Source organism: Sturnus vulgaris, chromosome 1, assembly GCF_052056855.1.
Source record: "Sturnus vulgaris isolate bStuVul1 chromosome 1, bStuVul1.hap1, whole genome shotgun sequence".
NCBI classification, from domain to species: Eukaryota; Metazoa; Chordata; class Aves; order Passeriformes; family Sturnidae; genus Sturnus; species Sturnus vulgaris.
The window spans coordinates 61,100,595-61,677,310 of NC_142243.1; the positions used below are offsets into that span (position 1 = coordinate 61,100,595).

General features: G+C 39.1%; 6 protein-coding genes and 1 long non-coding RNA gene across 23 annotated transcripts; 3 read left to right on the forward strand and 4 right to left on the reverse strand.

The window, feature by feature from the left end:
• Positions 1 to 7,589: 7,589 nt before the first annotated feature.
• On the reverse strand, positions 7,590 to 295,686 carry PDE1C (phosphodiesterase 1C). 5 transcript variants are annotated; one of them, XM_088167961.1, is made up of 20 exons: positions 295,477 to 295,686; positions 266,193 to 266,243; positions 254,823 to 254,994; positions 148,502 to 148,615; positions 147,464 to 147,646; positions 145,207 to 145,273; positions 141,931 to 142,047; positions 139,950 to 140,090; positions 133,985 to 134,085; positions 132,090 to 132,218; positions 124,186 to 124,287; positions 122,748 to 122,868; positions 113,538 to 113,619; positions 108,339 to 108,459; positions 106,980 to 107,155; positions 103,627 to 103,926; positions 100,256 to 100,327; positions 44,582 to 44,737; positions 42,605 to 42,680; positions 7,590 to 8,295 (listed from the first exon to the last, which is right to left on the reverse strand). In XM_088167961.1, the coding sequence occupies exons 1-20, from the start codon at positions 295,559 to 295,561 to the stop codon at positions 8,274 to 8,276; spliced, it is 2,388 nt and encodes a 795-aa protein (XP_088024087.1). In that variant the 5' UTR covers positions 295,562 to 295,686; the 3' UTR covers positions 7,590 to 8,273. The 5 variants fall into 5 exon arrangements, 4 of the variants coding, with proteins under 4 accessions (XP_088024087.1, XP_088024097.1, XP_088024091.1 ...); XR_015804815.1 differs by lacking the exons at positions 7,590 to 8,295; positions 42,605 to 42,680; positions 44,582 to 44,737 and adding exons at positions 76,670 to 76,809; positions 89,937 to 90,119; XM_088167971.1 differs by lacking the exons at positions 7,590 to 8,295; positions 42,605 to 42,680; positions 44,582 to 44,737 and adding an exon at positions 74,460 to 76,809 and having other exon boundaries at positions 103,627 to 103,920.
• Positions 44,433 to 63,014, forward strand: PPP1R17 (protein phosphatase 1 regulatory subunit 17). The gene is made up of 5 exons (XM_014877149.2): positions 44,433 to 44,954; positions 52,062 to 52,174; positions 55,049 to 55,198; positions 56,626 to 56,787; positions 61,584 to 63,014. Exons 2-5 carry the CDS (start codon positions 52,093 to 52,095, stop codon positions 61,658 to 61,660), a joined length of 471 nt encoding a protein of 156 aa, XP_014732635.1. The 5' UTR covers positions 44,433 to 44,954; positions 52,062 to 52,092; the 3' UTR covers positions 61,661 to 63,014.
• Positions 295,687 to 318,167: 22,481 nt separating the features above from the next.
• Positions 318,168 to 378,290, reverse strand: SLC12A7 (solute carrier family 12 member 7). 6 transcript variants are annotated; one of them, XM_088168049.1, is made up of 26 exons: positions 378,263 to 378,290; positions 364,964 to 365,058; positions 362,738 to 362,860; positions 360,194 to 360,340; positions 359,419 to 359,473; positions 358,389 to 358,519; positions 356,048 to 356,289; positions 353,585 to 353,796; positions 351,273 to 351,440; positions 349,776 to 349,874; positions 349,069 to 349,126; positions 345,658 to 345,832; positions 343,693 to 343,811; positions 342,912 to 343,010; positions 340,940 to 341,059; positions 339,181 to 339,285; positions 336,887 to 337,055; positions 334,405 to 334,600; positions 331,077 to 331,246; positions 330,795 to 330,926; positions 328,518 to 328,625; positions 325,313 to 325,429; positions 322,979 to 323,160; positions 321,680 to 321,694; positions 319,576 to 319,709; positions 318,168 to 319,133 (listed from the first exon to the last, which is right to left on the reverse strand). In XM_088168049.1, the coding sequence occupies exons 1-26, from the start codon at positions 378,273 to 378,275 to the stop codon at positions 319,042 to 319,044; spliced, it is 3,276 nt and encodes a 1,091-aa protein (XP_088024175.1). In that variant the 5' UTR covers positions 378,276 to 378,290; the 3' UTR covers positions 318,168 to 319,041. The 6 variants fall into 6 exon arrangements, with proteins under 6 accessions (XP_088024175.1, XP_088024168.1, XP_014732711.1 ...); XM_088168042.1 differs by lacking the exon at positions 378,263 to 378,290 and adding an exon at positions 377,528 to 377,660; XM_014877225.2 differs by lacking the exons at positions 321,680 to 321,694; positions 378,263 to 378,290 and adding an exon at positions 377,528 to 377,660.
• Positions 378,291 to 379,464: 1,174 nt separating this feature from the next.
• On the reverse strand, positions 379,465 to 465,101 carry NFX1 (nuclear transcription factor, X-box binding 1). Of its 6 annotated transcripts, none has more exons than XM_088168031.1 (24): positions 464,997 to 465,101; positions 455,202 to 456,251; positions 451,192 to 451,353; positions 444,941 to 445,018; positions 442,607 to 442,712; positions 436,168 to 436,239; positions 434,313 to 434,452; positions 433,304 to 433,403; positions 432,948 to 433,165; positions 432,142 to 432,239; positions 430,757 to 430,787; positions 429,511 to 429,593; positions 428,887 to 428,995; positions 426,473 to 426,592; positions 425,857 to 425,936; positions 425,292 to 425,522; positions 424,936 to 425,009; positions 422,303 to 422,404; positions 421,076 to 421,117; positions 420,612 to 420,710; positions 416,694 to 416,760; positions 409,693 to 409,838; positions 384,510 to 384,577; positions 379,465 to 379,738 (listed from the first exon to the last, which is right to left on the reverse strand). In XM_088168031.1, the coding sequence occupies exons 1-23, from the start codon at positions 465,019 to 465,021 to the stop codon at positions 384,523 to 384,525; spliced, it is 3,288 nt and encodes a 1,095-aa protein (XP_088024157.1). In that variant the 5' UTR covers positions 465,022 to 465,101; the 3' UTR covers positions 379,465 to 379,738; positions 384,510 to 384,522. The 6 variants fall into 6 exon arrangements, 5 of the variants coding, with proteins under 5 accessions (XP_088024157.1, XP_088024152.1, XP_088024149.1 ...); XM_088168026.1 differs by having other exon boundaries at positions 379,465 to 379,742; XM_088168023.1 differs by having other exon boundaries at positions 379,465 to 381,733.
• A 5,554-nt stretch (positions 465,102 to 470,655) lies between these two features.
• LOC148225253 (uncharacterized) lies at positions 470,656 to 477,520 on the reverse strand. The gene is made up of 2 exons (XR_015804878.1): positions 477,421 to 477,520; positions 470,656 to 470,839 (listed from the first exon to the last, which is right to left on the reverse strand). It is a non-coding gene; the product is annotated as an uncharacterized LOC148225253 (long non-coding RNA).
• Positions 477,521 to 477,878: 358 nt separating this feature from the next.
• ICE1 (interactor of little elongation complex ELL subunit 1) lies at positions 477,879 to 517,126 on the forward strand. Of its 2 annotated transcripts, XM_014877237.2 has the most exons (20): positions 477,879 to 478,012; positions 478,821 to 478,879; positions 480,451 to 480,485; positions 480,940 to 480,958; positions 481,691 to 481,802; positions 482,935 to 483,011; positions 488,097 to 488,134; positions 490,297 to 490,379; positions 490,638 to 490,677; positions 490,767 to 490,823; positions 492,491 to 492,580; positions 492,664 to 492,717; positions 499,628 to 499,980; positions 501,143 to 505,603; positions 507,126 to 507,294; positions 510,214 to 510,374; positions 512,852 to 513,042; positions 514,223 to 514,329; positions 515,250 to 515,348; positions 516,242 to 517,126. In XM_014877237.2, the coding sequence occupies exons 1-20, from the start codon at positions 477,929 to 477,931 to the stop codon at positions 516,421 to 516,423; spliced, it is 6,471 nt and encodes a 2,156-aa protein (XP_014732723.2). In that variant the 5' UTR covers positions 477,879 to 477,928; the 3' UTR covers positions 516,424 to 517,126. The 2 variants fall into 2 exon arrangements, with proteins under 2 accessions (XP_014732723.2, XP_088024203.1); XM_088168077.1 differs by lacking the exons at positions 477,879 to 478,012; positions 478,821 to 478,879; positions 480,451 to 480,485; ... (1 more) ...; positions 481,691 to 481,802; positions 482,935 to 483,011 and adding an exon at positions 487,172 to 488,002.
• A 5,311-nt stretch (positions 517,127 to 522,437) lies between these two features.
• Positions 522,438 to 531,544, forward strand: HUS1 (HUS1 checkpoint clamp component). 2 transcript variants are annotated; one of them, XM_014877246.2, is made up of 8 exons: positions 522,438 to 522,635; positions 522,883 to 523,010; positions 523,450 to 523,626; positions 524,283 to 524,390; positions 525,258 to 525,332; positions 527,154 to 527,253; positions 527,611 to 527,742; positions 528,518 to 531,544. In XM_014877246.2, exons 1-8 carry the CDS (start codon positions 522,584 to 522,586, stop codon positions 528,598 to 528,600), a joined length of 855 nt encoding a protein of 284 aa, XP_014732732.1. In that variant the 5' UTR covers positions 522,438 to 522,583; the 3' UTR covers positions 528,601 to 531,544. The 2 variants fall into 2 exon arrangements, with proteins under 2 accessions (XP_014732732.1, XP_088024211.1); XM_088168085.1 differs by having other exon boundaries at positions 522,495 to 522,724.
• The last annotated feature ends 45,172 nt before the right edge of the window (positions 531,545 to 576,716 follow it).

Sequence of the window (576,716 nt, forward strand, 5' to 3'; positions counted from 1 at the left end):
TTAGATCAAGTAATAGCCTTTAACACAAGAAAACCTCTGAAATGAAATCTAGTTGTATTGAAGTTGTACTGCGCCCCTGAAAGGCCTTTTCTGATTTCCATCTCTGCCTTTTCTTCCCGTACCCTCAACAGCACAGGAGTATCAGAGACTGTGCAGCCACATATCTCTGTGTTGCCATACTAATTGTTCCAGTTAATACTTGATCTTTTGAACCTTGCTGCAAAATTCAAAATCCAAACCCCACATCCAACTCAGGCTTTGAGGCAGCTTTTTTGAGAACCTACATTCTTTTCCTGATGGCACCGCATTGCTTTGAGAGAATTGTTTTACCTCACTGTTGGTGACACCTCTGAGAAGAGAACCTTGTTATCCTGAATGTATTTTATGCTCTGGTGAAATCTACATGATTCCTCCTCTACAGGTCTTCTACATACTCGTTGTAGTCTTCAACTACTTGTCAAAACTTAGCATTTTTCCTTGGGAAAATATCACTGGCAAGAGAGAGGCAAACTTACTAAGCCAAACAATCTTAGACTCCCTGAACAGAGTTTAATGGCTCTTATAATTGAAATAGAACTATTGTAATTGATTTTTGCTCTCTAGAAAGTAACACCCAAAAATCAGTACCTGTTCTTGCCTTTCAATTGCTTTGGGTACTGCTGACCAGAAGTAGCAGGATCTAGCAAAAATATATAAATTTGTCCTGGTTTTGGCCAGGACAGGGTTAATATTTTCAGCAGCCAGGAGGGGCACAGCCAGGACCCAGGAGTTATTTGGGTACCATCTCAAGACATGGATAGAGGGCGTAGAGAGGGCCAGGGGTTTTCCAGTGTTGTTAGGGTGTGCAGAGTGTGCAGTTGGATGGCACCAAGATCCACAGTTCTGCATGGTGAGCAGTTACATGTGAATCTTTTGCCCATTTTTTATATTCTGTGCTGGTTTGAAGGTAAACCAGGGGGACGAATTAACCGCACACAAATGCCTTGTGAGAGATTTCAAGATGGAGTTACAATTTACTAGGAAATTCACAATGAAGGCAATAGTACAGAAACACTGGCTTAAACCAAAAAAGTCAGAGTCAGCCTGTTGGTCAGGGTGGTGGTAGCAGTCCAGTTGAATGGTGGTTGTAGTCTCTTTGACATGATGGATGTAGTCTTGCTAAAAATAGTGGTCCTGTGGAAAGGTCTGGTCCTTCTCTGGAGGTCCAGTGGTGGTGATGGAGAATTCTTGTCCTCTGGGTGTCCAGTGGTGGTCGTGGTGTCCCAAGCCCTGGGTTGTACATAGGCAGGAATGTCTGGTACCTCCCACAGGGCAGGGACTTTCACAATGGATGACATAATTTCATGAGTCATTCTGAAGAGTTCTTAAAGGTCCATTAGCAGAGATGACCACCTCCCCCTAGCGTGGGTGGTGCTGCTACTTCCCCAGATTTATCACAGTTGAGTCATGGTAAAGATAAAGAAACACTGCTCCACCTATGTTAACAGTTCATCAGAAGGTACTGTAGATGGTGGTACAATATATACTTTGGTTACACCCCATATTGTAACCCAGGACACTCTACTATTGGTGTTGCTATTGTTACTGATGGTTTTTCATTTCATTGTTGTTTCTAGTAAATTGTTCTTTATCTCAATCCCTGTTACCTCTCTGTGCCTCAAATTCACCTCTCCATCCAGCTGCAAGAAGTGTGGGTGAATGAGAGAGAAGCATATGGTCTGGGATGTTTCAGTGGGAACATTAAACTGGGGAATATTATTCGTAAACCATGACAGGATCTTTCACTCATTTTGGTCAAATGAGTAAAGGTTGCTGGAAGCGATCCTCCTTTTTTTTGAGGTGGTTTCATTTGCAGAAAGACCTATGAAGCCCCCTGTGATCACCTATTTTTTATTCGTTATCTCTGTACAGGTACTACTAGAAGCAGTTGTGATGTAAAGTGATCTGCAGCGTAGGATGATGACATTCAGTTCTACCTCTCGTTTTCATCAGAAGCAGATACAGCCTTCACACAAGTCACAAATACAGTGGTACTAATCTGAATTAAAGACTGTTGGCTGAAGCTTAATGGAAGTAAGATGGAAGTGATACTGACTCTCAAGGCAAAGCTGGAGGAGGACCTGGGAAAATTTGAAGCTGTTTCATTAGCTGAAGGAAGATAAAAGACTACTATCAAAATGACTGCAGTTTGAGGTTTTGACTAGATTCCTTGCTACTCCCAACCTCCCAGACTGCAGAAACATGATGTATCACAGAGAACTGACTACAATGTTCTCTCTTTTCCTGACAAATTCAGATCATAGATCATTCATTGTCTTGGTTTGAAAGACAGATACCTGCCAAGGAAGGAGAGAACCTCCCTTGGAATGGAAAATTGGACCCTCTACTCTCCAAATCATTATAACTTTGATATAATGGGGCTTTCAGGCAAAGATATAGGAAAAGGAATAACAATTCCTTACTAGAATATGCATATATATATATAAAACAAGGCAAAGAAACAACCCCAGCTGCAGCATTAACCACAGCCAGCAGGCCCCAGAGGCAGTGCCAGCCTTCTCGGGGCTGTGGGGCACGTTCCCCTTTGGAGCAGTTCCGGTCACAGCCGCCAGGGGCGCTGGTGGCTCCCGGCCGGGCAGGGCGGGTGCGATGATTCCCCCGCGCCTGCAGGGGGCGCTGTGGCGCGGGCCCAGCTGCCTCTCTGCACACGGGAATGGCGGCACAGCCGGCGGGAAGGGATGGAGAAGGAGCTTCCTTTACAAACTCACGGGGGGCAGCCGGTCCCAGTGCCCATCCGTGTTGTGAATTGGACTATGGCAGGAATCTTGGAGCAGCAAGCTGGTACAACAGAGGCAGGCACACCCCGGATGACAAACAAAATGTAGCAAAAACTCTGAAGCTGTGCAAAGAGCTGCAGGGTTAAAGTTCAGCAAAAACCCTGAGGCAGAAACAGCAAACTGCGGGGCTGGGCAGTGGCGGCTGGGCTCTTGGCAAGAACCCAAGAGATGATCCCTCCAGAGGGGGTCAGAGGTCGAACTCCGGAGTTTTCCCCTGGGGCACCCGAGCAGATGGTGAGGATCCTTCCCAGTGAGATCGGGTGTTGGAAAGGCCCCGGTTCAATGGCTGCTGTTATGAGCAAAGGCTCACCCATGGTAAGGAGAAGCTGTGCAGGACAGAGCTCTGCTGTGGCAGTGAATCCTCTGGGCAGCACCAAAACCCCCCGGCCCCAGCCTGATCCCGAGATCAAGAGAGTGAGCAAGGGCCAAGCCCAGCCCCTCACTCCTCACTCCCCAGCCAAAATCTCGTGGTATCTCTGCATTTCCCAAGAGAAAGCTGCCCAGTTAAGGGATGGTACCAAACTGCACCCTTCCTCCTCCTCCCATCCACATCTTTTGTCTCTTACATGTCATAGCTATCATGTGAGAAAATTCCCTGAGAGAAAGATAAAAAGCCAGGAAAAATAATAACCTCCAACACTCATTTATACTTTTGCTGTTTCTAGGTGTTTTCTTGCGTAGGACAGGCAAGAGATCATGGGAAGCTCTGATTTGCAGAATAAGTAGATGCCTTGCTTCTGAGCCCAGCAGTGTGGGAGATTCAGTGTCAGTCTGTAGTACCATATCTGACATAACCTCTTTCTGTAGCTCCAGGTAACCTATTAACAAATTTTCCCAAGTTGTGGACCAAATTGAAGTGGGGATATCCTTGAAAGAGGAAAAGGACTGATCTGGATGGTGAACCTCTTTCACCAATGCCCACAAACAGCAGATCTTACCCTCTCTAGAGAGGCATGGGATGGTTCACTAGTGGTGGAAATCACATCTGTTTGGGTGATGTACACGGTAGAGAACATGCTTCCCTTCCCCATAGTAATCTATGATTTGGGTAGGGAGGAAGGGAAACAAACATTTATATTTTTTTCATTTTTTCTTTATTGAGTAGCTTTACAACTTGTTATCTATCAGCTGGTTCAGTTCTTCTCTTAAGTCTTCTTTCTACACACTAGCTCAGGAAAACCTTTAATGCAAAAGGGTGAGAGAAAGAGCAAACCAATCCACCCACCAATCCCAGGCACTTCATGGCGAGGTATATTTATACCTGCTGTTGAGACACTGACTGAAGTGTGCACTAGTTTTTAACCTGTAAATATGTGCAGCAGCTTTGAACGTGCTAGCACACAATGCAGGTGCCAATGGCAGAGTAGCCACCACATCGGGGAGCTCTTATGCTGCTTTGCACACACAGTTTTTGCAACCTGGGAGCACTCCACACTGCTGTGCTCTGGCTGTGGCATGAGCATGCTAGACATAGCCATAATACACACTGAATCTTAGGCCAAAAGCTTGCCTGAAATTTGGTGCAAAACTTGTTCAGGAGGAAGACTCAAGCTGAATTCTCTTGTAATAAACATAGACTTGTTACATAGTTCTGTTATGTGCTGAGCCAATTGTTTCTTAAATGCTTCATGACCTGGCTCTCTCAAGTGCTTATGGCTAATATCTGGAGACCATCTAGGCAAATGTCCTTCTTGGGGGTCATGGGCACCCAGAGCTCTGCAGGCAGACAGGCACTGGACGAGGAACCTGAGGCCCCACAGGAGGACATGAAGCATGATCTGTGCACTCCTAGTGCCCCTGGAAGTATGCATCTCATGCTGATGGTGACTGTGACAGGCAGACCCCAATGATAACCACATACGAAAGTGCAGGCTGAACAAAGAGATGAAGCAAAATATCAGTAGCTGTCACATGACATATGTGCCTTTCTCAGATCCTCTGGGTGCAGCATATATTCCCTTGTGTCCCACCTGGGGTGGTTGCAGTCGTGGGAACTGCAGAACTTTCCCCTCTTTTTCATAATGAGTCTGGCATCACCCCCACAAAAAGAAAAGTATACCTGAAGTCCTCCACATGTCAGTGGTACCCAAAGTGATGGGGAGGAGAACATGGCAGACTACGTGAGAACTATAGTTTGGACAAGCAGAAGAAAATACTTCAGAGGAACCAGATTTTGTTCACCTCGTAAACTCGTATTCTGGGCATGAACCATTCCTTTCTTGAATCCATATTGCATCCACCAGCACAGTCACAATTAATAATAGAAATTGCATTTCATAGAGATTTTTGGAATATATTTATACCTAGTCGCACTGTGTAAGATGACATGAAATTTCTCTTCAATTCAAAGGGAACAGGGGATTGACAAATATCATAGCTCACTTGAATAAGAGTAGGAGCTTTTGCTGCATCTGGTGCATTTTGGAGTGTATTATTTCCTTTCAAATAATATAACCATTCACATAAGATGGTTTATTTACCTATTGTCTGCTAAAATATAATTGAAAAATGAAATTTGCAGAATGACATGGTTAATAACTCCACTGTGCCAGCCTTTGGAAATACTTAGTGGTTTGTGTGCTGCTGCCATCTGATGGTTATTCTCTTAAAATGCTGCACAATGCGAAACGCTGCTATACAGGAAGGGGTCACTGCTGCTGCACTAGGGACAAGTGGGTCTGGACTGGGTTCTCCTGTGAACAAGCTGTGGAAATGTGTATTGCATTTGGCTAGAAAACAAGTATAAATGAGATTTGTCTCACCTCAGTTTTCTTTTTCCTTGCCATTTCTACAGTGTGCAAAGTGAATCAGTGTTATAGGAGTTTACAGGTGTATTTTTAAAAAAGGCATTTCCTTTGAAATTTCAATGGCACTAGTTGAAATGTTTATCTTTTACAATGGTCAGTAATCTCTACAGATGCCGATGGGGCAGCTGTGTCTTAGAGAAAGACAATTCAATATGCTGGGAACAATTAGATTTTATGGAACATTTACATAGGATCAAGGTTTTTCGCATACATGGGAACACATATTCACATATGAATAACAAGGTTTATTTTCCCCAAATGTTGAAAGTCGTACAAAACAATTACTTCTGGTTTATCAAGGCTAGTGAGCTTCAGAAAGTCCCCTGTTCTGGGTAACAATTTTTAAAAGAGGCATTTTGTGGCTTATGCAGAATGCATATTTCAGTGAAGTTTTGCTAGCTCTTAAACATTGAATTGTAGAATGGCTTGGGTTGGAAGAAACTTTAAAGAGCATCTACTTCCACTCCCCCTTCCATGGAGAGGGACACCTTTCAGTATAGTAGGTTGTTCAGAGCAGTGTCCAGCCTGGTCTGGAACATTTCCAAGGATGGGGTATCCACAACTTCCCTAGGCAACCTGTTCCAGTGCCTCACCAACCCCACAGTCTCTTTCAGTTTGAAACCATTCTTCCTTATCCTGTCTCTGCATGCTCTTAGAAAAAAGTCGCTCTCCATCTTTCTTGTAGGTTGCTCCAGGTACTGGAAGGTCACAATTAGATTGCTCTCAAACTTTCTCTTCTTCAGGCTGAACAAACCAAATTCTCTCAGCTTTTCCTCACAGGAGAAGTGCTCCATCCCTCAAATAATTATCTTAGTGTCTCTGGACTTACTCCAACAGGTTGATGTCCTTTCTATGCTGGGGACCCCAGAGCTGGATGCAGCACTCCAAGTGGGGTCTCACCAGAGCAGAGCAGAGGGGCAGAACCACCTCTCTCACTCTGTTGGTCACACGTCATTTGATGCAGCCCAGGACACATCTGGCTTTCTCAGCTTCAAGCACATTTTGCTTGGTCATGTCCAGCCTCTCATCCACCAGCACTCCCTTCTTGGCAGGGCTGCTCTCAATCCGTTCATCCCCCAGCCTGTGTTGATACCAGGGGTTGCCTCAACCCAGGTGCAGCACCTTGCACTTGATCCTGTTAAACTTCATGAGATTCCTAGGGGCCAAACTCTCGAGCTTGTCCAGGTCCCTCTGGATGACATCCTATGCTTCAGGTATGGAAACCACATGATTCATCTTGGTGTCATCTGCAAATTTGCTGAGTGCTCTTGATCTCTTTGTCCATATCATTAATGAAGATATCAAATAACACAGGTCCCAATGCTGCTGAAGGACGCCACTTGTCAGTGATGTCCTTTGGGACTCTGAGCCATTGACCCATTAACCTCTGCATGTGACCATTCAAGCAATTTTTTATTCATATAATAGTCCGTTCATCAAACTATCTTTCTCCAATTTAGAGAGAATGATGTTGTGGCAGTGTCAAAGGCTTTATAGAGAGACATTTGTAACCCTTCCCTTGTCTGCTAATGTAGTCACTCCATCACGGAAGGACACTAAGTTGGTGAGGCAGGACTTTTCCTTTGTGAAGCCATTCTGGTTGTCTCAAATCACCTCCCTGTCCTCCATGTCCATTAGTATGGCTTCTACAAGGATCTTTTCCATGATCTTCTCAGACACAGAGGTGAGGCTGACAGGACAGTAGCTATCAGAGTTATCCTTTCTACCCTTTTTAAAGATGGGCACAATGTTTCCCCTTTTCTAATCAACTGGGATTTCACCTGATTGACATGACATTTCAAATATCATGGAAAGTGCCTTGGCAACTGCCTCAGCCAATTCTCTCAGGCCTCTGGGATGCATCTCTTCATGAATGAGTGTTTCGAGTCACTGGCAAAAGTATTAGTAAAAACAGATTTAATATAAAAATGACAGCATGACAAAGTTCATTAGCAAGGTTCATTGTACTACTTACTAGATGGTTAAAGTGTATCAAGGAAAAGCAAACAAAAATCCAAAGTAAATTAATCTAAACCAAAATAACCCTAAAATTAACTATATGGAGGTATGGGAGGAGGGGGGGAAAGGAGACAAAACAATAGAAAGGGTAAGAATAAAAAGGAATACAGCCTGAAGTTGCAACGGTACTTAAACTTTACTTAAATGTAACAGCATTAAACTTAAGCTTAACAGCACTTAAGAAACATTTAACTTAACAAATAACTTCAGTTAAACCACTTAGCGAATGATTCAAATGGGGTTTATTATATCACAACAGTAACTACTTTAGGCCTAACTTTAAAACCTAAAGTTCTTAAGAATCTTAGAAAGCAGCATTTCTCCCACATTTGATGTAGCATATGCACACTTGCATGCATAGAGACATAAAGAGTTTCTACAAGGTAGAAACCTGTTAAAAATTTCCATTTAAGGTAGTGAAATACTCACTTCATATGCATTTGCATCTTCTCAACAGGCAAAGGGTGTTGACCCTCAAGGAGTGGGAATATCAGCCCAGGATCTGTCATTGTTTGCCGATCCTCTGAGCACAGAAAACTTGAGAGTTTGCTGGCTCTGAGAGGCTTTCAGAGGGACTTTGCTGGTCACAGCTGCTGCAGTCCAGGAGAGCTCAAAGGGTCTCATATATAGGGCTGCAAGAGAGTGGAATTTAGTTATAACAGTGTTTCATCCCAGCCATACTTCAGGTCAGAAACTTTCTTCGAAAGATTGGGAACAAAAATATTATTCCACTTAGGCTGTTATTCAGGCAAAAACTTTCCAAGGCTGTTGATTAAAAAAACCCCAGGATCTCATTAGACAGCACACGTTCCTGAGAGCAGACAGTGTTTCTGATAAGCTCAAGAAGAGCTCAGCCCAGGTACTGTTCAAAGCCGAGGTCTAACAAGAATTTTTCCAATCTTAGAGAGGCCTAGGGGGAAACAGATACACCACCAGAGTCCCATAGACTTATGTACATTCAGGTTCCTCAGATGGTCATGAAGCTGATCTTTATTTACAGTGACAAGGACTTTTCTCCTCCAATCCCCATCCTACTGTCCATCTACTTGGGAGGTGTGAGAATAGAGAGTATCTCAGCCTTCTCATAGGTTGTTACCAGTTTTCCAGCATTGTTATGGGAGGGGATTAGGGTGTACACCTTCATTCTTTTTCCTTTTCTGGTTAACGTTCCTGTAAAAGCCCTTCCTGTTATTCTTTGCATCCCTTGACTGATTCAGTTACAGCTTAGCCTTGGCCTTCTTTACTTTATCCTTACTCAATTGTGCTTCATCTTTATACTCTTCCAAGGTCACATGTTCTAGCCTCAATTATCTGTATTTGCTTCTTCCCCTTTAGTTCTGAATTCGGGTTAGCAGCTCAGATTTTCATTTGTGAATTTAAAGTTCAAATTTGTGCTTGTATTTGTAATGTTTGTTCTTATTCTTCCCCATATACTCAAATGATGCAGAAAACAAATATTGATATTGATATACATTCGTCGGTGTTAATGTGATTCAAGAGACATGCAAAAAATGTGCTATTATTTAGAAATGGTGTAGCAGCTCTCACAGCATCTTCTGTAGCTTGCAAGTATTTTCCAGACTGAAGATGAAAAAGAGGTTGGGTTGTCTGCATCCAGCTCCACAGAAAACCATCTGTGGAGTCTTCAGGAGAAAGCAGAACTTAACTTCGACACTTATTACTAATTAGGAAATATTCTTTCATTAATGGTGAACCTAGAAGCCCTATAATTTCAGAAAGTTACTGGAGGCTTCTGAAAATAGGAGCCACTGTAACTGTATGTGAATATGGAGAGAGAAAGTTTCTTAATTAATTTGGATTGATCAAGTAAAGGGCTAGAAATTTGGGGCACTTTTGATTTGGAAGGCATGTACTTACTGATTAGTAATTTCCTTTAACCTATTTTTATTTAAAATTCAGGCAGAAGATAAATGGCATGGAGAAGCTAAATTATCCCAGTTCAATTAGCACTGAGGTGAAGAGCCAAGGTTTACCTCACCACGATCTTCAGGGGCAATTCTCAGGTTTCCCCTTTCCAACATAGCCATATGTATTCTCTGAACAAGACTCAGAGTTATAGTTTTTAATTAATAGTTGAATATTGGACTGTGTATCTATTTCTCCAAACATACTTTGTCTTTCCTTGGTGCAATTCTCTGCATGGATTTGCAGAATCTCTACAGATTTGAGTGTCTCCACACATTAGGAGAACTCAGTAGAACTACACAAATAATGGATGTTTTGGTTTGGTGGCTAAACCAAATGATCAGGGGAAAAGTGCAGTTTGAGCAGACTAGAAAAAAAACATGTTTTTCTTAATGTTGTTGATTTAACCCCCTCCCTTTTCTTTTTCATACTACTGCCAAAATGATTTTTGCTTTTATATTTCCTTCAGATACACATAGCTATGTATACATACATATACATATACATATACATATACATATACATATACATATACATATACATATACATATACATATACATATACATATACATATACATATACATATACATAGTTCTATAGTGTATAGAACTATAGACTAGTTCTATAGTTATATAGTTCCTAGTTAGCTCCAGTACTTTTCCTACCCTGATAGGTAGAAAGACAAAACACAAGGCTCCAAGGCCCAGGGGGTCCAAGGCTTCTGTCCTATCTTGGTTCTTCCTTGGAGCCAGGATTGAAACCAGCTCTTTGAGACACATTTTCATAAGCAAAGTTTAGTTCCTATCTAAAGGGGGGGCTACAGAAGAGGTGGAACCAAAAGGGAGGAATTCATCACCTACGCTTCTAATTGGGGATTCTTGTCAATTATGCTAATTTGTTAAACTTATAAAACTGTATGCACCCTATGTGGGTTGGCTGTTTTTCCATATCTGCCCCTTGGAGGCCTCCAAGAAAGACCAGCTTTTATATTACCTCCTATACTAATATTGTGTTGAAAGTGAGTTGAGCCAATCTCCTAGCAGAAATCTGGGCTATGGGTATCCTTGCTGGTTATTAGAAACTGCCAAGAAAAACTCCACTATTATCATCAGTGAGCTATAAACATTAGTGTAAATTCCACTATTTTAGTGGAGGGAAACTCTATTCACTATTTAGAGGAGGGAAACTCTATTCCTCCTCAGGTCAACATCAGGCATGGTCTAAGTGACAGTCTCATTGAATTGCAATTTGGGACACTAAGAGGAAATGAAGTAGTCCACTGTTCAACTAAAGCACAGTTTCCAGGTTGATGCTGATGGCCATTATGAAAACTTTACTTGGCTCTGATATAGAGACATTAAATCAAACTACATTTACACTGGTTTAAAGTTAACTGCCTCAAGTTGAGACAGCTGTTATGTTTAGTGTAGTTTCATCACAGCCCCAGCCTGCCTTCACAATGCAGCCTCAATCTTGTTTTTCCTGGAAGCCTGTCATTAAATTTGAAGTCCTTGTGAGAGCACTGTAGATATCTCTTGACAACTTTTTACCTCACCTAAATTTGGATTATTTGGATATTAATTTTGACTATCTATTTTTTAAAATTCAGACTTCACTGAAATCGAGGCAATACTGCTTGGCTTTGAATAAAATGTTATGGTCAGAGAAACATATAATCATTTAAAGAGCCCTTACTTTCACAGAATCACAGAATGAGTGAGATTGGAAGGCACCAGCAGTGCAGTCATTGGGTGCAACCTCCTTGTTCAAGCAGGGTCATGCTAGAGCACATTGACAGAATTGCATCCAGACAGTTCTTGAGTATCTCCAGAGAGGGAGACTCCACATGCTCTCCTGGCAGTCTGTTCCAGTGTATGGTCATCTGCACAGTAAAAAAGTTCTTCCTCATATTCAGGTAGAACTTCTCTTGCATCAGTTTTTGACTGTTGCCTTCAATCTTATTGTTTGGCACCACTGAGAAAAGCCTGGCTCCCTCCTCTTGACATCCTTCCTTCCAATACTTACATACATTGATGAAGTCCCTTTCTCAGTCATCTCAAGGCAGAAGAGTCCCAATCCTTTGTTGCCCTCCACTGAACCTGCTCCATGTTATTCTTGTCCTGAGGAGCCCAGAACCAGACACAGCACTCCAGATGTGGCCTCACCTGTGCTGAGGAGAGGGTCAGGATCACCTCCTCCACCTGCTGGCCTTGCTCTTCCCAATGCACCCCAGGATCCCATTGGCTGCCTTGGCCACAGGGGCTCACTGCTGGCTCATGGACACCTTGTTCTCCACCAGGACCCACAGGTCCTTCTCCACAGAGCTGCTTTCCAGCAGTTTGGCCTCCAGCCTGTGCTGGTGCAGGACTCTGCATTTGTCTTTGTTGAACTTCAGACAGTTCTTCTCTGCCCTTCTCTCCAACCTGTTAAGATCTTTCTGAATGTCAGCACAACACTCTTGGGTACTGACCACTCCTCCCAGCTTTGTGTCATCAGTGAACTTGCTGAGGAGGCATCTGCCCCTCTTCCCAAGTCACTGATGAACAAATTAAACAATACTGGACCCAATATTGACCCTTGGCAGACACCACTAGTCACAAGCCTCCAGCTAGACCCTCTTCTACTGATTTTGTCCCTCTGTCATGTGCCATTCAGCCATTCTCAATCCACTTGCTGTCCACTTATCCAGTCCACACTTCCTGAGTTTGCCTATGAGGACATTGTGAGAGGCAGTGTCAAAAGCCTTGTTGAAGTTGAGGTAGACAGTACACACTGCTCTCCCATCATCCATCCAGGTAGTTTTCCCATCATGAAAGGCCATCAGGGTGGTCAAGCATGATTTATCTTTAGTGAATCCATGCTGACTACTCCTGATCCCCTTCTTGTTATCCATGTAGATAGAGATGTCCTCCAGAATGAGGCACTCCATCACTTTTCCTGGGATTTTGTTATCATCAGTGCTTTCCAGGAACCTTCTTGACAGTTTGTACCTCACTGTCTTTCTTCTCCAGTGAATGTCAGACTAGTTAAAGTCTACCACAAGAACCCATGCTTGTGACTTTGAGGCTGATTCAAGCTGTATGTAGATGATCTCACACTTTTTTTCTCCAGATCAGGCAGCCTGTAACAAACACCTGCAACGATATCACCCTTGCTAGTCTGCAGCTCCACCACCGTGCCTTTCTGCTCTTTCTTAAGCAGCACGTAGCTCTTCATGACAACAGCCCTTCATTCCAGTCATTTGAGGTATCCCACCATCTTTCCATAATCACGGTGAGATCAAAGCCCTCTGACTGCACACAGATCTCTAGTTTGTCCTGTTTGTTTTCTATATTGCATGCATTGGTGTGCAGGCACTTTGTAGTATTTCATTGTGTCAATATCCCAGTAGAGGTGCACAGGGATGCCACACAGTTCTGTCTTGTGGTTATGTCTTTGGCTGCTTATTATTGATTGAGATATTCCCCCTTAGACCTCCTTTTGCTACTAGTGTCACCACTATAGTTCTCCCTGTATCACACCTTATCTATGTCAAGCCTGTCCCTGCCTCCATTTCCCCTTCAAATCTAGTTTAAAGCTTTCTCAATGAGCCCTGGAAACTTCTGAGCTAAGACCCTTTATTTCCTTTGAGACAGGTAGACCCTGTTTGTTGCCTTCAGGCTTGATGTTGTTTGGTTTTTAGTTAGCAATGGAACGGCAGTAATGAAACACACAGCAACATGGTCTCATTTCAAGATAGGAAAGGGACAGTTTATTGTTACACCACCTTCCTTATGTACACTCGCTCACTAAACCAAGAACAGAATACAGCTCATTGGTCAGAGCGAGCAGCACCTCTTGCACAGATGTTTTCATTATAAACAGCAGAGTTCTCACAATATACACTCTGTAAACAGTAGTAGGTGCCTTTGTTTGCTCCTGGGAAAACCTCTGCCCCCAGGCCAGTCCTTGGGAAAGCTTTCCTGTTGTCACACAACTTTCCCAGGCTTGTGCATCCATATAGGCTCAGTGTTGTATAAATTCACCCTTGCTCAAAAACCCCCAAAATTCTGTTTATAACACTTGTCTCAAAGACAGGTGTTAATCTTCATGATTTTCCTGTTTCTTTCCCCCTCATTCCCTGTAATTTGCAAGACAGAAGAGAATATGACTTGTGCTCCAGCTGTCCCTGACCAGTTGTCCCAAGGCCCTGAAGGTGCTCCTTGGGACCTAGTTGATGCCTACTAGAAAAAACAGTAGATGGTAGAGTGGCTGTACTAGGCTGGGAAGTTTCTTGATGATTTCCCTTACCCATGCCGCAAGGGAGGCCACTTATCTCCCTATGGGTTGGGTCTGGTTGGCATATCAGGCCCTCCATTCCTCTCAAAACAATCACCAATGACTCAATGACTACTATTCGTTTGTTTTTTTTTAATTGGGAAGGTCACGATGCAGAACGTAGGCTGCTCTGTCCTCGGCGATATCTCCATCCCAAAAGAACCTTCATCCACAGCCTAATTTCCCTGGTCCTGATTGCAGGGCCTTGTATAAGGGCACACAGGGAGGTGAGCTAGGTCTGGAGGGGATTCACCTGGCACCCCAAGTAGAAATCCTTTTCCATTCTCCTCCATCTCTAAGGTCGCTTCCTTCTACTTGGAGGTGAGAGGAGAGGGGATCCATTGCTTCTAGTGAAGTGAATGGTGGGTCCATTTGTCTAATAAATGAGTAGTCCGCTACATATCTTATACAGCTTATACAGCTTATACAATCCATGTGGCCGAAGTTTGTAGGAAGTGCATCGTTGTCATACACCAAGTCATTGACGTTGATGCCAATAAAAGGAGAAGAAACATTGCTTCAGGTGATTGCCCAATTTCCACAATATGAAGATCATCTCTTTTGCTCCCTACCAATCTGCATCTTGGCGGTGAAAAGACTGTACAAGACTCCAGATAGATTTGAAAGACTTGAACAAGCTAGAGACAAAATGTCCCATCCGCCTGCCAGTATGGACCAGAATCTCTGCTATTGGGAGCATGTACTACCCTGCTCGAGAGAGGGGTACACACCATGAGGTAATCTTCATTTTCACCTGCATGACCAGAGAGAAGCTATAAGGAAGTGGGATGGAGCACCCACCTCTGCCCTAGAAGCACAGGTATGTGAGTTGAGGGAAAGGGTAACCACCAAAGGAAATTCTTCAAGGATAAATGCCACTCCATTTTCCAGTGGGCAAGTCCTTAGACAGAATGGAAGGACTGAATGTTATTTTGATCCTCTTGAATATTTACAAGAAATGAGCAATGAGTTCTATGACAAGAACTACAGGGGCCCTGTCTTCAGCCAGCTAGGAGAAAGGGACAGTTGGACCTATTGGACTGTGTGGATCCCATGGCCTGGCACATCTGACCTACAAGAGTGTAAAGGCTTTAGTTGACACTGGCACACAGTGTACCCTGATGCCAACAAGATCTGTAGGGGCAGAATCTATCTCTGGGGTGATAGAGGGATCCCAACAGCTGACAGTACTGGAAGCTGAGGTGAGCCTGACTGGGAATGAATGGCAAAATCACCCCATTCTCATTGTCCCAGAGACCCCATGCATCCTTGGCATAAATTAACTCAGGAGAGGGTACTTCATGGACCCAAGAGGGTGTCATTGAGATTTTGGGATAACTGTTGTGGAGGCAGAGGAAATTAGACAGCTGAACACCTTGCCTGGTCTCTCAAAGGACCCTTCTGCTGTGGGACTGATGAAGGTCAAAGAACAACAGGCACCAATCACTACCACAACAGTGCATCATCAACAACCCCGCACCAACCGGACTCTGTGACCCTCATCCATGAGATGATTCCTGAATTGGAGAGCCAGGGAGTGGTCAGTAACACTCACTCACCCTTTAATAGTCCTGTATGGCCAGTGTGTAAGTCCAATGGAGAATAGAGACTGACAGTGGACTACCATGGCCTGGACAAAATCACACCATCACTGAGTGCTGCTGTGCTGGACATGCTGGAACTTCAGCATGAACTGGAGTCCAAGGCAGCAAAGCAGTGCCACCATGGACATTGCTAATATGCTTTTCTCCATTCCTTTAGTAGCAGAGTGAAGGCCACTCTTTGCTTTTGCAATGAAAAGGCATCCTGTACACCTGGAACTGACTGTCTCAAGGGTCAAAACACAGCCCCACTATTTGCCATGGACTGATCCATACTGGGCTGAAAAAGCGTGGAGCTCCAGAACACTTGCAACACATTGATAACATCATTATTTGGGGCACTTTTTGCTGAGAAAGCTTTTGAGAAAAAGCTTTTTGACAATCCATATCCGTCTGAAGGCCAATTTTGCCATAAAGCAAAGTAAGGTCAAGGAACTTGTCCAGGAAATTCTGCTTTTAGCAGTAAAATGCAAGATGGATGTTGTCAGATTACAATGTAAGTGGTCAGCAAAATAGCAGATTTGTCCCCCACCAACTTTCCAAGAAGGAAAGATAAATTTTCCTTGGCAAAAATCCGTGGATTTTTGAAGGATGTATATTCCAAATTACTGTCAGATTGTAAACTATTTTTATTAACTGACCTGGAAGAATAATTTCAAGTACACTCCTGAACAACAACAAGGTTTTTAACAAATTATTTTTCATGTTTTCATTGCTCATGCAGTAGCCCTTGGGGCAGTCAGGACAGGACAAAATGTGAAAAATGTGCTCTGCACTCTATCTGGAGAGGATGGTTCTTCCTGCAGTCTCTGGCAAAAAGGTACCCAGAGAGACTTGAGAATGAGCCCTGGGGTTCTGGAGTCAGAAATACAAAGGATCCAAGGCCTGTAACAACCCAATTGAGAAAGAGATACTGGTGGCTTATGAAGGGGTTCGAATTGCTTTATAAGTGATGGCCACTGAAGCACAGCTTCTTCTGGCACCCCAACTGCCAGTGCTGGGCTGTAGGTTCAAGGGGAAAGTCACTTCCACATATCATGCCCATGGTGCTACACAGACTAATTGGATCACACTGATCACACAGTGAGCTTGCATAGGAAACTCCAGTCATTCAGGGATAATGGGATTCATCGTGAACTGGCTCAAAGGTGAAAATGTCAGACTACCATCATCATCATTGGAGGAGGAAAAGGTGACATATGCTGAGGAGGCCCCACCATATAATCAGCTACCAGAAAGGGAAAAGCAATATGCAATCTTTATTGATGGTTCCTGCCATATTGTAGAGAAAATTGAAAGCTGCAGTATGGAGTCCTGCATAACAAGGCACAGAAGATATTGAGGGACAAGACTGATCAAGAAGGGTTGCAGAGCTGTAACCCATCCAGCTGGCTTTCAGTGCCACTGAACGAGAGAAATGGCCACCTCTGTCTCTACACCGACTCATGAATACTCCATGGGTATTGCTAAACCAATGAAAAAAAGACCAACTGCCAGCACAGAGGTAAACCCACCTGGGCAGCTGAATTTTGGCAAGACAACACTGCCTGGGTAGAAACACTGGCTGTCAATGTATGTCATGCCTATGTGCACACATATGCAAGAGCTAGGTAACTGAAAACCACAACAACTGACAGGTGGATTGAGCTGCCGAGATTAAAGTGGATCTGGACTGGCAAAATAAGGGTGAATTATTTCTGACTAGGTGAACCCATGACACTTCCAGTCACCAGGAAAGAAATACAGCATACAGATGGGCTTGTGATTGAGAGATAGACTTCACCATGAATACTCTCTCTCAGGTTATCCATAATTGTAGAATATGTGCTGCATTCAAGCAGGCCAAATGGTGGTGTGGTAGATGATGGTTGATATGTAAACATGGGGAGGCCTGGCAGACTGGTTATATTACACTCTGCAAACCCACCAAGAAAGTACTATGTACATAAAATGATGGAAGCAACAAACGGTGCCTGGAGATGTACTCTCTGCCTCATGCCACCGCCCAGACCATCTTTGGCCTTGAAAAGCAAGTCCTATGGTAGCATGGCATCCCAGAAAGAACTGAGTTGGACAACAGGACTCCTTTCAAAAATCAACTTGTAGACAGAGACCTGGCCCAGTGTGCTAGTTACACCTGGGGAAGGATAGACTCAAAGTAGTTTTTCTCTATGAGAACTTCCTCTGTGAGTTGATGGGACCAATTGGAGACTGCTTTGGTTATTGACAGCCTGAGAAACCAATTAGAGAAGTTAGTTCGCTCCATGAATACACATTTTCAAGGAGGTGATGCAGGAAAAAAGTTGTTTTTTATTTCCAGCAGCAGAGCAGGTAACATCGGCCCAACCCAAGCTCCATCAATGGGGGGCCTGGGAGGCCTCTGGGCCCTGTTTGCAAACCAAGGGACCTGATGGCCTGGGGGGAGGAAAGGCTCGCTGATAAGACCTTAGCCCTGCTTTCTCCTCCACAGGCCCGTGGCTTTGGGGGGATACCTGGCTCCTGCTGCTGGCTCGGAGCAGCTTTGGAAGGGCTGGGCCTACCCAGCCCCTGCACGGCCTGGGGGGGGAGGCAGCTGGGCCTGTCTGGGAGCAGGGGCGGCCATGGGCAGTGTGAGCTGCAGCCCAGCCCCAGAAAGGCTGATGGACACCTCAGCCATCCCTCACCCAGTGCGGTCTGGGGGAGGCAGCCAGGCCCTGTCTGGGAGCAGGGGCAGCCATGGGCAGTGTGAGCTGCAGCCCAGCCCCAGAAAGGCTGATGGACACCTCAGCCACCCCTCACCCAGCACGGCCTGGGCCTGGCCCAGCCCCTGCAGCTCCTGTGTGAAACTTCAACTCTTTCGTGCTCAGATAACACTTACAGACCTCCAGTCTTCCTTGAATGAAAGGGAAAACCAGAAAAGATACAAAGTCAGTGAAACAAGAGCTAAGGTTTTTTTAGATGGGAGGAGAATGATATACAATGTTAAAATGGTTAATGGTTAATGTAAACTGAGAGCTAAAGTTTGCAGTCAAATGAAGAGCTGAGAAATGAGAATGCATTTCAGTGAGTCAGCTGAATTAATAAGTAACTTACTTGTTTGCAGAAAATAACAGGTTACATGATTTAGTGTAATCCTTTGACTAAAATAAAACTAATTTAGGTTATATTACTTAGTGCTTATTCAAGACTAACTGAACATTCAGATACATATCGTAAGCCAAACTGCTGTAAATCAAAATGAATTGTGACTTCTCAGAACTTGAAGCTATTTTACTGTGGTAGAAAAAGAAGCTTACATAAAATCTAAAGTCCCAGTAAGATGAATTACTCCAATAAGAATACCAATAATAAAAGTCATGAGATATTTTATTTCTTTGTTCAGAAATGCTGAGTATCCTTCAAAGTTGTGAAAGACTCAGGTTGTGATAGGGGAAAAAGCAAGGAAGGGAGTCGGGAGTGACTTTTTATACTTTTTATCCTGAAAAGAGTGGAAGGAGCAGCATCACCACTGGATAGTTTTCAGACATTTCCCTTTTTCCTCTTCTATTTTCTGTTCATAAGAAAATGAAACTTGACCTGTTGTAGAAATTGGGAAAGCAAATGATTAGATAAAAGTTCCAGAAAGTGAAACTGGTGAATTTTAAGCTGCTATGTCATTGAATATATAAATCTGCAATGTCTTTTCTTTGAACAGTATATTAGAAAATATTCTTTTTGTTGACTATTATGCAGTTTCCAGAAGATGGCAGAGTCAGTCCTTAAGCAGGACAGAGAAGCCCTTTCTCATTTATTTATACTATTTTATCACCCTTCTAATGGGGAATAATGGGATATTTCTTCTCTGGTCTGTGTATAGGATATGTGGGAGGAACAGATTTACATTGTACCATTATCCAAAATCTGTTCTTAGCATCACATTCAAGTCACTGTGCAATAAGTGAGTGAATTTACTGAATATTAGTCATTATACAGAGATTGCACCCATGCCTACTTTGTTTTGCAGGTGATATAGTATCTGTAACTTTTACTGGGAGAAGTTTTTCAGGTTATGTCCCGTTTACCAAGGGCATGCATGCAAGCACCATGAAGCAACAAGTAGACAGCAAATTTGTCCTGTTTACCATCACCTTACTTCAAACAAGGTCTTGGATGAGAGTTAGTCCGTGTCTCCATCCCTGCTGAGTATGAGCACTGAATTAATCCGTGTGAACTTGGGCTATGTGATATGCTCAAAGAGACAGTGCCAAGGCTGTACCTCAGCTATAAGGACTGGCACAACTTTTTACCAAACCTGCCCACACAGTGCATGGTGCTTTCCAGACTTACGTTAGCCTTGAGGAACCACCTAAAAACTTGTCTGTGGTCCATTGACTTTCTTCTAGTGACCTGAAGGACAGAAGCTCTTCAAGTTCATTTGGTGACTTTTTTTTTTTGATGGCTGCATGTCCTCAATGTGCTCAGTTTTAACAATAGGTAAAAATCATTTTACTAGGTAAATACTGCTTACTTGCAGCCAATACACTCCCATCTAAGAACAAGAAAACTGTCTAAGGATCAAAATTAAAAATTTGTTGTGGGTGACAAATGGGCAATTAGTCTGAGTGTTGACTCACCATTCCTGATGATATTTAAAAACTGTGTAGATGTGGCACTTAGGGGCATTGTTTTGCAGTGGAATTGTCAGTGCAAGGTGAATGGTTGGACTTGATGTTCTTAAAGGTCTTTCATAAACTAAACAATTCTATAATTGTATGATTCTGTGATTAAGAGCACTAGTTGTGCTGGATATGGAAAACACACTTAGGAGACCTCACCTCCACTGCAGTGGAGAAGACCCTATCAGACTACTGCTGGTTTCTAATTAGCCTTTTCTGATGCAATCTCATGACTGTTGGGGCTAGATTTTTTAATTTACTGCTATGGGATGGTTTATCCCAGGGTCACACACATCAGGATTGTGCTTGATATAGCAGTTGCATTGAAATGGAGATTGAAAATGAGAATTCTCAAATGCTTGGGTAGCATCTTTTGCCCTCTAGATGAAACTGATCTCCTAGTAGGGAGGGCTTCATCATGTTTCAGGCCTTGTTGGGTCTCAGGGATACATTCAAACACACAAACATGAAGAGATCATCAAAGACCTTGATGTCAACTGTCTAGTCTCCATTCCAGATAAGTGTCTCTAGGCATCAGTAGGAATCCGAAGAGGCTGGGTATTTCTGTGCTTTGCAAACATGCCTATTTTTTTTTCTATCAGTTAGAGGGATCAGCAGTGAAGTGTAGGTTTCTATACTGTCTTTCCATGGCTTACAAGAGACCAAAATGTGCTACGATGGGAACATGTCAAACATCTTCTTGCACTGAGAGCAGTTTCATCTTGATAGGGAAGCATGCTTCCAGAAAGGAGATGGTACTGTCTCCAGAATAACTTGTGTGATACTGTTTGCATTACTACCCTGAACAAGGTGTGAAAAGTCAAGGAAAAGCCTTTAGAAAAAAGTCTTTAATGTTTCTAGGAGCTCAGGCACTGCCGGACACCAGTTAAAGGATTTGTTTCAATGTCAGTAGAGGGCGGCCATTGTATCAGTTCTGTGATACAAAGTAGTACATAGAAAATTTGCCTCTGCTTTTTCCTCTCTGTTCCTGCTCATTCATCTCCCCTTGTTCAAGAAATTCCTGGGGTAGATGTAGATGACAAATTATATTAGATATCTTCTTACAATGAAGAGTAATTGTGACATTCATGGCATGGATCCTCTATTACAGATGTCTGTTTCTTGATCAGAGCAACTGCAGTGTTGCAATACTTACATGTATATCTGTTGTGGTAAATGTCTGCCCTTGGCTAGATAAATCCAATTCTAGGCTTCTAACTAGTGATAGATGATAAATTATCAATGTAACGCTTAGCAGAACTCAACATCAAAGATGCTTTTCCTCTTCATAGTCTTTATTCATCTTTCCTCTCTTCCCTCTTTCCCTTTATCTCATTTTAGAAACAGTTTTCAACTTCCAGTGGACAGAAATTTAGCCTATCTTTAATCTGTAGCAACTCATCCTGCTCAAGTATGTCAGACAATAGTGCAGCGACGTCAGAATTCATTGTCAGATCTTTGATCAAAGCCTTTTTGCCCTTCAAGGACAAAAATGACATTCTCATTGGCCCAAATAGTGCCAGGACTTAAACCTATGAGCTTTGGGGTGGCTGCAATGTGAGTGATGGACCCAGAGCAAACTCCCTTGAGGTGCCCATCTAAATTTTCACAGCAGCTGCTCAGAGAGATCTTGTAAGTGTAAGAGGACACATTCCATTCAGGCTGTCACTTTTAACTGCACTCAGCATGGAAATGCTCAAACAAACGTGGTAAAGTGGGATGTCTTCTTGGTTTTCTGTGTAGTGTATCCTTCATGAAATAGAAGTGATGAAGAGCTCCTGCCAGCGCTTCCAGGAGAAGCTGAATGAGATTGAACAGTGCCTGATAACAGCAGGCACTGTTTTCTGGTGCTATATCAGAGGAAGAAAGGTAATGACAGCCAAATACACTTAAGTAAATCCAAAGATATCATTGTGTTACTGCATGACTTGGTCAGTGAGGTACAGCTGTGGATGTCCCACAAGTGGAGGAGAAATGTATTGTGATGTGGTTTTTGCTCAGAGGAACAGCAACAGATATCTGTCATCTGGAGCTTGGTATCCCAGGCCAGTGCTGGGCTCAGGCCATGTAATTAGTGTTCATGATTAATGCAGTGACAAGGCAGGAAAATTTAAATTAGCTCTTCATGGTTTCAGCACAAGTTCACAGTGATTACCAAGCAGCCTCTGGTTCATAAAAAGTTACCAGGGGTTTCCAACCTTGAGTTGCCTAAAAGTAGGGCATTTATGCAGTCTTTGTGCTTGTGATAAATCAGAAGTGATAAACCTGCCCATACAGAATCACAGAATGAACTAAGTTGGAAAAGACCTTTGAGATCAAGTCCAATCTGTGACCTAACATCTCCTTTTCAACTAAATCATGACACTGAGTGCCACGCCCATTCTTTTGTTTAAACACACCCAGGGACAGCAACTCCACCACTTCCTTGGAATTTCCAGTGCCCAATTCTTTCAATGAAGAATTTTTTCTTGACGCCTAACCCAAACACCCTGGTGCAGCTTAAGACTGTATCTTCTCCTTCTGTCAGTTGCTGTCTGGGAGAAGAGACAGATGCCCGCCTGCCTCCTATCTCCTTTGAGAGAGTTGTAGAGAGTGAAAAGATCTCCTCTGAGCCTCCTTTTTTCCAGGCTAAACAACCCCAGCTCCCTCAGCCACTCGTCATAGGGCTTGTGTTCCAAGCCCCCTCACCAGGCTTGTTGCCCTTCTCTGGACATGCTGCAGCATCTCAACATCCTTCCTAAACTGAGGGGCCCAGAACTGGACACAGCACTCAAGGTGTGGCCTCACTAGTGCTGAGTACAGAGAAAGAATCACTTCCCTGCTCCTGCTGGCCACACTATTCCTGGGTTACCTGGTCATAAAAGGAGATCAGGTTGGTCAAGCATGACCTGCCCCTCCTAAACCAATGCTGGCTGGGTCTGTTTCCCTAGCCATCCTGTAGGTGCTGTGTGATGGAACTCAGGATGATCTGCTCCATAATCTTGCCAGGCACTGAGGTCAGGCTGACAGACATGTAGTTTCCCAGATCCTCCTTCCAGCCCTTCCTGTGGATGGATGTCACATTGGCCAGCTTCCAGTCACCTGGGACCTCCCCATTGAGCCAGTACTGATGGTAAATGATAGAGAGCAGCTTTGCAAGCTCATCTGCCAGCTCCCTCATCACCCTAGGATGGATTCCATCTGGTCCCATAGATTTGTGAGCATCTAAGTGGCTCAGCAGGCTCTGACTGCTTCCTCCTGGATAACAGGGGGACTGTTTTGCTCCCTGACACCATCTACCAGTTCAGGAGGACAGCTGTCTTGAGTGCAACCTGTCTTTTTGTTGAAAATTGAGGCACAGGTGCATCCTTACTCTTCCTTTTGTCATTAATGTATTTATAAAAATAATTTTTATTGTCCTTTACAGAAGTGGCCAGATTGAGTTCTAACTGGACTTTTGCCTCTCTAAGCTTTTTCCTACATGACCCAGCAAATTCTTAAGCATTTCCTGAGGTACTTGACCCTCCTTCCAAAGGTGATACACCTTCGTTTTATTTCTTAGGTCCTTCAAAAGCTCCTTACCCATCCAGGCCAGTCATTTTCCTCATCGATTCATCTTTCAGCACATAGGGAGAATCTGTCCCTGTGCCTTCAAGATTTCTGTTTGAAGCACTCCCATCCTTCCTGGACTCCTTTGTTTTTAAGGGCTGCTTCACTAGGAACTCTCTGGAGAAGTCTCTTGAATAAGTCTGCCCTCTAGAAGTCCAGTGTGGGAGTTTTAATGATGCATCTCCTGTTTCACCAAATATTGAAGACTCTATAATTTCATGATCACTGTGCCCCAGATGAGCTCCAACCACCACATCTCCCACCAGCCCATCTCTGTTTGCAAACAGCAGGTCTAGCATACTCAAAATGGCTCTGCAACTACATTTTAAATTTTGCAACTGGGATAATCAGATGAGAATCAAGCAGACAAGGACTCTTATTCATTATTTTGCAAGGTATCCTGTCACCATTAATAAAAACAAGGCTGCAACAGGGGAAGATACAGGCATTATGCTGGGGCTGAGAAAAAGGAGGGTATTCACTGTTTACTCTAATGTGCTTCTGCTGCTGTCCGTACAGGAAGGAAAGCAAATGTCTGCAGTTCTTACAGCAAGTCATTGGTCAGGACGTTGAAAAACTGGAATTTCAGCAGAACAATTCAGTGTGTCAGGTCAGAGAGAGCATCCTTATGGTATGTTGCACAGCCACTGCTTTGGATCATGTGGGAAGAATTTAACGTTCTGTTATTGCATGTTCAAAATGCTAACTCTGGAGGTACATCTGAAAACCCTTTCAGAGCCAGGAGGAGAATTTTCAGATACAAGATTTACAGTTTACATACTTGACTTTCTTTCTCCTTGGCTACGTTATTTGAACTCAACTATCCAGGCAAAGTGACAACATTTATAAAAGGGTCTGTACCCTGTTCTCAATTTCCAGAAAAAAGGTGACACACAGGTGTCAATCTACATAAGTATTGGGAAATGGTTACTAGCCTGGTTATTTTCTGGATGGCCTCTCAATTTGATAAAGGAGAGTAAAGAAATGATGATTAGGGACTTGTCTTTTGATTCTTACCTGACAAGCTTGGGTTAGAGGGTCTCAGAATTGCAGAATAGCTACGGTTTCCTCATTTTGAGGTAGAATTCCTTGTGTTTTACTCTACGGCCTTTCCTCTTTGTCCTCTTGCTGAGCTCCACTGAAAAGAGTCTGGCACCATCCTCTTGACATGACACCCTCCTATGAGATATTTGTATGTATTGATTGGATCCCCTCTCAGTCTTCTCTAGGCTTAACAGTTCCAATTCCCACAGTCTCTCAATTGTAAGATGCTCCAGACAAGATTGTGTTGGCCACAGATTGAAGTCTGTTTGCAAATGATCCCTTAGGCAATTAGATCTGTTGAAATAAAATGTCCTTTAGGTTTTCACCTCCTTTTTGTGACAGCTTCTCAGTAGCCAAATATTGCATGTTTTCTTCAGACTAAGCAAAAACAGACATGTTTCATATACTCTTGTGTATCTTGTTTGATTATTTTTATTATATTTTTATTATTGCAATATGCTTTTCCTTCCATTTTCTTTGCAGCAGCTGGACCAATTACTAGCAGAACAATCCCATCTGTTTTCTGAGCTCAAGCTCTCTGACTGAAAGGGAGAAAGAAAAGCTCAGAATAAACAAGTGTTTCCAGATGCTGTTGACACTCTGCATTCTTGAAGTGGGTGCTCAAAAATGATACACAAAAGAGCTTCTAGCAAAAACATGACAGCAACAGGCTTTGTCTCTGCCCCACACCAAGGGACATCCTCAATACAGTTTCCTACCAGGACAGTACTTGATCCAAATTCAGCTGAACCTGCCCCACAGAATCTCTCCACCAGTAAAAAGAAAACAAAAGAACATCCACAAGCAAAAATGAAGTTTAAGACATTCATATAAAATGCAAGAAGTTTCAGTCTCAGCCTCAAGGTTTTAAGCAGGAGAGACTTTTGACCTGCAGTACAATTTTACTATTCTCTGTGTTAATTGCCACAGTCTGGTTCAGGACCATTTCCTTCTAAGTCATGCATTTATCTGAAGGGATTAAGTCAGTGTTTCGGTTCACTTTCAGTCTGAGTAGACAACACAGACAAAACTGAGACTGGACCAGCCTTGATATTTCTCATTAAGCTCTGGCAATGATCTAGATGCTCCAGAGAGAAGAACATATAAATACATGGATTGTATTTGGCTTGCTTGAAATTTGAAGGCAAATGTTTGACTTACTAGTATACTCAACCCTCTCTCTCCTGATGAAATTAGTAATTTATTACTTCAAATTTTAGACCAAATTAACCAATTTTACAAGGGCAGTAAATTCAGTGAATAGAAAGGTTTATTATCTTTCTGAAGAAATTACAAATAAGCATATATATCTCACAATGTAACAATAAACAATTTTACCTGATTTTTAAAATATAATATAAACTTAGAAAATATCATAAATAGGTGCCTTATGAATGGTATCTTCCATCTAAACAAGTGTCCCAATTTTTAAAGGATCTATCATTCTCTGAAATGAAAAATTAGGGTTAAGTTATGCCCTTCATTGTAGTCTTATACTATTATATTGATTTATGTTGACATTAACACTGATGTTATCAAGCAGAATCAAGAATCAATTTCGTCATCCACAAACAGTGAGGAACGAGGAACTGAAATATTTGAGAGAATGTTTTGTTATCTTTTGCACCCATTTCTTTTTAAGTCTAGTCTTGGTCATTCTTTCAACATACAAAGACAATGGCATATTTTTCCTATCCTTTTCCATTTGAAGAAATCTTTCCAAAATTTTAAAGTAATGATTCAGCAGAAGGAAAAGACTGATGGATGTCAGACTAATGGATTATGCATTTAACAGTTGTGGCCTTTTTCTTGAAAGGCACGGTATATGACAGAAGTAAATGAATGAAGCTTTGCATTATAGAAAGTTCTCATCATAGCAGTTTCATTTGCCACAAGATGAGTGACCAGAAAAGCAGGTATTTTTAGAGAATGTTTTGAAGAGAGGTTCTATGTATTTTGCTATGCTGTGATTACTAAACTTATTACTCTTCTATTAGCAATTACATGGCATGGGGCTGTGTTTTGCAAAAACTTGTAAAAATAAGGGGGAAAGGCTTATTTTTTCTGAGAAAACTTAAGAACTTCCAGACAGGCCCGGAAATTGTACTAAAAGGTATTATTCTTATAGATAGTTATTTTAATAGTCCTTCAGCCAACACTGATTTCAGGTGCAAATACCTGTCTTAGGTTGCAATGCAGGACGTGACCAAAAGTATATATTCCATCACTATCTGTTGAAACCAGGTGGGGCAGTGATCCTTATCTCCGGGGGAGATATCCTCTGCTAATGAGCCATCTGTTAAAACCAGATTATCTTTTATTATCTTATGTTTGTATTTTCCACAACCCATCCTTCCTCCAGGGAGATATTGTCTGTTAACGGGCCATTGAGTCCCATGGAATAACTGATAAAATTACATCATCCCATTGGGAGATGCTCCAGCCAGGGGGAGGAGACAAGCATTTCCTACCTAGAAAAAATCTGAGATTTGAAACATCAGAGCAGCCTTTTTCCACTGGATTCCAGAGGAAAACCAGACCTTTCCACATCATCACTGGACCTTCAGAGGAAAACTGTACCCTTCTACAGGACCACTGCTTCAACTGAACCACATCTGTCACTCCAGGAGGACTGCAGCCACCATTTAATGGGACTGCTACCAACACCCTGACTGATGGAGTGTCAGGTTGTTTCTGATTCTGTCAGTGTTTTGGGTTATTTTTTTGTAATACTGTATTTCTATTTTAATTTTTCCTAGTAAAAAAATGTTATTCTTATTCCCATATCTTCGCCTGAGAGCCCCTTAATTTAAAAATTATAATAATTTGGAGGTAGGGGGTTTACATTTTCCATTTCAAGAGAGGCCCCTGCCTTTCTTAGCAGACACCTGTCTTTCAAACCAAGACAGTACCTTGTATAGTCCTAGCCACATTTGAAATTTTAACTTGCTACCAACTGCCTCTATTTGTTACTGTCAGTATCAAATTAGAAGCTCACTGACAGTGCATAGAAAGTTAAATTGTCAAACTATTACTGTGCAAAGTCACCTGGCTGTACTCTTCCTTTTCATGTTTGCTTCATATAAATCCAACTAGAGCCAAAATGAGATAAGAAACACAGGATTTTCTACATTATAAGCCTGGAATCAGAATCCTGGTTCAGTTTTCTGGGAAGCACACAGAGCCTGGATTTATGCAGAAAAGCCTCTCAAGTTTGGATCAAAGCAAAGAAATGCAATTGGTTCATTTTCAAAGCAGTGCAGTTTTCAATTTAGGGCTTCCCAGACTGTGAGATGTCCTACTGGCTTGTTTGTTTAATGTTCTGAAGGGATCTTAGGTATCATTTAGGCTTTGGTGTTGCAAATCACAGCTCTGCTAAGGTGAAAATAGAAGTAGCATTTGCACATGTTTAAGGAGAAAATGCAGTCAGACATGCTGAGCAGCCTTGAGGCTCCTTGCACCTCCATGTTTCCACAGATGTTCAGGGTAATAAAATGATTAGAAGAGAGAGGTACATAACATAGGAACTAACAAGATCCTCCACAGCCTGCTGGGCTATGAATTTCACTGGTTGAAATTTGCCCCTTTCTTGAGACCCCACATGGGATTTGTACACCACTTCCATACCATCAAGTTTTTAAGAGTTTATATGTCAAGGTTTGTGATTGTGAAAGTATCTTTAGGCAACATGAAAACAGGACCAAACATCTCCATGGAATGTTTTTGAGAAATAAGCAATAAATATGTCATGGTGTTTTCTCTCTCCACTGGCTTAGAAACTGCATTGCAGATGTTGTCTCTCAGATTGTGGATGAAAGCAAGAGTATGGCGAAGGACAAACAACAATGCCAGTGCTGAAGAGCTCCTGGAAGAAAGGATGACTAAGAAGCTTCCTTGCCTCAGTGATACCAGTGATTCCTCCCATGAAACAAGATGATTTTTGCAAGAGTCACTGCAACCCAATGCATAAAAGCACTGATGTTGCAATTGCTGTTGGCTTGTCTTATGCCTGTGTAGAGAAGATGGTATTGGCAGGTGGCAGCTGTTCTTGATTAAAAAGATCATGCAGGACCTCTTGTGCCATTTGAATTCTAACATTTATATTAATGAGGGCTGAATCTGACTCTAGTTAGCAAAACTGTCCTGTTGGAATGATCTTTAGATTGGTATGTGCAGTCCAGCTCCTCCTTTCAGTTCAATTATAAAATAATTTAATGCAAGATATGAATGGTATAGGGTTCCCTTGTATGCAACACTTAGACACAAATATTGTTAATGCACATGTATTTGCATGTATAGCTAGAAAACCTTTCAAACCCTCAACACTGTTTTAATTATTAAGCCACAATCTTATAGCAATAAAAAAACATACTAAGTAATGGGAAGTATTTATTTCTGAATAATCCTAGAGTACAAGTGGTATTCCATTTCATAACTCCTCCAAGCATGTTACAGGGATGACTGGACTATACCTCATAATGCTGCTGTTGAAGATTGGAGAAAAAAGAAAACAAGCAGTAATTTTGGGATCAGGACAGTCCAGGGGTAGCACTGGTGGATGTGACAGCCAGCTGTGTATCTATTTAAACTCACATTGTTAACAACATTCTAAAATCTATAATTTGTTTCCCTTTGGGCAAGTCATATGCAAATACAGTGACAATCTTAATAACAACTCAAAAGAATTGATTAAATAATAATTTATTTGATTGAGTATCACAATTGCTCTAGCTAGCTAAAATACAAATTAGCTTGCAGGTTCATATCTTGGAGGAGTGGGGAAGCTACATTACTTGTAAAAAGTATTAACATTAAGCAGTTTGCAAATTTGAAATCTGAAGTGACCCTGTGGCACTGAAGGACCCCTGAAATTATTTTTTTTTTTTAATTAAAAAGTAAAGAAATGGAAGTATTTCAATAAAATTATGTTTTCTTCCCCATTTTACTTCTCCAGAACTAAAACAGGTAGACCCATTGGCCCTTTCTACGGGTCTAATGAGGCTTCATAAAGGTCCATGCAATATATATCAGACCAGGTATGGAAAAGGATAAGACACGTAGGGTTACAGCAGTGTTCTCCTTGCTCTCTCAGTATCTTTTGCCTCTACTAGCTCCTGAAAGCCTTTAACTCTCTATTAAAGAAATAGTTTAGCATTTTCTTTGTTCTGGTTACAGTGTCTAGAGTGCAAGGGCAACGTGCAGCCTCAGCAAAGCAGGAGTGAGGAAAGGAAGGAGACAGGAAGGGGGAAGGTAAATTTAAAAATTAGTCCCTAACAAAGACACAAAATTCAAAACCTAATGATTGCCTTTACCTACTTTAGTTCAGTAGCAATTTGTGTAACTTGGGTTTTACTTCTTTTGCCTTTACTGTTTTTTTCTATGCACCCATAAATCTTCAAACTCTGAAGCTTTGTGCACCACCTTCAATATTGGTTTTGCTAAAGAGTATAAAATCTAGCCAGATAATAAGGAAATTAATCTAAGGTGCTCTGCCAAGAGCTCCCATTAGTTGTCATATCAGGCATCAATTCAATCAACCCTTGAGAGCATCACATGAATAAACATCAAAACCTATCTGGCATGTTAATGCATCAGTTGCCTTGTTGTCAATGCTGCCATGACATTCCAAGAAAAACACTATCTTGAGAATTCAGCCCCTTACAACTTCAAGTCCAAAGACGATTTGACACAGGCTTAGAAGAAGGCAGAGTTCAGGAGAGGAGATGTAACAGCCAAAAAAATGTGGGCACAGCTGCTTTAAACATAGCTTTGACCTCCTGCTAGATGCACAGTCAGTCCAGCCCTATCCAATCTGGGCTTAGTGCCTCCCTCTTGCATCCCAGTGCATGGTGATGCCATGCCCCAGGTCAGGCCCAGGGCTTCCCCGATGCTGGAATTTGTATTTGAAAAAACCAAAAAGTCTCAAATCTTGGACTCAAGCAATACAAATAAACTGGCTGTGAGCTGCTAGATATGAATGGCTTTCTGCTCTAAGGCTATCAAGGAGCCTGATGTGGCAGGACATCCTCCCCTTCTCTCTACCACAGATGGCTGGTGCAGATGGAAGAGATAACCCAGGCCGGGTCAAAGGTCCAGCAAGGCAAGGGGTCATCTCCTGACACCAAAAGGTCTGCAGCCCTGACCAAGAATCAACATCTTGGTATGGAGAGCAGATGTGGGAAGAGATAAAAGAAAAGTAAGTATCATTGACAAAAGACACTGTTCTTTACAACGATAAAAGTCACACAAATTAACACAGATGTAGAAGTGTCTCACACACTCCCTGGAAATGTGTGAGGTGGCTTCTGCCCAAAGCGTGGACACATCTTCATGGTTACTTTTCTGGAAATTGAGAGCAAATGATTTCCATGTATGCCCCATCAGCAATTCGACGGTAAGATACATTGAATCCTAATCTATACTATTTCTTCATAGCTGTAATATAGGTACCTTAATTGTGCAGTGTATGTCATCTACTAGTAGTTCTTTTTGTTTTATTCCAGCGTAGTAAATAGTCTGTTTAAAGTTTTATGTCTGTTAATCTCGTGTCTATTAAAAAAAAAATTAATTTTGTAATAGACCTAATCTGCCATTGTTAAAGAGCTTGCAAACGACAGTGGGTTTTGAGGTGCTGGTCACCCCAGTAAAGCTACTGCCTGCTGCTGGAGGCCTGGGCAAAAAGCAGGGACTTATCTAAGTTCCCATCTCCATTCATAACACCTGGTGACAAGAACTCCTCATCTTATTCCAGGCTGTACCATATGTTTTTTCTGTGATCAGGGTCTTTTTCTTTGCCCTGGGGGGACCCTTATCCCTGGCACAGCTTTCTTCTGTCTTACCTAACAAGGTTTTAAATTCATTGCAGTGAAGTTATTCTCTCCTAATATATTCGTAGAGTGCCTGGCACAATAGGGACCTAGTATCAGTCGGGATCTTTACTTTGTGCTGTGGTAATAATTTTATGAGCAGACTTTCATTAAGATCCATTGCTACTTAAGAAACAGCTGCACTGTCACTTTATAAGGCTGTTGACTGTTTTAACTCTCTGCTCCAGAAACAAGGTTTTAGTCTTCCCTGTAGAAATGGGTATGGGTAAAAGAGGCTGAAGCATGAACAAAGGCAATTTTCCTATTAAATGGGAAAATTCAGAATCACAACATCTGAGACTGCCAGGAATTAAAGCACTGTTAAACAACACTGATCTCACCTCTCTAGAGAGGTGCATTCATCCATCTTCATTTCATTGTTTTCCATTGTCTTTCAGTGGACGAAGCACTCTCAACCAGCCCAGATCACAGCTAGTGAGAGAGACATAGGTGTAGGCCATTGAGGCTATTTAACATTGATAGGGAAAACATTTATTACCATGGCAAGTAACAAAACAACTTTTCCTGATTTCTTTCTCCCTCCACCCCTTAAAACACAGAAGTCTGTAAGGACAGTCACAGAAATAGTGAGAAGGCAAGATCAAAATTTGGAAGCTAAGTTGTCTGTTCCATTCCCCCCACCCCTTATCCTAAGGGAGTGTGAGGGCTCTCTGGTACCTCACCTGAAGATTTGCCACAGATTTCCCTTGCATGTCAGTGTAAATCTCTGGCCTTGTCATCTGCAAAAGGCTTCTGCAAATACAGACAACTAAAACATTTCAAACCATCCCCCCCCCGGATTCTCTGTATATATATTTTTTATATATATATATTATATTATGATTATTATTATTATGTTATGTATATAACCCAGCTGCCTCCAGGAATAATTGCAGTCAGTATTGATCAGAGGGATTTTAGATAATGCAAGAGTCTGTCAAGGGTGACAGACCTCTAGAAGTCATGAAAAGGAGCAGAACAATAGTCCCAGGTAGTGGAGAAAACTGTGGTGCTCACCCCAATATTAATGGCACAGTATTATTTTCATTACCCTGTACACATTTTTGGGAAATTACTCTAGGAGAGTTCCCAGTCTGTGAAGGTACTGTAATGTGCACCTTTCCCAACAAATGCAGTTTCTTTTACAACAGACAAGCTATTGTAAACTATGGTGAAATAAGGGGGTGGGGGGGGATGGTGTGTGAAAGTCTGTAGTCAAGTATTGTCTTGCTGGTAAATTAGCTTTTTAAAGGTTGCCTGGACTTCACAGACGTTTATCTAAGCTACTGGCAGAGAAAGAAATTATGGACAGTAGTAAATAGTTATAATCGCTTGGGGGGGAAAAAAAGAAAAACCTAATTACTAGAAAGCTAGAATCAATTATATTAGTGACACCTTAGTAATGTCCTGCATAAGGGCTTCACTGTCCTTAATTTTTCATCTACAAGGAATAACAATAATGATCTTGTTACCTCAGGAGAGTTGTTCCAGATCTAGGGTTCCTCTAACCAGAGCACAGCATATTGGAAGCACAGTAGCCTGGATTCCTCACATCCTTGTCCCATTTAACAAAGAGAGAAGTGGAAGCAAGGGCAACTGAGTCATCTCAAACCAGGCTGGACAAATGTGACAACCACTCTTCTCAGAACTGAGTTTCCTCCCGAGCTAGTCCACAGAAGAGCAAGTGTGTTTGTGTGTGTAGCAGAGTGGAGTGTAGCTGGAGTGAGATGTCTGGAGAAACTTGAAGCAGCTGGTGCCAAAGAGATCTCATTCTGGGAGCTGGTAGCTTTTGATGTCGTGAGGTGGTATCCAGCTGTTGCCTGGTGAGCCCCTCCTGGCACTGGTTAGCAGTTGCTGCCAAAGCATGCAGCAGCTGGGCTGACTACCATCCACATGGGAGGTGAAGAAAAGGACTTGTGAGCAGCAATGAGGAAATGTTATAGCTGTGGATAGGATAGAGGAATCTGAAAACAAGGGCCAGACATGGGAAGAAAAGCAGAAAGAGAACAACACTTGAGCAGGTGCAATGGACATAGAAGGCCTGAAACTCAACAAAAGTTCTTCTATGCGTAGATTAATCAGTCCATAGAGTTCCTTCAATGAAATATACAACTTGATGTAGACCTTGCTCAGAAATCCAGGTAAACAAATTCAATTGTTCATCTTTCCAAGGACATCTATGAGCATGTCAGGATCACAGATGAGCAAAGAGGTTAAGGACCACAGTCAGATGTGGCCTCACCTGGGCTGAGGAGAGGGTCAGGATCACCTCCTCCACCTGCTGGCCTTGCTCTTCCCAATGCACCCCAGGATCCCATTGGCTGCCCTGGCCACAGGGGCTCACTGCTGGCTCATGGACACCTTGTTCTCCACCAGGACCCACAGGTCCTTCTCCACAGAGCTGCTTTCCAGCAGTTTGGCCTCCAGCCTGTACTGGTGCAGGACTCTGCATCTGTCTTTGCTGAGCTTCAGACAGTTCTTCTCTGCCCTTCTCTCCAACCTGTTAAGATCTGTCTGAATGTCAGCACAACACTCTTGGGTATTGGCTACTCCTCCTAGCACTCGTGGGTGCATCCTATCAGGACCCATGGACATTAAATGTGCCTAGGTGTTCTCTAACCAAATCACCTTGAGAGAGGGAAAGTTTTCTTTCCAGTGTTCCTTGACCCTGGTCTTCTGGGTCAAAGATTCCAGAGGGTTTTCATGTCAGTGAAGACTGATGCAATGAAAGCATTCAGTTAACTCTGCCTTCTCCGTTTTTAACAGGATCCCCCCTCCATCTAGTAATGGGCCCATATTTTCCTTTGTTTTCCTTTTGTTATTGATGTATTTGAAGAAGCCCTTCTTGTCGTCCATGATATCCTTGTTCATGTTTAGTTGCAGATAGGCCTAGGCCTTTCTTGTCTCACTTCTAGTTACTCTGACAACCTCTTTATGTTCATTCTGTGTGGCCTGTTCCTGCTCCCACCTCCTGTGCACTTCCTCTTTATGCTTGATTATTCATCATGCAGACCACTTGCTCCCTTTGCTGGTACATCAGGATGCATCATTCTTGAACCTGGAGGATATGATCCTTGAATAATCAACAAACTCTCATAGATCCCTCTTGCCTGCAGAGCCTGTTGCCATGGGATTCTTCCTAGGAGATCCCTGAAGAGTTTAAAGTTAGCTGTCTTGAAGTCCATTTTCATAATCTTGCTTGCTGCCCTGTTTCTTCCTTGCCTGTACTGAACTCCACAGCCTCATGGTCACTACATCCTAGGCTGCCCCCAGCCTTCACATCTGATAGAGCCAAGTAGAAAAGACTCTGGAAAAGACCTCTGATCATCAAGTCCAACCTATGACCAAACACCACCATGTCAACTAGATCATATCTTTCTTTAAATACCTCCACCACCTCTCTGGTCAGCTCATATCAATATTTTATCACCCTTTATGTGAAAAAAAACTTCCTAATGTTCAAACTACACTTCCCCTTGCTCACCTTAAAACTATGTTCTTGTCCTACTGCTAGTTGTCTGGGAGAAAAGGCATGCCTACAACTTCTGACAATGCTTTCCCTGTTTATTAGTATAAGGACAAGCAGCACACCATTCCTTCTAGGGTTCTTCACTACTTCTGTCAGGAAGTTGTCATCAGTGACAACTGATGGAACAGGAACGTCCTAGACTGTTTGTGCTTCTCTGTGTTTCTTCTCCAGCAGATGTCAGGGTAGTTCAAGACCCCCGCAAAGATCATTAAATGAAGAAAAAAAAAAGTGGTGGGTGGGGAAGGGGTAGAAAATGTATGTCTGATATTTTTATAATTGCCTTATGGTTTTGAGCCTTGTTCAAGATTTTTCCAATAAGCAGAGAGTTTAGGAATTTACTTAGTTGTGTCACTCTATATCTTATTAGGAATATAAGTGGCATACAGGTTTTTATGTTCTTGGACACAAGGTCCATCAAAGATGAAACTCTCTCTCTTTGTTATACCTTAAGAAATACCTGTCTGTGGTCCTCTGAAGCTGTTTCTTCCAGCATTCATTAACAGAGCATCACTTTTCAGGGAAAGAAAAGGTTTTTCTGCAATCTCTTATGAAATGTTTTAGATGTCTTACTTGTTTCTGTGCATCTACCTCTTCAAATCTGCCTGCACTGTTCAAAAGAAGGTTATGCATCTATTGGTGTTTTAAGGCATAAACTTGATATCTGATTAATTTTATGTGGGGTCTTAATAATACCATTCCAAAATAAACATTTCAAGGATAAATATTAATTGCTTTCAATGTTGCTTCGTATTTGATATGCTGCAGATAGTGCTCGTTTTAAGTAAGTGGAAACAGGTGTGCAACAATTGATTTAATTAAATTAAACAAGCAAATAGGGAATGAAATACACATGGCTATTTTCAAGGAGAGATACTGTAAACACTAATTAAGCAGCTGGAATTCAATAACTAACAAAATTATTCCCTCTTCCTAATTTTATGAGATGGAAGAAGTCCTGATGTTCTCAATCATGACATTGTATTTATATTTTGCTAAGATATAAAGAAGTGCCCATAACCAGGCCAGCCATGACATAGATGCAGCCAGCTGAATTTTCATATCTGGGCTCTTATGAACCCTGTAGAAATTCAAGAAGAATGATGTAGCATTGCTCTCACACTGCCCGTTAAGCCCAAAAGAGTCAGTGATTGTCTAAGTGAATGATTTTCAGAACTAATTAGCAAAAATAATCCTCCATTCCCCTCCTGGCTAAATTAAGTCATTTTACATAAAATAAGGGATGGCTAGTATCTTTCCAGTGCTGATTCACTATGTAAGACTACTGTAAATTTTGTGTGTAATGAATAAAAAATACTTAGAAAGGAGAGAAATGGATTTGCACATATTTACAAATGTCTGAGCATTTATTTCTGTTCTTATAGATTCCTCATTAGCCTTTATCTTAATCAATACATATGCTCCTTGCAGAAGTACAGACAAGCTCAGCTTTTACAAATAAAATTATTTTGATGGCTTTTTCTATTATTGCTGGCACAAGTCAACCCAGCTAAGTTAGAGCAAGAAGCTACTTTCCAGTCTGTTTTGTGCATTCCTGTGTGCAGGTCATAGGGACCACTCATATGTTACCCCACAAGAGGCAATAAATGACTCAAATCAGATGCACAGTCAAATTCACAGCAGACAACTTACCTCAAGGGGTTGATTTCCCAGATCTCCCCATGCTGATTAAGGAATTCTGGACTAAGGATTCTGATTAAGGATTCCCTGTGCCAAATGGAGCAAAGCGTGTGCTGGCTGAGGAATGAGAACAAGTCTTGGCTGCTCAGAAAATAGTGGTCAGCCCTGCCTGCTCAGCATTTGTGTTCACAAAGCCTGGCTCTCAGATAGGTTGTAGATCGTTAGAAATAATAACAACAACAACAATAATAATAATAATAATAATAATAATTTTTATGAAATGGAGAGAGACATTCTTCTTTTTTTGCTCCTAGGGGCCCCAGGAAATGGAGTTCCATCTTCATTCTATGCATACCATCTCCACCAAATCCCAAACCAAATCTGTGTGTATTTTACAGACAGGACTGTGGAGCGTCACGGGGTCTGGATGAATGCAAGCTGTCTAAATGGATGGAACTGTTTCCCTTTACATAAATAATTGAATATTAGATGCCACACAATGGCATATGTCGACCCTCCCCCCCTGCATCTTTCTAACAGCGTCATCTGCTTTTCCTGCTGCTCTAATGGGGAAGTCATAAAAGTACTATTCCAGAGGAGGGCAGCAGAGGGAGAGGGGAAGGGAATAAACTCTTCTCCTCCCTTCTGGTTTTACAGAAATGCACCTGCAGCATTTATTTGGGGTTTTTAAGTGCATCCAAATGTTTAACTGAATGGCTGGATTTACTTTCACGGGAGCACCTTTAGCAGGGACCCATATTGCTGATTTCACAATGTCTTTGGTCTTCCTTCCACATACATAAAAGTGTTTGTGACAGTGGCTGTAGAAAGTGGGGACCCTGCTATTACTCTTCTGCAAGATCCTCGCTGAGGTTTGCTTGTGGCTGGAAATTCATGGTGTTTGGCTTTAACAGGCATCATACTTTTGATGAATAAGACTTGATGTAGAGAAAAGAGAGTTCAGTTCAACTTGTTACCAGATGATAAATGGCCTAGCCTTGGTGAGCTAACACAATGCTTGTTCTCCAAAACTACAGGTCTGTGGTAACTGCACAATGCCCAAGGTGTAAGAAGAACTGGAAGTTCACCAGCTTCAGTGTCCTGCCAACTCAGCCAGGTGACCTGGAACACTGGGGTCTACAACCACCAGGGACCACCAGGGAGACCCCCAAACAGAAGAACGCCTGCATAAATGGGAGGGGAATTATGGTTAATGATTTCACGGAAATTGTTATCATATGTATGTTTAGTCCAGGACAATCAATGAATATTTAAGCAAAATACAGTATACAAACAGAAACTTTCCAGTACCCATGGGAGGAGCTATTCCCCTGTGCATCTGGCTGAATAAAGAATGCCTTCTTCTTAATGCTACAATGGTGTTAAGGAGTTTTTTATTTTAACAAATTTTTGGTAACAAACTTGCTTTCAAAACCAACTTGTTGAAAGATCTGTCTGCCTTTTCTTTCATGTTGTACATTTATAATTTCCTGGCCTTGGCAAAGAAAAATAAATCCTTTGTTGTCTCACTGGACCATTAAAAAAGAGAGGCACCTCTCATCTGCCTCTTCAAAATTTCCTTATATCAGCAGATACTGTTCTGCTGTTTCATCATTGATTAGGTATTCAAATAATCTAATCCAAGAACAAGCACTTAATTGAACAACAGGCAAAGAGGTACTTTATGGTTGGGCACTGCTTGAATTGAAGCAATCGTTATTAATAGATACCAACAGCTGCATATCAACTTCACAGACTTTCCTCTCTATGACATTACCCTGGCATTGCTCTCTCCACATAACCCAAATGGTCACTTTTCACTATGACACTACTTCAGAAAAGACATTTCCTCAATGTCTTGTGGGTCAGAAAAGTACTGCTAGAGTTGAAAATATATATGACTGCCTTTGGAGAAAGAAAAGTTATCCAGTTTATCCTGGTGATGTCCAAACTCTATGTGCACAACAGAAAAAGAATCACATTAGCTGTTTAATCAAGCACGTTTTCTGTGTATCAGGGCAATGTTTCTTGTTCTAACAACAGTGTTATTAGGAACATCTTTCTGGTAAGGCACAAAATTTGCCTTTCTGAACCAACTGAGAGTTTAATTTCCTGAGGTCCAGACTCCATTGAAGTCACTGTTCTGAGACAATTTTCAGGTCTTATGCAGTCTTAGGGAATTAACTTTGTGACATCTTGGCCCTATTGAACCAATAGAAGTTTTGTCTTAAACTGCAGTAGATTTAGTATGTTGTACACTCTATAATAATTGAAATGGAAACTACAGGAGCACAATCTTCTGTCTGCCATTTTAATGAACTTAACAACTTCTTAGAAGCAACCTTCTGGAGGTGAGGAATCTGTGCATGTATTTACACAAATCCCACTTGACACAGAGCTTGTATGTCTCAAATGAATGAAATGTAATGTACCCATGCTGGGCTTAACAGCTTGCTGACTTCCAGTGGGCTCAGTTCTATTGAAATTATAGAAAAAATTGATAAAATGCTAAAGACTAACACAGCTTTTTGCTTTACAACTGCAAGCTTGAAATGCAGGCAGTGAAATTAGGGGCATTTTAGACTTGCTTTCAAATTCCACCCAGTGGAGGGGTTCTTCTCTCTCTCAGAAATACTTTGCATTATCTACTTTGTACCATCTTCTGTAATGGAAGTGATGGTCTCAGAGGACACCATCCTGCTCTGAATAGCAGGCAGTAATCTGCTTAGCAATAGGAACCAAGAAAGGACCACTAGCACACTTCCTTCCTCCTTCCCTCAAATTTGCTTTATGGGCTGGAGCATCAGTCCAAAAATCTAGGGATGTAGGATGAAGACAATGGCAAAAGCCCTGCATGACTGTCACCACTGCTGCATCACCTGTGCTGTCCTCTGGCCTAGCTAAGATTTCTCAGGATCCAGCACAGGTTGCAATACCCCCTTGTTTCCCCCTCAGCTCTTCACACAGCTTTCTGAGGAACCACTCTCCTCAGAAATCAGGACTACATGATGGCTACCATGGCTCCAATTGGCCAGCCAGTTGACCAGGTGAGGAATTAGAGTAGTCCCTGATGATACCCAGAAAGAAGTAACAAGGCCACGACATGTGGAAGACTGCTCCCTTGAAATCTCTTCCTCCATATTCTCTAGCTAGCAACAATTACTATTACAATTTTTCATCTACCGAATTTTTCAGACTGTAAGTCTTTTTCTCAAGCTGTAAGGAAAAAAATAAAACACCTCAGGAGATGGAGGGGAAGCACTGAAAAATGCAAAGGTGCAGCTTACAGCTTGCCACTGACTGAGCAATGCTGAACAGGTCAGCCATAAATCCTTCTCAAGACCTGAGTCACCCACAAACTGGAGGTTTGTCAGCACAGTAATGCAGTCTCATTGCATAACAGGGCAGTAACTACCAAAATGTTTGTGCTGCTGCTGTAATGTGAAGAACAGAGAGTGAGTAAGGATTTTTAAAGATGCTTGCAGTAAACTGGAAGTTGAGAGGAGGCAATATTAATCTTCCCTGAGTTTCTCTGAAAACCTTCTTATGTGGATCACTCTGCTCCTTACTTCTTTGTTTCATGTCCTGTGTTGATAGACTTTTGGTGTGGTTTCAATCGTGTCTAGTTTATTTCTCTTTCAATAAATTGTTTATTGGATAACACATGCAGAAATATTCTTTGCCAGGGAAGTTCACAGACTGTGTCAGATATCTACAATTCTCAGTCTAATAAAATAAAGCAGACCATGTGGAAGGTGTTAAAAAGGAGAGTGAACACAGTGATGTTTTAGAAGCCGTCTAATATTTTAAGCTCCAAGTGCAGGGGGACTGGGATGCCATTTGAAAAGATCCTTGGATGTAGAGTTGGAAATTATGTAATCTTGACAAGTCCATAATGTTTTAGCAGGCAAACCCCTTTGGTATCGATACACAGACACTGGTTTAGCACATAATTAACAGAGCAACAACTTAGAGGAACAGCAACTCCGGGAAAAGGAGCAGTTCTACAGATCTAATGCCCCTGGAAAGAGAGGGAGAGAGATTTCTCTAGGAGGTAAAGGCCAGCTTTAACCTCATCCCAGCTCTCACCTTGCTCCATACTGCATAAGATGGATATAAGGAGAAGCATAAATTACATGGGTCAAAAGTCATCTGCTACTACTTTGTTCTAAGTCTCCCTGGAATATAGTTTTTCACTACCATCTGCCATTTGCTGGATTTTATATCTGTCTTTCCCTAAAATTAACTCTCTCAAAGCCCTCTGACATAAAGATTAATGAAAATTGTGCACTGGAGTTCAAACTTGAAAATCTTTCTCCCTCATGAAAAGCCACATCTTTTTCTTTCCATGTTTTCTCCTGAGTTGCTTCTGAAATAAGAATGAAGACTTTATTGTAAACTAGATACATCAGAAAATCTTAATTATTTTATGTGAATCTGAAGCACAGGTTAACCTATTATAATTTTCATGTCAGTTTAGTGTAATAGATTTTTCTCTTTGGCTTTGCACAGGGAATCTGGGCATGACCCTGATTCTTGACATAGAAATTTCCTTTGCCACTCTAAATGGGGCTATTGTCTTCCAGACTTTTAGGTTTCCTTTGTAATGCCCCTAACCTTTGTAGGGGCAGCAGGAAAGACCTTTGCATGAGAGACATCTGTCAGGGTAGATACAAACCCAGACTCCTCTGAGCCTTAGTGTTACAGCCTTAAAGGCTTTACTATGCAGTACAATAAACACAAATTATTTCCCTTTTGGACCTGGGACAAATATGCTGTTTTTCAGGATGTGGCAATGATTTTCATCAAGACTTCTTTTTCAAAAATATGATATATCTTTATGTTTGTGTCTGTGATAAATGCAATTTAATGTCCCTATATGCATATACAATTACATATGGGGAAAATGTAAATGTTTATAATAGTAAGTGTGAAAAGTGAGCTGCATTGAGTGCAGGTTTTGATCCTCTGCACTTTTCACCTCCACAACTTAAAGGGAAACTGCCAAAGACAAATGTTGACTGCACAGGAGGCAATCTGTTTGATTAAAAATCCAGCACAGCCCACTGACCTATTGGTCAAACTGCTGTGGCTGCAAAGTAAATTATTTAATCAACTGTAGTCTGTTCTATACCTATAGCAACATTTATAATGGAACTAAACTAATAAATTGTTCCTTACAAGGTACAATTCCTTAATTTTCCACATATAAATTTACTTTGGGTGTGAACATGCATGCAGCAGCTTAGGAGTTACCATAAATCTGGAACAAACTTTATGTACTGCACAGTACACTTTCACACACAATAAGAGCACAGGCTGAAGGTGGGCTTAAGCACATCAGGAGAGTGTGAGCCCTGAGTTTTCTTACCTGAAGTATTATATTGGATGTAAACACATGCTACTGCATAGAGAAGTGACTTGAGGCTGAATCATCAACAGTTTTTGGATAACTAAGTTCTGTTAAAATAAAATAGCACTTCAACTTATCAGCACCTCTTATTTCATCTGAAAGTAGTGCCAGGGTTGATAGTAAAATCTTACCTTAATGTAAACTTAATGTAACAAACCTCCACAGAGCCACAGTGGTACAAATGCCTTGGATCATACACAAGGTTACTAGTGTAATGGTTTTGTAAGATTTTCATGGCCATCTGCAGTGCATATGGAACATACAGAGGTGACAACTATGTCATCTTTAAGGCAACAGGCCTTCCTGGTAATGATAATCATGCTCACCTTTAACTCTTTAGAAACAGGGGTTTCTAGTATGGGAAGGTAATGTGATATGACTTACCTGGTGATCTCTAGTGATCTTGGTTCTCTTCTTTCCAGCAGACTCATTCTTGCCTCTGCAGGCAGCATCAGATGCTCTGTTCCACATCCAGGACAAATGCACAGTAAGGTTATAGTGAAATATATATACATGCATACATATATGTACATATGTGCATGTGTATATAAATATATATATATATATATATATATATATGTGTGTGTGTTGTATTTACCTGAATTTTTTGTTAGATTTTCTCCTACTTCCCTTTTGCATTGCTTGTCTTCTAAAGCACTAGCCTGGAAACTTTTAGACATGTTCTTATCTTTAACTACATGTGTAGTTCTCCAAGAACTGCTTTTCTCAAGATGGGAGCGCTTGTGTACACGTGAAGAGGATTAAAGAGTAGATTTATTACAAACTCAGACTATTTTCCAGGCTGTGTTTGGGAAATAACTGTGCAGAGAAGATTAGAAAGATGGCAGGAGTCCCAACCCTCTTACAAGCAGGACAATTGTAAACATTTAAAAGACCACATCTGGCAGTAAATCTTCCTTCACACTGATAATGCAACAGACGTGCTGTAGAGATGTTAATGCTTCCTGGCATCATGGTAGATAACAAACCTAAAAGGTGACCAAGGTTGGATGTGTAATCTTGCTGAGACAGCTGATAGACTGCTTTCCTTTTGAGTAAACCTATATTGTAAAATTCCCAAAGCAACCTTGGGATTTGGTGGCTAGAACAGGAAATTATTTTCTCATCCTCAGGGAATTCTTTAGTGCTATAAATGACTGACTGACTTTTTCAATCAGGACAATTAAAAGGCAATCTTCAGTTGAGTTTCAAAATATATTTCTGATTTGACCACTTTGTTTCATTCACCTCATTCTGATTTTCTGACTTCATAAAAACATATGAAATAATTGTGTTTCTAAGAAAAACACATTTTGGTGACAATTAAAGGGTTTTTAATTTAAAATTCACTGCAACAGAGAGGTCTGGACAATGATGGAGGTGGGCAACTCATAAAAAGCGAGGTTGGGATTTAAGGAGTTTGGAGGTTTGGGGATTTTTGTTAGTTTTTTTTAAATTTAGAAATAATAATCTTCTCCAAAAATGTCTTAGGAGCCTCTGCTGCATTTTTTCAGGAATAATTTAAGCATTTATGAACTTGCTTTTAAAGGTGGGCCACTGAGACATAAGCACAGGTGACTTACACTTTTCAAGGTAACGAACATGCTTGTCTCTCCCAGGCAGCAATGAAGAAAGCTCACAGTTCTTTCAGGTGGTGCCTTTAGAGCATTTGACACGCTTGGCATTTTGTAGAACCACATAGGATATGTAAAGGATCCAAGGGTGTAGCACAGTTTGCAGGGCTGGCAATTAGCACTTTGCCCCTTTGGGCTTTCTGTACAATATGCTGTTTATGAAAGAGAGTATGCCGTGCACACTGGCACTTGTGAATTGCAGTCACTGAGTGGGGGAAAAGAAGAGAACGGCAACTGTGAGCCGTCACAGTTTATATGGACAAAGCCATTTTTGTTGCAAATGAATACTTAGAGAGGGGCAGTTCACAGTCTCACCACAGACTAGAGTATTTCTTCCAGAGATTTTCCAGTGTCAGACATGTTTTTATTTCTTTCCCTCAGCTGAAATAACAGTTCCATCCAAAAGCATGGGCTAAAATAGGAGAGACTGGTCTCCACTAGCAAACAACTGGTAGCCATGGAAAACTCCCTGCCTGGCCCCATAAACACCATGCTTGTATAACCAGTTGTGGCTATATAAATACACAAAAAATGCAGTCATCACTGAACCTCAGTGCTGGAGACAGTGTCCATCTGTTTCTATGCTTATGTGATGCTCCTGGATGTGTGCCCTGCCTTCTTGCTTCACTTTTATTCTCAACTTTCCCCTGGGCCCCTGACGGCATCAGCCTTAGTCCCTCCCCCTGTGATTTTCTTTGCAGCTCTAGACGCAGTAGCTGCAGCTCACCTTTTGGCTCTCTGTGCCAAAGTTTTAACATCCTCCCTTGCTTCTTTGAGAGCATCAGCATCTGTGACTCTTGGTCATCTGGGAGGAATGATGCCTCAGCCTTGAGGCACTGCTGGTCTCCCACGCATCTTGTTGCCTCTCCTTCGGCCCCTGCAACTTGTGGAAGAGGAAGGAAACAGGATTAGAATCTGCTGGTGGGGCAGGGAGCGGTGGTGCTGTTCCCTAACCTCCAGGAGAACACCTGAGGGTGGCGTTGTCACAGCGACGGCTTCCACTTATCCCCAGATAAGGCAGGCAAGAGCATCAGTCCAGAAAGATCCTCCAGTGAGCCCCGACGACAAACTGCACCTTCCCTACCACCTCCCTCAGCTCTGTAAGTACTTCAGCCACACGTTTTCCTCCCGGCTGCTTGGCTTCTTGATTTTTTATTTTTTTTCCCCATATCTTGGGACGAGCAGGAAAGCACAGTGTCCCCACTGCATAGGGAATGGGCTGGGGATGGTCTCATGGGGGAAAAATAGAGGTATGACCAAACTGAGTCTGGGATTTGTGGATAGGAGAGTGTTTTAGAGAAAACTAAAGCACTAACTTTAACTGCTGGGACAGTTCACAACCAGATTTGTAAGTGGGAACTGATATAAGAACATATCTCACTACTACATCTGGCATGTGCAAGGTGTTAATTTAATCCTCAAGGAAAAAATTAGGGAAGACTGTATTTTTTATGATGTCCAAAGACAGAGATTTCGTAACCAGAACTTGTGCAAATTTATATTTCATTTTTAAATCAAACAAATAAATATTTTTATTTATTTTACAAGTTAGTAGTAGGAATCAGTCCACCACCCAACCACAATTTTTGAAATAGCACCCAGAAGCACACTGTCTGTGAGAAGAAACTTCTCCTAGACAATTCTGTAACACTTCTGCATCCATGATATTATTAGTAGCAAAAGTTTTGGGTAGAGGGAAGCACTCAGATCAAGCTTTCGAATATCTAAGTATTTGCTAAGAAGATTTAAATATGCTTTATAAAAGTAAAAATCAGAGTAATCTGACAATATGCCTGTGGAGAGCAGCGCAGTGCCTAAATAACTGAAGAAGAAACTCTGTGCATTAGCATTAGCATGAAGCTAATGAAGTCTCGTGTATCCTGAAAGGCATCACTCCAATAGAATATTGTTAAACATATAGTAAAACTTGTATTTAAAGGTGTGGAGTGCAGAGCAGCAACACTGAGACCTACTACTTGTAGGATGTCTATTTTCTACTCTGACCACTGCAATCTTGCTTTATTCACATGATTTGCCAGGAAGCAGTTGTAATGGGGCTGGGATAGGATGGGGTATGGGTGAAGGTGCTTATTTTCTGATAAAGGCACCAGGGCTGCCTGCTGAGTGCAGATGGAAGAAGCCAAATGCAGCCAGATGTTGTACCATTCCCCTTGACTCCTGACCTGTTTCACATGATTTCTGTGTAGGGAAGATTTGTGCAAGACGGCTTTATCCAATATCCTATTCCTTCTTTCTGCATTTGTAAATGACTTCAAGCAAATAAGGGCCCACTCACACTAGAGAGTCCTGCACAGGGGACATGATACAGAAGCAATGACAGGTCTCTCTCTTTGCCTCCCACATAGGTTTAAGGATGCAGGGAAAAAGGAGCAGGAAGGGATGCCAGGAGGCTGCCTGTCCCTGCTTGCTTATGTGCTCAGTGCAACTAGACAGAAAGAGACAAACTAATTTAAAGTAATTCAAAATAATCAAACCCCACCAGGAAACTGTAAGTGCGTTCTTGGTGGGAGAAGAAGCACCAGTCTTAAAGAGCAAACCCTTATGCCAGAGCAGCTCTTTGGGCAGGGCAGCATCATGCTGCTTTTAGTCCAGACTGGCCTTAACTAATGAAGTCCAGCCTCTGCCTCGTGTCTCCATTTGGCAGCAGCCTGTGAGATACTCCCTATTTACTTCCATTTCCAACTGCTGAGTACACCACCAGCAGCAGTAAGGCCAGGCTCTGCCTGTGGGAATGAGGACAAGCAAGTGTACACACTGCACCACCCCAGGACCTTAGTTTCCTGTTTCTGCCTCTGCTTCTCTCTATTTTTCTTAGGAATTGCTATGGCTTCAGAAGATAAGTACATAGGGCCAAACAGGCTTCTGTGGCAACATTATTACCAACTATCAAAATGAAGTTATTAAATTCAATTTGACTGCTGTCACCGAACAAGGATGCTCTCAAAAGTACTTTTATTTATCTAGCATCCTTGTCAACATGCCAGCAGTTTGTTTAATAATTATGCATGCCCTGGAAATTAGCATGTTTTTCTTTAGGATTTTGTCAATCATAGAAATAAAACACTCCCCTGAACAAGAAAAAAAAATCTGCATACAATACCACATGCTCTACTGAAATCTTCAGAGGCACAGGTTGTGGATACCTTATAGAGGGCCAGTTCAGAAATTGTAAGTATTCAATGTACAAAGAAATCACGAGCCTTAATGTACAATGGTGAGGAGTATTGACATTGATGCCCACATAACCCCTGTAAACTTTTGTAAGACCTGTGTATCAGAACTTCATTTCTCCATCTCATAGGTAAGAATGGTCGCTGTGGGTGACTCATTTGAGAACTGCATTGTCCCTTCAGATTATATACAACCATCCATAGCACCTATTACCCATGTAGCTGCATAGCCCCTACAACCCTTCAAACCCTAAGAGAAGACAAGAAATGGAGATTTTTCCCCCAAGCCATTTCCATGCCTAATTCAAGATCAAATGAAAAATAAGTTCAGCCTTTTGGTTTTGTTCTCAAAGTTTTAGTTTTCTATCTTACAAGGTAAGTTTTTTCTCATGAGATTTCATTTTAAGTTGGTTTAAATATCACATTATCAGATGGCCTTGAAAGATTTACATCATCTTATAAATATGTGAGAGTAGCTGTACTAAGTATTTCCTAAACTCTAAGCTGATTACTTGTGACACACATCTACATTAAACCAACTGTGCATTAAAATAGTAAACCAAAACATGTTTCTTTATATGTCTCTAGCAAAGTATTTTTACCTAATTGAAGCCTGGAACTGGTTGCATTAGTGAATTTTGTTATGGAAACCAAAAATTTAAGCAAAGAAAGTAATCATATTACTTGCAAGTATTTGTATGTTTTAGGACTATGTGAGTGAGTGATAAGATAGCTTTACTTGGGCACTTTAATCAAGCAGGTACTGCACCTGAGAATTTTGAAAAAAAATTTTAGTATGTGCTTTAACCTATCTAAAAATCCAAAGCTGATATCCAGAAAGTGAAAAGTTGAGATATTTTTCATCTAAATATCTTACAAGGGTGTATGCCCAAAGGAGTCATGCTGTTATGTGAAAGTGATTCAGCATGAGACTTCATTCACATGAGACTGGAGAAGCTTTTAGTAATACTTGCACTTTTCAGTCTTCTTTATCATTCATTGCCCTCCTCTCTCTGTAAGTAGAGCCAATCCAATCTCATGCCAAAAGTTTTAACAAAGAGAAGTGCAAAACTATGTAGGCAAGGCTAGAACTTTTAGGAAAACATTTCAACTGTCTCTATCAGCTCTCTTTCCTAGAAATAAGAGACTTGAGGTGGCTCATTTAGGCACATATCTCTGCAGAAGGTGGTACAGCCTAGCTGCACTGTACCGAAGTCTCTGGCTAAATGACAAATGAATCCTAAATCATATAGGAAAATCTGTAGCATCTCAGGAAGTATCTTCTATTGTGTGTGAATAGGCCTCCAGTGTAACCATTACAGATGCACAAAGGATGAATGTGGATCATTATGTCAAGAGACATAACAGAGCACAATAAAAGAAATTTTTACTTCATCACATGAATAGCAAGCATTTGCTATCAAGGTGACTGATGGCAGCAGAGAGTGCAAAGTGTGCTAATGCAAAGGCTGCTAGGAAGAGTGTTGCACTTAATGCATAAAAATCTGAGAACATGCTTCAATTTGTAAAGCCATATTAATGGCTTCATACAGTCCCCATAGCAGGATACCTTCCCATGGAAAACATTACTGGGGAATCTCTTTCTTTAGTGGCAGGAACCGATTTTCTTGGGAAAGCACCATTACAATGATCACATCCAACAACTTTCCTTCGAAGGAGAGCTCAGTGTGTAATCCATGGTGACAGGATGTAACAGTGCTCACAGGTTCACACAATGTATATATGCCCAAGATACCAAAATCCAGGATATATTTTGGTAATTCATGTTTCTATTCTTTTGTCACACAGACTGTCACAAAATGCAGTGCTTTTGTAAGCAAGGCAATGATGGCTTCAGAGCAGACTTACAAAAGAAAAGAAAAGGAAGGGGAGTGTCAGAAGTTAGCCTGTAAACAGAATTTTAAAGGACTGAAGATGCTAAGAGCTTGGCATGTGTAACCATGAAAATATGAACACAGATCTAAGAGATGTATTTTAGAATGATATTTTACAAGCTACCATGTTAAGAAAAAATAATGAAACAATCCTACATTGTCTTTCTACAAAGCTTAAAATTTTTATTGGATGAAATAATTCAATAAAACAACTTATTGAAATCTAACCAAATTTAACTATATTTCATAAAGCATTTCCAGTAAATATAATTTACTACCAATTTTACATTTAAATTTTGCTATATATCCTTAGTCTTTTTTGCCTCGAGACATGTTGAAAAGAAAACGTCCATAGTGTCTGAAATTATATCCCTGATTTTACTGAAAACTTGTAAACAGAGAATTCTTCGGAAAAGAATATTTTATCTACAGTCATCATATTTAGCAGCATGCCTTAATCAAATCAAATAAAATCAAATGGCATTGAAGAATAAAACTACCTCAAATCACAAAATGTAGCACAATCTTTCATATGGCCAGATAATAAGTTTTGTATTAAATAAAATTATGTCTGCTTCATTTTAAACCACAGCTATAGCTTAGTAATACAGTGAATAAACAGAGCAACCATGTTAAGATGCCTTCAAAGATTTCTTTCTGTAGAGTCTTCCCAAGTGAATGATTTATCTCACAACGAAGGCAAATGAGCCTTCAGGCAGTATAACACTTTAGTACAGATGTGAGACTGGACTGGAACTTTTCTATAATGAACATTTGGAGGTGAAATCCCTCATCTAGGCCTGATTCTGTGAGATTTTAATAATTTATAGAATATTAACCTTTTTTTTAAATAGTGATTGATAAGGGAATTAATCCCTTATGTACAGTATCAGTCAAAGTCAATTTTTGATGTTGACACGAGTTGAGTCAAATTTGATGTTGCCAGGCAGTTGTGGCAGGACCTCTATCCCCCCTCCTCTCTACCACTGACAGCTGGTCCATAAAAATAAAAACCTAGGGGCTGAAAGGCCTGGCAGGAGGTCATCCCTGGCACCAAAAGTGCTCAGACCTCAGCTAAGAAACAACGTCTGAGTCCAGACAGCAGACGTGGGAAGAGATAAAGGGAATATTCTTGACTGAGAGACATTGTTTTACAAACTGTAAAAGATGCACGAGTTATCACAGAGGTAGAAGCCTTCTACACACACCCTGAAAGTGTGGGAGGCTTCTCACTGGATTTTGGACTCAAATCTGTGTTTACTTCCCTGGGGATTGAGGGAAAGGATCTCAAGGTGTGCCCCACCAACAACTGGATGGTAAAATACATTGAATTCTAAGTTTTATTCCTTTGCTAGTTGTAACATTAATAGGTACCTTTAACCTCACTCTGTATATGTCTACTAGTAGTCTCTTTTCTTTTTGTCCTTATTCCTGTGTAGTATTAGTTTAAGTTTTATGTCTGTTAGTTTTCTGTCTATTGAATAAATAATTCATTCTATAATAGCCGAATCAGCCATTATCAAAGAACTTGTGAATGAGAGCGGGCTTTGGGGTGCTGGCTGCCTCAATAAAACTACTGCCTATTGCCAGAGGCCTGGGCAAAAGACAAGGGCTTATCTAAACAACCACAACACAGAGCAGTGTTACTCCAATTATTTTTAAGTCACTGGCATTTAAGACGTGTTTCCATCCTCTGAAGAACCACATCAGTGTAAACTTTCCTACCTTCTTTTGCAAATATTTCTGTGACTGGATTTTGCTCAAGGGTTAATTGCTCTTTACATAGATGCAAATTTAGTCATGGAAATGCGATTAACTCCCCTACTGTTCTGTTTCTTGTCAGCAAACAACCATTGCAAATTACAGAGAAATAATAAGGTAATTTTGTTTCCTCCAGCAAGATAAAACCAAACTCCTACAGTTTAGTCTCTTATTTTCCCATCCTCCTTTTCACTGTTATTCTCCAGCTGCCTCTTCTCTTACCTTTCTCTTTTATTTGCCTTTCCTTCTCTACCTCCCCTTCTCTATTTTTTTCCCACTTACCTCTTTCATCTACTATTCATAATGTCTCCAATTTTTTTTCTTTTCCTCATTGCCTTTCTCCTCCTTACAAGGAAGTCACAGTCTACTCTGATTCCATGAAAATGGAGAACAGAGGCTGTGAATAAGAGGCTGTTGCTGGATGAAGGCAGATACCAAGATCACTTGGACTGCACCCTCAGGTTGAAGGTTGTTTCCCTTTAACGTTGCTTTTTTCATTCTGATGAGTTTCTGCTAAGCAACCACAGAAAGGATCAGCAGTGAAAAATGGTCTAATTCTCTTCTTTCTGTGGTGGCATTTGTGGCAGCCCCAGGATCAAATCTTGGCTTGCAAGGTGCTGGGGAAGGTCAGGTAGGAGGATGGGTGAGGATGGGCTTCAACACACACTGCAGCTATAAGCAAAGGGGGACAAAATAGCCCAAACAGCAATCCAGTGAGACTTACAGAGCATGGACATTTAAATAGCTGTGTGAAATGGGCTCCCATGGTCTTACCAAAGTGATTAGTAAGTTTAATTCATGATGGCTTCGGGGCCTGTGGGCACTGGCCATCTTTCTGAGGCAGCACTTTACACCTGGTATTTTTGGGGTATGCAAGGTCTCTTAGTGGAGCTGGACTAAGTCAACAGAATTAATGATTAAAGTTGGTTCATATAATAAATACCAAATACGATCCTTAGTTTACAGTTGAGTAAAAATGGAGAAGAAAACTAGAACAAAACATCCTATTCCTTAGCAGTTACTTTGTGTATGATAGGACTTTCTGTATGAGAGACTTTTTTTTCTTTTTTCTTGTTTTTAAATTTTATTTTTTTTTTGAGCATACAGAAAATGTTATGTTTTTCTGTAGAGGCAATCCACGCTAGTGTGGGTTGCTTACAGCAAGGTAGGTGGAAAAACAGGTTACTGTGTGTGTAGCCAAGGCAGTGAATAAATGCATCGCAGCATGTGTGAATAAATAATCAGGTCAGCAGACTGCTGGAAGACAGGAACTCCTCATCAGCTATTAAGTAATACCAATATGTCTGTTTTATATCATGCTGCTGAATTTCTTTTTTTTTATTCTTTTAATGTGGTGTAGTATCTTCATAGGAGGAGAAAAGCCTGTTTCAATGATGTCAACAGAATGTGTTCAGCCACTTGATATCCCAGACGACAGACTGGACAAGCAAGATTCACAGTGTAACCATTTAGGTAAGTGTTATTTGATGATGCCATTGCACTAATGAGGGGTGTTGCCTTCACATCATAAAGTCCTGTCCAGTGTCCATTTTTCCCCTCCAGCGATACAACTAACTCCCCATGAAAACAGATAGATTACACCTTCTGCTGACACTTCTAGTGCCAGATGGAAAGACAGAGAGCATTTTTCCTGCATATAAATATCAGCTGAAGGTCTAGAGTGAAGTTAATTAAAGAGGAGAAAGGAAAAAGAGTCGTTGATCTTTTCCCCAGTAGAGCAGTTTCTTTGTTTATAACACAGTGAATTGAAAGTTAGGATATAGCTGACCTTTCCCTGAATATGTCTTCCATATGCAATTTAGTAAAAGATTTCAAGCATTCCATTTGCTGTCATTGAGACAGCTTTCTAAAAATGTTTTCTCCTTCATCATCAGTTTCCTTTCTTGAAGCTACTTCATACAACTTTTACAATGAGTATACCAGGGTTGTCTTTGCCCTGTCACACTCCTGACTACCAGACTATGTGCTTGATAGATATGCTTTCTCCATGTTCATGGTCATTGTTTCAAGTGCTATGATTTCACTCTTATCCTACAAAATTGTCCTGAAGATTTAGCAACCCAGAAAGAAAAATCTGCTTGTTGTTACCTTTGTGATAACAATAACGAAACACAAATGCAATTTCATTTCCTTGTAAAAAAAAATTGTCTCACCACAGGTTTTATAAATTTTGTTTATTTGTACTTCAAGGAAGGTATCCTAGTTCTGTCTCTGCTACATGGCATTTCTAGCCACAGACACCATTTTTACAACTGCTGGTATACCAAACATAGTTGGTCAATGAAATAGCTTATTTAAATATATACAGAATGAGTTTCATTATACTGTTGGAAAACTGAGGCAGTGGGAGGGTAAATTATCTCATTAGGACTATGAAGAAAGCCTGTGAAGGCCAGAAAAAAAAAAACAAACCAACAAAAACAAACAAAACAACACATCTCCAGGGACTTAGAGGCCATCCTTCTCACATCTGCCTGCAGGCTCACAGACATAACTGCTGCCTTAAATAGTGTGAGACAGTCTGGAATGAAGTCGCATCCACGTTGGGTAAGGAGGTGGGGAGCCCAGCTGAAGGCAAATAGGCAGCTTTTAAGAATTCAAAACATTGGTTTCTATGATGGAACTAATGAGAGGTTCACAAATGAGTGGTTAAAATGCTTAAAGAATGGTCATCAAGGTTATTGGCAAAAAGCAGGGTTTAATATGATTTCCTGAAAATGCACCTTTAACAGAGGTAAGTGGACAGGTTCATTCTTTTACTTACTATGTAGACAAAACATACATAAGTAAATTGGATTTGAAGCAGTTCGGAATGATTTACATAAAGAGTGGGGATGCAAGAGGTTAGGATGCAGAGGATATGGATATTAGAAAAGGGTGCAAAAACACTTAATCATTACTAATTTAATATTTTTTAAAAAGTAATTCAGTAGGATTTGCTACAATTATAACAGTGAGTTAATGATATACTCAAAATAACAACATTCATACCATAATCCATTCACTTGCATGAACACATGAAAAAATATGAATAAATCTGTATCTGCTAGTGTAAAGGTACCTTTCAAAAATTCCCCCCAGGCTCAGTGCAATACTCATATCAAATCCCTTAGTGCTTCTTAACTGGCATGGGCTGCACCTCAAGGAGTATGTATGTGTGGGGGTGGTATATGCCTAAACCTTGTTGCCACCAGAAGTTTTTTAAATATGGCAAACTTGAGGGCTTGCAAGCTCCAAGAGGCATCCCACTCAGAGGCCCATTGTTTTCCAGGAGAGCTCAAGCAGCCTTACTTAGCACTGCTGTTTGCAGCATCACAAGGTGATTTTTCCCAAAAAGTCCAGTACTATTAGAGTCCAGCTATGATTCATGTTTTTAAAAGGTCTCATAATAATGGTACTATTTCAGTTGGGCTACGACTCAGGTAAATGACTTAGCAAGGCTAACAAGAATGACTGCTTATCCTTTGTTCCTTGCCTTGGGCAGACTGCTGATGTTCCTGGTATGGTCAGAATAGTTCCTGCCTTTGTCATGCAAGAGCACCCAGTATGGTTATGGATGCTTCACTGCCCAACTGGCACAGTTAAGGGACACTTCACCACTCAGCTGATTCAACTAAGGCTTATCAGAATCTGCTGAGACTGTAGAGCAGGCCTAAAGAGGAGTTGAGGGAGGGGGATGTACTACTGAAACAAGCTATCTTCAGTATTTTCAGCTTGCATAAGCACCCAGAAATACAAACTCTTGCAGGAAAAGTCATGTTGACCCTCTGAGTCATCTGAGTAAAGGATTGTTTTAAAGGAAAACCAAAAATCCAGTGTAATGTTATGTAAACAAAAAGCAAATACCAACTTGTCAGTAGCTCTGGAAATGAAGCTAACTTTTGAAGGCAGTTAACTGGAACTGACTGGCTCATTTTACCACTGCCTCAGACTGGCCCTATATACGTAAACTTTCCTTCACAAAACTGGCCTTGTCACTCTTGAAGGTACAATCCACACAGCTACCACTGGATGAATGGGGTGGCCATAGAACCTCCACACAAAACGATGCAGCCTTCCCTCTCACATGTAAACACACAAGCTGCCCACAACTCTCTCTGTTTTATGTCTACTGCCAGCAACACAGAACGACTACCTAAGTCACTTGACACCCATGTAGTATGGCATAGAACCCTCTTTTGTTGGCTTTCTAAATATTTGAGAGATTTTTCTTCCTGGGCATTTTCATTTACTTGGATTAAAGCACTATTATCAAAGTGATTCTTTTCATCATCTGATTTTCTTCGTCCCCTAATTTTCAATTTCTACTATAATTTTTCCCTGCAGAAGATCTTTCAGAGCAGCTGATTAAGAGCTGTGACCTCAAAAAAAAACCAAGAAAAGGTAAACCTCTCACAGCTTCCCAGAAGACTGAACAAGACCAAAAGAAGCCAAAGAGGAAAGATACACCAGCTTTTGCTCCACCACCTCTAACAGGTGAGCAGTAAACCTCTCGACTTTGAAATTCCAATTCATCTCTGGGGACTGGAAGCTGGGTGGAAGTCCATAGAATTATTATTCAGCTACATCCCCTTGGATGCAGACAGGAACACAGCTTCATGCATGTGCACCTGGGAAGGCAGGTGAACAGAAAGTCTGACTTTCTCAAAGACATTCCATGTTAGATGAAGGTTTTGGTCTCACTTCTGGGAATACCAAGGTGGATGGGTTTATGCTCTGAAAAACATGCTCCCATGGAGCTCAGTCTTGCTGATAAACAATGTTACATTTATGTGTGAAATGATGTGTATTTATTGGCAGCTGCTGTGCCATATTAGAAGTACCAATTGGATATGGTCCAAAATCAAAAAGGATCAAGTGCAGCCCCTGCACTTTCATGTGAAACTTGCATCCAGTGTACAGCAGAAAGCTGGGGAGGAGACAGGGAGTAGACCAGTCAAGCACACAAGCCACCTGCAGGATGCTCCTCCTGGAAATCACAGGGCTCATGTGTTTATGGGGACTCTGGCAAAGGATATGTGTTTCAGGAAGCCAGAAAACATCACAGCAATGAAGGGGCTTCCTGTAGGATGCTCCCTGCTGTGGCACAAATACAGATGTTTGAGAGCCAAATTCCACCAACCTGGGGAAAGGAAGAATAAGCAGGAGTCTGCCACTGAAACCTAATGATCCAAGAACAGCAGTGGGAATAAATGTTTGTCATTCTCAGCTAACAAGCACTCCTTGTTATAATCTCCAGTGAGAGAGCTGTGGTCTTACATTATTGAGTTCTTCTTCCCATGCTGCACATACACGAAGGAATAAGCCAGTAACTACTTGTATGCTTCTCTGTATATCTGCAAAAATTCACCAAGTCAAAAACAAGCAACTAGGATTTTCCAATATTTGTAATTCAGATGCTGAATTTGATTCTGTTCAGTTTTCACATTTATCTTCCATCAGCAATTCTCTCTTAAGAAGAGGCAGCTCAGAGGCTGGTGAATTGTGTTTTCTTCCTGCAATTGCCATATGATAAAGAAAACATTATTTCATTAGTTAAACCAGCCACTTCTGTGTGGTCACACTGCTCCCAACAAACCTCTTGAGCACCTGTGTGATTAAGCTACTGTGGTAAGATGTCTAAAGTTCTGGAATAGGAGATTACACTTAACTGTCCCATGATTTCTGATGGGCTGCAGTTTAGTGCATTATGTACAATCAAAAGCCAGCTGTCCTGATAGCATAATTTTCAAGAGACCATGGGAAGCAATTAATTTGAAAGAAATGTAGGGTAGGTACATCATGCAGCAGATCATGCAATTATGCCACTGTACTTCAGAGTAATTTTTATGACAGCTACACAGGCAAAAATTTCTTCAATGCCAAAAGGCTAAAGTAGCATTTTCTTTATTGATTGCTTACAGGCATAATTTCAGACTCATCTGAAAATCTGCTGAAACGGTATGGTATCACAGAGAAGTCACAGAGAGAGAGAGTGAGTCCAGTCTCTCAAATCACTGAACTGGAGCAGAAAAAGCCCAGAAGAAAAGATACACCTGCAATACACATCCCACCTTTGATAATAGGTAAGAAATTTAGGTAAAGATCCTCCTAAGAGGCAGCAAAAAGTGGCCAGTGTCAGAGATACACCTGGAAGGCTGAAAGGAGGTTGCTCTCTGCTCAGTGTACTTAGCAGTTTTTGAACTGGACCTATTTAGCCTAAATATAAAACAATAGTGGGGGTTCATGAGAAGTCCAATACATATCCCATGTTCAAGCTCTGGGGATAGAAAGGGCAGAGAGAAAGAAAATGCATTTTGTCACTTCATTATCTCTTGCAAACTGCATCCCGCTCTTCTGAACAGCCAGCTACTGCCCTGCTTTTCGAACATAAGCACATAGAAATTTTTAGGTCTCCAGCACTAAAATGCCTTAAACAACAGGGAGCAAAGCTGTACTGATTAGTCCCCTCTTCATTATTCAGTCCCTGACATGCACTGAGGCAGCCAAGTGGTGATGAATTTCTCATGAGCAGCACCTTAAAGATAATTCTGTGCTTCTGGAATGACATGCAAGATGCCAATAGGGAAGGGAAGGGAAGGGAAGGGAAGGGAAGGGAAGGGAAGGGAAGGGAAGGGAAGGGAAGGGAAGGGAAGGGAAGGGACAGATCATTTGAATAGAGCTAAGCTGCTTTTTGGGTAAACTCAGGAGTAAGAGTTCAGGAATGTACACTAAATAAAGCTGCACTGTGCTTTATGATCATGTTCCCTCTCTTATTTAAATTAAGAATTGATGAAAGAAAGGTATATTTATGTAATTCCTATTACCTAGTTATAGCACATAAACCAGCCTTTTTAGAGCAGATGCTAGAGCCATCTGAAATGTAGGACACCAAACAGAAGTCCCCAGCTCTCAGGTGGACCCATACTAGTAGTGTGTCAGATGCTTACCACTATCAATAGCAAGATCATTACCAATGAATCACTTTGCTAACTGATGAACTCCAGAGGTTCCCAGTAGAGTTCAGGATTCCAAGCTCAGACAGGGATGTAGCCCAGAGATGCAGGTTATAAACTTTCTATGGACCACCAGCAATTTCAAGGACAAATCAGCATTTTAATGCAAAACAATGGAAAGGGAATATAAATGGGAAGTCAAAATGGTAGTGATTTGTGTAACACTGGGAAAGTATTTTTTTCTTTGATATGATGCCCCTGATCACTTGTGAAGAAAATGTGCTTTACTGAATTCGGTTTGGAAGTTCTGGGTTTAAAGAAGTGAGAAGCATGTTTGATTTGGGAAACATTTGTAAGTTAGTCCATCTCTGTTTGCTACTTAAATAAATCACTTAGCCTCCCTGCCTCTGTTTTCCTAGCTGTGTGTATTATGAAATGCAACTCATCCTGCAGATCTATTTTAAGGATTGTCAGATTGTTCTGTTAATATCTGCCAAGGGATCAGGCTAAAGAAAACAGAGGGTAAATACAATGTAATAATAATTTCCTAACAGAGCTTGTAAGTACTTGCAATTTTTAGGTAGACTCTAGAACCACAATGGCTCACAGAAACATGAGTGTTTCTGTTAGAAAGCTAAAAACTAGGCAGAAGAAGTTGTCTTAAATCATCTATTTGTCAGATGCCACCTAGATCTAAGCCATACCTCCTGGGCTACAAATCAGAAAAAGAACAAGATGGCACATGTCTACAGACTGCCTAGGGACAACTCCTGCAGCTGAGCTGGGAGAGGCAAGAGGTGAATGGTTAAACTTCCATTTTTTTCACCCAGAGGTTTTCAATGAGGATGTAATATTTTCCTAAAGGAACCACCATAACTGGTTTTCTAGGCTATGGGAGAGAATGAGGGTTTGAAACTGGTTTTACTAGTTATCTCATTTTATTAGGAAACCTCAGTCAGACACATTTCAGGAACTGCTTTGCCATATTTACACATGTATTTACATTCTAGCTTAAACCCACAGGCCTGAAGAACATTAATTTGGTTAATGGACTATACAATGCTAAGTGGAGGTGGCAATAGAGTGTTCCAGAGCTCACTACAGGCTTGGATCAGATTCAAGCCATTTACTGTCAAGTGATATGGGAAAAAAAGACCATTAGAAATCTGATTATATTTTGTCTTCTGGTCTAATCCCTTCAGAAAGACAAAATGTTGGCTGACTGAAGGAGAGCTTACTACTGAAGGAGACATCTGCTCATGACTCATTTGTATGGACATAGCATAACATCAACTGTGCCACTTCAGAAGTTTGAAGGCTGAATACATTTAGAAGCCTGACCCTTGTAGAGGAGATTTCAGATAACTAATTTAGTGGCCCATTTTCTTTATCTGCACTGGGTGTTTACAAGGTGTAAAACTGATTCTGCTTCCCACCTGGACCACATGCCACCCAGTAGATAGATTAATTTTCTTCATTTTACATGGTACATTTGACTTGCTTTTATTTGTGACAAAAAACTCTCTCAGACCACCCAAAAGGGAGAGAGACTGTCCTAGGAGTGCTGGTCAAAACAAAGAGGGATAGCATATTTTAGCTGCGTTTACAACAAAGTATTTGTGTGGACAGCTGTTAAGAGAATACTTTATTAATTAAGCTCTTTTAATAGAATTAAGTGGAGTTACTTGGTTTCTAAAAGTAGTTTGCAGGGGATCTGAAGGGGAAATATAGAAATGGTGACAATCCTCATTAGCAGGTCACAAGAGATACTGATGTCTTAACATTTTAGTTTTCATATTTTTCAAATCCTATACTGCATTACTGCATAGCTCTAAACTCCATATAAAGTGTAGTTAACTGTGTCCACATTTTAGTTGACAAAAGAATCCCTCTGGGCCTGTGATCCAAGGACACCCTACAGCCTCAGGCCCCAAAATGTATAAACAAAAGTGAATTGGGGAGGAGCGAGCTGGGGGAATATGCCTTCATTATCTGAAGCTGTAAGTGGAGAATTAACCCCTGATATGCAAATAGACCAAACTTCTAGGTCTAGGTAGCCACTCCAAGGCATCAATACCATGTAGCACTGAGTGCTGTCTTACTTCAGCAAGACTAATAGCAAGGAGACAGGACAGAAAAGTTTTTCTTTATGTACTTAGATCACATAGTCCTGCTGGGTCTTCTTGGGTCTCCAAGTCTATAATTCAGGTTCTGTTTTGCACAGCAGTTCCACAAAAGCTCAGTTTCTTTGTATGTGCTACAGGATGGAATAAATCTGAAAGTAAATAAGTAGCAAATGTTGGGCCAGCCTTCAACCAAAGGCTGTTCACAGCAAATCATTGAGCCATCACTGGTGAATTTCAACCAGCAGAATGATGTACATAGGTATGTATCTTGAAAAGTAAATATGCATCCTTATAATAGGAAGGGAATAGAATTCAGGCATTTAAATACATAGGTTACTTTGCCTGATACAGGCACAAGTCTGCCATAGGCAGTTAATCACTGGAAAACAGATCCAGAATACAGGATCTAAACAGCTCTATACAAAGAGGCAGCATCTTAGCAGGCTGCTTTGACTCCATGCCAAGTGTTCCAAGGTGGCTTCACCTCACTAGGCAGCAAAGTGTCATTGGAGGTATAACTGAAAACAACTGAAAATTGCATTAGTTTCTGTCATTCTCTCAATAGCACAATTTTGTCACACATTTGAATGCACATTTTAAGCACATATTAGTTATGTTTTCCCTGTTCCTCAAATGGTCCAGGATGTAAAAACCAACAAATAACCCCCAGTCCCCTTTGAAGCACACACAAACCAAACTCCAAAGACAACAGGAAAAAAACCCTGTGTCTTTATTTATTTAACCAGGTTGCCTAAAGGGATAGAAGTCTGTGAGGGGACTATTTACATCCATCTCCATAAAATGGTATCATTCTTTGCATTTAACAACAATAGTTATTTAATTGCTGTTTGAACAAATGAAGTCCTTTGTGTTTCAAATTAACATTAATTTATGCCTTTCAGTTTATCTCATAGTGCTGCTGAAACCAGCTAGTTCACAAGAACTGCATATAAATGAAGCAGGAGCTAACTTAAATGACAGGCAGTGTAGGTCAATATTTTGTACTTAATGTGTTGCTCTTGCATCACTCTTACTTATATTTTAATGCGGAAAGCAGTTATAATATTTGTTATACGTTGGTATTATATTAAAGCCTCCAAGTCCTCAAAGGGAAGACTCAGTGGTTTAACAGAGAAAAAGAGAAAGAGAGACACAGAGAAAGGAGAAGAGACAGATTAGTGGGAGGTATGATCTACAATCCAAGTCTATTTTCACATTGCTCTTAATTCAGTAGTTTTTGCAATTTATTGATGTTATATAATTTCAGTGGCGATGGCACTTGTCGTGTGGGTATTTTAACATGTCTCTTTTGTGACCTGCACTTGCAAAATCTAAATAATATGGTTATATACATAGAGAAAACATATGTGTCCACAAAAGCTGTTCCTGTCACAAAGATTAATTAAGGTATTTGCTTCATCATGCAAGCTCTTTCCCCTATTTAGCTACCCAAACCCTTCTAACAAATGGATTTCCAAAGGAAATTTCGGAGTCTATTTTTACAGGTGGCAAAAATATGCTGGATTTAAGAGTGCTTAATAATTTTAGCTAAAAATGCAGTGATTCAACTCCAGTTCAGTAAGTACTAGGAGACTGAAAAGCCAAAAAGAAATGAGGAGTAACTCACATGATGTTGGAAAACGACATTAAAATCAAGAAATAAGAGAGAACTGAAAAATTCTCTTTAGCCTGATATTTTCTAGAAAGTAGTATATTAAATCAACTCTCTTTTTCTTTTTTTTCTTTTTTTTTTTTTGGTTGTTGTTGTTTGTTTATTCTTTGTGTTCTTCTCTTTTTAAGGCACTAAGCTGTTTGCAGAAGAACAAACAGTGATTATGGAAGATGAAGAAAAGGATGGAGACACAATCCACTGTTAGATTACAGTGATATTTCAATAATACAGTGTAAATAATCATGGGTCATTCAAAGTGGCAGCACATTAAAAAGATCTTTCATCTTTATAAATAATTTTCTCAATTGTACACTTGAATTTAAACTATCATCAAGTACTTATCTGCATCTTATAATTCCCAGCAAGCTTCATTGGAGATGAATGGCAGAAATTTCAGTTATACAGGGTTTGAAGGATTCTGTCGGTTTACTACGAGTGGCTTCCTAGCATTTTTGTCAATGAGGAATCCACCTCAGATCAGCTCTAGCTTTGTGCAGTAGGGTACTCATACAGTACCTGGCACTAGAAGTGGTAGTGCAGAGTAGTAAAACATCAACTAATTATTCAAGTTGCTTTTTTTGCCTGACACTTTACCTCATTTGTTCAGCTTCCCTTTCCTGGAATAACACTGACCACAGTGAAAATTCCCATGTGCAAAGCTGATGGGATAGACGAAGAAAGTGAGAGGGCCAAGATTCAACTTTAGAGTCCCTGAAATGCAAAGCAAAAATTTCCTCTGCCAGTATCTGCTCATGACTTGTGTCTGTGAGGAGGACAAGGTAGATTTACTGTAGAATTAAAATTACACCTAAGGGCTCTCAGTGTTGACAGACAAGTCAAACAGGATGGAGGGCAGAGATCTCAGAGGAGAAACACTAGGGAAGTGTAACTCCAGCCTGTTACACCAATGTACACAATTGTCTCCACTGGCTGGGTGAAAGATAAAATAATTGGATAGTTGATCCTTTTGCTCCAAACAATTTATTTTCACATCTTCTTTTTAAATTGAGTCCTAGGTAATCAGTTAGGAGAGGTTGTAAAGATTCAAAATCACAGTAGGAAGGTGAAAAAATTTGTAGAAGGAATAATGTTACTCAAGAGCATATGCTTACTGCAAGGTAGAAGAGCATCATGTAAATTTTTTAGTAGTTTACCTCAATGATTCAAACAAGAATTGTTTTCACAGTCCGCATTTGTACAGCCTTCAGCATTTGTAGAGAGATGGGTATTGGTAGAATATTTTACAAAAAAAGAGATAGAACTGGACATTTTGTGCTTTCCTTAATAATTCTGGGCTAGATGGAGTAGCACTGCCAGCTGAATCCTTAGGGAACTAAGCAGAGAGGTTGAAGATTACCTAGTCTGGCAGACTGAAATTAGTTATCTTTTTAACTCACTTAAGCAGACAGCTGAGGACCATACTAGTTTGGACTCCATTTTGCACTCTGACTGACCCAGCATCTTTCATGAGAATGCAGTCCATTCACAAATATATGTGAATACATACTCTCAAGATGTAGTCACCAAGCTTACAATAAATAATTGCATATTAAATTGTACAAGAGATCTGCTATATGATTAATGGGATGTCTCTTACTTGGAAAGTGTACTTGTTTTTATCCTATTAATCTATCAGTAAGATAATATTTAAAATATAAACAATTAATAGTTCAAATAGCAACATTAATATAAGATCCACAGTAAAGTATGTCACGGTAAGTACATGACAAGAAATATACATGACAAGGAATATGCATGACTCAGGTCTACATTTACCTGTGAAATTGGTGAATATTTTCAGTGCATGTGTAGTGAGTTGACTTTGGCTAGATGCCAGGTGCCCACCAGGCTGCTCTGTCACTCCCCTTTACAGCAAGACAGTGGAGAGAAAATAAGATGCAAAACAACTAGTCGGTTGAGATAAGGCAGTTTACAAAAGCAAAGAAAATAAAAGAAAAGCAAAAGTTTATGTGTGCATGAGCAAAATGGAAAACAATTAATATCTACTTCCCATCAGCAAGCAATATTCAGCCACTCCCCAGAAAGCAGGGCTCCAGTACACACTTCTGGAGCAGTTCCCTCAGAAGGCAAAAATGGTAACATAATGAATGTCCCCCATTCCTCCTCTCTCCCATAGCTTTTGTATCTGAGCTGATGTCACATGGTATGGAATATCCCTTTGGTTTATTTGGGTCAGCTCTTTTTGGCCTAGTTGTGTCCCCTCCCAGCATCTTGCCCACTCCCAGTCCCTTGATAGGAGGCAGGGAGAGAATGTTACAGAGACAGCACCAATGCCAGTGCTGCTCAGCAGCAGACAAAACACTGGTGTGTTATCAACATCTTTCCAGCTACCAATGCAAAGCATAGCACTGTGAGGGCTGCTAAGGGAAAATGAACTCTACCTCAGCCAGATCAAATACAGTCTCCACCCCTTATTCCATACCATTTATGTTCTACTCAGACGCCACATAATTTATATATCTTCCAACTGTTCCATTGTATTTCTCATTACTGGAATACATACAACTTAAACGACACCCTTAAACCATTTCTATACCGAATATACACTTTCATTAACTACTATCCTCCGTCCTTTCACAGATTGATATTACTTTCCCTTTTCCTGGGCTTCCATCCCTCCAGATCCATGACTTGAGCTCCATTCCATCAGGATGGGTAGTCTAGACAAGGGAAGCAGCATACTTTTATGCCATAAATTATTTTTTCCCCAAGGTTAAACTTCCTTGAGTCACACAGTAGGTCTCCCCATTCTTCCACACGACCCACTAAATACATCCTGGTCCTTGGGCAAAGCAATTCCCCAGATGGGTTTGCCTTTGACCATGGAAGGAGAAATCCATACCAACTTCCCCAGCCCATGTGTAGTGAGGGCACCTTTTCTCCACCCACAGTCTTCAAGGGTTTTATTTGGGCAGGACCAACTGGTCAGCAGAACCTGCTCTTGTTAACCAGCTTAGGCTTCTGCTAAATTTGCATTCCAATGCTTCCATGCCCTGTTACTTTAACACCATTAACATAGTCTTTAGCAGTCTATTATAACTCTCAGTCTTTCCAGAGGCTTGTGGGTTATAAAGGATCTGATATATCCTCTCAATGCCATGTTTCTTTGCTTAAGAGTTTACAAGATTATTTTGAAAATGAGTCCCATAGTCTGATTTGATTGTCTCTGGGGTACCATGTCACCACAAAATGTGTTTCTCAAGGCCTAAGTTAGTGTTTCCAAGCAGTGGCATGGTTTATAGGTTATGTTTCCAGCCAGCCAGTTGTGGCCTCTACCATGGTGAGTATGTAGCTCTTTCCTTGGCATGTTCATGGCAGTGGTCCAATGCAGTCCATTTGCCAGGTTTCACCATACTGGAAACTCAGCTACCACCCTCAATTCCAAGGAGATTTTACTCACACAGCTCGCTTGATTACAGTGCATATTTCACATTCATGAATAACCTATGTGATTGCCTCCATAGTCAGGTCAACCCCTTGATCACAAGCCCACCTATATATTACATCCCTTCCTAGATGTCCTGATGTTTCATGGGCCCATTGGGCTATAAATAGCTCTGTCTTTCTCTCCCAGATTAGGTCCAACTGAGCTATTCCAATTTTGGCAGCCTAATCTATTAATTCATTATTTTTATGTTCTTCGGTGGCACGAGTTTTGGGCATGTGAGTGTCTACATGACATTCTTTCAGAGTCATTTTTTTCTACCCATGCAGAAATGTCCTGTCACAATGCAGCAGCCCAGATGGATTTACCCCTTCATCACTGATTGGTTTTCTTCCAGTGCTGCAGCTACCCCCAGAAGGCATTAGCCACCATCCAGGAGTCAGTAAAGAGACAGAGTACAGGCCACTTTTCTTGAGTTCCTTTCACCAATCTCAAGGGCTAGTAGGATGGCTTTTACTTCTGCAAATTGGCTCGACTCACCTTCCCCTCCAGCAGCATCAATGATTCCTTGTGGAGGACTCCAGACTGCAGCTTTCCATCTCCAATGATTTCCTATCATGCAGCAGGATCCATCAGTAAATAGGCATAGACTCTTTCATTGTGCTTCTTGGACACAAGTCACCACTTAGGCAATGCTCAAAAATCTCTGCCTTCTGGCCAGTCCATAATCTCTTCCAATAATCCTGGGAAATTGGCTTTTCCCATTCAGGCCTGTTGTGCAATCAGTGCTACCCACTGGCTCCATGCAGTGCTGGTTGCATTATATGTTGAAGGGATATTTCCTTTGAACATCCAGCATGACACAGGCAATCATGGGCCATATTTCTGTTCCAAAAACTTCTGAGGTGGTTCAAACCTCCTCAGAGGCTGCTAATATCTCTTTTTCAGTTGGAATATAGTGGGCTTCTGATCCTCAAAAACCTCGGCTCTAAAACCTTGACCTTGGGTTTCTCCTGATGTTCTTTGGCAGAGTCTTCAGGTGAGACCATGCTTCCTAGCTGCAGTGTAGAGTACATTTCACATGGCTGGTCCTGTCCAAACAGGCCCAAGAGCTACCACACAAGCTTTTTCCTGTCTGATCTGCTCAAAGGCCTGCTGATGCTCAAGCACCCACTCAAATAGGTTCTTCTTCCAGGGGACTTGGTAGAGGGGGCTAACAAGTTGACTATAACCTAGAATGTGCATTCTCCAAAACCCCACAATGCCTATAAAAACTTGTTTTTCCTCCTTAGCTGGTGGAGACAGAGTTGCTATATTGTTAACCACATCCAAAGGCCCATGGTGGCATCCATCCTGCATTTTATTCCCACGTATTGGATCTCACGTGCAGTTCCCTTTACTTTACTTTGTTTTATGGCAAGAGCAGCTTTCAGAAGGATTTGAATTGTTTTCCTTCCTTTTTCAAAAACTTCTGCTGTATTGCTTCACACAATGATATCATCAACACATTGCAGGTGTTCTGGAGCTCCATCCTGTTCAAGTGCAGTCTGGATCAGTCCACAGAAAATAGTGGGGCTTCCCTAAATGATCTTAAAAGATCTTCTTTAAATTAATATCTTGGCCTCACACTTGAGAGGAGCCATCTACAGAGGCTGCAAATTGGTTCTTTTCCAATTCCTCTTTCAACTTCCCGATCTCTAACAAGGGATCTCAGCTGTTGGACTTCATGACCTTCCAACTGCTGACTGTTGACTCCATTATCCCAGCAACAAAGAAATCTGGCTGGCAGCTGTAGTCTTTTCATAAGTCTCAAAGTTCTGATGAGGTCAGAGTAACTTGGGTTTCCTGTTTGATTTGCCTCACTCCTTTAAATTTCTGTGTTGAAGGACCTTCTTCTGCCATCAAACATGTCCTCTCCTATTTCTTCTTCTTCTTCTTGTTATAGATGGGTAATGTGATGATTTGCTCTTGCAATTAAGAAATGAATACTGTGTGCATGTTAAGAGAAATTTTGTTGCTGTATGGTTATGTTATTGTAGTTTGTTCTCTCTGTTCTCCCCAGAGTCCCCTTTCCCCTCTCTGCATTGTTGCCACTGGACAGCCTTGGTTGCCAGGGTTGTCAGACCATGTGGAAGGAGGCTGTGCCCATGTGCCACTTGCATGGGGCAGTTGGGAATGGGGAAAGCTTGCTGCTGGGGAGGTGTGGCATGACAACACCTCACCTCCAAACAAGTTACAATGAATTCTCCACCAATAGACAGTAAAGAAGGGTTGACTGATGCACTTTGAGAGGGGCCAGGGTTGGTGGATGCAACACCAGGGGTATAAAAGGCGGAGCAGCCATTCTTGGGGGTGAGCATGTGGCAGAGGGTCACAATCCCAGAGCTGTCCTTCTTCCTTTGCTGTGTTTGTTAAGGTTTAATAAATCTTTGAAAATTCTAAAGTGAGCAGTCATTTCTCACATTCTCCTTCTTCTTCTTCTTCTTCTTCTTCTTCTTCTTCTCCCTCTTCCTCTTTTTCTTCCTCCCTTACTAATCAATGGTATGGGCTTGTAACTCACCTTGTCCATTTTATTTTCCCCCACTACTGGGGTAATTACTTTAGTTACTGTGGTTTGAGTCCCTGTCTCAGATATAGTGTCCTCAAATGCAGTTTGGGTCCCTGCCACAACTACAGTCCTCTGAGAGTGCTGAACTGTGGTTCAGTAGGCATAGGTCAGGCCCCAGTACAGGGTGAGAAGCTGCTGGTGTTCACTGGGGTAGGCAAGACACTTTTCTATCAGCTGATGGGCGAGCTTGTCAGGGTTGATCACCTGTTCAGGTGTAAAGGCCCAGATAATGAGAGGTGATAATCACCCTAGAAACATGCCCAAATCCTTCCATACACCCTGCAACCCAGAAACTGGATACCTCAGAGCAGATTTCAATATCTCCTCACCAAAATTTGTTTTCTCTTACATCAGGATGACACCAGATTGTACAAACTCCATAGTGAATCAGCAGTATTAGTTGATATTATTCACAGTATTAAACAGTTTACATAAGGATGAGCAAAGACTGTGGAAAACTGCATTATAAAAGCATTCACATCAGTCTCAGGTGGGGAGAAGAAGGTATATTCCTTCATCATCCACAGGAGATAGCTCTCCTAGTATAACAAGGTCATCAGTATAAAGGCAAGGCATAGAGTCACTGTTTGTATTAACATGTTCTCACACTCAGCAAAATAGAGATAAGCAATGCAGCTGACAAACTCCATTTCCCACACAGAAGCTTGCTACTCGATAAGTGTTATTTATAAATTTATACATTTTTATATTACTGCTTTTGTCTCACACCACACATCGGGTGCCAAAAAGACTACAGTGGGTTAACCTTGGCCACTTCCTGAAAAGCAGGGCTCCAGCACACACTTCTGGAGCAGTTGCTCCAGAAGGCAAAAATGGTAACATAATGAATGTTCCCCATAGCTTTTGTATCTGAGCTGATGTCATATGGTATGGAATATCCCTTTGGTTTATTTGGGTCAGCTCTTTTTGGCCTAGTTGTGTCCCCTCCCAGCATCTTGCCCATTCCCAGTCCCTTGATAGGAGGCAGGGAGAGAATGTTACAGAGACAGCACCAATGCCAGTGCTGCTCAGCAGGAGACAAAACACTGGTGTGTTATCAACATCTTTCCAGCTACCAATGCAAAGCATAGCACTGTGAGGGCTGCTAAGGGAAAATGAACTCTACCTCAGCCAGACCCAATACAGCACAATACAGCAAGAGTAAATGTGGAGTCCTGAAAAGATTCAAATTAACATCAGCAGTGGATTAGCCATTAAAATTGACATGTTTAGACATGAAGTGGCTTAGCAACACAAAGCAGGAGCACAGATAGGATGTGACTGATTTTACTGCTCTGAAAAGGATTTGTTTCCAAGCCTGGGACATGCTGACACAGTTTAATGGGAAATTAAAAAAAAAACCAAACAAAAACCATCCTTTAAGCCTAGCACTGTATATTGCTTGGAAAAGAGGAGTTACAGTCTGAGTGACATTTCTAATGGCACAGCAGCCTAATTTACCATCCCTGTTTTGATGAAATTGAAGCCCAGACAGAATGCTGCTGTTTTCTTTAAAAATGGCATATTCACAACCTGGCAATTCAGCATTATTTTTTTTCCACCCAGGACCAACATGAGCAATTACAAGTAATTTTCCCCATCAATTAAGTAAATAGGAAGTTTTGTAGTGTTCCTAGCTAAGAGTTGTAAGGACCTGATAGTAAAAATAGTGCCCCAAAAAGTGCTTCATCCTTTTCATTATCTCTTTGACCACCTGAATACTAAGAGCAGCCTGCCTTGAGGTCCATAAAAAGGAAGGAAAAACCTGTGCAAAACTAGGGAGAAGGCAGTGAATGACAGAAACCCTGGCTTTTGCCTTCCTCCCCCTCCTCTCCACTCTGCCTTCCAAGCTTTTTCACAGCTGTGAAAAGAACCTAAAGCTGAGCCCACCAAGCCTTGGATGCCTCCAGCATGTGGAAAACAGTAACCTACTGTGACACACACATGATTTGTGGAAACCTTCCTCTGCTCCTGCATCCTCTGGTGTGAGCAGCAAGAGTGGACCAAAGTCAGCTGCAGGGACTACATGCTGCACCTACTTTTCAGGTGACTGCATTCCAGCTAAGCTGCTGACCTTCAAGACTGGAAAAGCATATAAGCTACTCCAAGAAGCAGAGAAGGAAAAAAAAGGGCAAAAACTGCTTTGCTTCCCACTCCCCTCAGTGAAGAGGTAGCAAGTGTGGTTGGTAAACTATCCAAAGCTGGTAATCTTAGTTTTTTTCCAACTTTTCTCTACTTTCCCCTTTCTCTCTGCCTCTTTTACAGTTAATAAAGTGAAAATATAATTTTTTTTTGTATCAACATATAGCTTTTTTTCAGTTTTAATTATGTTTTGGGGAATATTCGAACGTGAAGTTCTTTCTGCAATTCACAGAGATGAATGTTCCTCCATAATTAAGTGTATTGTAACATTTAATCATGGGGCATGAATCCCTTAAATCTAGAGTGCTGATTCCAAAAAAATCAATAAATTGCTATTTTTTTATTATTTATCATTTTGTTTTAGAGAAACAAAGTAAAATACTCTTATGACTTTTGGGGGTTTTTTTGGTAAGTTAAGTGCTTCTGCCTCTGCTCTTCATCCCTCCCTAGGAACCAATGTCAAACCTTACCCCTTACCCTTGCGAGACAGTGAAGGAATCACCCCAGTTATAGGAGATTTGAAAGAAAGAGAAATAATGATTGCAACACATTCTCCTTACAATCCTCCTGACAATCCACAAGCCAAATAGCAATTGGAGACTGACAGTGGACCATGGATGTCCTAACTCAAATTTGGGGCCTCTCACTGCAGCAATCACAAATATTGCTGAGCTGATAGATACTATACAAGAACAGGCTCATAAAATTATGGTCCTTATTGATGTCAAGGATATGGTTTTTTTGATAGGCCAGAAGGAAGAGGATTAGGAGCATTTTGCTTTCATGTGGGAGGGCCAGCAATACATTTTCATGCACTTCACACAGCGATTTAAACACTCACCCACTTTAGCACATCATGCACTGGCACAAGAATTGCCACTCCTTCCTCCTGCACTGGGAGTAAAAGTATACCAATACATTGATGACATTTAGATAGCAGAAGACGAAATTTCACCTGTATAATCAACACAGACATTATTAAACATTTAGAGTCCCTGGACTTATATATTCCTCCTGAAAAAGTACAAACCCCTGCTCAAAAAGTAAAATTCCTGGGAATCTGGGTGAAAGGAGAAATGGTCTGTATTCCCCCTGACAACCCTCACCAAGCTAGACCAAATTAAAATGCCAGAGACTAGAAAGACTTGCAGCATGCTTTAGGCCTGCTGATTTTTTGGAGGAAGCACATTCCTGATTTTTCAATAATTGCAAGGCCCTTATATGATCTGCTATGGAAAAAGGCAAAGTGGGATTGGACCCCTCCCTCCATGACAAGGCCCTATAATTCCTAATTTTTGAAGCCAACACATACCAATCACTAGGCCCTATACACCCTACTGATCCAGTACAAATGGACTGGGGATTTGCAAGCTCTGGACTGTACTACCCTTATGGCAGAAAGGACCTAATAATCTTACCAGGCCCATAAGATTTTATTACTGCAGTTTTAAAGATGCAGGAAAACAATACTCTACCTGGGTAAAAGGCTTATTCGTGGTTAATACTGCTTTTCAGGAAGCCAAGGAAACTATCCACCAACAATCACTAATTTTAAGAGGACCTTTCAAAGTCATCGAGCCAGTTTCTGCAGGAACACCATCCCCATATGGGGTAGCTGAACAAGCCTCTGTTAAAAAATGGTACACTCAAACTGAACATTGAACAACCACTTCAAGTCTTCAGGGGGGAATTAAATGCTTCAATCAGTGAATAAAAGACTGGTTGCAGTCAGGAGATTGTTAATGGCTAATAGTTTTGAAGCAAATTACCAATTACCTTCTACCTAAAAACTAAGATACAGGTCTCCATTTACAATAAAGTTGGGACTAAGGGATTTAATGGCCTTACACTTTAACAACTTTCAACTAAGGATTACAGAAAGCCCATCACTCATCTTAAGGGGTTGTCATGAGCATTTTTGTAGTGCTAAATATTAGGTTGATAAGTTATGTGAAACAAATCCAAAGCAACATTTGAGTTGAGCAAAATTTACATCAAATTTCTGCTGGTTGAAATTTTGTCTTACTAGTTAATAAATTGGTAATTGTATAATGCTTTGACCAAAATTAATTGACACACTTAGATATTATAACAGATTCTCTTCCTCTATTTTATATGTGATTCCCACCTTTTGAGATTACACTTTTTACACATGGCCTTACGTTATTCTTGTATGCAGAGAAACTGCCCAGCAATAGCAACATCTACAAGCAAAAATCAAAAATGCACATCAATGCAGCACAATAAAAATGTTGGTTCTTGCTTGTATTTAGATAGGTTCCTAAACAGATATTATTCTGTTCCTTACATTCTCCCCAAAAAGATTGAGGTGGCGCAAACAGAAATACCAAAATTTTGGCAATGTAGATCTATGAATAGAAAGAGTGTACATTCAAAGTCAGTTTCTACTTCATGATATTGGCTTTTGGTCCTACACGAGAGAGATTGTAGTGTCCATCTTTGGAGATTTTCGCAACTAAATTGGACACAGCCCTTTACAACCTGCCTCAGTGGCCTATATATGAACATGCAAACACCAGAACCAAGATCCAGCCTTTGTGAAGCTGTGACTATAGCCCAGGATCCACACTAAGGGAGCTGCCCAGTGATGCCTAGCAGGTTTGTGAAAGATAAGGAAAAAAGTTAGTGGTAATGAAGTGATATCACATGAAGTTAAAAATTCACAAAAATTTCACAGTAAATATAAGTTAGTTTTAAAACCATGACAGTAGGGTTCCAGAGTAATGGAGCAATGAGGAGTTCCCAGGAAATACCCAAAACATAAGAAGTGAATACTCAAGAGAGTCCTTCTATGCTTCACTCACTGTGGATTTTAACATTCAGATTTTAATTCTGACTTTAATCCTTTCCTTAAAAAAAAAAAAAAAAAGAACTCTTCAAATAACAAAGCACCAAACTTTTTTTTCCATAGCTAAGCAACCCAATGATTACAGCTAAGATGCAGTTCAAGAATGGACTAAAGAGAAAAAAATATTAAATTTTCAAGTGTTGATAGTTGCAATGACTTATTGATAACAAGTTTAACAGCATCATAAGCCTATGATAGTAAAACTTGCTAAGAGGAATGGACTTTCTTCTATGCTGGGAGCAAGGGTTAATCTCAAAAATCATGAATACAGAAGAAAGCTGAGTGCACTGCAAAGCTGGTCTCCCTTCATTTTATGACTGTGTTATAGTCAAGTAACACAGACTATTTGTGGAAAAATTTCCCTGTGTTGTACACTAGATGTCAGGGTTGGACTGAGTGGATGAGCTCATCCATTTCATCATGCATTTCTATACATCAGGCTGGATGCCATCAACACAACTAAGTGGTAAGTTTGGGAATTATTTTTGTGAAACATCTGGTATTCACTAGAAGCCGTCTGCACAAACATCCTCTCTCCTCCACTTGGCAGTATTTTATTTCTGCCAAAAGCCTCAGGCTTTGGAAGAGGGAAAAAACATTCAGAGATATCTTTCCAATACCAGTGAGTGTCTGGCAGCATTCTTCATTTTCTCCAGCTCCAGGAAAAAAACAAATCAAACAATGCTTCTGAAGCACTTGGGTGAACAGCCACTTTCTAGAGATGACTCTATTAAACAGCAGTTCAGCACAGCATGGATTTAGCTGGAGGAAAGTGAAAGCAAAGGAACCTGAGCAGAACTCCATTAAATTTTAGAAGTCACAGGCACTCCCCATGACTCAACAAGCTGAGTGGTACAGCTGACACTCCTGGAGGACAGAGGGACCTGGAGAAGCTTCAGAAGTGGACTTATGTGAACCTCATGATGTTCAACAAGACCAAGTGCAAGGTGCTGCACCTGGGTCAAGCAACCCCTGGTATCAATACAAGCTGGGCAATGAACAGACCACATGCAGCCCTGCTGAGAAGGAATACGGGGTGCTGGTGGATGAGAGGCTGGATATGAAGCCCAGAAAGCCATCCACGTCTGAGGGCTCCATCACAATCTGTGTGGCCAGCAGGTGGAAAGAGGTGATTCTACCCTTCTCTTCTGCTCTGGTAAAATTCCACCTGCAGTGCTGAGTCCATCTCTGGGGTCCCCAACACAGGAAGAACATGGATCTGTTAGAGCATGTCCAGAGGATGGCCAGGAAGATGTTTAGAGGGCTTGAGAACCTCTCCTAAGAAGACAGGCTGAGAGAGGTGTGGTTGCTTGTCCTGGAGAAGAGAAAGGTCCAAGACGATGTTTTAGCACCTTCCAGTACCTAAAGTAGAGCTACAAGAAAGCTGGAGAGAGACTTTCTACAAAGGCATGTTGTGATAGGACAAGGGACAGAGAGAGTTGGTTCAGGTTGGATATTAGGAATAAATTCTTTCCTTTAAATGGTGAGGCACTGGAACAGCTTGTCCAGAGAGGCTGCAGATGCTCCATCCCTGAAAGTGTTCAAGGTCAGCCTGGATGGGGCCTTCCCCATGTGGAAGATGTCCCTACTCATGTAAGAGGAGTTGGAATGAGATTATATTTAAGGTCCCTTTCAACCCAAACCATTCTCAGAGTCTGTGATGACACCTCACATACATCAATTCATTACCCTGTGCCTTGACTACATAGCAGTACATTGAAGATGACAGCTTATCTCTGCCTCATGGCAAAGAAGAGCGTGTGGACCAGGAGAGCAAAGACAAAAATCTCCCCCTCTGTAAGACACTAGTGATAGAAGAACGATAACACAAATAAACTATTGATAATAATGAAAGAAAAAAAAAAGAGGTTTCTCTTTCAATCACTACAAGTGACCTAGTGCTGTCCACTTGCTGTCCACAGGCAGAACTCTGTTAGGTAAAGTGTCCTATGGGGAAGAAATGACACAGACAGAAAATGTGTTTGGAAAGAGAATGTAATTTTGCACATATACATATATATATATGGATACAATATATGCAGTATACAGCCTATTTGAGTAAAACATTTTAGGGTACTCTACAAGCAAAATACAGTTCTTAGAAAATTCCTAGAGATAAATCACATTTCATAAGCAGAGGGCTTTAAAGTGCATTCCTTTTAGCACTGTGTTTAGGCAGTGACCCAGCCCTGCTACTGGAGTCACAAGTTTTGGTAGTGGTGAAGGTCAACATCACAAACATAAAGCACAGAGTACAAAGGATGAAAATAACTGAAACATGGTGACATCAGAGTACTTGGGCAGTGAAGATGTCTAGCAAAATATTGTAAAAAGGTGTGAGATCTTGAGGGGAGGGCACCTGGAATTGCACTGGTCCTCTCTTAGTGGAGTGAAGAGCATCTGTAGCACTGCGAAAATACCTTGGCATTTTTCATGTGACAACCAGCCTTGATTTTAACGTGACTGTCATGCACCAGTGGTACCAGCTGGGGCACTTTTAATGTTGAACACACTTACAAACTTGTAGCATATAACCATGCTAATTAACAGTGAGCAAATTTTTAGAAATAGAAATAATAGAATTGGTAGGGATACTTCTAACAGGAATACTTAAATTGTTCAGACAGGTTTCTGTACAAGAAATTTTGCTTAACAAACCTTGACACTTCTTGGAGAAGCTAACAATGGTTTTCTCCATTTTTCCAAGGCCCTGATCAAAAGAATATCACAGCTATTGAATTGTCATGGATTAAAAGAGGATTGCAACATATGATCTTATGATGGGTAAATAGCTAGTTAACAACGGGGAGAAAAATAAAAATGCATTAATAAACTAAAACGTGTGATGAATGGGTCAAGATTCATAGTAGAGAAGGATTGTTGCTTCTGTTATTCAATGTGCTTCTCCAGACGATGTGATTTGGAAAAGTTGTTGGCGGAAGAAGAAAGCAAGTGGGGAATAGAAATGAAGAAAAAGTGAAGAAGTTGAAAAGAAGAAGCAGCAGCAGCTTACTTCAGTGTAGTTGGCAAATCCACCAATTCAGTGGTGGTTAGTGCAGAAAGACATATAGAGAGAGGCAACACTAACGCCACAAATCCACGTGTGTACTTGGGCTAAATATTAATTAGCATTTTAAAATTAGCATTTAAACTACTGTTCAGTCCTCAAGGAGGTTCAAAAACAAAAGTCCAACTTTAAAATATATTCAGAAAAGCATAGAAGGTAAAACAGAAAGTGTAATTACATTATTCTAAATATTTCTGGTATATCTGAAACTTGACCAGTATGCACTGCTTGGTCTCTCCTTTCAAAACGAGATTAAAACCAAGAAGGATATAGAGAAGAGCAAAAAGTAAAATGAAAAGTAGAGTAGGTTTGCCCGTGAGAAAAGTAAAAAAAGGACTGCAAAGGGACAGTTGAGGTCGTATGTATATCACCAAGGGCTTGGGGAAAGAGGACAGAGAGCTATTTGCCACTGTTTCTCAAAGTGCAAAATCTGGGGCAAGAGGAGCTTTTTCACAAGGGACATGTTCAACTGTGAAACTCAGGCCCATGGGACACTGTGTACTGAAAGAATGCATGGAATCAAATTCAACTAAATTAATGCCATAAAAGACAATCAGTGTTATTTAACATTAAACAGAATTTGAGCAAAGAACAATTTTAATGTTGTGTAGTTAGTGAAGTGAGAGGACTCTGTACTACAGCCTCCTACCTGCATCCTCCTGAATACCTTTCACACTGTGACAGGAGGACATTTATTCCCAGTACTGTTAGGCAAGAAAAATTTTCCCATGCTGTCTGAAATAGCAGTTGTTTTAACGGTGGTAGGCAGAAGGTCACATTGAGAACACCATAAGGAAACCAACAATCTAGGAAAGCATTGACTTAATTTGACAGGAAATAAGTCACATACAATTACTTTGTGTATGTAATTCTTTCAAGGTAACAGACCAACATTTTAGTACTAAGGGAGCATATGCTACAATTATAAGGCTACTGAAGTAATTCCTAACAAAAAGTCCATTCTACTGTATAGTTAAATCGTACACTTGGCTTTAGTTAGAATTGCAGCTGCTGTCAAAAATGTAGTGTGGCTTGTGCAGTGATTCCACAATGTTCTCTGCCATTCCAGAAGAAGCCTCTTTATCTCTTCTGCTATTTCCTATTCCAACTCTGGGAAATATGCTGGATTTTCTTCATTCTTTCTCTCTCGTCAAACACCTTACCTCTCACTGGACATTCCTCCACTCTCTTGTGTAAGGAGGGGAAATAATCTCCTGGGTTGTGAGTACGCCTCCTGAGGTGATGCAGTTGAGGTTTGATGGCTGGTGGTGACAAAGGAAGAACATTGATGGTTAATGTGCCTAGCTTTCACTCACTGGTGTAGAAGAAATGGATTCCTCAGAAACTGTATTCATCCCACTCAGCACAGCCTGTCTGTGCAAAGGAGAGTTTCTCAGCCTGAGAGACAGGATTCTTTTGGGTTAGTAGGTAGTTACAGACAGTTAGGAAAAAGTGCACAGAAAAAAAGGTTTAAAAATATAAACCATAAATATAGATGTAAAACTTTAAAATGAAACACAGGCATCTCCAAAAATTGAAAGTAGGGCAATTAAGCACTACAGAATACTGGATGTTGAAATCATGCCCTTATTCGACATCTCAGCAGACTACATCAACACAGGTAGGAAAGAACCTTCTCATGGTTAGAAAATAACAATTTAGACAAGTAGATGAATCTGCCAAAACTATGAAGCTTGATGAGGATGAAGATTGAACTATGAAGAAAAATGAAGAAGCAACTTTATACTTACCTATCTACATATATACAGCGAAACACTTCATTGTGTTCAAAATATTGTTGGTCAAGGTAATTGTATGGCAATAAATCTGAATTGAGATAATGTTTCCCAGAATTCAGTAATAGCTGGATCTGAGGCATTTTGTCTGATTTTCCAATAAACTACAAGCCATTGTGAAAGTTGGAAGTGGTCTATATAAGAATCTGACCATTCTCAACTTCTCCATTTATTTGAACCTACATCTTGCTTTCTTACCTTTTTACATAGATAGACTAAAAAATTAAATATGACCAAAATGTTTTCATCTTATGCTTAGTTATTATTTACAAAAAAGCCATTTGAATAATTAGTAGATAAGGATTTTAAAAGAAAAGTCATTGTTCTTAGCAGGAATCCTAAGCAAAAAAAGATTCCACTGTGCTAACTGTGCTAGCTAACATCACTGATTCAAATGCTACAACAGTCACACTCCCATTTTGCTAAACTCCTTGAGTGATTAATCATACCCTAAAATGTCTTGGGAAACAAAAAGTTTGGATTTTCTAAACTTTAGAAAAGTGCATCCAGATTTCTACATACTCATAATCCTTTCTGTTCTCAAGTAGATTAGTTTCATATTCATTAAAAGGTTGAAAAATAACCAGAAGAATTACTGTTCTTTGAGACACATTCACTTTTCATATTAATTCCATTTTCTGTACTCAGCATGGATTCGGCCAAACTGTTATTGGATTTTCCATTGCTCAGTGGGGGCAAATGTTTATTGTTACAAGTAATTTCATTGGAGATTTTGCCAGAAGAGATGACTTTGGTAATAGATTTAAGGGGGTTTATCCAGAACAGTGACAGTACCGTTTATCATCTTCATAGAGAAGTAGATAAAGGGGATTCATGACATTTAGCTTCTTAAGACTTTAGTGCATCAAACTGATGAGCAGAAGACTCTGCCAGGACTCTGGAATTCTGTTCCCAGATTTCTCACTGATTTCTTGAGTTAACTGGATTATGACTTTCACTCCAGTTTCTCTGCATGTAAAACGGAAATAAAAAATGACAATACTTACCTCACAGGGTTTTTATAAGGGGTTTCAAAAAGCTATGATTCTCAGGACCTTCACATATGGAGTGATGCAAGTGGGTTTTCTTTTTCTTTTATTTTAATTTTATTTTAATTTAGGGGAAACAGTTATTTTTTAAGATCATGTCTATCACCAAGGCAATAAAAGCAGAGAAAACATATTTAGTAGCACAGTGTTGGTAGTGCCAGTGTAGACTAGAATAGTTACACAAGTAGCATCACAAGTAGATGTTAGTCCAGACAGTAACTCAGCGAGGAGGGTGAGGGCATTAGCCACTCTGTTTGCTCTGACTGCTGGGATGTGCAACCCCCCATCTTATAGATGAAATCTCAGATTTGGCCAGGGTAGAGTGCACACAATATTTCCTCTCAACCCTTCTTCGGTACAACTCTTTCTTTAATTTTTGGAGAGATGCCAATGGATCTAAACACCTGGCCCAATGTCATGCCTTGATTTGCATACCAGATGAAAGAATGAATGTAAGAGCTGATGCTTAATAGACAACTGCACATAAAAAACGAGCCTAGTCTGCTGGTAAAAATCCTCTTTCTCCCTTCTGCAGCCTTTGTCAAAAAAAGAGGTTTTCTGCTGTAGTTATCAGAAAGATCTGCTGAAGAGAGGAACTGGAGAATCAAGACTGTGTTTCATTAGAGTGATTCAAGAAATGGTCTAAACTAGGAGAGCCTCAGTCTCCTAAGAGTGTTAAGAAAATCTGTGGTTATACAAAATCCACTTTCATCCAGTGAGACACCTCAATGAAAGTTCAAAGATAGCTATTTCTTGGTCAATCACTATGACACTAGAGAGCTTTCCTCTGTCATCCCCAGGAGCAGGAGCTGTAGGAAATGGGATGCAGAGATGCTGCCAGGGTTCCAAGTGCTTCGCATCACCCACTAGTGGTCTGCCAGGCATGGGAAGAATTCTTCCCCCTCAAGGGCCTGTGGCCCCTGAGATAGCTCCAGTCTGAGGGAGAAGAGGGTTTGGACATCTCCTGGGAGGTTTGACCAACCTGTGGGATGATGTGGAAGTGGATTTTTTTCACATGCTCAGGAAATGGTCAATCTCTAATGCTGGGATCGTGAAGCAATTTTCCCCCTGGGCAGATTTGCACTCATTCCTGGAAGGTTTTGCCTTCCTCTGCAGTATCAAACCTGACCACTGGTCAGGCTCCTCCAGTCCTTTTTGGCCAGGTTGCTGCCTGCTGCTCATGCACCATGAACGTAGTCAGTTGTGCCCCACATCCATTCTTTTATCTTCTTCCTTTGTGTGATTGTTACTGAAACTAATTATTCACGTTCTCTTCATGAAACAGGGTTTGATTGGCCTGTATTCCTTCTGCTGCTTTCTGTGGCTCTGTTAGACTGACAGACTGCAATGGATGTTTTTTCAAACTAAACTGAGATGCATTACTGAGCTCCTGCATACATGGGCATTGTGCTAACACTTGTGAGCACAGGCTGTGAAATGGTTTCAGAAAAATAATAATAAATAAGCCCAAAAATAAAATTCTGATTCCAGTTTGTGCCAAGCGTCCTTGAAAGCATTTTTGGTACTGAAAAACCCATGGCATTTCAGGCAAATGAAATTGTTTTTCACCATTTAAGCTGTATTGCACAGGGAATAGAAATAGAAAGAAATAGAAATAGAAGTAGAAATAAACATAAATAAAAATTAGAAATAAGAAATAGAAATAAGAAATAGAAATAGAAATAGAAATAGAAATAGAAATAGAAATAGAAATAGAAATAGAAATAGAAATAGAAATAGAAATAGAAATAGAAATAGAAATAGAAATAGAAATAGAAATAGAAATAGAAATAGAAATAGAACAGAGTATGTTACTCCTAGAATTCTGTATGGCAAGCTTAGATCCAGGACTGAAGGCTCCATCCTGGAGAACATTTCTCTGCAGTGCAGGTCCCAGGCCCACTCAAGACACGGAGACAGAGATGGGCACACGTACATCAGAGCTCAGACAGGGACAGGAAGTCCCAGGCTGAGCTGGGATCAGCCCTAGATCCTTTGCAGAAGATGGTGGGGGTCTTGGGTAAGGCTGATCACAGGCACTGAGGCTTATGTGCACTTCCATGAACCTTGACAGAAGTAGACCTCCAAATGTTTCCAAGCCACAGAAATGAAAACATGGTCACTCAGTGATAGCAATTAATAATAACCTGGGTACATCAATACCCCTACTGTGCTTTCTCATCACACATAGTCCAGGTGCCTTGGAGAAATTTCTTTGCACTCAGAAAAAGAAATTCTAGGAGGCAGCAGGTGTGCCCATGGTCTCTGGGCTCTCCACGGTGCTGTGATATGCTGTTGAGTTGCCAATAGACTCTGGTTTCACCAGTGGTCAAGTCAAGGTAGGAACAGTGTCAGGGCTCTCTCCTGTACGCAGCTACCTCACCTCATAAAACTTCAGCTGTGTGACCTCTTGGGTGATTCCTCCTCTCTTATACTTAAAATTGACAAAGGTACAGATTAAAATACAGCAGTGAGGCAGGCTGACCAACTTGCTGGCAAAGAGATGGATGGGATCATACACATATAACATGCCTTTTTTGGTCACCCTCACTCCTTTAGAAGTGATATTAAACAAAATGTGATAAAGCTTCCCCTTTTAATTCAAGATGCTGAGTGCAATTTACACAAAAACCAGCAAGACAATACCATTTACTCAATTAGAAAATTGTGTGTGTGTGTGTGTGTGTGTGTGTGTTTTAAAAGCAGACTGTTTCTTAACGACATGCTAGTGATTGCTTCCAGCAAAACTAATCCTCCCAAAACAAGATATATACAGAGCATAGAGAAACAACACAATAATGGCTGTAAATAAAATATGTCATCAGCACTGGACTATATGCAAGGAAAACATTGCACTATTATCTACTCCCCAGCACAAACTGTAATTAATTACACAGAAAGGGCTGACTTGCAAACCATACCAGGGCAAACAGATTGCTGTATAAGCCACAGAAACAGGGTATGGGTAGGAAGTTACTAGTGTTAAAATAGCCAAGTCAGAAAAACCTCTACTCTGTCCCTGATCCAACTGGTGCCAAAACATACACTGAAGTAGTAGGTCTCTAACAAAGAGAGAGATAAAACACAGGCTAGTCGTTTCTGGAAGTGCCAGACAGAAGGCACCTTCCTATAATTTAATGTGATATTCTCACAGTGAGTGTTGCTATTGGAAGCAAGGAATGACTGGTAACAAATCCACAGCGTCTTTTTGCCAAAAAAGAAACACTATTAGGTTGATTGCTCCCCTCTTTTGAAGGTGGATCCTCCCTACTGCTATTTTTCTAATCAAAACAGTTAACAGATCCCTATGTAGGGAGATATATTTAAAGGGGATTAAATGTTATCGTTCCCAAACAAATGAAGAAACTGGGCACACAATAAGAATTTGAGCAAGGTCATTTAGCAAGTCATAATGAAGGGACTGTACTTGGTGGCTTGTGGGAGACTGGAAAGACTGATGTCTCAAGACATTTTGGGGCACCTGTATGTGGAGAAAGGGGCAGGTTGAGCCTTGCCCTGGCAAGGCAATGCACTATCCTGTACACCCTACCCCCTGGAGCCTGTATCCCAGCCTGGAAGGACCTGCCAATCCCTCGAGGCAATGCTTCTCACCCACCTCTGGAGCCTCTAATCAAAGTCCTGAGTGGCCAAATTACCAGAAGTCTCAGCTGGGGGAATGGGCCCAGGAATGCCTAGGGGTATTTAAGGCCAAACACAAGCCAACCACGTCTTCACCCTACCACATCTTGGAATTTTCAGCTCAACACAGCTGGAACTCAGAATCTGGTAGCTATGTGTGTGCTTTTCTATCTCTTTTCTATATTCTCTCTTTCTCTTTCTTCTAATTCTTTCTTCTTGGAATTTTCAGGTAACTTAAAATAGAACGAGCTTAGAATTTCCTAAGTTGAAAGGCCAAGTTAATGCTTTGAGAAGTGTTTTATGCTGACTGAATGTTGTACTAAACCTCTTGCCAAATTCCTCTGATTTTCCAAAGTTGCCAGTAAAGTCTTTTTTGTTATTTTGACCTCTTGAGAATATCTTGTCAGTATTTCTCCTGTGCATCTGACTCAGAGTTCATGAACAACCCTAAACCCTGTTCAAAACTTCATTGAGCAAGTTGTTTGGGGCCTTACAGCTTTATGCCAAAACCTTCTCTTCAGCACTTATACTCCTGACCTGCTTATTATAATGGCTCAGAAGAAGTACTGCACATAAGGGATGTGCAATTTGCTGTTTTCAGGTTCTCAGTAATGGATCAATGGGTTAAAGCTGGGATAGAGTTGGAGAAATTAATGAAAAGTCCTGTGTAAGCATTGCTTATTAAAATAAACAAAAGACCAATGCAAATATGCTAACAGGTATAAAAATGAGTTCATTTTAATATTAGATCTGTTTACATTACATGAGAATTATAGATATAGTGAGACATGAATGTTTCATTCCTCATTTTTTCCTTAAAACAATGTTTTTCCTCAAAAAGCAAGACCTCTCCAAGATCTCTCCAAAGAGCAAGATCTCTAAATACCACCAGCAAGAAAATCCTGGTGTGATCCAAAGAAGTAGCTCTTTAGAAGAATGCTCTGCCTGAGTGGGCAGCTTTACCTTTCCCTATTTGCAAAAATTTTCAGTGGTGGATGGAGAAGGGGGATCAAGCTGCTTTTGGTGTTGAAGAATGCTGAGACTAGCCTGACTCAACAACCCCGAGTTTAAACATTCAAACAATTTCCTGACAGTAACTGGCACCAGTGAGGACAGACAAAATTCCCAATAAAGTAACTTTGGATAAACCAACAAGTTATAGTACTGAGAACTTGTCTAAAGCTGCTGAGCTAAAGGCTGCTGAGCTGTGGTGTGCTGTTCTTGGTGTAGATACTCTCACAGATTGTGATTTCAGTCAAAAGAAAAGTAGAAAGGTGAGATTTACCTCAGGGTCCTCAAATAAGCCACTTGAATTATCTACCTTAGTTTCCCTATCTTTAGAAATTACATTGGTAATGACACTAACTTCTCCCAGGGGGCAAGTGGTAAGAAATAACAGCTGTCCAAGCAACATTCCCACTATGCTTAGAAAAAATGCTTGATTATTACTAAGAGATTTTCAGCTCTCTGGGGAGCCAGATGCTGAAAAGTAAACAGCAAGCACCATGCCTGTATCAGATGTAAAACACATGAAAAAAAAAAATTAACCCTTCTACATCTTGAATTCAAATGCAGGTGAAATCTCATTGTTTATATTTGGTAATAGGAAGAACACACACAAATTCAGTTACAGAAAAACTGGAAACGTTGAAAAGTGTTTTAGAGACCACAAGCCTCTTCATTCAAATCAAGAACTAACAATAAATACATATTGTTAAAAATTAGCTTCAGAACAATTGAGAGTATTTGCCATTACTTGGTGCCATTCATTTTGGTTTTCCATTTTTCTCCTTATGAGTCTTAAGAAGCCAAATAGGATTTTACTCTATTTTTTACTCATTACTCTCCCCACTCAGTCCCAGGAGCAAACTTGTGCCGAGTTCTGTTTTCAGCCTGCATTTTAACTTGTTTTCTATTTCCTGAATATAAAACATAGCATAACAACCTGCCTTTTTTCTTCCTTGAACAATGTTAGAGAACAGGGGTCCTTTGTTCCTCTTAAGTCAGCTCAGGAAAGACTGAGCTGTTTCAGTTCTGCTTATATAAACATACTCTAAAGTTTATTATCAGCCTCATACATGGAATTTGCTGCAAAATGCCAGCTGAGAAAAGGTTATTTTATAAGACTAAGATCCTTGAATTTTATTAATTTCCCCTTATTGCTCCTACCAAGAGGTTTACTGTTTCTCAGCTTTACTTAAAACTTGTCACTGGAGGGTTAACCATAAGAGCAGTGAAATCTACTGTCACAGATAAGCAACTGTGCCTACCCTTCCTCCCTGCTGATGGTAAACTAGGGCATGAGTTTGAAATGTATCATCAGAACAAAGAGAGATAGTCTCTCATTTATAAAATTCATGTTGGTGCAAAGAGCTCCTACCACAACAAAAGAAGGTGGCCCCACCCTGATACACCACCTTTACACAGAACGTCCTGTGTGTCTTTGTTGTTTAGTCTTTGTCCCCAGATGCTGCCCTGGGACTAGCTGAGCTAAAAGAGTGGTCAAGCCCTAAGTATTACTATGCACTAAGCTTATGTGCAAATGCAATGACTTTTGTCTCTCAAGTAAGAATAGGGAGGAGAAAAGGGTAGTGAAATATTACTGTGAGAATCTGACCAAAACCAGACCTGGTAAAAATCTAACAAGAACACTACAAGAACAACAGTAAGGATTTTTTAAAATTGCATATAAAAGTGTATAAAAATATCACCCAAGCAAGAAGAAAATAAAAATGTTTACTCTGTCATTCTACTACTAGATTTTATTACTAGAAAACCCCAATGGTCATAAGTAATTTAGTCTGATAGGTGCACTCCTACAACCACCAGCAAAGACAATGGAATTATATATATATTCCTCCTGCCACTGGATAGTATCTAAACTCAGGATGTTATAATACATATGTGCTTGGAAGAGACCAAAACAATACAGAATGCCAAGAGTGTGCTATGAAACTTGTGAGTGTGTGCTGTCTTGCACTTAAGTATAAGGGTAAATAAATTTGCTAAAACTGAGTTTCAGGTCCTCAGCCAGCTTGCTTGGAAGTATTTGTTTTATTCTACCTAGTGGTTAAGTCTGTAGAATAGGGTGAACTGATACCTCAAACAGGCATCCCTGTCCTGCTTGGCTACAGACCAAAAACCTAAGTGATTTCTATGGATCAAAAGAGATGTTTCAGCAACAGGATAGCAGTCTCATCAAGTGGAAGTGCACAGAGAGCATTTAATTTTAACAGAAAATAATGGCATTGGCAGTGGTCACCTGTGCTGCTTCTGTGCTGATCTTGCTTTTACACAATAGTCAGACATGAAAAAGGATATTTGGGATCACAAAACTTGTCTAGCCATGGGAGCAGGAGAAGCCTCATGTTAGGATGCACAACTGACACTAATCTGAGACTGAGAAGACCTGCTCATATTATGGGTAACACAAATGGGAAAATCCTCTGTCCTCACTTCAGAGGGAGATGAATTATGAAAAGTAAAAGCACAAAAGTTTTTTCCTCCTTTCTATCTGGCCAGCACTGATGTTGCATCCTTGGAGTAATTTGCACGTAGTCAGTGCCACAGGGCTCCTTTTCCTCAGCCAGCATGTTTCTGCTTTTGAATGATGAAGTTCAGACACCATGCCAGTAAAGCTCTGAGATCACCACTTGTTCGACACATTAAAGTAAAGTATCATTCTGTTTTTAATTATTAAATGAAGTGATGGATTTAAAAAGTGTAAAAGAAAAGGACTTGATAAAGCTGTCATTTTCTGAGTATAAATGGCTAACCTGTGGTATAGACCATCAAAGGATGAGTAATTTCATTATTTTGAAATTAAATGTGAGGAAAAAGGAGAAAATAAATATTTTAGACCATCTCACAAGCTCCTGGAAATATACTATTTTATTCTAGTTAAAGAAAAATAAGTACTATATTTGTCAGGTTCCATTTTTACTAATTTGAATAGGTTATTGTGCTTTGCAATTAAAAGACAGATTTGGGAGCCATTGTAGAAATTGCAAGGACTAACAGCAAATTCAGGTAGCATTTACCTTTAGCTAGGTGAGCTTATGGACCTTCTGATTACAAAGCAGCATAGCACTATCAGCTGCGTAATTTGAAATATATTTGCTTCCAGACTGAGCTTGAAAGACTTTGTAATGCAAACATTACAAATGCACATGCAAACATTTTCATAATCAAAAGATAGTTTGCAAAAAACACCACCACATTCCATTCTTCTCTAGCATAACCAACTACATTTTGGAAAGCTTCTGTCTATATTTTTTCTCAAACATGGAAAATATAAGTGACATCCCTAATCTGTTGCTCTTTGAGCCATTTAAATAATTAGCAGGACACAATGAAACACTAAGACATTGATGAGACACTGGAGCAGGTTGCCCGGAGAGGCAGTAGATGCCCCATCCCTGGAAGCATTCGAGATCAGGTTGGATGAGGCTCTGAGCAACCTGACTTAATGGAAGATGTCCCTGCACATTGCAGAATAGATGCACATTGCAGAATAGATAGGTTTGGAATAGATGGCTTTTATATATCCCCTTTCAATACAAACTATTCTAATACTATGATTCTCTGAAAATATATTGACACTTTTTTTTTCTACAGTGTGTTCAGGAATCCAAGCACTGTGTCACCATGAGTCCAAGGTCTGCTAGTTCCCTGAATACCCGTCCTAGATAAAGAACAAAACACTGATACTTCCAATGGCATCCTCTCTGTTTTAGGAGGGCAAAGTGCCTGGATTCTCCCTCTCAAACTACACCTCAGTTTCTGGGAAGCAGAAGACATGGTGCTCTTTCAGCTAGGCAGAACTTTCTGAAAGCAGCAGCAGTCTCTGTGTAGAGATGGAAGAGTGTCATCTTTATCACACAGCTTCCTGTGCTGCCTTCTGCAAAAAGCACTCTGGCACCAGAAGTCTCCTTTATGCCCACAGATGGGTGCTCCCATATAATTCTGTAAAATTTCAGCATGAAGCAAATGGTATGGACCCAATATTTGCAGAATTTCTGGCTTATTCATTGCTTATGTAGTCTTACTGAGGATGGAAAAGAAAGGCATCTGAAAATGTAATTTCTATACACCTAGGAAAAGTTAGGTAAAGATGTAAAAACAGAGATCCTTTCTCACACTATAAACATTAGCTGACGAACACCTAATCTTTTTCCAGTTTTTGACTGATTCCTTTGTGGAATAAAATAGGAGAAAGCAGCTATGCATTTTTTGATCTTTTTTTTTTTTTTTTTTTTTACACATTTGCACAGTGGCTGGTCTCTAGTTTGACTGGGAGGTGTCTAAACATACCATACTTTGGCTCATGATGCACCAGCACAAGGCTGCAGAGTGTTTCAGGAAGGTGAGGGGGCAAAGTAAGGAGGCAACCCCACAACAGATCCTTTCACCTGGCCCAGTCTCTTTGTAGGGTTTTGATTTCTAGACTTCACTTTCACTTTATATATTTTCCCAGCTAATAGATTTCACTTATTTTTAAAATTACAACAAAAATAATCTAAAAAATGCTAATAATCCACTGTAGCTTGCACAAAGAAGTCAAAAGGAAGAGACTGCTAGGTCTATCTCTGACTGTCTGTGTATTAAAAAGCATTTTGCTGTATACCCGTGTCCTGAGATAGTAACTTTCCCTGTAGCATCTCTTCTAGAACAGCAAGTCTGATTTGCAGCCCCCAAGAGATATCAAATCCACCACTCCCTTTATTAGCTCCTCCCAATAGTGAATAACCCTGATATTCAAAGACAAACATTTTCCAGCCTGATTTCACACCTTTGTGCCAGTGCATGATAAAGAAGGATTGACCAGGTAGGAAGGAAGGAAGGAAGGAAGGAAGGAAGGAAGGAAGGAAGGAAGGAAGGAAGGAAGGAAGGAAGGAAGAGAAAGAAAATACATATCAGAAACAGGTGAAGAAAAATATATAGTTTTTTCAAAAGATGTTATTTCCTAGTGTGCATAATCTAAGGCATCTTCAGCCACTGTAAGAGTTACTTAAATATTGACTAAATCACTCTGCACCTCTGACCAAGCACTCTGTTAGGGTATATTCTCCCTGACACCACAAAGAAGTCTAACTAAGCACAGACTGTCACCACTCTGGTATTAGTTCAGCATTATTGTTATTTCATATGGGTGCCTTTAAAGAACCTGCTCAGGGCTGGAATTCATATTCTACTACTCTCACTGGGGCTGACTGAAAGCTGTTGGAGAAGGGGCAAAGGGAGTAGAAAAATGACAAGAGGTAACATAGCCTGTCACAACATGGAACATGCTCAGTGTGGCTGGTGGAGCCACTGTCCTCCCAGCCCTTCACTTTCCTCAGAATTTACACCAGAGTTACTATTGAACCACAAACTCACAAATGAGAAGACTAGGTCCCCTTCTATTTCATTTAAATGGGCTGTTTCAGTGAAGTCAATTGAGAGTTCTAAAAACTTCAGTAATTATTTTTGTACTTCTTTCAGAAAACACATTATTGAAGTGCAACCTTTTCACAGCATGAACTTAATCTAAATCTCTGGCTTTGAACAAATTCAAACTGGAGTACAAAAAATACCCTAAAATATCTCTAGCCTCAATAATGAAAATCCCAGATACTCAACACTCTTAAGTAAAAATGTGTTCAGTTTAAAATTAATTTAGTCTGAGGTTACTGCTGTAATTTTTGCTAGTGTCACAGGATGCTCCTCCTTGTATATGCAGAGTTTAAGAAAGAACAGATACCAAATTTTGGTTGCAAAGTTCTGGGCCTTTGAACATGAAAAGGAAATACTAAAGATGTACCTTCCTAAGCCAGCGTTTTGCATGTTCTCTACATAGAAAAAATCCATGACAGGAGTATGATTCCTTAAAAAATACATATATGAGTAATACAGCAAGTTCTCATCCTGAACAGCAAACTGTTCAGCAAAAATAGTTGTATGTATATGTACATGTCTTGACTTCCACATAAACAGGCAAAATTGCTTACAATTAGCTGGATTCCTATTAAGATTCCAAGCCAGAAACATAAACGTGCTTGATGTTCCTTATACATTCTTATTTTGGTGTTTTTCCTGTCCTTTCCTGTCATTCTTATCCAACAATGCTTTTCCATTTCATTGGAATGTCCACTCAGTCAGTGATGAAAGATCAAACTGAGATGAAAGTAGGAATTGATCCATGTGATTCCCTGATGCCCCTCTCCTCCTAGATCTTCAGGTCAGACAAACAACTAGAGGGACATGAAAAAATGCAGGAAACAGATAATTTTCTGCAATATCAAGTTATACAGGCACATCACACAATACATTAATACATGTGCTCAGAGTCTGACAACAAAATTTCTCTCAAGAGAATATTGCTTTCATGGGTTATTCCGTCCTAACTGACAAAAGAAAACAGAACAAAATCAAGGGTTGAGGGAGTCTGACTGCTGTTTAGAAAGGAAAACATTTTTCTATCATTGTATTACCTGTGAAAAATATCAAATCACAAGAAATAGTCAAATGGCTCTACAAATTCTCTGTTCTTACTAATAAAACCTTCTGCAGGGGTAAAACTGATGTCAAATTCTATCTACTAGAAATTGAAAAAGGCTTTCAGTGAAAAGAAAGAGTAAAAGTGAATTATTATCAAGGAATTTTTGGTTTGTTTCTTTTTTTCTTATATTCTATTGCATCATCCTAGTGTTGGTTTCACAAGCTAAGGCATAGCAAAGGGCAAAACCAGCTTTTGAAGAACACTTTTTTTCTATTTGCTTGACCTGTCCAGAAAAAATGGAACCATTTGCATAATGAAATCACAATGTGACCTTTTAACAAAAAAACTTCCAGAAAAAAACAACAATAAGAAACAGACAAACATGAACAAACAAACAAAATTAACAAAAAAAACAAGGCCCCCACCCTTGAACACAGAGTTGTAAGCTATGAAGTAGCCAGTGAGAGGAGGAGTGTTTCCAAAGTTGTTTAATGCCTTTCCCAGAAACTGGTCTTTGCAGGAGTAGGAGAACAGGAATGAAGAAGGTCAGATAAAATGATGAAAGAGATTTGCAGTCTCTTTTTAAATACATTTTTACTCTTCCGTATCTGGAAAAAAAAAAGAAAAAAAAAAGAAAAAAAAAAAGAAAAGTGTCAAATGCTGCCTTTCTCCATTTTGTCCAAGGGGTAAGTAATCTGGGAAACTAAAATAAGGGTATAACTTTAGACAGCCTCATTTTCTGCAAGCAGTGAAGCTTTGCATAACTGTTGAAAGGGTACAAGGTGAGGCATGCCAAGTCAGTACCTCTTACAGGCACAACTGGAAATATCATTCTAATTGAAATCCATTATGATCAGACTAATCCAGCTAGAATTCAAACTTAGGCATCAAGAAGATCACATAACAGAGTCTAGCATGCTTAGATCAAGAGATTTTAATAGGTTTCTTTGCTGTAGGGCTCTCTGATCATCTTTGATCAACAGCTTTTCCAGTACCTTTTTGCTTATGAAGGCAAGAATGTTGTACATGTGGTGTGGAATGAAGAAAATGAAATGCTCCAAACACAAAAGAACACTACACTTTAAAAGTTCTTTTCTCCCATTGAGCTTCCAGTGAAAAACACAGCCTTCAGTATGGAGAGGTATAACAAAACAACAACAAAAACAAAATATGCAAATATGCCAAATATGTGCACTTTACAATCTGCTTAACTCCTCTGTCCAATATTTATAATCCCTTGGCCTCATAATTAGGCTATGTTTGACTAATAGTATCCTGAATGTACAAACATAACTGGTTTTTTATGTAGTCATTCTACAAGTTCATCTTCACAATCAATAGATCTCCTTGAGAAAGAAGTATAGACAAGAAAACTTTTTTGTTATTTATAGTGAAAACGGACCCTTTCTAATTAAAGAGGACAGTCTATCCAATTTCTCTCATGATCATCTCTAGAAGTCCTCTGGAAAAACTTGAAGCAGGAGCATGAATATTTTACTCTGTATTGGCCGTTCTAACCGGCTCCCTGAGTACACCTGGCACCCTGTTTAGCTGCTGTTATTCTGACAACTCTTATATCAAAGCGCATTTGAAAGAGTCTCTCAACCCAAGGAGAGATGAACTGACATGTAGGGCTGGGCATGACAGTAATAATGTCTTGGAAGACATTATTGCATCAAAACACCTTTTGGTCCCTTTCAGGAAACCAATTTTTTCTGCACTCAATAACATATTGCCTTTTTTTTTTTTTTTTTTGGTATTTGGACAAAGAAGAAAAGTGATTATCAAAACAAAGATCTTTGCTGTTGGATTGCATTGTCTGTGCTGAATGTATACAGTGGCTGCACAGATCTACCAGTGAGTTGGTATCTTCTACCACACAGATATCAGGGGAACCTTTCCTTTCAGGATGGTCCCCTGTAAATTGCTACTACAAAATCTTGCACGCTGATGCAATTCTAAGACACCATTTTAAAGAGCTGGGCTTTCAGTATTTTATTTGATTTATCTCGACTGAGTTGTCACATTTCCAGCATTATCAACAATAGGCAATACTAACAGCCATAACAACAGTTCTACATACTGCATTTCTGTGATGTTTCCCAACTAAAACATTCAGCCTGATTTACTGTCATTAACAGGATCAAAATAATCCCATAAAAGTTATAATTAGCCACATTTTAAAGAGAAAAGACTGACCCAGAAGGAAGGGCAATTATTTTGGGGAGGTGGACTAAATGACATATTTGAGCAGTAAGTATTTCTGAACTTCTTAAAGGATTTGCTGAATCGCACCAGGGATCTGAAACAGAGCTTGGAGAACCACCTAACACATGCTTCTCTTCCTATGCCATCCACACTTACAAGAACTGTAAGTAAAGGATGTAAAGGAGTGGCCTTTTTTTTTGTGATATTTTCCCCCTAAACCTGGGTATTTCTTGTCTCCCTGGATGCTAAAGTGGGCTCAGTCATAATCTGCAGCTTTTCTATCTGAAAAGGGCCATTGAAGCTATTTCTAGTGCTCAAAATAAAACGAAGATGCTGAAATCTAAGTACTCAGTTCTCAGCACTGGATGATCCTGTCTCCTATTAAAGCTATTTGAAAGCCTTTTCAAAGATAATTAAGACCACGAAGAAATAAATTCTATATAGTTATGGTATTTTCTTTCTTCTGTGGCACCAGAGATGTATGAGGCCTAAGAAGCAAAGTTCAGAAGATCAGTGAAATAAAGAAGAAATATTAATCATAAGTTAATTCATCTCTGTTATCAGTATGTCTAATGGATGAGAAATTTCAGAGTGATTATTTTTTTGAAGAAAACAAAATTCTATTTTAAGGTGCTTGCATTCTCTTTAAAGCAAGGGAAAACAAGAATAAATGCTCTTGGGAAAAATTTTGAATGCTTGTTTAGTAAGCGAATTTAAATAACATCACTCCAATTTAGCACATGACTCAAGTGCATAACATTAATTTTTCTATAAGGAGATATAGCATTAGCATAGAAGGTATCCTGGTTTTGGAGCTTTGGCACATAATTGTGCCTAAATCATTCATGAAGTCAAACAATTTCTAGTCCTTTTCACACTGATGTTGAATTTTATGTTTGCTTGACAGCTTGCATTCCACTTGACCTAGGATAACATCAGTGATGAAAGAGATTAGTTTTGGTTTCATATATGTTATTTGCCTACCAGCATGCTATGGAAATTTATAAAAGCAGATAAAAATATAATAAATACCCTGGAAAAGGTTTGATTACACTAAGTAATGACTGAGTTTCCTGAATAAAGCATGTATGAAAGAAATTAGATACTTACTAGGTAAAGCCACCTAGAAGATTAGGTGCAAAAGCTTATTCTATATTTGATAATCAAACATAATTCAAACCTCTGCATATGTTTGGGGTAAAAGCTAGATCATTGTTTTCATAAAGAGATATTCCATTGTGGATGGAAATATAAACCCCAGTCCTTTTCAAGGAGCAAGGGGGATGAGTTGTTTGGTGGGTTGACCCTGGCTAGACACAAGGTGCTATTCCATCACTCCTCTCCTAAGCTGGACATGGGGAGACAATATAAAAGGAAAGGATCATATTTTGAGATAAGGGCAGGGAGAGATCATTCACCAATTACTGTCACAGGTAAAGCATACTTGACTTGGGAAAATTAATTTAATTTCTTAATGAAATCAGAGTAGGCTAATGCGAAGTAAAATCAAATCTTAAAACACCTTTCTCCCACCCCTCCCTTCTTCCTGGGCTTAACTTTATTCCTGATTCTCTACCTATTCCTCCACAGGGCACAGGAGGACAGAGAATGGGGGTTAGAGTCAGTTCCTCAAACACTGTCTCTGCTGCTCCTTTCTCCTCATGGGGAGGACTTGTCATATACTGCTGATGGGCTTGGCCTCGCTGGGTGGGTCTGTCTTGGAGCTGGCTGGGAGTGTCTTTGTCACACATGAGGGAAGCTTCGAGCAGGTATTCAGAGAAGCCACACCTCCAGCTATTCCCAGTACCAAAACCTTACCATGCAAATCAAATAGAACTGTCCACAGGAAGAAGGATAATCAAAGCCAACAAAGTTTTCAGCCACATATGTGAATTAGAATTTTGTAATAAGCACTGGGTTCTTTGGCTGAGTGACTGAAACAAAAAATTAGGATAATGCCTAGGTCTGGATTAGATACAAGGAATTGGTGTATTTCTCACGTGGCAAAATGTCTGTTAGAGACTGGGGTCTTGGGGGGGAGTGGGGTGGATAGAGAGAAAGTAAAAGATCAAGCTGAGGTTTTCATCTAACTAAAACAAAACTTTTATGTTTACCATCTACTTACTGCTCAATAAAAATATGAAACACCATTTCAAAGCAAAAATTCTCATTTGGACTTTTTCAATATGTCTTCAGTTTTTGGCAATCATTTGTTTTGAATTAGACTTAAACTCCTAAACAGTTTAGCCTGAAAAAAACCCACACTTTTCAACTAATAACACTTGTTGATTTTCTTCTACATTTGTTATTGCCTGCAGGTATCAGGTTTTGAAGTTAAGAAAAGGAAATAAGTGGTTTAGAAGGAGACAAAAGAATGAATTGCCTAGTGATGGATCAGTTAATGATTATAAGTAATAAAGATTACACTTTTCAGTCCTGAGTATCTGAGTACCTTTTACCTGGTGTTGCTTTCTCTTTTGGGATGGGATGCAGCATTATAAGAGTCCTATCTGGTTCCTGTAGCTGGTATGCTCAAATTGGAAGCTAGCTGTTCTGTGAGTTGCTGAAGATGCAATCTAAATGTCACCAATGTCTTTTGAGGAGCCGTTTCATATTCTTCCTTCTCATGAGAAGACACAATCTTGTTTCTCTTTCAGGACTAAGTGTTGCATCAGGAAAAAGAAGCCTGATTGCCACTGTACCAAACATAATTCTTGCAGCTGGGAGCAAGGGGAACTCTCCTCTTGCTGAAGTGGAAAATTTCTATACATCATTGCACAGGCAAATTTTCCTAAATGGGATAAGGACTATAATAGAAGCAATGTCACAGCTGTATTCCCTGACTGGTGCAATAAATTAATTGCTGGTGCAAAATCAAGGAAGAATTCCTGCAATGCACTGTATAAGTTACACATTCCTCTATGTGTCTAGGACCACAAATGTTATCCCTGAGGAACATTGCAACCATCTGCCATCTCTGAGCAGGACTATATGTAAAGTATCAAACATAACATGGAAAAATGTTCCCCATACAGGTAACTACTCAAAAAAACCCTGGTTAAGTTGCCTCCAGTGATGATTTTTTTCACCATGCACCTGAATATTCCGAATATTCACTTAAATCAATTCCCAATTTTTCAGCTTGTCACATATATCTGTGACCTCATGTAAAGTAGAATCAAAAAGCAATCCAGCATCCTAAAGACCGTGTATCTAGGCTCCTATGAATAATAAAAAGCGAGCTAAAAGAGAGACACATGAAAGTCTCAGAGGAAAACCAGGTGCTTTCTGTAAGACTAACAAACACACATAAAACTGACATGGTGCAAAATCATCTGCATAATTATAAAAGATACCTTTCTACATATTCCTTATATTCTCACCAAATGTGCATACCATGGTGATGTACTGTTTGCCCTGTCTAGATACTAACAAAGTATTTTGCACTTAGCTTCAAAGATCACATTCATCTGCTATTAAAACTGCATAAAACCTTCTTCAGAATGCATTCTTCTATGCAAATTCCAGCTTGCCTCAGGTGCCAGTTGCTAAATTAGACAAACTGTTTCTTTCAAAAGAGCACAAAAACACAAGAAGCTGTTCCACCCCCCAGTTATCCTATACTGCAATACTATGGAACAATTTTTCAGCAGAGATAAATTACAGTGAAATACATCTTTTTGGAAGGCAAAATGCCTTTATGTTGCAAGCAAGTTTTTCCAGAAAAAAAACCAAGTTTTCTGCTTTGTAACTTGAGGGCATAGCTGTTAATGTAATTCAAGTAACAGGACATAAAAAAGAGGTGAGAAAAGGAAGGAAACTGCCTTTAGTAAATAGACTTAGACTGCAGTCATTCCAATTTGCCTGTGCTGCTGGATTATGACACGTAATATGAAGAGCACTATCAAGCAGCAAGGAGAAATACAATGTGTTTGCCTTGAAAACTGAAATGGATTTTTTGCTTCTGACAATAATGGAGAGATCAGTCTATCTTTTGAAACAATTAGAAATAGCACCATTATTTATATGACCTGTAATTTACCTTTTTACCTATCTCAAGGAGACATAAACAAATGCTCTTTATTTATACATTTGAGTATTTGAGTAACCTGTTTTAAAACAACATCAGAATCATGAATATTAAATAAGCAAGATTTCATCAGAAGTCTACTTAGTGTTCATTGCTACGTAGTGGTCTTGGCTATGTTGGCACATACAAAAATTGCATCTTGCAGAAGGCTGCAAAGACAGGCAATATTAAATGGTTGAGAAGATTTGACAAATTAAGCTGGGAAGAATTCTGTTAATTCAACTCTCTCTGAATAATTGTGGAGTCCTTTTCATGGTGTCTTCTCACCACCATGTTCCTGTACCAAAGCCATTGTCACATAACATTCTGTGCCAGCTACTCTGCCACTTGATTTTTGGGACAACTGGGGCAGAAAGAAATGAAGGCTTTAACTTAATAATCAGGGAAATGTTCCCTTCCTGATCAAGGAACCATTATCAAGACAAACTAAGACTGAAAGGCAGTTCTATATGTTGGCACGGGCAATGTACAGAACTCAAAAGAAAAGCCTTTAACTACTGATAAGCAACATTATATTTTGAAACAAATCAAAATAAACAAAGCTAAAACCTCCATCTCTGAAATATATAATATATATATCCGTATATTAAAAAGGCTACATGTAGTATTGAATGACATAATATTATAGTGACTATATTCTATTCTATTGTGTTGCACTGCATAGAAGAATGTACTACTGAAACAGATCTGTCAAAACACAGGTTTTGATTTGACCATGAGATGGCAGCGCTGCTCAGCACAGAGCCAGAGCACATTAGGCTTTCACTTAGGTACTAGCTGTTGAAGATGCAAATATCCTGTATATTTCCGGGATAAAACATGCATGATACCATTAGAGTAATACGTTCCTAGGACAAACACACAAAAAAAGGAACATTTTATTTGTCTACAACTGGTATCTGAGAGAGTATATTTGATTAAATGGACTGTGTTTTCCCCAAAACAAGAAGTTACACTGAAAACTTTACATTACATTGCAGAATCTTTTCCCAGTGAGGAAAAAAAAGAAGAGGATGTGGTAGAAATAACCTGTCAAAATGTTAATCATAAGATTATACAATCAGAATAGTTTGGGTTGAAGGGGGACCTTTAAAGGTCATCTAGTCCAACTCCACAGCAATGAGCAGGGACATCTACAACTAGATCAGGTTGCTCAGAGCCCTGTTCAGTCTGAACTTGAATGTTTCCAGGAATGAGGTTTCTACCACCTCAGTGGACATAATGTTCCAGTGTTTTGCCACCATTACTGCAAAAAGTTTCTTCCTTATATCAAGTCTGTAATGGGGAAGAATAATTTTCTCATTTGCTGTTAGTTTTATTAGAAAAAAAATTATTTCAAAAAAAAAGAAAGGTTGGAATGTAAAGAAAAATTATGTACATGGGGCAGTTTATAATTTTCCATTCAAAGACTTGCCAAGCAATGAATTCACATGAGAAAATTCAGTTTTCCAAGATGGTTTAACAATATTCTATCCCACAGGAAACAACTGATGAACTACTTGTGCTGATGATGTCTCTGACAGGGATGTATCTTTATTTGGGAAATGGCGTCCCCATATTTATTTTCTTGAAACTGAGAAAAAGGGTAGCAGTGAGTAACAAGCAGTATCTTCCACAGAAAAGAAACCAACCAAACCAACAACATAAATTTGAAGATCAGATTAAGGTGAGAAGAGGACGAGTCCATATTCAAGAGACTTGCACAGGATTTTGAAGCAGTTAATTCTGAAATACAAGATATGACTGCAACTTACATAGCCATCCTCAAACTCAAACTGCTCAAACGAGCTTTACTGCAGTTGGCTTTGGTATGGATTGAGTTAGTCATACAGAGGTCTGGCTAGACACGTAGTTCCTCACACTCTCAGTGGGCTTGATCCTTGTTCCTGCAGGCATGCCCAATTGAGTATTTTTGGTAGCTCCAAGCAAACTGACACAGAACCTACATTTCACTTGTGAAATGTACTAACTACCTTTCATTGTGACTACAAGGTAGACATAGTTTCAACATCTTTGTGTCAACATGGCTAGCTATTCTATATCTCTCTAGATCCTAGGTTCCCCATGTAGTAGAAGGACAAACATATTAGAATGATTTTGGCATGTATGTAAGCCTATAAGTAGATATTAAAATAGCTGCCTTTATATATAATTTTAAAAGAATATTGGATACATATCCTACAAAAATTTATGAAAATATAGTCTGCAGCTTTCTTTTCTGGGTGCAGGATGCCTGTGCAGTAAGACAGAGTGTTGTCATTTGGGTTCAGGATTTCAGCTGATGCAAAAGGGTAGCGGTGAGAAAGCTGAAGCTCTTATGTTAAACACACAAAAATGGGCCTGTTTAATACAAATACTCCCCAGCTACACACTGAACAGAGGTTGTAAAACCCAAGTACCCTTGACCCTGAAAAAAGTCCAGGCTGAGTTTCACCCACCATCAAATTACATGTAGTGAGCACATTATAGCCATAATCTCAATCTTTCTAATTCTTAAATTTTTTTCCAGTGTGTGACGTGTGAAAGACCATGCACTGGCACAAGAGAAAGCATATGTTCGAGTAAACATTTTAGTAGTCTGCAAACAGCTATGTATTATCCATGGATAATGTTCCTTTCTCCACACCCCTCACATGGCTGTTAAGGAGATTTTCTCTGGACTGGGTAATGGACAGAAAAGGTTGTGCAGTATTTGGCAAAGCAGAAGTGCCATTCTAGTGGTTTTTTGTCTAAGGTGTATAATTCACAATATTTTTTCTGATTTTTATCAATTAGATAATTAGCTATAATCTGAGTAAAAAACAGTCTGCCTACAAATTTTTGCATGATTAGAGTTGCTTATTCACTGTAATCACTTGGTGCCATGGTGTTGGTCTTTTCCCTAAAGAGATGAACTTAGCTGTCTCTTACAGAACAATAAATAACAAATATAAATAACACCAAAGATAAGCAACTTGCAAGGAACCAAGTTCACATCCTCAATCTTCAGTCTTCAAGGTCGTATGATGCATTCATTTCTTGGTCCTCCAGCCCAAATAAATATGTGGCCCTAATCTTTCTAAAACCTTGAGAGTGAAGGCCTTCAAATGTAACCTTTTCCTCAAAGTTAGAGAGTCATGAGTCTACTCTCTTGGCTGAGCTGGTGCTCTTGAGCCCTCCTAAAAAACCCACAGTTGTGTCTACATTCACCTGGTCCTGCAAGGAAGCAGCCTTCCAGCACAACTGTTGCTCAGCCATCACCCACCAGAGTAGGGAGAGCAGTCATTCTGCACATTAATTTTTCTGGAATCTTGACAGTTACATCCAGAACTGCACCTACTCCTGAAAATCTGAAGAGTCACATGTTATTTCAGTATTTGTGTTTGGTTTCTGCATGACTGCTGTAAGAGACGTGATTGGTACTTGTTCAAGACTGTTTTCCTGACAGACATTTAACTCAAGTATATAAATAACATGACCTCTTAACAAAACTGAATTTTTCTAAACAATTGTTACTAAGAGGCCTCCTAAGAAAAAGTACATAATTATGTGATTGAAATTAATACATGCTTCTAGATGAAATTTTCTATGAGTTTAGTTGAGGTTTTATATTTTCTTCCTATTTACCCCTTCGCTACAGCAGTAGGAATTTTAATAATTTTGATGGTTTTGACCATCAAAATAAAGCACTGTATTTTTTATATTTAGGAATTACATTTCAGTGAATTTCACTGATACATGCACAAAGAAAATGCTAGAAAATGTGTTCGCATTTATTTTGCTACCTAATAATTCAGCAATTGTCTTTGAGGCAATGTGGGTTCAGGTACCTTCTCACAGGCCTGTGGCACACAAGTGAGGAAGTGCAAAAGTGTAAACACACTGCAGAACTTAGAGATGTTTTTCCAAACTGCTGGGGCTGCTAAAATGTCTGTGGACCTCTACACTAGGTCATTTGAAATTACTCCCAGATGCCCATGAAACCATCCTATGGCTTGGGATTGCTACAGTCCAAAAATGTTTCAGCAGCCTCCCTTTTCAGTAGCGTCCTTAATAGAACCTCTTGTGCAGCATTTTTCTTCAGTCTGTTTTCTTCATGTCTAATGCGTCCTGTGTGCTTACAGACAGAAGAATACAGCTGAAGAAAGTCAGAAGGATAGAATCTCACAAATCTGCATTTCCTATTAAGCAACACTAATAATCCAGGATTTTTCTTTCAGGCACTGAACAAAATTTGATGGATAAGGCTTACCAGAGGAACTAAGTGGTACTAGGCATTATGTGAAAAGAATGATTTTCCCTCAGAATGCTTCAATGGCTTTTTTCAAATCTAATGACTGCTTCTGTTAAGTTTGTTTCTGTTTACCACATAACCTTTTTGATTTTAGAATAAACTGGAGATGTTTAGGAAACAATGGATTGCATATAAAAATGGGTGTAAAAAATGCAATAAAATGTTGTCCTTACCATCTGTTTTCTTTGATTCATCCCCCACACTAAATTCTTTTCTGTCCAATTTGTTGTCTTCCTTTAATTCACCTAGAAAGAAGCAATAAGAAGCAATCAGAAACACTATAATCATTTTAATGCATGCAGAGTGCATTTTAATGCTTGTAAGTCAATGAAATACCCAAAGGAGATGTTGTTCCTTAGGAGGAAAGGTCTGAGTTCAAAAAGAACTTAATTTACACATTTTCATAGGACAAAGCACTAGAAAAAATTTATCCAACTCTGACAGATAAAGAAGTTTTAAAATCCACTTATAAATTTCTTCTACTTGTCAAAACCTTTTAAAGTTCATATGTAAACTCACAATTCCTCTGATTGTATGTAGGCCATTAAAAAACTTCATCATAAGTTTCATTTCAGAATCAGGAGCCTGAAACATTTATGCTCTCCAAAGAAATAAGATCCTGCAAGGCTTTGTCAGTAGCGTGTTTTAAAGAACCCTCTTAGTTACCCTGAACAGGCTTATGTAATTTTGCTTTACTTTCTCTTACCAGATTCCTTTATCCACAGATTTGTTTGCGTTGGCATCAGGGAACAATGCCTTTAGAGTCTATGTAGCAAACCAAAAAAATCAAGGCCTTTGGCAGAGCAATGGTTCATGCAGAATGAAAACAGCAACTTAAGATGGGGTGTATTTTACGAAGGCAGGAATGTCAACCAAGAGTGACTCTTTTTTCTGTCCTCTATTATCCATACAGCAAAGCACATCAGACCTTACCAGACCATCCCTTCATCAAATGAGAATGCCAAATTCTAGATCAAATAAAAACTTAAATGGAAAGCTGTATCAGAACAGAGCTATTTCAGCTGCAATGTCCAAACAGCAAGAAAGGTATTTTTCCTTTTGTTATGCACATACCTCAACACACACAGCTGTGAAAGTGTCACTTCAGAATGTTGTAAATGTGAGGCTGTATTACAGTGATGTTTATTCCATTTTGTATTACTATTTTTGGTACTATAACTACTTCCCAGCCTTTGGATCAAGATTAAAGGTATTAAGTGTTAAAGAGGATATGATCTGCCTTCAAAATACTCATGGGCAGTGGATATTTATTTTTGGAACAGCTCAAAAAAAGAAGAATGGTAGAGAAATGAGGTCTCCCTCTTCCACAATGTGCCTTAACCATTAGGATATTCATTATTCTTGGATGGTAGTGGATCAATCTCTCTCTCCAATTAAGCGTCATCATAGTATAAAAGAGGAATTGTTTTCAAATCCTAAAACAATTAACAAGATGGAACCAAAGCATGTTCTGTTCAGTTTTTGTTCAAAATTTTTCATATTTATTTTCCTAAGCTCACTGTGTGGGTGAAAAAAAAATTAAAAAAAGGAATGCAGGACTATACAGGACAAGCAGCACCCTCCTCAGCTGATCACACTGCCACCGACTTGGGGTCTTTGTACAGACAGGTTATGAGCAGATCCAGCAGGGTTTAGGTGTCTGTTTGATGAAGGTGATCTTAAAAAACAAAAAGGGTGCAGTCTTCAGGAGCTGAAACAGATATATACATAGCAAAGCACAAAAGTATTCTTGCATTTCCTCCACCACCATGCAGTTGATGGTAACGATGAGCTAACAAAGCTTTTTTGACCATTGCATAAACAAGTTGCTTGACCCTAAGTGTGTGCAGGAAAAAATGCTGAACATCTGCACATGCACTGTTTCAGAGGTCGATCATACAAAGAAAGCACAGGGCAGTGTATGACAGAGAGACTTTAAACTCACAGTTTCTGAGCTTTCAGTGAATATCATGAAAAGGGGACTTTTGAGTAATGTAATATCTGCCCTGTCATACTGCCAGCAGCAGAGCAGAATAATGATCATCATGATCTTTTTGAAAAGGATTACAGAGGCAGAGAAATAATAAGACAAATGCATTAGATGAGATATTAACATATAGGCATAAAGGAAGCTGTGGTAAATCTAGAGATCTGAATGTTAAGATTTCATCAGTCCCCAGAGACCCCGCAGTGATTGCTCCTCATAAAGGCCTTATCCCATAAATAAAGTAGCAGAATTTCTTTTCCTGAGGAAGATACTAATTTTCAGAAATCATTATAATTCCTTTCAGAGCAGTTTTGACATCTGTAGCAGAGACACATTGCTGAAAAAAGTACTAGCAAAATCACTAGATCACACTTAATTCCCATATTGTTAAAAGCATGCAAAACAAAGGATTGCAGAAGAAATGCCTGGTACAGTCTTAACTCGCATTTCATGTGTCCCTGACCTTTTTATCTTCCTGAGGGGCCCATTCCTGTTCACATATATAACACTATCTGAAGAAAAATCCCATACATTAGCGAGAATGACAGCTTTGATTCCCACAGCCCTTCCAATATAAAAACATTCCAAATTACGAAGGAATTACTGGGAAAAGCCAGCAATCCTGAGAATGATATCAGGAATGTTTTAAACAGAATTTCTTCATCTCCTGCCATCTAAACTCACTGCTGAGCCTGGACTTTCAAAGCCTAAATGCTCAAACAGTCTTTCTCGAAGAGGAGGTTTCTAAGTGTTTTTTTCCTCTACTTTTGGACTGCATGATATGAGCCAAATTTGTGACTAAACACATGTGGCTGTACTGCCATTTTTGTGATATTGGCTCCAGGAAGCAGGAGCTGTGCAGGAAAGGACAGTGCAATGGCCAAGAGAGAAGTGATCTCTTCTGTTGGGTTTAATAAGTTTTTTTAATGTTTCATGGAATTTTCAAACTTTTTTCCACCTTTTTTGGGTGCAGAATGGGATTCTTATTTTAACTCAATTGCATAGCAAGTTAAAAAACTGGAATAAAATTACTGTCAAAAAAATCCTCAAAAAATAAAGGCTAGTGATTGTCCTTATTAAAAAAATAAACCGAACAAAGGAAGGATAGGTAAAATAAATCCTAAAAAAAGAGAGGAGAAAAATTCTCTGTTCCAAAACATATTTTGATCTGCAGTTTAAATCAAAGATGCCTTTAATTGGCTTGGAGTTTATAGGCCAACTTTGTCTTCTCTGCCAGTAACTCAAGCTATGAAGATGTTCGTTGAAGCAGGAATATTTATTTCAGCTTTCCATGCTGTGTATTGTAAGAGGCTACTTCAGTTCCATGAAAAAAATATTTTTTCCTTTTTTCCAAGCAGGGATGGTGAACCTCATCTACAGAAGAACACTGCTTGGAATTTAATTTAGTTTCTGATTCCCATATATAGGTGACTATGTTTGTGTTCAGGAAGAGACTCTGGGCCCAGGAATGCTTTTCAGGACATCAGGTTCCCCCATCACAGAGGTGAGATAGGTTTTAGGGCTGGATTTATGTTTCAGTAGAAGAAGAAAACTCACCATTCTGGACATGCTGTTTCTCTTCTCCCACAATATGATGATCGATTTTCTTATCTGTCCTAGGTGCATTTTTCCCTTGATAGGCTTCATGTTTTCTCATACCACTTTGCCAAGTGTCATTTACAGGATTCTTACTGGAATCTGCACTTTTGCTTTCCCCAGGATTTGGTTCTTTGCTCTTTTCTGTCGTTGCTTCTGTGACACCTTCACTTGGCTTCCCATCCTGTTCATCTCTTTCCTTTTCATCTGTTCCCTGATGAGCATTTTCCTCTGCTTCTTTCTTAGCTTTTTCTTCTGCATCTTCAGCAAAGAGAGATGCCAAACAAGGAAAGAAATCACAACCATCAGTCAATTTGACAAGAACAACTCTCTCAGTATCTAAATCTACTTCAGCTTTTCATATGGAAACAAATTTACTTACATAAAAGTGACTTTACAACAGAAAAAAAAAACCATAGGAGGACATTTAACAAAATATTTTGAAAATAACCCCCCTGATTGTCCTAAGTGTATTTTATGTGCATGTCCTTTTTTTACCATTTAAAGATCACCTTTGAAAAAGCAGTTCCTCAAAATTCTTAAGCAGCAAAAAGAGATACTAGCTACTGAAGGCTGTAGGGATAGATTTTACAGAATATTCTGAGTTGGAAGGGATCCATAATGTGCAACTCTAAAGTAGATAGGCCATATAGAGGTCAAACATATATCCTAACCAACTGAGCTAATCTCAGGTCTCATGGCATACAGAAGGATTCCTCTCACTTGGGGATCTGAAAAAAACCAACTTTATTCTGCACCAGAACCACAGGTTTCTTTGTCTCAGAATTGAGACAGCACCATTGAATAAGTGTCTCTTGTCAAAAGTAGTGTCAGAAAATACTTTATCTAAATGGTGCTTTGTACATTAGAGTGTTTGTTTATAGTCAGTTCTTTTGTTTGTTGCTCTTTAATGATGATCATTTAGCAAAAAAAAACCCAATCAGTAATAAACTTGCTTTTCCAGCACAGCACGAGAATCTTTTATTTTTACAATTTTTTTACATGTAATTTAATAATAGTATTAGCTACAAAAACAGCAATAATAGGTTCCTACCTTTCTGATCCCCAACCTCTATTTGCTGTCAACAAATAGTAAATGTTTCTGTATTGTCTGAATAATAATTGTTTTTATTGGCAATGCATCTTGACTGTAAGACACCAGTTTGTCAAGGGTCAGCAATTTAAGCCCCTGCTGTGTGGTAGGCTTTGCTACAAGACAGGCAAGGAGAGTGGTGCAGAAACCTGCTGCAAGTCAAGAGAAAATAGCAGCTGAGCAAAGACACTGATGCAAGTGGTCTGGAATCCAAAAACAGTTCCTTAGTCCTACAAATGTATGCTGGGCCATATGTTTATATTAGTCTTTCAGGATTAAAAAAAAAAATGCATGCTTGTACTGCTAAATGTACCTAGAAACACAGAAATTATGTAAAAGTCCCCCACATACAGGATTTTTATATAGTTTATGCTTAGTCAAGGAAATATATATGGTACATGCTGAAATTAAATTCTTCAAACTATTTACCTGTATCGTAACTTCATTCACTCAACACTCCTATACTGCAAGACATTGAACATGTTAAATGCTTTGCTTGTTTGGTTAGCTTTAATTTGGTCCATAAGGAATTGCTAGATATTAAATAAAACAAACAAACAAAAAGCCCACAACAAAACAGAAACAAGCAAAAAACAAAACCAAAAAAAAGCACCAAAACCAATCAACCAAAAAAAAAAAAAAAAAAAGTCCCTGGGAAATAAACAGATTTTGAGTAATGGTTTTGTTTTCATATTCCTGGAAAGTGTTTTTCCTTAACGGCAAGTTTTAATCACAAAGGAAAACTTGTTTTGAATAATACATGATTTCCCGAACCTTTAGACAGCCTTTCAGTTGGAGAGGGAAAATCAGCTCTGGCACTTCAGAGAACTATGCCAAATCCCTAAAGCCACAGCCACGTAATACATGAAAAGCAAACTCCTTCCATTTATATGAAATAAAAAAACTCCATTAAATAAGGGATTGAGCAACAACCATTCAGATCAGAGAATAAATTGTACCACAGTTTCATGAAGAAAAGAAAAAACAATGAAATATTCCTCCTTTTTGTTGCTCCAAATCTGGTCTAAATCGCCTAAGGGCTCTAGGACACTTTGGGCAATCATCCATACCCTTGAGCTAAAGGACTATTATACCTAAATAATTCTCAAAAGATGTCTCTCAGTATTTCCAAAAGAATTCCAATAATAGAGATTTGCTAATGTCTAACTTATTAGACATTATAATTATGTCTATAATAAACTTCCAATTTTTTCTCCTCTTAATGGTCCAGAGTATTTGAATAAAAAATAGTTTCCTTATTTTGCAGCTGCAGTAGTCTTCAAAAAACTGCTTTCAGCTATACACTTTCTTAGTTTAAACAAGTTATTGTCATTTTCATGGCTGTATTCTGCATTGACTACAATTGGTTCATGTGTTTTCCCAACTGCAGTGGCCAAAACTGAACACAGAACAGCATTGAGGGCCTTGTTACTGTTGAAAAGATGATAAGAATGCCAGAGGGGTCTTAGAAGCAAAGCCTTTTGCAGGTTGTTGGGGGTGGTGGGGTGGGAGTGCTGCTTTGCTTTGCTTTGCTTTGCTTTGCTTTGCTTTGCTTTGCTTTGCTTTGCTTTGCTTTGCGTTGCTTTGCTTTGCTTTGTTGGGATTTTTTAGTGGTGGTGAGATGTTTGTTGGAATTTTTATTTTAGTTTTTATGACAGTATTGAACCCTGGTCAACCTTCAAGCAACACAGCCCTCATATTCTTCTGAAATGTTTGCAGTCCTTCCCAGACTGATGACATCACACGCATTTTCAGCTTAGTTCCTAATTAATTTTCCAAGTTATCACCAGAAATATGAAACCAGCTGTGAATAGAGAATATCCTATCCTTCTCCCCTGAACTATCCCCCAGCTACCATCCATCTCTAAAACTACCACTCCCTTTCAATCTGAACAATGAACAATTGATAAACCTATATTTACAAATATGATTCCAACTATTTTTGCACCCACTGAGATTGATTTGTGACTTTAAGGGAATTCCCTTTAAATCTTTCCACCTCAAATTGTTCACATCCTCTTTTTTCTGTACACTTACACTGTGTTAGAAGAATGTAAGTCACAGCTGGGTCACAATGTCCCTATCTTTCTGAATTCAGAGTGGGTTGTTGAAATCAATAGGTGGATTCTTTCAAACTAACAGTTTGAGAAGGAAGATTGAAGAAAGACTGAAGAAGAGGTCAACAGGATTTTATTCTTTCACTAAGAGGCCTGGCTGTTACCTTTGGTGGCTTGTGCTTTCCATTTCTCCCTGTTCTGCTGCACCACCTCAGTCCAGGTGGCCTTAAAACCTTTGAAGTCCACAGTGAGTAAGGAGCAGTTGAGTGAGGCACTTCCTTCGGACCCAGTGCTCTTGACACTTGATCTTTTAACTTCAGAGGGACTAATGCTATTCAAACTGGGACACAATATCACAAAACACAGAAGAAATCAGCATCCCATACACTCAAATACAGCTAAGAAAAAGTAATGGTTGAAAGTAAGATAAGAGAGCCACCCTTGAGAAACTAAACGTGAATCCCTTATCCTTCCCCTCTTTCCCACCCCAGGCAAACCAAGGTTAAAGCAAAGAGCACAACTTGAGCCAGTATTAGAAATAAAGGGCTGCTTTTCCCCATCTATTTATTGGCATTCATTCTCACTGAGAAACAGAATCACTCAAAGTGCTGTAACTACTTTTTTCGTGTATCTCCACTCCTTAAATATTGCTGGAGAGTCAGACAATTCTAGAAATCAAATATGTCACAGGAGGTGTCTCTTAAATTTCACCAATGGGAGGTATTAGGCACAGGCCAATCTCTGCCAGGGGCTTGGTGACCTCGGCTGAGGCTCAGACATTAATTTCTGTTACAGATCCTACAGTTGACTTTTGATGCTTTATTGTGAACATTTTAACAAAGGCAGCAAGAAAAGACAGGGAATGATATTAGTGTTTGGTCTTTGTTTGCCCAAGAGCATGGAAGTCACCTGGGATAGTGAATCTTGACTTGATAGCCCTACTCTAGGGAGCACTAGCCATATGGGATTTGAATCCCAAGATGTGCCTTGTCAATTAATCTAATAAAAGAGCACTATCTCTAAAACAGCAGTGCAGGTTGGATGGGCCAAGACTTCCTGCACCTAAACTCCAGGTAATTGTGGTCGTTCTTCACACACTTGCATAACCCTAAGTACTGTCAACAAAAGTGTGCTTATTCTTTCCAGCTATCGTTTGTGTTTCAATCCCATTTATACTTCCAGGCATGAAGAAACAAGTGCCTCCCAATTATTCTCATTACCTTCTCTCTGACATGAGTGACAAAGAGAGCACTGAGAGTGTATCTGATGACAGGGCTAGAACCATTTGTGCTCCTTGCCTTAGAAGGTATGGCTCAGGCTGATGCCACCCTCCTCCCTCTTGGACCTCTTCCAGGCTGGACATTCCCTGCACAAAGTCACTTCACGAGTTGAGCTGTGTTGTTGACAATGCAGATATGGGTCTTTAAGCCACAAGAAAGACATATACTGTAGATGGAAACCAGGGCAGCTGATTGGAATGGCAGCTAGTACAGAGTGAAGGGAGAGGGTGCAAGGTTATTCACCTGGAACGCCGAAATCCAGACAGGCCAGAGTGGGAAGCTTCATCAATTAGTGGAGTCACAATTTTCTCTGTCATGTCGGTCAGCACACTAAAGGTGGGTTCCACAATGAAATCAATGAAACCTGAGCAGAAACACAAGCAGGGTCAAGCAGGCAAGAGGAAGGTTTATGTGGAGTCCTTGCTTCAGTGAGTACAGGCGACCACACTATAAATGACAGTAAAAAAATTATTCCTTGAAAGAGGAATAAGCACATACTAGGAAGGGAAAACTGAGTTATACATTAATCCCTGACCCAAGACCCTCAATATAGCATGCAATAAAAGGTACCTTCTTAAACATTGGAAAGGGACTCTGGCAAATCAGGACATAAACAGAATCATCAAGACTTGTTTTATAAGTGGATTAGTGTGATATTGAAGTCAAATTCCTAGTCGATTTTTGATAAAACTTTAAAATAAAGTTCATCTTCAAAGAAGAACTCTCTCAAAAAAAAAAAAAAAAAAAAATTGTAACAGTAATAATACCAGTAAGCTTAAACCTCCCTTACTGCATATCAATATGTTGCTGTGAATTCTCTCTCCTCAGTGCTTGGTCAACTTTTTCTTGTTGATAATAGAACACATCCAGATGCTTTTCTCACATTTTTTAATATTTAAAAAAAAAGGAAAAAATAAAGACACAAATATTTTTAGTATTCAGTTTAATAGAGATGAATATAACTCTGATCTGAATGTTGGGAAATGTGGACTGAAGAGCCCTGTGGCCATAAGGTTATGAGATGAAGGAAAATCCAAATTGCATGAATAAAATGTGGAAGTGAGTTGCTTACAGTAGCTTACATATTTCCCTAATTCTTTTTAGCACTTCACTTATGAAATTACTTATTGCTGCAGGTAGCCAAGAAAACAACAAAATCCTTAATCCCTCCTAAGGCACATTGGAGTCCAGGTTACAATTACTACTGTTACAAATCCCTACTACTAATTTTTAGATATTTTAAAATTATTAACAATTTATTATTCATTAATAATATTGTAATTTCTCTGATCAGGTCATGATATGTGTCTGTGGTACTGGTGATTTTAGGTGATAACTGAAGAACAAAAGAAGAGGTCATGTGGTTCAGGCACCTGAATTTACAGCTGCTTCAATCCACGTCTTGAGTGCAAAGCAGTTGAGCATCCTCCTAGTTCCATTTCCCTCCCCATATTTTTGCTAAATTTCTAAAAGGATGGATTATTAGGTGTATTTTCATGTCAATCAAATTTCATATGTTACTTTCCAGTAACATTCCGTAAATCTGGAGACACATGCAGTCTTATAGGAACATACGAACCATGTGCCTCCATAACATTGGGTCAGTCTTATCTATTAAAATTTAGGAAAAAAAGAATTCCCAGGGAGTTAATTGGAATGCATGCATTATAAAGCTGGAATAGGAAATTGTATGCTAGATCACAATGCTGATAATCCCAGCAAAGTTCATATAATTTTTTTAAGCACTGAAAATTTTACTGACTGAGAACAGTGTTAAGTGTGCCACAGGAATCCTAATGATAATGAGAAGTTGATTTACACATTTGTGTGTCTGTCTATATGTTTCTTCTATTCCCTTTCACTTAAAAACTTATTTACCTCTCAATGACCAAAGAAACCCAAGTCATAGTACCTTGTCATTCTGCTCAGCAAATAAGACCACTGCCCCTTGCTCCTTTGCCACTAACAACCCTGAGACATGCAAATCTCTGATACCAAACAGATAAATGTGTCACTGACTTCAGCAGCAAGACAGTGGGATCTGTTTTGTGAGATACTGAGCAGTTGCACATAAATACATTTTAAAAGTTTTCCCCGTGAGAAGTTTTGCATCTCATCAACAAAGACCAGCAGAGGTGCTGAAAGGGACCACTCAAATTAAACTAAATTCAAAACAAACAAATTCAAATTCATAAGACAACTTTTCCTTGGTAAGCGTCATTTTTTTCCTCTATTCTCTATAACATGTATAAGTTATTCAACTATGTTACCTTAAATTAGGGATTTTTAAAAAGTTGGAATCATAATCTGCTATTGTAGAAAAAAAAATATAACTTTTAAAAAATTGTGTAATTTTTACCATATTCCTACATGCCTCCCTGCCTTGTATGCTCTTACTCTTTACCTGAAGACACTGAGATTTAAATATGGTAATTTAGTTTGCTACTTATAACTCTGAATATCAAATAATGAGCCTGAGTTTTAAAACCTATTAATGTTAATGACCAGTATATCATCCTTTTTCTCCTTCAATAGAATGAGCATGATAAACATTTGTACCCTAGAGACTAAGATGACTTTACCAGTTAATGCTGCATGCTAAGAGTGAATTCCAGGCATATGCCTAGTGTTCATTCATTATACCTGTGAACATCAACATAGAAAAAATTGGGTAGGGGACAATTTCTCTAAAATCCACCATTAAAAAAAATCAGCTGTATACACTCATCAGACATTATCCAATGTTTTCTGAAAGTGCATTTTTATTTCTTGATAGTAAAAGGACAAAAATAAAAGAATGCTGTTGCATTTATAAGCTGCAAAAGAAGACAATGACAATAAAGACTGATTTTCAGTAAGACAAGCTTCCTTGAGTTCGAGCCAGAGAAGTTTTAGTTCCTGATATGCTTCTTGGAAAATATGAAAGTCTTGGTCTGGTTTTCTTTGCACCTTTTTTCTCCCCTACTCTGACAAACAGCTTGACTTCCCAACAAAAATCTTTCCCAATTTCTGTACTTCACTATGGTACAGAAATATTTGCCATACTCATTCTGTTGAATAAGAAGGGTGATAAATTGGTCATTTTAGTTAACATCAATAGGTTTTCAAAATAAAGTTCAATAATTTATATTCATGGAGGTTTTACTTATTAGTTTAAACTGAACAAATTTTTCATAACCTGATGTAACAGGAGAGATGCATTCGTTCCTTTGAGGAGTTTTATTCTGTTGGCTTTCTTAATTTCATGCAATAAGTCCATACTGCCAAAACCTTTAGTCTGCGTTTGTGAAAAGCTTTCATTAATGAAAATGTGTGCCCACTGTTTTTGCATCTACAGTGACCTTACAGCAGCAAACTAGCAACTACAAAGAAGTTGAGCCACCAGAACACGATTTCTAGCTGTGTCCTTGATAGGACCAAAAGCACAATTTTATTTCACAAAGGTTTTTAATTTTAATTTTAATTTGTGAGAATTGATGGCTGCTTGATGCAGATGACAATCATAGAATCACTAAGGTTGGAAAGGACCTTTAAGATCATCAAGTCCAATAATATAATATCACAATTTGGAACTCAGAAAGAACTTAATAATGCAAAGAAATGTCATTATTATGCCAGGAAACAATTTTTGGAGGCTATTAATTGGGTAAATAAATGAACAAAAGGAGATTATTTGTCTAGCCTACAACTTTGAAAGTCTTATCTCAGCAGATAGCCAGAAAATAGGTGGTTGCCATTTAACAAAAGGAATATTAAAGAAAGACACTGTCAAAATGTGCAACAGACTGAGAAATTAATAATTTTATAATGGTAGAAGGCAAAAATAAAGAGTAGTCTGTTAATGTCAATGGATTACTAAATTGCACAAATGAAAGAGTATATGACTAAATAAGCCTGCCTTTGCCTACTGACAAGTGTCTCTAAGATAAATTGTATTCCTGATGGTTTAATATAACATTAATTTTGCAGTGGCTTGACACATTGGGCATCAGAACAGAAGTTTCTTTCCTCTTCTGGTTTTTCGGAGCAAAGAAGCACAAAAGGAGAGGACCAGGAAAGTGGTCCCCAAGCATACACAACCCTATGTAGAGGGACCCTGGAGAAGGCACAACTCCTCTACCCTGTAAGGAGTCAGGAATATATCTGAAAGCTGATTAAGTGGACGTGTAAGAGAAGGATCTACCTGTACTTTCCCTCACAGCTACCAGAGAGGGAGAATTTGTCTTCTCCCACAGCACAGCAATAAGCCTATGTCCAGGAGTCTTCAACATGAGTTTTAGCTGAAGCTGTAGCACTTCAAGTTAGTTGCTGCTTTCCTCCACCAGGCTACTGGCAGAACACACAGTTGTATGGTAGGTTATTGTTCCAGAGGAGTAAATGCTACAAGCCTGGTAACCAGGCCAGGTTTGTATAGGGCTCTTCAAACTCAGATTCTTCGGTGAATTTTCTAAATTTCCAAAGCCAGAAAAATCTGGGATGCTGTCTCTGAGATAATGGCTTGCCAACCAGGAACAATTTTAAACAGAAAGAGCTCTTAGCCAAAGATATAAATCTGTACTTTCCTAGATTCAGGGAAATCTTTGTTTCGTGCTTTGAGAGAAATTTCTTGCTTCAAATTTTTTGTTCGCTTTCTTTAATATGTTTTCTGTCTTTCTGTTTTACTCAGTTCTCTCAATTTTAGCATCCATGTTATCTTTCCTTTTTGTATTCCATTTGGCTACCTATTCTCTAGTTGAGGCTGGAACATGTTCTGTCTACTTCACTTCATTCCAAGGTACAAAAATCCACCCACGAATCCACCTTTTCCATGTTCTCTTCATTGTACCAAACCCCCTGAACAGTTTTATTTCACTTAGCCCCTCCTGTTTTTTCACTAAATGTGAGGCTTGTTGCTTCATCCTTCCCCTACTTTTTCACTCAGTAACTGAAGGAGAGGTAGAGAAAATGCTGTTGGTGAGTCTGTAAAAAGATCTCTTTTTCTGAATGGGTGGCACAGAAAAAGGTTTGGTAGCTGCTTGGCTTCAGTGAAAAATAATGGTTGGTTTAAAGCATTGGGAGGGAAAGGATGAAAGGAATAAATTGTTTTGTCCAGGCCATCAAAGGAACAGACATTACATTTTCATATACACCAACAACATTCATTCACATGATATTCTCGTGTGTGCTCTGTCTTCACAGCTCACAAAGTCATGGAGTAAGTGCCATAACCAGGAACTGCAGTTATTTCTGCAGACACATCAGATGTAATTTGGTTACTATATGAAACCATCACTATAAATTTAATCATTCCTCTTTGAATTGTTGATCTGTGGAAAATAATGCCATTGTGTCTTATTTCCTCTCTTTAACATAATTCCAAATGATGAGTAGGATCTCAGTGCTATTAAGAAGATGAAGTTTTTCTTTTAAGATGCTACTTTGTATGCACCAAAAGGGACATACCTATTTGAGACTGAGCAACCATAGTGGATTTCCGATCACACAGAGGAGAGAAGGGCAGCCCTAGTTCTGCTTCTTTGTCACCCTGGAGAAAAAAATTGAGAAGAAAATTTAAAAAGACAAGACACATTGCACTTTTCATATATTATGTCACGATTGTAAAAGCATCTCGTTTTATTTTCTTTAATTAAGTTTGGATTTTGTTTAGATTGGGGTTTTTTAATAGATATATATATATAAAATGTAGAGAATTTGAGTCTCACTAGAAAAGTTGTAGTCCAAGGAGAAGTTGGTGAATTAAGAATCTTGATTCCGGTGACTTTTCATTAGAACTTTCCCTGCTTGCTTGGTACTTCTATGCACCAACTAAAAACTACTTGAGCACAAGAATGCTTGTCACTGCAGTTTTCCAGAGAGCTCAGTTCTCAGAGCAAATCTTTCATGAGAAAACATCATTGTCAGGACTGATTTGTCAGGGCTTGCACTTCCTTGCATGCCTTTATTTAGTCTTTCAGATAAGACTGTCTGGATACAGATTAGTTATTTTTTCCAAAGTTTTCTATGAGAAAGTAACCTGGTGGGTTGATGTGGGACACACTGTGGACATTGTCTACCTGATTTCACCAAGGCTTTTGATATGGTTTCCAACAGCCTCCTCCTAAAGACACTGATGTGTTATAGTACAGACAAGTGGTCCATGCAGCAGGTGGGGAACTGACTAACAAGTCCCAGTCCATCAGCAAGTGGTGATAAATAGCTTCTTTTCAAACTAGCAACTTGTCACAAGTGGGACACTCCAGCAGTCAGTACGGGACCCAATACTGTTTAATATCTTTATAAGCAATCTGGATGATGGGATCAAGTTACCCTGGCAGCTAATGATACCAAACCAAGTGGGCAATGGAACACTTTTAAAGGGAGAGTCATCCTGCAGGTAGATCTGGATAGGCTGGAAGAGTGGGCTCACAAGAACCTTATGAAGTTCAACAAGGACACATGTGAGGTCATACACCTGGGAAAACATAACCCAGGACCACAACACAGGCTGGGAGCAGCCCAGCTGGAGAGCAGCTCTCTGGAAAAGGACCTGAGGGTCCTGTTGGACAGCAAGCTAATATGACTGAACACCATGGTCTCTGGTGAAGAAAACAACAGAATGGTGGGCTGCATTAACAAGGGCATCACCAGCAGAGGTAATGAAATCATTATTCCAAGCTACTCAGCACCTACCAGGTCACAGCTGGAATACAGTGTTCAGTTTTGGTCCCCCCATGCAAAAAAGAAGTGTATAGGCTGGAGTGGGTCAAGAGAAGGGCTACAGAGATAATGAAGCAACTGGGAAGCCTGTCATGTAAGAAAAGGCTGAGAGAACTGTGTTTGTTAAGCCTTGAGAAAAGAAAACTTAAAAGAGACCTTATCACCATGCTCCACTATTTAAAAGGTGGCTACAAAGAAGATGGAGACCCACATTTTACAAGGAGGCACATGAAAAGATATGAGTTAATGGATACACGTTACTCCTGAAGAGATTCTAATTAGACACAGAATAAAATGTTTTCACAATGAGATCAGCCATTAAAATTATCTCCCTAGGGAAGTGGTGGATTCCCTAGCTTTGGACACTTTTAAGATTCAGCTGGATAGGGTGCTGGATTGTCTTATCTAGACTGTGCTTTTGCCAAGAGGTTGGACCAGATAATCCTTCAGCTTTCTTCCAACCTGGTATTCTATGATGCTGTGAATACAACACATTACCTTGAGATTACATTTACATTTTAACTACATAAGTCCAAACATGCCTACCAGCCCTCAGAACTGAAAGTTCTTTTCTAGCATCATAAGATGGTATAAGACCAAGTGTTATAACCCTATATTTCCCAATTTTCCAGTTTTTCAAGTCACATGTTTCAAAAAGCTCTTTAATTCAATTCAATCACTCTATAACGTTGCTTTATGTTGAGAAGATATGCATAGGATGACATAGCTGCAGTACTCCCCACAGAGCATTCAAATTTAACTAGCCTGTTAAATATACTGTAAAATCATTTACTTAAATTAGCAGCTCACTATAATTGTGCTAAACTTCTTGTTAGTGTTCTGACTAATGTCAAATAGAAGCTAAAATATTCAGGAAATTAAGCAGATAAAAGCTTCTGTGGGTATAAGTATTGAATTCTTCTTATTTCTGTTAATATACATAAAAGGGGGGCACAAGTTATGCTAGGATTTTGTGTAGAACAACAAGCAATAGTATCCTTCTACTATAGGAAAACCCTGATTTATTTTAGGAGCCTGATATACAAATATCAGGGTAAAACACAAACTAAACACAGAAATATTTCCAAGTTATTCCTTTCCTTTCCAGAAATATTCCTTTACTGTGTCAGTTGTGTCACTCAGAAAAAACATCTCTCAATGCCAGCTCATAATTCTTCTATTACTCCTTAGATCTCCTGGAAGCCAGTGGCTCATTGTCTTGGAAAGGAACACCTGCCTGAAGTGCTCAGAGAGACATTTATTTTCTGAGCTATTTGAGCAGCTCCATAATGGCTAGTTAAAACACATTAGTAGAACTAATTAATGAAGATGTTTGCCTGAAGAAATGCTCATAGATGTTGAGTATAAAAAAACAGTATTCTACTTAGAATCTTTCACACCTACAGCATGGTCACTTGAGGTGTGAAGAACTGTGTCATGTCACATCTCAAAATACTGGGAAATAACAGAGCTGAGGATCTTTTCTGATATAGTTTAGGTCAGGCTTTATGCCTCTGAAGAACATTTAGCAGAAAGGAAAGGGTCTGCAATAAGTGACCAAGGAAATAAATGTCCAACCCTAGGTCAATCAAGCTCCTTACAACCATATGCCCTTGGCTAGTAGTAGTTCTCAATATGATGGTTTGGGGATGGCATTCTCCAATTTAGTGCTCCCACAAAAAACCTCAGCACCATGCATTCCCCACTCACTGGCCATTACCCGTTCCTCTTCCCCTGCAGTGAGTTGGAAAGGAGAATTGAAGGCATAAAAAAGATACAGATCAAAACTTAAGAACAATCTCATAGAAACAGCAATGAGATAAGAAAACAAATAGTAATAGCAACAGTATGAATAGCAAAGTTGTACAAGAGACGGCAAGTGATTCACATACAAATGCTCAGCATGGAGCCTGACTGCTGCCACATTACCCCAATCCAGAAGAAAGCCCTTCCCTCGTCCCAGAAAAATTATGTGAAATGGTATAGAATAACCTCCAGGTCCTAGCCATGCCTCCTCTGGCTGCTGTGAAAATTACCCTGTCCTGTTCAGAACTAGGACGGTACCTACCCTTTATTTCTATAGCATTTGCATTATGCCCAGATCCCACACTTTCCAACTATACACATATATACAGAAAAAAAATAAAATGTATGTATGTATGTATGTATGTATTTACAAGCAGTATTATCATTTTTGTAGTCAATGGCCATCCCTCCAAGATGCCTGTTGAGTTCATTTAGTCCTGTGACTAAATGACTGTGGATTCTATCCATCCTAAGTGTCTTCAAGGGCCTGCTTGAACTGGTGTGCTGTTGGGTGGTTGCAAGCTGCATCAGGAGTTCACAACTGGTGTATCTGGAGCAGTCCATATCCATGGTCCATGGTGGCTATGGCATACAGTGCCAGTGTCATTCAGCAGACAATATTAACAGTTCAACATTACAGACTGTTCTCACCCAAAAATCAAATCCCTTTGAGGTATACATAATGTTTCCCCGTCACTCTCCATTACGCACCAAGTGCACCCAGAGCCTTGAGCAAAACAATCCCACATTTGTTTGAGTGAGGATTAAGCCAAACTGTCTTTCCAAACATATTCCTCATATACACCACAGGGACTTCGTCCCCTTCTACAGTATGTTGAGGTTTTATTGCACAGGGGGAGCTCAATTAGCAAATATTCTAGTACGGACTAACCAGATGGCCTCCACAAAATGTAGATCCCAATGTTTGAATGCCTCACTACCTATGGCTTTCAATATGGTTTTTAACAGCCCATTGTACCATTCAATATTCCCAGAGGCTGGTGCATGATAGCAAATATGATACACCCACTCCATACTGTGCTCTCTGGCCCAGCTGTCTATGAAATTATTTTTAAAATTAGTCCTGTTGTCTGACTCAATTCTTTTTGAGGTGTCATGTTGCCACAGAACTTGTTTTTCAAGGCTCAAGATGGCATTACAAGCAGTGGCTTGAGGCACAGAGCACATCTCCAGTTGTTTCCACCACTCTAAATACATAGTATTTTCTTGTGAGTTTGAGAGTGTGATGTAATCAATCTCCCAGGCCTCCACATATTTATATTTCAACCATTGTCCCCCATACCACAGAGGCTTTACCCACTTGACCTGCTTGACTGCAGTGCTTATCTCACAGTTATGGATAACCTGAGAGACAGGATCCATGGTTAAGTCTACCCTCAATCACAAACCCATCTCTTCCCTGTTGTATCTCTTCCTTGGTGACCTGAGGTATCATGGGCCCACTAAGCCAGAAATAATTCACCCTTATTCTGCCAATACAGATCCACCTGAGACACTTTCATCTTGGCAGCTCAATCCACTTCTCCATTGTTGCATTGCTCTTCAGTAGCTCGATTCTTGAGTGCACTTGCATCTACATAACTCAGTTTTTCAAGCCAGGCAGCAATGTCTTTCCACATTTCAGCAGTCCACATGGGTTTACTCCACAAAGCCAACTGGTCTTTTTCCTTTGGTCTGTGGACCACTCCCACAGAGTATATGTTACCATCCACAAGTCAGTGTAGAGGTAGAGTGCTGGCCATTTCATTCAGAAAAATCTAAAGCCAGTTGAACATCTTACAGCTCTGGAACCTAGATCCACCTTGTCTAATTTCTGCAACTCATCACACAGAACTCCATACAGCAGCTTTTGATTTTCAGTACGTTCTGAAAATACAGCAGAACCATCAGTAAAGAGTGCATATGACTTTTTATTTTCTGATAGCTGATTATATATGGTGGGACCTCCTCAGCACATGTCATCTTTTCCTCCTCCAATGATTTTGATAGTCTGAAATTTTTGCCTTGAGGCCAATTTCTGGTTTGTGATTTTGCTTTCAGGCCAATATCCCTGGGCAATTAGGGGTCTCTAGTTGAGCTTTCTGAGTGATCAGCACAAACCTTTTCAACATTCAGCCCAGAGCAGGCTATCAGGGTTCCAGGAGCAGCTGTGCTTCAGTGACAATCCCTTCTGATGCAGCTGGAACTCCTTCATAAACTGCCAGTACCTCTTTTTCAGTTGAGGTGTAACAGGCTTCATATCCTCTGTATTCCAGACTCCAGAATCCCAGGGGTTACCTTCAAATCTCCCAAGGTACCTTTTGCTAGAGATTCCAGGAAAGACTATGCTCCCTGGCTGTGGTGTACAGCACATTTTTTGCATTTTTTCCTGTCCTAACTGGGCCTATCGCTCCCAAGGAATCTCCTGAGTACTGAGGAAAGCTTGTATTTCCTTCTTGCTGGCTGGTAGGGACATAGCTGCTATTTTGTTGACCATATCCACTGGAATCTGATTATAACCATCTTGCTATTTTACTCCTAAAAACTGATATTCCTGGGCAGGTCCCTTGACTTTGCTTTATGGCAAAATCAACCTTCAGAAAGATGTGGATTATCTTCTTTTTTTCAAAAAACTCACTCTGTTGTGCTGTGCCACACAATAATGCTATCAATATGCTGCAAGTATTTTGGAGCCTCACCCTCTACAGGTTCAGTCTGGATCAGTCCGTAGGAATAGTGCTTCCACTCCTAGAGCCATCAGTTCTAGGCATATGGGACACCCCTCCAGGTAAAAGCAAACTGTGGCCTGCACTCTCTTGACAAAGAAATGGAGAAAAATGGATTAGCAATGTCCATGGTGGCACCATTTTGCTGTCTTGGACTCCAGATCATCCTCAAGTTCCAATATATCCATCACAGCAGCTCTCAGTGGTGGTGCGACTTGGCTCAGGATACAATAGTCCACTGTCAGTCTCTATTCTCCATTGGACTTACACACTGGTCATACAGGACTATTAAAGGGTGAGTGAGTGTTACTGACCACTCCCTGGCTCTCCAGTTCAGGAATCATCTCATGGATGAGGGTCACGGAGTCCGGTTGGTGCGGGGTTGTTGATGATGCACTGTTGTGGTAGTGATTGGTGCCTGTTGTTCTTTGACCTTCATCAGTCCCACAGCAGAAGGGTCCTTTGAGAGACCAGGCAAGGTGTTCAGTTGTCTAATTTCCTGTGCCTCCACAACAGTTATCCCAAAAGCCCAACAATGCCCTTTTGAGTTCTTGAAATACCCTCTCCTGAGTTAATTTATGCCAAGGGTGCCTGGGGTCTCTGGGCCAATGAGAATGGGGTGATTTTGCCATTCATTCCCAGTCAGGCTCACCTCAGCTTCCAGTACTGTCAGCTGTTGGGATCCCCCTGTCACCCCAGAAATAGAGGTAGGTTCTGTCCCTACAGATCTTGTTGGCATCAGGGTACACTGTGTGCCAGTGTCAACTAAAGCCTTTACACTCTTGTGGATCTGATGTGCCAGGCCATGGGATCCACACAGTCCAATAAATCTGGTTGTCACTTTCCTCCTGCTGAAGGCAGAGCCCCTCTAGTTCTAGTCATAGTAGTCATGGTTTATGTCTTGTAAATAAGAAATGGCTGTCCTTTCAAGAGGATCAGAAGTAACATTCCATTCCATTTTTTGTCTGACAACTTTCTGACTGGAAACTGGAACAGCATTTATCCTTGAAGAATTTCCTGTGATGGTTGTCCTTCCACTCAATTCACACACCTGTGCTGCTAGGGCAGAGATGGGTTTTCCATGCAACTTTCTCACATCTTCTCTGTGGTCAAGTAAAACTGCATGTTAACTCATGGTATGTACCCTTTCTCTTGAGCCAGTGAGTGCATGCTTCCAATAGCAGAGACTATGGTCCATACTGGAGGGGCATAGGACATTTCCTCTCTAACATGCTTGAATCTTTCCAGTCTCTCCGCAGCCAGGAAGGAAAAAGATTATTTCATATTGCCATAGTACTGTAGTCACCTGAATCCCTCTTTGTTATATTCCTTTGAGTGACATCAATGCTAAGGAGTTGGTGTACAACAATTGTATGCTGGATACAAACTTCTGCCACATGGATTGTGTAAGCTGGACCTGATCTGAGTCTACATGAGACTGCTTGTTATTTGAATCCTTATAGGTTACCCCCTATTTCTATAGGTTACCAGATAATTCTCTCAGATACAGTTCTCCACAGCTTTCCCCCTGCTTGACCACACTACTAGAACATACTTGCAAGAATTAATACCTTTCTCTCACACTTGATGGGAGTTGCTCCAGAGGCTAAGAGTTTCTGTCCTCTTCCCAATCCCTTTGTCAATGCCCACATCCCGGGACAGGGATCCCAGTTGTGTGGCTTCACTATCAGGGTTAGGTACCACAACCTTGTGAATAGACCAAGCAACACTGTGACCAGTGGCTCCATACATAGTAAAACTAATGCTTAGGTCAAATTTGTTTCCAGCACTCTGTTTTGGGATGCTTTATGTCCACATCTGTTGTTATCTCAATTCTTTGAGTCCCACAGTGGGTGCAAAACTAGGCTGTTTTGGTTTAGGAATGGTATTCTTCAATTTAGAAACAGCAATGAGATAAGAAAGTTCAAGAGAGAGGAAGTGCTTCACATGCAAATGCTCACCGAACACCACCCCAACCCATAAAACAGCCCTTCCTCCATCCCTGGAAAATAAAGTGAGATGGAATAGAATAACCTCCAGGTCCTCACCATGCCACCTAGGCTACTGCAAAAATTAACCCTGTCCTGGCCAGAACTAGGACATCAATTTGTGAGAAGTGTGTGTGTTTTCCTCCTAATGTCAAGTAGGAATGTACTCATTGATCTAGTACTAAATAACTTCAATGAAAACAAATCCATGCTTCATGGTAAGCTTAATGGTTTTCCTGAAGAGGAAATTAATACTGCATCTGAGTTTTATACACAGTTTTATCTAAAAGTATTGTTATTCATCTTACAAAACTAAAGTAGAATTTGTTGACTGAAATTAAAATATTATTTTAAATATATAAAATAATAGTTCTGTCTTCATCACATATGTAAAATAAATCAAAACTTAGAGGTTTTGTGGTCTCACATCTTAATGTGAGGTAATCTTAATTCCCTCACGAGTCTTTGGCAGTCATCTATATTAACACATCTAGTATAACTTCGAGCTAGAAAAGCATAAATATGCACAGATTTCCCCCTAAAATTAATGTTAAAATCACCCTACTTGCATAAGCCTCTTGGGTAGAAAGACAGAATCAGTTGCAGATATAAGCTATCTTCTTCCACCCAGTAAAAGATTTTTGGTTTGAAAAGCAAGTAAAAAAAGGGGGCTTACTGTAGTGCCTTTAAAAACAGATACCATTTTTTAAAATTGTCAGAACTCTTAAAGATTTGTCATATTTTTCCCTTTTACATTTAGATTTACTATAGGACATGAAGTTATTGGGCTTTGTAGGGAAACTAAGCACTTAAGTGCTAGCACTGCTTAGGTTAATAATTCATACTGGAGAAAAGTATCCTATACACTCCTTAAGTCATCTGTTTGCTCTTACCTTTTTTTTTTAATTCTTTAAATGCTTTTTATCAATTACTTGAGAGCCTTGTAACTATCACACAGATCTCACTGATATGTCTAGATTTGTGGGTCTGTCAACAGTTGGCCCACTATGAACTATAATTTTGATCAGTTCACTTCTTTTAAAGTAAGGGCAAAGTAAGCCTTTTTCACATCCATCACAACAATGTAAGTAGAGTTCTATAAAGTACAGCTACACAAATATAGTTTTATGATTCTAGAGCTAAGTAGAGCGACATATATTCCATCTTTTCCTAATTTGAAAGATATATTAGTTTCCCAAATTAGAATTTCTACTATGGAAGTAATGTTTATAGGGAATGTATCAAACACTAGCTTCCTAAGAGGCATAATAGCCAGTGCTAATGGTGCTAGAGAAGAAAGCTTCATATCATTTATAAGGTTCTTAAAAACATCAGAGAAAAAGCAACATAACTGTGTTAGTATTTTCCTACTTCCTTGCCCAATCCTCCACACTCCCTCTCAACTGCAGAAAAGAAAATATTTTCCCTAGCTTTACCTGTCTGAAGAACTCCTCTAGCAGAGACATGGTCCAGCGATGATGGAGATCCCAGGCCTTGGCTGGATGACTGATATCTGCTGTATGTAATAACAGTGATAAGGCTTTCGGCTTGTCAATTCTGAAAACCCAAAGGATCAAAAGAATTAATTGTCTGCTCTTGCAGGGAAGAATGCCAACAATCTTACCTACAGGAAAATAAGGAAATTAGAATCTTTGACCAGGATATTTGTGAAGTGGTTTTCCTGATCATAAAATCAGACAACTCTGAAAGACTGTCTTATTTCTCTAACATACATGATTCCTGTTTTAAAAGAGATACTAAGAAATGTGAAAATAAATATTGCTCAGCCTTGCTAAGCAACTTTCCAGGCTTGGCTGTCCACACTAGCAGTCTTGAAGAGCTGTTCTGTTCCCCATTTCATAGGTGCTGTATTTTATGCAGCTCAGAAGAGAAGATGGTCCCTGTCATCCCACTGTAATGAACAGTGGGGATCTCTGGGGCTCTGACAAGTCTACTCAATAACTGATAAACGTTTCACTGATAGAAAACTAGTGTGAGTACAGAAGGCAACCTTGATTTCACAGAAAGAAATGCTGGTGGTTTCTTATGACCATAACCTAAGAGGCTAGCCCAAGAACCCAGTAAATAATGCTTTCTTGGTATGGGTGTTCTCATTTTTGAATTCCACTTTTTGGCTATCCAAAATGGTTGAAAGAGTTGTAGCTTCTGAGGGGATCAGGTGGCTAGGCCCACCCTGCTCTGACACAGGTGTAATTCTGATATAGATACAATTCTGATACAGGTATAATTCTGGGAGGCTCTGGACATAACTGTGTCCAATATGAAAAACCGACCATCACTCAGAGCAATACAGAAGAGATTTTTTGGGGAAGAGCTGTTGACAAAATATTACAGCTCCCAGTGGCCTACTGGGAAGAAGAAAAGGCTTCCCCTATAGTGCTCCATCTGTTATTTTCCAGTCCTTCCCTCAGTGGATCTCAAGTTTTCATTTGTTCTCTGGTTATGAAGCAGGCCCCTTCCAGGGGTGACCAGCTGGTGATTCCAGCTGCATAAGGGCAAAGTGAAAGTTACATTCTGCAGTCCAATAACTTTAAATCATGCTCAATTATAGAGGTCACTCTAATGAATCATGTCCTTCATGTTATCCACCAGGGAAATGCCCAGCGAGGCTGGTCCCAACAATGGTGACATTTGAAAGCTTTGGGCTACTAGCACAGAATATAGATGTGCATATAAGCATGCACTCATCTCTTCCTAAGTGAATTAATTCAAAACTCAACAGCAGAAAGAAAATTGCTGTAGATATCAAAGAAAGAAAGTGCCTCTGGAGAGGCACTTTTGAAGTTAAACACATTGGCAAAGCACCAGCTGAAATGCAGCCCCCTCACTGCACTATGTTGTGAAGTAACTTACCCTTCTGGCTGCTGCAAAGCATTCTTCATAGCTTTGATTTGCTGGAAGTGACAGGACATATCGGTAGCCAGCACCATCTCAATGACTAGAGCTCTAAATTCCCTTTTGGATAGCATCACAATGGGAGCAGCAAGGAAAGAGAAGCACAAAAACCAGCATTAGACACACTCCAGTTTCTTTTGTTATCTGCAAATTATTGACAGCAATGCTTTTGTATGTAACTCTTTATTCCTCTTTCAGGGATAGGGAAGAGGACCAAGGATTTTCTGCACAAACACAGAAATGGGAGGGATGCAAATGAAGATATGTGGCTAATCCTTGGTAAGAGAAATATTAGATGTTTCCTGAAGAGCACACTGGTATTAGTACTCCTTTTTCAATTAAGCACAAACTTCTTCAATTGTTTTCTTTTCTAGGGCATTCCTAGAAGGGAGGGAAAAGAGTGTTTAAAGCATCAGAATTAGGTAACTTGATTCAACTGGTCGATATTCATGTTTAAAGTTGAGTCATATGGTGGAAAATCACCACATTAAAAAAAGCCTGCCTGGTATATATGATGCATATATGAAATAAAGACCTTTGAGAACCTAGAATACTTCCCTACTATTATTAATTCAAACTATTCGTGTATGAGATTTTGTTAAGCAAGCTTTCTGTTCTGTTTTGTTGTTTGGGTTTTTTTGGACTAGAGTTAATTATCTTCTTAGCTGGTACAGTGCTGTGTTTTGGGTTTAATATGAGATTAATATTGATAACACATTGATGATTTCATTGTTGATAAATAGTACTTACTTCAAATCACAGACTTTTGAGTTTCTCATACTCTGGCAGTGAGCAGGAGCACAGGAAGTTGGGAGGGAGCATAGCCAGGACAATTGATCCAAACTGGCCAAAGGCATACTCTATACCATAGAACATTCCCAATATATAAACTGGAGCCAGTGATCACTACTTGGTGACAGACTAGGCATCAGTCAGCAGGTGGTGAGCAATGGTATTGTCATCACCTGTTTCTCTTACATGTTATTTCTCTCTCTCTCTCTCTCTCATGTTTTCATTACTCTTATTATAATTATCACTATCATCATCATCATCAATAGTAGTAGTATTACAACACTAGTTTAGACTCCAGTTGAAATTTCTCTGAAGATGATATGGATGTCCTAAACAGTTTAAAATACCAGAATGTTCTGATCTACAACACAATACAAGTTTATTTTCTCTTTCTCTCAGTTCAGGTCTCTATAGATTAACAGAGGAAGAAGAGTTCCAGTTTAGCATACCAGATCAGGATTTGGAAGATTCAGAAATGGGTCATCATTCATTTAAAAATAAATCACTATTCTCCTTTTTATGAATGTCTCATGAAATCTATTTTGATGACTCCTCTCTTGCCTATAGTGCTGTGCTCAAATTCCAGCCCCAGGCCATCTGTGTACAGATCCAAGACTGCTGTGTTTACTTAGTCCCATGAGTGGCTTATAATGATGCTTCACCACCAGAGTTCTGCAACACTGATGGTATCAGTTGGCCTTGGTCTTCCCTCCCTCTAACCAGCTCCTCCTCCCAACCCACAAGTACAATCAGTTGCATAGTTAACAGCGTTCCATATGATGGATGATTTTTCCACGACCCCTCCAACCCCACCCCAGTCCTGGTCAGTTCCCAGCAGCACAAACATCTCTGTCAATACAACCAAGAGAGAAGAACCTGAATGCATAGAAATATACTTTTACAATAATATGGTGTGATAATGCTGCAGGAACAATTAATGCTGGGAAACAGCAGACTTTTCACTACATCCTCTGGACTACATATTCCATCATACTGCTCTGCATGGGCTACTTCATGAGTAGTTTATTGCACTAGGAATACAAAAGCAAAGGGCTTTGTTCAGGCAAATGAGTCAAAGATTGCAGTGCAAGAAGGTACATATGCTTGCAAGCACACAGATACTACTTTCCCTTTCATAAATGTAAATCTGGAACATGCACATCCTCTGACCTCTGCGTATATTTCAGATCATCATTTTCTCTGAAATGGAGATGAAAAATACTTCAGAGATGGTAAAAAATAAAGAATTTACCTATTGAAAAGTTCTTATTTGTTACTTCAAACAAAGGCATCACAACAGCATGTAACTTTGAAAATTAATAGGTAAAAGTTATAGGTAACACATGGAAGATCTCAAAAGATGTAACACTAGAGGATTATAAGCTTGTGCATTTGGTACTAAGTTGATATAGTTCTGAAATTCATTACAGAGTGAATCAAAGATAGATATTTTTCCATTTATTCGTTTTGCATCTGAGTCAGATTAGAGTCTGGGATACACACAGCTGTTATTTTTGCTCTGACCATCTTGACCACTTTGTTTCTGCAATCGTCTTCGAAGTCTACACTACACATGATGGTGCTGCACTCTGCATGCTCCCTAGCAGCTCTGGCTAAATAGACCCCAGAAATATTTTACAAGATGTGTTTCCTCTGAAGTGTCTTTTGACTATATTTAGTTATTCTAATAATGCACAAAAAGCCTGTTAATAATTTACATTACATACTTTCAGAGTGATTTCCTTTTCATCTGGGCTAAAATTTTTCTATTAGAGAAGCACAGTATATAAAAGCAGAGGAAAAGCAAGTCAACTGAAACAGTTTCCAATTATTCTTTTTTTTAGAGAATATGTTTGACAAACTCAAAGAAGAAATTAGGTAAGAGGCTGCACTACTTCTAAATATCGACACATTGCTACTGTCCAAAAAAACTGTCCAAACCATAGCACTTAGGCTTTATAAATATTATTATTGACATATGGTGAGCAGGCAGGCAAATTCAGATCTCTCTTCATGTTATTGTGAGACAATGAAGTCAGATATCCCCCAGGTATTTGTGCAATATCATGTTCTCCTTTATTCTATAGTATTCAAACACAGTTTTGTATTCAGGAAGAAGTTAATGAAGAAAAACTGAATCCAAGGAAAGAAGAAGTAGTGCAAGCTGATAAAAAAGGAAATATGATTATGCCCCTATAATCTGCCCACTATATCAAACTGGTAAATTTGGACATGTCCTTGAGTTAATCTCTTTGAGAAAGTCACAGATGCATCATGTTAAGTATTCACAAATGTGGTCATATCAGAACATTTTCCAATAAAGATAGCTCGCCTGTCAACTCAGGCCCAGGAAATACCCTGGAGACAAGCTTCCGTTGGCACTTTAAGAGCTAAATCAATCTCCTGGTTTTACTCCTGGTCATGTGGCATCATGTTATCAAGTATATAGGAATATGGAAGAGATGTCCTGAGATCTCCATAATCCACAATGGTTTTCATTACAGGAAAATAACAGTGCTCTTCAATATCTCCTCCCCAGCTGCATCCTCTCTCTCTCTTTCTCCTAAAAGACAGTAAAAATCCAACTCAAAGAAAAGACAATCCTCTAAAGATTCAGTCTGCATGGTGGCCATGACAAAAAAAGCATGAGCCATGGAAGAAAGGAGACTAGGAGAGAGTAGAGAGGTGACACTTTCTCCATGTCACCAGTGGACACTTCCAAAGCCTGTAGTGCCTTCTGCCTCCCAATATGCCCTGAAAACAAGGAACTGGAGGGATCTGGTTAAATAAGGGCATGTTGGGATCTGCTGTCACCACGGCAGCACAGCCACAGCAAACCAGAAACACCTTCATGACCAGCTCCATTTTCCTTCTTTCAACAACAGCATGATTTCTGTTTGCAGATTATTTGTTTATTACTTACAGTAGAGGAAGGGAAAGCACCTCCTTTCCTCCTTCACAGCTCTCAACAACTTTTACACAGCTCAGGTTACATGGGAATCAGCTGGCAGGGGAGAAGTACCTACACAACCTTCACTCTGATCACTCCCCCACAGCCTGTAACCAACATCAAATCAGTCCTGCCTTGACTAGAGCCACAACTCATCCACAACAATTCTTTGTGCAATGACAGGGCGGCCCTGCCTTCATCTTCAGCCACCCATTTTGTATCTGAGTCAAGAAGAAGCCAGGGACAGTAATGTCCCATGGGCCTTCCTGTTTTCAGACTAAATCCTCACCTCCAGGCCCCCAGGACCTCCAATCCAACAGATTCCTCTCATCACCCCTGCACAGAAGCTCAGAGGATGCCAGGCTCTCTCCTTCCCTCTGTTCCTCTTTGTTGCTTTGGGGTGTTTTGGTAAGACTAGCCAATAAGCAGTTAAAAAACAATAGTAAAAATACCCCACAAGTTAAGAAAAAATCTAGTAAAAACCTAACTAAAAAAACATTATTTAAGAAACAAAACCCCCCTGCTTTCCTTCCTTATTTGGCACTTTTGAGACTGCATGAGGACTCCTGTGTCTCATTCTGAACTCTCCAGAAGAGGAAAGACACTGCTATACTTGGTGTGGGCCCATTCCAGTGTCTTTAAGATGGCGAGCAGCTGGGGCATATGGCACATGGAGGTGGGCAGAGGGACCTGCTGCTGCATTGTGCCTTTGGGAGAAGAGAAGGCTCATGGCTGGGTCTGACCAGTGAACTTCCAGTGCATTTAAATCGATTCCCTGACCCAATACCTCATGTTAACTCCCACATCTACTTCACTATTGATAATTCCACTGTCTAGAAGAGGAAAGGCCTTTAAAGAAATAAAAATATAGCAGACATAATTTCCCCTGCTGGCATCTGCACTCTCTGTGGCAGAACACAAGGGATGGGTACAGTCTCTCCTTCCTTCTTGCTGAGTCTTAGTGATCAAAGTGTAAGCACATTCAGATGCAAGTATTCTTTGCCAATGTGCAGAGTAGTGTCACTGCATCTCTAGTTAATGAGATGTGGAGGAAAAATGCTTCATCTAAAAGGTAGAAATCAAACATAGATGCAGAGCATTGCTGTGAACACTGTCTTTACAGAAAAAAATACTTCTGTGAACTCCAGAGCTCCTCTGGCTTTAAGGTCTTTAACCTCACAGTCAGTAGGGAGCAGGCCAACTATCTTTTTACACCTTGGTTTTTAATCAACAGCTTTGGTTTGTTCCCTCATGGAGCCACGGAGTTGACTGGCAGGTATCCAGCACAGCTTACAGGAGCCCATGCTTGCAGCAAACCATGGAACACACTCTGACAGGCTTGGTGCACCTCAAGGAATTCATTACCAAGTTTGTTCTGAACATAAATATAAACATTGGGACTTTTTGGTATACTTTGTTTTGGTTTAGGGGGTTTATTTTCGGGTTTGGGTTGTTTTTCATTTTTAGCCTGCTACATTCTCTCTCTCAGAGTAAAAGATGCCCAAATCGTTCCAACTCTTACCCATGTATTTTCATGTCCTTCCAGTTCTCTCTTTTTTAATGCTTGCCTTGCTTTATTGTGCCCTGAGACAGACTAAAAAACCCCATTCAGCCCTGGTAGCATCAGAGGCTAAAATGCAATAGCAGTCATTCATTCACATGCGTTCCTTTTCAACTAAGCTGGCTTACATAGAAACCCACAGACAGTGAAGTCTGCTAACAGTGACAAGAATTTATAGAAGTCTTAAGCAGGAAAACTGACTGCACAATTACAATAGCTACATCTCCTAAACTGATTTATGTGGCTAATTTTGTTCAAAGTCTCAGCAATTTATTATTATAGAAATTAATAGGAAAACACTACATTAAAAGAAATTTCATCATTGACTGATTCTCACTAAAGGTATAAACTCAGAATATGCATATGCCCATCCTGAGTGCCTAGGAACAAAATTTTACATGAAAATTTTACATGATCCTGCAACCATGCACACATTATTACTTATTAAAAAGAAAAAAGCATATGACCAAAGTTAGTTAAAATAATCATGGTTTCTCACCACAATCTTGAAACAAATAACAGTGATTGACAAGGAGGGTTCAGAATTATCTGAGGGACAAAACACTAAGCAGCTTTACTGAGAAAGTCAGTTACTTCCTGAAGTTGTACTCCTATACAAAGCTAAAGAACCATAAATTTTCCAGATATCTTTTTTATTCAGTCTTTATTCAACCTCTTTATTTAATATTTTTATTTTATACTCGGCAGTAAAGGCTTCAATAAACTGCATGAAACTTATGAACAATTAAATACAGTGTCATAATAGACATCTCTAACATTATATTGGGAAACATACATTCAATTTGCAGTTTATTTTCTTAGCTCTGTGATCTGTTTTTGTTATATTTTTTTCATTTGATAACTTGCACAAATGGGATTCATAAAATGCAGCAACTCAATTAATTTTCAAATATTTAATGAGCACAAGAGAAATATACATATTTCTCTGTGGAGGAAAAAAAATGTTTAAGCACTAGTAAGCATTCAACTCTTTTCTTCTTGACTGTAATTTGACTGTAATTCTCTTCTGCTTTCCTTACAAAACCCATGGCCATTTATTTTTCAACTGTGAAATGTGTCTCAAATTTTCTATGTATCTTTCCTGAAAATACATTCCCTAATTAAATGACAGAAAACAAAAAAGTTATAAAATCCATGTAGATATCTAGGATTGCAGATCATCAGATCTTCCTTTCCTAGGAATGTGAAAAAAGGAGTCAGAGCTCAGCTCAGAAAGGTATTCAAGAATTTTACATTCCAAAAAACATCATTCAGGCCTTTTGCAGAGGGAGATTTATCAGTCTAAAAAAGTGAAGCTTAATTTGGGCACATCTTATTAGTTGCTCAAAGCATCTTTCAGTACTGAGGGTCCTACTTTTGAGTCTTAGAATGGGGAAACTCTGAGCTTCTTGGGTCTTGTTTTTCAATACCTCAGATTTTCCTGAAGTGAGTTGATGTTTACAGTGCTTCCCAAATGTTTGCCTATGAGGTTTTGTAGTGGCAGTCATAAGCAAAAAGCATGTAGAAATCACAATGTTTTGGAATTATAGCACTTCCAGACAATGCCCTTTATTTTGCAGCACTGCTGCTTGATCATCAACTATAAAATCATACTTTTGAGAGAACAAATAAGCCATCCAAACCACTGAATAATTTTGCTCAGGCAGTTACAATATTTTTTAAAGGGATGGGTTAATCTTTGAACCTTTGGTTCTAAGCAAGTTGCATCAACAGAACACACATATTGGCACTACAGAATCAATGAGAAATACCTGAAACTGGCTTTGATCCAACCAAAAACTTTAAACAGTTTAAAGCTCAAAAGCAGACCATTTACCTAAAGTCAGTATCTGTGCAATGAAGCATACTCAGTTAGCTGCTCCACTAAAAACTGAAGCTGTCCCTTATAGACAGTGGCTCTAAGGCTGATGTTTCTAGTAACTTAGTTCCTTAAGCTTCCTCACCAACATTATATGAAGCTGTAATTTTCTGCCAATATTTGACAAGGCATTTCCATCTGTATCTAAAATAGATTTTTGGCATCTCAGTGAAGATAATTCCTTTCTGTTCCTTCTGGCTGCCCACCATGACACTATTCTATATATTGGCAGATAGAGTTTTCAGGACACTCCTCCACAACACTCCTATTGACTGAAATCAGCACTTAGTTCCTGGTGTTTGGCATTAAGTCCCACTTATAATTTCCAGACAGGAAGTGTTAAAGTAGAAAAAAGTTACATATATGCTTTAGGACAAAGAAACAACAGGCTAGCTCTACACTCAATTACATGTATACAAAGAGTGTCTCTGTGATGCTTAATAATTATACAGGAGTCAATTTGTATACTATAACCCATTGTCACAAAGTCTAGTCTCACTATCAGAAGTGAAAATTGAAAACAGGAATAAATAAGACAAACACCTTTTAAAGTTCTTTATCTTGTAGCATATAAAGACTAATATGTAATATACAGTAATGCATATTGCTATTCAAACAAGGTAATACCAGCCTATGATGATGCTGCAATATTCCTAGGCAGCCACCATGTTCATTTTTACCTCCAATCATCCTTTGAGAGATTAGATAAAATATTCATCTCTTCATCATCTTGCAAAAGACGATATGCCGCACTAACATGGTGATTTTCGAGCACGGACCGGTCATTATATAGAATGGCTGAGTCCGACCTAGCATTTAAAAGAGAACAAAAGAAAGGTTGTTTCTTCCCTGTTTAAAGAGACTCAGAAGTTTTCCATTGATCAGCTGCAGCAATTAAGTCTATAGAACAGATATGAGCATTTTAAGAGTACTTGTAATATTTTGTTAATTGCTGTTACTTCGTAAAAGAAATCTAAAGAACGTTTCAAAGTCTGTTTCACCAGATAAGACTCACCTAACAGACTTGTTACATACTTGAAAACAAGTGCTGAAAGCCGTGAGAGATATACAAAGTTGGAGTAGAACCACGAGGCTTTTTCCTAGTTCTTATGTATGTCTCTCTGATATTAAAATCTGACTGTACCCAAGTAAGCAATTGCAAGATGTGACCCAATACTGTTTCCAGAACAGCAAACTGGCTGTAAGCAAGATACAGCTCAACTGATTTCTGACATCTGTGTGCTAGACTATGCTGTCTGGGAAAGCAATTTCCAGTGGGATAGAGTAGGACCAAAGGTACTTCATGCCTGATTTTAAGCCCCAGATCAGAGATCTGTGATTGATGAATGGATAAACTGGTCTGAAGACAAGTTAACAGCAACAGAGGGTGAATATGTTTTGTTACAGTCCTCACTCAGATCTGCTTCATAGAGGGCAGTGTATATTTTTATCCTCTGACACTTCATTGAACGTCTGATGTTCAATGTTAGAAAAATTAAATTACGACTGTCCGTCCTTTAATATTTTTATAAGTATTTGGAAATCCCTAAGATTTAAAATTAAATTAAAAATTAGCAGATCCCTAATTCCTGTATGCATGAAGTTGTAAGAAGAGTAGTGTGGCTTCACCCAGAATAGAGACAGAGACTTCTTTCCACAGTCCCTGTCTTTACTGTGTGTGTGTGTACTTTATCCTGGAAACCATTACTGATGCACAGCACGATTCAGTAACACACTATAGACATCTATTTTAATTACAGACATGTAATCTAATTTAATTACAATACATCTTAGAAATGCCCAAGTGTGCAGTGTCAGCTGAGGACATTTAGACATTTTGGCATTTCTACCAGTACACTCCTATTCTCAAAATAATACACAGACATTAGATGTCCAATTATCACTGAAACTAGAGACTTCATAATGTTTGTACGCTTCTGAATTTTGCTGCCATCTTCATCTCATTTTCCTCTCTTTCACCAACCCAAAAGTTTTATAAAATACACTGGTCCAGTCTAGTTTGTGATTACACAATTACACTCTAGCAATTTATGATGCTTTTTAAAAGTATTTCCCTGATTAGGTAGTGGTAAGCATCCCCTAGTTGCAAGTGTGGTTTTCCACTCAAGTAAAAATAGTATGTGTAGTGTTCATGTTCACTAATGAATGCAACAAACATGGCTGAATACCTGATTTATCCCAATAACGTTTGATTCTTCAAATTCAACAAGGAGAAAAAATTGTAAAATTACAGGACCTCCTTCAAAACTTTATCTTCATCAAAATACCTCACTCTACACAGCCGTTTGTCTTTGAAAACTTTACATGGAAATATTTTTGGAACTTTCTTTTTCCTGCGTATTAATATGAAACAATGGTCATGAATTTAGAATGCATGCATTCCATTGTGAATGTTTGAACAAGAGAAAATTAAATGTAACCTGAGAAAGCGAACTTTCCTCCTGTAACTTGGAAGCAGAAATTCCTGCACTTTTCTAAGGTGGCTGTCCTGTTATTTTCCAAAGGTTTCTCCCTCTATTTCCCAACCCTTCATCATGATGTACAGTGGCCTCACCGTGTCTGGATGTGAAAATTGTTGGTGGTTCCAGTGTGTTCATAGTCATGTACAGCAGCTGCGAAAATCATAGCAAAGATCTCCAGCTCTGTCAGCCAGTGCTGAAAAGAGATTACATTAAAATCAGGTAAGTTGTCATTTTCTCAGGCTTTTGTCTTCTAAGGTAAGTTATTTATCCTCTGTTGACAGTCAGTGTTGCATGTCATTACCTTTCCCCTGCAGTCTGCCACCTGTTTTAAAGCAAACTTCTCTGGCTGATACATAAAAGCCAAACCAGTGTTCATCCTGGACCTTCATCTAAATAAACTGAACCTCAGCAAAATTGTTTCAGGAGCTAATAAGGTTTAAGGCAGAGCAAGAGGAAATGTGCCCTTCTGAAAGAGCAATGTTTGAAGAAGAAAAACAAGGAAAACTCAAGAAAATCAGGGTTCATCAAGAGGATGTGCATGTAAATATTTACCACTAGAGTTTGTATTTTCAGTTCAGTTTACCTGAGTAGCAGAGACACAGATACAGAAAAAGTCACTATTTTCCAGAAAACTAAAAGTCTTTGTCAATCTATGTCAATCAGTGAATCATGAGGAGAACTAGGAAGATAACCTCAAAAAATGTACATCTTTTTTTATTTATCATTTTTAAAATCACTTGAGAAAGCCCTGAAGTTTGTGGGATTTTTCCTAATTCCCTAGTCAAAGCCTTATTTTACAATGCTTAAGTCACTTTTGCCTTATATTTATAAATTATTCAGATGGTTTTAATAATTTTTATCTGAGTCAATAAATCATTTTATTGTCTGGTTTTCCACTGGTAGCCCACAAGGAATGTCGTTAACATCAAGCACTTTGGAGTCAGAGGTTTTAGATACTGTAGATGCTGTAAATGTTTGTATGAAATGCTTAAATGTATTGCATTTAGAAAAAGCCTTTACCACAATGATTGGCAAATTCTTCTGTAACACCTCACTGTCAACCTGCAAACATTTTGACATTCATACACAAACTGCCTTTTAATTCAAATTTAGTTCAATGCAGTGGCACTAAGTCTTCCAAAATCTATTCTAGACATCTACTATAGCTCAGGGGCCACCACTAGTGTGTTAAGCATGTGCAGGGAAGCACAGGTAACAGTGGGACTCTGCACACAGCAACCTGTCTAGCTCTTTATCTGTGTTTCACAGTCATCTCTGCATAACCAGTGAAGAATGGAGCAAGTCTCAGTATTATAGATCCCCTTATATTAAAGATGTAGTTTGAAAATATAGCCCAGAGATATGTTGCACAATGCTGACCATAATCAAGATAGTTCTTGGGTTTGAGTTGTTTCTTTTTGTTTGGTTGGCTTTTTTTTCTTTCTTTCTTTTTCTTTTTTTTTTTTTTTTAATAGCAAGAGTGAGAGGATGGTGAGGAGTGCAAGAAATTATCAGAAACAGAAACTTCACTGTTTTCTCATATCTACACAGTTGATCCAGGACATGACTGGAGAGCACTGATGGTAGAGAAGTCTGTTCAATTTTGTTTCCAGATGTGACTTGTGAATAAGGAATGATTTCCAAATGATTAAGAACATTAATTCAACTTTCAAGCAACAACTTCTGGCAACTGCAATGGGGGAAAAAATGGAACTAGGGTTTCCAGGCTACATGACTAGATCTGGACTTTCATTGCTAACAGGGGTCTGCCATTTCCCAAAAGGAGAGACTGCAAATGATAGAAAAAAATCATAGCACAAGTGCTCAGAAACAGCCAGAGCAAGCCTCTATTATGCCTGATGTTTGAGGTTTCCTACCTTGTATCTTAAAGCACATATAGGAGAAGTGCTGACTTGCATACCTTACCAAAGCATCATTTGTTGAACAATTTTGGGAAAGGTAGGTTTTCTAATAGATTGTATTAGATATTATTATTAGCAGTATCTTTTATTAGCAGTATTAAGAATCATAACAGCATTCCAGGAAGACCCAGAATAAAACTGTAATTACAGCTGTTAATTTTTGGTAATAAATAAAGCAGTGCAAGTAGAACAAAGTCAAAATGGGTTTGGGAGTAACACAAGGGAAGTAACTGGAACCTCTTAGTCCCTTTTTTCGTGCCACAACCTTGCAAGAGAAAGCAAAGAAGATGGCAAAGAGCCTGCAGAGAATGGATGCAATCTCCATCAAAGTACTGACTTTACATTTCACTGCTTTGTGGTGGATTTCGTCTTGGAGACAGGGACATAATTTTTAAAGAACGAAGCCACAAAGAACAGCAGGACAGTGTCACAAAAGATAAAAAGAGCAAGGAAATGTGAATGGTTTTGATTTCTAAAGGGCTGACAATATCAATCCAGAATATAACCGTATCAAACTTTCTGCAATGGTAGGAGGTCAGAAATGGCAAAGGGTAAAAGACATGAAATACCAAGTATTGGCTTCCAGAATGAAAAAAAAAAGGGCAAGGAAGCATGATTGCCTTTCCAAAATATAAAATAAATGTGAAGCATTAGCTACTAGGGTGCCTCATTTGCATGTAAGCAAAAGGATTGATGAATATAGAAAGAAGAAGAGGAAAGTATAGTGTTTCCAAATCTAACAAAAAAAAAAAAAAAGCATTTCCAAGAAATTGCTACAATGTAAATAATTAACTAGTTTCCTTCCCAAGAGTTTATTAACTTTTATTCCAAAGCAAGTATTATTTTCAAAGCTTATGATGATCTTTTTCTTAATCACAATAGGCTAGTGGGGAAAATGATCTCGCTTCCCTTTAGTACTAAAAGATATGACAGAAGTCCTGCACTTCCACAGTTTTCAGGTCTGCTGCAGTAAATAGTCTCCTGTAATTCTTGTCAGTATCAGAGAAAGAAGTCTTAAGCTTTACAATTTTCCCATCATTGTCTAGGTTAAAAAAGAAATTGTGGTATTTCCAAATAGTTTTAAAGATTTATCAGAAAACAATACCAAAGAAAGTAATATTCAGAGCTGAACAACAGAGTTTAATAAAGGAAGGAATGAAATGAGCAAAAAGTGTGTCAGCTCTTGGAAGCTATTCCTGCATATCATGTTTGTATGCCAATCCTCTATAAGATAAACATCAGATTAATTCCAAATTTTCTTTCAACATTTTGTCTATGAGAGAGCCAAAACTTTGTAGACCATACAGTAAAGTATAACAAACTAACTCCAAAGCATCATCCTAAGGGAAAAAATAACAGGAAAGCTAATGAAATTTTATGAAAGGAGAGAGAAAGAAGATTTAATTGAAAATACTTTTTTTAAAAAAATGAGGGATGAAACAAAACTTTTCAGTGAGTTTGTAAATAACAGAGAGCATGACAAAGGCAAATGAACCATGTGAAGACAAACAAGAAACAATTCCTAGTTTTAAGACTAGAACAAATTTTAAATATATAGACTTTAAATGTGAAAAAAGCAATTTTTCCACATTACAAATAACTAGTTAGCAAGAAAAATGAGGGAGGTTTTTTCCTATTTTTGTATATAAATTTGTCACAAGTGGTTTTCATCCCATTGGTGAAGAATTAAACCAATGGCCGTAACACACTTCTCAAACCAAAATCTTGTGTTCCAGCATGTCCAAGTTGCTTACATAAATATTGTAGAAGTGATGAACTGAAGAACTATACATACTCCAGTAATGATAAGATACTGGTGTGAGCAAATCCTGGAAAGAGGAAAATGCCTCTTACATTTCTTCACTGTGTGTAACCATACCATGAATGTAAGAAGCTAGCCCTGCTGTGAGCAGGACATTAGGACTGATGACTTCTCATTTTCAAACTACTACTACTGAGATTGGCTGTGTAGTTCAGGGAAGGTGAGGTGAAAACAAAGAAGAAAGAAAAAAACTAAAACCAAAGTTTAAAAAAGCATTTAAACAAGAAAAGCACAGCTGAAATGTCACAGTGCTGCAAGTTTGTGGTTTCCTATTGTGCTATATAAGATCCTAAACCAAATTACAGATATGATTTGGGTGTGGGAATGATTAGTGCTTGGGAATATTCCTGGGAAGCAGAAAACACTTCTCTGGACTACAGCTCCATCATACTGGTTTGCATGGGCTACTGTGTGTGTAGCTAACTGCAGTAAGAATACATGGGGACAGAGTGTCTGGACAGCAGCCCAGCAGAAAGGGACCTGGTTGACAGCCAAATGAACATGAGCCAGCCATGTGCCCTGGTGGCCAAGAAGGCCAGTGGCATCCTGGCCTGTATCAGGAACAATGATGTGTGGCCAGCAGGAGCAGGGAAGTGATTCTTTCTCTGTACTCAGCACTGGTGAGGCCACACCTTGAGTGCTGTGTCCAGTTCTGGGCCCCTCAGTTTAGGAAGGATGTTGAGATGTCCAGAGAAGGGCAACAAGGCTGGTGAAGGGTCTGGAGCACAAGTCCCATGAGGGGTGACTGAGGGAGCTGGAATTGTTTAGCCTGGGGAAGAGGAGGCTCAGGAGAAAGAACTTTTGACTCTCTACAACTCTCTCAAAGGAGGTAGTAGGCAGGTGGGGGTCAGTCTCTTCTGCCAGGCAACCTGGTACAGGACAAGAGCAGTCTTAAGCTGCACCAGCAGAGGTGTAGGCTGGATATTAGGAACAAGTTCTTCACAGAAAGTGATTGGGCATTAGAATGGGCTGCCAAGGGAGGGGTTGAAGTCACCATTCCTGAAGGTATTTCAGAAAAGACTGGATGTAGCACTCAGTGCCATGGTCTAGTTGATAAGGTAATGTTAGGTCATAGGTTGGACTCGATGGTCTCAAAGGTGTTTTCCCATCTGGATGATTCTGTGATTCCAGATCTCCTTTTCCTCTGAAACAGAAGTTGGTTTAGATTGGTTTTGGGGGGGTTATTTTGGGGTTGGCTTTTTCTTTCGTTTTAGTCTGCTGCATTCTCTCAGAGGAAAAGAAGTCCAAATTTCTCCACTGCTTATTCAGGTATTTTCAAGTCCTTCTGATTCTCTCTTTTTTAACACTTTCCTTGCTTTATTGCATTCAGAGTCAGGATAGGAAAACCCATTCAGCACTGGTGCATCATAAACTAGAATGAAATAGTAGTCATTTTTTCACTAAGAAGCAGCAAGATGGGAAAAAAAGGTAATTCTGAACATACATAGGATGGAGGTCAGCTATATTTGGGCAGCTGTTTTAACTCAGTAACCTTTTGGAGCAGAGTAGCTTCACATGAAACTGTCCTTCTTCCATGGTTTGAAGAGAAAAAGGGGATCCATTTCCCCACCACTAGAATACAATTCACATTACTCAACATTACACCTGCTCCTACTGACTGCAGCCTGCAGTGCACTAATGGTCCTAAAAAGCAACAGTGACCAATTTAGTATTTCACAGGAGGTTTTGAGTAGGTAACTGTATTAGCTCCAATTCTGACCTAATTTTTACTTCAGGCACAATCAGAAGTAAGAGACACAATTTACATCAGGATGAGCCTGTCTGAATCAGTTCTTGAGACAGATAGCACCTGACTCCTTCCAAATCTGCCTCTGATACACAGCAGCATTTACTGCTCTAATTGCAGTGTGACTGCAATTCACAAGTGCAATCTGCATTCAACACAGGAGACTTGGGATGTTTACAGGAGGCAGTGGAGTGTGTGACTTCTCAAGGAAGAGCATCCAGTTCTGGCTTCAGAATTGAAAGCAACATCTGTGTGGCAATCAAGGAACTGCAAAAATGCAGATCGTATGTGTGTTGGCAGATTCACACAAGATCTGTGACAGAGTGAAAAACCAAGCTTGGGTTTCACATTAACCTCTTTAGATCACTGTTAAAAAAGTTATCAACAATTTCACTTACCCTCTGTTCCTAAATAATCCAAAGTCTTTACCTTTATTAGCCCAGCCATATCAAATTAAGTGTGTCTACAGTGTAAACAGGTTCTACGGTGGATAATCATTATCTCATTAACATCCAGAAACTGTTGTAAACTCACTATATATTCAGGATGACAAGTCTCTTACTTACCACTGTGCCTGTCTTGAAAAGGAGGTAATGGACTGTCTGTGTGACATCTGCAGCATGCATTAGGTTGTGATAAGGATTTTTGTGTTTACTGTAGCCAACCTCCAGAGCTTCCACAAAAGACACCAAGGCAGAAATGGGAATCTAAGTAAAGAAAGAGAGAGAGAAAGAAAGAGAGAGAGAAAGAAAGAGAGAAAGAGAGAAAGAGAGAGAGAGAAAGAAAGAAAGAAAGAAAGAAAGAAAGAAAGAAAGAAAGAAAGAAAGAAAGAAAGAAAGAAAGAAAGAAAGAAAGAAAGAAAGAAAGAAAGAAAGAAAGAAAGAAAGAAAGAAAGAAAGAAAGAAAGAAAGAAAGAAAGAAAGAAAGAAAGAAAGAAAGAAAGAAAGAAAGAAAGAAAGAAAGAAAGAAAGAAAGAAAGAAAGAAAGAAAGAAAGAAAGAAAGAAAGAAAGAAAGAAAAAACAAAAAAAAGCTTTAATGGCTAGCATTAAGACAGGAGTATTTTAATAAGAGGTTCTCAAAGAGCCATCTGTACTTCACAAAAAACGAAATGCTAAAACATTTGAAACAGTCACTCGAGAGAGTGAATTCGGGTTACTACTTCAAACTGTTTTTTCCATTCCTAATTACATTACATGTGAATCATTCCCACAAATAAATACACAGAAATAAGTATACTATGAAATGTTGTCTGGAACACACAAGTAACAGCAACCACTGGATTGATTGCCTTGGAGAAATATTTCTAAATAGATTTCAAGCAACTGTCTGTTACCTTCATGATCCACTGGAATATATCCCTGTTTTACTATTCACATTTAAGATTTTCTAATGAAACACATGATATAGCAAATCTTAGATACTCTTAAGAGGACTATCATTTATCAGACCCCTGGGTTTTCACAGCAAAATCCAGCCTGCCCATCCTATGGGATTGCCATATTTTTCTGACTCCAAGAATAACTGAAATTACCTGACAAAATGAAATTCAGGGGATTTCTAGAAAGGAGACTATGCAGGTGGTAACATATGTAACTGGCAAGATGGGTTCTCCAGTTCCATCTGCTCTAACAGGAAATTCGTTACACACTAAGGTTTCCATGTAAAACATCACTGCTCTTCTCCTCTTAGGTACATTTAAGCAGAGGATGCAGTTCTGAGCAGACATCTTGATGTCTCATCAGGCATAGGCAGTTCCAGAAAAATTATGGGATCTAGACATCTGTAAACTCTTTCCAGTCAAAGTGAGTGGGAACCCCTGGGAAATAGAAATGTCTAAATCTAGCCTAAATCTACGCTCTTTTAGTCTAAATTCATTAGCCATTGTCCTACTGCAACAGGGCCTGCTAAAAACTTTTCCCCCATCTTTCTTATAGGTCCTCTTCAGGTACCAGAAGATCCCAGAACCAATCCCCAGAACCTTCTCTTATCCAGGCTTAACAACACTAACTCTGCTGGCCACTCCTCACAGGAAAGGTGCTCCAGCCCTCTAATCATTCCTGTGGCCCTCCTCTGCAAAGGCTCCAACAGATCCATGTCTTTCCTGTGCTGAGAACTCCAGACCTGGGTGATCTGGAGGCAGTACTCCAAATGGGGTCTCATGAGAGCAGAGTTGGGAGTAGAATCACCTCCTTTGACCTGCTGGCCAATCTCACTGGAATGAATTTGAATTTGCTTTCATATTCTCTTGTTTTCTTTTGTGCCTACCTGCTTGAGGGTCCTATAAAGCTCAGGAAAATGACATTGTCACTCTCAGAGGGTCAAATGCAGTATTTCCCATGGATTTCATTTGGAACCCCACCTAGTTCATGGTACCTCACTGCAACTGAAAATACTACTTAAATCACATCACATCTTGCTTATTAGGGAAAGTGCAGTGTCTACAAATTCTTCAAAAATCTCTAAAATTGCGTTTTTAATTGAAAAAAGCAGGGTGAGAGGGAAGTTGAACAAAATTCAAGACGAACAAAGATCTTCTAACAACTGACCTTGAAACGGTTGATCAGATCATAGCGTGTGAGAAGTTCATAGACAATGAATTTCAGTGCATGATCCCCACTGGCATCATTTAGTGCAAACACATCAAAGGACCACTCATCTACATTCTACAAGAGTAGGTAGAAAAGACAGTTAATATGGTCATCATTTTTACCATGATCATTCAATTTCTTCACTTTCACAATTTGAGAATTCCAGTAGTGATATAAATGTATGGTTTCTTTTTCAATAAATTCTTTATAATCCATTTAACCAATGCAGGATCATCCATGTACTTACAGTATCTGTATACTTATCAGTATTTTGTGACTTCTGTTTAAGAAGCTTCCATTAAGAGCATATAGTCTGTTTGTTTATTCTAAACATGGCAATTCTCTACACCAGAATTTTATCACCAAAGGATGAATCCTAAAAGATAAAACTCCTGGTTTGCTTTAGTACCTGAGACATTGAGATGGTCCTATTTGGGCTGATATGATACATTAAGTGCTAACAATTATATAAAATTCCAACCTTTACAGAAGAATAAGTATCTAATTCCAATTGGGAAAGTTACAGTCAGCTGTAAATTACATACTAGTGCTGCAGGCTGGTCAGTCAAGAGATCAAGGAGGGGAAGTTCACTTCTAAGCTCCTGCATCTGAAGTTTCAGGTCTAACCTTCTTGCAAAAGTTTGAGTTCAAATCTCAAATGTGAGGGTAGGCCATGGAAGGTGACAGCAAGAAACGAAGAGAAACACTAATTCTTTCTAAATGCTCAGTTTACTGTCTTTCTGTCTCTTCTAAACCTTGGGGACTCGCTCTGTAAATCAACAAGCAAATTCAGGCATAGATGTCATTCTGCTCCACATCACTGGAAGGCACAACATTTTTGTAGCCGCAGATAAGCAAATGTCTCTACTGCAGACATTGTAAGTGATTAAGGTTCTGTGTTCGTTACCTGTATATTTGCTAGAAAATAGCCTAGAAAACATCCTGTCATGGCGTGCGCATCAGAAAAGGCTGAAAAATTAAATTCTAAAGCATGTAACTCTTTTGACAGTAATTAATGTGAAGTTCTGTCTCTAGCACTAGACTGATGAACAGCAGATCACCACAGTGTACTCTGTAAACATGTCTGTATGAATGGTTTGTATAGTCACTATTCAAATGAAAGGCAAGGTTGATTGTCCCTTTTATGACAACCAGTCTTATATCTTCACATCCATGCAATACAGAAAGGCAACATACCATTGCAGTAGAAAAATTAGTATAATATATATAAAGACAGAGAGATGCTGTGCACTCAATTAAAAAAAAAGTGACAAACTTCTCATCCACTGAAAAAGTGAGACAGATTATACATCTTGAACTTGTACTGCTACAGCCTGCATTTTTTTGCAGAAGCTGCAGTATTTCATTATTTTGTTAAAACCAATCTCTGTCACAAAGCTGTAATTCCACAGCTTTGGGTTATTAAGTGCAGATGTCCTCTTGGCTACAGCAGCAAAAATGAGAATTTGTAGTTAAAAAATAAGCTTGTTTTGACTTCATTTCATCTCAATCCTTGTCCTTATTACATGGAATCTGAGGGGAATGTTGATTATGGCAATCCAGAACAGCTGAAAACATGTGTGTGATACACTCCTACACCCTTTTGCATGTTTAAATCATCAGGTCATTTTACAGAGCACACTAAGCAGTCAGGTAGCTGTAAGGGTATTTTAATTGACCTTACTGGACCAAAGCAAGCCACAAAATACACTATTTTCAATGGAGGAGATGGGACTGAGAAATTTAGGATGAAATATTATTTTTAAGACAGAAGACTTCACAGAATCAGAGAATATGCTGAGTTGGAAAGGACCCACAAGGATCATCAAGTCCACCTCCTAGTCCTTCACAGGACATCCCCAAGAGTCACACCATGAGCCTGAGAGCATTGTCTAAATGCTTCTTGAACTCCATCAGGCTTGGTGCTGTGACCACTTTGCTAGGAAGCCTGTTTTGACTTCTTCAAAGTAACTCTCATTTCAACCAAATCCATTACCAAACCCAAAAACATCCAGGCAAAGACATGTTCTCAAAACAGTTTTGGGAAAAAAAAAAATTCTAGAATGCACAGTGACCAGCTAGGTGTTATTTCACTCTCAGCAAAATTAATCAATGGCTTTGTTGTTATTGGTTTGTTTTAACTTCTTCTAAAATGATCAGTTCTTTTTACAACTTAATCATTTGAAAACATAGAAAAAAGAGAGGAATTCTATAAGGCTGAAGTCAGCTGAGAGTAGGTGATGAGTCTTCTTCTGTCTTGTTACTGCTGAAGAACTCAGGAGAAGAGGTACCATTATAGATATCTTCCCTCATAAGCTGGCTATGGAGTGTAGTTGCAAAAGAATAAAAGATTTACATTCCATTTGCAGGAGTGAAGCTAGCATTTATCAACATGCACTTGGAAAAAGGTGTGGGTGGACACTTTGATTCTGTATACAAAAGGCATGTTTGATCATTCTTCTTGCAATTCTTCCAAATCTTTTGATGAGTTCTACTCTTCAAAATGAAAAGGATACCCTAACTGTAAATCCTTCCAGAAATGCTGCAAGATGTCTTAATGAGTTTTACACTTAATACCCCTGTGTATTGCCCCACTATATTACCTTTTTTCACCATTGCATGGCACGGTTGAACCACATGCAATATGTAATCTGCAAAGGTGCTGTGTAGGCAGCTCGTTGCCAGCTTCTGTTTGTAGTCTTGATAATTCCTGCCTAAGTCAAGAATCTTGCAACTGGTCCATGGATTGAAGCTTTGCTTGTTTTTCAGACTACTTCTGACTAATTGTTTTCACTCTGAAACCTCAAAACTCACAGAAGGGTTCATTTTCATAAGGTGATTTTCACTTTGAAGACCTGAAGCTGAACAATGTAAGAAATTCCCTTCTCCCAGAGCAACAGATCCTTTTCCTTCTCCATCTCTCTCCATCTGTGTCTTCTTTCTTCCTTGTGGGATGTTGTGAGTGATTCCTAAATCTTCATTTTAATCACTGTAATCTAGAACAGAATTGCAACCTTCACAACCTGAAAATGGCTGCAGTCTTGAATTTTATTCTTTCTCTTATTGAAAGGATAATCCCTTAGACAAGTTAAATGATTAATGTATGTGAACTAACTGAATGTTAGCAAGAAGGAAAGGCCAAGTATTAAGACCCCCTCTTATCATATCAAATATCAGAGTATTATTTTGATGCTTTGTACAGATCCCCCTTCAATACCTTTTTATTGGGATTACCTTTAGCACTCCAATTACAGCTGGTGGGTAGCTCAAGCCGACCATGTTTGAAGTACGCCTGTACATTCTACCAAGATGAAATAGATAAAGCAACACACAAATAGAATTAAATGAAATGAAACAAACAAACAACAAAACTCATAAAGCAACAGACCATTACAGGAGATCTGATTGAGCCCAGAGAACCCTAACTGGAATATGGACCTTTTCTCCTTCCATTTTGTTCCTAACTTGCCAATAATATCAATACTATTCTTATTGTATAGCTTAATTTGAGACTGTACACTCCCCAGTATCTCATAGCTTGGTTACTGAGCTGAACATGACAAAGAATTTTCCAGCAGCAGGACTACATCAGATTGAAAGGCTACACTCAAAAAAAATGTTCCCCGTTTTCCATTGCACATAACTGTACTGAGCTTTCAGTTCCCTTGGTCCTTGATGGCCCACATGCAAGCTAATTCTGAGTGTAATTCAGAAACAATTTGTATGCAATGAATCAACTGCAATGTGATACAGCTGTTACTTTTGTCTGCATGTTTCCAAGATTACCATAAAACCTTTTGGGTGTTTGCCATGTGTGTGTGTGTCAGAGAGTGAGAGAAAAAGAACAAGGCAATAACCAACATCTGTAACCATATGAAACAAAGTATGTAATGTACTAGATTTTAAACTTGATTATAAAGTATATTTTAAACAGAATATAAAGAGCGTGCAAGTTTTTAAAGTTGTTTCCAGGACACACTGTTTAATAAGGTTTGGTGAATGCAGGAACTCTGTCATAGCTAGAATGTCTTTCCACAGGTCGCCCTTTTTTGCCCTAAAAAGCACTGTAGGACTAAAAAGGAGATGATGGAAAGCTCTCTTCTCCCATCTGAAATGATCCTGTGCAAAGTCCTTCTTCACTGCCATTTTTCTTTGTCATCTTCTGCGCTCAGACCTGAAAAAAGTCATTCCCCTTTGGAGACTTATATTCACCCGTTCCCAAATCACAGAATTTCTTATCCCTTTCTTTCTCCAGTCAGAAGCTCCGTAGCATTCTCTTAAGAGACAATTGAGGCAGAACCCCTTTCTCTTAGCTCAGGAGAGTCACAACCCTCCTCCAGTGCTATATTATATCTGAACACATCCTTCTTTGGGTCACAGTGATCCAGGTCAGCTGGAAAACAGCCTACTGAGCCAGCTTTCTGCATTTACTTCCTTGTGGAACAAGTCCCCCACTGAGAGTGAGGGTTAATTCACAAGTAGCCTGTCAAACCTTGGAGAAATCTGTCCCAAGAAGAAATTAGAGGTTTAGCCTTATTACAGTTTGCTGCCACTTTTAACACAGATACAGTAACTTTGGTGCACAGATAAAAATATTGGCTGTAGTCATGACAAAGGAGGCTTCTAGGTGTCTGTGTGGATTGTGGTCCACTGTCTGATCTGCATAACCTCCTGCACAGTGAGCTGTTAGGCTGTCACTGCAATTCTGATCAACAGTGAAAGGTGCTCTGCTTTTCCATTCCTCACTTGAATTTTTCTGTTACAAAATTAGAGATCTGAGAGCTGCTGTCTTCAGTTTCACATGTGCCAGCCCTCCTTCTTGCTCAAACAAAGAAGGTCAATGAAGAGAAGACAAGAAAAGGTAAGGTTAGAAGTGAGTCCAAATTGAAATGAATAAATGTTTTAAAGGGTTAAAAAAGTAAAATCAGTTTTAGCGACAGGTTGTGATGTAAATCACAAGAGGGAAGGCTGAGAGAACTCAATGGCTGTTTTAAAAATCCTCCCTGAGCTCCAAAATTTTCACATCAGTTTTGATCTATATTATTATTCCAGTAATAATATAGCAAAGGATTTCGTTCTGTATCTTAGCACTTCTTCATAAGAAATATTAGACCACAGAGGTAAACGGAAGCAAGGGAAAATTTGATCTGTCCAAATTTTAAATGCTGTCACTCCTGACCTAGGACTATGCAGAAGTGTATATTGTCCATGAAAATTATACCAAGTGTGCTATTACATCTGTACTATAGTAAGAACAGAGGAGTAGGTATTGTTTTAGTTTGCAATCTTTTACTAAATCCCGTTTTTAGGTGTTACCTGTGTAGAAACACTAAGAGAAGCGCATTCTTCATTCAGTAGTCTTCTACTTATCTGAGGTCTTCTGGTCTAAGGTACTCTCCTCCACCTCCTGTCACTGTGCCATCACACGCTACAGATGAAATCTGCAGTACCTGAGTAGTTACTAGAACAAAGTAATTACATGACACTTTACCTTTCCACAAATATCCCAGCTTGCACTGCATGGACGATACTCCTGAACCGGGGTTTTTCCTCAGTCCTTTTGAGCATCATCCCCATTTGCCGTGTGAAGGTAGAAGCCAACCAGTCACGGACCTCTGAGGGCACAGAGTCAGACCGGATATCACTGAGTTCATCTTCTGTGTCCAGTAAACGCCTAGAAGGATGAGGAAACAGACTGCTAAACAGACTTCCTTAGAGAGCACTACAACACCATTAACAAAAAAAGAAACTCACATATATTCCAATTATAGCAGGTGTTAAAAGTCTTTGATTCATCAGCCCTAATAAAACACAATAGTACAAGTCTTCAACTGCTTGTTTATTTTCTTATGTACTTACATTTCAGATTGTGAAACTCGCTACTAGGCTGAAAAACAAGAAGTATCAGCCTTCTGAACCACAACTGAATGATCTTCTACTGACTTCACATTTTCAGCTCATCAATATTGCTGAACTTTCTGCCTTTCAAAGGTAATTTATGGTCATTTCTAGGAATTTCTAGCTTCTGAGTTAGTAACATACAGTCCTCTCCTCTCCCTTTCTGGTCATCTGTGTTGACCCTACAAGTGCATTTATCACTGAGTAAATGGCATGTAACCAATAGGGGAACTCCTCTGCAATGTATTACCAGTCTACCTCTGTCATGAGTAAATTTTTTTCAATTTCAAAGACATCATACAAGTGAAAAATGTAACATTATTCAGAAGAAATAGTTGAGCAGAAATTTAGAAACTGTCAGAAAAAGTAGAACAATTACTATGAAAATATTTCCCTGAGAAAAAGTGTATTACAATTATGATTGGTTTTGATCTCCTTCCCTGTCCCAGGAAACTTAAAGAAGCTTTAAAATGAAGGTTTGAAGATCTGTTCTACACAGAATACAATATTCTAATGATTAAAACCACATTGTCTATGAGTAATAAATCTTGGCTCAACCAACTTTCACAATTGACATGTAAATTACAACTGGTGCTAGATACAGGAGTGCTGATGTCTGTAGTTAGCTCACCTAGTTTCATCAATGTACACTGACTCAAGAACAGTGGCTGCATATTCCAAATTCTTCTTTAGATCTACAACTGAAGCTTCTCCTCTCTCTAATTGCTTTACCAAAGACCGCAATCTAAAGCAAAGGAAAACAAAAATCAGATTAGTATAAAGCAAAATAGGTTGAGAGTGAGTGTCAGTTCCCAGGATGAGACCTAGCATACACCTTGAAAGGTGAAAACTTTTGGAAGTCTGCAAGTTTTTTGAAGTTTTTTTCACGTTGCTACATGAAATCAACAAGTCCATGAGTTATCACAGAATCATACAATCACAGAATGATAGAATATGCTGAGTTGGAAGGGACCCATCAGTATCACTGAGTCCAACCTGTGACCCTACACAGGACACCCCAGGAATCACACCATATGCCTGAGAGCATTGCCCAAGGGCTGCTGAACTCAGACTCCTTGAGTCCTGTCACTAGTCATGAGAGTGAAGAGATCAGGATCTGCCCCTCCACTTCCCTCATGAGATTGTCGAAGACTGCAATGAGGTCTCCTCTTCTCCAGATCACATGGTCTCAGTCACTCTTTATAAGGTTTTCCCTCCAGACCTTTCACCATACTTGTGGCCCCCCTATGGACACTTTCTAATAGTTTAATATTTTTCCTATATTGTGGTGTGCAAAACTGCACACAGTACTCAAGGTGAGGCCAAACCAGTGCAGAGCAAGGCAGGACAATCACTTCCATTAATCAGCTTTCCGTTCCCTACTCAAAACTGAAATAAGTGAAAATGGAAATCACTTAAAATTTAACACAAGAGCTAAGAGAGGACAATTTCAATCCAGCCATAAGAAAAAAAATCTTGAATAGTACCTGTCAACAAATGACTGTTTTTCCCAATGATTGAGGTACACATGCAAAACTCTATTGAGTACACTTAGAAACACTATTGTAGAAATACAAGGTTAGGATTTTCATTAGATCAAGCAGCCACCCTTTGACTATCCTATGTATATTAAACAGGAGTCACAACTTTCACATCCAAACAGTAAGAATTGCTTCATTTGCCCCCTCCTTTCTTCATTCCATGTATGGGGAGTCTGCAGATATAACCCCTTAACTAGCTACCAGAAACGTTGTACACCAGCCATAGGAGTCAATATTAAAGAAAGAACACGACCTTTGGCTCTTCCTACATCTGGCAGCTTTATGCTGCAGCTCATTCAAAATTCAATAATAGCACAGTGAGTAATGATTGTTTCATAGAACAAACATTCTTCATTGAAGATTATGCAAAGTACTGTGTGCATCAATCATTTAGAAAAACAGAAGTGCCATTGTTTCTCACACCATCATGTGAAAATATTACACTGTCTTTGTCTTAGTATCCATTATCTCTGACTATTGCTGATTCATTGAGTCACAGCAGCTGCTCCCAATTAATTGTACTAAGTAAGAGACTGATGATAGTTTGCCTTTAATGTATTTCATGTATCTGTTTTGGGTTTTTTTAATAATCCTAAATGGACTGAAGAGAATCCAGGCAAATTTATTAGCTGAAAAACTTTGCTTCAAAGTGTCTGAAATAATTTTGAAATTCAATCAAATTCATCTGTAGCATTTAGGAACACAGTTTAGTGACAGCTTGGCTGGTGCAGTTGGACTCAATGATCTCAGCAGTCAACTCTAAGATCAACTCATTTGTGATAGCATTCCTTTGAGAGCCAGCTCAAATAGCCTTAAAAAAAAAGATAAAATCAACAATAAACTATAAATTAACAAAATCGTAGTCAGAAGAAGATCTGAGTGCATAAAAGTCAGCTTCAGTATACACACACAAAAAGATGAAAAGTTGCTCCTAAAGTTTAGAAGATAAACATCTTCTGAACTGAAAGACAAAACCCTGCCTTCTGATCTTCAGCACATTCCTCACTCTCCTCTGGAAAACCACCATAACTACTGGTAAGAAATTTTTACTAAGTTTGAGAAGCAGTGAACTGTATCAAAGAATTCCTACACAGAAATAGGCGTGCATCTGCCATCTCACTATAATGTGCAAACTTGATAAATCTGATGTTCTGAGAGTCATATCAGAGTTAGAGAGCACGTGCAGACTATCTAAGTATGAGCTCAGAGGGTGCCCTGATGCCTTGCAACAATGTCTGTCTGCCTGTCGTGGTGCAAAAAACCTGTAAAGCAAATACACAGGATTCGTTAACACTGCCAAAAAGTATCCAGAGCAGACTACATGTGGTTATGCATGTAATGCACATGTGCAGTAGCTGCAGTCAGCTGGGCAGACTGATGTCTCCATAGTTTGCATAGCAAATCCCTGAAACCCCTTCCAACTGAGAACTGGTGGGAGAGGTACAGCATACACAGCAAGTAACCCAGAAGCTCACCATCTTTTTTTTACAACAGCCAGTAGGTATTATTCATTCCACAGTCTGCCACATCTTAATGTAAGTCTCTGCATATATATGTATATAATGTATATACGACTGAAGAAAAGACACAATATGGAAAGCCAGCTCATGTAGTACGACTCAAAATGAAACCGAAAATAGAATAACTGGTAGCCTGTGACCCAAAGAATTTTTATTGGGCTGGATATCTATCTTCTGTCACTACTTTTGTATACAAAAACTGCACGTCACAACATTCAGAGGAAATAAAAACCTGTTTGCAAAGAGCAAACACAATACTGCTACACTGGCATTTTTAATCCAAAAAGATTATATGTAATTTCCCAAGTAAGCGCTTTGCCTTCTTTACATTTCCTGAAATATCCTTCTTCCTTTGAACAAAAATACAAACATTAAAAATTGTAAGTAATCAATTATTTTTTTTATTATTATAAGCATAAAAGTACAACAGTGAAAAGTTCAGCGGCCTTGGCAGGATGGTAAAATGTTTGTTTCAGCTCATCTTGAGTCAGATAAACTTCTGACAACATTAGACAACTGTAAGTGAAATTGCATAGTTTAGGTTTTCAATTTCCATTTATAAATTCCTTCACGCCTATTGAAGCAAGTCATGTGCTGGAAACTTTAGCAAACTTTGGCTTGCAATAAAACAACAGCCTAGGCACTTCCTTAGCACCAGGTCCTGTAAATTGTCATTGTCTCACTCTCCTGCTACTGAAAATTTTTAAAGGATGTGCACTCCTCCAGTATGCAAACACCTCCCCCATTCCCAGGCTCTGAACGAGAAAATATAAGCAGTTATAACCCCCTGTTTTGGGGTTTTTTTTTATTCAAGTCAACTACTTCACCTAGCATTAACCTTTTATAGAAATCAGGTACACAGATGATCATGGAAGTCACTGGAGATGGATATCAAAGTTAACCACCTGTCTGTTATGTACTTCCTCTTCCTCTCCTTATGTACTGCCTCTTCGATGTGCCTGCCTTCCCTCACTAGTGAGAGAAATGAGCTAGGAGACTATTTCAGGCAGTCATTGTGGTTTCAGACAGCTAAGATGAGGTGAGATGACTCATTCCGCTGAACAAATGTGAGAGCTGAACAAGGATAAATTTCAGATGTGAGAGAGAAGAAAGGATGCTATATTCTTTTTTCACAACCAGCAATCTTCTAATTGGTATTTCCCAAAGCAAGACTTCCTGTTGGCAGTCTAGTTCTTTTTGAGATTTTAGTGTGAATTAGTTTTTCAGGGAAACTGTTCAAACGCAATCCAATCATTGAATTTGTTGACAATGACATCCAAAGACAACAAACGAAATCTTCCAGAATTAAGCATTTTCAAACCACTGCTGCCTTTTATGAAAAAAAAAACTTCATTATAACACATCAGAAACAAATCTAACAATTTTTAATTTGCATCTTTAAAAATAGGTACCTGAAATAAACTGTCAATAAATATATTTAATATGCAATAAATACATAATATATTATATATATGATATATTTTATATATATGATGTGATATATATAATAAAACCGTAAACAATAAGATCACCTGCCCTGGATTTAGGAGAGCAGACTCTGGCATCTTTGGGGACCTATGTTGTAGAGTCTCCTGTGTTAGAACCCTGGAGAGCAGAGGGGCACAAGAATACTGGCTAACATTCAAGGATCTCTTCCTCCAAGCTCAGGAACGATGCATCTCAACAAGAAGACATGGGGCAAAAATGCCAAGAGACATCCAAGGAGCTGCTGAGCATCTCAGAGGTAAAAAAGGAGTTTACAGAGGGTAGAAGCAAAGACAAGCTAAAGCCAAGTTAGAATTGAGTCTAGCCAGAGATGTCACAGACAACAAAAAGAGCTTCTATAGGCATCTTGCTAACAAAAAATGACGAGGGATAATGTGGGCCCTTCCCATGAAGGAAGTAGGAGACCTGGCTACCTGGATAAGCCTGGAATATGGAGAAAACTGAGGTTCTCAATGAATTCTGTGCCTCAGTCTTCAACAGCAAGTGCTCCAGCCACCCTGCCCAAGTCCTGAAAGAAAAATGCAAGGTCTGGGAAAATGAAGATCCTAAGCCTACTGTAGGAGGGAATGAAATTCAAGGCCACTAAGGAACAAGAGTGTACACAAGTCTATGGGATCTGATGAGATTCATCCATGGGTCCTAAGAGAACAAGTAGATGAAGCTGCTAACCTACTATCCACCCTACTTGAGAAATTGTGGCAGTCAGGTGAAGTTCTTGATGACTGTGTGTTGATTTGGCACAGCCTGGTTTTTTGGTGGCAGATGTAAGGTGGGGGGATGGGGGCACAGGGGTGGCTTCTGTGAGAAGCTGCTGGAAGCTTCCACCATGTCTGACAGAGCCAATCCCTGATGGCTCTGAAGATGGACATGCTGCTGGGCCAAGCAGAGAGGTTGGTGACGCCTCTATGACGACTAATAAAGAAAAAAAAAAAATCAAAGCAGTGCACACACAGTTTTTGTTTCCAGGGCTGGCCAGGCGCTGCCACCAGGAGCCATCCTGGCACAGCCAGCGGTGATGCTCTGCCCCAGCCGCTGCCATCTCGGTGTGGCCCACAGTGAGCCTTGCCTGCCTGGCTGCCCCAGCCCGGCCACACCACGGGAAGAAGGGCAGAGGGTGCCTGTGGCTTCTCCTTCCCAGCCCCACACATGAAGAGAGGCCTTAAATAGCTCCAGAGTCACGGCAGCCACCACTGCCCCCACGATGGCGTTAGGGCCACCTGGCCCTAAAGATGACAGGCAACTCCTCCACACAGAACCTAGATGAGATCGACCTCTCTGCACTGCAGGATCTTGCAAGAATCTTGTATTAGTGGAACTTGTTGAACAGCAGTTTTTCTTCTAGTCAGAGAAGAGGAGGAAGTGAGGACATGGGAGGGAAAATAACATGGAGACATCAAGGTCAGTGGAAAAAAAAGGAGGGGTGGAGGTGCTTTAAGCATCAGAGCCGAAATTCCCCTGCAGCCTGGTGAGGACTATGAAACAAACCATGTCCCCTTGTAGTACATGAAGTCCATGGAGGATGCAGAGATCCACTCGCAGCCCATGGGAAAAGTGCTCACCCTGGAGCGGGTGGATGCCATAGAAAGCTGTGATCCAGTGGGAGACCTGAATAGAGAGAGAGAGAGAGAGAGAGAGAGAGAGGGCCCTTGCTTCCAAACTAGCACAGCCTATCCTTCAAGGACTGCAACCTGTGGACAAATGACCCACACCACAACAGTTTTGGCAAGACTATTTGCCCGTAGGAGGGACCTCATGGCATGGCAGAGGAAAGACTCCTCTCTCTGAGCAAACAGAAGATGTCAAGTGATGAACTGACCAAAACCCCATGCCCTCTCTCTGCACCATCGGTGGGAAAGATGGAGGGGCTGGGGAGAAAATGGTGTTTTAAAGGCTTGTTTTACTTCTCATTATCCTCCTCTGACTGTGATAATAGTAAAAGTACTTTATATATTTAAATTTGAGCATGTTTTACCCTTAGAGTGTTTTTCTCCTAACCCTTATCTCAACTCATGAACCCTTCATTATTTTTTTTCCCTCTGCTCTGTCCAACTACAGCAGAAAAGAGTAAGCAAACAACTTTTGCAGGTGGCTGGCATATGGCCAGTATCAAACTATTACAGGGTGGAAAAAAGGGAAATATAATCTCTATTTATAAAAAAGTGAAAGTGGAAGACCCAAGGAACTACAGAAAATTCAGTCTCACATCTGTGCCAGGCAAGATCAAGGAGCATATTCTGCTGGAAACTGTTGGTAAACGAAGAGATGACTGGTGATAACCAACATGGCTTCATTAAGGGGAAATCATGCCTGACAAGTTTGATATCTTTCTATGACAGGGCTACAGAGTTGGTGGATAGGGGAAAAGCAACTGACTTCGTCTACCTGGACTTGTGCAAAGCACTCAACACTGTCCCACATGACTTCCTCGTTTCTAAACTGGAGAGACAGGGATTTGATGGAGGGACCACTCAGTGGATAAAGACTGATCTGGATGGCTGCACCCAAACAGTGGTGTGGTAATGGCTCATTGTCCACATGGAAACCAGTGACAAGTGGTGTCCCTCAGGAATTGGTGTTGGGGCTGACACTGTTCAACATCATTGCTGGTAACATGGATGGTGAGGTTGGTGCACCTTCAGGAAGTTCACTGATGGCACCAAGCCCTGTGGCAGTGCAGTCAGTATGATGGAGGGAAGAAATAATGCCATCCAGAAGGACCTCAACAGGTTTGAGAGGCGGGGCAATGCAAACCTCATGAAGTTCAATAAAACAAAGTGTAAGATCCTACACCTGTGTTGGGGCGATCACAGGAGCACCTACAGGCTGGGCAGAGAAGTGATTGAGAGCAGTCCTGTGAAGAAGGGCTTGGCTGTGACAGGTGATGAAAAACTCCACATGAGCCAGCAGTGTGTGCTCACAGCCTAGAAAGCCAATTGAGTCCTGGGCTCCATCACAAGGAGCACAGACAGCAGGTCAAGAGAAGTGATTCTCTCCATACCCTGCTTTCGTGAAACACCACCTGGAATACTTCATACAGTTCTAGTGCCTCCAACATAAGCAGACATGGAACTCCAGCAACAAGGTCAGAGGGGGGCCACAAAGTTGATAAAGGGGTTAGAGTCCTTCCCACATGAACACAGGCTGAAAAAGTGAGGCCTGTTCAGCCTGGAGAAGAGAAGGGTGCATAGAGACCTCATAGCAACCTTCCATTATCTGAAGGGGACCTACAGAAAAGCCAGAGAGGGACTCTTCATCAGGAGCTCTATTTAGAGATAGAACAAGGAGTAATAGGTTCAAAGGGGGGAAATTTGGGTTAGATATACAGAAGAAATTCTTTATTGTTAGAGTGGTGAGGTACTGGAACAGGTTGTCCAGAGAAGTTGTGGATGATCCATACTTGAAAACATCAAGAGTGCAGTTGGATGGGGGCTCTGAGCAACCTGATCTAGGGGATGGAGTCCACCATTATGGAAGGGAACTTGAAGCTTGTTCTGGTTCCAGCAAGGACAGGAATGATTTTTGCAGTAACCAAGAGGGAACATGGTTAGAACCTGGAGGTTATTCTGTATCACCTCACATCATTACCAATTTTACTCCTTTTTGCCCCAAAAAACAATACTGTGATAATTATTAATTTTCCTACACCAATCTTAGTGCAATCACCCTGCTGCAGACAAGGTTTTAAGGCTGCAAATCACAAAGCTCATTGTGAGAAGCAGCATATTTTATTGGATCACCGAAAAGAGCTGAAGGGAAAGAAAGTATGCTATTAAAAAACCTCAGGTCTCAAATACTTTGCCTTTTCTCCAAGTGGTCTACCAAAGATACTATGCTTTTCCTTTTAAAACATGGATGTGTATACACAGGTGACATGTGATCACCCTCTTGAATAAATGGTTAGAGACTGTCAAAGTTTTGAGTAGTAGCTGTATACAGAAACAGACTGAGAGAGGTATCAGTACTAGCACAACCTTTACTAAACCTTGGGGCGTACGAGTAGCAGTGATACTGTAAATTCTTTAAAGACATAAAAAAGCCTGCAACTTTTTTGGATGCTACATCTGTCTAATCAGAAACTCCCATAGCCACATGCAACCAGTCTTTCTTGGGTGTACTGTTTATCACCATGTCTGTTTACTACTAGAAATTCAAGAGCAGTAATCTGCTGCAATAATTGTGGAGAGCGGGAGAAACCAGTGCAAATATAAAACAATTTCTTAGTGCAATACAACAAAATTGCACTAGCAAAAAGGGATAAAACCTTCTCAATCTGGTTGTGTTATGTGTTCTTTACATAAGCTTCTTCTATTGATATTTTGACCCGTTTTCCTTCACAGGTTTTAAAAATTATGTTTACTTTTGTACTGTGCTGCTAAGACTAGGTATTCGGTTGTTGTTGTACTCCCAAACACGAGGTCTTTATCATTGCATCTTCCCAGTGTCGCTCCTGACATTACACCTGTTTTTTTTTCCCATGAGCAGATTGCTTTCTTTTAGTTATTTTAACACCCTGTTTTATGATTTGAGAAAGCAAATAGTAGAGTTGATCAAAAGGATAAACTTATGAAAATACAAAATAAAAAATCTGAATGATAGTTAAAAATCCCAGTGTCAAACATTTGTATTAAAATGAGCCTAAGAGCTATGGAATTCCCTTTAAGACTGTTTTGTCTTAAATCCTTGGGGCTAAATGTATAGAGCAGATGCTGGGACTAACAAACACAAGAATGACAGGAAGTTTCTACCATGCTTTTTATGCCTTATTAACATCTGATACCTAAGGTTAATTGTCACTAAACTGTCATTAAAGAGAAGCAGAGTTAGAGCCATTACTCATTCAACACCCCTTAATTTGAGATATTTACAGTTGAAATCTGTCTCCAGCCTCCCCTCCTGATGGTAAAGCCTGCAAGTTAAAAAAAATAATACATCCACAGCAAATAATTAACCTCTGTACCAAAATTTTAGTTTTTCCAGGGGACATAAATTTTCTTTTATATTACATATAGAAAAACTGATGTCTCTTAGCTTGAAAAGATCTATTTTGTATACTTTGAAGAAAACCCTATTTCAAGATGTATTTCATTATAACTAACTTAGAAAAAGATTTCTTGTTTCCTCAAACAGAAAAGACAAGAAAAATAAAAGAGAATGTTAAAAGCATTCTTCACTGTAAACTGAACAAGTAATCTTTCCTTTATTTTCTCTATCATATTTCTAGAGTGAAATACTCAGAATAAAGCAATATATTTTCCTGGTCTGCCATGTCAGACTTACTTGACATGAAACTCTTCTGATGAACAACTTGGTTGAATACAATTCTACAGGTTAATAAATACTTAAAATTCCATTAAGATCCCCACATTATTCCTACCCCAAATTTAATCACTACTGACTATGTTGATGCATGTTGTTGTCTTTCCATTATGTAAAATAGAGCAGAGGTCATAATTAAGGGCAAAAGGATTCTAGCCATGAGTTGGCAAGGCTGATTGAGAGAGTTTTGAACTAGGTTTTAAGGGAGAAGGGGATTAAGCCAGGGTCTCCAGAGAGGAACCTAAGGGTGGCAAGCCAGAGTCAGGGGTGAAATCAGCAGCCCAGCTGAAGTGCATGTACACTAATGCATGTAACTTGGGTAACAAACAGAAGCTGGAAGCCGTGTACAGCAGGAAAGCTCTGATGTAGTTGCCATCACGAAAACGTGGTGGGATGACTCGCCTGACTGGAGTGCTGCAATGGATGGCTACATGCTGTTCAGGAGAGACTTCAGCCTGTTCAGGATGCTGCTTCAGAGAGTATCTTGGGAAACAGCCCTTAGAACAAGGAGATCCAGGAAGAATGGACATACTTCAAGAAAGAAATCTTCAAGTCACAAGAGCAGACTCTTCCTATGTGCTGAAAGTATGAGCTGACAATTACCAGCCTGGATGGGAAGGGAGCTTTTCAAGGAAGCCAGGGGTAAAAAGAGGATGTGTCACATCTGGAAAAGGGGGCAGGTAAATCAAGAAGTGTTTAAGTGCATTGTTAGTTATGCCGAAAGAAAATTAGAGGCAAAAGCTCAATTAGAACTTAACATGGCCACTTCTGTAAAGGATAATAAAAAACAGTTTTATAAACACATAAATAGCAAAAGGAGGGGCAAGGAGAACCTCAATTTTTTATTGGACATGGCGGGGAATATAGTCACCAAAGATGAGGAAAAGGCTGAGGTACTTAAAACTTTCCCTCCATTTTCAACTGTAAGACAGGTGTTCCCCAGGACAGCTGGCCTCCTGAGCTAGTAGACAAGGACAGGGAGCAGAATAGATCCCCTGTAATCCAGGAGAAACCTTTAACGACCAACTGAGCCACTTTGATGCTCAGAAGTCTGTGGGACCTGATGGGATTCATCCTGAGTGATAAGAGAGCTGGGTCACCAAGCTGTTCTCCATCATTTATTATCAGTCCTGGCTCAGTGGGGAGGTCTCAGATGACTTGAAGTTGACCAGTGTGGTGACCATCCATAAGAAGGGCCAAAAGGAGTATTTAGAGAACTACAGGCCTGTCAGCCTGCCCTCAGTGCCCAGCAATGTTATGGAGCAGATCATCTTGAGTGCAATCACGCTGGACCTACAGGACTGCCTGGGGATCAGACCCAGCCAGCATGAATTTAGGAGGGGCCAGCCATGATCAACCAACCTGATCCCCTTTTATGACCAGGTGACCCACCTGGTGGATGTGAGGAAGGCTGTGGATGTTGTCTACCTGGACTTCAGCAAAGACTTTGACACCATCGCCCATAGAATAATCCTGGAAAAGCTGACAGCCTGTGGCTTGGACAGGAGCACTCTTTGCTGGGTTAAGAGCTGGCTGGATGGCCGGGCCCAGACAGTGGTGGTGAATGGTGCTGCATCCAGCTGATAGCTAGTAACCAGTCATTAGATCCCAGGGATCTGTGTATAGGTCCAGTCCTGTTTAATATCTTTATTGATGATCTGGATGAAGGGATTGAGTCTACCATTAGCAGATTCGCAGATGATTAAACTGGTTGGGTGTGAATATCAATCTGCTGGAGGGTAGAAGGGCTCTGCAAAAGGACCCAGACAAGACATATAGACAGACTGAATAAAAAAATATGAAGTTTAACAAGATTAAGTGCTGGGTCCTGCACTTTGGCCACAACAACTCCCTGCAGCACTACAGGCTGGGGACGGTGTGGCTGAACAAAGGTCAGGCAGAAAGGACCTGGGGGTACTGATTGATGGCAGCCTGGACATGAGCCAGCAGTGTGCTCGTGTGGCCAAGAAGGCCAGGACATCCTGTTGATATTGATATTGCCTGGATCAGGAATAGTGTGGCCAGCAGGAGCAGGAAGGTCATTCTTCCCCTGTACTCAGCACTGGTGAGGCCACACCTTGAGTGCTGTGTCCAGTTCTGGGCCCCTCAATTTAGGAAGGATGTTGAGATGCTGGAGTATGTCCAGAGAAAGGCAACAAGGCTGGTGAAGGGTCTGGAACACAATCCCTGTGAGGGGAAGCTGGGGTTGTTTAGCCTGGAGAAAAGGAGGCTCAGGAGAGAGAACTTTTCACTCTCTACAGCTGCCTGAAAGGAGGTAGGAGGCAGGGGGGAGTTGGTCTCTTCTCCCAGGCAATCAGCTACAGGACAAGAGGACAAAGCATTAAGATGCACCTGGGGAAGTTTAGCTTGGGCATTAGGAAGAAGTTCTTCACAGAAAGTGATTGAGCATTAGAATGGGCTGGTGAGGGAGGTGGTTGAAGTCACCATCCCTGGAGGGGTTTAAGACTGGAAGTGGCACTCAGTGCCATGGTCTAGGTGGCAAGGTGATGTTAGGTCATAGGTTGGACTTGATGATCTCAAAGGTCTTTTCCAACATAGTTGATTGTGTGACTCTGTGAATAATTTTGATGTATCTCTTCCTACAACTTTTTAAAATATTGAAGTTTATCTTCTAATTTTCAAGACATTTAATCTTTCTTGCTTCCCAACTTCTTACACAACCAAACAAAACAGTTTTTTTGGCAAAAAATGTATTCTCAAATACAAATTGAGATGTACAAATACAAATGTATTCTCAAATATTTACAAATTCTCTGTAGCATTGATGGAGTAAACACATATTTACTACATATCACACAATTCTAAACCTCATTTTAAAAGAAGATTTTACAGCAGTGTATCCCTACTATAAACTATCATTTGAAAGGAAGCAAACAGAAAGCTTGAGTAGAGGCTATAACAGTGAAATCAATTTAAGACAGATGTCAAAAAACAGGCTGTGCAATTTTGTTTGTGATCATGATTAATTAAATAGTGAAAAGATAAATTTTGAGAAGGAAGATGGGCTCATCTTAGCAATGTGAAGAGTGAATTAAAAATACTATTTTATGTTGTGTTCACCTATGTGTCTGACTTCTGACATGATGAATGTCTGCAAGTCTGGCTGGAGGGTTTGAGAATTATATACTGGCGTTTAATAAAACAAACCAAAGAGCTCTCACTTTTTATCTTTTTGCCAGAGTAAAAATAAAAAATATCATATTGACCAACTAAGGGGTTTGAATCTACAGATTACCAATATATTGCTGAGAAGATCAAAGTCCTTTTCACTAACCAGGAAAATAATATTCATGCAGGGAAAAATTTTTATTGTATATGTTCATATATTCTCTTCTATTTGTGTACTCTTAAAAAGAATGCTTATTTATTCTTACACTCACTGTCATTCTCTGTTTCTAAATATATATTAATTATACATATGTTAAATGAAGAACATGATAGACAATGCTATAAACATTTTCATCCAGCACCTGGTAGACAATCCTTACAACCTGAATAGCACTCCAGACTAAATATCACAGGAGTTCACATCTTTAAAGCACTCCATAAAGAAAAAGCTCCTCTTCTAGTCTCTGAGCAGCTCACAGGATTAGATGTACTTTAGGTTTTTAACAACTTGCTTTCCAGATGTTAAATGGCTCTAAGGATTAGATGCATTTTATTAAAACCAACATGTCCCAGCTTTGAGACAGAGTTATCTACAACATGAAACACTGTATTCCACAAATCATCAGAGAACAGAAGGGCACCACTAAAATCACCAGATTAAGGCAAGTGTAAGCACAGATTTAACCTAACATTTTTCTTTCTCTAAATTCCATAGATATATCTCCTTTAGAGATACCTGATTCCATATTTCTATTCGGCTTTGCAGTGTTGGACAAAAATTAACAACTCATTTAAAATCAAACAAAAACTTAGTATAGGTGGGAAAAATTCTTCTCTATATACACTGCTGTTAGCTGTGTTTTATGTCAAGCCAATCACTTAGCACTTCTGATCACACAATAGAGCAGACTTACAACTATCTGGTTCTCAACTGCTTCCTTTTGCAATTCCCACAGCTGATGAACAAATTCTTCCACCTTCCAGGACTGTGTGGTCCCAGCTGACCCTGAACCAGGTGCATCAGCATGGAAACAAGAGGCAGCACTGATCTCAATGGGACAGCCCTGATGAGTAAATCCTCCATAGAGAGGAGAGTAAGCAAATGACTTTCCTGGGTCAAGGAGCAGGTCCCAGGATTAAAAACAAATCTCCAAATAAATCTTTAGACCTCTTTATTTTTTTAAAAAACTATGAAGTTCCTGTATTTTAAAAGAAACCTCTGCATCTCCCTAAATATATAAGATGACAGAAAAATGCAGTACAAAGATGATTTTTAATTATCTTAGAAAAACAGAATGGGGATCCAGGTCCTCATCCACTCAGCTGCAGAGACCAGAATTTATGAGTATTACTAAGGAATTAGCTGTCTCATAGTGATGTTATTAATTTCTTGGCATGTCTGAGGTTTGCATTCAGTTTTTGTGGCCACATTTTTTAATTAAAAAGTGCCTGAGCAGAAGTTGAGTCATAAACCAATGTGTGACAGCAGCAGAAACTTGTAATTGTGAACCATTACTTATACAACTAATACCTAACTCTTAGCTATGCTTTCTTAAGAATTACTGGATTTAAATTTCATGTCAGGTAAATAGCAGGATGTGTATGGGTCAAACAGTATACCCCAGTGACAAGACAGTTGTAGCACAAAAGCCATTATCACTGATGACAAGTTCATTAGCTCATAAGAATTAATTCCCTCCACTGTGATACTGAACACTTACTGCCATTTGTTACTCTAGTTTGAAAAATACATATTACACAAAGATGACTGCAACAAGATATTGGTATTAGTAAACGGAGAGTCCCTTGACCTGAACTTTTTGAGCTGTACAGAATAAAGCCAGCTAATTACTGAGAGTTGAAACTCTTCCAATACCTGTAGCCTGTGTCAGTCAATGGTCTAGTCCATGGACAAGTCACCATTTATGCTCTTGACAAACACCTTAGAGGATGATACCTAATTGATCAACCTGACAGTGCAGAGGGAACAGACCTGTCTGAAATCTTTGAAAGAGCTGCCAAAATGAGACCCTTTGGGCTCTCCTGGACCACAGCAGGCTGTGACCAGCAGTTCCCATCTGAGTGGGACACCTCTCAGAGCTAGTGAATTCTCTAATTTCTGTACTGGGACGATCGATGAACAATGAAGAATCCTGGGCCAACATCTTCACTCTTCAATATTCAGCCCTTCACCCATTGGTGAGATACAAGGGTGAGATGAGTATTTCATTTACCTTCAAGGGGAAATTTCATAGGTACCTTGCTTGAACAGACCTGCTATGTCTGTGTGCATGCACATGCACATATGCTATAGCAAAGCTAGGAGAAATACTGCTTTCTTTGATTTTTAAGCACCTTAAATATCTAAGTAAAATGCTGCTAAGTGTTGTTCTTTTCTAAATTGCTATGTTTAACCTACAAGTTAGGTTAAATGCTGTTAAGTGTTACTCTTCTATTAAATTGTTACAGTCAAGTTATAAGTTATGTCATAAATTAAGCTGGGTTTAAGATAAGCGTTGTTCCTTTGTTAAACTGTTAAGGTATAAGTTAAGGTTAAGTACTGTTAAATTTCTGTACTGTTACCCTTTTAGGCCATATTCCTTTTTATTCTTGCTTTCATTGTCCTTTTGTCACACACACAGACTGGATTTTGTTTTGTTGTTTTTTTCCTTGGTGTGCCACGGTCTAGTAAGTAGTAGATTGAGTCTTGCCAACAAACATTGTCATGCTGTCACTTAATATTTAATCACTTTTTACTTCTATTCTTACCAGTGATTTTTTAAGTCATCTCCCTTGTTCATAATGCATACCACTGCAACTCACTGGCTACTGGTGCATAAAATACCACCCTACTCAAATCTCTCTTCCTCATAGTCAACTGACTCTTCACAAAAAATCCCTCCTTCATAGGAATTGAAAGCTCTCACACGCCACTAAAGAGGGAAATAGAGCAGGAAAGGGCTAAAAGTGTTTTTATTCCAGTTTCATTCTCTGCCTAATTTTGCCTTTTTCCCCTGAAAGCATCAGGAGATGCCTTTGGAATCTCTTGTCCCAAGGACACAAGACTGTCCTTCCCACCACCAGTGGGGAGGAAGAGTGAGACATCAGCAGCTGTTTAGACTGTGTGGCTTCCCTCAGCTAAGTTTTGTCCTGATTTCCCAGCTAGCTGAGACCCCAGAGACTGAGGAAAACTTTCCTCTGGTAGCATGAAATTTGACAAAATAAATGTTTCACTTGAGCCTCCCCGTTATACAAAATAGGAAATACTGTTTTGAGTGACATTTAGTAGATTAAAGCTGCAGCCAAAAACAAGTTTTGGATTTGCAGTTTGCCCTGTTTGTAAAATAAAGGAAATTTTATAATTTTCACTTCAGCAGCTTCCTTCCAAATCAGTTTTTAAATCACTGACATACTAGGGCTTACACTGTACTGAATCCTTCCAGATACCTCATCATTTGGGAACCAAAGACTCAAGTTCATCTGTTACCTGCTAAAACAGAAAATAAATTCTCGCAGAGTCTGGCAGAAATGAGAAGCATGTTTCACTTGCTGGGGGAAATGCCTCACTTCTGTGTCTCAGCAGACCTCATTCCTGTGGAGCTGCTGGGAGCCAGGGAAGGAGGGGGAGATAGCAGCAGAATGTGCAAAAGTAAAACAGCAAAAGCAAAGCTTTTAGCATTCTCAGAACATCCCCTGCTCAACTGCAGCTTGAAATAAAACTCAGCTTCATTTTCAAAGCTCAATAGCATGATGACTGGCACTTCATGAAAAGTAGTCAGCAATACCATTGCATATTGGTCAGTGCCTTCTGGCTTATAGCAAAGCAATTGCTTATGCTTTTTTATTTACATATTCAGTGAAACAAAATCACCAAGTAAAATCTAATTATAATCCCATATGCCCATCCCTTATGATATTCTTCCAGTTGATCTGTTATTGCATACAACCAACCATGAAAGACAGACTAAAGAGAAACCCCCAGGAATACTCAACAAAAGGGCAATCATTAAAATTCCCTGACAGAGTAAGAAGTGATGCATTGATAACCTGTGAGTAGTAGCCTAAGAGAAGTGGACAGGAGTATAAGCGAACATGATTATCTTTAAATGAGGAACAAAAAGGAATCCTTTTTTTCACAGCTGGCAACCTGTTTCTGATGCACTATTTTCAATATTAACTCACTATTCCAATTTTAAATGAAAATGAATTAAGGAGAAGAAGGTACAGTGTTTCTTATAAAACATTATTTAGAAATTAATATAACTGTTCTAGACTAGTCTTTGTCTTTGCCTTGAAATGAAAGCTACAAGCCATTTGATTATTGGATAAAAAAAGCCTCACATCCTCCATCCCCAGAAGAGCTATTTACTCCTTGTATAAAATGCTGTGTGCTTATTAACACAATGCAAGCACTAAAAAAACAAGTAAGTTTGGGTTTATTTTTTTAAAAATAATGAACCATTGTTGGAAAAGGTAACATTCCTGAACTCTTTTCAGTACTGATGCTTGTCTCTGTGGAAAAAGTTCATATTCATTAGGATATTTGGAGAAAAACCCAAGGGAATAAAGGGCATAATGGCATGTGCACATGAGTGCTTACATATGAGGTGATTAGGAAAGAAGAGCACCATCTGAAAAAAATGTGAAAGTCCTCCAGTCCGGGAATAAAGAGCTACTTCATGCCCTTGGTGAGCCAGAAGAAATAGAAAATTAGCAGTAAACTTCTCCCTGAGAAGTAATTTCAGTAAGTCATTGAGAAGCAAATCTAGAGACTGATATCCTCATACCCATATCCTCATAATCATTCGACTAATTATTATAAATAATAAAAAAATAGGTACAAATCACATTCTGTCCACTAGTCATTCAAGAACCAGTAGAAAAAGGGTCAAAGTCATCTAATAAATTATCTCATAAGAACTGTTTTCCTCTGTTTTATTTACACCTCTCTGTGGCTTCTGTCACATTTAAGGCCTCGGCTGACATAATAAGAGCTCTGAAAAGGGAAGGGAGATGATTCTCCCAAGTCCACACATCTTAGTCTGTCTACCTGTTATACAGCAGTGTAAGGAAGGCCAGAACATTTTGCCCAACAGAGTATTTTTCCCACCTAATCCAATCACTAGAAACATCACTAGAACCATCCAAAAAAGACAGACTAGAGAGGATGACTATGTTCAGATGAGTAAGCTGTACATCATTACCAAGCCCTACAGCCAGACTTACAGATATTCATCATCTGAGAAGCCAGACACGTCAGTGAACACAACATAAAATAGCATTTTAAATTCACTCTTCACATTGCTAAGACGAGCCCATCTTCTTTCTCAAATTTATCTTTCCACTATTAATCACAAGAGACAACAAAATTGCACAACATGTTTTTTGGCAGCTTTCCTCAATTGTTCTCACTGTTATAGCCTCTACTCAAGCTTTCTGTTTTCTTCCTTTCAACTTGCTTGGCCTATTAATTATTCTAGTTTACAATCCCAATTTAACCCCTAAAACCACTCACAAAGTTCTGTAATTCAATAATTTGCAAGATAGTGTACATATTGTTCCATTCCTATTTTATTTAGGAATCACAATTTCTTGCAAATGCATGTCTTTTCACAGGCTAGAGACTGGATGAATACTCATCTTTGACCTTATTCTCAGTTCACTGACACAAAACTTAATCTTGGCACGACATTCTATTGACAAGCAAGAAGCAGCATAAATGTAGCATAAAACTTCTTTAGCAAAGAAAAGAAAAATTTTCTTACTGTGTGCATTTTTGAAGTGTAATAGTACTTTGCTTTTTCTGTATTTTTCATTACAATTGTCCATATCTGTGGCAAACCTAGCTCATTCTTTCAAAAGTAGCTGTGCTGAGTTCAACAGCAGACATGCTGGTACTTGCATAAGACACCATTTCTGAGAGTTCTACAGTAGGCCAGACTTGAATTTTACTGGAAGGTACAATGAAACCACTCAAAAAAAATGCAAACCTGAGTCTAGTTTCCTTGTTTTAAACAGAGGAAATATATCTCAATATATAATCTCTAAAAAGCTGGAGTAAATGTAATTGCATTGACTGTAAATGAAACTATACAAGGTTAATTACAGTAATAAAATAGGAAAATACAATAGAAGTGGAACAGATTTTTACAAGCAGACCCTTTCTCCTATTGCCCTAGAAGGTGATTCAAGTCTGGAGCACAAGGAGCAAGCAGACAGCTTCTTCTATGGGAATAAGATCAGGAGCAGATAAAATATCACCAACACAGATTAGAGATCAGGTAAACTATATGAGCTATTTAAATTTTGATGTCTTTTCTGTGTCACTGTAAGCTAGAATTTTTAGGTCATTTTAATATTTTTTTGTAGCTTCTGCCACCTCAATTGCTTTATTCTCAACAACTATATATAAAATAAGAATGAAAACACCTACCACCTAGCCATAACACCTATTTCTCTGGAATATCACTCAGAATCAAAGAAGATTCCAAGCTGGAAGGGACCCACAAGCATTATCACGTACAATTCTTACATGAATGGCCTTACAGGAATCAAAGAGGCTGCAGGCTGCATGGATATCACAGTTGTGGAAATCAAATAAGTAGAAAGAAAGACATGCAATTTTATAAGTCCTTTGTCAGGTCCTGCATCAACCACGTATATTTTTTCTGAGCTTTATGAAAGAGTAACATTCAAACACATTGGCTGAGGCATCAAATTTTTTTAAGAAGCACAAGTGTATCCAGGAATTTCTTGCCTTTTTTCATTTTCCTAAACAAGATATTATTTTCTTGTACTCCTGAATCTTTCCAGTTTGTAGTCCAAATTCTGTCCCAGTCCCAGTGTCAAGGGAAAGGAAGAAAGCATCAGCTGAAGAAAAGCAAAGGAAGTTCCCTATCCATTCAGTGATCCAAACATGTATCTTAACAAGACTCTAGGTTATAAATCTGCATAAAAATGAACACATTGTAAGCATCTGTCGGAATCATTAGTAAAAATAAATAAGCAAAGCAAATTATACTGTTACAGTATAATTTTGAGACTAAGTGATGGCCAGAATGGTAAGTAAAAAGAATAAAACCGATTATACAGAAAACTTGAATAGAAAATATCAGAAGTCTTATGGGAAAAATAGTGAAATTAGACCAGAACAGGTGAAGTGAATTTTCCCAAGAGGAATATCCCTCATTTCTTTCTCCCTACTCCCCTGCCTGTGATATCCTGCCATGCTGTTTTAGTATAGAAAAGAAGCAGTGGCAGCTCCAATGCAAGGAAGTAAACATCCCAACATGTTTAAGCAGGAAAAAAAAAAAAAGGTAAATATGTGGCAAAGCATGAAGGGAGTAGAACAGAAATTCTTTATTTCTCAAATCTCTTACTTTACCCTTTCATTATCACATACTTCTGGAAATCAGAAGTTGTCTTCACGGCACTCAAATGAAGTGGCCTTGCACATATGGAAAATACTGCATTGAGTACTGCAGGTGGTAAAAACAGGGAGTGTCTCTTAAAGCCTCATTTCTTCTGCTGTATACCCAGCAGGGACTGCATGGCACAATACCTATGAAAATCTGAAATGGAAACTATTTCCATTATTTATCTCTTTCATCTCTGTAAGAAAGGGATAAATACAAAAGGAATGCAACCATTCAGATCTGAAGGGATCTGATTTGAGAAAAGGTTTTCCTAAGCAGGTACCTATGGAGCAAGTCAAGTCTTCAGCTATTTGTCACATAAATGGACAATATGGATAAATATTCAAATCATTTAATATCAGTACATAAGTGCTCTCTTTTTGGAACTGGGGTAAATTGTAGTCTCCATTGTATAATCATATCGTGGATATTAGGCCCTGAAAACATCAAATTCTTTTGTTCTGATGAATAAAGCTGAGCAGAAGCTTGAAATCTTGTACTGAAATTGTTAAAAAAAGTATGATAAAGGATCTGTGTTATTAAAAATCATAAAAGTGATGGAAATTTTTTGGCTTACTCATTTTCATTAAATTTGGTGATGTCTTTTCATTAAACTTGATCAATACTGATGATTTTTTCTGAGTGACATTGAAATCTCCAGAGAAACAGAAGCTAATGTGAGAAATACTGTTTTCTATCTAACATTTCACTAATAAAAATAAATTAGATAGCATAACAATGCAGATAAATATAAAGAAAAATATTTTGATAAACATTGAAAATACCAGAAACTGCAGCACTTATCTTGTAATATCACTAGCATCAAAGTTAATATAGCAATCAGCTAGTATTGCACCAACATTTTGTGGATAAGTCAACTTGATTCAATTAGAGAAAATACACTGTTTTCCTTTATTATCAGAATCTTTAGTCAGTAAACAGTATCATTTAAAGAAAATAGGTAATTAAAACTATTTTTAAGATTGGTTAACAATAGGAAACACTGGAAAGGATAAAGTATGGAGTGGAAAGTTTAGAGGGGCCTGAGAAAGGGGGAAAAGGTCCAGATAGGGATACCTGGCAACCACAAATATTGCTGATTTCTTGTCAGGACAAATCTCCTCATTCCTTAGAAACAAACTGAAGAATGGTACTTATAGGTTTATTTTCTTCAGTATTTTACTTGTGATGTCACAATATACGAATATATGAATATATAACATTTACCTCCTGTGCTGGTTTTGGCTGGGGTACAGTTAATATTCTTCATACTAGCTAGTATGGGGCCATGTTTGGCATTCTTGTGCTGAACACAGTGTGGATAATGCAGAGATGTTTTTGTTGTTGCTCACTAGTGCTTGCACAGCATCAAGGCCTTTTTTGCTTCTTGCACTGCCTTACCAGCAATGCAGCTAGGGGTGCACGAGAAGCTGGAAGAGGACACAGACAGGAGAGCTGAGCCTGCCTGACAAGGGGATGGATATTCCATACTACACATGGTGTCATGCTCAGCATATAGAGCTGGGGGGAGTAGGAAGAGGATGGGGGTGTTTGCAGTGATGGCATTTGTCTTCCCATGTAACCATTGGGCAAGATGGAACCCAACAGTCCTGGAGATGACTGAACACCTGCCTGCCCATGGGAAGCAATAAATTAGTTTCTTATTTTGCTTTGTTTGTGTGTGTGGCTTTTGCTTAGCCTATTGAAGCGTCTCATGCCAAGACATGAGTTTTCTCTCTTTTACTCTTCCAATTCTCTCTGCATCCCACTGGCAGGGGAGGCAGCAAGCAGCTGTGTGGGGCTGAGGTGCTAGCTGAGGTTAAACCACAGCACTTGGATAGCTGCTCTCTGCACACAGATGGTGCATTCTGAATTAATTCAAGTATTGATTACACAAAGCAGTTGAAATAATGACTACAAAACTTCCCTCCCACTAAAAAATACCCATGTGCATGACCAAAATACATTCAGAAAACTATAAAAGAAAAAAAAAGAAAACAAAATGTGTAATTGATTTTGATTGCCTTTTTATTCCTGAGTTCCCCAGATAATCAGGTCCTTCTATAAGGACTGAAAGTTTCAAATTTTTGTTTATTTTTTAAAAACAGAAAACAAAACAAATTTTTAAAAATGTGAAAACTGGCAACAGCACGTGCTCTTTGGAGAATATAAGTCACTTTGGAAAGAGAGTATATATATAAAGGCACTGCAGAAAATAAGGTCAAAATATTCTTTGGAGAAAGCTAGATAGCAAAAGAATCTTTCTGGCAAGTCAGATGTGAATGGGTCCACAGACAAGATCAAATCAATGCACTGAGAAGATCACATAAAGTTCCACTTGCATGTTTTAGGCTGAGGAGTGATCATGGAAAGTATGATTTCCCTTCTCACTTAAGGATAAAGGAAAGAAAAGTGTTCAGCAATTGAAGGTTTAGAGAAGACATCAAATATAATTTAACTAAACAACATGCAAAGTGAAATTCAGTTCTTTCTCATGGTAATTGGCAGTTAAAGAAACAACTCAGAAAACAATCTTCATTTACTCATGGTAGAGAATGAGTGAAGGTCTCTGGCACGTGTACCTGCAGTATGTGCAGACACTGACTGACACTGGGCTGTATCAATCTAGAATTGTTATATGCTGGATTAAAATGCTCTGTAAAGTTTCTTTGCCAAAGATAGGATATTTCTATAATTTTACAGTGCCTGTCCCATTAGTCACTAGTTCTTTTTTATTCCCTTGACATACACAGTCTCTCTCTCAGTTCTTGGATATACTCAGTATCCCTCAGAGAAATCCCAGAGCACACCAACTTTTTCCAGCAAAACACTGCACATTTCCTCCTTTTGGCCTGCTATTTTCTACACTAAGTAACTGTTTCTCCAGTGTAGTAGAATTCCACACCTATAAAATCTGAGGTACCCTTTTCACTACCTTTTATTTGCAAGTCTTCCCCTCTTGTTCCAGTAGTAATGTCCACAGATTTCATTGGTTTCCCCAGAAATAAGAGGTCCAAAATTATCTGTCCTTTCTTTTTGTCCATCTCCCTTCCCACCAACTCTTTCATCTTTCTTCCCCAACTACAAAAGCTGACAGTTGACTTCTGCTATCTTCTTTTGCCTTCTCCACTTGCCCAATCTGCTGTTGTCCAGTGGCATTTTTCATCACCAAACTAAGCTCATTCTTCTTGATCTTCCACGGATTTTTGTCAAATTATACCCAAGGTGGGGGGGGAAGTACTGGGGAGAAAATTTCCTTTCAGCTTTATCAGAACAAAATTACTAATTGCAACAAAATCTTTACTGAAGAAGCAAACTATAAACAAATCATCCAATTTTTTCAGGGGAACAGAAATTTTGCCTGCACAGCACCAATTCAAACTGCATATAAACAGATTGATGACATGATCTTCTGTTGAAGTTTGCTGTAATGAGTCAGTAATTTCAAACTTTGATGCTTCAGAGATTATTGGAATAGCCTTATTCCATTGTCTTCTGAAGTTTTAAATTTCAAGATAATAGTAACTACAGCAAAGAATTAGGATCTTATAATATAATGCACTTAAACAGAAACATTAATGTTAAACAGAAATGGCACTTCTTCCAGAAGGTGGGAACACATGCTGGAAGCAATAGCATCCACTTCAGAGGACAAAAGGCTATATGACACGGAAATAGATAAGATACACATGATTTCAAAGCCATCTCTGCCCACACAGATTGTAGCAGGTGTAATGATTTGTGTATCTCAAATGACTGAAAATTTTGTGGCCATATGAAGAATATAAAATATTTTCTTTTTCATTGGTAATTACTATTGTATTCCCAGTAAGGTGAGATTAGAGTACACAAAACCACTCTGGCTCTACTTCATTCCTCCACAGGGGAATTACGAATCATTACATTGAAAAAATATTTTTACAGCAGTGAAGTAGCATCAGTGTATATGACAGTGCTCTTTCAGTTCTTAACTGCTTTCTAAATCAGGTACATCAGGGTAAGCACAGAATAGAAAGAAATCACTGAGCTGAAATTAGTCATCCAATGGCACAAATAACCATATTATTTCTCAAACACCTTATCAGATATGAGATTGTCTCTCTCAAATATGTCAAGTCTATCTGACAACTACTATATCTGGCCCTCCATTACCTTCTGAGAAATCATTTCCTGAACCTTCTTGCCTTCTTAAAACCATCATTTTTCTAGTCAAGTATTATTCTTGGCCAGGAAAAGCCCTTTATTTCAGTAACATTGTTCATCAGCTCAAATGTCTCCTCTCCCTCTCTTGCATTTACTTCTCTGATGTACTTAGTGGCATCAATCACATTCACTCTAAGCTTTTATCTTAGAGCCTGGATCTATTAATTCCAAATCAACCTACCTGTCCTTCTCTGTGTTTGTTCAAAATTTCTTGAATGAATGGTGCAGTATGTGGGGACTTGAGCAATGGCTTCTTCAAATTCGTGCCTTTAAAATAACTTGCCTGACGTTTTCTAGCATTGGCAATTATACACTGCTACTCATACTGTGTTAATGAACAGCTGGCCTGAGACTATCTTTTCCTTTTCCTGCCACATTATAAAATTATGAAATATTTTCTTGTTACTAAATATAAATAAGGGACTTCTGCCATTTCCCACTATGCAGGGCACAACCTGCCCCTTGCACACTGAGCTAATTGCACTGGGTGAGTTCCTCAACAGTGATCTACATTCTCAAAAATGCTAGTCTAACTGGCTGCACACAGCTAACATGAACTAAGCATTTAACAATCAGCTCAAAAGCCTAAATGGGAAATGCTGTACAAATTGATAGGAGAAATAGGTGTTAATATCTTCACAAACTACTAGATCTAAAAGGACCAATCAGGTTCTGGAAGAATGGGTGTGGGGGTGTTTATGAACATTAAGCCCCCCAAATTTGTTGCAAAACTGAGCACACACTGATCTGAATTTTAGGGAAAAATGCACAGGCTTAATAGATTTATGAATATTGACTTCTCAGCCAAGGGTGGGCTTAAAGCTAATTTTAATGGTCATAAAGTGCACATATTTATGTGCACTGTAAAGACCACATATTTATGAGAAGGTTGTACTTAGATAGGGAAGGGTAGAATAATCAGTCACTAAGCATACCTACCATGGAACTGGGGTAGTACTTTCATCAGAATGAGAGCAAGATGTGTAGTCACATCTTAAAGAGCTCCCATGAAGGTTTCATGGGTAGGCTGAATGCCCTCCAAAGTCAGGCAAATATGTTAAAAATACATGACCTACAGCTGGTCATTTTTCAAATAACCTCATCTGGCCCCCCATAATGACTTTCAGGCCCTTGCAGTGTGCACAGATATATCCCACCTGCTTTGGGCATCCTGTGAGCAGCCCCACCAGATGCAGGGCTGCTCAGGATCAGAGTTTTGAATGGAAAAAGAACAGCTATGGAAAAAGGACCTGGAATATTCCAAACTCTCATTTTCAAGGCTCCCAAGTGTCTCTATTTTTGGCATCACCTACATCTTGCTGTGATCCTCCTCTTCATTTGTAGGCAGGTGGCTCAAATCCAGATACACATAGGGGTGGTAAAGTCAGCAAGTTATTAAAGTCCATGGTTGTCACACTCATTTTTGGTTTGCATCTCACTAATCTATACCTAAGAGTTCACTTGAATGTGGATGAATATAAGAGCATACTTACTTTTCAAAGTCTGTTCTTTTTTGCTGACTTTTAATGCCTCCATCCACTTTCCTTGTGTTCACTTATAAAATTGTAACTTATCCCCAGGGGTACAGGAAAACAGAAGGCATCCAACAAGAATCTATCTGATATTTTTGCATGTCTGAAATCTCAACAGGTAAGCCTTTGCACCAGCTTGTCATGGAGATGGCAGGACAGACAGTAAAAGGTGAGAAAGATACAGTTTGATTTACAGAAAATCTTTCCATTTACATATAGAATAGATTTTATAGAGGAGACACTGAGATTAACAAGTAAGGAAAAACTATGATTTAATTTCAGAGTCCCTTTCCCAATCATAAGCAAATATTATGAATTTTCCTGACAGACCACTATATACTATAATGTATAATAATAATTCATTTGGCCAAATATGAAAAGGGGAGCATGTAATGGAAAATTAGAAAGCAAAGTAATTAAGTTAGAAAATTGAATATGTGATTAATAAGTGACCAGAAAATATTAGAGATACAACACAAGATGAGAAATGAATACCTATATTTGTTCAGTTCCCAACATTTATATGACTAAAATGATGGGATCAACCCACCTCTGGGAATGGTGCAGTGTGGGGGAACCCTGTACCATAGTCACCACTCTCTCCTCAGCCTAGAGGTGAGAAAGAGGGCATTCAGAGGAAAGAGGACATTCATACATTTCCACATCTGTCAGGCATTTAATCTTCATTACTATTAAAAAAAAAAAAAAAAACAAAAAACAAAGAACAAAGGGTGGCCCACAAGTGGTCAGAGCAGCTCCTGAGGAGCTGCATGGAGACATTGTAAAGAAAGTGATTCAGTACATGAAATGGGTGAGAAGACTCCTATAACATGTTAGTAGCTTTGTAAGACGTGTGTGGCTTAAGTATTAGCAGAAGAGCAGGGAAATTCCTTTGAACAGATAATTCATTTAATCGCTGCTCCAGATCAAGAAAATGGATGTGAAATTTTGGTCAATTTGAAACATGTAGCAATATAAACAAAAATTTCTCATAAGTCAGAGATACATTATTTCTAAAGCAAGAAATTTTCATGTCCATTAAAAACAAATGCCCACTGTGTTTCGGAACAACACAGGTCCAAAAGCTAAATGCTTCCTTTTGGGGTTAACGAAAATTACATTTTCCCCAAAAACATTTTTATTTGGCTAAAGAATTAAAAAAAAAAAATTAACATAATTATTCTCGTAACTTTAGCCAGAAAGAAAGATTTTCAAGTGTATCAGCAGCGGAAGATAAGAGACCCGAACTCAAAACAATAAGCATTGAGTCCAATCCTGACAAGTGAACAAGTACTAATGAGTATTATTTTCCTAGTGAGGTGCAATTAGAAGAGCCAAAAGAAGGATCTTAAAATAATAAACATTCACTTGAAATACATAAATGGAGACAATAAACAACGTAAAGGGAGGAATAATGTCTTTTATTGATATAAGGCTGCATATAACCTCTCAAAAAATCCTGTGGGAGTACACACAAAAGCTTCAGTTTCTAGGAAAGCTGCATTTTAGTTTGCAGTTGTTATAGTAGTAGTATCTCCACAGCCCAAAGCTGTCTCAGATAGCTGTATTTCTTGACAGCACTGAGCTTACTTATTTGAGTAAGCCTCTAAAAACCCCAGCTCTTCCAAGCAACTCCTAAAACACCACTACTCTCAGAAAATGTTACAAACATCACAGAGAGAACACTAGGACTGGCCCCATTAAAAAGCTGCTGTGTCTGACAGCTAGCATTGAAAGAGATGGTCAGAAAGGTCACTACTTACTTGGTGTTAGTAATGCTCACAGAAACATCTTACTTGACATATTATGTCTTCAAAACCCTAGAGAATTTAGTTTGTGCACCTTTCCCTTGCAAGATATAGGTATGCCCAGGGTGCATGCTTCCAAGAACTGACTATAAAACACTACAATGAGCAACAGATGCAAAAGTGTAACAGGGAATTGAAATGTTCTTTAGGAACATGGAACTAAATGGGGCTTTACACAATAATAATGATACAAATGCTCTATTTTACGCATCAGCTTTCCATTATTAAACATTAAAGTAGAGGCAAACAGCTCAGAGAAAAGCAAAAATCAGCATGTCCTGGCAAAGAGGGGATCCACTGAAGGAACAAGGAGCCCATGCCTTCTCTTGCTGCAACCCAGACAGCCCAAAAACAGAGATGTGGTAACTGTATATCATGAGGGCTGAGGGTAGATTCACAAAAGCTACCTTTGGCATAATGAACCTAATTATCCATAATCAAGAAGGAAGGAGAAGGTTCCTCCTGCAGACAAACAGGAGCAGGAGGAGAAACTTCATGTAGCTCTTGGTGGACAGCAAGCTGTCAAGGAACCAGCAGTGAGCCCTTGTGGCCAAGAAGGCCAATGGCATCCTGAGGTACATTGGGAAGAGCATTGCCAGCAGGTTGAGGGAGGTGATCCTGACCCTTGACTCAGCTCTGGTAAGGCACATATGGAGTGCTGTGTCCGGTTCTGGGCTCCTCAGTACAAGAAACATAAAGATCCTGAAGTGGGTCCAGTGGCAGACAACAAATACGATTAAGGGGCTGGAGCATCTCTCTTACAACAGGGTGAGAGAATTGGGCATGTTTGGAGTCGAGAAGAGATGACTGGGAGGGGACCTGGTTAATGTATATAAGGGAAGGTGTCACGAGAATGGAACAAAGCTCCTCTTGGTGATGCCAAGCAATAGGATAGGAGGCAACAGTTGGAAGCTAATTCACAGGAAGTTCTCTTTGAAAATGAGGAGTGTTGGTGACCATGCACTGGAATAGATTGCCCAGAGAGGTTGGGGAGTCTTCCTCATTGGAAATACTCAAGAACTGTCTGGATGCAATTCTGTCTAATGTGCTCTAAGATAAACATGCTTAAGCAGGGAGGTTGGACCAGATGACCTATTTGGCCCTTTCCAGCCTTACCCATTCTGTGATTCTGTAGCTCTTCAAAGCATTCTCTATAAGAACTCCTGTCTCTCGTCCTGCTAATTTTAGTTGGAGACCTGGAAGGCTTGCCTTTCCTTCATAGTTTACCAAACACTTATTACAGGTTTCAGACTTTTATTTCATCTCAGGCCAAATTTTGCTGCAACTTTTAAGTGAATCACAGAGAACTTTCCTATAACCACACTTGGAACATGGAGGCAAGCAAAGATCAAAACATGTTCAGTAGCTTTTTCTACCAGCAATCCCTTTAAGCAGAAAACTCCACAAACTTGCAGCTGAGTGTAGAACATTCCGTCAGGCAAGACAGGATCCACTGACAGAGATTGCATGGCACACTAGTGTTTCCATTTTCCTCTTTCTGCACCTCAGAGTCATTCAGCTACAACTTCCACAAATTGGAATCCTCTCCTCCAATACTGACAGCAGTATTAAAGGAGGATCCCTTAGATCCTCTCCCTTCTCCATAAAGCTAGGTGATATTCAAAGGGATACGAGGAAAAAAGCAACTCACAAGGAGAAAAAAGGTCAGTATTGCTCAGAAAAATACCAGCCTGTCTTAGGAAAGCACTATGTTGTTCTAGTTCCTGTGCATCAAACCCCAACTCCTTCTGTGTGTGTTTCATGCTACAGCAGATCTACCTGAACTACCTTTAAATTTTGGTACTAGGCAAGTCCAGCTGCAATCATATACTTCTCCCAAAACAGGCTCTAAATTCACTCAAGAGGTAGGAGAAATGAGTCCATTCTGACTGCAGCACAGGCATGGCCAAACCCTAGACACCAAGAGCATGGTGTTGGTGATAATGCTACTCACGACAATTATCAGTGATTTGGATTATTAGATGCAACCATCCTTTCTGAGTTTGTGGATGACATCACATTTGCAGGAGTAGGAGATTAGGCCATGAGTTTGGTATGCATGGCTTACAAATGTCCCTTTCTATCAAAATTTTTCTGTGAGTCTGGGATGCATAGATCAACACAGAGATGAGCTTCCAGTTGTGGCAGCCACCATCAGCACAGCTGCTATTTCCTGTCAAAATGAAAGCTGGCTGGACAAGCCACACCTAGCCTCTGACTCTTGCTTGCTATGTTGCTATTCTGTTTCACATAAGCAAGCTAATTGCATGATCTGAACATGTGGAAAACACTAGTTCTGTGCCTAATGACACTGGGATAATTGGCTGGCATATGGCACCATAAAGGCTGATCCCAGCAGCCTCAGAGAGCAATTTGGTACCTCCCAGAATTGGGTGTTGGCAAAAAGAAGTGATTACTTTCAGAATACCATTTGTCTAAATAGCAAGCCTTAGGACTCTTCTGAGCATGAAATGTTCACAGCTGCACAATATTTATTCATATTATTCTTTAATCTTTCACAGCCTCTGTGAATTATTTGGTATGGACAATTAAAAAGAGGTCAGCAACAGCATCACAGCCTGTAAAGGTGGAGAAAGATCTTTAATCATAACACTATTTATGTGAGAAGGAAGATTCATAAAATGTAACAAATTTAACTCTGCAAAATTATTTTTGATATTTTGATTTTATAAGCTGTAGTGAATTGTCCAAGAGCATATTTGTTGCTCAGAAAATAATAAAAAATAAATTTGAGAACTATTCACTGTAACAAAATATGCTAACAGACTAGTGTAAAATCATCTAGTCTGAATAAAGCATGGAAGAATACGTCATAGTGTTGACAAAACATTATATAAGCATCTCATCAAAGGAAATGCATGTTAATTTGCAGGATATATTGTAATGTACAATTCACAAATAATTTGTTTGAAAAATATCTGTCTTTTTTGCAACATCACATTCCAGAAGTTGAGAAAAGAGGGAAAAGCATGGATTAAATCCCACTGCAATACACATTTAAATGTGTAATGCACAGTATATGCTAAAATTCTTCAGAGACTTTTCAATATCCTCTTTTTCCTCAATACAGTATAGACAAACGAGCTTGTAACATGAGCATATATTGCTTTGCATGACAATTCAGAATACTGAAGGACTAAGTCTATGTTCAGAACTATTACCTTTTTTTCCCAAGGGGCATTATTTTCACAATTCCAGAAAGCACTATCTACTATGCTGTTTGCCTGTCAGTACGGTTAACTCACTGATGTTAACTATTGCTAACTCATTAATGAACATGCATTCTTGTCTGAAAGCAAAACTGAGAAAGATAGAGAATCAAATTAAGGAGGGAAAATTGTGTACCTAAGGTGACATGAGCGTGCCACTACTCTGTTTGTGGTTCTGTTTGTTGTGTTACCATTGTTGCCTCGTTATCCATATACACACTAGTAAAGGACTGTTATTCCGTTTTCTCATATCTTTGCTTGAAAGCCCCTTAATTTCAAAATTATAATAATTCAGAGAGAAAGGGTTTACATTTTCCATTCCAAGGGAGGCTCCTGCCTTCCTCAGCAGACACCTGCCTTTCAAACCAAGAAGCCATGTCTATTCATACTTTACACCATCCACCTTTTGGCACATGCATAACCAATAATTTTGACATCCATGACTCAAGACATTTCCTTGCAGAAGAAACCACAGAGAAATTTTTTTAACTTATACTTTTCTTTATTTATAGATATTATTTTATGGCTCTCATGAGATTTTTTGGTCACTGAACTTTAATGATTGCATGTTTTAAGGGGGAAATTTAAAGCCAATACTTTGGTCAGCCAGCATGCTTGACTTTTACCTTAGTTGAAAACATATAGTGGTATGACTTTGATAAATATTTATTATATCTGATTATTATTGCACTAGCAACTTTTTTATATCCATTAAATGAATCAGAAACATCTCCCCATGACTCAATATTTGCCAGCTGAAATGGATGACTAGAATAAAAGCACAACACTAAAATTAATGGCATAAGGTAGAAGAGACCTAAGCAGCTACACAGGCAACTATGAATGCAAAAGTTTACCATCATAGCCTTTGTAAATCAGTCAAACTGTAACCATTTGACTAGATTAATAGTGATTTTTCAATTTACTTGATTAAAACTAGTAGATGTGAATCATTATTTATTAGGTGAAGAAAAGGAAGTGCTCAGACTTGGATCCTGGCTTGGTTCACGAGTTAGAGATGCGCCCAGGAGAGTTCATCATGTGTCTTGCCAGAGCATACTAGTTCAGCCACTAAGAAACTCCTCTGGGAGAGGCAACTCCTTGCAATATTTCAAGTTTCTTGGTGGTATGCAGCTATCCCTGATAGCATCTGATTCCCTTTTCCTAGCAATCAGTGGCAGTTTTATCTGCAACGTTTTTCACTCTCAAAACCAAAAGTCTAAAACCTGTTTCCATCAAAATCTGGAATAAGGCAGTGCCGAATGTATGATTAGTACAATACAAAACATCTGCAACTGTATTCTCAGACAATGTGAAATAGCTATATTCCACTGAAGTTTACTGAGATATATTGTCGATTTATAGAAACAAAGTATCTGGAACAGTACACTGATTTCTTTCTGACTGACTGAAGCTAGTCACTTTCAGCTCTGCCAGCCACCTTCAAATATTTTAATTAACATTTTTCTAAGTGTGGATGGGTGAGGAAGCTGCGTAAATTATGGGTTGTCTGTTGGTTTCTGCCAACTTAAATCTGTTTCAGTTCACATGGAACACTTGTTTTGATGTTTTCTAACAGCCCTTCATAAGCCTCAGACAATATCCATTCATTTTTTCATTCCTGATTCTTCTTCTTCAAGATATGATCTGTGCTGCATGCTGTATCTCAGGATTAAAAACCTAAAATCATGACTGTATAGGAATGCCAAGTGACATACCATTTTTCTCTTATTGTTGCCCAGGTAAACTACATCTGCCAAATGGACATAAGAAAAGTTATTTCATATTTAGCTTCTAGCCACTCTGCAATCAAGATCCAGCTGATGTGAAAATGTGCCATGGTTACACATAGAAACCATGAATTGTGTGTTCATATTCACCATTGCATATTGTTGTTATGCAAGTAAACTCTTCACTAATGCTTCAAGATAAAAATAAATCCAGGTGTACCTCCATGCTCACCTCTCACAGTCCTAGGAGTGCATATTCAGGTTAAGTGTAGTTTAACTATTAAATACAGAACAGATTCCCCAATTTAAATGCCGCCACTAGTTCTGGGTATATGTCCTGGGTTATATTGCAAAAATGTGTATTCTATCACCATCTGTTGAAATGTGGAAGGAGTGGTGATCCTTATCTCTGGGAGATATTCTCTGCTGATGTGCCATCTGATAAGATCGGGGGATGATCATCGTTATCTATTCACAACCCATCCTTCCTCCAGAAGATATATTCTGTTAATGGGCCATTAAGTCCTATTGTGTGACTGATAAGATTACATCACCCCATTGGGAGATGCTCCAGCCAGGGGCAGGAGCCAAGCCTTTCCTACCTAGATAAAAAACTGGGGTTTGGAACACCAAGGCAGCCCTTTTCAGTGGATCCCAGAGGAAAGTCAGACCTTTTCCACATCATCACTGGACCTTCAGAGGAAAACTGCACCTTCTACAGGAGCACTGCTTCAACTGAACCACATCTGTCATCCAGGAGGGCTGCAGCCACCATTTAATGGGATTGCTACCAACACCCTGACTGACACACTGTCAGTGGTTTTTTTTCCTTTTGTGTAATTGCATGTATTTTATTTTTTCTCTCTTTTTTCCTATTAAATTGTATTACTGACTTGGAGTCTCTCACTGCTTTTGCTTTCAAACCAGTACAGTACATTTAAGACTTTTCGGCTCCTCTGTATTTAGGTTATGCTGAGTGGTCCTAGCTGGGAAAATTCTCAACCTTTCTTCTTCTACTAGGGAAGGAAGTAAGAGACACATTTCCAAACTAAATAAAGGAAAAAACTACACACCAGCTTGCAAGTGAATGCAAATTTCCTTCATTAATTAAAGCAGCAACATCAGCTGAATCAGAGAACCAGATTAATTGTAGAAATGCTCTGTGTAACAGACTGCAGCAACAAGGAAGATCACAGCCAAAGTTACAATGGCACTCCTTCTGGACCAGGCTCTTAAAAAATCCATTATGACCATTTGTAGCTGTTCTTATCTATACTTTCCTTTCTGTTCATCTCCAAACCTGCTGGCCAGGGAGTGTGGGAGGTGGAAATTTGAATTTGTCAGCTACCTGTATCAAACACAAAAATGAGGTGTCGTTTTTATACCTGGTCTCTTCATTCCTGTAAGCTTGCAGTGAAACAAGCAAACACTAAGCTCAAAATGCATCCTTAAGGAATTGCTCTGCATATGCTGCCAAAGCTGATGAAGGGTAGAAACTCTGTCCTTTTTCCAGAGAGGATGTAATTCCCTGTACAGGTACAGAGATGACCAAGAACACCAGCCAGACAGCTTGAGACACAGGAAAGGTAAAGGGGGCATTGTTGAAGAAAGCTGACCCTCTAGCACACCTCTAAGACAAAACAGTCACATCAACTAGCAAGTCAGAGACCCTACCATGGAAATGTGGTATTCAAGGGAGCAGATGGCCTCCCTTTTGTCCCATTCTGGCACACTTCAGACTTTTATAAACCTGCAGTCAGGGACCTCCATGCTAACTATGCCTAAAGCCCTTTCCATCCAAAAACACCCTTTAATGGCCAGTATTCAAATGAGACAACTGTCTGGTAGGTTTTCTACGTTTAAGGTCTTCAACAACCATGAGTGTCTTTTTTGACACCAGCCACTGCTTTTTAGCACTAGAAGTCAAAATGCTAATACCAATCTGTTTCAGTACCTTTGTGCTGGTCTTGGTTTTGCTAATGAGCACAAAAGTGCCTGCTCCAAAAGTCAAGAGCAGAATGTAGAGAAATAAAATAGACTGTGTGGGTCTGCTGAGAAAAAGAAAGTCAGACTAGAAGAGCTACAAATTCTTACATGCTGCCAGACCAATGGAAATACCATGAGGATGACACCAGAATGTCCTTTGCATGGAAGTCCAGGACTCAGCTGCTTTCAAAGCTGCAATGTGAATCCACACAGAGTGGACAGTATGACCCTTTCAGTTCCTAAAAATAAGTTCTTCTCTGTTTTTATGGTGGTTCCTATAAACTCCACAAAGTTGGTCTGACAGAACGTGCTTAATAATTAGACTAGTTGACTACCACTACCAACCAGGACTTGTGCATTACTGAGTCTCTTATCTCATCATGTGAATGAGATGAAGGCATGTGTTTCTTCCATACAGCAGTCTTCTACTTCTGATAGTAGATGACACTCTACTACCAGTGTCCCATAAAACAAATGCTGGGGCTCAGTCACATGGAGTTTATGGTGTTCTTTAAAGCTTCAGTGTGAAAGGTACTGATTATTCTGGATTGTGAAAGTAATGTTCTCGCAGCTGTAATAGATGGATGAAGAGGCAAGAGTAGAGTAGAGAATGTACCTGACAGCAGACTTGTTTTTCCAAAGGATTCTTAATTTTCTGTCATTTTTCTGTCCATTAAAATATACTACCTCTCCCTCCAGACTCTACTTGTTACTGCATGGTCCATTAATATTGCAGTTATGTATGGTATTTTGTCCAGATCAGTACAACAAAATATCACTGAAATACTTGTCTTCTGTTTTAGCAGTCATCTCTCTCCAACACATTGAGACTGTTAGTCCAGTAAATACTTAATTTGATACATTCCAAAGCAGAAAATTGCTAGAACATCTGCATATCTATAAATCTTTCACTGTGCAAAATTCTTCTTCATAATCCTCCTTTCAAGTTGATGCAATCTGATTACAAGCATCTAATGACAGTTCATACCAAAAATAGGTTGAATAACTATTCCCCTTCTCTTCCCAAAGACAATGTTCTGACATAATTTGGATTGGAGGCAATGAGCACCCAAAAATCACACATCAAAACCCTAAACAGAAACCAAAGCATGTAAAAGGCAAGAGCCAGGTTCTGCCATTCTGCTGTGTTTGCAAAATCTCCCACTCTGCATGAAGCCTCTTTATGCAGAGATAGGAATACACAAGTATTCCTATATTAAGGTGGCAGGGAGCCTGAATGAAACAAACTCAGTCTCACTCAAAGCCACAGCATATTAGAAACATAAAAAATTATTTCCATGGTAATTTTCTAGAATTACTAGCTTTGAAATTTCCAAGTACTTTGAAAAACAATCCATCAAGCCCAAATGACTGAATTCATCTAAAACATCCAGAAATCTACTACCCATGAGAAAAATGAGTTAAACATTCAAAAACATCACATTTCCTTTTAATCTTGCCTAAAAACCTCTTCTTCCCTTGGCCTCAGTTTGCTCTCTTTTCATTACATCCTTCTACCAACCAGCATTGGATAATGAGATACATGAGATATTCAACCCTGAGACTGCTTCTTTCTTTCAAAATGGTTTTAATGAAAATGTTTGCAGGCTCTACAATTAAATCAAAATAGTGTAGGATCATTTGTGATTTTCAACAGGGTTCCAACCTTTTTTCTCATCAATTATTTCCCCTTTCTCCAACTGAAAAAAACCAACATATTTTTAGATCAATCAGGAGAAATACATTTCCCTTTGGAATTCACTCACATGTTCTCTACAAATCACTCAGTTGAATCAAATTCATATCTGAATAACAACAAATTATTACATGCACAGTTACTGAAGAAGAGTTAGTTTTCCCTAATGATCCTGTATACTGAAAAGAAAAAAATATACAAAAAATTAGTCTTACTCAGACAGATTTTTTTTTAAAAATAATTTCCAACCTCAACCTCCTCTGTTGCAGCTTAAGACTGTGTCCTCTTGCCCAGCTTCTGGTTGCCTCATAGAAGAGACTGACCCCCACTTGGCTACAGCTTCCTTTCAAGGTACTTGTAGAGAATGCTAAGGTCACTCCTGAGCCTCTTCTCCAGACTAAACAACCACTGCTCTTCATAGAACACATGTTTCAGACCCTTTACCAGCTTCATTGCTAGTAAGCTCTGGACCCTCTCCAGCACCTAAATGGCCTAGAGGTGCCAGAAGTCCCTGAGCCCCAAGATTATATATGCTAGGGCTCAGGTGGAAATGCTCAGTAGGTCCCCAAGGGTGGGGAATTTCACAATGGATGATGCAATACTGCCAGTCATGGGACATTTTGGGAGTCTTGAGTCATTGCAGATACTTAGGTATGCTAGTGCCATTGAGTCTCTTATGGCCCATTGCTGGAGACTGAAATGTTATAGTTTGTGGCTTAAACATAGTATGAAGGACTTTTTGCCTCTTATAGCAAAACTGTATAACAAAAGCTGTATGGAAGACCACCACAAGTTGAATGGGCCTCCTGACTGAGGCCCTGGACTGCAAGTTGATAGAAACAAGATAAAGTGACTCAGGTCTGGGCCAGGAGAGAATACATTCACATGAACCTTAAGCCTAGCACTTTCAGGGTAGAGCCCACAACCCCAGGCTTATCTACTGCTAAGCTCACTCAGCACATCAAAGTGGGGAGGAGGAGAGGTTTTGGGTGTGTGGCACAGCCTCTAGACAAAGGCAGTGAACACCCATCCTCTGCTGTGCAGACCAGGGCAGGGCCCTCACCCCAGGAAAGCTGCATCTATGGGAATCCACATGAGGGACAGCAGAAGGGATGGCATGGCCCATTGTAGGGCCATTGTCCCCCACCAAGGGGTCCCCAGACCCTGAACCAGAGCACTGCACATGATGCAACACCATGCAACAGATTCTCAGTCTTGCAAGGGACAATATCAAACTTGCTCTCCCCAGGGGAAGTACTTGGGTACTCCCACCTGCCCAAACATATACTAATCCATTGGATTCTATAGTTTTTGGTGGGGGACCCTCACCAAGAACACCAGATGGAGAAGATCAGCAAGACATTGTTGGGATCCACAGGAGGATGATATTTTCTACTTAATCCCTGTCACTCTCCCTTTCACCCCGCCCACACCGCTTTTTCTATTTTATTTATTTATTTTTCTTTTCCTTCTCTTTGCCATTTTTACTACTAAATAATTTTTTTTTTGTATCAGCATCTACCCTTATTGGGTTTTAATCAAGTTTTGGGGTATATTTCAAACCTTTCTGGGTTTGATGTGTTTATTCACAGGGACTTAGTTTTCTTTGCTCTTCTGTGCTTAGACTGGATCGAAACATCCAGGAGCAGAGAGGACTCCTCAGGCTGGGTGTGAATGTGCCAGTGCTTCCCCAGAAGGGAGTTATCACAGCTGAATCATTTGTGTGAAGAAAAAGAAACACTTCTCTGCCTCAAAGGATTTGCCTCTTTTTCCTTATCTAAGTTTACACTCAGCTTGTAACCTGAGGTTTTGGGTGTGCACTAGGCAGCTACTGCAAATGGTCCATCATTAACAGTTCATCAGAAATTACATAAACAGGGTACAATGCTCCTGTACCTAGGACAATGTCAAGCACTTGTTAGTAGTTGTACAGGACTCTACCCTGAAAGCAACCCTTCTTTCACCAATTCTCTCTGAGATAATTAACTCGGCACCTATGCTGGATTAACTGAACACTGAGAGATAAAACATCTAACTGTGAGACATGCTATGTACAGAAAAGCTGGGAACAATCAAAGAAATTCATAAGACAGGCAGGCTTTCATGGTAACATTCCAGCCCAGTCTCAATTCCAGCCTTGGCTCCATCCCCATACCTCAGCACCCCAGCCTTCACTTGCACATCTGTTTCATGACTCAGATGAAAAATATCCTTTATCTGGAGGTTTATTTTGCAACCAACATCCAGTATGAGGCCAGAGTGAGAGTCTAAGATACAATTTTTCTGTTGGATACTTGAATTGTCATGTACGTGGTATGGGAGCTAACAAATAGAACTGCAATGTTAAACATATTAAACAAAGCAAAGGAGAAATATTACTTTAAGTCAAGGTCATGCCACCCAAACTGCAATACCTTTTTACAAATGTTTTTTTCTTTTTCCAGAAAGGGCAAACATAACTTCCTTTAGCAGGATCTGTAGCTTATTATTCTCTGCAATGATTCAGTCATAATGCTTCTCTTTGAAAAACAACTGCAGGTATAAAACAAACACATACTTCCATTCAGTTTAAGTTCAGTCTAAGTTGAGGATCTAGTTGATCCTTTGAAGACCTATACAGTCAGTTGTCTGGGTTGTTTTTCCCCTTTTATTATACCTATACCATTTGGACAGGGTACCAAATCCTTCCAAGACTCTTCATGTGTTTTGCGACACATGTTAAACTGGTATCACTGAGGATAATTTTAACCAATTAGAGGTTCTGAGTAGTCACCAAGCTGTATTCACACAGTACAAAACCAACTTTGTGCTGTCTACAAAGCATGCTCTAGCATGGCTTAGAAACAATCAGTGTGAAGGAACACAATTAATTTATTTGAAGGGCAAAACATAAATCAGCTTTGTGGATTCTTCATTCACAATCATTAGTTTCACTGATGACTGTAAATGTATAATGAAAACATTTCTGAAAAGATTATTCCCTGGAAGCTTTCTCACCATGCATATGTATTGTGAGAGAAAACTGCCATGTGCTCTCTGATATGGTCACAGAACTGCATTTGGACCTGAACCAATATCTATAGCACAGTTCTCCTTCTAAAAGCTCCACTTCAAGAGCACGAGTTTTTAAAAATTAATCACTCCAAGCCATAGTAGTTTTTAATCAGCATTCACTTATTTACTTTGTCATTCTTTCACTCTGTGAGAAGGTGGTGGTCATTACACTTTTACAAAAGGTATTCTTGGAGATGGAAGTTTCTGGCCTTTACCAGAAAAAAATTGTGCCAGTGTCTCCTTAACATCCTGTGTTGAAATCCATGTCCAACACAGACTGAATAGGTCTGGTAATGCTACAGATATAATTTGAAGCAAAATGGTTTTCAAATAACAGAATGAAAATATATAGATATTAGCTAACAAGCTGTAAACAATTGGAGCAGACAGAGCACATGGATTAGCTAACCAAGAGTTCTGTGTTTCTCCTTGCATTGGAGAGTACTCTCAAAGACTTTCAAAAACACTGTATGAAAATATGTAAGATGCACTGAACCCATTGTTTCCTCATCCAGAAAAAGCATCATAGCCTGGTACTCCTCATGTGATACAGACATAACTTGGGAAACTGCTTAAGTCATCAAGGTGAATTTTTATAAACCACTCAGCAGTCTTAATTGCAACCTGGACTGTTTTTCATGTCGTGAAACAAAGCTGAACAATCCTATAATCCACTTCTGTTTTCCCACTACTGACCACTCATTTCTTCCTTCCCTTCTTTGACTACAAACCTGTATTCACACACGTATTTTCTACTCCCCATTACAGGAAAACATTTAAATAATACCTTTGTCCTGATACTCTATATTTTCTCTGTAGCATCTATAAGAAGTTTATTTGTTCAGTAAAATCCAATTTGCCAATATACTTCAGCTACACACAGTGACAAGTGATTCAGTTTAGGCACCTCAAATATAAGAAAAATATAAAGCTATTAGAAAGGGTCTGAAGGAGGATTACCAAGATAGTGAAAGGCCTAGAGAGCCTGTTTGTTAGACATTTTTTAACCAGAAGATTAAAGCCTAGAATTACAGTTAAATAAATGTCATTTGGTGTCTTTTTCTTGACCCTTGATATAAATCTAGCAGCATTTGGAAGTCTCTTTGTACTCCTGACCAAAACATGGGTTCCATTTCTTAATCCACTGAAAATGCTTGTTATCTATAAACATTAATAATATTAGTTCTAAGCAAATTTTAGTTCAAAGTAGAAATAGTATGTATTTTTGTGTTTCCTATTGAGGTCATGCTTTCCTCAATGTTCCTACATTTATCCCTGAAGCTGAAATCCTTCCATGGAGACAAACCTGTCATATGCTTATAAAACCTGATGCCTGGCTAGCATATTCCTAATTCAGATTGTAAGTTTCTGATTAAAAAGTGTGCATGTGATGGCTTGAAGAAACATGCTCTTATAATTACATCCTTTCAACAAACAGCTGGAAGAAGAGACAGGTGAATGCTATAAAGTCCTCTCTTATTATAACAAAATCATTTTCCAAATTAAGAATGGGCAGTTACATATACACATCACAAAGTCTGCATCTGAAAAAGCTAGCCATGTCTTTGTTTACATCATTTGCCTCATTTCTCTAGCAAATAGAATTTTACCATTTGTATCAGACCAAGCAAGTCCCTCATTCACTCTCAAACTATGTCAATCCAGATGATAATCACATTGAAGTGCTATGCTAGAAGACAAAACAGTTTAATATGATTTAAGATTATATTCTTCCTGCTTTTGCTTCTCTCTCAACTTTCAACATGAAGAGACTGAAGAAATTCGTCATCTTTTTCACCTAGACCTTTTCCAGCCCCAACTTCTTTATGTGCAGATCTGTAAACAGTGTGCAGGGTTTCTCAGAGCTATCCATGTTTCCACCACTGGATTAATAGAAGCAATTCACAGCTTCATAGCTGCACATAGCAGAGGAAAGTGCCTTTGCTAATGATGTGACAAATCCTGGAGGTTTCAAACATCTGTAAGATTCTGTTCTGCCTTCTGTCTTTTTTTTTTAACTGCCCTGAAGAGGTTCCAAACCACCTGAGACGGAAGCCCAGTCTCCATATTGAACCACTGTGCAACTATTATTAACATTTTTGAATTGAAGCATTAAAGGATAATAAAGATGCAGAAAATCAGAAATATCTTAAATTTACTCTTTAAATTCACCCCAAATGAAAGTTACTGGAAAAACTGTGAGGAAAATCAAGCTTTAATTATATTTTCCTTCTAAGATATTTTTGTTCTAAATTCAGATAAGAGCAGAGTATCAAGGCTATGCTGATAAGTAAAGGATGACCATCACATTCTAGAGAATAAAAATGTGAGAGCTGATGTTGATGACCATTTACCTTTCATGGCTTCTCAAGGATATTGACAAAAAGCATAATGTTGGCCTGACAATAGGGTCCCACAGACAAAAACACTGTACTTCCAGTGTTCAGACCATCCAGCTGAGAAATGGGTGAAATGAAACTGAAATAAATAACATGCACTGGAGTTGGTCATTCAAAAATTCCTAGAGATTTAGTAGAGACTGTTTCTGCCATCATCAAACTTCTTTTTGGGTTTGGTCCCAAAAGAACCAAAGTCTTCAGGTGTTTGGTATTTTCTTCACATGAATACTCTCCAGTGGAAACTGTTGGGGCCTCCATCTTGCTTTGAGAACAGGGCAGACTCATTTTAAGAGGAATGGAGGGCCCAATATGCCAACCAGACCCAACCCACAGGCAGGTGTGTTGCACTCCTGCGACCCAGGTAAGTGACATGGCAAAGAAACTTCTCAGCCTGGTACAGCCCACTGATTATTACCCTTTACTGGTTTTCCTGGTAGGCACTATTGAGGTCCCAGCAAGAAGGCTTGCAGACAATCAAGAGAGATCTCAGGGCCTTGGGACAGCTGGTCCAGGGATCTGAAACCCAAGTAGTATTCCCTTCTTCCGTGCCAAATGATGGGCCAAGGAACAGGAAAATCATACAAAAGAACATCTGGCTGGAGGACTGATGTTACCAGCAGAATTCTGGGGGTTTTGATCATGAACTGGTTTGTGTGACAGAACCTGCTGGCAACAGGTTCAAAAGGGATAAAGGATCTTAGCTCTGGACTTAGCAGGGCTAGTTGAGAGAACTACATAGATTTTATGTAGAGTTGAAGGGGGAACAGGAGCATAGCCAGGCTCAACAGAGGTAAGGTGTGGGAAGGGGAGAACTGTAGCAACCACGCTAGTAGCAAAAGGAAGTTTAAAAATTAATTTCTTAATCAAGCACAAGCAGCCAAAGACATAACCAACATTGGTCATGGGGACTATGGGGCATCCCTTTGCATACCTACTGGGATATTGACACAATCAAATACTTCTATAAATTGCCTGTACACCAACACATGAAGTATGGGGAACAAACAGGAGGAGCTAGAGATCTGTTTTGATATAATTTTGATTATGGAGGTGTGGTGGGATAGCTTACATAACTGGAATGCTGAAATGAAGGGCTACATAGTGTTTAGGAGAGACAGACCAGGGAGGTACAGTGGTGGAATTGACCTCAATGTGCAACACCTGCACTGTATCAAGCTCTGTCTTGGGGTGGCTGATGAGCAAGTCAAGAGAGTAGGGATTAGGATGAAACACCAGATTAGTAATAGTGACATTACTGGGTGGGTGTTTGCTACAGGTCATCTGAGTAGGAGGATGAAGCAGATAAGCCCTACAGACAGCTGGAAGAAGCTTTAAAGAACTAGGCATTGGTTCTTGTGGAAGTCTCTTAACTACCCACTGGAGAAGCAACACAGCAAAACACAAACAGTCTAAGTGGTCCCTGGAAAGCACTGATGACAACTTTCTGACACAACTAGTGGAGAATCCAAGAAGGAACAATGTGTTGCTTGACTTTATACAAACAGACAGGGAAGGAGCTGCTGGAGATGTGAAGGCTGGGAGCAGCCTTGGCTGTTGTGACCATGAGACTGTGGAGCTCAGTAATAAGCAAAGAGGAAGCAGGGCAGCAGGTAATTGTCACCTTGGAGTTCAGGACAACAAATTTTAATCTCTTCAGGGATCTCCCAGGAAGAATTATATGGGAACAGACTCTGCAGAAAAGAGGGGTTTAAGAGAGCTGGTTGATAATCCAGGATCACTTCCTCTAGGCTCAAGAACAATGCATCCCAATGAGCAAATAATCAGGTAAAGGGGGCAAGAGAGCTACATAAATGAATAAAGAACTCCCGTCATTATTCAAGTATAAATAGGAGATACTCAGGAGGTAGAAGCATGGTCAGACCACTTAGAAGGGATATAGAGTGATTTTCAGAATAAGTAGAAATGAGACAAGAAAGACTAAGGTCCATCTGGCCAAGGATGCCAAGGGCAACAAAAAAGACTTCAATAACAAAAGGACAAGAAAGGGTAATGTGGGCCTGTTACTAAATGGAGGGGGGAACCCTGGTAACAGGGAATGGCAAATCGACCTCACTGAAAAGACCAGCCCTCAGGGATCTCTGATCCAGGAGAATCAGGGTTACAAATGTTGGAAGGAAGACCTTCCCTTACTCAAGCAGGATTGAGTTACAGAACACAAAGTCAAACTTGATAACCACAAGGCCAAGCCAACAGAGATCATTAAGGGACTGGAGCATCTCTTACAAAGATAGGCTGAGGCAGATGGGCCTCATCAGCCTCAAGATAAGACAACTGAGAGGGAACATTATCAATGTCTATAAGTGAAAAGATGGTGTGAAGAGAGTGGAACTAGACTTTTCTCGGTGGTGACAAGCAGCAAGACTGGAGGCAATGGGCAGAAACTGATGCACAGGAAATTCCACTTGCATATGAGGAAGAACTTTACTGTGTGGGTAACCACACACTGCAATAGATTGACCAGAGAGGGTGTGGAGTCTCCTTTGCAGAAGATATTGAAATCCTTTGCTAGGTACTCTACAATGACCCTGCTTGAGCAGGGAGGTTGGGCCTGATGATCCACTGTGGTCCCTTGCAATTTCATTCTGCATTTCTGTGATGCTGTGACTGTTTATTAGTGCAGAAACTTACAGAAGGAGACTTTGTCACCATAATCTGAAAACATCCACAGTATTGCCAAGTAAAAGAAAAAAATAATTGCAATCTGAAAGCTGAAGTACAACCATTCGTGTGGCTTAGCCAGACTAACAAAAAAGCAGCAACAAGCTAATCACTTTTCAGAACATGAACAGCTCCTACCAAAAGGTATTGGGCTGGCTGCCCAGGAAATCAAACTCATTTCTTTATCCACACATAACACAGCATTTGTAGTCCAATTTTTTTCCCATCACTCTGCTTAATCGTGACCTACAATGAGTTTGGTTCAGCAGCTGTTTAAAATAGCTTAGTCTCTGCACCTGCACATTCCTTGAGTATTCCCATGAAAATCAACATGCTGTTGCACTTTGCAAAGCTTAACTGGATGCTCCAGTGTCAATGACTTCTTTCACAAACCACAAGATGTAAATAACAGGACCATCTCTGTTCTGGGGTGTGGATCACACAATTCTTGCAGTCAATAGCAGATAAACATCTCTGTCTTCATTAAAAGATAGAAGTGGAGAAGAAGTCCTTAGTCAGTACCACTGGAATTTGTATGAATGTTATTAGATAGCTGAAAAAACCTCCAGGGAAATTACCAACTCATGTGGAACTCAGTTATATAGTATCTGCTTTGATAGTGCAAGGGGAAAAAGCCTAGAATTTTAAACCAGCCTTTGGCAGACAAATAATCAGAATAAATAGATTCCATGTACAGAACTGTTGAAATGCTGTCAGGGTCCTTCACTTCTTAAAATTTTACTTTGTTTTTCATTAAAAATCAAAGTAAGTGCTATCTACAGTGAATTTTCCCAGAAAGAACAAGTAAGAATCCAGGAAAGAACCACTTTCATCCTATCCACTCATTACTACTAGCTATCCACTCATTAATACTAACATGTTAGACTCTGAAAACCAGCCTGATAAGACAGTGGTCTGTCTACAAGCCTAAATGCATCACTGATCAACAAGTTCAAAGAGCACTGTCTGTACTGCATGAAGCATTGTTTCTGATAACAAACTTAAGAGAACAGAAATACTTTTTTTCTTTTAAAAATAGCTTGTATTAAACAAGGCAAGAATTAAAATAAGCTGAAAACTTGGTTTATTGTGAGTATTAGTCAATTCAGGTTCCAAAGTTTGAACCTTAATTACATGCTCCACTGAATCTCTATGTGTTGCATAGCAGCTCAGAAATAAGTTACTTGCATATATTAAGAGCAATAACTCAGAAAGACACAATGCAGCACTTCTATTATGTTCAGATGATTTTTATATAGCCTCTCTGAAGATGTGATTGTAGCTGAGTGAGGGGGAATGTGGATTTAAGTATTCCATGAATCAGAATGATTAGCAGTAAGTAACTGCATTTATAAAAGCACTAATATTAAAAAGGTTTTCTGACCAGGCACTGGAAACCCAGGTGTTCAAAATCCTGCTCTCATAAGAAAAAAAAAAAACACACTTCTGTACCATAATTATTCCCAAAATCTGCCTGAGAGGAAAAAAAAAATAAAACTATAACACAAAAAATCCACACCATGTCTTTGGAAATGAATGTACTAAATCTTACTGCTGAGATCTTAGGATCAGTTTTAATAATCTAGATGTGTCTAAAATGTACCTGTTGTGCATGTACCCACTTATACACCCACATTGTCAGGCACATCTTTGAGTATGGTCAAACGTATAATCCACAATTAATTTATATCTACCCGAGACATTTTATAAAGCCCTTGAGAAGCATAACATGTGCAGGTAAGTATGTATCAAATGGAAGTTTCTACTTGAAAACCTTCTCCTCAGCAGGAGAACAATTATTCTTCTGCATGATGAAAATCTAATATCATCATCCATTGGAGCATAATAGGAATTCAAACCCTGGAAATGTACACATGAAATTCTGTAATAGGGTTTGCATCTCTTCTAATACATCACTAGGTGGATGGGATTGAGGAAAGTTTTGCCAGGCAAAAACTACAGTAAATTGCTTCTTACTCTTCTCTGTGGTGGTGTTCACTGAAACATGCATCAAGTATTTTAATGTGTGATTCCTTTTTAAACTAACGCACACACAAGGAAGCCCAAATTCTTGTTTCTAATTAAGGTTTATTTTCCATTTTTGGTGTTAACACTTGGAAGCCAGCCTATCAAAATACATTATTATAGCCATGCTATCCTGTGGTTATGGAGATGGCATGGCACTCAGCACGGATCTGACAATGTTTTCAGATGAGAGTCTCATAGATGTTTTCACCTTAATATGAAAACAGTGATAAATCCTTTAGCTTAGAGTGCAGTATCTATGTAGAAACTGCACAAAGAACTTCTCCACGTGTCATCTAATTAAAGTAAATTCCATTCCCAAATTATCATCTTAAAATAGGCAAGACAAGAGGGCAAACAAAATACATTTGTTGGGAGGAAAAAATACTTGGTTAGTTTATTGCCAATATTTTAAAGAAAGCACGGAATTAAATCAGTAGAAATCAAGCTGATAGACTTTCTGATGTGGAAAGGAAGGAAGAGGGTTTATGGTTTTCCCTGTATTGATAAGGCTTATTAGTGGCTGGTTATGGTTTAACCCCAGCTGACAACTTAAGTTGCTCACTCACCCTCCTCACTCTTGACCCCTTCAGAGGGATGGGGAGGAGAATTATAATAAAAGTAGAAGTTGTGGATTGAGATAAGAACACTTTAATAACTGAAGCAAGATGTAACAATAATAAAATGGAAAGAAGAGCCAGAAACAAAGAAATAACACCCAAGTGAAAGAAGTAATGCCATTGCTCATCACCAATGGACTGACATCAAGCCCATTACCGAGCAGTGATCAGCAGCTCCTGACTAACTCCTTCCAGTTTATTTATTGACCATGATATTCTATGGTGTGGAATATCCATTTGGCCAGTTTGTGTCAGCTGTCCTGGCTCTGCTCCTTCACAGGTTTTTGTGGACTTCCTCACTGTCAGAGCACAGGAAACTGAGAAGTGTTTATTCTAAAGGAAGCACTACTTAGCAACAATTAAAACATTGGTGTGTTATCAACGTTGCTCGCATACTGAATCCAAAACATAGCACTGTACCACCTACTAAGAAGAAAATTAATTCCATCACAGCCAAAACCAGTACATGGTTCAAGTGTAATTCACACTAAAAGTGAGAAATTTCTCTTGGGAGAACATCCTGTTGCCAGGAAATAGCTGATTCTCTCCTAGGGCAAATTCTCTCAGAAACATCCCTTATCCCTTGCATTTGATAGATTTTTAACAAAATTCCTTAGGATTCAACCTTAATCATTTGCAAGGGAGACACACATTTAAGAAGTGAGAGATTTTGAAGGCTGGAAGCATATATAGGACTTCAGTTGCATCACCCGCCCTCTAATGATGTCCCCAACCAAAAGCTTGTTCTCATATTAACTGCCAAGATAACGTCAGTCACTAACAATTTTGTTCTTTCTACCTCTTTCCTCCTTACCTCCCGCTCCTCCACAACGTCTGACTGCTAAATCAAAGGACTAAAACAACTCATTATCAATTCAAAGCAAATTTGAGACACAGCTAAGACATAGGAGGTCTGAATTAGTCATGGAAATGCTTCGTCTTATGGCAATTTAAATGACCAGATTTCTGTCATTACCCAGTACTGAAAATTGCCAAGAAGTTGCTATAGTTCATACCCTATAAATGCTCAATGGAAAAAAATCAATTAATTACCTATCCACTTGCATATGAGGAAGAACTTTATGGTGTGGGTGACCACACACTGCAACAGATTGACTAGAGAGGGTGTGGACTCCCCCTTACAGAAAATATTGAAGAACCATTTGCACACAATCCTTTGCCATGCACTCTAAGATGACCTTGCTTGAGCAGGGAGGTTGGGCCGGATGACCCACTGTGGTCTCTTCCAACTTTATTCATTCTGTGATAACATCCTTACTCAGAAAATCAGCTTTGAGGGAGCACTGATGCTTCATTCCAATAAAGATCTCTTCAGTGTGCCTAACAACACTAAAGGATGAGATTAATCCCAGCACAGAGTTTTACTCACAGGAAAGAAAAGCCAAAACTTAATGATTACTTAGAATGAGACTTGCAAGGCAATAATATTTCAAAAGTGATAGTGCATTGTTTTAACCTACAGAGGTGTCAGCATGAGCAACCCTGATGATTACTGACTAAATGTAGGGGAAAGCACACTTTTCCACTTATTTTGTAAGCAACACCATTACATTTATGGTTTCATCTCTTGTGCCCCACACTAGCATAAATACATTCTCCAAGAACATATTAACTAAATGCTGAAGCAAACTGGAACTAATAAGCACATACATAGATGAGAAAGAATAAGAAGAGGGGAAAGGGATGGAAGGATCTCTGCTTATGAGTTTCCTGCCTCATTGTCTGAAGTAAAAAACACAAAATCCTTCTGAAGATTAGGGAGATGTTGATATTCTGGCCATGTGGTTTGTATCAGATGTCAATCTTTCTTAATCAGAGTACAATCTCTTTTGAAGAAACCACATTACTATGTTTTCAGGGCCCATTAGGATGCTTTTTCAGGGCCAAAGTCATATTTCAAAGACCCTTTGTTTACATTTCCTGCTGAGACATACTGCTTCTTTAGCATAAATATATCTGAAGTAGAATGAGTTGCATACACTTATAACACTGTGTGGATTTAGTCTTCTTAGCTTCACTTGCTTAGCCTGAGTAGCTGGATTTGGTGAAGCTTTAGGCCACAATTCCTGAAGTTATATCTAGATATGCTTTCAGCTGGCATAGTTAATATTCTGTGTTACTTTTCTAGTAGCTGCTATAGTGCTGTGTCTCAGCTTTAGTATGAGAAGAATATAGATAACACCATGTTTTGGTTGTTGCTAAGTAATGTTTATCCTATATCTAGGGGTTTTTTTTCATTTCCTAGGCTCTGCCAGGGACCAAGTGCACCAGAATCACAAATTGGAAGATAAGAAGACTAGAGCCACCAGGAGAAGATGCAACTTGACAAGTTATGAAGAGTTAATGGTCTGCTTGCATGGACACTTGAGAAATAACTCAATAAGATGTTAGAAGACCCCAAAACAAAAATCACTATTGGACTGAGAAGGCATATGAAGGCATATTCAAGGCATATGAAGAGCACGTGAGGGGCAGGTGCATAAGCCATAAGGGTATAATTTTCCATGGATTTCTATGTTCTGGGTCCCTCTCTGGAGGCACCCAGTTTGAGTTGAACTGCTGCAGAAAACCTACTGCTGCATCTGAAGAAGGAGGAAGCAGACCTGAGAGTGTGTGTGTGAGCAAGGAATCAAAAGAGGCACCTGCAGCTCTATGGAGCTGCCTGCTGTGAAGGGCCTTGCAGTTTCAGTCTGGGGTGGGATGTGTATGTAACTCCCTGAAGGGTGTGAGAATGTTTGAGCAGTGGCTTCTCCTTTAATATTTCCTTTTCTATTTTGTACTTTATGTAAATCATTAACAGATACTTAGGGGGAAGAAATTCATTCATTCATGATGGACAGAAAAAATATCAGGACTCCTTTTTCTTGAGTTTTATCTAAAATAAGGTCACTGTAAAAGAAGAATTTGCATCTCAGTAGAAAATTAAACTGTACAATTAACCAACATGCAGCTAAATAAAAGTAGCATCACATGCAATTCTGTGTTAATAATGGAATAAAAATGCATGACTGTGGTGTCTAATGGAGGAAAATTTATACCATGTAAACTAACACAGATTATTTATCTGATAAATTTTGTGACAATACATTGGACTTTAGTGAGTCTTTAGAAGTGCCAAATTGCTTGCACTAGCTGAATTCACCCAAGAGGATGAAACTAACCTAGGAGGAGATTGCCAAGGGCTACTTGAGACGCTCTTTTCCCTTTTAATGTTCCAGGAAGCTGAAGGTGCTGAGTATCTCCTAGAAATATACAACAGTCCACAGCTGGCAGCCTTCAGGACAACTGAGAGTCTCAATAATCACATCAAACATGACAGGTCTCAGAAGCTTAAAAAAACCCAAAAAACATAAAAAGCAAAACCAACTCAGGACCTGGAAGTTCAGAGCTTTGGCTTCCTGTCTAGTTTTTCCTCCTGCTGACTACCTCTTCAGTCACTAAGCTACCTACTGTTTACTTACCAAAGAGAAGTAGACAGAAGAATGATAAAATTACTTAAGCTCAGATTAAATATCCCACTTCTCTGGTATTGCTGTGATTAATGTACATCACATTCAGTAGCTCAGACGCAATTCAGGTTGGGACTAATGAATTTAGGGCTCTCTAGATAGCTGTGAAACTTCCAAGTGTATGAGGAAAATAATACTGATATATTATTGTTACAAAAGCATTCAAGTTAACTCAATTAAGAGAATGATCAATGTAAAAGTCGCTGTGTGTCATTTCTAGGAGCACTTTTAGGCTGGCTGAGATTGTAGCTCAGCTCTTTCTCATTACATTTTCTTATGTACCTCATTTATTTTCTTACATGTACTTCATTTTCCTTCCCAACAGGTCTGCATTCAGAGGAAACTATTTCTTTACATTCACTGCAAAGTACAAAGGACAGCAGTGTTTCTCATGTATAGCTGCTGCTATTATCATGTAGGTATTCTTATGTGATAACACTCTCCAAACAGAAATAAAAGGAAGATGTAAAAGCAAGCAATACATAATTTCAGTTCAGACATCCTCAGAGCCCAGTGCTGTAGGAAGCACAAAGATTGTTTTGAAAAAACGTATCAAAGGCAAAAAGAAAACCTACAACAGACGGATGTGAGAAATGAAGGTGGAAACATGAGCCAAGTCATCAGTTTATGCGCATTGCTAGAATTACCAACTCAACAGATGTTACTTAAAACCAGACTTCAAGTGAACTGCTGATCTTCCATTTCTTTTTGCTGGATTGTGCACTTTTGCACCAGGTGGCACTATGTGCAATTTTCTATTTAGCATCATACTTAATCACTCAGCAGGTGGAAAATTCAAGGCAGAACCTTACTAGCTAGCTAGGCTTCCCTAGGTGCTGCCAATGTGTGGTTCCTAGACATAAACAACAGTTAGCCCATTGTGCTACAGAGCCCTCTGGGGCAGCAGCCAGCACCCACTGGGCAAGGTTATCAGGAACAGCTGCTCAGCAGTTGCCATATGCCCAGAGTGGCCTCTTGGCCTCTGCAGAGCTCACATCATTTCAGACATCAGAGGGTCACGAAAGCCCATTTGCAAGGATGCACACTATCAGGCAGGCAGCTGACGTGTAACAGTAAAGGAAAAAAACAGAAAGTTCGAAATCCCACAGGGCACAAAACTTAGCCCTGTAACAGTATGTTTAAACAAACTGGCATATTGTATTCTCTATCCATCATCAACACAAGAATGTATTGGACTTGTAGAACATATTTACATCTCTCTTCAGAGGCTTACAGTCTCCCATAGAAAAGAGATGCTGAATACAAACCTCTCTAATGTCACAGTTATGCACACAGAAAAGATACCTAAGTAAGACTACTCAATGCAATGCATTGACAATGCAAACAGTCCAAGGCACTCACAAATACACACAAACACAGTGCAATCATTCATTCTGGAAACAATCTTCTTGCAGCAGCTGAAGACCTGTGGCCAGAGAAATGTCCATAATTAATTAGCAATCATGGCAGCAGCAAGGAAAATGGGGAGAAAAGTAGAACTGCAAACAAAACCACAGTGTCAGCCCCAAATTTGGAAAAAAAACTGGGAGCATATTTACCTTCTCCCCATTCTTGTATCTCACATTATCCAATTCCCCCTTACACAGATCAGCACAGAAATCTCCAAATCAGTATTTTTCACTAAACTCTCATAGCTTAAGCCCACGTTGTGACACAAGCCACCACAATTCAGTTTCTTGTGGCTTTGACACACAAGGACACATATAGCCTGCCCTGTCATTGCTGCATTTGAGCAATAATCTTCAGCAAAGCATGATAGCAAACAGGAGTGGTGCCTGTAATGCCTTAGCCAATCAAAGCACCATATTGGCTTATCTGCCAGCTCACACAAGGGTTTCAAAGCAAGAAAATTTATCTGTCAAAGAACCCCATTGAGCCTGCCTCCTACAAGAAAGGAATAACTACATCTGGAGGCTCTAATATGGCCTCTTAATCAACAGGATTCACATTTTCCTTCAGTCTACTGCAATGGCACAGATTATTAGTAATTCTACAAGCCCGTCATTCATTTTATTATTACAGAATAAGCAAGCAATACAAGTTAGAACCAGCAGATCTTGCAAAGAAATAATATGATGTTTATTATGATTTCACCTTCAATGACAAATATTTCTGTTCTTACTCAGAGAGAACTACCACTAACATCAGAGGGGAGGACTACCATTAACAGCAAAGGAGATTGGGAACAGCAGCAGCACAAGATGGTCCTTCAAAGGGGGAAACAATCAGTAGAATGGCATTTTCCTGGGAAGAAAGGAAAAAAAAAAAAAACCTGGTAACAGGAAAATCCTCTTTCAAACCCCCTAACAAAAAGAGAGTGATGACTCACAAATACCTTCCAGTCCTCTGCGATTTACTCTTACCTCTGTGATGTTTTCTTATATTTTCTCCTGCAGGAAAAGAAGAAAATGAGAACAACTGAGATGAGAAGCTTAACAGGAAAGGAGGAAAAAGGAGAGTCAGAAATCAGAAGCAATTCAGTGAAGTCACTTCAGCTATAAGATTGTCCTAAACCTGATGTAGCCATTCCCTTCTATTGACCTCAGTGGTGGTTGCCACTAAATTCAGGGGAAAAAATTGTGTTTGCTTGTATGCATATACTGCCCTTTCATGTGAGAAAAGGTTGTTGAAACTAGGAAAAAATTATTTATTATTCTAAATGACTTAGCAGGAAGTCCAAGTGACAGAAACTTTCTTGTACTTACTAGCTGTAATGTTTATGTCTCTCACTCCACAGATAAGTAAGATACGATCTGTGAAGATCCCGTTAACATGAAGTGATGGAATGTGTCCAACCAGAGCAGTCTCTTTCTAGAAAGGAAGTCTAGATCCTAGGAAGTTCTCTACTTGAACAAATTCCAGATACCACCACAGAGCTGCAATTCATGGCACCTATGCTGAGACCTTACAGACCTTGACCCAGGACTAGGAAGGGCAAGAGCAGATGAGCATACAAGACCTTTTCTCTACCCCAATGCTTACACCACATCAGGTACAGAAAAGGCTGTAAACCTTTTATTCTTCCTTAGCACAGTGGATTTTGTCTTCAACAGCAGGCAATGATGCAGGCTGCCAATGTAAGGCCATACTCCAAAAGGCAGTACACACCTTTCTGCATAGCTGTCTGTGTGGCTATGCAGTTACCTGCAGGGGTGCATCAGCACTGTGTGTAGTCTGTGAGCTGCTTTTTCTGCAGCTGTTTCCAAAGGCTTTGCACAGAGTCTGGCAAAACAGGGCATTAATTTACTTTAACTCAGCTCTGCTCTTATGTTCTAAAGTAAAATTAACAATATTCAAACTTCACAAGTAGTGACTGAAACAAGTTTCTGTGTGGACTGTGATGAGATGTGTCCTGTTATTTAGCAATACACTAAAGACATTCCCAACATTTTCAACGTGTAGATAATATTGTTAAAATAGGTGTATGGCTATTAGCATCAAGTATACCTTTCAATTTCTGATACTACTGCATGTGGAAAATTGTAGCAAGGGTGGACCTAGAAAACCCAGACAAGGAGTAACTTTCCTTACAAATAAGAAGCATGGCAAAAAGGAATGCAGTGCTATTTCCTACTTAACAAGAGCCATGAATAATATCTCCTGACTGTAAAATGTTTCATCCAACAAATATCTTTACAAATTGTACTTGTACCCACTTGTATATTCTGACCATGTTGGAATCATAAAAATACCAAATAGCTATTTTTAAAAATATTCCATTTACAATTTACTGTGTGAAAAATTATTTATTTAAACTTGAAATTACGCAAAGAAGTAATAGAGCAAATATTCATAGCAGTATCAAGTTTATAGCTTACTGACATTACGAATGTTGACACATAAAAGCAGAAGCCCAACTGGACAAATCTTATTCTATGAGAATTCAATTCTTCATTTTCATTTCAGAAGGATAAAAAGTAGAACTTTCATTTTGAAGAGTGTGCATTGGGAAGTTTATACTCTGACAAATACCGAACTTCATTATGTTTTCTGGCAAAAAAAAAAAACTGCTGAAAAGCATCCCATCTGATTGGCCATTCTAATCCACACTAATTAAAAATTAAAATATTCCCAAGAAATCCAAATTTGTTTAAGTTTTAAAATTAAATTATTTGTAAGTTAATTCTTTCCTCTGAGAGGCTCTTGTGGCTCATTCCAACACTATCAGAACTATTTTTCCCTTCATTGGTTAGCAACTTTCATATAATGTTATAAAGTGTTACTCTTTCAGACATTTGAGGAAAGATAAAATTCATTAACTCTAGTCTTAGGGTGTTCTTTACATTTGATTAATAACATGATAACATTTTCTGATCAGTTAGACCTTTAATGTTCCTTTCATTCAAGAATATTTTTAATACATTAGAAAGATGTACTATCACAGATGACAGTACTAGGAAAAAAAGTTTGCCGAAATCATAGAAATTTTTAAAAACTTATACACAATTTTTATTGTTGCTGTTTCCACACCTGCAGTCCAATCACAGTTAAGGTTTACATGCACCAAGTTAGTGGCTGCTTTTCCAAGCACTGACTGAATTTGCAATTTACACTTGAAGAGAATATAACTGGAAGAACACTTGTTTATAGATTCAATATCATTATGCATGCACATGCTTTAAAAGAAACACCATTAGCAAATTCTGATATCCAGGAAAAAAAAAATCTGAAGGCTTAAACTTCCAGCATTCCAAAAAACAAGGTCTAACAGTGTTACTCACTCTTTCTAAAAAGATGATGTTGATAACATATAACTGTAAATATAGTATTCACTTTGTTCTTGGAAACACAGTGTCAACATCTATCTTTTTATGGTTACAAACTACCACTTAGACATGCCTTCAATTAAATGAGACCACTGGAAACAAAGGAATTAGAAAGTACTTCTTTAATACCACAGTCAGCATCAGAGACTGGCTTGAATCAGCAACCATGTGTGCATTAACAAGAGAAAACTGGAGGGGGTGGATTCAAGTTTGTTTGGATTTGCAGTTTTTTGTTTGGTTTTTTGAGGTTGTTTTGTTATGAGGGGTTTTCTTCGGTTGTTTATTTTAAAAAAATAAATATGTGGGACAAGATATCTTGATTTATGTACCCAGGATGCATCTATAAAGAGAGAAACTATCTATGAAATTGGTTTTGGCAGAAGCTCTACAATAAACCTGGAAACGAGTATACTTCCAGTCAAGCCCAAGGGACTTCTCATTTTTCAACAAATCCAAACTCCTCTTTCCCAGGAGAGAAAGAATGAGAGAGATTTAAAGGAGGTAATGTTACAGCTTCCCACATCTGTGGGCCATGCTGTGCTCATGCCTGAAAAGAGGTTTATCAATATTATCAAATCTATGTAAGTTCAGTTTCTTTTCTCACTGCACACGTCATGCTCGGACTGCCACATCCATTCAATTCCTGTTACTGGCTGTGGAATATATCATTCAGAGGTTGATATTTAGCTTACACACACAAAAAAAATAATAATTAGAACAAAGTGGGTTTCTTTAATGCTGAAGAGAATTAGCAAGTGACTCACACTAGGCAGGCCCTATACAGCCAGTGTAAACCAAAAATAACTTGACTGAATTTAATGCAGCTACACTTGCACGAGTCTGGTATGAAGTGAGTCAGTTCTAGTCCAAGAAGGCTGCTAGAGCCCAATGGAAAAAAGAAATGCAGTAAGACACTTAAAAATAGATATTTTTTGATTGAAGTGGTAGGTAAGACGAAATTTTTAAACTCAGAAACCATAAAGTTAACAAGAATGTTGAGTAAATTATTTCAGTATCTCCTCTTCTGAGGATGACTCTTTCTTGTAGCCAGAGAAATAAAGAGAGCATACTGGCCCAAAATAAAATCTGGACAGATTTTAGAAGGTATTTAATCGTCAATAAGATTTAGCTTGCTACAGCTGTATGGCCACTTAATTTCCATTGAAATAAATAGACATAAAAAATTTCTCTTTGTACTTTGATGCCCACCAACTTCTTCAAGGTTGTCTTTTCTCAGGGTTATGTTTCTAATTTTGCCTTTTCATTCCAGTGCACCCTCAGCCAAATTTATTTTCCCTATATTTCCCCTTCAGGCACTTTTCCATTAATTTGTTAGCTCTTCAGGGTTGTGGGTTTAGCTATATAGGGTTTTGCACAACAATTCATGACTTAAGCCCAAGTAACACTACATTTGAGTTTTTGAAAAAATGATCCTGCCCTTCCTCTGCATGTAGGAACCTGGAAATGAAGATAATATCACATAAACACATCAAATCTGTGCCTGCATTTGGTAGTGATGTTCTCAGACCTTAGTCTTCTGAGAGAGTTGAGTGAGTTAATACATCTGAGTAGGTACTGAGAGAAGTGAGGAGAGAGGGGTTGGGGGAATTAAGTAACTCTGTCAGCTGACCTGATTTTGTCCCATAATCATACAACTCATAATATCATGTATGAATGTATGAATTTCTATTTCAGTCCTACACAGCCTCTGAAAAATAACCTCAACACTTAGGGTTTTTTTACTCATAATAGTGGTTTGGTTAATATGATGTTGTTCCACGTTCATTCCGCAGGGTTTGGCATTAATGGCATCTTTTCAGAATATGGATAAACTTGTGGGTGCTGCAGAAGTAATAGGAGGATCTTTGCCTAGTTTCATCCTTGAAAATCCATACTAATATTTGAAAGTTAATAAGAATCTCATGCTCTGCTCACACTCTGCTAGGAATTATGGGCTATATCTGCCCTTGGGAAAAGCCTTTGCAGGCTTCTACCTTCACTTCAGTGATCAGACTTGGGTCACCAGTTGGTGGATGTGTGATTGATGGCCTAAGGTACACACATTTGAATACAGATGACACTTTCCAATGGGTTGATACTTCCCAGCTCAGGAATAACAACTGCCAGAAGAATGTCCTCAGCTTGCTGAGGTGCAATGGCTTAATTTTAAGGCTGAAGCTCAAAATCAACACTCACACTGGCTTCATCTAATGTGTTTTGTTTTGTTTGGCCCATTGCAATGGGTTCAGAGGGCACACACAGTTGGTCAAAGCAGTTAAATAAGCCAGGTAGATCTTTTGAAGTCCCTAAAACTCGGTGGCCTGTGCTCTCTTTGTACTACCAGCTGAGAGTGCACAAGCCTAGATCTAGCACAGCATATGTTTTCAGGCTGGATCTGTGTTTCCTAGTAAAAAGGAGAGCAATAACTTTTTAGGGCGACAATACACTAGCAAAAATGAACCTGCTGCAGTGGTTTAAAAAGTTATTGCCTTTTATAAGGTGTCCTGCCACAGGTTTGAACCCTCACAGCCCAGCTGGCAGACACAAGGACACTTCTGGGCATCAGTTGCCTCAGTTCAAGGTTCAACCTTTTCGTTTAAACTGCCAACAATGGTGACTTTTTTGGCAAACCTCATCAGAGCTTGCCTGCCATACCCTTAGTGTTGTCACTGACACTGTAAAGCATGATTAGAGAAAAGGAAATGTTCCTCCTGCCTGAAGAGGTTCATATTGCATAAGCTACCTCTTCAGAGGAACCTCAGTTGTTTAGGAAAACAGCTGCCACAAGCTAATACTTAAAATTAGTTGTTCATAGGCTTAAGGAGAAAGAAGGATTTTTCCTCCTATATTTAAAAAGCTTTGTAATTAGCACGTGTAAGATATGAGGAGGCAGCTGAGTCATTTGTTAACAAAAGCACATGATAATGTCCTTTAATAGTGGAGTCCCACTGCATCCAGAGCTCACACAAGCTAGGGCTAATAATCTGCTTCCCTGCAGGGCTCCTATGACCAACTCATTTGGAAAGAGGGAAAAAAGCCACCTTACTGGAGTGAAATATCCATACCATAACACACACACATTCTTCTAGGTCCTTTTCCTTTCTTTCCTGCCAGAGCTAGGCTTCTGATACTAAAATTGGTGGAAAGATAACACTACTAAAATACTATTTTGTAGTTTAGCAAATTTGTCTGTCTACAAATCTGGAAGATTTTTTCTGCTCCTTTTTCACCCATTGGTGAATCTATGTTTTTTTCTGAATGATATCCCTCCACTACCTTTTTCTGTAAGAGCCAATCATAATGCTCTTGCCCCCAGGCCCTTCCAACACATGGGTCCAGAATTCTCAAGATTTTCCCTTGGTGACCATGTCTAGACAGAAGGATTTAAGAGCATTTCCCAGCTTGCAAGCTCAGGTGCCATCTCTGGTCACATCACAGAGGCACAGCAGTTTGTACTGGGGGCAGGCATTGTCCCTCTGTGCGTCACTCCAAGGGAGAGGTGGCTGGAGGCTCAGATCAAGTTGACTGACAGGATCACTTAAATAAATTGAAAATCTTCTCTCCCAGCAGCTCAATATTCTCAATCGCGCAGTGCATTACCAAGTAATCATCATCACCACAGGATTAGAGATGCATTTATGTTACATTACAAAGTCTATATTAATAACCAAGTATAAATCAACTCACAAAACTCCAATCTCACAGCACAGACTACAGCATCTGGCAAAGCACAGGATCCCATGGGAGCCCTGACCAGAGCTCAGAAATACATTGAGATGACCAGACTTTACTGATGGTATAATGCCATCAGTTCCTGACAGATTTTTAATTCTTTAATTTAAACAGAATGATGCCCTTTTATGCTTTACTCACACTCCAGTCAATAACCAAAAAAAAGGTAATTTATTTTTTCTGCCACATGGGCTGTTTATCAGAATACTGTGCTATGTTAAAAACAATACAATCTCAGAGACTTTTAAGAGCAGAGAAGAAGAAACAGTAAGAATTGGGTGAGGAAAAAAGGCAAAATTTCAGCTGATACTTGAAATCTGATGGAGGGTTTATGTGGAATTTTTAAAAAACAAGGGAAATCATTTTAAATTGGGCCCTGAACTACATGAGGACATCCTGAAATCATGAGAGGATGAGGCAGTCACTTGTCTCATTTGAAGTAGATTAGAAAAGACTCTGTGCTCTGAAGTATGGGTATGCATGGTGGTGGTACAGAAAGAAAAGAAGTGCTCACAACCTGAAACTGGTAGAATGATTTCAGTAGAAATGGAAACAAGACAGGTGAGAAACACAACAGGTCACAGTTAATAAATAATGTATGTAAGTAACACAAAGCCAGAAAACGTAGTCTGATTTTGTCCAGAGAAAATATTATTTTAATAAACTTTAGTTCATCTGGTTGACCACTGGATTTCAGCAGTCTAACTACCGAGTTTTTACAAAACAACAAAAAAGAAATTTACAGCTTCATCTCCAAAAATGATTGCAATCATTAGGACATATGATCAATTGATGTCTTTTGCCTCTGCTTAGCTGTGACCTTTTGCTATTGTGGGGCTCTTACCTGTGGCTTAGAAACCAATTTCCTACTAGCTCATTTCATGTCTAATACGTGTACTGAGTAGGTGTTAATCATAGCTGGAAAGGCAAAGAGTTTAAATTCTTACAAAATAGCCTCTGTGATCACAGTCAGTCAGGAATTTCTGCAGTACAAGCTCAAGAGAGCTCAAATCCCTTATCTACTCATTCAGTAAAGAGTGAACAGAGCCTAGAGGTATTAAAAATGGATGGTATGGATATGATCTGAGTGGACTGAGTTTAATGATGTTATTATACTATATGCTGTCTTGAGAGCTGATGATTTTAAATTGCAGTGAAGCCCAAATTCCTTTGTTTTTCACACAGAGTGCTGGGCACCAACTCCCTAGCAAAGCAGGATTCAAGAACAGAGAGGAAGGAAGAAGGGGGAAAGGAGACCTGTAAGAAGGGAGTTGCTCTTGAGATCTGCTCCTGCAGATAACAAGGATACAACTGACTTGAACTATTTGGCACTACAAACTCGACCCATGGCTTGATCTTATCTCCCAAGGCTAGTGTAAAAGCAACCTCCTAGTGACCTTGGACAGGACAACATACAATTATAATACTTTTATTCAAGCAGTAGTGTGATAGCTGTATTAGTTAATGATACATTATTCTCCATTGACATAAAAATTATTTATGACCAACTGATATAATTTTGTTTAGCTTCATTTCAGCAAAGGACAATCATGGCTTGCTCAAACTTTGATAAATAACACCAGCTATCAGAAGAGGAAAGTTAACTTCAGTGTATTTTTCCATGGCACAGTATGTATACTGAAAGAGGGGAAAAGGAAACATAGGAAAGGTTTACTTCATTGATCTGTGTTTAATACTGTATGCTTAGGATGGTTTTGAGCAAGACAGGTAAGGTACAAGGATCTGCAGGTTGAGGTACAAGGATCTGCAAGGAGCAGAGGAAACACTGCAGGGAAAACTTAGTGCTTCAGCTGTATCACCAAAGTTTTCAGTACCACCAAATCAGAAGGGTAAATTCTAGAGAAATGGCTTTGTATTGGAAAATAGACTTGACTGGGCTTTTGGCTTCTTAACTACAAAAGAAGTCAGCAAATTTTGTTCTAAAGACTTCTTAAAATATTATTTCGCTCATGTAGATTTTGTACATAGCCAGTACAAATACTGAGATTTTGAGGTTCTTCTTCTGTATTTACACAGTTTTTCATCACTCCTCATGCAAAAGACCAAATGAAACAATCAAAACCATAAACAAAGAAAACCAACTACAGCAACAGCAAAAAAGCTCATGCTATTGGATTTGCTGTGGATTCAGCTGAAGAAAAATATGAAGTAAAAAGAAAAATTAGTCTGCATCTGAAAATCTAGCACTTTGAAAGAACGTGATCTATTGTTCATTCTGCTTTTTCACAGCACACAACAAGCACATTCTCTTGTACTGCATGCAAATCACATTCTCAAAAGAAATGCAGGCTCATAAAAATCCAGTTACAGGAAAATACATTTTGGGAAAATAAAGTCCTATGGTCTAAAAAGAAAGTAGAACAGTTCTCAGTATTCATCCTTTAAAAGTGAAGAAAAAAAAAAAAAAGACAAACCATAGTAGTATATGACCTTCACACATTTATTATTGGAAAAATAGAGATATATTTAGCCTGGCTGAGTTCTTCTATCTAAGTGGCCAGTATAAATTATTTATGGAACTTTTAGCTTTGAAATTAGTAAAGTACAGGATGGTTGGTACCTCAACATGTTTATTCTGTAGTCTCTCCCTCTGGAAGACAAAGTGGCACTCAGTGCACACAGGGATCAGAGGGGCCAAGAGGGAAGAATACCTCCCACTGCTGTTTGAGCATAAATGTGATTCACAGTGAGCTTACATGGCAACAACTGATGTCAAAAAAGTGGGATGCCCCTTCCTTGCTAGTACAATGTCTCAGAAAAATGAGATACACAGTCTTTACTGGGCATCCTTTAGCTATATTTAGCTGTTCATTTCACTAAGAAGAAAGTAATGAAAATGAATCAGCACAAGGAGTGTACTGGGAATAAGACAAAGCAGAATTTTGCAGGGCCACATATATATGCAATATTGATGTGTCTTGATGTGTCAAGAAGAACATAATACTGCTTAGCAGGGATTCCACTCACCCAGTGGGAAAAAGCAGTTAGACCCTGAAAGAAATAAGCATGTACAGGTTAAAAAGTCACTTTAATCATTGGTACCGTGTAAAACTAACATATTCAGATTCTGTCAGCTGTCCAGCTTTTCTCGTGCAGGATGGCTCTGTGATGCTATAGTATGCATGAAAATGGGGAGGGGGAATCATTCTTCATACTCTGGGTGAAATATGAAGACAGGAAACATGGACTGGACTTATATCAGGCCAGACAAGCTGTGTGCATAAAGTCACTAAACAAATTTGCATCTAGCCTAAGCTTGAGTAAATCTATTTGTTGCTATTTTTAGATTTAAATGTTGCTTGTTACTGTTTCCCCTCCAATCTTCCTCCCCCCAAACACAACCTACCCCTTCTGTCTGTTAACAGACAGCTGGTGTGACGCAAAAATTTAAATCTCATGGGTTTGTGCCAGAACCTTTCCTGACTCTGGGTTACAATCTAAAACACTTGGATTATTGTTGAACAAGCCTAAACACCGGGAGAAAAAAATTCTACATAAAGATGCAGTGCTCTCTTTCCAAAAGAAGGTTCACTTCCCCATCCCCACCTTTAAACTTTCAGCACCATGGTAGACTTTGAAAATTATTCAAGCCTTTTAGCAACACTACTTTGTGTAGCACCTCAGGACTGCTGCTGTCCTAATAATGCTTCTTCACTAGCAGGCCAGATATTAAATGTCACTCTTAGGAAAATGCAACTTTTAAACTTCTCATGGAGAGCCAATGCTCTTTTTCTAGGCTTCCTAGGACTCTACATGTCTTCAGGAACAGGCATTACAGAGGAAAATAATGTGAACGATGATGGGTTTCTGGGATAGCTAGTGAAAGTATGTTTTCAGAAGAGGAGGGTTTCACAGAGGCTCCTATCTTCAAAATTAATGGTTGCAGCAGGGTTCATCATGTTTTGAAGGACATCTGCTTCTCTGTTCTTAAATAAGTAAGTCCTGTCTCTTCCACATACCAGGTGCCATGGTTGAGACAACCAATCTAGCTCTTAAAAGTTTGGCTGCTGTAAGGGAGGAGTCAAGTTCCCTGCCTCTGGCCCAGAAGAGGAGTAGATAAGATTTACTTTATTTCATAAGGTAAATAGGTTTTTCAAAATGAAATTTGACATTTCATAGAATGTGAGGCTAGGTAGGACCATTATGATAATTTACTTTCAGTTTTTCAGCAAATTTACATAACTCAGGAATTTCATTCTTCTCTATTTGCAAGATATTCACTGCAGTAGAGCTAATTAGAAACAAATCTTTCAAAGATCATAGAGCATTTACGCAAAAGCCTTTCTCAGAAGAGCACTTCAAGACTCTCTCTGTATAATATGAACTACCTCTACACATCCAGTCAAACTGCATCCAACTCTATAGGCTCTCTGCACATATAAAACCAGTGTAATGAAAGAAAGGAAAAATAACTGCCCAGACAGCATTAATGGGAACACATGGGAGGAAGAATTTTGACGAATACTACAGCAAAAATGTGGCCAAGGTACCAAATAAGTTCCCCCTTCCTCTAACCAAACAAAGCAATGGCTTCCTAAGGAAGAGACCTTCATTCTTCTGAACAAACACATGCTTAGAAGCTAACACAGAAGCAGTATTTTGGGCAGCAGTTGCAACCAGCAGTGTTCTTGCAGAAACCAGGCTTCCCTTCAAGGCCTTCACTAAAATCTGAGAGACGCAAAAAATGCTACAGATGGGTCACATTTTCAAATGCCCCTAAAAGCAGTCCTTGTCCCTGTGATTTTCAGCAGAACTCAAACTCCTAAATGACTTGCATATATGTTGGGCTGTGAACTATTTCAGTCTGGAAGTAAATAAATCAATTGTTTACATGTAAGAATCTGAAGAACTCACTGGACTATCTCTTTTCCCACCAACACTCTTTTCTTAATTTCTATTTTTAAAATGCTCTACCTAGTTGTCCTCTCCAACCTTTTGAGTCAATATGCTCTTTTGTAGATGATCTCCCAATTCTCCCTTCCCAGTCTCAATTCCTAGTTTCCTCTCCTTTTACTTTTCAAGCAAAGCTGAAGAAGGAGACTTCTTCCATCTGGCTATAACTGTCTCTGCTGCATCAATATATGTAGAGAAGTATATGTAAATTGTGCATTCAGACTCATTGCTTAACAGACACCAGTAACTGCTTATTACTGGTGAATCCCTGAAAACCAGCTGCTCCACAAGAGGCATGGGAGGAAGTGTGACCTGAGCATCATTTACAGCAACCATCTGAACTGCTCAGCCTTGTAAGGATGCTCTACTTCTGCTCCTTGTCCCTGCCTGCCACATCCATAGCTCAAGGGCATTGTATAGCCTTAGCTGTTAAAAATTGCATAGATCTTACGTCCAGCTCGTGCCAGTCTTGGTGTTGAAATGAGCTTTGTATCAAGCTAGGATTCATGCTACAGAAGGATGTTGTGAAACTTTCTGTCCTGGCTAGGAGTTTTGTGCATGAACAGTATCTATTAGTATAAGAAATCACTCCTTAAGTGATGACACCGCTATTGCCACATGATCCAAATGACACAAATAGCCATTCAGTATGTTTGTACCTACATTGTTTTCATACATTTCTATATGCATCTTAATAACTAAACTGTCTCCAACATCTCTCTTGACAAGAAAGATCATGACAATCTTTTCCTGCTGCATACCTAAGCTCACGTGAACTCCTGCATCCCACGTAACTGAGTGACAGGTATAGAAGTCCTCCCAAAAAAGGTAGGTCAGACTGCTGTGACATGAATTGGAATTCTTGGCAGAGACACAGCCTTTCCAATCTCTCCTTGACAGCCATACAGATTCATGTCTCTCCAAGAACTCTACACCCACCTTGGCCAGAAAAATTCACAAGTCTCTAATATCCACCTTACCAATTGTTTCGAGGAATCCTGACTTCACTGAAGTCAATTGGTTGAGTTAATTACAACGAGTTTTACCAGAGTTTGAATTGCATTCTTGATCTATTGCAAAATTTTAGTTCTGGTTTCTTTGTATTTATAATCAGCTTCAAATTTAATCTGCTTTTCAAATATCCAAGGCAGTTCCAAATAAATTTTGGCAAACGTTTGTGTCTGCAGGACAAAGGATTGCTGTTTATGTACAATTCTGATTTAAGCACAACTCTGGGTTGAAAACCGTCACATCACAGAGCTAAACTTTTCTTAAGCTACCAATTACTTAGAAAACCTAGTTTTATCAAAGAAAACAAAGAAAAAACAAATTTAAAAACCAAACAAACAAAAAACCAACAACAACCAGAAAACCCCCAAAACAAGAACAGCAACAAAAAACAACACCACCAACGCCACACCAAAAATCAGGAACTGCATTCTAATTTTACCCCTGAAAACACATTGGTATCAATGTTTTTTAGTCCAGCACAGTTCAGGAGATCAGAAACAGCCTTATGAATCCTTATGAAACCTTATGAAACAAGCCCTTCTAGAAAAGCTCTGGTCTATCCAAATTCCCAGTATTTTGAGGGCAAATTGCATTTGTGAAGGTTTCACTGTTTCTGTAGTATTTACTGAGTCTGCCCTAATAGGTGAACCTTAAGCTTTCCTCATCTACCAGTCAGGATCAGAGTCAGACCTTTTCTAGGATTTTGAAGAGGCTGAAGTGACTTTTGAGGAAACAAGAAAAAAGGACTGGAACTGGAAAATTTTGTGTGAATTGCAGGAAGAAACAGAAACACATCAAGTAAAAATCCTTTCAAGGTCTTAGTTGGATTTAATACAGTGTTTGAGTCCACCAAAAACTGTCAGATTAGGAGAGGACCTCTCCTCACAGCTTTTAAAACACATGGAGAGGATTTTTCAGTGATGTCTTCCATCAGGTTTTGCTTCTTTCTATATGGACTCCTATCCTACCAAGACAGTTTTAAAAAAGAATTCCGGATATAGACTCTTAATTTCACTTTGACTTAAGGTTTAAATTAATCTTCATAAACATAACTTTCTTCATTTGTTGCAGGACTGCAAGCTTTATAGGAGTGATACTTGCAAAGCACTGAATTTAATATTACAAAGGGAGACCCCTTCTTCTATGACAGATTGTGGTGGGTTTATGACTTTTTGAGCTTGAAATTAATGTATTTCATTTGTACTATCCTCAGAAGAATAAAAGCTCTTTTATAATTATGGAAAATAATAAAGTGTGTATTATTGTTTGGTCAACATTTTACTATTTAACATGAACTCTTCCCTCTTTGGTTACCTACAGGACTCATATATCGACTTAAGATTCAAAAGAAAGTCAGCTTGTGGAACAAAGTAACAGAAGAACTGTGGCAAAATGTGTCAGTCTACTGAATAAATACAATTACAAACACCAATGCTTTTTATTACATTTTTCTGAAGGTTCTGTTTTTCTACTTATTCAAATATATTCTTTCCTCTGCCCATTTGTCAAGCATGAGACTAGAAGCTGGCAACACTTCTCTTGTTCCCATTGCTCTTTCATGGACTATACCACAGGCAGTATAAAACAAGACTAACTTACATGTTAGCCTACTGATAAAATTAAGCCCTTCTTCACTCTACATGAAGAACAATATAATGGATCAACCAGACCCTGGCAAACTCTAAAACTAATCAAGACATCCATACTCACAGCTCACCCAAATCAGGAATCTCTAGGCTGCAAAGCTGCATCCAGCACATACCCAGCATCCACTTGCTGACAAATGAGACTTTCCTAATCCTTCTGTGAACTGTGACAACCATAATAAAAGTGAAACTTGGACCTAAGGTGTCTAGAGAAAGGTTTTTTAACATCGTTCTTTGACACATATTTCCTCTCTATGTCCATCAAGAAAGCCAATGAGAAAAAGGGTAGCAGCAGCTGCACTTAAATGTGATTGAAGGTAGCTCTGTTCTGCTCTCAGGCCAAACAGGACTTCAGTGGAAACCTAGAACCACAGGATCTTCAGAAGGACAGAAACCAAGACCAAAGAAAGCCTTTGGGACTCTGTCACCTCCAGAAACTAATTAGCTTTTTTTTTCACTTGAAAACTGATGTATTTATACACTTCCTAACAAAGTGGTCTTTTCTGCTGGACTTTTTAAAATCCTAATGTCTTCTGTGAGCTAAAATATTAAGAGACAAAAACTTGCCAAACCACTTTCAGTCATCTGCCAGCAGTCCTGGTGTCCTGGCTTTCATGTAGCATGGTATTAATTTCAGTAGCTGTTAAGAGTGCTGTTTGGATTTAGAATGAAAATGGCATTGAAAACACATTGACATTTTTGATTTTCCCCAAGTCATGTTTATCATAAGTCAAGGGTTTTTGTTTTTTTTCCCCTTGTCTCATGCTCTGGCAGTGAGGAAGTAGCAAAAGAAATTGGGAGGTGCATAGGTGGGACAGGTGACCCAAACTGGCCAAAGAGATGTTCCATACCATATGACATCATGCTCAGCATATAAAGTGAGGGAAAGGAGGAATGGGGGACATTTGGAGTAATGGCTTTTGTCTTCCCAAGCAGCCATTACATGTGATGGAGGCTGGTCTCCAGGAGATGTCTGAATACCTGCCTGCCTTTGGGAAGCAATTAATTGATTTCTTGTTTTGTTTTGCTTCTGTGACGTGGCTTTTTCTTTCCCTATTAAACTGTCTTTATCTCAACTCCCGAGTTTTCTAGCTTTTACCCCTCTAATTCTCTCCCTGATCCTGCTGGCGCACGGAGTAAGCAAGTGGCTGTGTGGTGCTCGAATGCTGGCTGGGATTAAACAAAACACCTGGTTTACCAGACAAGTCCCACTGACTGGAAATTAGTAAATGTACCATCCATCTACAAGAAGGGTCAGAAGGATGATCTGGGGAACTACAGGCCTGTCAAGCCTAATCTTGGTTCTGGACAAGGTTATGGAAGAGATTATCCTGAGTACCATTACACAGCACATGCAGTATTGTTCTTAAACAGTAAAAGCAAAAGATACTTGTACATGGCTTAACAACCACTACCTCACACTGCTGTGCTTATAGAGCAGCTGTGTTATCCTAACTAAACCACATTTTGCAACGATACAAAACAGAAAGAAGCAAACCCTTCCACTCCACTCCGAGACAAATTCAATACCTTGTCTGCCTTTTACAGCAATATATGACTCATGTTGCAACAGACACCCAGCTTCAGCCTCACAAAAGTCTGTCTTTCTACACTGTGCAAAAGACGTCCCTTTACCTTGAAAATACATTCCATGCCCAAACCCCTAGAGGCCAGCCATCCTGCAAAACAGAAAAATAACAGGAACATGGCAAAAAAAGCTCTCACCAGACCTGTTTCAGCAGAAAATTAAGGGCATCCAAAAAGACCTTCAATGCAACCTCTACTTTGTAGCCTTTGGGCTTCCATTCCCTTCAAACCAAGCAGGCTGAGAAGGGGTGAAAAATCACCTCTCCCCTGCCCCTAGAAAAGCCAGGTGATGAATATTGTTTAGTCCACAAAGTTTTTGTGAATAAACATACCAGCTGGCACTGGGGGTGGGAAGAGGAGAGGAAAGTACCAGAGCTGCCACAGGTGAAGTCCTACCAAGGAGATGTCCAACCCAATGCTGAGACCTCAGATTATTTAAATCATCACAGCCCTTGCCATTTAAGAAGAGACGCCAGGATCAAATTATCTTGGGTATCTGCCTGCTGCAGGCTACAACTCCTCAGGTAGCTTCAGCCAGCAGCATGCTCTCAGTACCTGTGTAACACTGTGCTGGTAGCACTGTTGTGCTTTGTAACTAATTCCAGTGAGATATGGCTGTCAATTTACTAGGGGCAGAGGAGAGAGGGATTTTCTCAAGTAGTATTTGTTCTCTCCAGGATGAAGCCTCTTATTTAAGCTTCAACTAAGAGGGTTGTGCACATCTGATTGTTCTTCTTACACATATAAGTATGCATAAAGACAGACAAGAAAAATCATAACACATTATGCCAAACCTCAGTTTGGTGTGTATGGATGCACTAAGCTTCCATTAGAAAACTGGGAATGCAAAATTTTCTTTTCTGTTTTCATCCAGTGATTAAGAATTCTGCAGAAAAAAACTCTCTCCTCTTTAGGCAATCTCAAAACTCGAAAGAGACATATTTGTTACATTACACTAATACACACTGATGACAAAGAGGGTTATACTGAAAAGCAGCGTGAATTTTAGTTATTACACATCTAGAATAAGTTTTACAGTTGTTCTAACTTTCTAATAGGTAGAAGAGACCCAAGCTTGTTGTATAATATACAGACACTGCTTTTTACTAACTGTAGGAGAGGTCCTGAACAAAATGCTGCTTATCTATGAACTCCAGGTAGAAAACAAATCAGCATGCTCCTAAGCTCTATATTAAACAGAAATTCAGGAAGTCCTAATAGAGGGTTTGTTTAGTGAGGGTCTTCAATTAGGAAGGCTCACAAGACAGCTGTCATCTACTTTGATTAGGTTCCTTCACAAAACAGACTTCCTGGCATGATGCTTTGAAAGAAACACATGTTAATGCATCTCTCTTATATTGGTTTTAGTCCTACAGAAGTTTTGTCTATGCTTTGTAAAACATATCATAGCTGCTTACACAAAGTAACACCCAAAAGCAAGTCAAGTTTAACTTGGACCCATTTGTTTTTAACTATTGGCCTACTCTTCTTTTTTTTGCTTCTGCTGTTTCCAAACCTCTTTGGTCCCTTTCCCTCTACCTTTCCCTTGAAGGCTGAAATTTTAATAACTCTAACATGTGAGACTGAAGAAAAAATAGAAACATAAACAGTTCTGAGCACAGGAAGGGTTGTAGTTTAACACAGTAACACTCCTGTTTGCCATGGCCAAGAAATGATGGGCAAATGGCTGACAGAATTTTACATACTGAGAATATGAAAAAACACCAGATATTGTTTCTAAGAAAGCTAGGCAGACACTACAGCTTTTTCTTTTCTGCAGTGCCAAGTTCTTTAAGCACAGATACTTTTTTCTACTCAGGAGGCAGTATACAGGCATCTCATGGCAAATCAGGCTTAACATATAAATTAATAAGTACAATCAAATCAGTGGAAGATTAATCTGCTGCTATTACAAATGCTATTGGAAATAGCAGCTGTGTCTTCTCTGCCTATTTTGTCCTTATATATCATGTCAGTGCTAGAAATGGTGTACATTGCAGTGGGGAAAAAGTCTCTATGCTGCAGCTAAGGGTAAGATTACTGAAAACAGAGGATTCAATTCATTCAGGCTATAACAAAACTTTTCTAGAATAACACCTGAACTAATTCCAGTAACTGCTTATATCTTAAAATGCTTAATTAATGACATTTCTACATTTCCACTTGAAAATGTTCAATGTAAGAAGCAGTTTAATTTAAGGAAGTAAATGAATCTTTTGCTAAGATAAAGTCACTTAATTTTTGGAGAACAGGTGTGGAAACTGCTGGGAAATTTTGAAGGTACAGCAAGAAGAAAAAATAAAGTGCTACAATAATTTTGACAGTGGGAGGAAATTGGAGGAGATTAAAAGAAAAGTACTACTTACAAGCCTCGGAGACGAAGCCAGATTTTCTCTATTTGCTCTGGCTGTAGGTATTTCAGAGAGTTGTTCTCAAATTCTTCAATTTCCTTAGTCGGTGACTCCATAGCTGCAGGTTACCACTTTGGTTAAAGCTCTGCAAGGACAGCTGCTGCCTCCACACACACACACACACTCTCTCTCTACACCTTTAACGCTGGTGGGGAGCAGTGAACATTTCTGGCACACACTTCTCCCCCATCCCTGCAAAGGGAATTGTGTAGGCAGCCCTGGAGAGCTCAGGTGTACACGGGGGGCAGCTGTGCCAGCATGCCACCATCCTCGGGCTGAGCAAGAGGATCAAAGGCTCATCTCCAGATTGCAAAACCACGCAGATTTTTTTTTTCCCCTTTGTTTTTTGTTTCGTTTTGCTTTCACAATAAGCCAAGGATACAACCCATAATAGCAGCTGAGGGATCTTTATAAAGGGAGGAGGGGAGGAAAATCCCTTGCTGGCAAGTGAGCAGTGTGTGCAGGGGCTGCTGTGGGCAGTGAGCTGTGTGTGCAGGGTCCCCAAGGCTGCAGCTCTGCCTTTTACCCCGCTGCCTGTGGCTGTGCCAGGGGCAGCACACAGGCCCCTTTCGGTCTAGCCCCCACCAGGGCAGCCTTGCCCTCCCCTCCCTAGCCGTATTTTTTCCCCACTTACCAGCAGCGCTGCCGACAGGCTTGAAACCTGACAACTGAGGAAGAATTCATCCGTCAACATAGCCCAAGAACTGTTTCACTCTCTGCCTCCCTCTTTGCTTCCCTCTCTCCCATGTGCACGCATATCCACAGACACACGAGGGAGAACAGGCTATTGGAGAAAGACTGGCTATGATTAAAAACCCAAGCAGGGAAAAATCATTGACTAACAATAAAAGAAAAAGGGAAATAACAGAAAGTGAGCCACTCACTCCTGGCAAGCAGCTAGGTACTTCATTGCAGTCACTCTGCTCTCCTGAGACAGTGTCGCACAGCAGGGGCTGTAAGGCTTCAACAGGGACAAAATCCACTTTTAAAATAAACAAATCAGTAAAGTGCCAATGCTTGAAAATGCTCAGAAGGGAAGTCAGCACACTGAAGAGAGATCAAGTCCAACACATTAGTCACAGATGTATCAGCGTCTTTGAATAAGAGGTTTGCACAGGGGAGGCTAAAACTTATTTTTGCAATAGGATGCCTGCCTCCAGTTTCCCTGGAGCATCCCCACACTGACCTCTGGGGACATGCCCACCTAGACGTGCCCCCCTACACCTGCAGGGTTCATGCTCTGAGCACAAGGAAGAGCAGGGATTTCTTTCATTGCACCAGCCCAATCAGTCATCTGTCAAACTCTGCCAAGATGTCTGCATGCTTCTCTTCAGTTAATGTTATTGACGTGATGCTTTCAGCCAAAGCCATCAGAGCAGAGGGAAAATAACTGTCAAAATATTGTCTCAGCCTTAACACATTTTGTTGCATATTGCAAAAGTTGTCTTTTGAGAAGCAGGGACTGCACCAAAAGAATTAGCACTTCAGACAGTCAGGTAGCCTGTGACTTGGAGAAGGTCACCTCTTCTTTGCAATAACATTCAACAGTATGTCTGTGGTGCTAGGTCCAAGGCAGGTCTCTGAAGTACTTGATGTTGCTTTTCAGAAAGCTCTTTGTATAATGAATGTTATCCTTCCCATTGCTAGGTGCCAAATTGTACCAGCCATCACTCTAAGTAGTTTCAATCCTTTCCTAGGAGTAGTTCTAAAGGAGTTACCCAGTTAGACTGCTGCTGCAATTGTGAACCATCTCTCTGCAGTTGAGTAAGATTCTCAAATACAACCAGAAAGCAGCTGAGTCAAGTTGGTACACATTCAAAGAAAAGAAATAACTTATGGGAGGTAAAAACATTAATGATTCTCTATGGGGTTCTCTTTTACCTTGTGGATTACAAAGGACAAGTCAGTATGTTTGCTCTAGGAACCTTTTTTGAACGATACAAAGAACTGCACAAGCAGTCATAGCAAGCCATTTTCTGACAAAAGTTTGGGGAATATTATCTTCTTACCTTCCTGCTGTAGTGATAACAGAACACAGTGCTATTCTTCACTGCTTGTGCTACTTTCCATTACACTGATGCCCACCATTACAGTTAGAGCACGTTACACATATCACCAAGCCTTTTGGTGGTGAGTAGAGTAGCTACAAAATATGTTGTCTCTTTTTCACACATTTTATTTTAAGGTACAGAGGAAGTAACAGGGGGAAATGGGAATGCAGAATATTGGTAGCACTAAGCTTGAGCTCACGTTTGGGATTCCCTTTCTTATTTAAGTCCTGGTGGTCTGATTTTGTGATTTTTTGAAATAGCAAATACCAACACAGTGACTGTAAAATATTATGAACTTGTGCCATAAGTATCTGACAAGAATACATACCATATTGCTTGCCTTGTCCTTAAACTTACTGTTCACCTCATGGTGAGAGAGTAACTTCCAAGAAGACAAAGTTTACAGGCCAAGTAAGCAGCATTCTCAGTTCTCACATTCATTGCTGCATTGAGGACACAAGTTGTAGGCAACCAAATGGCACCATTTGGTTTCACTCCATTTAAAGAGCATGACTATCATGACTATCCATTTGATGGATACAAGCACTAAGCCACCTCCTGGTGGATTAGCCATGTCTTTAAAGCAGAAGGGTGCTCAGATGAGCAAAAGTCCACCTGCCTGTCAGAAGCATCTTTTGTTCAGCCCTATGCAGGTGATGACCAAGCTGGTAGGGCAGACAGCACTATGTATGTACCCCTGCAAGCCCCTATGGCTGAAGCAACACTGCACAAATTTTATCCCTGGAATCACAAAATCACAAAATATTCTGAATTGGAAGGGATCCACAAGGATCACTGAGTCAAACTCTGAAGAGAATGGCCCATATGGGGATCAAACCCACAACCTTGGCACTAGAAGTCCCATGCTCTAACCAATTGAACTAATCCTAGTAATTTTTTGTATCCAAGAACTTCCCCAACCTATCTCTTAGGAGTTTCAGGAGGGGTCCAAGACACCGCTGTTGCCTTCAAACAGGTCTAGCTTGAATCAGAAGATGGATTTCCCTCTGCTGCTCTGTTACCTGGCATGAGGTCCAGCACAGGATGACTCCTTCCTGAGGTCTGGAAGCAGCCTTCTTGCCTCCTCTGCTTGCCTGTAGAAGAAGAGCTGGGATAGCCAGCTCAGACAACTCAGACACTCTCTTCCTAGGTCACTAGGTCAGCACTGTCAGTGACAGCAAGGGATGAAGAGCAATGGGAATGGAGAGATGGAGGTCTCAGGCAGGCCAATTATACCCTGCACTGATTGTCTCCTTTATCACACCACAAAGATTTGGGCAAATGGAGGCTTCATCCTCTTTTCCTCCACTTTCTCAGCTGAGGACAGTAGTGGCATCCACGTTAAAAACCTTTAGATTGAGCCCTATGCAGGAAGGTTCTTAATTACAAGTATTTCTTCCAGTTCTGAAGGACTGAAGATGTAGGAGGATGCTGACACACAGCAGAGAGGTAGTAAAAGGGAACTGAGAAGAGTTGAATCCACACTGTGCCTCCATGAGGACAGGCATCACTGTAAAACAGTCACCGTACCAGGGAGTGCAGGAGTAGGTTTGCCTTTCTCAGGATGGTGGGACAAGTATTTCATGCATAGTCCAAGGAGAAGTCAGAGCCACCTCTGACATACGTGACTGCAAATTAGACTCTGTCCTCATGGTAAACTTCTCAGCAGCAAACTTCCTTAAAGACACCTACAGCTCCTTTTTTTACATTTTTTAAACAAAGACTAGAAAAACAGTGAGAAAGTTCAGAGACCTCCTTACTTTCACTAGAGCTAAGTATGTATCACAGTAACATTCAAAAGGCCCAATGAAATGCATCCAAAAATGCTTCCAGGACAGAAATAGCACTTCAGTGAGCATGAGCAAACTGAAGCATTAATTTCAGACAGCAAGTTATCAAAAGTCCTTGCTGGACTGCAACAAAAAGAGAGAGGCTACCCCATGCCGAAGGGATAGCATGAGATATTGGAAGTGTATTGACATGTTGTCTATTGCAATTCCTACATATTGCCTGTGTGAACATTGAAACGAGTTCTATAATTAGTACAACTACAATGTATTCCTATATCTGTCCATGTATAAATAATCCAGAATATATTTTATTCTCTTACCACTAATGCCTGAAACCAAAACTGCAGCAGAGTATTTGTCTCTTTTTTCTTTATTGTAAATCTGAGTTGGATCCCTGAACTTCAATTATGCCAGTGTGATGAGTCAGCCAGGAATATATTTCAAAATGTTTTGCTAATTCTATATCCAAACAGTTGTAAAACACTGACATGTCTTCTAATTCTGCTAATGCCAAAATAAACTAGGCAGATTTTGCCCAGTCTTTATCCTAGCAGGAAATAGCTTCTTGTTCCTTTTCAGTTAAAAACAACTTTTTGTTTGTTTTGTTTGGAAGGGAATTAGGAGGAGGGAGAGATGTTCAGCTATGTTATTGAATTGCATTGGCCCTATTCATTTTTCATGTTGAGGTATAAGAGAGTGATAGGAGATATTTAGACAGTTCCACTTTTTAGTTTTATTAAATTAGATCTAGGACTTAAACAGTGGTCTCTAAGTGAAATTTCATCTCTTTTTCTGCCCAAGGTTAGACTTTAGGGTTTGATGGCAACTGATTCACACCATAGCCACACAGCCATTAACACCACCACAAGTCAGAGCTGGAAGAAAAGGCTATGAGGGCTAAAGATAGCCAAGGAGCAGCAGCTGAAGAGACTATTGTCTTTAATTATAAGTACTTTCCAGTTTCCACAGGGCTGAGGAATTGTGATTTCTGCTACTCTAAGTAATTATGGATAGTTTTATGTCCAGAAGTAGCACAGACACAGCTGACCCAGAGAATGCCACACTTTCAAAAAGTTTCAAAAACAGTGAATTAGGTATATATAAATACATAAGTATTGATGTACCAGAAGATAAGACACTAAGAATACTGCAGCATTCCCTGCATCCTAATAATGTGTTAGCCTCAGATTGCCACCAGGACTAGGAACACTGTGGAGAATTTCAAGAAGCAGTATTAGATAAAGAGAAATTTTAGCTTTCTATCTAAGAAATTAAACCCCCCAAAATTACAAAATTAACAGTAAATTAATCAGTGCCAAAAAAAGGCACTGATTAATTTGGTGGAAAGGTGCTGTTCACTTAAACTTCTATTGAGTCAAGTCAATCAGGCTGACAGTGTTGATTAAAAGCTCTGCTGACTGGCAAGAAGTTTTCTGTCAATGCTATTAAAAATATTATCAGCAAGACAAAAGCACACCTCTTTTGTGGTCTGTCCCTTTTGACTCGGAGTTGCTGTTTTCTTTGAGGGCAGATTTAAGAAAACATGCAGAAACCTTCTTCAACTTAGGAAGCTTACCAAAATGAAAAATTTTCCACACAGATGATATCTGCAGTAATTGCTTAAGCCATGGCATTGGGATAGCAACAAAAAAATTCCTATTGTACTCACTCAGAGTACTGCAACTTTGACAAAAATACCATCACTCTTGAAGGGCAATTTTGAAAATCTATTTTTCTTTAATGACCTCCACAGCACTAGAATTACTATATATGGCAGTTTAAGGAAAAGGCATGAATGAGGAGTGATGTTTAAAGGAAGAGGAGCTTTATAAAATGCTTTGCAAAAAAAAGGAGGAGAGCTTGAAAACTCAGCTATGAAAGGTCTGTGCAAAAGAGGTTAGATGTGAGTAGTAATCCAAGCAACTAATTATTCAAAAGAAATACCGAATTAAAGGAATAAACAAGACTAGTTTTCTAGTTTTTCCCTTTTCACTAAGATCCAATGAAGTCAAAGTAGAAAATTCTGAGGACCTGAAGACTGTATACAACTTTCTCACAGTTTCCTGCCCCAAGTCATCCTTCACATCTTCAAAGGGATTGAATAAATAGTAAAGTTTATTGAAAACAAGCATGAAGCTGCCTCAAAGGGTTTTTAAATAGCTACTTATATATTTGAGAGATGGAAATGGGAGGGGTTTCACTTGTCTGTCTCTCATACACAAGCCACATTATATTACACAGGCCAATACTGCCCCCTGTACTATGAAAATGTTATATTTAATGTCTACATTTAGCTCTTATTAGAGTTAAGACAGAAATTATACATCATATATTATCCTTTGCAGAGTTAGGAAACAAATCTATCATGGAATATCTGAGTGTGTGTGTATATATATATATATACATATATAAAACTGAATTTTATCAACTTAAAAGGGTATGGGAGTCATTTATAAACCAAACCTTAAATTTCCACCCCCCTGTTGTTTTCTTTTTAAAATCCGCCAAGTTGCTGTACAAAGAGAAGGTTCCCCAGCTGCCATTTTGCACTACCACTGCTTTTTGAGACTAGGGAGCCCAAATGCTATTCCTTCCCTTCTTTTCTGCTGTCTCCTGGGGGAGATAGGTGGCCACCTCTGATTGCTCCACTTGCCTTTGTTGACAGACATAGCCAAGTCAGGGTTATTTAAATAACCATCTCTGGCAGACTGCAGACCAAGTAACACATGTTAGTTTCAGGACCTTATGTAAATTCCTTTCTACCCCAAAATCCCCAATTAAATTAACATGTCCTTTGTTTTTCTATGAATAACATGCATTGGACAGGAGTGGAAGTGGAAGCAGAAAGTAGAAGCAAAATACAAAACCACACTGCAAAATGCAAGACCATATTGTTCCGAAACCAGAGAGCCCAGAACACCATCATCAGAGAAATGCAGGTATCTACGATGTACAAGGTTCTTTTACTAAAGTGATACACAAAATAGAAGATAGCAATTTTCCAGCAGTGTGTCAGAGCTCAGAGGAAAGTATGAGAGAAAGTAAATTAAAAAGCAACACGTATTTATAATATTGGATCATTGCTGATTAACCTGGTCTCTTTCTTCCTCAACCCACTTCCTATGATCACACAAATGTGGTAGATTTAGCACATCTGTTCATGAAGGCCTCAATTTCAATTTTTTTGGAAAAACAGGCAGTGGAATAGGGAGCTGCAATACAAGCAAGGACATGATTAAAAGTAAAATGAGGCTGTAGGATAAATTAGCTTTCACAGTACTCTTCATTGCCACAGCTGACCTGTCTTCCCTACTTGTGCTTGCTCATGAAAACCCTAAAGAATCAGCTGTTTCAACAGAGCAAAAGGAAGGCTAAAAACAATTGCAGTACTCTGTTAGTTATCAGAGGTAAATGCCAGGGGAAAAAACCAACAACAAACCTTACCTTTAGAGGAACAATTTGCCACAAGAGAAAAAGGAAATAAACAGACCTTGAGTACACCTTGGAAGATTTGTACAATAGCACTGAGTTTCTGGAAAAGTCTCCCAGCTGGCACAGCAGAAAAGAAAATTCCCACCTCACTTGGAGATGAAGGTTCCCCAAGCTAGAGAGGGGTTATATAGTCAGCAGGCTAGACCAGAAACCTGTGCCAAGACTTGTGCCCTGAAGATGTCAATGCCTCTGCAGAGAGATCTTGGATGGACACCCACAGGGGAGGACAATCAGCTTAGAGCAACACACCTCAGGGAGGGGAGAAAAGGTAACAGAAGTTTCTCCTCTGGGAGGAGAGGAAAAAAGTTAGTAAACAGTTATTCAGTACAAATGACTCTACTTCACAGAAGGTGCTGCTTCAAAGGCTTAAAAGGTATTCCTGAGAGACCACTCTTTTCTCAGCTCCAATGGCTGAGCTGCCTTGAACAGCTTAAGGGTTTTTGAACTTCTGCCCCTCTCATATGTTGTCTTCTGCTAGAAAGAGGAAAGGTCTGCCCTCAAAACCTGAGTGACCTTTTCCCTTTGATGAAAATAAGACTTTTGTGAGCCTGCAGGTAGTTTAAGCAATTTACTGTAATGGCATGTTCCCCATCCTCTTTTGCTGCAACTACTCTTCCTGCAATTATTGATTCTTACATTGCTTAAAGCCAGTAACATTTATTAAAAAATATAAAAATTACAGGAAAATGTCATAGCAAGAAAACACATATAAGGATGTAGCTGAGCAGACTCCAGACACTTTCCAAATAAAGAGGTTTGTCACACCAGGGAAACAGTATTCCAGAACAGTTTGAGGAAGGGTTGAAGTGGTCCTCTTCTATAGGCAAGAAACTGGCATCCACACTTCAGGACAAACAGGACGTAAGATTGAAAGGCAATTTATGCCCTCCATCCTGCTACTCTGAAACCAAATCCTCCTTGTCTTCTGGAAAAGTGGATGGTGTCTCCATTGACCAGAATGTTTCACAGGCATGTGCCCATTCAGATATAACATGCCTCTATAATTCAGAGAAATTACATGGGCTTTGTATTGCTATTCCCTCTTTTCATTATCATGTTGGACAGAAAAATATCCTAAAATAGACCAACTAACGTACTACAAAGAACACGAATACCTGTGAAATCCTGGACACTGCATACTACAACTACAGGAAAGATAAATAGCTTTCTTCACAGCAAGAGATTTACAGACTCCCTTTTGCCTTTTGTTTATCATCCTCTCAATGTTACAGGTCCGTTTTGTGAAAGGAAACTCACCGACTTAAGATAAAATCCTTATACTTCCGACAGATGTTTAAAATAAATTATGCAGCATATTATCTGAAAATTGTCGTGTTCATTCTGCAAGGACTGAGTTTCAAACTGACTTTTCAAAGCACTGCCAGAAGATCACAAATTATTTACAACCTCCACTCACAGTATTCACCACTGTCTTATGGCATTTCCCTGGCAACACCAAAAGTTATCAATAACTAAAAATCTGCTAAGTCATACTTCATGATTAATCCTGCACTGGAAGAACAAGTGATATTCCTAAACCCTCATTTAAGCTAATTCCTGCAATTTCCATTTAAATTTTCATTTAAATTAGATCCATTAGGTCAGAGTTCAGCAACATTTTTCCACACTCTCATCAAACCTGTTCCATTTCCACTGCATATTAAAGCAAATTTGGTCACCACTAAACAGATTTAAGAATTTAAGAACTGAAGCAACAGACAGGAATAGTGCAGGAGAGGTCAGGAAAAAATTATTACCATAACGTTTCCTACACACAGTATAAGGGAATCACCATCACTAATCTCCCTCTCACAGCTTATTGGTAAAGTTTTGATTTGGCAAAGACTTCTTCCTTACAGCCTGGACTCCATCATTTTTGCTCACTTTCAATGTCACTGTCACTGCTCACCTGCATGTCCAAAGCAGAGGAAAACATGGAGAAAGGTCTCAGCCAAATCCTGTGCAAGAATATCCAGAACAGCAACTATGAATGTCCTCTTCAGATGCCTCAGTTTCACCAAATGGGCCCAACACATAAAAATCTATCACATATTGACAAAAAAATTGGATCTTCCATGTCATAGGGTAGGGGCAAACTTATATAAAGAGGAGAAAAATGGAAAAGTATGTTTTGAAGAGCTCTCAAGTACAACCACAACATCTCCAACATGAAAATATTTTGGAACTCTGCACAAGTGGCTTGTGAAATTACTTATCTAGGTTACCCCTGAGAAAAATTTAAGTATTTTATTGTACATGCCACAGCATTAAAAAAATCAGCCCGGAGAAGATATTTAATAAGAAAGAAGACTACAATTAAATAACTTCTGAATCAAGAAGCTATTACACTATTGTCCTTAAGGAACTTATCTGTCTTTGAGAGAGAAGTGGGTTGCATGTCTTTACTTCAGATAAACATAATCCAGTGTCATAAATCCATATGAACTGAGCAGTCCAAAGAAGTATCTACTAACTTCATTCATGCCTTAATGTGTTTCATTCTCCTCTGCTACCTTGACTATTCAAAGATACGTTTAGCAACAATTGGTTCACCAGTCAGTAAATATTTGATTTATATGCATGAAGCACCTGCCACCATCATAACTCAGCCCTGAGTATTTCCTAAAAGGATTCCCATGGTTTTAAATGTCTATCAAGACTCAAATTATTACTTTTCTATATGTCAGTTGTGACTAGCTGCACAGAAGCTAAAATTGTATCTGTGTGTATGAATATGTGTGTGTTTTTCAGTAAAATCCTGAGACTGGACACAAAAATGTTAAGGTAAAAAAGGCTAGCACAAAAGTCTAAAAAGAGACAGTATAAAAGGACACAAACAGCCCTATGCAACTCTGATACATGCTAACAATCTGAGAAAACTTGTGACCAAACCTATTTTCATACTGCATCATGTAGACCGTATTGCATGCCAAGGCCTTTCATGAGGACTCTTCAGAGATATTAATCTCTTTTCATGTTGGACTACTCAGCCTAGCAACCAGAGCAGATAGGGTGCACACTGGTACAAAGCCTGGAAATAGTCTCACATTAATCATTTGGTTTCCATATATTCATTCAAACACACGTGAAACTGATATTAGGAAGGAAAGAAGTTGGAAATGACATTTCCTTTTCAAGCAACATCACTTTTAACTATTGCTCCTGCTACCATGAGGCATTCCATCACCAGCATCAGCATGAAGTAGTTTTATTCTTCCATCTTTTGCTCAAATAATTCTTGTATTCATTTTTTTAGCTAAATATATTACCCATGGACTCTGCAAATATTGCATTTTAATCATAAGTGATAAATATGCAAGCATATTTGGCACCCCAAGCATATAGGCAGGATTTGAGGCCTGTTGTGCCAAAAATACAGTGCTTAGATTTGACCTGTCTCTAATGCATCCACTGTAAAACCAACAAATATTAATAAAACCCCTTGTGAATCAGAAACTGGATTCAGTGTAAATTCATGCTGCATAAATCTCAGCCTATATGTGTTAAACAAATTCCATGCAGTATTTAAAACCTTTATTCACTATTAAATTGTCTTAATTTTCTCAAAGACCAGCGCATGTGTTACAAACCCATTCAGTGGCTCAGACATGCAGCTGGTTACCAGTTGTCACTTATTTCAAATTAGTTCCTTCTCCAGAGACACTTCCATGGCACTGATTTGTAACTATCCAAAGGGTCCTCTGAGAGCCTTCTACTTCTAAGTAATTTCTTGTCTATATGTTTGGCCAGAAAGAGGAGGAAATTCCCTCTTTTCACGAGCTCTGCCTTCATTCTATCAGCTCCATGGTCCTTTATGAAGTGTACTGAAACAGATGCAGCAGAAGAGCCTGAGCAATTCTAACTCAAACGATCTGGAAAATTGTGACTTGTGCTTTTAAACACAGCCTAGAAAAATCATTTTGCTGCAACAATTCATCTTGCTAGTGTGCTAAAAAGAAGGGGAAGACTTTTTCTGCTGCATGTACAAATAATTATTAGAATGGATACTATCTGTTGTTCTGATTTATCCTCAGTTTAGTGTCTAAGTAAATTCTAGAGATATAATAAATGGTACCTCACCTCAAAATAACCTCCCATTTTCTGTACAAACCTGAGATAATGGAATTCATTTGTTTATTGTTCACAAATAATTCAGTGAGTAGCTTAAGAAATTCAACATACTACATTTCAGTTGCGTCTTAAACAATAAAATGTGCATGTCTAATTTCCTAATATGAACACATTTTCATGTGCCAGTATAAAATTGCCATCAAAGCAGGCAAGGTAGGATTGTGCTGGTTACTTCTTCTTGTTGGGTCAAACAAATAGGTGTTTTTTCTATGTATTAACTCAAAAGGCTCAAAATTGTAACACGGATCCCAGCCTTTAAAGCTGTAAAGTCCCCCTGATTTTAATTACATAATTATGTTAATACAAAAGAAGGAAACAAAATTATGTAACCTAGTCTTTGGTTTGCCTTTTGCTTTTTTCTGTATATTAGTTTTAGTCCTGCTTTTCAGCTAAGATTGATCATCTTAGGACACAGAGAGCTTTTGGAGGGACTCCACTCTTCTCATTTGTATTGGAGGGCAATTAAGCAATCCCATTTAAACATTAATTCAAAAGGCCTATTGGCTTTCATCTGCTGAAGAACTTCAGCATTTGGCCAGGAAAAGTCGCAGCTACTTGCTCAAATCACAGCTCCTGCTTTTCTGCTGGGTCAATTCCATCAATATTATGACAGAAAATTTTGCTTACAACACAGATTGAAAAGTGTGTCCCTATCTTTCTTACAAGACCCCTTTTAAGTACTAAAAGGCCACAACGAGGTCTCCCCAGAGCTTTCTTTTCTCCAGGCTGAACAACTACAGCTCTTTCAACCTTTCCTCATAGGAGAGGTGCTCCATCCCTGTGATCATTTTTGCCACTCTTCTCTGGGCCTGCTCCAACAGGTCCATGTGTTTCCTGTGCTTGAGGACTCCCGAGTTCAACACAGTACTCCAGGTGGGGTCTTATGGAAGCAGAGTAGAGGGACAGAATCCTCAGCCTGCTGGCCATGTTTCTTAGGATGCAGCCCAACATACAGTTGGCTTTCTGGGCTACAAATCATTTGACCCACCTTGTCCAGGGGAAGGTGCCCATGCACAGGGTAGAAGGGTTAGAACATGATAATCTTTAGATCCAAACCATCCTATAATTCTAAGTCTTATTTTAACAGGATTATAATCTCTAATTATATAGTGAAATATCTGAAATACCCAGGAGCTCAAAGGTAAAGCAGGTCTGCCTGCATGTTTCTGTAAACAAGTTTCCAGCTCCCTGAAGTCTATATGAAGTAGAATACACAGAATTATTTTTTGCTCAGGAGCTAGTGCAGTGAGTTAGTTGTTTCATACAAAGGCACACAGCAGCACTTACCAACTATATTGAATAGTCATTTTCTGGAAACATTTATTCATTAAGAACCCTGGAATTAACCTTCAATCATGAACCTAGGTAAGTGTCCACTATGTGCATTTCATTTTCAAATACCATTAGCTGCCACAGCATATAGAAATGTTCCTCCTGGTTCCAGGCAACTAAGCACATATTCAGATCTACAAACTGCCCAAAAAGAAAAATCTGCTCAAAAAACTAACCTTTTTACTCTGAATACACTTTCAGTATCCTGTGGGAACTTGATCTGGAAGACCAGACTCTGGGATTCAACTGGAAGAAGTCGCACAACTGCATGTCTAGCAGGATGCCTAGACTGAACTCTTGATGCCAGCTTCTCTCGAGTATTATCTCCCTAGAACAGTACGGAGCCCTCAAGTATTAACTTATATATATATATATATGTATATATATATCACTTTTCCCAGAAGCTTAAAAAGGCACAGCAAAAAAACCCCTTTTTACTCTGAACCAAATAAAATATGTGTATTTTTAAAAAATCACCTGTGTCCCACAGTATTAAAACAATTATTGCTGTTTCCTGACTCATAATCTCCCCATCCAGGATGACTTGTGAATCAATGATATGTGCAGATTGCTGGCAGAGACATAACTACGTCAAAAGTATATGACATTAAAAGAGTTAACGTAATAAAGCCTTGGGCATCTGTGATGCATCTGCAATACAAATACATACTTAAAACAAGTGTTAATAAAAATAATCCACCAATAAGGAGGAACAACAAGAAAGTGATGCATGCAGACTGCAGACTATTAAGGAATTAATAAATTATTAATAAGTAAAAATAAAATTAGTTGCAAGCTCAACTCAAGAAGCAAACACTTGGACATGTCGATTAGAACGCTTTTAAAACAAATTTTGTTTCTTTATCTGAAGATGAAATTAGTTCAAAACCATTTCAAGATGTGGTTTCAACCTCTCCCTAACAAAACCACCAGTGCAGAGGCATAGCTAGCAATCACCCTTGTGATACCTTGAAAGGGGGCTGAAAAACCCTATCTGAGAGGGCCACAAACTCCTTTCTGAGGGACAGTTCTATACAGTCCTAAAGGTGTGACTTGCTTGCTACTAGTGTGAATCTATTAAAAATTCTCATTTAAACCAAGTTAAATTTAGAGTTTCCAATAATATCAACAGCTACCCCGATCTATCAAGCAGTTTCTGACATGAGCTTTTTTCCTAACTTTTGCAGTACAAAACTACAATCTACATGAGCTTCTACATACATTGACAGATGCAGTGCTCCTTGCAAAGACTTCTGGCTGAAAAAAACTGTCTGTGCCTATGCACAAATATCCATTACTATTCCAGATGAGACCATACTGTCATTAACAATGCTAAATGACAGCCAAAGTTTGAGAGTGAAATCATGCCTTATAGAATTAGTCAATGCATTTATTTCCAATTGTCTTGGTTTGAAAAACAGGTGTCTGCTAAGGAAGCCAAGACCCTCCCTTGGAATAGGAAATATGACACCCCCCCCCCCCCTTCCCTCTGAATTGTTGTAATTCTGAAATTAAGGGACTTTCAGGCAAAGATATGGGAAAAGGAATAACAATTCTTTACTAGTATGTATATGGATAACAAGGCAACAACCAGCAGGCCCCAGAGGCAGTGCCAGCCTTCTCGGGGCTGTGGGGCACTTTCCCCTTTGGAGCAGTTCCGGTCACAGCCGCCAGGGGCGCTGGTGGCTCCCGGCCGGGCAGGGCGGGTGCGATGATTCCCCCGCGCCTGCAGGGGGCGCTGTGGCGCGAATTCGGGCACCACATGGTAATGGCGGGTACAGCTGGTGGGACAGAATAGAGAAGGGGCTTCTTTTACAAACCTCCTGGGGCAGGCAATCCTGGTGCTCCCTCTGGATAGCAAAAGGAGCTGTAGCAGGAAACCTCTGGAGCAGCAATCTGGAAGGTCAGGACCTCCTGGCAGGCAGGAGCTGTGCCTTTGTGCTTTCCACAGAGCACAAAGTGTAGCACAAGCCCGGAGCAATGGCAGAGGTACAGTGTGGGTTGGGCAGTAGCAGTCCGGCTCCTGAACACACTAAAAGGCTCCTTGGGCTTTTCTCACCGCCTGAGAAAAGCTGGTTCTTTGGATCCTGGCTGTGCACATTGTGGGGGCAGCCCCCCTGGAAGGGCCCACTCTGATTTGGGGCTTCCCAACAGCAGAGCAGCAAAAGCAGCCCAGCTGGCAAGTTCAGTCACAGTGCCAAAGCAAAATAAAAACAAAAAGAAGCAGGCAAAACCCACAGAAACAGCAGTGTTATAGATGGGTAATGTGATGCTTGGCTCTCGCAGTTAAGAGATGAATACTGTGTGCATGTTTAGAGAAATTTTGTTGCTGTATGGTTATGTTATTGTAGTTTGTTCTCTCTGTTCTCCCCAGAGTCCCCTTTCCCCTCTCTGCATTGTTGCCACTGGACAGCCTTGGTTGCCAGGGTTGTCAGACCATGTGGAAGGAGGGGGTGCCCATGTGCCACTTGCATGGGGCAGTTGGGAATGGGGAAAGCTTGCTGCTGGGGAGGTGTGGCATGACAACACCTCACCTCCAAACAAGTTACAAGAAATTCTCCACCAATGGACAGTGAAAAAGAGTTGAAGGATAGACTCTGGGAGGGGCCAGGGTTGGCGGATGCAACATCAGGGGTATAAAAGGCGGAGCAGCCATTTTTGTGGATGAGCCACTGGCAGTCAGCCACACTCTCAGTGCTGTCTATTTTTCCTTATTCAGTCCTTTGTTGTGTTTGTTAAGGTTTAATAAACCCCTAAAATTTTTAAGTTAGGGGTCATTTCTCAGAGCAGGATCCTGGTCAGAGATACCAGCCATGTGTGTCCAGTCCAACTGCCCACTGGAAGACACAAGACCACCATTCTCCCTGCCCCCAGCTCCTCCTGGAAATTGTGACAGCCCCAGAGCCAGAGAGGATGGAGGTGGGGCAGGGACAGCAACCACCCCTGGGCACAAAACAAAACAAAAAAGATCACAGACCCCAAAAATGGGATGGGATAATAAACCATCCCCAAGACACCAATATAGCCTCTGATCCTGATAGCAATGTTCACCACTATTTTTAATCATGCCTATGTATATTAATTCCAAAATCTTAAGTATTTTCAGGATAAGGACTATAGAGCTCTCAGCTCCACTGTTAGTTACACTGACAGGTATTGACATACTACATCAGAGGAAGAAGCAGTTCACCCCGAGTGTGGTGTGGGAAAAGAGCAGAGAAATGAAGTTCCCTTTGAGGAACTCAGGCAACTGCAGAACCATATCCATTTGTTCAGAAAAAAACCCCTGAGACAACACGGCAATTTTTTTTTAGTAAATTAACAAATCGCCATCACTTCCTTTGCAAATTTAGTTTTTCTTTACTGCATTTTATTATTCTTTAAGAAAGGAAAAGTCACTATTATATTCAATGATCCCACTTGCTCTGGCAGATGGACAAACACCTGCAAAGAGCAGTAACATTGTCCTCTCACACTTTTCTGTCTAAAAAAGTGTCACTGTGAATATTACTACCAAAAGCCTGAGTATAGCAGGGCATCTCACCACCCCATAATAACTTATCTTGTTAACCAGTCAGGTAACTCAAACAAGACAAGCTGTCCTGTAGTGAGTTACTGTGGTGCCATGGGATTAACACTGGTCTGGAACCTCCTGAATACCAATAAACATCTTGCTGTTGAAGTGAGATCCGGCAAGATAGGTTGGATTTCTGACTTGACACTCACTTTACAAACTACAAAAGCCACACCAAACTCTCACAAAGCAGAAATTTTCTATACGTTTTCCTGGAAATATATGGAGCTTTTCCCATGAATTTGGAATGCTTGCTTTGCAGTTACTTTCCAGAGGCCAAGTGAAGGAATCTGTGTAATTTATTGTCATTTCAGTGGTAAGTTACATTCAGCTCCTAATCAATACTACTTCTTGTGGTAGATTAACTATAGGTACCTTGATATAGTGCAGCATTGTATGTTATGCTGTAATCTACTAGTAGTTCTTTACTTTTATACTTTTAGTAAGTAATTCTGAGCAAGATCTTTAGCTGATATTTCTTGTCTGTTTGATAAATAATTCGTTTTTATAAATAGACTTAATCTGCCATCCTTAGAAGTTGTGGACAAGAGTGATTCATTAAACTTAAACTGTTGTCAAACTCCGAGGCTTGTCTAGGCTTCTACTTGTCCCATGACCCTGGGAAGGGCTCAATAACAGCTATGCAATCTGTGGGAAAGGACTGGACTGGTCAGGTCTTGCTGGAGAGGAAGGGAAGCAGTGCCTTCATGGGGGTTGTTGCTCATGAATGCAGACCAGGACCAAGATCTCCTGTGTTGTCCCTGATGCCTCTAGCATAATCTCAGGTGAAGGATCACAGGTTGTAGCATCTGCTCTTCCCCCTAGCACCTCCTCAGGAGGAGACAGGGAATAGGGATGGGTGGGAAGGCGAAGCCTAAACTCTCTCTAACTTTTTTCCTCTTTAATTCAGATGAGCACAGGTCTTCAAGGTGGAGATGAAGAAGATACAGAACACAGGGTGCAGGACCACACCAAATAGTACAGGGAATAGGACACAAAGCTAGCATTGACCCTTGGGAGTTTTGGTGTCATGTTGAGCCTTAAGTTTAAAGTCCCAATGCTGAGATTGTATTGTATTGTTTACTTCACCCATCACCAGTGAGGACCTCAAGCAGGGAGATGTAAAAAACACATACTAAAATTTACACATGATCCTGAAGTGCATAAGATGGAACAGATTTTTTTAAATGGATGTTACTGTAATATCCCTGTGAACAGCCCATACATCCCTAAATGTGAACTGCAAGGTCTTGATATTACACAGAAAGGAGCTGGTAGAATGCTAGGAATGGTCCTAGCATGAAAAGATTAAAGAATCTACACTGCAGAAGGATAGTAAAGGGAAACATTGCACATTTTTTCTCAGATATATATGGATTTTTTTAGAGTGGCAATTTCTTCCCCAGATCACAAGCAATCTTCTAGAACATGTTCACGCACTGCATAATATCACTTATATTAAATTAAACTGTTCAGTTTCAGGATCAAAGCTGATACTTTTCACCCCAACATTCCATTGCAGTATATGATCCCCACAGCACACCTCTGATGACCTTCAAATTAAGTCCCAGGCATGCACCACAGCAAAACCACTCCTACTTTCACCTAGCAGGCTCTATCAGGAATTGAAAACTTCTACTACTCTTGCCTCCCATGTTAATGAGGAACTGAAAGTCACTCCTACCTTTGCTCCTCATGCAGATGAAAATGACTCAGGGAGTGAATCTGAGGAACCTCACCACCAAGAAGTCCAGGGCACTGAAGGACCACTGGGGCCCTACTGGATCCATGGTGCTATCTTCTACCTCCACTATGTCTCTCCTTCTCCCTCCCTCCTTTCTTCCCTCCCTCCCTCCATTCTCTCTGTCTCTCTCCCTCCCTCTCTCCCTTATACAATTAATTTTACAAAATAAAGTCGGAATTGCTGAACCCACATTTGGTCTCTTTTGCACCTTAATTTGAGCAGAGGACTTTAACATCTATCAAATTGCAACATTTTAATCGGTGTCATGGACAGGATAACATTCTCTGACCCAAAGTGCCATTTAACAAACAGAACCGAACTTTTAGTGTTCTTCCCACACAGTAAGTAAGCATTGTCCTCCTCTGAGGGAGGTTGACCAAACCAAACTTTTATTGTTCTTTCTCCTGCCTGGTGGGGACCAATTGTCTCTCTCTGAAGGATATTGAAGGAAAAATTGTTACCCAGGATGACCAGGGTAAAGCTAATGTTTTGCTTTTTCTCTTGGAGAAATTTGATAGTTGTCCTTCTGCTTTTGGTTTGGAGTGAACACTAATTGAGATAATGAACAGGTGACAGCTGATTGCATTACCAGTGTATGGGCCAAAGGAAAAATACAAAAAGGAAAGATAAAATCATTGTCTGTGCTATACTTGGGGTGGCACTAACTGCTGCTGTAAAGGAAAAATCACACAGAACCAGCAAGGAGGCAAGGGTATATATGTATGTAACCTTCTTTGTGGGATTTAGTCAAAGGACTATGAGATCAATCAGAAGAGCATTAGTGATACTCAAAGGGACTCAGAACAGCTCTAGTTGAGCACCTGGAAGCAATGAATTCTGAGGCAGCCTATGATGAGTCTCTGTACCTTCAAAAATAAATAAAACAAGCCAAAAAGCTCTTAGAGCAATTGGATATAGAAAAGTTAAGACCTTAAAACTGAATAGCAGTATGAAGTATGAAGGAGATGCTTTTCCGACCATGGTCACAAAAGAAATACATTTTGCAGCTACTGAATTGGTTAAATTGCAGTACTGGATAAGCCAAAATGTTTTTGTATTCCATATCTATCTGCGCCCAAAATTGTTACAGTCTCTTTAAGACCCAGAAATGCAGCTGGAAACAACCACAGGGCTGCGAGTTGCCCAGGGTTTTTAAAGTGCTTGAGAGTCTGTCTTTCATCAGAACAGGGACCCAAGACAGCAGCTGATGGCTTCTGTCATCAGGCCCTTATGGTACAAATTTTGGACAGACATGAAAAATATAAATCTAACCCTAGGATGACACAGTGCGTGAATGCTGACTTTCTATGATGACTGGTACAGGTAGTTTTCACTGCAGTTACAGATATCCAATTTCTGTTCCAGTCCAGCAGTGGTCCTGGAATTAAATGCCCTCTGCCACTTTCCTTCCACTCTTCAGCTCCCTTAGTTGATTCATAGTTGCTGAAAAATGGTCTTGAGCATGTCAGTGTACTTGAGGTAGAACATCTAGATGTTTGGAGTAATATGATATTTTAGTGCCACATGTCAACATAACTCCAAACTGTCCTGCTTAAGAAACAGTGCCAAAGTCATCCTGACATGTGCACAGCAACTATGGTGGATGGTAACAGCTCCCAATACTTCCCATACCCCAGATGTCCTTGATTACATTGCTCTTTATTTCCATTCCATTTCAGTGCTCTATATTAATCAAAAGTGACAGATGGAAGCTGTAATACATCTACAGCTCCAGATCATTAAATATGATGACCTGTATTTCCTGCAGTAATCAGATATTGCTGCAAATTACCTCCGCCTCATAAAAGCCAAGGCTGGCAAAAGAACATCTATGATCATGAAGGAGATTTTCCTTGTTTCTTTGCAAGTTTCAGTTCATATAATGAGTATTTATATTTCATACTTTTGCTGTCTCAATGTGTAAAATTTTGGGGGGAAATGAGCAGCATATATCCTTTAACTGTAATAATATTTAGAAGGGAAAAAGTATGGGTGATAGCTGCATTTTTAAGAGTATATGGAGCACTCTGCATCTACTAGGTAATCCAGCTAGTTGATCAAGGGAAGCCAGTTGATGTAATCTTTTTGGATTTCAGTAAGGCTTTTGATACAGTCTCTCACAGGAAGCTTCTGGACAAATGCCCAGCACACAGCTGGGTAAAAATGTCATGTCTAAGCAACTGGCTTGTGGGTCAGGCACAAAACATGAGTGAGGCTACACTAGGCTGGTGACCAGTCATAGTGGGGTTCCACAGGGCTCTATTTTTGGCCTAGATCTTTTAAACATCTTCATAAATTACTTGGAGGCAGGACTTGAAGGGATACTAAGTTTGATGAAGACAATAAATTGGGAGGACCTATTTACTGCCTCAAAGGCAGAGAGGCCCTGCAGAGAAACCTCAGCAAATCAGAGGGCTGAGCAATCATCAAATGTATGAAGTTTAAAAAAGACAAGTGCCAGATTCTGTACCTGGGATAGGGGAACCTTGGATTGGAGAGCAGCACTGCTGAAAAGGGTCCTGGCCAGCATCAAGTTTAATATGATTCAGCAGTGCCCTGGCAGCCAGTAGGGCCAGTTGTGTCCTAGGGTCCATCAGACACATCATCACCACTGAGCTGAGGTGAAGTGCAGTGGTAAGCACTGATCTCTTCTTTCTGGTTACCAGTGACAAGACCCAAGAGAATGGCATGAAGCTGTGTCAGGAGGTTTAGGTGATGGAGTAGGAAAAGATTCTTTGCCCAGAGGGTGGTTGAGCATGAGAATAAGCTTCCCAGGGAAGCAGCACCATGCCTGCCAGAGTTCAAGAAGCTTTTAGGCAATGCTCTCAGGCACATGGTGTGATTTTTGGGCTGTCCTGTCCAGGGCAGGAATTGGACTTTGATTGTGGGTCCTTTCCAACTCAGGACATTCTATGACTGTATGATACTGTCTGGAAGAAGTTAACACAAAGACTTAAAAGAAGATTACTTTCAAGAAGAAATCATCATTAGCTGATGGTCTTGATATATCAGTGATTTGGTTTTATTTCCACAGAAGATCAAGACGTCTTGTCTAAAGTAATAAAAGTTTTTCTTAGTTGGAAAACAAAAGAGGAGGAATCTGAAATGAATGTGCAGACTGCAAAATAAGGAAGAAATGGGTGCAATTACCTCTGTTCTATCCTTGCCCTTTAAACTTGCTGCTGTGGGGAATTGGGTGGGCATCTTATTTTGATCAATGTGAAAGGCTTCTTTTCCATTTGTACTTCCTCACTCCATGTAGGGGTTTAAAGAACGTCTAGCACCTTGAAAGAGAGCTCATGCCTGCCTCGGAAGTATCTTTTCCTCCCATTGAAGTTATACATCTTTGTGAGAAATACTCACAAAGAGAATAATCCTTGGAGCAGGGCCCTAAAGCCACATCACTCTGTCCCAGGCATGTGCTCTGACCACAAATATAAGGATTCATTCTCCTTTTCCTACTGCAGACTGTTACATCTGCCTGGTGGGCTGATTTGGCAAATTTGGACACATAGAAGGAAATTAGGGAGGTGAGAGAATGAGGCTGGGTGAGGAGACACAGGGAATTAAATTTGATACTGACACTTACTAAATGCTTGCTTCCTTTTGGCTTTTCCTCATACATATTTGCCCAGGCAGTTTTATGAGATTCAAAACCAAGTAATTTAAAGCAAAGCACAGATTGGTCTCACCACTTTACCAATAAATTTAAAACTGATACCTTGGTAATATTCCATTTCTCTCTCTATCAAAAATGTAGCTTTCCCACAAACGTATTGCACCAGTAGTCATATTGGACTTGACACACCACTTGAAGCAATCATTTTCCTCATAAATTTTGAGATGCTTTCCTTTCTACATCATTTAATAGCTATATAAGAAATTATTTTTCAGCCTTATATGTCTTCTAATCTGTTATATGATAAGGAGACAAGGTTATTCTGTAACACAAGGAAGGTATTAAACTGTGTATAATTTATTAGATATCATATTTGGGGGGAAAAAAAAGACTTCTTGAGTACTGACTTTAAGCAGCAACAAAAAGGCACATAGGACAAAGCCAGCACAGCACACAAGAATTTGCAGATGTAGGTCCCTCCTTCTTCCATTCCTGGAAGTGATAGGTGGAAATAAAATTAAGAGATGACTCACAAGATGACCTAAGATTTTGTCTGCAACAGCATGTTAAATCAGAGTAGCCTGGTGCTTACATACAGTGTGAAAAGCAGACAGAACAAAAGCTTGAAACTGAAATATTTACCTCAGCATTATTCCTACCAGTATCTTGAGTATGAGCATTTTCCTCTCTCTCTTTCCCCTGCAATTCCCATCACTGCATATCCCTCCTTGCAAGACTTGTATTACTTTTTGAAGTGAGGGATGATATTTTCAATGACACTATAAATTTCAAACACATTACATAACCGTCCTCAGTGGAGAAGGAAACTAGTTAACAGAGGTATATAATTGCAGACACAGTTGGTCAATCATTGGGTAGACTCTTGAAAAAAAAACTCAAATCCCAGCCCAGAACATACTAGGCAGGGTCTGCAAGGTGCCAAACCATTTTCTACTAATTGCCAAGTTAATGAGCTCTGAAGCTTGAAATGCAGCCACAAGGCCCCAGGACCCTAATGTGTCACTAAGTCTTGGGCAGACAGATGGGGTAGCAGATGATTTGCCATGGGGGCCTTGGTGTTAGTTCTGTACCAGTCTCTAGCCCCACTAACTATAGTGGCTGCTAAATGCATTAAAACTGAGAAAACAAGCCTGTTTCCTTCAGACTGCATCAGTCCTAAATCATACATGGATAGCTGAAAATAAGGGGGCAAAGCAAACTGGTGTAATAAGACCAGACCATGCTAACCTGTAACATCTACCATTGCTTCAGATAAAAAGGTACTGTAAACCAGACTGTCTTTGGTTTTTATCCCCTTTCCCTGAAGAAAGTTAAGATGTTCAACCTTTCTCCAGTGTAAGCCTCTCCTTCTTTCTTACTATTTCTTGCCTTTTTTTCATACTCTTTTCTACAGGATAGTACTTGGAAGTTGGACTTCTCATGAGCCTACACGACTATTACCAAGTGAGGGACTAACATCACCTCTACTGAATGCTGATCGTGACATCTTTAAGATAACCACATTACATTTTCACATTAGTAACTATTTATGTCAGACAGACATAACTTGTGTAGATGAGGTTTATTCATGTTCTAGAAATATGGCCCTTAAATTACAGAAACTGTAGGGCCTAGTCACTGGAAAGGAACACAAGTATCCCAGCACAGCCTGCCACCCTCATGTAAAGGAATCAGACTGCCTGAGACTCAGGTGGAGTAAACACAACAGTCACATGTAACATTCTCATCTAATCTCCTGAGGTGTTTACAAGAGGGTCAATCCATGGTAAGTAGGTGTCCTTTTCACAGCAGTCCCTCCAATGACAAAGCTTTGACATCAAGGCAGGAAGAAATAAAGAAAGCTATGATTTCATTACAAAAGTCAGAGAAGGTAAGATACAAAGTGCCTCCTTGAGAAGGGAAGGAATAACTAGTCTCTGAGGTATGTACCTAACTGGGTGCCTACAATGACTATGTGACACAAAAAGGAGGTGGGAGAAGTCTGGACTTGCTTATGCACCCCCAAACATTGAGGATGGGGCAGAACTCCAAGAGGTTTTTAATCCCCCTCTCCTTGCAGAAATTTCTGCTGGCTTCATGCATCCCTCTCCATGGGAGTTCATCTAATGTTGACAGTGCTGAAGCCTAGCTACAGGTGGAAAGCAGCTGAGGCTTGGCACAAGAGCCAGCACATAGTTTGCATCTCATACAATGTTCTCAGACCTTTAAAATACATGGGAAGAGGTTCAGCAGATCATTTGTCCTCCCAGTCCTTTTATGAACCTCAAAGCAGCTAAAAAGCAATCAAGCAAGTGCTATCAGTGAACTGAAATTTTTGCTCTGCCTTGTGATCAGTCCCTGTATTTTGAAATTGTGCAAACATTTCTTTATGCATGGCAGCCTATAGAGTTTTTTTCATATTGAACTGCAAAGAATGCCAGGGCAAAAATTCAGAGCTAGAAACATCAGCTCATCTTTCAAATGTCCTCTTGGCTTCAGTAAATACTGGAGGAATCTCAAGCAAACATGTGGTGCCTCGGATAACGTGTTCATTGTTTACTTGGGCAAGTTAGCTAGGGAAGATGCCACAGATTTGTGTTGTATTATATCAACATGAACTCACAGAAAGACACAAAAAAGGCAGTACATGTGGAATAGATTCCTTTGAAACTACAGATGGTCAAATTTAAGACATGAGTTCACTTGTTACAAATAATGAAATGTCATTAAAATGTGTCTAAGAGAGTAAAGTTTTCCTTTTTAATTATATTTATCAGATGTACCACATCTGATAGGTATTTTTAAAGGTTTTTTTTAAAACTCAGACTTGTTGGGTTTAGAAGGATAAATTTAGGAAAATGCATTTTGTACAGTGATCCCAGGAATGGATCCAGAAGTCTCAGGATTCCTCCAGCCATTCTTCCAGCACTGGTATCCCAATGGCAGAAAATACCTATTGTTACCATTCTGGTGGCATAGTAAGTGATGCAGAAGTAATAAGAAAGATACTAACCCAGTTATGCAGGAACATTTCTAATTTTACCAAACTCAGTATGCTTATCTGAGAATCAACCCTGTGATTTCATTTGGGCATAGTGTTATCTCCTTCTGTTCATTCTTGCTAACATGAAATATTATATTTAGAGAACTGCTATTAACTTAGATAAAACTTTAGGTTGAAAGCTTACTTAGTTCTATTTAGGAATAAATAAAGTCCTCTGCAACCACACTGTTTTTAAGAGGGTACATCTGATTTTCCTGGGTAAAAAACAGTATATATTAAGACATTCTACGTAAATTTTATTTAATGGATATATCATTTCAGCATTTATCTTAAATATAATAATACCATTTCTTCAGCCAGAGAAAACAACAAATTGTAATATTATAAGAAATGGATTCCCAAGGATGACAGGAAGATAAATATTTTCCCTGTTAATCTGTTTCCCACAAAGCACCCTTGTTTCACTTTTAATAAATAAATTCCACAAAGAAAATAGCAAATGGGAATGAAAGTACTTCTTTACAAATAAAACAATAGCTCAAGGAGCCACAGAAGGGATGGTTCAGCCTCGTCTACTGAACAGAACATCATCTTCTGAGCATCCCACGTGAGCAGTACTGCTAGTTTCACAGATAGGCTTATTTCACCTCTGAAATAAGGTGTTCAGTGCAAGGGTGAAGAAATCTAGCCCAAAATCAGTTTACTGCCAGGCAAGTTTCTGACTTTGCAGCTCCCATGATAGTCAAAAGGAAAATGGATTCCTGCACTGTAAAGGAAACTTGATTTTCAGACAAACTTTTTTCTCCTGCCAAACCCTGGAGCCTGGCGTGTGGTTGCATATTTTCAAATCTTGACACATGAATGCTAATGCAAAAGCTGCCACAAAATCCTTTTGGTCTCTTGTGCTGTTTTTGGATGGGGTAAAATTAATTATTTTCATAGTGGTGCTGAACACAGTGTTGATAATATAGAGATGGCAAGGAAGTTGTGGGTGCATGGAAGCTTGGGAGAAGACACAGCCAGGACAGGTGACCCAAACTGACCAAAGAGATATTTAATACCATATGACATCATGCTCAGTATATAAAGGTGGAGGGAAGGAGGAAGGAGGAATGTTTAGAGTGATGGCATTTGTCTTTCCAAGTAACTATTATACACCATTTTGCTTGCTGTCCTGGAAACAGCTGAATGTCTGCCTGCCCATGGGAAGCAGTGAACTAATTCTTTGGTTTTTTCTTTGCTTGTGTGCATGGCTTTTGCTTTACCTATTAACCTATCTTTGTTGCAACCCACATGTTTTCTAGTTTTTACCTTTACAATTATCTCTGTGATCCTGCTGGTGGAGGAATGAGTGAGCAGCTGTGTATTGCTTGATAGTTGACTGAAGCTACACCACAACATCTCTGTTTAAGAAGAATTACATCAGACTCCAGGAGAAAAACAGCCCTTGTTTAAACTTAGACTGCACTTTCTTTGTGCAGATGATATGAAAGAAAAAAACAAGAAATCAAGATGTGAAATGTAAGCCAAAGTACCATTGGTTTCCCAGTCTTCTAAAAGCATGAAGACTGGAAACAAAACTGTAAGTGACTCTGTGATAAACACAACCCCAGAGAGGTCTCCAAACTCAGATACACCATAAACAGATGCACATACTCTTTTCCCTTGGCCACCTCCAAATGTTGTCTAGGCAGGCTCCATTTGCCTCATACTTCTTGAAGCACCTTCTTCCATAGCAGCGATGTTCCTTCAGAGGCTGATACATCTATCACCGCAATCTTTCAAATGAAAAAACAAGAGCTTGAGAAAGTCTACAGTGGTCCATCTTGCTCATCCTGGTCCTCTCTTTTAAGCTACTGGTATAGCTACTGGGGTCTTTTCTGAATGAATTTTTTTGTAAGTACAGCTGGTAGATAAGTATTGGAAATCTGTGCCAGGAGCTGGAGCTGGAAGAGGACAAGATTTTTGAGCTGAGAAGTGTGGGACCCTGGAAGGGGGGAAGAAGAAGGGGATGCCAGACAGGGGGAGTTGCAAAGATGTGTAAGATGATGACTCCCTGGGCACATTTAGTGACTATCATCTATATTATCACTCCCCTTCTGCCTTCTGGGAGGAGAAGGATGGGAAGACTTCCCCTCTGTGAAGCAGTCTGGAAGAGGATGTGTGAGACATGAGGTTTACAGAGGGGATCTAAGAGAGCAGCAAAGGATGCTGATGTAGCAGTGCATCAGAAGCTCAAGGGAACAGGAATTGCAGCCTCCATGCTGTGCTCCTACACTTGCATCTGGAGACCTGTGAACAGGGCTACCCTTTGGGGTGGAGCATGCAGGCAGAAGGCCCATTGTGATATCACCCCCTGCTTACACACCTACCCTATGCACAGCACTCTGCCCTGCACTGCCATCTGCTTCCCTTTACAAAGGAAGAAAAAGCCATAACGTAATTCTGCAGCATAGCACTGCATTTTGAAATGTGCTTCCTCTAAAAATGTCTCAGACAAAACAGATGCAAAGACAAACAGCCCAATTCTCTGCCAAAGAAGCAGGGTGCTGCCAGCACCGTCCACTGCACATAGATGTACCAACACAATCCCATCAAGTATTGCTTGTAGATTAAGTATTTGCACATTTGACCTGTGCCACAAGTTTCAAAATCTTGGGCCATTATATAACCAGCATTCCTCCCATTACGAGGCAACAGTGTCTTTTTTAAGAAAAACTGTGCTGCTAAATTGATATAACTATCTCTTATATTACTAGAGTTACCACAGAACATCTTTATTGTAATTCCACTCATTCTGCTTCATCTACTCTGTGGCTGATTTTAAACCCTCATATCTTATGGTGGATAAATATATAAAGTATTTTGTTTTAAACTAATGTTATGTAATGGCAAACAACAGATGTTGTTTGGCCCAAGAACTGATCCAAGTTTTGCTCCCAAAATGAGATCAATTTTTTTTAATAGACTCAAGACTGAAGCATCCTTATAATATAACTATATAACTATGCTTCTATGTATATGTATGGATGGCTGGCTGGCTTGCTGGATGGATGGATGGATGGATGGATGGATGGATGGATGGATGGATGGATGGATGGATGGATGGATAAAGTACCTTTCACTCTAAACAGGACTAGGAGAAAAGTGAAAAAGCTTAATTCCAATTATTTACTCTAGAGCTGTCTTGTGGCTCAAGGGATTGATTCAAAGGTCAAAGAAGCTTGCAATGAAATAGCAGCAAAGGTATTTTCATTCTGTATTTTCCAAGAAACCATGTTGCACTTATGTTTTACCACTAACTGCATTATGTGTTCACCATTTATGCAAACTAAAATAAAAATCCCTATCATTTACATGAGGTAAGATTACTTTTACACTTATGTAAAAACTAACTAGATCCACTCTATTGAATTCATGTGGCAAAGCTGTTATAGTCAGAGATCTATAGGGGCAGCTTCTCTGAGAAGCTGGTAGAAACTTTCCCCATGTGCACTGCTGTGGAGGAGGACATAGAGAATTGGGAATAAAGTTAAGACAGGAAGGAGGGAAGAGTGGGGGAAAGTTGGTTTTAAGATTTGTTTTTCTTCTCATTATCGTGCTCTGATTTCAAATGGTAATAAATAAAATTAACTTGTTCATGTTGGGTCTGTTTTGTTCATGACAGCTATCAATGAGTGATCCCTCTCTATCCTTATCTCAACTCATGAATGTTTTGTTAAATTGTCTCTCTCCCGCCCATTGAGGTGGGGAATGTCAAAGTGGCTTTGATGGGCAGCTGGCCTTCAGCCAGAGTGAAACCACCACACACACAGACACTACTTGAGGTTGCTCAGAGGGTACAGAACTATTTCACCTTTGTACACTTACAATATCTTCATGAATGATATTTCACATCACAGTCTTGCATGTCTCCTTCAGTTAGCAAAACATCATTGACATCCTCTAAATATCATAATCGGTATTCCTAAACTGGTCCTGTTTTCGTAAAACTGTATTTAAGGCAAGATGTTATGCAGCCTCCATCACAGATGTTTCATAATTAAATTGGATATCATGAAATATGATGTAGATAGTATTACTAGGTTGTTGAAGGTAAATATTCGTAGATTAATCTTGCTCTCTTTAGCTTGAAAACCTATACAATTTAGAGATCCTAAGTTCTAAAATTAATCAAAATCTTGATGAATTCACAAAACCAAGTTTTTGTGCTTTAAAAAAGTATAAAAATAGACTGCTTTAGCTCATGCTCTGCTAAGATTACCTGATGTATAGGTGCTAACAGGTATATGTGCCACAAAGTCTATACATGCAGGGACTTTTGTTATACACTGTCCTAATTAATTGTACTACTTATCAATACTCACTCATTCAGAAATGCATCTCCATGTGAAGTAACTTGTTAGAGCAATTTTCATTACAGCTTTCTTTGAATACCATCTCACCATCAACTAGTCAAACCCTAGCTATTCATATGATTCCCATGGTACCTGCACATATAGAGTATGGAATTTGTGAGATAATTCCTGTGCTAATGAGGTATGACATGAGTCTCATTATGTGCATCCAAGATGAAAATGCTGCATCGTCTATCCAAAGCATAGACAAACATGAGACTAAGACATACACGACACAGTGAATTTACTACATGAGAAAGAAGAAAATAGAAGAGGACTTGCCTTCTGAAATTGGAACATTCTCTTCAAAAACAACAACTGCCACTTTTATTAACTGTTTGAAAATATCTGCAGCTTAGAGGACTCTTCTTTTGAGACAAGTACTTAACAGTCCTTTCTTCATTTATACACACTCAACAAAGATGAGTCGATTAGTCTGTTAGAGGATCCTCTTGGAAGATGTTTTGGCTTAACTGAGTTGTGTTTGTTTTTCCAGAATAAATTATCAGGAAAGTAGTAAATGCCAACAAGTCTTGTAGCCCTTCCACCAAAGGAAAAACATTTGCACACAATTTTGCATTGAAAATACTTCACTCTGCACTGACTGCTTTTTTTTTGTCTTCTGAAACCCAGATTGTAATTTTTCAAAGGAAGTTTTCTAGTCATAAAATTACCTGAACTATTATTGGCAATAAGTGCTGGATTTTGTCAGTATACTGCTACCTACCAGCATGGAACTTCCTGTCCTGTAACTGCACTTCTCAGATTATAAAACACCTATGCATGTCTTCCTTTTAAATGATCAGTTATTTATTTCACAGCTGAAGAAACATTTCTCAGTGTGAGAAAACAAATACAACACCTACTCACTCAGCTGAGTATAAGCTTCACTGCAACTCACCTTGCATAGTTTATTTCCAGAGGAGATGAGAAATATTAGATTCCAATGCTGCTTTCACCTATCCAGAAAGTTATTTCAAATTATTGCTGTGTGACTAATACAAAGATTATACTGTGATACAGCATGAAAGGGTGACCATCTTGCATGCACTCTGAAGAGTATGAAGTTCTGTACATGAATAATAGAAAAATAGAGTCAGCACAAGTAGATCAGTGATTTGTTTACTACACAATGAAGTGCTAATAGATTAATTTGCAACTTATTTTATTTTTTCCTTACACCTCTGTGTCAGAGACTGAAATGTTTCATGCCTTAAACATTCTAGTGAAGGAGTTTGGCCCATTATAGCAAAATCTGTATAAAGACAACCACAGAAGCTCATCCTTCTTTGAAGATGCCTGACTGGAACTTTGGACTGTGAGATAAGCCACCCAGATAAGATAAAGGGGACAATCATCCCAGGTCTAGGGAGAAACAAACGAGGCTGAGGAAAAGGAATGCATCCATAAGAAAGCCAAACAGCAGAAAATCATCCCTGGCTGGGTTTGGTGTGGGGGACACCACAGCCCCCAGAGGCCAAGTTTACAGAGACTTCTCCCAGCTGAGGGGAGTGGAGGAGGCTTCAGGGCTGTGGTGTAACCTCTGGTCAGAGGCGCTGAGTATCCACCTTCCCGTACCCAAACCAGCACAGCTCTGATACCCCCAGCCCCACAGGCCCAATCCACAGGACATGCACGTGAGAGGCAGCAGAGGGGTCACAATCCATCAGTGACCCCCAAGGCGCTCCCCAGACTCGTTCCTGAGCCCTTGCACCACAGGACTGCACATGATGCAAAGGGATGCAACAGATCCAGAGTCTGCTGCAAGAGACTCTGTCAAACTGCCAAACTGGATTCTATCCCTTTTGGGGGACACTCTCACCACCCAGAAGACCAGCTGGAGAGGATCAACAGTATATAGCTGGGATCCATGGAGTGGTGATATTTTTTTTAATCTGTCTCTGTCATTCTCTTTCTGTCTCCCCACCTCTTCCCTATTTTCTTCTCTCTCTCTCTCTCTGCCCTCCTCCCCCTCCCCCCATTCACTATCAAATAAAATCCATACTATTGATTTTGGCATATGGTCTCATTTGCACCTTAATTTGGGCAGAGGCATTTTCAATAACTTTAAAAACCAGACCATAACACTCTGTCACTGGTAAGCCACTTGGGCAAGAGCCTTCATTTTCGTAATTCCAAATTTTAGTGCAGTCCAGTCATATATGCAACTCCAAAATATCCCTCATCTGTAAATCTGCCAGTGTGATGCTCATTTACATCACAAGTCTTTCACTCTCGCACCAAGCACTATGTCTTAAGGTGTGCAATATATGCCCAGGTAAACGTATTTACAAACCCAGAGAAGTTAAAAGGATGCTATAGCATGATTGAAATTTCAGGTTGGATGGAAAAACACACAAATAGAAAACCTTGAAGATATGAAGATGCTTCCTTTCACTGCCCATAAAGAAAACCCACTGAACATATATGGTTATGAAGATCTGTTCCTTTGCCCCGTTATGGCCTGAAAGGGCAATAAGCAGAACAGATTTGCTACCTGAAAAAATCTATGATTTGGTATTATGTTTCTAAAATTACAGCATGCAGCCTCTGCATCATACTGCAGGAAAGAAATGCTCCTGCTGTCTTGCAGCCCTAACACTCCACAAATCCCAGGACACCTCAGGCACATGCACATCAGTTCTCCTTGGGTGGACATTCCCAGAGGAATTACACTGCTCAGGACACAGAAGTCAGTCTACCCTGCTCTGCAGAATATTTCCTTAGGAAAAGGATAGTCAGTTTCCCCTAGGAAACCAGGCTAAGAGTTATGGCAACAGGGATTGCAAGCCATACCAGTTTGATATTAGTATGTAGAGGCTATTAATCTCTCATGGTGGAGATAACTAAGTAATACTTTATTAAACACTTCCTTATCAAGATAAAGACTATACTTAAATTCATGTATTTTCCTATACACAATTTCCCACCCATATGTAGTTTCTTCTATAAATCTGAAGGGAAGACTAGGCTGGCAAATTCACTAAGTCAGGCAGCTAACAGTCCCTGGAACAGCCTTGTATACATTAATGTCACACAGACATTTAAGATTCACGTGCTTGTACAGGTATACAACATTTGGCTTCAAAAATATATCTACCCTCTGTGTGTGTCAGGCCCAACATAGTCTATCCATGATTAAAAAGAAGAGAGACTAACAATGTTTTAATGATAAATGAGACCTGGATCTGTTGTACATCTACAACAGATGTACAACAGATGTACAAACTGTTTAAAATACAAGAAAGTGTATTTCACGTGCTCACCTTTGTGCAGTGATTTTGTTTATTATTTTAACAAGTTAGGCAAAGTGAAACTCATCTCTCTTATTTGTGTATGTGTTGGGGTTTTTTTTAATCCAAATAAAACAGGCAGTAAACAAATATTGAGACCTAGCAAGGACAGAATATGGGCTTTATTCTACCCATCAATTAGCTTTAAACACCTGTTCTTTGCATAGTCACATCTGTCCTGCACAACACGACCTCCCTCTCCAATTTTCAGACCCCACATATTGCTTTAAGTAGACACAGCCAAGCTTTGATGTTCAGAGATTCTCAAAATGTGAGACATGGTAAAGCAGAATTCCTGAAGGTGTCTCTCTGTTAAGTGACTGGAGAAAGGCACTCGTTATAACTGAGACAAGACAGTGAAGTAAGGCTCATAGCTGTTACTCCCATTGACATCACCTTAAAACCATAAAATCATAAAATATTGTGAGTTGGAAGAGACTGTTTAAAGGTCATCTAGTTCAGCCCCAGGAACATCAACTAAATCAGGTTGCTCAGAATCCAGTCCAACCTAACCTTAAATATTTCTAGGGATGAGACATCTACTATGTCTCTAGGCAACTGTTCCAGTTTTTTACCATTTCCAAAGTATAAAAAATTTTCTTCCTTCTAGCTAATCTAAATCGACACCCCTTCAGTTTAAAATCATTACCCCTTGTCCTGTAACAGGAGGACATACTGAAAAGTGTGTCTCTATCTCCCCCATAAGCCCTCTTTAAGAACTGTAAGGTCATGAGGAAGTGTCTCTGGAGCCTTCTTTTCTCCAGGTTGAACAGCTCCAACTCTTTTAGCCTTTCCTCATAGGAGAGGTTTTCCATCTCTCTGATCATTGTTGGGGTCCTCCTCCGGATCTGCTCCAACAGATCCATTCTTTCTTGTGTTTGAGAACTCTAGAACTGGACACAATATCCCAGTGGGGTCTCATGAGAGTGGAGTAGGGGACTGGAATCATCTCCCTCGACCTTTTGGCCTCGGTCTTTTGATTCAGACAAGGACACAGTTTGCTGGGCTGTGAGCACACTCCGTTGGGTCATATTTAGCCTCTTATGCACCAGAACATCCCCAAGTCCTTCTCTGCAAGACTGCTCTCAATTTCTTCATCCTCCAGCTGGTATAGTACTGGCAGTTACCTCAAGCCAGGTGCAGAATCTGGCATTTGAATCTCCAGCTTGTTGAACCTCATGAGGTTCCAATGGGCCCTTTTCTCAAACTTGTCCAGGTACCTCTGGTACTTTAGATGAGCCAACCACTTGATCTGGTGTCACCTGCAAATTTACTGAGGGTAAATTCAGTCCCTTTGTCTATGTCCCTGATAAAGACATTAAGTAGCACTGGCCCAAATATGGACACCTTCCTCAGGGGCCCACATTGGGTCCCCAAGCTGTTGATTACCCTGTGGATGTGACTGTCAAACCAACTCCTCCTTCAGTGAACAGTCCCTCCCACCAGTCCATCTCTCCAATTTAGAGAGAGGATGTTGTGGGGAACCATATCCAAGGCCTTAAATAAATCCAGATAGATTTTCCTAAATCCAGGTTAGATCCCTTCCCTTGCCCACTGATGTAATCATTCCATAGTATAAGGTCGCTAAGGTTTCTAGATCAGGCAGGACTTTACTGTGCTGGTTGTCTCAGCTCACCTCCCTTTCATGTGCCTTAGCATGGCTTCTAGGAGGATCTGTTCCATGATCTTCCTAAGCATAGAAGAGAGATGGACAGGTTGGTAGTTCCCAGGATTCTCCCTTCTACCTTTTCCTGAGATGGGTACCATGTATCTCTCTTTCCAGTAACCAGGGTCTTCACCTGACTGCCACAACTTCTTGAATATCATGGAGAGTTGGCTTGGCAATTACATTGGCCAGTTCTTGCAATGCATTTTACTTCAGTCCATGGACTTAAGTAGAATCACTTTCCACAGGTGGCCATGAACCTGATCTTCACTTACAGTGGGAAATGCTCTCCTTGCCTGGTCCCCATCTAATAGTTCATCCACACAAGAGATGTGTGTTCAGTGCTCTTCAGCACACACAGGGCTTTGTTTCTTTGGAAAACTAGGCATTTACTATTTATTTTGTGACAACAATTTGTTTTTATTTCCATCTATAAAGCCCCCCCAAAATGCCACATTGTACAGTAACATCTATATTGATATAATACAAAGGCTCTGTGATGTTTATAAAGCGTTTTAACCTGTATTAGCAAAACTGTTTTGTTAAATTACATTTCCCAACTCATCAGTCCTTTTTATGCTATACCACTTGAAATGCTGCATTAAATGTTTAAAATTATCTTGACAATGGCAATGTAAGGAATGCTGCTACCCATATATTGTCAGAAATAAAAGCTGACAAATACTTAGATCTCTTGAAATTAGAGATTCTAAGTATCAGAGATACAAAGTTTTTAAGGCATTAAGTACCATAGGCCATCATAAAAGGAGGATCCAGGCTCTGAAACCCTTGTCCTGAATCATTTAAATGTGAATATTAAAGAATGAAAATCCACTATGAAATTACAGGGTTATTTATATAGACTGGCATAAATTCATTTTATGGTATTATGCTTTTAAACATCAAGCAGTATGAACAAATACCTAAAATTGCTACCTAATATAATGATTTGATCAAGTACCTTCAAAACAATAATTATATGAAGAGTGAAATAAGCTTCACAGACTCAGGTATAATCAAAATCACTGTAGTCAGAGAAATTTATCCAAATCAAGGAACATTATTTTAAACACAGGTATGTTTAATTCAAAAGAAGAGTAGAGCACAAATTTTCAACAATCAACAAATAAGCTCAAAAAGCATTTAGAAAAATCGATTCTGCCACTCACTTTGCTTTTTCTGGGCACACCAATTTTCACATTCCAGTCAAAAATCCATTGTATGCCATATGGCTTCCCTATTTTACCTCACTTTGAGAGACAAATTTTCAGAAAATATGTTTCCAAGAAATATATGGCAATTGCATATCAACAGCATTAAATAAAGAGTAGAAAACATAGCAATATATAGATCTCACTTTAAAACATAGATATATCACTCTACAACAGCAGAAATCACTTTTTTGCAAACCCCTGGTCAGAGTTCTTCCCCTTCATAATTAATTAAGACTAGACAGTTCTCAAGACATTACATCAATAGGAAAAGCTCTAACTCACCCTTGCATCAATGAAGCACATCATCTGACCTAAAGTGCAATTATTCATCATTAAATCACTTCCAAATGAAACAATACCAACCTTCAAAGACATCTTCATGTAATGAGCTGTTTTTGCTGACTAGTTACAGACTTTCTGCCTAGTAAATAATCTTTTAGGGAGGCTAATGAATATAAGAAATTAAAGGAAAATCCCGTCAATATTATTTATGGATTTCTTTTTACGCTCTTTTTCAGTACAAAGATACACAGCATTACAGAATCTTTCAGTATCAATTTCTGTCATCAAACCCACACTGCAGATTTAATCTTAAAAAGATATCTTCTCGATAATAAATGAAGTAAACTTAGTCAGACCTGAAAGATGTTTTCACCAGTGCCTCAGGACTGTCCACTGGCGGTAGTTCATCTGCTAAAATTTCTTCAGGAGGTCTAGGGTCATTGATAATGGTCAGCTTTGGCCTTTCCTTGTGGTTGCTGGCCAGCCCACCGATAATGGTATTCCATAAGCAGTTTTGTGATTTAGACCCTGAAAAAACAGAGTGAGAAGGAAAATAAATTCATAGGCTTATTGCCCAGTGTGTCAGAATTCTGAAAAGCAAAGGTGGTCTGCTATCATTTTTCCTTTGCATGACCACAGTTTGGGAATAAGCCTGAAAACCTGAAAACCTGAAAAAAAGTCTGAAGTGGAAATAAGCACCAACATCAGGGTCATTCCAAATGCAAAACTGAAATACTTCCCATAAAAATATTTTATTACAGAACATGAAGCTTTCACACCTCAATAAAAAAAACATCCTCTCCACATCACACTTAGGTTTTAACTTAGTATGTGTTGATGTGGGTCTTTAGCCAAAGAACTGGGAAAAAAATCAAAGTAACATATCAATACAATACTCATCATTGACATTCTTTAGACTAGTTAGTAGTGGTCAAATTATAGGTAAGAGGTCACTGCAGGATTAGTACCAGCAAATATATTTAATTTCTGTCAAACTTCAGCTTTTCACAGTAGATATTCAAATGACAAAATATTTATATGGATTTTTTTTTTTACATTTATTTAGAAGTGCCATCAAGTGGCTCTTGCATGTCATTCAGAGAATTCATGCTTATTTTTAAGTCTAGTTCCACCTACAAAGTACAAGTAGCATCCTTCAATCAGACATCCACCCTGCTGTAGAAGAGAATACATGACTTAAATTTTGTTAAGTGTCTGTTTCACATTTTCAAATATTTCCAAAGAGTTTTTGAATAAATCAGGCATTTCTGAAAATCCCAGCAATACTCCCATACTGAACACCTCTGTCATATTCTAATTTTCAAGTATTCTAGAATGATACATGACTGAACTAGAAGACCAAATAAGAACAGGTAGGTACTGAAATGCTGATTACTATTTCAGATTTCCCATAACAGAGGTGCAGCAAGCATTAATCTTACCACATTCCAAAACACTAATACAAACCAACTCTGCTAGTAGTCATTCTCCAAGGGCTTTATAGCAATATGTAATTTTTTTTTTTTTAATCTGGAAAATGGGGTATCTCTGAAGCCAGCAACTGATTTTAATTAGGAACTATACAGGTAAAATTTTCCAGTATTTTCTCAGGTTTCAGATCAGTTATCCAGTGGACCTAATACATGGATTAAGGGTTACTTTTTGATGCAATACACACTAAATACAAAAGACAAAACCAACCAGGAGAGCTGTTACCCCATGCCTCAAGAGAATAAATCACAAAAATCTATGCTGTCAGAAGCAGCAGTATTTGCTGCTATGGACAGGAGCCAGCAGCACTTTTTTGCTGATTGTCTTAAATATCTTATTTTCACACAGTCTAAATTTTATAAAGACAGAAGATCAGTAATAATTCTCATCTACTTTCCACATCCCATAATTATGTTCAGAATTATTTTCCAGGTAATCAGGAAAACTTCATACTCTCTTTGCTCTTGAATTTGAGCAACTACCTAAGGTACAAGAACTATATTTACCCAGAGTTGCAGGTAGCCTTGAGATTCTGTGCCAAGCCCTGTGCTACAATAGCTAGAAACATAACTTCTCACATGGGCTAGTCCAAAGCCAAGTAATGACTACACAGTAACAGCAGAAATAAAAGCAACATCTATACAATATTATTACTCAAGGGCCTGTAATGGTACAGCTGTTCTGTAGATAACTGTTTAGGAAACTTTTCTGTCTAATCATCCAGAACCCACTCACACTCCAGCCATCCAAGACTTTCATTGTTTGGACTGAAGCCCCTTTGCAGAGGACAGCTCCAGTGAATTGACAGCACCCCACTTGACTCACTACTTACATTACAATCACACAGTCAGAGAAGATTTTTCCTCTCCAGCTTGTCCCCAGGTTTCCCATAGCACATCTGGCTCCCATGCTGCTCCACACTATCACAGCTGAATCTGGGTGTCTCCAGGGAGGTATCCCAAAAAAGAAATCCCTGGATTTTTTATCCTTACAGTCTATGCACCCATTTCAATGGTGATATTTATTCTGAGGTCTTCTCATCCTTCACTGGCTCCTGCCAGAGTCTCTGTGTAACTGGCCACTCTGACCATTCTCCCCTCACTAGACTATGCTCAGGTCCCCATGCCCTTTTTATACAAATGGTCATGTCTTGTTGCCTGGGGCTGTCTATTTCCCCACACCCATGGCACAAGCTGTAACTTGCATGCCAGGCTACCTGCACTAGGTAGAATCCTCAACAGTCTTCATTTTTTTTTTATTTAGCATACCTGCTAATACATTAAAAGGGAAAAGAAAAACCTTTCAAGAAAGTTAACCACTACTCTTACATACAACACTATTACAAGTAACAAACACAGCAAAATAAATGCTAGGATGATTTTCATAGGGCAGAGTACAAGACTACTGATTCTTATGCACAAGTGCTTAAATAATTACCAATACAGAAAAGCATTCTCAGGAGTTAGTTATTGCCCAACTGGTTGGTTATCCACTACTCATTTGATGTAAGAATGGTGTATCCATTTTTCCTAACCTAAAATTTTAACAGCAAAATAGGAACACCCTGAAACAGTAAGGCCATTTAGAATCATAGAGTATCCTGAGTTGGCAGTGATCCATCAGGATCATTGAGTCCAACTCCTGGTGCTGTACAGGACAGTCCCAAGGATTATATCATGTGCCTCAGAGCATTGTTCAAACGCTCTTGAACTCAGAGAGGTCTGGTGCTGTGACTACCTTCCTAGGGAGCCTATTCCAGTGCCCAATCTGGTACTTTTTCCTCTGGGTAAAAAACCTTTTCCTGATATCTAACCTAAATCTCCCCAGACTCAGCTTCATGCCATTTCCTCAAGTCCTGTCACTGGTCACAAGAGTGAAGAGATCAGTACCTGCCCTTCCACTTCCTTCATGACGATCTTGAAGACACCAATGAGGTCTCCTCTGTGTTTCCTCTTCTCCAGGGAAAACAAAACAAGTGATCTCAGTCACTTCTCCTAAGGCTTTCTCTCCAGACTTTTCACCTTTCTCGTGGACCTCTCTGATAGTTTTATATTGCGGTCCCCGAAAATGCACCCAGTACCGAGGCCTCTTTGGAGCACAGTAGAGCAGGACAATCTCTTCCTTTGAAGGGCTGTGCTTAATGGAAACCCCATTAAATCCCATTAAACCCCAACACAGTTGGCCCTCCTTTCCTCTAAAGCACACTGTTGACTCATAGTCAACTGGCCATCATCCAAGGTCCCTTTCTGCAGCACTGCTCTCCAAACTTTCATTCCCTGGTGTACACACAGTCACAGATGCCGTGTGTGAGAGGCTGGAAGGATTGCAGGCTCAAAACATTTCAGGCACATGCCAGGGAAGGGGAAGGTTGGGCCTTGCTTTGATGAGGTGATGGCCTTGCTTCACACACCCCATCCCTGTAGACCTGTATTCCAACCCCATGGTGGCTGGCAATCCCTGGCACACTGGAGGCAGCGTGCTACAACCCACCCCTGGAGTCCAAGTCTCAGCCCAGTGTAGCCAGATGACCAGAAGCCCCACCTTGGGGAAGGGCCCAGTAAAGCCAAAGAGTACTTAACCCAGCACTTGAGGCATGCACATGACCTGACCCTACCTCCTCTTGAAATTTCTCTCAGTGGAATGCTGCTGCAACCAGGACTGGCATCTATATTTGCTCTTTTCTCTATCTTTCCTCTCTCTTTCTTCTTCTTCTAATTCCCTGCTCTCAGAGTTTCTAGTAAAATAAAATCAGATGTGTTTGGAGTTTGCTAAGTTGAATGGGCTAAGTTACTGCTTGGTGAAATGTTCTATGTTGATTGAATGCTTTTGCCAAAGTTCTCTGATTTTCTGAGGTTGCCAGTAAAGTTTTTTTGTTTTGACCTCTTGAGAATATCTTGTTGGTATATCTCCACACATCTAACTCCAAGTACTTAAAAAGAAGCAAGCACTTTTAAGTGGCTTATCAAGCCAGTTTTAGAGGCCTTACACCATGCCCCAGGTGCAGAATCCAGCATTTGACTGGTTAAAATTTATATGGTTGCTGATTGCTCAACCCTTGAATTTTTCGAGATCTCTCTGCAGAACCTCTCTGCCCACAAGGGAGTCGACAGCTCCTCCCAGTTTAGGGGCAACAGCAAACTTACTTAATATTCCCTCAAGTCCTGCATCCGAGTCCTTAATGAAGAAAACTGGGCTGAGGATTGAGCCCTGCAAAACCCCACTAGAGAGGTCATTAGCTTGATGTTACTCCATTCCCTGTAACTCTTTGTGTCTGACCTGTGAGCCAGTTTCTCATCCATTGTGTAACATGATTATTCTGTCGCACGCTAGACATTTTGTTGAGAAGGATCCTGTGAGAGACAGTATCAAAAGGATTGCTGAAATCCAAACAGATTACATCCACTGGCTTTCCAAGATGAACTCAGTGGGTTACCCGGTCGTAGAAGGAAATCATATTCAACAAGCAGGACTTTTCACTCACAAAACTATGCTTGGCTGTGACCAATCACTGCATTTCCTCCAGTTTTTCAATACTTCTCAGAATAATCTTTTTCATTATTTTACTAGGCACTGAAGTGAGACTGGCAGGCCTGTAGTTTCCAGGGTCCTCCTTCTTGCTCTTCTTGAAACTTGGGACAACATTTGCTAGCTTCCAGTCAGTTGAGGCCTCTTCAGATTCCTAAGACTGCTCAAAAATCATCAGAATAGGTTTTGCAATTACATCAGCTAGACCTTTGAGGATTCTTGGATGAAAGTCCCATAGATTTTGAGGGATCTAGCTGAAGAAGCAGATCCTACACAAATTCAGGTTCAACTGGGTCTTGATCATTCTCACAGCAGTGGTCCTCCAGCTGAGGGCACTGAGACCCCCCTTGGTCCACCATCCATGTTGAAGACAGAGGCAAAGAATGCATTAAATGCCTCTGCCTTTTCTATGTCACTGTGAGATGACCATCCTCATCCTGCAATGGGGCAATGTTATTTCTGCACTGCCTTTTGCCAATAATATAGTTTTTTGAACTCTTTTTATTGTCCCATACCTGTTGGCCAGCTTTAGCTCTAATTGAGCTTTGGACACACAATTTTTCTCCCTACAGCAGGAAGCAGTATCTCTGTATTCTTCCCATGTCACCTGACCTTGCTTCCACTGCACATATATCTTCCTTTCTCTGCCTTATTTCCAAGACAAGATCCCTGTTCAGCCAAGCCAGCCTTCTGCCTTTGCCTGATGGACTTCTAGCATTTGGGAATTGCTTACTCTTGTACCCTTAGGAGATGATGTTTAAAAAGTAACAAGCACCGATGCACCTCAGCACCTGCAAAAATGTTTTCCAAGGGGATTTTACAAACTAATTCCCTGAGCAATCCAAAGTCTGCTCTCCTCATGTCAAATTGAAGTTTTGTTGGCACTTTTCCTCCTGTCAATGGAGATTTCAATCAAGTTGTGGTCACTGTGGCCAAGATCACTTTGCTCATGAGATCCTCTCTGTTGACAAGCACCAGATCAAAGAGGGTCTCTTTTTGACTCCCTTAGGACCTGTTCCATAAAGTTGTCATCCAGGCTTTTAGCAATCTTCTGGCCTGGGCTGGACCAGCTGTGTGAAGCTCCCAGTTGATGTAGACCAAATAGAAGTCCACTATAAGGACAAGAGCAGTTGACTTGGAAGTGTCTCTTTGTTCATCAAAGAATAATTTATCAGTATCATTGTCCTGGCTAGGAGGTCTATAGTAGATTCACATTAACATTATGACATTAACATTATTTGTTTATCCCTTGATACTTATACAGATACCCCCAACTGTGCCATTGCCAACTGTGAGTTCCATACATTCTGACCCTTCTATTATAGGACTCATCCCAGCAGGTTTCAGTTATGCCAGTGATATCAAATCTCTGGGACTGGGCCAAAGCCACCTCTTGTTTGTTCCTCAAGCTATATGCATTAGTGTAGAAACATTTCAGGCATGGTACATTGTAGCTAACACTTCATGAAGCAGATTGAGGGATCCTATTAGTGCACAGCTGCTTCTGGTTTTTGGCACACCATCCCATTGTTCATCACTGGCAAGCCTGGTATTTTCCCTTTCCCCCTTCCAAGCTTGCTTAAAGGTCTATCAACAAGACCTACTAGCTCTTGTGCTAGAACTCTTCTTCCTTTCTGAAAAAGGTGCATCCCATCAGATGGCAGTAGAGCAGGTGTTAAATAGATCATCCTATGATCAAAAAAAATAGGACTTTTCCTTCCTAACACTAGGCTTGGAACCAAACATTGACCTGATGCATTCTTATCAATATTATTTCTTGTTACCAGAAGGGCAAAGGAAATCACTACCTGTGCTCTTGATTCCTCAACTAATCATCCCAAGGTCCTGAAGTTTCTTTCAATTGCCCTCAGACTTCTCTTTGTTATTTTATTGCTGGTGGCTTGAACAACCAATAACAGATTGGTTGCAAGCCTTGAGAAAACTAACAAACTGCCAGGCTGATGGATTTATCACAGGCCTACAGCCAGGTTGTGTGTGAAGGACTGAGCAAAGATTCTCACACTAAGTGTGTAAGTACTGTCTCAACTCTGCAATAAACAGATTCATTTTTCTGTCAGCTTCTGAGTCTCACATTCATATACCAACAGGGTTACATAACAGAACATCAGTTAACTCAGTCTGTGTTTTACCTGAAATCCATCACTTGCACACAATGGTGATGTTCTCCATCACAGAAGCTTTAAGGCTGAGAAAGACCATGAAGTCCAGCCACTAACCAAGCACTGCCACGTAGACCACCAGACAGGGCCATGTACCACATCTATATGTTTTTTGACTACTTCCCAGGATGGTGATTCCAGCATTTTCCTGGGCCTGTTCCAGTACCTGACTGTCTTCTCAGTAAAGACATTTTTCCTACTATCTAATGTAAATATTCTCTGGCACAACTTAAGGCCATATTCTCTCATCTGGTGACTTGTTACTGGTAAAAAATCAATCCTCACCTCATTACAGCCTCCTTTCAGGTAGCTGTAGAGAGTAATAAAGTCTGTTCTTAGCCTCCGTTTCTTCAGACTAAATAACCCCAGCTCCCTCAGCTGCTACTCATAAGACTTGTGCTTCAGGTCCTTCACCAGCTTCATTGCCATTCTTTGGTAATGTTCTAGAACTTCAATGACTTTCTTGTAGTAAGGATTCAAGGTGCAGCCTCAAATCATCAGGCAAAGTTATTATACTTGCAGATTTCAAGGTGTTACAGCTTTTTAAGACTAAATTAGTGGCCATTAGGAGGATTAGTTCATATCTATGTGCCCATTGTGTCCATAAAGCTTGGGTTGCCTACATTACTTGGGTCTCAACATTACTTCCAGCTTACCTGGGATATGGACTATCACAGAATGATTCAGGAAAAGGAGGCAGCTCTTCTCCAATACTGTTGCTCTTTCTGTCACTGATTTGGTATAGGCTGGTGATCCCACTGCAACTGGATCTAGTTGAACTGAGTGATATATACAACTGGTTTATGGTGAGGTCCATTGGCTATACCTCATGTTCATGTACTTAAAGATTAAAGGGATTTGATTTAATCAGGGAGTCTGAGAGCTGAAGCAGATGCCAAAAGCTCCAAAACCCCTTTGATTACTTTAAAAGCTCTCACTGAGCCCCATGCAATAAAATCTAACTCTTCGTTTTTGGTTTTTTCAGAGACTTCATCAATTCTCCTAATACAGGAATTCACAGCTAACAAAATCCCACAGCTCCAAGAAAGTTTCATACCTGCTTGTTCACAGTCAGACATGGGAGTTTAATTATGGCCTGTATTCTTTCTGGGTCTGTGTGAGGAGCCAATTTAGTTTTGATTTAGTCACTTTAGTTTGTCTCAACCCTGGTTGTCGTGGTTGTCAGAGACGTGGGGGTAGGGAGTGTACACATGCAGCTTGCAGGAGGCAACCAGGAGTGGGGGAAGCCTCATCTCTAGGGGGACTTCGCCTGGCAACACCTCAGATGAGGCAGTCAGTAGGTGACATCGTCGAGGGGCTTCTCCAATCCGTTCATGAAAGGTGTCCACCAGCGGATGGCAAAGAAAGGTTGGACTGGGACAGTGGTCATCTGTCCGCGGGCAGACTTTGAGAGGGACTAGGGGGTATAACTGCGTTATACCAGACTCGCTGCTACTCGCTGGGGTTCACTGCTGTTTATCGGTTTGCCCTCTCCCTCCTTTGCCCTGGCCCCAGCCTGCCCTCGCTGGCTCTTGGTCGCCCTGGCACCTGTGCTGCCTCCCGGTGTCCCTGCCCGTGTCCCTGCCCGTGTCCCTGCGTTCAGCCCTGCCCCGGCTCCTGGCCGTGTCCCTGTCCAGGGTCCTGGAGCTCGCAGCTCCCTCTCGCAGCGAGCCCGGAGCCGTCGGGGCGGGAGCCGCGCCCGTGGAGCCTCCGGGAGCCGCGGGCTCGGTCAGAGCCGGCCCGGGCACTGCGGGCAGCGAGCGCCGCCCCCAGCCGGGACACCGACCGCACTAAGCCACCCTCTCTCCCCTCTCCCCCACTCCTTTTCCATTTCCCTTCCTTCTTTCAAGTCTTTTCCAGACCTCTTTTGTTTGGGCAAGTCCTTTTTCCTTTTGTTTTTCGTGACCAATAAACAGATACAATGTTTGCCTTGTTTGAATTAATTTCGGCCTTGACCATCTATTTTTAAAAGAACTCGCAGTTCCTCCCAGTGGAACGCGACAGTCTGTCATTCACCGTCCCTTTACAAAAAAAAAGATAAAATATTGTAACTTTGTTTTGAGACAGCTGAAGTTTAGATAGAGGTGCAGGCTATCCCTTCTTTGCTAGGGCAATATATAGAGTATACATCTAGTGCATCTGGTATACAAACATTCTCATCTCTATTTTCTAATAAGAAGTCATCTGCATGTTGTCCAACAACAAATAATGTTATACCTTAATTGCAGTGCAGCAAGTGCCAAAATTCTCTGCAGATTCCCTAGCTTTACCTCTTGAAAACCACAACAAAAATTTAAAGCATTTTCTTATCTAAATTTTTTCCTTTTTAAAAATTCTTTGCATATTATCCTCCCCCCTAGAAGAAAATAAACAAGAACAAAAAAAAAGTGCTTCCCAAGTTAATATAAATAACACTATTTTGAAAAGCGGAAATGCTTCCTGCTGCTGCTGTGACCATGCTACTAAACTGGGTCACAGGTGATGCCCTCCATTTAGGAATAAAACCAATAAAATCTCCTTGAGAGCAACTACAACAGATAGTCTTCAAATATTATTTGCATGTTTATTATTCTCTTAGCTAATATAAATGTACATGTAGAAAAATGTGCTTTTAAAAATATCTTCAAAAAGTATATATAAGATATCATTATAAACAAGTACTAGTTCACAGAAAATCTCATACATATGTTGTTTCAGCTGATGTGCACCTTCTGAAAAACCCAGTCTTCACATGGCTTTTTAAGTTTACATCCCAACAATAAATTCACAGACAATTATATATATAAATCTGAATTCACATAAAAAGTTAAGACAAAAATACCACACATTTTGAAGATGAGTGTGCCTCTCCAAGCAGGTCTCCCTGAATCCTTCCTTTGAAGAGTCTCCATGTGCACAGAGTAGCAACAGATCAAAGTGAGGAACTAGCTAGTGTTTTGTGGGCTCACCAGAAATGTTTCATCTGCATACCAATTGCTTATTTTTTAGTTGTGAAAGAAGAAAATCCTTTAAGAAGTCCACAAAAATGTCAAATAGACCCTTAGGCTAGACTCTTGAAGGAATCATTGTAGATTGAAACACTGTCTACAGCTCACTATATTGAAAAGTTTCACACATAACCTTGTAAAATGCTTATGAGTTTTTACTGGCACAAATAATTCCTAAAAGTGGTTGGGCTGTTTTCTTGATGGTGTTTGGTTTCGTCAGTTTTTCTTAAGTATAAACAACTCAGCCTTTTCTCTCTGAACCAAGTTCAGCCAAATCCACAAAACATTTTTTGTGTTTGCAAGGAAACCTTCCTGTCTACCATCCGGGATTCACTCCAGCAGTCACACTCTCACCACCTGAGATTTTCACTTCTGCGACTGAAGCCCCTTCACAGCAGCCAGCTCTGATAAGCCAACAGCTTCCCTGCTTGACTCCCTACACACAGCACTCTCATACAGTCAGACAAGACCCCCCTTACCTGCTTGGACACGGGTTTCCCATAGCAGTGTCAGATATCTGGATCCTTAAAATAATTTGATCTGGTACAGACAAAAAACCAGCTTGAGCTGGGTGCTGAGGAGGAGGGATTCTGAACCAAGCAATCCCTGGGCTTTTATACCTTTACAGTCCATGTGCTCAATTGTCTGGGGTCTTTCTGCTGAGCCATAGGCTGCCCAGCAAGCTACCTGCACTAGATGTAGTCCTCAACAACTTTAATTTTAAATCCTTGTGAATAAGGTTAAAGGTTTGCAAAAATGTTTCCCCCTCATTTTATTGTACCCTGTGAAAGATGGGTACATTACCTTACAGCTGAGCTGGAGGCTCAGAATGCCATCCTGTGACTGTTCAAAATACTGCACTGTAGATGTAAAGTATTTTAATGTTTTGAGCTGCACTGCCCATGATGATGACAAATGCTCGCCTCCTTTTAGGAATGAAGAGACTTTTTTCCTACTAAGTGATCACAAATCACCATGAAACTGCACATATTATGATTGGGATGCCCTATCCTTATCCTCATTTCCACATATTCTATCCTATCCTTCTAGTAATTCATATGGTCACAGTCATGGTCAGTTGGTGTTACATTACCAAATATTCCCTTTCTTTTTATTCAAATTCGGGTCAAATCTCAAGCCATAGTTTTAGTTTTTAATCTTTTTGAGTGAAGCAAAGTGATAAAGGAGATACCACTAAGGTTTAATAACATTTTTCATGTATTATTTCTAAGAGTTGACACAAAGCTCTTTGTAAGCACCATAGTGAACTTCGGTGTCTTTGAGACATTTATAACTTTTATGCTTGAAATTATAGTAAGGCCAAAATGCCCTCCATTCATTTAAATTTGCCTCAACTCTGTTCAGTAAGACTGAAGTTCTGCAGGTGACTTTTCCAATCAAATATTATGGTTCCTCAGTTTACTACTGTAAATGACACATAATATAGGGCAGACACAATATGAGATTAAAAGAATTATTAATTTTTTTTAATTTTTACAGCCAGTATAGAAATCAATCAGTGAAAAGGAAAAAGGCTACTTACGGGCAAATTGTAAAAGCGGTCGTGGATGTCTGTCACCTGTCTCATTTGCAACTGAAAAAGAAAATACAGTGAAAAAAATGCATTAAACTCTATTGTTACAGTAAGATTAATGATAATACGAATTTTTATGCATACACAGATGGCTAGGTTTAAGAAAATTTAAAGAGGTAAACACTCTAAAATTACTCCCTTTAGTTTCAATCAATCTGTTTCCACCATTAAGAAATTAACATGAGTAGATAAAAGTGGAAAAATAAGTTTAATAACAAGTAAAACAGCAACAGGCAAAAAATGACATTAAATAACAACTAGATACAAAATCATTAAATTCAGGGGGAAGAACACCCCTATAGGCACCGACGTGGATACATCCAGCCCCAGGGACCAGCTCAAGCTTTGCACTGCTCATAGATTTTGCAAAGTTCACTCTGGAACAGTTTTTGATTGTGAAATGCAGTTTTTCCAGGTGGCTACTGTCACCAGCCCAAAGCTACCCGTTCCAAAGCAGAGCCTTCAGGAAACGCTGCCAGGAGAGAGAGATGGCTCCCTGCATCCCACCTCAAACTTGGAAAGGGACTGCAGCAACACCCCCACAGCCATCCTGGTTCCATTGTCTGGCTGCAGGCTCCCAAAGAGACAGTAACAATTTTTGGGCACAGATAGATATGGAATACAGCCACATTTTGGGTTACTCACAAGAATAGGAGAAAAGACTCTTCACAGTAACATCAGTTGAATGAATGAGTATGGTAAGAAAAAAGCAAGATTATTGCACCTATATAAATTAAATGTTCCAGTAATTTTGGAAGCCCAGAGGTTGCTTTAATAGCAAATCAAATGAAATTCCTGTGCAAAGGAATCTTCCAGCCTTTGGAACTGCACATAGGTATCACCTAGAATAAACACAATTCTGTACAAATCCTTCCTTTTTTTCTGCCTCAGATTCATATTGGCATAGCTTAACATTGCTGGGACCCTGCTTGTACACAGTTAGTCGAGAGCATAAACAACTCAGTGAAATTCTCCCAATATTAAAATAAGGCTGAAAAAGAGAGGAGTTTTCAAGGAGAGTAGTTACTATTCATGATTTTTTTTTTGTAGCTAAAATAATCATGAGGAACAACATTGACAGGCACATCGGGAAGAGAGCATAAGGGCACATAGAAACTTTGAAAATTCTTTGATTCCTTTGAAAATGCTGTTTTCTAGACCAACCAAGCTAAGAAAATCCATAAAAGGATGCAAAAGATCAGAACTGTGACTCACAGGTTCCTAGTAAGATAATGTCAAGTAAACTGTAATGGACCTTTTGAAGTCAGAAAATATTTGATAAAATTTAATTCTTCTGTCAAGGCTTAAAGCAGTCAGTTTAAATTTGACATTATTTAAGACCCATATCACTGTAATTGCAGCTTTCTTACTTGCTCTTCAATCTCTACCTGATGATTAAGATGGCTCTAGCATTCACTTTAGTGAACAGAGGGACTTAACAAATCACTGACTCATTTTGCTCCCATTAGCCAGCAGATGGTAGCCTTAAGACACTGCATGCCTATCAGCCTAGGAAACTCTCCACGCTGGCCAGAGCAAGGACCATGAGGTATCTCAAGAAGTATGAGACATCCTTCTTTAGATTAAATCCATCACTGTGACCTGAAGCACTAACCCAAACTAAATAAGCTCTCCTGGGACATTATATGCAGATATCGGAGTGACTGTACAGAGTTATGCTGGTCCAGAGTCAAAACCAGCTCTGCTTCAGGTGATGGCATGAAGGAAAGGCAGCAGCGTCCTCCATGGAGCTGGTATCAAAACAGTTATCTAACAGTGACATCAAGAACCATGCCAGAAAATATTGCTATAGCAAATATGTAAAGCTCAAGCAGCTAGTCTGTCTTTACCTCAGAAATGACAGTTTGCAGAGGGTAGGCTGAGAGATCACCAGCCAGTCTCTTCTGGGGTCCTAGGTATCTCCATCACAGCAGAGACTGGGCAAATTCATAATATGCACTGATATCTTAACTGGAGCATCAAGTGAACAATTAGATGGGCCTGCTAAGGGCCTTTTACCTCTGCTAATTATTTGCTTTAGAATAGTTCTTCCACTTTGGTGGCAGATGGCACTCCGTGGGCAGCAGGGCCTTCAGGTGCACAGGTCTTAACTTTGTGCCACCCTCCAGGTTGTCACAACAAGAGCACTTCACCTAGGATCTGTGTTTGGCAGCTCAGCTCCCAGATTCAGAGCACCCAGCTCAATAGGTGTCATTAACCCCTAAAAAAAATCAACATTTTCCAGTTCCAGGATGTATAGGTTTGTTTTCAGTTGGCAGTGCTTTCTAATGACATCAGATGGTGTCATACACAGAGTAAAGCTCTTCCATTTAGAATACAACCGTGCAGAGCAAAGGTGCAATGAGAACAAAAAAGCAATGATCGGGACAGAAACACAGGGGATGCTAAATCTGCATTACTAGAAATATTCCTGGTAAAACTGAGATAATCTCTGCCTGGGAATTGTCCAGACCTAATGCTGTGTGAGCAAGGGAAAGGATTCAGAAACAAAGAGCATTTCTGCATTTGCTCACTGTGAAAACCTTAGAAGATTTTACTTGATGCAGTTTTTACAGTGGAAATTCTGCATGTTTATCCTACATATAGGTAAGTAAGAATTTTTCTCCAGATGGCCTGAAATCTTCTCAACACTTTGTTTATTCAAGTTTATTAAGAGTAATAAGCTTTTGGGTGAAACCAGGTATGAACTATTAAAGGTGGAGAAAGAAGATTAATTTCTGACAAAAAAGTCACAACCTACACCAAAGACGATTTCTAGCATTTTCAGATATTTCCTATACTACTGTCCCTTTAGAAATACTTATTCTCCAGCCACACTCTACCCTTATAGACTGAAGTCTAGGCTGATTTTCATCTGATTAGATGAGACTATCAGCATGAAAATTGTGGATATTTACTTTATTTTCCTAAATGGGTGACAAGTTCCAACTTCCATCAGACCATTTTCTAATTTTTTTTTCATACCATACACATACATTTTGAAGTTATTTTCCATTCCAACCTGGAAGCAAATAAATCTCAGTGAATGGTATAGCATAATGTAAGTAACTTGTAAGTAACTGCTGTTCTTTTAGAAAGACAGCCTTTAGAGGCAGGAAAAATCATCCTGTAATCAATCCACTATGGGAAAAAATTCACATGCTTTCTGTACTTTCTTAGTTTCTGTTTCTAGGCATAGACAGATTTCTCCCAATTCAAATGTTTTATGTTGTATTGTAACTGACTGGAAAGTTCAAAAGCTTCAAACTGCAGTTATTAAAATGTCTTCATGAGTTCTTTGATTAACATAGATCACTCATATTCAAGTTCACCATATGCCCACCTTATAGGCAGGTTCATTTTATAGTGATTGCCCTTTTAAACTATTTCCTGCAGTTTGCCATCATTTTCTACAGAAGGTATCCATTTAAACAGTATGCCACCTCAGTCAATTTAGCTTTCAAATATCCTTTGCCTAACTCCTAGTACAATGTAAAGAAAAACATACCACTTCATAGCATTGTTCATCAACACCAACAGACAATAACAAATCATCTATGTTTGTCATTAAGCAGCTGAGAGTCTGAAACAAGAATGTCAGATGTTTTTCACCCACCAGTAAAGACATTCTTTCAAGGAGACTTCTTTTTTTTAATCTGTCAAAGGGCAGACAAACTTAACTATAAATTTCACGCTTTTAGTAAATTGTTAGGAAGAGGAAAAATACATTCGTTAAGGTAAGAACACAGATACACACATACACAGACGAATTTACATTGAATACACAAACTGGATAAACTCTTCAGTAATATTATCTCTGAAAAGTCCAGCAGCTTTTTCTCTAAAAGACTATGACATTAGATGTTTTATAAACGTACCAAACACAATCATAAAAGTAGATTACTTTTTATGCTTACCCATCTTACATTATGAGATCTTGCCAAAACCTGATTGCAGTGTCAGTTATGGCCTATCATTTAATTTGTTTCACTTTTTATAAACTTGTTCTTGTACAAGCAATCTCTTTAAACTGAAGGTTTTTGGAAGTTTTTTCTGTTGATTAATCCTCATCTAATTTGGTAATGGAAAGACTGAATTTTCTCTTTCCACCATCTTTTTGTGGACTGAGCACACCATGACCATTCAGTCTTACCTCAGAGAATAGGTATCTTCATATCACCTTTCCATCTTCATTGAACCTTTTCAGTGTCAATTCATTTTCCCACAGATACCATCTGCAAACATCCAAGGTAACTTGTTCTTGCCAGGTCACATATTAGTGGGTGGCTGTGACACATCCATCATATAAATAATGGAGCAAGTCCTTAACTACCTGATCTTTCACTCCAAGAATTCCACAGACTGAATATGCCCCAGCTCTGCAAGTTCACAAAACTAATGGCTCTGGCCACACAAGTTTTAGGCTGTTCTCATTTCCAACCTCTTCCATGTGAGTCTTTAGAGTGCAAACAGGACAACCCCTTTGCTTCTCTGGCCATATGCACACACACAAACCTCTTGGAACACCCAATTACCATCAGGATGTGATTGATCCATAATTGATTGCTAAAATCCTGAGAATGGACAGCAGAAAAGTTGTGAATCAGAAGATGACAGAAGAATAACTATATAAATATATAGACATTCTCCACAGCAAGAGAAGTGGAAAAGTTCTTTTGGCTTCTGGAATATGACCTTTGTTTCTTTCTATTTTTTAACCTCGAAGTGTCCTGGCTAATTTTCTACACTTATAGCTGTCCTGGTTGCAGCCAGGACAGAGTAAATCTTTGGCAGTCAGTGGGAGGGGGCATGGCTAGGACATGAAGGTTATTCTGTCCCACCTCACATCATTGCTGGGGTGGGGAAAGGGACTTTCTCCTGGGGAGAAGGGGTTCCTTCTAAGGGAAGAAGTGTAGCAGCTGGAACAGTGGGGTAGTGCTGGTTCTTAGCTGGAGGGACTGCTTTGGATGGTGCCAGTCCTGAGTTGAAGGGAGTGGTCAGGGTGACATAGTGTGACTGTGGTCAAGTCACAAGCTCCATGGTGAGCATTTCTGCATGTGAATCACTCTCTCTTTTGTACCCTTTTATTATTGTTGTTACTGCTCATTTTCTTATGTCATTGCTGTTGACAGTAAATTGTTCTTATCTCAACCCATGAACTCAGCCTTTTGGGCCTCCAGTTCCCATCTCCAACCACCACAGGGGGGGAGGGAGGGAGGGAAAGGGGGAGCAAATGAAGTTTGGAGAATCTCAGTGGGGGCAATAAATCAGCGGCTATCATTCCTTAACAATGACAAAAGCAAACCCACTCACACATTTCTCCTGAAGATAAATATAAATCTGGAAAAACACGTCTAGGTGATATTTCCGTGGAGTGAATCTAAGCCACATAGATGGAAATAAACAATGTGTGTGGTGGGCCCCCATGCTCAGCCCTACCTGCAGCAGCCCTACCCACTGGCTCTCTACCCAGTGTCCTTTAGAGCCTCTGGGGAGGCTCAGGGAGGCCCAGGATGCTGTCCCTGCCCTTGGTTGCCATGCACTGGGCACAGCTGCTGGGCAGCCCTGATGCCTCCTCTGCCACTTGGCTCTCAAGGACCAACCAATGCTGTTACTCATCTCTCAGGCCACAGCAGGACCCAACCCTGCAGCCCAGAGACCACCCATAATAGCAGACCCCTCTCTGCATCAGAGCTAACCTCCCTGAGACCGTGCTGCAAAGGATTTGATCTGTCTGGACACAAACCCTTTTCCTGGAGCACGAGGGGACTGATTTTGGCAATTGCAGTTTGGTGTAAAGCCAAGCTCTATCCAGTGCCATAGGTGTGGATGTGTGGTGCCAACAGACCACCATGGATTTTGCACAGGTTTGGAAAACAAGTCAGAGGAGATAACACTGGTGAGGTGGAAAGGTCAGTCATTTTCAGACCTCAAACATTTAGATTTGTGCCCAAAGGACACCAGTTCACAAGGAACTTGTTCACTTGATTGATTTATGAAATCTAAACATGCACGTAAGGCTCAGTGTGAATCCCATCACAACCTTTAAAACATTTGTTTTACCCATGATCTTATGCTTCATGAAATAAGCTTGCGTAAGTCTTATCAACTCCAAATCAGCACCAATTTCTTTGATAACAATGATCTGCTGTGCTGGCACCAGGAGCACGTGACCCTCTGCCACATGCTCACCCATGAAATGGCTGCTCTGCCTTTAATACCTCTGGTGTTTATCAGGTAACCCTGGCCCCTCCCAAAGTCCATCAGTCAACTCTTCTTCACTGTCCATTGGCGGAGACTTTCCTGTAACTTGGTTGGAGGTGAGGTTGTCATGCTGTGCCTCCTTAGAAACAAACCTGACCTCCCCCCAAATGCCCCCACTACCAAGATTGTCCAGTGGCAACAATATAAGGGAGAGGGGAAAGAGGACTATGGGGAGAACAAATAACTATACATCAATAAAACCCCTTTTAACATTTTGAGAGCCAACCATCACATTACACATCTATAACATTCCCCTGCTATACCATGGAGTCCCTTCCCACAGGAGCAGTTCTCCATGAACTCTCCAACTCCTCCAACTCCTCCTCCTCCAACTGGTTCTAATCTCATGAGCCACAGTCCTCCCAAAACTGCTGCAACGTGAGTCCCACCCACAGGGAACTGTCCTGACAAAACACTCTTCCACAGGGTGCAGGCTGCTCCAGCCTGGAAGCAGGGACCCCTCTCTCCACTGGATCACAGCCCCCTCTAGGCATCCACCTGCTCCAGCATGGGCACCTCCCCACGGGCTGTGGGTGGATCTCTGCATCCCCCGTGGATCCCATGGGCTGTGGGTGGATCTCTGCATCCCCCGTGGATCCCATGGGCTGTGGGTGGATCTCTGCATCCCCCGTGGATCCCATGGGCTGCAGGGGCACAGCTGCTTCACCATGGTCTCACCACAGCCTGCAGAGGAATCTCAGCTCTGGCACCTGGAGCACCTCCTGCCCCTCCTTCTGCACTGACCTTGGTGTCTCCATCTTGTTTCCCTCACATGTGCTCACCTCCTCCTCTTCTCTGGCCAGAATTCAAATAGGCACTCACTTTGTTTTGATTTCTTCTTACATATGTTATCACAGAGGTGTTATTGTCATCTCTCATTGGCCCAGCTTTGGCCAGCAGCATGTCCATCTTCAGAGCCATCAGGGATTGGCTCTGCAGGACATGGTGGAAGTGTCTAACAGCCTCTCACAGAAGCCACCTCTGTGGCTCCCCCACTACTAAAAACCAGGCCAAGCAAAACCAACCCAGTCCACTAGCTACTTATTAGAGGGTGCCTGTAGAATTCCATTAGTCCTCTCTAAAACTTCCAGTCTGCCACTAATCTGCTACATCCATTGTCAACATTCCAGCACATATCATATTTAATAGCCTTTGATACATAAAGTGTGCCTTGATTGCAATGCACAAAGATGTATTACCATCCCAGAAGCAAGTCCCCTACATAAATCTGTTTTTTCCAAGTTTCACTATCATCTCCTCATTCACTGGTAATGAATAAGAAGTTCGTGGTCTCCAGTTTAAGAAAAGGTTTTGACTTTTCCATGCATTTGTCTTTCTGAGGTTTTAAAATGTGGAGCAATTTCAGTGGTTCCCCCCCCCTCCCCCTTTGTTTCCTCTGCAGGAATCCTTGAGATTCCTCTGGAGGATCCAGATTGTAAACCTTTGCTCCATCTGATGTTCTAAATGCTGATGCATAATAGCTGTGAATTTTAGATACTTGAGGCAAGAAAAGTACTCAGAAAAGGTGAAGATCAGAAAGTCTCAAATCATATAGTATAACTTCCCAAGTATTTCAGAATATATGGTATTGGATTTTGCCCTCACCTCCTGCTCTCAGACTTGGGCTCTGAATTGAAAAAGGAGTTTGAAAGCTTAAACGTTTTAAGAAAATAAAATTATGTCACATTGATTAAAGCTTGCACCAACACACAGTAAATTTTGGGCTAGCAATCCAGAAATCAGAGGTTAATCTCTGAGGAAACCCAAGTATTGCAGAAATGAGCATGTCCTCATCATGATCAAGTTGTGCAACTGATCTCTGGGTCAAACAGAAAAATAACAGAGGACAATGATCAAATTTGAAATAACATTTTCACTGTTTTGAACATATCTGCTTTGATTTGAAAAAGCACACTGGAAAATAAAGCTTAAGAGACACAATGTCAGAACTTGGCTGTCAAAAACAAAATCATAGTATTTATGACCTACACTTTTGTAAGCAGGGTAATATCTTTTTCATTTCTTTCAAGAAGAAATTCAGCTGTATTTGTAATGCTAAAAACTAGTCGGAAGTAGCTCTGTACATAACAGAACAGTAGCATCCACATTTGTCATCCCAATTGCTTAATTTCCTTTAAGTGGGTCAACTAGCAAATGGCTTGCTCTCCAAATAACAGGAGGTCACTTCAATGAATCTAAACACTGCTTCATCTGTAAGCACATGGAAGACAAGAGATGGCAAGCCCACGTGTATTATTTAGATTCATTTCATAGTTTTGCAGGAGCAGGTCTAGACTGCCACCACCACTCTAAAATCATTAAAAGACTGCCAAGTGTCCTTGGTTTTCAGATGATGCTGTGATGAAAACAACGGAAGATCAAAATGTACTTCCTTGTTATAGTATAATTTGCTCCCTACATTCTATTTTGTAATTAGAAGAATGATATTTAAACTGCACTCTTGGCAAAGTTAATATGTCAACTACTGATCAAGGCAGCAACTACTGACCACAAAGTAGTCAAAATAAACAAGTATCATTCAACTGGATTCCTGCTTTCACTAATATTTTACATTAGAGGCCAAAAAAAGGCAGTCCTGCCCCTTCATCTTGCATTTATTTTGTAATCTGCACCAAGACGCTGAAAGAAAAGCACAGACATTGATTCTATCCAGGATCAATTTCTTGTTTGGTGCCTTTCCCAGACACAGTGCCATCTGCAGTGGCTTAAGGTGATGGGAAAGCAGAAACGGATTGAAGGGAAATAGCAGAACTACTTATTTCAATGGTACCAGTGGTTTGAAACACCTTGAATTGCTCAAAAACCTTTAGTCTGACTGATTCACTTCTACTCATACAAAGGGACCAAAAAAAAAAAAGCAATACACTGAGTAAGAACATCCATTGTCACAATTCTAATTATATCACTGATTAATATTCCTAGTAATACAACTTGAAAACCAGAAGAATGAGAAAGAGGTTTTAAACTTATTTTTAATAGCACTATTGCTGATTGTTTTGAACCATGTGAAATCTCCCCTGTGGAAAGCTGGCTGGGGGTAAAATTAGAAGAAACTGAGAAGTTATATTTGCATCCTAGCAGAAGTTATAAAGTATGGAAATTATAGGGTGAAATATAGTTGCTATTCCCAGGATGGAATATGGTTGGCATGCTCAAAACCTATTCCATGATGATTCCCCACATGTGAGCTGCAACTCTAAGCTCCTGCTAAGTGGGAAGTAATGGAGGGTGGAGTGGAGACACTGAGGTCAGTCACTGTTGAAACCTTTGCAGGGAAGGGAACTCAAGGGTACTCTTCAGCTAATAAACCACATAACACCCGTCAACCAGGAGATACAGAGGAAGATGTCCTGCTGCTGAGCCGACAGCTGTGGGGAAATCACACTCCTCAGATGAACATGGTTCATTAAAGCCTAATTGTAATGTCAACAATCCCAAAGCTACCTACCTCCAAGGTACAACTACACCTCACTGAGCACGTGCTCTATATTCTTTTTGGCTCTATCTTTATAAGCAAATCAAGATGATTTTACACTGATCTGTAACAAACGTGTGCATGACTAGAGTCACTCAAGCTCCACCTAAACACAAAGAAATAGTATAAAAGTAAGTGAAGAATGAGGGAAAAATACAAAAAACAGTATAAAAGTAGGTCCAGAATGGGAGCAAAGTTAAGGAAGACTCCATCATAACTGTTAGGATCAGCTGATGGGCTGAACCTGTCTTGTCCCCTATAGTGTAAGAATCATACTCTGTGCATGCTGAATACTTTTGCTGGGGATTAGAGCTTGTCTGTGTATTGCTTTGAATATGTTTTTGCAGTCAGACACTGACCTGTCACAATTCTACATTAATTAAGAGTGTTATTCCCTAAACTGTTAGTGTGAGTCCTTCATGGGCACTAGCATTCACCAGCAGTGAATAACATACTCAGGTAAAGAGGAAGGCCCACTGAGGAGGGTCCCATGTGCTGTTTTGGTGTATTTCTCTAACTCAGTTAAATCATCCTCCAATCCAGCAGGACTGCTCACTGAGGGGTCCCCCTAACAGGATGCTGACAGACTGCTTGGGCACAAGGTTCTCAAATTTTGTGGGGCACTGACAGCCAAATTAAATGCTAAGGGTCAAGTACATCTCCCCATTAAAGGTCAAGGAAAAATCCCCTTTTCATGTGACATCCCCCCTTATGTCCAATGAGGCACTTTAGTATGTAGATACTAAGTACACTTCTTTTAATTGCTATTCTGATATTTTAACCATCTTCTTCAGAATTTATTTCCCTTCAAACACAGTATTACACTTCTTGTATTCTAGGTGGACAAAAATCTTTGGCAACCACTCCCTCAGAAAACCCCAACATAAAAGCCCTTGCTTATAAAATCCCTTTACAATGAAGAAGAAAAAAGTTTTTAAAAGAAGATAAAAGAAAAACCAGTTTGCTTGGGTTTTTTTGCATTGTTGAGAAACAAAGTGAGGGCATACAAGCATGTGTGGTCATGACAACAGGAAAAAAGAATATCAGTAAGGAACTTTCTGTTAAAGCAGAAGGCTGGGACTTACAGAGTTCTGGAAAATGAAACAAATTGTGGGATGTTTCAAAATAAAAAAGTAGATTCTCAGTGAAACATCAGTGTCTCACTATCCTTATTAGAAGTGTTCAACCCACTACTTTTGTCCAGTTTGATCACTTTTCATTTCTTCTCAGTAGACTTACGTCTTTGAAAACTGTTGCATGAGTATCCCTCATTTTATCTTTGACTCTGCCCTTTTTTTTTTCTAAAAGCATATTTTCTAGACCTCTAGATTACAAAAGTATATGGGAGTGAGAGGGGCAGATACAGATATTTCTCCAGATACAGATATTGACAAGTGTGATACAGTTATCCAGCTCCCTTTATAGAAAATAGATGGAAAGTGTCACTTTGCAGTTGATGACTCCTTAAATTAAGTGAAATCCTTCCCTGGCCTGGTTATATATGCTGCTTTTACAGATCATGCTTGAGATTCTCCCCTTGAAAATAGTTGGGCTGTGTAGAAACTACCAGTAGTACCATGTGCAGTCGTAGCTACAGCATAGGAGCTCAACCTCATAAATGTCTAATTTAATGGGGAAAAGCTTTTCTTGGAAGGGTTCTTAAGCAGATTCATTACAAAGTTACCATGGAAACTTTTTTTTCCATTGGTAGAGCACAGTTGGACAATAAATTCTTGTTGCTGTGACCCTTAGCATCTGAATTTTGATATAGCAGCTAATATAGCAGCTAATTTCTCACAGGCACATTTATCCCCTCACTGCACATACACAAAACAAAACAAAACAAAAAAAACAACAACAACAAAAAAACAACTACGTGTGCTGTAGGGATAAAATAGAGTGATACTTTAAAAAATTAAAAACAAAACAAAAAAACCCCACAAAAACAAAAACAAACAAACAAACAAAAACAAACAAACAAACAAATACAACTCACTGACCTGTGCACAGCTAAAAGAATGCTAGACCAGAAGTTCAGCCTCTGATATGTGTGCAGTTTGGGGTTTCCTGTTCATCAAATGAACTGGCTTTCAAAATAAAGGATCCCATAACCATCACAGAGCAACAAACCTCCTTAACCTCAAGTACCTGCCAGCTCTAATACAGCATCAAATCAAATTATTCTCTAGCATGGAGTAAATGCAGTAACTCCAGAGCATTTTATTAATACGTACTTAAATTTACAATGATACAATTGCATTCTCACTCAGCCAAACAAGCACTTCTATTACCTGGAAATATAAGACTGATAGATGCATTACTCTACATTACGACTAAACCACAAAAGTAGGTGATGCTTTAGGAGGGCAAATCTTACTTTTAAGGATCACAGAGATGTAAGATAAGTGCTTGTATTCACACCTGACAGCAGAGCCTCAGCTGCCACTTCATTAGGAGCTTTTGTAAATGTCATCCACTATGAAGATAGAAAGGTTCTGATAACTATCAAACACTGTATGCCTCTTTATGATCTGAGTGCAGCCAGGTGTAAACAAGTTATTCCTGAAGAATTAAGAGAGCTAGGGCCTTTGTATACATAGTAAAGATATCTTAGGCTATGAACATTCAAAGGATTAAAAACCTAACTACAGTACTTTGCATTTGCCTTTGTCCTGGGGTACAATGCAAAAATGTGTATTCTATCACCATCTGTTAAAATGTGGGAGGAGTGGTGATCCTTATCTCTGTGGGAGATATCCTCTGCTGATGTACCATCTGATAAGATGGGGGGATGATCATCGTTATCTATTCACAACCCATCCCTCCTCCAGAAGATATATTCTGTTAATGGGCCATTAAATCCTATTGTGTGACTGATAAGATTACATCACCCCATTGGGAGATGCCCCAACCAGGGGCAGGAGCCAAGCCTTTCCTACCTAGATAAAAAACTGGGGTTTGGGACCCGAGGGCAGACCTTTCTACTGGATCCCAGAGGAAAGTCGGACCTTTTTCCACATCATCGCTGGATCTTCGGAGGAAAACTGCACCTTCTACAGGAGCACTGCTTCAACAGAACCACATCTGTCATCCAGGAGGACTGCAGCCACCATTTATACGGACTGCTACCAACACCCTGACTGACAGGGTGTCAGGTTGTATTTCTGACTGTGTTGGTGGTTGTTTCTTTTATATTATTGCATGTATTTTATTTTTTTTTTCTCTTTTCTCCTATTAAATTGTATTACTGACTTGGAGTCTCGCACTGGTTTTACTTTCAAACCAACACATTAATTGGCGCCCAACATGGGGCACGAAGGGTACTGAGGAAAGTCAGTATTACAACATGATTCTCAACATGCTTACATGGGTTTTATATCTTGCTCTCTATATTTTTCCACACATGGGGAACTATCTGCCAGCTGTAATGCTCCTGTGTAGACCAGGATATGGTATAAAAATTGCTTTACTGGCCTATTATGTCTACTGCATGATAACCTCTGAGGCAATGAACATAATCCGGAATATATACTCGACTTTGTTTGCTTGTCCTAGTCTAGGTTGCTACATCCGGGGTTTTAACAATCACACCCAGCCCTTGGGGGGAGGGGTAAAGGATGATTTTTTCCAATCTTTCCGGCCTGATACAGTAGTTTTTGGAAATGTTGAGTTCCCGCTGGATGCTAAGGACAGCATAATATTGTTGTTAGTTCTGCTTTGTCTCCTCTGCACAGCCTTTACAGCCTACAACATGCTTAGAAACAGAACACTACATGGCATATTGATGCGTATTCTTGAGGAAGAGGAAAAAAGAAACAAATCAACTTCGTCCACGACTGTACAGAATGTCACAAAGAGGAGAAGAACCAAACAAAAAGCAACAGTGCCCGTGTCTATGCAGACTGCCACAGAGGAGGAAAAAGCCAAAAGCAAAGCAACAGTGTCCATGTCTATGCAGTCTGCCACAGAGGAGAAAAAAGACAGAAGCACCATCAGCATCTCCACACAAACCATCACTGAGCCAGAACAGCCTAGACCAGTAGCAGTTGCGCCCGTTCAGAAGAAGAAATCAAAGAGCAAATCAGTTCGCATAGTGACTGACGAGGACGTGGCAGGACCTTCGCACCCAGCAGAAGTGACAGAGCCAGAAATCATCACTCGCTCTCTATCCCTGGGTGAGCTGCGTGACCTGCGGAGGGAATTCACCCGCCAGACAAATGAGTCCATCTTGACCTGGCTGCTCCGCATCTGGGACGCTGCAGCCAATGACACCATTCTGGATGGATGTGAGGCCAGGCAACTGGGATCTCTGTCCCGGGATGTGGTCATTGACCAGGGGATTGGGAGAACCCAAGAAACTCTCAGCCTCTGGCGGCGACTGCTGACAAGTGTGAAGGACAGATACCTTTGTAAAGAAGATCTTCAGGTGCACCAAGGAAAATGGAGCACAATAGAACAAGGCATCCAATGCCTGAGGGAATTGGCCGTGCTGGAGATCATTTTCTCAGAAGATGAGAGATTTCCTAAGAGCCCAGACTGTGTCCGGTGCACGTCACAGATGTGGTTGAGATTTGCACGACTTGGACCAGAGATGTATTCCCGTTACCTGGCAACGCTGCAGTGGAGGGAAGGTGAGGACATGGTAGGCGTCTTGGCCAATAAACTAAGAATTTATGAGGACACTGTCACAGCCCCATTTCGTACCCATGTCTCATCCGTGGAAACACGGCTGGTGGAGCAAGTCCGAAGCCTGATTGAAGAGGGCCATCAGAAACTAAAAAAAGAACTTAAGGAAAACAACTACCAGATCTCTCCTGAACCAACAAGAGTTTCTGCCATTAGGAGCTGGCGTTCCTCAGGCAGGGAGAGAGGACACACTCCACGAGGTAACCTCTGGTTTTTCCTTCAGGAGCATGGAGAAGACATGAGGAAGTGGGATGGAAAACCCACCTCCTCCTTAGCAGCCCGGGTACGTGAGCTGAAAAGAGGGACACCTACCCCAAGAAGCTCATCTAGAGTCAATGCTGCTCCAGTCTCTCGTGTACAGAACTCCAGACAGTATCAGAATGATGATATGACTGATCCTCTTGAAGGAACCTCAAGAACCTATTTACAGGGAGAGAGCAACCTGTACCAGGATCAGGAATAGAGGAGCCCTGCCTCTAGCCAGGTAGAGGAGAGGGATAATCGGATCTATTGGACTGTGTGGATCCGATGGCCTGGCACATCCGACCCACAAAAACATAAGGCTTTGGTTGACACCGGCGCCCAGTGTACTCTGATGCCATCAAAGTATGTAGGAGAAGAATCCATCTCTATTTCTGGGGTAACAGGAGGATCCCAGCAGCTGACTGTAGTGGAGGCCGAAGTGAGTTTAACTGGGAACAGGTGGCAGAAACACCCCATCGTGACTGGCCCAGAGGCCCCATGCATCCTTGGCATAGACTATCTTAGAAATGGATACTTCAAAGACCCAAAAGGATATCGCTGGGCTTTCGGGATAGCTGCTGTAGAGACAGACGGCATTAGAAAACTGAGCACCTTGCCTGGTCTTGCAGATGACCCCTCTGCTGTGGGACTACTGAGAGTTGAAGAGCAACGGGTACCAATCGCCAGAACAACAGTACACCGCCGGCAATACCGTACTGACAGAGACTCAGTGATTTCCATCCATGAAATGATCCGTAAACTGGAGAGCCAAGGGGTGGTCAGCAAAACCCACTCACCCTTCAACAGCCCCATCTGGCCTGTGCGTAAATCGGAAGGAGAATGGAGACTGACCGTAGACTATCGTGCATTGAATGAGGTGACTCCACCGCTGAGCGCTGCTGTGCCAGACATGCTGGAACTCCAGTACGAGCTGGAGTCCAAGGCAGCAAAGTGGTACGCCACTATCGATATCGCCAATGCGTTTTTCTCCATTCCTCTGGCAGCAGAATGCAGGCCTCAGTTTGCTTTCACCTGGAGGGGTGTGCAGTACACCTGGAATCGTCTGCCCCAGGGGTGGAAGCACAGTCCCACCATCTGTCATGGGCTGATCCAGGCTGCACTGGAGAAGGGTGAGGCCCCCGAACATCTACAGTATATCGATGACATCATTGTATGGGGCAGCACAGCAGGGGAAGTCTTCGAGAAAGGAGAGAAGATTATCCAGATTCTGCTGAAAGCTGGTTTTGCCATTAAGCGAAGTAAAGTTAAGGGACCAGCTCAGGAAATTCAGTTTCTAGGAGTCAAGTGGCAAGATGGACGTCGTCAGATCCCAACAGAGGTAATTAATAAGATCACTGCTATGTCTCCACCTACCAACAAGAAGGAAACACAAGCCTTCCTAGGTGCCATAGGCTTTTGGAGAATGCACATTCCTGAGTACAGTCAGATTGTGAGCCCTCTCTACCTGGTTACCCGCAAGAAGAACGATTTCCACTGGGGCCCTGAGCAGCAGCAAGCCTTCGCCCAGATCAAGCAAGAGATTGCTCATGCAGTAGCCCTTGGCCCAGTCAGGACGGGACCAGATGTGAAGAACGTGCTCTACTCTGCAGCCGGGAACCATGGTTTGTCTTGGAGCCTGTGGCAGAAGGTGCCTGGTGAGACTCGGGGTCGACCACTGGGATTCTGGAGCAGAAGCTACAAAGGATCTGAAGCCAACTACACTCCTACAGAGAAGGAGATCTTGGCCGCCTATGAAGGAGTTCAAGCTGCCTCAGAGGTGATTGGCACAGAAACACAACTCCTCCTGGCACCCCGACTACCAGTGCTGGGCTGGATGTTCAAGGGAAAGGTGCCTTCCACACATCACGCCACTGACACCACATGGAGCAAGTGGATTGCCCTCATCACTCAGCGCGCCCGTATTGGGAATCCAAATCGCCCTGGGATTCTGGAAATAATTACAAACTGGCCTGAAGGTGAGACTTTTGGATTGTCTTCTGAAGAAGAAGAGGAGCAAGTGGCACGTGCTGAGGAAGCCCCACCATATAATGAGGCTACCAGAGACTGAAAGACGATATGCCCTCTTCACTGATGGTTCCTGCCGAATTGTAGGCACTAACCGGAAATGGAAAGCTGCAGTATGGAGCCCCACACGACAAGTTGCACAAGCTACCGAGGGACAAGGTGGATCGAGTCAGGTCGCAGAGCTAAAAGCTATCCAGTTGGCTTTGGATATTGCTGAACGAGAGAAGTGGCCAAGGCTCTATCTCTACACTGACTCATGGATGGTAGCTAATGCTCTGTGGGGTTGGCTGGATCGCTGGAAAAAGGCCAACTGGCAACGCAGAGGGAAACCCATATGGGCAGCTGAGATTTGGCAGGACATTGCTGCCCGAGTAGAGAAATTGACCATAAAGGTTCGACACGTGGATGCACACGTACCCAAAAGCCGAGCTAAGGAAGAACATCACAACAACGAGCAGGTGGACCGAGCTGCCAAAGTGAAAGTATCACAGGTGGATCTAGACTGGCAGCACAAGGGAGAATCATTCCTAGCTCGTTGGGCCCATGATGCCTCTGGTCATCAGGGGAGAGATGCGACGTACCGATGGGCCCGTGACCGAGGGGTGGACCTTACCATGGACAGTATCTCACAGGTCATCCACGACTGCGAGACCTGTGCCGCAATCAAACAGGCCAAGCGGGTAAAGCCTCTGTGGTATGGTGGACGATGGTCAAAGTACAGGTATGGGGAAGCCTGGCAGATTGACTACATCACCCTTCCCCAAACCCGCCAGGGCAAACGCTACGTACTGACCATGGTGGAAGCAACTACAGGATGGTTAGAGACCTACCCTGTGCCTCATGCCACTGCCCGGAACACCATCTTGGGCCTAGAAAAACAAGTCCTTTGGAGGCATGGTACCCCTGAGAGAATTGAATCAGACAACGGAACCCATTTCAAGAACGGCCTTATCAACACGTGGGCCAAAGAACATGGCATTGAATGGATATATCATATTCCTTACCATGCGCCAGCTGCCGGGAAAGTTGAACGGTGTAATGGACTCCTTAAGACTACTTTGAAAGCACTTGGTGGTGGAAACTTCAGAAATTGGGAAATGAACTTGGCCAAAGCCACCTGGATGGTTAACACCCGAGGGTCCATCAATCGAGCCGGTCCTGCCCACTCTGAACCCCTGCACACAGTGGATGGGGACAAGGTCCCAGTGGTACACATGAAAGGTATTTTAGGAAAGACTGTTTGGATTAATCCCACCACAGGCAAAGGCAAACCAATCCGTGGGATTGTTTTTGCTCAAGGACCTGGTTGCACCTGGTGGGTAATGCAGAAAGATGGGGAAACTCGTTGTGTACCGCAAAGAGACCTAATTTTTAGTGAGAACTGTATGTAAGGTTTCATTTTGTATTATATATCTGTAAGAGGGTATTGGTTTGGGTGTGATGTAGATGGTAATAGAATAAGGGGTATTATATATCTGTATTATATATCTGTATTATTATATTATATATCTGTAAGAGGGTATTGGTTTGGGTGTGATGTAGATGGTAATAGAATAAGGGGTGGATTATGTCCTGGGGTACAATGCAAAAATGTGTATTCTATCACCATCTGTTAAAATGTGGGAGGAGTGGTGATCCTTATCTCTGTGGGAGATATCCTCTGCTGATGTGCCATCTGATAAGATGGGGGGATGATCATCGTTATCTATTCACAACCCATCCCTCCTCCAGAAGATATATTCTGTTAATGGGCCATTAAATCCTATTGTGTGACTGATAAGATTACATCACCCCATTGGGAGATGCCCCAACCAGGGGCAGGAGCCAAGCCTTTCCTACCTAGATAAAAAACTGGGGTTTGGGACCCGAGGGCAGACCTTTCTACTGGATCCCAGAGGAAAGTCGGACCTTTTTCCACATCATCGCTGGATCTTCGGAGGAAAACTGCACCTTCTACAGGAGCACTGCTTCAACAGAACCACATCTGTCATCCAGGAGGACTGCAGCCACCATTTATACGGACTGCTACCAACACCCTGACTGACAGGGTGTCAGGTTGTATTTCTGACTGTGTTGGTGGTTGTTTCTTTTATATTATTGCATGTATTTTATTTTTTTTTCTCTTTTCTCCTATTAAATTGTATTACTGACTTGGAGTCTCGCACTGGTTTTACTTTCAAACCAACACAGCCTTTTACTCCTGATTGCCCTGGATTGTTTTCAACTGCCCTGATTCTGCCCAATATGTGCCACTGAACAGAACATAAGAGGTCATGCAGTATTAGATTGATTCTCTCAACATCAGTTATAGCACAGACGTGTACACCTGTCCAGCAGCCCTGTTTCCACTGCATGACCCAATGCCATGGGAGGAGGCATTTCAAGGCTGGAGAGGAGCTACAGGAGTGCAGCCTGAAAATACATTTTCCAGCTGGGTCACCTGAAGGGAACTAGTACACTGTGCACTGCCACAGTTTCTCTCTTCCCTGGCCCAGAGATTTGTAAAGGAGAGGAGATGTCACAATAGTGTCACACCAAAGTGCAAAGCCTGGCTTCACCAATGGGTAAGATGGTGAACAGGGCTTGAACACGAGCCAGCAACTTGCCTCAGCAGCAAAGGCAGTAAACAGTGCCCTGGGCTTCATTAAGTGTTACCAGCAAGTCAGTGGAGGTGATACTTCCCTACCATGCAGCACTGATCAGGTCACACTTGGAGTGCTGGGTCTAAGACTGCACTTCCCTAAGGAAGAGAGAGTTGGAGACACTGGAGAGAGTCCACCAAAAGCCAACAAAGCTAATTAAAGCACCTCATGGATAAGCAAAGTTAGAGCTGAGACTTTTCAACCTGAAGAAGAGAAAGTTTAGGGGGATCTCGTGTGTAAATATACCTGTAAGACTGGGATGCAGAAAGGACAGGCAGGCTCTTTACAGTGGTGCCCAGTGACAGGACCAAAGGCAATATGAACACACTGAAGAACAAGAGGTTCCCTCTAAACATAAAGAAAACTTCTTTTTTCTTACTGCAAGTTTGTCCAAGTACTGTCACAAGTTGCTCAGAAGCTTTTGGAGCCTCCAAAATTGAAGATATTAAAAAGCCATCTGGATATGGTCTTAGGCAATTCTGGTATAAGTGGGTATGCTTAAGCAGGGGGATTGATCAGGATGGCATCCAGAAGTCTTTTCCACCCTTAACCACTCTGTGATTCCGTATGCTTTCACTTTTTGCCACAGCTACAAGATGCACTGGGCAGACAGACCTCCTTGAGAGTTCAGAGGCTCTAAAAAAATCTGTCAGGTCTTGTGATCTTCCTCTACATTGTCTCTTCTATATACATTAGGTGAATAGGACATAGTTTTAGGACATATATCATCTTTCATCACCAAGATGATACACCAAGACTGCAGTACTCAACAGCCTGGACTGATTTCTGTGGCAGTTCATAAAGACAAGCATTTCAGGCTAGTTGGTTTACTAAAAAAGAGACATTGCTAACCTGACTGATTTTTTTTTCCTTTAGTTGGATATATTTCTACTATATTTGCTACAATGAACAGATTGTATAAATGCTGAGCTACTATTCCTATTAACAATTCCTATTTTTCCTGTTAAAACGTGGCTCAGAACACACATAAAAAACTTTCAGGTACTGGGAAGCATGGCTGAGATAGTTAACTATATAGTCAAACCCACATTTCTAGCAGCAGGCTATGTCTACATTTTCTCTCACTGGGTCTATTCATAAAGCCAAAAAAAAAGAAGATCCAGTGCCTCTGATTTCTGTTGTTTGTATCAGACAAAGAGATGACTGGGAAACGCAATAGGCATTTCTGAGTTTTTTTTCTCAAGAGATGAACTCATTATTTTCATATTTGCATAATTTGCATATGATTTGCATCACTTTTTTCCTATTTTAATTTTTAATCTGTATGCACCCCTGGGATCATCACTTTGCCCACTCAGGTTTTCATGAGAGATCTTCCTACATATGAACAGGTTCTATTCTGCAGAACAGTAGCATGCTGTGGGCTCTGTCTCTCAGCTCCTAGGAGAGTTTCTTTAAAGAAACTTCAAAACATCCAGTCTGTGGAAGTTTTATTTACAAAATACTTGCGTTTACAAGGCAATAATCCCATTGTTTTCAATAGGGACTAATTATACACCATTTCCTTTGCCCTTCTGTTTCATTCTACAGTCCCAGGGGATCCAGATTTAGCCCTATGACTGCGAATGGGACTTCTCAGGAAGTTCCTCTGATGCCTGCTCTCCCTCCCTTCCTGAACAGGAAGGGGCCTCAGGCATCATCCAAGCCCAGAGGGCACCCACAGTACACCTAGATAGTAGTTGAGGAAGCACGTGCCAGGAAGCCCACACCTTGTTCTGTGTTTCCCTTGGAGGACACCTATATCTATTTCTGAACATGTAATTTTTCCCATTCCTGTTTTCCTACGTATCACTTCTAATGTTTCCCCATTAAATTCAAAAAGCCAACAAAGACAAAAGAGTTAAACAAAGAAGGCAATTAAGTGTGAATGATGCCTTTACAACTCCTCTGTTTGGATCTTCTTTAAATCCCAGGTCTTCTCTGACTTTTATCCTTGGTCGTTTGGAATTCTCCTAAGTTTTTGTACAATTGCTGCATAGTTGTTTTACCATTCTGTTTCCATAAAGTCAAACAAACACACACATACATATTTAAAATGAGGCCTAAGAAACACCTTTTTTTGCCATTAACATCAACACTTCATTTGCATGCTGACAGAGAGACAAGTAGAAGACCTGCTAGCTCCCTTAATCACAGGAATCCTGTATAGGTGATTATTGCACATGCCACACAGCAGTGTGGATTCATAGCTCAAGTACATCAGCTCTGACTGAAAATGCCCTGAAGTTTCCTGCTTTTTTATCTACCAATACCAGTAGGTTTGCATGGGGAATAGAAAAGGAGCATTACAACCTCTTTTTTGAAGAGGCTTCATCATAATTCCTCCCCTTAACTGTTCAGCAACTCAGTTGTAATCATCAGAGAATTCTCCCTTCTCACTCTTCTGTGCACTGTCTCAGGAGCAGGAGGTTGAATGTGAACAGCTCTGTGGCTCTAGAAATATTGCAGAAGTGGTTACTTAATGCAAGTGCACTGAGTTTCCAGCTCTCCAATCACCATCACTCCACAGGTGTTGCTGAGGATTTCCACATAAACACTTCGGCATCAATGCATTGCACTCTCCATATACTTTTTAAGCAGCATGGGATCAGATATAATGGACTTTAAGAGTTTTTTAGGATTCCATTCAGGAGTCCAAATGTCTGAGTAATAAATCCTGCCCTGGAGTACTGCATAACCTTAAAACCAGGATATGAACAGACTCTGAACATTTTGCCTGTGCTTCAGAGAGCAGGCCAAGAACAGGGCAAGATTTTCCACCATCAGCTCATGAAATCAAATCTGATCTAACAAAACTTAATGCTGCTTTGGCTCACCTGCCAGGTGGAACAAAGAGGAAGGGTTTCTCACAATGAACAACATGTGCAAAAAACTACAAAAGATAATCCTGGTAGATAAACCTCTCATTAATATTTAATACAACAAGTCAACCATACCATACAGTAACACTACACCACTTCATAAGCTGCTGGTGCAGATGTTACTGCCTGTTACTTCAGTAAGGTTTCATGTGCAAGTCCAACAACAGAATCGTGGCTTGAATGAAAAATCTCGTTTTAGGTTTTCTTAAGGCTGTCTGCCTCATATGTGTAAATTATTTTTCTTCATCTAAAGATCCATTTTTTTAAAAAGAACAAAATTGAAACTCAGTATTCTAAACAGAGCAAAAATTACTGTAAGTCGTTTCAGAGAAAGTTAACATATTTATAATCTCTACTTCAAGTCTGTTTCCAAAGGTGTTAAATGACTTGCTCAACTTGAGCAACAAAAAATTCCCTGGAAATTCTCTATATGTAATTAGCTGTGTGTGGGTACCAGACCAAGAAAGCTTAGTTTTCGGTTGACTCCATTCAAACTAAATCACACTGGCATTCACAAAGTACAAAATAAAAGAGAGGAAATTATAAAGAGGAAAACACTAGCACAAAATTTGGGGACCAGATCTATTACCACAGTTCAAGAATGCAAGACTCAAAAATGAAAAGAAAAAAAAGAATGTGAAAAATTTAGTCCATAAAAAGCAATTAACATGCCATATAGGAGAACTGCAAGGACCTCAGCTACCCATGTAGGTGGGGAGGAAACAAGTAAAATTTGATTTTGGAATGCTTTGACTCCTAATAATGATTGACTATCAATAATAAAAGATTACATTACAACATTATTCCAGAATCCTTATCCTTATCTCCAATGGCTTTAAATCTACTTTAAGTCCTTGGAGTTGAAACTGAATTAAGTGGTACTGACTGAGCCAGTTGTCTACCCTCTCCCCTTTCGCAATACACTTGGCAGGTTTCATGACTCCGCATGACAGTGAGGAGTGAGGTGACTGAAAAGGGTACTAAATCAACAGACATGAAATGTATCATCATGCAGCAGCACGAGACAAACTATTCACTGCCATTTAATGGAAAGAGGTGATGTTTGCACCTAAGAAAAATTTTCAGGGGACTGATAGCAACTGCTATGACAACAAGAGGGAGGACGTGACATAATGACCCAAGTGACTGTTTCATGTTGTTCCAGTGAACCACTCTACTCACCAGCTGGGAAGCCAATAGAGACTTCATTAAGTGCATCTATTCAGTAATTACTGCATCCTTCCCTTCACTACAACTCTAACTTTCCATGCAGTTATAGCACAAAGATGTTGGATCATGAGGGTTCATTTCTCAGTCCTAAAAATTTCAAGCCTGTAGCTATTAGAAATTTGGAATCAAGTATCAGCAGGTTTGTTAGATACAAGTTCTGTCACCTGGCAATGAGAAATAGGGAGCAAAACCATATCAGCACAACCATGATGAAGTTCTTGCAAGCAAGCCATGGAAAAGCTGCTTTATTTGCCTGCCTTGTATGTAACATACAGCAACTTTTATTTAACTGGAAAAGACCAGGACAGATCCTTTGCTCATTTAAATCATTGCAGTTCTCCTGACTGCTTGCAGTGATGAATATTTACTGCTGGTCAGGATTCTGCTCCTTGATTTGATTTGTACTAGTACACAAATATGTGAATTTTATGTCCAGGAGCCTCCTGCTTTCTTAGTCATGCAAAGCCACAGAAAAATGAACAAATGATCTTGCATTTACACTACAACAAAACAATAGACCAATTAGTAGAGCACAAGGGTTTAAAACAGAAAATTTGCAGCAAAAAACACAAATCCCCAAAGACAGTTAGTTTGAAAGCCCCTAGACTTTGATCCTCAGCGGGGGAGGAGGAGGCTTTCAACAGGGGAGAAAGAACTGTCTTGAGAGAAAGTTCTCCCTGCCTAAAATTGAGCTCAAAAAGCACAGAAGCATTCATGACTCTTTATTTATTTTGAAATTTAGGGATTCTAGAAAATCTGAATTTTTAAATTAATACTTTTGTATCAATTCAGAAGGCATTGGGAACAGGAATAGTTGGCCAAAGATCAGAGAGGAAAAAAGCAGAGGAAGCATTATTTCTCATCACAGTAGGATTGAGCCCCTCCCTGTAGGGTGTAACCATCACTTGTTGTCTGTAAGAGGCCTGACTGCATTTCTTTCCTTCACAGAAGATGGATAAACTCTTGGTCTAGGATCTGCCACAAAGATAATGGGTGTCCTCATCTCCAGCCAGGTGTCTCCACCTTCTGCCCTATTTACACCTTGTGTTTGAATAAAAAATCACCACAAAACAAAACTCAGGGCTTCCATAGTAACTGGAGGGAAAGCTTTTACATGCAAAAAGTGTAAAAGAGTGTTTTCATAAAGAAATTACTGACAAGATTTATAAAAAATTGATGTGAGCTAGACTAAGTGTTTCAGTGCCACATCCTTCCTCTCCAAAGCACTTAAGCTACAGCAGAACTCCTCACCACTTCACTTCATTCTATAAATCTATCTTTAAAAGTTTATTTTATACATTGAATGGGACAAACAGCGTTGCCAGATGCTTCTGGATATAAAAAGCAGAAAATTGGAGTTTTACTGAAGTTAAGCTCTCCATCATAAAAATGTAGTAAGTGCTGAAGGAAAATATATTTTTGTTAATATTTGTGTTTATCATTTTCCCAGGTTCAACGACAGTGGATCAGCCTCTAGAAAGTCAATTACAACAGCAAGTAACACTTAACTAGCATTCTGAGTTAATAGTCTCTCATTTGCACAGCAGTGATAAAAAAATCCACAGGGGGAAAAAGGGCCTTAAGCTCTTCTCTGTTATGCTTTAGTGGAGGAATACTTAGCCAAAGTCAAACAAGAGCTCAAATATAGTATTTTGTGTATATAAAACATCATGTACGCTGAAATTTGGTGACATAATCCATGGCAAATAAAGATCTTGAAGTCTTCATCTGAGATTTGCTTTCTAGAGCAAATTAAGTTGCGTGATTCCAGTTCTTGAATAGCCCCACTAAATGGCCCACTAAATATAATAGCCACTAAATGGCTCCAATCTTTCCACCAACTACCAGTGAAAGAAGTCCTTAAAGGTGGAATATTCAAAATCCTCACTGGGCCAGTGCACCTCAATCCTCCTCAGTCTCTGTCAAAACAGCTGCATCTGGAGGAAAAGGATTTGCAACTTCCTTGTTTCTTCATATGGGAGAAAGCTACATAGTATTGTCACACAGTATTTGCCTTTCTGGTATGGCACATCCCTCTCTCCTGCAGGGATCTGTAAAGTCCTTGGGAAGTGTGCAGCTCCCACAACAATGTGTCCCAACACCAATGTGGTAAGCAGCAAAGGTGAAAATTAGAATAGATGAGAAGCTGCTCTAGTTTGCTCTGCTCTGTAAGCAGATGCTGGCCAACTCCAGAGACACAAGGGTATCTAAACACAAGCCTTCAGCAAGCAGCTCTTCTTGCACCAGGCTTCTTCTCTGCCCTCATACTTTCATGTTCGATGTTAGGCCCAGGTCTTTCATAAATTTTCATTAAAATTTTCATCAAGTCTCATGGTCAGTAATCAGTTTTCAAAACACTGTGAAGATCATGATTTCTTAGAAGTTAGTATAAATGTGAATCAATGCAAAATATTTTCTCTCCATAGTGTTATTTAGGTAGGAAAAGATGTTTAAGACCATGGAGACCAATTGCAAACTGTACACTGCCAAGTCTACCAAAAGAAGCAATGGAATGACCAGACATCCTTCTCCAGTGCCCTCAACCATGCAGCTGGAGGTGACAATAGTGAAGACAGAAGTTAAAATTTTACCATGCTTCCCTTCTAATAGTACAGATCATCATGGACCTACCCAAATTCCCTGTGTGTTGTTCCCACTTTGTCTGGGGTAGGGTTGGACAATAATTTGCAAACATTTCTTGACAACCACTGCGATTCATTTTGCACCCAAGGGGAAGTTACTTTCTCTCCAACTAATATTTCTCTGTTCCTCAAGGGTATCAGCCTTCTCTCTCAGCTGATACTACAGCAGCAGATGCAGCAGCTCAACATTTCTCAAGAATTTCTTAAAAAACATCAGGACACCGAAAACAGGATTCTTGTCTGGTGAAAAAAAAATACATTTGAGCTCATCACTGACACACTAATGTTGCTGTGGGGTTTCTTGGGTAGATTTATTTTCTTCAGTATAATGATTAAGAAATACATGAATAATTTAGGTCTGTCTACCACACAGTGCTGGTAATACTACATAGCATGTTTACAAAGTTTTCACCATTATGTCATTCAATACAGTGCACACTTGCCAAGATATAAAAATAAATATTATAAAATACACAGATCATAGAATCAATACACTATATGCACCAAATACAGATGCACACCAAAGAAAGTAGCACAGGAGCTGCAATGCAACAACTGTTCTAAGAAGCAGAAAAAAAATCTGAGTCTTGCTTTAAGGCAATTTAAAGAGGATCACTCTAAAATGAGTTCTCCCCCATTGTTTTAATCAATCTCTTTCCGCCAATAAGGAGAAACTAAATCCGAGTAGATATAAGTGGAAAAAAATAACAGTTTACTAGAAAAGAAAAGACTAGAAAAGAAAACGACAACAGGCAAAAACTAGCGGTCAGTAATCACTAGGTACAAAATTGGTCAACCTCAGGAACTCCCCGAGAGCAAAGAGAAATCCAAAATGGCGAAGGAGCCCTTTCAAGATGGCGCCTGCCAGAGGCAACAGGGAGACAAAGCAAAAACGGCGCCTGGCCAAGACGGCAGCATTTCCCGGCAGCCACACGATCCGGGAGACAAAGGGGAAAGCGTGGCCCTAAACCCTCCTGGGAAGGCAGGAGCTTACAGAGCATTTCTAGCGGCACATGGGCATTGCCAGCAGGTGCGGGGTCAGCCCCACCACCCGCTCCTTCCTTCTCGTCCCGCTGCCACCCTCTGTGCAGCGGCGGTGCCGGTGCTTCCCTCCTCTGAGCTCCGGTGTGCCGTGCGGGGAGAGAAACATCTCCTGCAACCCACACGGGCTGGCCCGGTGAGGCACCAGCTCAAGCTTGGCCAAGAGGCTCGCAAAGTTCACTCTGAAACAGTTTTTGGTGGCAGAAATGCTGTTTTTCTAGGTGGCTAGCGCAGAACGCCTTCCCCCTCACCCCAGAACAGCCTCTGCCTTAAGCAAAATGCCAGCACACAAAAGAGAGCACAAAAGGAAGCCTCTGCCCACACTACCTCAGCTTTAAGGTGAAAGCCAAGAAGTGTGGCAAGAGATGAGAAAGCAAGCCAAAAGGTGAAAAAGGGGATTCTGCCGACGTGCTCCAGCCTTTTAAAGTGCACCATGCCTGCCTGCCCCATGATCCAGCTCCAGACCTGCAAACCCTAAGAGACATGCAAACCTTAAAGACATAGTAACAAATTTTAGGCATGGAGAGATAGGAAATACGGTAACATTTTTGATTACCCAAGACAACCTTCAATTCTAAACCCTGAATCATTTGATCCTAAAATTGGTCCGGTTGTATTGTAAGCATGAGTAGCAATAAAGACAGCAATAAAGACTGTTGGTTTGTTCCTGAATTTTAAAAAAACACAAAACAAAAACCAAAACAAACAAAAAAAACCCAAACAAACACACCCAAAGAAAAATAAAATGTTCATCCACCAGACTGACACAAACTAATAAAAACCCAGCACTAATAATGATGCTGAGAGTGGAAGAGATTAAGATAGGGGGTGCAAAAGTGAGCATATTGCAACAACCTGTGGAGGGCCTTCACATTAGAGAAAGAAATTTCAAAGGTAGCATTGGCCTGGCAATTTCACCTTTAAAGTGTTATATTAACATTAACAGATAGTTAAGATATCTTAACTATGTAAAGATATTTTAATGAAACATATATCTCCATTTTTTTTCAACAAGCTTAATGTTTGCATGATGTTAATGATTGCAAAACAAATTCTCCATTAATCAGAGGACTAAACGGGTACCTCCTTCCACACCAATAAAAGCTTGTATCCATCATTATATGATTAAATTCTGGCTCAATTATGTTAGTATCACCCAGGAAAAACTTTCCTCATTTCACAATGGCAGGAAAGTGGATTCTCCGTCTTCTTAAAGGTATTCAACAGGAATTTCTGTTGATTATTACAAGTAAGTTACCCATATGCTTTAACTTGGATTTAATCTAAAAACTCAAATGGGATGTAAGTTTGCTTTACTTATAAGGTCTATGTGGATATGTATAGGGGTACATATATATACACATACCCTAGTAAGATAAGCATTTGTAGCAAAGAAGTCTGCTCGGAGAATCCTCAAATTTTGTGTACCAGGTCTATTGGAAAAAGCCCTTTCACTTTGAGAAGCCTCACTTTTCCCTAAGACAGCAAACATAAACATGAAACAGCACTCTCCAAACAACTAGAGCAGTCCATCCTAAAATTCCTAATATTTCCTTAATGTTTCTCATTGCCTCAGCAATTTTACTTCTCATGTTTGCAAACTGTTGCATAGATATCTTTGTGCAAAGTGAGAAATGGCAAAAGATTACAGAATTTGGAAACACTGGCTAAGTAAACAATTAAGTATTGCAAAGAAAGCCAAAGTTCCCAAGAATGACATTCTGGGCTCATAGGAAGGAAATGCAGCTAGCAAGCTGGAAACCTGAAATCCTGGAGCCCAGGCTTTCCTGAGGTAAGGTTCCAAAACAAAAGTACTGCAAACATCTTGGTGAACTTGTGCCAAAACCCAGCAAAGGGATGTAGAGTGGCTGCATATCAAAGACAAATTTCGTGGGCAAAAGAAAATACAGAAGACAGAATGCAAAGCCAGTGCAGGCAAAAATTGCAGGGCATCTGTACATTTTAGAGGCATATATTGGCATACAGCAGTTGACAACAGTTGTCTTTTAGGTGTACTTACTGGAACTACTAAGAAAGACAGGAAATAAAGAAAATAAATGAAATAAATTAAATCAGGCTCACCAATTGTAAAGTTATAGCCATCAATACTGAATGTAGCACTCCGGCATTTTTTAAATGCTTCCTTTCTGCTACTTGGGTCTGTCATGATCCTGCCAGCCTGTACTTCCAGCAGCTGCCTTTCTCTCCCTCGTGGAAGCAGAGCACTCGAGCTCACTCTTAGGTGCCCTTGAATATCTGCCAGTGTGACAGCACACACACCAAGCCTCACATCTTCTTACAGGGAGCCAGATCTGAGAGGCGTGCACCCAAGAATTTTCTCCTCCCCCAAACACTCTCATTGGCAAGTTACCTGCATGCCTGCTCGGAGTTCATCTGGTTAGAGGCTCCCCTATCAAAGCTGGCAGTCAATTAGTGAGAGACTACCAAGTCAATAAGCCAGCCGTAGCTGTCAAATCTCTGTGTAGGAGGTAGCACACACAAAAAGATAAAGGGTTAGATTTTGCTGTTGTCTACCCACTGACGCTCCCTGTATTCCCTGCTATGCTGCAACCAGTTTCTGTGGCTCCTCTTACTCATAGGGATTTCTGACTTGCAGCAAATTGTGCTCAGATTTCAGCTCTTAGAACAGAAGCGGTGTGTTTTAATAATTCAAGATACAATGAATCGACCCAAATACATTACACCATCAATCATCTGCTACTTATGTGAACAGCAAGTCTCTAGAAACCTAACTGAGAGCACAGAACTAGAGATTATCAGCAACGAAGAGCACAGGAAAACAACATGTAATTTAGCAATAATGTTGATAAACTGAGAAAGATGTCCATGCATGCACACACAAAAAACAGTCTTCCAAACTCTTCCTTCTCCTTGTCATTTATCATGGTTTGTAAGCTCATGTCTGTAGGGTTTTTTCCTAGTAATGTTTAGAAATGTTGACTCAGAGCACGTGCAAGCAATCCACTGAAAAAGGAAGGCAAATCCTAAAACCTGACAAAATTTAAAGGTTAGCAAAGTTTTCACAAGAAGGCCAGCTGCAAGCCAAAGTTTTGAGTAGGCATCTAAAAAGCCCCTGTCAACATCTTAATGATTCCAGTACACATAAATCTATGCAATTCTTTCTTTTTCTTGTAATACATGTTCAGACTATAGCTGTGCTATTGAAATGTTCCAATTTTTGCATTCCCAAGAAAAAAAGTAAATTCCACATAAATGCATGGATGCAAATGCATAAATGTCTGGATCAAAACCACTTGGAAACAGTAAGTTTCAAGAAGACTGCCATCAAAATAGTAGCCAAGACACAGTTTACTAAAAGCTTGCTCTATGCACACTTGAAGGTTTACAAAATATCAGTAAATGTGGTCATGTTTAAGGTATAAACCTCAGCCCTACCTTGGTTTCTCAACAAAAGCTTAAGTCAGTTAGGAATGCTGCACTTTTTAAATCTCCTCTCTTCAAAGTAAAGAAGAGAATCACTAGTGAACTCCAGCAGTTAATTTAAATTCCACTTAGTTCTACCATAGTGGAGAGCCTCAGCCTCCACTATAACTTTTTTTTTTATAACTATAACTATAACTATAACTATAACTATAACTATAACTATAACTATAACTATAACTAACTATAACTATAACTTTTTTTAACTGATTTTTATTATTTATTTGTATGTTCATAATACATAACAAGTTCATTAAGAAAACAGATTCTAGCAGTGAGTTGGACTTTTTTAATAAGTCGTTATTTTGAAACAGAAACAACTAGTTACATATAAAATTTCCAACACTTGCACCTGCAATTATTTTTTGAAAAGTGTAGGCGATAGCTCTGGAATATAAAAGAGTGCTCCTTATAGGCACTTTATAGCTACTGCAGTGAAGACTGGTCATGCAGTTTACTGAAATTCATCACGTAGTTGCCTCTGCAAAAGAAGGTAGGAAAGTAATCCAAGTATAAAATATTTTTAAGTAATTATTTTTCTGTGGCTGTCATATAGATCGTATAAGCTCCAATGCTCTTCCTAAGACAGCAAAAGCACAGAGAATGATTCATACTATATTTAGAAAGCAGAAAGTTAAATGTTACCTAAATTAAAGGTAAGGAGCCCTAACATTTGGAACTATGGGGTTTGGGGTTTTTTTTAAATATAATTATTTGCTGACATAATTTTCTTCCTTAAGCCATAAAACATTTATTCATAAAGAAAAATTGTGGGAAGATACCAGTGATGATTTGATGAAGTTTCAGTCAGGTTTCTGAGTTGGAGGAGAAATATTCTTCTAAAAAAATGCAGGTAGAGACACTCCTATTTCCTCCTTGGTTTTGGACCATGTATTCACACAGGAAGCAGGAGAATTATATTTTAATTTCTCTTCTCAGGAGAGTATCCAGATCAGCAAGCTACTGTTTTGATGTTCATTTCTGAGCTCCTTCACTGCTGTTTTGGCCACTTTGTACAGATTGCCAGAGAGAAAATGGCCTCGCCATTCAGTGGCTGAGAGCTCTGGAGCTACCTTACAATACTTGTTCAAGGTCCAACTAATACTAATTCAAACATTTGAAGTAATTTGATAAGCTCATTTAGGTCAAAGTGAACAAACAATAAAGACAGCCACTCAGGAGGGTAAAGTGATCCAATAAGTTTAGAAGCCAGATTATCCATACCATTGGAGAGGGCCCTTAACTGGGCTGGTTGCAGAGGGATGCTCTCTCCATTCAAAACTGCAGAGCTAATCACATTGGAGTGAAAAGAGAAACGTTTTGACCTGCAAGTTTTCCAAGATGAAAACAGTTTCTTCCCAGCTCTAGTTAAAATTTAATCCAGCTGCTCAAAAAATTACCAAATTGCATCGGAAATTTGATACCTGATCCTATCTGATTCTTTGCATTTTGCTGTTCAGCTCTTGGCTAGATTCAAGTCTGCATTTACATCCTGCTATGACAGCGAAACAGCTGATCTGTAAAGCCTGAAAGAAGGAGGCGTTTGGCCACAGAGAGCCAATCCCTGACAATGAATGTAAGCATTTAGTAGCCATTCATAGTCAATCAGGTTCGAACGTGGAATCTTTTGAATAGGGTGTATAAGAGTTGTGTAAGCCATTAATCTCTCTCTGCCATGTGATCCACCAGTGCTGTGTTGTGCCTCTGTCACCCACCATTGCGACATCCTGCTTTCCCAAACAATTCCTATAGATTCATTCAAGCTATAGGTGGTTTTCCTTCCACTGCCAGGAAGTACCAATATAGGTTACCATGCACTTCTTGTGGCTGCAGTTCACTGCCACGTAGAGCAATATATGTGTCATTTGTAAACTACCTGAACATCTTTTGAGGTAAAAAGCACAGTGTGAATCAAAAATATTTATTATTATTTCTGTAAAAAGACCACAATCTACATGATAATTTTTGATTTGGCAGCCCATAAAACAGCAGTTACTTTGATATTTTGCCTTTACTTTCCTGTGTGTAGAAGAGTTTGCATGTTTTCAGGAAGTATATTTTAACCAATGATCATCTCAAATTAAACCAAATACCAATCTGTCAGGAAAATCCATAAACACCAGAGTTTTATGTCCAAAAAGGGATCCTTCAACTTTATCCAAATAAAGGGAGAGAGTTCATTTGGGCACATGCCCACAGGGTTTTCTCTCTCTCACTTGGGGTTTCAGAGGGTGCAGCCTCCCTTTTATCCTAACTCTCAGCCGTATGTTGCCTTCTTCCTGTACAGCCTTCTTGAACCACCTACTCTTTATCCCCACCTTGAACTTACTATTTTATCCCAAAACTCAGAAGTTCAGGCTTGTGCAGACCCTTGTCTCTTTCAGGAGCCAAACTGTCTGGGTCTGGTAACAAACTTGCTGCTCAAAGTCAGTAGAGACATCAGGACTGATTTTAAAGATCTTCACCCACCAAATTATTTGTAAAGATATTAGCACACATTTTTGCTATCACGTCCAAATCTCCAAAATACATACAAGAAAAAAATAGCCACCTATAACAAATAAGAAACACTTCCTTTTTCTAACCAGTCCTTTTCTGCCCTTCGGTATAAAAAGGCATACTGTTGATATAAATTTGCTCAGCAAGACTGAAAGATTTTTAATTTCAGTTTACACTTTCCAAATATAATCTAAAATAATCAGTTGCATGGAGAAATACTTCTTAGTATTAATTAAAGCCATAATCTGTTCTTTCAGTCTTGTGTCCCCTGGCTCATGTTGTACGAGAAATGGAAAATGAGAGCATTAAATAAAATCCCAACTCTACAAATATCAAGGGTAAAATTCCCACTCACTTCAACAGGGCAGAACTCTATCTTCCTGGTTTTTCATATCTGAGCAGTGATAAATATAAGTCTCAGGTACCCATATGACTTTTGTAGTGCCAGTCACTAAAGTTATCAAAATTAGGATCTCTAAATTTTTGTCTTTCCAGAAATGTCTCTGGTATCCTAAATCAATGGACAGCTTGACTTTTAATACTAAAAAAACCCAAATACAGCCATCCTGGACCAAAAATCCATTGAAAACAGTGCCCTATATCAAGCTCTGTATCATATCTCCATCAGTGCCCAAAAGTAAATGCTTAAAATTTATAAAGATGTTAAAAATCATCAAGAACAAGGCAGACTGTGGTGATACTTGGTATCCAATCACCACCAGTTTGGGTACCACATGGACTATATGTATATTCCATGTGTTCATAAAGAGTCCAAAATTTTCTGTTCAATCAGCTTAAATTTTAGCACCCTCAGAATTCTTCATCTACAGCTTGTTGGTTTTGAACCTTTCCACAGAAGCACCAGGAAGTTCCTGGCTTTGAAACTATTGATTCCACCACTGAATTTCCACAAACTTCAATTGAATAATTTTTACAAGGATATATTTTTCAGAGACGTTTTAGAGGGCCTGTCTCACCACTGGTATCAATGTCACCTGAAAACATTTATCTCCCAAAGAAGAGTTATATGACTGGGCATGACGCTCTAAAAATTGATAAATCCTTTAAGAAAATTTCTAACTTCAGAAAAGAAATTCAGCTGTAATCGCCTGAGGTGTTTGGTGTATTTCTCACAATCAGCAATGAACTTAAGTGTTGCAGGTTGTTTATGCAGAGATGCTAATCTTCCCTAAAAGCTTTTACTGTTTCCTAGAAGCACTCCATCTGCATGTTGTGGTGATTTTATCAGAGGTTGTCATTGTTGGGAGTACTCACCACATATAAGTTATTTTTAGGTGTGGCAACATGAGTCTTTAATAAAAGCATCAACATCATTAACATCAGCTGTTCTGATATTTTCTGCTTGCTTCGGGCTTTACTAGTTTCTCCTTTGCCACAAGCTGAAAAAAGGAATAGTCTTCAGTTTGCTGGAGTATTTTCTTGGTTTATGCTACTTTATACTTCCCAATAAACATGTATTTTATGCTATTTAAAGTGACTTCACACCATGGGTGAAAATCCAAATTAATTCAGTAAATACCAGGCACAGGAAAGAAAAAATATAATTGTAATATTATTTTGAGCTTGGACTTCACCTTAACTATTTCAAGCAGCTCTGCAACTCAGAGAAAGCACATAATTCTCTTTAGAAGCACAGGAGGAAACTACATCATCTAGTTTCAGGCCCTTGGCTGAGTTGCCTAAATGGAGAACCCTGTGAGCCCTCACTGCACTGAGCAGGGAGCCCCAAAGGTGAGTTGGAGCTCCTAAAATCTGAATAACTCTGTAGAGAAGCTCTTTCTTGAATACCAGAGAGAGTGAAGCATCTGAGAGCTGGAAGAGGTGGTTTAGTGAAGAGGGTTAAGCTGAGCATCAGGATCACCTGTAATAGTTTATGCTTTCTTCAGATTGCCTGCCAATAGTAATATTGTAAGTCTGATCATCTTTAAACTAGATGCAATTTGCTAACAGCAGTGATCTTTTGTACTGTGTCCAGTAAAAATGCAATATTAGCAGCTACTATAGTAATATGGCTTTCCAGTGCAACTTGAAAGCAGGAAAAACAAAGTGGTGAAGAAGCATCTCGTCTGGACTTTTGCAGAGGTAAACAATGGGAAAATCTCTGCCAGGAAAAGAGAATATGAAAGCCTTAGAGATCCTCATAAATATATTTATTCCCATGTACTTCCTTCATATAGTAACTTGCAGTCCCTAGTACCATGAAGCCAAAAGCAGCCCTGTCTCTAGGAATGAAAAAATGAAAGATGAAAATTTTCTCCTTGTTGCCAGGGGGAGAGTTTTAAAAAATAATACAGTTTCAACTGTGAAACATTGTTAATGCTCTAATTTCAGTCTTGTCTAAACAGTGCTGCTTGATCAGATTTCACTTCTCTTTATGTTTTCATTTTATTCTTTGGTCTTCTTCAGCACACTAAGTATGATTCTCCTGATATCAAAATTATAATAAAAAGAGCATAGATTTTGCCACACTAGAAATGCTAGGCTTCTTATAGAATGGTGACAAGGCATAGAAGAAGACGTTCATTCAAAGTTTGGCAGAGAAAATTTCACCACATGCACTAACCACTTCACATACTTATGGATATCAGAATAGCCAATAGAAAAAGACATATCTAGGACAAGATTCCAAATAGACCTCATTGATGCATTACCTACAGACAAGAAGAAGAAGATATATTTTAAGGTGATAGCAAGATATCACTACTTCCACTGCTGCCTGTAGGAGCAGGAGTCCAGAACAGATAGACTTTTGTGGTGACATCTTATAGACTGATAGAAGTCACCATATTCTAAAGTCTAACCAGTGATTACAACTGTTGGTTTGCTTCCCTATTCCGTGTTACAATTCAGTTTGTGAGCAGAAGTCTATAACCTTTCCTATAATGCTTTCCTTAATTTCTTCTTCAATCCCAAAGCTACATTCTGCTGAAGGAATTATAAAGTTAGTCAGACATATTTTATGTTTTAGAGACAGTGATCATAAAATATTTAAGGGTACAGTTTCAAATCTTCAAGTTCATTTGCTGTTTCTTTCACCAGGAGGGCAAAGCATTTTAAAGCTGGCAAAGAAATTTTTGTACTTTGCTGCAGGCTTTAACAGTCACAAAACAGCACACCGAAAAAAGGTGAGTGGAAGGGTTGTATGTGGCATAGAAGAGAAAGAAATAAAATTTTTATGACTGCCTCAGGACTTCTGGGACCTACTCATCCAAATGCAGCTCATTTTGATGGACAATAGGTTTGTAAAATTATTAAATTTAAAAGGAGTGAAGCATCTAGTTTCCATTAACTTCTACAGGACTTCAACACTTACCTGTTCTGCCCACCACTGAGTACCTACCCCAAATACCTAACAGTTGGAGGAGGTTTTGGTTGTTGTTTGGTGATGGGTTTTGGTTTTGATTTGGGGTAGAGGCTTGTAGGGTTTTTTAATATGTGACTCAGCTTCTTTACTCCCTTAAAACTCAAACTAATTTTCCATAGTCTCCAAAAAGGAGCATGAATTTAAACTTGTTTATACAAGTTATTCTAAGCTTTAAGCTTATCCATCAAGGTTTGTAAGATAATATGCCCACAGCAGCATTTCTTTCCTTCTCTGCAAACTGTTCTCATTATAATATGATTGAACTTGACAAAATCTGTTACATACATTGTACATATATAACGTATATGTCTTATATATGTATATTTATTATATATGACACATATATATGTGTATATATATGTGTCATATATAATAAATATAAATACCCAGTATTAATTTAATAATAATTTAAATAAATGCACTGTTTAATTTACGTAAATACCCAATATTACTTTAACATATGCAACTCTAAAGGGATTCTGGTGTTCTAAACATTCACTGTCAATATTAATTTGCATCCTCAGAGTTCAAACACTTTGCAGCTCCACTTCCTCACTGTTCTTCAAGCCCTGTCTCTAGAATCATGTGAACAGGTGAAAAACACATCTCAGTGCAACATGAGCTACCTGTTTTGTCCTACAAGTGTGTAACATAACAACAGGATCCACAAGCACTTGCACAATGCAGACATTGTTAATGCATAAGAACCTTGAGAAACCACAACAAACAAATAAGATAACGTTAAATAAATAAACACCATTTTTTTAAAAACACAGAAGAGGAAGAGACACTGGCATTTTATTTTACCTTCACACACAAAGAAAGGATTATCTGACATCATTTAACACTAAGTTACTCTATTTTCTGTGTTCGACATGTGGTTTTCACCCTGCAGGTAAAGCAGTAAGTTAAAAAGGAAAAGAAATTATGTATTACCCACCTCTCTTTGAAACCTCAATTTAATAATTTCTTCCCATTCTGTGAACTCCTGACGCACGGACTCAGACCAGCAGGGAATCTGAGTTGTTTATTCAAAGAAACAAGCAGGTTTTACACAATTTCTCGAGGCACAGTATTTCTTTACATGGTAATTCTCACTACATGACCTATCCCATGTTGCTGTGTCATCATCAGGTGTTCTAAATGTCCTTCCATGGGGTGATCACACTGTTCACCTGGCAGTCAGCTTCCAGCTCATCTCCTGCGGGGCTTTTCCCTGTGACACCTCCTCACCCCAAGGTTAGGAGGAGACAAGCTCTCTGTGCTGCCATGTGCTCCTTTGTGCTGCCATGTGCTTCTACAGGTTTGTCCCACAGCTCGACTCTATCCCGCCTCTTCCCACACCGTTCCGCTTCAAAGCCTGGAAAATAAATTGAACTCCACACTACATATCAATGTTCTTCCAAAGATGGATCTATGTGCAGCTTTTATCACAGTGAAATATGTCAAAGTGTTTTCTAAGGGAGAGGAAGGAAAAAAGAGGGAGGGATTAAGAAAAAAGACAAAAAAAAAAAAAAAAAAGACAAAAACCTAATGATGTCCCTCTTCTTAAAATTTGACTCTTGAAAAAAACGTACCATGGGCAACTATATCTGCTTCAACTAGTTTTTTCCATCTTAAATTCTGCTTTTATTTTAAGATTGTGAAGGAGCTGTCTACATCTACTAAACATTTGTGTTGGATTTTGCTGTGGAATAACAAGATAAAAAAGATGTGTAGCTACTTACAACAGGGCAGATGGCTGGACTGTTTTGGCAGCGTATGGAGCCCAGAGCTTGTCTGGCAAACAGGCTGCACAGGAATGTAGGGAATGACCTTGAAGTCATAGTAGTAAATAAATACCATAAGTAAGTAGTGGCCACTCTTTTATTACAGAACAGGCATGGTGGCCACTTAATTTTAAAAAACATTATTCTCAAAAGAGAAAAAAATAGGTGTTAGGGGAGTAAAATGGAAGAATATGACCAACTCATTTGATGCAGGGACTGAGAGGCTATAATATGTAAGATTTTCAATGCTTTCATTGTTTAAACTGCTTCTAGAACACAGGTTCAGCCTTGAACATACTTCAGTCCAAACTCGTTATATTGTCAATGCTGGATTTAAGACCTGATTCCTTGTCCAGGCTTCTCTTCATTGAGCTATCTCAGCTTTAAGTAGTGCTAATGTAGCTGTATCGCTGCCAAAACTTTAACATCAACCTCCATAAACATGTATAGCCACCACTTTAGCATAGACCAATGCACTTCCTCATTGTTTATTTTGCTCATAACAAAGTATCTTTCAAGACATCTGTCATGACTTCACCTCCCTCTAAAGAGAACAATGAACCTGTTTGATTTGGTGAATCAGAAAACAGGAAAAATAACCATTCATGCAGTAGCAAAGCATAAGTAGCTGTCAGTGGTTTGGTATATTTTATATCATGTATGTTCATCCAGCAGAGTTTTCTGCTGTCCTTCATTCTGCCCTCATCTTAATCCCACAAAACAGTAACTCTTATCGAAGTATTATTCAGTCCTCAGTGCACAGAACGGCAATCACATTTGTGTATATTGTAAACAAAATTCTTATCTGTGATAACTACCTGGAATGAGGCACCTTGGGGTAACTTCTGGATATGTCACTGGTTTTAGTGCCTGCAGAGCTGTACCCACTAACCAGTGGCTTGCCATGCCTCAATCCCACTGCACAGGGGAGGATCACAATGCCTCCTTTCTTCCTACACTCCCTCATTTTGTCTGTTTTCCATGCTTCCAGGAGCACTGTTGCATGCTATCCTCTTACTGGCTTCTTTCATGCCTTCATCCTACACAATCTTGTCCTCACACTTCTTTCTGCTTGGGATAAAAATCACTGTGGTACCAAAATACGGGCTCTAAGAAGAGTTTATTTTCAGCCGTTTTGTCCCATGTCTCCCCCTGACTAATTTGTTTCCCTCAATGAACAGTACCAGTCTCTGGACTGCAAGAATTCAGCTGCTTATCAAACAACAAAAGAATAGAGAAAAGCAAGAAAATTACCTGGCTTATATTTCAGGCCATTTCACAGATAGAAATCTCTAACATCCAAATTTCAAGTTTTCAGTTGCCTTCTGCTCCCTGGTCAAAGTACTCACAAGCAGAGAAGATTTAATACTTAAGATTTAGTTATGCTTTCTCCATATCACAGGCCTTCTGTCTTGGTTTGAAAGACAGGTGTCTGCTAAGGAAGGCAGGAACCTCCCTTGGAATGGAAAATGTAAACCTCTTCCCTCCGAATTATTGTAATTTTGAAATTAAGGGGCTCTCAGGCAAAGATATGAGAATAGGAGTAACAGTCCTTTAGTAGTACATATAACAAGGCAAGCAAACAACCCCAGCTGCAGCATTAACCACAGCCAGCAGGCCCCAGAGGCAGTGCCAGCCTTCTCGGGGCTGTGGGGCACTTTCCCCTTTGGAGCAGTTCCGGTCACAGCCGCCAGGGGCGCTGGTGGCTCCCGGCCGGGCAGGGCGGGTGCGATGATTCCCCCACGCCTGCAGGGGGCGCTGTGGCGCTGGCTCAGGGGGAACGCGGTAATGGCGGCTCGGCCCAGACAGGAAGTGTTGGTTCTTTCTTTGGTGTTCTGGGTTTGTCAGGTTGTGGTTATTGGGATGGGAGAGAGGATTTGCTTCACAAACCTCTGGGGCAGTTGATCCCAGTGCCCCAGCAGGACTCTCAGAAGCAGCAAGCCGGGATGGAAGGATGTCTCGGCAGGCAGGGATTGCAGGGCAACAGTGCAGCAAAAACTCGGAGCAGTGCTGAAGAGGCAGCGGGGGCAGCTCCGAGCAAGGCAGGGAGAGGCAAGCTCAGGATCCCAGGCACCTGAGCAGATGGTGATAGGTCCCTTTTGTTAGTGGGGTAGGTGTTAATAAGGTCCCAGCTCAGTGGCTGCTCTCACAAGCAGAGGCTCCCCTCACAGCAGAAGCAGCAGCTCTGGGCTGGGCAGCAGCGAATTCCTTTCCCCAAGCAGCAGCTCTGATCGTCCTCCTCTGAAGCTGAGAGAGAGAGAGAGACAGACAGAGTGACAGAGAGCCAGCAGCGGCCCCAGCCCTGTCTTTTATTAGCCCAGTTCTCATGGTATCTCTGGCCCTCGGAGAGAAACTTCCAGATAAGAGAAGTGCAACCAGATGCCCTCCTCCCCTGAGCTTGGGCACTTCTTTTGTTTTTTTTAAGTACCAGTTATTAGTGTTTTCTAACAACTTATAGGAAAAAAATTCTATAAGCAAAAAGGAACAAAAGGAAAGAAACCTAACCCCCAAAAAGTGCCATTATATACCTGGTATCACACAGTAACCTCCACTTATGACAATTCTTGTGTAAATGCTACAGTTGCCCCCCAACCCAGATAAATTGATTCTTCATTGTAGTAGTTTAAGATCAAAGTCTCTTTGCAGCTGATCTTTAGCACCTGGAAGAGACATGCACTTTTTTTTTTTAATTCCCTTTCTTTTTATCAATCTCAATTTTTGGAGATTTGCAGTGGTACAGAATGGAAACAGGTCCCCTGTCTGCATATCTTACACTGGGCCTCAAATTGCATCAGCAACAGCCAGTCTGGAAAAAAGCTTGAAAAATAAATTCTGAAAGCTAAAATACAAGTTGGACAAGAGGAGCCACTGGGTTTTGAATGATCTCTAAACCAGCCTTGTAATTTTAGGTATTGTTTTCTAGCTATTGACTAGCTGAAGGTGGTAGCAGCAGGACTCAGCAGCATGGCCACTGTGCAGTGCTTCACGAGACAATCCTGATGCTGTGCAACATCAACAGAAATCAGACAGATCTATGGTGCAAGAACAACTACAGAGAGAACAATCCTAAAATGGCTAGCTTGAAAAACTCTAGGTAAAGATTACACGCTGTTTTCCATTACATAATACATAATTGTGGAAGAGCCTACACTTACAGACATTTGAGTTTTATCAGTCAAGTCTACTGGACCCTAGGCCATTGAGATGAGCTATGTTTTAGCTATTGTAAAGCAGTCGAGCATTTGGAGGAAATTAATGAAGAACTCGTTCAGTTTTCTGTTTCTTATGAACTGTGATGTTAGTTATATGAAAAACAAAACAGAAACACAGCCCCCCCAAAAAAAGCCCATCAGAAAGTCTCCAAAATCAAGGACTTCTTTAAACATATAGAGAAGAGGATGATACAGATGCGTAGGTTGCCTTATCCATTTTTTTTTTTCACTACTAGAGTAATTATTGCAGTTGCTGTGAGTCCTGTCTCAGCCATATTGTCCTCAAATGCAGTTTGGGTTCCTGCCTCAACTGCAGTGCTCTGAGTGTGCTGAATTGTGTCCCAATAGGTACTGTGGCCAGGCCTTAGTGCAGGGTGAGAAGCTGCTGATTTTCATTGCAGTTGGCAAGGCACCTTTCCATCAGGGCATGCATCTGTTTGCCAGGGTTGATCACCTGTTCAGGTCTAAAGTCACAAATAAAAGGAGGGCCTTTCACTTTTTGTCCAATATTTAAGCAGTTTTGGATTGCTTAATAGTTTAGCATAATAGAGGTAAATTAAATCTTAGAGAATAAGAATGAGAAAGTAGTCTCCATTTAAATAAAATCCACGAAGAAGAGACAAAAGAAATATGCATTTTAAAATCTCTCAAATCATATAGAGGTTCAGCAACATCCCTCTAATGAAAAAGACCTTCTAATCAAATAGAAAAACCCTAACCATTGAAGAAGTAGTAATATAAAGACTGATTTTAAGTTAGTAAACAAACAGTAAAACTCCATAAATATTTATATCTGTCACCCATAGTATGATACATTTATTTCATTTGTATTCATCAACACACAATCATTAAGCCAGATTTTGCCTGTTTGAGAAAAACAGATTACAGCAAACCATACCTAGCCATATTTAACCATACTTTAACAAAACACATTGTCCTTAGATACCCTGAGAGAGTTCAGTACCCAACCATCTCATTGTTATTGTTGCCTTGGATACCAGAACTGCTTTGAATCAATTTGTTAATTAAGGATTTGAACTTGGAAGACTCTTTGCTTTCTGGCTTCAATCCAACAAAGCACTTAATGCACCTGCGCTCTTTAAGCACCAAAATGGTTTCAATAAAGTATGACAACTTATGACTTTGGAGTTCAATTCCATGCCTAAATCTTGCTGGATTTACAGCCAGAGCATTCAATACCTTGCAAGAACAGAGTCCTGGCAAGAATTATCATTATGAAAGTAAGTAGAATAAATGTGATACTTTTTTTACTAAGTTTTTTGTAACAGGAAAGAAAGCATAAAGTGTTTTCTTCTTAATTTACAGAAGATTTTACCTGATTAAAAACTTTCATACATGACTGTTCATCTAATGCATAAAATCAGCTTTATGGGATCCAACACCATATGATGTAAATAAACTAAGTAAACCATATATATTATTGCCCCATGACCCACATAAAAGCACACAGTATTGACACACACTAGCTGGGTTCTGCAGAGTAAATTTGAAGTCTTCAGGTCCACAGTATGTTAAAGGACTACTGAGTTTACCAGCAAATTTTATAAATTAAAAGGTTCATTGCAAATTATCTGCAAATTTTAATGTGAAACAGAAACTTTCTCCAATACCCTTGTCTTCAGATTTTTTGACCCTTATCCCTTACAGCTGAAGATGAATAAAAATGTTCCATCATTATCAACATAGGAGATCAAGTGTAATTATGGGAGGCTTTTTGCTAAACAGAATTACAGTGTAACCGTGGCAATGGGAGAATTAAAAACCTCACAGTAGTAGAGAACTCTAACTAGAACTTCTTAGACAACTCTGCAGAAGACCGACTGGGTTGGGTTCTACATTTTTCACACTCCCCATTTCTTTGAACCCAGGGCTGCTTTTGCCTTCCCTTCCCAGAAGACACAGATCATCACTCTGCCTAGGGGCTTTCACTGGTACAGAAGATAAAGAGTAACCAGCTGGAGGAGTTCAGGGCACTACTGGGAATGAAGCTCAGGTATGTCAGCTGCTGAATTTTCCACTATGAATAGTCAGTCTGCCCTTCACAGGCAACAGGCCTTGCTTCCCACATAGGGTGGAACATTAGGATATAAAGGTGTAGTGTTCAGGGCCCTGGGTTTTCTCCTCAGGTGAGCTGGACACTCATTCTAAAAGCAGAGTCAGTGGAGGAAGGAATTAGGATTTCATCACATTTGTCACACCAACACAGCAAAACCCCTTACCACACGCCATGCTCATGGCCAAGTGAAGAATATCCACTGCCCAGCCTCTTTTCTTCTTCACTCCTTTAAATAATGACTGAATTGGTCAGACAAGCTTTTTTGAGTGCAATTATACTCTGCCTTGAACCATGTAATTGACTTTTTGAAAGGGTTACTGTTGTGCTTGAAAGCATTCCAAATGAAGTGGCACAAGTGAAAGTGCTCTGTAGCCCTCATGAGAGCAAAAATTCAAGCCTGGGTAGCAGAGATTTTGAGAGTCTATTCTGACATCTAGCCTGTACTATACAACCGAGAGAGCAATGCTTTCCTAATAAGGAGGGATGCTATGTGTGTTTGGAATACAATCCAAGATCCCAGCAAGTAATATAATTTTTTTAAAGGTATTTATAGACAAAGAAAATATTTTTTTATTTCTCTCCTAATCTCTGCCAAAAGAGATTTCAAACAGTTCCCTCACTCTGTCCTTGCATTTTTTTAAGGTCAGTGTTCTCTGAAGAGCATAGATAACCCCAACATATGGGAAAAATCGAGAATGTAATAGGAAGTATCCTGTCTAACTTCTCCCTCTCTCTCTCTCTTACTGAAAACAAAATAAAACCAGAATAACATCTACAGACCAATTAATAGGCTGAAGCTACTCACAAGGGACCAGTCATAGTTTATGCAAACAATTTTTGTTTAACACTCTGGAGAACAATTAATAAGAGCCCGCATTCAAGTTTTACCTTTCTCTTTTCAGTTGTTTAATTGCCCCACACTGAAATACCTATGCCAGCTCTATGAAAGGAATTCAGACAGATCAAACTGGAGTTTACTAATTAATTTACAGATGGGGCATCCCAAGTGGTCCATGCAGGAATCCCAAATTATTCCTGGGATGTGTCCAAACACCTTTTAAATGCTCAGCCTCGCCCACACAAAATAACTTCATCTGTTTTCTCTGCTCACACATTGGCCATAACTCCCCTCCTTAGACTCTGCCCTGTGCGTGGCCAGTACTCACTTCTCAGAGATGGGGAGGCTTAGGCTCTAATAGCATGCAGACCCAGAGCCAGCCCATGGCCACTGATCTGCCATGTGCCAGCTTTGTTCCCTTCAGTGGCTTCAGCCCAAGAACTGGCCAAACCACATGCTGCCCCTTGTCTGCTAAGCAGGCACAATTCTCTCTAGAGCACCCGGAGTCTGCCCACAAGCTTCTTTTACATTGCTGTTCCAAAAAAGGTACATAACAAGGGAAAAGGATGAAAGACTAACACACAGACAAGGCTGCATAGATAAACTTTAGCAGTTCTATCCTGTTCTGTTTCCTGCCATGTTTTATTGCTTCTCAGTGCTGAAGAATCTTCCTGTAACCCTTTTACTAGTTCATTTTGTACAAGAGAAAAATAGAGAAAAACTGCTAGGAAATTGTACTATTCAGAGCACTAGATGTTCTGCAAGTTCTGATTTCTTCATGGGTGATTAGTGTATTCAGGTACTAGCAGACTACAACATTTTTGTTTTCTGAGAAAAAACGTTATTTAAAGGATGTTTAATAAATCAGAAAGTCATTCCTGTTTATTTGTGCCAATAGGAATAAAAACAGTTGAACACCAGGTGTTAGGGGAAGAATTCATTATTTACTTGGTTTATTAATTCAATTATCAGCATTTTCAAAGAGAAGAGCTAACTACAGTGAATGACTGGGGGACAAGAAAAAAACAGCAAAATGGTAATTTAAATAATTCCTATGATGTCTTCTATTTAAGTCACTCGTGAGACATGAGTGACAAACTGATCAGAGATCTCTACCAGTTCCTACCTGGTCCATGAGCTGCTTCCAAACAAAAACCATGCCATGAAGATTAGTGTACAGGGACAAGAAAATAATTGCAATTGACCAGGATTTTATTTAAAATATTAAAGACCACAGTTTCACAAGACTGTCAATAAAGACATTACAATTGCTTGAGGGGAACCCTCAAGAAAATGTAGTGTCAGTAGAACAAAAAATCCTGTATTAACTCAGAAGATATTTTTGAACAGAAAGCTAATTTCGGTTTAATAAGTCTATGTCTGTAATTCCTGTGCATTTCAAACAGAAACCTTGTATGAAGCTATGTATTTCCCAAATAATAATTCCCTAAACCAAAAGAAGAGCCATTGTGTACTAAAAGAAAGCACAGCTTCTACATATGTCGCTGTTTGCTGTAGGAGCGGCAAAGAAAGGTACAGTGGCATGGCTTCCTCTCAGAGCTATAAGAAGCTGCTTTATTGTAAAAGTATACACACTTTATAGACTACTTTGCTGAACCAAGAATAGGGTCAGCTTATTGGTCCAGGGAAGGCAATGACTCTTACAAACATGCTTTTACCAGAACATCATGCCTCACATGCATGCATCCTGCAAAAAACACAGGTGCAACTTTTATTAATTCTTTCCTTTCTGGTTTCCTTCAAACCACTGGGAAAACTCTGCTTTCCCAGGATCCCATATCCACACTACATATACAAGTTAACATATGGAAAAGACATGGAAGGTTTCACCCATTTTTACCTGCTGCAACCTCCCTTGGTAAATAGTCATCTCTCCCTGACAGTGAAACCAAAACAAAGGGTTCAAGACTTAAGCCCAGTGTGTTTAAACAGAAAAGCGTTACCTAAAAATAATTCTCAGTAACTACTGTGTGACCAGTACTGATTCTCTTCTTGGTAGTTACACATTCTAAGCAATTGCACAAAAATCGAAGTTAATTTCCCCATTGCTTGAAGAGGTGTACAAGAATCATACAATTATGTTTCACCTGCTCAGAAAAGTGTTTGAAGACAGCATATCATAGCGGCGAATAAGCCAAAACTTTAAGACTAATCCTCTTTAAGTATATAGAGTGTAAAGCTCTGCTAATATGAGAGGATGATCACAGCCTTCAGACCTTAAAAGATCTGAAGACTTTTAAGATCCTTAAGACTATATTTATTTTTTTTAATTTATATTAAGAAAATTAGATATTTAAGGCAATACAAGTAGCAGCAACAGATCATATATGGCAGAATGCTGTGATACCTCAATGTGAAGCATTCACAACTCCCCACAGACCTTCTTTATATGGGAATCATGTGACTGTACAGCTTGCATTAATGACCATATTGCTAAGGAGACCTGAAACTTCTTGGTTATAGCCATCTGTAATAACAAAGACAATCAACTCTAACAAGACAAAGTAGCTGGGGAGAGAGGAGTAACAACTAAATATGTGCCAAACATGTGCTTATTGCAAAGAAACTCAACAGAAAGAACATAATGCTGTCCATGATGATGCTTAAAGGAAAGGGTAGCAGATGCTTTGTTAGTATAAATGGTCCCCAGAGACCATTTTATTGATCAAATCCATTTCGTAAGCCTTAAAAATAATTTTATATTCTCTAAATATGTATGTAGTTATATATATAAGAAATGAGCAAAACAGGAATGTTAAAGAACACTGACAAAAGAGGAAAGGCCGGCCAGGGGCAAGACCATTTTATTCTGGCACATTTTGTCTTGAGAGAAATATTTGAGTGTGTTGAATTTTGGAACTGGAATGCAAATTTCGATGGTTGACTCTGGGAAGAGAAGGATTAAGATTTTTTCCATAGGAAGGAAAGAGCTTAGACCCAGTATTTATAGTACAATTGAGAGGCTTCTCGAAGTACTTAATAACAACTCAAGCTTTCTGGGATCAATCCTTGGATGCACAGAATTTTGGAAGTGGAATCAAAATTTCAGTGGTGGTTTCATTGGCAACCCTGCAACCTGACTCCATGAGACTCAAGGATGATGTACTTCATAGATCTCAGAAGGAAAGTGAAGATAAAAGGCTGTGTGTTGCAATTCAATAGATGCAATTAAGGGTAGAGCCAGCAACAGCTTTCTCACTTGGCACTTGCATGAGTTATATTATGTAAGTCAGATACTTGCATTCTGGTTGCTGGTCTCTCAAAGAGTGAAAAAACATCTTTAGCACATGTAACTGGCCGTTTGAGTGTGCTGCACTTAAGACTCTGCACGTGGAATAGGAAGGTCAAAAAAACATGCATGTCGTTTGAGTGACTGGACTTTTTCATATTTGGAGAATATGAATTTGCACATTGGGGGATTATGTGTTTACACAGCGCTATCTAGTGCTGATGATGAACAACAATCTAGGAAAACTCGACTAGATGGACCTAATAAGCAAAATGTATCCTACTTACCAGCAAACAATTAAATATAAAGCCCCTAAGTTGAGGTCTTTCAAATAAAATTGCCCAAATATGGAGACCTCACTAGCTTTCAATTACCAAATTTGTATTTATGAAAAAAAAGTAGCACTTATTTTTCCTCAAACTCTCTACAATGTAAAAAGCAGCATGCTACACTGCAAAAATAGGATCACCAACTTTAATTCTCTCAGAGTCCCAAATCTCCATCAATTTAAAAAATTTTCTGGAAAGCTTAAAGATAGAAGGACTAGGCCATCTTTCTGTGCAAAAAGCATATTGGACTCTCTTCAAGACTGAGGGCACTCAGTACATCTCGGAGCAGTTCTCATGGAGCACCACGGGGAAGGACGGGCCCTGGGGGAAGGAGACTGCAAGGAGGTTGAGGGTTTTGAGGGGGATGGTGGGCAGTGTGAGTGAAGTTTGCAGGATGGAGTGAATGGATGTTTCCAAACATAAGGGGTAAGGTCGAGCAAAGTTTTTCTCCTGGCGCATTTATCCATGAGAGATGTAGCTGGAAACTTTTTGGTGTAGATTAAGCTGGCAGGCACAACAGAGAATGGGATGGTATGACGAGCTGAGAAGGAAAGTGCAGAGCATCAGTGCATTTTGACAGAAGCGGTTTGTCCATCCTGACACATTTTTCTGCACCAGAAGGAGGTGCATGTATCAGACTCTTGAGAATATGATACTGCACTCGGCTGGGAAGCCAAGTGCCACTTGGCTGCATAAGTTTTTCTGACCTTCCTACTCCATGTGCAGAGTCTTAAGCGCAGCACACTCAAATGGCCAGTTACATGCACTAAAGATGTTTTTCCACTTGTTGCGTGGAAGCAGCCTGTTGGATATTTCAAGCTTTTGGTGATCTGCGAGAGTGAGAGACTCTACTGGTACCTAGAGCTTGAGGGAAGGTGCACATTTCCAGGCCACGTGACGCAGTGCATCAGCAGCGAGGTAGGGCTTGAGCAAGGAAAAGCATTCTCTGATGACAACACAGCCAGTCCTAGAAGAGACTGGCGCTGTGCACTTTCCTTCTCAGTACTACGGCCTCTTTGGGCACTCTTGCAGCCTGAATCTAAACTGAAGGGTTTCCAGCCACGGCTCTCACAGAGAAATGTGCCCAGGGTGGGGGCAATAGAGAGTTGACCTCGCTGACCTTGCTCTCCTCTAAGAGTAAATGATAATTATATATGTTTGTGCTGTGTTCAAAACTGCATGGTAAATTATTTCAGATATTGGACAGATTATGGGATATTATTTCAGACTACGAAGAAAATTAATGCCATAATCACAAAATAAGAATTTTAAAAATCAAGTAGGGAAGAGAAAACTCTTAGGTTTTTATCTTCCCACATTCTGGATCACGGCTGTCTGAAAATGGTCTGTGAGCCAGGCGTAAAGGTGCATGGCAGGGAGAGCACAGTCACATAATAAATACCCCAGGTTTATTAATAACTCTCAGGAGTAGAATGTATAAGTTTGCTACAGAGATCACTTTTGAGAGGAGAAATGTTCTGAGAGAAGAAAAATCGCAGGAGTTCCAAAACTGAAAATGCGCAGTAACTCCTTCCACACAAAATGTGCCAGGACAGAGAGTTGTTAGTGTTGTAGGCTTTGGTGTTCCTCTGGCAGGGCTTTTCATAGCATAAACAACACTACTGCTATGCACTTCCCTTGCAAAGTAAGAGCACCATCACTATCAGTCTCCACAGTGCCCAGCTGCAAAATTGAAAATGTCCAGCAATGAGTCCCACGCAAAAGGTGGCAGAAGAAGCTGTTGTTGGCTTTTACCTCCCCCTCTCCCTGTTCAAAAGGGCCACCACATAGAGCTATGTTCTTGCCTTGCCATCTAAAGGCACCATCATATGCTCAAACTCACCTAAAGTGCAACTCCCAAACTGAAAATGTCGAGCAGCTGTTCTCACACAAAAGGAATCAGGACAGAAAGCTCACCCTCATCTTCTCCTGGCAGCCTTTCAGCAAACCACAATCCTGGGGCTATGTGTTTGTCTTACTGACTAAATGCACCAGCATTTTCTCTCACTCTCTCCAGAGTCCAGCACTTGCTCCCATACAGAAAGTGCCAGCACAGACCTCACCTTGCACTTGCAGGCTCCCAACAGCACCAATCCCACTGTGGCCAGGCAAGTGCATGCCTGCTGCTCCTGCACTACCAACTTGTGTCCTCTTTCTCTTGCTCAATGCAGGTTTGGAGAGGGAGTGAGCACAGCTCTACCCTTAGCTCCATTTCCTCAGGGGATCTTGGTTACGTACAAGAGCCTGTGCTCTAAAGGGGCTCCAGGCTTGCTGCACTATCTGGAGCTGTCGCTTCTCAGCTCTCCCTGCATGCAGTACAAGCATTTCTCTTGCATTCCTGGCCAAGAAGACCAGCTGGGCGAGTTATGAAAAGTAAAAGGTGTGCTTGTCATTGACACATGTCATACTTTCAAAAATATTCTACAGTACTACACACCTCTTTTACATTTGTGTGTGGTCGGTACTGATCCTCATTCTCCACATTCTCACTCTTTAGGAAACAGGGACTGCTTGGCCTGTATTCCTGCTGCTACTCCTGGTGGCTTTTCTTTGCTACACTGCAAGGGGTTTTTTTGCAAGCTAAACTGAAGAACACATCAGCCTGATCCCACCTACACATGTGCATTGTGTTAATGCTTGTGGGTATGGGTTCTGAAAAAGATACAGGAAAAAAAAGAACACCCCACCATAAAATAAAATCTTCTTTCCATTTGCATCTATTTTGATTTGTATCCTTAAGAGTTTTTAGAACTGAAAAACCCCTGGTATTTCAGGCAAATAATGGTCTCATTTTACTCTTTGTCATTGAGTTCTGAGGCAAGGAGACAGTGAAGCTATTTTGAAATAAACCTCCATCACTTGCTTAGTCCAGCTGCTGACCAACACTGCAGCTCTGCACTTGCTCTACCACCTAAACCTCATCTGCAGCTATACTCTAACCCTCGAGAGACCAGCTCCAGGAGTGACCAGGACTTAAAAGTATTTCTAGCTCTCATTTTTTAAGATCCAGATGCTCCTTGGCAGCCCATTCAGAGCCCTAGCATCACAGGAATTCTGAGCTTGCTCTACTACCTAAATCCTAAGCCACTGTCCTTTGCATCTCTCAAAGTTACAGGACAACCTACTCTATGATTTAAGCTTAACTTCACAAATTCATTAAGAAATACAACAAAAAGCAAATGGCAAAGATGGGGATAATAATTTTCTCCAGACCACTCTAGCATATGAATTTACCTATTCACCACTCAAGCCCTGGTGCTTCATACCATATAACACGTAGGTTTAATATTGTGCAACTATGACCAAAATCCAAAAGAATTATGGATTTATTACCCAACAGACAAGTGCACTCCTACTTCGTCCTCCATCATGGTGCATTTACTACCTGACACCAAAAAGCATGAAAGTCTCAGGAGTTCAGCAGCTGTGGGATCCATGATCGATGTTTACTGCTGTAAATTAATGGATTCTTACCTCACTTCCTAACATATTTAAAGGCTGCAGGAGACAGCAATTTGCAGGCAAGAATAGGTGCAAAATTATCCTGTAGCTCTTTCTGATGAGATCATTAGGAAATATAACAAACTATCATCAGAAATAAGGTCTCAATGGCATTTTGCCCTGACCAGCCTTGCACATGAATTCACCTATAAAAACACTGGCCTTGAGCCGAGCCAGGGACTTAGGCACTGCATCACTGCTGTTCTAGTCTGAGCAAGAGACATCTTGATTGTGTTATAAAGGAATTAAAAAAAGAAAAACCAAAATAATAGTTTATATGTTTAAATAAACCCATTCTTTTTAGACCAGAACAACTTTTTGATACACTTTAGGTCTTAAACAACATTTACAAAACTAGAGTTAGAGTTCCTAAAAAGGAACAGAATTCTAACAGAAGCAAAAAGTTTCTATTGACCTCCTAAACCAATTTCAAATGAAACTTAGGAGCTCATTCAGTTCAGAAAAGCAGATTTTATTTCAAACATCAGCACATACATACAACATTTTCAAAATATACATATCTGAAAACAAGAGACTGCATTTCATTAACCACCTTGCTGTGGTTTATCAACTGTTGAATTATATTTGGAACCAGGTGGAGTTTCTGCACCATAGCCTTCCTATGAGTTGGATGCTCTCATGTTTCATCATTGGTATAATTGTGCAAAATGATGGTCATTGCCATTACCTCATAGAAAAGAGCCCACACAGCTTGTCTGTTTACTATCACCTGGAGGTTTCATCTACCTAAGTATTTTAAATACAGAAATGTTATTTTTAACAGGTATGGCAAATAATGAACTTCTGGGAAACACTTAATGCACTTCAAAGACAAATTTGACTGGCTGTATACACCTCTGAAGGAACGTCCCTGAACCGTGACTAATTCCAACAGAAGCAACATAGCAGCATCTTGGTAAGGAAAAAAGACAACCTTTCCTAAAACCCTTCCCTTTTATTTAGATGTAGAACAAAGATTAAAATAATCAAAAGTTGCTTACATTTCTGTATCTTTAAAAATAAGATTGTATTACCAATTTTTTTGTTTTACCACAGCTTAAGAAGTGTCAGAATATGCTACATATAAATATCCTAAGCCATCCACCATTTATTAATTCACCATTTATTAATTTTCTACATAAATCTGCTTAAAATATTATTTAAATATGACTTCTTACTAGGAAAAAAAACCTCATCATCAGAAGATTCAGCTTGCAGCTAATTTTCAATGCACTAGAACACAATGAAGCTGCTCAAATTATGGCAAAAAACTTGGTTTTCTTATGGTGGGGGTGTGGTGTGTTTGAAAAACACATGAAAACAGATTAAGAATAAATGGTGATCACTTCACGTCCACTGCCTCGGACTAGGAGAACTCTATCTAGACCTTCTGTCAGAACTTCCAGAAATTCCATGTCTGAAATACCATTTGGTTAAGGAATTCATTCAGAAGAGAAACAAAATATCTAGTAATCTTTCAAAAAGTCTGACATATAATGCAAAAATAGAGTTCAAAAATGTCATCAAAGAGCTTTTCTGTGTCACCCTTTACTGTCCTGTTACCTGGTTATTCAAGTGAAAGTGAGGCCTAACTTGGGGGAAATTCCTAGTTTTTGCCCTGCTCACCTACAAAAAACAATAAAAATAGGAAATTTTAAAGTTAGTTCAAAGTTAAGAAATTCTTTATATCAATAACCCCCCACCCCATCAAGGTTTTTTTTTCCTCTTTGTGTCATTTTCTTAAAGGCAGGCTTATGTTTACCATACTTGGTAATGGTTATCCCTACATGTAATGGCAGAACCAAAAAAAATGAAAATCTCAATTTCAAGAAATATAGAATCAATACAGTAGAGGATACAGTTTTCATCTCCTTTTCTGTTTTTAGGAGGTCCAGGCATATTCAGGAGAACTAGCTGAGCATCCTGTGATTTATTAAGCACTACTCCATTGAGCTTCACAGCAGTGTGCATTCTTCTCACATTTGACTGATTCCTAGCATGCAAAAAAAACATTTTTAAGCATTGTCATAATACTTACATAATTGAATCATATGCTATTTATTTGAAATTATAAGTATGTAAAACAAGCTATTTTCATGGATACTAATATTTGTACATACTTGAAATAAATAAAATGCAGTACCTTTGACAAGAACATTTAACTCTGAAATTCAGGCAGTTCTAAGTAAATTGTCAGAATGCACAAATCTTTCAGCTGTCAATTGTCTTTTATCAAGATGAACCAAAAACTTGGTTTCAATAGAAATTAAAGGTCAGACAAGAACCACTAAGAATCCCATTTATTGACTTATATAAAAAAGTAACTGGATTTAGACAAGAATTTCCAAACAATGAAATTACAGGAATGCAATGGAAAGATGACAGCATTTATTTTGTACAGTAAAAGAATTTACTCATGTCCCTTTTGAAACATTACAAAATTCTACAAGTTTCTATGGTGAAAAAAATTCAGAAAGACCATAGAATTTTGAAAAAAATGCTAACTTCTGATGTTGTAATGTAAGGCAGTAAGCAGTGAACTGAAATTGAGCTTATCCCTTTACATTATCAACATTACCTAATATTTTCCTTGTTGCATCTACAAATAATCTATAATTGTTGTAGATCTGTGCGCAAGAAGAAAAAAAATGGTAGAATTTTAAAATGTCTTTATTTTAGTATCTCTTTTGTATGGTTTAATGGTTTTTCAGAACAAAATAAAAGAACAGTTTCCTTACAGCTCCTGAGAAACAACTAACTGTGTCAAGTTAGCCAAGGCTGGAAATGAGTCATATGCTATAGTGTGACCAAAATACTCAGTCTACCTTAGCCTATTTATCCAAAAGATATGTGGCCTAAGAGTAGTTTGAGGTTTTTTTGTTTGGTTTTTGTTGTTGTTGTTTGGGGTTTGTTTTGTTTTTTTAAATAAATAATTAAAAGGCATTTGGCCTGAAATTTAGTGGCCAGTGGAAACCAGCCCTATCAATTAATTGATTCTTCATGCTCTGCCACCTCCCAACTTCCCCCTACAAGAGAATGACTTTTCTTAAACGGAGTTTATCAGTCCCTCCTGGGGGATTTTCTATCACAGTGGCCATCTATCCTAAGAACCAGCTGTACAAAAGCTAAATATGGGACAAAGGAATGATGCTTGAAGCTCTGTTTTTTCGAAGCAGAACTGCATTTTGAGACGACCAAACAGGAACTATGAAGAGAGGCAAGACTGTATAACTGAGATGTATATATATTGAAACTGTAACATTGTTAAACTACAAATAAAATGCAGGGTGTAACTTTGTGACAGAGTGGGCAAAAATTCAACACTGAAATAAATAAAGGCTGGTGTTGTGTAAAATGAGGCTGACTAACATCACTTATCCTTCAAACATTGGTAGAACCAAAATCATACAAAGTAGACAAGTAAGCTTCCAAAATTCTCATAAGAAGCTCAATTTGTTAAGCCAATAAAATTAAGAAAATATTGAACTCTGAAAAAAAGCAGAGCATTCAAGTGAGTTCCACTCAAGAGATGTAGTATTCCATTTTAGTGTACTGTCATACCCAATGTATGTCCAAACTTACGTTATTTCTACACATGAATGACTGGTAGAAGGCAGACAAGAACTGACTTTTGATGAAACATGAAAGTTCCCTTTGTGAACAAATATTCCCTGTTGTCCAAGTAGTTATAGCACATATATAGCACACATATATTCTTACAGAATCTATAACACATGTTTTGTGGCTTACCTTGAATAGAAAGTTGATCATATTTTAGAGAACACTAATAAGTCACAATGATGAATATTTTTTCAGTGATGTGCTAAATCACAGTATATTAAACAAGGAACAAAGGAATACATGCATTGCAAAACTATTTAGAAGCATGCATACATGTACAAAATCACAAGAACCAGAGAACTCAGCCTACGTTGTTTTAAGTGAAGTGAAATTTGGACTTACAGATTTTCCCATTCTCTATGTGAAAGGGAAGCAAATGCATAGGAAAAAAAATGATGTCATCAGGTACATTTTTAAGTCAACAATATCAATCAATATACTGTAGAGGCACACAAAGTTTGAACTGCAATTTCTACCCAACTACACACAGTAGTCTTAAAATAATGTCTGAAATCAGTGTCTTGCACAATTCTAAAGTAGTAATAAGAAATGTTTCAAATATATAAATTTTAAAAGCCCCTAATGATTAGAGTATAATGCAGCCTAGGACAATGCTTTAGAGCCTGAGCACAATAATTTTTGGAATGTGCAGAAGGCAAACTGTTTCTAAAGAGCTCAAAGAAAATCCACAGAACAACTTAGGACTTGAAGGTACTAATTTTAAATACACTTTCTAACTGCATTGCCTACAAGTCCTGGATTTAAGATATGTTTCATTTAGATATTAAGACTTCCCTTGACATCCACAGTTTTGGTTTTGTCATGCACAGAAAATAATTCAAGCTATGCTTCTAAAGTGCATTTTTCCAGAACTAAGAAAAGATGCATGTGAGTGCTTAAAACCACAGCATGAGGAAACAAACAAGTTAATTTCCTTCTGTCATTGTTTTTGTGACTACTATATTGGTTTGACATAGGGAGTAGCTCTTATCTATTTAAGAAAAAGACATTAAGGAATATCTAAACAGGAAATACTTAAGATAGCAAGACATAAAGCTTGTGGAAATATATATATTTCTTTCATTTACAGGATGAGGGCTCAATGTGCATTTAAAAAAACAACCAACCAACCAATCATCCAACAAAAAAAAACTTAACCCCCCTCTCTTTCCAACAAAACGCTCCCTACACCCAAAAAACATGCACCCAAAATCAAAAACACAAGCGAAACATCTTGAAAGACTATCTGCTTCTTTGGTACTCCCTCTAATACCAAACACAATAAAAATACAGGGACATATACACCAATTTTTCACCCTTTTTTCATTTTTTAACATATATGCTTTCTGGTACAATCCAGAAGTTGAGTTTACAGCTTGAAGTCTGTCATTTAAACTTCTCTCACAAAATCCTTTTAATGACTCTTTACAGTTATTCCACCCAGGTCCATGCTATTTTTATAAGGATGCCATTTAAATTAAGTGCATGAAAAGATTATTTTTGTAATCAATTTTAAATAAAGCAGAATCTCTTAAAAAACAAAACCGAGGTAAAATAACCAACTAACCCCCCCCCCACACACACACACATTAAAATACACACAGTGAAATAAAAAGCTCCAAATACCACATGCATACTTACGGCTTCATGTTGAAAATATCTTTAAAGCCAGACACATTGGAATCCTTGTTTTTATGCTTTTCTGCTACAAACTTTTCTTTAGTCCAGGTCATTTGCACTTTCTCTGGCACAGCAGCAGCCACGCTTGCTTCAGCTGCTGGAGCAGAGCGCGAGGCAGTGTTTTTATCATGGATCAGCTGGGCCTGGCCACAAAACAAATAATCACCCCAAGGTTCAGCCAAAACCAGCATTTGTAAACTACATGTTATTAAAATTTTGAAAAGGAGTTTCACAGCGGTAGAACCAAAGAAGCTAAAAAAAAAAATGCACCTTACTTTGTGAACAAACATGAGACTATTGTGACTTCAGCATGAAGTGAAATTGCCTGTAAAAATGTTCTTATTTGTTTATATTTGCAAGACTACACCTACGTGGAACATTACTCATATAATGAACTAAAGTGAGGTTGAATTCCATCAGAGAGCACTTTACTACCATCAGGGTGGTTTTGCCAATGAAAAACTTGAAAGGCAGTACCCTTATTATTAACAAGTTACATTATTTTCTCAGATACTATTGTAAACATTGTCCATTTCACATACTTTTACCTGAACTAGCACATGACTCATGATGCCAGTAGGGGACTGGCTGAATTGAAGGCTAACTATAGATTTAGATTATTAAATTATATTATTTAGGTGTGCAAGAGCATATTACATAACAAATCCAACCAATCTAGCCATGAAGGGGCCTTCTCTTCCCTTTTAACAGTAGAAACTCAAATCAGCTTCAAGAACATAAAAGCACATATGCATGTGGGAAGAATATTTTATTTTCCAATCCCCTTGCTTCTTTGGAGGAAAAAGAGATTAAATATTTAATATATTATTTACTTACTTCCCCTCATAATACTTTGTCCATAGGCTTCTCTACTTCCATCAAATGCAACACCAGTGCCTTAGACTCTAAAAATTATAAGTGAATTGCTATTTGGGGGGAGGATTCTTTTTGTGCTGTGGAGTTTTCTGTTTTGGAGGTGGTATTTCTTTTTTCTTGTGATTGTTTTTTTGTTTAAGATATTTAACAGCTCTGAAAACTATTCAGAGACTTGTTAAATCATGAGTTGAAGCTCCTGTTCCATTTGGGAACCTTAATTATTCACGTGTTAGACATGGTCATGGTCCCTCCACATACCTGGTAATTAAGAATTTCATGCAGGTCAATAAAAAGCATGAATAAAATCCAAGCAGATGAGAATATTATTTTTGTTCTTAGAAAAGCAATTCCCCTAGTGGTTCACAAACTGCAATTGCAGGTGGTTTTAAATGCCTTTGAGCTTTGGTATATTCCCTAAATTATTTCCTAGTCCCTGTCCTAGATTCCCAAATTCTGGAGTTCAGTTCTGAAGTTCACATAAATATCTCTTAGTATGATGGTCTCTCTATGTTCACAGATGATTAAATGATGAGTCAAGACCACAAATCAGAATAGAATACAGTTCTATCATGAGAACTAAAAAAGGTAACAAATACATGCCAATATTGTAAATACCATGCAGCAGTATCCAATGAACTAGAATTTCAAAGGAACAACTGTAAGATGAGTTCAGTACAACTATGCTTCAATGGAAGAAAATTTGCCATTTTTGGAAGGACAGCGAGACCAAGAGAAATTCTGGACCTATAATTCATGTTTATAAAAATGCAAACACAACAAAAGCACATTTTTGTTAGTGCTATTTTGATGCTAAATTCAATTAACGAAACACAACACGTTGCTTTCTCACTCCATGACGAAAGGGAAATACAAAGGTAAACGGCACTTCTACAAACTAGGCTACACATTTTACACAGGAGCAACACTTCAAGTGCACACTAAACTCATTGATTACATTAGACCATTTCCTTTCAATGTCACCACACAGAATGCAGTAATGACATATATGGGTTAATAATGGCTGGCAAATATAAATGGCTTGCACTCCTTAAAAAACCTAGTATATCAATACAATCTCTGAGAATCTTCAGTAATTCAGTAGAGGAACTATAAAGGAAGTCAATGGTTTGTGAAAGCATGAAATATGTTTATTAATGTAACACCCTGCTTCTGGCTCTTAAGAAAACAGGTAGTCTCAGAAAATGTGTGAGAAAGAGAATATAGAGTTCATGTCACAGAAGCATGATCTAGAGACAAGAAAAATCAGAGTAAGAACATTAATTTAGAAAAAAATTATTGAAACTGTTCTATAACAATGAATGATTAAGTAGTTCATGTGTAGTTGAGTTTGCAGTAGCAGTACTTGAAGTGTTGCAATGGAAAATATGTCTAGTCATGGTCAGCACTATGTCCAGCTACCTCTTCCTCTTGATAATCATTAGTCAGCAGTGCCTGAGCATCTTGGACAATGGACAATGGACTGGAGTAGCTTTCTCTTCTAATTGAGCCTCGAGACTCATCTGTGATGCTCTGAATCTGGGACAAAAAGGTTACCAATGACAAAAAAAAAAGTCTACAGGAAAAAGCAGATATCATATTATTCTTCATTTTAAAATATGAGTTGTGGTATCAGCTTATAAGGCTCTTTTTTAAATGTTTAGTAGTTAGTTATGAAGTCCCTTTACAGACATTTGCGAAAACATGAAGCCAATTGAGTCCTTCAGTCTCTATGGGAAGCTCAAATATTCACTTGTTTTTGGGGGTCACACCCTTTCATATATGTATATATTCAGGTGATTTTTTCCACTCAATTACAGTCAAAAGCATGTGAGAAAGCTACTTTTCATCTATAAAAACCTAAAAACTGAATGATTCACAAACTATAATCGTCCTCCTCACCTGCATGCACCCAAATTTCTGCCAATCTTACCTAACAGCAGAACCCAACACAATTTGTTGGTGGAAAGGATTATTACCTTCTCACCAGTCCCATTATCACTGCCTTGCCCAAGAGTCATTAGTGAGGATTAACCAGAGAAAGAAGCCAACAACCACCAAAAAGGAAAGCAAGAAAGTGAATGAGGCTCTACATGTTCTTACCCCTTTGTTGCACTATTGACTAAGTCAAATAAATAAATGTTTGCCAGTTACACCTAAGTTGCCTATGTTATGCTTTGCAGGCACATATTATATTTACACCCAAATAGAAGCAAATTGATCGAGTTTTCCAAGAAAGTAAACAAAAATCTGGTGAGTCCTCGATCTCCAGTTTTACTAGAAAACCCAGAGACAATCAGTTCTGTTTTAAAAAAGTGACAGGAGAGTGAAGGTGATTACTCAAGGATAAAAGCATGCCTATGACTGAAACAGCAAATGAACACTGTACAAAACCAAATTCTCCTCTTCGGAATGAGCCTCATTTGAAGGTGTATATGCACAAAAGTGAGGTTAAAGTACTAATCTTGGTGGTAACCAGAAACCAAATTACATTCACCATTCAAAATTGGAATACCAGGTTAGATTTGAATGCCTGGAGACAGATATTAAAAAGAAAAGCAATGCTAATTTGAACTAGTAATACTAATAAAAAAATGTTTTGGACAGCAGCAAAAAATTGAAAAGAATGGCTCAGCTCATTTAAGAAAAGATGATCAGAGTAAGAATAGGCTGGGCACACTGAGTGCACATACTAATCTTGTAGCTCCAGAGGAAGACATAAACCACATTTTCTTGGAAATACAAAAGAACAAGGTAGATTTAGATATCCTAATCAGAAACAATAGATGGATATGACTTTTATTTTTGGACAAGACAGTAAGTACTACAGGTTCTTGGAATTATCAAGGGTTTTACTTCAGACTCTGAAATAAATTCAGTGATGCTATAATAGTGATGGTAAAGTTCAGATAAAAGTGAGTAATAAAGAAAAAAATTATATGGAGGGAATAGAAAGAAATAAAAACTTCCAAGTAAATAATACTCTGAAGTATAGTCCAGATTCCAACCAGCTCAGAGCTGAGACGAATTCTTTCATCTCCTCTGCAATTTATTGCTATAGAATACAGAGCACTAGCTCCTACTAATCATGTGGCAGTCAAATCCTTCAAAATCTATAACAGATAAATCACTGAAAATCCACTGGAAAAATACTACTGTTCAGTGAAGAAACGAGACTGAAAAAGATGTACAGAAAAGTTTGGGCTTCTTTACTGGAAAGATGTTAGGCAGGCTCAAATTGAAAGAAAACTACCATGACATGGATAAGAAAGGGGATTTACAGCAATAAACTGTTACAATAGCTGGCATCCTTAGGAACCTCAAAAAAATCCTGCGAGGTGGAAAAAATGAATAGACAGGACAGGAAAAATAAAAGGAAAAAACCCATAAAAACCCCAAACTGCTCAGGCTTGTATGATTAATACCAAAAGAGAAAAGGCACAAGAAAAAATAATCTAGCTGTTTTACAAATGAGCAATTAAACACAGTAGAGTTCTCTTGTTTGCCATAGGATGGAAGTCATTTATGTGATGGCAAAGCCAGAACATTCACTATCTTCTACATCACTAAAAAGTTTTGATAATACTGAAAGAATTAGCATAATATATGAGAAGGTAGAAGCACAAGTGGAAAGGATTTATAAGTTGAAAATATTCATAAAAATACAGCTAAGTGAAGCTTGTTGCTACAATATGCAAAATAGTAAGGATAGAGGAGCAGCAAAACCAGCATTTCGATCTTGCTATTATAGGATAATAGTTTGTTGGCCTAATTTTGGTTCAAAAAAAATATGAGTTGATCCATAAAACATTCAAAATAATGCAGAAACTAAAACACAGTGTGATTTGAACAAATTTGTATTATATTGTGTAATATGGTGTATTTGTAAGTCATATGAGGAGTGTCTGAAGGAGGTACAGTTCTCTAGCATGGAGAAAAGGAGGCTCAGGAAGGACTTTCTCACTCTATTCAACTACCCGGAAGACATTTGTAGTGAGGTGGGGGTTGGTCTCTTTTCCCCAGTAACAAATGACAGGACAAGAGCAAATGGCCTTAAGTAGTACTAGAGGATGTTTAGATTGGACATTAGGAAAAATTTCTTCAGGGATAGGGTTATCAAGCATTTGAATGGGCTGTCCAGGGAGATGGCTGAAGTTGAGTCCCTGGAGGTATTTAAACAACATGTAGATATGGCACTTAGGGACATGGTTTAGTGGTGGACTTGGCAGTGTTAGGTTAGTGGTTGGACTTGACTTAAAGGTCTTTATCAACCTAAATGAGTCTATGATCCTAAGACCAAATCACAGTCAAAGATAATCAGTCTAGTTTCATAATCGTGAACCTTAGCCACTGATGTCACGTTTGGAAAGGCTCTGAATGTATCCCACACTGATGCTCAAATGTTTTGCTAATCAACACTTGCACTCAACAAAAACAAGAAAACCCTTAAAATTTCTTTAAATAAAAAATTATTTCTTTCCCCACATAACTTTAACCTTGCAAGTAAAACTGGTTGTAAAGAAACACAATGCAATTATGAAAGTTTTTGACTAACTCCAAACTGATTAGCCAAAAGATAGTACTTTCCGATTTTGCACAGAACATCCTGTCAAGTTGAAGTTCCTACCTCCCTTTCTCTTTCATTCTTTGATAGCTGCATCTGTTTTAGCATCTGAGATCGCTGTTCCATCATAAGTGTCTTCTCATACGTGAATGCAGAAATATCATTTTCAAACTGCAAAAGAAATTGGCATTAGAAACACCAGAAGAAAAGTAATATTTAGAAGAACAATATTTAGACAGTGTATCTCTCCCACCTGTATTCATTTGGTGGTCCTGGATGGATTCATGGCATTAAAATAATCCCAAGCATGTAATTGATCAGTCACTTCTGTCCTCATTCTTAAAATCTAATCTTCAAACATCAATTTCATACAGTGAACTATCCTACTGTAACATGATTTTGGTTTTATCTACATTTTAGGTACTTGGAACAGGCTTTCCACTATTCTGTTCCAACTAAGCTGCAGAAGTTAGAGTTGAAAGCACATATTTAAACTGGGTCTGTTTTGCTACCACCTGAGCATGTGTGAACATTTGTTTTCTTAAAAACCCTGACCATTAGGCACCAAAAAACACATAATCCTTTCATCAGTGAGAAATATTCATAAACAGAAGCCATTAACAAGAAATTCTAGCATATATTCTTATATTGGCTCAAAACTAAAATGCAGCATAAAAATCTATAGCAGTCACCTGTGTTGTCACTGACTTGTAGCGTATCTCTTATCCTCTGGAAGATTCTCAGAATTAAATATTACCCACAAAAGAAAAGAATTAATTGTATTTATGCAGTGGTTTAACCCCGGCCAGCAGCCAAGACCCATGCAGACTCTCACTCCCTCACAAGTGGATTTGGGAGAGAATCAGAAGGATAAAAGCTAGAGAACTCATAGGTTGGGATAAAGACAGTTTAATAGGAAAAGCAAAAATTGTGCACACAAGCAAAGCGAAACATGGAATTAATTCACTGTTTCCCATGGGCAGGTCCCCATTATGCATAATTGTTACTTGGGAAGACAAACAGCATCACTCTAAACATTTCCCCCTTCTTCCCAACTTATATACTAAGCATAGTGTCATATGGTCTGTAATATCCTTTTGGTGAGTTTGGGTCACCTGTCCCAACCTCCTCCAACTTCCTTGCCAGTGTGGCAGGACAAAAAGCAGAAAAGATTTTGGCTACGTGTAAGCCGTGCTTCACAATAACAACATTTCTCTATGATCAACCCTGTTCTCAGCACAAATCCAAAATACAGCCCCATACCAGCCACCATGAAGAAAATTAACTCTACTCCAGCTGAAACAAGCACAACTTTTTATACTCTCTTTTGCTCACAATCCGACTAAGGTTGAGCCTTCATATGGCACTCTGTTTTTTCAACCATACATGCTACAGCATTTGAGATTTTCATATTTAGTAGTCTAAGCAAAGAAGAGTAAATTTTTCACAAGTAATTTTTTTCCTAAGTAATTAAAACAATTCTTAAAATTGCTTCATGATTGATTAGCATGATAAACCTTTTAATAAGTTCTGGTGATTCTAGAAAACTAGTGGTGGTAGAAGTTTTAAATCAGTTTACTCATCTTCATCCAACTTCAGAATGAGTAAAAGATTTGGGTTTTTTGGGTTTTTTTCCCCCACCAGTCTTAGCATAATGTGACTAGCATCAAGTAAGACATTATGATAGTCACCTTTTAGTGCTGGAAATTACATCCTTAGTTTCCAAAAAAAGTGGGCCTAGACAGAGTATACCTTTTGTCCTTTCTCCTAAAAAGTTTATGACCCATATTTCAAAAAGGAAAAAAGTTACAAAACGCATTTTGTCACTACCTTGACTTGTGAAACTGTAGCTATACTGTCCTGCTGTCCAGTGCCGGCTGAGGCTGGCGATGCCAAGAACAACTCTCATTTGAGCCTAGGGATTCCTTATTCCAGAGAGGTATTCTTACAGCAGTTGGAGACATAGACAAGTCCATCCTCTCTCATACCATGCATCATAGCTTATTAGATTAAGCACATTCTGCCTTCCATTTCACTGCTTGCTAAAACTTCAAGCTTTTTCCTTCCTGAATGAACCAGCTCTATGGACAAGTCCTCATAAATAAAGTAAGAATTAACACATAAAACATCTCAAACTCTCCTTGACAGACCCATTAAACTCACCACCACACACACTAGCATTGTAACATGGTAAGATAACAATGCTTAACTTCTTGTTCTTTGTGGGACTGCAATCTTTCAGTTTCTATATTTGGGCTAATATCCCTCTATTTGAAAAAAGCTAAATCTGCTTTCCCAAGTTTAGTCCCAGTTGCACCTTAAAAAAATGTGGTAACAAACCATTTCAACAACTTCCACTTGAGCATTCAGTCTGAGGTGGTATAAGAACATCTGAAGATCCTTCTTCATTTGAATGCTATTATCATCCATTTGAGCGACAGTGAAGATACGCATTTTACATTTTCTCCAAACCTACCAAAAAGATACATTATTACAATTTGTAACACTGTGATTGCTATTACTGTGCATAATTTGAACAAGGTGAAGGAGCATTTAATTAGACATGCTTGGAACCATTCAGTGCTAGAAAATTAAATCCCAGCCATTTTCTGTTGTCCTTGCCTTGTGCTGTCGAAGGAGAAAAGGCAGCAACATCAGCATACCACCATCATGAACAATCCACCACACATCTATATTTCCTTCAGTAAAACGTTCATGATTTGTTGGAAACAAGTCAATGTTTTTAGCCACCAAAAGTGCTTGTTGAGCTGCAGTTGTTTCTCGTACAGTATCTGCAAGGGAAAATGATATTTAATCAAGAACTCCTAGTTTTCATACACAAATTTTGCTTTTGTTCTAAATTCAAAAGTTTAAACTCCCTCAGAATCTGCTGAGGCAAAAGAGGAATATCCTAGGTGTCTTGGCAAAAGAGGAATATCCTGGGTGTCTTGGCCCTGGCTGGGATAAGGTTAATAGTTACAATATCAAAGAAGGGTGTGGCTAGGACCCAGAGGTTACTTTACACTACTTCATGTCATTGCCAAAAGCAGAGGGAGTACCTTCCGAAGAGAAGGGGCTCCTTCTGGTCAAATATTCCGAGCTGGAAGGAGTGGCTGGGGGGCACCAAGTTCCGAGGCAGAGGGAGAGGTTGGGGTGGCATGGCTGTGATCAGGTGGAACTTCATGGTGAGCATTTTTGCATGTGCATCATTCTCTCTTCTGTACACTTTTTGTTACTAACATTGTTGCTGTTCCAGTATATTGCTCTTAACCTGTGATCTTTACCTTTTGTGCCTTAAATTCCCCTCTTCAGCCAGACACATGGGAAGAGGAAAGATGAGCGAGAAGCAGCATGATTTGGAGTGTGTCAGCAGGAGCACTAAATTAAGAAGCAAGACTGCAGTGGAAAAGGGTGAGGCTCCAGAACACTTGGAATACATTGATTACATCATCTTGTGAGGCAACACAGCAGAAGTTTTTGAGAGAAGGGACAAGATAACCCAAATAATCTTGGAGGCCAGTTTTGCCATAAAGCAAAGTAGGGTCAAGGGACCTGCCCAGGTATTAGGAATAAAATTGCAAGATGGATATCATCAGATTGCCATGGATGTGGTCAACAAAACAGCAGCTATATCCTCACCAATCAGCAAGAAGGAAGCACAGGCTTTCCTAGGCAGTGGGTTTTTGGATGATGCATATTCCAGAATACACTCAAATCATAAGTTGACTGTAAGTCATAAGTCATACAACTGTAAGTCATAAGTCATATGATAATCTCTGTCATATGACTCAGAAGAAGAATGATTTTAAATGTGGTCCAGAACAACAAAAGGCTTTTGAACAAATGAAACAGAAGACTATTCATGCAGTAGCCCTTGGCCAGTCAGGACAGGACAAAATGTGAAAAATAGGCTCTACACTGCAGCTAGGGAAGTTAGTTCTTCCTGGATTTTCTGGCAAACAGTACCTGGGGAGACTGAACAATGATTCCCGCGGTTCAGGAATCTGGGATGCAAAGGATCTGAAGCCTACACCCCTACTGAGAAAGGGCTACTGGCATTATGACTGGATATTATAAAGTGGTTCAAGCTTCTTCAGCAGTGATTAGCATCAAAGCACAGCTCCTCCTGGCATCCCTACTGCCAGTGCTGGGCTGGAAGTTCAAAGGAAAAATCCCTCCCACACATCATACCAATGATGTTATGTGGAGTAAATGGGTCACGCTGATTACACAGATAGCTTGAACAGGAAACCCCGATTACGTAGGGATCTTGGAAGTCATCACAAACTGCCCAAAGGTGAAAATTTTATACTAGCACCAGAGCAGGAAAAGGTGACACATGCTGAGAAGGCCCCATCATACAATCAGCTACCTGAAAAAGAAAAGTGTTATACTCCCTTTACTGATAGTTCCTGTCATATTGTAGGGATACCTGGAAAATGGAAAGCTACTGTATGGAGTCCTATGTGGTGAGACACAGAAGCTACTGAGGGACAAGGTGGGCCAAATGAGGTTGCAGAGCTGAATGCCTTCCAGCTGGCTTTAAGTATCACTGAACAAAACAAATTGCCAATGCCCTAGCTGTACACTGACTCATGATGGTAGCAAATGCTCTGTGGGGATAGCTAGAACTATGGAATAAGACCTATTAGCAGCACAGAGGTAAAGCCACCTGAGCTACTGAATTGTGGTAAGAAATCACTGCCTGGGTAGAGAAGCTGGCTGTAAAAGCATGCCCTGTAGATGCACACATACCCAAAAGTAAGGACATTGAAGTACATTGCAACAATGGACAAGTGCCTTGAGAGAATGAAGTCTCTCAGGCGGATGTGGACTGGCAACATAGGATGAATTATTTCTGTGGTATCTTAAGTCATCAGGAAAGAGATGTAATATAGTGATGGGCTTGTGATCGAGAAATGGACTTAACCACGGACAATGAGCATGGACTATGACAGATGCACCAGTCGTGAGCTCATGATGCAGTTTGCAGCCAGCCCTCCTGCTCTGGAAGACACTTAGAGATAACCTGCATTCATGGATTAAATGAGCTCAAGAGATATCTTGGAGGAATGGATATGGACAGTGGAAATGATACTTGTTTGTGTGTATATACACATTATATATAAATATAAGTTGCAAGGCGTAGGATCTGGGCATGACATACATGGTATAGAATATGCGGTGGAGAATGTTTTTGTTCTGGCCAGGACAGGGTTAATTTTTGCAACAGCCAGGAGGGGGCATGGCTAGGACCCAGAGGTTATTCTATACCACCTCAGGTCATTGCCAGGGGCAGGGGTAAGGGAGTCTCTTCCAAGGAGTAGGGGTTTCTTCTGGTTGAATAAGCATGGGGCCCGTTCAAAGCCAGAAGGAACGGCAGAGTGGCACCAGTTCTGAGCCAGAGGGAGTGGTTGGGGTGGCAAGGCTGTGGTAGGGTCAAGCTCCAGGATGACATTTTTGCATGTGAATCACCCTCTTTTGTATACCTTTTGTTATTAACACTGTTGCTCTTACTGCTCATTTTCTTATCTCATTGCTGTTGACAGTAAATTCTTCTTATCTCAAACTGTGATCTTTACCTTTTGTGCCTCCAATTTTTCTCTCCAACCCAGCCCATGGGAGGTGGGGGAGGAGGAAGAGGGCAAGCAAGCAGCAGTGTGGTTTGAAAAGTCTCAGTGGGAGCACTACATTGCTGAGTAAAATGCTGCACTAAAATGCTGAGTAGCATTCCTAAACCACAACACTGATTTTAGTGACCAACCTACCAACCTGCTTAGAAGAAGAAAAAGCAAACCCGTGGTTGGAGAGGGCTGAGAAAACCCACTCTAGATGAAACCAGATATGAATAAATATTCAATTGTCCAGGAGCACATTTCCTCCACACAGCAAATACATTAGTTACAGAGCTTAATTACAAATGCAAATGAGAAAGTCAATAAACACATACCAACAAAATTTTTCCATGAGAAACGGTTTTCTGTCTGCTTCCACGATTGTGGCCATGCCATCAGGACTGTGTTGTGCTTCATCCCTCCTAAACCAGCTGACTGAATCAAATAGGATATTCCATCTCTGAAGTTAGGAGATACCACGATCTGGCAAAATCCTTTAGTCTTTTCTACACTCATTAAGGCCTTAACATTCTGCAATAGGAAAATTACACATAGAGAAATACAAATCATCAACACTGACAGTTAACACCAGAAGGAGCAACAACATTAAATAACAGCAAAACTTTATCAACAATATATAACCAACATGAAGAAATCACTAATTCCAAAAGAGTGAACATGATTCTATGAAAACTAGAGCCCAAATTGCTACCACCCCAAAAGACACCACACACAGTTTTTTCATTATTTCAATTCTTCAGCCTTTCATTTCCAAAGAAGAATAAACAAGACATGAGTAAAACCACATAAATACAAATGAAGTAACACTGCTTCAGGTAAAGTCAAAACCAGTGACTGACAAAGCAACATATGGTTGGAATGATCAGTCCTTTCTTTTGGAATTGGAAGAGTCTGGAAGCGTGATGCCAAGTACTTAAGAAGAAGAGGCTGCCAAAGTTCCTTAAATACCTTTGACATTAAGAGGATGATTATTTATGGGCTCCCAACATGGAAAAACAGATATGCAGGAGAAAATTGGAAGCACTGTCCAAATAATGACAAGATAAACAGACAAGATTAAATATCCTATGTCCCTTTAATTTCAGAATGGCTCTCCTCCACTTAAACACTGACAAACATGAAGACATATAACCAGATAATTTAAAAGAAGCATTCAAGCCATTATCAAGCTTGACCAGGGAACATGAGCTTTGACATTTATTATTTTCTGATTAAATAAGTTTAAAATCCCCCACCATCATCAGTGATTTGTGTGGGAGATCAACATGTTTCAGAAGGAAGAACTAATACATAAATATTTTGAATTTTACAAAAACCAAAATTTGTCAAAGATCATCAGGAACAGATTGAATCACAGAATGCCAGGTAGTGCCTCAATGTGGCTTGACATCAGAAACTCTATTTGACAGAGAAAAAAGAGTCTTCAGAGAATTTGCTAGCAAAGATAACAAGTATATCTGTGCAAATAATATCTGTGAGGGTTTAAATAGATGTTTTTTTTTAAAAGACAGACAGAAGATATCTTTATTTCCTACAGGTCTCCTAGAAACACTTTTTAGTTTAAATTTTCCAGGACCAATGAGGCCTCCAGATGCTGAAACTTTTAACCAAGTTAATTGGTCTCTTAGAAACATTTCATGTGATATCAAATAGGTCATCTATCTTTATACTTTGTTGTTTTCAAAACCACTATGGATAAGCCTGAATACCAAGAGGAAGAAAAAAGAAACCTCTGGGGAAATGGGCAGTTAGCAATGTTAGCTAGTTCATGTCAAGATTTTAAATGCTCATCTATTTAAGAGATACCAGGTCTGAAAAAATCACACGGTTTTTACACAACTTTGAAGACTACTTACATCAAAATAGTAAACATAACAACTGTTACTCTTTCGAACAACATTGCAGAAATTAACCAATATGGAAGATATAATGACAATCAAAACCCATTTTTGGCCATTTCAATAAAATATAGGAAACATGATACTTTCTCCAAACGTTTTCCCACTCTATAAAGATATGAGTAGGAGAGTTTTGCATAGGAAAATAAATACAAGTATTATTATTAAATATTGAAACTAAATTCACTTGTGTTTGTAAGCATAGTTGGATGCAATTTTAAATTATATGACAACTTGCTATTTTTTCCTACCTATCCTACTTTCTCTGGAGATATAGTATAAATAGGAAAATAAAATAAAGGATCTCAAGAAGGATCCTGTTCACAGTTTTCCAGCAAAGACTACTTCTAATCCTAATTCTCCTATGTATTTCTAGAAGGATGTAAATATTACATCACAGAGATGATATTATTCCAAACATTTGTATTTGTTAGTTAGCATTAAATTTTTGTTAAATATATGTTGTTTTCTTTATAAGGTAATTTGTTAAAACCTGGCGGGTTTTGGGTTTGTTGTTGTTGTTTTTGTGTGTATTTTGATTTGTTTGGGGTTTTGAGGTTGTTTGTTGTATTTTTTTTTCATTTTGTTTTGGGAGGAGGCTGTTATATTTTTTTTTAAATGTAATTTAATTGTAAGCCCAGGGCTCTCAATATTAAAGACAAAGTTAGGAACTATCAGTATTGTCTCATCCTATTAGAAAAAATTTTAAAACATTTTGCTACATACACCAATTGATTCTTTTTATATAATCACTGATTGCGTTCAAAATAAAAATAGATGTTTCATGAAATATTTTACAACAGTCTGTTCTCATTCAATGTATGAGTTATTCAGATCCAGATTCGATATTTAAATACTAATGTAAATTACAAGTATTTGCAAGCTCTCTTTTACCTACCTGTTCAGCTTTCTGAGTTTCTGTACATTTATCTAAGTAGATTCCCTGAAGCACAGAACCCACAATAGTCAGTCCTTTACCAGCCTTCAACTGAGAGGTAAAAGAAAGCAATCTAGGGTGCTTCACTAACTGCTCATTATCCAAGTTTAACAAGACCAAAAGTTGAGGTCTGCCAACCAAAGGAAAAAAAAAGTTTAGTGCACACATACACACACACACATTAGGAAGAAATGGAAAATTAAAATTAACAATTAATAAAATGCAGATTAATTGCTTAATTCAATGGCAAACAGCCAACTCCTAAGTAGGCAAGACATAATTTGCAATAGCAACAAGAGTTCAGGTATGGAATATATAAACTATCACAATGTCATTTTGAAAAGCTCTCTTAAAGAGCAGTTTTACCTAGAAAATTATAAAATCACTTTTCCAATGTCATCTGGTGCAACCTGCTGCTTGAAATTACTAAACAATGAATGCACATCACATTGCTTATTGCTTCTTCAATTGGATTTGGAAAAGCTCTTAAAACAGACGATTGGATCACATCTTCAATGCCTAATTACTTTATCATGTTCTCTTATTCTCTTATCCTAATCTTCTATAAGAAATCTGACCCCATCTTCTTAGTAACCTTCTTTTAGTTTTTGCATGTTTATAAGTTAGTTGTAACAGCTTTTAGGCTCCTCTTCAGCCTCCTCTAAGCTGAATAACCATAGCTCCCCTCAGCCTCTCCCCAGAGGAGAGATGCTCCTGTGCTCCAACCATCATCTGTGCTCGTATTTACTCGAGTCTTTCATTCCTACATCACAGTATATAAACATGGAAGAAATATTCTAAAATATTCTAATTGTATTCTAATGAGTGTTAAACAAAAAGAAATATCTCCCAATATATTTACTTCTCAGCGTACAATCTATCCTCCTGTCAATAATGTCCAGCATGCCATTGCCCAGACACACTGCTGGATTATTCTCTACCACAGGTCCTTTTTTCCAGGGCAGCTTCTTAGTCTTGTATCACTGCTCTGAATATGCCTGTGCCAGGTACTGAACTTGCAGTTATCCTTCTGGATTTTCATGATGCTGTTAACAACCCATTCCTCTACCTGTATAGGTCCATACAAAAGGACAGGCAACCCCTTATTCATACCAAGAGTACCCAAAGTTCAGTTTCAACTGCTTACAAGATGAGGATGCACTCTTGTTCCTTCAATCAATATTGAACCTACTTACTTTTCCCAAATCAACATATAATACTTTTCCTGTCGTTGCTACAAATTCATTGCTACAAATTTACATACAAAAAGACTCATGACAAGTTGGATCACACTTCCTACCTCAAAACTAGCACAGTTTAAGATGTAACAAGATAGTTCAGTTCTAGCAATTACATTGACACAGAAGAAAGATACCTCATTTGGAACTGAAGCAGTCAAATATTTAACAGGATTGTCAACACTACATTACATTGGTGTCTCTGAGATGCCAAGTTCATCAGTCCCAGGAAAAATGGTAAAATAATGCCATTACTGAAGGACAATAGAACACTGCAAGTGCATGCACCCCATGATACCATCACTAAGTAATGACGAGAATTAAAGTATCACATTACATTCATCAGGAGTGACAATGTGGAAATGTCCTTAATGTTTAAATGTTAAGTCATTTTTTATGTTGGCTTTGAGGAAAATTAAATTTAACAAGTAAAAAAAATATATTGCAAAAATAGCAGTGGACATCTAACTCCACTACAGTAAAATGTGAGATTTTGTTTTAATGACATCTATGCAATTTAGAAAGTGCTACTATTGAATGAAGCTATATACAAAAGAATACCACAAAAATGAACTCAAACAAATAAAGGGTCCTCTGTAGACTTGTACAATGCATTTTGGAGGGAACATATAGAAAAGTGAAAAAAAATTACATATATGGAATTGCAGTGTTTCTTCTGTAGAGACAGAGATTCAAGGATAACTGTTTCTTTCAATCTGAAAAGTCTATAAATACTCAAACATTACAATTCATCTGCACCTTTGAAAACCATGACAACACCATATAGATTTAAGTTCAAGTTAATTTGCCACAAAGTTGATTAGATGCTGACCACAAGTCACATTCCATTTCAGTAAAATAACAGTATTGCAATGACATCATTGACATGTCCAAGTTAAAACATTATTTTTAAAATGAATTTCACTTTATCTTTACTTCACTGCTTTACCAGCAGCATTCTCAATATATTTACATATTTCAATAATTAAGTGACCCCCAAAACACACAGGACTCTACCTCCAGTTCTTGGTGTGAGGAGGACCATCTTCTACACGGAGCAAAGCATAGCGAGCTGCATTCAGGGACAGTCCTCGGATTCCATCACCCCATTCCTTTTCGGCTCTTCAGGATACAAAAGAGATTCAATTAACAGGGTCCCATGTATTTATACAATTGAGTACTTTTTCTCATGTGGGGGGGATAATGGATGTAAAATGTTATCACTCTTTTTTTTTCATGAATGCATGAAAAAGCCTTGTGTCTTGTAGACTTAAATCAAGATTGAAGACTAGCCAACGTGAAGTAGTTCCACACCCCTTCAGGTAATTTTTTCTGTATTTATAAATATTTACTATGGTCATATTTCAGAAGTATTTTTGTAATGGTGAGAGCTACTTAAGTTGCTTTTTAGCACTAGAATGAATAAGCAAAGGATACTTAAAAGGAATTCTTTTAAAGCAGCAAAATTAGCAAGTGAACCTTGACTTCACATGGATTAGTATAACCTATATTACCTCACTTTAGCCTTCTCCACTTTCTTTCCTTCACAGCTTCTCTCCCAGAAAACCATTAAGCTCCATCCATTCTCCCAACCATTTTCAGTCTTCCTACATTTTCCAGTTCTTTTAATTCCAATATAGAATATCGATGACTGAAAGTGGTCAGGAGAATGGATTCCATAATGGCAAGGGATCCATCTCCCTTGCCCACCCTCCCTCCCTCTGATTTTCACTCATGAATTTTCTCTGAACTTTGCTACCCCTAGTAAAGCATCTCCTTCAACAAGGTAAATGTTCTGGTATGTGCCAACATTTGTAGAACTTATATATGAATTTGGAATTATGCATAATTTTATGTATGCACCTATACATATATATACACGCAGACAGAACTGTTACCATCTGATCTGACTTCTTCACTAAAATCAGGAAATTAATTTCCTTATCATTAGCCCAGTAAATGGAGATATTATAATCCAGGAAAGCATCTAATCTGGAAATTGAGTTATTAAAAGATGGAGAATCCACAGGGTGGAACAGTTTATACCAGCTGATCCACTTAAGAGTTGTGCTTAATCACTCATTAAAACAAGTGGCCTAGCTTCAATTTCCTGCTCCAAGATCTTACTATTTTCTTTCAGCATAGGGTATCTTTCCTTAGAAAGGGAGAGCATGCACATTTACTGATCATAATTACCTGTAGTGTTTGTATATGTTATTTAGTTGGGGTCTTTTTTTGTGTTGTTTGCTGGGTTCGTTTTTTGGAGTTTTTTTATGAACACAGTATGCTCTTTAAGACTCACAGTTGCTCAGCATGTCCTACAGGTATGACTATCTCTTGACAAATGCACACAATGCAAAGTATGTTGCAATTTAAAGATTAATTCTAGAAAACAATCAAATCCGCACACAAAAAAGTAGAGTTTGAGCTTCTGCACAAAGTAATAATAATTTACAGTTCTGTGATATCTGCTGCTTGATATTGAGCAGTAATGTTCCTGAAATACCAAAAGTTTACACCCTCATCTGTGCTCCAACGAGTGTTTCCCAGACTTATTGGTTCTTATTTCTGTCAGTTCTTGCTGTTGAAAAGTTTGTAACAGAGCTTCCAGAGAAATTCAAATCTGAAAACTTATAACCTTTAACAGAGATAATTTCTTACCTTGTTTCAAATACTCTGAACTTTATTACTTCAGTTGTATCTATTTTACACAAGAGAGTTTTTTGCTGAATGGTAAAGATATTAAATATAGAATAAATAAGATATATGGTCTTACCCTCTATATTCTATGTATTTGTATATACATCCTGCGATTAGCATGGCAATCAAAGCATAGTACCAAGAGCAAATGAACATCAAGGCAAGACATAAACTCATCCCCAGGAATGAAAGAGTCCTAAAAGAAACCATTTTTTTCCATTTTTTTAAATAGGCATGCAAATATTCTACAAAGTTAATTTCTTATTTAAGTTAACTTCCAGAAAGGCCTTTCTCCTTCAAAGGCTATTTATTAGCTACTATAAAATAAAAAATACATTGTCTCAAAAATTTTAGCTGATACGAAAAAATTGCATTCAGAACCTTTGTGTGACATAAATAATACATCTAAATTAGATAATAACAATAGATTTACTACATTTGTCAGTACTGAAAGTTCAGCACCTCCAAGTAAGGTCAGTTTCAAAACATATTATCACTTATTACTGCTGATTTGAATTCAAGCTAAGAAAATTCAAACAGTAGTAAACAACTTTATTACTTGCAGCAAAAATAGTTGATTAGTTTAAATTCAATTTGACTCATCAATTCTATTCTTCACTTCTGTTGTAGTCTGTCTGTTGGCCATTAACACAAGTCAATAGAGTACAGAAAACAATCTTCTAAAGGTAACAAAGAAGAATTGACTGTAAGCTGAAAAAAATTACAAAAGCATTTCCAAACTTAAGTCTACACGCCTGGTTTACCCACACTTATCAAATATAGATGTAAATCATCTCAAAATCAGCAGTCATAAATAACCTCCCAAATTAATTTTCACCCAATTTCCAAATTAGAGCTAACTTTGACTTTATTGACTGAATGTCAATATAGTCAACTTTGGTTTGGTACCTTTAGTCTGGTACTTTAGTACACTGAGCTCAATTTTAAACTAAAGGAATTATTTGTACCAGTTCTGTGGACATCAGTTTTGTAGTGTGTGTAAAAGGACAACAGCTGCTCTTTTGCACCTGAATTAATCTAAAACTCAACTTTCACTCAAAAAATAAAATGCCATCCCAATTCCAGCTGAACTTTCCAACACCTGCTTTGGCTAGAAGTAATCACATAGTGAGTCAGCTGCCTCACTGTCTCTGAGAAAAATTTAAAATGGAATTGCTGCCAAATGTATGTATTTGGATGGTTAGGTGGCAAACTAGTATGTAATAACTGAGCAGATTCAACAAGTTTTTTCAAAGCTAAAACTGCAACATTTCTTTTTAATTCAACTCTTTAAAAGGAAAAATCATAGTAACTCTTACATCCTAGAATCACATCAGCTTACCTACTAAATGCTCTAGTATTTAAAATTTCTCAATAGAATTCTTTTTAATTAAATTATGTACTTTTTAACCTACAGTTAAAAAACAAAATCACGAAGTTTCCCAATCTTAGTTTGAGGTGTTAAAACTCTTAACCCATTAAAAAGGACTAAACAAAAAAACCACACTTTCACCTTTTGTATTATTGACCTTTACTCACTTTTTAAAGGGTTGGCTTCAGGTATCAAATGCAATGCCCAAAGCATATTTTAAAACTAGTCATCACATCATCAATGAGCCAACTAATGTATACTGAATGAGATTTTTTTCTGTAGAAGTTCTGTGTTTCTATATTTTTTGCATAACCAAAATGAAAATTGTTTTAACCTTCCTGAACACTTTTACCAATTCTCCTTAAGTATATATACAAGGCAGATTCTGTGGTTTTTCATCCTCATTTTCACACAGACCTCTTGGGCATCTAAGCAGAATCAAATGTCATCCTGTAACCCCTTTCCAAACCATCTATATTAGCCACATGTTTTCATGATCATTGTTATCACTATGGCACTATTCTAAACACAGGAAAACAAATTATGCTCTTATAGAGTGCATGAATCATAACTCATTTAAGTCAGAAAGGAAATTCTGTTCACTATTGCAATAAAACCAACAATTTAGGGCTGTGTAGTTAGTTTTAACTCTTCTGAATGAAGAAATAGCCCCTACCAGTGGTAATACTTGAAACGAGGTCTCCAGTTGGGAGTTCGCAAAAGCGTCTGAACTGCACAAGCCAGATTTACAAACATATAGCACATAAGGAAAAACCTGTTAAAAAAGGAAGAGCATTTTCTAATGAGAAATATACTAGACAGATGTGCATTAAAATGTAAACACGGTCCAAAAAAAGGAAGGAAGGTGTCAATTTTCCTGTACACTATGTTCACAGTGGCCAAGAGAACATAAGACATACATTAAGATTACTTACAGAATATTAGGCCTCAAAATATGGCATTACCATAATATAGAGTCTCAAACACATATTTTGGAGACAAACTTGGCAAATAACTGACAATCATGGTGTATCATTTTTCGCTGAGACAGAGCTAATTTCCTTCTCTTTCTATAGTACCTCAGATGGTATCATGTTCTGGACAAAGTCAATAAAATAAAATTCTATTCATATTCTAAAATACTGAATTTTGTCTATCTCTGTTAGATGCACTTGACTTAAAATAGCAGTAATTGCTACTTTAAAATCCAACTTTTTAAAAAGTTGGATATGTTTTTATTAGCATTCTAGACCTCTGTCATGGAAAAATTTTTGTGCCTAGAAATTAGTTCAGTCAAAACATTTTGTTGTTTCATACTATCTCCAGGATCAAGTAGGAATATAATTTACTAGAAAACAAAGCCTAACATGTATTATTTCAAAAAGAAAAATAATTACCTAGCAATTTTAAAAGAATTAACTTAACTTAAGAACACAAAACACAACACTTATACTTACATTGAAAGAATTGGTGCTACACTGTCCAATGAGGCTATCAAAATTCCTATTTCACAAATACCAGCAGTGAGGAGCAGAGCCCAAGTTGGTTCTCCATTTGCTTTTCCATGACCAAATATCTAGTTAAATTCAAGTTTACAGTAAGATTAGGGAAAGCTGTTCATTATACAGTAATAAACTATGGTGCAAATCATGAACTAACTTACATCGTTTTATCTGGAACTAAAAAGAAGTTATTAGTTACAAAGGAAAATGATGCAATTTAATACTATGGAAAGCCAAAACTAAAATTGCAAAACACACATTTCCAATGTGAAATATGCTTACTAAAGTAAGCAATGACTACATAACATTAAAGTCCTATGGCAGCCGTTGTTGAAATAGTCTTAAGAAAATTAAAAAACATACGCATAAGAGATTTATGTTTAGTAAAAGCTAACATAGTTTAGGCTAGTAATTTTTGCAACATAGAAATTAGGTGTCAATTCAGTACTTATCAAAGTAATACTGACCCTTAAAGAGAAATTTGACAAGACTACGATCCTGCACAGAGCCCTACCAAAAACCATTTTACATGTGGTAATTTCCTGTGTGGAGGATTCTATACAGTTATACTGGTGACAGATGGCAAAATGCTTTGCCTGAGGTTCCAGTAGTATTTATTCTCCCCCATATTCCTCCATTCAATTACAGAAATTAAGTCCTCATTCCTTCTCCATGCTGTAGTCTTCTTTTAGCTTCCTGTGATCCATCAATTTTCCTACTCTTTTATTAAAATCCCCTTTTTCCTACTCATGTTTCAAGTCTTTTCGTTTGTTTTTTTTTCTTAAATACGTCATACTCTTGCTTCTACAATAATCTCCTTGCATTTCCTTGATTGTCCATGCAGTAGCCATATCACTCCAAAACATCAAGTGCATCCTCAAGTGTCAAATCCCTCTCTAAATATCCTCCTTCTCTTCAATTCTCTTTCATTTCCCAAACCACAAATCTTTCCTTTCGATTCTTATTCCTTTCAGGTCTAACTCTGGAGATGTGTCATCATAATGCCACTCTCTCTCTACCAAATTTTTGCTTCAGCCAAAAGTAGATTTTTTTCTTGTTTCTCTTTCTCTATACTACCCAGAAATTACAACTTATTGCATTACAATCTTTTCTACTGACAAGTCAAACTCCAGCACTACTCAGCCCTAGCACACTTAGTGTATTTACTTCCTGTTACAGATACACATAGTCTTGAAGTCTCGAGGTAAGCTTTCAAATTCCAAAATTCACCATAGAGATCACAGCTTTGCTCTACAGATTATTATCTTTTGGAGTTTTATTTACTTATTTTTAAGTCAAGTGTAGTTGTCTAGGTTTTGCAGAAGCAGCTCAGCAAGAATCCTCTCAGCAGCTTGTTTGCCAGCTCCCTTTCTTTGAGAAAAATCTGGTTTATTTCTCCTTAAAACATGCACAGAGATGTTGGAACAAATCTTCATGTTTGGAGTCATGAGATAGAATTCTATTGTTACATCTTTGCTGACTTCATTTACAGTACAAAAATGAATAAAAATTAGAATTTCATCTCTGTAATATGAGAAGTTTTATGCAGTTCCATTGTGAGATTAAATAACTCTGTTCACAAATGCAATCAGTAAACACAGCCAAGAGTCTAGAAGTTGTTATTAGTTGCTTCTTAGTTAATTTATTTCCATTTAGAGAGTATTGTATTATCAGTTTGGAACCACTAACTTTTATATGTAAAAACAAATATAATTGAATTGCACTGCACAAAAATATTGAAGCTCAAACTTTGTCTTATAATAGCTTGATCTATTATTCTACACAAATAGAACTGAGCTCCAAATCTTTTCTTCCCATTCGACAGGAACAGCAGAAATAATGTGTCTCTTGGTTTTTTATCAAAATAGAAGCTACACTGGAAGTAGTCTAACAACAAAAACAACAAAAAAAAAATCTCACTTGGATAAATGGTACAATGCCATCTCTTGCAATGGCCTGCAACAGCCGGGGTGCACCAGTGAGACTCTGGAGACCAGCACCACATGTTGAAAAGAATGAACCAATAACAATAACCCATGGAGAAGGCCAGGCCAGTGTACCAACCACCAGATTTCCATTCACTGCTTCTCCAAACCTTAGGAAAGAACAGAGGAAACAAAAGTAATTAAAAGAAAACAAAAAAGAATCAGTAAGCATTAAAATAACTTTTACTATAGCTTCAATACCTACATTTCAATCTTTATGGACAACAGCAGTTTTTAACAATAAACACTATGTTACAGTAGGCACTATGGGATTTCCCAACCAAGCAATCTCTATTTATTGTGCTGTTTTAAAGAAGAAATGATAATCAATTCACATTAAGTGCTGCCTCTAAGCAGATATGCAGCAATTATCAGATATCTTGGCAAACTTTTCTGAATTAACACCAATAGCAGGGGTATGTACATATGTATCTTACAGATCCTTGTGACAGCTAGGAACTAGTTTGCAGAAATCTGTTCCACTAATAATATAAGTATACCCTGAGGAATAAGCAGGAGATTCACAAAAAGTGTTAGCCTTTACTTTTAAAAATGTGACACCGACATACAACAAGAAAATAGAGAAACTACTAGACACAACCATTCTGAGTTTTCCATATCTTCTGGCTCCTGTGCAACCTGATGTAATTTTTAATTTACTACAGCAAACAACTGGGTAGAAGTCAGGAAGAGGCGCTTTCATTACAGTCCTGAGTGTCCCATCCTATACTACCTCCACTTTTCTTTTTAGATGCCTAACTTTATGTTAATTTAGGCATGACTTGAATAAACTACAAAAAGGTTATATCTCCCTACCCCCTTCTTTGAACTGACAGTTTTGTTTTAAAAGCAAGTAAGTTTCTTGTAGTTCATCTTACTGTTGTTAGTAAGCAACCTAAATTAAGGCTATCTCTACTGTGATACCACATTATTTTTTCCCAATGCGTTCAAGTTTTTCCAAATAAAAGGAAAAGTCTACAGAAATGAAAGAAGAGAAAAACTAAGGAAAATTAAATGCTTTTTGTCTTTTCAGATGTGCTTTTAAAATAGGGTTAAGAAACACAGCAATGAAGTGGATATAATAAGCCAGTGTTCAAATTCTTGCTTATGACCAAGTTTGGATGCATGACTACATACTATTTTCAGCAGATGGGGGAAAAAAAGGTAAATCGCACTTCTCAAAATTATAGGATAAAATCCGTATTGTGCTTCTATAACAAGATTTCTATAGCTGTATATTTATTCTTAGTTCAAATTCTAATGCCTATTTTTTTAACTAAACACAGGATAGGAAGAACTTCAAGAGATGCAAGAAACAGAAAAATGTACAACCTACGTTTTCTCATTGCAGATATGACAATCATAATGAAAAGAGCATCAAAACCCAGGTTTTAGACCAGACTAAAAATCCATACACTTTACTGTTCTGCTGTATTTCACCCAAATAAGAACCAGCAGCAATGTAAATGAAAGTTCATGGATTTAAGGCTCTTGCTATGATGCAACCTGCTCTAATGATAGCTAACAGCTTACAAAATTCCCTCACCTCCCCCCTTGCCCTGTAAATTTCAAAAATATGAATTTAGCTCTGTATTAATTTCTTATTTCAGAATTCATTTATTATTTCCTAGACAGTTTGATTTGGCTTTTACTGGGAAGAAAAAACTATCAGATATTTTCACTGATGCAGCACTATCATTTTAAAGTCAAAATCACAGAATCACAGAACAAGTAATGCTGGAAGGAACCACAGTGGGTCATCTGATCCAATCTTCTTGCTCAAGCAGGGTCATGCCAGAGTACATTGTACAGGACTGTGTACAGACAGTTCTTGAATATCTCCAGTGAGGGAGACTCCACCACCTCTCTGGGCAATCTGATCCAGTGCACAGTCACTTGCACAGTAGAGAAGTTCTCCCTCATATTTGTGTGGAATTTCCTGTGCATTCTGCCCACTGTTTCTTGTCCTGTTGGTTGGCACCACTGATATGAGCCCAGGTCCATCTTCTTAGCACCTCTCCTTCAGTTACTTAAATACATTGATGAGGTCCCCTCTCAGTTGTCTCTTCTTAATCCCTCAGCCTTTCCTCATAAGGGGGATGCTCCAATCCCTTTATCATCTTCATAGCCCTCCACTGGACCTCCACAGGCTCCATGCCTCTCATGTACTGAAGAGCCCAGAAATGAACACAGCACTCCAAATGTGGCCTCACCAAAGCTGAGTAGAGGGGCAGAATCACCTCCCTTGCCCTGCTGGCAATGCTCTTCCTCCTCACACAAACCAGGATTACACTGGTCTTCTTGGCCACAAGGGCATACCACTGGCCCAATGAAGAACCCTGGGGGACACCACTAGTTACAGGTGTCCACTATCTGCCACTGATCATGACCCTCTGGGATTTGCCAGTCAGCCACTTCTCAATCCACCTCACAGCCGACAGTTCTTGAGTTTGCTTCTGAGGATGCTGTGAGAGACAGTGTCAAAAACCTTTCATGGATCCCCTGCTACTTCCTGTATTAGTTTGGTTAGAATCCAGCTTCTAAATTATGGTTTTCCTTCTAGACTAATGAAATAAGTTGTCTCAGCATCAGCTTCACCACCTTTTACACAATACCCCAATTACACTGTTTTATCACCATAAACAAACATGGCCCTCAGTAGAAAAGAGAACCAGACACCAGCAAGAAAACAATTGTGAAACCTGACAACAGTTTCATATTAACCAATTTCTCCTAATGGAGAAATTGATCAAAATCTGGAGATTCTCTTCGTACTCATGTCCATCCCATTTATTCCCTTCATTTCTCATATTATGCATTAAATTCATCAGGCAATTAACATGATTGAAAATCGACATGACTCCTGATATACTACTGAGGTTTTAAACCAAAAAATAACATGGAAATCCAGCAGAAATCATGCCTAGTGGAAATCATAGGTCTGGTGGTGCACTGCAGTCTTACAAACTCCCCTTTCATGTAACTCTCGAATTTTTTAATTGTTCCTCAAAAACCTATTACTTCTCCCAAAGTAATATCCCCTTATCCCCATCCATCAACTCTTCAAATACTAATTATGATTTTCTTCATCAAGAACATTTTATTAGGCTGGATCAACGTCAAACATTTAGATTCTGCTTCTGCTTCTTGAAGGCACACAGTCGAATAACGTGACCAGTTTTTGCAGCCATCTCAATTTAACAGAGATGCTTTCCCCCAGTTTAAAACTAAGAAAAACAAATATATACCACATAGATATTTCACAGAAGAGCCATTAATAAGTCCTACTGATATAACCTATGATTATATATACCCCATGTAATATTAGAAGTTTAATATGACTTACTTATCTCTTAATATTACACCTTCTATACAGGCGCCAAACAACACTATACAGGACAGATCTGTTACTGAGACTGAAGGAAGATTACTCTCTAAAAAAATCACATAGAGGAAAGAAACCCCACCATTTTCCACCAAGGTATGAAATGAAAATGTCCATGACAATGAAGTATGTGTGTATTTCCTGGTTGCTTCTCTGTTTGTTTCTTTTCGCTCTTCCCTGCAATGATTTTTCTATTTATGTTCTTTATGACTGTATTTGATTCATAGTGATTTGTGAAGTACTGGAAGTAGCCAGTTCATTTATCATGCAACAGAACAGCTATTTTCTCATGCAAATAAGGAAGTACTTGTGTACTCTAGGTTTTGAGGGACCGACAACTTCTATTGCAGATTGTTTGGTTTAAGATCTGGTAATACTGTGCAAGATAACAATCTCTCAACTGAAGCCTAATGCTTAAAGCCTTTGGATCACTTGACTAAAAACATCAGTCTGAATTTGAAGCACTAGTAGAATAAATATTTGTTAATAAAATTTGTCATATATTAATAATATTTATAAATAATACTGATATTTTCTACAAATATATTTCTTTAGACTTAATTCATTTTATATGCAGGGAACTCTAAAGACTTTCCAGTGAAAAATCTGTTATACCTACAGAATCTACAGAATGTAGACTAGGAAAAAAGTCACAGTATAAAGGATACAAATAAAAGATGTAGTTGAAATAGCTAAAATTGTTCCAGTAGGGATAGATTTCTGAGCATCCTTTAGATCTCCAGATCTGTTTGAACCTGCCATAATACCTTAAAAAGAGATAAAATGTATGTCATAAAAACAATAATAACTCCATGATAATAATTAATAGAATAAAAACATCGAATTTTAAGCCCAATTTAACTCGAGGACTACCAATGGAGCAGGCTACAGAAGTATATTATAATCTCACACAAATCCTCAATTTATACCTTCATTTTATTCAGAAATCTGTGTTACTACCCACTTGAATAAGCAAATCCTATAAATATCAGTAAAAAGACATTTTAAAAATATTTTTCAAGCATTACCTCAGAATCATTCTTGAAATGAAAAAAATACAGAGTAGCAATTTTGCTACTGAGGATGGATGTTATAAGTTAATAGGGACTTTCTTTGCAATTTTAGCCAGCGTGACCCAATTCACTAACTTTCTACTAGATAGATCATCATCATAACAAACAAATACAAGCAAGCAAATCAATAAGCTAACAAAGAAAACCTTAGAAGCAAAAAAGAAAGGGGCAGGCAAGAAAAAGAATGGTTAGAAAAATCACATGTACACATGCATGTGAATCTAAAAAGAGAACAGAATTATTTTGTAGCATATACTGTGACAGGAGGGAAAGAAACCTCTACAATAACTATTTCTGCCATCTCTCCTAGAATTGAACTGGCCACTGCAAGCAGAAACATGGAAACTAATGTCAAGATATTCCAGTGCAAAAACATTGCCAAACTCCATGGAATGAAACATTATCCATGGGTTCAGATATGATGAAATGTTGGTAAGAGTCTGAAGTAAAGAAATGGGAGCAGGGGGCTCAAACAGTGAATAGGAATGCTTCCACTTAAAAAGAAACTAGCAAACAGTGCTGCGATTTCTTTTGGAGTTCTATTCTGTTACTTGACACTACAATTACTTCAGCTGGGACTTTTGAAGAAAAACATGACTGTTTTTTTCAGTCAAGCATGAGCTGAGGAAAATGGAATACAATTAGTCTGAACTTGACAAAAAAGTCTACACAATTAATGTAGAAAAATGATATTGGACATGTAAACACATGCAGTTAACCAGGCAGCTTGGATGCAGGAAGAATCATTTTAATATTAAACTGTTCTCTCATGCCTTTGAAGATTAAAGTGTTATAAAGATATGCACCTTATTTTGAATAAGCATTTAGTAACACATGAGGGTTTTTCTTTCTTTGCAGACATAGAAATGGCCCTTAAACAGATTTCCTCTTTAAGTCCTGTAACCTCCAAAAGTCATCAGCCATGACCTATGTCTCCCTAGCACCAGAAGATTTTAGGTACATAACCTCAGACACAGAAACTAGCAACAGCATGAGTCACCTATAAAATTGATGAAAAAGAAAAATTTTCACAGGAAATTTTTTTCCAGATATAAGTACGCATCCTCATACAAGAAAAATAGTTGCATCTACCTGTCACAGATGGGAAATAAATCCCTACAAGCATTGTGAAGTAGGTCATGATGTCTGTAAAAACATAAGGAAGTCCACCCATTTTTGAGTCTTCTGATCCAGCAACTGATGGCTGATCTTTTTTCTCAACTATTGATCCTTTTTCTGAATAGGCACTCCAGAGATTATCTACAAGGTAAAGGAAAAAAACAAAATCAGTGTAATCTCTGTTTCAGGATATCAGCTGTGATATCTGTGATAGTGAGAATGCAATACTCCTAGGAATCAGATACCTTTTTCTTACACAAAAGTCATGGCATTTTCCAATATGATTAATACCAATTGTAACAGGTGGGCATTCCAGCCCATGCCATAAAAATGCAGAAGTGTGAGATGTGTCCTGCAAAATTTTCTCTTCCTTTAAAGGAGAATTAAACTCTAACATATTTGTAAAATGTACACTTACATTGCACAGGTACACAGATGTACTAATCTAAAAAAACAAGGAAACTTATCTCTAGGTTCAGGGAATCTTAGTACATACTAATACTTCTTGTTCTTGTATTTTGAGGATCATTATGAAAAAGAAATGGTACTTCACAGTAATTTGAGTTCTTTGAGACCTCCTGTACAGAATAATCCTGGATAACAGTTCAGAATTCAGCTGTTCATGGCAAAAGATTTCCATATGGTGACAAAAGCAGGATAACCATACTCCAGAAGATCACTGATAAGCAAACAAACCAGCAAACTAAGCATGGTTGTTTGAAGACTGATAGGTCAAAGAACCAGTAACTTTTGAGAGCTTATATTTGTGGAAAACACCGATGGTGAGAACAGACCATACTGATTCTTATTTGAAAATGAGACAAGTTGTCCTATCATATGGGAGAAAACAAAGTAAGCTTCTACAAGAAACCATCAGGATGTAACCAGTGATATCCAGTGCACTCAAACAGTCCAAAAATAGGAGCCAACAACAAGATGAGAGCCTGCTGGCAATTCTTAGTTAATTCAAAGTTGTAGAAGGAAAAAAAACTGCAATGTACTTTAAAAAGAAAAAAACAAACCAAAAAAAAACAAAAACCTTACCAGATTCAGTGAGTAAATATAATGGAATTGATGAAATTCACTGCAAAGAGCAGCGAATACTGAAAAGCATATCACTCACACTGAGTTTTCAGCAGACTCCTGCTCTTCAGAGATCTTAGCATTATGTGAGAATAAATTAGCAAAATGCCCTTTTATACAGGATTGCTTGCCCAATGAAACAAACAGTGAATGGAACACAAATCTTTCCAAAAGAAAAAAAAAAAATAGTACTCAGCCTGAAACCTCCAAAAAGTAAAAGAACAATTTAAATCTTGCAGGGTGGCAAAAAATTTTAACATACAGCTGACTTGTGAGCTGTGGCAGGAAATGCAAAATCATTCATGAAAAATTGTAGATATGAATACAGTAAATTACAAACTTCAGAGAACAAACTCTAGCTTACATTTCTTGTAACAAGCTAATACTTTCATTTTTCATTGAGAATTTTTTTAAATTTTTTAAATTTTAAAAAACCCAAACATAGAGATGTCTATGTTTCATTTAGTATCTTTTAATGTATTTGTACACTTCATATGTGATATTTTAAATTGGAGTACTATAGCAGCAATGATTGTCTAGTGTCCGTATGTAGCATATTTATACAAATCAAATTTTATTTCAAGGAACGAAAAGGAGAGGTATCAGAGTATCCACTTCATTCCCAGAAACATTATTTGTGTGTGTACAATACAAATCATTATACATTTAAGATGAATCCTATGATTCAATGCAATTTGAATTCTCAGGTGCCACAACCATACAGATCTGTCAAGAGAAGAAAATCTATACCCTTTGTAGACTGCTTTCTTGAATTCAATCACTAATTTGTACACATTGGACAATCCAGAGAACTTCACTCTCATTGCACCATCTGTGAACTGGAAACAAGTTCTCCCTCAGGAGAGCTTGAAAATGTATTAATGTATGGCTTATTGAAATGTGTGTTTGGCATACACATTTTTAAAAAAGCTGTGATAAGCACTCTATTACCTTTTTGACTGAACAATGGCTTTTGAAAGAGTACCCATAAAACTCCAATTACCCCCAAATTAAAGCACTTGATACAAAGACTCTAAAACCAGATGAAAATTTTATAGGAAGAAGCATGCTCAAGGTAGCAATCTTTCACAGAGATTAGGGGTAAAGAGATAGTGAGAGACTAGACCACTATACTACTGAACAGCCATTGGCCAAATTAATAATGTCCAAAAATTTTTAAATCACTGTGCTTTCCAACTTACCGGCTAGAACTCCACTCATTATTCCTGGAATTCCTTGAATTTCTGTTACATTATTGCGAGTAAAGTAGTCATCACATGTAGCATTAAGCAAAGAACTATCACAGAAGAGGAGCCACAAAGGTGTAGTCCTTGTTTCATTGTTGCTTTCAGTAAATTTGGCACAGACCTCAAAGTTGCGTTTTGACAATGTACGGTTTCCAAGAAGACAGATACTATAAACAAGAAAAATAAAATCAGTGTTCCTTCAATACAAGGCTGTGAATTAAGCCATTTTTTGTCTATTAGACTCCTTCAGAAACATGGTGTTTACACTGTCTTAAAGCCTACACTTCATCTACTGAAACAGTATATAGTTTCTACATCTAAAACTAGCATCTATAGTCTTTAAAACATGGGTAAAATATTTCTACTTCATGGCATTGGCAGCTATTTTGCCTTCTGATTTGTTTTTTAGAAAGTACAATCAATTTAAGCAGCTTGACTACTAAGTAACAGCAATCATGAGGCATAAAGTCCTACAAGAAAGAAGTAAAATTAAGTAATATTTTATCAACTTAATTAAAAATGAGTTTGATGAAGAAAATAGAAAAGATAAAGCATGTGTGTAAATCCTGCCCTCCATTTCTAGCAACTAAAAACTTTAGATGATCCTCAAAAAATATTACAATCCAAAAGGTAGGAAACAAGCCAAGAAGGTTAAAGAGCAAAATTTAACAACAGTGATGTGAATACCAATTAAAGAATCATGTATTAAGAAACTAATTATTTCTTTCAGGAATGAAAGAAAATTAGAAAAGTCTGAACAGTCGTCAAAAGCAAATTCCTACCAGCACAGAATATTAATGATCTAGGTATATTTCTTTTCTAAACTATACAAAAGATGCTTAGGATTCCAAGTTTGCTCTAAAATTGAATGCTATATATATATATATCTATGAAGACAAAAGAAGGAACATAAAAAAACCCATGTGGATTAGGCAGATACACCAGTGCAGCTTCAAGGTATTGCATCACATGGAAGTTGAGCAGATTTAACAGAAAACTGCTGCTAAAGAGATCATCTTGCCACTTGCCTTGCTTATTTTTCTCTTTAATTGCTACTGATTTGATGACTCAATAGCAGCAGGGTCAAATGATACAAACAGTGGAAACTTCCTTCAGTTGGATTCAACTGGGAGATCTTGAGGTAAACTATTTTACCACCTATACAGTGGACAAACTTAGTGGAGGTTACTGATATCAGCCTAACTAACCAGCTACGTGGAAGCTGTTTTGTTTGGGTTTTTTTAATGACTAGCACCAGATCAGACTTATCATTACAGAAAATCGCACTTGAGTTTCTCATTTTAAGGCAGACTCTAAATGTAAACTATTAATTTAGTGGAAAATAAACTCTTTTTATATTTTTCCTCCCAACCCAATAATATAACAGTAGCAGCCACATATAAGGTTTCCAGGTAATGAGTCTTACCTATGCTACATATCCACATAAACTCTCTTTTACCTATACCGGTGATAAAAATATATTATTATTTCCCCACTGGAAATTACAATAAGAAACACATGTCTTATTCAGAAATACGTAAACATTTTGCATGTTACATGTAAAATCATGTTACAGAACCGCCCACAATACTGTTCTAATGCTCAATTTGTAATGTAATTACCAACACTTCAAAGTAGCATTGCATTTGTAACAATCATCCAGAAGGGATAACTGTCATTATGAAGTTATCAGCCTATTCTGATCATGTCTTAAGCAATATAATTTTGTTTCTTCTTTCAACAGAAAAAGATGCACAAAAATGCAAATCACATAACTGGGTAAAATGCAACTAATAACTGAAGTAAAGAAGTGACTCTTATTGAGCTAAGAATTAAGCACACTGAGGACCTTGAGAAGCAATGTGTCATGCATAACAACAATAACATTTTATCAATTGGAAAGCCTTCACAAGTGAATTTAAACACTTCGATGTTTCAATTTTAAGTAGGGGAGAAACTGAAGTTTCAAAAATTTCTTCATAACACAGAAAGTTGAAAAGCATGTTTCTTCCATAACTATGGTTCATAGCTGCAATGTTTTTTGACCTTTTAACTTTATTCTATAGGTTTTTAGTTTAAATCTTTAAATAAAGCAGTTACATTTACTGTCAGCAAAACCTATCTTCTTGCTCCTTAGGTGTGGATGAAATAACAGCCAGTAATTTTAAGCATCAAAGAACATTTTCTAGGGTTATCATATCTTACGAAAAATGAGAGAAATATTCAGATATGCAACTGAATAACAAATGAGCACATTAGTATTTAAACTACATAAACCTATCACTGAAGCCAATGTGGTTGTATTTTGAAACTTAGCTTAAAGCATGACATGGTTACAAATAGCTATTCCCACCCCACACTTTTTTTCCTTTTAAATAATAATAAATAACTTTTAATAAACTTCAGTATTGCACTTACGGAAAGTCAGGTGGGTCAAAAGCAGTCTTAATAACTCCAGCATATATGGCAATGATGGAAAGAATCACACAGGCAAGGAAGACCAGTGCAAGTTTGTTGACATACTTTACTCCCACAAAAACTACTATGGCCATCAGAATGATAATGCACGTTCCATAGACTCTCATGTTGTTCAGCATAGCCTCTGGCTCTTCACTAACATCTGTCACTTTAAATATAGCAGCACTTGGAGTTATATAGGTCTGCAAGAGATATGGCAAACTATCATACATGTAATGATGAATATTTTACTGAGAAATCATTTACTTCAACTACAAAATCTAACCTTCTATACCAATTTTGCTTTTGCAAATTAGTTTAGCCATATAATTTGGGCATTTAGAAACTGTAGAGATAAAAGGCAGGAAAAGGCGAGGGTGAAGAAAAACAAGTTTTGAGAATAGGATACAGTTTTTGCTCCAGCTTCTTCTCTCCCATTAAAGAGCTTCAACTCCTCAAATTCATGTGTCTGCCAAATAGTAAAAACCACTACGGAATTTGGGGGGAAAGGAAGTAGCACACAACAAAAATAAAAGGAAAAAACCCAAACCATAAACTAGGCTTCCATTGATTGAAATAAATTATGAAGAATCAAACAAAAGTATAATAAACTGAAAATGTTTTCAGTATTATAGACCCTATATTATACTTCATAAAATTTTAATCTAAAGTTACAACAGCACAACTTAAGATTAGTGTGAAAAAGCTTAGTCATGTGCTGAAACACATTTCAAACTGAAAGACATTTCAAACTACTGCAATTTCAAACAAGATTCTCTTACAGATCTCTGTCTTAAATTTTGGTGTGTTCAACCTGGAAAGAAGTTGGAAACTGTTTATAGCACTTATACTGATAAATGCATCTGAGAAGACAAAGTGATCTGTAGTTCTGAGACATTGGTGTACTACACTACATAACAGTATCTATATTCCTCCTTCTAGCAAAAAAAAAAAACCCTCTTCTCTGCTCAGCTACTAGGGCATGATTATTAGGGTTTGAAGCAGCTCTAGTCCTTAAAAAAACCTGCTAAAATTAGTATTTTTCAATAGTATAATTTCTAAAAGTAGGAAGAAGCTTTGAACAGGAGGCTACCATGATACATTCATAAGCAAAATCCCAAAATAGACATAGACAATTATTTACCAGAATTTTCTTAGATTAAATTTAAGTTTAGTAAATTAATATTTACTAGAATGCTGGAAGAGATGGAAACTGTCCCATCATCATGGAAGAATAAGAAAGCAAACTAAAAAATTATTACAGATAGAGTATATATTGCTAGAAAACCCTACACTGTGACATTGCAGAAGTTTCAGGCTCTCAGGCTCTGTATGGAGGTACTCCAGAAGATTTTCTTGTGGATTTTGTTCCCCTGCTGTTCACAGCCTTTGCCAGGGAAAACCACAGGCAGATGACTGATTTCTGTTTCTCCAAATAATCCATGCCCCAGTGGAGGAAAAAAAAAAAAGCCACAAAGCATGAGTATTGCTATGGCAAGGGTCTGTTCTGAGGTCTTTGTGAGATAACTTGGGCAGCATTTTACTTCAAATTCTGTAGCTGAACCCCATACATTCTTATTAGCAACACAAACCCAGCATGACTCTCTAACAGGGAGAACAGTGCACCAAACTCAATCCACAGTTCACCACGTGCTCATGTTACTACTGTAGATCAGATAACAAGCCAGATCAGATCACACAAGCAAGCATCAGTGAAACTAATTTAAATTTTGAAATGCCTGGATGACATGGATCATAGTAAGTGACAAGAAAGAATTCTGAAGTATCTCCTGTGCATATCTTCAGTTTCTGATGTGATGACCAATTATTGGCCCTTCCTGGATGAGGCAAAGCCATAGTAACCAGGCAACCTTCCACATCATCTTTACAAATATATGGAAATTCAAGGCCAGTAGTTTGGAAATGAGGAGGTGGGATAAATTATTATTGCCCCATCAGAGACATGCCCTTCATGTTCTTCACAACTTCTCATTGGGCAGCAGTGAGTTACCTGATCTAGGCTTGCAGACTATCACCTGGAAAGAGAAGATTTCTACTTGGTTCAAACCTTAAGTAGAATAAATATACATCAAATAGCATTTCATTTACTTTTGTATTACTTGTAAGAATTTAACTTCCTCAAATAGTCACGAGTAAGAATAAATACCAACATCCTGAAAATGTAGTATCAAAACATTAACGATCACCAAACTAGAATGCATTTTAGACCATTAAGAGCATTCATCAGCAATATCTCAAAATAGCCCGAATACATTTAGTCTCAACAGAAACTAGTACTTACCAATAAAATTTCAATGGTACCAAGAATGTACATTGCTCCTGCAAAGGTTGTGCCCAAGTAGAAACAAAGTCCCACTGCTCCACCAAACTCTGGCCCTAAAGATCTTGAAATCATGTAGTAAGAGCCTCCAGCTGTGAATTTAACAAAACAAAACAAAACAAAAAAAAAAAAAAGAAAAAACAAAAAACAAAACACCTCCAGGTCTTCAGATTAAAGATGGCAGTAGAGAATAAAAATTTGAATCATTCAATCAACATAATCAAGACTACCACTGCATGTGTCTCCAATGACATGCTCATGCCAAGACTGTACTCAATGTTTATACCATCTAGGCAGTTAGAATATACGTTTCAAGATTAATATCCCCATATGCATTTTCTGTGGAACAGAAAGTGAAGATCAAAGAAAGAAGAGGAAAAATTCCACAAGACAAACAGAAGTAAATTAGAATAGGATATACAGGTATAAATAGATGTGAATGAATTTTTAGCTTCTAACTTTAAGCTGTTCCCCATTAAACAATAAATTTCCAAAATAATTGCTTTATGAGACAAGGACAAAACAGAATATTTTCTACTGATTCTTTCTATGAAACCATTGCCACTTTCACTACAGATCACATTTTTTTAGTGCTGTTTAAAGGTGTTGAGTAGGGATGGATTGCTTTTTCTTGTCCTTATATACTATTACTATATATATATACTATACTTATATACTATTCACTTTGACCCTAAGTTGTTCAATTCTTCTCACTCTTACTTTCCCTCCTGTATGTATCATTTACCTTATCTTTGATTAAAACAGGATCCAATGATTGATGACAAAGATGTGCTGCAGACAGTAATTCCCAGAAGGACCAGTTAAAGACTGCATCTCCCATTTAAAAGTTATTTATAAAATCAATTAAAAGAAAATATGCATTTGACACCAAAGCATTACTTCTGAATTTGAGAACTATAAGAATTTCTTATCCCAGATTTAAACTTCCATCATTAGAGAATTTGCCATGTAAGATAAAATTCTTCATTACCTGGAACTACACCATTTGTTGCTATAGCACTCATTGAAATTGCAGTTAGCATAGTCTGTGGAAAGACAAAATAGAGGAAATTTAAATTACCAGAATTTTGGAGGAGTTTTTTTTGAAAGATTGAGCAATACAGTAATCAAATGGAACTAGATTTTTTTTCCCCAAGATGTTTAATTTGGGATATCCATGCAACTCAAATACTCAGCTTTTCAGCAGAAAATATCTAGTTAACTTAGATATTTGACAGAGTCTTTAAAAAAGAACTGGAAAAATACAGACCACTGAATATATTTATTATTATTCCAATTAAAAAGTAGTGAAAACTGATTGTAACATTGTTATGACAACATCTAGTAGTGGTCTCACATTCTAAAAAATTATTTTATGAATGCAATACTGTGGTTTGATATGTAGTTTATATTCAGTTTGTTCTGACGTTGTAAAAAGCAAAACAGTTCAGATCTTAAAGTAAAAAATGAAATATTTGATAAAGGCCAATTTAATAAAACTCATATAATAATTGAAACAAAAGCTTACTTTGATCAACTCAAAAGAATGTCCATACAGGTTAGACTGACACTTGACACTCAATCCTTAAATATATAACCCATTTCTCTCAATTCAACCATATTGGTTAAATATCAGATCAATTTAACAAATATGATTAAATATGGTTATTTTTTCCCTGATACTCATATATTTGAAGGTATCAGTACTCTTCCAACAGAGGATTTGGCTAAGAGTTTAGAAAAGAAGTAAAATAAGGTTAACTTACACAAGCACAACACATGAACACAATGATGAAAGACTCAAGAACTCCAGCTGTTCCTACAATCCATGTTAAACGTAGGAAAAGGATGACTCCCAAGATGTTTTGCAAACAGGGAAGATACACACCAATAAAAGTGCCCATTCGTGGACCCTGGAAACAAAGTGAGAGCATCAATTCCTTTGCACTAAAAAATTTAAATCTATAAGCACTTTATTCCATAAACAATTATCACAAATGCTCATTGAACAAATGCCAAGTGAAACTGAATGGTAGCTTCAGAGTCCAGCTTTGCAAATATTCACATGCTATTTATGAAGAAAAATTCCTGAAAAGAGAGAAAATTATTTGTGATAGCAAACTCTCTTGTTCCACAGGAATTAGGATGAAACCTTGATAGGGCTAGAATGGCTTTTTATCTGTTGATTGTAACACTTTACAAGCTTTTTCTGAAACACCAGTTGCAGGCTAAAGTTACAAGTTGAAGATAAATTAGATAAAAATATCATTGATATTCTGCAAAATTTTGATCACAAATTGCCACACAGCTGGCACAAAAAATTATATTCAATAGTATTTTTGATTCTTAAAAAAAGACAGACAAGGTATTAAGACAGAGCAGGAAGTAATGCAGAGCTGACTACAATTTCTTTTTTCAAAAATTGTAAAACCTGCCACAACATAGCATATGTGTATGTTTTTATTTGCTAGTGATCATCATAGGTCAAGACATACACAAAAGCATTCAGGCTTCATGACTAAAGTTTCAGTCTTCTACACTTATGAAAAGAAATCAGGCTTTGAAACAGTCTAGTTAGAATTAACAGTTATACACAGTAGCTTTCCAGTAACACAAGATGGTCTTAAATCACAACTTGGGCTGTAAAAAAAGGCAAGCGATTTAAATAAATAAACAAGCATTGATGCTTTAGAAGTTATCAAAATTATTAAGAAAATACTAAATTTCCAAGTACTTAGAAGGAACCATAGAATGCCATTTAGACAATATTTTTTTTACTTTTAGCATCTTGGGCAATATCCATGTGCAGCATCAACCCTACTGTCTCAATCATACCATTAAAAACATTACTCTGACATCCTACTACTTAACTATCACAATTTCAGAAATGAAATTAAGACACATACATAAAAACTGTGTTATCAGAGCACCACAGGGTGCACAAACAAGATTAAGTGCAAGTGAGGACACAATGTTCATTTGGCTAGTCAGATCCAGAGGGAGTAATACAGCACTGCATTGACAAAAGCCTCTACACAGCAGCTGAATGCACAACAGGGTTCACGCTAAGGAAAGTGTGAGATGTTACTTTTCTAACATCTGAAGGTTATCTTCAGGTGAAATAAAATAAATATAGGTCAAGCATAACTAGATAAACAGAAAGAAAGCAGGCTCATAAGCAAATGCAGGATAAGCAAAAAAGTTAAACAGCTGGACTTTATTCCTGACCCTTACCCACTGTCCGACTTCCACTCAAAATCTCCATTCCAGTCAAATGAGCTGCCATTCTAAGCTTATTTTCAAACATATTTTCACCTCTGTCTTTTCTGCTCTGTGCTCATTTTCCTTTTACTTATTCTCATGTGCTTCTCCTCTTTTCTTCATAGCTCAGCATATAAATTCAGCAGCAGCACCCCTTCTACACAGGTAGCACTGTCCCTTCCCAGCATCTACCTTAATTTTCTTAGTTTTAGTCACCATGCAGCTCATCATCCCTCCTTTGCCTATAAGTCTTTATACTCTGTCAGGTCAAATGCTTTGATCTGAGCTTTCTCCTTCCAAAACAGCCCCTGCTCACAGAGGGATCAATCCAACATGCCACTGCAGACTCCAATTGTGGCATACATTCCACTTCTACAGACACATACATACACTTTGGGTATCCAAAGTAAACCCTTGATTAACTCAATTCACTTCTAGCAAGTGTGTTTATCAATGTGTCAAACAGAGCATATGCCTTCCCCTCCCTCAAGTATAATATTTTTGATGTTTACAACAAAGCGTTTTCTTGGAATGCATCCATTAAGTTTTAAAAATAGTTACTCCAACACACAAAAGAAGTTACTCAAAAAAACTACTACCATGTTAAGAAGTGCAAATATGCTTATAGATTTAAAACAATGACCTGTTTCATCTTAAATTTGCCTTAATATAACTACCTAAGAACCTAGGCAGTTAAAATATATTAATAAACCTGCAAAAAGTCCTACTGTACACTCACTAGAGGTAGGTAACAGGTACTGATGATTGCACAAGTTCACAAGGAAAGAAAGGAAGAAGAAACTGAGTATACTCCATATTTCAGATCCTAGCTTTGCACATATTTTACCTAGGGGTTTTACAGTCAAGTCTTGCTAAAATATGCTAACATGAACATCAAATTAACACAAGTGCTGCTGCAAATGCTTCAGTTCTAAACATGGTATTACAAATCTTACTCCCGTTTTTAGGTGTCCACATATTCTCTTAACCGGTTGAAAAATGCACCTCTTATAGCTACCTGTGTCTCAAATTATTAGAAATCTAAATACCTTGACTTCCTTTCGTTTGCTGTCTTCATCTGCTTCATGTTCCACCACTCCTTGAGTCAGATTAGTGTAGTTTGCTAGTTTATTCAGAAGAGATGACACCATGGGGTTACTATCCATTTCTTCCTGTTGGATTTTGAAGAATACTCCATTTATTAAATAGATTTTTTTAAGTCATCATTTTATGATACTACTTCAAACTCATACTCAACAGGTCAGCCCTGATTCAGCCAAATTAAAAATCATCATGAAAAAATACCAGTCAGCTTTCAACCAACAAGAAAGTTCTATTCTTTCTAGAAGTTTAACACTACATAGCTATGTTGCATCATTTCTTTCATATTTTTACACTACTTTACAATATGCAGCTTATATAGGAAGATCCAGAGAAAGACCACTGCAATTTTAAAAATCTATTTTTATCACACCACAGTCTTTAGTGGATTGTACTGGTAGGGTTGAGTCATTAGAGTGTTTTTCCGGCATCTTGCTTGTGTTTAGAGAGTGACTTCCAATGATTTCTCAAGCACTAAACTACTTAAGTATCTCTCTACTGCTGCAGGCTTACATATTTTATCTTATACCAGGCATACTACTCCCAAAGTGTTAATTTGTTGAGAATACCCACACATATGCATATCACATATAATTGCACATATGCACAGAAGTCAGCCCATCTGTCTTTAGCCAATCATCTGCTTCAAAACAAAAACATGCTAAAACAAATAATAACATCCAGAAGAATACACAACACAAGAATTCCAAGAAAAACGGATCTAAGAGAATTCAATTAAATACAAAAAAATTGAACGCTGGAAAGAAGACGAGATGGGAGTGACAGACACAGACAAGAAGTAAATCTCTGCCTGGGAGATTAGGTAATGATAATGGTCATAATAGTCAAACTTCCTTCTAACAGTTTATACAGAGTTTATACAGTTTACATAGAGTTATACAACTCAAACATCCGAAAACAGGAGAAAAACAAGATTGCATGAAACCTACTCTGAAACATATATAGTATCAAAAAAGTTTCACCACAACTACAGCAGTGATGATGAAGTCACTTGAAGGCTTTCAACATGATACTGTGAACAGCAGTGTCTGTAACTTGAGATAGGTAAAAGTAATTCATTTGTATCAGCTGATTTAATATAAGTCACTATTAAAAGTAACAGATTTGGGACAAAAAGCAGCTATGGCCAAATTATCATCACAGAGGAATACAGCAACTCATTTGAACCACATAAAGTTTTGGAAATGGCTTAATGGAATAGAGCTTGAAGGAGAGAAATTCAATGACAGAACTTCAATGCCATCATTCCTGTCAAAAGATATTGCATACATGACAAAAAGACAATTAACAATCAACATTACTTTGATCTTTAGCACAATTTTCTCTAAAACAGTGAAAAATAATAAATATAGATTATTTGGGTCATGCACAGAGTGAGATGAAAGACCATGTCCTCTGCAAAGATATTTGAAAGGAAGAATAATGTAAGAGAACAAGAAAACATGGAGAAGAATGCAACAAGTGGCTAAACAACTTTGGAAGCACCTTGTTTTTGTTAACAGCAAGCATCAGAGCAAGACCAGTTGATGCTGCTAGAGCAGAACAACTAAGGTTTCTACTAGAAATGTTACTTAATTGCAAAAATGGCCCTTAAAAATACTAAATTAATATACTTTTTTCACTAATTGATGGTAATCATTCAGTTGATTAAATGGTATGAAACATCCATTATAAAGTAAATGTTTACATTAAAAATTGCTATGGTGTGCTCTACACTGTAGTTGGACAATAAAACCAAGTCATGGCTTATAAGCTTGTTTTATAGCTTTAGTGCTTTACAAAAAGTCTGCAATTCCCCTATTAAGCAAATTATTTTGCTAATCCTTTTAAAAATGAATACTGTTTTCTTAAAAAAATAGATTTAACTTCCAGTAGCTGTCTCCAACAATCTCTAGATTCTAGCCCAAAAAATTTAAATGCATGAAGACTTATTTCATATCTTCATATCTTCTTATTTCATTAATGCACAACAATATTTACTGTTCTTGCCTATATATCATCCAAATCCACTGAAATGGAACATTAGCAGAACCAAGCTATGAGAAAGTTATTAAAACTCATTTTCCCCATCACTAAATTTTAAGACAGAAAGAAAGCAGATGATCACTAATCTCCATTAAAGGTAAAATATGTTTTTGGAGTATTTAACTTACCTCAAAGAGAGCCATATTCTTTCCTTCATACGTATTCCCTCTGCCCAATTCTGCACTGTTAATAAATGGACTATTTTCTCTGGCAATCCCATCCCCTAGTGGAAAAGTAACACAATTAAAAACAAGAGAAAGGTGGGGGGGGGAAGTATACGTTATATCATAAAAGAGAAAGGAGGGGAAGTTTACATTATACGATAAAAGGAATAGTCAGAAGACTCTGGTTTAAGAACTGGTTCTAAATAACACTATAGGTGGCTGCAAACCCAGTTTTCATCTCAGACATGTGGATGTTAAACATTTAAGGAAATTAACTTTATCTTAACAGTCTACTCTTTGTATAGTGTTCCATCTCTTAACTCTTAACTAGAATTATCCTTTAACACGCATACTGATTTCTCCCCTCCCTTTCTAGTTTCCCTAAAATCACTTGATAATTGCACTTCACATAAAGGTTTTGGGTATAGAATAAAATAAACCCCCAGCTAATCTTTTTATTACTTTACTGACTCCCTCAAAAAATCTCCAGTAGTTGAGGCAGGAATTTATGAAATACAATGCAAAAGGAATTATTTTGTAAAGGTCGTGGGGACCCTTCCATGACAAGTTATACTTAATCTATTCCTTATTGAAATATAAATTGCATTAACATGTAGCTCTACTGACTTGCTCTGGCACATCTCTCAAAAAATACAGCATTACTTTCACTGCCCTTCAGCCCAGGAACTATAAAAACTATTGCATGCTGATACTGTCACAACGCTGGCATTTCCAAATAATCTCAAGTCCTTGCCTGTGCCATTTTGCCTGTCTGCCCTTTTGCCCTTATATTCACAGATTACAGCAATAGCATCCACACAGTCTCTTCACTACAGAATTAAAGAACAGCAGGAGAATAAGTTCTACTCTTTTCCCCATCTCCTCCCTCTGCTCCCTACAGGACACTTACCTCCACATGAAATCCCAGAAGAAAGCTCTGGCAAATGTGAACACTAGTCTCAGCACAACATATTATCTTGGTTGTAAACCAGATAGAAATAGATCTCAGTCCCTCAAACATAAGAGGGACTGTGGATTTCCCACCACTAATTTCCTATCACTCTCCATAGTATTATTATACTTGCTGGCATCATGACATAGAAACCACATTCTATCACAAGTGACAAGGAAGATAACAGCTATCTTAAAAATTAGGGCTCTAAAATTAGTCCCTCAGTCCAGAGAAGATGGGGATGAATTCACACATCTAATATATCTCCTTCTATCCATATCCTCCAACTTTCAATTTTTCTGTTTCTCTACTGTTTATATTTGGTCTCTCACTAGTTCAAATCCTACAGCCTGGTTAAGTGCTCCTCCTCCAACAAAGGTTAATGCAAGGCCAGCAGAAGGAGCACTGTGAACAAAAAAGAATCTCCCTAATGAACTAACACCTTGAAATGTTTCACAGTATATGGAACATGTTGGTTTCACACAAGATTATCTGAGAAATTGGCATTTATCCTTTAATGGGCTCCACTGTGCTCAGAGAAAGGTTCAATTAGCATTTCCACAGACAACAAAATGCAACTCTGTCCTGAAACAACATCCTGCTTCCGCTTATCATTTTGCTCAAGCACATGAGCACTAGGACTTCTTTCCCGGATTTCTGGAACATTGTTTTTATTTTAGCTCCATCCCTGAAATCACCCCATTATTTCTGCTGAAATTTGTACAAACTATTAATTAAAAGGTACATTCCCAAGTTAAAATAAAAATAAGGTTGCTTGATTTCAGTTTTGCTGAGACTATACTTCTATCTACTTTCTCACCAACTGAGAGATGGTACCTGTAATTATTAACTGAATATTAATACTCCTTTCAGGGTACTTCCAATCCCTTCAGAAAGGATTACTCTTCGAAAAGTGAGCTGGGAAATTTCAATTGTTTTACATTCATACAGGGTGTAATGTCACTGGAGTTATTCTTTCAGCGGGTATCATTAGACTAATCTAAACACCAAAAGGGTAGCAAACAAAATAATGTGAGTCAGTATTTATAATTCTGAGGTTAAAGAATGTAATTTTGGCTAACCAGATCTGGACATAAAAATCAGTATCTCAGCACTACATAGTAAGTATTTTAAATTGTAGGTAGGAGAATAGTGAAGCTGTCCTTTATGTGTTTGCATTTCTAAACAAAGAGTTACTTGGCTTTGCTCCAAAAGGAAAAAGCTCAGAGCACAATGTCTCTAACAAACATGTCTTGTTAAACGCACCTAACAGGCTTCAAACGGAAAAATGCAGAACTTAGGATCTGAAGAACAGGAAACCTTTTCCAGTGCTTACAAGCCAATGTTCTGCCTATTTCAAAGCTTTCTAACAATAGTCTTCAAAACAGTCTGGTAGTGACAGACTGCAATAAAGTTCTGTTTCTCTAATACAGCTCTCTTTTTGTATTTGTGTATGTTTGGCACAGCATTTTGACAGGTAATGCTGATCATGTCAAATATTATTTTAGCTTCACTTGAAAGAGAATCAATGCTGAAAAAGTGAACACAAAAGCAAACTGACAAGTGCTCTGTCATCTGCAGTTTGCTGACTACTTCTACAATTATCAAAAAATCATTAGAACCATAGACTCATAAAAGCATTAAGGATGGAAAAGAGCCCTAAGATCAGGTCCAAACTTCGACTGAATACTACCATGCCAACTTAACATAGCACTAAGAGCAACAGCCAGTCATTTCTTGAACATCCCCATGGATGGTGGCTCTACCACCCCCCTGGGTGGTCCAGTTGAATGTTTAACCACCTTTTCAGTAAACAAATTCTTCCTCATGTCCAACCTTCCCTGGTGCAGCTTGAGTCCATTTCCTCTAGCCATATTGCCAGTTGTCTGGGAGAAGAGGCCAACCCCCACCTTGCTACAACTCCTTCCAGCTAGTTGTAGAGAGTGCTAAGGCACTCCCAGAGCTTCCTTTTCTTCAGGCTGAACCTCCCTCAGCCACTTCTAACCAGACTTGTGCTCCAGACCCTTCACCATTTCATTGCCCTTCTCTGGGCACGGTTGGCAACTCAACGTCTTTTTTGAAGAGAGGGGCCCAAAACTGGACACAAAACCCGAAGTGTGGCCTTAACAGTGCCAAGTACAGGGCAACAATCACTTCCCTAGTCCTGCTGGCCACACTATTTTCAATAGAGGCCAGGATGCCATTGGCCTTCTTGTCCACCTGGGCACACTGCTGGCTCATATTCAACCAGCTGTTGACTTGCACCCCAAGGTAATATTTTGATGAGCCACTTTCAAGTCACTCTTCTCCCAGGCTGTAGAGCTGCATGTGGTTTTTGTGCATGACCGGGTGCTTTGCCTTGTTGAAGGTATACATGTACCACAGTGGCTAACCTCCAGTTGTCTGGAACTTCCCCAGTTTATCAGGACTAACAATAATGACAGAGAATGGCTTGGCAAGCTCTTCTGCCAGCTCCCCCAGTACCCTCTGGTGGGTCCCATCCAGCCCCATACACTTGTGAGTGTCTAAGTGGCTCAACAGATCACTGACTACTTTTTCTAGATTATAGGGGGTCAGTTCTGTTCCCCATCCCTCTCTACCAGCTCTGGGGAGTGGGTGCCAAAGGATACAGTGTCTTTCTGTTGAAGATTGAGGCAAAGAAGGCACCTCCGATTTCCCCATCCTCATCATGTTACAATGTTACTCTTCACATCCAATAAAGGATAGATTTTCCTTGGTCCTCTTTTTGTTGTTAATATATTCATAAAAACACCTATGAACATCTTTGAGTTCTCATCACTGCTGTCAACAAAATCACCTTTATTTCAAATTTTAAACTGCCACCTTTTGAAGTATGCTTATTTAATATTATGTTTAGCTATACAGTGAGCCTTATTAACATGTAAGTTAAATTGACATAGAAAGTACTAGTTTCAGAATCTCAACACACAGACAACCTCTGTGGTGAAATTAACCAAACTATCTCAATCTTTAGCTCATCTTTTCTTCAAAAGAAGATTCGATAGAAAGGAAACAATTCGTTAGAAAACCAGAACTAAATAAAGGCAGGGTTAACACTTTCCACAAACGCTGTAAATTTTGCCCCTCGTGCATCAACTGGACAATAGAAAAAGCTATTTGTTACTTCTCCTGAGGTAAAATGGAACACGAAAGGATTAAGTACTTCATTTCACTAGGAAGTCTCAAGCCACCTATGGTTTACCTTAACCCTATCCCCTGGAATTCAATGAGGAAACTTTAAGATAATCAAATAATAGACTCAAGTAGGTTGGAAAAGAGCCACTGAGCCCAACCACTCACCTAACACTGCCAAATTTACCACTAAACAATGCCCCTAAGCACCACACCTACACATATTTTAACCACCACCAGGGACGGTGACTCAGCCACTTTCTTGGGCAGCCCATTCCAATGCTTGTCAAGCAAATCACCTTTTCCTTAGGTTTCTTTGAAATTGTGTCTGTTCAAACTATTCTCAAGTCTGAGCTGAGAGAAACATAAAAGTTATAACTTTCAGTGTAGTTTCAGACATGTATTTTAAGCTGCATTTCTTCTGAAATCCAGTTTCTGCAACAGAAGCACTCCAAAAATCTATACTTCCTGTTTGATTTCTGAAAGTAACTCAGTTTATGAGGGTTTACAGGCAAAAATGTTAAATCTAGGCTAGTATTTCATTTCGGACCATAAGAAAGACAAAATAGAATAACAAAAAGAAACCTTCTTTGGATTTGTTCATGCTCTGTCTTCTGACACACAAAAAAAAATGTGCCTGTTGATGTCATATTCCATGTCACCCAACATAAGTCATCAAAGCCTAAATTTTAAAAATTACGTTTCTACCCCATGCCTATTTTAAAAATCATTATCACAATTTTTAATCTGATACAGAATGTTCATATAACCTAGCACCATTCTGTGCTTATTGCTGGACCATTAGACAAAATAAAGCCATAACTAATGTACCTTCCCTAAAAGTCTGTGTGGTATTTGCTGTGTTGATGGGACGTGCAAAAAGCCCTACTCTTGATTTCTACAGATACTCAAGCACTGTGATGAGTGGTTATGTCTGCATGGAAATCAGCTGCAACAATAACATGTTCTTTTGTAAGCAAGACATATAGCTGCAAGAAGGAAAGTAGGAGATATGTCTCAAGGTAATATTCAGTGTGTTGATGCAGATCATAACAATCTGCACTCCATACACTCCAGTCCCCCAAATGCCAATACAGTGTAAACCACACAAACTATCCCAGAGCTGTGCTGGCCTTAAATTTTCTGACAATGTCATCAATGTGGTTATTAACACTTCCACACACCAAACAAAACTTAGGTAAAAATTTTTGCCTGTCACAATTCAGTGTTGGTCACAGAGGCAAAAGACAGCATGGTGTCCAAATTCATGTTCTTCAGAAGTTTCAGAGTAGTGATCCTCACAAACACTGACAGGTAGATTACTTTTAAGATATGTTAACAGTTAAAAATTTCTAAGCTGATCCAAACTGGCCCATTTTATATAGTGTAAAACAGAACCCAACAGTATAGCTTAAACATGCAGGCACCACCTCTGCCAAAGAGGTGGCCCTCTTATTCAGGGGTTGGACTAGATGATCTCCAGAAGTCCTTTCAAACCATAACAATTTTGCAATTCCCCTCTCATGCTTATTACTCACCTATCTGCATCCCCATATCACACTGTTCCTCACAGGAACTGAACTATTAATTACAAATGTATATGCTGTCACCAGACACAACCGGCATAGGAATAAGCAATTTCTCAAAGAGAAACTTCCTTAGCATTCCTGACATTCACACTAAACTCCCACCTCTGCTTCTTTTCCCACCCCTGAATCACAAGTAGTAGAGTACGAAAAAGATATGTTATAGTTGTCTTGTAGTAGAGAAAGTGGCAGAGAAAGGCTAGAGGTAGACAAGGAAAAGATCATTTAAGAGATCCTAAATTTACACTATGATGCGTTCAAGAGATTAGGACAAAAATATTTGACTATCTAATCTGATTTCCCATCTTTCCACAGACTGTGGAATTTCATTTGAGCATTAAGCTCTATAACTTTGAAAAAAATCATACTGAAATTTAAGCAGTGTGTCTCTTGATGTTTTCAGAATTGAAATAAGGAAAAAACCTATTAATTTATGTAAAGATTAAGGTTTTATTAATACTGAAAAAATATCAAATTGTTCCATATTTCTATTTAAATTTGGCTCTTTCAAACTTCTAGCTATAACATCCTAGTAAGTGCTTCCAAATTTAACCACTCACGGTATTTTCTCTCTGTGAAGGTAACCACACTTATTCGAATCATCTCAACCTATCTCTTGAAAAAACAAAAAAGTTAAGTTCCTAAAGTTTTTATAACTTTTAAATTATTTTTGTGGAAAAATTCTGTACAGGTTTTAAGTTACACGAAACCAAAAGAATTCAAACTTTGAAAATTAAATACAGCTTCTAACACCAGTCTCAGTCAATGCTATTTACAGAAGCATAATCGTCACCTCTCTACTCCAAGGATCAGGCTAGCCCTCTTTACCACAGCATTAAACCAAGCTCATGATATTCTATTCCAGTCTGACCCCTAAATCCTTTCCAGATTCACTGCTTCCTCACTATCCCACACTATGTCTCCCATCATTATTCTTATCCAAGTAATGCTCCTAATGCTCCTGTTTACTTTTGTCTTCAAACAAGTTTTGTCCAAAAAAGCAAGCACCTTTTTCTCCTGGCGTCCTGTAATAGTTTAACATCTAAAAAATAAAAGTAGATTGCTTTCACATGGCAAAAGAATACAAGTGTTGTTCAAAGGAGTGAGAATTATATAAACTTTTGAACCACATGACCTCAAATAAGATAGCTCAGCTATGATAATGTATAACTGTTCTCCAAACAAGTACATGTGTGAAACTAGAAAAGCTTTGATTCCCACTAGAAATTGCTAATTTTATATGCTGTCATCTGAAGCAGAACAGCAATTAGAGAATAATCCTTCACTGAAAAGTCCTAACTCTTCATAATTTGCAAAGGGCAACTCCTAATGACAGTCCATATACCTTGAGGTAGGTTCTGGCTAGCCACATGCAGGTGAAATGTAACAGTTTTTAAAAAACACAATGGGAACATTTTCGTTCAGATAGCATTTAGTCACATCAAGAACAAAGCACTGCAAACTGAGAATATTAAAATGAGATCCTGTTTGCACAAGAGACAGCAAACATTTAATGTTAATGTAACAAAACTTTTTAAGGTAAAAATACATAACATTTAAAAGTCAATAAAACTGATGGATATGAGTGTCACATCCAAGAGAGGTGCCTGTGGCAAAACCTCCAATTCTATCTTCTCTATCATGCGTATTTACTTCCTGTATGTTCAAAATTTTATCAGCAGGCAGCTAAAGAGATGTCTTATAGAAGCTTATAAATTAAATGTCTTAACACTTCTAATCTAAATCCACATATTGAAGCACTCCTTAAAGTCCTAAAACATAGTCAAGTTTTTAAAAGCCACTACCTTGCTATAATGCAAATTATGAAAGAGACATCAATAAACCTGTTTGAACACATCTTGCCTCAATTTTTTTGCCACATTGGTTTAAGAATTCAGTGCAATCTAACTCAAAGTTCCATGTTATCAGGTAATTTTTAGTAATTAAATGTCTAAATATATTTACTACATCACAAATTTCTTGCAGTATTTTTATTAATGACTAGCACAATCTATATGTTATCTTCATATGCAGAACAAAGTGTATTTAAGCCCTTTGTAAATAAACCTCTTTACATAATGAACGATTCTAACATCACATCCATCGCCTATCTAAATTTTAGATTTTCTTTACTTAGGCTACTACTATAATCAAGCACAGCTTACTTCTAATGAAAACACTGCCAAAGCTCTTTATAAATTCTTTAAACATGGCTGGAAGTACAGGAACCTCCTATTTCAGTAAGAAAGATATTAAGAACCACGGTATTGTCTTTTAAAGAGACTCACTTGGATTTGGCCCGTTTTCTTCATAATCTTGCTCACTCATGATTAAGGAAAACTAAGTCAGTCTCCTCTGCTGATTCTTCAGGTATCAAGAATTGAAACAGGAAACCGACAGTTCTTTCCTCCCAGCTTAGTGTAAGACCTCAAATCCTGTTTCTTACTAGCATTGGATTAATCCTGAAACAAGTCATTAAGGCTTCAGGCAGCATGAAGCACCCACATGACAACAAACTACATGACAGTCACACAACTCTCTAAAGAGAATTAAGCTGAAGGATTTTCATCAGCAATTAACACCCTGCTAAGTGAAATGGGAAGGATCGAGCCACTGAAATATCCCACATTTTCATCTAATAAGTATTTTGAAAGTTTTATTTCTATCAAATAAATTCACTTTAAAATAACTACACTAAACAGATCAGTAGAGATTAGCAACAAGTAGTATTAATGTATTCCAAAGACCTATCTACTATTAGAAAACCCTCTTTTACGCACCAAGTACATATTAGCAGACTTTAAGCAAGTTAGTTTTTAACTATTGATGTTATGTAGAAATAGTTGGAATTTATTCTACTTAAGATGTAGCAAATAAACACTTAAAAATATAATTCTAGTAATTATGTAAGTTCTTTTTAAAAACAAATATTTTTAAATTAGAAAGGTTTTATTTTAAGATTGGCAGCAGAATTTGTTCATTCTCTTTCAAATTAAATATGTCACTGTTTTCTAGTTTTATGCATTAATGCATTGCACATTCTATACCAGCCTTAAACAGCTTCATTCAAAATGCTTCAAATCTGTTAAGTGGATATTAGTGACAGAAACAGACTAGTTCTTACGATCAAATCTTTGAATAACATCCAAAATCCACCTTTCTCCGATCATAACGTCAATGCCACAGGCATGGTCAATTGTGGGAAGGCTGTAAAGGTTGAAGGGTTGACTGTAAATACACTAGACTTCTCAGCGAGATTAACCTATCCTCCTCCATTGCACACACACACACATGCCTGTGCCGACTATTCCCTGGTTTTCCAATAAACAACATTTTCCAGAACTTCCCAGCACCCATGCTTCATTAGTTATATGATGACTTTTTTGTAGATGATCAGGTTTGTCATTGCTATTCCTTGCATTTGAGGGTCTTCAATTTTAAAAAGATTTTGCAGGAGTTAATTCTCATATTAGTTTCTTTATTAGTTTCTAAATAAGAAACTGCTGTAGCAAGGTAAGTAATACTACGGGATGCTAAAAAAAAGAAGGAACAGAAAGCTGATCAACTTTACAAAAATGTTAAAAGTCTATCTAGACAGTCACTACAAATATGTGCGAAGAAAAGAAACAAAACACCCAACACAAATAAAACCAAAAATGTCCTATAAAACTTCATACCTTGCTGCCTACAGACTCATATTTCCTTCTCTTCTTTCAACCAATTACTATCTTTTGACTACCCTTTCTTTGTAGTATATTAAAAACACATTAAGAGACATCTGCTTTCTGCTACTTTGTGAATATTTGAGCCAGCAGGCTGCACTCTTAACTATGCTGTTCACTTGAAGTATGAGTTTCCGTTCTGCCTCTTCTGAAGTGCTGCCGTGACTGGTGCTACAGTCCAGCCCCACAGCCATTCACAAATGTCTTCCCCTCCTTCATGTACATCCAAGTATCATATAGTCAGAAAATATAAAGCTATGGAATTTCAGATTATTATGAAGGAGTGTAGATCATAGAGTAAGAACATCCCAGCTTACTCCTTCACCACACAGATTATTATCAGGTAAGAATGTGTGAAAAGTGATAAATGCACAAAATTGTGCACTAATTGATAAGTGCCTTGCTAATAAGAATCAAAACTAGTTTACTGTTGATCTAATGACTAGACAGCATACAGCTGATTCCCTCAAAAAAATTAGCATTGAGTTTGACAGGACAGGTTTGTCAGGTTTTTGTGTGCTTGGTAGGTTGGGGTTTTTTAAAAAAAGATACTAGTGCAGTCAAGGAAAAACTATTTGGTTATTAAGACAGACAATCAAAACTGATAACATGGTAGATTTCTAAACAACTGGAATGATGAGCTATATAGGCTAACGATAAGTCAAATGGAAAGTCCCCATTCTTCTCTTTTTTATTTTCATCTCTGCTCTCAGTTTTATCCATCTCTCACCTTGACACAACCCTAGCCATTCTCACTTTCTGCAGCACTCCCCTCAACTCAAAAACATGGGAAGCATGATTTTTACCTCTGCAGCAGTTTAGTTTACTCAGTTTAGCATGCTGAACCAGGCCAGTGAAATGTCTGACTGTCAAGTGCAGGGAAAAGGAAGTAAACCAAAAGATGCAGAGGAGGACAAGGAAAGAAATCATTTACTTCTTAGACTTTTTCTCAAGGCTGGAGCAGTGAGAAGGGCAAGGAGTCCTTCTCTGAGCAGCAGGCTTTTAGATGGGCTTAACTACAGCTGTAGTATAGCTTTTAGCTGTACTAACATTTCAGAATTCTTTAGTTTTCAGAATAACTCAAGAACAATTATTTGATCACACAGCACTAACTTATCATTTCTATATAATACCCAAACCAACAGTAAGTAGTATATCTTTCATACCCAAAACTCTCTGTCAGAGGGTAGCATTTAATCTCTTCATGAAGTCAGAGCTCTTCACCTATAAATTATGTACAAAACAATGCCTTCCCTTTTCAGTGTTTTCCTCTCTACTTCCAATTTTACACAGGAAGAGTCATACATAAATTATTTAAACATATCTTGCAATTGTAACTACAAGTCCCCAAAACACTACCTAATCACATCAAGAATTATTTTTTTTTTATCTCTCTGGCCTTTAAGGTCGTGATAAACCACTATGAAAGTAGGAGTTCCATTCTTCCTCTCATCTTGCCAGGATTTAAAAAGGTTCCAAGCCTTTCAGATGCTTCATATATACATACAGTCTAACAAATCCTGTCTAACTATGCCTGTATGTATATCCAGTATTTTGAGATGCCATCTGAGTAAACACCATACACCACGCCTCTCTGACTAGCTCTTCTACCAAAAGAAAATTTGTCCAGATTAATGATGTACTACTAATCATCCATCGAGTACAAGAAGCAAACTGTTGCCACAGCTTATATTGGTTTGGTTTTTCTATCGCATTTAGTTTGGAAAAAGAAGAGACAGTTACTAGAACACTTACTCATCATTTATCTATATTAAGAGAAAAGCATATACATATATATATACATATATACATAGTATACATCTTTTAAGGGTAAACAAGGTTTAAGAGTAGAAAGCTTTGAAAGAAAATAACCCAACTTGTAAGCTTGGTGTTTTACTATATTAGCTTCCTAAAATAATGTATATATACTAAGTTTGTCAAATATGTTTTTATCTCTTTGCATTCACATCCCACAGAATTAGTCTTATTTATCTGTCATCTGTACCACAAGAAATAAGATGCCTTTTACAAACCCCCATCTATTCACCTGTTATCCTCCAATAAAGTTAATCCCCCCCACCCACGCCTTTACAGAAGTATCGATTGTAACAGAGCGTTCAAAATAAAGTGCAAGACGTGAACTAGTTCTCGTAGTGCTAGCAGTGATTCACACACCATACTTGGTGTTGCTGCTGCAACACGCTTCGGAAAAAGGAAGTGTTAAGAACCACAAGAATTAATGCTTTCCGAGCAGTGCCTTGTCATCCAAGTGAGAAATCACTCATTTCCCCAGCAACGCCGGTGGAGAAACACTAGCACCCCTGCAGAAGGGGCTGTCCTGAGCAGACCCTCACTCGCGATGCCCGAGCTCCACCTCCGGCTGGATTCTACTCCCCCAGGAGGCTTCAGGAGCGAGGCCTAGCGAGAAGAAAGGCTCTGAACGCGACGGCATCTCGTAGCAAACACCTCCTTAACCCTAGACACTGTATCTGATGCAAAAGCACATGGCTGGACAAACACCTGGAGCAAGCCAGGTGAAACTGCTCTCTTCTCCACAGGCTGAATCTTTCATCTTAGCCCTCTCTCCAGTAAGCTCCAACAGCAGTTAGCTTTTCAGAGAGCCTAATGGTTGGACTTGTTGATCTGATCGTAGAGGTCTCTCCCAAGTTAGGGGACTGACTGTAGGTGTTTTCCCGGTGTGTTGCAGCGCCGTGGGCGGCGCCGCTCCCGGTGCAGCGGGAGGCGGACGGAGCGCCCCGCGCCGCCCCGGGCAGGCGCCGCGCCCGACCGCGGACTGCTCCGCTCCCCCGGCTGGAGCCGCCCAGGAGAACTTCCTCCTTTGGGCCGGCGGCGCTGACTAATGGAAACAAAGAGAAACAAGCTCTCAGCCACCCCAGGCGCCAGACTTTCCCCCTTTCCCGAAGGGCGCTTCTCCACCTGGACAGGTAGCCCCGGCATCGCCCGCCGCAGGGAGGAGAGACGCGGCCCCTCCGCAGTGTTCGGGGGCTCTCGGGCGGCCCGCCGGCTCGCCCCATGCGGCAGACCCGCTCCTCCGCACGCACAGAGCCCAGGCTGTCTGCACGCGTTGACCCCCGACGCTCCCCCGCTCTCTCACCAGCGCCCCGGTCCCTCTCGTCGCCTTCATCCTCCTCCTCCTCCCGCTGCCGCCCATCCCGCTGGCGCCCCTCGCCCTGCGCCTCCACCGGCACCACCGTGAAGCTGGTCGGCATGGTGCAGGCGGCCCCGGGCCCGCTGGCGCCTCCTCCTCGGCGGGCAGCGGGCAGGGTGAGCCGGGCGCTGCCGCCTCCCTCACGTGAGAGCCATTTCCTCACAGGCGGGGGGGCGGCCCCGCGCCACCTCCCCTCACGGCTCCAGAGAGGGATGGCGCCGAGGCCGCCGCTCCCGAGGGAGCGCCGCGGCCCTGGGGCAGCCCCTCGTCCCCAAACCTCGCCTCGCAGCGCTCAGACCACCGGGCTGCTGCTCCCCTGATCCAGACAGAAACCGCCTTCCAAAGGAAATCAGAGCCCGGCTTGTAGGACCTTAATCCTCCAGATCACTGAGGGGATGAGAGCATCTGGAAGGTCCAAGCAGGAGATTTATGATCACGTTTCGGACAAGTGGAGAAAGTCCATTGTGTGCCTTTGGACATAAAGACGGCTCCCAGAAATCTGCTCTCCTACGCAGCAGCCATGGTTTGCAGCGGCCGGGTGAAGGTCCTGGGATTCAGGCTGGAGTCAGCATTTAAACTCTGACGAGCAGTGAAGCACAGTCAAAGAGTCAGTGGATGAGCAGTGTATCGAATTAAATATTAATGATGTAGCACCAGTAGTAAGATATAGCTCTTGGTTACCTCCAACTACCATCTCAAAGGAGGTTGTAGCATCTCCACTCCAAAAGCAGAGAAAACAGATTTAGAAGCCAAGGGCATTTTTCTTGTCTCCTGTTCTACCTTCCCAGCAAAGTGCTAGAATAAATCAGAAAGAGTGTTCATGTCAGTCTGTATCTGTGTCTTTTGGAAGAGAACTCTGGTGGTTTTGTGGGTTCCATACCTCATTGGGATGGTAGACGTCTATGTAACACTGCGGTCTGCCCCGCAGCATAAATGGCATAAATGTCCTCAGAGAAGGGGGCAGGCAAAGTGATTCTGGCCATCAGATGTGGCAGTGAGCTGGCAGAGGTGGAGATGGTTGGGCAGCAAGAAAAGGACATGGAGAGATGCATGGTAAGATTTTGATATTTGGTAATGGGCTTCCCATTCAAACCATGGTGTCACTACAGTAACAAGAATAGCTGCATGAAAAAGGAGTTTCTTCATCCTCCCTCGGGCTTTTTTCAAGCTTAAAAAAGCAACTGGAATGGTTCCATTGCTAATCATAGCTGATCTCTAATATTAATGTTATCAGCAGAGGTAAGGATGTTTTGGGGCACTTTTAATGTTAAAGTTCATTTTGTCATGGTACAAATTATTATCAAAATTAATACCGTGAAGGAAAAAGATACAGTGACAAATTAGAATAGTAAATGTGATTTTGAAACATATACACAAAATAATAATTTCTTCTTCAAAACAAGGACTGATTTTTGTCCAGGGCAGAGCTAATTATTTCACAGTGACTCTGAGGGAGTGGAGCCTGGAGCTATGTGGAGCTGTCTAGGTTGTTTTTCTATCCCTTCACTGTCATCACCAGGGCAGAAATAAGGGATTCTCACTTCTGAGAAGGTGCACTTGATGACTGGAGGGTCTGTCCACAACTGGTTTTCATTGTCCCAAGTCTGGTGAGCATATTTGCATGTAAATCACTCTGTACATTATTGTTACTAGCATTGTTCCCGTTACTCTTCATTTTCTTATCTCTTTACTGTTCCCACTAAACATATAATCTCTGCCTTTTGCATCTTCCACAGAAAAGGGAGGGGAGCAGCTTGTGGTTTTCTTTTTAGTGGGACTACTAAATTGGGAATACCATTCCTAAACCATGACAACAGCATGCAGTGTGTTTGGTATGAGGTCACGTATGAATGAGCATTGAGAAGAAAAATTTCAATAGCTGGTCATTTTTAAAGGAACATTTATCTAGTGCCTTGAGAAGTCTGTTGAAAGAAACTCGTGTACAATAAAGATGAAAACTATATCATACTGCATGCACAAAAGATTGAGCGTGGACAAAGCAGGACTGCAGCCTTCATATTACTCCAACCTGATACAATTATTTTTTTGTTTAAAGCAGCTATGAGCCAAAGAAAGAATTTTGGGCCAAACCACTTTTTAATGAGGCAGAAGTTCCTCTTCCAACTTCCTTCTGTTTCCTCTCATAACCATGGAGAACTGTCTGATGAAAAATAAGCATAGTTAGTAGAGCAAATAAAATAAATTCTTACATGTTTGTGGGTTGTCCCCCATTACAGGGACATCCTGTAATGTGAGAGCTGTGGGTTTTGAACCTCTTCAAAAGTTATTGCACAATGATGACCTTTAACTGGGAAAAGTAACTCACTTCTTAAATTTATTTGTCAATTCCCTTGAAATAGCACGAGGTAAGTAGTGATGTAATGCACGCCAGGTCTAACAATGGACTACTCTGTTGGTGTGCTTCTTGGCATATGAAATAAAAAACAACCAATTAGAATAAGATTAAGACACTATATATATGTGTGTGTCTAAAAAGCACAATGATGGAATCATAATATTACATTAGTGTTTTGTTAAAAAATATAAAACGGGAAAACCTTTCCGTTTGTGACATTGCCTGAAAACACAGAGCTTTGCACCATCACCGTCTTTCTGTTTGGAAAGACAGGAATACAGCAGGACAGCACCAATTCAAACAGAAATATCCAGATGGACCTTTAGAAGTCATTCCTCTTGTTAACAAATATGGATTTTGATGAATATTCTACAACACCCCCCCAAACATAAATAAAATAAAATCTGGAACACATGAAGATCTGTATAGGAAACTAGTTTATATACCAAGAATAGTAAAAGGATAAAATTAATGCCAACAAAAAGGTTGTGATTTAAAACAAGACATCTGTCTAATGAAGTTAATGTCACCACTACCTTAAAAATCTGTACTACCTTTGATGTTATTAAGAAATATAAAAGTAAATCGCTAGAAAGAAAAATATATATTTATTGTCATAGGAAAACTAAAGTCAGAAATAGCAAAGAAGGAAAAAAGAATGCTTAACAGTCTGTGTGAGTGAAAAAAATCACTAATATTACACATTTTCAAGTCATCAGCACTAATGCAGTTTAGGCATGTGAAACTGAAAATAAACTAGCCATTTACTTCTTGGATTCAGGAATGTTGCATTTTTAGAAACCTCAGAATCTTTAGAAATCTTGAAAAATGGGGGAAATTCTAAGAGAGGGAATGACTGTCCTTGTCGATATTAAGTCATCAGTACTTAAAAAGAAGAAAAAGAGTGGCTCAGGAAAGTTGAGCTAACTGGCTTAATGATAATTTTGTTTTGAGGAAAAATGATCATGATCCGTAGATTTTGGGGGAGAAGACAATGTGTCTGAACAGTTGCAGTGTTACAGTCCACATGAAAAATAGCCAAGGCATTTGATTTGGTACCACTGGATAATTGGTTGGAAATTTCTATGGAATTAACCGCATAACGTTCCCATGTATTTTAAAACTGCATTCTGAAAGATGTTCTGAAAGCTGTTAGAAGAAGCAAAAAGAAAAGACAGGGATCAAGGGAGATTAGGATTTTCTCAGACCCATTTTTCATCAGCCATTTAGATTTTCTGATAAAGTCTGTGGGTCACAACGATTGACATAAGTAATGGCAGAAAATGTTTGTAATCTGAATTGAAAAGATTAAAGTTTTATAATGCAGTCATAAATACATCTGAGAATCAGGACTACAACAGGTGAAAATTCTTGTTGGGAAGCAGTAACGCAGTAACTCAAAAAAAGGAACAGTGTAACCTTTTCAGTTTCACCTTTGCCTAATCTTCCTGACTCTTCAGGAATTTGGGTCTTTCACTGTGACTAAAATGCAAGCCAGTTGCATTGTGCTTTTTATTTGCTGTCTAATAAGTGTGCACCATGCCAAGTGATCCTGTTTTAAGGCTTAGTTTGTTACCCACTTGTGCCTCCTCAGTGAGAGAAGAGGGCATCATTACCTGCCATTACCTGATTCCTTACAGTCTGCTATTTCTGTCTTCTAGAACACAGTTCATCCTAACACATCGCAGTGCAGTAACTTTGTGAGAGCTAGAGAGCATCAATTGCCCAAGTGTTCATGCCTAGGCCATGCAGAAATGCTTCAGTGCCTTTTCATATCTTTGGTGATCAAGACACACCTGATGCAAAGTATCAGATTGCATGTCAGTCTTGCATTCAGAGCACATGGAAACAGTATTCTAAGAAAACCTGATGCAATTTGTAAATGCCAACCCAGTCAATTCAAGTAGTGAACTGTTACTTTTTAGGCAGGTCGAACAAGACCACAGTGGTGTATTCACACTGATTTGTGAATACGAAATAGCCAGCAGCAGCTCCAGAAACACTGTATAACCTCTCCATTATTAAAGAAATTGGTTCAGTCTTCCAGGGTTAGAGCATGCTGATAGAAGAGCACAAACTGGTATGAAGGTGGAATGCTACTGAAATAAAAACATCAAGCAGCATGGTTGGCTCCTTGTATAAATAATAAACACATTGATAAGAAAACACTCTGGAGGATCCTTTGATGGGTTATTTAGGATGTTGTATCCACTACAGTATGAAGCATGTTAGGATACCATTACAAAACCAAAACCCATGTATGTATAATTATTTAATAGTATTTGCAAAACTAGTGGCAAGTATTTTTTACTTATAAAAGGCTTGGAACACAACTGGATTCAACAACTATACCTCCATTCAGCAGATATGTGATATATTTGCCAACCAAAGGCTGAGGAAACTAGGGGTATCACATATTTACAATGCCAGCATGTTTACTAAGTAGTGATATGCCAGAGCATGGTACTGATATCACCACACAGCTTTCTGTGAGATTGAGATTGGCTTTGTAATCCTTTGATGAGCCACTTTTCATTAAATGCACATACTTGATTGTACTTGAGTTGCTAGCAGAGCAATGCTAGCTCATGTGCAGGCTTTGCATGAAAATTTTATTTTTCAGTAAACTCCTGTGGCTTCTGTAAAAAGAGTGAAACTCAAGAATTGTATTTGTTTGCTAAATCAAAAAACTCATTGCTGAGCTTTGTAGAAATCCTCAGACTGAGCTGGGCCTGTCATAACTTCACATGGTGATAGTTTGTGGTGCTTTTTAGTCCATAAGGTTGGGTAGAGTCCTGAGGTACTGTGACAGATAGCTGCATTTCTTAAATTCATGGCTTCAGTTTACTCAATGAAAACCTGCATATTGTCTATTTTGTCATAAAGATGAGATGAATAAACAACAAAACAAAAAGGTGTGTACATAGGCCTCTCTGACACTGACACCTGGAGTAGGCATTCTACCTTTCTAGACAGTAACTTACAGTGGTCAACAGAAGGAATTTCCAAAGTGCAAGATAGCAGGCAGACAAGCTGGCAAACTCCCCAAAAGGTAAGGGATAAAGATTGTCCCAAGGACCAGTACCAACAGTCAGTGATTAGAAGTTACAGAAAAATCGATGCAAAGAAACCACATTATGTATTTTAACTCCAGGAATGCCATATAATGTTGCTTAAATGGTCCAGCAGGATCATTAAAAGTGCCACAGTAGGCAAATTTATTTTGTGACTTCAGATTGATTTGTTCCAACCAGCAGAACTGAATTTCCTCTATTTGGGGAGCAATCTCATGTGATTCAGTATCCTCATTTATGAAGAAACCTATCAAAGAAAGGTATTGTTTCTATCCTTCCCCGTGTTAGTGATATCTAAAACTTGTTCTCAAAGACTCTAAATGTATTAACAGGCCAGAGTTGAGCCGACCAGCCTCACCTGGGACACTTCAACCTTCACATTCTCTGTCTCTGATCTAGGGACTCACTTTAAATTTTGGCCTGGGCCTTCTGTCCCTGTGTGATCTATGGTATGGATGTACTCGCCTTAAGTTCCATCACAGCTCTGCTTCACAAAGAGCTTTGTTATGCAGAGCCTGGCCTGCTTGTCTCACTTGGGCACTGTGGAACCAGAGAATCTCCTACTGTACTAGCTTTTGTTACTGTGGTTTGGCTTCTCTCCCAAAGGCAGCAGACAGGCCTGAGTGTTCCTTGATGTTCCTCTGAATGAGGCCCTGAATAATTTGCTCTACCCTTGAAGTTCACCCTTAGTGCAAGAGGCTGCACTAAATGACCTCCAAAGGTTCCTCACACACTACTTCTTTCTGATTTTGTAAAAATGCAACCACTAGCCCACACCAATTAGATACAATATAATTTGCTTTTTAACAAAGAAGAAAAATAGAAGGAAACTAGAAAGCTTGGTAAAATATCTGTTGCTTCCAGCCTCCACTTCTGTTCTCTCTTTTCTACTTTTGCCTCACTATGTCAGTATTGCGTGGTATGGGGATGTCATGAAACCTAGTTCCTGTAGTTTGCCATGCAATATAGGAAACACTAATAGAATATAAAATATAAAATATAATTTTATATATATATATTAGATATAATATTATAATATATAATAGAATATAAAATATAATAAAAACAGGTTCTGTCTTTCCTGGCAATAAAACAGAATGAAAGTCATCTCTCGCTATGAAAAAGGCTAAGCCTGTATTATGGTGCCTATAACAGCACTGCTGTTATAGAACTCTGTGAGCTCTAATTTCTGTTCATTCTTGTTGCATTGTTCAACATCACTTGCAGAATTAACTTTTCCATCCTTTCTCTGTCCACTTGGCTTACTGTTTCACTTACTCCTTGAGCTGAGAGGTTGTTGTGTGGAAAAGACACCCAAACTGTGGAGATGCACCCTTAGAGTATGCATAGTCGATTTTTCTGACTTGCACAGTCTGCGCCAGCTGGAGCAAATTTTATTAGTTACAGAAGTGATGAAATAAACCACTTTTACTGACTAAAAAAGACTGCAGTGCAAACCTCTCTACAGGCTGAAGTAGGAGAAAAAATGTTTGCTTACACCAGCGTGACCTTCACATACACCTGCTCCTCTTCATCGTTGCTGAACCACAACTCTGAGAGGGAAAACTGAGGGAGGGAAAACATAATAAAAGTATTTAAAACAATTGTATCTCTCGAAGTTGTTCTCTGACAAAATGAATTCCCTCTCCGTCCTCTCAATGGCATCTGCTAGCAGACACAATTGAGCTGACTTGCAACATAAGCACTGTAGGTTAATCATTGCCAAGATTTAAATGCATTGTGAAACTAGTTTCATAATGCCAAATAAGTGAGGACAACATAGAATCGTAATATAAAAAAATCAAGAGTTCCTTAAAGAACAATACTTTGTGAAATAAGTGGCAGGTAAAAACACTAGGATGATATCATAGAAGTAAATATTATTTTTGCTTTAACATGACTTTGCTTTAGCTGTGTTTTATTATTCTGCTGACATAGAGTACTTGGCAGAAAAAAACCCTGCATAATCCAATTACTTTGCTTTTCTTCCAGAGGGAAATGATGCTCAACCCAATGCTAGGAGTCCCTCTGCCCGGTGAGAGCCCTCATCACTGAGCAGCAACACTGATATGCACTCCTTGGAAGAGTGAGTTCTCTGCTGGACAGTACTACGTTTTCAGTAGAAAGCGTGGGGAGTAGTTCCTTGCATACTCATTAAGGATATTATTTTGGGACATGGCAAATAGCACACTTGCATCCCTTCAGGCAATAAATACTTAGAATCTTCCTGGAGTACTCCAAGCAGTATGTTATTCTAGTAAAACTAGGCGCTTCACCTTCTGTTTTTAATTAACTGACTGGTGACTGTTAAATCACATATTCTTTAATATGTCTGCTGAATAAGGACTCTCAGAGGACACGGGCAAAATTAGGACCTTCTTTGCTTTGTCTGAAGTGAAGTGAGTTTACACAAAAAAGCTGATTCTGACCAATTATTTCTCAATAAAGAGAGCAAATATCTTTTATCTATCAGGGAAGCTAGCCAACATAATGATCTTGCAAACCAATAGAAAACTGCTAATCTTTCTGTAAATTATAATAGCTACAGTTATAGCTTCAAATTTGAATATTGACTAAAATTATGATACACCTTGTCATGCTGAAATACTAACTTGCATGATTTTATTCTCTTTGCAGAATTGTGTTCAACTAAATAAGTGTAAAAACTTGTAGTAGATTTTCTGTTTATTAAAAATAATAATTTTCACAGTATTTAGAATATGTAATCTCTGGGATTTTTTTTTTAATTTTGCCTCAGTGTCTCCATGCTGTTGTATACTATCACCCAGTGGAATATAGTTGGACAGTGCCTCTCAGAATAGCCTGAGGAAGTAAAGCAAGCTTAAATAGCACCTTTCCAACTAAGAACCAAGGGAAACTTTTCACCCAGGTTTGAAGCAGAGAAGCAGAAGCAGGGTGGGGAAATGGCATCTTCTGGTGACCAAAGAACATAGGAAAAAGGGCCAGGCTTTAGAAGATTTTTTTTTTTTAAATTTAACTGTCATTCAGTGACACACACTACTGTGGTGGATGCCAGGAAAACAGGTTAGGTTGTGCCTGCTATATGGACTTTGATCACACTTATCTAGAGGCTGTGCTGCAAGCTAACTGACTAAGAAATGCTAATTGATTTTAGAAAAACTGTCTACATTTCTACAATAATGTGTTTTCTCAGCTTTTCTTTAGAGATAAGCTCTCAACATCAGCCAGTTTTGCCTTATAGGAATAAAGCTTTTGCTTTATGCATAGAATAATGCATAGAAATGTCCTATATGGACAGTAATGCAAAGGAAAGTCCTAATTTGAGTTGTAGCATCCTTTAAAGCATTATATTCAGAGCTGTCTTCTAAATGGACATTCGGGAAACTCTATAAAAAGGCTGTGGCCTGAGAAAAGCCTTGTAACTCTTCATGAAATATGACCTGATTTGGAGCCAAAAAAATGGCCTCAATCAAGGAAATGATGCATAATTTTGAACAAGGATGTGCTGACTTTCAGCTCATCACTCTGCTACATAAAAAAATCATGTATCTGGAGCTTAAGTCACTCCCACTCTAGACATTTTGTTACCTGTAAGAATAATTTTTTCCCTTAAATATTAAGAGTTTAAATACATAAAATTACTGTTAGATGTAGACTTAATTACCTGATATATATGTATATAATTTATAATTTACAAAGTGTGCAAAGTGTGTATATACACACTCTGATATATGAATCTAGTTATAATTCCTGTAGGATTTGAACAAGGAGAGTGGAATACCTCTTTAGTCAGAGCTGATTGTTCATCCTGTCAAACCCAGGCAAGTTATATCAGAGAAAGGAGACAGAAATTGCACAATTTTCTCAGAAACCACTGCAAGATCCTCCTTTAAAAACAAACCTTGTGAAGAAGACATAGCTTCACAATGGGATAAAAGAGCATAGGGGAAATAAACTGTCCACAAGAAAGATTACATAGATTTAGGCTGGGAGGGACCAATTTTCATAATTATATAACATGTACTTGGGCTTGAATGGACAGAAGTTAGTGACTGTCTCTCTAGCTGAGAGACTGGGAAACCTGGAAAAGCCAGGGAATGGATGCAGCATTGATCCAAGTGAAGGAAGGGAAGAAAAGGAGAAAAGCTGCACCTATGCCCTTCCTCTGGTATTCCTGAAATGTGTAGATTCCTTTTTTTTTTTTTTTTTGTGACACTGTTGCAAGACCACTGTCTACAGATTTTACACTCTTAAATTAGTGTTAATATTACCACTAATCATAGAAGTCTAGGAGGTAGTTCCCCTAACCTTAAAAATATACTGGAACAAGTTAGAACATGCAAGAGGACTATGCCCCAGTCTTAGAAGGCCACCAAGAAATCCCCAAGCAAGCTCTGCCCCGTGCAGAGGCTAATCCTGTGAGTCTGATCAAGAGACCTGTGCACCCTGACCCAAGATGCCAGGATGACCATGGCAGTTCCTGGGGCAGCAAGATACAGGCCACATTGCACACTAAAATGGAAAAACAGAAGAAAAATGCCTACTTTGGGAGAATGTATAGGTGGAGACCATGGGCATTTTGGTGCTGGCTAAGAAGTTTGCAAATTTCTTAGTAGACTAGAAGCTGGAGTAGAGAGGGGTAGAGGCAGGGCAGACAGCATCCTACTGTGGTCCTGCTGCTAACTCTATTGAAAAGTATAATTTGGAACATATATCCCACTTCTCTGCATACACTTTATATCATTATAGCACTTTCCTGCCTCTAATTTCTTTCAACATGGGTATGAAAGCACATGTCTTGTGTTCTGCTTTGGCTGGGATGGACTTAACTTTTTTCACAGTGTCTGGTATAGGACTAGGTTTTAGATTTACGCTGAATACAGTGGTGATAATAGAGATGTTTTTGTTATTGCTTAGCAGTGCTTACATAGAGCCAAGGTCTTTTCTGCTTTTCATACTGCCACGCTGGCAAGGAAGTTGGAAGTGCATGGGAAACTGGGAGGAGACAAAGCCAGGACAGGTGACCCAAAACTGACCAAAGGGATATTCCAGACCATATGGCATAACGCTTATTATATAAAGTAGGGGGAGAAGGCGGAGAGGAGGATGTTTAGAGTGATGATGTTTGTCTTCCCAAGTAACTGTTATGCATGATGGGACCCTGCTCTCCTGGAGGTGGCTGAACACCTGCCTGCCCTTGGGAAGCAGTGAATTAATTACTTGTTTTGCTTGCGTACACGGCTTTTGCTTTCCCTATTAAACTTGTTTTTATGTCAACCCAGGAGTTTTCTAGCTTTTACCTGTCCAGTTCTCTCCCTGATCCCACTGGTAGGGGAGTGAGTGAGCGGCTGTGTGGGGCTTGGATGCTGGCTGGGCTTAAGCCACAAAAGTCCTTTTTGGCACCCAGTGTGGGGCACGAAGTGTTTAAGATAATGACAGACTTGATTGGGATGTGCTAAATTGAATTTATTGCTATTAGTGCTGTTTAGCTGGTAATCAGCAGGCTCCTGTGCTTGCCATGGGGCTCCCTTCCATGACTATATATTAGCCTAGTGCTCATTAGTGGTTGTTTATTGCTTTTTCTGCTTGCTGTGTTGCTGTGCCTCTATTGCGCCTGGGAACATTTTGATAAGAGCCCTGGTGATGTGCCTGGGCCAGCAGGCTGCCAGCAGGGTGTTGCTGCTGTTTCTGTGTTGCTGTGTACTGGACAGGTGGAATTCCAGTGTGAACCTGAGCTGAATGGACTATGACATGAATAAGTCCACGATGGAGTACAGACCCACCTGCAACCCATGCAGGACCCTGCACTGGAGTAGGTGAATGCCTGAAGGCTGTACCCCACAAGATGCTGTGATTGGAGCAGGTTTGCTGACAAGTCCTTGTGACCTATGCCCTGCTGGAGCAGTTTGTGAAGAAGTGGAGCTTGTGCAAAGGCCCCACACCGGAGCAGTTCAAGGACTGCCTCCAATGGGTGTGACCCCATACTGGAGCAGGGGCAGCAGACACTCCCTCACAGCTCATGATGAAGACCATGGTGAAGCAGCTATCTCCTGCAGCCCTTGCAGGACTGTGATGTGGACTATACTAACAGTGGACTCTAGTGGGATCCCTTCGTTGTTAGCCAGGCTGGGGACAGGGGGAGGAGTTCATTGCAATGTTAAACACTATAACCTGGCCCAAAAGGACTAGGGATGGAGACTGTAATAGATATACCTTTAAATTGTTGTAAACTATGATTTGAATTGTGTAGTAGAGGAATTAGTACAGCAGAAACCACCTGAGGCAATGGAGGAGAAGCCTTACAGGAAACAATGACTTGACCTGAGCTAGCTTTGGTGCTCAGGAACAAGTAGCAAGAAATAGAGCCCAAAGTAATGGACTAAATGAACTCAACAGACATTTTGAACACATTTTATAGATATTTTGCAGGAGTGGTCTATAGACTAAGACAACATATCTCTATATTATGTCAAAGAATGGGAAGGGAAAGGTGGTTTATGAGGTTGTATGGAACAGTGTGGGACCTGAGTATGATATAAATGGTACTAAATAAGGGTTGGAAGTCCAACTTTTCTGCATACACTTTATGTCATCAAAAACACTTCCCTGTCTCGTTTCTTTTGAGATGGGAATGAAGCACAGGTTTTGTTTAGGTTACGGATTTATCCATAACACATTTCACTTTTTTAGCCCTTTTATCTTTGATGTTCTCCATGCAAACTTTGCATTTCTCATGAAAAAGTCACAGCCAATTTAACAGTTTGTTTTCTAGAAGCCAGGGCCTTCTACTTCTGCAAATATTCCCAGACATCAGTCTGCAGCTTACTTTCACATTCACATTAGCTGCAGAATCATGTGATAAGCACAGCTGGCAATATGTCTTTATAGACAGTAACCATCTGTAATAGAAATACACCACAAAAATCTCCTGCCCTAAGTAACTTTCTGACATCCCTAACCCTGTGATAATTTTGATCATATGAGAAGGAGGAAGGAGATCTTGGGAGATCTATGGTGATTGTTTGGCTTAAAAATACCCCAACGCTTTTCCCCCCTATAGTATAACATGCAGTGGGTCTATAGGCAAGGAAACCTCAATCAATATGACCTTCCTCTGCACAGACTGCCCGAATTAACATATGTACATGAGATCCCTCACTTCTGTAAGTCCTGTGAGACTCTCAGCAAAACAAAGGTTATTGTTATCATTATTTAGCTCAATTTAAAAGTACCTCTTTTTGTCTACAGTTAAAATGGCAGATGAACTTTAGTTCTGCGTCCTATACTTCCAACTGCTTTTATAGTAATGATAGCCAAGAGAGAAATCTGATCAAAACCACAACTCATTTACCCTGTAGGAGAGGTACTGATGCAGTGTGAAGATCTCTATGCTTTCACACTGCTTAAATTAGCAGTGGAAGAATATGGAGGGTTGTACATGTTGACAGCCTCAAGATGAAGCTGAACATAACCACCAAGTTTAAACAGTTGGCACGAGTGGTTAAAACATTTCATATGATTCCAATAATGACACCTAAATGATAACCTAAATTTACAAATCTGTATTCCTCTACATATTGCCCAGCTCCAAAAACCTGGATGTGCCATTAACTATGCTCACATCCTCCAAGGATGAGTCCTGCTCTACCTCCTTCGCTACATTTGGGTGCAAAAGTAACACTGAGCTTTTAAATACCCCCTCAAAACTAGCGTGTGCTGTCACTGGCCTCTCCTGGCAGACAGAGTCATTGTAAACTTGTTTACAATGGGTATAGCCCCTTGTTCTCTTCCTTCCAGGAACTCCTCTTCTTTCCAGAAGGACACATGTCCACTGCCCAGCAGACTCAGAAAAGCAGTTTATACTTGTGGGACTTACAGTAGCCACAAACACTCTCTTGCAAGATGCAGATTTTTTTAGCCTAAACTAATGAGCAGTCTTAGTCATAACAGTGTTGTATGTTTTGCTGGGCCTAGAGTATTTGCAATACCAGCATTTTTATGCCTTCTACCTTGTGTGCTACTCCTCTGTACCCAGTAACAACCATGGCCTTCAGCTCTGCAAAAACCTCACTTTTTTTTTGGCACCTTTGGGTTTTCAGCTGTCACTGTGGTCTCAAGACCATGTGCATGTAGACTGCAACCCAGAGCCTTGGTCTTGCTGCTTTCACAGTCATTATGTGGTGATAATTAGTAATTATTGTCTAACAGTACAGTCTTTATTTCATTCTTAGTCTTCTGTTTTTCATTTGAAACATCAAATAAAATCACAAGCTTCCAGCACAACTATTAGTCCTACAAGTTGTCATCTCTCCCACATGTGTGTGTGAAGGGTGCTTCCCCACAACCAACATTCTCAGAATGAAACTTGAAATTCAGTTCATGGCCCCAGCTCGTGGTTTCTTATGAAAAGCCCTTTGGGCTCAGACTGCCCACTCATGTCTCATAAGGACTTCTGTAAAACATCCAGCTCTCCTTCTGTGACAGTCTGGCTTTTCAGCCCCCAGATGGCCCAGACCACTGTTCTAGTGTATACTACATGGTTACTAGGGTTACTACCCATGGCAGCAAAGCTAAAGAATTTCATAGGGTTGTTAATTGAGTGCAAATGTCTGTTCTCTCATTCCAGTAATAAGAGTGAGGAATTTGTCCTGGGGTTCCCCTCCCTGTGTATTCAAACAATACTACTTGTCTTTTTTTCTGTTGCCCTGTAAATATCAGAAGTCCAGCCACAATTCTACTGTGCTGCTCAACAAATAGAACATCACTAGGACAATCCAAAACATGAGCAGTCTTTTGAATTTGTTAATTCTAGCATTGGGCTCATCTGCATTGAAAACTGCACAAGCTGTTGAGCAACCACTGTGCCTGGCCTTAGAACTTAAATCTCAATAGATCAAAATCAGATGGGGTCTATCAATAGTAGTGAAAATACTAAGTTACCAACTATTTTAAGCGATGTTCTGTAACCACGGGAATGTATGAATGAAAATGTTTAGTGAAAGGGACAGTATCTCACACAGGTAACAGAAGATCCATTCTGTCATCTCTGGCTGCTCTGCAAGAATAGCATGAAATTAGTATCTACAGTGAGAGGAAAAGTGATAATCAACCAGAATCCACTGGTCCCTGTAATACTCATTGGTCTTAAGGATAAACAAAATTTCCCCTCTAAATAACGAATTTTAATTTTTTTCTGTTTCTTGATAGTTTGTAACTTCATGCTATTACCTGACACACTGTCCACCTTAAAACCAGGAAGTCTTCTGGTACTTGACCCAAGTAGCACTTTGTGCTTCTCCTGGGCTAATCTGTCAGAACTCAGAGTCCACCGTGAACTTCTACAATCCTGTAAATTGTTAGTGTATCGCATTCCCAGCCACTCATCTGTGATTTAGCTGACACTTTAAAACAGGCCAGACTCTGGTTGAGCAACCACCTCACATTTGGCAAGGGAGGAAGGTTTCACCAATGGTGCCTCATCAAAGTGTAACAAACATCATGTAGAGTCTGGAGAAACAGATCATCCCGATCTCTCCCCTCTTCCACTGTTTACCACACAAAACTTCACCTTTGGTGTAATCATGAACTTCAAGCATAACTCACCTATATTTCTCCATTCATCAAAGTCTTCAGTCATTAGCTCATGCTTGCCTCAATCTCCCATTTTTATTTCAAGCAATTTTGTCCCTCAGTGTGCCATCAGAATGTCTGCCCACACTTCCCAAATGCCTGGGCCAGCTTTATTTCTTTTGCAATACATTCTTGCTTGCTGTCCTGGCTGCAAAATGCTGAGGAATACTACTGACTATGCATCCCTTTCCTCGCTTTGTCCTGCTCTTTTCTGTGAGACTATTTCCTCACAGAAACAAAGCAAAGCCTGCTTTTCTGCCCTTTTAGCAAAAAATTCCAGAGCAACATTTTCTGCATTCCATGTCACTACCTTCTCTGAATACCTCATGAATTCCAGGGCTGCTGGAATGACAATGCCTTTGTTCCCGAGAACATATGCTACTCCTCCTGCTTTCTTACTCTCTTATCTCAGCCCAAACTGCTTTTTCCTGACTGTCTTATACCCTTAGACCTATTCTGGGAAAGTCAAGCTCAACAGTACCATGCATATGACTCCAGACCAGTTTCCAGTGTCTTGTCATTCATCTACAGTGGTAGAGATGTTTGCTGCCTTCCTTACTGCCTTCTTATCTTCAAGCATAAAGAAATCAATCATCCCCATACTCTTCCAGTGTTCTTTGGCAATTTGTATGACAAAAAGACTGCCAGGTATAATAAAGTCTTCCAGGACCTCTGGAATTAAACCCACCGGTCATGACCCGAGTCCATGTCTTTTTCTCTCTCTTGCTCAATCTGTTTTCTTAAAACTACTCCTGTCACACTGGCCCATTATTCCCATTCTGTACCTACAATGGCCAAACTTCCCATCTAGTAACACTCAGGGAGTCTAATACCTAGAGCAGATAAAGGACATCACTGACATTACTGGTGGACTGAATTTGAACTGAACAACCAAAGAAGAATCAGTAACTGATTAGAGCCAGTGTGCTATGGAGTAATTCCAAAATTGCACTCTTCAGATGTGGTATTAGTAGAAAAAAGGGAAAGTCTTAGGTCTAAATGTGCATAGTTGTAAAGTAGTTTTTATTGATAGTAATTTTTTCAAATAATTATATTTTTAATTTATAGATCTGGATAGTATTTTGAAAAATATTTTACAGGGTAGCAGTTTTTAGTCTATATTCATGTGAAGAGGAAAAGATCTATCACTACACTAATTGCAAATCCCTTTGCTTCTAATAGCAAGCCTTTTTATAACTTCTTGACATAGATGGTAAGATGGCCATTCCACAAAATAAACAGACCTTGCTTCAGTTAGATTTTGATGCTGTTTGGCCATTAAAAGTGTGTCCTTATTAAGGAATTAAGTATCAGCTCACACTTAAAGAATGTTTCATTAATCTCAGAATACCAAGAGTTCTCTCTTCAAGCAAATGTGTTTCTAAATTATTTCAATTTTATAATTTTTTAATTTTATAATTCTTTGATGCAAAAGAAATGTTATGAAGCACTAAAATATTTTTTCATTCACTTAGAATGAATAAATTTTAAAATTTGCTGCTCTTATTGGTATCCCCAGAATCAATATTTGAATTTAACTATAACAGTCAGAATCTGCAAACACTGTAGCAACAGAAAAATTACAGCCTTATCATAACTGAGTTACAATATTGAATATACAGCTTATAAAATCCTAGGAAAACGTGAACATTTTATTTCCCTTCATTCATTCCTTTCTGTTCTATGAGAAGATATTTTACCCATAAATGTGTAAAAACTACTGAAGGTAAACATTAGAAGAATACAAAAGCTGTATCAGAATAATCAACAAAAGATTAGGAGCTATCTAATTTGGAACAAAACAACCACCAAGGAGCTATTAGCATTGAAAAATGTAGCACAGATACTAACATATTAATAGAATAGCTAATAATTTGTGGAGACTGTATGCTGCATTCCAAAAAGTGAATAAAAAGACTAAGATGATAAAGAGAATCAAGAGAGCCTGTTCAAAAGGGAACTCAGGGAGATCAAGACAACCCAGCAATGACATGGAGAGAACTTTATTAATGCATGTCTACACACACCTTTGACAGCTAACATTGTATGTAGAAAAAGAACTCCTAAAGCTCAAGGACAAAACTGAGTAAAAAGTATAACTTCTTTATGTTGGCCATGAGTTGTAGGATCATACTGGTTGGAAGAGACTTCAGGGAGGTGATGTAGCCTAATTTCCTGTTCCAAGCATGTCCAGTTAAAGGTTTTTCAGGATATCATACAGTTGAGCTCTTAAAGTCTTCACAGAAGGCAGATCTGTAACATAGCTGAGTAAACTCAACCTGTATTTTACCACCTTCCTTGTGAAAGTGGGTATGAAGTCATAATGTTTCATGTTTCAACTTCTATTTCCTCTCATCCTTTTACAGTACAACTCTGGCTCTGTCTTCTCTCTATGTCCCATTAGATATTTGTGGACAGAAGTAAGACTTCAGTATTCTTTCTGAGGATGAACAAATCCAATGCCTTCCAACCTCTCCATTATGTCACATGTACTGCTGCCTCCTGACCAACTCAGTGGGCTTCTGTTTGAGTTGTTTCAGTCAAGGTCTTTCTTGTCCTGGGGAGCCTGCAGCTGGACCCAGTATTGCACAAGTCATCTCCCAAGTGCTGAACAGAGGAGAGGAATGACTTCCTTCAGCCTGCTGTGTTTGTGCTTACTCATCCAGGGCAGAGTACATGGCTGGCTTTGCTACAAGGGTGCACTGCTAACTCCCAGTTAACTCACTGTCCACCAGGATCCCCAGTCACCCAGTGCTTTTTACATAAAGCTGCTACCAAGACAGTGAGCCTGTACAGTTGCATTAGAGCATTCCATTCTAGGTCTGTAGCTTTGTACACATTTAGGCTGAAGACTAAATAATTTCTCATGGCCAGGACGGGAAAAAACAGGAAAACCATGGACTAAAAAATTAGCTTCATATGGGGCTTTATCAGCTCTTAGTAAGTATATTACTGAGTATGTAATTGGGTATCAGCAGACAGCCAAGACATACACTCCTTAAATGCCTAATAAAGTTATCAAAATACACCTTACAGAAAAACTAATTATTTGATATTTCAATCCAATACCTGTTTAATCACTGCCTACTTCAATAGAATATAATTTAAATTGCAGACTTTGAAGCTGCTAAACTGTCCTTCCCAAGCAATCACACTTAACTAGAAAATCTGGCACCTATTTATTTGATGCCAACATACTGAATTTAAACACCAACCTGAGTCAGCACTTACGATGAGTTACTGCACTGACTGAAGATTTTAATTAATACTTCCTGAAAAAGCATTTCTATATGAGAGCTATCTAACTTACTGTGATAGCAGTAAATTCTAAAAATTCCTTGAATTGCTTGTTTAAAAAAAAGTGTCTAGGTGCCTTGAACGGATAGAATGTACTTTCCTGACTGTACTGTTTGATAGGTGACTATCCAACATCCAACAGTTTCACCACAGCTTTTATTTCCTGGAACCTGGATTTATAAGTAACGCTCCCCAGTAAAACATGTTAACTTACCCTACATACACATCTTGAAAGACAGTCTTTTCACTAGCATATAAAAAGTGTTCTATTAAGATAATTTTTTATTTATCCTCATGCTTTTAGTTTAGTTTCTTACATCTCCTTACAAATCAAGCCCTCTAGTTCTCTGACAAGAATACGTTTTCTACACTTTAAGGGAATAAATGTGAATGTAGTAAGGTGATTGGATGCTGGAGTAAACATACATTAGATCCATCCGAAAACCAAAATATTTAGCAGGGGGCAGTTCCCGAACATTTCACATGAAGTTGAGAAGGGCAAGCACAGCAGAGCTTGACACAAGACATATATTTTGCCCCTATTCCTTTCACTGAAAAGAAGGAAAGGTTTTCCTTCTTTACAAAGAAGGAAATAGTAGCTCATAATGGCACCTGAACTGGCAAAAGGATTGCCTGAAATACCAAAAAAGTGACATGCCTTGATCTGTGCTCTTAAAAAGATTCTTTCAGTAGTAAAAATAACTATTGCTTTGAAAGAGATGTGTATTTCCCATAGAAACTTTCAGTTAGACACCCTGACTTAAAAACATAATAAAAATACAGTTCTTGAAACAGCAGCTCAATGGATAATACCAAAAGATTGCTAGGATCCTTCTGGGACCTTGCTTCTCGCAGGACAGTATCAATATGGTCTCTCCATCTGCTCAAGATACTGCACTACTTCCTTCAAAAATCTTGAGATGACAAAGACTAAGAAACCTGGTCTAAGGCTCAGGAGCATTCAAAATACAACCTCTCTATATAAACCCTTTCAAATGGCTGTAATATTCTGGTTTATGGTTAAGCAGTTAAGTATACAGACCTAAAAATTTGCCCATGAATCATCTTAGGAATTCAGCATTTTAGTTAAATACGAAGGCTTCTGCTGGGAATTCAGTATCTACAAAGGCTAAAATACTTGAAATGCAACATTTGAACAATAGTATTTATCTAAGCCTATTTCCAAACATGGAAAAATGAACAGAAAGCAAAACTGATTGTCTCTTCTGCTGCCTTTTGCACACCCTGACAAGGAAGACATATTTGGTCTCCCTGTAGTCTAGGACAGACCTAACTGAAGTGCAAGTGTTTTTTTCAGGCAAAGATTTCCAGTTTTCCAGTGCTTGTACACCAGCAACATGCCATCCTCATCTTCCAAAAACATCCCGAAATGCAAGTCCAAACTTACAGTTGAAGTAGCAAGATAAAAGGTTTTAATCTCTTTCAAGCCTCTTCAATCTGAGATCACTTCCTGAATTTTTATGAACCATCTTGCACTTCATCTGAAATATCAGGTCAGGCTTTTGCTGAAAATGCATGACCCGAGTTAAAAGTTTTGGGAGGAGCCAGTTCAAATTATTTCAAACTTCTGATTTTCAGACTGCATGCTTTTTGAGTCTTCCTGTCACTTACTGAACTGTGCTGGCAGGGTTTTTACATCATCCCTCCACCCCACATATATCATTCTTAATTTGTTATATCTAATGCCCACAGGACTTGAAAGTTACATTAGTCCTCACTTCCCCTTCCCCCCACTGCCTTACAGTCACCATTACACCTTAATGGTGCACAAACAACAATGAAGGGACCATAAGTTAAAATCATATATTTTATTGCCAAGTAGCATTTAGGCTGACATAATAAAGGGTTTCTCATATAACCAAAATGTACATTTCTATCCAGAATCATCTCTCCTGTAGCTCTGAATTCCAAGAATTCTCCTTTTTCTGGGGAGCCCTCTTTACTTGCTTTATTCGCCACAAGCATTCCTTTAAAAATCACTTCAAATGCAGGAAACCACATACATTATTTAAAAATTTGAGGAAAAGAAACTTCCCAAATGTCCATTTAAATCTTTACTCTTGTTTCTCTGTGATGTCTCAGTCTTCCAACTCTTGAATACCAAGATGAAGTTTGCAAACAATTCCAAAGCACTGAACTTAAAATTTAGATTTATTCTGGGTTTATAAAGAAATTTTACATCAGTAACTTGACAAAATCAAGTTAAATATAAATCTTTCAACAAATGACAAGTGTTGTAGAAAAACTTTGCTCATTTCGAGGCAGATACTGTAAAAACTGCCACAGAAACAGCGATCTTGAAGTCTACTTATGTATCTTATACAATTTCAGGTTAAACTCAAATATTGAACATTCAGAGCACTTTAAATATGTTAAACTATACAGACAGGCAACAGCACAGCCCAAATGCCAAACTATCTGCCTATTTTAAACACAATTTTAAAAGCACTTCATGAAGTTGCATGAATTCCAACTGGTATCACATAACTTATTTCAAAAGATGCTTAACGAAAAGTACTTTCTTCAAATATATTTACAGGAGACAGTATCATTCTTAGGGCTGTGGAAAATTGCTAGCATACTGAAGCTAAAGTAATAAATTACAGTGATGTCAACATGATTTTTGCCACTGGCTTCACTGATGCAAAGATTTCTTTTATCTATTTATTTTTCTATTAGATAAAAGGTGTAAACACCAGCTTGGATTTAAAAAATAGCTATTTCAAAAGTATTTCCACAAGGCACACGTGCAATATGAAGCTATCACATATATCAAAACTCCAGCCTTTATTACTATTCCATATGAAAGTCACTGATACATTGCAGCAAAAGCAAAACAAAACGGAGAGAACAGCACCACTGTTAGCCTTTGCTGAATTCCTTCTTAAGGCTATGCAACTGAGCTCCGGGGAAAAATCAATTTCATGGATAAACATATGGTATCACATTTTTAACCAAGTTACTAAAATGCATTTGAAAAAAAAAATTTGGTACTTGTGAATTGCTTCATAACTACAGGTATGGCTCCAATAGCCATGATTTAGAGATGTGTAACATACAGATCTATAAAAATGTTTAAACATTCACATAGTTAAGAGGCAAGTGATAAGAAGTATGACTTCTCAGTATGAACAGATTCAGTAATAATTACTAATCTTATCTTGGGAAACTGAGGTTACCTCCATTTTCTTATTACAAGCAGTGGCAACTTGGCTGCTGATGTGCATCTCACCAAAGCTCTCATTTTTATGTTAATGCCATAATCTGATAAAAATATCACTAAACAGAGCTGAAAATAATGCTATAAAAACATTTTAGGTTTTTAATTTCAAATCAGAGGTGCAAATGTGATGGTTTTGGCTATAATCATGTGAAACTGCAAATAGTTAATAGGCTTCAGCTTTATTCTATTTATTATCAACTAAACCACTTTGTTTTTCTGTAATGTTAGATCTACCTATAGTAAACCAACTGTGTGTACTCCAGCATACATGCATCTCACTCAGTTCACTGGACACATGCTCCTGTTTAGAACCTACCTTTGCAGCATAACTATACACATTCTCCCTGGAGTTCTTACTAGCTTTAAGCCAGTGCTATGTCAACAAAGCTCTGAGTTTCAAAACCAGGAATAGCCTTTGTTTGGCCACATTGAGTCAGCACTTCTCTGCAAGCACTGGTACAAATACAGTCCTCACAAGGAAGGGATTGAAGAAATATATTCCTGGAGGGAACTTATTTTTTTAGCTGAACTTAGCAGTACACCTTGTAGGATCAAACCATAATTTGCTTAAGAAATTTAGGGCAATGTAAAAACATTGATTTATTTTTCATATCTGTTCACAAAGTATTAGACAAAAAAAGTAAAACAAATTTAAATCACTACATACAGATTAAAAGCCTGAACACTCATGAAGGTACCTGCTTTACCTGAAACACACACTTCAAATGTTTAGTAACATTTAAGACTGCATTTTTAAAAGTGTGAAATAATAAACTCCTACAAAATATATAATAACAGCATGCATTTTAATTTTCAAAACATTTGGTGGGACAGATATGGTTTGTGAGTTTTCTACTTGTTTTTCCATGTTTCATGAGCTGTACAATTAAAATGTAGCCATGGAATGCTTCGTAGTTAAGGCTCAGGGTCATATAATAACTCTAAGTGAATCTAAGCATGAGTAAATGCCTCTCATTTTTTGGCAACAAATCTCACACTACAATGCAGTGAGCCCCTTTTTAGCATCAGTCTCTGATGCTGGACAGGGGACTCACCTCTAGTATTACTTGTAGCAGCCAAAAGGAACAAGAAACAGAGTGCATCAGTGTCAGAGTTCCTAAAGCTATTAATACAAAAACTTTCTCCTCAGGAGAACAGATACTACTCAAATTCAGAGCTGTACCACGCTCTTCTGATCAGACCTACAGTCTCCTCTCCCAGAGAGCTACTCACCTATCTTAAATCAAGATCTGGAAACAATTCACCATCATGAGACCATTCTGGTGTCTTTCATTGTTTAAACTGTCATCCCATTTTGTTAACGGCATTTCCCATAAAACAAAGATCTTCCATTGCCAAATAGTTTAGGTAGATGGTCTTATAAATTTTACAAGTATTACTCCAAATCGAAAACATACTTAAACCAAACTTCACACATTCATCTTAAGCTTGCACAGTACAGAAAGAAATATAAACCACAATAAAACCATGCAGAGAACACCAAAATAATATATGAAGTCTGATTTTGTTCAAAGTTTTGAATAAAAAAGTAGCAGTAGTAGTATTAATAACCTCATGTTGTAGGGTTGGTTTTGTTGGTGTTTGGGTTTTGTCCTTTGTTTTTGCTTGTTTTTCTTTTTAAACACATCAAATTTGAGATAAATGAGAGTAAGTTTTAATTCCCCACCTTCCCCAAATACTGGTTCTTCAGATTCCAAAGCAAGTCTGTGCTCTTAATGGGCATTTATGCATATATTTATACTTAAATTTTTTATTTCTTTCCATGTAGAAGAGTAACTCAAATTCACCACAATAACACAAAAGTGAATTAACAAAACATGAAAATACTGTAAGAATATCCCAACCAGTGTTTTTAGCACAGATTATTTCTAGTCCATTTTAAGTTGTGTGAGATACAGCAAAATAAATATTTCAGATTTATTGTTGTTCTTAATATTCCAAAAATATATTTGCTTACCACCAGCTCTCTTGCTTCAAAGTCATCAATGAAAATCTACATTATTCTGACAGCACATTAGATACAAAATTGCACCAAACCCAGATTTAAAAAGCCATACTTAGGTATTATGCAGTTACAGAAACCGTTGAAATGCTTAACTTTTTAAACTAGCATATCAATCTAACTTTAGATGTTAGATTATGAATATGTGGAACAACTGATCATTTGACAGATAATCAAAAAGCACCTCACACAATAACTTAGTATTTTCACCTCTAAGCTTCTGTATCATAATCTATGTGATTCTGATTCATCTGAATGACTTTACATCAATCACTTCAGTCCTGGACATCAAAGTAGTCAATTACTGGCTCTTCCTTTAATGGTTTGGATAAACCACTGTTTCCACTACTCCTGAAATCATAAGAATATTAGATATTACATGCATGAAAAACAAGATACAAAATAAACTGAATCATAAACTCCTGTAATGTCTCAGTGTGCATATACACATTCAATTGGTCAATAGCATGCACTTCTAAATTGTTTTATTTAAAGTATCTCAGTGCTCCAGAAAGCCTTTGCTAACTGAATTTTGACAAAAATATATGTTTGATTAAATTAATGTTCATCAATATGTGTCTGAATGGATAAAATTCCTTTGGGGGTTTTACCAGAAAAGTAATTTATGGGTAATATTTATACAAAAATGATACTGTACTGAAGAGTAGATGTTCGAAATGCCTTTTTAAAAGAAACAGCAGAAGAAATAATGTTAAAGCGAGCTGATGATCAAATCCGCCTGCTTTCAAAAGCAAGAGTAACAAAAAATAGCAAATCCAAACACTGTAAAGATTTTTTTTTTTCAGTAAGGCAGCATGGGATCTTCCAAAAGATTTTGTAAAATTAAAAATTTCTAAGGAAACTTTATTTCTAGTAATGAAAAATAAATGGCTAAAGCCCTTCATTTAATTTTGCTACATAATTCTTTGGCAATTATTAGGGTCACTGAAGAAAGCAATCCCACAGAAGTGGAAATGAAGAGTAGCAACCTATTAAAAAAGGACATTGAATTACATGTTAAGCAATCCTTTTAGAAATGGGTTTTGCTGTAGATGCTTAGCTGGGAAACAATTTAAATTTTCTCAGAACAGCCTACTTTGTATTCCAGCAGCATCTACCAACAGTAGCTACTGCAACACCAAGCAGTCCCTTCCTGCAAAAGGTACTTCAACATTATTTCAGATGCTCATCTGGAAAAAATTTGTGAGGAAAACACTTCTGAAAGGTAAACCCAAACAAATAATAAGACATCCATAAAAAAAAAAATCATAACTATGATATAACTACAAGTATCTGAACTGGCAGGTCATACAATGTAAAGACTGTCTTTTTTAGGCAATTCAGAAAGATGCCTTATATAGTGAGAATTACTGAAGATGGACTATCTGACAAAAATAGGTAGTTCACCTTTAATCAACTGTGTAGTCATATCCTCACAAGAAAAAATACGTTTAGTATCCATCCTAATAAATCATTTTATGCCATTTATGACATTATTCTTGGTTAAAAGTAAAAAAAAAAGCATTCACAGACCTCCAAAACAGCGCTCTCTTCCCAACTATATAATATTTAATAATTTTAAAACCCCATACTACTACCCCTATATCACACAGCCAATCCTACATTTTCTTATTGCTTCATTTCAGGCTTACTTCTGTGGAAAGAACATCTTAGTGCATGCTGCAAGCTCCAAAGCTGTGTGTGGATTAGGAAAAAAGAAGAAACAGTGTAGATAAAGTTGAAGCTCAGGAATATATTCCTTGGGGAACTCAGCACAAAATTAAAGAATATGGTTTTAAATCCAGATTCCTTACTTATCTGTTTGTTTGTAATGAGGAAGAGGAGGTGCAGGCCTGCTCTGCATTTCTTTATCTAGCACAGAAGTTAAGGTATTGCTTGGACAAATGGATTTCCCTCTAAAGAAATAAAAGAAAGATTATTTAGTTCAATAGGAAATCATACTCATTAAGAAGCTGAGAATAAGTAATATTTGTAAGTAACAGTTTCGGTGTCAGAGCTCACACTTGTATTCTTAAATCATCTATTCAAATATTTAATTTGCCAACCACGGAGACCAACACTGCAAAAAGTACATTTTCATTACGAAAAATCTATGCAGTATTCTAAATGTCTCTTCACTGTTTTCTATAAAAGATACAGAAGCAGCTTACTAGATTTGAGCATTGGTACCCAGACTCCTTTTCTGCATGTAAGGTCCACAAAACTCCTTTCTACTATGAAGTGCCCTAAATGATCAGCTAAAATAGCAAAACTGGAATACTTACACTCTAGGGCAACATTTCTGTTCTTTCAAAGAAAAAGATATAAATAAGAAGGAACAACTTAATACCTTAACTCAGCACCACAAGAACACAGTTGACTGAATCTTCACTACATATTATCTAAAACTTTGGAAGCACCTTCTCAAATGCTGGCAGTGAATCACATTAAACTCCTTGATCACAGCACTCTCTCAAACAACAGGGCCACTTCCTTGTAAGCACTTCCAGGTGAATCAGATCAGAGAAAATCATTATGCATTAGAGTGGGAAAATGAAAAAATCAGCTTCTTCTGTCCTCCACACTAATTACAATCTATTACATGATTGCCACCAAACAATCAAACAATGAAGCATCACACTTGTGCCTGTCCCATCTGAAGTGTAAGGGTCACCCCAATCACACTCAACTTCAGTTGTCATCTGTGCCCAAAGGCTGCAATGGCTGGAGAAAGGGGAAGAATATAAATATATAAATATATATATATATATATAAATATATATAAGTATATATAAATATATATATAAGATTATATATATAAAATGTATAAATAAATAAATAAACAAATAAATAAATAAATAAATATATATATAAATAAATTCTGGAAATAAACAACCCCCAACACTCAGGAAAGAAAATCCTAGAAAGGTCGTTCCAAAAAAGCATCTAACTAGGAAGAAAAAAATTCCAAATAATTACGAAACACACTGTATCTCTAATAGGTTGTGGAGATGTCTTAAAATTTCCTCTAAATTCATGAGCCACTTTCAAGAGTGAGTTTGTCTAATTTCACTTGGATGATTTAACTGCAAGACTGGAAGAGCTTCCACTGTTAGCATCTTTCCCATTCACAGTTTCTTCTTATTCTTATCTGGTGGCTGATAAGCTGAATAAATTAAAATTCTTAAACCTCATCAGGGCAAATCTTTTACCCTTCCTGCACTTTCTTCAAAATTCATGCTACTGACATTTTCAGACCAAACTACTTCTTGTACACTGAATTAAACTGCATTCCTGGTTGGTTTTTATTGGGTATTAGCAAAAGGTTCTTCACTCAAAGAGTTGCTAAACATTAGAACAGGCTGCCCAGGGAAGTGGTTGAGTCACCATCCCTGAAGGTACTAAAAAGATGTGTAGATATGGTGTTTAGGGACTTGGTTTAATGCTAGACTTGACAGTACCACTGGACTCAAGAATCTTAAGGGGTTTTTCCCAACCTACATGATTCTATGTGGAGCACTAAATAAGGATGTTTCCTCCTTATTTACTTTTTTCAGGCATTTTTAAGTATAGTCTTCCAGATCATGAGATTCCCTGTGTTTGCTAATTAAATTAAATTCCTACTCAATGAATACCAACACATGCATCTTGTTTCTTTCAAAATCACATATTGATTTTGACAATGATAAAGGCAATGGGTTGCATATTGGTGTAATTCCAGAAATGTGCACATTTTGAATTCTATATTTTGTCACATACTGGATAATTCATACTTCTTCCCCATTTCCCCAAGAGCTCTAAGCAGTTGAAATATCACATCAGTACACAGATGATCACCACTTCTATTTCAGAGCTCACAAAAATTATGTATTTGTCTTATTTCCATTATCTTTATCGTTTTTAGTTCATAGAGTCTTGTTTCTATCAGTCCGTATTTAAGGGCAAATTTTTGTGATATTTTGGCAACACAGATTAAAAACTCCACAACATTTTCAAGATAAGTCAAAAGTCCACTAAAAAATTAAGTAGTGATTCCTGAGCCCCTTTCAGTATTGTTTTAAACATACTGATAGTCTATTCCAATGAACTAAAAATTAAACTAAACTAAACTAAACACTAAAAATCTTACAAACATAGGCCACCAATTAAAAAAGCATTCCCATCCCCCCCAACAGTGAAAGTTTTCATTACTTGGGAAAAAAGTTGTCACGGGCCATAATTTTTTCAAGGTTATATTATGTTTACATGTACACTCTAACAACAAGCACATTACAGTCCTATCAGTTGAGAACAGCTAATTTTCCTCTCCTGTCTAAAATGGTTAAAAAGTCCTCTCCTTTAGCTCTAAGCCTGCCATAAAAAGCAAAATGCTCACACCATTATTTCAGTTACAACTCAGCCTGTAGAGTTCTAACTGGAAAAAGACAGCAGTGGTAGATGGGAGGGTATTCTGTTGTTTTCTTTCATTTTTATCAACTATGATATGCAAAAACATGGAAAGCAAATTGCCTGGAGGTAATTGAAGAAAAAAAAAAAAAGGAAAGGCCTTCAACAACTAAAGTAAGGTGTCTGTCCTTACTCTAGAATATCAGACTAAATCTTGTTTGTATAGTAAAAAAGAAAATAAATGAGAGCTCTGAAATACCAGAAACAGAACACTTGGAAGAATACATGTGCAGCAATTTTATACTGATTAGTCAAAAAAAAAATCTTACTGAAAAAAGATAATGTTCCTGCATTTCAAGAAAGTAAATCAGCAGTTTTGTTCTAATATTATATGTTCCCAGGATATAGCGAGTTAACATAGCAAACCTTTAAAAATCAGGAGGGATCAAAGCCTTGTGAACAGTTAGAGATGACCCTGGAACCAAATTTGCTTTGGTCCAAGGCCTAGACCTGTTTTAGCTTTGACAAAATTTAGCATCCCCCCTCAAAAAAAAAAAAAAAAAAAGAAAAAAAAAAAAGAAAAAAAAAGAAAAAAAAAAAAAAGAAAAAAAAAGCAGAAGAGATACCGGCAAACTGGTATGCCATGAAACTACAGGGGATTTAGAGACAAAAATCTATCAACTTACATTCCAGTCAAATTAACACCACTTTTTGTATATATTGATGGCACATTGATTGGTTAGAGAAAGAAAAAAAAAAACAGATTAAACAGTCACTCACATTTAGCCCATGTAGGAAAACCCCAAACAACTGAATTCAACTAAACAGATGTCCAATTGGGAAAAAAAACTTTGATTAATTAATTACCAGAAATAAGAAAGAAAGCAGACCCTACCTAACGAGCCATGGTTATCTACCATCAGTTGTGAAAGAATTGAACATTTTGGACATTTTGATATGAAAGTTGCCATTCTTCATGTCATTAACTTATTCTCAAAGTAAGAAAAAGTCAAGTGTCTGCCCCAAGCAACAAAGCTGAGATGACACATTTTTAACAGCAGCACAGGGAAAAGCATGATCATAAACTACCTGCTGATTTTTAAGGCAGTGCTAGTGCTGACAGGATGGCCTGATGTTTGAAACTGAAAAGAGGAAACCATTACTCAATTTATCTTCTTCAAGATTTCAAGATCAATTTTTATAATGACAAGATGGATGAGCATTGAACTGTTTTGGTACAAACTACCACAAAATTCTTTGTCCACCAATCTGTCCAGACTTATTCTATGTAATCTTGCAATAATGAGCCACCATCCTTTCAGGCAGAGCAGATTTTTGTGAAAAATGTCTCTAAAAACTGATAAGGGTTGAGGTGGAATAACGAATTAAATGGCTCTTCAACAATTGCCTGATTGTTTAAACTTCATATATTCTGTGTCATAAACTTTCCAGAAGCAACACACACTATTCTCAGGGAAAACAATGTCACCATTTAAGGAAAAAAACAGTAAGAAAAAGATGCAACTTTTTTCTGAAGCAGGACTGCTGTTAAAACCACCTTAGGTGGTGACCTTATACCAGTATTTGTAGTTAAATGTACTGGGATGTGCAGTGTTTCCTTTCTGTGATGCAACTGTCATGATCTAATAAGGATGTTCTATGTGGTTACAGGGGGTTTAATTTCTTTAGGTCTTTGATCCTGCTAATCTTGTATAGCTTACATTTGGTAACCATTTCCAAACTATTTTCAGACTGACTTCACTGAAAGGAAATAAAAACCTGGGTAAAAAAAAAAATTAACACAGGACATGCCAATAAAATTATGGCAGCATGTGACTTTCTCAGTGAGAACCATGTGGGACCTTGTCACCTTCTTGATAAGTTCTCTTGTTCATGAGGAAAAACAGCCTAATGTTTTTTCTGAAAGCAACAGGAAAAGGATGGGTCTTACAGGGACGACTGCCCTCAAAACCACTTCTAGGATGTCTCAAATCCATACAAGCTGCTTAAACACTACATAGAAACAAGCAGACACTCTATTAACAGGCTCTGGAATCCAGAGTTATTTGGAGAAGGAGTAAATTTTTACTCATCTGAGTAAAAAACTTCAAAAAACCACTGACAGGTACAGTGAAACACAAGTGTGTACTTCAACAGGAAAGCTTTACCCTTCTCATCAAAGCAGTCTGGATATTACCTCTGAACCTAGTTCAGAAAGAATCTGGTATTGCAACTGTTCAAAGGATGGTGACTGCAAAGCTGACCAACAGGTAAGCACAGAGAAAGGCATTTGCAAGTATTCACTATGGATCTTACACTTCAAATGACACCAGAACTGTAATTCAGATCAATACTGGGAATGACCTCTGTGGTTATATATGGGTAAATGCTGATTGATGATTGGAATCATTCTAATGCAGGTAATATGACCAACTTTTACTGATGGTGATGGAGGCAGAGGCTGAGGGCAAAATTTGCCCCTAGACCTCTGGAACAGGAAGGAGCCTGGCTGAAGGAAGCTTTCTTAGCACCAAGGAGATTTTCTCACTCTTCTAATGGACCTGAATAGGAATATTAACATTTGAATGACAAATGGTGGAGTGTGAAGAGAAGGAATGGTCGTCTTGCCTGAATGATTTTCATTTATTTATACATGAAAGAGCCCATGATAGAAATCCAAAGGCGTTGCTGAGACAGAATAAAACAATACCATTTAGACCTTCTGGTGATTAATAGCTCTGGGAGTTGAAAAAGCCATTGTGAAATATTCAAAAAATATCATCCTAGAACTGAACTTGAGCTATTACTCATGTGAGGCTACAGTGTTTTTTATATCTTGAAGAAATGGCAAATAAAAAGAAAATTCAAATAAGCTTTGGAAGAATCCATTAAAATAAGAAATACTGCTATGCAGCTGAAGAACAGTCTCAGTAGACCACTCCAGTGTCTTTTAAAAGAGGGGCAGTATTGAAATAGAAGCATATGCATTCTGCACAGTATACTATTACCTGAAAAACGCAAGAGAAGGAGCAAGTATGCAATCTGTCCTCAAACCATACAGAGGAAGGCCTCCCATTCTCAAGTTGCAGAACATCCCTTTGCTTTTAAAGGATAATCATCTGCCCTGCTCCTTTTATTGTCCTTATTAATTTTTCATTTGCCCCCCTATTTCTTTATTTTTTAAAATAAGCTTTTTCAAATACGAACTCTTTGCTCATCTTCCTTTACTTGAAACAAAATGTATCTTACATTTTAAGATCAAAATAATGTTCCATCTGTTTTGGAAGAAATCAAGATTGTAGCTAAGCTACCAACAGATGAACAAGTTCAGGAATAGCTCATGGCACTCTAATAGCATGGAAGATGAGAGATTTCTTATGACTGCAGTCAATATTTACAGTTAAAAACAACTGGTTGCCAAATAATGACAATTTGACAGCACTAAACTAAATATGCTGCTGAGTAAGGAGCACAATCAATGAAGCCCTGACACCAGAAGCTTTCCCATGCTATGTCTCTAGTGCAATCAGCTTGTTTCTTCCCTAGCTATATTTCCTTCATTTTCTTCTCCACTAGGAACTACCTTTCATGAGTGTTCTCCAAAACATTTCATTTTTGCTACGAAATCTCTTCCATTTGCAGTAATTCCAGCTCCCTCTTTGTCCATTAACTAAAGAGGAAGCATACTCTGTGATAGGGTCATACAGATGGAGAAATATGTTACAATAACCAGATTTTTTTCAAAGGTAATGTAAATTTAAGCATGATTTCTCAACCCATCAATTAGTTTTCATAAAATTTTATCACATACATTATTTTTGACACCTCTATCAAATCTAGCTGATGACAAAAGGTTAGTGTTAAGATGAATGGAAAACAATCTTGCAAAGTATTTTCCTAGCTTTTTTATTTCTAATGGTGTTTTCTTCTCTGAAGATTACTTGAATAAATGTGCCCATGAAACTATCAATTCAAAAACTACTTTAAAATTTTTTCTATTGGAAATTACTGCATTTTGCAAATTGCACTGTAAATAAACTCCTTCCGGTAAGTGATAAAAACCCATCCAATTATTGAAACTGTACTGTAAAGATTTGAAAACAACAATGAATTACATACTTCACTGCAGTGATAACAACATTGCGCTTTGGTTCGTTGTCATAGCTCACACTTTCAATGCCATAAACCTGAGCTAATTCATGGATGATTCTGCGGTGATCTCTGTTCATTGGTGGGTAACAATGACTCTTCTTTGTATGCTTGCCCTGAATTCAACAGAAGAGGTTAAGAAAGAAGAAAAAAAAAAAAAAAAAAGGTGAAGTTTTCCTTCAGGACAGCCAGTTTTTATTGTTCATAAAACAATGTAAAAAGGTGTTTCTTGCTCTAAAATTTTGCTGCTATGACAAAATCAATACCATAAATTGTTGAGACCTCAGTATTGACAGAAAGTTCATTTGAAAATATTCATTTAATTCCCCAAAATTAAATTGTATGTTTTCATCACCTCAAAGTTTACACATACCCACATAGGGGTATTGTTAAAGTTTGAAATACAAATCCTGATTACAGTCATTCACCTTCAATCCCAAAAAACAATACAAAGTTATTTTTATCAGAATCTGTATGTTTCAAAATGATCTGCCAAGTTCACATCAGATCCAATTTTATTTTGCAGATTAGCTTCACAATGCACATATTGCAGATAGCTACAAAGACGTCAAATTTATAAATCACTTCCCTCTACCAAAGAAGCCATTTATCTGCAAGTTCCTCATGTAGATTCTTTATTAAATAAAACCTCAAAGTTCTTTTTTTAATCAGTTAACAAAGACTGATAATCAGTGTTGATTGAACACTGATTATTATAGCAACAGTAAAAGAACAAGCAAAAAAAGCAGGGCCCTATGAGCCCTTGTCCTTAATGGGCTGGATCAATTTGTAACAACAAATGCATATAAAGATGAGTCACTCAGTGCTTCAGTCTGCTTTCACTGCTTCAGCTTTTGCTTTCATGATGATCACCAATTAAGTCTTCTAGGTCTCTGGGTCAACAGAAGGGATTCAAGGGGAAATCAAACTGCCTGTAGTAGAATAAGTTTGAGTCAGGGACTTCTAGAGAAATCCCAACCTATGTAAGTTCCTAGGACTTCATTCAAGGTCACTGAGAGACCAGGATGATATCCCACTTTTCCATCACCTCTGAAAGATTGTATGAATGGGGTAGGGACCAAATGACTAGAGAAAGGTAATTGTTGCAACTATAAACAAACAAACAAACAAACAAACAAACAAACATAAAGAACCCAAGAACTACTGGCTGAACAGCTAAAATTAAAATCTGTTTTTAGCTACATGGAGGAGAAAAGTCCCTGAGAACAATCAGCATGGATTTACAAAAGGTCAGCCACCAAAATTAATGTAATAACCACCATGTGAAATAGTACAAGTCACCAGGGGTACATGGAAGCTATCCTGAAAATAAAGGGTTAATACCTGTCTCTTAGATTATGAAATTGCTAAGTTACAAATAGCAACTGGACCAGAAACTGGTCAATCATTTCAATAAGTCTTCAGGGTAATCACATGCTGATAGAATATTATCTTTACTTTGCAATTAACAGTAACAAACCTCCCAGCTATTACAACACTTCCAGCGTAGATACAAGAATTTGAAGAACTGGATAGATACTGTACCTATTTATGATGACTAGTATTCTTGCTTTAAAAAAGTGGTGATGTGGTGATGGTTCCATGCTCTAAAAAAAATCACAATTCTTGTCCTTAAGAAGACAGAGCTGGATATACATATCCTCTGTCTTTTCTGTTTACATATATCAACCATGAAAACTCTGCTATGCTACCTAGAATACATACTGATAAGTGCAGGGCAAGAGATGTTTATGAGGCAAGCAAATATATGATAGACAGAGCCAAATCATGTTAATGCCAAAACTTTTCAGTATCAAAATCCTTCTTATTACTCATTTATCCAGTTAAGCTGAAGTAGGCATCTCCAAAGGTAAAACATAAATTTAAAAGCAGAAGCAAAATGTGTAAGCCTAAGTAACAGTAATCAGTATGAAAGATATAGTACTGATACAGGCAGAGCTACATGAACGCTTGATAGATTACTTAAGAAGTATTTTGCATGCTAAAGTTCTACATCTAGAAACAAAGAAAACAAAGCCACATATTTAGTCAGAGAAATTTAGGAATCGTAACAAACAAACAACCAAATACAGACTCAAGCATAAAGAGGACTGGCAATCACAGCAGCAGAGCAACTAAAACGAGTCTCCCTACATAATGCCATGTCACACATATTAATTCAATCTTTAGCTACATAAACCTGTGGGTTGCAAGATGAAACCTGACTCTCACAAGAGAGAACAGAAAGCCTCTTTCACAGAAATAGAAAGAAAAGTTATGCAAGAAGAATTGAGTACAAGGGCAAGTTAACTTTACAGCGCATGGGAAATACTCCCTTTTACCCTATATGCTACAATTTTGAAGGAAAAGGGAGTCAGAGCATGGCCTCCACACGCTGTCACTTTAGCTTCAAGACAGGCCAGGAGGACACAGGGAACTACAGGCTGATCAGCCTCACCTCCATCCCTGGGAAATCTTCTCCCTTTTGAAATGTAACTTGTTTTCTGAGAGCTTTCTGGGAACTTCTCATACCTTTATGGAACAGCAATTCCCTACAGCCTGATGGGTAGGATGGTACAGAACCGATCCTTGAGGCTCTCAACTATCATGTGGCCCTAAATGGTTCATCCTGATCATGACAAAAGCTGGGTACACTAAGTCATTTCCCCCTTAGGTGAGACAGGGAAAAGACTGACATGTGGTTTGTTTTCATATTTTCTTTCTCTTCTGCAATGTAGATGCTCCTTAACAGACACTATTTGTCTGCTTTGTAGGATTGTTATTTAACAAACAGCTGGTTTGCACTGAAAACTAAAGCACTGGAGATGCTCTTAACCTCTCTAGTACTCTTGTTCTGGCATAGTTCATGTCACTAATTGCAAATTCAACCTATGGTTGCCCCTTTTTGAATATAATTACAGATTTTGGTTTGATATTAGAATAAGCATATATTTGGTATATGCAGTTATATATAGAAAGATATATGTGTACACACTTGTGTACGTATGTGTGTATGATAAAGGTAATGTATAAAGGGGTATGTAAAATAGGACAACCACAGGCAACACAACACTAGGCAAGTGTGAAACACTAGGCAAACTGAAACAATATAGGTAAAACAATATAGATAACAAACAACTATTCTTTGCATCTACTTCCAAGTGTCTGATGTTGGAGGGACCTGAGTATAATTAGCATAATCGGCACCCAAATGAATAAGAAACTGAGCACAGGAAGCAAGAGACACATGAACAGGGAATTCCTGTTAATACTCATGCAGTAAATAGACAGGAGACTCAAGTAGTGTCAGGCCACTTGGAATGAATATAAGTTGTAAGAGTAAGTAGAAATTACTCCAGAAAGGCCAAGGCCCATCTGGAATTACATCCGGCCAATTACAGCAAGGACAGAAAGAAGGGCTTCAAATACATAAATAATAACAAAAGGAAAACTAAGGATAATGTGGACCTATTACCAAACAGAGGGGGAATCCTAGTAAGAGGACACAGAGAAGATGGGAGTATGTGAACACCTTCTTTGCATCAGTCTTCATTGACAAGCCCTCAAGAATCTCTGACTCAGGAGACCAGAGTAAAGGAATGTTGGAAGGAAGAGTTTCTGTTGGTCAAGGATTGGGGTTAGAGAACACCTAGGCAAATCTGATATCCAAAAATCCATGGGCTCTGATGGGATGCATCCATGAGTGCTGAGAGACATAATAGTGAGGCTGCTTATGATCATTTTTGAAAGGTCATGGTGGTCAGGTGAGGTGCATGAAAGAAAGCAAACACCACCCCAGTGATGTCTTGGCCTTTCTTAAAGGGCAAGAAGGACTCTGGGGAACTAAAGGCCAGTCAGTCTGTCATGGTTTGATCCTGGCCAAATGCCAGGCACCCATGAAAAGCCACTCACTCATCCTTCCCCTGCTACAGCTGGGTAGAGGAGAAAAACTTAACAAAGGGTCCATGGGTTAAGGACCGGAAGAAAACACTCCAAGGGCAAAATAGGCTCAATTTCAGAGACAGAAAGTGAATTTGTTACTAACAAAATCAGAGCAGGATAATGAGAAGTGAAATAGATGGGTTTAAGGGCTTTCTTCCCCAGCCACTCCCTCCTTCCCACTGACAGCCCAGGGAGACAGGGGGTGAGGGTTTTGGTCAATTCATCACCCAAGCTTTTCTTCTGCTTGACTCAGGGAGAGAAGTTGTTCCGCTGTGAAACTGTGGAGTCCCTTTCCACGGGAGACAGTTCCCCATGAACTTCTCCACCATGGTTCCAATCTCATGAGCAGCAGCCCTCATAAAACTGCTGCAATATAAATTCCTCTCACAGGCAAACAGTTCTTCCAAAATTGAGGTCATTCTTCCATGGGGTGCAGTCCTCCAAGGACAGGCTGCTCCAGCCTGGCAGCAGGGACCTCCTCTCCACCGGGTCTCCCACTGGATCACAGACCCCTCCAGGCATCCACCTGCTCCAGCTTGGGCATCTCCCCCACGGGCTGTGGGTGGATCTCTGCATCCCCCGTGGATCCCATGGGCTGTGGGTGGATCTCTGCATCCCCCGTGGAACTCCAGGTGCTGCAGGGGCACAGCTGCTTCACCATGGTCTCACCACAGCCTGCAGAGGAATCTCAGCTCTGGCACCTGGAGCACCTCCTGCCCCTCCTTCTCCAATGACCTTGGTGTCTCCATGATGTTTCCCTCACATGTTCTCACCTCCTTCTCTTCTCCAGCTGGAATTAACACTGTGCCACCACCTTTGTTTTGATTTCTTCTTAAATATGTTATCACAGAGATGTTTACCATAATTTCTAATTGGCCAGTGGCATGTCTATCTTCAGAGCCATCAGGGATTGGCTCTGCTGGACATGGTGCAAGTTTCTAGCTGCTTCTCACAGAAGCCACCTCTTTGGCCCCCACCCCACCACTACCAAAAACCAGGCCATGCAAAACCAACACACGGTCTCACATCAGTCTCTGGAGAAGTGATGGGAATTGCTCACCCTCAAGGTCATTGTGGGATGATATGAAGGTGATCAGGGCTAGTCATTATGGATTCACCAAAGGAAAATCATGCTTAACCAATCTGACTGTATGACAAAACAATTATCTATCCCCTGGATAGATAAGGTGAGAGCACTGAATATTGTCTACCTCGACTTCAGGAAGATTTTTGACACTGTGTCCTGTGACATCCTCATAGATTAACTCAGGAAGTGCAGCCTGGATGAGTGGACAGTGAGGTGCACTGAAAACTGGATGAACAGCAGATCTCCGAGAGTTGTGATCAGTGGCAGAGAGCCAAGATGGAGGCCTGTAACTAGTGGTGCTCCCCAGTGATCATAACTGGCTCTAATATTCTTTTAACTTATTCATCAGTGACTTGAATGAAGGGGCAGATTACCTCCTCAGCAAGTTCACTGATGACCCATAGTTGGGAGGAGGGGCTAAAACCCCAGAATATTGTGCAGCCCTTCAAAAGGATCTCAACAAGTGGGAGGGATGGGCAGAAAAGAATCTTCTGATATTCTTTAAAGGCAAAGTACAGAGACCCGCACTCAGGGAAAAAGAACCTAATGCACCAGTATAGGCTGACCTGCTGGAAAGCAATCTTCAGACAACAATCTGGAGGTGCTGGTAGGCAACAAGCTGTCATAAGCCAGCATTGTGCCCTTGTGGCACAAGACCAATGACATGGCACATTAGGAAGAGTCTTACCAGGAGGTCATGAGAGGTGATCCTGCTCCTCTACTCAGCCCTCACGAGGCCTCATCTGGAATTCTGTATCCAGTACTAGGCTCCTCAGTACAACAGAGGAATGGAGCTCCTGGAGCAAGTCCAGTAAAGGGCTACAAAGATGACAGGGGACTGGACCATCTCACAAGGACAGGCTGTGAGAGTTGGGCCTATTGTGCCTCAAGAAGAGATGACAAATAGGATTTTATTTATTATTATTTATTTTGTCAATAAGTATCTGAAGATAGAGTGTCAGGTGGATGGAACCAGGCAATTTAATAGCTGGCCACTTAATAGTGCCAACCAACAGGAAAAGAGGCATTAGGCAGAAACCAATGCACAGGAAGTTTCATGTGAACATGAGAAAGAACTTCTTTACTATATAGGTGACTGAGGACTGAAACAGATTGCCCAGAGAAGTTGTGGAGTCTCTCTCACTGGAGATATTACAGAACTGTCTGGATGCAATCCCATCCAATGTGATCTAGGATGACCCTGCTTGAGCTGGGAGCTTGGACTGGATGATCCCACTGGGGCCCCTTTGATAACTAGACACATATTGACTCATTTTAGTCTTTCATTCTAACAATGAAAACAATGAACAAGAAAATTAGACAGATGGACAAGCACCAAGATTGTTTAAGAAACATCATCCATGATTAGCTCCTTCTTGAGCTAAGGGCAACTGAGGATATTACATGTTTACATGGTGCTTTGAACCACATATATTGGGTCTTTCATGGAGCAGCAGCAAGCTGACCTGACAACTGAAGGTGCTATCACTGAAAAACATGATTGTGTCTGTGGTACCAGCCTCTCTAAGCATACTGGAGTCTCTCAAACACTGTGGCTGAATCCAGGTTTTCTCATAGAAGAAGATAATAAATAACTCATGCACTGGCAAATATAGGAAGGTATCAAATGATCTGTGAGCAAGTTGCACTACAGGGATCAGAAGTACCTAGGCTTTCCTTTTAAAAGTCTGAACGTTTAAACATCATCTTTGACAATATTTTATTAATGGAGATCCAAAAACTGATGATAATCCATTGATGCATTAAAGCCTGGCACTGCTTAAATTCTTAGAAAAGGTTTGGCACCAAAGTGATCCTGAACTACTAGGTCTCCCAAAAATTTTGTTCAATTTACACTGTGCACTATACTGGAGCCCAAGCAGATCTAGTGTCAACTCATGAGTATTAATAATATTTAGTAAAATCAAACTCGTATACTGACCTTATTCACAGCTTCCACAAGCATTCTCATTTCCTTCTCAATGTCACTGACAAATTTTATATCCTTCCTGCAAGAACAGCATTCTAGGTTAGCAAGGCAAGAGAGTGTACAAAGATAAAGTATCTTCATATTTTTCAACAGGAACAAAATTAAAGAACACAACTGACTGAAGCAGAAGCTTCATTCACATTAAGACTGTTAGTGTGTCATCACTATTATAAAAATAATTATTTCCTCTTCAATAATTGGAACGAAGACTAAAATTCTATGACATGGTTCCACTGTCTGACAATACAGTTTTACACTTTCAAATGAATAATGTAGACTTTTAAGTTGCCATTTTGGCGTTTTTAAATTACTTGTCATTAATTTACTTAATTACAATGTATTATGTGACACAAAAATGGGGATAGGGTAAACAAAGTTGAGTTCTTTTCCAAGACAAAGTTGACTGATTTTGGTCTTCAGCTCACCTAGCACAAAAAATTATTAAGAATGCAAGAAGCAGCATAAGTTACTTGCAAGCAAACAAAACATTCTTGATGTGAGATACTAAGGATTTGTTTGAAGTATGTTTTTGTAACTAGGTTCATCGCAATACTTCAAAAGTCTTTCACTTAAGGGCAAACTTTGTGCTCTGCTCTTAAATAAGCAAGTAAACTAACTTCAAAAGTAAGGCTGCTATTTGGTAGGCCACCATCCCCATGGAGAAAAAACGCTACTCAAAGATTTCGTATCTCAAAGTTGGTTAGCAATAAATAATTTTTAAAAAACAAGGCACTATTCCATACCAACACAGTATCACTTTGTGAATGATGTCAGAATTTAACCAGACAAGCACAACTATCTTTGGTAAATGACCTACCAAAGTTCTGGATGCTGAGGTGAATGTATCAACAAAAGACCATACAAATGGTCTCAAACAAATGTGCAAAACGACAACATTGAGTAGCTCAAAGGACTCAGCCCATCACTAGTAAACAAACCTTCAAGGTTTAGCAAGAGTACAGAGACACTGCATGTAGCTATGAGAACTCCTCGGTCTTCAGCAGACAGAAATATAACACTGGGAGAATTGGAAAAAGGACCTGAACTGGGTAGAGTTAAAATGAAAGGGACCTCCAGACACCTACAGTGTGAAATACAATGTCAGCTCATGTGGTATGAGGCTTTGGAAAAAATATTACAGCAATAATTTCAGGTTCAAAAAAACCCCAATTCAACAACAAAAAACTGATACCTTCAGGATTCAGAGGGTTAAAAAGCACATACTACACAGTATGCCAGCTATGAACACCCAAATTTCAAGGTGAAGTAATCATGGCTGGTAAAAAAAAAATGTATCAATAATCCAGTGAGAGGGTACACAAGCATCTGATATACAATATTTAAAAGCGTACTAAGGAACCAGCTAACACACTGGGGTTACATTAAAAAAAAAGCCCTTCAGGAGCCTATAAAACAAGAGATTTTCATAGTCCATACAGTGGGGTCTTACACAGCCAGTGACAAAATAAGAAAATTCTCTTCTGTGTAGTTCCATGTGGCTAGATACTTTAGATGTTCTCTCTTTCTCCAGTTGTTTTAATTCATCGAGTAACAGCCTCAACATCATCAATGTCCAACTGGACATTGAGCATTTTCTTACTCTCTGTGTGTATTTCTGGAGTTTCTTAGAAAGGTCAGTGCTGAGGTGTCCAGCCAGTGGATCTGTACCCCCTGATCTGTGCTCAGTTGGCAGTCATCTCCATGCTACAAGATGGATTCCTCTTGGCAGCAGAATATCTCCTCATGTAAAGCTTTATGGTGGAGAGACTTCTTTTGATTCCTTATCAGATCCTGACTCAGCAAGATTAGCATGCAGCAGCATTACTATGCTATTCCTGGGGCCCTCTTCTCCTGTCACTGTCCTACAAAGGTGACATTATATCTTGACAAGCTAACACTTGCTTATCTTTTTCCTGTTATCTTGAGTTGTACTGCATTTTGGGAGCTTTAGGGTTCTGTAATCAAAGATAACACCTCAAAATCAGGAGTTCTTACAGCTTTCTCAAGTTTTCTTCATTTCAAGGTACATATTTCTTTCAGCTCTTGACAATGTATCAGCTACATAGATAAATAATTGCCAAAAGATAATATAGCATCCTAGTAATGACTTTGGCAGCTGCTACCTTGTTGAGGCAGTGACTCTGAAAGCACAGGGAGGCAGCTGTCATGTTTCTCAATCATTCTAAGATCCCATATGTAACTTAAGCACTGCAGAAAGCACAGATCTCCTGCATTACTGGAGTGTTGTGCTCAAGCAAAAATAATCTGTCAGAAATTATTCAGAATACTGAACCACCTGAAAAACATACTGTAACAGATACAATTTCTGGATTCTGTCATCTTGATGGAAAGACAAATCTTTTGCTAGACTACTGAGACAAAAGATCATCAGAAGCAGTCAAGAAATCAAATTCAAAAAGTCATAGATTCACAAATTGCAGATTGCTGACTTGAAGACTAACAAAAACTTTTGCTTCCTCTATGAATCAGTAAGAACAGTCTTGGTGTAATAGTTTACTGTCAATTACCAGTGTAAAGTGGCTACAAAGCAAACACAAGTAAAATCACTGAAAGAATGGAAAGAGGAGGAGTGTGGAAGCATTAAGGCTACTTTTCAAGGTATCTCATTAAGGCTACTTTTCAAAGTTTCTGTTTGACCATCTGCAGTACAGTACATGACCTTGGTCAGTTTTGTACAAGAAAGATGAAAGGTACACTATGGGTAGTGGCTGGCAGAAAGACAAGACAGAATTGTACTCCAAGAAACCGCAGTAGACTACACACATGGTGCAAAATTTTCACCTTCTTATTGTACTGAAAGTGTTGCTGTGTTTTCTGAAAAAGATGAAACAAAACATATTCTACACACAACTAAGAGAATAGTTCTTATAAAATAGCCCTTTAAAATGCAAATACTTATAAAACAGTAGCTCCACAATGAAAACATTCAGCTCCTATCTTGCAACAGGCTCATCAGTTGGAAGTAAAGAAGACGTAACTTACTCTTAAATTCTGAATGGTTGCTTATGTAAAATTTTCACTTATCTCAACATATGAGCAAATCAAATAAAGGATTTTTCAAGTAGCAAACACCCTTACAAAAATATGAAATTTATGCAGCATTAGAATACTGGAGCAAGAACAAAACATAGTAAGCTGTTTTGAAAAACTCAGACGTGGTAAAAACTAATGTCATGCCTACAAGCACATACAAGAATAGAAACTCTTAGATGACACATCATCTAAACATCTTTTAAAAAATGTTTCTGACCCCTCCCTGTCATTCCAGATTGCAAAGTATTTATTGGTGCGATGTTTTTGATATTACCTTGATTTCACACTGCCTCATTTTAGGATGTTTCATCTAGCAATCCTCTATACAGGCTTTGCTCTGTATCCAAACTTTTATTAATTCCATTTCTTTGTTTTTATAATAAAAGCAGTAAGGCAAAAAAATAAATGAGACTGGTGGAAAGAACAGCCAGCTATGAGAGTATATTTCATTATTTAGCCATCAATTCTGTCTTTGTTTTGAAATATCTATAACGAGCACTGAGGTGGAAGTTGGTTCTGAGTAAAAGCAGTAGAAATGTGAGAAGTACAGGTACTGGTTTCCCAGTGAGAATGGTGTAAAATGATGTTGCATTCTAAATCTGCTCCAATTACAGAAGAAAGCAACCTGTCAGGCACTTTTTACTTTTCAAGTTCTCATTTGGGAGGTCTTGAGAAGCGCACATCAACTCCTTTGCCTCAATTGCCATCTACTGCCGAGGCTGCTATTTTTAGAAGAGTAAACAGAACTGTTCTGCATTTCCCATCTTGCTCTCAACACTGTTGACTTATGACACCTACCATCATTAAGACACATACCTTGCATCTTCTTTTAAAAGGTCACTGTACTTTGGTCCAGAAGAACGGATATTAAAAGGATCAGAATTATCATCTATTTCAAGAGCTTCAGCAAGGCGCCTAAATTTGAGGGTAGGAGGAAAAAAACCCAAAATATAACAAAAACATAAGCAAAAAACCCCATACAAATCCCCCCAGCTTTGCACACGTCATCAAAGAATGAAGTTACAGGTTACTAATACAAATTAATAGCTTGGAAAAGATACGGTCTGCACATTTGAATCTACTCATTTACTCATTTAGAACTAGAATATTCTAGCAAGATTTCTGATCACTCGATAGAGATCTTTATAACAAGAACCGTCTCCACATTAATCCATTCTCTAGGTCAAACAGGAAAAGATTTCTTCTCCACATAGCATTAACTTTCCAAAGTTAAAAAAAAAGTAAGCTAGTAAACTGGCTTTAGTAAACTAATTTCCCACCTGTTCCTCTGAAGAGCTAAGCATTCCTCGTCACATTGCAACCTGAATTATGAAAGAAAAATACAATTAGAATCACTGCTGCTACTCACACTTTTCAAGCTGTAGCTTGTTGATGTTACATTATCACAATCTAAAGAAGTAACAAGAGTGTGTAAGAATATTTTATTGTATTAGAACAGACAGAGTTAAAAATAAACAAGCTAAATCAAAGATTTTTGAGCACCCAATCCCTTCTCCAAGTCTTGAATAAGAGCAGCAATTACCAAAGTCATATAGAAACTCAGAAAAAAACTTCTTAACTAGATGTTATAATGGTAAATTTTATCATTTGAGAGAAGAATGAAGTTGATAGAAGCATTGAAGGGATGCTAAGAAGGACTGGAAATCAGCAATAGAAGATGTCACTCCTATCAATCAGAAAAAATGATCATCATGGGAACATTAGATTTTAACACACATAATAGACTAACTTTGAAATAATCAAATTCAATATAAAAAAAGAAGACATGATAATAGAAATAAACTAAAACCAGAGATTAGGGACTTTAAAGGCAAAGACTTCAGTAAGTCAAGGTTCTGACAGAAGGATGTTGGACAAAGTTGACGACTTCATCAAGTAATTATACAAAAAGTAAAAGGACAAGCTATTTCAATCCTGAGGAACATCAGGAAAACTTATGTCACAAAATTAAAATCAGGTTTGTGGTGCCAGCCAGGGTGACAACACTAAAGCACCAATCAAACTGAAATAAAAACATGAAAAATTCTGAAACGGGTAATACAAAAATATTGTAAATAGTACGATGATGACTAGGAGAAAATATGGCCTATCAATAATCCAGAAAGGAGCACTGGATTGATGAAACAAAAGATCAAGTCTGTTGTCCTGTCTAGAAATCTGAAAAAAAATCCAGAGGAACTCCAATGAGTTGGCTGAGTCGAAAAAAACTCTAAAACCACAGTTGTATTGTTCCACACTTAATTATAACAACCAACTATACAATGACAGAGAACTTATTCTACATGAAAGCAAAACCATGAACCACCACAGAACTGCAAAATACTCTTTTAGCAGTATTGCTGAAGTAGAGTCAGGCTGCATAGGAAGACTGTAAGTCTTCCTATTACAGCTGGCATTTTTATCACCGTATTAATGTATTTTGCATGTCATCTATGTTTCAAGTACACATAAATGCTTCAAATAAGCTACTACATGTATCTCCTTACCTGGCCTGCTTCATTTCTTTTTTCGTAATAAGCCTACTGATTTCCACGGAATCCCCAAGCTGTAGATCCGTTAGCTTAGTTGCTATAGATATAGCAGCTATTCTGAAAAAGAGTGTGGTAGATTTCATTTGAGGCAACACATAAACTTCTGAACAGGTATATAAGGGTGCAAATTTAACCTCTAGGTGGAAGAAGTAAGACAGACCAATCATTTTATCATTAGATTACAGAATGGAACTCTAGTTCTACATCACCGACTTTCAGCAGTCTAATCTAGTTATATAAATCAAGAGTTTACTCTCATCTCCCTCAACAAGGAGTAATGCTAACAAATGGACATGCTTCTTGCACAAGCTGAAATGATTCAAGGCAAATATTCTTTCTCCTCACTTGCTAATTATACAAGTGACAGCTAACCATATAGCTTTACCTATAATTTTATCTGATTCTTCCTTAATTGTGTACAACTAAAATCTGTAAAAGTGAATTCATGAAGTACTTAGAAATTTGGTCGGAAAATATGATTAATACAATCCACAAGGAAAGGAAAAAATGCCTACTGAGATCATTACTATTTTCTATATAACGATTCTTCCTAATTCCCTTCAACAAGATGTCTTCCCAGTCTCCTTTGCATGCTAAAATTTGTGTAACTAAAATATACAGAAATTTTAAATGGAAATATCCCACATAGTTTTCAAACAAACTCCTAAAAATGAAACATAGTATCCTCTTGGACTATCTTTTCTGTTACATTCAGATAAAAGGATATGTTTGTTTCTCTATGTTTACGTTTTTAATCACATTCAAAGAACCAACCACATATCAGGAAGGAGGCTAACCATACAACATAAAACAAAAAAATCACTGAGAGGAACTTCATATTAATCAGCTGATGCCAAAGTCGAGGTAATGGGACATTATATGATATGACATTTGTGCCATATGTACAGATATAGCAGCACAGATATTTCCTGTTCCCTTGGACATTCTTTCACCAACATTCACCAACAAAGCCCAAAGTTGTTTCATCATTTCTCTAAAATTTCTGGGAAAACCTGGATACTCCCCTAGTTTGCTGACCTTTACTTTGTTGCAGGTTTTTTTTTTTTTGCTTATGGTTTTTGCTGTTGTTGTTTTGATTTGGTGATAGGAAAAAAAGGCAAACTTTTATCTCCACAAAATCAGAATTATCTTCCAGGAACCTGAACTGCTGGAGTTATCAAACTTCGCTGGCACGTTACTATCACGAGTCAAGAGTAATTTGTAAGCACATATGAACACACTTTAACTGATACTCTTCCTCTAGATTTGGGCTCTGATTAGAGAAATAAATACATAAGTATTCACCTTACACATGCAAGAACTCTCATTGGCTTCAAAGAACCATTTTCCTTGCATGAATATTTTTGCAGTGCCTGAACTATAAAATAGCAGAGAAATAACAGCCTTCAAAAATCTGGACTTGTATGTTATCTTCCAAATTTATCATTAATAACGAGCATTTGTCAATTTATACTGGTATTTCAAAGTTCAGGCAGTCTTCTGGTTTATATTCAGTGACGAAAATACCAAAAATACCAAACTTCACGTTTCATGTACAAGTATCTGCATTCAAATTAGTACTGATTTAATTTATTCTTGATTGTTTTTAATTAGCACATTTTTCTCCTTGTTTTCATTAGGCAATATTAAGTACCTTAGCTGAGCTATATTCTGTCAGAACTCGAATATGGACAGTGTTCCGCAGAAACCAACCAGCATATCCCAAACTGGGCTAGGATTTATAAAAGGCCCTCAGATACCAGTTCCAAATAAAACCATCATTAAGAAGCTTTCTTTGAAACACAGGAAATATCTCAGACTTTGGTCAGCTAACATGTAGGGTACAGAGCAGAACTCTGATCACATACCAACTATCTAGACTAACTTTTTTTTCCTCCCTTTCAATCACAGCCTCAGAATAAGATTTTTTAAAATTACTATTATTACTGTTTTGGTATCTTAATTTCAAAAGTTTCAAAGCCCCACTTTACTTCTTTTCTTTGTCCATTCCTTGCTCTCTCTCCTATGAGAGAGAAAAATAAATTTAGACATAGGATCTGGAGATTGTTGTTATAAATAGGGTTGGGTAGGGCTTACTTTGCATATTAAAGCCCAATATTTAGGTGCCAAAGCTCTCCTGCCTAAATTTAGCTATTTCAGAATTACTTTAAATCACTCTTCAACATCCATCATCTCTACTGACTAGGTTTTATCACACATGATTGGAAACTTGGACAGCAAGTCACACATGGATTGCAATCACCTATACTCAGGAGCCTGAATCTGGACTTGACAAATTCGTCTGTACCTAATTGCTTTGTGTGGGTAGAATAGAGTTCCACACGTGGGACAGTCAAGCTTTGACACATAGACTAACAACAGTAAAAAAAAAAGTGTTCTAATACAGCATAGCTGGTACAAAAGCTCAAGGAAATACCAACCCCCCCAAAAAACCCACCATATGTCAAAGTAGAAAATAAGGCATGAAAAAGCTTGTGAACTAAATATATTTAGTCAAGTTTGACATTTAATCAACATGTGAAGCAGTAAGTCCAGTCAGGAATTGAAAGAATTATTACTGTACCAACCTTTGATAAGTATTGGATGCTTCTGAGCAAATCATACTCTCCTTTCTTCTTCCACATTCACACTGAAGTTCAACCTGCCATATCACACAAGTAAGCAGCTTTTTAAAGTTTTGTCTTTTTATGGTCATGGAGGGGTGTGAAGGATATAAACTTATTTATTTTAGAAGTCCCGTTTCAGTGGAATAATGGCTAACTAAAAGTGAAGAATAGTTTTATTTTTTAAAAATCAGTATTTTAAGTTCACGGAAAAAATGTCATGCTATCAATATACAAACATGTCACAACTATTACTAGCTTATAATTAAACCATACAATTCACCTGTGACCTTGCAGTGAATTTTCTTTGGGTATCTAACCTTTGCAGAGCAGGATGTTGTTGGGCAGGGTGAAGAAGGATGACATGGAGCCATACACGGATGATTACAATATAGCCTCGGAATAATACATGGTTGTTTACAGTCTTCATCTATAAGACATTCTCCTTTATGACAGATTCTTTTACATTTGTGCATTCCACATTTTAACATCTGATTGCAGCGAAGTCCACAGGAAATGTCAGTGAGATGACAAGGAATATTACTTCGCAGCTGAAAGGTGAACGGAAGAAGATGACAATTAACAGTAAAAATTATCAATGGAAATCTCAATGTGCTTTTACTGTTCACATCTTCATTTGGAACTGTCCACATAAGAAACTTAATACTAAACAATATTAGGTCAAAGAATGAGTTTTGTTTTATACTATAGTCCAATACAGCAGTTGGTTTGAACGCATAGAGAATAAAAGACATACTTCTCCAATTCAATCACATTAAACTCCAACTCCAGTAACATGTTCCATTGCAAAGAAAACACAAAAATCTAAGCCTACAGCTCCAAAAAATTGTTTAGTATTCAAAAACATTCATTATTCAGACTTACTTCATGCTTGCCCATACACCATTTCTGAGTGAGATAGGTACAGGGGGGACATTTCTCCTCACTATGACATGAATGGTACACTGCAGTCACAGAAATACAAAAGTTGTAACAGTTTTATTAGCATACTTCAGTTGAATGCATTAAAGGAAGCAGTAAAGACTATTAAATGTAAGTGTGCATTTCAAAACTACACAATTTATGGGATGGAGGATGCATCACGAAAGAATAATGTATTCTTTAAAAATTATGATGCCAACTGTTTAGGTGAATATTCTTTATACACTCTAAATTAAATAGCAGGTAATTTTCTAGCTTGTGAATAGGGTTACACTCTCAGGCAAAACTTGTCAGAAACTGTTTGACCCATGCTATTTATTTTGTGATCAGCCAATGTAATTCCAAGGAACATAGAAACTAACTGTTCCTACATTATCGTACTGCTTCAACAGAGCACTTGATCTTTGGAATACAGCATTTAATGTGTTCTGACTAATAAGAAAAAGTGCTTTTACCAGTGAGAAGTACCACTAGTAGTATTCATTCCAAGTATTTAGCTGGTTGGCTTTTAAGTGTAGACCCCAAAAAACCCCAATCAAAACTTAATGGCTTGACTTACCTGGATGATCACAGTCATGTGGCCTGGTGCATGTTTTTTTACACTCTGGTGGCTGAGTGCCACAGGGAACAGGGGGGTAAATCACAGATTCACCACAATAACAAGTTAACTCATCAAAACCTGGAAAAAAAAAAGTCAATTACATCCTAATGGCTACATCTATTTGCATGTTTCCTCTAGGAGAAATCTTTACGTAACATGCAGATGCTTTACTCCAGCTTCATTTTTTCAATATTAAGGACTAATATTTGAAATTAGTGAATTTACTAGCTTTCATGGGTTCTACAAGAAAATCAAACTATGATGACTTGGTTAGGAATTATGCTTTGCTCTTAGAGTGGCTCTTTCACATCTATATGTTGAACTAGAGCAAGCAAAATGCTTCTGTCAAGTTGAAAGCTTTGCTGTTCTATGTTTGCTCAGGCATGTCTCACCCGTATGGGTGAGGAATAGATGTAAAATTTCCTATCTGAAATTTTTTTCAGCTTTTCAATGTTTCTTGTTATGTTCAGAAATTTCTCAAGTCTGGTTATTTTTTATGATTTGTTCCATCAGTTAAATCTCATGCCAGATCCTACTCATTTGCCCATGTATTTTGAAGTACAGCAGTTAGTAAAAAAGAACTGCAATTTTTGTATAAGGAGACTAAATTACAATAAATTACAGCAAATAAGAATGCTAGGGAGAACAAATTGTTACGAGTTAGAAGAAAGAAGTAGAAAGCAAAGTAGAAAAGATTCAGAATGTCCATGGACTTCCTGTGGAAAGGAAGCATGGGACAGAGTAGTGCTTGGTTGTCCCTCACTATAGGTCTTGAAACAACCTATAATACTCTATGCTTCAAAGCTACAAATCTTCCTTAGTCCAGGAAGATGAAAAACTAGACACCAAGGTCTCTGGAAGACCTGAATGTTAGACAGCTACACTGGTTGCTAGGTTGATAGGAAATGATAAGTGAAGAACGTTGTAATGAGAAGTCCCCTTAATTGCACTAATCAGGATAGTGGGGACAGAGTGCAGAGAGGTCTGATCCAAAGGGCAGAAACACAGTATCTGAAAACTTGGGGTTTTTTTAAATGCACTGTCTCTAATGCTGACATTATTTCTTTTCCCCAAGAGATGTATTCCTGTCTTGAAGCAGACTGTGCATGCATAGAGATCCTGGCACAGAAGGGGATCACACTTATCAGCACTGAGGAAATTACACTGGGAAAGCAAAGTACCTGGGAAGCACACAGAGCCATAGATGCACTCTGTGTACGTAGTATTGTAGTATGTAATGTAGTATTGCACCTCTATGTCAGCCCTCACCATTCCTAGCAAAAACAGTAGTGGAGATGAAAGCAGGGGCAAGAAATCCAATCTAATGAGTAGGCAAATGACTTACAGCTGACCATACCATGGCATACCATGGCTGATACAAACCAACTGCAAAGTGCTGGCTAGACAGGTGAATCAGTTAAGAATGGCCTTCTAACTGCTGAGAAGGACTCAGCATCAACTACAGGGTCAGAACCATATAGAATCATACAATGTATGCCTCTGAAATCTGAACAAGCAACATCCAAAGAAAGCAAGTAAGAAATCTTTAAAGATACTGCTATTTCTGGACAGATTCAGAATGGGAAACTTCAAGGACACAGAGGTTTAAACCAAATTACCATCATAATCTGGTTCCTGAAGTAGGTAACTGCTTTTCCTGTATTCAGAAAAAAGCCAGTAGGGAAGATTGACCTCTAGATTGTATCACATTCAACAGTGGAGCAATTTACAGAGGAGGCATCCCATTTAACAATGCATGCAATCCTTAGGTCTCCTTTAATCGGAAAGTGAAATACAATCCTCAAAACTACTGCAGCCATCTGGAGAAGTTTAATGACCTCAAATATTAAACCCATGGAATTCAGTGAAGAAAAACAACTGCTCAGAAAAATCTGTGCATTCTGACTTGACTGGACCAGAAGTTACTAACAGGACCTCTGAGACATTAAGATAACTATTTTGCTTTGTCAAGAGAAATGTTTGGTCACAGAAATATTTATTTTTCTAATGAGAGATGCAGCCAACATGCACATCATACTCATAGGCTATTAAGACAGACTACAATGCTGTTTCAAGCACAGTGAGCTTCAGAAGCTCTAGCACATTCTCTTTTCCAGGATGCTTCTATGAAAAGCTGTCTCCATAAAATTGAGGTTTTTGACTATGTTCATGTGCATATAATACAGGAGAGACACATGTACTACTGCAGCTAAGGCACTTTGAGCTGTAAACAGTATCCCTACAAACTACATCACTTGTCTTTCTCTTTTTCACCACTGTGAAACAGATAACATTAACTGGTCTGAGTCAGATAGAGATATTCATGTATTCCTAGAATAAATGACAATTATGTATTTTTGCACATAACTCACTTGTTTGCCAGCATGTTTGACAACTGCCCCGATGGCAGGGTTCTTCACATCTATGAAGCCCACAGTTGAGTTTACGACCACAAACCAAAGTGCACTTATGTTCTGTGTCCTAAGAGATGACAAAAAAATAAAAAGGAGAATTTAACTATAAACCTCATTGGTTATTTTTTTTTCTCTTTGACATTTCAATCTACTTGTAATAACAGATTGACAAAAATAGCTTAGGCCAAATCTATACAGTTTTTCCATCCCTGCGTGGATACACAATTTTTAAAGCAGATCCTTTAAGACTTCTGTTACAGACACATCTACAAGGTTTATGCTTCTGCTATTCATATGCTTTCCCTCCCCATTCTCCCTGGAATCACTGCATTGATAAAAAGCACCTTGACAATGATTTAACTGCATTTAGGCTGAAATGTGGTTTTACATTTATAATGATACATAAAAAACAAAACTTGCAAAATAAATGCACACACACAAACTTTTTGAGCATGATCAACACAGCCAATAGAGAATGAAGATGCACAAAAATGGAAAGATACAAAAAAGACTGTTAACATCACAACCAAAATCAAACACACATCACATCAAGCAATTTTATATAACCACAGATACACTTACCACACAGCAAACTTCATTACACTTGTGTCGTCCACATGACCTCTTCTTGTTGCATCGCTTGTCACACATGAATGTAATAGCAGCTATTAAAAAGAAAAAGAAAATTCCCCAAAGTCTTAACTTTTGGGTATTTGTGTATAAAAAGAGGATAAAACCTGCACAGTATTCTGCTAAGGCTGTTGCTGGGCATGGTCTAGGAGAGACTAACACAGGGTAAGCCAGCAAGCAAACTTTTAAATTACTTGTTCTCCCTCACAATTATCCCCACGTGGGCACTTGCCTTTCTTTAAAGAAACCCTTATTCAAAAGGATTTTGGAAAGCAGAATACATGAAACTAGTTTATTTCCCCTTAACCTTCACACCATAAACTCCACACAACAGAACAAAGAAAATAGGATATTCTGATACACCGAAGTACCACAAACATCCAATTTAAGACTGCTTAAATTGGTGGGGCAGCAAAAGCCAGCTAAAAACAACTACTGCTATATGCTCATGAAACTACTGCTAGCAAAGAACATCCTTATTACCATACACAGCTAAAGAAAGGGAATAATTTCTGGATTCCATAAGAGCAAAGTCTTCATAGACATAAGCTCACATTAGAAAATATGCATATTACTTCCTTATATATCTTGTAAATAAATACCTCCGTAGACAGGGGTCAATCAAGTAAAGATTTCAGAGGGGAATTCTGAGATGTTACATCCAGAATACCAAGAAGCATCAAATGGAAATTCTCTGCCATGGTCAGATGCAAAGACCAGCTGCAAAGATCAGCACCATACAATGTGAAGCAGAATCAAAGCTTGTATTTCCCCAGAAACATAGGCAAGATCAGAGCAAAACTATTACACTGAATCTGAGCGGTGCAAGTTGACCAAAAGTTATACAAGATGATAGGGAAGTAGGAGGGGGGTGGCAACCTATTGAATATGGCAAGTGATATAAGAAACTGTCTAAAATAAAACAGACATTGTCTGAAATCTTTGAGATCAAATGTGAAGAAGTCTTTTTATGTAAAAGATGAACGAAAACTAACGATGTTTATTTCAAACCCTTCCCAAAGATAGCAGCCTGACATAGCATGAAAGAGCAGCAGAAATAACCAACCTGGCATAGAACTACAGATAAAAGATATGGTACAGATCAGCTGTTTGCCAACTTTGTCAAACCCCAAATTACTATGAGCTGTGATAATTTTTAAACAACTTTACATTACATGTATGTATCATAACCTTGTACCTTTATTTCTGAGAAGAGCACATGGGATTTCCTAGGAAACAAACAGGGAGCCATTAGATTAAAACAGATGAAATAATTGAAACATACTTATCTAGAAAACACTTGGTCACATGAAAGAAGCACACTCAGTTTCCATGTGTATAACACATCTGTATACATAATTGAAATAAAAACTGGAGGAAAATATCCTCAAATCTTTTAACACAATACTTGTTCCTTAAAGATTCAATACCAATTTTAAAAAATGTAGTTTTGTATTCCTCACTTAATTCAGCAGAATTAAGTGTCACGGTAAACTGAGAAAATCAGACTTGTCCCAAGAAACCAGAAACCTGCATAATGAAAACCAACAGAGCTCTCCCAGAGAATACTGACAAGAGTGCATAAATTTGTGCTTTGACCAATTGTCCCAAAAACGTGAGTCTGACAGAAGAACGGAAGAAGCCAAATGTTAAGTTCTACACAGTTATACCTAAAGACCTCAATATGAAAATAAAATGTGGTGGATGAAAATAATGTTGTTGACATTTGAACCATTCATCACAACTTTATATTCTAAGACGTCATTTCTGAATATCACATTTTTCATAATTGATTTAAATTGTCACTGTAGTTCACTCTTTTTAAAGAGGCATATTTCTGGTGTGTGACAAACTTCATAAACTAAACTCAAAACCTCACTACTTTATTTCAGGATTCAAAATGCAATCCAAAGCCTTCTACCTCATAACTATCTTCAGCAAACTTGTAGGAGAAAACTGTTCCAACCTCTAGGAAACTCTCAGTCATTTCTATGCACCTACATATTCAAAAGCCCCCTTTACTTGCAGATGATATATAACAGGTCAGAAAAGTCATCAAAGCTTCGGTGACAGTAACCAAAAATTTCGAAGCTATGGTTTACAGAAAGTAGCATAGTTTTAAAATATAATAATTACTAAATAACAATAGCTGAGGATCTGCAAGATGACTGTATAAATGTACAAAGAGCAGGAATCAGTAAGAACATAGTCTCTACAAAAACTTATACAAGGAGACTACAAGCTATTACTATAAAGTTTTAATTAGGCTGCCTTTCTTCTCTTGATTTGCTCTTGACAACACTACCAATTCCTTATGCTACAAAAATACTCCAGAATAATACAGGATTTTGCATAATGTTTACACTAATAGAACTCTGTTCAAACTCTGCCAAAATATTATAAAATTGCCTTAATAGTAAAAAGAATGTTACCACTTCAAAGTATAAACTAGATACCATCTATCAGTTAGCATACAATATAGGTTCTTCATGCAAGCATAGGTTCCTTATGTTTCTTCAGCTCCTTTTTTTCCACAGTTTTAAAAGCAGCCAAGATTACCTGTTTCTGTGGTTACACACTCACCTTTTTTTTGAAGCCACACCTACAATAAATATTTGATGTGTGAGAACATGGTTTACAGTCTCCTTCGTGGCAAAGGCTTTCACATGTATGAATGAACTCTAGGAAAATGAAAATACACATATTAAGAATTTAAAAAATCTATGACCTGGAACTTCATATTTATTAGGAGCATTACTGGTCAACGATACTAAGTTCATGCACAGCTGGGTTTTATTTTCTTATTTTGAAGCATTATTATGAACGCACAGTCTGACTGCAGGCTCTGCAGTGGTTTTTACATTCATTTTGGTTAAAACTCAAAATTGCAAAGTATTTATTTCTTGAAATGAAACATCTGAAGACCACTTTTTGTTCTGTTTTCAAAACTATTGATATGAAAGGGTTAATCTAAGAACAAAGACTGTCTGTGTACTTTTAGCAAAGAAACTGGTGTGCCTCACTTCCAGAGCAAGGACAGAGGGAAGATAAAGGGACTGGGGGAGTGAGTACATCTGGCTTAGGAATGCAACCACAGCCAAAATAAAAAGAGACCATAAAAAGACTGAGCCAGGAGGAGAGTTTTAAGGTAATGAGCAATTGTAATAGGTCTCTGAGATTTCTTCAAATTGTGAAGCATATGTATGCAATTAAGGTATGCTTGCAGAAAATCGGAATGCAGACTAGCTGAAGCTATTCCCCCCTGCAGCTGGCACCACAATAAAGAATGCCTGCTCCTTCACACTGCAGTGATGTGAAGTTCTATTCATCTGACTTTCAGTGACACTAAGAGATACTTCGAATACTCTGATAGAGAAATTTCTAATTACCATAGCTACCACAAGAAAGAGGTTTGCCACATGTTTTTCCACACGATGGGATAGGATCTGTGCAAACTTTACGTTCAACACATCCTAGTTCCAGTAACTTGCTGAGAGGAGTCTGACCACAGGGACAACGATATACAACTTGTGGAAGTCGTGGACAGAGCTGGCAAGGCTGAGGATGGCATACTTGCTTACAGTTGTGCCTCCCACAATTTAGTTTTCTGGGGAAAAAAAATCAAAGAAACAAAATAGAAAACAAGTAAAAAATTAAAAGGGGAATTATCTAAGAGTATCACAATAAGTTATTGTGAATAGAATGACCTTTTTCTTTTTCAAAGCCGAAGTTATAGTGATCTTACTTGCCACATATGTTCTGACATGAGAAACTCCCAAAACCATCAGAGAATTCTTCCTTTGATCCACACAATACTTCTTTAAAGTTGCTTCCACAGTAACACACTGAAAGAAAACAATGTTCCATAAGAAAACAACACAAAAGAATAGTGACAAAACACCTGCACCAAATATAAAGAGGTGAAAAGTGAAAAATTGTTAGTCAATTTTTAGAAGGATAAAGAAGTTGCTCCTCTTTAGCTTTATTTCATCAATGAAAGTTTTTTGACCTACAGAAGCTGTAATCCCAGCATTATTTGTTTTGATAAAGTGGTACTATGTGCACAAAAAGTTTATTTATTAAAGCAGTATAAATAAAAAATTAATTATTATCTTAAAAGTTTAGAAAACAAACTTGTGATTTTCTGTATAATCTGTTCTATGAAGTTATTTATATATTGGCATACATACTCTGTCAATTTAATTTCCATTCAAGACTAAGTTTAGAAAATTTTGACAGAAATTACGAGAAGCTTGTTGAAATGTGCTTTCCTATACCTTTTTTCTATTTTTCTTCCATGTACTGTCTAATTAATTCTTATAATTATAGTAAAAGATCCAGTAGGATCAGAGAACGATTCAAGTAAGAAAGGACTGGTTAGTCCAAATCCTTACCTAAAGCAGTCAGCAATGGGATCAGTCAAGAGTTTTATTCAGTTGATCTTGAAAACCCCAAGAGGTTTCCCTTACAGTCTCTCATCCTTCACATATGCATAGCCCACCTCTGTCTTCTTAAATTCCTTATTAGCTACTGAATGGCCACTACTCAGCCCTCTCAAGCTAAGGAAGTCCAGTATCACCAGCCTGTCCCCAATAAGGCACATGCTCCAACAGCCTAATCATCCTGGCAGGATTCCAACAATAGATTTTGGTTGTGTTAAGTAAAAATTGGCACTTGCCTCTTGGTACTGACTTTTTCCACCCTCTTGTTCTCAGTGTATAGGGTGGATATCTGTAAAGCATTTCAGTACTTACCTTGCTGTACTGTTAACTGGCAAGGTGAACATTTTCCAGCATGGCACACTTGAGTACAGTTGTGCTTTCCACAGTTTAAAGTATTTCCACACACATTAGAACAATGAATTTTTGTTGACTGGCCACATCGAACTGAATGACTGTAGAGAAATGACACCATACCCTGTAAGCTACCTTAACATGTATACAGTATTTAATAAAAAAGGAAATACATTTTCAGTAAAATGCCAAAATCTTCAAACGGCAGCATAATTTATTAATGGAAGTTTTTAGGAAATAACACTTCTAGTTTTTCCCTTGCTTCCCCCCTCTTCCATCTCCCTAAAGTAAAGCACCTATCACAGCAGTTAGCCTACAGAATTTTTCCTGAAGAAAACAGAGGAAAACAACCCAAGGTGACACTAAAACTTGAACCTAATGTATGAACTCATTGTATGCATTGTCAGAAAAGCAGATATTTCCAATACAGACATCTTTCTGAAGACTTAAACACCCTAAATCTATTGAACACAATGAAGATAGGGATATGGGCCTTAACAGGGGGTCAGATGTCTATGAAAATAACTGAGTTTTTAATTAAATTATCAAAAAATGGACAAAATCAATTCTCCTATTTTTTTTCAACTCTAGATGGCTCATGCAATGGCTGTAAAATGTGTACTTGAAGGAGTAATTTTAAAACATCCTAAAGTTGGTGATGCCATGCCATACACCCTGGATGCTTATACAGTACCTATTAAATGCTATTTTGAAGCAGGTTTTAAGTATCAAATGTACTATTACAAAAATCAGCAATCTGGTGGACTAGCTGACATCTGAGAAAAAAAATAAAAGTTGTTGCATCTATTAAACTTAAAAATTAAAGAAGTCAGAAAAACAACAACAAAACAAACAAACCCCCCCACCTAAAAAGAAAACTATACCCCCAAAAAATAAAAGGAGGTAATATAACTACGGAAGATAACATTCAGTAATCTAAAAGCAACCCATCTTTCTGCTGAAGATAAAGTGCTTTTATCTACAAATATTGACACAGAAGTTGCAGTACCAGCTTCTGAAAAATAAAGATTTTAATCTTAGGGGTATTAGATTCAAACTCTGAGAAATAATTGTAAAAATCTGAAAAATCTTTTTTTCCAGAGCAAGAATGTTACACTGAAATCGTTTGATATTTGTTTTGGTTCTGTAAACAAGCTCAAGCAAACAAGTTATTACACAGAATCAGTTCTAGGTAACTAGAAGAAGGGATTCTAAAGACTCAGGCCAACTGATTATGAGAGATCACATACAGTATAGGCAGTACCATATTGCTGTTGGCAATGACACTATATACACCAAACATGCAAGGAAAAGATAGCTTTCAAGTCTGGAATACACTATAGACTTCTCTGTACAGTTTCTGAGAAAAGCATGTTATTTTTTAAATTATTATTTCTGAAATTAAGCAATTAAAGACCTCATTTCATTCAGATAGAAAAGATGAGAACCTTTTCCTACTAAATTCTTAGAGTCTTCTAGCAAATAAAATGAATTAATGTTAGTACAGGATTTCAAAATCGAATCAATGCACTGACTGCTCAAACAATTCAGCTACATGTAACATAAATGAACAAATCTTTTTTGTTATTTTTACTTTCTTTCTTGAAAAACTAAAAGTAACTGCATTTTTTTCAAAATACAAAATTGTCTAAATTATTTTAACCATAAGTAAAAGTTACAGCTCAGATTAAACTTTGTTCAGCATATTTTAAATAAATAATTAGAAAGAAAAAAGATTAGTATATAAAATTCTAAACTGTTCTTCTGTTTGTTTATAATAACTGAACTTTTGTTTGCATAGTGGAAGCATTCTTACCTTGTTCGTCCACATTCACATGTTTTTGTCACAAAGGCTGGGCACGAAGGGCAAGGTCCTGGGTGGCACAGACTTAGAAATAAGCCAAAAATGCAAAGTTAACTTTAGCTTTATTACACTCCCAGAGAATACAATCCACCACAACCCAATGTCATTGCATTATCAGAACATTATACAGGACTCTTACACTCATTCCCACAGGGTGTGAAAGCAGTCTTAACACAAGAAAAAAATATTTCACTATTAGAATTGTATCCATCTCAAAGACCACTAATGCTGAAGAAAAAACTCTATTCCAGCTGCTGTCAAATCAACAATACTACTAACAAATCAACTCTGCTAGTGACATGCTTGATATTCTGCATTTCACCAGCAAACATGCATCAACTCAACCACGTTCATCATTGATAACACCCAAAACAATCACCTTATGTCCAAACCATTAATATATTTACTTCTTTGGTGATCTTAAACACAATGGAGATAAAAACTTCTCTAATAATTTCTTCTTTTGAGCAGGTGGTTTTATCTTTGAACACAGCACTTCTAGTGCCACCAGTAAGAGGTGTTGCTCCTCTTACTGTAAGGTAACACATGGGAGACACAGCAAGTCTGCCTCAACTTTACTCCTACAATCAGGAGCAATTTCCTGTGAGTGTCATCCATTCCAGTCCTTTACATATCAGATCTTGCCTCCTATTTCAAGAAACACTCTTGAACACTAGATGTTCCCTATCTGCATGTAAAACCTTAGTTGGGTACAGACAAGCCCAGGTTTGTGAAATTATACTTAACTATCTTGTCTGCACTCTTTCTTAGCCAGCTCCCAGCTGCCTTCATTCACAAAAACAGCAGCTCTCATTCGGAGCAATTATTATTAGCCAGGACTGACCAGCACAGACATCTTAGGCAAAAGAAAAAGAAAAAACCCAGAAACATCACAAAACCCCATAAACACAGACTACCCAGTTACATGGTAACCACTAAATTCCTCAAGGAGAGTAACGATACAAGCACTGATTAGTACATCAGTTACTACAGTCACACACAATACAGTTGGTCTGGCTTCCTTTCTTCCTCTACCACTCCTCCCAGCTGGCAATAAGGCCCAATCTATCACTCGACCTAGGCCAGCTCTAACAGCAAAGCCAAGCAATTACACAATTAACCAATTCAAAACAATGAAAAATCCCCCATCACATAAAGCAAATACAAAAAACAAACAACCAAAACCACCATAACCCTCAGTCTTTTGATAGGTCAGTTCTATGACACGATGAAGAGTTGAAAAAGCACCAGAGCAGGCACAAGGAAAGGGAGAAAAAAGAAAAACTGGATGGATACACAGTAAAGCAGGAAGAAAGCAAAAACACTGAATTAATTAAAACTATTTTATGGAACTTCAGACAATGAGAATTAACATGCATTCTGCAACATACAAGAAAATCTATCTTACAAGAAAACCTCTTGTAAATGGACTGCACATATATTCCACTGTCTTGACTTTAATTCTCACAGATCCATGTAGAACTCTAAAGGCTGGATGCCAACTTATGAACTCAGGAATTAGATTAAAGTAGGTATAAATTCAAAATACCATGATCTAGATCATAACTTGGAAAAACGAGACGGCACATCATCTTCAGAAGTTAAGTTTTTTACCTGGTGTATTATTTCTCTCAACATTCTCATATACAAGCAATGTTAAGATTTCTTCCATAACCCCATTCCTGGCACATTTTCTGATGATACTGTATCACATAAAAGCTATTTATATTGATCACAAATATTTTAAAATGTTAAGTATCAGGAATAGTAGACTGCAGTCTTACAGCAGGATTCCTTTTGTTAGAACAGTATCACACAATTAATTTTCAGACATCTCAATTTTGACAATGTGTGCTTCTGAGACAGTTTTCTGACCTTTTGTTAATATGAACAAAAAATTCTAGTAATGCAAAAACTAATTATTTGAAATCAAACTTGTGACTTTTGAAATAAGTATTCTTTATTAATCTCTACAGATGCACATGCAAAAGTCTCTGGTACAATTTCATTTAGGCAGAAGCTACACTATGGCTGTGGTTCTAGGAAATATTTGATCCTACAACAACAATTAATATGGAAATTCAAATTTCATTCAGCACAGAGACATGCACAGAAAGTGCAGAAAATGCACCTTAGATGATAAAGATGGGTGATACCTTTAGAGTCTTAAGCCTGGTTTAGGGGATTAAGCAAAAAGTTAAATTAAATGACTTGACAGTGTTGCAAACGAAATTCAAAAAGACAGGCTGAAGACTTCAGTATTAACTTCTGTTTGGTGAATGCAGAGGTTTTTTTAACTGAAATTTCATTATCTATCATTAGCATGGAAGATCATTTTGCAATTTACTGCTGCTGCTCTAGAGAACTGGCATACAAGAAAAGTTGTGAAGATAGATACATCTAGACAGAGGAAAAATTAAACTTCCATTTGCCTGACAGATACTGAAAATACTAGATACTGTAATAGAGCAAAAAAGGACTTCTACTGCTGTAGAAAATATCTATGAAGGAAGTCCAGCTACTAAAATTTAAATAGAGAGAAAATTTCATTTACTGTCTTTTTAAGACCTTTTTCAAATGCTCTCAAGGCCCTGCATAGCTCCAGTTAGCAGGAAGAACTTCAGAGTCTTAAAAGAAGTTTTGCTTTGTCATGAAGTTTATTATCAGGAACATTTTATTGAAGGTTAAGCTAGAGGTTTCTTTGATGTGGATCCTAACACTGCAAAATCAATTTCAGTTTTTTAAAACTGAAAATGTGAAGAGAATTCACCTTGAGAAGTGTTATGCATGCCATAGCATGACACTAGCAAAAGGTCTGCAAAGCATTCTCCTTTCAAACAGCTGCTTGCCTGCTCAACTCTTCTAAATCAGCTGTTTATATAAATGGTTACTATTTCGATAAATCTGAGTAAATTAATCAGCAACCAGCTGATGTGCTCAGGACTGAGCAGTAGGCCTAAGCCAGAACTGACTTACCAGCAACACCATCAGCTTTATTTAGCTAAAAACAGATGACAGAGAGCTTATGCTTGCTGTTTAATGCCAAACTGGCTGCTTTAGAAACTTCCACATAACCTTGTGTAGTTATCTGCAAGAAATGTATCATTTTAAGAAATTTTCCCAACTGACATGAATAGAGACTCACTTGTAGGCGATTTAAGGGGAAAATCCTCCCAGCCAAGGCCTGGGCTCTGGCCAAGCCCTGGTCCTAGCTGGTCAGGAAGTGTGCCATCAGATTCAGGTGTTTCTGTGCTAAAAATATAATCAAGTCACTCCCACTTACTGATGTGGGCCTATGAAAGCCAGACCCGCTTTCGGGGCCAATTTGGAGACCTCACATACGGGTGGGCTCACCAGGTAGGAATTTTCCAAATTGCTGGGAAGGGCTCTCCAGGTCCTCACTGTAAAACAGGGCTTCCCAGTGACTGTGGACTCTGGATGATGGTAAATTATGTAGGCAATTGGTGATGTATCTTTCTCAATCACTATCCTTTCTCTCATACAGTAATAACTAGGTGCATTACCTTGCTTATTTTTGCTTGCTGCTAAAGCTAAGCAGATAGTTTTATTGAATGTAGAATTTTACTTTTGTATTACCTTAATATTCGTTGTAAAATAAGAAGATCATTCTTTCCATTGCTGTCTGTGTCCTTTAAAGCATCAATTAGCAGAACACCAGTGTAAATTACCTTTACTTATTTTCACTGAAATGGGGTATGGTATCAAAAAGGAAAAAACAAAATAGCTTTTAGGATATCTGCAAACAAATGACAGTTCTGGTTCAAACCTTATCACCTTATGGGAACATGTGGGAGGAGGGCAAAATGGCACACAGCAAATCCACAATCCAAAGAAATAAATGCTTGCAAGAAAAAGTTCTGAGACCATCTAAATGTAAGCAAGTATCATGAAATAGAATCCTGGCTCACATGGCAACATCTAACCTTGAGCACTCTCTAGAGGAAAATCTCTGCCCAGACACAGATCATGATCCAGACTTGTTATCTGCATTCAAATAATAGAGCTCTGCATCTCTAACTCCATCACTGATACAGCAAGAGCAAACCAAGATTCTACTTGCTTTTTGATACAGCAGACAATGGCTGCCTGTGTCCTCACAGACACCAAAGATTCCCATATGGGAGAAAGAAGTATCCAAAATACACTGAACAATGTCCAAAACTGGGTAACACTGATGTTGAAAGTGCATTCTTCTCCAGTCCACTATCCTAAGTCAGAGAATGTCAAGAACATCCATTATCTTGATCTGCATGCCTACTGCTGCCTTACCTCCAGGACTGGATGATCTCATCATGGTTTCATTAATGTGAAACATACAGCTGAATGATAACATTTTAAAATATGCTACAAATGGTCACGAATTGGGACCTGATTTTCACAGCTTTTATGCAGATCAGACTTTCATAGATTAAGAATTTGTAGCACCCCCAATGTCACAATATTGTCACTACTCTTCAAGAAGATGTCCCTAAGAGAATGCCAAGGACTGAGCCTCTGCTGTAGACTAGGACAGGAAAAAAGAGAAGAACATCTGCTTCCAAGCCCTACAGGCAAGTTTGTCAGGCAGGGAGTTCTCAGAGTGGTTAAGAAGTGTACTTATTCCTGACTGGGCAAGAGATATGTCCATGAACATACACTTCTAATGAGATGAAGGCCTGCAGCTCATCTCCAAGAGAATCAGTGATCTGTTCAGGTATCAGCTGCATCAAGTGTAGTCTGAAAGTTGATCTGATCTAGCATGATTCTATAAATTAAGAAAACAGCTATGACACTTAAATGAAATAAAATGCAAATGTGTGTGCATAAACACATAATGTATAAATATAAATGAAATCTACTATTGAAAAGAAATCTAATATAACATTTTCATGTATGGGAAATAAGTATTAAAGAATTATTTTGACATTAAATAAAATGTTGAAATATATTTGAAACAGAACACATTAAATGCGAAGTTCAGGGCAAAGTTCTAGGAAAATTCCGAGCTTTAACAAATATTGGAAAAGTGTTACATGACAATTTATTGGTTGGAATGATTGAAGTTATTGACTGTGTGCCAAGAGCAGAAACAACTGCTTCTATCACAAATTTCTAAAACCAGAAATATGAACAGATGTTAAGGACCAACTGCCATGGAAATTGAAGCTAGATACAATAGAAACAACACATAATTTGTTTCTAACTAGCAAGCATATTTATACATTGAAAAAAGATCACATAATGGTGTTAATATTAGCAATGCTGCTATACTACTAAAAAAAAATCTAATGTAAAATATCCAAAATTGAACAGAGCCCTCCTTTGTCTCTCTTCACTGAATTATACTAATAAAATGTTAGCAAAACCAATCTGAGTTACATTTACTGATTAAAATCTCCATGAGAGAGTCTGGTTAGACCATCTGATGGTCTCAACAAATAAAGAAATAAAAATGTCCTTTTATCCTCAACAGTTTGCAAGCCAAAAAAAAAAAAAAAAAAAGAAAAAGAAACAAAGGAATAAAGCGGTTGTGGGACACATATTAAGAAAGTAAGAAAATTACAGCCTGAAAAATATTCCAGGCTGGAGCTTTTCAGCTCTGTTCCCAGCCGATAAGCTGGTCCAGCTCAAGGCTAGGGAGAATTTCTCCCAGGGTGATCATTTGGTCAAAATAAAAAGGAATTCATAACAAAGATAGAACACCTGTTGTGGTGCATGACCAGGCCCTGGGAATGGGGTGCCTTCTCTCTGAACCAATCACCTTTTCTCTACTCTTGGATTTACGAGTCATGCTATGAAACCAAGTATATTTCTGAATAAACTTGTCTCTTTCTTCCTGTCATGAAAGATGACCATGTAGCTGTGCATCTTATTTCTGCTGCACTTAAAGGGTTAAAACTCCTTTCCACGGCTACATTTGGAGGTCCCACTGATGGACATCTGAAGGCCTCCACCGAGCAACAAGCGGTCTTTCAGTTTAAACAGCAGCACTTAAATTTAGATATTCAAACACTTTTACATGAATAACAGCACCTGAAAAATCTGGTGAACCACTGGACATATTCAGAATTACTTTCAGATACTGTTATTTCTCTATTTCAATGAAAATTCTTAAAACCAAGTCAGATAGCTGGTTCAGTTCCTAAAACATGATAGAAATGTTGCTATAACTACTGTAGACCTCCTGTTCATGCTCTCATATGAACTCACTTTAGACATACCAACACAAATAGCTTTCAGGCTTTTCATTTCTTTCAGGTTTCAGCTGAGCTATAAACCTCTATAGGTTCGAAATCTCTAAGCATATCCTGGAGTAAAAAAATAAGCATATACAGTCTTCAGAAATTTTCTCTCAATCATTTCAATATTTGCATGATAAACATTTACTTACATGTTGCAAAGATGTGGACAGTCCAAACCCTGCCTCTTCTTTCCACAAAGTTCTCCACAGCTATGTGGGATCTCATTTCTATTCCATTCAGGATTGTGCACCTTACCTAAACCATGGCAAAGACAAAAAGATATTTATTGCTTTGAATACAAGACTTCACTTGTGAAAAACATCACACCAAAGAGAAAAAGTGATATTTAAATACTGGCAAGTAGTCTTCTTTGACAAAAACAAACCTGCACAACTGTTGATGTTCTTCTGTACTGATACATACTCAACTTCTTTAAAAGAATGTACCATTGGAATAGCAAGCTCGAGAGTATTCTTTCCTTCTGTACTCTCAATCAGCAGACATGTAGGTAGCTGATCCATTAAACTGATAAGGTACATGAAAACTAAAAGCCCCCTGTAGCTGGTCAGGCTGCACAGCAGCTAAGAAAACTGAAGGGTGAAACTCTTTTGCTGTCTCAATGCAGCAGTGAAGAAAAAATAAAGGAACAAAGTAAAAAGATACCAATCCCAAAAAGTAAGATCTACCTGGTATGGGGATAGGGAATAGGGAATTAAATTAGTGGGTAAATTATGCAAGTCACTTCTATAAAAAGAAGCAGACTCATTAATCAAATTATTAAAGATTGATGAATTTTGATGAATGAAGCAGAAGTCTTAAACAAGAAGTATGTTAGCTTCAAGTATTCTGTATTTCGGATAAGCACTAAACTGCATTTTTATTAATCTGATTATTAGTATTATCATCAAATCTCACAGCTCTAAGTGCATGAGATGGTCATCAGGGTTAACTGCCATTATTAAAACTCCCTTGGCTTTCTGCAAGAGACGAATTAAATTAACAGTGAATTAATGTTACAAATTTGAGTTGTGACAATCAAAAGCAGCAAGGAAATATATATTTGGTGGCATAGTTACAGAATTTTATGTTTTTAATATACCTTTGCATATTCTACAGTATTAAGTTAGGAAAATATTAATAAATACTGCAGATAGCTTTTATTCACCTGAGTTCCATTTAAACTAACTGAAAACCCAGGAAAGTTCCAAAAATCTGAAGCTTCAGAAGAAAAATAAGCTAGGAATTTCCTCATGAGTAAAAGGGTGAAAAAAAACCCCTCACACTTAACCACACTCAGCACGTAGTCAGTACTTTGCATCAAATAGAAGATAACTTTGCATAAGTGACTGATGATGTCCAAATTATTTATCATTAATGTAAAATTATCTACAAAAGATTAAACTCTTATGTTACTACATGGTGCTCTGCAAGTAATAATTCTGCAGACAATTTAAGGTTCTAACTGTAGCTCTCCTAAACCATGAAACTTTCTGTAGGCTCAGGAGAATTTTTTCCCTATTTAACAGACAGATATCCTGTCTTAAAAAGTCTAATTTTCACTTGGTCTAATTTTTATTCATGGTCATTTCATTCTAACTGACTGTATTTTTATCCCTAATAACTGAACTATTATCCCTATATTCATAAGATTTCACGCATTGTCACACAAAAACTGTCTTAACTGCATTGCACTGTTTCTAACTGATTCACTGACACATTTAGATAAAAAGATAAAACTCTCCTATTTTAGCAAATCTAGCTTCTGTAGGGCAAGTTTACTGACAGTTTCTGTCTCAACTTCAGAACATAGTTTCCTAGAAAGTGAGGAAAGTTTCTGGTGTCTCTGATTTAAGGAAAAGAAAGCTATGTGAAAACAATACAGATCACAGAAGTAAAGATTCCAAACAAAATTTACTCACGTCTACACAATTAAGTAACATAATTCATTTCTCCTTTCCATTTTGTATTTATGGCTTGGTGAGTGCTGTACCCATGTCATTCACCTTTACTATTAAACACATCTCTACATAGAGGTCTGAAAAGCCTGAATATTTTTTCCTGTTTAAGCTCCATGTGTCCCTGAACACCATAAATAACAAAACTGCAAAACCAATTTAAATGTTTAGGTAGCTGTATCCTTGAGTTGTGTATTTTTTGGTGTATCTTGGCACAAAGAAAGACATAACACATGCAAGTTATTCCACTCCTCACAGGATACCAGCCAAAATCTATCATTATTCCATAAAAATCAGTATTTTTACCTAATGATATTAAAGTATTTACCACTTGGGACTTAGTATTTTCTTCTTATTTTTCAAGAGGCATACATATGACTCTGTGCAGCCACCTTCCAGTGTCAAGAAATTTTTTAATTGAGTTTCAGGCATACAAGCAAACAAGTACTAATACTGAAATTCATATTAACAAAAAATAGTCAAAATGACAAAACTGTTTTTCTTTGCAAAAGCAAGTGAGAAACTCACCACAGAAACAAGTGTAAGTTTTAGGAACTTGCACAGAAGCATTCTGACAAGCTGGACATCTCCAACCATTATTGCCATCTGTAGATAAAAAAAGATAAAAAGGACTTGAAGTAAATAAAAGACCTAATCTGCAAGCCAAGAACAAGTTCTTCTACTTTGTTTCTTACCACAGTTGGAAATAAATTAATTTTTCCACTTACTCAGAAGTGGTGAGAAAACACATTAATAAAAATACATTTTATACAGTATTGACATCAACACAGCTGTGGTATTTCATTTCAGCAGGCTACAATTTTTTATTGAAGCAAACTTCCATTTTTTTCTATTATCATATGCCCTGTTATAAGCTAGAATATAGACAGTCTTCACCATATCTAAAGCTGTGAGGAAAAACGTGTTAAGAAAGGGAAATTGGTGAGGAAAACATAATTATCTCACACAAAGCACCACCTGTACTTTCCTTTTCACTATCCTCCCATGAGTTCATATGTTTTGTAGAAGACCAGTTTAGTGTTGCCTCACATCCAGAATAAACCAGTGTTATATAAACCAGAATAATCTAGTTTATCCATTTACAGTTTATAATACCTAGATACTGACTATGGCATTATTCTTCAAGTTGTTATTTTATTAAATAGTAGTTTTCTTGTTTCTGTGTTTCAGAAGGGTGCTGGTTAGCAGTAAAGGAAGAAGAGTAAAGTGGATGAAAAGCAACATTAATGAAGACTTTTCCCCAATTCAGTACACATCTTGCTATTAAGAATATGAGTCTGAGAGCACTACCAAACACAAAAGGGGTCATAAAAAAGAGAGATATGTTTTTATATCTATATATACTTACTTACTTACTTATAGCTTACTGTATCTCTAAGATACAATAAAAATCCATTCTCTAGTTCTGAGTGCTGCTGACAGTCTACATTATTTGTACAAATAAAGATGGGAAAAATGTGTGTTACTGTCTTCACAAATGACTCGATCTGGAAGAATGGGTGTGGGGGTCATTACAATCCTAATGATACAAGAAATGGGTATTAACATCTTCACAAATGACTCGATCTAAAAGGACCAATCAGGTTCTGGAAGAATGGGTGTGGGGGTCACTTCATGGAAACATCAAGCCACCCAAGTTTGCCGCAGAGCCAAGCACAGCTTGAGCTTCTGAACTTTGGGGGGAAATGCTCAGGCTTAATAGACTTATGCAAATTAGCTTATCCATCTAGGATGGACTTATAGCTAGTTTTAATGGTCATACCATGTGTGATGGGGTGGGGGGAGCATACATGTTCAAGGGGGAATATTTCATAGGCAGTTTGGGAAGTCTGTACCTTCCTAGCACCTCAACTCAATGGGGAAAGGAGGAAGGCAACATGCACTTTAGGATAAAAGGAGGCTGCATCCTCCAAAAACTCAAGAGACCCCATGGGAGTATGGCCTAGTGGACTCTCTCCCTTCATTTGAATAAAGTTGCATGACTCCTCTGTCTCTTTTATGGCCACTGGCTTTTCAGAGCAGCACAGCAGGGAGTGAAGCAAAGCACCCACTGGCTCACTGCAGCTGTCCACTGTGAAGGGGCTTTGGGCCCAGCATGATGTTGAGAGTATGACTGCTAGAGGGTCTAGTGAATGGGAGGACTGAGAAGGTTCCTTAACACACCACAGAGCAAGCAGACCAAGAAGAGAGCAAAGCCTTACGACTCCCCACAGATGATCAGGAGACACTTTCACTTGCCTTACCCAAACCAGCTGTCATTTTTCAGGTGACTGTCAAAACAAGAGAAGGAAAAGAAGTCTCTGAAGGAAGACATCTTCAATATAGCCCAAGAAGAGAGATACTACAGAGTGTGAGAAAACTTTGTTACAGTAACCTAGTTCTAGAAACCTAGAAAACTGGTTTCTGGAACCTAGAAATTTAGACCTAAAATAGTTCATTGCTTCTTTCCATCCAAGTACATAGACCCATAAGCACATTTTATCACACTGACATGATAATCCAGAATACTTCCCTTTCCTTTTCAACTGTGCCCACTCATCAATGCCAATCTGATGGCCCGCTGTGGATCTCAAAATTCAGACAATAACACCTGCATTACATCAGCGAGTCTGGTATGAGTGAAATATACGTACAATGTGTTAATAAGCACAAATTATAAAGCAGAGCTGTACACTCCTTGTTTTTCACTTCCAATAAGCGTTCTGTTGCGTAGTGTCCCAATATTTAATTAGCACTGGCGTTCCAGGCCTCCCATCCTGGTAATGCCTCGCATTCATTAATGCCAAAGCTTCCCCTTGCTGAGCATTGTGCCCTGTCCCCAAAGGATCCATACCTACTTTTCTCTTGTAACAGACAAAAGTCACTAGTGCTCTGGAAGACTGAACTATATGAGATCCCCACAAGGGATGTTATCTACTTCATCCAAGTATTCAGGATTTCTCTGATCCAATTCTGTGATCACAAAAAATTGTGAGAAATTATGCACACACACACACACACACACACACACACACACACACACTTTCACCCTTCTACTATGAATCACAGAGGTTAAGAGCTGTTCCCTGTGCAAGGCCCTACATGGAGAACCATTCTCACTGAAACACTGTTGGAGGTTAGGATTGTTCTGTATTTTTTTCCCTTTTCTTTCTCTCATGAAATTTTGTCCCATTTATTCCTGAGAAAATAACAACTGGTACCTAAGAGAGAAAAGAAATGGCCAAGGTGGGGGAAGAGTGCAGCTGGCTACTCTCTTACCTGAGAGGCCTTCTATTGGGAAGGTTAGAGATACTTTGATATTTTGGTTGGGGGCTGAGGGACTTAGTTTATCCCCTAGTTCTCTCTCATTCTTGGCATCAGACAAGGACCATTGAGCTGCTGCTTACTGTGGGAAGAATTCACTGCCACTGCAGCACTCAGCCCTGCACCGCTTCTTCATTACTTGTAAGAGCAATGCAGCGTTACTCATAATGGCTGCTGGTACGAGCAGCCATTGAACTGAGAACTTATTAACATCTAATCTGATTGGAAAGGACTCTCACCATCTATTTGGGTGCCTCAGTGGAAAATCCAGGACCCTGACCCCCTCCCCCTTCCTGGAGGGTGTGTTTCCCTGGCTGCCCACAGCAGCTGCTACAGAGATGTCAAGAAGTCCAGCTGCTGTTGCCCAGCTCCACTATTTTCTGCTGCTGCCGCCTGCTTTTTTCTACAATCTAACCCAGCACCCTGTGTCCATGGAACCTCTCTGACCTCTTCAAAGGCTGTGAAGTTTTCTGTTATATTTTGCCACCCCAGGGGGTGTGCTTGCTTCTTGCTTCTGCCATCCCAGCTGCCACTCCAAGGTTCCTGCTAGAGCCCATTTCACCATCCAGCCTGCCCGCCATTACCATGTGAGGGAAACGTGGCTGGGCCCGCGCCACAGCGCCCCCTGCAGGCGCGGGGGAATCATCGCACCCACCCTGCCCGGCCGGGAGCCACCAGCGCCCCTGGCGGCTGTGACCGGAACTGCGCCAAAGGGGAAAGTGCCCCACAGCCCCGAGAAGGCTGGCACTGCCTCTGGGGCCTGCTGGCTGTGGTTAATGCTGCAGCTGTGGTTGTTTGGTTGCCTTGTTATATGTACTAGCATAAAAAACTTCCCTTTATATATTCATTTATATTGATTTATATATTCCTTTCCCTGTACCTTTGCCTGAAAGCCCCTAATTTCAAAGTTATAATAATTTGGATGGAAGGAAGTAATATTTTCCATTCCAAGGGAGGTTCCTGCCTTCCTTGGCAGACAAGTGTCTTTCAAACCAAGACACACTCAGCTGTTGCAAAAACATTAAATGAACATTTAAAACTCATTAGCAAAATAGGCTGGAAGTGAAATGTACCAGTGAAAAGTTTGGTCGCTGAATTAGATAAGATTTTCTGGAATTCATTATAACATTTGCAGAATCAAAGGAAATAGTGTCCAAAAATAAAAAAAAACATTTTTTTCCCCTTCCAAAACCCAGCAAATTATGGAGTTAAGTAGATTACAGTGTCCCATTTCTCCTATAGCAGACAACAATACTGCTAGGATTCTAGTGAATTCCTCATTATCCAAAGCCTGAAAAGTAGAACATATACTGAAACAATCTATGGTTAAACAAATACACTCTGAAGAACAAAATCTAAACATGATGGGGTAGCAGAGACTTGCAGGTCAAGAAATATGTACTGGTTTCTTTATTGGAGCTATGGTATCAGTTCTACTGAGGCCACAACCTTTAACTTCAGTTAATGATTAGCTCTAGTTCTCTCATATGCAGAATACAGTAATACATTCAGTCCACAAATTCTTACACGAAAAGCAAATGGCCTAAAATTTTGCTATTTCAAAAGCTTTCAGGATTTAAGCATGTAAGGTTACTGTCTTTTAAGATAAAAACCCCCTTAAGCAAGCAGATACTCTTTTGTCAAGGAGTAAGCTGTTCCAGGGAGATAAATCAACTCCAAAAAAGGTGAGTCACTCTGAGTTTGGCTTACAAAGTTTGCCAATAAAGTTTGGTTTTTAACGTCTTGAGAATGTTGTCGCGTTTTTCCCATGTGCCCACCTCAGGGTAAAGCAGTACCTCAAGCCCCTTTGAAATAAACTCTTTAAATGACTCATCAAGGGACTGGGGTTCAGCCCTACCCAGAAGTCTGACAGTGCATCTTCAGCAAAAGAACTTTACAACCAATCCTTTCTACAGGAGATTTACAGTCTGTAAGAACTTCTGTCAAATATTTGGAACTAGTTGACATCGTATTTTCTCAGTCTGCCCAGAAAGATACAGAAAGACACAAAAAGAATGGTAAATGCTGAACAAGCAGGGTACAGAAAAATATAAAGCCTACTTCAGGATTATCATCTTCAGAGTATGTCTACACCACTCAACTGAACTGAGCAGCAGCTACAATTCAGCCTTAGCTTCCATCAAAGGATTCAAAGGGCATACTACTGGTTTAAATTTCAAAAAGTGGTGTTAACACAAGGAATCTGAAACAGATGCTAAGGCTGATGACAAAGGCTGAAGCTTTCTGTTTTCTCTGAATTCCCTTTCATTGCATGGCATGAAGGATGGATTTCAGGAGTATTTTATCTTAGAAAAAAACTAAAAAGCGGTTGAATAAAAGCAGACAACTAATACATGAAGTGCATCTTCTGCTTGACTGCTCAGCAAAACACAGATGAGAGATGAGACATTTCTTGGTGTGTAAAAACACAGCCACTGAGTTTTGCATCCTGATTCACTGATTTCATTGAATGATCTTATGGTATCCAAATCTGGAAATTAGGCTTAGCTAGAACACTGGAAAGAGTTGAGCTACGAGGATTATTTAAAGCATACACAGAACTGTGACCAAAAAAAATTGATTTAAAACTTGTTTACAGCTTACTGCTTGTAGTGAACCATTTGCACCTTATGGCTAAATTTTCCCTTAAACAAGCTGTGTAAGCTTGTTTAACTAAAGGAGAAACTTTGAACTAAAGAAGAAACCACTGTTAAGCAGGCAGGGTAGAGAGATTTTTTAATGCAAATTTCTCTCCTGCACCACAAGCCACCACCATGCAGCCACAAAACTCTGAACTCAGAATCTTTGTTCAGAATATTTTTCCAGGCACACATGGAAACACACACTCAAGCCCCTGTTTGACACTGACAGACTTCCAGAAAGAAGACTGCATACTTCCTGGAGGAGGTGCTGGAGTTTTTGCTAGAAGAATCAGGGTTATAAACCCCCCAGTTTTTGATATGTATGCATGCCTCCATCTCCAATGGACTCGGACTGCATATCGTGACCATGGACCATGACCCCCTGCCATGTCACTGGAGCCACAGGTGGTGACAGATCTCTCTTTTCCTTTGTTTTTCCCCTTCCTATTTTCTTATTTTCTTCTCTCAGGGCGATCATACACTTCAGAATGGGTACAATATCCCTTTTCTATTAAGTTTTTTTCCACTTAAGGTTTCAAAGCAGTTCTAATAAAATTAGTTGTTGTATCTGTTAGTTGGTATTGTTTTGCTTTAATCTACCCCCAGGGATTCCTTTAACAATGAACTTGGTTGCCTTGCCTCAGAGGTGAGTCACATTGTTATCTTAAACAGTATTTCTAAATAGTTTTCACTACATATGCAACACACAAATCTGGCTATTATATACACTTGAGAATATATAATATATTATACATACAATATGTACACATAATATAGGATAAATATAAAATATATATTTGAGAAAATACCAACCTTCAGCTTGTGAAGCTGGTGATCGTGCCCACTTCTTGATACAATTCAGGTGGAATACATGGTAGCAATTCTGACAGCTCCACACTGGGGCTACTATTCGTACCACCTCACAGCATACCATGCATTCATACTTCTCTGTGGTCAGCTGTTCAATCAAAGACCCTGCAGATAAAATATATTACTTGTGCATAAAAGAACAGGTGTCTGAGATATTAAATTCAAATTAAATTCCAAGACTTCATTTAAATTATAGTGACACTTATTTTACCTCTGTGGCTATAAATAAGGCATTGGTTTACTCCTGGAAGATTCCAGTTTGATACTTGCTATCCATTTTTTTAGCTTCAGAGCAGGAAGAAGGAGTATAAGATTTCTACTAAAGTGGCAATACAAATTCCACTTTGACAAATAGCAATTATTCTGATCTTATGAATTAATAGTTTCAAGGTTGGCAGACGTTTGAGATTTTACGCATCACTTTATAGAGGAAGTTCATCTTTACATACACTTTAAACGAAAAAGATTAAAGCTCTTAAATACAGCAATCTCTGCCAAAATTACATTTAATTCCTATCCTTAAGTATGCTCAGGAGATGACACAACAAATATTAATAGTGAAGGACCTGGATTATGGGAATAAGCCCTTTATAAAATGAGTGTTTTAGGGGTGGAATTACTGGCAACAGCCAAAGTACAGGATCTTTTGAGCCATATGAACAAATGCGAAAAAGGACTTTGAAAATAAAGCAAGAACCCCACATTAAAGTCAAAACAGTCTGATGTGCAACCATAAAAAAGGCACCACGTAAAGCTTCATTTCTGAGATTACTTCTCACCCTTCAAGGTAAAACTATCAAATACACCTTGGAAATGTCCACAGAATTTTAAAATGTATTAACTACAAGTGTACAGTGTAAAAATGTACCATTTTAAGATTGTGAATTAAATGTTACGGTTTATGGCTTAAACATTTTTATGGATTTTTGCCTATTATAGCAAATTGTGTAACAAAAACTGCATTGAAGACCACTGCCCTCTGAATAGTGTCCACAGGATGAAGCCCTCAACTGTGAGTGAAACTGCCTTAAAGGACAGAGATAAGAAAACTGTTGTTCGAAGCATCTGGGAAATGATGGATAAAACTGGAAGAGCATGCATCCACAGGATGCAGGGATGTCCAGAAGCTTCAGGGTGGAGGCTTATAGCCCCAGGTTTATCTGCTGCCAGACTTGCACAAACCCCAACACCAAACTGAGGAGGAGAGGTTTTGGGTATGTGGCATAGCCTCTAGTCAGAGGCAGTGAATGCCCATCCACTCCTGTTCAGACCTGCCCAACTGCAGGGCACTCCACCCCGGGAAAGCTAAATCACTGGACATCCGTGTGAGGGACAGCAGAGGGGATGTCACGGCCCATCAAAGGCCCATTCCAAGGGGTTCCCAGACCCTGCACCAGAGAGCGCTGCATGTGATGCAAAGATCCACAGTCTTGCATGGGACAATATCGAATCTACCCCCTCCCTCAGGGAAGGCACCTGGGCGTTCCCACCTGGCCCATGACTAATCCATTTGATTCTATACTTTTTGGAAGGGGACCCTCACCTCCAAGAAGACCAGAGGGAGGGGAACAACAACACATCACTGGAACTCATGGAGGGATGATATTTTTCTATTTAATCTTTCTCTGTCACCCTGTCCTCCCCTCCCAGCCCCCTTTTTTCATTTCTTTCTTTCTCTTTGCCTCTTTTACTATTAAGTAAAATATATCCTTTTTTTTTGGTATCAACATCTAATCTCGTTTGTGTTTTAATCTCGTTTTGGGGAAAAAGGATTCAAACCCAAGTACATTCAGTTCAGTTTTATCCACAGCGAGTTATCTTTGCTCCTCTGTGGTTAGACCAGACCACAACAAGGAAAGTTCAAATTCAAAATGAAGGAAATACAAAAGGAAAAGAATAGAAAAAAATTACTGTTAATTCAAAATCTGCTTGTACAACATGTGGCTGCAAGCAAATCCATGGCTTGCAAGTGTTAACATTGTTTGCCCTCCTCAATACAATTTTCAAATTTGTTTTCTAGCCCTCCTGCATCAAGCCCCACAACACTTTGGATTAAGTGTAATTTGGATTAAGTGTAATTTGGATTAAGTGTTGTTATCCCATAATTATTATCTGCCATAAACGAAAATTCTCATGTAAAACATACTTCTTTTCTCCAGAAGACTAAAGCTATACCATACAGAAACTGCAGCTCTCCCAGAAATAGTTAAAAACCCACAATCCTAGTTCCCTGAAAACAGTGGCAGACAGTGCTTCCAAAAGAGCTCCCAAATAAAGCATGCAAATATTTTAGAGGGGAAAGTTCCTTAAGTTCCCCAGGAAAGACTATTACTTATTTTTCTGCTTATTGCATGTGAAGTTTTTCATTCAGTAATAACTCTGGGGAAAAGACTGAGGTATCTTCAATTTTATGATTCAAATAGAACCCAAGGAGCATGACAGTTAATTTATTTAGGTTAGAGAGGATCAAGGAACATCTTGATCCTCCAAAGAGAAGAAAGTTTCCAACTAGATGTATCTTATGCTTCCTGATTATGCTATTACTTTCTCAGCTGAGAAACAGGAGATGCTGAGAAGTGAAGTCTTCAATACATTTGATATCACAGGTAAGATAATTGGAACTAGTTTACCCATCTCTATCATTCTGTGCTGCAAAAGAGAAGATTGAGATGCTTTGTAAAAAAACAAATAAATACAATTCTCAGTGTTTCTCCTTAATGCTTCTGAACATTTAAGCATCTTAAAAACAGTAAGAATAAGCTACCTAAGTTGTTGTTGAAACAGAAACCAGTATCATAGCACTGAAGAGATTCAGCTGATTTCCATTTAATGTTTTCAGTCACTAGTGGTATGAGTCAGCATAAAATTCACTCAGCCAAAAACTGTGGATCTGGTTTACACTATCAACAGCATGTTTCTATTCTCAAACTTCCAAAAATAGTATCCAGATATTGCCTCTATTTCTAATTACCTTTTGAGGTGACACCTAATGGTTTTTGTCTTTTTACTTTTATATATTCTCTGTATTCTTCACACATATATTTGAAGCTCTGTAGCCTATTATTGCATTTGTAGCTAGTTTTCCCAGTATCTTTCCCTGCCCTGATAGGCAGAAAGACAAAACACATTCCAAGACCTCTATGCTATCTTGGTTCTCCTTAGAAACCAAGCTTGAAAAACAGCTCTTTGAGACACATTTTCATCAAGATTCAGTCCTGTCTGAAGGGGGAGGATTTAGAAGGAGCTTGAACTGGGGGGGGGGGGGAGGGGGATTGCATCACCACTTGTGCTTCTAATTGGTGATTTTTGTCAATTATGCTAATTTACTAAACTTATAAAACTGTATGCACCCCTTGGGGGCAGAGGGGCTTTTTTGGACATTTTCCATATTTGCCCCTGGAGGCCTCCTCCAATAAAGACCAGCTTTTATATTACCTCCTAGACTAATATTATCTCAGAAGTGTGTGTTGTTTCATTTATAGGTTCTTTAAGGCACAAAAGTTGCAGAAAAAAGCACATAAAAGTCAGTTATGAGTAGAATACTGTTTCTGTCTGGCATTTTCCTACTCCTACGTAAAACATGAGAAGATCTATTCTGCAAAAGTCAGTTTCAGCATTATCCTTCTCAGGTCCCATTGTTCAGAATGCTCAGAATTTTACTCTCAAAATAAACATATTTTAATATAGTACCTGACTAGGTTATTGTTTGCAGTTGGTAGCAAAACAGAAAAAAACTCTAAAAAATTCTTCTCTAGTATACTTACAGAATATATTCCCACTGAGAAACCATGCATTTACATTCAATTCTACCCTCTGTAAGCCAATACCAATTTAATGTGAAATAAAAAGCCTCTTCAGGTATTCAAGGCAGGAGCTGAAGTGAAGAATTTATGTTTAAATTATTCAAGATCATATCTCTCATACAGGAGTCCAGGACAGTCTCAAAAACTTACCTGTATGAGTTTCTTTGTTTTTTGGTACATCACTTTGCTTTTTCCAGTACTGGGTCCAGCTGAAATGAAGTGAAGGTACTTGATCCCCCTTTAGCAGGAACTTTCTTCCACTGAACCTGAGAGACTCAGACGTCTGATGTCTGATTTCACTGGTCAAGTTTTCATCATTTTTGTGAGCAACGAGTTCTTTCTTCCTTTCATTTTTATCTTTTGGGGTATACGCAACAGAAGACTTCTTACCTACTTTTGTATTTTTACTACGGTGAGAATCATGTCTTTTCTGACAATCCTTTTCTGCTGGGGGTTTATTCCACACAGGCTTCCGGGGATATCTTTTGTTTGCACTACTGTAGCCTTTTTGCTCATCCCCACTTCCAAAAGGTGCATCACAGAATGCCTTTCCAACAGATGATTCTGAAGAGTCCGATTGTGTCAAATCCAAAGATGGAAAATTTTCAAACAGCTCTACTTTCTGTTTAGAGCTCACTCGCTTTTCACGGTCATGTACCTGCTTTCCCTTTTCCCTGAAACCTCTCCCAGATGTATGCATCAGATGGGTTTTCTTTGGCTTTGCCCCTCTGCTATCGGCATTAGGTACCTCCCTGTCACTCTCTGAGGAGAGAAAATCACTGTATCCTCTAGGAGGTGCCCTTCTACCAGCTACTAGTGCAGCATCTGAAATTCCTGGACCTGTAGCAGCATCAGTAGTACTTTGCCTTATCTTATTTCTAGCACATGTGCTATCATTTCTTAATCTGTGCAATCTCTGGCTTTGCAAGCTGCGATTCTTCAAACTTTTACTGGTACCAAAATATTGGTGGAAGTCTTCAGAATTCCCATACTGACTTTCTGGATTACAAAAGCCATGATGCTTTGCAGAAGAGCTTTCATAATCTGTACCTCTTTCAGAAGACAGACTAGGAATTGATATATTACTTCTATTCTGATTACTGTTAGAGTCTTTCCTATCTTTATTTACCCAGTTTGTATCTGTAGGTTGTCTTTCTCCAGGAATGGAATCAGCAGCATCAGGACTGAAATTCAATGTACCTAAAAAAATAAAAAATAAATACAAATTCATAAAACTTAAACAGTAAATACTGCTTTTCAACCAAATTACCATGTATGCAAAGTTCGAGGAGTTCAATCAATCCCACGCTTGACAGAACAACAGCAAACAAGTGTCCAGAAACTAGAACTGAATCATACAGTGACTTGTAGAAGCCTTCTTGTCTTGTCATCTTTACAGAAGGACTGTAATGACCCAGAGTTAAGAATATAAAAATTCTTAAGGTGAAGGAAAACTTTTGAAGCAGTACAAGATATGCAAGTGTGATAATCAGTCTTCAATATCTAAAGTTTTTTCTAGCATGTTTATATACATACAAGAATCTGAAAAAACACAATGTCTACATCTGAGATTTGAATATTACACAGAACTTTGAACATAAATTTAAAGTAGCAGTAGTGAATACTTGCATCAACTCTGATTACACTTCTACATACAGACATGCTAAACGGCACAGGGCAGCCATGCAAAATTATTTTTCTGAGGCCATCAACATGAACCATGCTTCTACTTCAGAAGTCTTCTGTAATTCCTATGTCTCTAGATAAAAAAGAAAGAGAAGTCCTGTGTTGCTCAATTTCCTTTAACATTGTGCCAGTAGTGCCTGCCTGCAACAGAAATTATTATCCCTGATTGAATATCAGGGATAGTTTAATTGCCTGTGGCAGACTGGTTAAATCTTACACAGTAATGTAAAAAAAAGTAGTTTACAAAATCTCATAGAGATAATGCCCATTTTACTGCTTGGGTAGGTTACCTCACATGGTAGGGCAGAGCACAGTTTATTCCTGGTTCATAACAACTCAAAAAAATAATCAAGCACTTGGGCCATGACTTAGGCCAAGAGACTCTCCAAAAGGCTAACGTAATCTAGGTTCCTGAAGTACCTACTATTTTTTTCAACAAAGATTGTTGAAATTCACATTTTGAAGGGAAGAATAAACCAGAACATTTGAAGGCACGAACATTCTTTTTTTTCCAAGCGAATTTAATTTGCTTTTGAATGAAAGAAGGTTTTTTTAAATCTCTAGGAATGGTCATAGCTGCAATGTGAAAGTTGGCGGACAAAGGAAAAAATGTAACATACAACTTTGTGGAAGTGAAGCTTTAACCTTAATACAACCTAAGAATTTAAAATTCCATTTCAGGATGTCTTAACTGCATTGCCTAATTCATACTTTAGTTTTTAAAGAGCAGTTGAAATTACTTTGAGGTTTTTTTGTCTTTGCAAAAACTATGTATTATTACATAATATATATCAGATAATTTAATACTATCTATATTTACTATATCCATATATAAACATTACAATGTTACATTGCAAGACAGTGTATGTTATTAGTATAGTATACTATATATTATTATATGCCACTCTATACAGTATTATATGATATAAATAAACTGGATTCAAATGGCAAATACAAATAGTTGGGGGTTTTTAAGTTGAAACACTAACCTGATTTTGAGAGAACAGAATGAGAAAGCCAGACAGAAGTCTGGTCCTCAAAACAACCTGAGAACCGAGTTAAGAATCAATCTGAACTCAGGCAAAAAGGAAGTAGAGACACAGGTGCTGACCTCTTCTCCCAGTACCCAGTGCCAGCACATGTGGGAATAGTTGAAAGCTGTGACCCTCGGGGGGGTTAGGGGGAGGGATGGGGAGGTGTTCCGACTTGACATGAGTGGACATTTCTGTTCCAAGAGTGTGGCCAAAACCTTTAACAGACTTTCCAGAAGGGTGGTCAATACCCCATGTCTGCCAGTGTCCAAGAGGCAATTGGGACAGCACTCTTAATATGCTTCAACTTTTGGTCAGCCCTGAAGTGGTCAGATCTGGATTCAACGACCATTGTTGGTGCCCTCCAGTTGAACTATTTTATCATTAGGACTGCAAACCCTAGTAGGTACCAACATGAGGTTTATACATATGAAAGAATCTGGACTGCAAGCATCTTCCCTAGAAACATCTATTTTTCTCAGCATATATATCCTGTGCAAAGAACTGTAAATGTAAAGTTGTCCATTTTATTTTCGACAGCTATGCTTCCTTTCAGCTTCTCCAGTGTTTTGCCAGTTTCTTTTCTACCACCGACAAAGAGCAGTGCAATTGTAAACTATGGTTCTTTTACACTATCTTAACAGCAGTCATTCAGTATAGACTACTTAAGTTTCACACATTTTTATTTGAAAATAGAATGCAATCCTATAATTACATGCAAACCTTATTTGAAACAATCCATTTTATTAGCTGTTTTAAGTTTTCTTTTGGATACTCTAAAATCTAAAGTCTGATGTATAGCTAAAGCTTAATAAAAACAGCTTTTGCAAAACCCACACAGCTTGCCTCTAAAAAGCATATTCTATTTTTAAATACCACTGTTTCTTTGGTTATGAGATGTGGTATGTACAATGAATGAAGGAATTACAGTCAGACTAACCTTTGGGCATGGCCTCTAAGAAGTCTAATCAGGATTTGAAATGTAACTCTGGAAGTAACACTCTGAAAGCACTTTTCAAATAATCTATTAAGTCTGCAGAAAAAATGAGAAACTGGGATTCAGATATTTAAAAGCACCTCCAAAATATGAATAATTCATTAGAACTTTTTACATCAATAAGATTCCTATTTTTGCTGTCAGCTTCTACATAATGAAGAAAATTCCAGAGTGGCAAATTCTACTAAAACTGGTTTCTGTCTGCCAAGACAAGAAACTGCAAAATAAATGTACAAGTGTAATAATAAGTAGCTAACACTGGCTGAAATTGTCTCTGACATGTTTACACACACATACACAAAAATTCCAAGTAAAAGGGATGCCTCAAAGCTAAAGTCCAGCCTGTATTTCTATAAAATAAACACAGAATATCGTAGTACCTTTAGAAAAAAAGTCTATATTGTCTCACCTCTCTGCCTGAGAACATAATGGAACAAATCCTCCTAGCAGTTATGCTAAGGCACATGGAGGTAATTTGGGACAGCCAGCACAGCTTCACCAAGAACAAGTCCCACTCAACCAACCTAGTGGCTTTCTAGGATGGAATGACTACACAAGTGGACAAGGGAAGGGCTGCAGATATAATTTATCTGGACTTCTGTGAAGACTTTGATATGGTCTCCCCCAACATCCTCCTCTCACAATGAGAGAGATGGGTGGACCATTAGGCAGATAAGAATTTGGCTGGAAAGTACATCTAGAGAGTAGTGGTGAACGGCTCAGAGTCCTGATGGACATCAGTGACAACTATCCCAGACAAGCGGTCTGTATTGCAGCCACTGCAATTGTTTATTATCTTCATTTATTATATAATCAAAGAGATACACTGTACCCTCAGCAAATACGTAGATGCCACCAAGCTGAGTGGTGCAACTGAAGGATGGGATGCCATCCTGAAGGACATGGACAAGCTCAAGAAGTGGGCCCACACGAATCTCATGAAGTTTAACAAGACCAAGGACAAAGTGCTGCACTTGGGTCAGGGCAACATCCAGTATCAACAAAAGCTGGGGGATGAACATATCAAGAACAGCTCTGCTGAGAAGGACTTGGTGAATGAGAGGCAGACATGACCTGACAACATGTGCTCATAGCCCAAAATATCAACTGCATCCTGGGCTGCACCAAAAGAAGTGTGGCCAGCAGGTCAGATGAGTTGGTTCATCCTCTCTACTCTTCTCTGAGTACTCCACACCTGGAGTGCTGCATCCAGCTGTGGGGTCCCCAGCACATGAAAGACATCAACCTGTTGAACTGAAGCAAGTGTGGAGGAGGCCACCAAGATGGCTAGAAGGATGGGGCATATCTCCTGTGAGGAAAGGCTAAGAGAATTGGATTTGTTCAGCCTAGAGAAGAGGCTCCAAGGTGACCTAACTGTGACTTTGCAGTACCTGAAGAGAGCCGACAAGAAAAACGGACAGAAACTTTTTACAAATGCATGTAGTGACAGGACAAGGGGATCTGGCTTTAAACTGGAAGAGGACATATTTAGGTTAGATATAAAGAAGAAAATCTTTACTGTGAAGTGGTAAGGCACTGGAACAGGTTGCCCAAAGCAGTGGTCCCATACCTGGGCTGCACCAGATGGGGCTCTGAACAAGCAGGTCTAGTGGAAGGTGTCCCTGCCCGTTACAGGGGTTGAAACTAGATGACTTAAGGTCCCTTCTAGCCCAAGCCAACCTATGATTCTATCATTTTAACATCCCTAGGAATTTTGGTTTGAATTAGAAGGAAGCATATGAAAGCCATATGGTTTCATGCCTATTCTGCCATAACATTAAACCCCTTCAGCATTTACTGTTGACAGAGCCAGAATGCCCCAGCAAAGAGGTAGCCCTTGTGAACTATCTTTCAGAAAAATAATTTGATAAGAACACATTTAAAAATACGAAGCAAATTAATAAATACTCATTTTAATAAGTACAAGCTCATCTTCAAAAACAGAGTTTATACTTGGGAACAGTACAGCAAATAGCTTAGGTACTTGTTTTGTGAATATATTAAGGACGACATTTGAAGGTGCCACTCAAAGACATTATGCCTAAGTGATGTATTTCAGAACAGTTTCAGTTCCAGGAAGCTACATTCAATTAGATTTTAAAGAAACATTAAATAATGTACTTTAATTAGTATGAAGTTAATAATTAAAAACAAATACAAGAGAAAAAATATATTATTTAATTAGAAAAACTTAATCAGAAAAAAATATAACACAGTCCACAGAACAGTCCCTTAGGCACCAGAGTTAGTACTTTATTCTTAAATTAACTCAGCTTTATCTCCTGGACAGGAAGAACTGATTTCCTTCTGAAGTTTCCTATCAATACAAAACTGGAATGAAACAAACAATACTGATTATTACCATTCTTTCTGAACGGACTTCAGATATCTTTTAACTGACTGCTTTTAATGAGATACCTATAAATTCAACCAAAAATAGTGTTTTGCACTGTGTGCAAAAATAGTTTTTTCACCAGTTTCTGTGTGTTTGGCTCCACAGTGCAAAAAGGGTATAAAAATATCAGGTGTCTAAAGGAGGACAACAAAGATGGTAAAAGGACTAAATGACATGAGGAGCAGCTGAAAATACTTTGTTGAGCTCGGAGACTGAGGAGTGACCTTACTGCTGCCTACAGTTTTCTTATGAGAGGAAGTGGAGAGGCAGTGATTTCCCCTCCCCAGTGGCCAGTGACAGGACATGAAGGAAAGCTTAAAGCTTGGTCACAGAGAGGTCAGATTGGATAGTATCAGGAAAAACTTTAATTAAAGGGTGGTCAACTACTGGAAAAAGCTTTATAGGAAAGTGGTCATGACACCAAGCTTTTCAGTATTCAAAATCTGTTTTAATAATGTGCTTAGCTATCTGATATAATTTTTAGATTGCCCTGTGTGAGGTCAAGCATTTGACACAATGGCTCTTGTGAGACCCCTTCCACTCAGAATATTCCATTAATAGATGTTCTACTTATATACTGCCTCTCACCTTTATGACAAAGCTAATTTCAGGATGAATGTCTTCAGTTTTAAAGCAATTCAAATAACCTATTCTTTCACCTAAAGATAGATGACAGTAGAAAGTGCACACAACAATCTATTTGTGTCAGCATTACATATATCCAGACAAGAGATGATTCAGTCAGCTGCACACAAAGCACAAGTTATATGGAAGACACTTCCTGCAGCTCTTAAATGCCTGTATTAAACAGTACAACAACAATCCAAAAAAAGAAAAAACCCACAAACAAACAAAACTAAATACACAAACAAACAAAAACGAAATGGTGCATTATGGAAATTTGAGGCTTTCCCCATAGCACTGGAAGCTTTAAACCACTCTACCAAGTTTATATTTTCTGTCTTCTCTGATCACTTTATACATTCACCTACAGCATCTTATCACTTTCAAGATGACACAGATTTACAGAATGTTGAATTTCTTCCTAAATAGAAGTTACGTTGTTTCACGCTTAACAACTCAACCAGTGCAACCCATTTCCAGGCAAAACAATCTGCATGCCCAAAACTCATTGTTTATTTCAACTGTATTACCTCATGTCATAAAAGATATGCTCCCTTCCTACAACTCTTGCCAGAAATTATTACAGAATAACATGCAAAAGCACAAAAAAAATCTAAACCATAGAATTACAGAATGGCTCATTTTGAGACTTCTATAGATGATCTAGTCCAAAAATCCTGCCCAAAAAGGGTCAGTTGCCCGTAACTGTGACCAGCTGGATTTGAGTATCTCCATGGGCAGAGAGGCCACGACCTCTCTGAACAACGTGTTCCAGGTGTTATTACCATTCTCACAGTAAGGCTTTTCCACGTGTTCAGCTGGAATTTTTTATGTGTTTAAGACTAAACATACTCAGTTCTCTCTACCTCTCCTCATGTGAGGGATGCTCCAATTCCTTAATCATTTTCATGGCTCTGCTGGACTCAGTCTCCTATATATATTGGTGCACAGTGTTATTACTTATTTATGCTATCATCCAGTTTCATGTCCAATTCAGTGCATCCACACTTTAAATGGAACTTTAAAATTTTAGCCAGACCATTTCAAGATGACACTGGAGATAATTAAAAAGTAGGATTTTGTCATAAGTAGTTTCATCATCCTAACAAAAGGACCTATTACAGAATGGATTTTGCATACGGAAAATAAACATATTTTAGGTTTTCACTTTCCTCTTCCCACTTACAGTGGGCTACCCAATTCTTTATAGCAATTCCCTGATTATCTTCAGCTTAATGATGCATTGTACTAGGTCTAACATGCAGCTGTCAACAGCAATTATAGCAACTGATGGGAAAAAACTCCATTAACGGCTATTAAATACAATACACTTGTCCCTTCTAGGTGCACAGGAAGCAAAACTAGAAAGATGCATCAATGTGAACAATTATTATACAATTGCCTTGCTGCTCTTTTTTATCTTTGTCTAATCATTTCCTGGGTCTCAATAATTCTTCACTATTGACAAAATATCCTGGATGGGCAGCACATCTGCTGTGACCCAAACTGTCACTCTTCGACCCCCTGTTCTACTCTGAGAGCAGAAACAACTTTGAATTTTAAGCTTTCAAAATCAGACACTTGCTCTGTCCATGAAGTTGCAGTGCAAGACCCAGATTCCATTCTAATACTGCACATGTATAACTCAAAACTTAACTGTGAGATTTTTCTTGAGAGCACAGAAATTACCACAAAAAATGAACCAACTCCAGAACTTAATCCCAAGTAACAATATCTGTTATTTTAAGTATTACAAGGCAAGTGTAGAAATGGTGCCCTGTCCAGACTAATCTACTGTCTTACAGTAAAGCAATTTTTAGCCCACTATACCTAAGACTCTTTATTCTAATACATATATATTAAAGATTTCACAGCCAGAGTTGACCTGCAGCCTGAGAGCATGAAAGATAAACAGACAAGAAGAAATTTGACTGCACCAGCTTTACTGAAGCTATGTCTGTGTTCTCTGTACCATGTCCCCCACCATTTTCACTCCCAACAAAGCAGCTTGGACCCATTCTCATACCACCAGAAATGAATTTAAATAACTTCTCCATCATGATAGCCAGGCTTCCAAGAACAGAGGATGCTATTAAGGACATTGGCTGTTGATAATCTTAATCTGAATTAGCATCAGGATGCTGCAGAAGTAGAGAATGATACTTTCTTCTTCACCCAAAACACAAATGTCCAGGATTCTCCCTGACAGAAATCCAACAACTCTATGAACAATGAAATTAGCCAGCTCATAAATTAACCTCAATGTGACATTGATTACCAGAGGTCTACCTGGACTACAACAAAATTAAGCAACATGATGAAAAAACTAAGTATCATTAATTACTCTCAGCAACAGTGTTATTTCTAGATACATACTCGTGACAAAATTACATAAGGGCTCTTCTATTGTTAAGTACCGGGAATACGGACAAATAATAAAATGCAAGGCTGAAATATCGATCTTGAAAGGTTTCCTCCCCACTCCTCAGCAACCACAACCAATAAAACTAAAATTAATCTGAACCTGCATCATACAAGTAAGCAGGGCAAAACAAAAGTGTTTTCTTGCATGTTGCCCTCAGTCCTCGTCCAGGCCGTGTCCTCAAGACGCTCTGCATCCATGAGCCCCAGCCTAGATCCCCCTGAGCCGGCAGCATCTGCTCTAAGCAGGAACCTCCTCCATGTCCAAGACTTCTACTCAGAGATCCCTCTGAGACCCCTCACAAAGCCGCGGTTTTACAGCAGCTCGTGGGCTTGAGACGTTGTCATTGTCACTGCTCTGTGCGGGCAGCCTGAAACCTGGCTTTCAAGGACATGGGTGGGCAGAGAGCAGACAGGTTTTCCCGTAACCAAGCCCTTCTTTATGTATTTCCTCTGGCATTACCAGAGACGTTTGTCACATACCAGGAGCAAGCACGTTACTCCTGGGGCAAAGTTCTTCCCTACCGGGCCCTGCGGCACAGGCGACCCCGGCCATTTTGGGAGCCACAGGCGCCGCCAAGTCGCGGCGGGCAGGGGCGGGGCAGCCGCAACAGGTGGTGCCGCAGCCCGCACTCTTCGACCAGCCAGCGTCCGGCGGCGACCCCCCCGGAGCGACTCTCTCCCCGCTAGCATCGCTGGGGAGCGATGGCTGCTCCTCCCCTTCACCTCGCCCACCCAATCGTGCAGCCCCCTCCTCTGTCCCCCTCCCCCAGCGCGGCAGCCACGCTCACCTGAGCCGGGCCGCGCCTCCGCCATGCCAGCACCAGCCCCGCCGTCCGGCGTCCCAGCCGCCGCGCACGCGCACGGCCCGCGCAGGCGCCCCCACCAATGGAGCCTTACCCGTCCGCGCGCAGGCGCAGCGCAGCGGCGAGCGGGAGAGCGGGGCCGAGCACGAGGCGGGAGGGGAGGGGCGGAGTCGGGGGCGGACGGCGGCGACGGCCCGGGTGCCTGGGCAGGGCTCGGCGGGTCCCTGAGGGCGGCCCCCTGAGCACGGCCCGGGTGCCTGGGCAGGGCTCGGCGGGTCCCTGAGGGCGTCCCCCTGAGTACAGCCCGGGTGGGTAGGGTGCGTTGCGTTGTGTCTCCGGTAGCGCAGCTCCTCCAGTGGCCCGAAAGAGCTGGTAATCGGGAACCTTGTTTGCCATTGCAAAGGAGGAAGAAAGGAAGGATGTCAGCGAGAAATGAATGCTAGCTCTGGCAATAAGCCGACCTGTTTGACAACAGGGTGGGTACAGGGCAGCTGGGCCCTCTGTCTCAATGTATTAAAAAAGGTGCTTTCTCCAGGCACAGAATAGAAAGCAGGGATGTGTTATCAGGCTGTCTTGAAGAGACATAAAAAAACTCCACACAAGGACTCCCATGCTACAGCTGGTGCTGCAGACAAATCTTAGGCTCCAGCTACAAATACTCCGTAGAACTGCATGATTCGTCATACTGCGGGTTTCAGCACCAGTGTTTAACCATTTTATGATTCACACCTTCCTGCAGAGGTTTGCAGTGCCATGGTTACCATACATCTACTGAACAGCTCAGAGGCTTTACAGAGCTGCTGATTGTTACAGAGAAAGTACTGCAGAGAAAGTTCATAGCTCCGTAACATCAGCAACTCTAGAGAACAGCACCTCAGGGCAGGAGCACTGCTGCACACAGCTTGTCTGCATTTTGACCTCCACACCCCACTCACCTAGTGAAATTCTCTGTTTAAAGTTCCACTTGCTGCATAGTGCTACTGTTGATAGTGGGCAGAGTTCATGGCTTTGAAGTGTTTAAAGAACTTGGGGTTATTGCAGACACACTAGCTATTGAAACGCCCCCCAGATTTGCCCATTGCTGCAGAGGAAGCCTGCAAACCAGTATGGCAATGGCCTTATGAAGATGCTACATGATTTGCCATGCATTTTGAGTGTATTTGAAGTCTTTGCTGTACGTAAACATGGTGATTGTCTAAGGCTACAAAGAAAAGTATGTGTCAGTAGCATCCTTTCAGAGATGGTGTATGGTTTTCCTGCTGCTGTCAAGAAAATTGCATTAGTCCTCTAGTTCCCATAGACTTCTCTGTCACCGCTGTAAAGGTGTGACCATAATATTCACATAGAACTACTAAAAAATTTCAACACCGCTTTTCATGAATACCACAGTACTACCACTTCAGTATGCACATTCTTTTTTTATCACCAAGAAACCAGTAATTGCCTGGAAAGCACTAAGGAGATTTTCCTGTATGTTCTGCTGCACATTGCTGATGGTTAGGTCTGTACAGGTTTTCCTTTGTTCCCGCTTTTTATCTAATTAGTAGTGCTTTATTTTCCCCTTTCCTGTCTTAAATATGCATTGGGTCAATTCCAACCATTCCTGATAGCCTAACTTAACTGTCCACCATTTCTCTATAGGCATCTGCTTTTATTTTCTTCTTTGGTTTGGCCAAAATAGCCTTTTTATCTTTTCCTCATAATTTCTTCTTTTCACTTCAGGGATAGTTGAAAGGATCTCCCCACTGTATCACACACCCTCTCTTAGATACTTGTTTATTTTTTTTCTACTTTGTCATGTTTGAATATTTGTCTTCTGATCCTTTTGCCATTTAGCACTCATTTCTATGCTCAGTGGCTGCTTCTTTTCATCTGAACATATGACTGTCAGGATGTAGCAGGGACAGACTGCTCCATGTGGAAGGTAGGGCTGGGAACTAAGAGTCAGCAAATTCAATACCTGAGCAAGAAGAGCAAAGCAGGTTCACCAACAGTCCAGGCAACAGGCCAAGTTGCCATGCAAGCTTGTAGTGACAGGGCAGCTTAAGACAGAAGTCAAGACTGTGGATAAAAGGGAGGTTAGGCACAAGCATACCTGCAACATAGTTGAGGCAGAAAGAAAGAGCAGGTGTTTTAAAGCAGTGAGGGAAAGAACAAGGGGCAGGCACCCTTTGAAGTTGATGTGAGCTCATCCAGACAAACACCCAAGGTGTTGGAGGGAGGGACATGGGGGAGCTGTACTCAAGGTCTTACAGTCATCTCTCCTATACGCAGCAGGGATGACAGTAAACAGCCTTGCTTTTCAAGGGAGAGGGGGAGATGAGGCAGGGAAGCAGAAGGAAGGGAAACACTAGCCTAGGTCTGTGTCAGTGTGCATGCCAAGGAGGACAAATCTCTAATAGAAATGCATTCACTCTTGAGCAATTATCATGGTATAGTCATTTCTAAAATGGTGAGGTCAGTGACTGCTCACAACAGGCCTTGACGTGGAGGCAGCAAGGTCGTCATGTGGAGATTCTGGTGAGGAAGATGAAATGGACTACAGCCAATAAACTACAAGTCTAGATGTTCAGCATGAGTCTCCTGCATACAAACAATGCCCTTCTGTGCAAAGTATTTTCTGGAGTTCCTGATTTTTAAAGAAGCTGTTCCTAGGTATTTCCAAATGCCAATGGGGTTACAATCCCTGGAGCCAGGAGCAGTAGTTTAATACAGTACTGTGTACACCTCCAGAAGGCAAGGGAGGAGTTATAAGGTGCTGCAGTCAATTGCAGCACACAGTGATGCTCTCTCTCTTTTCTTCTTTCCTTCCCTACATAAAGCCTTTATGACAAGCAAAAAAAAATAAAAAACAACAACAACAACAAAAAAAACCAAACAAACCCAATCAAACAAAAAAACAAACAAAAAACAAAACAAAACAAAAATCCTCATCCACCAATATGTGCTTTCATTTTCAAAAGTGCCTGTTGCTGGGGACAGCTTTTTAGAAGCATCCTTCCAAAAGCTAAATTTGGGCATAAAATTGAAAATAGAATCCAAACTTGTGACAGATAAAAAGTAAATCACACCATTAGACAGTCTAAAAGAATTTGAGGAACAACTTGCATAAGGAATAAAATCTAATAATAAATCCCCTTTCAAACATTCAGGCGCTGGCTGTCTGCCTGACAGACTGCAGTACCAGGAAATTTGAAAGAAACTTAAAAGAGCATACAAAGAAAATAACAGAAAATCTAAATTAATTCTTTACATCTGTCTTCACTACAGCAGAGGTGGATGAGATTCCCAAGCCAGCTCTTCTTTTTTATGAGGGGACTCACTAGGGGTTATGTCTTGAAAGATTCCATATGTAACATACAAGTTATGGAACATATAAGCAAAATTAATAATTACAAATCACAAGGACCAGACAGTATATAACCAGCAATTCTAGAAGAATTCAGGAGTGAATACAAACTGTCCTGAAAAACCTCTAGTGCAAAACTGATTTAGTAGCAGAAGACAGGGTTGTGTTACCTACAGCTGACTCTTGAAAGTCATTCCATAAGGAATCTAGAAAAGTACAGTCCTGATGTCCATAGCAGGCAATTTAGCAGAAACTGTAAAATAGATTAGAATTGGTGGTCATATGCATAAATATGTAATAAGAATGAGTCATAAAGGCTTTTGTGAAGGGAAGAACTGCCTTACAATCTCACAGTCCTACTGAAATACTTACTAGTCCCTCATGGCTTAGGGAGATAGATCCTGGAATACTGACCATGGATTTCTGGAAGGAATTTGGAGAGGTCAGTCCTCAAAAGCTCTTAAAAGTTACACTGCCAAGAAATAAATAATTGCCAAGAAAAAAATAACTGAATGAAAGATAGGAAATAAGACAATAGTCCTTGACAATAGTCAATAGTCCTTTTTCACAGGAAAAGAAGGTCATCAATCGAGTCCCACAAGGAAGTGTTTTGGAACCTGATCTGTGCAACATATTTCTCAAGGATCTGGAAATGGCACTGTCAGAGTCTGCTGACAGTGTAGTGTTATTTAGGGAAATATAGACAATGGCAGGATGAAAAGAACTGCAGGCAGAAAAATCATTGAGTATTGGGTATATGGGCAAAAAGATAGAACTTAGGGAAGCTCATTGTAAAGCAGAGTATGTGGGAAGAAACCATCCCATCGTCACATTTAAAAAGAAGAGCTCTAAACTGTCACAAGACAGGTAGTTGAATGAAAACGTCTTATCTATGCTCAGTAATGTGAAAAAAATGCAAATCAAATTATTAAACTTTGCTAAGAAAGGAGTAAAGAATAAGTAGAGATAACACTAAGACAGTGTATAAATTGATAAATATTATACACAAACCTGCCTCCTCCTTCTCCAAGGACAAAGGAATGGGGAAAGGACTTTGAGAGGTGATAAAGAATTAAAGATCATTTAGAGTCCTGGCCAGGAAGCAGTGACAGAGTATATAAAAATATAAAAAGAAAAGAAGTTAAACTGCACTTAAACTACCAAAGAAGTTTGAAGCTGAAAACCATAATGGTAGGGTACTAATAACGTGGTACTAGTAACAGACTGGCCAGTTTGGTTTGAGAAATCTGAGTGTCAGTATAAAGACAGTGGCCCAGATGGGAGTCTCAGACATGACTTTTCAGATGTTGAAATTCTGTACCCACTTCTGATCTCTGAGGTGCATAGCACAAGCTGATCCTGCCTTTGCTCCTGGTGTCCTAGGTGCTAACTGTGTTTTTCCTGCTTATGAAGACAAGTTCTGAAGCCCCCACAGAGCCCTTTTACCCAGACAAATATAGGTGGCCCACAGCAGCTGTTCCTTTCTACACATTGCTAAGATACCAGACCAGTCCCACATGGCTCCAAACAGCTTGCACCTTGGTTTGAAGGCTTCAGCAAACAGCAGCTCTGTGGTCCAAGGAGGAAGAAATAAGCAGGCCTCCTCACAAGCTTAAGTAGGTGATGAAAGCTGTCTGGTTTGTGTTAAGAAAACCCCCCAGTCTTCCCATGTATGAGACTCTGTGGTAGTCACACTCCCAATGGCAGAGACCTTAACTCTTGGGACTGAAGCCCCTTTGCAGCAAGTGGCTCCAGTGAGCTAAAGGTGGCCCCACTTGACAGACCCCACTCACATGCAGTCAGACCAGGTTTCCTTACAAGTTTGACCCCAGGTTTTCCATAACAGAGTCTCAGATGTTGACTTCCAAAAAACAATTTATTCATGGCACAGTAGGTCAGTATTTCGAAACCTTTTGTCTCAGGCTCCTACCCAGAGCTCAATCTGCATCTCAGTTTGCAGCTAGCAAACTGAGAATCAGATGTATTCTTCAACAGTTTGGAAAGCAGCAAATGAGGTAGGAATGTGCATCACCCAGAGACAGTACATTGTGTTACCAGGATCTAAGCATAGATCAGCAGTCTGCAGGTATAGATTAAGTATCATTTTGGTGTGGCATCCATAGGGAGGTAAGGAAAGGGAGATGTGCACAGCATACTAGGAAGACATGCTGGCACGTAGGACCAAAGGCCTTTATACTAAAGGACTCCTGGTAGCTGACTTTTGTTATGATCCAGTTATTAAAATTATTAGAGAGATGTCTCTGTTTGAATTAAGGTGCAAATGAGACCATATGCTGAAGTCAATAGTATGGATTTTATTTACAGTGAATGTGAGGCGGGGGAGAGAGAGAAAGAAATAGAAGAGTGGGGGAGAGAAAGAGAGTGACAGAGAAGACAGATTAAGTAGAAAATATCACCATCCCCTGGATCCCAGTGATGTCCCATTGATCCTCTTCTGGTCTTTTTAGTGGTGAGGATCCTGCAAAACAGAGTTCAATGGATTAATATACTTTCAGGCTAGATGGGAATGCCCAGCTACCACCCCTGGGAGCAGGGGACAAGTTTGACATTGTCTCTTGCAACAGACTGGGTCTGTTGCATGAGTTTGCATAGTGTGCAGACCTCGGGTGCAAAGCCTCAGGAATGAGTCTGAGGGGCTCTTTTGGGATCTAATGGTTTATGACATCTCCTCAGCTGTCTCTCATATGAATGTCCTGTGTGGGTGGGGCCTTCCCAGGGTGTGGGGAGCTTACAACTGAGCCAGTCGGTGTAAGGGAGGATGGGTGTTAACTTTCTCTAAGTAGAGGTTACACCACACACCCAAAACTCCTCCTCCCCCCTGGGCTGGGATAGAGCTTAGGCAAACCTGGCCTCAGGAAATTAATTTGTGGGATATGGCCTCCCCACCCCAAACGCAGCCAGAGCTGATTTTCAGGTCAGCTGCTGGGTTTGGCTTTCTTTGTAGTGACATTCTTCTCCCTCAGCCTTGTTACTTCTTCCTAGACCTGAGATTATTGGATAATAGTGTCACATTTATTTTATCTCAAGTTCCCCTTATGTGGCTTAACTCACAGTCCAAACTTGCAGTCAAGAAGAATATTCAGGGAGGAGGCAGCTCCTTTATACAGTTTTGCCATCATGGACAAAAAATCCTTCATAACAATGTTTAAGCCATTAACCATAACATGTCAGTCTGTCACAACTTCTAATCTGCTTGCAGCAGGCAACCTATTTTGAGTGGAGAATTTAGCTATAAGCTGTATCTTGCCTCAAAGTTTCTGAACATCATAGTTCTGCCTGGAAAATCTGGTATGTGCTGCTGAGATCCCCAGTATGAACAAAAACCATCTCCAATGTCCATGCGAAATCCAACATACTGGGCTTACCATGTATATATTTTTCAGACCTACACTTCTAACCAGCTCACAAGGCACTTGTTCCATTGCATCTGTCACATGTATAGCTGACATGCAGTGGATCTAGCAAAGAGTAGTCACATCCTGTGATTTCTAGTCAACTTTTCCTACTTCATGTAATTTTAAGGAAAAGAATACAACAGGATTCTACTAATGTTGTGACACAGAATTTACTGCAATAACAGTGAACTTTTTTTCAAGAAAGATCTTAAAGTTTAATCATGAGGGATTTTAAATAGATCATTGTAACTAGTATTCTCTCCTTCCTTTATCATGTAAACCACATAAAATAATTCACTGCATACAGTAAAACTATACAGGAGGACTATGCCAGATAATTTACCACTTGGATGTTTTCCCAACACTGAGAAGAGGCACTAAGAATGATACTTCAGAAATTGCACATAAAAAAATCTTTGATGTCATGGTAACAGAATGAAGAACCAAAGCCCCTCTCAGAGTTATTTTCATAATCAAAAGAAAGTGTACCTCTAAATTAGCAATGATGAGTGGCAACAGAGCTGCTTTCCAATATCTGACAAATCAGAGAGAAAAAGAAAAGATCTAAAAAAGAGGTATTGCAATATTGAAGAGATAGGCACAGAACACTCAGAAATATGGTAAAGAAGGAGAAAGTTTGAGAAGAGAGGTAAAAATATATCATTGTCACCCTGAACTAGATGTTGACTCACTCAGATTCTTACACAATGTCCATGACACTATAGGAAACAGAAGATTTTTGTGTCCTATGGTACACTCGCCTGAAAAAACTCCTATATATTTATTTTCAGCCCTCTGAATATCATGTGGTGATAACCCAGTAGATTACTTCAACTGGTGTGTCTGGATTTGTCTTATACTAGAGCAAAAATCCAAAAGAGCAGGTAAAATTTGAACAGCAAAGGAAAAATTAGAATATTCTTTGTCAACTTCCTTTATTGTCAATTTATGTAACAAAAACTCCTAATTCTGCAGAATGTGTGTCTGCGTACATATCTGTATAAAGAGAGAAGGAGGAGGAGAGAGAAAAAAAATAAAATAGGAAAACATTTGATTATACCAGACAGCCAAAGGTAAACTACTCCACTATGAGTAACTGCAAGTGATCATAGAGCTGGCAGCCCAGTTAAACAGGATACCTTAAGGGTCAACAACCCTATGACCTGAGCAAGTTGTTATATGACACAAAGATGCAGGGAGCACATGACATGCAAAGACAGGCCTGTCATTCACATTAACCTTGACAAGCAGGAGGAATGGTCCACTAGGGGGATTTATAGAGAAGAGAGGCTAATCTAACTGGGTTTAACCAGCCAAGAGAAGAGAAGACTAAATCTGATTGCTGTCTTCTCTTGTTTTATAGAGAAGAATGAGCCAAGCCATTCTCTGAGATGCACATCAAGAAGCAACAGACTGAAAGGGAAACAATAGAAATTCTGACTGGAGAGGATAAAAGAGTCTTCATTCTTACAGCAGTTAAGCAGGTGTCCTGTGTAACCCAAAATGTTATTGTATTCTATGTCTAGCTGTGCTGTGTCATCTACCCAAAATTGTGGCTGTCTCTTTAAGAGCTGATGTCCAGAAACAAAACCACATACATGTCTTCTGAGACAAATTTAGGAGAAAACACTCTGGAATGGGTTGTCTCCTCTAAAAAGATTCCAAGAATCACTTTCCACCAATACGAAAGGAATGAGAGGGAGGTGTCTCTACAAACAAACTGTGGGCTTGCTGGTAGATAAAGCCAGATACTCATAGGTGACAGAAGCAATGGTTGGAACCATACCTTCCATCGGAATTCCAGTAATTGACACAGACTGTTGCTCACCCAGGGCCATGCTAAATTCCTGGACTTAGAGAAAAGGAACAGAAACACAAAGAAATGAAGGGGAGGGGCAGGGGGAGATGCACATTAGAAAGAGATCTCTTATGCAATTCAGGAAGCCTGTACCTCAGCCAACTGGGAAAGAGAGAAGGAAATGTGGCCAGGATATAAAGGACGCTGCATCCTCTAGCAGTTTGAGAGACTCCATGGGAAATACTCCATAGCCTCTCCCTTTATTCTAATAAAGTTACAGGATTCCTCTGTCTCCTTCTTGGACATAAACCACTGACATTGTGGATTAATTTTCCTGACAAATAGTGGATGAAAGAAAAAACAAAAACACAAACAGTTTATTAACAAATAAAATCCCCACAAGGCATGGTAAAAATAGTAAATTAAATGCTAGATATTAAACTGTAAGACCTTGCCCCCATGCCCACCCAAACTGAGAAACATAGCCCACTCTTCAGTTAAAACTTAAAGAAAATTTAAGAAAAGACAGAAGGGGACAAAGTCATTAAATCAAAGGAAACGGCACTGGGTGCTTAGCCACAGCCAGAGGCACACTAGTCAACACAGCATCAGAATAGCTCCCCTGTAATCCAGAGGGAAGCAGTTAGTGGCCAGCTGAACACTTACTCATAAGTCTATGAGTTTGGATGGACTTCATGAGAGGGTACTGAGGGAGCTGGCAGAAACGCTTACCAAGCCACTCTCTATCATTTATAATCAGACCTGATTAACCAGGGAAGTCCCAGATAACTGGAGGCTGGCCAATGGCCCATCCAGAAGAAGTGTTGGAAGGAGAATGCAGGGAACTACAGGCCTGTCAGCCTGACCCAGGAAGGTTATGAAACAGATCATCTTCAATGCAATCAGGCAGCACATACAGGACAACCAAGGGCTCAGGCCACCCAGCCAGATGGATTTAGGAAAGGCAGGTCTTCCTTGACCAAACTCATCTCCTTTTATGACCAGATACCCCACCTAGGGGATGGGGCAAAGGCTGTGGCTACCTGGACTTCAGCAAAGCTCTTGATACTGTCTCCCGATGAATACTCCTGGAAAAACTGTCAGCCCATAGCTTAAACAGGAGCACTCTTTGCCAGGTTAACAACTGGCTGGGCCAAGAGAAATATAGTGAGGGGTGCTACATCCAGTTGGTGGCCAGTCACTAGCAGGGGTCCCTGAGGCTCAGTATTGGGCCCAGCCCTGTTTAATATATCTACTAATGATCTGGATGAGGCAATCAAGTGCAGTCTCAGTTGCCTGCTCACAGACAACACTAAGTTGTTGAGCAGGATGTATGATCTGCTCGAGAGTAAAAAGGCTCTGCGGAGGGATTTGAACAGGCTGGATTGACAGGCCAAGGCCAACTATAAGAGGTTCAACAAGGCAAAATACCAGGTCCAGCATTTGGGTCACAGCAACCTCATGGAGTTCTACAGGCTGGGAGAAGACGGACTGGACTGACATCATCATCAGTCCTTTATTAAAAAATCTTTCAAGCCTTCTTTCAATTAACTTCTCTCAAGCAACTCTGACTCCTTCCCTCATAGGCAGCTTCACACAGTACTGACTCCTTCTCTCCTCTCTGCAAGTTTCCTTTTACATGACCAGTTAAACCCCAACCTGTCCCTTACCCAGCCACCTAACCCTGTCTACTCCTTACACGACTGCATATCCCTTCCACCCCACAGCCAGCAGACTCTGCATCTCAAGCTCCAACTACAACTTGTGGCTAGCTAGCCCACTCTTTTATAACACCCAACCACATTGGGCAGGCAAGGCTGTCTCCACTTCTGGCAATCAGTACAGCTGTAATTCATTGAGAAAGATTGCCTTCTGCACTAACCCTACAAACCTATCTTCCCACAAGAAGAGCAGCTGGAAACCTGCCTAGGAGAAAAGGATGGGGGGATGTAAGTCAACAGCTGGCTGTAAATGCATTTATCAATGTGACCAGATGGCCAAGAAGGCCAATGGCATCATTACCTGTATTAGCAATAGTGCAACCAGCAGGACTAGGGAAGTGATCACCAACCTGTACTTGGCACTGTTGAATCTGTACTTTGTGTATTGTGTCTGCTTCTGAGCACCTCAATTCAAGAAAGACATTGAGGTGCTGGAGTGTGTCAGAGAAGAGCAATAAGGATGGTGAAGAGTTTAGAGCATGCATCCATGGAGGAGCAGCTGAGGGAGCTGGGTTGTTTAGTGTGAAGAAAAGGCTCAGGGGGGCCTTTATTGCTCTCTACAACTGCCTGAAAGGAGGTTGTAGTAAGGTGGGGGTGAGCTTCTTTTCTCCCAGGCATCTAGCAACAGGACAAGAGGATATAGCCTTGAGCGATGCCAGGGGAGGATTAGATTTGACATAGGGAGAATTTCTAATGGAAAGGGTTTTTATGGATTGGAATGGGCTTCCCAGGGAGGCAGTAGTGTCACCAATCCCTGGAGGTGTTCAAGAAAAGATTGGATGTGGCACTTAATGCCATGGCCTAGTTCACATGGTGGAGACTGGTAAAAATTGGACTTTATTATCTTGGAGGTCTTTTCTGGCTTAAATGATATTGTGATTCTGTGAAGCCTAAACAACTAGAAAATTTGGATATCTTTAATGTTAAAACAAAATTTTGGTAACATTTTCACTTTAAGCATGAATAGTTACAAGAAACATTGAATTCTTCTGAAAATATCTTAGCTATTAATTTTTTTTCAGATATAGCGTTGGTTCTTTCTGCAGAACCCTGTCCTTAAGAAACTCACGTAATATAGTGCCTTGTCACCTGACCTGACTATAGCCCCAAATTCTCAAATCTAAAATGAATAGTACTCGGTTCCATCCCCTTGGAAGGGCACTTCACATGGGAAATTTACTCAGCCCAGAGGGTAAATTCATTCCAGCGGCAGTGACACTTAAACTTTACTAAAGGGTATTTTATTATACTGTTGTAAGGCTCAAAGTAGAAAGGTTGAGAAAGCCGGAAACACTGTTTCATTAGCACACTTACACAGGAGTTACAAGTTTCAATGTCTTCATCAAGGTCCAGATAACTGTGCAACTGTACACATTAATGTTCATCAGAAGGAAGATTTAATATGCTCTGCAGAAGTAGAAATGCATATTGATTCCCCTGACGAATATGTACAAGATGCTGTCTGAGTGGGCTGAACTGGTATGCTCCTATTTGAAAAACTAGAGTGGTGTGTGTGTGAGGGAATAGCATCAGCTAAGCACACCCTTGTCTAGGCAGCAGCTCTAGCTTGCCAGCATGGGAGCAGAGAGAAGACGGGGAGGGTGATTTGCCTCTGAGGGAAAACACAGAGAATAGAAATTTTCCCCTGAAGTGCCTAGATAGATTTTTAAAACTAATAAAATAAAATAAATATATATATATGTGCACAGGATGATAAACGTGGCTGGAAACGAGGAATATAGTGGGATTTTTTGGCAAAGATATGTAACAAGAAGCAACAGCACATACCCCAAAAAAAATGTTCAAGGGAAGGTAATCTGTAATATTGGGACACTCAGTGAATACGACCATCAGAGACCACTTCAGACGACTGTCTAGGTAAAAGGACTTCCAACAGGAGGCGGAGGCATGCGAATTAGTTCTACGACAGTGATGTTTATGTATTAGCTAGGAAGTAAGTTGTAATGAATATCTACGATCATGATGGAATATGCCCTGCTGTAGTTTATGACACACGTGATTAGAAGAGATATCCTCCCAAAGTGTCCAACGCTGTAATAAAAAAATGCCGGCTTTCTAATACTGGAAATGGTGTTCGTTTATTTCCGGCAGGTTTCAGTATCACCTCAGGCTCGTCGCGGATCCCCGAAGACAGTGTTCGCTGATTCCGAAGTTCGGCTCGGCTCGGCCCGGCGCGGCCCCGCGGTCGCGCTGTCACTGCGCAGCTGCACCCGCGCGCGCAGGCCCCACCTCTCCCCGCCCAGCGGTGGCTCTGTCCCGCCTCTCGCGCCAAGGCTGCCCTACCCTGCGCCTGCGCCGGGACCGCAGCAGTTCCCTTACCGCAAGTGCCCGCACCTAAAAGAAGATAGATGATAGTATTGGTAGAAGGGTGTGGCTGAGGCGGTGCCTTTCAGTGGCCTAAGTCGCTGATCACCAGTTGCTTTCAACGCTCATGCTCTGCAGAGAGCATTTTTTGCCGTCTTTTCTGCTGCTACTAGTCAGGCAGCAGTTGAGAGACCATCCTTGAGGAGGCGAAGGCGGGCTGGGTCCTTGCTAAGTCGGTGGCGCGGTGTGTGACGCATAGGAGCGGCGCACACGCAGTGGTCTCGGCGCCGGGCGGAGGCGTGGGTACGATGATGCCCGGGGAGACGCCGCCGCCGCCGGCCGGGACTGCGGCTGCCGGCGGCGCCTGTGCCAACTGCGGTGTTCTCCAGCAGGTAGGCATGGACCGCCGTCCCTGTGGCGCTGGAGTGGGGGTTTTGCTCACGGGTGGGGTAGTGGGTCAGCCGGGCCGCTGGCGGGTAGGAAGTGTCGGGTGCCGCAGTCACCGCTCCCTGTGCCGTCGGGAAGGCGGATAGCGTGCGTGGTAACCCGGCTCTGTGAAAGCAGCAGCGGTGCCGAGCTTTAGCCAGGTGAAGCGTGCAAAAGTAGTTCATGTCTGTGCGACGTGTCCAGTGGGATCTGTCAGGGAATTTCTAGTCGTGTCTTTCTGACTTTGCTTTGGTGCAGTATAAGGACTTAGGATTTACTTCCTTGAGAGCTCTTAAGCGAGTGTGTGTTTTTATGGTACTATGCTTTGGGTAATTCTTGTTTCTTTCCTTTAAATTAGAGAAGGCCTTGTTGAGAGTTCACAGGGCACACTTAGAATAAACATGGATGAGAAACTGGAAAATCTGTAGACTCAAGTGAGCTAATGTTTATTGCTGATGTTCTGCCAAAGGCCAATTGGATATTGAAGGAAAAAGTTGTAGGGATTTAGTATAGAGTCTACTGCAAAGGCAAAGTTCGAAGAGCTTTTGTAGTAAGACTTCACTTAAAGGTGCATACTTGCTTATGGAGCCTGCATTCTCTGCATGTATTTAAATGCACGTACCTTTGGTAATTTAGTAACTTATTCACCAAGAGAACTGAAAAAAAGAAGACAGTTTATTGTATTTTCTGTAATATTAGCAATCCGATTAGGGGTTATTTACAGTACTGATTTTTGGGATGTAAGTTCTTTACTGACTTGACTCTTCCTTACAGAATATAAATGAATATGTAGCTGCATTAATTGCACTGAAGCAAAAAATGATTGATGGAGAGTAAGTACAATTGCACACGTTTTTGTTTGTTTGGGTTTTATTGTTCTTAAGTACTTACAACAATGCAGGAAATATGATTTGTGGTATGTGGATATTCATTAATGCACTACACCAAATGTTTCTCAAAATGAAAGTAAGTTCTTCACAAACATGTCCTAAATCTAGACTGTAAAACTAATTTATTCTGGAAAACGTCTGTGTATAATGACAGTAAGCAGGGCTATTTTGTGTACCTGTAATATTATTAGAAGTACAGGCAGAAGCAGCTCTTAGATTTATTTATTTAAGGCAGAAGCAGCTCTTTGATGATATTATTTATATTTATTTCATTCATTTTATTCTGCTAGCTTATTTCATTTTTCTATAGTGAAGAATATGAGAACTAAAAGTTGAGTACAGATGTATATGAACTTTTTCAGTAGAATTTATTCTGATCACTGAGTTCTAAAATTCTGTTTGGATTAAGTACCAGAATATGAAAAGTGAAACTGACCATTTTTCAGAACAGTTTACTTTCTTTTCTGTGCTTGCTTCCAGTTCTTCTCAAAACCCATCAATATATGGTTGTATGGAGTAATATATTAAGATATGTTATGTGTACCTCGATACTATGGCCTAATATCCATGCTATGTTTCCTAATTGTAGTGGTTTGTTTCTTATGTACTCTCTCCTAGATACATGTCAATCTGGCTTTAGTGAATCTAAATGCCAATCCTGCATTCTATTTCCAGACAGTATTTCAGCTAGCACACACTGGGTCTATTAACTAGAACCCTTTTTTCAAGGCTCCGTTACTTTGTTGCGATTTCTTTTTGGACCTCTAAACTTTGTGTCCCTCTTCTTTCTGCCAGTGCATATATTTCTCGTGGAAATTCCTGCCTCTTTAACCACTTGCAGCTCAGCCTTTCTTTTTTGCCTTACTGGATGACTCTTTAACTATTGCAATAGAAAGTAATGCAGCCCTCTCTGTATTGGGGTAACTCTCCTGGTTTTACTCTTTCTTGTCCTTTCTTCTCTCTGTTCTTAAAAAACATAACATTTGAGGAAAGAAAAGAGTAACTTTCCTTGGTGCTGTCCCATGGCCCTCTTGCATCAGAGTGTTACCCTTTATGGCTGCTAGGAGAATATTATAAAGATTAAAGACTTTTAGGGTCTTTCAAACTATTTCTCTGATATGTGTTCTTTTTCAGGTAAACATCCTTTCAAGTTTGGAAACATGTTTTATGTATATATATGTATATATATATGTTCTAGTACATATATATGTGTTCTAGTATATATATGTATATTATGTCCTTTATCTAAGCAATTTTTTTAAAAGCTGCAGTTAGTTAATGGCTACAACTTCATGTAATTGCCAGTTGTTTTTTTTATTCTACTTAAAGCAGTTTGATTTGAGGTTTGAATGGCTTCATGAAATAAAAGGGTTATGTGGACTACTATCAGAAAATGTAAACCAATCTTACACTTAACTATTTATCTATAAAGCAAAAGGAAAGATACCCTAACACATGATTGTCAAAATCAGGTGAGAAAATGAGTAATGTCTGGGTTTTTTCTTTTCTTACAGTCGTTTGCTGACGGAGTATCAACAGAAATGCACTGATATCCTTTATTTTTCTATTTGTGTTGTTACAGGATTAGTATATCTAAAACATTTCTTATAAAAGGGCTTGAGGCCTTCTGTTGAAGTTATGAGATTGTGTCTCTAACAAGGAACAAACTGGGTAGATTTTTAAAAGAAAATAGGCCTTTGGAATTAAAACTATCCATTTATGATCTGCCTATTTCTGGTGTATGGTTTAAGGTGGCCTATTTGAAATCTGAATTGCTGAGAATTACTCAATCTTTTTCATGTGACACAAGAAGCTCTTCTTATTCACTTCAATTGTGTCGAAAAGCACATTTTAAACACTTAAATATTCTGCAAGTCTTGGGGAATATTTTTTTGTGTGAGGAAGTCTTTACTGGATGTTTCTTTGCAAGTGGCAGTTGGATTGAAATATACTTAAGGACATTTGATAAACTGGTTTTAATTTCTTCCTTGACAAGAGATTACAGCTTCAGTTTGCTGAACGGTAAGTCTGATTTATAGTGTTTACTAAAGATGTATTACCATATTCTCTGTGTTGTGGTTAGTTTTAGGAGTCTGCCATGGGTCTAAGCTGAGCTTTTAGTATGGTACTTTTACCATACTTCTTAGGCCATAGTTAGCAAAGGTATGATGAGGAGAGAAATTTGTCCTTCCTCTACAATACCAGTGTGGGATTCTTTCCTGGCCTTGGGCTAGTGAGAGTCTTAAGTGACCAAGTGGAGATGGTGGTGGTTAAATGTTAGCCTATTTGGAGCATCCATATTTGTGTGAAGCATTTTGACTTAAGAGTTGTCTGTGTGCCCTTGCTTATGTTGTGATTATAGAGGAAGAGGCAGCATATAATTTTTATGGACTCCAATTTGCCTGCTGAAAAACACTGCAGTTGGACTCTGCTCTTACTTTACAGCACTGTGTATGTATGCAGAGACACTTATTACTGGCACTTTAGTGTAGGCAGCATACTTCTGTGGCACATGCCATCTGCTTGCATCTAGCTTTGGGTTCAGTGTAGTTTTAAATTGGATCTTGAATTTTCTTTAAATAGGTGGGAAAATGAGAACACTGAAACTCTTAAAGTTTTTGGGTATTTCTCACAGCATTTTTTCCATAGGATAAAAGAAAAATACTCAGATGCTTGATTGAAGAATCAGAATAGTGAGTTTCAAAGCATCTGCGTTTTTGGCAACTTCTTTTTTAATCGCGTATCTCATTTCAGCGAGATCTCTGCACTTCGTTGCCAAGTGGAGAAGATGTTACAGAAAATTCTGCCTCTGGAAAAGTGCCAGGAAGAGTTGGGTTCCCTGAAGGCAGAGTTGGAAGAAAAAAAGGTATGCTTGTAAGGTTTAAATAACTTGCACTTTTTCTGTTGAAGGAAATGTATAAATCTAATGCTTGTCCTAATGAAGCCGACTTTAACAAGCTCTGTTCTTATTTCCAGTTCATTGGGACAGGTAGCTCTGGTGAAATTAGGTGGAATTAATTAAATTCAGATTTCTGAGAGACAGTAAGTTTAGGATGTTGTAGTTCTTACGATTTTTGATCAGATTACTTGGTTATTTCCTCATGAAGGAAGGAAAGCAGAAGAAATACTCAGACTTCTTTGGTTTTCTGCTCTGATCTTGTCAGATTATTGAATATAACTTGTACTAGTGAAAAGGTGCCAAGAAAGAGGGCCTGTACAGAATAGTGTTGTGCTTCTGTTACCTTTTTGAACATATGTTCTTACATCATTAGCTTCCTGAGTTTATTCCTAATTTCTCTCCCATCACTTAGCTGAGATTTACTCTACAGGAAAGAAGGTTTAGTTTGTTCAAATTACCTACATGTATGTATTTTCTAGACATTATTTTAATTTCTGAAGAAAATACCCCACCTTCTTTCTTGTAGATTTTTCATGATGGTGTAAGACAAGATACTAACGTTTGTCTTGTTGCTGTACCTAGTTATTGTTCTGTGTTAGAATGGTTTTATAATTCCTCTTCCATCAGCCAGCATTAGCAGCTGATGTCCTGATGGCACTGCTTCAGAAAAAATAGGATTATGTGTATGGTGTATAATAGTTAAGCTCTTGACTTCAGCTTCAAGTTCCTGTCCGGCTGGGTGTTGAAGGCATGTACTCAAAAGATAGACATATAGAGATTTATGGAGGAGGAGGATAAAGTGACTTTCCAACTTGCTTCTTTTCTTATTGAATATACCTTTTTGGCCAGGCACTGTTTTCATTAGAAGAGATAAGTGTCTGCCTGTTTTTTTTGGTTGGTTGTTTTTTGTTTTGTTCTATTTTTTTTTCTTTGTTTGTTTGGGTTTTTTGTGTTTTGTGTTTTTTGGGGTTGTTTTGGTTTTTTGTGGTTTTTTTGTTTGTTTGTTTGGGGTGGGGTTTTTTTGTTTGTTTGGTTTGATTTTGTTTTGGTTTTTTTTTCGTCAGTATGGACATATTTTAACTGTGCTTTCCTTCTTCAGAGTTCTCTCAAGATTTATCAGGAGAGTCAACTGGAGTATGTTAAAATTAAAGAAGAAATACTAAACAGTGATGCTGTGTGAGTGATGCTTCTTTTTTTCCCCAACCTTTCTTTGCCTCTCTTATCTCTTCCAAACTTGATAGTGTACCTTATCTAGTTATGCTTTCCATTTTGCTAAAATTTCTGTACTTAGGGGTTCTTAGAACAATGAGTTAATGGAAGAATGTTCTTAAGTTTTGTACACTCTTGAGTGCAGTATTAGTTTATTTATTGTCTTGTCATGAAGTAGTTTTATGTGGTTGTTAAATGAAAGTTTTTAGGAACAGGATGAACTTGAAAAAAAGCTTCTCCAGTTCTAAGTGGTTCTTAGCCTCAGCTTTTTGTTATTGAACAGCTCGGCAGTTCATAGTGAACTATCTGCCATGTTTGGAAATGAGCAGGAGGGGTTTGGCACCAAAAGTGCAAAAGTAATTTTTGCTGCCGTAATACAGAATATTCTGAAGCTGTGCCTTGGTAATTCCCAAAGTTTGTTTTTCCAGTAAGCAGTCACTCAGAGGTTTCCTTGCCTGGAGCATGTGTGTGTGTTAACTCTTTCTGGATACTCTAATGAACTTGTCTAATTGCTTGTTGATCATCTAATATTTTTAATCTTTAAATCACCTATATCAGGGAACTGTGTCTTCTCAATATTGTGTGGGAAGGTACTCAGGCTCTCAAGAGAGAACAACTAATATATAGCAAAGTGTTGGTAGTTGTGGTTATTTTTCTTCATGTGCATCACTTTGCATTTATGAAAACCAATGATTGCTCTCTAGGGACTTGGAATTCTAAAACTCTTCTGGTTTTGTAGTCAGCTTTTATATCTGATGTGTTCTAGCACACATCCCATTGGGACTTCTGCTGGTGACTCCTTGCTTCCATGTAAGCTGGTTATCATTTTTAACTTTCATGTTTCTAAGCTCTTTTGGTGCTACCAGCAGGTCAAGGGAAGTGATTGATTCCCTCTGCTCAGTGCTAGTGAGGCCATGCCTTGAGGTACTGTGCCCAGTTCTGGGCTTCTCTGTACACGAGATATGGGTATACTGGAGAGAGTCTAATGAAGGTCCATGGAGATGATCAGGTGACTGAGCATTTCTCTAAAGAAATACCCTAGTATTTTTACATGACTTGTGAAAAATACAGTATTCACAAGCAGAGCAGCAAGCCATTATTACCCAAAAGACTGTATGAGGAGTCTATCATTGTTGTCATTTCTTCAGCCAGACTGCACTTACTTCACATATAGACATACTCGATGTACTGTGAGCTTAATGAAATATTCAGCACATCGTCCTGTCTAAGAGCAGCAGAGAGCAGCTACCCATTGCTAACTGCATCTTAAGAGAGAACTGATCACTCTGATGTGCTGGCAGTTTATTGTGTCAGTACAGATGTAATGTTTGTCTCTGTCTGTCACTCATATCTTCAAGAAGGCGGAGCCAGGGAACTACAGGCCAGTCAGGCTCACCTTGATCCTAGGAAGCTCACCTGATGGAGCAGATCATCCCTGAACTCATTTTCAGGCACGTGAAGGACAAGAAGCTCGGGAGTAGACAGCATGGCCTCACCAAAGGGAAGTTGTGCTTCACTGTCCTTATAAATTGACACATCTGCTAGATCAGGGGAGAGCAGTGGCTAGTGTCTGACTATCAGTAAGGCCATCACTAAGATCTGACATCATCTCCCATGATAGCCTCATCATAGCCTCTTAGGCTGGTGCTGTAGGGATGGGTGGGCAGACAGTGGATCAAAACCTGGCTGAATGACTGGGCCTTGAGTGTGGTGAGGAGCACTGTGCAAGGTTTAGTTGGAGACCAGTAGATAATACTACCCTGGGAGAGACAGCGAGTGCTGCATAGCGAGTCTAGTTTAACATCTTGTTAGTGATCTGCATGATGGGGCAGAGCCTACTGTTAGCAAGCTTGCCCATGACACAAGTGTGGCTGATGCACCAGAGGGACATGCTGCTAGCCAGCACAAGCTTGACAGGCTGAAGAAATGAGCTGGCAGAAACCTTGGGAAGTTCATCAAGGAAAGGTGTGAAGCCCAGCACCTGGTGAGGAACAATCACACCAGTATGTGCTGGGGGACACTTAGGTGGACAGCAGCTTGGGGTGCTCTCATGATGTGAGCCAACCATACATACTTGTGGCAAAGAATACTACCAGTATCTGGGTGTTCAATAAGCAACGTTTTACGAGCAGGCTGAAGGAGGTGCTACTTCTGTTTAGCACTGCTGACGCCACCCCTGAAGTAGTGTGTTTGTTCTGGACTCCTCAATACAAGAGAGACATGGATATATGGGAGTGAGTTCAGTGAAGGACCATGAAGATGATTAAGGAATAGGAGCATCTCTCCATTGACAGAAGGCTGAGAGAACATGGACTTTTGAGTCTGGAGAAGAAATGATGCAGGAGTGGTATTAGCAATGTCTATAAATACCTGAATGGAGCATGTAAGGAAGACAGAGCCAGTCTCACTTCCTTGGACCCCAGTGACAGGACAACAGGCAATGGGCCCAAGCTAAGACAAAGGTGGTCATGCTTCCTGTCAACATCAGGAAATGCTTTTTGCTGCGAGAATGACTGAGTACTTCCATAGATTGCCCTAGGAGCTTGTGGCCTCACTATTCTTGGAAATATTCAGAAACCATCTGGAAATGGACCAAGCTGTAGGTGGTCCTGCTTGAGCAGCATGGGGTGGACAAGATGACTTCCAGAGAATTCTTGCAACCTCAGCCTCAATTCTGTGATGCTGTAGCTGTTTCATATACCTCTGATAATGAGACCATTTTAAACAGTAGGTTATATGAGTTCACCAATTTGAAAGGTGGATTTTTTCAGAAGCAGAGTAAAAGTGAATTGTTAATAAAATTACTGTTAATCTACAGTTACTTGTAAAAAACTTAGGTCAGAAATTATCACTCATCCTTTGGCCCAATCTGCCATTCAGAGCCAGTGTTAAAGTTAGCTTGCTCAGGATTAGTCTAGTCAACTTGTTTAGTTGAGATCTGAATTATTCTACAAGGGTGGTAATTGCCATGGAGTACAGCTTCTGTTAGCATAGCATTCTGTCATCTGCAGTTGTGCATGTATCTGAAAGATCAGATAGGAACTTGAGCTGGTAGCATAAGAGGAGTTCTGCCCAAATGCATCATCTGCAAACTGCTTTTTGTAAATTGCTAGATTTAACATCTACCTGTTTTCTTCATGTAGTTCCATGTTGATGAAATTAGTATAGTACTACATATGTAAATGTAATTATTTATTTTGTAAATATTTTTGCAATGATAGTGTTGGCACTTAGTTTTTGTTTGTTTATTCAGATTCTTAGTTATTTGTATCATAGATTTTTAACTCTAATTGAAAAGTGCCTATGAGGATCATGGAGTCTAACTCCCTTCTCCTCGCAGGACTGCTTAAAACTAAGCTGTAGGACTAAGACTGTCATTCAGGTGCTTCTAGAATTCTGACAGGCTTGGTGTCAATGATTGCTTCCCCGGGGAGCCTGAAGAACCTTTTCCTAATGTCCCATCTGAACTTTCACCAAAGCAGCTTCATTGCATTTCCTTCTGTCCTATCATTGGTCACTAGAGAGAGGAGATCAGCACCTTCCTCTCCACTGTCCCCCACTGAGGAAGTTGTAAACTGTGATGAGGTCACCCCTTAGTCTTCTCTTTCCTAAGCTGAACAAGAGAGTCATGATCTTCCAGCACAGGTTTCTGGGAGTCCCAGGGTCTGTCATTGGTGACAGATGTGAAGAGGGCATTAAACATCTCTGCTTTGCATCCCTATTTGTGATGTGACTGACCTCATCAAGCAGTGGACTGATGTTATTTCTGATCTTCCATTTGCTGTTAAGATCTTTTGAAAAGCCCTTCTTTGTGTCCTTCAGACTACTGGTCAGCTTGAATTCTGTTTGAGCTTTGGCTGCATGAATCTTCTTCCTGCAATGGTGAACAGCATCTCTGTGGTCTTCCTGTGTCAACTGATCTTGCTTCCAGTGTCCATTCATTGTTGCATGTAGTACTTCTCTGTATTCACTTGAAGATAATCTACAGAGAAACAGAAGTTTTTAACCTCCTGTTTTCTAAAGGACAACTCCCCCCTCCCTTTTTTTTTTTTTTTTTCTGTAAAGATGTTTTATGAGGAGTTTTGCTGAAATTCTCGCCTATGGCTTGAATGTCAAAGCCATCATATAGGAAAGTAAGTATGAAACTTTTCAGGCTGAGAAGGCACAGAATCCTTGGTCTATTACTTTACATTATAAATACTTTGACTACTGAACATGTAAAAGGTGGTCAATCATACCATTTATGAGTGGGTTTTTGAATATATTCTGGTTAATGTCTGAAGTGGTAAATAAAGCCTGAACATCCAGGCTGAGATGGTAAATCTCAATCTATTACACAGGTTTTAATATGGGGAATAGATGAACTGTGTTCTGCTTCATGAAACTGATCAGTGATCCTTAGTAGAATCGTCTACTTACCACAACAGTTAAAAAAAAATTTGTGGGATATTGGATTTTAACAGAAAAAAATAACAGAAATTTTAACTTTTCTATTTATTTATTTTCCAGTTCTGTGTGTTTTACATATAAGGTAGGGTTGGAAATGCTGAAGTCAAAATTGTTTGGGATGCTTAGTGTTTTTTCCTTTGGTTTGACTTTAGTCTAAAGCGTCTGGATGTTCCAAACAAAAAGCTGTGGGACATAAATCGTCCTGAAGGCTATTCCTGATTATCTCATTGCTAAGATATTCATTGTAAACAAAGCTTGGTTGTTTTTAAGGAGTAAAACTAACCTGTCTGCATTACATCATAGAAGTGCAAAAAACAGAAGCCAGTTTTCTGGGATAGTATTTCTAATTCCAAGTTGTAGCTAAAGGTATATTTAGTGGATTGACTCTCTTAAAAGCAAACTTTGCCTCTGTAACAGATACAGCTGTTTCTGTGAGAGTGTCAGCAACATGCCACCAATTTAATTTTTCAACTTCAGGGACTGGTTGGTCTCACAGGTCCTGGGTATAGGTATGTTTTTTTTGAATGGCTAGATTTATTTTTTTCTTTTCATGCAACATAATTCTATATTAAAAATGATCCATTAATGTGTTCTTTTTAACAGGAGAAAGAAGCTGGAAATGAAAGTGAAAAAACTTGAAGGTAACTTTCTACATTGAGTAGGACAACAGTGCAGTAACAATCTCTTTTTTCCTTTTATGTCCAGAGGAATTGTGACTTTAATTTTGATGCCCAAGGAGCAAGGCAGGCCAGTACTATGTGGGGTGCTTAGTCAGCCCTCGTGCAGAATGTTTTCTGCTGAGAGTCTTAGGTACATGACATAGATGAAATTGGAAGTGAACTTTTGGTCATGAAAACCTCAAAGGATGGAATCTTAGCAGCCTCTCTAGGCAGCTTGATTCAGTAACATGTTTTTCCTTATAACTAGTTGGAATTTGCCATGTTTCAGTTTACACCTAATGTCTGCCGTACAGCAGTGGATAGTCTAATTCCATCTTCTTGATACCTCTTTGTATAGGAAAGCTGTTTTTGGATTCTTTCTATGATTTGTTATGTTTTTCCCCTCTGGCTAATTAAGTCTAGTTCCACAAGCCTGTTTTCATAGGGCATGTGCTCCACTGTTCTAATAATCCTGGCAGGATTCTTCATGTTTCTGTTTTTATTTAAGTATATGATGTTCCTGGTGCATGTTTTCTGATTTGTAAAATATTCTGGCACTTTTATTTTGGTTGGTTGGTTGGTTTGTATGCTTGCTTTGTTTTTACATGGAGAGAAAGCATTGGCTTTGTGTTTTTCTTGTTTTGCTGTTAGAGGATGGATGTAGGTAAGACTTTTTGAGACTTCGCTTACTGTATCAATTGGCAAAGCAGATATTTGCATTCATATCACACATATTTTAGCTGTGCTTACTATAGTTTAAAATACAGTGAACTGAGTGACATATCTTAGTATTAGAAACCCCCTGAATCTTATTGTAAAGTGTAGAAATACAGCTGGAGAGCAGGGCTGAGAGCACTGCTCAACTCATGAAGTGGATGCACTAGGTTTGGTAGGCCACAAGCCCTGGCAAGCCAAGGCAGAACCCTGAATGGAGAAGGAAAAGGTGTGTTTGGTGTGCTTTGTTTAAGATAAATCATGCACAACTCTACGTGCCTATGCTGGTCTGTACAGGTCTGTGCAGAGGCTCTATGCAGAGCTCTGATTAAGTAATGTTACTTAGAAACACCAATCGTGTGATTGTGCTATTTTTAGCTGTAGTTGAAAAGGTATGTATATTGATGGGTGAAATCAATAAATTGGCTTCATGCTTGCATCAAATGGGGGTCTTGTCTCTTCGATGATCGTCGTCATAAAGTACAGGTACAAGCTGTTTATTTTCATGTGAATTTTGGAGTTCATTGCAGGGCAGCCAGGTTTTTACACACTTGCCTCCAAAACCTCAAATGCTGGCTGAACTAGAACAAAATACTGAGAGAGAATATGTTAGGTCCAATTTCAGTGACTGTTTTAGCTGGTTTTTTTCTATGTTCATTAAATATCTCAAACCTTGTATCTTTTGTCAGTATGAAATTTTGCCATGATTGTTTTATGTTAGTCTACCACTCAAGGTTCCTTTTAGAAACCTTTTATTTTAATAGGCTCTCTTCTGATTTGATCAGCGGGAAGATTTCATTTCTTTCCTATCTGTATCTAAGCCATCAAGCTGAGCTCTCAGGAGTTCTCTCAGCTGACTGTGTCACCTGAGAATTTTCCTAGGAACCTTGCATTTGGTTCTCACCTACCCTGTACCCTCTGTTTCCACCCATCTACACTCATCCCAGGTGTCTGTTAGACATTAAGAGATAAAGTCCTCTTCTCTATTAGTCTTGAGTGCTGTCTATATCTTTCTAATGGAGCTGGCTATGGTGTTTTCATCTTTGAACCAGAGCTCTTATTTAAATAAGAGAATAAAATGTGTAAAAAAACACTTGCACCTCATTTTTATGTCCTTTTTTCACTTGGTGTATATTGTTCTACAGTACCATATCATTACAATATGGCCCATTCTTCATTCTTGCATATAATTGAGAAAACTAATAAATGCATTGCAGTGGTTCAAAACAGTAATTATACAGTAAGAAGGCAATATACTTGTATGCATGAAATGTTGTCTGAATGAACCAAAATATAATTTTAGTAGATTTGTATTTCACACTCTGTTTTTTTCTGGTAATTTGATTTGCAAAGTAGTGACAAGCACCACTTAAATTAGTGGCCTCTTACAGTGTAGTTTCTAAATTGAATTTTGGCTCTCTTTTTTGAAGAGGCTGCAACAAAGCATACACAGGACTTCAAACAACTGAAAACTGAAAAGAAAAGGCTTGAAAAGGAACTAAAAAAAGCACAAGTAAGGCTTCCATTGTCTTTGGATAATTTCTTATTTTGGGGGGAAAGATAGAAGCTCTTAGTGTAATAGACACTGAAACAGTAAAAATGCATTTTGGGGGGGATATTGAGTAACTAAATATAGCAATTCACTGTAAGAAAGAAATTTTCCAGCTGAAGAATGACCTTTGAAATGTTAATAAAGATTTCATGCTATTTAGGAGTTGATGCTCTAAAAATAAGTATGGCATAAAAATTCTGTACTTTTTAATTTTAACAGGGAAAACTTGATGGTGTAATTAAAGAGAAGTGCAGAAAATGTAAGTAGTTACCTTTCTTGTATGCTTTCAAATTTGTATGTGGTATTGTTCCATAACATTTACTTTCCACCTCTCCTTTTTCTAAATAGTTAAACATGCAGAAACTCAGAGTTCAAGTGAAGACCTTGCAACAGATATAGACAAAGGTAAGACTTTTTGCAAGTCTGTTCTCTGTGTGGAACCAATTGTTACAAATTTATTGCAGCTCTTCTGGAGTTGCATTTTTGGAAACAGAGAATACTGCCAAAATGCTATAAGAGCAGATGTGGTTGATACAAGTAGGTTACACTGATGAAGGACCAATGCAATAGATTACTATTTTCAGTTTTTCAGTAAAGAAAACTCTTGATTCATAAAAATGACTAGTCTACAGGCATGTGTGAAGTCAGCTGATATGCAGTTATAAAACAGAATGCAAACACTGAAAAAATACTAACAATCCCTCTGAAGCTCACTGAAATCATAAAGCACCAAATAGGAGAGTAATCTGCTAAAATTCTGTATGAGACTTGAAAATCAAATGGAAGTACAGGAGGTACAGCTGTATTTTATCTTATTGATTTTTTTTCCCTCTAATGATCTAAAATACGTGCAATAAATTACCTGAATCTAACTGCAATGGAGCAAACTCCTTCAAAAGTTCCTCTAAAGTTCTGAGGCCAAACTTTAGGCAAGTTTATTTTTTTTGTATTTTTTTCACTCTTTTAAAGTGCTGGTACTGCTTTTGAACTGTTGAGATATTCTAAAGGCCATTTTGAGGCAAATTAACTTCACTGTTCTATTTCTGCTTTGCAATAAATTTGTTGGAGGAATTAAATTTTTGAAAAAGCCGCACCTTGTCAGTTTCTGTGTGTCTTGGCATATTTTTTACTTTTGGATTGTACTGAATCAGTACCAAATTTAATCCTTTGATTTTAAATTAATGGCAAAATAGGAAAATTAATGTCTGAGCATTTATTTGAGCTTAAAATAGCAGCAAGGATTTATTAGTAATGAGTAAATATTAGTGTTGTTACTAGCTGTTTAGCAGAATTTGGTAGGTTTTCCTCTTACTTGCTGAGGTTTTTTTAATATGCCTCTTCATAAAATAATAGCAGTTTGCTATGGCCTTTAACTTACAGAATTTGCACAAAAACAGTCTCAGTTCCTGATTGTTGGATTGTTGGATCTAATGATAGTTTTGGCGTAAGTAGATGAGGTGCTTCTGTATTTTACTGAGGTTTTGGTTTCTTTTTCCCTCTTCACCTGGGCTTCTGTCTGAAACTAGGTTGTTTGACATCACCTAGCAATGGTGCTGTCAGGACTGTAGACACAGTCTCCTGGTGTTGTGGCCTGATAATTAATTCAGATACATGGTGCTATTACGTGATAAACGTAAGATGAATTATTACTGAGTGAGCATAAATAGGATACACATCTTCCTAGAAGATTTTCTCCCAAGTTCATGTAACTTGATTTGTTTTACAGAGCTGTTTAATTTCACTAATTCTACATTTGAATCTGCTTTACATTTTACTCTGGGGGCTGTTATAACTTTTTGTAGTACTCCCTATAAAAAGGAAAAGCTGAAGCATTCTCCAGCTGTTCTTTTAGTCTGCTGTATGGATGTGGCCAGTACAGGATCCATTCCCTAAATGGCATCTAGCATTTCTCTTTCACTGAAGCTTATACCTTGTCTTAAGTTTTTGTGGGTACTTTGTATTTAGTTTAGGCATTTCTGTGTTCTGAGTAAAATAAACATAAATTCTTAGTTCAGTTTTATCAATTTATTTTGAATAAATAAATATTTTTATATATTTATTTATTTTAACAGGAAGAGTGAAGCTCCTATTAGAAGAACTCTGGATGTGCATTGACAGTGCAACAGGAAAAAGAGAGAATGAGAAAAACAATCTTGTCTTAGGTACAATGGCATGCAAAGTCTTGAAATTTTTTTGACGCTCTCTGTTTTCCTGACCAAAAGGCAATATTGGTATTTTCTTTCAGGTTCTGTTTGGGATAAGGAATGGTCTGACAAAAGAAGACTAACGGTTACAGAAGGTAGGTTCCAGTTGGGTAGTGACTGCATAACACTCTTTTGAAAGACCTGAATACTTTCCATGATGTTTGTCTGATCAAGTACACATGTGATTAGAATATCTGAAAATAATTCAAATGTTAATTTGAATGGGTAAGTCAACTTGAACTGTCTTCTGATAAAAAGCTATTATCATTTGCTATTGCAATTAAGAAATCAGATTCTTTTACTGTTTGTAAGTAGTCAAAACTTATCTCACGTTTAACACGTTGTCTTGGTTTGAAAGACTGCTAAGGAAGGCAGGAGCCTCTCTTGCAGTGGAAAATGTAAACCCTTTCCCTCCGAATTATTATAACTTTGAAATTAAGGGGTTCTCAGGCAGTTCCTATGAGAATAGGAGTAACAGTTCTTTACTAGTACATATAACAAGGCAACCAAACAACCACAGCTGCAGCATTAACAGCAACCAGAAAAACCCCCCAGAGGCAGTGCCAGCCTTCTCGGGGCTGTGGGGCACTTTCCCCTTTGGAGCAGTTCCGGTCACAGCCGCCAGGGGCGCTGGTGGCTCCCGGCCGGGCAGGGTGGGTGCGATGATTCCCCCGCGCCTGCAGGGGGCGCTGTGGCGCTGGCTCAGGGGGAACGCGGTAATGGCGGCTCGGCCCAGACAGGAAGTGTTGGTTCTTTCTTTGGTGTTCTGGGTTTGTTGGGTTGTGGTTATTTGGATGGGAGAGAGGATTTGCTTCACAAACCTCTGGGGCAGTCGATCCCAGTGCCCCAGCAGGACTCTCAGAAGCAGCAAGCCGGGATGGAAGGATGTCTCGGCAGGCAGGGATTGCAGGGCAACAGTGCAGCAAAAACTCGGAGCAGTGCTGAAGAGGCAGCGGGGGCAGCTCCGAGCAAGGCAGGAGAGGCAAGCTCAGGATCCCAGGCACCTGAGCAGATGGTGATAGGTCCCTTTTGTTAGTGGGGTAGGTGTTAATAAGGTCCCAGCTCAGTGGCTGCTCTCACAAGCAGAGGCTCCCCTCACGGCAGAAGCAGCAGCTCTGGGCTGAGCAGCAGCGAATTCCTTTCCCCAAGCAGCAGCTCTGATCGTCCTCCTCTGAAGCTGAGAGAGAGAGAGAGACAGACAGACAGACAGAGAGCCAGCAGCGGCCCCAGCCCTGTCTGTTATTAGCCCAGTTCTCATGGTATCTCTGGCCCTCGGAGAGAAACTTCCAGATAAGAGAAGTGCAACCAGATGCCCTCCTCCCCTGAGCTTGGGCATTTACTGTGTTTTTCTTAAGTACCCAGTTGTTAGTGTTTCCTAACAACTTATGGGGAAAATTTTTTTTTAAGTAGAAAGGAGCAAAAGGAAAGAAACCTAACCCCCAACAAGCAAATTATTATATCATTATAAACTCTGTAGTATGTAATGTGAATGATGGTGCATATGGGCTCTTTTTACTTTGAAAGAAATATGTGATAACATAGTTGAATTATCAAGTTTAAGAAGCTGTTGCCTCAATTTTCTTCACTGTAGTGTGATATTCAGATAATAATAAAAAAATAATCTGAGTAATTTTCCTCATGCATATTCACAGCAAACTTGAACTAATTTATGTAGATACTTTCTTTTTGCACTCAAGGTTCATAGGTCCCTTGCAACTGCATTAATTTCTCTGTTGTGTCCCTGGAATGTTTTTATTAGGCTTTATTGTTTTTTTTCAGTTTCTCTACTACTTTGATTTTTTTGTAACTAAATGTGTAGAGATATTGCATGGGATAAGTACCCAGCAGCATTAAGAGCTCTGAAGATAAGCTTTTCAAAGACCCTGTTAAGTCTGAAAATTGGTAGTGTAGATCCCAATGAATCTGGCTTTAGTTGTGTTCCACTTAAGTGGAATCCACTTAAGAGAGGCCAAAATATAAGGACCAGCTCATAAATCTGTTAGTTAGCCTTACTTCTGTGAGCTTACTGCAGCAGATACAAGGCTTCAGCTCCAAAACTAGAGCTAGAGACTTGTGCCCTGCAATTCTGAATTTAATGTCTTGGTCAAGGGTCAATCAAACGAAAAGAACAAGCATAAGAAACTGAAGACTTTGAAATATGTGTTTAGGGGTGTCAGGTTCCAGAGTAATCCCTTTGCCATCCACCAAAAGAGGAACTTTAGATTCCAGAAGTCTTGTCCCATCTTTCCTATTCATATCTTCTCAAGGAAATGACAGTACTTTCATAAAAGGAAGCAGTTATCTGTAAAGTCTCTTCTAGCCAGTCTTTCTTTCTGCCTCCTTCAGTGTGGAGAAAATTCTAAGCTTAGAACATGCTTTTTTTGGAATGGTTAGATTTCATAGAAATAAATCTTTCATTCTGTTACTGGTTTGGTTTTTTCCTCTTCAAGCCTCTTAACAGACATCTTGTTATTCAGCCTCTTATGAATGTGGCGCTTACCTTGAATTTGTAATAACAAAATGCTTGTGTGTACAGGTGCAATCTTGTAGGGAAAAAAGGAATCTTAATAAGTTTGCTGTGATTTCTTGTCCCATATTATAACAGTCTCAACTTAGAGAGCAGATCAGCTTGATGGTAGTATATTTTACAGAGAATGTCAGTTCATCTGCTGCCTGGATCTAACCTTTCAGAAATGTACTTCTTATGACAGATTTCTTAGTATATTCAAATGTGCTGTAAAATACCCAAAGCTTTGCATTATGATCAGTGTCTTCTCTGTCTTGCTAAGGTTGATGCTACTTTGAATGGTTGTCTTGAAGAATATGTTCACATATGAAAACTGGAAGACTCATGAGGCTTTCCAAATGTGATGTTGTGAAAGCCTCACAGGATAATGGAGATTTGCCAAACCTAATTTAAAAGCATTTGGTAGCATTGTTACAAATCTACCAGTAATAAAGTTGATGATGCCTGCATCTGACCATCAGACTAGTAACCTTAGGCCATAATCTTAATAAAATATTGATGGTCTTTTCGTCTTTGGAAACTTTATCTCATATATTTGGGGCATAAAATCACATTGTGAAGAAACATTTAATGAATTAAGCATGTGAAGAATCTTGCAGCTGAGTGCTTAATATTTTGGTAATATGGGTTCTCTAATGTGCTCTGTTCATATGTTATGGTGAGATGAACTGAAGGAACATGCTAGGACCCTGAAAAAATTCTGAATTGAAATTGAAAAAATTCAATTTCAAGAAATTGAAACATTCTGCCTCATTGTCAGGGCATTAAAAAGCTTCCATTGGAGGAATTTTTTTCTCAGAGAAACACCACTGTTTGTTCTTGAGCAGTGTGCAGTTGCTACTGCCAGGCATCCACAATCACTGTGCTGATGAGGTTTTGCTGTAAATCAGATGAGATTCTATGGCTAGATTATTTATTTTTATAAAATATCACATCTTAATCTGATCCTTCTTGAGACCAAAAAAATACAAGACTTGTTTCAAAAAGTTGCTTTGTTGCTGGAGTGAGGAGAGGAGAACTTGCAATGGTGAATTGCCTTGCAATGTGCCCAATCAAGAGTAAAGTTTTGAGCTGTAAAATTCAGTTTGTTTAGTACCAAGGCAACCAATGTTAGCATTGGATTACTTAAACTCTGCTTCTTTCTCCACTCAGCATCAAGGAGGTATTTCAAGTATTATGTGATAGATTTTGATGGTGTTTTCAGATGGGAGTAATCCTAATCTTTTCTCAGAGTGAGAGAAAGCAGCAGTGTAAGAGTTGGAAGCTACCACGAGCTGGGTTCCAGGTTGTAGATTTCAGGAAAAACTTAATCATTTCACTGAGTGACATGATGAACAAGAGTGTGATTCTCTGGATGAAGTAAAATTTGTCTGTGAAATACGATCTTTGAGAGGATCCTTCCAATGAGATGGGCTCAATATTAGTAGGGCTTTTCCTGGACCTGAGGTTCAGGCCAAGGTGCCAAAGAGTTGACACTTCGAATGAAGAAACTTACTTAAGCTGAATTTTATTGCTATGCCAACTCTTCCTACAGATAAATGGGTAACTATCAGAAAAGTATCTCATTCCTAAAGAAATGGACTTATCAGGGACTGGTTTGGAAAGGGCTGAGTAGAGAAGTTTGGAGAATCTCTTAGTTATGCAGAAATTTTATCTTTGATCTGTTGTTCAGGGGAAACTTAAATGGATAGTATGTATCAATATTCTTAGATTTGATGTAGGTGCATGACTGATTTTGAGAGTATAGATAGGATGTAAAGTTCCTAATTACTCAGTATTATTGTGTAGTTCACTGTGGAAAGTAAACTGCCTAATTGCCTGAGTTCTTACAGAGGCAAAGTATGTAACTGTGTTGCTGCCCACTTCAGTGCAGGGAAAACTCTGAGCTTTGAAATGGTTGGTACAAAACAACATGAAAAAATCTAAGAGACAACTAACTTCTGAATTTTCCTTATTTTCTTTGTTTCTGCTTGTCAAAGATCTCCTTTTCCCTTGGATCATGTAATGGAATTCAAACTGTAAAAAGAACATAGGTTTGCCCTGAGAAAATGTAGAACATCCTGGACATCGTATGTGGCTGAGGCTTGTAAACAGTTTTATAAAACAATGTGTTATCATAATACTTTTAAGATGTAAAGGAGATGGCAGAACTTCACTTATCTTTGGTGAAAATGATGTGCTGGGGCCCTTCAGGCTGATCAGTTTCTCCCTCCTCCTGGTGTCAAGTGCAGCAGTTGAGATTTTTACATGCAGTTGCTATATGAAGTGACTGAGATGGATCTTTGAAATAGGGTTATTGATCATTTTTTCTAATTTGCTCCGTTGGTGGTGCTGATGTATCAGAATATGCTTAAAGGTTTTTGATAGCTGAGGAGGTTATTTTGACCTATCAAGTTAAATTAATATTTTTGAATATGATACTACCATTGATGTTGCTTTGGGAATATCTATGCAAGTTCTAGTAGTGGGTTTACACAGAGAGTAGTAATGAAGCACACAATTTTTTTTCCCCCAACAGAATGCAAGTTGTGCCAATTAAATTAGTACATCCTCTACTCAAAACCATTTTGCATATGCTGTTCTTTCTACTATGGGATGGTGTTATGAGTTGCCTCTGAGGCAAGGCAACCAGGTTTGTTGCTAAAAGTTCCCTTGGGGTGGATTAAAATAGAAAAATGCTAAACAATTGATATAACAAATTCTGTTAGAACTGCTTTGAAACCATACGTGGAAAATACTGTAATGGATTGGAAAGGGATGTATAGCTATTCTGAAGTGTGTGATCACCCTAAGAGAAGAAAACTGGAAATAAAAAAGAGGAGAAAAGACAAAGAGAACCATCACCTGTGGCTCCAGTGATGTGTGGGTGATTGTGGTCTGTGGTTGTGATATGCAGTGGGAGTCCATCAGAGGTGGAGGCCCGCATAAGTATCAAAATTTGGGGTTTTTATAACCCTCATCCTTCCAGTAAACACCCCAATACCTCCTTCAGGAGGAGTTCTGTACATGTGCAATTTTTCTAGAAGATCCTGGAAGTCCAGCAGTGTCAAGCAGGGGTGTGAGAGTGCGTGTTCAGGGGCTGGACAAAGTTTCTGAACAAAGGTTCTGAGTAAACTTTCAGAGTTTTGCAGATTATGGTGCATGAAACTAGCATTAAAAAAAACTCCTTAATCTGTCTCTGCAGTTAAATTGCTTAACAGCAGTTTCTCCTTTAAATCTAAACTAGCTTGTTTAAGGCAAAATCTAGTCACAAAATCCGAGTAGTTCATTGCAGGCAGTACTCATGTGTTCACATGATAGGCTTGATCTCTTCTTTGAATACTGCTGATTTTGTGTCCAGTAGTGTGTGAACACTAAACAAGATCACACATACAATCTCACGTAAGAATTGCAAATACTACAGAGTAGATTTTAATTCCATGTGACATGCTGGGGTTTGGGAATTGTTGATTTCTGCTGTCTTATTGGAGGTAATATTTTCATTTTATAAAGTCACAGAATTTAAATTTCAGGAAACTGGGCCACCTTTTCCCTTTTTCAAGTATTTAGCACAGTTATTATAAATTTAAATTATTTGTCTTTAGATTTTCCTGGATGAATGTGTTTTGTCTGCATAATAAATGAGTTACTGTGTAATAGTAAAAAAATAAAATTCAATTTATTTAATTTATTAAAAATACTGTGATTTGGAAGGTAACAAAACAAAAGTACGATGCAAAGAATCACACAGCATTTGGACATGCTTTCTTGTTCTTAGAATAACTGTAAAACTGTATAGTTGACATCTTGGAAAAGTTGTCAACTGCTCATTATCTTTATCCAAGTTGTTCAGACTCCTTTGTGCATAGGATATGCTGTGGTGCTTTTTTTATTAAGGATTCAGCTCTAAATAATATAATTAAAGACAAATTCTTGTGTGATTAGAACTCAGTATTTCAAGAACAATTCAAAAGCATGTTCATATTAAAACATAAACTAGAAATATAGCTAAGAGCTTCCTTTTTGTACTTACGGCAGGGTATAAGTATAACTTGCTTGGAAGTACAGCTGCTGGCTCAAACCTGCAGGTTGCTTTTAAGATGAGAATTACACCTGAGTGGGGAATGTCTGTGCATGGTTGTCCTACTTTTCATGACTGTGAGTTACTGGGCAAAGACTGAAACGAAACATGGACCTTCAATCCTACCAAGAATGATCCTTCCTGATAAGAAAAATAGGAAATGTTTTAATGATCCAAGTTAGAAAGTGTCTGGGGAGAAGCTCTTCACACACACATATGCCATTTTCATGAAAAAATAATTGTGAGTAACAACATCTCTATAAGGAAAGCATTTCTGAAAGTGACTTTTCATTTCTGAAAGATCTTCTACAGAAACATCACTTGGAAATATGGTATTACATTTTTATTGCTATTATATGTTATCTCTGTAAACAAAAATAGGAAGGGAAAAATTCTTAACCGTATTTTTCTTTCTTAGACACTGTACAAATTCACCAAAAGATCAAGAAGCGTGGTCGCAAAACGCAGCCTTGGTGTTCTTCAGTGAAAAATGCTGTAAAGCAAAATTCTGTGACAGCAATGATAATTCCAACAAATACTGAGCCTCTTGGAGATGATTGTGCTGAGAACAGGACTACTGAAGAATGTATGCACAGTGATGAGGATAAAACTGTAGATACAATAATACAGACAAGCAGGGAGCACAGCACTTCAGGCTTCTCTGATCAGGAGCAGAGAGACCCAGATGGAAATGTGATGGATATATTGAATTGGGCCAGACCTCTCCCTGCTCTACTTTCACCAATACAGCTTTCACCACTGAGTAAACGGGTGAGTTTCAGGATTCGTCTGACTTGGCACTTAACTTGGTCTTGGGCTTTTTTGGTTTGTTGTTTGGGGTTTTTTTGGTTGTTTTTTTTATTTTTTGTTAGTTACTCATGCACTGAAAGGGTCTCTGTGTGTATCGATCCATATGGATACCTCTTTAACCTTGTAGCATACTGCCTGTGGAAGGGAGCAAAAACATTGTCTTCAGAAGTATATAGGTCATGGTTTAACCCCAGTCGTTAGTTGTTACTAAGTACCACACAGCCACTTGCTGAGTTCCCCACCAGCAGGATCCTGGGGAGAATTGGAAGAGTAAAAGTGAGAAAACGTGGGTTGAGATGAAGACAGTTCAATAGGAAAAGCTGTGCATGCGAGCAAAGCAGAACAAGAAATTCATTCACTGTTTCACATGAGCAGGCAGGTCAATAGGCAGGGCTCCATCATGCATAACAGTGACTTGGGAAGATAAGTGTCATCACTCCAAATGTCCTACCCTTCCTTCTTTCCCTCTCTTTATATGTTCAGTGTGATGCCATCATGGTATGGGATGTGTCTGGTCTGTTGGGGTCAGCTTTCCCAACTGTGTCTCCTCCCAACTTCCCATGCACCCCCAGTACCCTCACCAGTGTGGCAGTGGGAGAAGCAGAAAAGCCCTTGATGCAGTGCAAGCACCACTCTGCAAAAATGAAAACATCCCTATATTATTAACACCGTTTTCAGCACAAATCCAACTCATACCCCCATAATAGCTACTGTGAAGAAAATTAACTATCCTAGCCAAAACCAGTACTCAGTCACCTATGTCTTAACTTGCTGTCATGATTTCCCAGTGGTGCCGGCTTAGTCCCAATTTGTGTTCAATATAAGCATGAATTCCAGAATTCATGGAGCTTGAATTCCAGAGCTTGAAAGTTAAATGCTGCTCAGATGCTCTTTTCCAGTAATTTTAGAATGCAAGTAGGTAGATAAAGATATCTCCTACTTTCTACAGAGGTACTTTCTTTTACTATGAAGAAAAATGATGGAGAAGGTTGTAATTTTGTTGACCAGCCTTAATCTCTAAAAAACACTGCATGTCAGGCCCTTAAGTGTACTTGTTTAGAAAAATAGGTCCTAAAAATGATACTAGGGTTTAGATTATTAACTTTTGGTTTTTTGATTGAAGGATATGTTGCTGGGAGAAGTCACAGATTCCAGTGATGAAGAAGATGATTGCAGTACTTCTGCAGTGGCGAGTATTTTACAAGAAGACCAAGTTCAGCCTCCGAGTTGTAATGTAATCAGCCCCGGTGATGAGTGTAACACACAGAGCAAATCATGTGAGCATGGTTTTGATGCAGAAATCTCACTTAATCTGACTTGGAATGAAAAGAATATTCATATCAGTCCAAATATGGCAAGAAAGGAGGAGAGAGATGCTGAAAGAAAGCAGGCTGAAGATGCTACTCCAGTTACAAACATGGAAACTAACAAAGATTGTTTGGAGGAGAATTCTGAGGATATGGAAACTGAGAACAGAGAACTGACTGGAGCAGCAGCACATGAACAAGAAGACATGGAAGAACAGAAAGGAGATGGTGAGGATATGGACAGTGAAAAGGGAGATTCTTCAGCAGATTCTACGTTACAAAGTTTCAAGCCTCAGAATCAGATAGAAAAATGTAGTGTGGTAGAGCAAACAGAGGAGAATGTAACCTTAAGAAGAGCTGTTGATAATGAGGGTGCACATGAAAAATGTGGTGAATTAGTGAATGCAGAGAGAGAGAAATTAGTAGCACAGAGAGAAATTCCCAGAGAAGCATCTGTTCCACAAAGTATTTCTCATTCGCTATCTGAGCCATGCACTGTGCTTCAAAGAGAAGATGCTGAGGAAAATTCTGATGTGTTGATAGAAAATAAAGTGGTTGAAAATAAATCAAAAAATGTAATCAAATTAACTAATATGGCTGGAGCTGTTGAGATCTCTGCACACTCTCACTGCTCTGAAATAAAATATGACAGTGAAGAAGTTCTGGAGAAACAACATATGCAAACAGAAGACAAAGAGAACAGAGAATGTGAACCAGAGACTATTAGAGTCTCTAGGCATTACTTACCTGTGTCTGCTACTGAAGGAATCAGAACTTTGTCAGTCTTTCCAGAAGATGAACAGCTCAAAACTGAAGACATGAATATAACCAGAGCTCCAACTACTGAACTAGCTATGAAATTTAACAAAGGAAGTGTTCTAGAAGTAGCTGAAATGTCAGAGTTAGTCCATAGTGCAGAAAATGTAAAATTAGTAGATAAAAAGGAGGAGGTATATTTACAAAGCAACCCACATCAGGAGGAAGTTGATAATAATTTATCTCAAAGGAAGCCAAACTTGGAAAATATACTTGCACTACCAAAGACAGCACACATTATTGATGCAGAAAGCAGTGTAGCTAAGTGTGAATCCTCTGTGTTAGATTTTACAGAAGTGAAAGGTGAAATAAAACAATCTGAAAATTTATGCAATACATTAGAATGTGGGCAGTCCAAATTTCAAAACTTTAGAGTGTGTCAGTCTCTAGAGACTGAAGTCAAAGTAAATCCAGAAGATTGTGGAGGGGAAAGCAGTGAGTTGTTAGCAAGAGGGGGTACTATTGAATCTATCTTAGTAGAAAGTAATCCTATTTCTCAGGAACAGTTTGCAAAACCTCTGACTCAGCTCTTGATAACTGAAAATGTTAAATGTGATCAAATAGAAGGAAAATTAAATAAACAAAGCAAGGAGTTGATGACTGAGACTTGTTCCAGTTCACTGAAGCAGGAAAAGAATGTTGTGAAGAAAAATAATGTTTTGGAGATCATTTGCCAGCCTGCTTCAGAAATGGATTATAGAAGTGGTTTGGCTTCTTCTGCTCAAAAAGACTTGGAGAAATGCTGTATAAATAATGAGGAAACCGGTTCTGCAGTGCAAGTGGGAATTGGCTTGGAATCCACAAGACCTCCTGATCTAAATTTCAGTCTTCAGAAAGTTGTTGGTTTCCTCAAAACTAACTTTGCAGGAAAGGCCGATTTTTCCTGTACTTGGGAAAACAAGGGACGTACGAATTCTATTCTGAGTAGTACATGTAACTGTTCTTCAGAAAAGTTAGAAGAGGGTGCTGAGATTCTGTCTGCTGAAAAAGTCAATATGGGCAAAGAATTGGGCTGCCCTGAGAGAGAATATGTGCACAAAAATGAAGTGGAAACTTCAGATAAGGAGCAGCCAGTAGATGGAGAACCTCAGGCATCTGTTAAATCACAGATCATGCATGCAAACTCTTACAAAAAGAACGCTTTTCTCCTCCAAAATTTTGATTGTCAAAAATCAGAATGCAGGACTTCTGTGTGGAAGGTTAGAACAACTCCTTCTAGAACTAATTCACTAACAGGTGGAGGAGAAAGTGAAGAACTGAGTACTTCTGAGAGTTCTGGGAAAAATGCCATAATAAGGTATAAAAGTGATATTGATATTCCAGAGCAGAGCAGTGACTCTGAAGAGAAAGACTGTTCTATACAAAATGTTAAGTATGTGAAGTGTTCTGAATGTGTTCCAATGTTCAGAAACAAACTGAGAGCTTCTAGGAGAATTGCAGTGGATGCTCTGGAAACTGGTGCAATTGTTGATGCTGATTACCAAGTTTGTGAGCTTCATTCAATGATGCACCCGGGAAATACTTTCACAGTTAGTCACCTGAAAGCAGGCACTATAGTGGGTGTGAATACACACTGTGAACCAAACAACTCTGGAGATACTGCAAATGAGTGGTCAAGTGTGACTGGGGAGGGTTATCCTGAAGACTCAGCCTCTTGGAAAACAGAATGTATATTAGTAACCTCTGAAAATACTGAGAGTGCTAATGAACTCATGGTGGAGTCTAACATAGCTAGATGCATAACTCACAGTGAGGAAAGTCTATTAAAATCTGAAACATCAAAAGAAAGCCCTATGGTGCCAAATGCTTCCAAAAATAGGTTATCACTATGCAAGATGTTAAGCAGATTCTCAGAAAATTGCAGGCTGACTGTAAAAACTAGTAAATTAAATACAAGAATGTTAGCACTTGGCAATTTCGTAGAAAAAAGTGATTCTGCAAAACTTCAGTCAAATGGGGAACAAAGTCTATTACACAGTATTGATTTGGGGGTCTCAGTGTTTGAAGAATATAATAATAATCAAACTTACACTGCTTGCAACACAGGAGAAAGCAGCACTGATATTTTCATAGATAATGGTAGAAAAAAAATTTTACTTAAGTATCTTCCAAATCCAACCCACTCTGATTTAAGGTGCAGTTGTCAGAGAGTTGGGCAGCTTTCTGAACCACAAAAGACGTTACATATGGTGGAATCAGAGTCTTGTGCTCTCCAAAAGAACAATACATTGAAGTGTAAAGAGCAAGAACCATCTGAAATCTTGACTGTTTCTACCAAGACAGCTGCCCAAGTAATGCATACCAAACTATCAAAGAGACTGTTTCAAGGTAAAAGAAAAACAAGGACTTCTAAAGTTACTCAGCCAGTTCTTGCAAATGCTGATACTTCTGTGGCAACAAAATGCTCAGCTGAGATCATAAATAAAATCAGAGAAGAGATAGGTCCTCCTCTGCCCCCCTTGCTACTACCTCTGATTGCTACTCCTCCAAAAACTGCCTGTACTGTGTCCCCAGCAATGTCTTCTACAGGTCAATCCCCTTTGCTTTCCCCTCTTGATGACCTGGTATCCCCACTATGCGAAACTCCTCTTCTTCCTCTCGTGTCTCCATTAGCAGATACTCCAACAGTAAAATCTGCTCTTATATTTTCTCCTCCCTCACCCTCAGAAATGGCAGTGGGTAGAAGGATTCGCTCCTCACCTTTGAAATTTTGTACTTCCATTCCAAAGCATGCACTTCCCGTTCCGGGAAGATTTCCTCTCTTTGCAGCAGTTAGTGCCAGTCCAGGTGCTCCTCAGGAGAACTCTGTGAAAATATTGGACACTATGTATCCAGAGCTGTCTGCAAGGGCAAGGACACTAAACATTCTGAAGGGCAATATTCAGCTTAACCGATGTGCTTTTTCAGACAGCCAAAATTTGCCAGGACCTGTGTCTCAAACAGGTGGATTCAAAGCAATTGCATCTACATCAACTGCTTTTGTTAAAGCTGGGAGCAGTTTGAAATCTGATAGTTGCAAAGATGAAGACAAAGATGTGCAAAATCAGCAATTGTTTTCAAGGTCATCGAATCATGTTGAAAAAAGGACACTGTTGCAGGTATCTATGCCAAGAAGTGCCAAAAGACTGAGGCTGGACAGTGAACCACCAAGGATGGAGCCCAGTGATATAACTGCTGTCAGAAGTACTAAAAATACCATCTCTGAAGTGCAGGGGCCTTTCCATGGTAAAAGCTATGAAATCAGTGATTCATCACAGAGTTCAAATTTAGAAGAATCACTACCAGTAAAGAAGGATCCTGACTGCCAGAAAATTTCTTTGGCATTAAAGAAAGTTGCTGAATCCTGTTTTGACTTGTTACCAGTTATTAAAGGTCATGTGCATGTTGGTAATATCTCAAAGATTCCTGTAATGAGAGATGAAGAGAGAGAAGTTGTCTATGAATTTGCTATAAAAAGCAAGGTAAGCAGCATAATTTTAAATTTTGTGGTTTAATAATCATTCCTGTGCAGATGGAAAGAGTATGTTTGTAGTATTTGAATTTTCAATTGTTCTGGCAATCTCCTGTACCAAAGTGTAGTCTTGAAAGGTTATTAGAAATCTAAATTTGTATGACAAAAGAAAATGCAGAACTGCACAATAAATTACTGTTCAGTGGTGTCCAAGATGCAAAACTGCATTTATAAATAAATATGCTTTTCTGATGTATGGATAAACCACTTTATTTTTGCAGCACTTTTTGAAATTCATAATATTAACAGTTGTAGGAGTTTCCTCTGAAATTACTCTACTTTTTTTAAATTATAAAAGATAAACTTCATTGTATATACTGGTATATAATTTTGTTCCATGTTTACCTTTACTATTGTACATCAGGTTATTAAATTTAATTTTATTGGAAAATTCTTCCCTTTTATTATTTCTCAGAGCTTCCTTAGCATCAGCGTTGAAAAATTTTGCTTCAGTTGCGACCATTCTCATAGATAATTTATAGTCTACAGCAGAGCAATTCACCAACATGGCAGCATTTTGTCCCCTTATAGTCCCTGTACGCAATTAAGTTCTCATCAGAAGTTGCTACCAAGATCTCAGGTCGTCTGTTAGGAGTTGTCAAGTCTGTAACTTCATAGAAGCAAGGCTTGTACCTTTATGTTTTCAGGTCCAGCCAGTCGCAGGGCCGAGTATGTATTCCTAGTAGAGAGACATGCACACAGTACACACGTACTCTTATTCACTTGTCTGGCTAATCAGGTTGAAATCCTGGTAAAGGAAAATACATTCATGTATGTACAGACAACAAGGATTCCCCCAGCAGCTAACATTAGGCACTCAGTGTATCCAGTGGTGACTAATACTCTTCCCACTTGTCTCATGAACTGACACTTTTAGGTCTCCCTCTAAGCATCCCCTAGTAAGTCATGCATAATCCACACAATCCCAATATTCTTTTTCCTTGCATCTCATATTGAGTCCCATGTTACTATAGGCAGCAACATGTCCTCTCCATCTCCTGCAGTGTGTACAGTGATCTGGGGAAAAACTGCTGGTGACTTACCTAGTAAATCTCACACGTGGACAATGGGCTGTTTGTCCTTCTGTGGCATCTTTGGAAGTTGCTAAGGATGCTACATTTGCTCTGATTGGGTTATTTGGGTTACTCTACCTGTCATTATTCCTCTCCTCATTCCTTCTACTTGTAATTATTCTCCTTATTCTTTGAGGAAGATTGTTGTTAATCACATAACTAAACAATTTATATTCAAATAATAGTAGCCCTATTCTTCATTTGTTTATGGCATGTTTATTCTGGGAAGTTGCCTGCTTTTCTTTCACTGCCTCTGATTTACTTTCCTGCATTTTTATATGTATGCAAACAGTCTTCTTCCAAATAAGATAGTAGTTCTTTTTACTTGTTATACTACTACAGTATTGTCAAACATTCTTAAGTATGTAACAGTCTAACAATATATTTTTTGTCTTAAAGCATTTAGCAGAGTCCTTGCTGCATGTTATTCTCAATACGCTGAAGGCTCAGAAGAATGCCACAAATTACAATTTGAATCAGGCTCTGTGTCGAGTCTATGCAGGAATTTGTCGACAGTTGGGAGATTTGGAAAGAGCCCGCCTTTTCTGCTATAGCCTGCTTAAAGAAGGTACAGTATGGCTTAGTGGCCTTATATCTTAAATATGCTGTGTGTCTTTGCTGTAGTGTGTCAGAATTATTGTGTTTGTAAAAACAAACAGAAATCCTGTTAAAGGGTTGTTTTCCTTAGAACTTATTTCTGTGTTGTAGAAGTATAGACTGTTCTAGAAGAAATTCCCCTTCTCATAGGTCTGCCACATCTGTGCTGTAGTTTTGTGGTAACCTGGGGTCTTAGTAGTCTACTTATTTTTCCAAGGAAATATTTCATTTAGAATACTCTGCTTTCATGTCCCTGCCATCTCCAAAATGATAATGTAATTTTTGGGATTTTCATCCTTTTTAGCCTGTTAGTATTTTCGTATTTTAATTGAGTAGGTACTGATTGATAAAGTAAGTGTGATCTAAAACCGGGTATTTAAAATAGTGTCAGGAGCTGTACAATACCTTGATCAAAACCAGGGTATTTTTATAATATATCCTCCTTAAAATCTTTTTATTTTCTGTTATCCAAATTCTCGCTTGGCTGATAAGTTTTTTTCATTTTGGTTCCCTTCGTTTACTCCCCTGCCTTTTAGTCATAGGAACAAAGGTAACACATACATACTATTGCTAATTTAAGAATCTTAGTTTTGGAAGATTAAAACTCACTAAGTTTGAAAATTGTATACTGGTATCTGTTTTTCACATTAAAATAAAATAAAATTCAAGAGCACTGACAAGCCAAGTGCTACAGCTTGATATTGTTTCAATTACTTCCTATCTGTCATATAACATTCTTGTCTTTTTTTTTAATCTTAAAAATGTTTGTGATTTCATTTTGTTCCTAATTGCCATTTTTTGAGGGGGTGTAATATTTTTGCTTGAGTTCTTTTTGGAATTCCTGTTTCCCCCTCTGTTTTTCTGTCCTTCAGTCCATTATAACTCTACTTTTACTTCTTTAATGTTAACAGTTTTAATACTGCACCGTGTTAGAAACTGTTACTTGTCAGATATATTTCCTGAGTCTAAAATAGTAATTAAGTCTTTTGTTTTGCAGTATCTTACTGCTTTTTCTTTTTGTGGGCTTTTGCAAATATTAAACATTTTCCCTTTTTTCATTTCTTTTTCTCTCTAATATCCAAACTTTAATACCTAAATGCAGACTTCTATTGGATGATTTTCTCTTCTATATATTGAATTGCTTAAGTTTCTATTTTCATTGTTCTGTGGTTTTATAGTTATTTTTTGAGTGGGAACAGCTGTAAACACATCCTAAGTGCTGTTTAGGCTTTTTAAAATTTGTTTGGTTTTATTTGATTTATTGCATTTATTTGATCTATTTGCATTGATTTTAAGATTTTCTCATTTACGTGTTTCCCACATTCCCATCAGAATTATGGCAATACAAGCTACACAATTACCAAATTCACTATGAACAGTCAGTATTACTTTTTTAGACTAACATCGTCTGTTTTCTTGATGACTTGTCCATCTTTTTTTTCCTGTTCTCCCTTCAAGTATTCTGCCTTAAGTGACCATAAATAAAATGTTACCTTTTTGGCTAATTTTCCGTTTACCTCTCCTCTATTCCCTCCCTGGGTTTTTTTTTTGTTTGTTTTTCTTTTTTACTTTCCTTTTTGATGCCCGTTGAACTCTTACTCATGATTGAGTTAATTTTATAAGTGTTTCAAATTCCTGAGCAGGCAATTCAAGTTGTCAGTAATTCTAGTTCACCAACAGTCCTGATAGAAAAAAGTTCTGATAGAAAAAAGTTAATTCTTCACATGATGAGCAGCTTCAGAGTAAAGGTCCATCCAAGATACTTCATTGAAGTCTAAATTCTTTATGCTCATTAAAGCTTCTTAATTTGATGTATTTTGATATGCTTTCTAGTTCTTAAGATCTTTCAAAAAATAAGTTATGCTGATGTGAAGAGGGAAGGTACATTTAGTTTTCCAGGTTTCATTGTTTTTCGTATAGTGTTCCAGGCATATGTATTCCAGTCTAGCATTTCATGCATGAAAGTAGTATCTACTTGTTTCCTTTTTCCAATGTAGTTGTTACTGCTTGCAGTCTAGATGGTCATGTTTTATCTTAGCAGTTTGCCTTGAAGCTCTCAGCTTTTGCATGCAGAAGGATCTTTTGGCTTCCCATTGATGGCCTGGAACACTGTCCTCTCTAACTGATAGTTGTCAGATACTTGCTCTGAATTACTTTAATGAATGAGGATTCTTCAATTATATGGAGTAGCACAAATTTTTACATCTATGGAAGTACAAATAGTAGCATGCAACATTCATATATCCTCACATACAACTTGTATAATATGTAATTTCACTGACAAAGTCTGGGAAAACTCCTGAGCAGTATCAGATGTGAATTATGTGAAAGTTCTTTGCAGGCTTTATATATATATATATATATATATTTCACAGGTGTATGGGTGCAAGGTGTTGGCAAGTACTGTAAATTAGTTTTTTCTTTGGACTAATTCTAGTTCGGTCCAGTGATCAGAGTGCTTATTTGTGACTGGAATGTATTAGGTAGTTTGTTGGAGTGCATTTTCAAGTCTAATTTAATCCTAAAAGAATCCAGTTTCACTGCTCTAAGACCACTCTCCTTAGTGAACTAAAGTGCAGTAAGAAAGATGAAGGGAGAGGGATTGAATTACAATGGGGAAGGTGGATTAAGGTTTGTTGGGGTTCTACTGGTGTTTCTTGTTTGGCTTTTTTCTTGAATCTTTTCTTCTTATTTAGTCTCAGGACTGAGATGTGCTGGTATGACTCCCTTTCCTTAGGCTGCAGTTGTGATGTGACTTCTGTGCCTTTTTTCCTAGTTACCTTGCTGAATGTACTAGCTTTTAATGCCTGAACATATATATTTGTGTTTTAAATGTTATTTGTGTTTTAAAATGTTAAAAAATTACTTCATTATTTCTTTTTTTCCTTAGACTTTCCAGACTCAGAAAAATTGATTTTATTTATCGCAAACGTATGGTCTGACATATTCGTCTTCCAAGGTGCAGTTAACAAAGCTATGCAATTAGTTGTCAGGCAGAGTGCAAGCAGTGAGGTGCTGGCCTGTTTACGTGCTTATCTCAACTGGGAACAGGTAATGTCTGATTTCGTTATCAGTATCAGCTTTTGTCTGCATTGGTCGCTTTGCTGGCTGAATCAAATCAAACAACTTGCTTTTCTAATGAAGGATGTGAATATCCCATGGAGGCTGTACAATTGCACAACAAATGCCACCTCAGGTGTTTCTCCCCTAGTTGTCTAGACCCTATTAGAATACAATACTTCTCTTGTTTTCCCTGTTAAATACTAATCCATCTACTGAACATTAATAGTAAAGGTTGTTTTTAAACTTTTAACTAGAATGTTGTTGGACTAGGGAATTCTTTCCATCTGTGGAACTGTTCTTTGAGATTTTTTTCTTTTGCTTTGTATTGTTGCTTTTTAAAATATGTCTTGGTTTTATCTTTTGTAGTTCTGTGTGTAACAGGTAATACATTCAAGATAAGCCTGTCTCTTTTTACTCATGATCTTTTTGCAGGGTAGGCTGTAAATACTTGTTTATCACAAAAAAACAGGTTAATTTCATAAGCAGTTTGTGTGGTCAATACAAAACAAGTGATACCAAAAGAGGGATGATCAGTAAGAGTGACTTCAAGTCTTTGAGCTGTTCAGCAAACAATTTAATTTCTATCCGTTTTCATCAGGCACATATTACCATCTTGAAAACAATGTTGCAAGGAGAAAAAATTGAAATCATTGGGAGCAATTTTATATCATGCAGATGGAAAGCCAGAGGTGCTTTGCTTCTAAAGGAGTTTCTGTAACAGGCTTGTGTTTCTGTCTAAAGGCTAGAGCCCCATATTTTTGAAAACTCCATATTAATGCCAGGCTTGCTTCCTGGAAATAAAATCATTTTGTAAATATCAAGTAAATAAAATCATTGATTCATAGCTGTCTTGGTTCTGGCCAGGACAGGGTTAATTTTCGCAGTAGCCAAAAGGGGGCATGGCTGGGACCTGAGGTTTATTCTGCACCACCTCACATCATTACCAGGGAGAGACTGAGGCCGTTCCGGGTCAGCATAGTGTGCTGGAGGGAGAGGTTGGGTATTGTTCTTAACCTGTGATCTTTACGTTTTGTGCCTCCAATTCTCCGCTCCATCCTGCCACAGAGGAAGGGAGAGGAGGGAGGAAGTGAGCCGTGCTTGGTTTCAGTGGGAGCATTCATTTGGAGAATACCACTCCCAAACCATGACAATAGCTCATCTAGTCCCTATCCTAACAAGCTGCTCTACAACTGCCTTGAGGAATGCAGTCGTCTTACTGCTGTCATCATAGCCTTTCGGTGTTGTATGATAATTTTTTTTTCTTTAACCCCTGAAGCCAGCCCTGAATTTAATACAGTATCACTGAAATTACAGCCCCCTAAACCTCCTGCTTTAGTGCAGGAGTGAGTTAATTTGGCATGGATTTGTATCTGGTCTTTTACTATTAAATCACAGTTGTGATGTAGCATTAAGCTCTGGTATTCAGAGTTACACTGTACTGCAGTCCCTGTTTAGTGAAGGATTTGTATTCTCCACTCTATTAGGTTACAACTTTTAGTATCGTGCCAGTAGAGATGCACATAAAAATGTCCTAGTAAATGTTCCTGTTGCACTCATGATACCTACTTTATTAATGGATCTCTGAAATATGAGAGCTGCTGCAGCTGAGGAGAAATACCTCAGAATTTTCTATACTGAAGATAGGAGATGACATCATGCTGTCTGTAAGCTCTGTTTTACTTGGGTAGAAATACAGGTAAAAGTTTCAAGTAGATTGTGATTAACAGTCTGTTGCACATATAATTTTAGGAGATTATTCTACTTCCGAAAGTAAAACTCACATGGAATGGGTATTTATTTCTTGGCCAAAGCATGTCATTTTAGTGACTTACACCATGGCAGAACTTAGGAATTATTTGAGGTTTTGTACTGAGAAGATCTGCCAAGCATGCATTCTGTCTGTGTGATAAGCCTAGACTTTTCTTCTTAATACATCAGATATTAAAAAAATGTTTGTTTTAAAATTTCCTTTCTTCCCCTTGCTATGTAATTGGCAGAATGGTTTCACACAGCATATTTATTTACCTCAACTATTGAAAGTATTTGCTTGCAAATTTGCCCCTAATGAAGAATAAAGAGTAACAAATTTTAAAATTATTTAGAAAGTGAACAATATTGGACTAATCTTCTTGCACTGGAAAAACACTCTTCTTACCTTAACACTGCATTGAGAAAAACAAAAATCCCTGAATTATAGAAAGAGATGAGAGAGGAGTGTGAGATCTGTGGTTTTTCTTGTTTGGGTATTTTTTCCCCAAACTCTCCTTTTAGTAAAGACATCAGGAAAAATACCTAGTACTTGAAGGTTTTGGTTTATGTACTCTATTTGTTTGTGTTAATTCAACCCAAAAGTTGGATTTATGGTGTAAGATGCTGTACACAGTCAGTATCAAATATTTGTAAAAAGTTTGGTTCTGGGCTGGTAACTTTTTATGCATTAAGATAATTACCTTCTAAAATTCCAGAGTTCGTCTTTAGATGCTGGTGCTATGATCTCAAACCTGCTTTTAGAAATGCAGTCGTGTACAAAAGTAGAATTTCACCCGAGTGAGCATTATGGAGAAGATCTCAGTGAAGATGCTTGGCAGTACATATTTGCTGTTGATCTACTCTGCTCTCACATGAAGTGGGATTGGACACATGATAATGTTATAAGGTATTGTGGCAATCACTTCTTTCAAATGTTTTCCTTTGTGTTTTTTCTGTGGTTTGTTTTGGTGGTGGTTTTTTTTGTTTGTTTCCCGAATACATTATGACTTAGCTTTTAAAATAATAAACTATTGCATAGGTATTTAGAAATGAGGATGTTTCAGCCTGATGAGACCTAGATGACTGTGTGCATTAAAATAATGTGTGCATTATTTTAAGATAGAAGGAGTGATCAGTGAGGAAATGTAGGATTTTATGGCATTGTCCCAATAAATTAATACTGTTAGAACTTAGTAAAGAATTGCTTTCAAAATAGCTATATAAGATTTTGAGATTAATTTCCTGTCAGTGAAGCAAAGCGATTGCCTTTTTCTGAACTTACATGTTGAATTCCCCTCCCCCCACAGTAGAAAATGAGGGTGAAATTTCTGATGTGAAAATAACACTGCTTCAGTGCTGAAAGTGAAGTATGTCCATACTCATTAGTGTATTATCTTGTTTTCAGTCTGATTTCAATTCTAAAATAATTATAATACTTAGATTCAATATCTTAAATTTTCTTTGAACCTGTAATCCAGGATATGGATTGCTACCATACTTAAACTTGTTTGAAAGACTTCATTTTGGCACCTACACTGATATGACAGCCTTGATTTTCTATATAGAGGTTACATGACTTAGGAGACATTTGTTTATCTCTGACATAACATAATAAGTGATACTCATAATCATCATTGTCTTGTATACAAATCCATACCTTTAAATAGTAAAGAAATTATTTTTGGTGAAATACTTTTAAAATTTATAACAAATTAACTTCAGTGAAACGTATGTAGTTTTAATTAAAGCCATACCAAGGTGATTGTCTGTGAGTTGTGCTGGTAATAGATAACTAGGTCTATTAGCATAATTTTAAGGATTAAAAACGTCTTGATTTGGGTCCTTTTAGGTTTAATAACAAGCATCACGTCCTACTTGTAACATGCAAACTGAATTTTCAGTCAGATAAGAAACTTACGTGACATTTGAAAGCAACACGATTTCATATATATCTGTGAAGTCAGTCCACCTAAAGTTAGTAATAAACAGAAGAGTCATTTGCCTTCATTATTGTATTAAATACTATAACCACCCCTTCATGCAGTATGAGATCTTCTAAGTAATTTCATTTCATTTTTCTTTCACAGCAAAGTGCTTTGGCCTTTTATGGATAACTGGATAAAGAAGAGAAAGGGGCATGAAACTGCTCAATCCATTCATGATAGTGTTATAGCATTGACACTCAGGCTAATTGGTAAGTAATCTAAATTCTTGGTTGAACTTCTATTTTGTATAAATATGTCCTTATGAAAGTGTCAGGCCTGTCTGGAAGGGGGGTTGAAGTATTTTTTTATTTTATTGGATCTTTATGCAGATATTTTCTGTTTATCAGCCTGTAGAAAGCAGGTACTTGAGTTTTGAGAGATGTTACATTGATTCATGATAACAAATAGCAACATGTTTTATGTATTTAAAACTAAATCATCTGTAGCCATATATAGAATCATAGAAATCCTGAGTTGGAAGGGACCCTCTAGGATCATTAAAGTCCAACTCCTACCCTGCACAGCCAGCCCCAGGAATCGCACTATGTGCCTAATGCATCTTGAGCTCTGTCAGTTTTGGTGCTGTGACCACTTCCCTGGGGAGCCTGTTCCAGTGCCCAACCACCCTGTGGGTGAAGAACCTTTTCCTAATAGCTAACCTACACCTCCCATGACACAGCTTCATACCATATGGCTTCCAGCAAAGCGCATAAAATAAGGGTTTTTTTATGCAACTTAATACCATAAGAAATTTAAGTTAATTTATTTGGTATCTAGGTGGCATTTGATGTAAATAATTATAGTTTGAGTTTCAATAAATGGTTTCAGTATGTACGCTATATGACATTGTTTATTAAACAAAAATTGCATTATTTCTGAGTTTTACACTTAAAAACTGTAAATCTATGGGAGATTGAAATCCATCTGATGAAAAATGCCTTGGGGTCTTTAGTTACACAAGGAATAGGACAATTGTTGCTCACAAGACAACATGGCAACAAGAATCACTTTTTTGTAGTTAAAATTTGCATTTTCTGTTGATATTTCAGGAGACAATTGGGCAGTATAAAAGCTGGGAAGTTGACTTGTCAAAATAGTCATATATGTAGTAACTCCTTTTTTCTTTCAGGTCGATTAGGACAAATAGGTTTGAAGGAAGGCTGTCTTGCTGCAGTGAAGAATATTAGTTCAGTAATTGGACTGTTTGTACATCATGCAGAAGAGGAAGGTAATGCTTTTTAAGAGAAACTTGAGTGTTAACATCCACAATGTGAAGTTTTGCAATGCCAGAATATAAATTGAGGCACACATGGCAAAACAGCCTGCTTTTGCAGTTTACATTAGTGCATAACAAGTCGAAGAGTTTTCAGTTTGAATCCCTTTCTCTTACAAAGTTAATGAGCTATTAACAGTATTACCTTCTCTTGGAGACAGAGAAAAATTCTGAGATGGTTTCGGACACCTTGGAATTGGACTGTTTCATGCAAGAGCCTGTCAGCTGCATTAGAGATCACTAGAAGGGTGATTGTAACTTGAGCAGTAATTGCTAATTTTTTACCTGAGCAATTTATGCTCAACAAAGTTGTTGTATTGGGAGAAAGACAGTTCAAGACATTGATGAAACAGAACAAGGCAGTTAGGGCAGCAGAGATCCACATTGCTAAGTTACTCTGGATGTTAAGCACATTTTGCAGTGAAGCATTTGTTAATGTTAGGGAGCTGTTTTGAAGCACCTGTGTAACTTCTCTTCCTTGCAATCTCAAGTTCTTCTCACTTGGTGTATGGTGTACAGTGTATGTCTGTGTTTCAGACTCAGTGTAAACCTGACTGTTTTCTTAAGTCTGGTTACTCTTAACAAAAGTCACTAGATTCTCAACTCTTGTATGCCCTTTGAATACTGAAAAGATGCTGAATTGAGAAAACTGGAAAGTGCTGGTATAAAATGAGATCTTATGGAGTTTGTGTGCAGGTTGTCATTTCTACGTTAGTATGTCAGGCATCACAACTGTTGATGTGTTTTATTTTCAGTTCTTGAATAATAGTTTCTATGGATTCAAGATTCCCCAAAACATCCTTGCTTATCAAAGTTTCTATAAGCTGATTGTCATTAACTTTTTGCAGGTGTTCCCTGGGGTGTGCAGCTCGCAGCCGTATATTCACTATGTGACTTGGGTTCAAGCAATCCAGAAGGTATTGTTGAGGCCATCCATGCTTGGAGAGCAAAAGTTCTTAACAAAATCCCTCCTGCTATCACAAATGGCATAGCTGAAATCGCTTCTCTGTGTGAGATGGAGCTAAACTAAAATGTAGGAAAGCAGACTGATCTAATGGAAGAAGTGCCTTACCAATTAAACAGTGGTTGGTTCCAGTTAAAAACCAAACTAAATGGTGTGTCTTCTTGTATTTCATGTTTTTAATCAGAATGTCTGATCATGCAGAGCCAGGTCAAGTATTTTATTTGACTTTTCCGTTTGAAGGAACAGTTTTTAAGAAATAAACAAAAATACTTGCGTTTCCTAGTAGCTGATTAGTGATCTGAAAAAGAGTGCATCTTGAACTCCTGAGATACTTCTGGTTTGATGACAATAAACACCAGTAACAGTCTTCATTCTTTTACCTACATCAGTTTAGATGGATGGGCTGTTTGACAGGATATTCAGCATGACTTGAAAACCTGGCCCTATTTTTTTGTACTGCTTTTATAAAGTAACTATTCAGATAGGAGAACATTCCCCATATTCTCCTTCATTTTGCTTGGGTTGTCTCATAAACTTAAAATACTTGTGGAAAAGAGGTAGGAATTGACTTTTTGTGTAGCCATCATGTATGGAGTAACAGAGATGTTAAATCTCTGAACTTGTATATATGGTGTACTCTGATGTGTCTCACATTTGATATTGTTCCACTTGGGGAATTTTGTATATGTAAATAGAGAGTTGTTCAAATGTTTTTAATGTTCACTACATTCTGTTTTTGTATCTTTCGTAATAAAAGAGACAAACACCATTGTGTTCTTGTTGATCTTTTTAAATAGCATAGAGTTAACTGTGTTTATAGCTTCTATAAAAACTATTTGAGGGGACAGCAGAGAGGTAATTTCACTGAATGAGTTGCCCATAACAGTGAACTCCTGGACATCTCTCCAAAAGTTTCTGGTATGCTTTGGGGGCTTGGGAAGTTGCTTTAAAAAAAACATTGAAAATTTCTATTTTTACTCCGTGGTTGTGCCCATATGAAGAGGTGAGCTTTGCTAATGCAGATTCTTCTTGTAATGGGACCTAGCTTCTGACAGTTTTGTGGTACTGATATGTATTGTGATTTTTTGTGCCTCTTCCAAGTATGACTACCAGTGCAGTCTCCTAGCCCTCTGAGAGTTTCTTTCCTCTGAGGTGAAACTATGTAGAGCAAAGTGGCCACTGAGTTCAGTTGCAACTATAGCAGTTAGCACTCTGGACATCAAATTGACCTCAGTGAGTTTAGCACAGACAACTCAGTCAATGAAAAATAATCTAGTAGTATTGGTGATACCTGTGCACAACAAGAATTGCTACAGATGTCTATCATTAAGGTGTCCAGTAGGGATTCATATTAATTAGTTTCCCTCAGGTTGAAGCTGTATGATGTCTGGGACCCTTGGCATTTTGGTGATTGTGAAGCTTTGGGGATTTTACATGTAGCCTTTATTTACCTTCTTGCACTAAAATGAGCACAAAATATCTGAAGTGGAAGAAGGACAAAAGAAAGCACAGGTTGGCAATAAAAGTATTGATCATAAATCTGAAAACTAAAGGAAATGGGAAATAGAACAAATTAAAAAACAAAGAAAGGAAGAAAGTGAATAGAGGATCACAGATGGATTCAAAAACATTGCAACTCAAAAATCTTTACAGCAAATAGAAAAGCTTATTTCCTTTAGAATTTTTATAAAACACTCGAACTTGACGTGTATGAGATTCACAGGGGAAATATCAGAATTTTCCAAGAAAAAAATCGACAGCTATACTAATTTGGAACCAAATTTAAAAAAAGAAATTCAACCTACCCTCAAACCATTTTCATGAAAAATATTCTGCTTATGTAACTGTAAGAAGAATTTTTGTTGGAACTGATTTTAATTCTGTGTTCCTCTCTACTGCCCAATCAAACTGCATTGGAATAAGTAAAATTAGAATAATGAATACCCTGAAGGTGTTTGCTTCCGTTAAATACTAATTACTCATTAGTCATAAAAAATTACTTATAACTCCCACACACAGTGTCAAATTTACCATATTTAAAGAGCTGTAAAATGCTGATATCATAAAGGATAGTGATTTTCAGTATATGTAATGCTTTATCCATCTTGAGATCTGTTCCAAATACTAAAGTTCTATTTTGTTCAAAATAGTCCATTAAAACAAGATTTTTAAGGTTTCTATCATCATTTGCAGATTTTTACTTTTTTTTTCATTCCTACATGCATACTGAGCATGTGGCTTGCTCCAAAACTATGTGTATCAGGAAATGTTCAAATTTCACTTCCTCCATGCCTTCTCATATTCCTAAACTAAGACATAAAAAGCTGTCTCAACTGTTAAGACATTGTCAACAATCTAAGGCTAGACAAAATGCTAACATCAAAATTCATGTCAGATTAAAATACTCAGCTCTAGCAGTTCTCCTGACTCAAATACAGGAGACAGTAAACATGAATAATAGTTTATTTATAAGGGTAATTCTGACTATAGGCTTCTGACTTCATAACTGTATTATTTGATATTTGAAAAATCCCTGATATGTATTTACTCCAGAAAAAGAAACTTGTCATAAATATTGGAGAGCAGTGTAATTTTGTCAGTGCATAGATGCACAGGATGCTGGAATAAGTTGCTCTAGGAAAAATTTTATGTATCTATTTTTCTTGTTTACTTGCCTGCATACTAAAAGTTTAATTGCCTGAATACTAAAAGTTAATTTCAGAGTGTCTGTATCATAACATGTCATACTGGCAGAATTACTCAATTGTTCACTCAGTCATCCCTTGCTGGAATGCTAATTTTGGACATACGTACCTTTTATTTAACTTTGTTTCTACAAAACGTAGCATCTTTGAGCTAGGTTACCTGTTACACCACTAGGGTATTTTCCAGGATGATTTTGCCTCTCTAGGTATAGTAGCAAATCTTTTTCAGTGTGAATTATTTCTCTGTCTTCATAAAAGAAAAAAGGTTGGAATCTAGACTGCTTAAAAATAAGCTCTAGTTATATTATCAAGCCCTCTGAAACTGATGTATAGTCTTTCCTAGCTTCTGCTTTCACTTGCGTGTTTTGAACAGAGGATTTCTGAACTGTACACTAGAATAAGACCAAAGCAGTCACAAGTTATCCAGTTTGAAATGCCTAAAGAAATTGCATGCTGTACTCTGTTTTAATTGATAAAACTGCAATATCAAGGCTCCTTCACAAAGCTGTTTATATCTGCTGTCAGTGTGATATACCCTAGCACTTCTGTTTTAAGCCAGTATGGATGGAGAAATGAACCTCTGTCAATCTGCCTTCTCTCCTACAGCTATAGTAATAAATGGCTCCTGCCTGGCCTGAACCCCCAAAGTAGAGCCTTTCTGTCAGTCAACTCTGATGAGAGCACAGAGCAATAGAAAGCCGCCTTTTTTTTTTTTTGTTGCAGACTTCTGGGTGTATATGTAGCATATAATAATTTATTTCTGATGTCCATCTTGGTTATTAATTCCCTGTTCTTTATTATTTAGGGCAAGCAATGGAAATTTCTTGTATACATAAAGTCTGTCTTCTCACCGTGGCTTAATCTTCAGAGGTTATAAAGCATTGTTAACAGAATCTAGAAAACAAGCTAGTGAACAAACTTCTATCCAGCTGTGTTTGTATTGCACAGCCTGGTTTTTGGTAGCAGGGAGCCACAGAGGGGCTTCTGTGAGAAGCTGCTGGAAGCTTCCACCATGTCCAGCAGAACCAGTCCCTGATGGCTCTGAAGATGGACATGCTGCTGGCCAAAGCTGGGCCTGTTAGAAATGACAATAACACCTCTGTGATAACATATTTAAGAAGAAAATCAAAACAAAGTGGTGTTGAAGTTTTAGTTCCATCCAGAGAAGAGGAGGAGGTGAGAACATGTGAGGGAAACACCATGGAGACACCAAGGTCAGTGCAGAAGGAGGGGCAGGAGGTGCTCCAGGTGCCAGAGCTGAGATTCCTCTGCAGGCTGTGGTGAGACCATGGTGAAGCAGCTGTGCCCCTGCAGCCCATGGGATCCACGGGGGATGCAGGGATCCACCCACAGCCCATGGGATCCACGGGGGATGCAGAGATCCACCCACAGCCCATGGGATCCACGGGGGATGCAGGGATCCACCCACAGCCCATGGGATCCACGGGGGATGCAGAGATCCACCCACAGCCCATGGGATCCACGGGGGATGCAGGGATCCACCCACAGCCCATGGGATCCACGGGGGATGCAGAGATCCCCTGCAGAGAGTTTATTTTACTTCTTATTATCCTCCTCTGATTTTGCTAGTAATAAATCCACTTTGTACCTCTAAGTCGAGCCTGTTTTGCCCTTGGAGTGTTTTCTCCCTGTCCTTATCTCAACTCATGAATCCTTTGTTAATTTTTTCTCTCCTCTGCCCAGCTGTAACAGGAGGGTGAGTGAGTGACTTTGACAGGTGCCTGGCATTTGGCCAGGGTCAAACCAGGAAACCATAGTCAAAGGCAGAAAAAGCAAATTATGTGGACCTGTTAAACTTTATGCAACACACGTGTATCAGGATGCCACAACTTGAAAGCAATTAGATAAAACTTTATTCCACAAATCCTGCTTAACCTTCATGTAGCAATCATTTCCCTAAAAGCAGTCTGGAACTGTGTCTGAAAGATGGAAAGTGTGTTGAACTGCAAAGTATAATGTGTGGGATTTCACACCATCAGGGCTTTACCTTCTGCAGCCACGTTTTACAAAACAAAAGGCTAATGAACCAGTATTTAATGAAAAAGTTGGAGATAATTCTGTTAGGTATAAGCTATTGTCCAAGTCTGAAGCTAAGACTGAACTCAGCTGCACCTAAGCTCTATCAGGAGTTTAGAAAGCAAGAGGGAACACTCTGAACTTTGTGATTCAACAGGTCAACAGTAGGGAAGAGTCTTCCCTATTCTTTTTTTGTTGTTGGTCTCTGCGTAGATCATTCTAAAATTATTCTAATTAGATTTTTCTTTGTATGTTTCATCCACGATGGAGTGAAACATGTCACTGAACTTTATGTCACACTTTTATAAATATATATTAACCCCACTTTTGCTAATGCCTTTCATGATGATTCTTTGAAGGACTCTGTGACAAATGGGTATAGTCGGAGGATCCTAGATAAGAATTTGTGACACTCTGCTGCACTGGTTTCTCTAAGAAAATCTTCAGCTTGTTTCCACGAAATTTACAAGGCCTAAGAGCAATACAAGCAGAGAATAACCTCTCCAGAAACTGTTGCTGTATCTGTCACTATGCAGACCCAAGGTTATTTCTTTACATTTTCTTCATAATGACTGCATTGAAAGAGAACATCAAGACACGTGAGCAGCATCTCAAGAATACTTCAAAATTAAATGTGAGAAAAGTAATTTAGCTGACCTGGGGAGCTTGCAGTGTGACAAAAGAACACCAGACAATCCTGACAGACCAAAAAAAGAACACTAGAAAATTGTCCCTGCAAATACTGTAGTTTTGAAGGACTGCAAGGGACCGCAATCATCAAGGCAAAGGATACCGTCTATAGGAAACAGGCATGCTGCACACTGACTAGGTAAAGCAAAGTTTTTCTTCACTTTCTATTTCCTTCAACTATTCCAACCTTTGCATAAATTCCTGTCCACCATGCACTAAGCCAGGAGCCTGACTACATGAGGTGCCCGGTTTGACAGAGAATATCCTTCCCAAAACACTTTCGGCTGCCCAGCGCCTTCTGAGCGGCCTGGCTGACAACGAGGCCGTGGAAAAACCCCTCACAAAGCTGTGGCTGACAACGGGGCCATGGAAAAACCCCTCACAAAGCTCTGTTCGCTCCACTTTCTAACTCGACTGTCGCTTTCCTTCCTCACCACCGCGTCCTGTGGGGCAGGGTCGGGGCTTGGCCCCTGCCAGGAGCTGATGGTGTCTGTTGCAAGCGCTCCCTTGGATGTGAAAAAGGAATTTCTCGACACATCGGGGCCGGGACCCATGCAGACGAATTCTCACGGAGGTTCCGGGGTGCATTTTCCAGCCAAGCCTTCCAGCGCGGACATCACCCACGGCCGCAGCAGCGGAAGGAAGCGCGGCCCACCGCTCCCAGACGCTGCCGATGGCGCCGCGCATGCGGGGAGCGGCTGCCATGGCCGCTGTCCCCGCCGGGCTGTTCGCGCTGAGGGGTCCCTCTCCCTGAGCCTGAGGGCCCTGCCGGCCCCTCGCCGCCCCTCGCCGCCATGCGATTTCGGGCTAAGATCGTGGATCTCGCCTGCCTTAACCACTTCAGCCGTGAGTGTGCCGGGGCAGGCTTGGAGGGCGGCAGAGTCTCGCTGAGCGGCTGGGGCCGGCTTTCTCGGGCAAAGGAAAGGGGAAGGGAGGTGAGGACCGCAGTCCTTTCCTGGGAGGAGGTGGCATGAGGCGCTTTCCTTCGCCCCGAAGGTGCAGCATGAGCGGAAGGTTTTTGTGTCCCGCAGAGGCCAGGGTGCATGGAGCGATCGCCGCTGTAATATCCTTCTTCCTTCCCTCCCTCCGGCAGGTATCGTTAACACAATCGCCAAGTTAGCCAAGACCTGCATCCTGCGCCTTACTGTCTGCAAGCTGTACTTCATCCTCTCCGATAAAGTAGCAAATGGAGGCGCCAGTATGTGGTGTGAGCTGAGCCAGGTGAGCCCAGGGAAGTTCCGTAGCCACATGTTGAAAACAGAGCATGCAATTTTGGTTTGATGTACGAGGTGTCTCTTGTTGCCCTCACCTTCGATGTGCCAGGTCTCTCAAGGTCTGTCTGGTTGCATGGGTGTTTCAGGTTGGATATTTCCTTTACCTTGATTGTCACTTCAATGTAAAGCTTCAGTGTGTGCTGGCCCACGTGGAAACGGGAAAGCATAACTCACAGTCTCACAGATTGATTAGGTGTTAGGGGAGGACATTAATTGGTGTAGTCTGAGGCCATGAGTCTTCATGGTTTTGTAGCCTGTTGTGATTACTCGGGTGATCCCAGGCAGAGGAGAGTTTCTGCTGTACACATGCAGTTCTAAGCTTAAGGTCTGACAATTAAAACTTGCTCCTCTTGTTTGCTTTATTTCCCAACTTTCAAAAATTGTAGGGGAATTTCTTCGACGAATTTCAGATGGAAGGAGTAGCTGCAGAGCATAATGAAATCTATTTAGAGTTGGTGCCTGAGAACCTGTCAAGAGCATTAAAAACTGCCCAGAATGCTAAGGCAGTGAAGATCAAGTTGACTAATAAACACTGTCCCTGTCTCAGTGTTGCTGTGGAGCTAGTAAGTGCAACCATGCTTTCACATTCATTATTAAGAAAAAATTTTTTAAAAATTAGTGCTTTTCTAAGATCAAAGGGTAATATTTGGTTTAATTCTAGAAAACTAAAGAAACATTGTGCCATTTTCCATTTCACAAGTCTTTCTTGCCATTATGGTTGGTAGCATACAGCTAAACCAGCTTTGTATTTTCCAAAAGGCAAGGAGGAGGTGGAGGAAGAAAAAAAGCTATGTTATTGAAACAACTTTTTCTAATGTCTGCTTTTCTCCATTCCTTTATCCTCTGTATCTTCTCTGGATTATTGCCTTTTCATTGAAGCCATTAGGTGAAGGAGGTTTCAGTGTTTGGCTCTGTGTTTTGCCTTTGTTTTTCCTGATTTTGTATGCTGACTTCTGATTCTTTTGTTGTTGTTAACTCTGCTGGTTCACCTCTTCAGCTCTAAGGATAGCTTATAGATACACTAGTGACTGATTCATCACAAATCCTTCCTCATTCATAAGGACAACCCACTTAAAAGCATATTGATAGGAACTGAGGGAAAACTGGAACTGAGTGTGGGGCATGTAGTTATAGCATTTCCCAGAGTGGCTCTGAAAAATTTAAATTTAGAATTCCAGTCTTGTGTTTAACTGCAAGAGCATCCTCTTTTTCCCTCAAGCCATCCTTATCAAGCAGCAGCAGGATTGTGACACATGACATTCCTGTGGGAGTTATTCCTAGAAGAATGTGGAATGACTTCAGAGAGCCCAGTGTGCCGGACTTTGATGTAAGCCTCTGTTTTTATATTCCCTAATGAAAGGGGAGTTTGCAAGTGGAATGGTATTGCTACAGAGTATACTACTGGTAGAGTTTGGAAGGGAGTTGAAAGGAAAGAGGGAAGACTGGAGGCTACAGTTTTGGAGGGGTATGGAACATGGCTTCTATCCTGACAAGAGAGCCCAGAACCTATGGAAACAGAGCAGGTGATTGCCAATTGCTTCTGTGATGTTCACAGCAAAGGAAGGGAGGAGAAAAGGACTCGCATGGCTTTAGTCTGGGGCACCTTTAAACCACACAAGTTTAGACTGTTTCAGCTGTTTAGGTGCCACATGGCCAACTAATCTGTTCTTTCTGAAATTTATGGCCTATCTGGCAGAGTTAAAGATATACGTGTTTCCTCCTGACTTATATATCCTCTCAATATCCTTTTTGACTTTTAGCAGAGTTGCAAGGAAAGGTCCTTGTACAAATGTGCTATTTGAGGTTATAGATGTCTGTTACCTCTATAGATAAGAGTATTTAGATTCTGAAGGCATGCAAGAAGAAACTTGAAGTATTGTGTTCTTTTATTTCAGATTTACACTGCTGCAGTTCCAGCAATTACTGCAGTATAATGGGAATCTTGTTCTTTCCTTTTTGGCTGTAGTAATTGACTATCTAGGAACAAAAATGTTCATATGAGAATCTGATCTGCAAAAACATGCCTCTGTTTTGAACAGAGACTTGGAATATTATGTCTGGAACAATTGCTAGAATGATGACCTGAAAGCCATAGATAACTCAGTCCAAACTAAGATAGAATTGAAAGTATAAATAAATGTGTCCCAATCACATCTGAAATACTTGTGTAAATGCAGTTCTTACGTATTCCCAGGTCAGTATTTACCTACCAGCGCTGAAAACAATGAAGAGTGTTGTGGAAAGAATGAAGAATCTCAGCAATTTCATTGTAAGTTAAGGCACTTAAAGCCCATGTGCTACAGATGTTATTTCATGAGGGACACAACACGTTGTCAAAACTGGTGCTGCCACATTATCTTATTTTGAGATGAGTTAAACATTGAAATCAAGGCCTGAATCCTGTGTAAAGGCCGAAAAGAACGATGGGATTTATTTTACTGAAGAGCTTTTCCTGAGCTTCTCGGGAAATTATGCTCTTTGTACTAAATCCATACACGAAAGAAAGAACATGGCATTGTGTTGCTACAAGCCACTCTTTATAGCTGGTAAGAAATGACAGTCCTTCAGAAATCTAGCTGCAGACTTTCCAGGTTATTTCATTAAGGAAATGCCTGTTAAGTGAGCGTTGTGTTAGGTGTCTGTGAATGAACTTTAGGTAAACTTGATGTAGGGTTTCAAGGAAATTGTGCTAATAGCCCCCAGATGGCACACTGTGCTTTTGACTGAAGGTTGGATTTGCAGTCTACCCTGGATTTCCAGAGTGCTGATGGGCCTTTTAATTGAAAGAAGCCCTCTACAGTTGGACAGAAAAGGGTTTTATTTAGATGTTTTTGTTCACAGTCACCCTAATTGACTGATATGAAAGTCAGTAAGTGTAGAGCTTTGGAATAATTTGGGTTTGATGCTGTTCATACCAGTTTTGATAAATAGGAAATCTTCTGTTAACTAAGAGTCCTGAAATTGGAACAGTTTTGTTTTTTCAAGACTTGGAAGAGTTGTGAGATTACCCGGAGTTACTGGCAGTTATGCAACTGGAAGTCATCCTGCAAATACATGTCAAACTCTTTTCTTTTGTGAGATTTTTTGGGGGGCTTTGTTTTTACTTTCTTTCCTTCTCCCATGTCCTTGGTGGATATGCTTACACAAAATCGAGCACAGTACTTTTGTTTGTGGAGCTAAGGCTCTTTCTCAGACAGGAGAGTTGTATGATGGGATTGAATTTATACTAAGTGCCTTGATTTCATGCTGTTAGAGAACAAAAACATTAAGTGTCACAATTAATTATTTTTGCAAGATGCGTCCTGGTAATAAAACTGGTCAAGATCAATGCTGTAAAATGGGTCTAGAAGCAATTTCTGATAGTACTTGTCCATCATTTGGGAGCTTAACATCTCTATTCTGTACAAGATTCTGGTCGCAGTGCAAGTTTAGTTGGTTTTTTTTTAATTACCGAGAATTCATCTAAACACAGAAATAAAGTGCTTAGTTGTGCTTTAGGAATCCTCTGATCTGCTTGGGATTTGTGTAAGACCATATATAATCTCCTTCCAGCTTTCAGGATGGAATTTGAAAGCTTTTAGCACTTTTCCAGGACTTCTGTCAGTTCAGAGTCCTTAGAGTTACTGATCTGATCCAGCTGTTGTCTGTTTTAAATTTTTGAAAGCAGCACTGTCAGCTCCCAGAGCATCCCATTTTCTGTGTGTGTCATATAGACTGTGTAGGTGCCTTTCTATTTGTTGAATGGAAATTCAGGAATCTTTGCATTTCTTCAGCTTCAGTCTCGTATTTCTGAAGCCTTTTCCTCAGCACATGAACTTCCCAAAGCTAATACTTGTTCGAAAAGTACTGGAGAGCAATTAAATTTCTTTATTTTCATAACTTCTGAAAGTTTGGTCTAGAATAATTCACATGGCAATGGTGAGAAATGCATTTCATAGCTGAACATTCAAATGTTCAAGCAATTTTCAGAAAGTATGGTTGACTTGCACTGAAGTACTCCTGGAATCTTGTATTTGAACAAAACCAAACTGTATTCTTCTGTAATTCTGCAGTGTGAAAGTGGGTTGTCTAAAATTGAGATTGATTGCAGGTGATTGAAGCAAATTTGAGCGGTGAAATGAACTTGAAAATAGAAACTGACTTAGTATCGGTAACAACACATTTTAAAGACCTGGGAAATCCTCCCTGGGGTAAGTTTCCCTGTTACCTCTTGTATCTGTCTGATCTTATTACTGAAGTGTGTTGCTTGTAACAGTACTTACCTTTTGTTCTTTAGGAAATAGCATCAAGTACTTTGAAGTCTTCAAATGAAATCTTAAAGGAAAAAGTAGCCAGTGGAGTGTCTGTTTCATGTTTGGGGTGGTGGTGGGGAACCTCTTCCATTATTCTTGACAGTTTGGTAAGGAAACTGGGCTTTCTTTTCCTTGCACTGTTCTGAAAAGCAAGCCATTTGAGTTCCAGCACTTCAGCAGTTTTCAGGTGTGTCCTTATGGGTGTTGAAATTGCATTTTATGTTTGGACTAAGTGTTTCGCCTTTACACTTTTAGCATCAGAGGATGGATGTCAAAGTTCTGCTCAAGGCAGAGATCCGGAAAGTATGGCTGAAGTATGCATAGACATCAAGAAGCTGCAGCAGCTGCTTGCTGGACAGCAGGTCAATCCTACAAAAGCATTGTGCAGTAAGTTCAACAGCTCTGCTTGTGAATTCCAGTTAAGTAGGGATGTTTGTCATACTTAGTCTCAGCAGAATACCATATCTTCTGTTTGTCTGAAAGTCAACTATTTTTACTGTACCTGAGCACTTCTAATATTTACATTTTTAGGCAGTAAGATTCAGGTCCTAGGCATTTGAGGAAGAAAAATAAAATAAGTCAGGCCCTTTTAAAGCTAAATACTCAGACCCACTAATCATGTGTGTTGTCTTTGTTTTGAAGTTGTTACTAATTTTTATTATTTTTTTGAGATCCTATTTTTGGAAAGTCTTAAAGCCTCTAGCTTCTAACAGAGAAATTAGAATTTACTGGTATGTTTTTTTGGTTGGGTTTTTTCCTTTGCATGCTTTCTCACTCTGATTGTAATACTAAAATGCTTTTTATACAGCTAGTGTTTCTAGCAGAAGTTTCTGCAGGGGTTTATATCCTAGTTTTATAACTCTGTGTGCTTTTCATGAGAACATCTGTTTGTTATGGTTTAGTACAGATGCTAAGAATTTCCCAAGGAAGATTTAAATAATGGGTATAGCATTACAAACCTATACACTATACTTTTTTTGATAACATCTTTCATAAAGTATTAATGCTTCACAGACTCTCAAGGATTTAAATTGTTCAGTTACCCTTCTGTCAGAAGTGATGGAAGCATTATTCTTATGGTGACGTCTTTAAAAGATGTAAATTTTAAGTATTTTTCCTGCCTTAAGGTGATTTGTGTTTTAATTTTTTTTCCTCCTTATAGATATTGTACGTAAAAGAATTGTCCACTTCATCTTGCTCCATGAGGAGGTTTCACTTCAGTATTTTATACCAGCAGTTGCCTGAATGTTTTGGAATTTTGGTCATTTTCCAACTTGAGGCCTCTTCCATCAAGTCTGAAATCTTTCCTACGTTGCTGGAGTATTTTGATGTGAAACACTGTTAGACACAGCCTTCACATGGACATTATTCAAATATTTATGAAAGTATTCAAAATACCTCCTCATCCAGACAGACATTTTTGTGAAGAATTATATGCTATGAAAGACACAATGCTGGGAAGCGTTGGTTATGTCTTTCTCTTAGGAGGAGCAAGACTGAAATTTGCCTTACCCACAGCTCAAAGCATTCCAAAAGCACACTCAGTTAAATACTTCAGTCTCCATAAAAGACTAAAGGTAGAATTCACCTCTGGAGCTGCTGCTGTGTGTATTCAGTATTGAGCAATGCAATCCAAGTTAAGGGATCTCTGAGCAAGCTATCATACCTCCATGAAACTGGAGAGCCTTCTGGAGGGTTGCCAGATTGGTATTTGCCTGGACAAGTATTCACAGCCCTCCTGAAGTGGTACGGAATTGAATTCTGTTCCTTTAGAAATCTTTTGATTAGACTTGCTCCAACATACCTCAGTAGTTCTGTTTGTGCTTACTCTTTGTTTACCTCTTGGCCTGAGAGAACGAACAAAACAGTCTGGATTACTTTGTTAATGTGAGCCGTGAAAATCCCTGTGTACAGAATGAATATCATATGAGGACATGCATGAGAACAGCAATTGGTGTGAAATAAAGAACAAGTTATCTGTGGATCACATTTTTTCCCTTTCCAGATAGAAAACATTGTACAACCTGTGTGTCATGGTGTTAGACATGGTGAGATTCCATCTAGGCTCTCATACCAAGCAGTCAAGAGCATGACTAAATTTCACTCATGGGAGTGCTGCCCCTGCTTCTACCTCTTAGTTATTTTCTCTGGTCTTTTCCTTCTTAGTCCATGTGCAATTTATTTGTTATCCTGGCATGTTCCACATAGCCTTTGATTGTTTTAGTGATTGAGTTTATGCTGCCAAATGAGACTGGGAGTTTCTTCTAGAAAGTTACTTGTCATGGTCAGAAGTGCTGGGGTTTTGATTGTTTTATTTTGTTTTTTTTCAAGGGGCATTGACAATGGGATCAATGAATCTTTTGTTCATGGAGATGCAAATGCTCAACAGAAGGCTGAAGGAAAGGCAGTGCCAGTGAGAAGATAGACTAGACTTGCAGTGAGGGGTGTGTTGATTGACTTTCTATAGGTCTTTCTACCTACTCCCTCTTTGTTCCTCCCTGCTCTCCCTTGCCCTATACGTTGCTTCAACAGTTGTTTTATTTCCACCCACTGAATGCAACATTCTGAGGTACGCATCTGTTTGCTAAGTCCCATTTTGCCTGTGTTGTGAGTTGACTTCGGTAAGCCACTCACTCACTCACACCTGGTGGGATGGGGAAGAGAATTGGAAGGCTAAAAGTGAAAAAATTAATGAGTTAAGGGCAGCTTAATAGGCAAAGTAAAATACAGAATTCATTCACTACTTACTGTGAACGTCGGTGTTCACCACTCCGAGGAAAGCAGGGCTCCATCGTGCTTAACACTTACTTGGGAACACAGACTGCATAACTCCAAATACCCTTCCTTCTTTTCCCTAAGATGAATGTGATGCTGTATGATACGGATATCCCTCTGGTCAGCTGGGGTCAACTGTCCCAGCTGTGTCCCTACCAGTTTTTTGTGCAGTGTGCTAGTGGGGCAGTGTGAGAGTAATGCCTTGGTGCTATATAAATGCTGCTCAGCAATAACAAAAACATAGCTGTGTTATCAACACTGTTCTGGTCATCAATCCAGAATGTATGAGCTGCTTGAAGAAAACAAATTATATCACAGCGAAAACCAATGTAGCCTGCTGTTTCTTGATAGCCCAACAATTACTGTGATCAGATATTTTTGGTTCTTTTTTTTTTTCTGGTTACAGAAAAATCAGTCAATCTATCAGGGTTTATATCTGTGTTTGCCTCCTTTGTTTTCTTTTTTTTTAATCCACTATAGGATGTGATCAATCAGATAACCATGGAATTAATATTCTAACACTCTGGTACAGATGACTTCTAAAATACCTACATCACTTTTGTGTCCCTTGGTGTCCCTTCAAGTTTTTAGTTTCCTTCTCCTAACCCGTTTTTTGGCATGGTATGGACACTTAGAACCCTCTCTTGTTTTTCTTGCTTTTTGGTTACTTACGTTACTGATCTTTATGCTGTATTTGTCAAAGACTTTGCATATAGTCTGATTTTCTTAATGTCGCAGCAGTTAAAAAAGAATGACATTTTGATTAGAAAAATAAAACGCTAGAGGGTGCTAAAGAGCTGTGGAAAAATGTATTACTCTGCATTCCTAAGAAAAAGCTGGGAACAAGGTGAGAGGGTTGCAGGGGCAGATTGCCAGTGACTAAAAACAGGACTGAAATTATTTCAACACTGTATGCTATGGAAAAAATACTGTTTCCAGAGCAGGCATCATGAATGATCCAATTAAAATAATTTAGGCATAGAGTCAGAGATATGTTGCACACAGATTAAGTGCCTAAATAGCTTATGTGATCTGGACTTAAATACCTCTGCTTCAGTTCTTCGTATGTAAAACAAGAACCTTTCTACTATACAGCTGGGTGCAATATGTGATAAATAAATGCGTGAAGGATTTCTAGTACACTTGGCTTGTCTGATACAAGCTTAAATTTAAATTCTAGCCTTATTAATGCAGGGCCATCTTTATGTCAGGGAAACAGACTATATTAGTGTGTGTGGGCTAGTACTATAAATGTTTGGCTCTTCTTTCTTTAGACTGGTAATATGCAAGTGTTCAACTCTTACTTATGTAATAATTAATCTTCCGTTTTGTGATTTTGTGATTCACGACAATCTGAAGCACAATTTATTGCAGTTCATTAAAGGAGTGTTGGACTTTCCCGCTTTTCATACCAGATCATTGACTAGTTGTTTTTTCTTAACACTTAACAGATGTGTATTTTATGAACTTTAATGGTTACTGTCATGTCATAGCTATGGAAGAAGCCAAATTGGAGATGATTGCCTTCTGCAATGGGATATCTGACTGGATAAATGAAGGGAGAGCAGTGAATATGGTCTTCTTGGGCTTCAGCCAGGCTTTTGACACTCTGTGCCTTGACATTCTGATAGGCAAGCTCAGGAAATGTGAGCTGGATGAGCAGATGGTGAGGTGGATTGAGAATGGGCTCTATGGCAGGTCTCTAGAGGCTTGTGATCAATGGTACAGGGTCCAGCTGGAGGGCTGTGGTGTCCCCCAGGTGTAAGCACTGGATCCAGAAGTGGCCAATACCCCAGAATGTTGTGCTGTCGTTCAGAAGAATCTGGACAGGTTGGAGACGTGTTCAGAGAGGAACCCTCTGAAATTCATCAAAGGCAGGAGCAGGGTCCTTCACCAGGGGAGAAAGAGCTGCATGCACCAGTACAGGCTGGGGCTGAGTTGCTCTGAAGCAGCTCTGGAGAAGTGGGTCATGGTATGCAATAATCTGTCCATAAGTCAGCAGTGTGCCCTTATGTCAGAGAGCCACTGGTAGCTTGGGGTGCATTAGGGACTGTGTCCAGGAGGTCATGAGAGGTGATCCTGCCTCTCTGCTCAGTCCTGGTGAGTCCACATCTGGAGTGTTGTGACCAGTTCTGAGCTCCTGGAGCAATTCCAGAGGAAGGCATTGAAGATGAGGAGAGTACTGGAGCACCTTGTTCATGAGGAGAGCCTGAGGGAGCTGGGACTCCTCTTTAGGCTAGAGGAGAGCAGACCGAAAGGAGATTTTTTCAATGTCTGAAGTATATGAAGGGAGGACATCAAGAGGTAGGACCAAGGCTCTTCTTGGTCATGAGCAACAGGATGAGAAGCAGTGGGCAGAAACTGGAACATGGGATGTTTCACCTGAACAGGGGAAGGAACCTCTTCTGAGCACTGGAATAGGCTGTCCAGAGAGGTTGTGGAGACTCCTTCCCTGGGGGTATTCAAAAGCCACCTGGACAAACTCCTGATTAACATGATCTAGGGAGCCCTGTGTGAGCAGGGAGATTGAGCTAGGTGTCCCACTGTGGTCTCTTCCAGCCTTACCCATTCTGTGATTCTGTGATCCCTGCAAAGCTTGTTTCCCCCAGAGGTCTTTTGGTTTTGCAGAGTCAGAGATTCCAGAGCATTTTGGACAGGAGGGATGCATTCAGTAGTGTGGAAGTAGGAGACCTGGAACACGTGAAACACATTCTTTCCTTCATTCTAGTCTGTAGATACCTTTTTTCCGATCCTACTTGGGGAAAATGTTTAAGAAAGTAGAGATAGGGAAGACCACTGCGGTTTATTAAATCTCCACCATAGAGTATGTCAGCCATGATGGCTCCAAGTCTTTCCAGAAATAATTCTCAGAGTATTCTCTTCTTTGCCTGCTTCATGTAATGCATCTGAGCTGCAGCCCTCCAGGCAGGGATAGCAGCAGCTATAGCATCAGGTCTTGAGACACAGAATAGAAAAACAAAGTGTCCTCTATCTGCAAGTGATGCTGTTAAAGGCAATTTTGGGGTTTTTGTTGGTTTTTTGTTTGTTTGTTTCTCAGGGAACCGTAGTCTTTGCTGCGATGCTTTTCTGTCTGCCTTATAATCCCTCTGTCTCTGGGAGATAGGCAAGACGTCTTAAACTTACTCTATATGTATCATATCATGCGTCTTCAGTACAGTTTCTGTGAGTTGAGCTTCCATTCTGAGTCTTTGAACGTTTCCCCTTGCAAATTCACCGAGTCCTTCAGGTTAAAGACTCAATGCATGAAAATCTGTAAGTTTCCATGATTGAAATTACAATTGGTATCAGATGGACAGCACAGAAGACAGTTGTCCTAGGGTGACTTTATGATGCTTGTATCCCCAATCATCTGTTCTGTTTATGCTGGATATTAGTTCTGCACCTTTAAGACTGGTTCCGAGAGCGAAGCGGGGGAGAAGAAGCGCGGAGTTTGTTTGCAGAAGCTGCGCTCACTCCCCCGCATTCCTCGCTCTCTCTCCGTGTCTTCAGCACGGACAGGCAGTAGGAGAGAGCTCTCCTTTGCTTTTAGTTAGTTTTTTTTAGCTAGTTGAGGCAAAGAAGTTCCCTGGACTGTGACTTTTCTTTTTCTTGGAACCAATTAGCCCTGCTCCGGACTGAAAACCCAGAAGAGCACCAGGAGCACCTGTGTCCCACCGGGACCCGGGACGCGGCATTTTCCAGTGCAGGAGGAAAGTGAGCGAGCCGAGCTGCACCCCACGACAAGAACTTTCTGAATTTGCCATCCCTTCAGGACAGAGAGAGGTTTTATTGTTTAATATTATGCATTTTTAATGCTTCTGATGCTATGCTATGCTTATGCATATTTTATATTTTACTTATTAAATAAACAGGATTTTTCTACTTTTCTCCAAGGAAATCTTTTCCCGAACCAGTTGGGAGAAGGGCCGCTTAAATTTGCTTTCTAGAAAAGATCACTTCAGAATTTCCTCCCAAATTTGTCTCAAACCAGGACAATAAGGAAAGGCAGATAGAAGATTGGCCCACTAGAGGAGAAATGAATTATTAACTCCCTCAAGTATGGTATATGTTGCTAGAGTTGTTAATATTTTAATATGAGATGCCCACAAAAAGTTATTTCCTTCATTCTGCAATAGCCTGGTAGTTGCAAGGCATGAATATATTTACAGAGAGGACAGAGGAGGCTGCAGAGACCTTATTCACTTGGATTTTTCTTTTACACAAAACCACTTTCTCACAACTAGACTAGTTGACAAATGAACTTTTATCTGGTTCAATTGCACTGGTGCAATGGAAATCTCATTACATGCAGACAAGGCGCTCCATCTGATCACCACTACTGTAGGCTTGAAGTAGAGAGAAGTAATCCCTCTCTGCAGGTATTTTATGTCCTCAAACTCTAAACATCTGTACAATATATGTGTAGGGTGTTGGTTTTTCAAAGAACTTCAACACATTCTCTTTTCTAGCTCAATTAAAATGTATGCTTATGAAATCCATTGATTTTCATAAGAATTAAGGAAAATTTCAAGTTAAGGACTAATTTATTGCCAGTCTGGATATTTTAGCAATTAAGATCCTGAATACTTCAGCAACATAAATGTCAACATAATTTTTGACATTTCCCTCATTTTTTAACTGCAAACCACACACACTTGACTAAATGGATTTTACCACATATTGATGACACTTTTTAAAGAGGTTTTGAACGATTAATAAAATATTGGAAAAAGTTTTATTTCATTATTAATGTATAGAAGGATTGTTGTTTTAAAGCCAAAGAGAAAATCTCATAGAAGTGGAAACAAATATTTTCTGCTGCTGTCCTTCTCCATCTTTAGGCCAACATGTCACTACTTCTAAGATCCACACTCCCACTCAAAAAAAACCCCAACCAACCAACCAACCAACCAACCAACCAACCAACCAACCAACCAACCAACCAACATCCTGCATCTTCTCTACATGCAGAAAGTTTTGTGTCCTAGGTTTGTGCTATACTATTGCAGTCCTGTCAGTGGAATAATTAATCACAAATTTCTCACTGCTAAATTAAATCAGACGTCTTTGTTATGCAGTGAGTTAGAGTGAGGCTGTGAATGTCGTCTTCCTATTGCTGGCAGTTTTTACATTTGTTGAATTCAGTAAATCATTTCTTAGACAATGGAAGGAAGTAGCTGTTAAAACCTGGGAGAAACCTAATCTTCTGTTATAAAAAGTGATTTATGCTAGCAAGACCAAGCCCACCCCCAAAAGCAGGATGCAGTTCACATGCTGGTAGTGTAATTTGGTGATTATCTATTGTATTCCTTGCTGATCAGGTGACTTTTGTCTATGGATAGGTTTGCTTTCTGATGAACTGTCTTTATCCTGGAAGGAACTCTGAGAGTTTTTGGGGTTTTTTTTCCACTATATGCACTACCAACACAGTTAACAGGAAGGAAAACAATATATGAAAAAAAGAAGCAAGCTGCTTTCTCTCACTTTCACATTCTTGTATGTCCTTTTATTTAGCACTACAAGTCTCGTACTTCTGCCTGATTCTGAAAGCTAAAATGTCATTATGACCCATGCTGTGCTGTAATTTATGATGCCATTATTTGCCATGTCTTTTCTTTCTGCAGTTAATTGTCATGGTTTTAGATACAAGATTTATTTCTACTTGTGATCTTAAATGGAATCATAGAATTATGTTCTTTTTAAGTTCGGCAAAGACCTCTATGATCATGAAATCCAGCTATTAACCTATCACTGCAGTGTTCACCACTAAACCACATCCCCAAGTGGCACATGCACACACCTTTTGAACACTTCCAGGGATGGTGATTCCACACTTCCTTGGGCAGCCAATTCAGTGAAGAGGTTTTTGCTAATATCCAATCCAAACCTCCACAGTACAATTTGAGACCGTTTGCTCTCATCCTGTCACTTGCTACCCAGGAGATGAGACCAGCCCCTGCACCTCCTTATGGTAGTTTTAGGCAGTGATAAGCTGCCCCACAGCTTGCTTTCTCCAGGTTAAATACCTCAGCTCCTTCAGCCATTCTTCCTAAGACTTGTGCTCCAGACCCTTCACCAGTTTTGTTGCCCTTCTCTGGACATGCTCCAGCACCTCAATGTCTTTTTTGTAGTGAGGAGCCCAGAGCTGGACACACGATGCGAGTACTCTCTGACTGCAGACAAACGATCCCTGCCCTCGTTCTGCTGGCCACACTATTTCTGGTACAGGCCAGGATGCCATTGACCTTCTTGGCCACCTGGACACGACCTGGCTTGTATTCAGCTGCTATTGAGCAACACCTGCAGGGCCTTTTCCACTGGACAGCTTTTCCAGCCACTCTTCCCACTCTGCATAGGGTTGTTTTTACTCAAGTGTGGGACCTGGCACTTCAACTTGTCGATCCTCATACAATCCAATTTCTTGCATAGAAGTGTGTGCTTGCATTTCATTAAATGTAATCCAGCTTTTTAACAAGGAGACCCTTTCAGTGTAGGCAATTTTTTTTTTCCTGAATTCATAAAGTGTATGTTGATCCCACATTTTGTTGGATTCTATTGTGCCTGTGTTTTGATTGTCTGTGTTTTGTCAGCTTCTTTTTTGAACTGGAGTGTTTTTTCCTGAGGTAAAAAGACCAAAATCATCAAACTACTTTTGTTGAGATCCTCTTTCCAGGATGAAGGGAGCTTCTGCAGTTGTGACTGTATCACAAAAACACCTTGAATCTGGGTAACTGTACAGGAGCTTTTGTACTACAGAAGTTAAATGAATTATATTTTTTTTGTTTGGCTATTGAAATAGCTTCTAGAGGGAAATTCTATTCAGTTTATTTTCGTTACAAAAATGCAAGCTACACAAAAAAGCTAAATTAGTGGTGGAGGTTGAGGGAAGACTGGTGGGGCCTGGTTGAAATTTTTATAAACACAGTAATTACAGAGAGACAGGGATTTCCAGCCCAATATAAATAGCTGAGACAGAATCAAAGTTCTTGTAAATTTGTTCTCCTTTCCTTAAAATGTACATTGTGTTTTGCAGCTGAAAAACCTACTTCAAAAGTGACTGCTTCAATGTGCTGACTGTTTTCACATTTTAACAAACTCATTATACTGGTGTCAATAAACAGCTACTGTTGATTTGATTAATATTTGATTAATACTAAATGTTTGAAGATGTCATAAAACTCAATTTATATAGAAAAGTATGAAATGTTGCCCATAAGTGAGAAAGCATTCCACAGTGTTCCCCTGTATACTCTTTGATAGAAAGAAATACCAGATTATTACATACCTCTGAAAAAATGAGACAAATTATGGTTCTTCTTCCTAAGACCAAGGAGCAGTTCCCCAAAATGTCCAATCCATCAAAATTTAAAATTTTATTTTTATACTTAGTTTTTGATAGAAGTTTATTACATCTATTTTAAGGGACTGTCTTGGCCTTGTCTGATGGGCTTCAAGTAACCATTTTTGACTGCAATTCCTAGTCAAAGCAAATGCCCTTTGTATCTGCTACATGCTGTTGCCAGAGTGGTTCAGCTTCTCTTCAAAGACCTAAGGCCTTGGAAAGGCCTGGAAAGACACTTTCAGTTCTTTCTGTGGTTTTGTTCAAAAGGCATTAAGTTTGTAACAGCTGCTAAACTATTTCAGGAAATAGCTATTTCTACTGTACTTTATTATTTTTGATGCATCCACACAGCCACCCAAGAATAATTGCACCAGCACAAAAGAAGTAATACATAGTTATAATCTGTATTTTGATGGCAATTGCACAATTTCTAAAGAATTACATAAATTTCTTTTAATGTAATTTCTACAGCACAAATTGGGCAAAAACTTACAGGACTGAATATGAATAGCCATTGTACATCTGGTTTCTGTTACTGAGAAGCTGTCAAACACCATTTGCTCTAACCAACTGCAGAGAAAAATGTTGAGGGTTTTTTGGGGTTTGGGGTTTTTTCTTCTTAGACAATCTCAGGCTTGAAGTAAGACAAAGCACAAGTTACTTCCAGATAAATGTGGGAATGGTGCTGTTAAAATTGTTCTGTGTAGCATATGACATATGAGGGATACCTTCTTGACAAACTATCTCATTTTAAATATTTGGTGTGCATTAAGGGGCTGATATAAAGCCTGCTGTAATTGGTGTGTCTCCCTAGCTTTACTAGCATGCATTAGATCCTCAGTCCTTTCTGAGATTTGCTAACAGAAAATATTAATAATTTGTCTGCCTTTTAACTTGACACATCCTGTGTTAGAATGTTTCTTTAATGGGTGCTCAGAGTTAAGAAAAGCTACAGAACTCTTAAACTATCCAAAAGAAAGAAGAAAAAAAGGTACCTTATGTTACTTGTTATCATGATAATCTTTACCAACTGGTTCTTGCCCGAAGCCGAACTTTTCTAGATTGAGGTACCCCAAGGCTTCACTGACTCATGGCTGTCACACAGAGGACAAAGCTGTTGCTTCGTGCCAGCTCTTGGTGGCAGGAGACATCCACGTGCCAGCGTTGGCTGCATCTCTCAAAACTGCATGTGCACTGGAGCTCGTCTTTGGGGCTGAAGTACACAGATTAAAAGATTATTGTTTCTCCTGCAAGTGACTGCCAAATAATGTAACAGCCCCTGAGGACAGAGAACAGAATTTCCATGCTGGGGAATAAATGCCATTAATGCATGGATTTTGTTAGATTTCAGGGCCAATTCAGAGAAAACCACATCCAGACTGTGGGCAGACAAATGAATAAGCTAAAAAAATAGTAATTATTTTATTAACACATTTGTGAAACAGAAGTTCGCATTCCTCTTTCAGAGATTTGAAGCTCTGAAATAAAGTACAACTTTTATTTTTGTCATTTATTTTCATAGATTTTCTCCCCCTTTAATTAAGGAGTCTTTCAGGAATACCTAATTTCTTTTTGAACAGTCTAAAAATATCACCCATTACAGATGTAGCAAACATTAGGACTTAAAAACATAAGGTATATAATAACCTTCCCCACTTAGTGTCACACTGCAATTACCAAGGGCTTTGCCATTTGTATGTGTCTTGTGTTGAGACAATTTAAAGAGGTGGACACTCTAAAAGGACTTACTTCTCCTTAGTTTCAGCCAATCCCTTTCCACCAATAAGGAATGAATACAAGTAGATATAAATGAAAAAAGTAACAGTTTAATAACAAGTGAAACACCAATAGGGAAAGCCCCGCCAAAACAACAAATAACCCACCTCTGAAAAAAAATATATATCAAATTGCTAAATCTCATTAAAAGGAATGAGAAAGGGGTGTCTTTACAAACAAACTGTAGGCCTGATGGTAGCTAGGGCCAGATATGGAGAGGTGAAAGAAGCAATGCAGGGAACCATAAATTCCATAGGAATTCCACTAATTGACACAGACTGTTGCTCACTCAAGACTGTGCTACGTCTCTGGATTTAGAGACAAAGAACAGAGACACAAGGAAGAAGAAAAATGAGGGGAGTGTGGTATACATTAGAAGGGGGTATTAGGCATTTGAGGAAGTCTGTACTTCTCAAGTACCTCAGACAATGGGGAAAGAGAGAGGGACATGCAGCCGGGAAATTAGGGTAAAAAGGAGGCTGCATCCTGTTAAAATTTTGAGACACCCCATGGGAATGCCCCATGGCTGCTCCCTTTATTAAAATAAAATTACAGGACTCCTCTGTCTCCTTTATGGACATAAACCTCAGCTGTTTGTGGATTAATTTCCCCGACATCATGAACCCCCCCGGTAAAAACCAGACACCCAAAATGGCGGGGTACCGGCCCCTTCCAAAATGGCGGCCCCCACTGCCGACAGTGTGTGGGGAGACAAAGGGAAAACAGCATCAGGGTTGTGCCCTCCAGGCCACCACATGGCTTGAAAGACAAAGGGAAAACCAGCTCTCTATCCCAAGATGTGACTTCACAGTCGACCGTGGAGTCTGGGAGACAAAGGGAGAAAAAAGGATGGCAGATAAAAAGAACTCTCTGGCAAAGGCAGGAGCCTATGAAGCAGTTCTAGTGGTAGATGGAAATTCTTGGCACAAGGAGTCACCTCCACACCCGCTGCCTCCTTGTGCTCCCGGCTGGACTCCACTGACGTTGGTGCTCCTGCTCTCCATGCTGCAGGTGTGTTGGGAAGAGCCGGGCATCCAGGTGGGCCGGCCCAGCCCCTGGGCCCGCTTACCTGTTCCCAGCCCATAGAGTTTGCAAACCTCACTTTGAAATTTGTTTCCAATTGTGACATACCATTTTTCTGAGTTGCTACAGTTGCAAGGCCAGAAACTTGAGTGAAACACCTACCCTGGAAGCAGAGCCTCCACTTTCAGCAAATACTGAGTGAGGTGCCTGAGAGACCGAATTTTAGATGTGCCTGCTGCTCCTCCTCCCTCCCACCCCCTGTTTCTGTTTTCCAGCTGCAGGGTCCTAAAGACACACTGACAGTTTTGGGCGCAGATACGGACTTAAATAACTTTTTGTGTTACCCACAACTTGTTTGGGGAGGTTTTTGAAGCTGCATGCCATTGACCATCTAAACTTACCTACAGCTGGGCCATCACTTAGATGCTAACATTCAAATCCTTTTACAGTCTTCTCCTCAGTATTTAATTTAGTCCTTGACATAGGTGGACATTTCTAGTTTTGAAGGCTGAAAGTCCTTCTTCCTAGAAATCATGAGAGAAGGCAGCCAGTACTTCCTCCTGCAGAACAAATGATGGTAGAGGCAAACATTCCCAGATATCTCAGTCTTGCACACCATACATTGGTCCATCCAGATTGACTGATTAGCAAATAACAAGTCCCTCAGCCCTTTCCACACAGACAATCCACAGCATTTTTATTACTGTCAGTGATGATAAATTTTTGCTTCATTGCATTCCTAAAGTGGGTAGTAACATGTTCAAGCCTTCCTACAAAATAATTAATTAAATTTGCTAATTACAGGTGAAGAAGAGCTAAGAACTAAAAATATGACTGTAGGCAGGAAGGAATGCTATCCAGAAATGTAGAAATGTTTTTGTGGTCTCGGTGTCAGTTCAGTAAAGAGGAGGCAAGTGTAACAGGTTTAAGACACATTAGGAGAAAGTTTTCTAATTCTTTTGACAGCAACACCTGTTTCTATTCTCATAGGAAATATAGCAACCATCTACACATGACAGTAGCCAAAATACTTTAAAAGGCAGTAGCTTTCATCTGTCCCCTAAAGATCCTCTCCTGTTGCAGGCAAAAAACTTTTTTTTTTCCAGGTAGTCTTCAGACAAGGTTCTGTGTTTACATATTATTTGACTGCTGTTAGAATAATGTGGGCAAAGAACAGCATCATCTCCCAGATGGAAATCCCTTTACTCATTTGATTTAGTACAGGAAATGCTGTACTTCTTGTTAGAAAGAATAAACTCTTTATAACAGTCTTGTTTGGGTTATAATTCTCCTCTTCCCAATCTGCCTTTTTGGAATTGTATTATGGTCTGCTCTCACACCAGCTTGAGGTCTAATTGTCTAATTAGAGGTTGGGCTCTAATTATCTCACAGCTCATGTACTGTTAAACCCTCTCTGGGACTAGTTGGGTGAATTAAAAAAAAATTCAGCTGCCACAGCTGATTTTGATCCTTTCAATATGGGACCTTTGGCTGGTCTTGAATTGTACCAGTAACCCAGTGTGATGGTCATGGCATCCTTTTCTAAACTGAGAGAGACCAATCGTATTTTAATTTGTGCCTCAAAATATTCTTAGGAAAATTCATCCACAAACAAACACCAGAGGTTTATGTCCAAAAAAGAAACAGATGAGTCCTGTAACTTTCTTTGAATAAGGGGAGAGGTCATGGGCATTTCCCATGGGGTTTCTCAAATTTTTAGAGGACACAGCTTTCTTTTCATCCTAATTTCCCAGCCACATGTCCTTTCTCTTTCCACATTGGCTGAGGTACTTGAGAGGTAAACTTTGTAATTTGTTTTGATATAGTATAAGTTGTCAGCCATTTATAGTTAATATCCTAATCCCTGTATAGATTGTCTATCTTAGTGTGATAAATATATATCGTAGTTTAGGCTTTTACAAAATACTAAAATAGAGGCTATGTACTCTATATTATAACCTTAACTTTTGCAGAAGTAATTACTAATTTTTACTTATTACTAATTATACAATATAATAACTAATGCCTTTATTTTTGTAAATGACTGACAATAGTGAAATGCCTAACGTTGATTGAAAATACTTGTTAAAATAGCTGGAACCTCTGTACAACAGCATTGAAAAGAACCAGACAAATAAAAATGAAAGCACAAGGAAGAGTATACCACTGACCCTTCAGCTATCAATAACTCTCAAACCACAGACCAGGAGGCCTTCAGTGATAATGAGGGAGGCCATTACCTAGTTTGAGCTCGACCTTTTGGCCTCTGTATTTTCCACCAGAATCTTTGCACCCAGCCTACAGCATTTTATCCTCAATGCTGCACTAGAGGCTTTATATTTTAGCACAACGCAAATCAGTTTCATTAAACTTAGCCTTAGTTCTGTAGAGCATCAGTCAGAAACCTATTTTATCCAAATAGGATTGCATGATAGATAATTTGCTCCAAATAACATCTGTGCATGGTTGGCCTTGAGCCAGAGTCTAATGGCAAATACTGTGACAGAGTCATGGTCACCCTAGCATGTGCAAGTCATGGTGTCCTGGAGCTCTTGTCAGGGAATTAAAATCTAGTTTTCCCCTCAAGCCTAGTATATAGACAACAAACATGGGGTGAAATAGCAAAAAGAATGAGTCCCGTTTTGAGAGACCTTTTGATCCACTCCTTAGCTTCATGTACATGGAAGAGACGAAAAATGGTTGAGTTTGGTGAGAAAAACCCAAAAAGCAGTGCACGCTTTGGAGCCTAACACTGAACTAGTTAGGAAAATATTTGGGCCATTGTCTTCTCTTGTAAAAAATGATCCAGCAGACTGGTGGAAAGTCAAGTGAAATGTCTCATATCTTTATTCTCTCTGTAATGTTGGAGCAGGTAGGAAAACCCACCACATAATAATTCAGCAATACTGTTTGGAAATCACAATTCTAATAGGCAACAGCTTCTCTCCGTGTCTTGTACATGATGTTATCTAAAATGACACAACTGAAATAGACATATTTTGCAAATTGCATTCTGCCCTGCATAGGACACAGCTATCAAATTTGAAAGGCTGTGTGAAAAAGCATTTTCAAGTTTCCTGGCATGCAGAAGAGAGATACTAAACCTGGTAAAATACTGTGAAAGGGAGCTTGGTAACAGTACTTTTATGGGTGCATTATTTTCATTATTCTTTATATTCCAGGGTGAAGGAGGGTTTCCAAGACAAGCAATGATGCAAAATCATACCAGAATGAGCAAGGAAAAGCTAGATTCATATGCTATTTAGTAAATAGTGAAAGTATGTTTCATTTTGCATTGTATTTATTCAGAGAAGAGTAGAGGATCAGTACTTCTCCCCCCAGCTTCCAAACTGTTTGATCTTGGACTTTCTTTCCTACCCAAGAAATAGATTAAACTGTTCTGACAGATTCATCACTGAGTCCAGTGCTCACCAAGGCTTCCATAGGATTATATGCCTCAGCTCTTTATCTTGCTCTAAAGTTGGAGGCAATGCTTGAACCCATAACTTTTCCTGGAAGCACAAACGGGGGTGCTTACAAGCATCCTCCAAGATAGGAATTGGCTGAAGCTGGAAAAAATGGATAAAATCAGGTGTCTGTGGATCTCTAGGACTCATGGAACCAGTCTTACAAAATATGGATGGAGCAAACCTAAGAATCCTCCTAAGTTTGCTCAGAGGCGATGTATTTTGCAGACATTCAGTAAATCACTTCCTTTCACTATGCATCTGCTCAGAATGACAGGCTGCTGAAGAAAGAAAGCTTTTGCCATTACCTGATGATCATTCCATGAGTCAAAGTATAGAAGCTGGCATTGCTTGCAATTGTTTTCCCTTTGAAATCTAACTAATTTAAATGTGAATATTGTTTCTGTTCCTCCTTGATAAGCCATTTACTTCAGTAGAGCTGCTTGCACTCTAATTTCCTGTCTTGCCTTTTCTACCTAGGAACAAACAGGTCTGACATCAGCAGAGAGGTTTGGATAGAAAATCAAAGCAGGGATTCTTCAGAGGTGCTTACTCAGGTACAAGCATTCCTATCACTGTGTTGTAAATTCTCCATTTGACATAATCTGACATCACCACTGCACAATGGCAGAGCTATGGGATGAGCAAGCCTAGATGGCAGCACCAGGTCTGGGGCAGCTAAACAGAGCAAGTGTTTCTGCATGAATAACTGTGGAAGTAAAATTAATAGGCATCCAGAGTATGTAACAGACCATATTTCTCTGAAAAGCATTGGGGGTTAATACAAGCATTGCTGGGCGGGCATTGGATTGTCCCTGCAATAACATCCTTCCCTTTCCACCTAGTGTGTGCACTAAAACTCCAAACCTTGCTGTTTGCTCTATGCCTCCAGAAAGGCTTTGCAAATTGCAGTGCAGAGTGGAAGTGACAAAGCAGGATGTTTTCTTTGTGAGAAGGTACCCTGAGTACACATCCTATCATCACTATTCAGCTTTCAAAACAGAGGTGACAATGGTGGTGGTAGAGTGCCAGGGGAAAGGCCTGGATATTGTCATCATCATCTGTCCTGGCTCAGCAGGAGAAGAGCCAGCCAGACATGACCCTGGGCAGATACCCTGGGTGACTGCTGCAACAGTGAGGTGGCAGGGTTCTTCAGAGCTCCAAAGAGGTTCTAAGGGCAGGTGCAATGAGCAAGTCAATTCCTACCCAGAAATTTTTCCTCTCTTTAATATCAAGTATCTTGTAATATACAGTAAGATTACTTAATTTTATTGTATCTTAGACTTTCCTGAGTTACAACTTGATTCCAGTCTATATATCAATATTGTCATCATATAGATAATATATATTGATAATGTATTGTAATAATTATGAGTATTGTTATATATTATTAATATTGCCAAATTAACTCCAGGTCACTATGATTCCAAAGGTCAAAGCTTTATCTTGTCGATGTGAGCAATTCTATTTAGAAACTCAAATATAAACTAAATATAAATAAGGAAAATACTGACTCTGAGGAACTTTCATTCCAAAAACATTGCACATCCTTACTTGAAGGCTAAAATAAGGCTGACAGTTGCAGATTTGATCATGAGTTCTAAGGAAACAAGAGAAAAAAATTGAAATGCCAACCTGCTGTTGGATGTAAGCTGCTCTTCTACTTTAATTTGAAACAATGAGGTATACACAGCTTGAAGTTTGTTGCACCTATTCCCTTAATATGTCACAGCATCACTACAAAGTGTAACGTAAGAGTTGATTTTTATGAAATGCACTCTGAAAGTAAATTCAATGTGTCCTTTTTTAATTTTTTTTCATTACTATCACTCTTGCAAATGTCATAGTAGACAGTGGAATCTGTGCCTGGGTGGTACAAATGGTAAATCATTGAAACACCTTTTTTTTCACATCCTTGATTATTACATAGGACCCATGAGGCATAATTTTTGAAAGTCTTAGGTCCTAAGTTAATAGGTATTCTTGTTTTGTTTGATCCTTTCCATTAACAGATGGAAATTAATTTTCAGTATCTGGAATTTAGGATCAGATGATCCCAGTAAATATATTGATACATTCAATAGTACAGCAGAGGACTGGGTGGGACAGGAAGAATAGACAGAAACAAAGCTATTTATATCCCTGTTGATATAACTAAAGACAAAAATCTGGAAAACAAAAGGCTTAAGTTTGAATTCCAGGTCACATACTTAGCTGCTGTCTGATAGCAAAATTCATAACCTCTTCAGCACTATCTAAGAGATATCATGGGACTGGTATACCAGAAAACTTACATTAGTGAGAAATCAGAATATAGTTTAAGCACTCATTAAAAACATAAGAGCAGCCCTTTCAAAGAGGTGGGAAGTTATAATGGTATCCCTACATGTGCATCTTCCTGCATTGGCACTAGAGAAAATCTTGGGACAGTGATTAACATCATAGAGCCTTCACATGCCGAAACTTTAAAATTATACTAACAGTTCAGTTATCTCTGAAGACATTTGCTTCTTGACCTTTTTTTTTTTTCCGATTTCATGTTTTTTTTCCCCTACACTAGGGTGAGGCACAGCCAACATATCTATCTTCCTCCTCACTCCAACTTGAGTACAGAGCTGTGTTGATTTGGCAAAGCCTGGTTTTTGGTAGTGAGGGAGGGTCACAAAGGTGGCTTCTGTGAGAAGCTGCTGGAAGTATCCATCATATCTAACAGAGCCAATCTCTGATGGCCATGAAGATGGACATGCTGCTGGGCCAATTAGAGAGGTTGGTAACACTTCTGTGATGACACATTTAAGGAGAAAATCAGAACAGAACAGGCAGTTTTTTTCTAGGGGTGGTGAGATGCCGCCGGAGACCATCCCAGCACAGCCTGCAGTGATGCACTGCTATGGCCACCACCTCTAACCAGCAGCACTGCGGGTGGAAGGGCAGGGGTGGCAGTGGCAGGTTCTCCTTCCCAGTGCCACACATGAAGAGAGCCCTTAAATAGCTCCAGCTCCACAGCAGCTGGCAGCAAATCTAGGCGAGCAACTCTCCAGCACGGAACCCAGACAAGATCAACCTCTCAGTGCTGAGGGATCCTGTAGTGATCCTTGAATTAGTGGAACTTGTTGGAAATGGTATTTATGAACAGCAGTTTTTCTTATCGTCAGAGAAGAGGAGGGAGTGAGGACACGGGAGAGAAAACAACATGGAGACACCAAGGTTAGTGGAAAAAAAGGAGGGGGAGGAGGTGCTCCAAGTGCCAGAGCTGAGATTCTTCTGCAGGCCCTGGAGAGGACTATGGTGAAACAAACTGTGCCCCTGTAATCCATGAAGTCCATGGGGGATGCAGAGATCCACTCCCAGCCTGTGGAAAAAGTGCTTACGTTGGAGGGGTGGATGCTAGAGAAAGCTGTGATCAGTGGGCGACTTAAATAGGGAGAGAGAGAGGGACCCTGCTTCTATAAATAGAGAGAGAGGGCCCTTGCTTCCAAACTAGAGCAGCCTATTCTTAGAAGACTGCACCCTATGGATGAGTGACCCATGCCATAACAGTTTGGGAAGACTGTTTGCCTGTAGGAGGGACCTCATGGCATGGCAAAGAAAAGACTTCTCCGTGAGCGAACAGAAAAAGATTTCGGGTAATGAACTAACCAAAACTCCATGCCCTGCACTGTCGGCAGGAAAGACGGAGGGTCTGGAGGGTTTTAAAGGCCTATTTTACTTCTCATTATCCTCCTCTTAATCTGTTAATAATAAATTTACTTTGTACCTTTAAATTTGAACCTGTTTCACCTTTAGAGTCTTAAGGGTGAAAACTCCTAAGAGTTTTTCTCCCAGTCCTTAAGTCATGAGCCCTTCATTAATTTTTTTGCCTCTCTCCTTTGCCCAATTGTGGCAGAAGAGGGTGAGTGAATGACTTTTGTGGGTGCCTGGCATTTGGCCAATATCAGACCACAACGAGCATTCTTTTTCCTGGAGCCAAAGTAACTTGAGAAGCTGCCAGTGCTGTTCACAGCAGACAGAAGCAGGAAAAAAAGGGTTCTGCTTCTGGGGTCTGTTAATTATTAAAGAGCTTGCTAGCAGGCTCAGCTCCTTCACTGACTGTTCTTATGAGCCACTAGCAGAAGCTGTGTAGGTTAGTCTCTGCTGGAAGTGTGTAGAAATTCAATACGTTTGCATACAAAATGACCGGAGAGCAAAATAATAATTAATTGGTCCAGCTTCTGTCATTTCACTGAAAATAGGGGGTGACACACTTTTATTGTCAAGGTTCCTATGCCTCATTGAACTTCTGATGAATTGAAAGCACTCAGGAAGCCTTCATCTGTTTCAACACAGAGTCTATGTTGGTTTTGTGCTTTCAGAAGCTGTAAGGGGGGAAAGCAAGGAGGAGAAGGCAGATAAACCAAAGGCAAAACACTTTAGACTTTGATGTTAAACTCTGAAACTTTACTTTTCTTCTTTTCATGAGCTACATATTTTACCAGCTATTATTATCATTAAAATAAAACTAGTCCAAATAAAATGGAGTGGATATTAAAACGTAAAACTGTATTTGTATTGTGAAAGTGATGTAAGAGTCAAGGTGGGGACTTAGACCCCTTAAAATACATGTGTAGACACTGCAATTTCCTTCCACCTAATGACAGATCTGAGAATATTTTTTATATTAATGACCTCCTGTAAGAATTATTTACAAAATACAATGAAGATGACATTTCACTATTTGGTAAATATTAGTTTCCATGTCAGGACTCTGTGCTGAATCTTACTCCTAGAAAATGGGGATAAAACCAGCCTTTTAATGACCCAGCTACATCAGATATTTTATTTTTCTGTTAATGAAAAATGTTTTTCCCCTTAATTAAATCAACCTGTTCCAAAAAGTAACAAAAATTGTTTGTAACAATCTGCATCTTATTCTGAGAGTGTGCTATTCCTGCAAACCATTCTGAATTATAAAGCTTTCAAGAGCAGTGATTTTTCTACCTGAACACCTTTTTACCTACTCTCTTTAAAGAATATTTAATATTTTTTTATCCTGCTTTTGTCCTCCTCTAAATTCATAAATACCTAGTAATTAGTACAAACTATATGCTTGGAAGACACATAATGTATCAGTAAGACTTGCAAGCTCGAAATCAAGTATGTGTGTATTTCACAGCTGACTGTATAAAATATTTTTTTCAACATCACTGGACACTTGAAATAGCATATTTTATTTTGCAAAAGATTTTTTTGGAAACATAGTCTACATATTCATGGCAAGGGGAGAGAGCAATAGCAGGGCAGAGCTGTAGTCATTACTCCTCTGAGAAGCAGCATGGACCTTCTATGATGTGTTTATACAGCACTGTAAACAGAGGAGCTCTCTGGCAGAGACCCCAAAGAACCGTATTAACAAAGCCAGTAAGTAAGAATGGTGTTTCTCATTCCAAAAATGAGAAATGGTGTGAAGGTTTAAGTGAGTGGAGCTCTGCCCCACAGCCTATTTACTGGAAGAGAGTAGTGTTATGATAAATGGTGTGTGAATACAAATTTTAGAGCCAAGTTGCTTTTGCTTTTGAGCACAAGACTGCTGATATCAGTGTACCACAGACACATCTGTGTCACTGGCTATTTTTCAAATAGCCCATTGCTGAAGAGTCATACCTGATACTTGTATTTATTTTTAGAGGTGAGTAATTTTCTGCTTTCTTCTACCATTTCCTCCCCACTATTTTCTTTGACTTCTCAGGTTGTTTGATTACTTTCAGGTCATACTGTCACAGTAATTCAAAACAGAAAAGTCTGTTATGCCCTCTGCACACTGCATTATATTTCATGTAACAATTCCTTTTGACCCATGTCAAAGTGACCTTTGCTTCTCTGTCATGGGGACCAAAGCAAAAGGGACGTTTTGAAGCTATATATTGAGATTATCTGCTAATGAAATTTGTGATTCTTTTCTCTGTGGTACTGTATTCCTCCCACCATCCCCAAGCCTGACCTGCATTACAAAATTTGCAGCCGGGGAGTATTTATACATAGTAATGTGAACCAGTCAAAATGCTGCTTCTACCATCGAATTAACACTAACTTATTGCCATTACTGTGCAATAAGTGTGTGTGCAATTACTCCTGGTGTGTGAAATGCTTATAGGTATTCAGTTGTCCATGACCAGAGCAGCATGTCTCTCTGCACTTCTTCACCTTGTCTCACAACACTGGATTTTTAAAACAAGTCTTGAAACAGATTGGAAACTGATGACATTATGTGACAACATGTCTATCTTCATCTTCTCATATCTTTCCACAGACACACCCCTGCCTTTAAAAATGTCCTTACTTTCTAATTTGTGTGTGAACGGAAGAGTCTGTTTTCATGATAAAAGATACAATCCCTTATTATTCTGCTCCTGCCTGATCTATCCATACAGATACTTTTGGACATTTGTGTGGCTATGGGAAGAGACCTGTGATCTAATAGACAAGTTATGGAGCTAGCAGGGAAGCAGAACAAAGGTTAGAAAGCAGCAGTCAATAAAAAAGTGGTCTGCAGCAGACTAGATTGAGTTACATTCACAGGAACCAAGATGAGAGAAGGAGGGAAGGGAAAAGGGGGGAAACGCAGTTAAATTTCAACTATGCATTTCCTGATTCATGTGTTTTTAATTCATGTCAGTATTCTAAATCTTCCCACTTGATTTGGAAGTACTGCCTTCACATGTAGTCTCAGAGCAAAAGAATACAGGATTCTAAAATAGGGATATCATCTTACAAAAATATATTAACAATGGAAGAAAGTAATGTTAGGCCTGTGTAGTAGAACTGAATCAGCTACAAAACAGCAGGTTCACAGAAAACTGTCACATTGCGAAGACAGACCTTTACATTATAGTCTGCCTCTAACAGGAGCATAGCTCATGCAGGTTGATGAACTCGTGTGTAATAGTGATTCCCTTACTCCCTCTCCTTTTTTCTTCTTTATAAGGAGAAAAATGTGAATGCATGAAAGACAATGTCTCATTGACAAATGAATTCTCTGAGACAGTGCTGGGGTACTCCTCATGCTAGATCTCAGCCAAGCCAGCCCAGCCCCATTTTACCAGTGCCATTGGAGACAAGTACATCTCTTCTCATACACAGATGCAGAACAATCTTTGAGTATTTTGCTTTAGGAATGCAACAAATAAAATATTTTCACAGCAAACTAGTTTTATTGTTACCCAAGTATGCTGTTAAAATATATTTTCTGTGTTTAAAAATATCTGGATTACAGTAACATTTTTACAATATTATTTTTCATAGATTTAGCTTACTTATCATATTTATGCTGACTCACAATGGATGGTTGCATAGAACTCCTCATTTTAATTCCATAATTTTTAAAGTTAAAAAAACTAATGCAAAATTCATTTCTTTCCAGGCTGAAATGAATAGTTTAAATACAATTATTCATCACAGTATAATGATTATAGATAAAATATTATAGTTATAACCCAGCAAGAGTTACATAACAGATTAATAGAGATAACCTCTATAAATTATGGGGCATGATAAGGATGTTTTCAGTCAGCCAAAAGCATTCTGTATCTATAAATGGCACCTGTATACTTTTTAGCAGCTACTTTTTTTTTTTTTTAGTACAGGCAGAGATCAGAGATGTATGGGCAGGGGCCCAAAAATAATTGACACCATCTTCTCACCCCTAGTGAGAACCTCTGCAGACAGCCTTTCCAGAAACTTAAAGCTCATCATAAGAGACTTTAATTCACTATCCAGCCAATGCTTCTCTCCTCTCAAGTTCCCTGCAATTCATCTACAGTTGCATTCCATGGAACAGTAATGTTTTCTGTTTATGCATCAGAGGAATCCAAAATGGGCTGCTTCAAATCCCTGTCGTATTTCCAGTGCACTGACCAGGTCACTCCTCAGCTAGACAAAACCTTACTTAAAAGGCTGTTTTTACACATATACCCACTGCCTGATTGTGACTTAGCCCAGCCCTAAATGTCTTGTCTTTATTCTTGGGACTGCTGGCTTCCAGAAGATGTCTGGCCTTTTTCAGTATCAAAGCAATACTGTCTAGTGGTTTTGTGTTGAAAGAATGGAGTTAATATACTTGCAGTTAGGCTCCTTCTCTTTCCTTCTTCCTGCCTTTCCTGTGCTCCCCAGGACCTAGAGGTCCTGGCTGTGACATACAGCAGAAAACACCTAGGGCAAATTAGAATGTTTAAGCATTTGATATTCTGCTCCTTTGAGTGTCCAGGAGCACTGGACACTATTCCTGTTTGAGATCCTTGGGACTGCACCACAATAGTGTCTGTGGAGCCTTGCTTCAAAAGATCTTAGTCAGGGTTGCTCTCCTTCCAGCACATGGCTATGGCAAGGGCATGGGAGTTGTTCATCTACTCAATAGTGCTCTATAGCATCAAAAAACCCCTCAAAGTGGAACACTGTCTTGAGTCATCTGCAATACATCGTTGCTGGTTGTTGTGATAGCAGACATTTTGATTCTATGGGTGAATGGAAATCCACTGGTTACCTGCAAAGATAAATAGGCATAAGGATAGAAGTCATGAAACAATATCATAGTTTGCAAATTCCTTGTATGGACATAAATGTAGAGTGGCGTCTTTAAATTTTCATTGTGTTTTAGAATTAAAACCCCATAGAGAGGAACAGAATAATTCATCAAAAGCCTAGATAAATGAACAAAGAACATCTTCCAGATCTAACCATGTCAGCAAAATATGTTGCATCCAATAGCAATCTCTCAATTATTTTTTGCAAGAACTACTGGCAAAACTTTTACAGCAAGAGCCCTAGTTAGTCACCAAGACCCTACCTGTGAAGATTTACTATTTCAGCTGTTCCAGCTAATGCAGGTTTGTTTGTGTATTTGTGTTCTTTGTATCTAATAAATCGGCTGACCAAAGGGGTGGTGTTCTGTGGTAGGTATGTGATGTCAGCTGAGATGCTGAGCAGAGAGCCATAGCTTCCTCCACCAGTAAGAGCAATGTGCAGGGGATTCTACTGATTGACAGCCTGGGCTAATGGACAATGCACAGAGAAGTAAAGAGGATTTGGATGAAGAGTTGTCTTGTCCACAGCTGCAATGCTATCTTGGAGCACTGAATTCATGCTGTGCTTGTGCTGCAGCCTGGGAGCATGGCATCCAGGAATGCAGCAGGGAGGGCAAGCCTCTACACACATCATGCTAAATGAATTGGTGTTGGGCTTCTTGCCTTCAGAGAAAGTAGGCATGGGAAAGAGGTAAAAATAATGTCTGCTTTTCTGTTCACCTATGATTAAACTATAGAACTAGAGTATTAATTATTGCACATTTTTAATTAGGATTTTCTTTTTTATCTCAGTAGTTTTAACAAGCAATGGCAAAAATGGTATCAGAAATATTGAATCCAGTACCAAAAACCATCTTAAATCACTTAAAGTATTTCACTGCATGAAGCCTGCATAGATTCTATCATAAAATCACACATTAGCAGCATAGCTATGCCTATGCATATTTTCATTATGATATCCTAATAGTCTATTGCATAAAGCATAGTACTTTAACAGAAAGGATCTAATAAAAAAATTTTGCCTTTCCAGGAGAGGCAGGAAAGCATAGCAGCCATTTCTATATTAGTTTCAACTACTCTGGATTTGGTTATGGTATATAAATGCTACTATACCTCTATTATCCTGATGTGCTAATTTTTTGTCTTAATATTAACAATTGGTACACTAATTACTAGCACGCTAATAATACTAGTAAGTATCTTAATTGACTGATTCTACATTTAAAGGTATTTTGAGGTATTTATACATAAAGAGATATTTTGTCCAAAAGGTGGAGCTAATGACACTCCGAGGTCTTAGCTTTGTTTGCCCAACAGAAGCCATTGGCTCTGACACGGTTTTGTTTTGGAGTGTATTTGATTCCATGCCTGTCTCTGCTTTAAGGGGTTGCCAGACACTCAAACTTGCACAGAAAAATTAGTTTAAAAAGCCTGTGTGCTTTTGGAGTCTTACTTTCTGTTTTGACTACTTTCTGTGTTTCTGTTCCAGCTTGTGATTTGTCTTGTGATTCCAAGTCTGACTGCAAATTAATTAAGCCTGTCAATATGCTTTTGACTTCTTAATAATCAAGGGGTTCAACTTCCGCATTTATCCCCCCCACTGCCTTTCCAGTTGATCATCAGACCCTCATGGGGACATATCTCAGGATACCTCAAGAGATGCCGGTCCATAACTAGCTGCTCTTCCCAAGGTAGCATTTTCTGAACCAGCAACAAATGGCAATTTCAAGCAAGCAAAATGTTGCTGCAGGCTACTTTTTTCTCCTCCACATAGGCAACTGCTTCCATTGCCAGGTGAGTAGAAAAAACCTCTGTTTTAATCATCTCTTCTACTTTGCCTTGTGAAGTAAGGAAGCAGAGGTAAGTACACTAGCAATGACCTCCAAGAAGATTCAGATGATATATCAGCAGAATCTCACACTAGTCCTCTTCTCTGCTTTTGCAAAGCTGCTGCTTGCTGCTGGTTGTAGGTTGTAGGTTGTAAATATTAGCAAGTGGTATGTAACAAGCTTTGTTTGGGATGCTCAGGAATAAACCTGAATTTTTGTATTCCATTCTAATTCAGAATACATATTTTATACTCATTTAATTAAGGTTCTGATTTTGTTCCAAAGTTTAGACTGACAACACGGTATTACTGAGTAGATGCACTGATCCTGCATATTCCATCAAGATACCTCCCTTCTTTGCAGTAACACCAAGTTACAGAAGTTTTGCTAAGTGGTAATACAAAAAGACCTCCTGCATAATACGTGAGGCTAAATAAACCTGAGAATGCTAAACGTATTTAAGATTGTTCTGTACAACAAGCTGTCAAGTTCCACAGAAATAAATGCTGGCTAAATGTGTGTTTAATAAATTGTCCTCCTTCCTGGTACACACACCAGAGTTAGCTTCAAGGGCTCAAAACTAGTTGAAACTAGACTTCAGACTGCATCCTTCTATGGTTAGATGATTTTACTGTCCATCTCTCGCTTGGTGTTCTTGAAGAGAAGGTGATTCTGCAGGCTCTAACTACACAATCCCTCTCACAGAAGCCATTTCAGCTTCCAAAGAGTACTATTAACAGCTTCTTGAAGGAGTCTACTGGTTTTAGAATACAGGTATAAGGAAAAGACTTGCATTTTAGTCTTAACCAGTTCTTTATTAGCATAAAAATCTGCAGTATACAAAGAGCAGGGACTGGATCCCAGGCCTATCCTGTCTCTTGTAATGTAGAATTAAAAAGAACTCTACTGTTACCTTTCACTGAAACAGAACAGAGTTTTAACTCAATTTCAATAAAAATCTGTGAGCTTTCTGAAGTCCCATCCAAGAATTACATCTGGATGTAGCCCAGTAACTTGTGATACATTGTTGCTTAAAATTTATTTACTGCCAGATATATTTGCTTACTACTTTATATAAGTATGCAAAGATTATTCTAAGAACTATTATTACAAACTTCTTTCTGAGGCTTTTGAAGAGAGTTTTCTAAAATCAAAATGATTTAAAAGTTTTGGGATTTGTTCTTTTAAATTTATCTTACTTTTAAAGGCAGTATAAATTGAAATTTGCCCCTGCTTTTCAAGTTCTATTAGGAGAAAAGTAAGATATGTATCAATATAAAAAGCTCTTAGGAACGTATGTATATATGACAAGGGAGGTTTCATCTACTAGAGAATGTAGATTAAATGTACTGCATGTTCACATTTTGCACATGTGAAATTCCTAACTTCATTCAGGATTGAAAGCAGATGACAGCATAAATGCAATGAGAATACTGGAACAGGCTTCCTGGAGAGGTAGGCAATGCCCCATGCCTATCATGCCTTTGGACAATGCCCTTAAAAATATCCTTTAACCTTAGGTCAACCCTGAACTGGTCAGGCAGTTGGACTCGATTGTCATTGTAGATCCACGCAATTATTTTCTATTCTATTCTATTCTATTCTATTCTATTCTATTCTATTCTATTCTATTCTAGCTGATTCGTTCTTCACTTTTCAGTCTAGCAAAGAAAAGTCACACAGCTACAGAAAGCTGCAGCAGGAATCCAGGCCAAGCTGGTCCTGTTTCCTGAATGGTAGGAAATTTAAGAATGAATATCCTCTCCAGGAATCTGGAGAGGACAGGGAAGGGCAGCTGATGATGGATAATGATAAAGTTACATGGATAAGAATGCAAAAAATGCTAACATTGTAAAAGGAAAATGGATTAAAAGAACAAATTGTTTTTTCTCCATCTGTTCCAATGTAAGTGTAGGATATAATTTTTATTAAGTTAAGAAGTACTGATCTGATTTTCCTTGCCTAGGAATCAAGTTCAGGAAAATATTGCTGAATATTATGTGGACCATGGATTTTGGAGGAAAAGTGAGAAGGGCTTGTTATTCTATAGTCAAGTTGGTCTCTGATTGGATACCTCTAGATGGAAATATTGCCTCCTCCCCCCTGCCCCAAGCTATGCAGTGTGACACATCACTTCTCTGATACTCATAATTTATTAGTTTGATGTTTTTACAGGCTATTATCACATTAAAGAAATAAAAAAAAAGTTAAGTTGAATGCTTATGTATAAAAAAATCCTCCTTCAGTCACTATGTACAGCACTCTTGAAGGAGGGAAGAGAAAACGTGCTCAACAGCCTCCTTTTCAGGGCTTTTATATTAAGCTTAAACAAAGCAGTTATGCAACCTGGAAAGAATTACATTTCAGGAAGCCTGGAGTTCTGGAAGTGTTTCTCAGCCAGCCATGAGGCACTGCAAAGCTATTTAAATGCTTCTCATGGGTCTCATTTTATGGTGGTAAGTCAGACAGGCAGAAGTAAAAAAGCCCAACAAAAAGCAAACCACCCTGCACAAGAAAAAAAGGCAACAAACCACAACCAGAAGAGATACAGCAGCATGAAGTAGCATTGTAATAAGTCAGTGATTTTGCAGTAATCAAGCATCTTTTTTAAAGCCTTTGAGGCCTGCACTCAGGAGCCTGAGACCCTTTTAAACGTTTGATTGTATGAGGAAGGCATACATACACATGGATTTGTTATAGACACTGCAAATACTGTGATAATGCTACAGAATGATGATGCTACAAGACATCTTGACACTCTGAAAGGATATGTTTGGTCTGGTAGAAACATGTTTCTAACATGTTCTGCCACAAAACAAAAATTACATTCAACTTAATCTGCTTAGGAAACAGATTTTTAAAATGTTTTCTCCTTTCTCTAGTGCATTAGGATTTAATTTCTATTTCCCTTTCCAGAGTTATATTTTTAATAAAGTATTCTAATACAAGCTCATCCCTCTCAGCTACTTTGAAGCAGGACACCTCTCTTCTCTGCCTCTTCCCTATACATCTGCACACATGCTTCTACATCTGGTGCCTTCCATGGAAAAACTGCTTTTGCCTTGGCATATCAGCCAAGATGAGTGAGATATTTTATACGCGTATTTGTAAGAAAATTGAAATACCTGCTTGCTTTATTTTCTTAGCTGGTTCATCACAGCTCCAGACAATCAGGAATATAATCTGTGGGGGATTTTTCAGATATCTCTTTTTTAGTGTGTTTGAAAATCTTAGGGGATTGTGCAAGTCACATGCAAAACAGTGTTGAGACAATTCAGTGAAAATCATTGTCATCTCAGTTTAAATAACTTTTCATAAAACAGGGACAGAATCAGTTGTCTTAAGGATCTCTACAAGTTCCTTTCAAGGAGAAACTGCCCTGTCCAGAACTGTACATGACCTCAGGAAAAAGAAGACATACAGCTTATAGCTTCAGGAGTCTCAGCTTTCTCAATTTTCTTTCCACAATTAAACTACCTCCTGAAACAGGTTCTTTACAAGGTCTTTCAGGGGCCTTTCATGACTACACAAAAGAAGACACAGGTTTCTTCTTCTAAAAGAAGACACAGCTTTCCCTGGCATTTAGAATGGTGGCACATATGTAGGTTAATACTTTTGAAGTCTGTTGTTTCAAGCCTTATCACCATGAGACCTTGTAGCTGTTCATCAGCAAGGCTAGAGAAAAAAGCACAGCTTTAAAACAGGTAATGAAAGAAAGGCAGAGTACTGCTATAAGCAAAGCTCACTAGCCATGATTTGTCTCTATGTTTTGATATAAAGAGATATTAAATTGACTAGAAAGTGAGTATTCAGAAAGCAGTCAAAGGTCTGCAAACTAAAATGAAAATATTTTATAAAACAAAAATAATCAAGTTATGTTTAAACAATCATTGCAGAATGAAGAAAAAATGGTGATTAAGGGATTAAAGGATTTTGACCATTTTTATTAGTTTAGCTAGTCAGTGATTCAAGTATTTCCAGAATTCTGGAAGGTAAATAAACCATCAGGTTGGCTTTAGACTTGCACTTTTCATTGACAGTACCAGTGACAGCTTCCCCATTCATTGCCAATGTGCACATGAATAGCTATATTTGGAAAGATGGGATCAGAAATAGCATGTGCCCAGTCTCCTCCTGTTATACCACTAACCAAAAATTACTTTCAACTTTTTCAGCTTAGAAAACATATTTTTAATACACTTTCTTAAGTGTATTAGGATTTAATTTCTATTTCCCTTTGGAGAGGAAATCTTACTCATCTTACTCTTACTAATGGACCTGAATTTTACTGTTCATTCTTGCCCTTTCCGAGTTCAGCATGTTTGATTAATTTTGTCACTTCTTAGTTACAGCTTTTTTATTTCAAATAATACGATAATCTCTATCATAATTAGCTGCTTCTGTGTCTTGCTCTAAATTATCCACTGCCTTGTTTTGTCATCATTAAGTGGCAAAATGCTTTACTTCTTTCTCAGAAGAAAAGGAAACTAATGCATGGAGTCACAATCTGACAGCAGAAGGCCAGTCAGGGCAGTTTTTTGCACCACGTCATAGGGTCTTAAAAACTTTTCCAATGAGCCTGATACCTGGTGTGGAGAGGAAGCTTTTCTACTATATTTGCCCTGTTTATTTTTTCCAGATCGTGTTTGCTCAATAATATCAAGTTCGAGATGATACATACTAAAACATTTTCCATCAAAGAAAAATTAATCTATCTTTTCTATAACACCTAAAATGTGATGATCTTATCAGTAGCTTCTGTGACTGTCACAAAAGAACTCTTCATTGCTCCTACACAAACAAGGCATAATTATCACAACTTGACTATCTGTCTTGGTTTGACAGTCAGTCTGCCAAGGCAGGCAGGAACCACCCTTGGAATGAAATATGTGACCATCTTTCCTCCAAATTATTATAACTTTGAAATTAGGGGGCTTTCAGGATCTTTACTAGTATATATATGTATATCAAGGCAAGCAAACAACCCCAGCTGCAGCATTAACCACAGCCAGCAGGCCCCAGAGGCAGTGCCAGCCTTCTCGGGGCTGTGGGGCACTTTCCCCTTTGGAGCAGTTCCGGTCACAGCCGCCAGGGGCGCTGGTGGCTCCCGGCCGGGCAGGGCGGGTGCGATGATTCCCCCGCGCCTGCAGGGGGCGCTGTGGCGCGGGCCCAGCTGCCTCTCTCCACACGGGAATGGCGGCACAGCCGGCGGGAAGGGATGGAGAAGGAGCTTCCTTTACAAACTCACGGGGGGCAGCCGGTCCTGGTGCCCCTATGGATGGCAAAATGGGCTGTAAGCAGGGACCTTGGAGCAGCAGGCTGGAGCAACACAGGTGAGCCGACTGCTGGGGATGATGAATCGAAGTGTAGCGCTAAGCCCCAAGCGGTGACACAGGCAGAAGCAGCAAGGGGCTCCCAGTCACAAATAGCCCAAAGCAGTGGCAGCAAGCAGCGGGGCTGGGGAATGCTGGCTGGGCTCCCGAAAGCAGCTGGGAGACGTGATCCCTCTGGAGGTTTTCCCCTGGAATGGTGAGGATCCTTCCCAGTGAGATCGGGTGTTGGAAAGGCCCCGGTTCAATGGCTGCTGTTATGAGCAAAGGCCCACCCATGGTAAGGAGAAGCTGTGCAGGACAGAGCTCTGCAGTGCCAGCGAATTCTTCCTGCAGCAGCAGCAGCCCATCTTAGCTCCAGTCCTGAGAGAGAGAGAGAGGGTGCAGCTGAGCCCAGCCCCTGACCCCCCAGCCAAAATCTTGTGGTATCTCTGTACTTCCCAAGAGAAAACCTCCCAACTAAGAGGCTGCAGCCAGTTGCAGTCCTTCCTCCCATCTTGGCCACGTTTTATGTTTCTTTTAAGCATCCTTGCTGTCATCTCTTGGGCAACAAATGGGAGAAAATTCCCTAAGAGAAAGTAAAAAAAATAATAAAAATCCTAACCTGCAACACTATCCAATGAGTAAAAAATGTGGGATTTTCACAGACAGCGGAAAGTGTTAATTGTGATGCTGCCAAGACTGCCAAGCTGCTTAGTAAAAGCTCTTGCCAGTGCTGGGGATAGTATGACACTGCTCACAAAGGACCCAGGGAGAGCACAGTCATTTCTGTGTATCCCAGCACTAGGTTTTTGCTCAGTTCTTACTTGTCCACAATTGACCTATTTCTCTGTTGTATGTCACCATTATATTCTTTCTTGTTTCTGATGTGGTTAAATACCACTTTCTTTCTACAAAGTCATGTTGTCAAAATGGTACAAATGTAATATTCATCAAACAAACCCACTTTTTTCCCCCTTAGATATATTCTTGAGCCCTAATCTTTTCTGTGTACTACCCTTCATATTTTGATTTCTGTTGCTTTCTGTAGGCTTTTACTTTTCAGTCACGCTTCATGTATTTGGCAGAGGTCTGTGGATTTTACTGCCAAATATCTTCACAGTGCTCTTTCAGAAAGTTTAGTCCAAATAAATAAAATTTATTAGTTTGAGAAACTTAATTTTTGTCTTTACAAAATATTTTTTCTTCTTGTACTCAACTATAGAATCTTTGGGGTCAGGAGCATGTTGGATTTATGTACAATTGATGTATGTAGATGGGCTTTTCTAAGTCATACAAGTTATTTCTGCTTCGCCTAGTCTGCTCTAAGAGATGGTTTATTGTGTTGTGAGTGATTACTTGAGCAGACACAGATGAAATTTCTCTTGTTGTGAAGATGCTGTCTGCCTTTTCAGAGACACTGTAAGCTACCACCAATAGCAGACCCACAGAGGAGGATGGTCACAGGTGAATGGGAAGAGCAACATCTCTTTGCCAAATGGTTAGGTTTCTCAACAATAAATGATTGACATTAGCAGAAACACTTTTCCTTTTTTTTTCCTGCAAGTGAGATGCCACTGATAATTTGTTATTTGGCAAAGCTAATAACTAATAATATAAAATGTCAAGATCTGAGGAAATCTCAGTTAAAACGAAACTATCCTGAGAAGAACCTATGAGGTTTAGCCCTCTAATTAAGAGGATCCTGTTATTTACTGAGATCAGTTAACATTTAAAACATAGTGCTAAACAACGTTTCTATATAAATTCCTCCACTGTGTGTGGTTGGTCAGATGAAAAAACTCTTGCACTGATTTCCCTGTGGAAACAGTGGCACACTGGATTTCTCCAAAGGATCTGAAAACCTAGCTTATGTTTCACATTGAGATACTGCTGTCAATATTTACAACATTCATTGCTCAGTAAATCTAGGCCATGTGGGAACTACTTTGGATTCATTGTTTAGCAGCAGACTATTGCTCTATTTAATTTTATAATAAAATAAAACTTATTTCCTATGAAAGGCAAATCCACAAAGCCAAAACCTCTACACATGAAGAAGCCTACTGTGAAGTTTTTGAGATGATGCTGTCTAAGCAACATCCTGTGATTAAGTCTGGCTTTCTGTGTAAGTATCAGTTAAATCACCAGGCTGCAGCATGTTCTAAAACTTGTGGTAGGATCTCAAACAATAGAATAAGCACATGTGAGCTTCTTCAGTATTATGTACTGATGAAAATACATCTAGTATGAGAAATGATATATGATATGCATATCCTATATACATATCTTGTGTGTATATCAGAACAGCTGTCCTGGGAAAACCAAAATGTTACTGCATTCCAAATCTATCTGTGCCGACAATTCTTACTGCCTCTTTAAGACCTGGCACCATGAGCAGAAATGGGACCAAGGGTTTGCTGCTGTCCCATTAATAAGTCGGAGTCACCCAAGCAGAGCTCTCTTGGCTTTTGCCTTTCCCTGTCACTCTTGCTGGGAGAGATGAGACAGGGCAGGTGGAGGGTCCTCTGTATGTTCTTTTGTAGTAGCAACAGTAGCAACTCAAGAAACTGCGTTTCACAATCAAGAAGTGTTTCAGAGTGAAATCTGCAACACCTGTCAGCAGCACAAAGCCAGAGCCTGTCCAGGCCAGGCCACTGCACATTGGTGGGGAGAATCTGTTCTTCCCTGGCCCATCAGAGAAGGGACCTGAGCACCAGCACCAGCACCAGTGGAGTCCTGCGGGTGGCAGGAGGAAGGGAAGGGTGGTGGCAGTGACCCCAAACACGCCGGCAATTCCTGTCTGCCACTAGAACTGCTGTGTAAGCTCTTCCATTCCTGGGAGGGTTTGTCCACCACCTTTTTCCTTTTGTCTGCCAGACAGCACAGTTGCATTGGAGACTGCCCTCTTGGGGTAGGGGACGGTGGAGTTATTGCCATTTTCCCTTTGTCTTTCATGCCATTTGGTTAGATTTAGCAATTTTGTATCTAGTGATTATTTATTGTTATTTTTAGCCTGTTGCTGTTTAGCTGATTAGTAAACTGTTTTGTTGGTTTTTTTCATTTTAACTTGTATTAATTTCAATTGGTGGAGGGGGATTGGTTAAAACTATAAGGGGAGTTAATTCATTTTGGAGTGTCCACCTCTTAAATTGCCTTAAATCAGGACAAATATGGCATCCGACTAAAGGTGTCCAAGTCAGGGGCTTGAGACAGAAAGTGAAAAAATAAGGATTTTGTCCAAAACATTTGTGTATTGGTACAGAACCCACAGGTCACCATGCTACCCAGTCTGATCATGGCAGTGTGGAACTGAAGCTTGTGTACTTCATATATATGACACATTTTGCCTGAGATATGGATTTTTTTGAATCAGGGACACAAACCAAGATTGCTTTGCTGATATACTCTGCAATATCAGCTTATGTAAAGATAACATCACAGTCAATGAGAATTATTTGGGATTTGTATTCATTGCTGTTTGCCTGTCTTGGTCTTAGCTGCTGCTCCTGGAGGTTTATTAAATAATTGCACCCAGGCTGTTGGGGGAAGAGCAGGCAATGATTTTTTCCACACTTTCACCTCCTTCTCTCCCTTCAGGTCTGACACATCACCTTTTGAGAAGGTTCATTTCCTTCTGAATGTTGAAAACACTGTATATTTTTTTGCTAATTCTGCTTTCTCCTCTATACAGCCTATAACACAGTCAAGTCAATATGATCATAATATACCCATTGAACAGGCCCAATAGACCTCTCAGTAACAGAGGAATAAACAGAAAGGCATCTATAATTAATGGAAAATTTGGCATTAGATACCATCAGATATTGTATTACTGTTTACCAGGAGTACAATCCTGGCTCTGTTGAAGTCGAGTAGAGGCCCAGTTTTTAAAAGGACTGTGAAACTGGGATTTGAGCTCTTTTCAAAACTATTTTTGATGAGAACAGTAGTTCTTAAAAAGAGCACTTGCAGATGGGAGTTGGAACTAGATGGTCTTTAAGGTCCTTTCTACCATGTTCTATGACTCTATGGTCAGGCACCAGATCAGAGATTTCTGGAGAAAAGCCACTGAAAGAAGTAAATTATTTCCTAATTTAAAGTACATGACAAAATTATGCCAGTGTCTGGAGGAAATTAAAACTCCTTTAAAATATTTTGGTGAGTTGGACCCATATAAATCAGTAGTAGGCAGTTTATATGCAGAACAAAATCCCCAAACCACAAATCCAAAAAAAAAAAAATCCCTTAAGCCCAAAGAAAAGTTGATTAAAAGGTAAAATTTCACTTAAAAATCATTGAAATAAAGATTTCAGTGGTTTCAACCACTCCTTTAATTTTTTTCGTTACAAAGCTTCAGCTTAAAGGAGTGTTATCTATCCTTTTTCAGAATAACTGAATAATAGTAATAACCCTCCTTATGCATAAATAGTATTTGAACTCAAATAGAGAGGAATTTTCACAACTTCGAAAGCCATGGGAAATACCGATTTGTTCTAATGTGCGTGTGTACACGAGGCAGCAACCCTCCAGGGGAGACCTGCCTTATTTCATGATACTCTAAACTGAGTACAGTTTAAGATGAGACACTGTGCCCTGTTCTGCTTTATGAAACAGTTTTTAAGGGCAAGTTGCTTGTCCTTCTTAGTCATAAGATACATAGAGAAGATGAAGAGCTTGAACCTAACTCTTTGATATCTTAGGTTGTTCTGCTGAACATTTGGCTGTCTCATTAGTCTCCAGGTCTGAATGACTCCTGTGCTGATTTGAAAGTAAGCCCGTAAGAGAAATTAACCCCACACAAATACCTTGCAAGTGATTTCAAGTCAGAGTTAGAATTTAATAGAAAGATTACAATAAATGCAACAACACAGAAAGATAGGCTTGAAACCACAAAGTCAGAGTACATCCTCGCCCCTGTTGGTCAGGGTGATGATCACAGTCTGATTAAGAGGTGATTGGAGTGCTATTGAAGTAATGGGTGCAGTCTTGTTGAAAGTGGTGGTCCTGTGGAAGGTCTGGTCCTCCTCTGGATGTCCAGTAGTGGTGATCATTCCCAAGCCCCAAAGTGCCCAGATTATATACAGGCAGGAGTGTTCAGTACCTCCCACAGAGCAGGGAGTTTTACAATGGGATGATGTAGTCCTATCAGTGATACTATACTTTTGGGATCCTTGATGGTTGTTGCAGTGGTCTATCCTGCTGGTGCCTATTCAGTTCATTATGGCCTATTGGCAGAGACGAACCCCTCAGGATGGGTGGGACTGTGCTTCTGCTTCCCTGGAGGGAGTTACCAGGGCTGTGTCATTGGTGGGAAGAAAAAGAAACATTACCCTGCCTCATAGGGTTGCCTCTTTTCCCTTACCTCATTTAACACCCCGCCCACCTAAGGGGTGGGGTGTACATGGGCAGCTGTTGCATGCAACCCACCATTAACATTCATCAGGAATAATGTAAATGGGTGTAGAATACATAGTTTGGCTACATCTATATTGGTGCTCTTCCTCCTGTAACCACAACAGGCTGTAACACTGGTCAAAAGATTTATTGTCCGTCCGTTTCACTCTAAGTGGACAGACATGAATTCTAGTAAAGACATGACATACAAAGTTCTCTCCAAATGAATATTTAACATTGATGCCTAGTAAAAAATGGCATCTCATAGCCTGAAATAGCTATTATACATTGCAAGGACGATTTTATTGAATGACCCATCAAATAGTGAGAATCAGTTGCTCAACAATTGGAGCAAGCTGAGAAGGCTTTGTAAAAAGTTGCAGGTTGTAATTTGGTTCAAAGCAAGTTTTCTGAAATCTGTGCATCTATATAGCACACCAAAGACTTTCCCTAGATGCCTAGTCTTGTATCCTAAGTCTATTGAATGGCTAAAATACACATGAAAGCTGTTAAATTCCCTTTAAAGACTGTAGCACTACTTCTGCTTTACTGTCTTGCCTTTGGTGTTTAAATTTCTCCCACTTTCTTGATAGCTCTGCCTATATGTTTATTAAATGCAAGGTAAACCAGCTTAGAACATAGAGAAACCGCTTATGGTGCTGAGAGGATTATACTAAACAATTTCTTTCACTCACAGATGGTTCAATTTTTTTGCTGTGAATCATGCACCATCATCTCCTTCTGGAAAGTGGAAAGTGAAAGGTGGAGTAGTGCTATTCAATTTGAGACTAGAGGAGTATTTAAGGCAGATAAAAGTCATGCTGCCTCACGGGACCGCTGAAAAGTGCTGGAAAAGTAGGGTTTCTTGCTGGTTTGGCAAGATCCTACATGTTATGCTATAATGTGTCTTAATACAGAGAGTCACAATCTCAACCAAATTTTGAGAATTTTATGAAGTCACAGCTGTTACATCCCTTGTTCTCCTGTTGTGGCTGACCATAGTTCAGTTAACTGTCAAGAGATTTTTGTCTGACTGGACTAATTTTCCTTCTGAGCAGTAACTTGGAAAGAGAAAAGACTGGTTTTAGCTGGTATTGCAATAAGAAAATAAAACCAGATTAAATGCTTGAAGCAAACTGGCCTATTTATATAACTCAAAGTTTTCAACTCTTTCTAATCTTCAGACACTGAATCTTAAAATCAACTTTTTTTGGTAACAGATGAATGGTCAAATGCATTAATTGTTGGCATAACTCTGCTTTTGTGATAATCAGGAATAATAACTCCAGTTGACTTCATCTGGATCAGAGGTAGAGCCGTATTAAACATTTGTGGAAAAAAATGTCTTGAAACTATTGTTAATGAAACATAGATTAAAGTATAGAAGTTTCAGTATACATTTGTATTATAAGAAGTTTATTAATGTTGCTACACCATCGATTAGAAAAATGTAGTTAAAAAAAGTAATAGTTTACTGGTTTAAAGATATAACATATCTTTGCAACCTTGACTTTTCAGTTGGCTTTGTAGTATACATTTCCAAACACAAAATCATCAATACAGAATTTTGGACAAGACTGACAAGTTTGATATGACCTTTTAGAAAAATCCAAGCAGTAAGACTGGCTGGATGGGAATGAACCTACAGCTGAATTCTTGCAGCTCATAGGAGATTTTTACTTGACATCATTGTTCAGTGGACAGCTGAAGCACAATCCTGTGTGCCAATGCATCACCATGAAATAACACAGTTTAACACTGATACAGAATAAAATCAAACAATTGCTAAGCAGAAATATTTCATTTTATGCCAAACCACTCTAGAACTAAAATACATTTTTCCAAGCTACATAGCACTGGATAAAATTAGCAAAGCTGAAATACATTTGTTCTATCAGGAAACTGTATAGTAGAAAATTTCTGACCTGTTCTCCTTCTTGTATTGCTACTCTATATAAAACATGTTCTTCATATGGTAAGATATTGAGGACTCTCAGGGGAATTTGTAACACCTAAGTATGGGGATGGGCTTTAAAAATCAGCCCTGTGCTTTGAAGAAATTAAAAAAATTATTCTTGCATCACACCTCTTGTAAGGCAGCAATTGTAATACAGTTCTCAGCTCTGGTTTCCCAGCTGTGGACAAGGAGATTCTGAAAGCACTCATTGCAGAGAAGCATACAAGGTTGCTGAAGCATGATTTCTTCCAGCATGAGACAGACAGCACCATTCCTGGTTCTACCCTGTTTTCTGTAGGGCATTGTTCAGAAAACATAGGAAATGGGATGCAAAAGTTTAAATTCATCTGACTCCTTACAGGCTGGCTAAAACTTAACCTCTATGAGATTTACAGTACAGGTTTCAAAAAAACTGCCTAGTTTACAGTGCAAGAACAATTAAAATAAGGTAAATACCATGAAATATGTAACTGAAAATGGACTTAGTTTTTAATTAACATACAAGAAGGAAATTAGGAGTTCTGATCAGATTTTTGTTTCATTACTGGCATTAATAAAAGTAGTTAAATTGTGCAAGATTGGAAACATGATCCTGTTTTTAATGCAGTCAGTAGTGGTTTTATGACCCATTTTTTTTGGATAAGGTTCCTGGCCCTAAGCCCTTTCAGTTTTATTGTCTAGAAGCTTAGGCCTCATTTTAGTCATTTAATCATCCTTTTCTGATTTAGGTTTAATGTTCTTCCTATTTATTTGTACTAAAGAAACTACAACTATTCTTTCAAGTGCTTAATTGCTGTCTGGATGGGTGGTCTTATTCTTCTTTAAAGACAAAAGGATTGGAAAAACCCATCAAGTCCTGACATTAGCTATTTATGGCTTCATATTAAATGTCAGGTTGCAATTTAGTGTAGAATTTAGAACTTTTAAAATTTTAGTTTGGTTTATAAAGTAGATTCAGATTAAATGGGACTTACACAATCCTCCCTGAAATTACTTATTTTTGTAGACAAGTGAATGACTTCCAGCTGTAATTTTTAGGCATTTTTTTTCAGTATTTGCCCTTTTGTTTATGTAAAAGAAGCCAAATAATTCTAAACAGAAAATCAAATTACTGAAAAGATATAGCTTGATGCACAGGCCTTCAGTGATACAAAGAGATACTCTTTATCAAAAGCCTATAATTAGCAACCAGTTAGATAAATTCAACAAATGAACAAGTCAACATAAATATTCAGAATATTGAACATAAGAATGTAAGGGTGAGATTGTGCTGCCATCAACAGCAATGCAGAATGCACCAAACTAGTGGAAATAATTAACTACACAGATGCTCAGAATCAGTATTATACCCAAAGACCCCAATGCAAATATATAAATTGCACTAATTTGTAAAAGTATCTCATCTTCACAGAATAAGTAGCTGATTGGAGACTCCAGTACAGATGTATTTTGTTCTGGTTTTCAGGGATCTTTACAGCTGCCTGACAGAATTCTTATATATACCCTACTTATATAATTATTTGTTTATATTTCCTGTTAAAAACCTATCTTGACTGATCTGTTTCATCTAGTAATAGCCTTTGCCCTGTTACATTAGCCATGAGCGAAAATAAAACTGGAACTTCCAGCTGTTTTGTTACTTGGCTGCCTCCCAGGCAGGGAGATCGTTTTGAATATTTTAGGAGAAAACTTCTTCCCTTAAGATGCATTTTCTGGCAGCCTTCATTGTCCGGGTCAAGTTCATATTGCCTTCTATAAGTTTACATAAGATTGAGACATACATACGAAAATTTGACCAAAGCACTGCTGCTTGGCTGAGCTGGCATAACTGACTTCACTTAGCATTTGTCATTGATGAAAAAGCAAGCAAACACTTTAACCTGTCTCAGTGTCTAGAGGGCTAAAAGCTCACATATGAATGCATTTTTCTGCCAGTGGTAAATCATTAAGCTGGAATATATTACTTTATAAATATTAAAACCCCAAAGCATTTATTGAAAACAAGAAATTGGTTGATTCATAGAAGTAATGAAGGTAACAAAAATATCTAATTTTTAGATGTGATTTTGCTGTGCAAAACCTGGATGACTGCCTGAGCCTAAAGAGTGGTGGTGAATGGACTTACATTCATTCAGCTGACGGTCAGTCACAGGTGATGTTCCACAGGACTCAGTACTGGGGCCAGTCTTGCTTAATATTGACAGCAAGTTATATCTTAGTTAGCCAGAAGAGCAACGAATGGCAAATAAATGCCCCATATGTTCCCAGTTCTGACTCAAAATTGTTACTAGGAATGTTATTAGGAACAGCTTTTTTGCTGTTAGATTTAAAACTTTTTGTTTCAACATCTTTATCAATGATCTGGAGGAGGAGACCAAGTGCACCATCAGTTAATTTTCAGATGATACCTTGTATGATGGGAGTGTTGATCTGTTTGAGGGACAGGCTACATCAATGGGCCGAGACCAGCTGTGTGTGCCTAGTAGTTTTCTCATTAAAGAGGATTCAATGAAAATCTCTTTTTAAATGCAGGCTTGTTTTACCCCTCTGTCCCAACCTCAAAAATTCACTGACAGAGAATCCTCTGGAATTTTCCACTTAGGATAGGAAAGGTTGGTGGCTTCACTTAGAAAAAATAATATTCAAATGTGAGGAGAAAGGCAAGAACAGAGATTGCTCCGAATATTTAAATCTTCACTACTTCCTAATTTGCTTAGGGACTTAAAAAGTCTTTACAGTTTCTTGCGAATTAAGAACAGCTGCTTATAAGCATAAGGGCCTCTCCTGGTCTTAACTCCCTTTGTACAAGTTATTTGAAAATCAGCAATGAATTTTCAAATAGTTTACTGACCATTGCTCTTACACACATTGTTTCTATTACAGTATATACTCTTTACTTGCTTTGAGACGCGATATTGAAGATCATTTATACAGATAAACACCAGTATGTAATTTATAATTAGAACTTTATATGGTTAAGATTTAAGCATTTGGGATATCTGTGCTTCTGTGTACTAAAAAGGAAAAAGTGACAGCTTCAGTTTTGCCTGAAGAATCCAACAAAATTCTGGTTCTTTTACTCGGCTTCAAAGTATTCCTGCAAAAGTCTATCATTATTTTGTGAATTGTTATAATTTAATCTATTTTTCTTTTCTGAATAAATTGCAATGTTTCACCACATGAACTCTTTATAACTTGTTTTTGTTCATTCTGATTCTGGAGGCAGGAATGGAAATGTCTCTGGTGGTACTACATGTGTGTGGTCTTGAGCACATTGCCATGCATCTTAGTTCTCTGTGAAGAAGAAAGGCCTGTGAGTAAATTTTGTTGATGATAGTATTGCCATAAATCCCGTATGCATCCGAAAAACAAAATTCTTTCTTGACCTCCTGAGAACTGCATTCCAACAGAAGACCTGGTAACATATTTTTTTTATAAACCAGAAGGTCTCACATCTTATATACGTGTATCTCAAGTGGCATGTAGGTTCTTTAAATCTCTCCTGTCTGCTTTTTCTCTTTTGCACTGCAACTAATTTATCCTCAGCTGAAGACACAGAAGGAGAGGACTTATTTTTTTGCATTGCAGTACAGACAACAGACAAAATTGTTATTGTATGGCCTCAAAGAAAAGGTTCATTATTGTACAGATATCGTGGTGGCTTTTCACAGGTACTCAGATGTCTCCCCCTTGCTTCTTCAGTACACACACAACATACATCTAAGAATAAAATGGATAGGAAGGAAAGAGAAGATCATGCAAGTAATTTTCTGTTCTTTTGGGTTGTTCTCATCCTGGTTGCCTCTCCTACCCCAAGATGCTGTATCATTCTTTACTTAGTTGCCCCAAAATGCCCAATGTATTGTTTAATTCTACTTTATCTACAGACTTTCTGTACTGATGAGTCAAAATTCTTTTTTCTGGTTCTAAAGCCACCATAGAGAGGAGTACATTGAATGCTAGAGGTTATTCAGAGTAGGTTGTGAGACAGCTGCTGAGATAAAAAATCATGGGTAATATATTACTTTTCCAGTGGGGTTAAATTCAGGTCCATATACTCTAATAGAAGCATGTGAATGTTTTGTTCACAGGACATTCACCTTCTTTCTGCTTTATGATTGAATAGTTTGGAGTGAGGGTTAAGTGGAATGTTCAGACAAACTACACCATAAACAATCTCTACATAATGAATGATGCCCAGACTGTCTTATGATGACTTAGGAAATGTTCACACTCTAATGGCAAGTCTCAAGCTTACCTTTTATGGAGAACAAAATTGTCTTTTTATATCCAGACCCAAAGTGGGAGAACTGCATTATGTTCTCCTTAAAAGACAAGAAAAATTCTGTGGGGAGAATATATATATATATATACATCCCATTTTTCTAGTACTCCCTGAAAGAACATTTTGTAGAATCTGCAGTATAAAATAATGTGGTAAAGACACAGCTCCTCTCTGTAGGTCAACATCTGTCTCCAAGCAGAAGTGTCTGTGTCCTGCTTCTGGCAGATGTTGATATGATGTGCTTCTAAAGACTCCCAGTAGAGTCCAGTCTCCCTTTGCTTGCCAATCTAGTCCTATCTAGGGTATCTTTATCAGTAGAAAATTTTTCCTAATAACTGACATCAATTACACTGCTACTGTTAAAACTCATGTAGTCCTTGTTGTCATGCAGTAGGGGTATGCAAAATGCATTATCCTTCTCCTTTGTCTTCAGCTGTGTATGTGCTTAAAAACGAATGTTCCCTTCCCAGCCAAATGGAAATTGCAGACACAGAAAATAGCAAAGCAGTGTTTTTCAGCCTCCTAAGGTGTGAGCCATGCAAACTAGAATCCTCTTTACACTGCTGAACAGTATGCTAGCTAGCATCCTCTTCTGTTTGATGTGTTCACAGAAGTTACTTAGTTCATAAGTATATACACCAATGTTTACACACATTTAATGGTAGGACTGAGGTCTTAAGGAATAAGAAACTATCAAAAAATAAACCCATTGAACCTCTTTCCACTCCTCTTCACCTCAGTTGAGCCAAACAGATTTAAAAACATCTCTCAGATCCAAAAGGATACATCTTATTGGATTTGCTAGGATAAGTAATTCTTATTTTTACAGACTTTATTCATTTTGAGTTTTCAAAGTGTTTCAGAAATACTGATTAATTCAACTTAACTGCATATACTGTGTGAAAGATACTGCAGTGTTATGTCTGCTTACCAAAAAGGAAATGAGACTATTCAGGTTCAACCCAAAATTGGGCATAATTAAAACTAGACGTCTTAACAAGTGGTCAAATTTCCAGAAGGTCAGGCCTTCCTTAGTAGTGCAATTTTTAAAGTGCCAACTTATGGCTACTAATAAAACTAAATTGGTCAACTCTTGAAAACAGAATACTCAAATACATTTTTTAAATCCTTTGCAATTAATCTTTTCATTTATTGTTGTTGTTATACTATTTTCCAAAGATGTTTCCAGAAGATACTTTGAGAAGAGATGCAGCAAGGCTATTTTCTGCAGAGGCTTTATTACCTTCTTTAATTCTTTTACTTTATTTAAATACAGGCATGCAGGAAAAGACATTATCAATAGTAACGATTGGAATGAACATAAATCTTGGGTGGTTGACCCCAATCTATCTTTGATGACAACTGAACACAAACTCACTTCCATATGTTGCTCGGTGTTTGCACTCTGTTACCTAAGCATTTTGAAAATCTGGACATTCATCATTGCAGTAAAATTTCAGTGAGCTTTCAGAGTAACAAGGGATGCAGGATGTAACTCCCTAATGTGAAGCTTGCCAGACTAAGATTAGATGAGTTAAGGAATTTGTATCAACACTTGCAACTAACTATTTCTTCTCATATTGCAGTAGCTTTCAACAAAATTAATCTACAATTCTTAGACCAGCTGGAGGAAATAAAACTTTAAGTCTTTCAAAACCTTAATTATTTTGCCTAAAATTTAACTTACCTATAATGAATGATTTTGTCACTCTGGAGAAGAGATTGGTGGCAGAGAAGAGTAACACAGAGTAACACTTGTTATGCTTTAGAGTAGCTGAAGTAGTGACTTTCAAAGGTCAAGGTTTCAGCCCTCAAGATAATCACACCCCTTTTTTGGCGACTCTTCTACTGTCCACATCAGGGAGCCTCCTGTCAGCTTTGCAAAAGACACATATACACAAACACACACACAAATTAAATTACCAGATGGCTCACACTAGAACCTACTTCCAAAAGGAGCATTATGCTCACGTGTAAGCATTTGCAGTTTGAGGCCTACGGTATAGTTAATATACTTCAGACCCCAAATTGCATTAAAACTCCATAAACTTCTTTTGTTTTACTTTGAAATCTCACTTTTCTATCTATCCTCTTCTTATGCATTTATGCTCATTATACAAGATGCAATTACCCGTACTGGTTAACTGTATCTGCATACCTTATCAACTGTTCAACAACCTGTGGGAGACCATTAAAGCTAAACAGCATTGAGTAGGACCACATATTTTTTCTTTTAAAATAACAGCATAAACATATCAAACCATATTTTAATTTTCATTTAAGTAAGCAAATCTCTTTGGAAAGTGTTTTTTTTTATTATTATTATTATTACAGGCTTAGAAGAAAGGGTGGTTTTGATAATATGTTAAAGACTGCAGAGACAACTTTGAAAGGGGAAAGTTTATTGGATATTTAGAGGAAGCACCTTGTAAAAACTATCCTCACTTCTGCAAAGCTACTCTTCACATGTATTGTTATTCTGATTTTTTTTCTGAAGGCATCCTTTAGAGATAAGTTTGGTTGTGAGTAACAAAAGTCTGGCAGAGGTCAAGCTCAAGTCACCTGCCTGCTTCTGGAATGACCAAAGCATCAGAAGGCTGGGGTAGAGGGGATGTGGAACAGTTCAAAAGCTCAGACTCTGGCCAAATGAAAACATTACTGCGGCTGAGGACCATTTCCTGGTATTTCGCTGCTATTTTTCAGCAAGCAGAGATGGGAGGGGGATGGGTCTGGAAAATATTAAATTGGCCCCAGAGAGCATTCCGAAAAAAGTGGAATTTCACAGGCCTGTTGTATGGCTGTGTGTTTGGAAATCCAGCATAGTTATGTAGCATGTTTGGGGTGTTTTTTTAACTTCCTTTTCTTTACAAGGTGCCACCAGAATTTTGGTTAGTGTCTTCATCACTGTAACAAAATGAGTTTGAAGGACATATTCCCATTTTTCATCAGTAGCTAAGCTGATTTAAGAACAAACACAAAACCTGAACAATTCTCATTCAGATCTGCATTTATGCAGAGATTTGCCTTTCTACTGTCCTGGCTTTTGACAAAAGATTATTCTCTTAGCTTATTTATTTCCAGGATGAAGTTTAATTGTGGTGGAAGAGTTAAGGACATAACTATATGGGAGCAATTTCAGCGGTTTAGCCTAACCCCCTTTTCTCTCTGATATTTTCAGACACATTTACTAGGATTATAAAACATGTCTTTTCATTAGACTTCCCAGACATAGTGAAGCTGTTAAGTCTGCCACATCTGTCTGTCCTTTCTTGACCTCCCACATTTTTGGCTTGGGGTAAAAGAGCAATGTTTTCCCCATAATTGGATGGCAGAGCAGGAAATTGGGTGTTCCTGCAGCTGAATAGCAGAACTAAATTACATCTTTTCTGAAGCCTTTTATCATTGGCATCTCTGAGGGGAAAGTTTTTTGGTTAGGCTTTATTGTGAGGGTGTTAAAAAGAGAGGTTAACAGAGGTAGTGAATAGAGATAAAAGAATGGCCAGAGTGGAATTTTTGATATGTGAACTTTTTCAGTTTTTGATATGTGAATTTTGTTCAATTCTTTCTCCAAATCAATCCACATGAGTTAATTTATTTGTATATGCTGGTCTCAGATTGTGAGCATGGGTAGTTACACATCTTGGATAAGTGAGTCATGGAGATTCAATTCTTAGTTCTTGATGGGAATTATGTTCACACAGGTGAACATAATTTGTTTTCTCAAAATGAAGTTCAGAACAGTCTTCGAAGTATCTCAATAATTATGATACCTATTAGAGAAACAGGAATTTTGACAGTGTAAAGGCCATGTTTTTCTCAGGGAACTTTCCATTTCTGGTTCTAATGTTGTGGTTTAGCCCCAGCCTTTAGCTAAGCAGCACACAGTCATTTGCAAACTCCCTCACAAGTGCAATGGGGGAGAGAATCAGAAGAGTAACTCATGAGAAAACTCATGGGTGTGGATTGAAATAAAGACAATTAAACAGGAAAAGCAAAAGCCACATGCACAAACAAAGCAAAACAAAGAATTCATTCACTGCTACACACAGACAGGCCGGTGTTCAGCCATCTCCAGGACAGCTGGGCTCCATCACACCTAATGGTTACTTAGGAAGATAAATTCCATTATACCCCATTCCCCCTTTTTTCTTCTTCTTCCCCCAGGTTTTTATGTTGAGCGTGACATTATATGGCATTTAATATCCCTTTGGTCAGTTGGGGTCAGCTCTCTCAGCTGTGTCCTCTCCCAGCTTCTGGTGCTTTCTGAACTCACTGCTGAGGCAGAGAAAACCTTGATACCGTGCAAGCATTGCTCAGCAATGACAAAAACATCTTTACGTTATGATTTCAGCGCACAACCAAAACATAGTCCCATACTAGCTACTATGAACAAATTACCTCTACCCCAGCCAAAAATAGCACAAATATACACTTCATCCATATGTCTCGAGATTCAGGTTTATTTTATTTTACCTCTCTGACACTGTATTCAGATCTAGAACTGATTGGGTTAGCCAGGGTATCAGCCCCACCATTTCAGAACTCTACTGTTACTGGCATAAAATGTTACTGGTTACCACAGAAAAATAGTGTAATGCATAGTAACTTCTGTTGAGATAAATACACGGGCCCTCAGGGAAAACACCCACAACTGCTAATGTAGCTGGCAGACATCATTGCAAGGTACTCCAATTATCTTTGCCCAATTACAGAATCTGGGAGAAGTGCCCAAAGACTGTAGGAGAGAAAATGTCATACCTTTCTCCAAGACTGGCAAGAAGGAGGAGCCAGGGAACTACAGGCCAGTTAGCCTCACTTTGATCCCTAGGAAAGTAATTCTGGAAAACATTTTCATCCCGCCAACCATTTCAAGGCACATGAAGGACAAGAAACTCCTCAGCAGTAGTCAGCATGTTTCACTACAGGGAAGTCCCCAGCCTGATGGCATTCTACAAGGAGCTGATGTGTCTGGTAAATGAGGGGAGAGCAGTACCTACTGTCTGCCAGGTCTCAGTAAGGTCTCTGATGCTGTCTCTTGTAACAGCCTCGTAGACCCTCAGACAGGCACTTTAGGGGCTGGATGGGGAGGTGGATTGAAAACTGTCTGAATGGACAGGCCCTGAGGATGGTGATGAACAATGCAAAGTCCAGTTGGAGGCTGGAAAATAGCAGTGTAAATACCAAGAGTCAATACCAGGTGAATCCCATTTAACATCTTTGATAGTGATCTTCACATTGGGGCAGAGTGACTTTAATGACACAAAGTTGGGAGGAATGGCTATTGGGCCAGATGGGTATGCTATCATCCAGCACAAGCTTGAAGAAATGGGCAGACAGAAACCTTGGGAAGTTCAGAAAAGAGAAGTTCAAAGTCCTGCACCTGGTGAAGAGCAATTCCACACATCATTATATGATGAGGGTCACCCGGCTGGAAAGCAACTTGTCAGAAAAGGACTCGGGAGTCCTGATGGACACTAAGTTGGACAGGGGCCAATGCACCTTGTGGAAAAGAAGGCTAACAGTATCCTGGTTTGCATTAAGCAAAGTATTGACAGAGGCACTCCTTCTCCTCTGTCCAGCACCCGAAATGCTTGACCTAGTTCTGGGCTACCTGTTACAGGGGAATTGTGGAGCTACTCAAAAGAG

Coding starts and splice junctions, on each gene's coding strand:
- PPP1R17 (XM_014877149.2), top strand. CDS start 52,093: ATGATGTCAACAGAATGTGTTCAGCCACTTGATATCCCAGACGACAGA. Junction 52,175..55,048: donor TTCACAGTGTAACCATTTAG/GTAAGTGTTATT, acceptor TTTTCCCTGCAG/AAGATCTTTCAGAGCAGCTG. Junction 55,199..56,625: donor TGCTCCACCACCTCTAACAG/GTGAGCAGTAAA, acceptor GATTGCTTACAG/GCATAATTTCAGACTCATCT.
- SLC12A7 (XM_088168042.1), bottom strand. CDS start 377,642: ATGCCGACCAGCTTCACGGTGGTGCCGGTGGAGGCGCAGGGCGAGGGG. Junction 360,341..362,737: donor GCAAACGAAAGGAAGTCAAG/GTATTTAGATTT, acceptor CTTTGTTTCCAG/GGTCCACGAATGGGCACTTT. Junction 343,812..345,657: donor GCATTGTACCATTTATCCAA/GTGAGATTTTTT, acceptor GAATTTAACTAG/ATATTTGGTCATGGAAAAGC.
- PDE1C (XM_088167961.1), bottom strand. CDS start 295,561: ATGACAGACCCAAGTAGCAGAAAGGAAGCATTTAAAAAATGCCGGAGT. Junction 134,086..139,949: donor TTTTCAAGACAGGCACAGTG/GTAAGTAAGAGA, acceptor ATCTCTTTTCAG/CACTGGCTGACAGAGCTGGA. Junction 42,681..44,581: donor TTGGCACAGAGAGCCAAAAG/GTGAGCTGCAGC, acceptor GATGTGGAACAG/AGCATCTGATGCTGCCTGCA.
- NFX1 (XM_014877177.2), bottom strand. CDS start 465,021: ATGGCGGAGGCGCGGCCCGGCTCAG. Junction 436,240..442,606: donor TGTCCACATCTTTGCAACAT/GTAAGTAAATGT, acceptor CTTATTTCTAAG/TCTGTGCCACCCAGGACCTT. Junction 422,405..424,935: donor GCATCCAATACTTATCAAAG/GTTGGTACAGTA, acceptor ACTCTTTTTCAG/AATAGCTGCTATATCTATAG.
- ICE1 (XM_014877237.2), top strand. CDS start 477,929: ATGATGCCCGGGGAGACGCCGCCGCCGCCGGCCGGGACTGCGGCTGCC. Junction 481,803..482,934: donor CAGAGTTGGAAGAAAAAAAG/GTATGCTTGTAA, acceptor TTCCTTCTTCAG/AGTTCTCTCAAGATTTATCA. Junction 492,718..499,627: donor AAGACTAACGGTTACAGAAG/GTAGGTTCCAGT, acceptor TTTCTTTCTTAG/ACACTGTACAAATTCACCAA.
- HUS1 (XM_014877246.2), top strand. CDS start 522,584: ATGCGATTTCGGGCTAAGATCGTGGATCTCGCCTGCCTTAACCACTTC. Junction 527,254..527,610: donor CCTGGGAAATCCTCCCTGGG/GTAAGTTTCCCT, acceptor TTACACTTTTAG/CATCAGAGGATGGATGTCAA. Junction 527,743..528,517: donor TCCTACAAAAGCATTGTGCA/GTAAGTTCAACA, acceptor TCCTCCTTATAG/ATATTGTACGTAAAAGAATT.